At 45.6% G+C, this 548,246-nt stretch overlaps 6 protein-coding genes, 1 long non-coding RNA gene and 1 pseudogene across 13 annotated transcripts; 2 read left to right on the top strand and 6 right to left on the bottom strand.

The window, feature by feature from the left end:
* Positions 1 to 43,909: 43,909 nt before the first annotated feature.
* Positions 43,910 to 69,888, bottom strand: LOC115467822 (folate receptor alpha-like). 2 transcript variants are annotated; one of them, XM_030199311.1, is made up of 5 exons: positions 69,661 to 69,888; positions 57,410 to 57,540; positions 48,683 to 48,871; positions 46,700 to 46,835; positions 43,910 to 44,374 (listed from the first exon to the last, which is right to left on the bottom strand). In XM_030199311.1, exons 2-5 carry the CDS (start codon positions 57,533 to 57,535, stop codon positions 44,094 to 44,096), a joined length of 732 nt encoding a protein of 243 aa, XP_030055171.1. In that variant the 5' UTR covers positions 57,536 to 57,540; positions 69,661 to 69,888; the 3' UTR covers positions 43,910 to 44,093. The 2 variants fall into 2 exon arrangements, with proteins under 2 accessions (XP_030055171.1, XP_030055172.1); XM_030199312.1 differs by lacking the exon at positions 69,661 to 69,888 and adding an exon at positions 69,257 to 69,344.
* Positions 69,889 to 99,881: 29,993 nt separating this feature from the next.
* LOC115469026 lies at positions 99,882 to 100,211 on the bottom strand. The gene is made up of 2 exons (XR_003941948.1): positions 100,175 to 100,211; positions 99,882 to 99,986 (listed from the first exon to the last, which is right to left on the bottom strand). It is a non-coding gene; the product is annotated as an uncharacterized LOC115469026 (long non-coding RNA).
* Positions 100,212 to 100,985: 774 nt separating this feature from the next.
* LOC115467821 (transmembrane O-methyltransferase homolog) lies at positions 100,986 to 110,392 on the bottom strand. Its single transcript, XM_030199310.1, has 3 exons — positions 110,131 to 110,392; positions 105,101 to 105,297; positions 100,986 to 101,306 (listed from the first exon to the last, which is right to left on the bottom strand). The coding sequence occupies exons 1-3, from the start codon at positions 110,390 to 110,392 to the stop codon at positions 100,986 to 100,988; spliced, it is 780 nt and encodes a 259-aa protein (XP_030055170.1).
* A 32,727-nt stretch (positions 110,393 to 143,119) lies between these two features.
* LOC115468213 lies at positions 143,120 to 155,672 on the bottom strand (annotated as a pseudogene).
* A 20,003-nt stretch (positions 155,673 to 175,675) lies between these two features.
* On the top strand, positions 175,676 to 211,018 carry LAMTOR1 (late endosomal/lysosomal adaptor, MAPK and MTOR activator 1). The gene is made up of 5 exons (XM_030199977.1): positions 175,676 to 175,849; positions 198,788 to 198,936; positions 199,913 to 199,990; positions 204,443 to 204,569; positions 209,915 to 211,018. The coding sequence occupies exons 1-5, from the start codon at positions 175,808 to 175,810 to the stop codon at positions 210,005 to 210,007; spliced, it is 489 nt and encodes a 162-aa protein (XP_030055837.1). The 5' UTR covers positions 175,676 to 175,807; the 3' UTR covers positions 210,008 to 211,018.
* Positions 211,019 to 234,430: 23,412 nt separating this feature from the next.
* On the bottom strand, positions 234,431 to 300,297 carry LOC115467820 (leucine-rich repeat-containing protein 51-like). Of its 3 annotated transcripts, none has more exons than XM_030199307.1 (8): positions 300,095 to 300,297; positions 292,381 to 292,478; positions 258,655 to 258,860; positions 247,389 to 247,537; positions 244,718 to 244,844; positions 239,945 to 240,049; positions 235,182 to 235,249; positions 234,431 to 234,728 (listed from the first exon to the last, which is right to left on the bottom strand). In XM_030199307.1, the coding sequence occupies exons 2-7, from the start codon at positions 292,457 to 292,459 to the stop codon at positions 235,226 to 235,228; spliced, it is 690 nt and encodes a 229-aa protein (XP_030055167.1). In that variant the 5' UTR covers positions 292,460 to 292,478; positions 300,095 to 300,297; the 3' UTR covers positions 234,431 to 234,728; positions 235,182 to 235,225. The 3 variants fall into 3 exon arrangements, with proteins under 3 accessions (XP_030055167.1, XP_030055169.1, XP_030055168.1); XM_030199309.1 differs by having other exon boundaries at positions 244,730 to 244,844; positions 300,095 to 300,296; XM_030199308.1 differs by lacking the exon at positions 300,095 to 300,297 and adding an exon at positions 293,792 to 293,848.
* A 216-nt stretch (positions 300,298 to 300,513) lies between these two features.
* NUMA1 (nuclear mitotic apparatus protein 1) lies at positions 300,514 to 514,207 on the top strand. 3 transcript variants are annotated; one of them, XM_030199976.1, is made up of 27 exons: positions 326,489 to 326,656; positions 350,817 to 350,872; positions 369,574 to 369,659; positions 386,744 to 386,826; positions 396,596 to 396,684; positions 402,626 to 402,706; positions 406,761 to 406,848; positions 407,803 to 407,929; positions 412,519 to 412,676; positions 420,653 to 420,767; positions 431,901 to 432,018; positions 437,180 to 437,320; positions 440,621 to 440,743; positions 444,061 to 447,786; positions 463,076 to 463,117; positions 470,554 to 470,622; positions 475,008 to 475,118; positions 476,218 to 476,448; positions 479,809 to 479,981; positions 481,963 to 482,194; positions 482,619 to 482,910; positions 488,319 to 488,455; positions 496,900 to 497,142; positions 502,327 to 502,431; positions 503,825 to 504,022; positions 507,362 to 507,419; positions 511,025 to 514,207. In XM_030199976.1, exons 2-26 carry the CDS (start codon positions 350,831 to 350,833, stop codon positions 507,377 to 507,379), a joined length of 6,828 nt encoding a protein of 2,275 aa, XP_030055836.1. In that variant the 5' UTR covers positions 326,489 to 326,656; positions 350,817 to 350,830; the 3' UTR covers positions 507,380 to 507,419; positions 511,025 to 514,207. The 3 variants fall into 3 exon arrangements, with proteins under 3 accessions (XP_030055835.1, XP_030055836.1, XP_030055834.1); XM_030199975.1 differs by lacking the exons at positions 326,489 to 326,656; positions 507,362 to 507,419 and adding an exon at positions 300,514 to 300,698; XM_030199974.1 differs by lacking the exon at positions 507,362 to 507,419.
* A 4,406-nt stretch (positions 514,208 to 518,613) lies between these two features.
* On the bottom strand, positions 518,614 to 547,896 carry LOC115467819 (interleukin-1 receptor type 2-like). 2 transcript variants are annotated; one of them, XR_003941761.1, is made up of 7 exons: positions 547,816 to 547,896; positions 542,823 to 542,888; positions 539,728 to 539,793; positions 537,556 to 537,697; positions 533,595 to 533,764; positions 530,987 to 531,182; positions 518,614 to 518,627 (listed from the first exon to the last, which is right to left on the bottom strand). XR_003941761.1 is itself a non-coding variant. In XM_030199306.1 (6 exons), exons 1-6 carry the CDS (start codon positions 547,847 to 547,849, stop codon positions 531,139 to 531,141), a joined length of 522 nt encoding a protein of 173 aa, XP_030055166.1. In that variant the 5' UTR covers positions 547,850 to 547,896; the 3' UTR covers positions 530,837 to 531,138. The 2 variants fall into 2 exon arrangements, 1 of the variants encoding a protein (XP_030055166.1); XM_030199306.1 differs by lacking the exon at positions 518,614 to 518,627 and having other exon boundaries at positions 530,837 to 531,182.
* Positions 547,897 to 548,246: the final 350 nt, after the last annotated feature.

Here is a 548,246-nt window from a genome sequence, read left to right as displayed (position 1 = left end):
GAGCGATACAACGGCATTATAACATCCTCACACCTGTTTTCCATACCTTTCCTAATAATACCCAACATTCTATTCGCTTTCCGAGCCGCAGCAGCACACTGAGCAGAAGGTTTCAGTGTATTATCGACGACGACACCCAGATCCCTTTATTCGTCCGTAACTCCTAACTATGTCTCAAAAAAACCCCAAAAACTATACAACATTGTGACACCAGCAAAAGAAGCTATAGCTGAGTGCTGGTTTCCTATCACATTCTAAACCATAACATTATACTGCGTTGTCATTTTCTGATCACCCATCCATCTCTCCTTGTTTCTGAAAAGCTCCCGCACCCTACATTTGCACCCCCTTCGCAAGAGACCTAACAGACATCACAACCACAATCCGGAATAGTCTAAATGGACCTCAACATTCAAATTAAAACTGAATAAACAAAAGATTACCTTCTGTCTTATAACCTGCAGCCACATCACAATCGGCCAAACCAGGTTCTCCCTAGAATGAAACCTCAAAGTATTAGGCGCGACACTCGGCCAAAACCTAACATTTGATGAGCGAATCACAGCAGTCACAAAAGGCTTTTAGGTCGCTCTGGAAACGAAGAAGAATCAGGAACTTCATCCCAATATCAACATCCCAGCTTCTGGTCCAAACTCTAAAACTATCCCAACTAGATTACTGTAACAGGTTATACGCGGGTTGCAAGGACCTGAGTCTAAAAAAAACTACAAACCATACAAAACACAGCGGTGCGTCTGATTTTCAGGTCCCCATATTACCATAGGACCTCTCCCTTGTTACAAGCACTCCACTGGCTTCCCATAAAAGCCAGAATAAGAACATAAGAGTAGCTATACTGGATCAGATCAATGGTCCATCTAGCTCGGTATCCTCCAAGGTGGACCCTAGCATCAGGTATCTATAATTCAGATTATTCTTTTCAACGTGCATCAGCTTGCACTTGTGACCTGGCTTGGCCACTGTTTGGAAAACAGGGTACTGGGCTAGATGGACCACTGGTCTTACCCAGTATGGCTATTCTTATGTAAACAGTGACCAATCCAGGTCATAAGTACCTGGCAGAAACCCAAATCGTGGCAACATTCCATGCTACAAATCCTAGGGCAAGTAGTGGCTTCCCCAGTGGCGTAGGAAGGGAGGGTGGGAGGGGCGGTCCGCCCCGGGTGCACGCGCTCGGGGGGTGCCGGCCCCGCTGGTTCCCTGCTCTCTCTGCCCCGGAACAGGTTACTTCCTGTTCCGGGGCAGAGAGAGCAGAGAACCAGCGGGGCCGACGCACCTCCGAGTGACGTGCATTCGGGGCGGATCGGCCCTCCCGCAGGTAAGAATGTGCTCCGGGGGGTGTGCCGCAGAGGGGGGGTTGCGTCGTGCTGCACCCGGGAGGGTGCGCAGCGGCGACCCGCCCCGGGTGCCATTAGCCCTCGCTATGGCACTGGGCTTCCCCATACCTGTCTCAATAGCAGACTATGGACTTTTCCTCCAGGAACTTGTCCAAACCTTTTTTAAACCCAGATACGCCATCCGTTATTACCACATCCTCCAGCAAAGAGTTCCAGAGCTTAACTATTCGTTGAGTGAAAAAATATTTCCTCCTATTTGTTTTAAAAGTATTTCCATGTAACTTCCTTGAGTGCCCCCTAGTCTTTGTCCTACCCGTTCTACACTACTCATGATTTTATAGACCTCAGTCATATCTCCCCTCATCTTTCTCTTTTCCAAGCTGAAGAGCCCTAACCTCTTCAGCCTTTCCTCATACAAAAGGAGTTCCATCCCCTTTATCATTTTGGTCACTCTTCTTTGAACCTTTCCTAATTCTGCTATATCTTTTTTGAGATACGGCGGCCAGAACTGAGTGCAATACTCAAGGTGCGGTTGCACCATAGAGCGATAAAGAGGCATTATAGCAGTTTCGGTCTTATTCACCATCTCTTTCCAAATAATTCCTAGCATCCTGTTTGCTTGTTTTGGATTCCGCCGCACACTGAGAAGAATATTTCAGTGTTTTATCTACAATGACACCCAAAGTCCACCTTGAGTACTGACCTCCAAGGTGGACCCTAGCATCAGCTATCTATAATTCAGATTATTCTTTCCAAAGTAGAGAGTTGCACGGGGACAGAAATCTTACCCATCCCCGTCCGTCCCTGCTGGAATCTTACCCGTCCCCACCCATCCCCACTGGAATCTTACCCATCCCCACCCATCCCCACAAAAATTTATACCATCCCAACCCGTCCCCACCCGTCCCCGCAAGAATTTAATCCATTCCCACCCATCCCCATAAGAATTTAACCCATCCCCACCCATCCCCGTAAGAATTTAATAGTACATAAAAGAAAGTTCCAGTCAGCTCCCTCAGTCTCTTTCTGGATATGAGCCACAGCACTGTAGGAAAGGAAGGAACGGAAGTTGGAACTTGGAACACTCTGGTGCGCACATGTAAGATTTGTCTCTGATTCACTGGCAGTGTGTGCTAAGAGGCCGCCACATGCACGCACCAGTAGATCAGGTGACATCTGATTCTCATGCCTGTGTCAGAGCTGAGGTCTGTGCACCAGCCTGGGAGCAAAGAGGATTAATAGTAACATAGTAAGTGACAGCAAATAGACCTGAACGGTCCATCCACTCTGCCCAATAGTCACACTCATGATCAATTCATCATTAAATCGAGTGTGATATTATATACTTGATTATGGTCTTTCTTTCGTGTTTCTGGAACAAAGACCACAGAAGTCTATCTGGCCCCATCCTTATGTTCCATCTGCTGGAGTTGCCATCGAAGCCCACTCCAGCCTATTCATGTTCTCATTTGTGGGACACAGACCGTAAAAGTCTGTCCAGCACTGTCCTTATGTTCCAGCCACTGAAGTTGCTGTCTAAGCCCTTTCCAGCCCATCCTACACCAGATTGCCATGTATGAGACACAGACCATACAAGTCTGCCAGGTATCAGCTCTAGTTCATCACAGCCAGAGTCGCCATCTAAGTGTCACTTGACATATCCACACACATGCAGCCATTTAAGGTTAGCTTTTATATAACTTCCATTTTCTAATTAGAGATCCTCTGTGTTCATCCCACGCCTTTTTGAATTCCGTCATCATTTGTGACTCTACCACCTCCTTAATGGAAGACTTTCCACATTTATGCTGTTAAAGCAAGGAAGAAGAGGAGGAGGAGACAGCACTCAAATAAATTGGTATTCGGTAGATGAGAGGCTGGTGCAGGTGCAGCTTACACTTCCACGGGAAGCCCACAGAACTGGTTCCATCCCCGCGGGAACCCCACAGGAACTGCCTCCATCCCCGCGGGAACCCCGCAGGAACTGCCTCCGTCCCCGCGGGAACCCCGCAGAACTGCTTCCATCCCCGCGGGAACCCCGCAGGAACTGCCTCCGTCCCCGCGGGAATCCCACGGGTTCCGCGGGATTCCCGCGGGGACGGAAACCGTGCAGCTCTCTATTCCAAAGTGCATCACCTTGCATTTGTCCACATTAAATTTCATCTGCCATTTGGATGCCCAGTCTTCCAATTTCCTGAGGTCTTACTGCAATATTTCACAGTCCGCACGTGTTTTAACAACCTTGAATAGTTTTGTCTCATCTGCAAATTTTAATCAGCTCACTTGTTCCAATTTCCATATCATTTATAAATATGTTAAATAGCACCAGTCCCAGTACTGATCCCTGCGGCACTCCACTGTTCACCCTCCTCCATTGAGAGAAATAACCATTTAACCCTACCCTCCAATAACCAATTCCTAATCTACACCAGAACCTTGCCTCCTATCCCATGACTCTCTTTAATTTTCTCAGGAGTCTCTCATGAGGAACTTTATAAAAAGCTTTCTGAAAGTCTAGATACCCTACATCAACTGGCTCACCTTTATCTACATGTTTAGTCATGCCTTCAAAGAAATGAAGCAAATTGATGAGGCAAGACTTCCCTCGGCTGAACTCATGCTGACTCTGTCACATTAAACCGTGTTTGCCTATGTGTTCTGTAACTTTATTCTTTATAATAATTTCCACTATTTTGCCTTGCACTGATGTCAGGCTTACCAGTCTGTAATTTCCTGAATCACCTCTGGAACCCTTTTTAAAAATCAGTGTCACATTGGCCACCCTCCAAACTTCAGGTACTATGGACAATTTTAACGAAAGGTTACATATTACTAACTGCAGATCAGCATTTTCATGCTTGAGTTCTTTGAGTACCCTTGGATGTATGCCATCCGGCCCAAGTGATTTACTACTCTAATTTGTCAATTTGGCTCAGTACATCTTCCAGATTGACTTTCTTTCACTTCCTCATCACCCTTAAAAACTATTTCCAGTACAGGCAGATCTCTTACATCTTCTTCCGTAAATACCGAAGCAAAGAAGTCATTCAGTTTCTCCGCTATGTCCCTGTCCTCCCTGAATGCCCCTTTTGCTCCTTCATGATCTAACAGTCCCACGGATTTCCTTCTCAGGCTTTCTGCTTCTGATGTACCTGAAAAAGTTGTTACTTTGAGTTTTAGCCTTTACGGCAAGTTTCTCTTCATATTCTCTTTTAGCCTTCTTTATTACTGCTTTATATATGACTTGCCAATGCTTATGTTGCTTCTTATTTTCTTCATTTGGGTCCCTTTTCCATTCTTTAAAGGGCAACCATCGCTGTAATAGCCTCTTTTACTTCACCTTTTAATCATGCTGACTGTCATTTTCTCTCCTTTCCACCTTTGCACATACGTGGAATGCATCTGGTCTGGGCTTCCAAGATGGTATTTGTGAATAACGTCCAAGCCTAACTTAGTGTCCTAACCTTAGCAGCTGATTCTATTAGCTTCTTTTTAACCATTCATTTTATTATAGTCATCCTTTCAAAAATTAAATGCAGCTACAGTAGATTTCCTTTGCGGGTTCATCCCAGATTGTAGCTCAAACTTTATCATATTACTAGTAAGGAAGGCCCGTTTCAAATCGCAATGAAACGGGCGCTAGCAAGGCTCCCCTCCGTCCCTTTGTGTCTCCGTGTGTCGCCGGCCCCCCTGCAGCCTCCGTGCGAATGTGTGACCCTGGCCCTTTTGGCACGTCCCCCCGTGTGCTCCGCCCTCGACGTCATCGCGTTTTGACGCGAGGGTGGAGCAGAGGTACAGTGCAGTACAACGTTGGAGCTGAGAATGTGCTCCGCCCTCAACGTCATAACGTTTGACGCGAGGGCGGGGCCCACAGACTGTGATTTTCTGTGGCTTCAGTGCTTCGAACTTACGAACCTGGCTTCAGTGGCGTCAGCGCAAATAGAACGTTGAGGGTGAGTTTTATATATATAGATGATTACTGTTTCCCAGGGGACCCAACGCCGCCACCTCTCGCACTATGCTCTGCACGCCACCAAGGACCAAATCCAAAATGTCTCCCCCTCGTGTCAGTTCCTGGACCAGTTGCTCCAAGAAGCAGTCGTTTGTTACATGTAGAAATTTTATCCCTGGCACTCCCTGATGTATTATTTATCCAGTCAATATTGGGGTAATTGAAATCAGAACTTATACCAATAATTCTACTATTATAATTCAAGTATTCAAAGGTGAGTGCAGCACGTTTCAATTAAAATTGTGGAGAGAAAAAAAGACCTCAGTACACCAGGAGACACCTCAATTCAAAGGACGCACCTTATTAGACAAAGAGGGCTCCTCATTAATCATTAGTCTTTCAAAAAAAAACCTCCACTTTTATATTCATGAAACAGATGCCCAACTGCCTTTTCACCAGCCACCCAGCTTTCTACAGGCCTAATAATCGAATCACCAACTACAACAGCTGTCCTAACCCTTCTCACCTGGGCAGATGTTCTTGGGGATATATCCTCGGTGTGAAAGGATCATGCATCCCTTGGTGGGCAGGTCCTGGCTACAGGAGTACTTACCACTTCACCAGGGTGGTGCTGTCCTTCTAGGAGACCTCCCTCCTCCAAGGCAGCACAGGGGCTGCCAGACTGGAGGTAAGACTTCTCTACAATGTCCATGTAGAGGAAAGGGGAAGGGAAATGGGACTTGATATACTGCCTTTCTGAGGTTTTTGCAACTAGATTCAAAGCGGTTTACATATATACAGGTGCTTATTTGTACCTGGGGCAATAGAGGGTTAAGTAACTTGCCCAGAACCACAAGGAGCTGCAGTGGTAATCAAGGTCTCCTCTATGTACCTCTCCATCTCTCTCAGCTCCTCCAAGTCTGCAACTCTAGCCTCAAGAGAACGGACCTGTTCTCTGAGAGCTAGGAGCTCTTTGCATCGAGCACACATATATAACCGCTCACCAACTGTGAGATAATCATACATGTGACACTCAATGCAAAAGACTAGAGAGCACCCCTCTCGCTGCTGGACTGCTGTCTCCATCTTAGTATTATTGAGTTTTTCAATAATTTCAACTTGCTAAGGTATTAAGGATATCAGTCTATTATTAAAAAAAAGTCTTTAGCTTATATGGTATATTGTGTGATTTATTTTGTTTTTTCTTCTTAGAAAGTAATGAAATGTAATTCAAACTCTGTAAGAGCACTCCTCCCTTGTTATCCTAATTAGAATAACTGACTATAAATGAAGAGTTGTGCTCGGGGTGGGCGGAAGTTGGAGAGGGTAGATGGGATTGAAGACTAAACTAGGTCCTTCTAGAGGTTATCTGTGTCAGACGTGAGTTCTTGTACCAAGTAGAGGGCTCCTGAGCCCGGTACTTGGACCAGGTTCTGCTTGGCGGCTGGACAACCCTGGGTTTCACCTGCGCTGACCGCCGTTCCCCAGATGTTGATCCCCTAGGTGCGAGCGGCCTGCAGGACTTATGGGACGGAGCTGGAAGCGGGGTGATGAATGTATCGGCCAGGCAGGCAGCAGGTCAAGAGAGTAATCCAGATGCAGGCGAAAGTCAGTAGGCAGGCAAGAGAGTAATCCAGATGTACGCAAAAGTCAGTAGGCAGGCAAGAGAGTAATCCAGATGGAGGTGAAAGTCAGTAGGCAGGCAAGAGAGTAACCCAGGTACAGGCAAGTCAGTAGGCAGGCGGCAGGCAAGAGAGTAATCCAGGCACAGGCAAAGTCAGCAACGAGGGACCAGTAGATAAGAAGCAGACTAAAGAGTTAGAAACACCTACCAAAGTAGAAGCCGAAGCATGGAGTCCAGGGAGAGCTCAGCTGATAAAGTGCTGGCATCTGACATCAGCAGGGAGAAGGGGCACAGCCATAAGACAAGAGCAGAGGAAGAAGGAACCGGAAGACCGATAGGAGAGAAGCAAGGGAAGCCAGGCAGAGGAAGAGCAGACCCAGGGGTGGAAGCAAAGCAATCAAGGAGCCTGGAAGCCAGGCAGAGAGAGAGGGAGGGCAGAAACAGGTGCATGGAAGCAAGCAATTAAGGAGCCTGCAACCACCGCTTTCTGAACAAACCCAGAGAGGACTACACACACATGGCTCAGGCAGTGCCAGTCAAGTATGTGTGTCGACGGGCCCCCGCGCAGCCCAAGGATGCTGCTTGTGTTGAGGTAGGGGACATGACATCTGTTAATGTTGTAGGCTGTGACTGAAAGTTCCTCTCACCTTAATTACTACCTAATTCAGGTCAGTAGCAGTGCTACCTCTCCAGCAGCCAAAGAACAGACAATAACTGTCTTTTAGAACAAAATTTGAGCCTTGCTACTATACTTTTTAATGTTCTTTGGCTGTTAAGTTTCTAGCTCTAGAAAAAGTTTCAGTTTAAAACTATGGGAAAAGGGTTGCACACAATGGGAACTAGTTAATAATGCTTGCTTCTCTTTTCCCTAAGACTCCTCCCTGCTGTGCCTGCTAGAGTTATTGCTGTGGTACAAAGTTCAAGTTTTAAAACTAGGGGGAAAAGGGTATGGAGACTAGTTGATAAAGTTGCCTTTTTTTTTATTTAAAACCCTATCTTTAAGTTCTCAAAGCACAAAGCAAAATAATGTTCACTTACCAGAGAAATGTCCTCTTCTCTTAGAACTTCTTAGAAAGAAATAATTATCTTCAAGATTACAACACTTGTCTTCACAATTCTTCACGGCATGGGTCACCTTAAGAACAGTCCCTCCGATAGCCTGGGCTTCCTTAAGAGCATTGGTCCTGCCCTGGGAGGAAGTGAACTGGGAGGGGCAGAGCACATGCCCGGGAGTAATAAAAGACAGGGCCAGGCTAAGGTTAAGGAGGCCCAAGGAGAGAAGATTGGAATCCCCAGCATATGACACGGAAGCTACTGTTCCATAACCACGACCTGACTGAGATAAGCCATTTGATTTGCCAGATTTAATATTATAGGTTTTGCTTTGAGGTCTGGACCTGACCCTTGGCAAAGAACCGAGAACTTATTGGCTATGGTTGGGGTGTGGCAACCCTGAGAGCCGCAGATTGTGTTTGGCCTACCCCAAGAGGCCTGCTAAGACTAAATGTACTGAACTGCAGAAGTTTTCCTACCCTGTATCTCAAGCCCTGTGAAAGGAACAGGCCCGAGGTTTCCTTTGAATAAATACTTATTTTGGTTTAACCCCTTTATCCGGTTGTGTTATTTTACTGGCCCAGTCCCCAACCCTCGCTCAGGGTCTCACAGTCCTGTATATTTAATGAAGCATACTTCTTTATCATATTATATAAGTACATAAGTAATGTCACACTGGGAAAAGACCAAGGGTCCATCGAGCCCAGCATCCTGTCCACGACAGCAGCCAATCCAGGCCAAGGGCACCTGGCAAGCTTCCCAAACGTACAAACATTCTATACATGTTATTCCTGGAATTGTGGATTTTTCCCAAGTCCACTTAGTAGTGGTTTATGGACTTGTCCTTTAGGAAACCGTCTAACCCCTTTTTAAACTCTGCCAAACTAACCGCCTTCACCACGTTCTCCGGCAACGAATTCCAGAGTTTAATTACGCATTGGGTGAAGAAATATTTTCTCCAATTTGTTTTAAATTTACTACACTGTAGTTTCATCACATGCCCCCTAGTCCTAGTATTTTTGGAAAGCGTGAACAGACGCTTCACATCCACCTGTTCCACTCCACTCATTATTTTATATACCTCTATCATGTCTCCCCTCAGCCGTCTCTTCTCCAAGCTGAATAGCCCTAGCCTCCTTAATCTTTCTTCGTAGGGAAGTCGTCCCATCCCTGCTATCATTTTAGTCGCCCTTCGACTCACCTTTTCCAATTCCACTATATCTTTCTTGAGATGCAGCGACCAGAATTGAACACAATACTCGAGGTGCGGTCGCACCATGGAGCGAAACAACGGCATTTGCATTTATTGACCAAATGGATTAATATTCAATTTCAGGAGGGTATTTTCGCTTCCAACAAAGTAGTGATTGTTCTTACCCCCATTCCTAAGAACCCAAATGGAAACTTTTAATGAGGCTAGTAATTGTAGACCTACAACCACTATTCCACTTGTAACAAAGTTAATGGAGGGTATTGCTAACCAACAACTTCAGAATTATGATTTGATATTTTACAGGATTTCCAACTAGGATTTCGAAGGCTTTATAGTACAGAAACTGTGATGGGTTGGATAATTGCTCTGGGTAAAATGTTACTGAGACAGGGTAAATGTGCTATCTTGGTTCAGTTCGACCTTTCTTGTAGTTTCAGTCTGGTCAACCATGAGATCTTGAGTAACTTCGGAATTTCAGGATCAGTGTTAAGGCGGTTTAATGGTTTTCTCACTAGCAGGTCTCATTCTGTAAAGTGGAATGAGGAAATGTCAGATTGTTGGAGGATTACCTGGATTATCAAAGGGCTCCCCCCTCTCACCCACCTTGTTTAGTAGTCCTGTTTGGCAAATGAAAGAACAGACTGGAAGGAGGTCAGCAAGAATTTGAAATGTACGAAGTCAGCATGGGCACGGGATTTCAGCAGTGCCGTAGCGAGGGTGCCTGACACCCGGGGCGGGTCGCCGCTGTGCACCCCCCCCCCCCGGCTGCAGGGCACAGTGCCCCCCCTCCGGAGCGCTCTCCCCCCCCCCCCCCGAAACGCACCCTACCTTTCAGCGGGGGCCAGGCGGGAGGGCCGATCTGCCCCCAGTGCACGTCACTGGGAGCTGCGTCGGCTCTGCTGCTTCCCTGCTTTCTCTGCCCCGGAACAGGAAGTAACCTGTTCCGGGGCAGAAAGAGCAGGGAACCAGCAAGCCGATACCCCCCCCCCCCCCCCCAGCGCGTGCACCCGGGGCGGACCGCCCCACTGCTCCCCCTTCCTACGCCACTGGATTTCAGCCAAAGGCATTCAGCAGATCGGGCACAGAAACGTAGGTAGCGGATTCTAGAGGTCAGCCAAGGCATGGAGTTTGGTACCACTTCCTCCGGCAATGAGTTCCAGAGCTTAAACATTCATTGAGTGAAAAAATATTTTCTCCTGTTTTAAAAGTCGGTAACGTATAACTTCATGGAGTGTGTTGTACTTTTGAAAGAGTAAACAGTCTATTCACATCCACCCATTCTGCTCCCCTCAGGACTTTGTAGACCTCTGTCATATCCCCCCCCCCCCCCCAGCCGTCTCTTCTCCAAGCTGAAGAGTCCTGAGAGGAGGTCCAGCCCCTTCTGTTTCAACTGTTTTATTGAGGATTCAACATAATAGACAGCCCACATTCTCATTTCTACCCCCCCCCCCCCCCAAATCCAAATCCAACCTCATCCCCTCCCTCCACAGACTATATAATCAACAATTTGAGTACTGGGAAGCCTGAGATATTGTAACAACTAAATATTAAAAAAAAGTTACCTTTGTACAGTTTCCCAGCCAACCTTTTCCATTATGACACCTCCCAAACTGCCTTCCCCCCACCCGTAGCAAAATCTATCCAGACACAATACTGCATCCCAAATTCCCCCTCCCCCCCAAAAAAGAAGACCAAGCCTAATATACCCCCCCCCCCCCCAATATCTCTCCCCTTCCCTACTGATCACTCTCTTACTAGACTGGAAAAATCCAGCCCCATATACTAACATGAACATACACCCCCCTACCCCAAACGTAAGCTGAGTATATTATATTATAATTATAAGCAGGAGCGGAGTTGGCAAAAGAGATCTAGAAGTTGTTAACAATGAGGCTATGGCCCCGGGGGGGCTCAATACGTTTAGATACAGGTCCCATATTAGTAAAATGGAGTGGAGGAGTGGCTTAGTGGTTAGGGTGGTGGACTTTGGTCCTGAGGAACTGAGTTCAATTCCCACTTCAGGCACAGGCAGCTCCTTGTGACTCTGGGCAAATCACTTAACCCTCCATTGCCCCATGTAAGCCGCATTGAGCCATGAGTGGGAAAGCGCGGGATACAAATGTAACAAAAATAAAATAGATACTATTGGAGATTCTACATGGAATGTTGCTACTATTTGAGGTTCTGTTGCTACTATTGGAGATTCTACATGGAATGTTGCTATTCCACTAGCAACATTCCATGTAGAAGGCTGCGCAGGCTTCTGTTTCTGTGAGTCTGACAGGACGTCAGACTCACAGAAGCAGAAGCCTGCGCGGCCACATTGGTGATCTGCAAGGGTCGACTTCTACATGGAATGTTGCTAGTGGAATAGCAACATTCCATGTAGAATCTCAAATAGTAGCAACAATGGAGGAGTGGCCTAGTGGTTAGGGTGGTGGACTTTGGTCCTGGGGAACTGAGGAACTGAGTTCAATTCCCACTTCAGGCACAGGCAGCTCCTTGTGACTCTGAGCAAGTCACTTAACCCTCCATTGCCTGCCGCATTGAGCCTGCCATGAGTGGGAAAGCGCGGGGTACAAATGTAACAAAATTTCTTCCTCCAAGTGCACCACCTGTTCCTCGGATCCCATTCCCACCAATCTGCTTACCAACATCTCTCCTACAGTTATCCCCTCAATCTGTCACATGCTCAACCTCTCTCTCTCCACTGCTACTGTCCCTGACACCTTCAAGCACGCAGTAGTCACACCACTTCTCAAAAAACCATCACTTGACCCCACCTGTCCCTCCAACTACCGCCCCATTTCTCTTCTACCCTTCCTCTCCAAATTACTTGAGCGTGCTGTCCACAGCCGTTGCTTTGACTTCCTCTCCTCTCAGGCTGTCCTCGACCCGCTTCAATCTGGCTTTCGCCCACTACACTCGACAGAAACAGCACTCTCTAAAGTCTGCAATGACCTGTTCCTCGCCAAATCCAAAGGCCATTACTCCATCCTCATCCTCCTCGACCTATCCGCCGCCTTTGACACCGTCAATCATAATTTACTTCTTGACACACTGTCCTCATTTGGGTTCCAGGGCTCCGTCCTCTCCTGGTTCTCCTCGTATCTTTCCCAACGCACCTTCAGAGTATCTTCTAATGGCTCCTCTTCCACCCCCATCCCGCTCTCTGTTGGGGTTCCCCAAGGATCTGTCCTTGGACCGCTTCTCTTCTCGATATACACCTCTTCCCTTGGCTCGTTGATCTCATGTCATGGTTTCCAGTACCATCTCTATGCCGATGACACCCAGCTTTACCTCTCCACTCCCGACATCACAGTTGAAACCCAGGCCAAAGTTTCAGCCTGCCTTTCCGACATCGCTGCCTGGATGTCCAACCGGCATCTGAAACTGAACATGGCAAAGACTGAGCTCCTTATCTTTCCACCCAAACCCTCTTCTCCTCTTCCCCCACTTTCCGTCTCTGTTGACAACACCCTCATCCTCCCCGTCTCTTCAGCACGCAATCTCGGAGTCATCTTCGATTCCTCCCTCACCTTCTCTGCCCATATCCAACAGACAGCTAAGACCTGTCGCTTCTTCCTCTATAATATTAGCAAAATTCGCCCCTTCCTCTCTGAACAGACCACCCGCACCCTCGTCCACTCACTCGTTACCTCTCGTCTTGACTATTGCAACCTTCTCCTCGCTGGCCTCCCGCTTAGCCACCTATCCCCCCTTCAATCTGTCCAAAATTCCGCCGCACGTCTTATCTACCGCGTGAACCGATACTCTCATATCACCCCCCTCCTTAAGTCGCTTCACTGGCTCCCAATCCACTACCGTATACAGTTCAAGCTTCTTCTATTGACCTTCAAGTGCACTCAATCTGCTGCCCCCCATTACCTCTCTACCCTCCTCTCCCCGTATGTTCCCACCCGTAACCTCCGCTCTCAGGACAAATCACTCCTATCTGTACCCTTCTCCACCACCGCTAACTCCAGACTCCGCCCCTTCTGCCTCGCAGCACCTTATGCCTGGAACAGACTTCCTGAGCCCATACGCCATGCGCCCTCCCTGCCCATCTTCAAGTCCTTACTCAAGGCCCATCTCTTCTCCCTTGCTTTTGGCACCTAACCACCTTCCCCATTCCTGTTACCTACACTGACTGCGTAGTCTATTACCGTTAGATTGTAAGCTCTCTTGAGCAGGGACTGTCCCTCCCCGTGTTTAAACTTGTACAGCGCTGCGTAACCCTGGCAGCGCTATAGAAATGCTAAGTAGTAGTAGTAGTAGTACAAATGTAACAAAAATAAATAAATAAATAAAAAAGATTTCTTACGACGGATAGTGCCCTTCGCCTCCTTAGCCTCCCACGTGGCCAAAAGGTGCATCCGATTCCTCCAATGCCAAAAAGTTGGGGGATCTGGTAGCATCCAATATTGTAAATTAGTTTTCCAAGCCACCAAACATAACTTCCTACTTAGAAGAAAGCAAGCATTTCTCGACAGAGGTCGGAATGCTGCAGGCCCATTCAACAGAAGCTGTTCTAATGAACCCCGTACATCCTGATCAAACAAAGGAGCCCCATCCCCTTAATCATTTTGGTCGCCCTTCTTTGAACCTTTTCTAATTCCATGATATCTTATTTGAGATACAGTGACCAGAGTTGTACAGAATACTCAAGGTGAAGTTGTACCATGGAGCAATGCAGAGGCATTAAAATATTCTTTGCCTTATTTTAAATCTCCTTCCTATTAATTCCTAATATTCTGTTTGCTTTTTCTTGGCTGCACACTGAGCAAAAGATTTCAATGACACCTACATTTTGCGGGTGGTGACTCCTAAAGTGGAACCTAACATCGAGTAGCTACGATTTGGATTACTCTTCCCATTGTGCATCACTTTGCCTGCACTCCTTCCTTCATTAATATAGACCTCTTGAATTTATCTGGAAGCCTTTCCTGCCAGTTCATGTATTATTGATGTAAGCATCACTTCAGAATTTATTCTGTGGGAACAGAGGTACAAAGTGCGAGCGATTATACGGCCAAGCCCTTCAAACTGCTCCAAACCGCTCAAAACACCGCAGCCAGACTGATTTTAGGAAAAGCAAAATACGAAAGCGCCAAATCTGTACTCTAGTGCATAAAATCATCTATGGTGAGACCCTGGGATACATGACAGACCTCACTGACCTTCCAGCCAGAAACACCACAAGATCAACACGCTCATACCTAAACCTACACCACCCAAGCTGCAAAAGAATTAAATACAAATCAACCTATGCATCCAGCTTCTCCTTTACATGCACGCAACTATGGAACGCACTACCATACACCTTGAAAACAACTCACGACCTATCAAACTTTCGGAAATCACTAAAAACTTACTTATTAAAAAAGGCATACCCTGATGACCCAACTTAAATGTCTCGATCCCACAACACAACAAAACTAAGACTCGAATTGATCACAACTCAACCCTTCCTCCTTATTCCCTGATGTGTTTATCTTACACGAGCGTTCTACATTGTCACTCTGTATCTGCTATACCGGAACTGGCGATCGCCATCACGGTTACTATGCAAGCCACATTGAGCCTGCAAATAGGTGGGAAAATGTGGGATACAAATGCAATAAATAAATAAAAAATCAACAGAGATGTAATAGTCATGGGCAGGAATACGAAGACAATTAATAGTGATCGTTAAATAACAATGTTGCTTCAGAAAATTTGTATTAAGATTTGCTTGTATTTTTTTTCATTATTCTTGAAATTTCATTTACAACACTCTAAACATTTTTCTTAAGGAATATTGCAGCGTACATAAAGAAATGTTAATCCAGAGATGCTTTCATCTAAAGGTAACTGGGCTATTCCCAGAGCAGTGTTTAACTCAGAACAATCAGCTCACTTGAAGCAGTGTAATCTTCTGCTGCCCTCTGCTGGATTACCACTAAACTTTTTTGTGCCTGCAAGTAGAGGAGTGTGGTAGCCGTGTTAGTCCACTCTTAAGGTTATCAATAGAAATCAAACAAAATAACACATGGAAAAGAAAATAAGATGATACCTTTTTTTATTGGACATAACTGAATACATTTCTTGATTAGCTTTCGAAGGTTGCCCTTCTTCCTCAGATCGGAAATAAGCAAATGTGCTAGCTGACAGTGTATATAAGTGAAAACATTCAAGCGTTACTATGACAGTCTGACAGGGTGGGAGGATGGGGGTGGGTCGGAGGTATGCATGGGGACATCAAAGCATATCATTGATATTCTAACAGGATGGGTGTGGATAGGTGAGGGGAGGGTGATCAACAGAGACATACAGCTTTATGGTTTATAATGGGCTAGGAACCCCAGATCCTTGTTAAGTCCTTTCTGTTGGGTGTTAAAATATTCAATCATTCTGACTTGATCACCCCACCCCTCACCTATCCACACCCATCCTGTTAGAATATCAATGATATGCTTTGATGTCCCCATGCATACCTCCGACCCACCCCCATCCTCCCACCCTGTCAGACTGTCATAGTAATGCTTGAATGTTTTCACTTATATACACTGTCAGCTAGCACATTTGCTTATTTCCGATCTGACAAAGAAGGGCAACCTTCGAAAGCTAATCAAGAAATGTATTAAGTTATGTCCAATAAAAAAGGTATCATCTTATTTTCTTTCCCATGTTTTATTTTGTTTGATTTCTATTGTGCCTGCAAGAAACCACAGACAAACTAAGGGGTCCTTTTAGTACGATGCACTGAAAACTGGCCTGCGGTAGTGTCGGCGCGTGTTTTGGCCGTGTACAGAATCATTTTTCAGCGCACCTGCAAAAAAAGCCTTTTTAAAATGTTTGAAGAAAATGGAGGGGCGTCAAAATGAAAATTGCCGTGCGTCCATTTTGGGTCTGAGACCTTACCGCCAACCATTGACCTAGCGGTGAAGTCTCACGCGGTAACTGGGTTGTAATGACCTACGCAAGTCAAATGCCACTTAGCGCGTGTCTGAAATATTATTTTTCAGCCGCGCGTATCGGACGTGCGCCAAAAATGAAATTACCACAAGAGCCACGTGGTAGCCGGGCGGTAACTCAATTTTGGCATGCATTGGGTGTGCGTAGACCCTTACGCGGCTTAGTAAAAGGGCCACAACACACTTTTAACAGTGAAAGCAAATGCAAAAATCTGTTACATGAACACTGCAACACAGGGCCGGGCCCGGGGCAAGGCTGCCGCCAGGGCCCCCCCCCCCCCCCCCCGAGGTCACCGCTGCCGCTCCCCCCTCCACCCCTGCAAGGTTGCCACCACTCCCCTCCTCCACCCTCCCCCCGAGGTCACCGCAGCCACTGCTTCCCCCTCCACCCCCCCCTGAGGTTGCCGCTGCCGTTTCCCCCTTCTGTTTGCCACTGGGCCGGGCCCCCTGCATTGAAATTGAAGTCTCACCTCTGTGAAAGCAGCGCTGCAGGCAGCAGAACGCCTCCCTTCGGCCCTCCTTCCCTCCTTGTGTCCCACCCTCGCGGAAGTTACGTCAGACGAGAGCGGGACACAGGGAGGGAAGGAGGCCCGAAGGGAGGCGTTCTGCTGCCTGCAGCGCTGCTTTCGCAGAGGTGAGACTGCAATTTCAATGCAGGGGGCAGACGGTCAATGACAGAGGGTAAGTGGGACTGCGGCGCCGGGCCCCCCTTGGGGGCCCAGGGAATTTTGTCCTCCCTGCCCCCCCTCTCGGCGGCTATGTTGCAACATGTTCAGTTGTTAGCAGTGTCTTGAAATGCAGTCCTAGGCTGGGTCAGGGTGAAGAGCCCACAGGTCCCAAGTCATCCTTCACATGTGTTTATCGGTCTGGCTCAGACAGGACAATGGGTCCCTCATATATTTGGAGGTACTGCCATATGGATGAGGTCTTCAGATGGGAAAGAGGGTTTCACCTCAGCTGAATCAAGGTCAGGGTCTTCACATTCTTCCTCTGTTGATTTGTTGGTACCAGTTACTAATGGGTCAGACTCAGGGCTAGAAGCTTCCAGTGCTCCGGAGTCTCCATCAGGCTCAGTTATAACTCATCCCAAAGCGAAACAGGTTTTTCTAGCTCTGGATTATGTGTCACTTCAAGGGAGACTTTCTCTGGAAAAGTCCAGAAAGCATTTTATTATTTTACTTTGGAAGAAGAGAAATAAAGCAGACTTCCTGAAATGTTCAAGGGTTTTGTTTTTTTTTAATTAAAGGAATATGGCAAACTGGAGGACAGGGAAATGATGCTAATTTAGAATCTGATATCAGATAGGTAAGTAGATAAAATAAAACCTCATTCTTTCTTTATTAGGATTTATTTACCACCTTTTTGAAGGAATTCACTCAAGGCAGTGCACAGTAAGCATAGATCAAACACGAGCAATAGGCAATTACTGCAGTAAAAATATTCAAGTAACAATACAAAATATGGCATAGTATATGTTAATGTATTTGCTGGAATTATCCATATACTACTTAATTTGTCAACAAAATGTGTAATAGAGCATTTTAATAGACAGTAAAGGCTATAAGTAAAGATAGATAAGAGGTTAAGAGGAGTTAGAAAATAAAGCGACTAATTTAAAGAAAGGTGCGCATGAGGTCAGAGAGATGGTTAATAATGAAATCTGGGCACCCAGAAGTCACTATAGAATTAGTTCACTGCATCTTGATGCCTCTCTGTCGGAGACCTTTATAGAGCTACCGCCTATCCCTCGGATTCTACATAGATTGTCACAGTTGGACAAGCCAATTTGGGCGCAAGATCCCAAATTCATGCGTAAACCAATTAGTTAATGAGCCATTATCCATAATTGGTGTTCATTGACAGCTGTTAAATAACAAACGCACCTAAATTTCATAGCATGCATTCAAAAGGGGGTGTGGCCGTGGGTCAGGGCATTCCCACAATTTACGTGCAGTGTTATAGTACTACTACTTATCATTTCTATAGCGCTACTAGACGTATGCAGCGCTGTACACTTGAACATGAAGAGACAGTCCCTGCTCGACAGAGCTTACAACCTAATTAGGCCAGACAAACAGGACAAATAAGAAATAAGGGAATATTAAAGTGAGGATGATAAAATAAGGGTTCTGAACAAGTGAGTAAGGGTTAGGAGTTAAAAGCAGCGTCAAAAAGGTGGGCTTTTAGCTTAGATTTGAAGACGACCAGAGATGGAGCTTGACGTACCGGCTCAGGAAGTCTATTCCAGGCATATGGTGCAGCAAGATAAAAGGAATGGAGTTAGCAGTGGAGGAGAAGGAAAGGAGGAACAGGGGTGATATGATACAGACGTTCAAATATTTGAAAGGTATTAATCCGCAAACAAATCTTTTCCGGAGATGGGAAGGCGGTAGAATGAGAGGACATGAAATGAGATTGAAGGGGGGCAGACTCAGGAAAGATGCCAGGAAGTATTTTTTCACAGAGAGGGTGGTGGATGCTTGGAATGCCCTCCCGCGGGAGGTGGTGGAGATGAAAACGGTAACGGAATTCAAACATGCGTGGGATGTGCATAAAGGAATCCTGTGCAGTAGGAATGGATCCTCAGAAGCTTAGCCAAAATTGGGTGGCGGAGCAGGTGGGGGAAGAGAGGTTGGTGGTTGGGAGGCGAGGATAGTGGAGGGCAGACTTATACGGTCTGTGCCAGAGCCGGTGATGGGAGGCGGGACTGGTGGTTGGGAGGCGGGAAATACTGCTGGGCAGACTTGTACGGTCTGTGCCCTGAAAAAGGCAGGTACAAATCAAGGTAAGGTATACACATATGAGTTTGTCTTGGGCAGACTGGATGGACCATGCAGGTCTTTTTCTGCCGTCATCTACTATGTTACTATATGTAGAAGGGTGCAGATAAGAGAGATTTACCCAGTGAATGGAGTTCCTGGGGAGGACTCTAGGGACAGTATAATTTAAGTGCCCAACTGCCGTTAGTTGTACGCCAGCATTTACACCAGCCTTGGGTTTTTGTGCTGGTTTCAGTACAGAGACAGCGTTGGCTGCCCTTCTCAGTGAATGTCACAGTAATCTGGAAAGGGGGAAAATTGCGTTACTAGTCTGCATTGATCTCTCTGCAGCTTTCGATCTGGGGGAAGGCTGGTGGTGAGAGGGTGTCAAAGTTGTTATTGGTGGTGGTGGCGGTGGGGGCGCCAGGGGGGGCTAAAATGTGCCCTCACCTCGGGCTCTAGACCCCCCTCCCACTGAAGTCTGACTACGCCCCTGCTGCATAGGTGATGCACTTGAGCCCGGGAGAGAGAGAAGATTGTTGCTGCTGTACTGCCACCTCACCCAACAATGCAGAGATGCTGAAGTGGCATCACGTTGGCTCCCTCTGCTGGTGGGGAGTAATATCTGCAGTGGGAGAATTTATGTTTAAACAATTTTATTGAATAAACTAAGAAAACAGCTCAACAAAGTAATCATAATTTTTTGTGGAAACCTTACAAACAGCAAATCCAACCCTCTCCACCCAATCCCCCCCCCCTTTTTACACTAGCCCACAGAGTTACCTGAACCAGCCACAGAGGATCTGTACTCTTATGATCGGAGGAGTAGCCTAGTGGTTAGTGCAGTGGACTTTGATCCTGGGGAACTGAGTTCAATTTCCACTGCAGCTCCTTGTGACTCTGGGCAAGTCACTTAACCCTCCATTGCCCCTGGTACAAAATAAGTACCTGAATATATGTAAACCACTTTGAATGTAGCTGCAAAAACCTCAGAAAGGCAGTATATCAAGTCCCAGTTCCCTTTCCCTCTCCTAGTGAAAATCAAAGAATAGCAATATCCCCAACCCCCCCCCCCCCCCCCCCCCGGTTATGATTCTGCCGGTTTGGCAGGGAGAGAGGGGAGACGTCTCTTCTGGTTGGCTGCCAGGGTTTGTGCTGACGTCTGTGAGTCTACTTAAGCCTGCGTGTTACTCCCTGCCTTGCTTTGGCGTTACTCACACTCTTGTGGTGACTTGAAAGCCGCAGTTCTTGGTCAGAACGTGCTTTGTGCTCTGACTTTGACCTGAGTTCCCGGTTCAAGGATTTCTTTCCTTTCCCTTTGTTTGTGTTAGCTGGGGGCAGCGTGTATGTGTGTGTTTAATTAGTTCTCTTGCCTCCAGCTGGGCTTCCCTTCTGGCTGCAGCTCTCTGTGAGAAGCCAGCTGCTTGTTCCTCAGTGGGGGCTGGGCTTTGTTCAGCTTTCGTCTCAGCTAGGCTGCTTGTCTGAGAGCGTCCTTTCTGGTTGTTTGCTTACTCTAAGGATTTCTCTTCCCAGTGTCCGCCTGCTGGCTCAGTGAGTTTAACCCTTTGTGTCCTGTGTGTTTTGTGTCCCTGCCTCTGACAGTGTGTTTGTTCTATCGGCCCTGCTTCCCCTGGGGTTCTCTCTGTTTGTTTGTTGATTTAGGGATCTCTCTCTCTCTCTGGTGTGCCTGCTGGCTCTACAAGCTTAACCCTTTGTGTTCTGGTTGCCTCTGTCTGCAGTGGGTTTGAGGCAAAGGCTTTCTGCTTTCCTTTTGTGTCTGGTTCCTCTGACTTCTGCCTGGGGCTTCCTAGCCCTTTTGGGGGTTGCTGTGTTAGTTCCCCTGCCCTGCGCTAGTCCCCTGGGTGGGCATGGCTGCTCTGGTTCTTTTGTTTCTCCCTCTGCCCTTTCGCTGGTGTTCAGCGCGTGTCTGACTTCTTGGGGTCCCGGGGGCCCTCTGGGATCTATCACTCCCCCTGTGTGTGTCTGGGTTCCTGTTCGTCTGTAAGGCCCGCACGGGTGGCTCTGTGTGCGTGGGTTCCGGTTCGGCCGCGAGGCCCGCCTGTTTGCCTATTTCCCTTTTTCCTGAGGGACTGCGGGGAGGGGTATTGTGTAGCTGGGGTGTGTGGTGGTGGGTCGGTCTCCCCTTGGCCTGGGCCGGCACCCCGCTGGCGTCGGCCAGGGCCCAAGGGCTCACGACCAACCCAACGGATTACACCCCCCTTTTATTCAGTAGAAAGCAAGACATCATGAACAGACAAAAGCTGGACAAAACGCATGGTTATAGGCTATTAATGATCAGGCCTTACTCCCCTGAGTGGAGAGTTTGCAAGTAAGGCTCCCAGATCAGCAAAAATGGCTTTTTACGCTTGGGTGAGCCCTTTGCATCTCTGGCCTCCCAGATGACCAATAAATGTAATTGGTTTCTCCAAAACTTTCAGAAGATATCCAGTATTGTAGAATGGACTTACGCACCACCAAACACATCTTATGAAATAATAAGGTGTTGTCCCTTTGCCATCCTCTGTACGCCCCAAATTTATCTAGTTGTAAACAATTTTTTTTATTGATGACAAGGTGAAATAACCAATGCAAAAATACATTACAAACTCAAAGAGTAGTAGCTGTACCAAACACGACTACGTCAACATTTATACAGTGAGGGTAATACTGTCCCGTCATCATTTCCTTACCAACAGTGAAAGAATCCCAGTCCCTATTCCTAAGCCCATCCCCCTTCCCCCAATCCACTGCGAAACCTAGAGAAAACCACACCTTTTTCCCCAAGGAAAAATACCCAGAAGACCCTGTTCCTTCTGATCTCCTGGGACCAACCCAGCTCAAATATGAATCCCCTATGTCCCCCTTACCCACCCTTACCCTCAATTTTTCTAATGAAAACTGTTGTGGTGTGGGAGAATTTAATAATCAGTGAAAAACAGGGAAAACTACTATCCATAATGCTACATTTGTATGAAAACACAAGGAGAAAGGGGAAAATACATCACATAATACATTTATATACATACAAAATATAAAAAACTAGCAAAAATTATGTTCAAAAGTGTAAAAATATATACCTCTCAGCTGGAATCAGGGCACCAATGATAAGACTAGCAGTGAAAGCACGTTATTCTACTTTTCAGCACTAGATGGCAGCAGCAATACCAATAATGTTATTTATTTCTTGTCCATGTGGAGTTTTGTTTGGCTGTTAGAGATGTGCTGAGACAGAATGTGCCCTGCAAGCAGTAAGCAGCTTCCTAGAAATGACCAGATTAGCCCATGCAGGAACTTCAGTTTGTCTGGAGGGTTGTAAATTAGGCGGCAGCAGGCTAAGGCTGCAGTTTCTCCCGCAGGCTGGTGTGCTAGGTGAAGAAGAGTGGAGGAAGATGAAAGCAGATGCAGAGAGGTTGAGTCCCAATCTATGCTCTTTACAGCAAGAAAACCTTTTACATTGTGAAGTTGCAGTCAACACCTTTTTGGTTTCAGGAACGATGTCGTAAATAGTGCACACTTTGTGGTAGTGCACATTCTTTGTGACCTGTGCACACTGTGAACAGCGCTCATTCTTTATGAGTTATGCACACTCTGAATAGTGCATGCTCTTAGAGAACAGTGCACATTCTGTAAATAGCGCGCATTCCTTGTGACTTGTGCACACTTGGTTAATAGTGCACATTCTGTAAACAGCGCACATTCCTTGTGACTTGTGTACACTCGATGAATAGTGCATGCTTTTAGAGAACAGTGCACATTCTGTAAATAGTGCGCATTCCTTGTGACTTGTGCACAGTGAATAGTGCATGCTTTTAGAGAATAGTGCACATTCTGTAAATAGTGCGCATTCCTTGTGACTTGTGCACAGTGAATAGTGCATGCTTTTAGAGAACAGTGCAAAAGAGATTGTAGTAGATCGGGTATCTTTAAATAACAATAAAAATCAGACAAAAGATTGCCAGTTAATACTGTCAAGTACTAAGCATGATGTACTTAGGAACAACAAACATAGTTTGAAATGTCTATATGCGAATGCCAGGAGCCTAAGAAATAAGATGGGGGAGTTAGAATATATTGCACTAAATGAAAAATTAGATATAATAGGCATCTCTGAGACCTGGTGGAAGGAGGATAACCAGTGGGACACTGTCATACCGGGGTACAAATTATATCGTAGTGATAGGGTGAATCGGATTGGTGGAGGGGTAGCATTGTATATTAACGAGAGCCTTGAATCAAATAGATTGAAAATTCTGCAGGAAGCAAAACACTCCTTGGAATCACTGTGGATTGAAATTCCATGTGCAAAGGGGAAAAGGATAGTGATAGGAGTGTACTACCGTCCGCCTGGCCAGGACGAACAGACGGATGCGGAAATGTTAAAGGAAATCAGGGACGCAAACAAACTGGGCAACACAATAATAATGGGGGATTTCAATTACCCGCATATAGACTGGGTTAATGTAACATCTGTACACGTAAGGGACATAAGATTTCTTGATGAAATCAAGGACAGCTTCATGGAACAGCTAGTTCAGGAGCCGACAAGAGAAGGAAAAATACTAGACTTAGTCCTTAGTGGTGCTCATGATCTAGTGCAGGGGGTAACGATACGAGGGCCGCTTGATAACAGTGATCATAATATGATCGGTTTTGATATTGGCATTGAAGGAAGTGAAACTAGGAAATCAAGTACGCTAGCGTTTAACTATAGAAAAGGTGATTACGACAAAATGAGAAAAATGGTGAAAAAAAGACTGAAAGGAGCAGCTCGCAGAGTAAAAAACTTGCATCAGGCGTGGATGCTGTTTAAAAACACCATCCTGGAGGTTCAGGACAAATATATTCCACGTATTAGAAAAAAGGGAAAAAAGACTAAACGTCAGCCGGCGTGGCTAAACAGTAAGATAAAGGAAATCATTAGAGCCAAAAAACAATCCTTCAGAAAGTGGAGAAGAGAACCAACTGAAAGTAACAGGATAGATCATAAGGAATGCCAAGCCAAATGCAAAGCGGAGATAAGGAGGGCAAAAAAGGACTTTGAGAAGAAATTAGCGTTGGAAGCAAAAATACATGGTAAAAACTTTTTTAGATACATTAAAAGCAGGAAACCGGCCAAAGAGTCAGTTGGGCCGCTGGACGAAAATGGTGTTAAAGGGGCGATCAAGGAGGACAAAGCCGTAGCGGAGAAATTAAATGAATTCTTTGCTTCGGTCTTCACCGAGGAGGATTTGGGGGGGACACCGGTGCCGGAAAGAATATTTGAAGCGGGGGAGTCGGAGAAACTAAACAAATTCTCTGTAACCTTGGAGGATGTAATGGGTCAGTTCAGCAAGCTGAAGAGTAGTAAATCACCGGGACCTGATGGTATTCATCCCAGAGTATTAATAGAACTAAAAAATGAACTTGCGGAGCTACTGTTAGAAATATGCAATCTGTCCCTAAAATCGAGTGTAATACCGGAAGACTGGAGGGTAGCCAATGTTACTCCGATTTTTAAGAAAGGTTCCAGAGGAGATCCGGGAAATTATAGACCGGTGAGTCTGACGTCGGTGCCGGGCAAGATGGTGGAGGCTATTATTAAGAATAAAATTGCAGAGCATATACAAAAACATGGACTGATGAGACAAAGTCAGCACGGATTTAGTGAAGGGAAGTCTTGCCTCACCAATCTAATGCATTTTTTTGAGGGGGTAAGCAAACATGTGGACAATGGGGAGCCGGTTGATATTGTATATCTGGATTTTCAGAAGGCGTTTGACAAAGTGCCGCACGAAAGACTCCTGAAGAAATTGCAGAGTCATGGAATCGGAGGTAGGGTATTATTATGGATTAAGAACTGGTTGAAAGATAGGAAGCAGAGAGTAGGATTGCGTGGCCAGTATTCTCAGTGGAGGAGGGTAGTTAGTGGGGTCCCGCAGGGGTCTGTGCTGGGTCCGTTGCTTTTTAATGTATTTATAAATGACCTAGAGATGGGAATAACTAGTGAGGTAATTAAATTCGCCGATGACACAAAATTATTCAGGGTCGTCAAGTCGCAGGAGGAATGTGAACGATTACAGGAGGACCTTGCGAGACTGGGAGAATGGGCGTGCAAGTGGCAGATGAAGTTCAATGTTGACAAGTGCAAAGTGATGCATGTGGGTAAGAGGAACCCGAATTATAGCTACGTCTTGCAAGGTTCCGCGTTAGGAGTTACGGATCAAGAAAGGGATCTGGGTGTCGTCGTCGATGATACGCTGAAACCTTCTGCTCAGTGTGCTGCTGCGGCTAGGAAAGCGAATAGAATGTTGGGTGTTATTAGGAAGGGTATGGAGTCCAGGTGTGCGGATGTTATAATGCCGTTGTATCGCTCCATGGTGCGACCGCACCTGGAGTATTGTGTTCAGTACTGGTCTCCGTATCTCAAAAAAGATATAGTAGAATTGGAAAAGGTACAGCGAAGGGCGACGAAAATGATAGTGGGGATGGGACGACTTTCCTATGAAGAGAGGCTGAGAAGGCTAGGGCTTTTCAGCTTGGAGAAGAGACGGCTGAGGGGAGATATGATAGAAGTGTATAAAATAATGAGTGGAATGGATCGGGTGGATGTGAAGCGACTGTTCACGCTATCCAAAAATACTAGGACTAGAGGGCATGAGTTGAAGCTACAGTGTGGTAAATTTAAAACGAATCGGAGAAAATTTTTCTTCACCCAACGTGTAATTAGACTCTGGAATTCATTGCCGGAGAACGTGGTATGGGCGGTTAGCTTGACGGAGTTTAAAAAGGGGTTAGATAGATTCCTAAAGGACAAGTCCATAGACCGCTATTAAATGGACTTGGAAAAATTCCGCATTTTTAGGTATAACTTGTCTGGAATGTTTTTACGTTTGGGGAGCGTGCCAGGTGCCCTTGACCTGGATTGGCCACTGTCGGTGACAGGATGCTGGGCTAGATGGACCTTTGGTCTTTCCCAGTATGGCACTACTTATGTACTTATGTACTTCTGCAAATAGTGCATATTCCTTGTGACTTGTGCACAGTGAATAGTGCATGCTTTTAGAGAACAGTGCACATTCTGTAAATAGTGCACATTCCTTGTGACTTGTGCACAGTGAATAGTGCATGCTCTTAGAGAACAGTGCACATTCTGTAAATAGTGCGCATTCTTTGTGACTTGTGTACACTCTGTGAATATTGCATGCTCTTAGTAAATAGTGCACCCTTTCTGGGAATAGTGCATGTTCTTAGGGAATAATGAACCCTGCCTGTGAACAGTGCACACTTTTGTAAGTAGTGTATCCTCTGTGTGAATAGTGCACACTTTTGTATATAGTTCACCCACTCTGTGAATAGTGCATTCTGTCTATGAACAGTGCATAATATCTCCAACACAGGAAAATAAATGAATTTCTGGTGTTTTCCTGCCATTTTAGCCTAACAATGGCATGAAAGAACATTGTTGATGCTTTCCCATGTTGTTTCAAACGAATGCACATCCCCAGTTATTTTGCATAACTTAAGTAACTCATAAGAGTACTGGATTTAAATTTATTATTCCCCAAGCATTTAAACTTCTCCAAATCTAATCCAGGCAGGTATTTTAATGAGGTTTACTTAATGTCCATTTCTGTGAACTAATGGATCAGTCCTCGGCTACTCCCTCTCTTATAATTGCCACTTCATTAGAAACACACACTCACACAATCCCGTGTGACTTTTAAACTACTACAAAATACACAATTTGTGCAAAATTCTGCACAGGGACCGTCAGCGGCAGGACCCCAGCTGTTCTAGCCTTCATGCAGGTAAAACCCAGATATGCTAACTGCTGTTACTAAAGAGTTTTCTCGGGGGGGGGGGGGGGGGTGGAAGAGCTCCAAACCCTGTCAATTGTGTAGATTATTGCAACTCTCTATTATGGTATGAAATTTGCTTCTTGATTTTTTACTTGTTCCAAAAGTACAAAGACTAGGGGACACTCGAGGAAGTTACATGGAAAAACAAATAGGAGGAAATATTTTTTCACACAATGAATAGTTTAGCTCTGGAACTCCTTGCCGGAGGATGCAGTAATGGTGGTTAGCGTACCTAGGTTTAAAAAAGGTTTGGACAAGTTCTTGGAGGAAAAGTCCACAGTCTGCTACTGAGACAGACATGGGGAAGCTACTGCTTGGAGCATGGGAATGTTGCTACTCTTTGGGTTTCTGCCAGATACTTGTGACCTGGACTGGCCACTGTTGGAAGCAGGATACTGGGCTCGATGGACCATTGGTTTGATCCAGTATGGCTACTCTTATGTTACGTTCTTATGAAGATTTAAAGTATAGAGCATTTCCACTCACAGTAAAAGTTAAAATTTTAAGTTTCACACTTCAAAGAAAAAAAAAAGAGAGAGCAGGGGGTAGAATGCACTGGGCATCAGTTATAACCCTAAAGACAAGGAGGGAGGGGAACCCACACAGAGGCATTGGTCCCAGCCTGGTCACCTTTCTGGGCAGAGTGGATGGACCATGCTGGTTTTTATCTGCTATCATTTACTCTGCTGTAATAAGCTGCCTAATGGAGAAGAGGAAAGAGGTCAGTAAAGTTGAGTCGTAGGGAAAGAGGCAGGAAAGCAGATTCTTTATGGGAGGGTGGAAAGGAATTCAAACATGCGTGGGATAAACATAAAGGAATTCTGCTCAGAAGGAATGGATCCTAAAGAGCTTAGACGAGATTGGGTGGCAAAGCCGGTGGCGGGAGACGGAGATGGTGCTGGGCAGACTTATACGGTCTGTGCCAGAACTGGTGGTGGGAGGCGGGACTGGTGGTATGGAGGCGGGGATAGTGCTGGGCAGACTTATACAGTCTGTGCCAGAACCGGTGGTGGGAGGCGGGGCTGCTGGTTGGGAGGCGGGGATAGTGCTGGGCACACTTATACGGTCTGTGCCAGAGCCGGTGGTGGGAGGCGGGACTGGTGGTTGGGAGGTGGGGATGGTGCTGGGCAGACTTATACGGTCTGTGCCAGAGCTGGTGGTTGGGAGGAGGGGCTGGTGGTTGGGAGGCGGGGATAGTGCTGGGCAGACTTATACGGTCTGTGCCAGAGCCGGTGGTGGGAGGCGGGACTGGTGGTTGGGAGGTGGGGATGGTGCTGGGCAGACTTATACGGTCTGTGCCAGAGCCAGTGGTTGGGAGGAGGGGCTGGTGGTTGGGAGGCGGGGATAGTGCTGGGCAGACTTATATGGTCTGTGCCCTGAAGAGCACAGGTACAAATCAAAGTAGGGTATACACAAAAAGCAGCAAATATGAGTTATCTTGTTGGGCAGACTGGATGGACCGTGCAGGTCTTTTTCTGCCGTCATCTACTATGTTACTATGTTACTTATGGAAGAGAGGGAAGGTGTCTGATGAAAAAGGGAGCGGGAAGGGAGAAAAGAGGTGCCAATGTTTATTTTTTTTTTTTGAGGGTGCGACGTCCCTGATGAAGGAGAGTTTAAACTATGTGCCTGTGGGGGCAATAACCGATCAGGATTTGGGGGGGGGGGGGGGCTGTGTGAGGAGAAGTAACAGCATGGGGGGGGGGGGAAGAGAGAAGATTGCCTGCAGAAAAACAAAGCTTGCCCAACAGTTTATTCTGTGCTGTTAAAAATTAATTTAATACAACATAAGTCACTCAGCTGTGGAAAGGGAGGAGAAAATAAAGGCGGGTGAGGCCACTGAAAAATTACAACAGAAAACATGCAAGTGTAGCGTGAAAAAATGGCTAAATTTTTTTCACACTACATTTCTGCAGCTGTTCAGGGCCTGGGTGTGAAAAGACAACTGTGCCGCATTGGGGGGGATGGGGCTGTATGAGGGGTGCATTCCTACAGGCAAATTCTTGGGATTTTTTTTTCTCACATTTAAGCACTTAAACAGATTGTAGGATTTTTATCCGACTCTGATACTTTTCCTACTCAGGCTCCTGTTGGAAACCCTTGATTTTCACTGTTAGGTCTGGGAAAGGGGCATCATTATTATCTTTCTATTCTGCAAAGTGTAGGTGGAAATGCATTTCTGCTTCTCTTTCGCAGTTGCTGTATGAAAGACGCAGTCTGGCTTCTTGCTGTTTCCAGGTCATTTTTTGCTGTCTCTCTCCGTTTCCAGTTCATGGCTACTTCTTCTGCAATTATGACACAGGGGCATAATCGAACGGGGCCCAAGCTTTACTGAGCACGTCTTCGCAGGACGTCCCCACGAAGGGGCAAGGAAACCCGTATTATTGAAACAAGATGGGCCGCCATATTTTGTTTCGCTAATACGGTTGGGGATGCCCAAATCTCAACATTTAGGTCGACCTTAGAGATGCGCGTCCCCGATTTTCAGCCATAATGGAAACCGAGGACGCCCAGCTCAGAAATGACCAAGCCATTTGGTCGTGGAAGGAGCCAGCATTCGTAGTGCACTGGTCCCCCTGACATGCCAGGACACCAACTGGGCACCCTAGGGGGCACTGCAGTGGACTTCAGAAAAAGCTCCCAGGTGCATAGCTCCCTTACCTCATGTACTCAGCCCCCCAAAACTCACTCCTCACACCTGTACACCACTATCATAGGCCTAAGGGGTGAAGGGGGGCACCTAGATGTGGGTACAGTGGGTTTGTGGTGGGTTTTGGAGGGCTCACATTTACCATCACAAATGTAACATTTAGGGGGGGGGGGGGGTTGGGCCTGGGTCAGCCTGCCTGAAGTGCACTGCACCCACTAAAACTGCTCCAGGGACCTGCATACTGCTGTCATGGAGCTGGGTATGAAATTTGAGGCTGGCATAGAGGCTGGAAAAAATATTAAAATGTTTTTTTTTAGGGTGGGAGGGGGTTAGTGACCACTGGGTGAGTAGGGGGTGGTCATCCCCAATTCCCTCCGGTGTTCATCTGGTCATTTAGGGCACATTTTTGTGGCTTGGTCATAAAAATAAAATGACCAAGTAAAGTCGGCCAAGTGTTCATCAGGGACGCCCTTCTTTTTTCCATTATCGGCCGAGGACGCGCATGTGTCAAGCACGCCCCAGTCCCGCCTTCGCTATGATTCCAACACACCCCTCTGAACTTTGGTCATCTCCGCGATGCAAAGCAGTTGAGGACGCCCCAAATCAGCTTTTGATTATGCCAAATTGGGCGGCCCTGGGAGAAGGACGCCCATCTCCTGATTTGTGTCGAAAGATGGGCGCCCTTCTCTTTCGAAAATAAGCCTGATAGTAACATAGTAAATGATGGCAGATAAAGACCTGTATGGTCCATCCAGTCTGCTCAACAAGCTAAACTCATTTTACATAGTATGATACTTTATACCCGAGTTTGATGTGTCCTTGCCTTTCTCAGGGCATAGACCGTAGAAGTCTGCCCAGCACTGTTCTTGTACTAAGTTCTGGAGCTAAAGCCCCTTAAAATTTACACTCCAGCCCATCCCTATCTATTCAGTCACAATCTACTACTACTACTTAGCATTTCTATAGCGCTGCCAGGGTTACGCAGCGCTGTACAAGTTTAAACACGGGGAGGGACAGTCCCTGCTCAAGAGACAATCCGGGCGTAGACCGTAGAAGTCTGCCCAGCTCCCATTTTGTTTCCCAATTACTGGCGTCGCCACCCAATCTCCACTAAGATTTCTTGGATCCATTCCTTCTAACAGGATTCCTTTCTGTTTATCCCACGCATATTTGAATTCTGTTACCGTTTTCCTCTCCACCACCTCCCGCGGGAGGGCATTCCAAGCATCCACCACTCTCTCCATGAAAAAATACTTCCTGACATTAGTCCTGAGTCTGCCCCCCTTCAACCTCAATTCATGTCCTCTAGTTCTACTGTCTTCCCGTCTCCGGAAAAGGTTCATTTGCGGATTAATACCTTTCAAATATTTGAACGTCTCATGTCACCCCTGTTTCTCCTTTCCTCCAAGGTATACAGGCTCAGGTCAGCATGTCTCTCCTCGTACGGTTTGCAACGCAAATCCCATACCATTTTTGTAGCTTTTCTTTGCACCGCTTCCAGTCTTTTTTACATCCTTAGCTAGATATGGCCTCCAAAACTGAACACAATACTCCAAGTGGGGCCTCACCAACGACTTGTAGAGGGGCATCAACACCTCCTTTCTTCTGCTGGTTATGCCTCTCTCTACGCAGCCTAGCATCCTTCTGGCCACAGCCGTCGCCTTGTCTCTTCACCTTTAGATCCTCAGACAACAACACCCCAAGGTCTCTCTCCTGAGTCGAGTTTACTAATCTCTCCCCTCCTATTCGATATTATGAGGATGTATTTGTGGTTTACCTGTGCCTGCGATAAGGGACTCTGCTAATTTCTAATGTCACCATATGGATCCACATCAGTCCAGCTTGTCCCACTAGGACTCCAATCTCACATATGGATAGCAGACACAGCGCAGGCCCTGCATTTCTGCTCCTACAACTCAGGATGCAGCTGCTGGTTAAGGAGGGCAGGTAGAGATGAAGGGTGAAATGAGGTGAAAGCCTGGGTTCTATTTCATATTAAAAAAATAGACATGCATATTCCATTTAACCACAGAGGTCGAGGTGGATTATAAAATGTTATATCCGGGACAAATACATTTAATCTGTATATTACTTACTGTGATACCTTGGGCGAGGGTTGTAGGGTGGCCCTGTGAGAATAACACAGCTAGACAGGTATATAAATGTGAAATAAATGGTTTTATTTAGCTGACCCCTGAGACCTGTTACTTCATAGCTCAGGAACATCAGGTGCACAAAGTCTCTCTGGCCGGCAGGTCACACAGTCTATGGCTGGTGGGGCTGCCACACCCCCAACACAGGCCATAAGTTCTCAGTTCCCGAGACCCTTAGCCAGACCTCAAAGCAGACCTGCCAAGTCTCCAGCAGGTCATCTCCCAAACTCACTGTTGGGGTGCAGCGATCTCTCCCTCAGCAGCCTCCTCCTCCATTAGCAGGAGATGGCTTAATAAAACATCATCCCTTGCTACCATTGGGACCAGTCTTGTGCTACGAGCTGCAAAATCTGGTCCCACAGCAGCAGGAGATGACGTTTTACTAAGCCATCTCCTGCTGCCTGAGAGGGAAGCTGCTTGGTGCTGCAGACTGAGGTCCATCGGGGGTGGGGGGGGGAGAAGGAACGAGGTAAAGTGGGCAGGCATTGGGGGTGTGACTGGGTGGGCGGAGCTAGGTGCATGGCTGGGAGGAGTAGGGTGGAGCTAGAATCCAATCCAGCCCCGCTCAAAGCAAGGCTTGCAAGTCTCAAATGAACAGTAAGCAGTGGCGTAGCAAGGGGGGGGCGGGAGGGGCGGTCCCTCAGAGGGGTGCTCCCTGCCAGCTCCCCCCCCTCAGCGAATCGACACCCCCCCCCCCCCGACCAGCTCCCGCACCCTACCTTTAAAAAGAATATCGGGAGGTGAGGCGCAGCGCCTCGCGCCTGCCCTGCACATAAAAGAAATGTGGACCATCGGGTCTTCCCTCGCTCTATCTGTCCCGCCCTCCGCTGACGCAACTTCCTATTTCCGCAAGGGCAGGACAGACAAAGCGAGAGAAGGCCCGACGGTCCACATTTCTTTTACGTGCAGGGCAGACGCGAGGCGCTGCGCCTCGCCTCCCGATATTCTTTTTAAAGGTAGGGTGTGGGTGCTGGTCATCGTGGGGGGGGGGGGGTGCAACTGCGAACCGCCCCGCCCTGCCCGGCAGCCCCCCCTGCCACACCACTGGCAGTAAGATTGGCTTACCTCAGCCAGCTCATAATTAGTACACAGAAACTACAGCAGAATCTGCTGGGTTTCTAGTCTTCCTTCCCTGGGCCTCTGTAACCTCAGTCAATCCCCCGTCTTATATACTTCTTGCAGCAACAGCCCAAAGCAAGATGCTGCCCACCCCCCCCCTTCCTACCTCCAGCCTATTCACAGCATTTACCTGTTTTGCAGTGGCATACAGAGGGCGGGGCGGTGGGGGTGCTCCACCCCGGGTGCACGCCGCGGGAGGGGTGCAGAAAGGAGCCACGCAGCTGTCGGCTCCGCTGGTTTCCTGTTCCAGGGCAGAGGGAGCAGGGAACCAGCAGAACCGACAGCCGCGCGGCTGCTCTCAGCAGGTAAGAATGCACCGGGGGAGGGGATGTGTTGATGAGCTGGGGGGGGGGGGGGGAGACGGAAGCCACTGCACCCAGTGGGGCAGCAGCGAGCCGCCCCAGGTGGCAGCCAAGGATCGACACTGCTGTTTTGTGACATTCCAAACCTAGCAGCGATTCCCACAAGCTGCCCTGCCGCCAGCTGTCTGAGCCTCTGACAAAACAGGAAGTTACATCAGTGAGGCAGCCGTAGTAAAGAGAGGAGGTGGGTGCTAGAGCAGCAGACAGGAAGCGCTGCTGTGTTTGGAATGTGATGAAACAGGTAAACACCCTGAACGGGGTAGAAGGGAGGGAGAGATGCCACTCCCCGAAGAGCGGCGCCTGCGGCCCCCGCCTCAGCTGGCCTAATGGTTGGGCCGCCCCGACTTCCTGGTAACAGCTCCACCCCTCCTCTCAGCTCACTTCCTCTCGGGCAGAACTAGGGCTCTTAAGTTAGCTCAGGCTGTCTAGGACCATTCTTAAGGTTTGATGGGTAGAGTCAGGGCCAGTCTTAGGGCGAGGCGACCAAGGCGGCGCATAAGGCCCCGCGCGGTGCGCCTGGGGTTGCCCCACCCGCCGCTCCCACTCCCCACCCCCTGACGATCAATTGCTGTTCTGTAAAAAATTTGAGAAGCCCCGAGTAACAGGCAGTGCCTCGCGTCTGCCCTGCTAGTAAAAATCTCCTGCACATCATCGGGCCGGCCTTCCCACATTAAGTCCCGCCCTCCTCTGAGGTAATAGGCTATTACCTCAGAGGAGGGCGGGACTTAATGCGGGAAGGCCGGCCCGACGACATGCAGGAGCGTGTTACTAGCAGGGCAGACGCGAGGCGCTGCCTGCTACTCAGCGCTTCTCAATTTTTTTTTAAAGTTAGTGGGTGCAGCAGGAGAACAGAGTTGGTAGGTGGATCGGGTCGGGGAACTCAGATGGGAGAAGGGTGTGGGATGGGGGTTCGAGAAGGGGCCATATGGGAAATGGGGGCCATGCATGGGTCAGGTGGGAGAATGGTTCTGGGGCTGAAAAGGGGGGCTCTAATACAAGGCATGTGGATGAAGGGGGCTGGAACTGGGGGCTGAAAAGGAGGGTAAGTGGGATAAGGGGGCTAGTACTGGGACTGGAGGCTGAAAAGGGGCAGGGGCTGAAACGGAGATAGGGAGAAGTGGCTGGGGCTGAAGCTTGGGACTGGTGAGAGAAAAGGGCTGGGGACTGGGGTTGAAAAGGGGACAAGGAGGAGTGGCTGGGGGCTGAAACAGGGGACTGGTGGGAGAAAAGGGCTGGGGCTGAAACAGGGGACTGGTGGGATAGTGGGGCAGATCCTGGATAGAAGGGGGAGCGAGAGGGAGGGCAGACCCGGATGGATGTGAGAGGGAGGGCAAGGTGGATTGAAGGGGCAGAGAGAAAGGGCAGACAGTGGATGGAAGGGATAGAAAGGGCAGACAGTGAATGGAAGGGGCAGAGATAGAGGGCAGATGTGCACGGAAGGGGCAGGGAGAGAGGGCAGACATTGGATGGAGGGGACAGCAGAGAGGGCAGACACTGGATGGCAGAGAGAGAATGAAGACAGATGCTGGATGGAAGGAAGACAGTGAAAAAGAAGATGAGGAAAGCAGAAACCAGAGCAGACAAACTGTAATAAAATATATATTTTATTTTTTTGCTTTAGGATATAGTATTGTAGCTGTGTTAATAAATGTTTATAATAGAACATGTAAATAAGGTAATCTTTTTATTGGACTAATTTTAATACATTTTGACTTAACTTTCAGAGAACAAAACCCCCTTCCTCAGGTCAGGATAGGATACTGTAACAGCACTATACTGTACTGACCCAAGGACGGAGGTTTTGGCCTCTGAAAGCTAAATGTATTAGTCCAATACAATGGTATTATTTTATTTTCTATATTTGTTTTATTTCTATTTGTTAATTTGTAAAGTGGTGATTGGTATTTGTTAGTTTTTTCAAATTGACATCTGCTGTCTTTATATTTTGCACAGTACTAGGGGACAGTTTCTGTTTCTGTGGTGTTGCATTGTATGCAGAGTCTGGCATTGGGGGTTCAGTTTAATTTTTGCCTAAATAGAAAGTTTATGATTACTTATTCTATAGTGGATTAGGGTGTATCTGTGTTTGTGAAAAAGACATGGTTTTCAGTTGGCACTGACTGTGCAGGATCGACAAGCCCTGGAGCTGGGGGCCTTGGAGCTCGGAGGGAGGGGTGGCCGGCTCTGGAGCTAGGGTGGGGGCAGACCTAGGGTGGAGCCCCGTCAAATTGGTCTGCATAGGGCCCCGCACTTGATAAGACCGGCCCTGGGTAGAGTTCTATAAACCCTCTCACACCTACAAAGATTTCACATCACATACAAAATATTTTTGTCATTTACACTGTGCAGAAAGTTAACAGCTGTCTTATTTCATCTATACCATATAAATCATTTCAGAAAAATCTGAATTTGTACACCCTAGAGGAAAGGAGGGACAGGGAAGCAAGATCCAGACATTTAGATACTTGAAAGGTATAATTTTACAAAGAAATCTAGCCGTTGGATTAGAGAAACTGGATTGAGATTACAGGGTGGTAGATTTAGCAGTAAGGTCAGGAAATACTTTTTCACAGAGAGGGTGGTCGTGGTGGAGATAAAAAGCGACGACATTCAAAACCATGTGGCAGAAACTCAAAGGATCCTTATGGGGAATGAAGCCAAAAAGTTAACCTTCTCACTTTAGAGGGCTGTAACCTGCCCGGAGCCAGCAGCTACACCTCTGGCCACCTCCTTGGCAAGACAGGATGGATCATACAGGTCTTTATTTGCCCTCATTTCTTTTAGTAGGTTAGATAGTTCAAAGACTTTGAACTCAAGTCACAAGACATTTTATCTTGTGTAGTTAATTGAGTCTCTATCAAACCAGACAGTTTAACCATTGGTACCTCACCTGTAACTGTCTGGCTCAGCCCTTCTTTTCATCTTTATTCCTGTCTTTTTCTCTCTCATTAGTAACCTCCACCTTCCTTCGTCTGTTTCAGCCACAGGGGTACTTTGTTTTGGGGTTTTTTTTTAATGTTTTCTCCCCATTTTGTATTCCCTGGTCCTGCTTCTTTCCTATCTCACATGCTTTCTTACATCTCTACCCCTGCGTTATCCTCCTGGATTCCTTCCAGCTCCCCCTCCAGCCCTAGTCTCTCCCCCCCCCCCCCCCCCCCAATCCTCATTTTTGGGTCTTCTCTCACCTTCCACCATCCTTTCCTCTCCCTCATCTATATCCCCATTTTTCTTTCCATTCAATTTACATAGTGCTTTACAGATGAGTCCCTGCTCTGTAGAGCTTAAAGTTTAGTCAAAGCAAACATACAGAAGATAAATATTTGATTTTTTTTTTAATTAAAAATGGCTAAACAAGGGTTTGAGCAGCCAAATTAGGGGTTAAATGTTAACCCGACTGCAACAAACAAACAAATGTATCCTTGAATGGGTGGGATTTCAGCCTGGAGGATCGAGAAAGACCCTAATTCACTAGCTCCGAGAGTCTATCCCAAGCTGCTGGTGCACTACGGTAGAAGGCAAGAGGTGGCGTTGAGAGAAGAATGAGCTCCTAGGAGAGGTGAGACACTGGGGAGCAGCAGAATGAATTCTCTTACTGGGCAGAGGAGCTTGAGCTGTCTGTTAAAAAAATGTACTTGGATTTATTTACTGCCTTTTTGAAATTCACTCAAGGCGGTGTACAGTAGGAATAAATCAAACCTAAGCAATAGAGAACTACAGCGGTAAAAATATTCAGTGAACAATACAAAGTATGGCACGGAGGGGCATTTTCGATATGACGTCCGACACTGATTTTGGACATTTTGCAAAAAGAAAAAAAAAAAAACATCCAAAATCTGAACAGGTCATTTTCAATTTTCAAAAAAAAAAAAAAAAAACCTACTTTTTTTTTTTTTCAAAAATACTGTTTTGAATATGGTTTTGTGCTTTGGTCCATTTTTGGGGAAAAAAAAAACTGAATCCGGGCAAAATGTACAGATTCATGCCATTGGAATACAGGGAGAGCCAGCATTTTTAGTAGACGGGTCCCCCCAGACATCCCAGGAGAGCAATGGGGCACTTTGTGCACTGCATGAAAATGCTCCCAGGTCCATCTCACCTTTGCTCCCGTATCTTATCCCCTGAGCTGTCCAAAATTCACTACCCCCCCCCCCCTACACTGTACACCACTACAGTAGCCCTTATAGGTTAAGGGGGCACCTAGATGTGGTTACAGTAGGCTTTTGGTGAATTTGGGGGGGGGGGGTTACAGTTTGCACCACCAGTGTGACAGGTAGACAGATATAGAGACCTGGCTCCCCCACTGTGCAATGCACTGACCACTACTCCAGAGGCTGTGGAGGTAGTGGGGGGAGGTCACCCCTGCTTCCCTCCATTGGTCCAGCTGGTCACTTAGGGGGCACCTTTTTATGTCTTATTCATTGAAGATGTCCTGGACATTTTTGTTTTGTTCCATTATGACTATAAACACCCAAGTGTTAGGCACATCCTAATCCCGCCTTTGAAATGCCCCCAACATGGCCCCTTGTGACTTGAACACACTTTTGACAGACTTAATAGAAAAACACATTTATAATACATTTTTGAGATTACCAATTTGGACATTTTTGTGAGAAAAAAACATCCGCTGCTTTACTCTGGTAAAGGCGGTTAGCTTAGCGGAATTTAAAAAAAAGGTTTGGACGGCTTCCTAAAGGAAAAGTCCATAGACTGTTATTAAAAGAACTTGGGGAAAATCCACTATTTCTGGAATAAGCAGTACAAAATGTTTTGTACATTTTTGGGATCTTGCCGGGTATTTGTGACCTGGATTGGCCACTGTTGGAAACAGGATGCTGGGCTCCATGGACCTTTGGTCTTTCCCAGTATGGCAATACTTATGTACACTACTTTTTTAGATGTTTTTCCCTTTGAAAAACGAGCCTCATAATATACTACTTACAATGTCAACACAATAAGTAAATGGATGGGAAGCCAGTGGAGTGACAAGGGGTTGAGCATGCGAAAGAGGTCACAGCTGACTTTTTGCTACATTGGAGAGGAGTGCAATAGTTCAGTGGAAGATCTGTAAGGAGCCAATAGCAGTGGTCGAAGAGGATGAAAGAGTGGAGAAAAGTTTTGGTAGAGCGTTCAGAAAAAAATAAAGGGGGATGGAGTTTAGAAATTACATTTTAGCAGTACCATGAGGCAGACATGGGCAACCGCTTCCAGCACCAAGTTCCGAGAGGGACTGGAGCACTGCCCCCACAGGCAAGGGTGAATATTTTTGTTTGCCCCATCCAAACAAGTGTATTGGGTTTCAAAACTACCATAAGTAGGGCCTCACTTGGCTTTGATAACAGAGGGAAGCAGCAGGTCAAACTCCGCTTGATGATGACGCCTACCATGTAGAGGACAGAGGTCAGGAGCTGAGAAAAGAGGCCGCTGCAGGCAGGTAGCGGCCCTGGTCTCCTCTTCCGTACCAACCACACACACTTCTCTTTCTGCCAACAGATGAGCTACAAGAGCAGGTATCAGCCTTGGAAGCCATTGAACTAGCAGAGCTGAGAGAGCCCTTCCTAAACATTTAGGGCCTAGTCTTCCTAGGCCTTAATCCTGCCCCAGCTACTGTTTCCATGCAAGGGATGGCACATCATTTCCGAGGCCCCATCCTCAACCTTCTAAAAGCGTCTAGTGAACAGGGAGCGTTGCTGAAGTCAGAAGGCTTGAAGAGGAAGGGAAGACCCAAGCCCCTACCAATGCCAATAGTACTTGTGGAGTGGAAGAGATTTCCTCCCCTGCCTAATGCCAACAGATGACCAAGTTTTTAAATGCAACTCTGAACGGATGTGGTCAGAGAGAAAGAAATGAGTTACAGGCCGAGAGGACACCAGCTTGCGTCTTCCTAAAGCCTCTTTGCCCAACTGGTGCCTGCCCTTTACCCTTCCTCCACCCTACACACTGCGGATCTTCTTCTATTCAGATTCATGCTCCCGTCTCTCTCAGCCAGAAATGCTTAACAGCAGGTCACGTTCCTATGATTCACAAGGTCAGCCTTAAGAGTTAGGGTAGGGAAAGGATTTGGTGTTAGCTCTCACCTTTGCAGCAGTAGCTCATGGAGAGGTAGTTCTCTTGTCCCTGGAGGACACAAATCTCATTTTTGTAAATGAAGCAATAGAGGATTAAGCAACTTGCCTGAGATCGCAAGGAGCAGTAGAGGGATTTGAACCCTAGATCCTCTGGCTCCGACCATTAGGCTGCTCCTCCTGTGAAGGCTTAGCTTTATTGCTACAGCGTCTTGTTATACAGCAAAGTTCCTCCTGCTAGCAACGAAGGGGCAGAGAAACGGCAAAAAAAAAAAAAGCTGGCAGAGCGATTGAAGGCTCCATGGATCTAGCCACATGATGTCAGCGCTCAAAAGCTTCCTGTGTTCTAGCGCAATGAACAGGAGGAGATTACAAAGGGCTACATGTCCGAGTTGATAGACCTACCACCCAGAAATGCTAAAAGATCATCCCGAACATACCTCAACCTCCACTTCCCTAATTGCAAGGGCGTGAAATACAAGACGCTACACGCGTCAACCTTTTCTCACATGAGCACGCAGCTGTGGAATACACTGTCGGGCAACTTAAGAACGACTTATGAACAAGCTTCCTTCCGCAAACAATTTAAGACCCATCTGTTCGAAACAATTTACGGAAAGAGCCAAAACACAGAGTCCACACTCACTGTTCATCAATGCATCATACATCCACTTCTGACCCTCATCCCCCGTAATTCCACATCACTCATACACTTACTCACAGAAATATATACACCATATGTCTTTGTGTCTTAATACTGCCCTTTAAGCTTCCCATTGTCTCCTTCCAATGTTTCTATGTTGATGTCCCATTGTTAAAATCCTAACGATACTTCGATGGTCTTGCATAACTTGTACAATGTAACCCATAACCAAGTTGTAACAAATATATTTCCATTATCCATATCTTATTGTAAGCCACACTGAGCCCGCAAGGAGGTGGGAAAATGTGGGATACAAATGCAATAAATAAATAAATAAATTCTCATCTCTAGCTTCTGAATTCTATTCTAGAGGTTCCTGCCCATTTAAAATTTTTTTTTTTAAATATATGTGCAATGTCCCCAGTTCCCAAGCACCTTGCGCAGACAGCCCTGGGTCCAGGAACAGCCCGCTAAAAGTCCTTTACACAGGGCCAGATTTAAGACTGTGGTACCTAGAGGAGGGGCTGGAACGAGGCTGGGTGAAGGAGCTGTTCCTCAGATGAAGGGGAGCTGGTCTGGGGTTGTTGCCTGGTTTAAAGCTAAGCCAGCCCTTCAGCTTCCTGGTGCCTCTATTTCGCCCCCTTCCTCAGTAAATTCCCCAAACCACTTGTGACTGAACAGGGGAGGCTGACTGGCAGCCTTTGCAAAGCTTAAAATTATGAAATCCTGCCTTCGTAGAAAGCAAACACACTACATTTAATAATTAAAGCCCTAATGCCCCACCCTGTACCGATTCAAGGTAAAAAAAAGAAAAAAAAGATTAAGATCTAAGGATTGGGACTTTTACTGATGGATGAGGGTGTTAAGGTACAATAACCAGCCTTATCTGAGCAGTGATGAGTTATCAGAGCATTCCTAGCTATAAATACCTCTGAAAGTACCTGGAAGGAAGGTAATAGCCTCTCTCTGCAAAAGGTTCACGCGTAACTTTCCAGGTACATGGGAAACGAGTTTCACAGTGTAAGAACTTTATTACACCGAACAACCCAAGCCCTCCGCTCCCATTCTGGAGTTAGTTATGGCCCTGCGTCTCTAAAAGCGGGTCAGGCCTATAAATCCAGGACTAGTCAGGGTCAAGGTATCCACTACACAGCCTACAGCGTAAGAACTGCTGGCAGGGGGCCCAGAAATAAGCTGATTCTTCAAACAGAGCATCAGAGTACACGATACACCTATGCAGAAAAGATCTCTGCAGACAGCATAGCCTGGACAGGCTGAGGCCTACACCCACTGAGATCTCAGGAATTAACACCCTAAGGCAAAATCCAGCATCATTATAAGTGTGCTGGGTGGGGTGGGGAAGGAAAAGATACTGCAGGAGTTGTGCTACTGCTGAAAGGTAGCAGCAGATTTGGAGTGGAGGAGTGGCCTAGTGGTTAGGGTGGTGGACTTTGGTCCTGGGGAGCTGATGAACTGAGTTCGATTCCCACTTCAGGCACAGGCAGCTCCTTGTGACTCCGGGCAAGTCACTTAACCCTCCATTGCCCCATGTAAGCCGCATTGAGCCTGCCATGAGTGGGAAAGCGCAGGGTACAAATGTAACAAAAATAAAATAGATACTATTGGAGATTCTACATGGAATGTTGCTACTATTGGAGATTCTACATGGAATTGCTATTCCACTAGCAACATTCCATGTAGAAGGCTGCGCAGGCTTCTGTTTCTGTGAGTCTGACGTCAGACTCACAGAAACAGAAGCCTGCGCAGCCTTCTACATGGAATGTTGCTAGTGGAATAGCAACATTCCATGTAGAATCTCAAATAGTAGCAACAGTGGAGGAGTGGCCTAGTGGTTAGGGTGGTGGACTTTGGTCCTGGGGAACTGAGGAACTGAGTTCAATTCCCGCTTCAGGCACAGGCAGTTCCTTGTAACTCTGGCAAGTCACTTAACCCTCCATTGCCCCATGTAAGCCGCATTGAGCCTGCCATGAGTAGGAAAGCGCGGGGTACAAATGTAACAAAAAAAAAAAATTAATTTCCCTCCCTAGCAACCTCAAATGAAAGGACTAGCCTCATGGGTTTGAGCAGTGGGCTGACATCCAGGGAATCTAGTTCAAATCCCACTGCTGCTCCTTGTAATCCTGGGCAAGTCACTTAACCCTTTATTGCATCAGGTACAAACTTAGATTTGAAGCCTCCATAGACAGAAAAATACCTAATGTACCTAAATATAATATCAACAAGGTGGAAGTTAAAAAGACCAGTCTTAAAAATTCTTATGAACAGGATACTTTCCTTCCCAGCATAATGAAGAGGCTCTCCAAACCCTGCCAAAAGGGAGGTAATTAAAAGATTGGTCCCTTTAGTTAAGATCTAAACCAAGTGAAAGGGGAAAGAATTTTGCATTTAGCTCATACCTTTTTGAGCTGTAATTCAAAGTTCAGTTTACAGCAAGTTATTATCCTGTCTCCAGAGCAGAAGTGTAGCTAATGGTGTTCCTGGAAGGGCTTTTCAGCTCAGGCCCATCAGCAGTGGCACTCCTAGCTGACGGAGACCCTAAAGCCTCACCCACTGCCTGCCGTAACTCCTCAGAACCTTGGCAGTCAGCAAGTAACATAGTAAATGACGGCAGATAAAGACCTGCATGGTCCATCCAGTCTGCCCAACAAGATAAACTCATTTTACATGGAATGTGATACTTTATACCCGAGTTTGATTTGCCCTTGCAATTCTCAGGGCACAGACCATAGAAGTCTACCCAGCACTGTTTTTGTACTAAAAGTCCTGAAGATTCTGGAATCCTAAAGAGTTACAAGATTCCAGAATCCCAATTAGTAGCAACATTCCATGTAGAACCCCAAAGTGTAACGTAGTAAATGACAGCAGATAAAGCCCATCCAGTCTGCCCAACAAGATAAACTCTTTTTACTTGGTATGTGATTATATATATATACACACATACACACCCGAGTTTGATTTGTCCTTGCCATTCTCAGGGCATAGAACGTACAAGTCTGCTTAGTACTGTTCTTGTACTAAGTTCTGAAGCTAACGTCGAAGCCCCTTAAAATTTACACTCCAGCCCATCCCTATCTATTGAGTCATGATCAGGGCGTAGACCGTAGAAGTCTGCCCAGCACTGTTCTTGTACTAAAAGTTCTGAAGATTATGGAATCCTAAAAAAAAAAAAAAAAAAAAGTTACATGATTCCGGAATCCCAATTAGTAGCAATATTCCATGTAGAACCCCAAAAAGTAATATAGTAAATGACAGATAAAGATCTTATGGTCCATCCAGTCTGCCCAACAAGATGGACTCATTTACGTGGTATGTGATACTATACCAGAGTTTGATTTGTCCTTGCCATTCTCAGGGCACAGAATGTACAAGTCTGCTCAGTACTGTCCTTGTACTAAAAGTTCTGAAGCTAACGTCGAAGCCCCTTAAATATACACTCCAGCCCATCCATATCTTATTCAGTTACTATCAGGGCGTAGACTGTAGAAGTCTACCCAGCACCGGTTTTGCATCCCAATTACCGGTGTTGCCACCCAATCTCCACTAAGATTCCACGGAACCATTCCTTCTAAACAGGATTCCTTTGTGTGTATCCCACGCACGTTTGAATTCCATTATCGTTTTCATCTCCACCACCTCCCGCGGGAGGACATTCCACATATCCACCACCCTCTCCGTGAAAAAACACTTCCTCCTGACATTAGTCCTGAGTCTGCCCCCCTAACCTCAATTCGTGTTCTCTAGTTCTACCGCCTTCCCCGTCTCCAGAAAAAGGTTCGTTTGCGGATTAATACCTTTCAAATATTTGAACGTCTGTAGTGCTCCTGAACCGCCGACAGAGGTCGCCAAGATTGGCTGAGGAGAGTTATGGTGGGCTGTGGATGTCATTTTTCAAAATATTTTTAAGTTGAGCTGTGGGGCAGGGACTGGAAAATGTCGGGCCCACCTGTAATACCGATAGCCCCACCCCTAAGTTTGCCATCTGGCTATGCCACTGCCTCAGACGGTTTACAGTTTAAGTTTGTATCTGAAGAAAAGGGACCACAAGGTCTGACTTATAAGCTAAGGCCAGGCCTTCCTGGTCTTTTAGCAGAGACTAAAAACTTGTACAAAAACTAGTCAAAAAGCAGGCATAGGTGATAGGGCAGCTTCAGTGCCCTTCGGTTCAGTTTTTTATTCATTCCAGACACAGTTGCAGTAGCCATATTGATCCTGGAGCAAAAGGTTACATCTTTTATAAAAGTGCAAGATTTCGTTAGTGCCAGTGATGGAGCCAAGCTCCAAGTTTAAAAACTATCAGAAGCTGAACCATGGCCCACCGTCAAGTCGCTCCTCACACCTCCCGGCTCAGCAGGACCAGCAGAAGCACCAGCAGCACCAATGTGGCAGGAGGGGAAGCCACAGCTCGGTTCCGGAGGTTGGCATAGTACTGTGTCACTTGGACATTGGGATTCTGTGCGCCTTCAATCCAGAGCTGCATGCAGCGGCCGCTGCCCCGCTTCAGGGTGGTGTACTTGTACGAGTTGCTCCAGACTTTCTCACACAGATCAGACGACCGGGGAAAGTATTCCCTGAACCTCTTGCACTTGGCACCGGATGGGCAACGGTTAGATCCTGGAGGAGGATGATAGTGAAGGGAAAAAACAGAGACAACGCACCGTCAGTTAATCAGAGCCCAAAAAGGGTAAAAAGAACAGGATCAATGCAAGACTACCCCATCTTCGTTCAGCCCAAGCCTCGGCATACCATTCACTGTTATCTACACTGCGACATCGTACACGGTCACAGTCTGTGCCAGCTTTTCGGCTCAGAGCCCTTTACAGAACGGGGAAGTACAGGGTTTCCTTCCCATCCAAGAGGGCCTTCAGTTTTGAGTCACTCATGGACATTATGCTTTGAACTAGTTGATAAAAAAGTCATTCTACCACTTCTAAACAGCTGTTTTACTGGTGGTGTGAACTGGTTGGGTTTCTTACAACATCTTTTAAAATCAACTGCAACCCAGTGGAGGACATCTGGCCCCTCTCGTTTTGTATTACGAAATTCACTATGTTCATATTTCAAATTGTGGTGCTGTAACTACTGCTATAGCAAATTGTGTGTGTGTGTGGGGGGGGGGGGGGGGGGGGGGGGTCAGTCTGTGAATTGTATTGCGTTTCCATGCAGTGTATTTCTCTTGTTTGGCCAGCAGGTGGTGTTTCGTTTTCTGTTTTAAAGCTGCTGCAGGGAAGACTGTTTTCGCCCTGTGGAAAAAAAGTCAACCTGAAGTGCTGTTGACCAGATAGTTTAAAAAGCTGGAGCTGTGATTGGCTCTGGAGTTCAAATCCAGCCAGGAGGTACTGGATTTTCCCCAGTCTCAGATAGGGATTGCAGAGGGTAAACATCTCTGCCATGAGGCCAAGAGCTGAGCAGAATTTCCCTGAAACTCCCCAGGTAGTGACAAAGTGTTTAGATAGTTTTAATGCCTTATTCAGTTACCTGTTATTGCTTGTTTTCCCACCTGTTTTATTGTCTACTCTTCTAGTTCTATGATAATAAATGAGTGCATTAGCTCTGTTGTCTTGGACCGACTAAGAATCCTGGTGGCTTGTTGTTTTGGGTCAGAGTGCTTTCTAGGAACTGTGAGACCCTCCCCCTGGGAGTGTGGCCCCAGTGTCCTACAAATCACAAGGGAATAACATGAGTGGGCAGGGCCATGCCTAGGGTCTCTGGCGCCCCTCTGCAGACTATCAGTTGGCGCCCCCCCCCCCCCCGTGAAAATGATCACGCCCCCCCCCCCCCCGCCCCGGTGAAAATGATCGCTCACCACTTGCTACACTGACAGGAATTGTCAGCAATATTCTTAGAAACATCAGCGTCAGTGAAAGCGCTGCCGACGTCTCCCTTCCCTTCGCGCTCTTGGTTCCCTCAGTGTCCGCCTTCTTCTGACGTCAGAAGAAGGCAGGACACTGAGGGAACCAATGAGTGCAAGGGAAGGGAGACGTCGGCAGCGCTTTCACTGACGCTGCTGCGACCAGGTAAAAGATTTAAAGGCCTCGGTGGCGCGGGGCGAGGGTAAGCACCGCGGTGGCGCCCTCCAGAGGTGGGCGCCCCCCTGCGGCGCTTACCCCGCTTACCGCATCGGCACGGCCCTGTGAGTGGGAGACTAGCCCAGAGGCAAGTGGGACAATGGTGCAGTGTAGAGCACGTACAAGGGTGCAGGTGGGCCTAAGCAGTGCTGGAGACCATGGTAGCCAACTTTTCAAAATTATTGGGGGTGCTCAAGCATCCACAGAGCCAGCTCCTATGCTGGGGAAAGACCTTCCAGGTGGCTTCAGGTTAACCCCAGGTGGGTGCTAGGCATTTTGCAACCCTCATCTATAGGCAAAAAATACCCCACATCCATTTCCTTAACAGGTCTGAACCTCCATCTCCTGCCTATCATTGCACCATCCTTTCTCCGATGCCTGGGGCTAAGTTCAGGGCCACCAGTGCTGCAGTACCCGGTCTCACCTGCCTGACTCCTCGGCTCCGGGCCCCCTGCATTCGAAGCGGCAGTCACAGATCGCCTCCCTTCGGGCCTTCCCTCCGGTGTCCTGCCCTCGCGGAAACCGGAAGTTACATCAGACGAGGGAAGGCCCAGAGAGGCGATCTGCGACTGCCGCTTCGAATGCAGGGGGTCCGGAGCCATGGAGGCAGGCGAGACCAGGGACTGCAGCGGCCTTGCCCCGGGCCCAGCCTAGTCTCTCGGCGGCCCTGGCTAGGCTGAAATCTAGAGCATATTAGTTGTGTTAAAAACATGAAGACACTGCTGAATCAAGCAACACACAGCCATATCACAATTTATGACTCCCAACTACCTCCGACTCAACAGCTAAGGCAGGCTGGGCTTTACCCCACCACAGGTCTCTAGGTGCTGATCCTCACGGCGAGAGAACCCCCTGCCAGTTCACTACTCACCAGAGGTCCAGTTCCAGCCCGTGTGCCAGTTGTCTTTGCAGGTCAAATCGTCTTTACAGTCTTCCCACCACTGATCACAGTCCTCCTGGCACAGTGGAACGTCCAATATTCGTTCCGACCGCCAGCTACTGCTCACCTGCAGGACATCAGTTAAGCACAACTACAGGAGCATCGGACTAGGTCAGGTCACAAGGCAAGCGATAACCTAGAGGAAGGTGCACTAAAGTCATCGGTAATTCCCGTTCCCTACCGATTCCATAGCGAATCGGTAGGGAAAGGGAATGCAAATGAGCTACTCATTGTAGCTCCGTTGCATTCACCATTACCTCGGTAGCCAGTCGGAGAATTGGGACGTCCCTTTCGGTTATGCTCCTCTTCTTGGGTCTCTTCAGCCAAAGCGCATCTAGCTTGCTGGTGTCAGCTACACGCACTCTGATTGGCTGAAGAGACCTGGAAGAGGAGCATAATGGAAAGGGACGTCCCGAACTCCGGATCGACTCGAGTCGCAGGTCCCCGATTCCCTAATCCCTTCTCCTCGCTGCTACAGAAGGTGAGCAGCGCAGGGGAGACAAAACTAAAAACAAAAACGGCGAAAAGACGTCCCTCACAAGCGCAGGCAGAGTACGTCCATAAAGGACGCCCCTCACGTGCGCTCGCTGCTTTTTCTTCTTCCTTTTTTAATTTTTGGGGGGCTCTTTTCCTTTCCGATACCCTCACAGGAGCCCTAACGAGAGGTGCAGACCTCACGTTAGGGTTTCCACAGTAAGGGAATCGGAAAAACGGTACTGCATCTCATTATAATAGCCTTTGGATAATTTGCATTCCGTTTTCATTGCCTGCTACCGTGACAGGAAAAATGCCCTTGGTGCATGCCCCGGTAAACTGCTTGCGTTTTAAACTGCCTGGAACCAGTTTAAAACGCAAGTTGTGGGCTCGTTAGGTTTTGTGCATCTGGCTGCTAGTTGGGAAGGGTCGGGCAATGCCCCAGGGCAGCAGCCGTCAAAAGCAATAAACACTTATACCTGCAGGGAGGAGGGGGCAATTTTCAGACAGACCATTTATCCATGTCAACTGGTCTTTGGACAGGCACCTCAGCTAACACCCAAACCAGGTTGTAAATTAAATCAGGGTAGGAGAGTTAACACATTTTTTAGAAGCAGGATCCCAAGGGAGAAATTCAGATCAGGTAAAGCTGGTGACTAGTATCATGCACATTCAGAGCAAAATGAGGGGCCACAAAATACCCAACCCCTCCTCCAGCAAAAATGAACAGTTCTCCCAATGACTGCAAGTTTGCAATCCATTCAGGGCTGGCATTAGATGGTGGCAACCAGGGGCGTAGCCAGACTTCGTCGGGAAGGGGGTCTAGAGCCCAAGCTGAAGGGGCACAATTTAGCCCCCCCCCCCCCCGCCGCCAACAACTTTGAGCCCCCCCCCCCCCCCCCCCCCGTGCCGACGACCCTCTCGACCCCCCACCAGCCAAAGTCTTCTTCCTTGTTTCTGAGTCTGACTTACAACGTGCAGGTCGTCAGACTCACAGAAACAGAACGAAGCCCTGCAGATCGCCAAGGCTTCGTTCTGTTTCCGCGAGTCTGACGACCTGCATGTTGTACGTGCAGGACGTCAGACTCAGAAACAAAACGAAGGAAGACGACTTCGGCTGGCGGGGGTTGGGGTCCCCCGCCAGCAAAGGTAGGCGACGGCGGGTTGGTGGCAGGAGGGGGGATTGAGAGGGTTGTCGGCAGGGGGTCCAGGGCCAAATCTACAGGGGCCCTGGCCCCCATAGTAGCTACGCCACTGGTGGCAACTGCCCTGGCCCCCAAGCCAGCCTCAAGCTGAATGAGGTAAGACCCCCCCCCCAAGAGGAACTTCGTGGCTCCTTCCCCAGTTTCTGGCCTGGGCCTCTGCACATCTACCATTGGCTCTGAATCCATCCTGCAGAAACCTCTCTACATGTGGTGGCCCATCTCCATCCCGCCTCACCTTCTGGATCCATGGCCCAAGATTTGGAGAGCATTCGTAGAAACAGGTGTCCTGAATGAAGTGCTTCCTGCACGCAGAACTCATGGTCCCGCAGTGGTTCCAGTCAAAGTTGTACAGGAAAGACGCATCTTCATGGGCCCCTATGCTGGTATTTGCTGTACAGCAGGCATTATCCTTCCAAGGGGTGCACTGCAAAGAAAGAGCAGGGCTTCAGAATGCTTTGGTGAGGGGGGGGGGGGGGGGGGGGGAAGTGGGAAGGCGAGCCATTACAGTTCGACTCCTACTGAGATGGAGTTAAATGGCTTCACTTTAAACACATGCCCCCTCCCTCAATGCAAAACCATATTAAAAAAAAAAAAAAGCACACAAACTTTGCTTTGGTTGCATTAGGAACTTCTATTTCATTTCAAATATACTGGTAATCGTAAGTTAATCCTTCATGTAGGTTTTATTTTCTAGGATTAAAAAAAAAAAGTAGCATAACAACGTAAGTGGACCTCTAGTACAGAGCTGAGGGTTGCCCCTGAGCTGGGTACATTATATCAACTATCTCATGGCACACAGACTTCAATGGGTCTCCTCCAATTGTTAGTCTGGTTGTGAGCCCTTGGGCCCTGGCCGAGGCCTAGAATAGGAGTTAGGCCGAGCAGGCACTACACACTACCCCAGCTACCAAGCCCTGTACGCAATCAGGCGGGCCTCATGGCCTATCTGGAACCGATTTACTCAGAATTCAAGCATGCGTGCCTCACGGCCTAACTGGAACCGATTTACTCAGAATTCAAGCATGCGTGCCTCACGGCCTAACTGGAACTGACTCGTACTTAGGGAGGGGAGAAAGACTGAAACGAGGGGTCCCCCATGGGGACCGGAGCACCAGCAACACCCATGGTGCTGGTAATCAAGGAGAAAGGGAAGCATACACAGAAACATGTCAAGCCGTAGCCCACCACGCAAAGAAAGTGAGGGACTGTAATACAAGATACTGTAGCCAGAGACGCTCAGCAAACAGGGAAGGGAAAAGTCCGCAAAACAGAGTACGGAGCCTAACACACACCAGCAGCACAGAAAGGGACAGTGCTCTAATACAGGAGGTAGTACAGCAAAGAAAAGGACTGAAACAGTCACAAAGGGGAAGACTGCAGTAAACAGATAACTGCCAGAAGCAGAGAAGCTCTGCAGACAAAGGGTTAAACCAAGCTTAGCACACAGACAGCAACCGGAGACAGGGAACACTGCAGACAATGGGTTAATCGGGAGCACAATGAAGAAAACAAAAACCAACCCCCACTGAGAGAAACAAAGGGCAGGATCTGCCAAGCTGGAAGAGTGGCCTAGTGGTTAGGGTGGTGGACTTTGGTCCTGAGGAACTGAGTTCAATTCCCACTTCAGGCACAGGCAGCTCCTTGTGACTCTGGGCAAGTCACTTAACCCGCCATTGCCCCATGTAAGCTGCATTGAGCGGGAAAGCGCAGGGTACAAATGTAACAAAAATAAAATAGATACTATTGGACATTCTACATGGAATGTTGCTACTAGTGGAGATTCTACATGGAATGTTGCTATTCCACTAGCAACGTTCCATGTAGAAGCCTGCGCGGTCACATTGGTGATCTGCAGGGCTGACTTCTACATGGAATGTTGCTAGTGGAATAGCAACATTCCATGTAGAATCTCAAATAGTAGCAACAGTGGAGGAGTGGCCTAGTGGTTAGGGTGGTGGACTTTGGTCCTGAGGAACTGAGTTCGATGCCCACTTCAGGCACAGGCAGCTCCTTGTGACTCTGGGCAAGTCACCTAACCTCCATTGCCCCATGTAAGCCGCATTGAGCCTGCCATGAGTGGGAAAGCGCGGGGTACAAATGTAACAAACAAACTGGGCAGGAAAGGAACACTGAAGGAAGGGAAAGAAGCAGAACAAACGAACTGGCAGCCTAGAGACAGAGCAGTAGAAAACTGCAAGCCAGGAAAAGGAGTAACAACTCCACACAAGCACAGAGCTAATATGGCTCAGACAGAGCAAAGGTAAGGCTTCAGCAGAACTGGAGAAAACGCCAAAGCAGGGGTTGACGGGAGAGGTGAGCTTAAGTATTTCAGACCGAGATCAGCTCAGCCGCTGACGGACCAAATCAGGAGCGGCTCCAAGCATTCCCCTGTCTGACTAGCAGAATTCTAACAGAATCAGAACACCAATCAGTGAGCGCTTTAGAGCACAGTAGAACGTACTCCCTTTTAGTTCAGTTACACGACCCCCGGCGTACTTATGTATTAAGATGGGGAAAATCCATTGCTTATTTCTAGGATAAGCAGCATAAAATGTATTGTACTGTTTTGGGATCTTGGTAAACAGGATGCTGGGCTTGATGGACCTTCGGTCTGTCCCAGTATGGCAATTCTTATGTTCTAGATAAAAAGTCCTTTCCATGGGCACTCAGTACATACAGTACGAGGGTAATGAAAAAGTGGAGGTAACGTGTTCCTAGCATTCAAGGAAATTGATGCAACATTGATCATACCTTAAGATCAAAGATCTCCTTGGTGTAACTTCACTCACTTCCAATTCCAACTTTCATACAGACTGCGGATTGCAAAGATAGTAAAATGCAACTCTTTGCTCCTTACAATGATGTATCAAAGTCTTCAGATGTTCTGTATTCATTTTCCTTTTAGTTGAGATGATATGGTTAGATGAATTTGAGTCTCTAGTTCTCTTAGGTGGTGGTAATAGGATTAGAGGGTTCTTATCCCAATGATGGTAATAGTTAACTCTCCTTCAGATGGGTGTCAGAAGCTTGCCTTGTGAAAAGGTCAAGCCCTGAGTGGGTGAATTATCCTCTATCAGGAAGTTGGCACTGAAAGGTTCCACCACGTTCTGCTTTCAATCCCTTCCCTGTCTGAGATTTATGATTGTCAGAATCTTCAAACTTTTATCTTGTCTGAGAAAGCTTTAAGATCCAGTCTCTATGACCATAGGAGCCAACTTTTCAAAATTATTGGGGGTGCTGAAATTTTTTTCTCTTCTTTTACAGGTGGTGCATTCCCCCCTCCCCCTCCGAGTTCCTGGCCCCCCCTTCGAGTTCCAGGGTCCCCCCTACCTCCAAAAAGTCATACTGACTTAACTAGGACTAGGGGGCATGCGATGAAACTACAGTGTAGTAAATTTAAAACAAATCGGAGAAAATGTTTCTTCACCCAACGTGTAATTAAACTCTGGAATTCGTTGCCGGAGAAAGTGGTGAAGGCGGTTAGCTTAGCAGAGTTTAAAAAGGGGTTGGACAGTTTCCTAAAGGACAAGTCCGTAAACCGCTACTAAACGCAGGGCCGTGCCAACCCGGTAAGCACCGCAGGGGGGCGCTAGCCTTCAAGGGCGCTGTGCCAGAGTCCACTTATATTTAAAAATTTAAAAAAAATAAACCTTACCACGTTGGCGCGTCGGCGCCTTTGCGCATGCGCTGCTGCCTCGCTCGTGGATGCGTAACACGTTGCAAGTCGCCCTCTCCCTCTGCAAGGTCCGTCCTCCCTCCCTCTCAGTCTGAGGACATACCGCCTTCCCGGAAACAGGAAGCTGCGTCAGAGGTGAGCGGGCCCAAGGAGGAGGTAACATCAGATTGTGCCCGGAAATCAGTAAGAGACACCCTGTGACTGGTTTCACTTTAAAAATAAAATTATTACTAAACGAACCTGCGCTGCTCCTCTGCTCTCTCATGCTTTGAACTACAGACCTCTGTACATCATTAACACTGGCAGAACAGTGTATGATTTTAGTGACTTGGTAAAATTCAGTTCCCTTACTCCCATTCAAACGAAACGAAGCGATGCAGTGAAAAGATGTTCTGAATATTTGCTTACATTCGTTTCTGTTTCAAAGAAACCAACACAGAAAAGGATCAGGTATCCCAATGGTCTTTCAGCTTGTCCCATTAAAGGTAAACGAACAGTTTTACTTGTATAAAAATGAGTGTAGAAAACTTCCAAGCGCAAAACTGAGCAAACAACAGACAAAACGTTGTGCCATGAAATATAGGAATGCAGAATAATGCATTGAAGATAACTGTTCACAACTCTGTAAATATTAACTCGCAAAGAAACAGGAGGAAAAGGAATAATCAGGGAACTGTGTCCTGACAATGCACCTCAGTCCCGTTTGCAGCATCCTGCTACAATGAACCCTGAAGGAACACTCCAAACGATTTTTCCTAGCTCCCCCGGTATACACTGACAAAGGTGTAATTGCCTTTTCTCTGCAATCAACAGAAAGAAATTGTTTCTTACTACCCCCCAAAAAAATCCACTTATTTTCTTCAATTATACATGTGGACCAGTTCTTGTAACTTTGGTTTGTGACCCATTAAAAGCATAATGTAATTAGACGTTTTACCTAGACCAACTCCAAAAGTTGCATTAATTTGTAGTTAAACAGTCTTCTGTGAGAGCATGTATAAGTTTCCAATCTAATCAAACAGCAGTCCCTTTGTTGCAGGCCAATTATATCCTCCCTTATCCTTTCCAGCATCCTATCACTGCAGAAACTGAAGGCTCTTCATGTCTGTTTGTTTTTCCTGTTCAGACAGACTTGTTTAAACAGGCTCCATAAACCTTATCTTGCCCTAAGAGGTCCAGAAACCGATTACCTCTGAAACTCTAAAAGGTGAGTGATTAAGAGGCAGATGCACTAAAGCTAAATGAGCCTTTAATGACCCTCCAACGAGGAAAATTTGATCCGTTGCATGCATCAAAGGGCTTTTACCGAGGAAGCCAGCAGCTAACGAAAACGGAATGGAGATGAGCAATTAGTGTGAAAACCCCATTGAAACGACATGCACTAACCTTTTCCGATTGCCTTTACGCAGGAAAAAGGCAGGAAATCTAACGAGAGGTCTGGACCTCTCGAGGCAGATGCACTAAAGCTAAATGAGCCTTTAATGACCCTCCAACGAGGAAAATTTGATCCGTTGCATGCATCAAAGGGCTTTTACCGAGGAAGCCAGCAGCTAACGAAAACGGAATGGAGATGAGCAATTAGTGTGAAAACCCCATTGAAACGACATGCACTAACCTTTTCCGATTGCCTTTACGCAGGAAAAAGGCAGGAAAACTAACGAGAGGCCTGGACCTCTCGAGGCAGATGCACTAAAGCTAAATGAGCCTTTAATGACCCTCCAACGAGGAAAATTTGATCCGTTGCATGCAAAGGGCTTTTACCGAGGAAGCCAGCAGCTAACGAAAACGGAATGGAGATGAGCAATTAGTGTGAAAACCCCATTGAAACGACATGCACTAACCTTTTCCGATTGCCTTTACGCAGGAAAAAGGCAGGAAAACTAACGAGAGGCCTGGACCTCTCGAGGCAGATGCACTAAAGCTAAATGAGCCTTTAATGACCCTCCAACGAGGAAAATTTGATCCGTTGCATGCATCAAAGGGCTTTTACAGAGGAAGCCAGCAGCTAACGAAAACGGAATGGAGATGAGCAATTAGTGTGAAAACCCCATTGAAACGACATGCACTAACCTTTTCCGATTGCCTTTACGTAGGAAAAAGGCAGGAAATCTAACGAGAGGTCTGGACCTCTCGTTAGGACAGCTCTGTGCCAGGAAAAATCATTAAGTGAAAAAATAAACAAACTTTGAGCCAATCCCAGCGCATTAGCAGAGCTAAAAGCGCTGTGATTGGTCCAAAGGACGTCAGAAAACACAAATAAATAAAAATAAAAAAAGGATCGGGAGGGGGCAAGGGCGCTCATCAGGAGCGTCCTGTACGGACGGCCTTGCCCCCCCCCCCCGCTGCTCCCCACTTTCCGCCGCTCCCCCCCCCCCGAAAAAGCAAAATGCTAGCTGCCCCGGTCCCCCTCCCTTCCTCACTACTCTGTCACCTCAGCTCCGCCTCCCGACATCCTACGTAGGTTACTGACGTCAGACAGGGGCGGGCGCAGCAGGAGAAAGCAGCAGGAGAAAGACGCGCCATCGAAGCTGGGCGAAGGCAGCCATCAGCTTTCTTCTTGCCCGTGCAGCGCCTTCGGACAGAGGAGAGAGGCGCTGCACGGGCCCGGTAAGAGGGAGGGGGGCCCGATGGAAGAGGGTAATGGCGGCGACGACCCCAAAAGGGGGCGGGGCACAGGACGGAGGATGTCGGGAGGCGGAGCTGAGGTGACAGAGTAGTGAGGAAGGGAGGGGGACCGGGGCAGCTAGCATTTTGCTTTTTCGGGGTGGGGGGCAAGGCCGTCCGTACAGGACGCTCCTGATGAGCGCCCTTGCCCCCTCCCGACCCTTTTTTTTTATTTTTGTTTTGATTTGGGAGCCATGTGCTTGTGATTTGACTGTGTTTTGACTGTTTGTGGCATGCGCAGAGCAGCTAACATAACGCTTGGCTGCTCTGCGCATGATTTGGGGGCCGATTAACGATGTGTATTGTGATTCTTTGATACATTGTACGTTTCAATACCGATCTCAGCATGTGTGACTTTTTTTTTTTGGTGCATTTTTCGTTATTTTAAAATCGTTAGGGACTTTAACGATTTAGATTTTTTTACGTTTGGTTGCTGCATCTGCCCCTAAGAGTCTGGGCAACTAGACTTTCAGGTCCCCTTCTATGCCGATGCAAAAATTAACTGTAACACTGGAGAATAGAACCTGCGGAAGTTTTTCCACGCTATTTTCCCACTCACCCCCAGATTCTACTTAGCATTCTATGCTGAAATCTAAGCGAATTCCATAACAATGCACGTAACTTAATTGGCTTAACAAACCAGTCAGCGTTGTTAACAGCACTTAAATAATAATGAGCACTAATTGGCAATAAATTAGAATTTACATGCATAACTCAATAAGCGTATTCCGTAATGAACTGCGCCTAAATTCTAAAGCACTTGTCATTCACCTTTTATGGTAATGGGCTGAAAAAGGGGGCAGGGTGGGAGAAGAGAGAGAAAGGAGATGCCACATGGGGGGGTGCCAACTGATAGTCTGCAGGGGGGCGCCAGAGACCCTAGGCACAGCCCTGACTAAACGGACTTGGAAAAATCCAAAATTCCAGGAATAACATGTGTAGAATATTTGTACGTTTGGGAAGCTCGCCAGGTGCCCTTGGCCTGGATTGGCCGCTGTCGTGGACAGGATGCTGGGCTCGATGGACCCTTGGTCTTTTCCCAGTATGGCACTACTTATGTACTTAACTCGTCAGGGTTACGGCGGCCGGCAGCAGTGGTAAAAAGCGTGGCTTGGCCCTTTCACTCTCAGCTCTGGTCCCGCCTTTGCGGAAACAGGAAATGAGGGCGGGACCAGAGCTGAGAGAGAGAGAGAAGGGCCGAGCTTGCACGCTTTTTACCGCTGCTGCCGGCCACCGTAACCGCGACGAGGTAAGTCGGGATGACTTAAAATTCGGAGGGACGACGACCCTGCAACTCTGAGGGAGGGAACGAACGAACTTCCGGTGGGTGAATACTGGGTGTGCTCGAGCACCCACAGCACCCACAGAGTCAGCGCCTATGTCTATGACCAGTCCTTCTGTGCCTCAAAAAGGGACAACTGTGGATCCGACTGGCTTCTCTGCAGAATTGTCAGGAGATTCATCTACTCCTTATAGCTTGGGGGAGGGGGGGGGACAGCTTATTTACAGACTGGCAGCTCCTTTACCACTATTTTTCCTTCACTTCGTGTCTTGAACAGGGAGATAAGTGGTGATCACCCAGGGTGCTCCTCTACATCCTTGTTAACCGACTCCCCCTAGGAGAAAGATATGGTTCCTCCCTTGTTCTTTAGTTCCCTCCAAAAGCTCAGTTAAATCCCATTGGATCAGACTAATATACCTGCTCCTGCTACACTGATTAACACGTATTTTCTGGAGCACAGGTGCAGAATGATCCGTCTGCGATGCGAAACATTGCATGTTGGCAGCTTTCTACACTAAACTCAAAGCCTGAGGAGCAGTATCTCTGATAGGCAGAAGGCAGATTTTTAAGATTATCATTTTTCCCACATGGCTATGTACCTTCCCAATCTAATAGTAATCTAAGTAGAATAGTCAGAAAATGGGGAACTGCTAAATAGGTTTACAGACCCTGACGCAAAGCAGGAAAGCATGAGGGAAGATACCGCATTCAGTTTAAGCTTCTCCTTCTTACCTACAAATGCACTCAGTCTGCTGCCCCTCTCTACCCTCATCTCCCCTTACGTTCCCGCCCGAAACCTCCGTTCACAGGACAAATCCCTCCTCTCATTACCCTTCTCCACCACCGCCAACTCCAGGCTCCGCTCATTCTGCCTCGCCTCACCCTATGCTTGGAACAACCTTCCCGAGTCCTTACGCCAAGCCCCCTCCCTGCCCGTCTTCAAGTCTTTGCTTAAAGCCCACCTCTTCAATGCTGTGTTCGGCACCTAACTCTTACCTTTCAGGAAATCCAGACTGCCCCAATTTGTCTGCCCCCATCGGTCTGACTGTTCACGTGTCCTTTAGATTGTAAGCTCTTTGAGCAGCGATTGTCCTATGTTAAATTGTACAGCACTGCGTAACCCTAGTAGCGCTTTAGAAATGTTAAGTAGTAGTAGTAGTAGGAAGAGGAGGGAGGTAATGCCACAATTTTAGAAGTCCTGCACAGACGTCATCCTTCTCTGAAGCGTCAGATTTCCACAAGTACCACAAACTTACCTGAATCAGTTGCAATCATGTTAACATTGGAAAATATCTTTAAAAATGTGTTTGTACCAACTGTTCGTTAAGAAGGGTGGTTACCTGGTTGTGGAGTTCATCCTCCCTCCCTGGTTCGGACTTTTGATGTTTGCCAACCATGCAGATATTCATGTAGTTCTTGGTACATTCAATGGAGGCAACCGACAAACACAGCAAAATCCACCACATCCTTTCTGCATAGGGTGAGAAGGCGATTAAAAATTATCCACGTGTCGTTAAATTTACATGTTACCCCACCGAGTTCTACAATGGACATCTCTAAGGGGACAAGTTCAAAATTTACAAGGACCCTCCAAGTCTTGGCCTGTGAAACTGCTGAATTTTTTTTTTACAATGGGCGCAAGAATAATCTTAGAAATGTTCTGGAAAACTACCAGCATCAAAATGTCTCAATCCAGTAAAGCAAAGATTTCATTATGTATGTTGGCAGCCATGCAGATCAGTGGCGTAGCTATGTGGGGCCACAGGGCCCTGGAACCCCCTGCTGACGACCCTCTCAACCACCCCTCCCGCCGCAACCCTCCCCTGTCACCTACCTTTGCTGGCGGGGGACCCCAACCCCCGCCAGCCGAGGTCCCTCTTCTTCCGGCGTAAGGCTTCGTTCTGTTTCTGCGAGTCTGACGTCCTGCACGTTCGCTGGCTGGTCTGCAAGGCTTCGTTCTGTTTCTGTGAGTCCTGACGTCAGACTCACAGAAACAGAACGAAGCCTTGCGCCGGAAGAAGAGATCCTTGGCTGGCGGGGGTTGGGGTCCACTTGGCGTGCGTCCAATACGTGTGACAGAAAATAAAAAGTTATTTTTTAGCTGTGCGTATTGGATGCGCGCCAAAAATGAAATTACCGCAAAAGCCACGCAGTAGCCGGGCTATAACGCCATTTTGCCACGCGTAGACACTTATGCGGCTTAGTAAAAGGGCCCCCCCGGTCCATTAACTCTGATGTAAACTGTTTATTGCCTGCTTGTTACATTTTTTTCACAAATACGGGTATTTTTATATAACTGTTATACATTGTTCCGATCATTTATCCAAGCAGTCTGATCTTCCTTCATCAGAGGAATTGGCAAATTTATATCACTCCAGAACCGGGATGATCACATTTTGGTCTACAGAATTTTATCAGGCCAGATTTAAGAGTTTTCCCTGTCTTGTGAAGCTTTCAACTAATACACAGTGAAAGATGACCGAAAGGGATCAGACCATATAATCCGATTCCATTCTGAATCAGAAAAAGTAATATCCTTTTCAAACTCATGGGAATGAGCCCCTAAAGCCAACCAATGGCCCTTTCATGAATATAGAGGCAATGGTCTAATCCTTCCAAGAATGCTTTCAGTTCTATTGCATTTGTATTATTCACTAACTCTAAATGTAGATTTAGACCCCCTAATATGTTATAGGTTGAATTTAACACCGCTTTGCCTATAAACCCTGCAGGGGAGCTGCACTTCCTGCCCCGCTGTACTTAAAAGGAAGGCTTTGGCGTCTCCAGTTCCAGCTTAGCCTTGCCTTGGACCCTGCCTAGCTCCTGCCAAGCTTCAGTCCTGCCTAGTCCTTGCTTCGTCTTTCGTGTCTAGTCGTAGCCTTGTCCAGTCCCCTCCGGATCCAGTTCTTTCCTTGCCCGTCTTGCCTAGTCCCGTCCGGATCCAGTTCTTGCCTTGCTTGTATGGACCCAGTTCTAGCCTGGTTCGTTGTCTTGCCTTCTGTTTCAGTTCTAGTCCTGCTGCCTCATCCTCCTTGCCCTGTCTGGCCTTGCCCTGCTCAGTCTACCCTTGTTCCTGTCTTGGTCCCCCCTTGCCTTGACTCCTGCCTTATTCCAGTCCAGGGGAGTGGCTGCATTTCTGGCTGCTGGTCCATGGGCTCACCATCACCAGCGGTGCTACTGAATGCTAAAGCCCACTCAATTCCCATGGGCTTCTTCCAGTTCAGTACATGCTAATTGGCAACACCACATTGTAAAAAGGAGCCCTTTATAATTTGGTGCCATTTTAAATTTATTCTACGTTTGATGTGCACTGCTTTCGATTATGCTTGGGAAGGTGTGCTATAATTTTTTTTTTAATTTTGTCGCAGTTTTTCCTGTACCATTTTTGCTCTTTATCCAGTTTTTGGTGAGCTATTTTGTACACCCTGTGCATGGGTGTAGTGTGGGGGGCGAGGGGGGGCAATGCCCCCTAAACAGCTTGCCACCTCCTGCATTGCCGATCACGATTCCGTCTACCCCTATCTTCCTCCCTCCCTCCCTCCGGCACTGCAGTCTTCAATCTTTCTGTGCTCCCGGCAGTGTTAGTAATGTATCCACGCTGCCTTCACACTGCCCCAGAAGCCTTTTCTCTGCAGCGTCCCTTGGTCCCACCTATGCGGGAACAGGAAGTTGAAGAGAAAGCTTCTGGGGCAGACCGAAGGCAGCATGTATACATCGCTAACGCTACTGGGAGCACAGAAAGATTGCTGCGCCAGAGTTTTTGCGCGATCCTGGACATCGCAGGTGGGCGGGGCACAACCTGGACTGGGAGAGGTGGGGCACAGCAGAGGGAGGGTTGGTGAGCAGAGTGAAGGAGCAGGAGATGGATGGGACTGGGAGGAGTGGTGAGCAGAGGGAAGGAGCAGGAGATGGATGGGACTGGGAGGAGTGGTGAGCAGAGGGAAGGAGCAGGAGATGGATGGGACTGGGGGTTGGGAGAGGGGAAGAAGCAGAGTGTGAAATGAGGGATATGAGAAAAAGGGATGATGTGGGAAAAGGTTGAGATATAATGTGAATGACCTGGAAGACTGCAGAGAGGATAAGAGATATTGAAAAGGGATTGGGGTACTGGTGAGGGGTATAGGAGAAGGGGATAAGTCTCTGAAGGGGGTTGAGTTATGGTAGAAAGGAATTAAAAAGATGGTGAAAGATAAGTTATTGGGCATGGGGTAAAAGGTAACAGGCAGAAGAGTGGCCTTGGAGGCAAGGAAGGGGGTGAAGCTGGGACTGATAGGGTGATGAGATGCAGTGGAGGGTAGATGAGGGCAAAGGGGGCGAGTACAGAGTATGGGAATGGTGGACTAATGAAGTGGGTGAAAGATGGGGGAGGTATTTAGGAGACTGGGTAAGGGAGAGACAGAGGGGGGAATGGGAATGCTGGAGAGGGAATGAGAGGGAGATGGTCAAAGCCAGTAGGTAGATGGATACTAAGGCCTAAAGAGTGAAAGAAAGTGTGTGTGGGGCGGGGGGACGTAAAATGAAAGATCAGTACCAGACAGATGCAGAGAAGAACAGGAAGACAAGAGCGAGGAAATGGAAAGTCAACCTTCAAAAGAATTTAGGAGAAGACTGATACATGGAAAGTGGAGACTGGGACCAGACCAACTAGAAAAATAGAATGCTCAGTCAACAAAAGGTAGAAAAGAAAACATTCTTTTTAATTAATGCGTTTTAAGGACTAAGATGTGCCTGCTTTATGAAATGTACAGGAGAAAATACATTTCTGTTTCTCTTTTACCAGTATTTGCACTGCTTACAGAGTCTGGCTTTCTTGAAGAGATCTATATTTCAGTTTTTGTGGTTCCCTATTTTGTACCACACGAGGGTCTTCCATGTTCTGCAAATGTGACTGACGTGACGGATCCTGCTAGCATGTCATGTTTGTGTAGGAATTTGTAACAGTCCAGCTTGCTACAGTTTTCCAGTAGCAGGTATATTGGTGCTCTAGGGTCCAGCGTAAAATTTATCACTGTCTTTTCATAGGTGGGTTAAGACTGTTGTGTGTTAAGTTTTCTGTATAGGTTTTTTGTGTTAATTCTTAAAGTGTCTGGCCCTATTGTTTTTGATTTACCGGCTTCATAGTCGGCATTTTTCGTCTGGTGCGTGTATGTTTTTAATGATTTTATTAACAGCTATAATGAATATGTATGAGATGTATATATGCAAATATGCCAAGCCACACCCTTTGCCCCCCTCCCAAATGAAAACAGTCAAACTACGCCCATGACCCTGTGAAATTAACCAAAGTGTCAACAAGCATGTTCTTTTTATTTTAAGGAGCGGACAAGTCTGTAGTCATCCTTAATTGTTAATTGCTGTGGTCTGCCTGCCACAGTGGCTCCATGAATAGGTCCCACTATAGCTAATACCTGCTCCAGCCCTGTAAGCTAAGATAGGGCAACATGCAGCCAGCAGGAAAAATTCCCCCTTCCTACCATCTATCTATTGCAGCGGTCACCTTGCGTTCCAACCATCTAAAAGTTCCCAGATCACAACAAAAGCAGAAGAAATTTTCTAAAAGTAAGTGTCACGTGGCCCCATAGCTATAAAATAGGAGTCGAAATAAAACACACTAATTCTGTTAACACACGTGCTAAACTTTAGGTCCCTATAAAAGAGAAATCAAAGAAAATATATTTCTTCATTCAATATAGTAACACAGTAGATGACGGCAGAAAAAGACCTGCACGGTCCATCCAGACGGCCCAACAAGAAAAACTCATGTGCTACTTTCTGTGTACACCCTACCTTGACCTGTACCTGTCCTCTTCAGGGCACAGACCGTATAAGTCTGCCCAGCACTATCCCCGCCTCCCACCACCGGCTCTGTAATTAAACTCTGGAATTCGTTGCCAGAGAATGTGGTAAAGGCGATTAGCTTAGCGGAGTTTAAATAAAAAGGTTTGGATGGCTTCCTAAAGAAAAAGTCCATAGACAATTATTAAATGGGGAAAATCCACTATTTCTGGGATATGCAGTATAAAATGTTTTGTCCTTTTTTGGGACCTTGCCAGGTATTTGTGACCTGGATTGGCCACTGCTGGAAACGGGATGCTGGGCCTGATGGACCTTTGGTCTTTTCCAGTATGGCAATACTTATGTACTTAAATCAAGCAGGCATTCTGCAAGAGTCGCCACATGAAGGTACTTAAGCCATGTACAGAACCTTTTTGGTCCTACCCAAAATCCACAGCAGTTTATCTCCTGCAGACCTCTCACTGATTCCCCAAATCCAAGCAACCTTCAAGAGCTGCTTCTACTATTTGCGACAGCTACGATGCTTCTCTCCTTACATCGAGAAGGTAAATCTTACCCCAGTTGTACATTTTTTTATTACATTTGTACCCCGCGCTTTCCCACTCATGGCAGGCTCAATGCGGCTTACGTGGGGCAATGGAGGGTTAAGTGACTTGCCCAGAGTCACAAGGAGCTGCCTGTGCCTGAAGCGGGGAACAGTTCCTCAGGACCAAAGTCCACCACCCTAACCACTAGGCCACTCCTCCATAACAACATCAAGACTGGATTACTGCAATGCACTATACAATGGCCTGACTACAAAGGGCCTGCAGCAGCAAGACTCAGAAGGTTGCAAGCGACGTGACCACATCACACCATATTTGCAAAAACCTTTTTTGACTACCAGTACAATACAGGGCTAAATTTAAAACTATGTCTGATCTTCAAGGCCCTGAAAGGAAATGGCCCAGAGTATCTGAAGAATAGGATGATCCTCCACACACCGCCAAGGACACTAAGGTCCTCCCAAGGACATTCACTAACTACACAATGTGATACCCACAAGCGAGCCTTCTTCGGAGTAACCCCCACACTCTGAAATGCACTGTCTGAAAGGCTCTGGTTAACACAAGACTATCTACTTCAGGAAGCAGGTGAAAGCTTGGCTCTTCAACCAGGCCTTTACTGGAAGAAGTGACTAATTCATTAGTCTCACTCGTACAAGGAGTGACTCGGGCTGCATATACTGCAGCAGGACATGTTTATCCACTCCTACCCTAGCTGAGATAACATTTAACCATTTCTCGGACCTCATGTGCAACCTTCTATAAATCAATCACCTTACTTTCTTACCCTTCGCTATCAATTATAATGTTCTATTACGTAAAGTTGACATTGTAAATAGTATACCATGCCATACTTTGTATTGTTATTTGAACATTTTTACTGCTGTAATTGTCTATTGCTCATGTTTGATCTATTCTTACTGTACACCATCTTGAGTGAATTCCTTCAAAGAGGCAGTAAATAAATCCTAATAAATCCAAGAGCAGTGCCTTGTCTGCCTGCCAGAGCAGTGTAGGTGGGTGGGTGTACAGCAAATTCTCATGAAGCTGAGCGGGAGACTCGGTGGTAGCAAGGGCACAAGCTTCGATATTTGATGTCAAGTTTCATTGATTCTATGCAAGGACCAGGGGCGTAGCCAGACAACAGATTTTGGGTGGGCCTAGGCAAGAAGTGGGTGGGCACCAAGTGTTCTCCCCTTCACCCACCACAAAAAAAATCTCAGCTGGTGGGAAAAAGCTTCTTTCCACCTTAGTAGTCTGCAGCAGGCATGCGCAGGTGCCAGTATTGTGGAGAATAGCGTTTTCATTACCATCAGGGGGAAGTCTTCAGCTGGCAGAGCTTGGAATTCCCATCAGCTACCGCTAAATGTGTGCTACTGTTGGGTGGGCCTGAGCCTTAATTTGGTGGGCCCCAGCCCACCTGTGGCTATGCCACTGGCAAGGACTCTCAAGATGACCTCAAAAGCGCACAGGTATGCTCCCTGGTAAATTCCTCTTGCCTCCATTAGGTACTAAATCATGTGTTTCTTTTTTTAAAGCTGTTGCAAGTTTTAGGTTTGACATGCATAGATATTATACAATTGAAGCTTGAGCACTGGCAAAGAAGAAAGCAACAAGGTTTGACCAATTACTTCTACTACTATTTAGCATTTCTATAGCGCTACAAGGCGTACGCAGCGCTGCACAAACATAGAAGAAAGACAGTCCCTGCTCAAAGAGCTTACAATCTAATAGACAAAAAATAAATAAAGTAAGCAAATCAAATCAATGTGAACGGGAAGGAAGAGAGGAGGGTAGGTGGAGGCGAGTGGTTACAAGTGGTTACGAGTCAAAAGCAATGTTAAAGAGGTGGGCTTTCAGTCTAGATTTAAAGGTGGCCAAGGATGGGGCAAGACGTAGGGGCTCAGGAAGTTTATTCCAGGCGTAGGGTGCAGCGAGACAGAAGGCGCGAAGTCTGGAGTTGGCAGTAGTGGAGAAGGGAACAGATAAGAAGGATTTATCCATGGAGCGGAGTGCACGGGAAGGGGTGTAGGGAAGGACGAGTGTGGAGAGATACTGGGGAGCAGCAGAGTGAATACATTTATAGGTTAGAAGAAGTTTGAACAGGATGCGAAAACGGATAGGGAGCCAGTGAAGCGACTTGAGGAGAGGGGTAGTACGAGTAAAGCGACCCTGGCGGAAGATGAGACGGGCAGCAGAGTTTTGAACCGACTGGAGAGGGGAGAGGTGACTAAGTGGGAGGCCAGCAAGAAGCAGATTGCAGTAGTCTAAATGAGAGGTGACAAGGGTGTGGATGAGGGTTTTGGTAGAGTGCTCGAAAAGAAAGGGGCGGATTTTACGGATGTTGTAAAGAAAGAAACGACAGGTCTTGGCAATCTGCTGGATATGAGCAGAGAAGGAGAGAGAAGAGTCAAAGATGACCCCAAGGGTTCGAGCTGAGGAGACAGGGAGAATGAGAGAGCCATCAACAGAAATAGAAAACGGGGGGAGCGGGGAGGTGGGTTTGGGGGGGAAAATGAGAAGCTCGGTTTTGGTCATATTTAATTTCAGGTGGCATTGAGACATCCAGACAGCAATGTCAGACAAGCACGCTGAAACTTTGGTTTGGATGCAAGGTGAGATATCAGGGGTAGAAAGGTAGATTTGGGAGTCATCAGCATAGAGATGGTAGGAAAAGCCGTGGGATGAGATTAATGAACCAAGGGAAGAAGTGTAGATAGAAAAGAGGAGGGGACCAAGAACAGAACCCTGAGGTACGCCGACAGGCAGAGGGATAGAAGTAGAAGAGGATCCACCAGAGTGAACACTAAAGGTGTGGAGGGAGAGGTAGGAAGAGAACCAGGAAAGGACAGAGCCCTGGAATCCAAGTGAGGACAGGGTATCGAGAAGTATGCTGTGATCGACAGTGTCAAAAGCAGCGGAATACAATAATCTAGTAAGACCAGTTTCGGTGTTTGCATATCTGAATTTTTTTTCCTCCTCATTTGGCATAGATGTGCGAGTTTTCACTTTTGTTTTTGGACAATTTACAATTCAAAATCAAATCAAGTTGAAGTCATTTCTCCAGGTGTATTTGCTAAGTACCAATGATGGCACAACAATCGTTCGTAATCCTTGGCTTTCGCAAGCGGGGAAAGCATGTGAAGTAAAGCTCATTGAATTTTTTCCAGCACCCCTATGTTGCCTGCAGAGTGACGAGCATTGGGGGGGGGGGGGGGGGGGTGGTGGTATATATGTTGGTGTACCTGTATCTTTGCTTGCGAGTTTGGGAATTTGGGGATGGGGGTGTAGAATAGTGGGAAGTTACAATGGGGTAGTTTGAGGGGGGGGGGGGGAAGGGGAGTTGGTTAGGAGATGGGGAACAGGAGAGGCAGATTGCATTCCCTGTATTTCACTTGAGGGCAATTTCTCCTGATGGGGTAGTTTTGTGCCTATCATGGCAGTAAAGAACCTCGCTCTTAAGCAGGGGTATAAGGAGCTTGAGTTCAGTCTTTCAAATTTACTGCTAACGCTTACTTTAGTACTTGCATTGCATCAAAGAACTTCCTTCTGGAGTTCATAGGATGTAACGTGTACAGGAAACCTATCCAGGTGCGCTTAAAAATTTAATCAAACCTGCGGCACCCAAAATAATGGGTATTTTCCTGCCAGTCTCTGACTGCATTTCTTAATACTGAGGTGTTGCATCAAGAGAAAGTTAAGTGGGAGATGTCCCCAATGCAGACGGAATGCGGCAACCCCCCCCCCCCCCCCCCCCTCAGCTTGTCTGCTGTTGGTTTTGAGGGTCTGCTGGCAGCCAGCCTGGCCACTAAAATACCAGCCAGCCAGGAGAATGAATGAAAAAAAACACACGTTTATTAAAAGGTATTAATCCGCAAACGAACCTTTTCCGGAGATGGGAAGGTGGTAGAACGAGAAGACATGAAATGAGATTGAAGGGGGGCAGACTCAAGAAAAATGTCAGGAAGCATTTTTTCACGGAGAGAGTGGTAGATACTTGGAATGCCCTCCCGCGGGAGGTGGTGGAGATGAAAACGGTAACGGAATTCAAGCATGCGTGGGATAAACATAAAGGAATCCTGTGCAGAAGGAATGGATCCTTGGGAGCTTAGCTGAGATTGGGAGGCGGGGCTGGTGTTTGGGTGGTGAGACTAGTACTGGGCAAGACTTCTACGGTCTGTGTCCTGAAAACGACAGATACACAGTGGCGTACCAAGGGGGGGGGGCGGTGGGGGCGGTCCACCCCGGGTGCAAATCAGCGGGGGGTGCTCTGCTCGTGTTGCTCCAGTCCCTCCATTTGGGCCGTCGACCCTGCCTCCCTTCTGGCTGGTTCCGCGCGGCGCACCCTTCTTCTGCTCCACCCCTGTCAAATTGCTGCCGCTATTGCCTCTCCATCTCCTCTGGCAGGATGGTCCCGCGCCTTCCTCCAGCAGCCTCTAGCCCTGTGTGTTAACACCGCCACTGCTGCTGCTTCGTTCTCACCTAGCAGCGGTAGCGTAGCGGTAGAAAAAGCAGGAAGCTTGCAGGGTTTGGGTTTAAACTAGCCGTGGCTGCCGATCCCGCCCCTTTGACGTCATTTCCAGTTCTGGAGCACAGTCGGCAGCCACGAGTAGGTAAGGCCCCGCGATCTTGGTTTATTATTTTTTTTCTAATAGTTTGAAGCGGGAGGAGCAGCATCGGGGGGGGGGGGGGGTGAATGGATCCGGTAAAAAGGATAGAGAGGGCAGACTGTGACAGTGGATTGAAGAAAGGCAGAGATAGAGAGGGCAGATGGTGGATGGAACATGGGGCAGAGAGAGGGGGAGAGAGGGAAGCGGGCAGACCCTGGATGGAAGGGAGAGAAAGGGCAGATGGTGGATGAAAGGAGCAGAGAGAGAAAGAGAGGTAGAGAGGAAAGACCCTGGATGGAATGGACAGAAAGGACAGATGGTGGATAGATGGGGGTGGGGGAGGACATATCCTGGATGTAAGGGAGAAAGAGGGAGAGCAGATCCTGGATGGATGGGAGAGAAAGGGCACATGGTAGATGGAAGGGGCAGAGAGAGAAAGGGCACATTCTGGATGGAAGGGATAGGAAGGGCAGATGGAAGGGGCAGAAACAGAGAGAGGAGGGATCCTGGATGGAAGGGAAAGGGTGGGATGGCAGACCATGGATGGATGAGAGAGAGAAAGGGCAGACCCTGGATGGAAGACAGAGAAATGGCAGAGGATAAAAGGGCAGAGACAAAGAGGGCAGATCCAGGATGGAAGCAAGAGAGAGCGCATACAATGGTTGGAAGGCGGGGAGAGAGGACAGACAGGGGTATACGGTGGATGCAATGGGCAGTGACAGAGAGAGCACACACTGGATGGAAGGGGCAGAAGGTGGATGGAAGGGAGAGAGTGAAGAGAAGATGAGGAAAGCAGAAACCAGTGACAGCAAAGGTAAATAAAAGATTTTTTTTTATTTTTTTTCTGCTTTAGGTTAAAGTACTATTGTAGCTGTGTTAATACATGTTTATAAATAGAAAATGGAAATAAAGGTAATTTTTATTGGACTAAATTTAATACATTTTGACTAACGTTCAGAGACCAAAACCCCCTTCCTCAGGTCAGGACAGGATACTGTAATAGCTGTATACTGTATTGACCTGAGGAAGGAGGTTTTGGCCTCTGAATGCTAAATGTATTAGTCCAATAAAATGGTATTGTCTTGTTTTCCTGTTTTATTTCTATTTGTTAATTTGTAAAGTGGGGATTGGTATTTGCTAGTTTTTTCAAATTTACATCTGCTATCATTATATTTTGCACAGTACTAGGGGACCTGCATCACTATCACTGTTTCTGTGGTGTTGCATTGTATGCAGACTCTGCCTTCTTGGGGTTCAGTTTAATTTTTGTCTAAATATTTATATTTTATTTAAAATTTTCTATACTGCTAATGCTCACTAGCAGGTCTTGGCGTTCACAATGATTAAAACCAGTTTGTGGTTACTTATTCTATAGTGGATTAGGGTGTATCTGTATCTGTGAAAAAGACATGGTTTTCCGTTGGCATTGACTATACAGGATCGATGATCTGTACAATTCTTGCTGGGTTAGTTTTACAATAGATGTTTGATGTTCTACTGCTCATTGCAGTGTTTAAGATGCTGCCTTTTCCTAGGTACACTCTTGCGTGACTCGTAGAAGTTACTGCTTAAGATATGGTAGAATTGCAATGTAGGTCCTGAATGACATTTGTTGTGTTTTGTATTCTCAGTATGTATAATACTGGATTTTGGAGGGGGTGTTAAAAAAATGATCGGCCCCGGGTGTCAAATACCCCAGGTACGCCACTGCAGATACAAATCAAGGTAAGGTATACACAAGCAGTAGCACATATGAGTTTATCTTGTTGGGCAGACTAGACGGACCTTGCAGGTCTTTTTCTGCCGTCATCTACTATGTTACTATGTAATGACACACATGTAACAAACTGGAAAAAACAGAGTGTGCTGTTACAGTGACAGCCTCTGATCGAGGAAGGAGACCCTGAAGCTTTTGGTGGAGGTGGCAACAGGCTATGGGGGAGGGGAGAGAGAGAACCACCTAGGGGGCAACAGGATGTGACAGAACCAGGGGGATCCCCTCCCCCACCCAGCAGCCAAGATTACCCAGAGCAAGCAAAGTCATGCAGGTGGGAGGATGAATCAGAACTGTCAGTATTCAGCTAACGTCCCAGTTTGTCTGCTAGTTTTTTCATACCTTGAGCCACATGCTGGGCCCTTCCTGCCTAACGGACCCCCCTCCCCTCCCCTCCCCCACCACACCTTTTCTTACAGGCAGTCACTGAACCCAGGGCTGAAAAAGATGAGGATTCCAAACCTTTTTACCACCAGATCACTAACGCAGAAAGCTGAACACTGAAATTAACTGGTTTTTCCAGCAGAGTTTCTCCACCGGTTTGCTGGAGGGCTCAGAGTTTCCAAAGGGAGCAGCTCTTAATCATTAAGCCTCCGTGTTAATATAAAGCTGTAACCCCCACCCTCAGTTGTTACATAGTTCCTAAAGGGAAACAGTCTGAAACCTAAAAGAGCAGCACGTAAGAGGCCTGGCCGAAGGAATGACCGGGCAAGATGGCAACATCGACTAGAACTAGGGCTAGGAGACCCTGGCAGAGGCAACCAGCCTAGTGGGCACAAAGCCCCGAACATGCGGATGGAAAGGCTGAAACGTGGTGCTGAAGAGAAAAAGACCGATTCCTGGCCAGAAACATCGGCGCAGCTTACCTGGATCGCAGATCACCCACAGGACCAGCTGCGCAATCCGGAGTCAAACCCCTTTCGCTGGGACAATCCGGAGTCGCAGCAGAGCAGCACGTGTGTGATCGCAGCGCGAAACGCTTCCCCCGCTTTAAAGGTCGGGCCGAGAGGAAGAAGAGGGGCGGGGCGTCGGCTCTTTGGTGCCACCTGGCTCGCAGCACAAACATTACAAGCCCACTGGGCTCAGAGGTGCGACTGTCATTGGGACATGGGCGTAGTTTGGGCATTTCATGGGGTGGGGAGAGTGTCGTTTGGCTTATTAGCAAATCATTTGAATACATGATACATCTCATGCATATTCATTATGGTTCCTCATCACACACACACCCCCCATACTAAAACATTGAATATGAAGCCAGTATATCAATGCAATGAAGTTTTTTTTAATTGAAATGAACCAGCACCAAGGGAGATTTCTCTAATTATGTCCCTCCCATTCACACAGATTAGCAAGGGGAGAATGCACTTGCCCTTGGCCTGACACAGCAGCACCATCTCTGTTCCCTTTCTCCAAATCCCAGCTCTTTCTCCTTCCTTATCAGTTATCAATAGAAATCAAACAAAATAAAACATGGAAAAGAAAATAAGATGATACCTTTTTTATTGGACATAACTTAATACATTTCTTGATTAGCTTTCGAAGGTTGCCCAAATGTGCTAGCTGACAGTGTATATAAGTGAAAACATTCAAGCATTACTATGACAGTCTGACAGGGTGGGAGGAGGGGGGTGGGTCTGAAGTATGCATGGGGACATCAAAGCATATCATTGATATTCTAACAGGATGGGTGTGGATAGGTGAGGGGTGGGGTGATCAACAGAGACATACAGCTTTATGGTTTATAATGGGCTAGGAACCCCAGGTCCTTGTTAAGTCCTTTCTGTTGGGTGTTAAAATATTCAATCATTCTGACTTCAAAGGTCTTACGTTCTTGTATGGTTTTAAAGTTACCTTTCAGGATTCTCACTGTGAAGTCACTGGTACAGTGTCCTGGTCCTGTAAAGTGCTGACCAACAGGGGTGGGAGCCCTACTGGCACCAGTATTGTTCATATGATGTCTGTGTAAATTGAATCTTGTCTTAAGCATCTGGCCTGTTTCTCCAATATAGCATCCTTCGTTACATTTTTTACACTGAATGATATATACTTCCTTATCAGCAACTCTCCGTCCCATTCCACATAGATAGAAAATATGCCCCACCCAACACCAATACACCTGCTACTGGGAAACTGGAACAATCTGGCCTGTTAAACATTCCTATACAGATATTTCATCTAGCAAAATCCTTCACCTAAGTTGCAGAACATGGACAGACCCTCACATGATACAAAAGAGGGGAAAGAGGGAGAGTATTGGAAGGATCTTGCACTTAATTGCCAATAAAGCCTCTTGAACAATGACCTGGCTGTTAGTGTCCTATGTTGGAAGACCCTTCTCTCTCCCTCTTTTCCCTTCTAGACTATTCATAGTGGTCATCTGTACCCCCAGCTCAGTGGTTTTTATCACTATACAAAACAGGGGAACACAGAAAAACTGAAAGAGAGATCTCCCTCAAGAAAGCCAGGTAAACACTGGTAAAAGAGAAGCTGAAATGTATTTTCTCCTGTACTCCAGTGGCGTTCCTAGGGGGGCTGACACCCGGGGCGGATCGCCGATGCGCCCCGCCCCCCCGGATGCAGCGCAACACCCCCCGCGAAAGAACCCCCCCGGGTGCACGCCACTGGGGGGGTGCCGCACGCGCCTGTCCGTTCATTCCATGCTCCCTCTGCCCCGGAACAGGAAGTAACCTGTTCCGGGGCAGAGGGAGCAAGGAACGAACCAAGGACAGGTGCACGCGGCACCCCCCCAGCGGCGTGCACCCAGGGTGGACCGCACCCATCGCCCCCCCCCCCTAGGAACGCCACTGCTGTACTCAGCAAAATACAAAAACAGAAAAGACGTACATTTCACAAAGCAGGCACATCTCAGTCCTTACAGAGTATTAAATAAAAATATTTCTTTTCTACCTTTGTTGTCCGAGCACTTTATTTTCCTAATTGGGCTGCTCCCAGTCTCGTTTCCACTTTCCACGTGTCAGTCTTCTCTAAATTCTTTTCCACGTTGGCGTTTCCATTTTTTTTCTCTCCTCTTGGCTTCTTCCTTTTCTTCTCTACATCTATCTGGCAGTGACCTTTCATTTCATGTCCTCCCCCTGCCCCTTATTTTATTACCACATTCTCTGGAATTCATTGCCAGAGAATGTGGTAAAGGCGGCTAGTTTAGCGGGGTTTAAAAAAGGTTTGGGTGGCTTCCTCAAGGAGAAGTCCATAGGTCATTATTAAAATGGGGAAAATCCACTGCTCATCTCTATGATAATCAAAACCACATATAAAAATGGCATCGCTCCACCACTATGTTTTGAATGATACACAACAACCTGCTGATGGAGCGAAAAATGCTCAATAGATTATTTGATAAGGGGACGTCTCATAAAGTCACACAGGCACTATATAACATAGTAACATAGTAAATGACGGCAGAAAAAGACCTGCATGGTCCATCCAGTCTGCCCAACAAGATAAACTCATATGTGCTACTTTTTGTGTATACCCTGCTTTGATTTGTACCTGCCTTTTTCAGGGCACAGATCGTACAAGTCTGCCCAGCAGTATTTCCCGCCTCCCAATCACCAGTCCCGCCTCCCACCACCGGCTCTGGCACAGACCGTATAAGTCTGCCCACCACTATCCTCGCCTCCCAACTACCAACCCCTCTTCCCCCCACCGGCTCCGCCACCCAATTTCGGCTAAGCTCCTGAGGATCCATTCCTTCTGCACAGGATTCCTTTATGTATATCCCACGCATGTTTGAATTCCGTTACTGTTTTCATCTCCACCACTTCCCGTGGGAGGGCATTCCAAGAATCCTCCACTCTCTCCGTGAAAAAATACTTCCTGACATCTTTCCTGCGTCTGCCCCCCTTCAATCTCATTTCATGTCCTCTCGTTCTACCGCCTTCCCCTCTCCGGAAAAGGTTCGTTTGCGGATTAATACATTTCATATATTTGAACATCTGTATCATATCACCCCTGTTTCTCCTTTCCTCCAGAGTATACATGTTCAGGTCAGCAAGTCTCTCCTCATACGTCTTGGAATGCAAATCCCATACCAATCTCGTAGCTTTTCTTTGCACCGCTTCAAGACATCTATGAAGTGCATAGTGCCTAATGCCACAGCATGACCAGATAAGATTGTGGCTTCCAGCAGTGCGAAGATAAATTAAAGGTTTCTGCACTTGATAAAGCTCAAGGAAATAACGCTGTAGTTAGATTGCAGTGGTGAATTATATATAGTACACAGAGAAAAATAGAAAAAAGCTGCACAAAGACATTTAAGATTTTTACACACTAAAAAACACGAGTGTTTAGCAAGTTTTGTGTACTATTGGAGGTTGGGGGCAGTCAATGATTATAAAATTGTCACAAAATCAGAGGCTCACCAGAAGCGTGACATATAGTGCCTGTGTGACTTTATGAGACGTCCCCTTATCAAGTAATCTATTGAGCATTTTTCGCTCCATCAGCAGGTTGTTGTATCTCTATGATAAGCAGCATAAAATGTATTTTACTGTTTTGGGACCTTGCCAGGTACTTATGACCTGGATTGGCCACTGTTGGAAACAGGATGCTGGGCTTGATGGACCTTTGGTCTGTCCCAGTATGGCAATACTTATTTACTTGGGATTCTGAATGGAATCTTGCTGCTCTTTGGGGTTCTACATGGAATGTTGCTACACTTTGAAATTCTGCATGGAATCTTGGTATTTTTTAGAATTCTAGAATCTTGCTACTCTTTGGGGTTCTACATGGAATGTTGCTACTATTGGGTACTTGTGACCTGGATTGGCCACTGTTGGAAACAGGATGCTGGGCTTGATGGACCTTTGGTCTGTCCCAGTATGGCAATACTTATTTACTTGGGATTCTGAATGGAATCTTGCTGCTCTTTGGGGTTCTACATGGAATGTTGCTACACTTTGAAATTCTGCATGGAATCTTGGTATTTTTTAGAATTCTAGAATCTTGCTACTCTTTGGGGTTCTACATGGAATGTTGCTACTATTGGGTACTTGTGACCTGGATTGGCCACTGTTGGAAACAGGATGCTGGGCTTGATGGACCTTTGGTCTTTCCCAGTATGGCAATACTTATTTACTTGGGATTCTGAATGGAATCTTGCTGCTCTTTGGGGTTCTACATGGAATGTTGCTACACTTTGAAATTCTGCATGGAATCTTGTTATTCTTTAGAATTCTAGAATCTTGCTACTCTTTGGGGTTCTACATGGAATGTTGCTATTCTGTTTTTTTCTGCCAGGTACTTGTGACCTGGATTGGCCACTGTTGGAAACAGGATCCTGGGCTTGATGGATCTTCGGTCTGTCCCAGAATGGCAACGCTTATGTTCTTAACTCCTAACCAAAGCCGAAGGGCACTGGTCCCTGCAGTACACCAAACTGCTCAATGGAATGCAAATTAAGACCAAGAATATTATAATGCCTCTGTATCGCTCATGGTGCAACCTCACCTTGAGTATTGTGTATTCTGGTTGTTGTATCTCAAAAAAGATATAGTGGCATTCGAAAAGGTTCAAAGAAGGATGGCCAAAATGCGGCTGAGGGGGGATATGATTGAGGTCTGCAAACTTCTGAGTGGTGTGGAGCAGGTGGAGGTGAATCAAGTTTTCACTCATTCAAAAAGTACAAAGACCAGGGGACACTCAATAAAATTGCATGAAAATACTTTTAAAACAAATAGGAGGAAATATTTTTTCACTCAAAGAATAGTTAAGCTCTGGAATTCGCAGCGGTTAGGTTATCTGGAGTTTAAAAAAAGGTTTGGACAAGTTCCTGGAGGAAAAGTCCATGGTCTGTTTTTGAGATGGACATGGGGGAAGCCACTGCTTGCCCTGGAATTGGTAGCTTAGAATGTTGCTACTAATTGGGTTTCTTCCAGATATTTGTCAGTGTTGGAAGCAGGATACTGGGCTAGATGGACCACTGGTCTGACCCAGTATGGCTATTCTTATGTTAACTAGTACTAAGCTGAAAAATGCTTAACTATCACAGTCTTTATTCAAGTGCGATACCCAGACAATTGCACCTCGTAAACTTATTGAAAGTGGAGAGAACAACCTCAGTAATCAAAGCATGGCAACCATATAATGTTTATATTTAATGCCAGCAATCACTTGATTCCGTTCTTATCATTGGTCGGTAAGCTCCACTTGCATGCAGGTAAAAGGCTCTAAATGGGACTTATATATACCCCATTGAGAACAACTTAGGCAACTGTTTGAATAATAGTGTTACTTAGCTTTACCCAACGGGGCTCACCGTTTCACTATTGCAATTAGCTTCCTCAGGGGGCCAAGTAACTATCAGCAAGTCTTACTGCCTTCAACAATGGCGTCCGTGATCTCCAAGATACCGTATCTTGGAGATCACGGATGCCATTGTTGAAGGCAGTAAGACTTGCTGATAGTTACTGCATGAACTAGCACTTCTGTCTCTCTCTCTCTCCTTTCCCCATGTCCAGCTTCCCTCCCTCTCTCTCTCTCTCTCTCTCTCTCTCTCTATATATATATATTTATACCAGTAAAAAAGGCCCGTTTCTGAAAGAATTGAAACGGGCGCTAGCAAGGTTGTCCTCGAAGTGCCTATGTTTGAGAGAGTGTGTGTGAGAGTGACTGTGAGAGAGCGAGAGAGTGAATGTGCGAGTGTGTGTGTGTGTGACAGAGCGAGAGTGAGACTGGGTGCGAGTGTGTCTGTGAGAGAGAGAGAGTGTGTGTGAGATTGAGAGTGTGTGCCACCCCCCTCCCTCCCTCCCTCCCTTCGAGTTCCAGGGTTGTCCCCTCCCTCCCTTCGAGTTCCAGGGTTGTCCCCTCCCTCCGAGTTCCAGGGTCGTACCCTCCCTCCCAGTTCCAGGGTCCCCCTCCCTCCCAGTTCCAGGGTCATTGTCCCTCCCTTCCTCCCTCCCTCTCTCCCTTCCAGTTCCAGGACCCCTCCTTACGAAGTTTGAAAATCATCTTGACTTACCTCATTGGGGTTACAGCGGCCGCCAGCATCACTAAAAGGTGTGCAGGCTTGGCCCTTTTCTCTCTCTCAGCTGTAGTCCCACCCTCATTTCCTGTTTCCGCAAGGGTGGGACCACAGCTGAGAGAGAGAAAAGGGCCTAGGCTGCACGCCTTTTACTGCTGCTGGCGGCCGCTGTAACCCTGACTTGGTAAGTGAAGATGGAACGATCGGCACCAACACCTGAGCGGGAAATGAGAGGGACGTGGGGTTGCGGAGGAGAGCGTCAGCGATGCAGAGTCCGATGACAGCGAGACAGAGGCGACCATAGTAACATCTCCTGATGTCAGGCATGCAGGCTTCTACTGTGGGAGAGTGACGTCAGGAGATGGTTACGAACGTAGGTAGCCTCATTGGAATGTTGGAGGAGCAAATTATTATATTAGATAATAATTAGTCAATCTGCCTCCCTGAATGGCTGGCTGGCTGGTTTCGTAACCGTATGCAAATGACGTATACGTAATTGGCTTGCCTCCAGCCTTCCCTTCCCTCTCACTGTCCCGCCCTCGTGAAAAGAGGAAATTACATCAGAGGAGAGCAGGACACTGAGAGAGAAGGAAAGGGAAGGCTGGAGGCAAGCCGATCCTGCCGCTTTCACTGACGCCGCTGCGACTTCAGGTAAAATGGAAGGAAAGGAGGGCTATTGTGGAAGAAAAGGGCGAGCAGGCAAGGGCTGAGGTTGAACTGTAACTCGGGTGCTTAAAAGGGGGCTGGTGGGGGTGGGGCAAGTCACTGGACAGGGAGGGGAGGGGAGAATTGCTGGATAGGGAGGGTAGGGCAGGGGAGAAACGAGAAATCGCTTAGATGAGAGCCTTCCTAGGGTCTGTTTCATTTTTGGAGAAACTGGGGTTTTTTTGCTTGTATATATATATACTAGTAAAAAAGGCCCGTTTCTGAGAGCAATGAAACGGGCGCTAGCATGGTTTTCATCGGTAGTGTGTATGTTTGAGACAGTGTGTGTGTGAGAGTGACTGTGTGAGAGAGTGTGTGTGTGTGAGAAAGAATGTGAGTGTGCGTTTGATTTAGACCGTGTGTGAGTGAGTGAGTGATTGATTGAGGGAGAGAGTGTATGTGTTTGAAAGCGTGTGTGTGTGTTTCTGTGTATGTGTGAGTGTTTTAAGCAGGTGGTGCATTCCCCTCCCCCTACCGTGCTCACTTATTTATATAGATAAATAAGATAAAGTTAACAGAAAATAAAGGGAGTAATGTGAATAAAGCTGTACATTATATTATAAAGATGTTTGAATATTATGTTAGCTTGGGTAGGAGTGAATAAACTTGTCCTGCTATTGTATCGGAGTGTCATTTCTATCTCCTCAAAGTGCATCTAATTTTGTGAAAGACACTGGTGGGATGAAGAATTCATACTTTTGATTTGTCTTCAGTATGAGTAGCAAGTACTTTTCCTTTATTTCCTCACTGTCAATATGCAGTAAACTCCTAATTCAAACTATACCCAGGCACAGACTTTGTAATAGGCAAATGTCCAGGGGCGGCCAGACTTGTACAGTCTATGACCCAAGGATCAAGTTTGGGTATTTTATATCTCTTGCCTACCATATGCCATAAGTGCAGGTGTTGTGAATCCAGTCAAACGTTGTTAGGAATATGATTAGATTATTGCTTTAATCATGCATTGATAATTATGATTGTGACTATGAAGCAGGCACAAAGCACTCTTGAGCGTTGCAGTATCGTGTTCCAAGGCTGTATCATATGTGGTTGGCAAACCTGGTGAATTGCAGCCAGCTGCCTTGTTTGTTGACATCAATGTTTACTGAGGAAGGAGCGGCTGCCGTGTTGAGCAGATCAGAGGATGGTTCATGCTGATGTTACCTGCCTTCATTTAGTACACGTTACTATATCAGTATCCTGCAAGGGGGAGCATAGTAAGTGGCAACAGCGTCTAGTCTTGCAGAGGGAGAGAGGGAGGTGCCTGGGCGGGGAGTTGACAGGTAAGAGGTGCTCGCGCGGTGGAATTTCGGGATTGCAGGGCCACACGTGCTCAAGGGGGGAAAGGGGGCTGTCCCCCTCCGGACAGCTGAGAATGCGTAAAGACAAAGCGGCACAGGGGCGGGATTGGAACCCAGGCTCCTTTTGATGGAAGATAAGAGGAACGGGGATCCTGAGGAGAAATAACGCGCGACGGTAACCGCTGCCGTTACACAATAACACCGACACCCCACTCACCAGCTCCAGCGTAACGTAGTTGATCGGCCTCTGCTCTGCTCCTCTCGTATGCAAATTAGTCTGTTGAACAACAGTCTGGCTCGTGCAGCGTCCGTCGTGATCTTCAGCATTGCTAGCCTGTGCAGGGCGGGGTTCTGTGCGTCTGACGTCCTGCACGTGCAGGACGTCAGACGCACAGAAGCCCTGCCTGCAGAGGTTAGTAATGCTGAAGATGACGCCGGAGTCAGAAGACTGGCCTTGTTTTTGCGGGGTTTCGGGTTCCCCGGCGGCAAAGCTACATGTCGGTGGGTGGGTAGTGGTTGTTGGTTCATCTGCATTTTTTAGCGGGGCTTATGTTGTTGCCTGGATTTTCGTGGGTGGCTTGGGGGTGGGGGGGTGGGTGTTGCACCTGCAGTTTGTGGAAGCGGGGCTTCTTTTTTTTTTGTGGTTGGCTTGGGGGGGGGGGCGGCGAAGGGGTTGGTTGTTGGACATCCAGGTTGAGGAGTAGGGAAACACGCTCCGCGTGTTTCCCTACTCCTCTCCCTGCTTGGTTGCGATTCGTTGTTTGACACCTTTAACGTTCTAATGATTTTGAACTCACAGCACAACGTTAAAGGTTTCTTACGTCGTCATGACGTTTGATGTGAGGGCGGGGCACAGTCATAGTGGAATGGCTTCACCACCACGAACTTATGAACCCTTTATCGTTGTGCTGTGACTTCAGACCCTTTGTCCTCAGAACGTTGAGGGTGCGTTTTATTATAGTAGATATATATATTCATTCTCCTTGTGTCCAGCATCTCCCCCACTTTCTCTCCTTCCATGTCTAACATCTACCCTCCTTCTCTTATCCTGTGTCCAACATCCGCCCTCCATCTTCCTATTGCTTCCTGTGTCCTCTGCCTCTCAAGTCCCAATTCCTGTGTCCAGCATCTGCTCTGTCTTTCAATTCCCCCAGTTCCAGCAGCTGCACTCTCTCCTTAACCCTCCCCAGTCCAGCGTATCCTGTTCATTTTCCTATGCCCCTGTGTTCATTTCCTCTCCTTGTCTCTCTGTTTCCCTCCATGTCCAACCATCTCCCCTCTATTTCCACCTAGACTGGCCACGGTTGGAAACAGGACACTGGGCTAGATGGACTTTTGATCTGACCTAGTATGACAGTTCTTACGGATTTCTTCCCATTTTCATTCTCCCTTTTTCTAATCCAGTCCTTGCAGTACAGTCCCCTGACTAAAAAGCAAAAAACTTAAAGCTCCATCAAGAATCTGACACAAGTGCAATCTGGAGTCAGCCCAGTAGGCTTCCCAGTTAAATACTCACTGCCTAGGAGTATCTCAGGTTGGGGGTGGGGGTGAGTGCTGCCTCCACAGCATAGCCCAATCGTTTCCCAAATTCAGAAGCAGAAGCCAGGTCCAGGGAATGAAACTAGAGTATCTCACAGGTCTGCTGCTGGACCATCAAACCACATTTGTCTTTCTTCAATGGATAATCAAACTGAATTTTTCCAGCCTCATTTAGAATTGCTTTGACCAGTGAACAGAAGTAACACAACTCAAAAGCCAGGATTCCTTTCATGTCAACAGTATTGAAAAATCTATATTCACAGATTCTAATAAAAGGAGGGAAAGACCTCAGTTATATCAGTCCTACGGACATATAAATCTCCAGACGTTGAGAACATCAGTGGCCGTAAAAATCTCCTTCTACTAATCAGAAGTGAAACTTCGAAAAACATTTTTTTAACCTATCCTTTACAGTCCGTTCTTGGTATTTGCGATGGTATGGTTCCCAGAAAATATTGCGAACCATGAATTTGCCAATACCGAAAAAAGTAGAGGAGTGTGGTAGCCGTGTTAGTCCACTCTTAAGGTTATCAATAGAAATCAAACAAAATAAAACATGGAAAAGAAAATAAGATGATACCTTTTTTATTGGACATAACTTAATACATTTCTTGATTAGCTTTCGAAGGTTGCCCTTCTTCCTCAGATCGGAAATAAGCAAATGTCCTTTGAAGTCAGAATGATTGAATATTTTAACACCCAACAGAAAGGACTTAACAAGGATCTGGGGTTCCTAGCCCATTATAAACCATAAAGCTGTATTTCTCTGTTGATCACCCCACCCCTCACCTATCCACACCCATCCTGTTAGAATACCAATGATATGCTTTGATGTCCCCATGCATACCTCCGACCCACCCCCATCCTCCCACCCTGTCAGAGTGTCATAGTAATGCTTGAATGTTTTCACTTATATACACTGTCAGCTAGCACATTTGCTTATTTCCGATCTGAGGAAGAAGGGCAACCTTCGAAAGCTAATCAAGAAATGTATTAAGTTATGTCCAATAAAAAAGGTATCATCTTATTTTCTTTTCCATGTTTTATTTTGTTTGATTTCTATTGATAACGAAAAAAGTGGGAAATAGGGGTCAGGTTCCAGCTGTACCAATCCTTCCTCAAAACCACAAATACATATCCCTATAGGAAATGCAGGGTTTGGTTCCTTTATGGGAAAGCACATAACAGAAACCTGAGAAAAATAGAGTGCGTTGGGAAAAAAAGGGGGGAGAGGGTCCTTTTACTAAGGTGCACTGAAAAATGGCCTGCGCTGGTATAGACGCATGCATTCGACATACGCAGGTCCATTTTTCAGTGCGCCTGCAAAAAGGGCCTTTTATTTTTTTTTGGCCAAAAATGGACGCGCGGCAAAATAAAAATTGGCGCGTGTCCATTTTGGGTCTGAGACCTTACTGCCACCCATTAACCTAGTGGTAAAGTCTCATGCATTAACCGAGCGGTAATGGTCTATGCGCATACAATGCCGATTACCGCCCGGTTAGCGCCGCACACCAGAAATTTTCCAGCGTGCTTAGTCGACGCACGTAAAAAATGAAATTACTGCCCGATAGCCAGGTGGTAGTTCAAAACTGACACAAGTAGGACACGCATACCTGCTTACGCGGCTTAATAAAAAGGCCCCGTGGAGGAGGATAATCGAATGGGGATGACCATCTCTAAGGGCGCCCATCTCTAAGGACGGCGCTGTGAAGGGGCGGGGCATCCTGTATTATCGAAACAAGATGGGCGTCCATCTTTTGTTTTGATAATATGGTCAGGGATGCCCAAATCTGAACATTTAGGTTGACCTAAGAGATGGTCGACCTAAATGGTGAGATCGTTGACCTTAGAGATGGGCAACCTCGGTTTTCGCCGATAATGGAAACCGAGGACGCCCATCTCAAAAACGACCAAGTCCAAGGCATTTGGTCATGGGAGGAGCCAGCATTCGTAGTGCACTGGTCCCCCTCACATGCCAGGACACCAATCGGGCACCCTAAGGGGCACTGCAGTGGACTTCACAAATTGCTCCCAGGTGCATAGCTCCCTTACCTTGTGTGCTGAGCCCCCAACCCCCCCCCCCAAAAAAAAAAACCCACTCCCCACAACTGTACACCACTACCATAGCCCTTAGGGATGAAGGGGGGGCACCTAGATGTGGGTACAGTGGGTTTGTGGTGGGTTTTGGAGGGCTCACATTTATCACCACAAGTGTAACAGGTAGGGGGGATGGGCCTGGGTCCACCTGCCTGAAGTGCACTGCACCCACTAAAAACTGCTCCAGGGACCTGCATACTGCTGTCAGGGAGCTGGGTATGACATTTGAGGCTGACATGGAGGCTGGAAAAAATGTTTTTTAATTATTTTTTATGGGTGGGAGAGGGTTGGTGACCACTGGGGGAGTAAGGGGAGGTCATCCCTGATTCTATCCGGTGGTCATCTGGTCAGTTCTGGCACCTTTTCGAGGCTTGGTCGTGAAAAAAAAATGGACCAAGTAAAGTCGGCCAAATGCTCATCAGGGACGCCCTTCTTTTTTCCATTATCGACCAAGGATGCCCTTCTGTTAAGCACGCCCCCATCCCACCTTCGGTACGCTGCCAACATGCCCCTGGGAACTTTGGTCGTCCCCGTGACGGAATGCAGTTGAGGGCGCCCAAAATCAGCTTTTGATTATGCCGATTTGGGCGATCCTGAGAGAAGGACGCCCATCTCCCGATTTCTGTCGAAAGATGGGTGCCCTTCTCTTTCGAAAATGCCCCTGATAGTGTTTTATTTGCTCCATGGTGCGACCGCACCTTGAGTATTGTGTTCAATTCTGGTCGCCGCATCTCAAGAAAGATATAGCAGAATTGGAAAAGGTGCAGCAAAGGGCGACTAAAATGATAGTGGGAATGGGATGACTTCCCTATGAAGAAAGACTAAGGAGGCTAGGGCTTTTCAGCTTGGAGAAGAGACAGCTGAGGGGAGACATGATAGAGGTATATAAAATAATGAGTGGAGTGGAACAGGTGGATGTGAAGCGTCTGTTCACCCTTTCCAAAAATACTAGGACTAGGGAGCATGCAATGAAACTACAGTATAGTAAATTTAAAACAAATCGGAGAAAAGTTTTCTTCACCCAATGCATAATTAAACTCTGGAACTCGTTGCCGGAGAACGTGGTGAAGGTGGTTAGCTTAACAGAGTTTAAAAAGGGGTTAGATGGTTTCCTAAAGGATACGTCCATAAACCGCTACTAAACGGATTTGGGAAAAATCCACAATTCCAGGAATAACATGTATAGAATGTTTGTACGTTTGGGAAGCTTGCCAGGTGCCCTTGGCCTGGATTGGCCACTGTCGTGGACAGGATGCTGGGCTCGATGGACCCTTGGTCTTTTCCCAGTGTGGCATTACTTATGTACTTATGATCACTTACAGTACTGTAGTAACATTCTCAGATTAAAACATTTGCATAGCACAGTGCTGGAAAATAAATACTGTACAGTATTTCACAACTGTACCATATAAAAACATTGCTTGGAAAAAAAACAGCTTTGCACAACAGTAATAAAGAGCTGTACTGTATACCATACTGGTTTTGTAAACATTAACCCACCAAATTATACAGTGGTGGAAATAAGTATTTGATCCCTTGCTGATTTTGTAAGTTTGCCCACTGACAAAGACATGAGCAGCCCATAATTGAAGGGTAGGTTATTGGTAACAGTGAGAGATAGCACATCACAAATTAAATCCGGAAAATCACATTGTGGAAAGTATATGAATTTATTTGCATTCTGCAGAGGGAAATAAGTATTTGATCCCCCACCAACCAGTAAGAGATCTGGCCCCTACAGACCAGGTAGATGCTCCAAATCAACTCGTTACCTGCATGACAGACAGCTGTCGGCAATGGTCACCTGTATGAAAGACACCTGTCCACAGACTCAGTGAATCAGTCAGACTCTAACCTCTACAAAATGGCCAAGAGCAAGGAGCTGTCTAAGGATGTCAGGGACAAGATCATACACCTGCACAAGGCTGGAATGGGCTACAAAACCATCAGTAAGACGCTGGGCGAGAAGGAGACAACTGTTGGTGCCATAGTAAGAAAATGGAAGAAGTACAAAATGACTGTCAATCGACAAAGATCTGGGGCTCCACGCAAAATCTCACCTCGTGGGGTATCCTTGATCATGAGGAAGGTTAGAAATCAGCCTACAACTACAAGGGGGGAACTTGTCAATGATCTCAAGGCAGCTGGGACCACTGTCACCACGAAAACCATTGGTAACACATTACGACATAACGGATTGCAATCCTGCAGTGCCCGCAAGGTCCCCCTGCTCCGGAAGGCACATGTGACGGCCCGTCTGAAGTTTGCCAGTGAACACCTGGATGATGCCAAGAGTGATTGGGAGAAGGTGCTGTGGTCAGATGAGACAAAAATTGAGCTCTTTGGCATGAACTCAACTCGCCGTGTTTGGAGGAAGAGAAATGCTGCCTGTGACCCAAAGAACACCGTCCCCACTGTCAAGCATGGAGGTGGAAATGTTATGTTTTGGGGGTGTTTCTCTGCTAAGGGCACAGGACTACTTCACCGCATCAATGGGAGAATGGATGGGGCCATGTACCGTACAATTCTGAGTGACAACCTCCTTCCCTCCGCCAGGGCCTTAAAAATGGGTCGTGGCTGGGTCTTCCAGCACGACAATGACCCAAAACATACAGCCAAGGCAACAAAGGAGTGGCTCAGGAAGAAGCACATTAGGGTCATGGAGTGGCCTAGCCAGTCACCAGACCTTAATCCCATTGAAAACTTATGGAGGGAGCTGAAGCTGCGAGTTGCCAAGCGACAGCCCAGAACTCTTAATGATTTAGAGATGATCTGCAAAGAGGAGTGGACCAAAATTCCTCCTGACATGTATGCAAACCTCATCATCAACTACAGAAGACGTCTGACCGCTGTGCTTGCCAACAAGGGTTTTGCCACCAAGTATTAGGTCTTGTTTGCCAGAGGGATTAAATACTTATTTCCCTCTGCAGAATGCAAATAAATTCATATACTTTCCACAATGTGATTTTCCGGATTTAATTTGTGATGTGCTATCTCTCACTGTTACCAATAACCTACCCTTCAATTATGGGCTGCTCATGTCTTTGTCAGTGGGCAAACTTACAAAATCAGCAAGGGATCAAATACTTATTTCCACCACTGTATAAACAGTGTTTGAAAAGCACAGCAGCATAATCAGAAGACAGAGAGATTTGCTCCTCCTGCACAGATGGAGACGGTGAGGGTGTCTAATCGAGCAGGTCGACCTCTGAGGAGTGACAGCCTTGTAGAATGTTAGTAGACAGTGACCTTGGGCAAAGGAGCCAACTTTTCAAAATTATTGGGGGTGCTAAGCCCAATGGAAATAACCCCTCAATGGACACATACAAGGAATTTTCTCAGTATTGGAGTGGAGGAGTAGCCTAGTGGTTAGTGCAGTGGACTTTGATCCTGGGGAACTAAATTCAATTCCCAGCTCCTTGTGACTCTGGGCAAGTCACTTAACCCTCCATTGCCCCTGGTACAAAATAAGTACCTGAATATATGTAAACTGCTTTGAATGTAGTTGCAAAAACCTCAGAAAGGCGGTATATCAAGTCCCATTTTCCTTTCCCCCTTTCCCTTATGACATCACAATATCAGAAGTGAGCCAAGTATGGGGCAATCAAGCCATTGTGACATCACTGATGAGGTTGGCTCTTATTGGTGGAATGAGTGGAGGAGGAGCCTAGTGGTTAGTGCAGTGAACTTTGATCCTGGGGAACTGAGTTCGATTCCCACTGCAGCTCCTTGTGACTCTGAGCAAGTCACTTAACCCTCCATTGCCCCTGGTACAAAATAAGTACCTGAATATATGTAAACCGCTTTGAATGTAGGTGCAAAAACCTCAGAAAGGCAGTATATCAAGTCCCATTTCCCTTTCCCCCTTTCCCTTATGACATCACAATATCAGAAGTGAGCCAAGTATGGGGCAATCAAGCCATTGTGACATCACTGATGAGGTTGGCTCTTATTGGTGGAATGAGTGGAGGAGGAGCCTAGTGGTTAGTGCAGTGAACTTTGATCCTGGGGAACTGAGTTCGATTCCCACTGCAGCTCCTTGTGACTCTGAGCAAGTCACTTAACCCTCCATTGCCCCTGGTACAAAATAAGTACCTGAATATATGTAAACCGCTTTGAATGTAGGTGCAAAAACCTCAGAAAGGCAGTATATCAAGTCCCAGTCCCATTTTCCCCTTTCCCTTATGACATCACAATATCAGAAGTGAGCCAAGTATCGGGCAATCAAGCCATTGTGACATCACTGATGAGGTTGGTTCAGGCATTGGTGGAATGAGGCATTATGACATCACAGTATCAGCTCCAGTGGAGGAGTAGCCTAGTGGTTAGTGCAGTGGACTTTGATCCTAGGGAACTGAGTTGGATTTCCACTGCAGCTCCTTGTGACTCTGGGCAAGTCACTTAACTCTCCATTGCCCCTGGTACAAAATAAGTACCTGAATATATGTAAACCGCTTTGAATGTAGTTGCAAAAACCTCAGAAAGGTGGTATATCAAGTCCCATTTTCCTTCCCTTCCCCTCAAGCACCCACAAAGTCGACTCCTATGACCTTGGGGGGGGGGGGGTCGACTTCTGCCTGATTTACCTCAGGTGACTGGGTTTTGCAAAAGTGAAAACAAAGAGAAGGCTGTTTTGAAATGCTCATGTCCGCAAATACGCAAACATAGTACCGAGAATGGCGAATTGCGTTTTCTATTTCCTTCTCCGCGGATAAGCAAAATAGCAAATGTTGAACGTGCGAATAACGAGAACCCCATCGCTCTCTTGCTATTATTCAATCACCGTAGTAATTCCCCAACGTCATATCCTTTAGTTTCTACGCCCCAAAGGTGATTGATCTGACTCTGTCTTCCTTAACTATTCACAATGTAACCCATAATCATAATGTAACAAACTGTATTTCCATCATTTACAATGTATTGTAAGCCACACTGAGCCCGCAAATAGGTGGGAAAATGTGGGATACAAATGCAATTAAATAAAAATAAAAATAAATATTGTGCAAAACAAAATCTTCTTGTGTTTCCAGGAAGTTCTCTGCACGTTTGCTACTGGTAAAGCCAAAGCTGACAACGGCCATTGTTTTGCCTCTGTGGCTTCCTCAGGGCATTAAACCAATGTCCCGTTTCTTCTACCTTCACTTCGCTATTAAGAGAATTAGATACATGGGAATAAATATTCAAAGCAATTTCAGCGACGAGGAGAAACTTCCAGCAGTGACGATCCTAGGTCGGCTGCCACCCAGGGCGGATCACTGATGCGCAGCCCCCCCCCCCCAGTGCAATGACACCCCCCGTGGCGCATCAACTCCCCCGGGTGCATTTTTAGCTGCTGGGAGCAGCCACGCGGCTCTCGGCTTCGCTGGCTCCCTGCTCCCTCTGCCCCGGAACAGGAAGTAACATGTTCCGGGGCAGAGGGAGCAGGAGCGGAGCCGACAGACGCGCGGCTGCTCTCTGCACCCCTCCAGCAGCGTGTACCTGGAGCGGACCGCCCCACCCTTGGTACACCTCTGACTTCCGGTCAGTTAAATCACACTTACAGGTCCTTTTACTAAGGTGCGTTGAAAAATGGCCTGCGCTGGTGTAGATGCGCATATTAGGCGCGCGCAGGTCCATTTTTCAGTGCACCTGCCAAAAAGGCCTTCTTTTTTTGGCTGAAAATAGATGTGCGGCAAAATGAAAATTGGCGCACGTCCATTTTGGGCCTGAGACCTTATCTCCACTCATTGACTTAGCGGTAAGGTCTCACGCATTAACCGGGCAGCAATCATCAGCGCGCATACAATGCCGATTACCGCCTGGTTAGCGCCATGTGCTGGAAATTTTTCTGGCACGCATAAAAAATGAAATTACTACCCGGTCCACGCGGTAGCCGGGCAGTAGTTCAAAACTGATGTACGTAGGATGCGCATATGCGCCTTAGTAAGAGGGTCCCTTAATCGGTTAATGCGGCAGATTATCACCGCAAACTGAAAACTGGCTACTTTGGGGGCGGGTCTGGGGGCGGAGTCGGCACTTATATGGTTAAGCGCCAACTTATCGGTCTAAGTTAAGTGGCTATATCGGACAGCGTAAAACTCAACCCTATCTTTATGTGGTTTCGCTTAGTCGGTTTAATGGTAAATGTCGCACTGAACTGGATAAGAGGCAGCCGGACGCATAAATCAGGATATTTATGTTTCAACAGTTTTTATTGATGATTCAGCAGGTTAAACGTAGACATAAGATTCAATATATGATCATTTAAATAACATAACATATGAATAAATCATTAACTTCTATTATCAAGGTTTTTCAATGTTCTCCCAACCTCCCCTCAAACCTTTGTTACTGTAAACAAAATGTTTGTAGTTTTAATTTTAAACTAGTAAAAAAGGCCCGTTTCTGACACAAATGAAACGGGCGCTAGCAAGGTTTTCCTCGGCTCCCCTGCAGCCACCCATGTCCAGCGAACCTCCTCTCTCCCCTGCCCCCCTCCTGCCACCCATGTCCAGCGACCCTCCTCTCTCCCCTACCCCCCTCCAGCCACCCATGTCCAGCAACCTCCTGCCCCTCCCTGCAGCCACCCATGTCCAGTGACCCTCCTCTCTCCCCTGCCCCCCCTCCAGCCACCCATGTCCAGAGACCCTCCTCTCTCCCCTGCCCCCTCCAGCCACCCATGTCCAGAGACCTCCTGCCCCCCCCCCCCCCGCAGCCACCCATGTCCAGCGACCCTCCTCTCCCCCTGCACCCACTGTAGCCACCCATGTCCAGTGAACCTCCTCTCTCCCCTGCCCCCCTCCTGCCACCCATGTCCAGCGACCCTCCTATCTTCCCTGCCCCCCCCTCCAGCCACCATGTCCAGCGACCCCCTGCCCCCCCTGCAGCCACCCATGTCCAGTGACCCTCCTTTCTCCCCTGCTCCCCCTCCAGCCACCCATGTCCAGTGACCCTCCTCTCTCCACTGCCCCCTCCAGCCACCCATGTCCAGCGACCCCCTGCCCCCCCTGCAGCCACCCATGTCCAGTGACCCTCCTCTCTCCCCTGCCCCCCCCCTGCAGCCACCCATGTCCAGCGACCCTCCTCTCTCCCCTGCCCCCTCCAGCCACCCATGTCCAGCGACCCCCTGCCCCCCCTGCAGCCACCCATGTCCAGTGACCCTCCTCTCTCCCCTGCCCCCCCTGAAGCTACCCATGTCCAGCGACCCTCCTCTCTCCCCTGCCCCCTCTAGCCACCCATGTCCAGCAACCTCCTGCCCCTCCCTGCAGCCACCCATGTCCAGCGACCCTCCTCTCTCCCCTGCCCCCCCTCCAGCCACCCATGTCCAGAGACCCTCCTCTCTCCCCTGCCCCCTCCAGCCACCCATGTCCAGCGACCTCCTGCCCCCCCCCTGCAGCCACCCATGTCCAGCGACCCTCCTCTCCCCCTGCACCCCCTCCAGCCACCCATGTCCAGCGACCCTCCTCTCTCCCCTGCCCCCTCTAGCCACCCATGTCCAGCAACCTCCTGCCCCTCCCTGCAGCCACCCATGTCCAGCGACCCTCCTCTCTCCCCTGCCCCCCCTCCAGCCACCCATGTCCAGAGACCCTCCTCTCTCCCCTGCCCCCTCCAGCCACCCATGTCCAGCGACCTCCTGCCCCCCCCTGCAGCCACCCATGTCCAGCGACCCTCCTCTCCCCCTGCACCCACTGCAGCCACCCATGTCCAGTGAACCTCCTCTCTCCCCTGCCCCCCTCCTGCCACCCATGTCCAGCGACCCTCCTATCTCCCCTGCCCCCCCTCCAGCCACCCATGTCCAGCGACCCCCTGCCCCCCCGCAGCCACCCATGTCCAGTGACCCTCCTCTCTCCCCTGCCCCCTCCAGCCACCCATGTCCAGTGACCCCCTGCCCCCCCTGCAGCCACCCATGTCCAGTGACCCTCCTCTCTCCCCTGCCCCCCCTCCAGCCACCCATGTCCAGCGACCCTCCTCTCCCCCTGCTCCCCCTGTAGCCACCCATGTCCAGTGACCCTCCTCTCTCCCCTGCCCCCCCTGCAGCCACCCATGTCCAGCAACCCTCCTCACCCCCTGCAGTCACCCATGTCCAGCGACCCTCCTCTCCCCCTGCGCCCACTGCAGCCACCCATGTCCAGTGAACCTCCTCTCTCCCCTGCCCCTCCTGCCACCCATGTCCAGCAACCCCCTGCCCCCCCTGCAGCCACCCATGTCCAGCGACCCTCCTCTCTCCCCTGCCCCCTCCAGCCACCCATGTCCAGCGACCCCCCCTGTCCCCCTGCAGCCACCCATGTCCAACGACCCTCCTGTCTCCCCTGCCCCCTCCAGCCACCCATGTCCAGCAACCCTCCTCTCCCCCTGCACCCACTGCAGCCACCCATGTCCAGTGAACCTCCTCTCTCCCCTGCCCCCCTCCTGCCACCCATGTGCAGCGACCCTCCTCTCTCCCCTGCCCCCCTCCAGCCACCCATGTCCAGCGACCCCCCTGCCTCCCCTGCAGCCACCCATGTCCAGTGACCCTCCTCTCTCCCCTGCCCCCCCTCCAGCCACCCATGTCCAGCGACCCTCCTCTAGACATGGATCAACTGTGAGGCATGGTTTTTTTTGCCCCTGGGTTCTGAAGTTGACATCATAATGGCTACGGTGATGTCAGCCTGATCTACAGAGCCTAGCAGACCAACTCGGAATGAGCCACGGTCCCAGGCAAGTCAGAACGTTGGAGGTGAGAATTATTATATAGGATGAACAGCAAAATAAAGTATTGAATTCAAATAGTAACTCATATTGTGCATTGTTTAATATTGCCCTATCTCAATCTACTTCCCTCCCCCCTCCCTCCCTATACATAAAGAGCTCATCTCCATACTTCATGGTATCTACCTTCCCTTAATCCCTCTCCAATCACCTTTCCTGTCTTTAACTGTAGAATATTCCATAGCTGACCTATTATCTGGTTATAAATCAGGATATTTAATGCCAGTGCTTGGACATGGACCAGCACTGAACATGTTATGTTATGTTATGTTACAGAAGACTTATCACCTGCCATCTCCCTCAATTTGAGATTCAAGGCAAGGTACAATAAAGAAAACCGGGATAATGCCACTGTCAGATGAATATCAACCCCACAGTGTTTATGTAAAGTCTTGTTTCTTCCATTTACCGAGGGACGACAGATAAGACAGGAAGAAGGAGAGGAGTCTCTTGTCTGTCCCCTTCTCCTCTACTGCTAATTCCAGACTCCATTCCTTTTATCTCGCTGCACCTCACGCCTGGAATAGACTTCCCGAGCCTGTACGTCTAGCCCCGACTTTGGCTGTTTTCAAATCCAGGCTAAAAGCCCACCTCTTTAACGCTGCTTTTGACTCCTAACCACTACTTACTTGCCCTGTACCCCACCTCTTTAATTCCCTTACCTCTTAGTTGTTCTGTCTGTTTGCCTGTCCTATTTAGATTGTAAGCTCTTTGAGCAGGGACTGTCTTTTCATGTATGGTGTACAGCGCTGCGTATGCCTTGTAGCACTATAGAAGTGATAAGTAGTAGTAGTAGTAATGTAGAAGCCTGCCCTTGCAGATCAGCAACGCGGCCGCGCAGGCTTCTGTTTCTGTGAGTCTGACGTCCTGCACGTATGTGCAGGACGTCAGACTCACAGAAACAGAAGCCTGCACGGCTGCGTTGCTGATCTGCAAGGGCAGGTTTCTAGATGGAATGTTGCTAGTGGAGGAGTAGCCTAGTGGTTAGTGCAGTGGAACATGGAATGTTGTTACTATTTGAGATTCTGGAATGTTGCTATTATTTGAGATTCTACATGGGATGTTGCTACTATTGGAGATTCTGTTGCTACTATTTGAGATTCTACATGGAATGTTGCTACTATTGGAGATTCTGTTGCTACTATTTGAGATTCTACATGGAATGTTGCTATTCCACTAGCAACATTCCATATTTAGATTGTGAGCTCTTTCAGCAGGGACTGTCTTTTCATGTATGGTGTACAGCGCTGCGTATGCCTTGTAGCGCTATAGAAGTGATAAGTAGTAGTAGTAGGAGTGGATGGATTGATGGATCAAATGGGGACTGTGGTGTTCCAGTAGGAAGAAAAATGGATATTAGTCTGCTATCATGTTTTTATTTATTTATTGGGATTTATTAACCGTCTCTATGATAACATTCACCCAAGACAGTGTACAGCAGGTATATACATAAAGGGGCATTTTCGTTTTGCTAAAATGTCCAAAATTCAAGTGGGGAATATAGCCATTTTCAAAACAGAAAAATGTCTATCTTTTTTTTTTTTTTTTTCAAAAATGGCTATTTGATAGATGTTTTTATGCTCTGCATGTTTATCTTTTTGGTCCATTTTTGAAAAAAAAAAAAAAGTCCATGTGAAAAACAGAGAAAATCAAGCCATTGGGATGTAGGAGGAGCCAGCATTTTTAGTAATCTGGTCACACAGACATCCCAGGAGATAAATGGGGCACCCTAGGGGGCACTGCAGTGGACTTCAAAAAATGGTCTCAGGTACACATGTCACCATTGCTCCCTTGTCTGCTGAGCCCCTCAAAACCCATCCAAAACCCACTACGCCCAACTGTACACCACTACAATAACCCTTATGGGTGAAGGGGGCACCTATATGTGGGTACAGTAGAGTTTGGGTGAGTTTTGAATCCACCAGAAGTGTAATAGGTAGGGGGAGGTATGGGCCTGGGTCCACCTGTCGGCAGCGCACTGCATCCACCACTAGACTACTCCAGAGACCTGCATGCTGTTCTGATGGACCTGAGTATAACATCTGAGGCTGTTAAATAATGTTTTTAATCACATTTTTTGGGGGGGGGGTGGGAGGGGGTCAATGACCACTTGGGAAGTAAGGGGAGGTTATCCCCGATTCCTTCCAGTGGTCATCTGATTATTTAAGGCACCTTTTTGTACCTTATTCGTTATAAAAAAAAAACAGGTCTAGCTCAAAACATCTTAGTTTTTAGTCCTGGACAGTTTTGCTTTGTTCCATTATGGCTGAAAAACATCCCAGTGTTAGGAATGCTCAGATCCCGCTCTTAACACACCCCTGACACGCCCGCTTGTGATTTGAACACACTTCTGACGGACTTCATAGAAAAACATCTAGAAATTGGCTTTGAAAATACCAATGTGGATGTTTTGGGGAAAACAAAATGTCCAAATGCAGATTTATGCCACGTTTTTCTCTTTTGAAAATGAGCCCCATGAGTAACATAGTAGATGATGGTTCATCCATCTGTCCAACAAGATAAATTCACAGCATGTAGTAAGACGTGATATTGGATATGCGTACTTGATCTTGATCTGTCTTTGCTATTTTCAGGACACAACTGTAGAAGTCTTACTAAAGTACCTCGCCAACCCAACCCAACCCAACCAGTTAAGAAAGTCTACCTCTATACTTAACCACCTAACTCCCTTCTTTTTTCTCTGACTTAATCTCTGTACTTCACTAATTGTATCTGCTATCCTGGAATGACAATGTCATAACAGGACTCTGTAAGCCACATTGAGCCTGCAAATAAGTGGGAAAATGTGGGATACAAATACAATAAATAAAAATAAATAAATAAGTGTGCCCAGCATTGGCTTTAATACCCAATTAATGGAGTTGTTATCGAAGCACTGTTGAGTCTATCCCACGTACTTTTGAATTCCGTTACTGTTTCCGTCTCCACCACCACCCTCGGGAGGACATTCCAGATATCTACCACCCTCTCTGTGAAAAAGTACTTTCTGATGATATTCCTGAGACAGCCCCCCCTGCAATCTAAATTCATGTCCCCTAAGTCTACCATATCACCCCTGTCTCTCCTTTCCTCCAGGTTATATATGTAAAGTGATGCACATGGGGTGTACAAACCCAAAAGGAAGAGAAAGGGAATTGTGGTTTTTGCAACTACATTCAAAGTGGTTTACAATTGTATATACAGTGATACCTCGGTTTTCATCGATAATCCGTCCGAAAACAATCGGCGAAATTTGAAAACGACGAAAACCGAGGCAATTATTTCCGTATGAATCAATGAGCAGGAGGACACGTGGGTCACCCTTTGTTTTCGCAAAGTTAGCAGCAATGTCATGTGGGCACACCGACGAAATCCAAGGCAACCGATGAAATCCGAGACAAATTTTTCGTGGAAAAAATCGACACTAACCGAAGTCAACGAAAACCGAGGTTTTACTGTACTGGTACTTATTTTGTACCTGGGGCAATGGAGGGTTAAGTGACTTGCCCAGAGTCACAAGGAGCTGCAGTGGGAATTAAATCCGGTTCCCCAGGATCAAAGTCCGCTGCACTAACCCCAAGGCTACTCCTCCACTAGCAATGTTCCATCTAGAATCTCAAAAAGGGAAATGGGAGTTGATATACCGCCTTTCTGTGGTTTTTCTTTTTTGTAACTACATTCAAAATGGTTTATGTAGTATATATAGGTACTTATTTTGTACCAGGGGCAATGGAGGGTTAAGTGACTTGCCCAGAGTCACAAGGAGCTGCAGTGGGAATTAAACCCAGGTCACCAGGATCAAAGTCCACTGCACTAACCACTAGGCTACTCCTCCACTGGAGCTGATACTGTGATGTCATAATGCCTCATTCCACCAATGCCTGAGCCAACCTCATCAGTGATGTCACAATGGCTTGATTGCCCAATACTTGGCTCACTTCTGATATTGTGATGTCATAAGAGGGAAAGGGAAATGGGAGTTGATATACCGCCTTTCTGTGGTTTTTCTTTTTTGTAACTACATTCAAAATGGTTTATGTAGTATATATAGGTACTTATTTTGTACCAGGGGCAATGGAGGGTTAAGTGACTTGCCCAGAGTCACAAGGAGCTGCAGTAGGAATTGAACCCAGTTCCCCAGGATCAAAGTCCACTGCACTAACCACTAGGCTACTCCTCCACTAGCAACATTCCATGTAGAATCTCAAATAGGGAAAGGGGAGTTGATATATGGCCTTTCTGTGGTTTTTCTTTTTTGTAACTACATTCAAAATGGTTTATGTAGTATATGGCTTCCAATCAGATACCGCATACAGTTCAAGCTTCTCCTTACCTACAAATGCACTCAGTCTGCATCCCCTCATTACCTCTCTACCCTCATTTCCCCTTACGTTCCCGCCCGTAACCTCCGCTCACAGGACAAATCCCTCCTCTCAGTACCCTTCTCCACCGCCGCCAACTCCAGGCTCCGCTCATTCTGCCTCGCCTCACCCTATGCTTGGAATAAACTTCCTGAGCCCTTACGCCAAGCCCCCTCCCTACCCATCTTCAAATCCTTGCTCAAAGCCCACCTCTTCAATGTTGCTTTCGGCACCTAACCTTTATACCTTTCAGGAAATCTAGACTGCCCCTATTTGACTGACTGTACATTTGTCCTTTAGATTGTAAGCTCCTTTGAGCAGGGACTGTCCTTCTATGTTAAATTGTACAGTGCTGTGTAACCCTAGTAGCGCTTTAGAAATGTCAAGTAGTAGTAGTAGTAATATATAGGTACTTATTTTGTACGAGGAGCAATGGAGGGTTAAGTGACTTGCCCAGAGTCACAAGGAGCTGCAGTGGGAATTGAACTCAGTTCCCCAGGATCAAAGTCTAGAGGAGGAGTAGCCTAGTGGTTAGAGCAACAGACCCTGATCCTGGCAACCTGGGTTCAACTGCCACCTTCACCTAATCCTCCATTACCCCAGGTACAAAAAACTTAGATTGTGAGTCCCGAGGGACAGAGAAAGTATCTGCACACATCTAGTTGTGCTATAGAAATGATTAGTAGTAGCTGTATTGGCTAGGGGGTGAGAGGGACCTTGGGGTGATAATCTTGGAGGATCTTAAGGCAGCAAAACAATGTGACAAGGAGGTAGCTGTAGTCAGAAGGATGCCAGACTGAAGAAAGAGAGACATATCCAGTAAAAAAGGAGGCGTCGATGCCTATGTACAAGTCATTGGTGAAGCTCCACATTGAATATTATGTTCAATTTTTGAGGCTGTATCTCTCTAAGGACATCAAAAAACTCGAGGTGGTTCAGAGGAGGGTGACAAAAATGATAAGGGACCTGTGGCAAAAGACATATGAGAAGAAACTTGAAAACTTCAATATATATACTCTAGAGGAAAGGAGGGGTAGGGGGTCATGATACAGATGTTATACTTAAAAGTATTAATATGCAAACGAATCTTTTTCAGAGATGGGGAAGCTGTAGAGCTGAGGTTGCAAGGGTGGGAGATTTAGGAGCAATGTCAGGAAATGTTTTTTTCAAAGAAAGGGAAGTGGATGCCTGGAAGCCCTCCTGCGGGAGGATGTGAAGACAAAAACCGATGGAATTCAAGAATGCATGGGATAAACACAGAGGGACACTATATAGAAAAGAGATGGAATCTAATTAAAGCGAAACTTAAATTACTTGATAACTGAAGTGAGCTTTGACGGCAGCTTTGGAAGTTGGGACGTAGGACCCCTGGTGTAGAGTGCCTTGTTAGGTAGACTGTGCAGGTACTAGTATGTTACAGTATGTAGTGATAGCAAAAACGTGATACAGTATCAGAAATATACACATTAAAACAGCACAGTAGAACATTTATTTTGTGGTCAATATCCATGCTTGTAAAATAATTTGTGACATGTTTGCTAAAGTATCTGCTCCACCAATGGTGTGAAAAATTACACAAGAGCAGCTAGAATATCAAAATATAGGAATCGTAGAGCAGTGGCGTTCCTAGCCTCGACGGCACCCGGGGCGGATCGCCGATGCGTCCCCCCCCCCCGCAAAATGACACCCCCCCCCGCGTGCACGCTGCTGGGGGGGGGTGCCGCAGCACGCGCCTGTCTGCTCCCAGTTTGCTACGCTCGCTAAATTCTCTCGTTCGCCTCAGCTCCCACCCTCTGCCCCGGAACAGGAAGTAACCTGTTCCGGGGCAGAAGGAGGGAGCTGCTGCAGCGAACGAGAGAATTTAGCGAGGGTAGCAAACTGGGAGCAGACAGGCGTGCGCTGCGGTACCCCCCCCAGTGGCGTGCACCTGAGGCGGACCGCCCCCCCCTTGGTGTGCCACTGTCGTAGAGCACGGTGATTGTTACAGTTGTCCAGGTCTTGCTGCATCTGAAAAAGTAGAACCGACATTTCAGCCGTGATGCCGTGTTATGAGGTCTGTATTTATATATATATATAGGGGTTCTCAAACATGATTAGCTGGGGTTTGAGGTGGGTACAGGGGCACCGCAAACCTCAGCCAATCAGGTTTGAGAGCCCACTATATATAAAGACAAACTGCAGACCTCACAGCAAACCCTGAAGAAAGCCACAGCATGACGGCTGAAACGTTGGTTCTACTTATTCAAATGCAGCAAGACCCGGGCAACTGCAGCAATCGTGATACTAGCTGCGGAAGCCTAAGTGAACGTAGAGTAGAATATTACAGTTTCCATTAAACAACCTTGAAAGGGAAATGGGACTTGATATACCGCCTTTCTGTGGTATTTTGCAACTACATTCAAAGCGGTTTACATATATACAGGTACTTATTTTGTACCTGGGACAACGGAGGGTTAAGTGACTTGCCCACAGTCAAAAGGAGCTGCAGTGGGAATCGAACCCAGTTCCCCAGGATTAAAGTCTGCTGCACTAACCACTAGGCTACTGAAAGACACTTGGATACACATCTGAGGTATGTGAAAATCAGAGCCCAAACAAACCAAGAAACACTGATCACACTTTTGGAGATGCAGATCAAATGGGGATAGTAAACCTCTCGAACCACCAATTATCACAGCATGAAGTCTCTGTACTCTCCAAAGGACTTTCATTTTGCCCATCCAATATTTTGACACCCACCAGACAGGACTTAGATCAGCTCATTATAAACCATAAAGTTGTACTGCTCTGTTTGTCACTCTCCTGTCTCCATGCATATCTCACCTATCCACCCCCATCCTGTTAGACTGTCACTGAAATGCTTTGATGTTTCACTTATATATACTGTCATCTACCAACATTTGCTTATTTCCGATCTGACGAAAGCTAATCAAGAAATGTATTATGTCCAATAAAAAAGGTATCATCTTATTTTCTTTTCCATGTTTTATTTTGTTTTATTTCTACTGATAATCATAATCCAGAAATTTCTTTACAGTATCAATTATTTCACACAGACATACAACAAACATTTGTACAGAATTTGTTCACTCTCTGCCTGGTGTTTTACCTGGGCTCCCAGAAAGTGAGATGGAAGCTGGTTTTTAAATATGTCAACATAAAAGCAGGCCTGTAATATATAAAGCGGCCACTAGATAGTGCTGTTGCTCCACATATGGCAGAACTAAATTGAAAGTTGTGATTGGATGTGCTGTAACTCTAAGCCTCTGTGCTCCTGCAGATGTTAAGATTTTATCACTCATCTTTCCAAATCTTCAAGCTACAATAGGAATTTACCTACCCAAGAAGTAATGGAGGGTTCATAACTTGCATAAGATGTATAGAAATATCAGTATGAAAAGCAGGCACCACCTCAGTTAAATACTACTACTCATTTTTGTAGCGCTACTAGATGTACACAGCACTGTACACATTATATACAGGTATTTTCTCTGTCCCTAGAGGGCTCACAATCTCTGTTTTTTTGTACCTGGGGCAATGGAGGGTTAAGTGACTTGCCCAAGGTCACAAGGAGCTGCAGTGGGAATTGAAAACACAGGTTGCCAGGATCAAAGCGCACTGCACTAACCACTAGACTACTCCTAAAAGGTAAGTAACATTAATACTTGGTGGTTTTTCCCCAGAATGAAAGCGCCATACTCAGGGTCATCCTTGGGGAGTGCAACTTCCCAGTTCTCCACAGCAGCCTCATCTATAACCCAATATACTACTATTCTAATTCCCATACCTCTCCCCACCAGCAGGAGGCAAAAGAGAGAAGCACTTTTAATTGTTGGTGATTCCTCTGCCACCTTTGTGATATTGGAAAAGCAGCAAGAAAGGAGCGAGATTGGAAGAGAATGAAAAAGACATTACTGGCTTTATGGCAGTTAAAAAAAAGCTATTTATAAGAGTTGGAAAAAAATCAGGAAAACAAAGCAGTATGGTTAAAAAACATGTAGCATAATGTATAGTACATTCTTCGGTACAAAAGTCACCTGCCCAACGCAGCAAAGTTTCGGCTTGTGCTTGGTTCAGGGGTGCAGAAAAAGAGCAAGTGCAAAGTGATGCATGTGGGAAAGAGGAACCTGAATTATAGCTACGTCATGCAAGGTTCCACGTTAGGAGTCACAGACCAAGAAAGGGATCTAGGTGTCGTCGTTGATGGTACTTTGAAACCTTCTGCTCAGTGTGCTGCTGCAGCTAAGAAAGCAAATAGAATGTTAGGTATTATTAGGAATGGAATGGAAAACAAAAATGAGGATGTTATAATGCCTTTGTATCGCTCCATGGTGCGACCGCACCTCGAATATTGTGTTCAATTCTGGTCGCCACGTCTCAAAAAAGATATAGTGAAATTAGAAAAGGTGCAGAGAAGGGTGACGAAAATGATAAAGGGGATGGGACGACTTCCCTATGAGAAAAGGCTAAAGCGGCTAGGGCTCTTCAGCTTGGAGAAAAGGCGGCTGAGGGGAGATAGGATAGAGGTCTATAAAATAATGAGTGGAGTTGAACGGGTAGATGTGAATCACTTGTTTACTCTTTTTGCAATAATACTAGGACTAGGGGGCCCTCAATGAAGCTACAAAGTAGTAAATTTTAAACGAATCGGAGAAAATATTTCTTCACTCAACATGTAATTAAACTCTGGAATTCGTTGTCAGAGAATAAGGTAAAGGCGGTTAGCTTAGCGGAGTTTAAAAAAGGTTTGGACGGCTTCCTAAAGAAAAAGTCCATAGACCATTATTAAATGGACTTGGAGAGAATCCATTATTTCTGGGATTATCAGTATAGAAAGTTTTGTATTTTGAGGGGATCTTGCCAGGTATTTGTGACCTGGATTGGCCACTGTTGGAAACAGGATGCTGGGCTTGATGATGGACCTTTGGTCTTTCCCAGTATGGCAACACTTATGTACTTATGGGTATATGATGTTACCTTAATAGGGAATCTCAAAGAATCTTCAGAAACGGAGTTGAAATTCTTTTGACCCTTATGCAGCTTGGTGAAACGCTGGCCACCATTTATATAAAAATCTTTTGAGATAAGTTTGCTTTAGTTATTTTGTTGCTGTTAAGGAGGGGTTTTTTTTTTGCCGATGATGAAGAAATCCTGCTGTTGCAGCTTTAGGCCGGGAGCTTCTGGAGGAATTATAAACTAAGGAAAGGATCGATATCTCAAAGGTAACATCAAGACCGGCTGTCAATTCTGTTGTTTTTCTGCCTCTCTCTAGCATTTTGGTCCCTCGTGAGCAGAGCTGCCAAGTTGCCCATTCCAGGAGGGAGATTTTTGGGCCAGGCCTGGTTTTAAGCTTACATCCCACCGAAGTGTAGTATCTCCTCTCAGCGCATGCTCGGTTTCAAAACCGAGCATGTGTGGTCTGAGAGGAAAAGCAGCCGCTTGGCAAGCAACGGGCAGAGTGAAGAACAGTGCTGAAGGAAGACCTCTTCTGCTAGCAGGACCTCAAGATCCCCGCCAGCCAAGGTATATGAATTGCAGTTGTGGCAGCAATCAGGGGGGGGGGCAGCAACGGTGTCGACAATCATGGTTGGGGGGGGTGGCAGCGGCAATGATCAGGGGGTGGGAGTGGCGGTGGCCCTACCCAGGGCCTGGCTCAGTCTCTCAGGAAGACCTGCAGTGTCTGCTCCTCCGGGTCCTCCCCTGCCTCCAAGGGGGGCTTGATGCTGGAGTTTTCTCTCTCCTGCTCCTATCGGGATGCCATCACCTGGCTTCCGTCAGGAGCAGGAGAGAGAGAGACCCCGGCGCCGGGCCCCCCTTGGAGGCCCGGGCTCAGGGAATTTTGCCTTCCCCTCCGACATAAGTACATAAGTATTGCCATACTGGGAAAGACCAAAGGTCCATCAAGCCCAGCATCCTGTTTCCAACAGTGGCCAATCCAGGTCACAAATACCTGGCAAGATCCCAAAAAAGTACAAAACATTTTATACTGCTTAACCCATAAATAGTGGATTTTCTCCAAGTCCATTCAATAATGGTCTATGGACTTGTCCTTTAGGAAACCATCTAACCCCTTTTTAAACTCTGCCAAGCTAACCGCCTTCACCACATTCTCCGGCAACGAATTCCAGAGTTTAATTACTCATTGAGTGAAGAAAAATTTTCTCTGATCCATTTAAAATTTACTACATTGTAGCTTCATCGCATGCCCCCTAGTCCTAGTATTTTTGGAAAGCGTAAACAGACGCTTCACATCTACCCGTTCAACTCCACTCATTATTTTATAGACCTCTATCATATCTCCCCTCAGCCGCCTTTTCTCCAAGCTGAAGAGCCCTAACCCTAGCCCTCCCTCTCGGCAGCCCTGAGCCCTGAATTACAGATTTGCCTACAATTCCATGTGGGGGTAAGACCAGGACTCCCTGACCCAAGGAGTACAATCACTATTTATGGACTTCCTGTATGCCAGTGTGGCTCAAACCCTGTCACTGCAACTTGGTGTAGCAGAGCTCAGCCATCCCGTCGCGGATAGCTCGGAAGTACTCCAGGCTGGTGCGATGCACCTTGTACCGATAATGGCCGCAAGACTTGATGTACTGCAGGAAGTGGGGAGCCCCGGGGAACAGGACGTTGTCAGCCAAGATTTTGGTCCCTTCCTGTAGCAGGTCTTCCTCCTCCAGCAGCTGAAGGTCCCGCAGGTAGAAACGCTTCCAGTGGTCCATGAAGACAAAGTCCAGTTTCTGCAGCCCATGCTTGTCCTTCAGGTGGGGGATTATGTCATCTGAGGGGCCCATGATGAGCTCCACCTGCACAGCGTAGGGAGGTGGAAGAAGGAAGCGAGAAGAGAGGAATCCACTTTAGAATTACAGCCAAGACTTCCACAAGCTGCACAGAATCCTAACTCTGATCTATTTTTCCTAAAGATTGTTCATGCATGATACTAAAAACTGTTTTAAGAATGAGTGATGTCAGCATACTGGGGAACCAAAGCAGAAAGCTCCTGTGAGCATAATTACATAGTTATTGTGGGTTCTACTCCCATGTTACCTTCCAAGCAATGCAGAGAGGAGTTGAGCGCAGGTGGGTTAACTCATGTGGAAAACAAGGCCAACCACGCCACAAGAACTCCGCTGCAATGCACGAAAGGTAACAGTAAGGTTTGATTTATTTATTTATTTATTGCATTTGTATCCCACATTTTCCCACCTATTTGCAGGCTCAATGTGGCTTACAATATATTGTTACTAGCCGTTAAGCCCGTAACAACGGGCTAGTTTTTTGTTTTCCTATAGCCTCCCCCCATCCACCAACCCTGCCCTCCCCCCAGCGTCTGTTTCCCTCAGTTCCGCCCACTCCTTCCCTCCCTGCTCTCTCCTCCTCCGATTTCCACGCCCATGTCCAAGCCCTCCTCCCTATTGGGCTGTACTGCTGGTGGAGGCGGGGCTTGGACTTCTACACTCTCAGCGTTCCGACTCTACTGCACATTTGCAGGTGAGTCGGTCACTTGCCGTTTATATGTTTGACTGGTGGATAAAGATTGGAAGATGACAGTTAATATTGCGTACAGGCCGTGAATAATATAATCAAGAATATTAACAAGCATTTATACTAAAGGAGACATTACTGATATAGGTTTGGTGTGAATAGCATAGTAAAGAATATAAAAAATGAGCTTTTATAATAAAGACGACATTTCTAGTATAAGTAAGGTGGCGATGTGTTACTTTTACAACTTCTGATCTTCATGGTATGCCTTGTTGACGAGGTGGACAACGCAGGACAGTTTCTGTGAGGTCCGGGGCAGCAGAGAAGGGTTGTTGAGGGGGCCTAGCAGCGCCCCCCTCTCTCGTCCCAACCTGACCTGCCTGCCTTCGGTAGCTTTCTGCATGGTTCCTGGTGTCTAGCTGCCCCTCCCCTCCCTCATTCCAGGGGCGTAGCCAGACAACAGATTTTAGGTGGGCCTAGGTAAGAAGTGGGTGGGCACCAAGTGTTCTCCCCCCCCCCCCCATCCCATCACCACCACCACCAAAAAATATCTCAGCTGGCGGGAAAATGCTTCTTTCCACCTTGGCAGTCTGCAGCAGGCAGGCGCTGAAAACTGAGCAGGTGTCGGTATCGTGGAGAGTAGCGTTTTTGTTACCATCAGAGGGAAGTCTGCAGCTGGCAGACTGGGTTGTGGCCGTCAAGGACTGTGGTTTCCCACCCCTGTTAAAATGTATTGAGACATGTTAAAAAAAAAACCAAGAACAGGACTAATCTAATGGCGCTCTCTGGCAGCCCTGACAGTAATCCCAGGAAATGTATTTATTTATTGGAATTTATTAACCACCTTTGGTAGACAGCAGTAGGGTTATCAGAGGGTTCCAGGTCATGGGGAATATGCTGAACAACTCCGGGTTTTATGCAGGGTCAGCATTAGGAGCAGGGCTGGTGTTAGGGGGTGGAGGAGTGGCCTAGTGGTTAGGGTGGTGGACTTTGGTCCTGGGGAACTGAGGAACTGAGTTCGATTCCCACTTCAGGCACAGGCAGCTCTTTGTGACTCTGGGCAAGTCACTTAACCCTCCATTGCCCCATGTAAGCCGCATTGAGCCTGCCATGAGTGGGAAAGCGCAGGGTACAAATGTAACAAAAATAAAATAGATACTATTGGAGATTCTACATGGAATGCTGCTATTCCACTAGCAACATTCCATGTAGAAGGCTGTGCAGGCTTCTGTTTCTGTGAGTCTGACGCAGGACGTCAGACTCACAGAAGCAGAAGCCTGCGCAGCCACATTGGTGATCTGCAAGGGCCGACTTCTACATGGAATGTTGCTACACATTCCATGTAGAATCTCAAATAGTAGCAACAGTGGAGGAGTGGCCTAGTGGTTAGGGTGGTGGACTTTGGTCCTGGGGAACTGAGTTCAATTCCCACTTCTGGGCAAGTCACTTAACCCTCCATTGCCCCATGTAAGCTGCATTGAGCCTGCCATGAGTGGGAAAGCACGGGGTACAAATGTAACAAAAATAAATAAATAATTACCCTGTGCCACAGGGTGCCCCATTACCACCTCAAACTGAAGGAGACGAAATAACTTGCAAGCAAGCTCTGGAGCCCCGTCTCCAGTTTCTGCCCCGAATAACACCAGCCTGGGTTTGACAGGTAGCATCTTTCTTAGAAAAAACTGAAACCACCCTACAAAAAAAGTGCAAACTTTTACTAAAAAAAACAACCTGTTCAAAAAGGCATACCCCCACTGACCCAACTTAAATACTTGAACAGCCGCAACACAACGAAACCAAAGCTGGTACCGGACACTAATTAACTCTTCCCCTCTACGATTCCCTAATTGTGTCTGCCACACATGAACTTTATTCTACCACTACATCACTTTGTATTTGTTCATACCGGAACTGGCGATCGCCTTTATGATACAATCCGCCTTATTTTCGAAAGCGATGGACGCCCAGATTTCGACCCAAATCGGGAGATGGGCGCCCAAATCGATATCGCAAGCCGATTTTGGACGTCTTCAACTGCAATCTGTCGCGGAAACGGGGCGTGTCAGATGCGTGGTGAAGGCGGGACTGAGGCGTGGTTATTGGCCGAGGAAAGATGGGCGCCCTCGGCCGATAATCGAAAAAAGAAAGGCGTTTTTACCGCAAATTTGGGTCATTTTTTGGACCCTTTTTTTTCACGAACAAGTACCCTAAATGACCACATGACCACCGGAGTGAATTGGGGATGATCACCCCTGACTCCCCCAGTGGTCACTAACCCCCTCCCACCATAAAATAACAAACTTTAAGAACTTTTTTCCCAGCCTGTATGCCAGCCTCAAATGCCATACCCAGCTCCATCACAGCAATATGCAGGTTCCTGGAGCAGTTGTTACTGGGTGCAGTGCACTTCAGGCAGGTGGACCCAGGCCCATCCCCCCCCACCTGTTACACTTGTGCTGGTAAATGGGAGCCCTCCAAACTGACCCCAAAACCCACTGTACCCACATGTAGGTGCCCCCCTTCAGCCATAAGGGCTATGGTAATGGTGTAGAGTTGTGGGCAGTGGGTTTTGGGGGGGATTTGAGGGGCTCAGCACCCAAGGGGTGGGAGCTATGGACTTGGGAGGTATTTAAATTTTTTTTTTACTTTTTACAAGTGCCCCCTAGGGTGCCCGGTTGGTGTCCTGGCATGAGAGGGGGACCAGTGCACTACGAATCCTGGTCCCTCCCACGACCTAATGCCTTGGATTTGTTCGTTTTTGAGCTGGGCGCCTTCGGTTTCCATTATCACTGGAAAACGAAACCACCCAGCTCAAATCCACACAAATCCGATGCATTTGCCAGGCACAAACCGTATTATCGAAAAAAAAGATGGATGCCCATTTTTTTTTCGAAAATACGGTCTGTCCCGCCCCTTCACGTACCCGTTCTCGGACATATACGCCCATGGAGATGGGCATTCGCGTTCGATTAGGCCCCTCCACGTAAGCCACATTGAGCCTGCAATTAGGTGGGAAAATGTGGGATACAAATGTAACAAATAAAATAAAAAACAATTACCCTACTGGTGGTAGGTGGTAACCTTACTAGTGGTCCTGTTCAATAGATCCACTCACCGTGTCTTCATCAAAGCCAGCAAGTCGGATGACTTTCTCTGCTATGGCTGCATTTCTTGGATCCATCTCCACTGTATAGAGTCTGGCCCCCACAGGCAAAGCCTGAGCCATGAGGATGGTGGCATAACCACAGTATGTGCCCAGCTCCAGCACATTCAGCGGGGCAGTTTCACAGATCAGCCGCTCCAGGATTTTCCCTGCAAGGCAAGGTAGACACACAGCTCACAAAAATGGACAACGCAGGGGAACACTACAAATTCCACACGATCATACCTAAACCTCCACTACCCAAGCAGCAAGGGACTCAAGTACAAATCCACCTATGCATCCAGCTTTTCCTACTTAAGCGCACAAATATGGAACGCATTGCCAAAAGAAGTAAAAACTACGTTCGACCATCTAAACTTCCGGAAAGCACTAAAGACGGAGCTGTTCGGAAGAGCATACCCCACCAACCCAACATAAAAAACCTGGACAATTGCGACACAATGTAACCAAAGACCGCAATGAACACTACTTGTACCTCATTCCACCACATTATCACTTTGTATTCATTCATACCATGTGTTTGTTCAGACCGGAATCGGCTAACTACTACTACTACTACTTACCATTTCTATAGCGCTACTAGAAGTACGCAGCGCTGTACACTTGAACATGAAGAGACAGTCCCTGCTCCACAGAGCTTACAATCTAATTAGGACAGACAAGCAGGACAAATAAGGGATAAGGACAAAGAGTAGCAACATTCCGGAATCCCAAAGAATAGAAAGATTCTGTGTAGAATCCTTAAGAGTAGCAACATTCCGGAATCCCAAAGACTACTACTTATCATTTCTATAGCGCTACTAGACATACGCAGCGCTGTACACTTGAACATGAAGAGACAGTCCCTGCTCGACAGAGTTTACAATCTAATTAGGACAGACAAACTAACACCACTAACGGCAATATGTAAGCCACATTGAGCCTGCAAATGGGTGGGAAAATGTGGTATAGATAGATAGATAGATAGATAGATAGATAGATAGATAGATAGATAGATAGATAGATAGATAGATAGATAAAAAAATAAAAACATAGAGCAGTTGGGCAGTCCTGGTTTTGAACCACTGTGTTGTGGTGTCGGAGGTCCTGCTTCTTCCTTTTAAGATCATTTGTGTCATTAGCTATAATGAATGAGGAGGGGCAGGAGGTCTGATGACTTCAGAATTTTAAGAGGATATTTTTAAACAATACAGGAACTTAAGATCTTTGAAGTTAAAAATGATGGAATATTTTCACCCCAGCAAAAGAGGGGGTAGCAGAGATCTGGGTTATAAACCATAAAATGTTATTGCTTTGTTATTCTCTGATCACCCATCCGTCTCTCCCTGTTTCACACGTAAGAACATAGGAGTAGCCACACTGAGTCAGACCAATGGTCCATCTAGTCTAGTATCCTGTTTTCCAAACAGTGGCCAAGCCAGGTCACAAGTACCTGGCAGAAACCCAAATCGTGGCAACATTCCATGTAGAACCCCAAAGAACAGCAAGATTCTGGAATCCTAAAGAGCGACAAGATTCCATGAAGAATCTCAAAGAGTAGCAACATTCCACGTAGAACCCCAAAGAACGGCAAGATTCTGGAATCCTAAAGAGTGACAAGTTGCTTCCCATGTCTGTCTCAATAGCAGACTATGGACTTTTCCTCCAGGAATTTGGCCAAACCTTTTTTAAAACCAGATACACACCCCAACCCTCAGCTTTTCCCTCGACACTGTCATTGTAAGGATATAATATTTCACTTATATATTCTGATATTGTCATATTTTGCTCATTTCTGACCTGAAGAAGGCATTGCTTTAAAATTTAGTCAAAACAAATGTATTGATAGTAAATAAAAGTCATCATCTTTTTCTGTTTTGTTGTATTTCTGTTTATTAACTATTGCACTGCCTTGTGGTTGGTTGGTGTCTTGATACTCCCTGAGCTCGCTGGGCTGAAGAGACTGAAGAGCAAGGGCAGACTGATCATTCAGGCAACCGAGCAGCGCTTGAGGGCTCAGGGCAGTGGGAGACCTAGTGCTACCCTCCTACCTGCCCGACATCCCTCTCTCCCCTCCATGCTCAGGTCTGAGATGTTTTATTCTCCAAATACCGGCGCAGCCACCCAATGTCAGCTAAGATTCCATAGATCCGTTACTTCTAAATTGTCCATATTAATTCCACCCAATGTCCGCTAAGTTTTACCCATTACCTTTGTATTTCTTATTATGAAAATGAACTTCTTACTTGAATACTTAACCCACTCTGTCTCCTTCACCTTAACTATGGATTTCTGTTTTCCGAAATTGGTGATCACCATTACGAAACAATTGAGCATGTAAATAGGTGGGAAAATGTGGGATACAGGTGCTACAAATAAATAAATAACTCTCTCATCTCCGAACCCCCACCCCACCCCTTAGGTACCAGCTCGAAGCATCCTTTTCTCTGTGCAGGGGCACCAGCAAAATTGGCTGTCTGCTGTTGCCGCTGGAACATCCCTCTGCCACGGCCCAACCCCTTCTGATGTATTTCCTGTATATTTCAGTGATGGGTTTTTTTTCTGATCAATGATGGTGTGATTGGTGCTCTGTTTTCAATGTTTGGAGCTCGAAAATAAATCTGAGATCTTTTTTCTCCACTGATTGGAACTGGTTTAGTGTAATATATTATTGTTATTGAATGTCTTGCATACCTCATACAAACATTTTTTTAAAATGTTCGATAGATGTAGCACCACATGGTTCCCTTCATATCCTATATAATAATTTGCACCTCCAATGTTCTACGTCTGGATGCCTGGGTTCGTAACATCCATAACCACTCATTGCCCCGCCCTCGCGTCAAAACGTAATGACGTCAGAGGGCGGAACAGTGAGAGGGAAGGGAAGCCAGCGCCAGCCAGTCAGAGAACGTTCAGGTACAATCAAGGGGAGGAGAGAATCACGAGAGAATTGCCCCCTCCCCCCCCCCAAGTTCCAGGCCCCCCTCCCTCCCTCCCTCCCTCCCTCTCCTCCGATTGCTAGCCTGACCTGCGCTGACTGCCCTCTTTTCCCAGTCCTTTGCCTGCTCTTCTCCTTCCTGCTCACTGCCCAGAATGTAAAAGTTCTTACCTCGGGGTCCAGCAGCAGCAGTGAAAGGCGAGCAGGCATGGTGCTTCAGCCTGCCTTCCCTTCTCTCTCAGCTCTGCCTCTGGTCCCGCCCTCACTTCCTGTTTCTGCAAGGGCAGGACCAGAGGCAGAGCTGAGAGAGAAGGAAAGGCAGGCTGAAGTGCTGAACCTGCTCGCCTTTCACTGCTGCCACCAGACCCCGAGATAAGAACTTTAAAATTCTGGGCGGCACGCAGGAAGGAGAGGAGCAGGCAAAGGACTGAGAAAAGAGGGCGGGCAATGCAGATCAGGCTGCCACTTGGAGGAGAGGGGGAGAGAGAGAGGGAGGGAGGCGGGGGGCCTGGAACTCGGAGGAGAGGGGGCCTGGAATTCGGAGGGAAGGAGATGAAGGGGGGCATGGAACTCAGAGCCCGTACGCCGTACACGTTAATGAGCACAGTGTCAAACTCAGAATGGCCACGAGGCAGGAACTCACGCCAGCTCCATCGTAACCAGCAGGGTGGCGGGAAGCGGGCGAGTGCAGAATTCGCACCACAACTCGCCTCCTAACGGTTCCCTTAAAAACATAATCGCCATTACATGATAGCCTTGCTAGCGCCCGTTTCATTTGTGTGAGAAACGGGCCTTTTTTACTAGTCCTCCTATATAATAATACTCACCTCCAACGTTCTAACCTGCCTGGGACCGTGGATCCCTCAGAGGTGGTCTGCTAGGCAGCTTAGAACACACTGACGTCAGTAACGTCACTGACAGCTGATTCCAAGGCAAGGGGAGAGCGTGCTTCCCTACTCCTCCCCCTGCCTGGGAATCAGCTGTCAGTGCGCCGCTCCCTGCCACTTCTGAGCAAGTGACAGGGAGCGGGGCAACACAGACCCCCCCCCTCGGTGCATCACCAAAGCACCCCCCCACACCCGAAGAACATCAACAGCCCCACCCCCCCACACACACACGTCACTCCCTCCCTCCCATCCCGTTCAAGGCCCCCTCACGCCCCTCCCACCGAGTTCAAGACTCCCCCCCTCCGATTTCAACACCCCCCCCTCCGTGTAACTGACCCCTGGACCCCCCTGCCGCGACCCTCTCGACCCCCCCCCTTTCCGCCGAAAACCCTCCCCCGCCGCTGTCGCTGCATTCCTGTGCTGACGACAACCAAACTTCTTTTCTCGACTGCGCCGGGGCGTTGCTTGATGAATGATCATCTGTTCAAGTTTCTGTGCGTGCGTCTGACATCAGATCTTATGTTTTCCTCCATCTCAAGACATTCCAGCCTAGGTTTTAACTCTCATCTCCAGGCAATCTCAGTCTCGGCAGATTTTAGGACACTTCTGGTGGTTTGACACATCCCCACCTGTTGCATTTTAGTACCTACAAGCAGGGGCGTAGCCAGACCTCGTGGTGGGAGGGGGCCAGAGTCCGAGGTGGGAGGACACATTTTGGTCTGCCGCCCTGCCGCTGCCCCCCCCCACCTCGCTGCTTCCTCCCCCCCCCCCCCCCCCCGCCACCCTGCCACTCCCCACCCACTGCTGCAGCAAATACCTTATCTGGCAGGGGTCCCAAACCCCCGCCAGCTGAAGCCTTGTCCGGCGCTGATTTCCAGCACTGCCGTGTTGCCTGCCCTGCTTTCTCTTTCCCCTCACGTTTTGCATGCTCCTTTAAGTGAAACTGAATTTCACTAAAAGGAGCGTGCAGGGACAGGGCTTCAGCTGGCGGGGGAAAACCAGGGGACCGGAGGTAATTTGGGGGCGGGCCCAGGCCCCCATGGCCCCACTTAGCTATGCCACTGCCTAGCAGAAACTACAAATTTCATAATGCACTGGGCTAGAAGTTTATAAAAAACCTGAACTGGCCTACATTCTCCTGCTGTTGCTAGCTCTTTATATAGGTAAATACTGACCCTTCTGGGGTCCCACGTTGCTGAGGTATTCACAGTGGTAGCACCACTGATCAAAGGTGTTGAGGATGCTCTGGGGATCCCCGGGGATGGCGTGAGTGATCACATACTGGAAGGCGCGCTCCTCCCGTGGCATTCCTGTCAGGTAGTCCTGGATGATGCGCACCACGACAGCCCGGTAGAAGAGCAGGAAGTAGTGGCGATAGCGGATGAGCAGGGTGAGGAGGAAGGGAATGAACGCTAGTGCGATCGCTGGAGACACCATCCTACCACAGGAAGCGACAAGCCTGAGGGAGCCAATGAGAAAAGGTTGTCATTTCACCACCGTGCATGCAGTAATTAGCTCACATGTTTCATGCCAAAAGATCTTAGACCCCAGGCTGACCACAGTGCTCTAGGTGACCAGTGGACAATGTCATTGGTTTTCTAGTTCATGCTAAAGGCAGTTGAACAACACCAGAGACAATAGAACATTTTTGACCTCTATTCTCATGTTCCTGTGGGCTGAGATTCATACCCTGAACCTTCATTCATTCATAACCAACTGTGGATTCCATCCCCCCCCCCCCCCCAAGACAATCTTCTGCCTGAGGCAAGAAATGAGCTGCCGCCCCCGCCATTCCCTCCCCAACCCCCTTCCCCGAAATGACCTTTTCTATTCTGTTCTAGTCTGCCTCCAGTCCCGGCTCCTTCTCTCTACTGCAGGCGACCCGCCTCTCTGACCTAATTTCCTGTTCCCTCGGAGGCTGGCCGCCCGCAGTAGAGAGAAAGGGCCTGGACCGGCGGCAGGGCAGCCTATGGGAATAGCTGCCGCTGCCTTCTTTTGAAAAACCGGGACAGAAAAGAAAAAGGTAATTTTGGGGAAGGGGATTGGGGAGGGAAGGGTGGGGGGCAATGCTGTCTGACAAGAGTGCCGTCTCAGGTGTCCTAATGGTAGGGCCGTCACTGGTCTCTGCTAACTTACATATAACATAGTAAATGACAGCAGAAAAAGACTTTACAGTCCATCCAGTTTGCCCAACAAGATAAGCTCATTTTACATGGTATGTGATACTTTATACCTGAGTTTGACTTGTCCTTGCCTTTCTCAGGGCACAGACCGTAGAAGTCTGCCCAGCACTGTTCTTGCACTAAAAGTTCTGAAGATTCTGGAATCCTAAAGAGTTACAAGATTCCGGAATCCCAATTAGTAGCAACATTCCATGTAGAACCCCAAAGAGTAACATAGTAAATGACAGCAGATAAAGACCTGTACGGTCCATCCAGTCTGCCTGACAAGATAAACTCATTTTACATGGTATGTGATACTTTATACCTGAGTTTGACTTGTCCTTGCCTTTCTCAGGGCACAGACCGTAGAAGTCTGCCCAGCACTGTTCTTGCACTAAAAGTTCTGAAGATTCTGGAATCCTAAAGAGTTACAAGATTCTGGAATCCCAATTAGTAGCAACATTCCATGTAGAACCCCAAAGAGTAACATAGTAAATGACAGCAGATAAAGACCTGTACGGTCCATCCAGTCTGCCCGACAAGATAAACTCATTTTACATGGTATGTGATACTTTATACCTGAGTTTGACTTGTCCTTGCCTTTCTCAGGGCACAGACCGTAGAAGTCTGCCCAGCACTGTTCTTGCACTAAAAGTTCTGAAGATTCTGGAATCCTAAAGAGTTACAAGATTCCGGAATCCCAATTAGTAGCAACATTCCATGTAGAACCCCAAAGAGTAACATAGTAAATGACAGCAGATAAAGACCTGTACGGTCCATCCAGTCTGCCCAACAAGATAAACTCATTTTACATGGTATGTGATACTTTATACCTGAGTTTGACTTGTCCTTGCCTTTCTCAGGGCACAGACCGTAGAAGTCTGCCCAGCACTGTTCTTGCACTAAAATTTCTGAAGATTCTGGAATCCTAAAGAGTTACAAGATTCCGGAATCCCAATTAGTAGCAACATTCCATGTAGAATCCCAAAGAGTAACATAGTAACATATTAAGTGATAGCAGATAAAGACATGTACGGTCCATCCAGTCTGCCCAACAAGATACTTTATATATTGTTCACTGTTTCAGTAGCTTTCAGTCTTGCAGGTGCTATATGACACGAACATATCTAAATCTACACTACCCAAGCTGTAAAGGACTTAAATAGAAACCTACCTATGCATCCAGCTTTTCCTACATAAGCACACAACTGTGGAACGCGCTACCAAAAGCCTTGAAAACGACGTATGACCACCTAAACCTCCGGAAAATACTAAAAAAAACACCCTGTTTTAAAAGGCATACCCTCCCGATCCAACTTAAATGGAACAAGAAAACTAAACCACGTAATGAACATAACTCTACTCCGCCGCGCTACGATTCTTATTGTGGCTCTGCCGTATAAACTTCATCTTACCACAACATCACATTGTATTTGTTCACACCGGAATCTGTAAATGCCTTTCCGGTACCATGGAAGCCACATTGAGCCTACAAATAGGTGGGAAAATGTGGGATTCAAATGTAACAAATAAATCCTATATAATAATTCTCACCTCCAACAGGAAGTGCTTGGGACCGTGCCTGCCGGAAGTGGTCTGCTAGGCAGGCACGCACTGACCTCAGTGACATCAGTGACAGACAATTTGGCAAAGCAAAACAATCTGAGTGCTGGCCATTAGGACACAGGGTAGATAGGAGAGTTTTAAAAGACTGAAGGAACCAAAAGTGTTAAATGGGGGGAGGGGGGGAGTTCTGAAGGACTGAAAACCATGAACATTTGGGAAAGGAAAACAATCTGAATGCTGGCCATTAGGACACAGGGTTGATAGGAGAGTTTTAAAAGACTGAAGGAACCGAAAGTGTTCAATGGGGGAGGGAGGAGTTCTGAACGACTGAAAGACATGCAAATTTGGGACAGGAAAACAATCTCAATGCTGGCCATTAGCACACAGGGTACATAGGACAGTTTTAAAAGACTGAAGGAACCTTTAGATTGTAAGCTCTTCTGAGCAGGGACTGTCCTTATTTGTTAATTTGTACAGCGCTGCGTAACCCTAGTAGCGCTCTAGAAATGTTAAGTAGTAGTAGTAGTAGTAAGGAACCAAAAGTGTTCAGGGGGGGGGGGGGGGGGGGCAAGTTCTGAATGAATGAAAGAAATGAAAATTTACGAGAGGAACACAATCTGAATGCCGGGCATTTGTACACAGGGTAGATAGGACACTTTTTTTTTTTTTAAATGAAGGACGTGAAAGTATTACATCTTGGGGGAGGGGTGAGAGGGAAAGCGGTGGGGTATCCGGATACTGGGCGTTAGGGCCACGGGGGTACATAGACTTTTGAAAGCCTTAAGGAACCCAAAGTGTGGGAAGAAGGAGGAAAAGGAGGGGAGGGAACGGGGTGAGGGGCATTAGGAACAGGGGAGGGGGCCTTGTCACACACTCTCATTCTCACACACACACTGTCACACAGACAGTCTCACTGTGTCACACACCCGCACATTCACTCTGGCTCTCTCTCTCAAACATACACACTCCCAGGAAAACCTTGCTAGCGCCCGTTTCATTCGTTCCAGAAACGGGCCTTTTTTACTAGTAAATAAATAAATATATAAGAAATTAAATAAATAAGTAAATAAATAAATCTAGTCTGGTCATTGCAGTGATGGTCCTCAGCTGGGGTCATACACCATGGCTCTTTCTGATCTCTCCAATCATGAGCCCTGAATTCAGCCACTAGGTGTCCCTCTTATGCAATGACCATGACCCCCCCCCCCCCCCCCTTGATTTTCGCAGCTCTACATGACTCAGGGATCCACTTCACAATGCTACCTAATCATCTGAACCAGACACGGACCTGTTTCTCATTCTTTCTTCTAATCTCATTGCATTTTGATAGGACTTGAATACAGTAAGATGAGCTGAGAACTGACCCTGCCACCCTGCACTTACCAATCAGGTTATCAGCAATGCTCTGCAGAGTTTAACTATTTCACCTGCTTTCAGAAGGTTTTACTAAGCTTCTATACACCAGATACAGCACAGACAATCAGTTTGAGGTAACTCCCTGAGGAAGTGCTTAGCTCTAATAACAGCCTGAGGCTGACTCATGCCTCAAAGGCCAGTAAATGACTCTTCCCTGGACAGGGTGACTTCATTGACAGTGCTAATAATTTCTCCTCCATTCCTGTATGTGAATTCTAGTTCCCTCTTTTATATATATATACTAGCCTTTGAGCCCGTAAAAACGGGCTATTATAGGAAAGGGGGGTTGAAAGGCCCACCCCCGCCGCCGAGTTCGCCGCTGCTCCCCCCCCCGAGCCGTCACCACCCACCTTCCACCCGGCCGGGCCCTCGCTCCGCTATTGAAACAGCGAGGGTCCGGGAACGCAGCACTGAGCTCTGCTGAGCTGCCGATGTCGGCCTTCCTTCTTCTTCTCTGCCTGTCCCGCCCTCGTGTGACGTAACGTCGTCGAGGGCGGGACAGAGGCAGAGAAGAAGAAGGAAGGGCGATGTCGGCAGCTCAGCAGAGCTCAGTGCTGCGTTCCCGGACCCTCGCTGTTTCAATAGTGGAGCGAGGGCCCGACCGGGTAGAAGGTGGGTGGCGGCGGCGACTCGGGTGGGAGGAGCGTTAGACGGCGGTGTCCCTCCCTCAGAAATGCGCAGTACAGACCCTCTCTGTTCCGCCTCCCGTCATCACGTATTGACGTGGGGGCGGGGCAGAGGTCTCTACTGCGCATTTGCGAGTGAGTACGACACTCGCCTTTTATATATATTGATATGATATATATATATATATTTCTATTGATTTATATATCTCTATAAGGCAGTCTATCAAATGAATATAAAACTATAAAACAGATTCAGTCTATCACTGCATAAGGCTGTCACCTCTGTGGCCAGAGATGTGCATCTGTCCCTAAAGTTTCAGACAAAACAGAAATTGCCCTGAAGCTATTCTACCCTTTTGGTTTTATTGAACTGTGAAGGGCAGATATCAGATATTTTAAACAATAAACCGCAAGCCATGATTCTTAGTAGTGTTTTGCCCTACCTGTTGCCAGTCGGAGCGTCAGTCGCCTGAGCCTGGGAAGATTTGTCTTTCTGATATGCCAGTGACAGGTGAAGTCCACCTGGCTCCAGTGACTCTGAGAATAGCAATCAATTATTGAACATAGTGTCCTGCTGTTACCTGACACCAGCGTGGTCAGGTTACTGCCTCTGTGTATAGGGTGAGGCAAAAAAAAAAAAGTAACCCCCTAGAGTGTTTTGCTGTTTTCTCAGCAACCTCTTGGAATTTCATTCATGTGCTGAGTGGAATGAGATTATCTTTAAATACAGCAAAGTTACAGACTTTTTAGCGTGACCACCCAGCGATTTTCACGCATTCAAAAATGTTTCCACTGTACATAAGTACATAAGTGTTGCCATACTGGGAAAGACCAAAGGTCCATCGAGCCCAGCATCCTGTTTCCAACAGCAGCCAATCCAGGTCACAAATACCTGGCAAGATCCCAAAAATGTACAAAACATTTTATACTGCTTATCCCAGAAATAGAGGCTTTCCCCCAAGTCCATTTAATAACGGTCTATGGACTTTTCCTTTAGGAAGCCATCCAAACCTTTTTTAAACTCCGCTAAGCTAACTGCCTTTACCTCATTCTCTGGCAATGAATTTCAGAGTTTAATTACACGTTGAGTGAAGAAACATTTTCTCCGATTCATTTTAAATTTACTACATTGTAGCTTCATTGCATGCCCCCTAGTCCTAGTATTTATGGAAAGAGTAAACAGACACTTCACATCTACCCGTTCCGTTCCACTCATTATTTTATAGACCTCTCTCATATCTCCCCTCAGCCGCCTTTTCTCCAAGCTGAAGAGCCCTAGCCGCTTTAGCCTTTCCTCAAAGGGAAGTCGTCCCATCCCCTTTATCATTTTCGTCGCCCTTCTCTGCACCTTTTCTAATTCCACTATATCTTTTTTGAGATGCGGCAACCAGAGTTGAACACAATATCCGAGATGCGGTTGCACCATGGAACGATGCAAAGGCATTATAATGTCCTAATTTTTGTTTTCCGTTCCTTTCCTAATGATACCCAACATTCTATTTGCTTTCTTAGCCGCAGCAGCACACTGAGCAGAAGGTTTCAACGTATCATCAACGACGACACCTAGATCCCTTTCTTGGTCCGTGACTCCTAACATGGAACCTTGCATGACGTAGCTATAATTCGGGTTCCTCTTTCCCACATGCATCACTTTGCACTTGCTCACATTATACGTCATCTGCCATTTATTATTTATTATTATTATTTATTGCATTTGTACCCCACATTTTCCCACCTATTTGCAGGCTCAATGTGGGTTACAGAGTGTTGTTATGACAAAGTCATGACAGGATATTGGATACAATGAAAAGTAAGCAGAAGATGGATGAGGAATTAGAGAAGATGATGTCAGATAGGATAGTTTAGGAGGTGATTTGTGTCTTTAAGGGTTCTTTTTGTTGGCTCTATTGAAGAGATGTGTCTTCAGAGATTTGCGAAAGTTGCTTAGATTGTCCATAGTTTTTAGGGCTAGGGGTAACCCATTCCATATCTGTGTACTTCTGTAGCAGAAGGTAGTGGCGTATGCCTGCTTATATTTAAGTCCTTTACAACTGGGGAAGTTCAGATCGAGGAATTTGCGGGCTGATCTCTCTGCATTTCTGGGCGGTAGGTCCACAAGATTAAACATGTACAGTGGGGCATCTGCGTGAATGATCTTGTATACGATCGTGCAGATCTTGAATTCGATACGTTCCTTGAGTGGAAGCCAGTGAAGTTTCTCTCTTAAGGGTTTCGCACTTTCGTATTTGGTCTTTCCATTTAGACGCCCAGTCTTGTAAGGTCCGCTTGTAATTGTTCACAATCCTCCCGCGATTTAACGACTTTGAATAACTTTGTGTCATCAGCAAATTTAATTACCTCACTAGTTACTCCCATCTCTAGGTCATTTATAAATATGGGGAAAAAATGGGGCACCAGCTTCCTGTTAATGATGTCACAGTGACGTAGACTTTTGTCTGGAGAGCAGTGCTGGAGTCCAATCACAAGCTCCACCCAAAGCCGCAAACAATCGCCAAACTCAAGGAAGTGCGGCAGATGATCTGGGACAACCTGCCACATGGACCGATCAAGACAAGGCTGTGAAGAACTTCCCCAATCAACTGAAGGCCTGTGTTAAAGCTGGGGGAAGGACACTTTGAGATTTCAGTGACTGTGAAATTCTGACACATTGTTAATTGTATCATTTGAACGACTTTATTCTACTGTGTTTTAGCTCAAACATTTTTAACATGCAAATATCGCTAGGCAGTAATGCTTAAATGTCGGTAACATCATCATAGCTTAAGATAATTAAGGTTCCCTTTTACAAAGTGATGGTAAGCCCAATGCCGGATCACTGCTCGTTAAAAAGGAAGCATTGCTGGGCTACTGCTATCCATCATACCCAGCGCTATCAAAATATATTTAAAATATATATTGATTATTGTAACCTACTTTTCGCCGGCCTCCCTCTTAGCCATCTCTCTCCTCTTCAATCAATCCAAAACTCTGCTGCGCGACTCATTTTCCGCCAAAGTCGCTATGCCCACATTAGCCCTCTCCTTAAGTCACTTCACTGGCTCCCTATCCATTTCTGTATTCTATTCAAACTTCTCCTATTGACCTATAAGTGCATTCACTCTGCCACTCCCCAGTACCTCTCCATTCTTGTCTCTCCCTACGTCCTCCCTCGGGTACTCCGCTCTGTAGATAAATCTCTCTTATCTGTCCCCTTCTCCTCTACTGCTAATTCAAGACTCCATTCCTTTTATCTCGCTGCACCTCACGCCTGGAATAGACTTCCCGAGTCTGTACGTCTAGCCCTGTCTTTAGCCATTGTCAAGTCCAAACTCAAAACCCACCTCTTTACCACTGCATTTGACTCCTAACTCACTTACCCTGTCCTTTATCCTCACCTCTTTATTCCCTCACCCTTAATTGTTCTGTCTGTCTGTCTGCCTGTCTTATCTAGATTGTAAGCTCTTTGAGCCGGGATTGTCTTTTCATGTATGGTGTACAGCACTGCATATGCCTTGTAGCGCTATAGAAATGATTAGTAGTAATGTAGAAGCCTGCCCTTGTAGATCAGCAACGCGGCCGCGCAGGCTTCTGTTTCTGTGAGTCTGACGTCCTGCAAGGGCAGGCTTCTACATGGAATGTTGCTATTGGAGGAGTAGCCTAGTGGTTAGTGCAGTGGAACATGGGATGTTGTTACTATTTGAGATTCTGGAATGTTGCTATTACTTGAGATTCTACATGGAATGTTGCTACTATTGGAGATTCTGTTGCTACTATTTGAGATTCTACATGGAATGTTGCTATTCCACTAGCAACATTCCATATTTAGATTGTAAGCTCTTTGAGCAGGGACTGTCTTTTTTGTCTGCCCAGCACTATCCCTGTCTCCTGCCACCGGCTCTGCCACCCAATCTCATCTAAGCTCCTTAGGATCCATTCCTTCTGAACAGGATTCCTTTATGTTTATCCCACGCATGTTTGAATTCCGTTACCATTTTCATCTCCACCACCTCCCGCGGGAGGGCATTCCAAGCATCCACCACCCTCTCCGTGAAAAAATACTTCCTGACATCTTTTTTGAGTCTGCCCCCCTTCAATCTCATTTCATGTCCTCTCGTTCTACCGCCTTCCCATCTCCGGAAAAGATTTGTTTGCGGATTAATACCTTTCAAATATTTGAACGTCTGTATCATATCACCCCTGCTCCTCCTTTCCTCCAGGGTATACATGTTCAGGTCAGCAAGTCTCTCCTCATACGTCTTGGAACGCAAATCCCGTACCATTCTCGTAGCTTTTCTTTGCACCGCTTCCATTTTTTTTAACATCCTTTGCAAGATACGGCCTCCAAAACTGAACACAATACTCCAGGTGGGGCCTCACCAATGACTTATACAGGGGCATCAACACTTCCTTTCTTCTGCTGGTCACACCTCTCTCTATACAGCCTAGCAACCTTCTCGCTACAGCCACCGCCTTGTCACACTGTTTCGTCGCCTTCAGATCCTCAGATACTATCACCCCAAGATCCCTCTCCTCCTCAGTACCTATCAGACTCTCCCCGCCTAACACATAAGTCTCTCTTGGGTTTCTACTCCCTAAGTGCATCACTTTGCATTTCTTCGCATTGAATTTTAATTGCCAAACCTTAGACCATTCTGACCATTCCGTGCAGGACGTCAGACTCACAGAAACAGAACGAAGCCTTGCAGATCAGCCAGCAATGCGGCTGCGCCAGAGAAAAGGACTTCAGCTGGTGGGGGTTGGGGTCCCCCGCCAGCAAAGGTACCCGACGGTGACGGAGGCAGAGGGTTGGTGGCGACGGGAAGGGGGGGTCGAAAGGGTTGGCACCGGGGGGGGGGGGTCAAAGTTGTTGTTGATGTTGGTGGTGGTGGTGGCGGCAGGGGGTCAAAAATGGTGGAGGGGGTCGGCGGCGCCAGAGGGGGCTAAAATCTGCCCCCTCACCTCGGGATCTGAACCCCCCTCCTGCCAAAGTCTGGCCACTCCCCTGCTGTTGGGGTGCCGCTGGCACCGGCCTCTTCGCTCTACTGCATCCTGCCGCAGTAGGGAGAAGAGGCCTCTGGGAATCGCTGCCGCTCCTGCTGCCACTGCCACCTTTTGGAAAAGAAAAAAAATAAGGTAAGTGCGGGGAAAGGGAGAGTGCCGCTTCCTGGAGAGTGTTGCCCGAGGCCCCCTCCTCAGGTGGCCTAATGGTAGGGCCATCACTGGTCTCCCCCCTTCCACTTTTTTCTTCCTCCCATGCTCCTTTTTCTCCTACTCTTTAAAATATTTGGCGTTCTTGTCTTTTTGTTGTAATTTTAATTAAACCTTGTACATCGCTTTGTTATCTCTTTGCGGAAAGGTGATTGATCAAGTTCTAATAAATCAAATCAAATCATGCACCTTCCTCTGTGAATGCTGCCCTTGTGTTTACAGGCTAAGCGAGTGGGGAACTGAAGTTGTAGAATACCACTAAGCTAAGCACCCAACTAGAATTCACGCTCGTAACTGTAACAATCACACACACATATGTGCTGTCTGGAAAATACGAGACCCCCCCATTTCCCTATTTGTAGGGATGTAATCTATAAGACAATTTACAATGCCAGTTTGTCATATCGAGGTACTAAAATTTGGAATTCTCTACGAAAAACAATTACATGCACAGAAACCTACTGAAAACTCATTTTTTCAATTTAGTCATTCAGAAAACAAAAGAATCCTGTTTGAACGTTATCCATTCATACAATTAATTTCACTTCTTCTTTCCTCCCAATTCCTATCTAGCCCTAATTGAACTCATATTTATTCATCTACATTTCTTTGTTTACAAATTTAATTATGAATTAATCTTCTTCTCTATCCATCTACCCTTAACAACAGTTGCATCCAGGTTAATTCACGGCAAGGACAAATCAAACTCGGGTATATATATAAAGTATCGCATACCATGTAAATGAGTTTATCTTGTTGGGCAGACTATATATTATATTTGTTTTACAAAGCCAATGTTATAGCATTATTTATTGTATTTTATGATCTGTAATTTTTAATATGTATTATTCATTGAATTGTTTGTAATGGAAGCCACATTGAACCTGAGTCACTCTTGGTCTAATGTAAGGAAAAATGTCATAAATAAAATAAAATAATTAAATAAATAAACATTTTTCCAAATAACCCCAAAACAAATGTACTATTATTTAAAAAATTATTACCATCTGTTATGATTGGGGTCTGAACCCCTCTCAAACTTACCTCTTTCCTGGGGGTCAGCTTCTTAGCTGGCTTCTGTTTCTTTTCTCTGTCCTTTCTGAGCTGGCTCTGTCTCTCTGTGCTGGCAGCTTCCAGCAGCATGGGGTTAATTGTTTTACTTTACTACTGCACCTGTGTGTGTGTTGCCTGAGTTGCTCTAACTCTCTTTGGGTGTACTGGCTTCAAGTGTTTCACGGTTTTGCATTGGTGTGGGTTGGGCCTCTCTGGGTCAGTGTGCTTTTGCCTAGGTCTAGGGAGTGTGACATCATCAGGGAGGGCCTTGATAAGGAAGTGGGTTCTTTCCTTCAGTGCCTTTTGCAACGGTGGTGTTTGCTTTAGGTAGGGTGGTGCAGTGTGCACTTCTGACTTTGTGTCTAGTTTCCCTGCTTGCTTTTGCTAAGGTCCAGGTTAGTGTTAGTGCAGTGTGCACTGGTGACTGTGTGTTTAGCTTTCTTGCTTTTCCCTTATGGTGCCCCTGCTTTTCCCTCTTGGTTTTGGAAGCATTGCTGTGTGTAGGGCTTTGGAAGCTCTGTTGTTGATAGAAGTACTTCAGGGTTTGGTGTTGTTAGGAACACTGCAGAGTTTGCTGTTAGAAGTACTTCTGGGATTGTGCTATTGGGAGCATTGCAGTCTTTGCTGTTGGTGTTTGGTGATTTAGAATCACTTTTGGCTTATGTGTTAGTGTTGCAAAATAACTCTCCTCTCGTGTGTCTGGGCAAAAAACTCTTTATTTGGGAGTCAATCCCCTTCTTATATACTCTATGAATATTCATGGATATTACATGTATTATCATTACTATTGGTTACATTTTGCTTACACAACCATGATCATGCATTGCTTACAAGAACAACTCTACATGAACAGCTCGTGAACCTGCTCAGGAATGTACAAACATCACCTGCTATTCTGCTACTTTCTCAGGAAAGAACAAAAACATCACATGCTAGATTCTCAGGAATATACAAAACATCATCTGCTGCCTGTATCCAAATACATTCTATCTATATCTCCACCTTTTTTTTTTTTTTTTTTTTTTTTTTTTTTTTTTAATGAAATCTCCGTGGTGTGCCAGCTGGAGATGGAGGTGGAGATGTTTGTAATAGCTTATAAACATATTGAGCAGAGTGACGTGTTGGAGCGAATGGACGAGGAAAACATAAAGAAAAAAGGTTAGGAATGCATTGTATACAACAGCAAAAAATAGTGAAAACAAAAATACCAATGACTAAATACTGGATAATAGGGCGGAGCCAGGTCCAAGGGATCCATTGCCACAATTGATCCCATACATCAGAGAGTAGGTTATTATGAATAGTAATATGAGTAGTTAAATTCCGTAGGAAAGCTAATTGTTTGTCAATGGCCTTTGAATTGTCAGATAAATTAAAACAGCACATGTCCTGAAACTCTTCGCAACCATGATGGTTAAGTAATAAAAGATAATCAATGGCTGCTCGATTTTGTAAAACTCCATGACGTAATTGCTGTTGCTCAGCATTAAGTAAACTAATAGCAGTGGAGGTTGCATTGATTGATTTAATTGCCCAACAGGCTAATTCACGAATATTTTTTGCATTTGCCGCTGCCAATGCAGGGACACCTATTAATGAAAATGCAAGTGCCAGATATTCAGTTTGACTCAGAAATTTAACATTATCATTGCAATTGGCAGCAAGGGTCATACGCTTGGATCGCATATGTGAGGAGTTAGAAAATAAAATATGTTTACTGGGAAGTACCATAGTGAGTCGACTTAGACAGCATGTAGTACCATCAGATATATTAGCTGGAATATAATTAAAGGTATACATTCCACATGACCAAAACCAGCCAGGGGGTAAATGAGTAAATTTATAAATATATGAAACATTTTCGTAGGAGCTACAATTTAACAAAGTTGGTCCAAAATTAACACAATTTGATCGGGTACAATTAACCATACGAGCACATGTCATATTGATACTAGCTATTTGATTGGTTCTCACATGCATTGCCAAAGTAGGCGGCAACAGGGTTTGTGTTCCCCAATTATGGTATTCATAAGAAGCATTTCGATAGGATGAATTAACAGGAAGCTGTGAATAAAACCAAGTATCATTTTGCATATCTTTAGGATCATGACATACTGGAATCAGGCAAGTTGCCAAAACTTCTCCAACTGCCTTTTGATGAGAAAGACAGAAATCAGTTTGGTTCAGTGAAATTGCAAACGCTTCCCAAATATTTTTTGTGGGAAGTAATTGTGACTGTCCACAAGGTATGTACAAACAACAACACAGTAGAAGCAATGTAATGGAATTAGCATTAAGCGCTGCAATAATAGCCACTACGAAGTTATCATCAGTCTTTTCAATATGAGCTTTTTCTAAAGTCTCTGTAGCTTGTTGACTCAAGGCTTTAATTTGTCCCCAAGTAACAGGAGCATTAGGTTGACGAGTCACTGACCGTTTTGCGTGTTTGCATCTGCGGTCCTTGAAGGGTGAGTGTGAAATTGGGAATTGGGTTGTGAAGACCTTGATGCCACGACATGAGGTTTCACCCACTTTGCTGGAATCCACACCGGGCCAGAATCTGTTTGAACAGCAGCGTAACCACGACCCCAGGTAAGGAGAGGCACAGGGGAACTCCACTGATCAGAAGGTAGTTGTCGGTATATGACCAAAGGACGAGATAAAGGTGGGGCAGGAGTACGAAAATGTTGTTCAAATCTGGAAGAAAAAGTTTTTGTAGCAGGATTATTGATGAGATTGAGATGATTCAGTGTGTAAAGGATTTGTGCTAAGCATTCATCAATGCTTACTCTATGACGGAGAATACCGTCTTTTTTTGTAGTCAGATTACTTAAAGCAGTTTTCAGTGTGCGATTAGCACGTTCAACAATAGCTTGACCAGTGGAGTTATAGGGGATACCAAAAAGGTGCTCAATATGCCAGAGGGTCAGGAACTCCTGTAAGGAGGTGGAAGTATAAGCAGGGGCATTGTCTGTCTTGAGAGTTTTAGGAACACCCATGACCGCAAAAGCTTGGAGAAGATGAGAGCGGACATGAGATGTAGTTTCCCCTTTTTGTGCAGTGACCCACAAAAATCCAGAATGAGTATCAACAACCACATGAAGCTTAGACCATTGACCAAAAGGGGGAAAGTGAGTAACGTCCATTTGCCAGAGGCTATTAACTTCCAGACCACGAGGATTAACTCCAGGAAAAAAGGTAGTAGGAGCTGAAAAGGAACATTGTGGACAATTTTTGATAATAGCTCTAGCTTCTTCTAAAGAAATTTGAAACTGGCGAGCTAGGCTAGGTGCATTTTGATGATGAAGTTCATGACTGCAGTGTGCTGTGGAGAAAAAATGAAGATGGCGATCCGCTCGAGCATTCCCTTCAGACAGACCACCAGGAAAAGGTTGATGACTGCGGATATGACCTATAAAGAGAGAAGAAAGGCGATTCTCCAAGTAACCTTGGAGGGTTAACAGTAAAGCATAAAAAGAGGCATCCATTTTGAATGATACATAACTGTCGGGCATGCGACGGACAAGATTAGCACAATATTGACTGTCAACAATAAGATTCAGTGGTTGATCTGAAAATAAAGAAAGAGCCAGGATGATGGCAGCAAGCTCTGAACGTTGAGCAGAGGTTTGTGGAGAGGTAAATTTGACGTGCCATTTGTTCAGATTGTACCAAGTAACCACCCCACGAGTGGGACTACCATCTGTAAAGACGGTGAGAGCAGTAGGGAGTGGACGTAAAGAAATGGGATCATGAAGAGTGATTGGCAAAATGGATGTGCCCTGTATGCGAGGGTCTTTAGGATAGTGGCAATCTATAATACCAACATAAGTGGCTAAAATAAATTGCAAGTCGTCGGAGAACTGAATCATTTTTTCCCACTGCCACAAAGAATGAGGAATGATGAGTTTAAGAATGTCGAAACCAGTCATGAATGTTGCTCGCTCTCGAGCTTTAGTAATCAGCAAGGCTAGTTGCTGGGGCCATTGTGTAATAGTAGAATGGAGAGTATTCTGTAAATAGACCCATTCTATCAATTTCGGAGGAGTTGTATCTTGATATAAGACACCAAACGGTTGTCGGTGGGTGGGGTCTTTGAGAACGCAAAAACAAAAAAGGGCAAATGCATCTCGTCTATCTGTCCATTTTGTTTGTAAGATTTGATCCAATTGTGACAGAATTGTTTGTTGCGATGCAGTGAGTGTAATTAATTCAGCAGGTGTTTTATGACCTTTTAATGCGAGAAACAGGGGTTGTAAAAATTCTGTAGGAAGTTTCAAGTAGGGACGTAACCAATTGAGATTTCCTAAAATCTCTTGTAATTGATGTAATGTCGTGGGAGACTGTAAATTGAGATGAGGAGCGACAGGTTGGGCTGCAGCTTTAGTCATACGGAAACCTAGATATAAATAGGGTTCCTTTTCTTGAACCTTCTCTGAGGCAATTGTTAATCCTGAGGAGGCCAAGATAGAAATTAAAGTAGATTTCCAAGAAGGGGGAAGAGTTATCCCTGCAATTAGTATATCATCCATATAATGATATACCAAAAGTTGAGGGAAATAGGCACGAAATGGTTGCAAGGCTTGATGAACATAGTATTGACAAATAGTGGGTGAATTTAACATTCCCTGGGGCAAAACTTTCCAACAATACCTAGTAGTAGGGTGTGCATTATTGTAAACAGGTACAGTAAAAGCAAAGTATTTATAATCTTTTTCCTGGAGAGGAATTGAAAAAAAACAATCCTTCAGATCTATAATAGCTAATTGATAATCATAAGGAATCAAATTAGGATTTGGAATACCACATTGTAACGGGCCCATTGGTTCTAAAATCGCATTAATAGCTCGTAGGTCATGTAAAAATCTCCATTTTCCGGATTTTTTCTTGATCACAAATACCGGAGTATTATATGGAGAATTGGTAGGCTCAATGTGATTTAATTGTAATTGTTCTTCCACCAATTGATGTAAAATCAACAGTTTTTCTCTGGTAATCGGCCACTGCTCTACCCAAACAGGTTTGTCAGTTTTCCATTCCAAAGGAAGAGAAAAAGACATATTTATGAACTGTTAATCAGGTAGGATCAATGATGCATCTAATTGTTCCAAAAGGTCACGACCCCATAAATTAAAGGGTACTTGTAAAATACAGGGCTTAATATGTCCTAGAACCTTGGTATCGTTAGGATATGTAATAGATAACCATTGAGAACTTTGGGAGGCTGACTGAGTTCCCCCTATTCCTGTCACATGTGAAGTATCTTCAATGGGCCATTCCACAGGCCATTGTTTATAAGCTATGACAGAAACATCCGCCCCGGTATCTAATATACCAACAAAGGGCTTTTGTTGCAATAAAAATTGAGCAGTGGGTCGTGCATTAGAAACCGGTTTTAAAACTGCACTTACCTGTCGCGTAGATCCAAAGCCCCCTGTACGAGAGACAGTAGAAGGAATAGGTGCTGTAAAATATGGTAAATAATTAATTGTGCCCACGAGTCCCCGGGAGAAATTGTTAAAGGTGATGAGGACCATACTTGAATTTTAACAATGCCTGTGTAATCAGCATCAATAACTCCAGGGATAACATGAATACCTGCCTTCGATGCAGAGGAGCGAGGTAATACTAAACCTACAGTAGCCGCTGGAATGGGTCCTTTAAAGGTAGTATTATATACCAAAACTTCATGAGGTAAGATGGCAGTTTTACATTCCGCTGCAATAAGGTCAATTCCTGCACTACCTTGTGTAGCAGTAGTACTATGAGCAAAAGACCCTTGCACTCCCTTTGGACCGAGGTTAGGAGTTAACCCGGAGCAAAGTTTTTTGGGGGTGGCGGTGTGGAATTAATTGGATTAGAGCGACATTGATTGGCCCAATGATATCCTTTTGACATCGAGGACATTTTCGAGAAGGTCGAGAAGGTCCTTTTGCAAAGTTGGCACCCCCTCCTGGGGCTCTACACTGAGCTCGAAAATGTCCTGGTTTCTTACAATTAAAACACGTCCCCTGTGGCTTATTACCTTTTTGTATAGCTCCTGCTAACAAATTCATAGAATAACCATGAGTCCCCACATCTGCACATGCGCTCAATAAATCTGCTAAAGTAATTCCTGGGCGATGAGCTACAGTCTGCAATGCCTTTTTGCAATCTGAATTTGCATTTTCTTGGGCTAATTTAATCAATAACTCTGTTTGCGCATCAAGATTATCAATTTGCCTAGTTACAGCTTCCTGCAATCGATTAACAAATTGAAGGTAAGATTCGGTTGCACCCTGTTTAATTGATGCAAAAGATTTTGTTGGTTTATTCCCTTCTGGTGTTCTTTTAAATGCTCGCAAGATACAAGTGCCTATGGCTTGAAAACAGGTATCGTTTTGTTGAATTTGCATATCAAGGGTTGAAAATGGTCCCGATCCATAAATTTGATCAGGCACCAAATTAGTCCCAGTGATAAGTTGTGCTGCTTGCTTATATTCATTATCCCACACTACATATTGCGCAGGAGTTAACAGCATACGGAAAAGGTCTTTCCAATCTTTTGGAGTCATTAAGTAACCGTTACTAATCCCTTCTATCATGCCTTGAACAAATGAACTTTTTAAACCTGATTCTACGATAGCTCTACGTAATTCTCTCAAAACTTGATAAGGTAGAGCAGTCCATTCTGCATGATGTGTTTCGTTCCCTGCCTCTATTGTTGTAGTTCTAGTAACTGGGTATAAATTAGGATTAGGTTCCGAATTATCCCATAGATCATCGTTCCAAATGAATTCACCATTTTTTCGTGCTTGCTGTATACCTAATTGAATTAAACTAGGTCGTTCTACGCTCTTTGGTGTTTTGGTAATAATAACGCTATCATTAGCGTTGTTGTTTTGGATATTTTCAATTGGTTTATTAGGGGTAGTAGTAGTAAAGTCAGGAGTTTTGTTTTGCTCTTCCCTTCCCATATCGGTGGCCAGCCGACAAGAAGGAGGAGAAGGTGTAGGTCCAAGAGTCGCGGGAGGTAAAAGAGACCAGGTCTTGCCTGGCAATTTGTTGGATATATTTTCGTTAGTAATGCCTGTCAATCCAGAAGAGAGAATTACTATAGTAGAATATATCTCTCTCCAAGTCAATAATATAGGAGTCGAAACTCTAGGCTCTAAACGAAACTGCTGCCCTATCTTTTCCCATGTTTGAGGATCGAATGATCCCTTCTCTGGATACCAGGGACATTGACAAACTATTTCCTCAATTAAACGCTCTATATCTTTAAGAGTTATTGGATTTCGGGAGGAACCATATCTTTGCGTTATAGTATATAGCTCCTGTGCATGTTGTTTATGTGATGATGTTAAATTTCCCCCCATACTTACAGTGTTCCGTAGAAGGAATGGCGCGCTGACTGTTCCAGTCGTAGTAAGTACGTCACGTTTTCACCGATCACGTCGGGGATCACCAGATGTTGCAAAATAACTCTCCTCTCGTGTGTCTGGGCAAAAAACTCTTTATTTGGGAGTCAATCCCCTTCTTATATACTCTATGAATATTCATGGATATTACATGTATTATCATTACTATTGGTTACATTTTGCTTACACAACCATGATCATGCATTGCTTACAAGAACAACTCTACATGAACAGCTCGTGAACCTGCTCAGGAATGTACAAACATCACCTGCTATTCTGCTACTTTCTCAGGAAAGAACAAAAACATCACATGCTAGATTCTCAGGAATATACAAAACATCATCTGCTGCCTGTATCCAAATACATTCTATCTACATGTTAGCTTCCCTTCTTTTTCCTTGTGGCTCCCCTGTCTTCCCTTTTAGTGCTAGGAGCTCTTCTGGTTGCTTGCCAGAGTAGTGCTTGGGAAGCACCTTGTTAGTTGTATCTAGCTTGCTAGAGCAGTGCTTAGGTAGCTGGTTAGTTCTGTGTTCAGCTTATTAGTGTAAAGCTCTGCTTGTAGCTTGGTGCTTAGGAGCACCTGTGTTAGCTTTGTGTTTAGTTCCCTGCTCTGTTAGTTTAGGGCTTAGGAAGTCCCTTTCTTGAGCAGGGCTTAGGAGCTCCTGTTTAGTATAGGGCTTAGGAAGTCCTTTTGTCAGTTTCTGTTAGGAACACTCCTGCTGGTTTAGGGCTTGGGAGCACGTAGATCAGTTTAGGTTTAGGTGCACTTCTGTTTCCAGTCCTGGTCCCTATGTCATCCGGTCGTCCAGTAAGTCCTGTTGGCTACTCGAACCCAGGAGCTCAACTCTTGGGGGGCTTAGTAGCTAAGTGCAGGTGAAGCTGTGTGGACCAGTCCAGTGTGCTCCAGTCCCGTGTTCCAGTCCTGTGTCCTCCAGTCCGGGGGACCAGTCCAGTGTTCCAGTTCTGTGTCCTCCAGTCCGGGGGATTCCAGTCCATGTGTTCCGGCTCGCTGGGCGGTGCCTGCAGTCCCTGCCGGTGCCGGTGTGCTTGCCCAGCGTTGGTTGGTGGGTTTTGCCTGCTGCTGTCGCTCCTCGTCAGCAGCCCAAGGGCTCACGTTTGCTCCAGAGCCCGGCCCCGCGGTCTCTGAACCTGAGAACCTGACACCATCATTGAGAGCAGTTACTGCAGGATGCTGTAAAAACTGGATGATGCCTGTTTTCAAAATGAAGTCATTCAGGAAGTGACCTTTAAGATCTATTTGAGTGGCATCGAAGACATTGCGAATGTGTCAAGGTTTGAAGGAGGACCCTTTGAACACAAATCACGAATTAACCAAGAATAAAAACCATTATACTAATGTAATTTCAAAGGTCATGTTTCAAGAATTGCCAAATATTTTGAAACTATGTTGAGGTCCTGTTTTTTTCCGGACATTGTGTATGATACGCGCTCTCATATTCTTATAATTTCAGCCTGCAAATGGCACTTACAGTTATAGAATGAAGGGGACGATTAAACAAGCCCCGTATTCTGCTTTCTCCAGGGTTTGGTTTGCTTCTTTGAATTAGTCCTCTTCTGTTTTGAGGGGGAAGAGGCTTCTTCAACAGCTTCAGGCTAACATACATCCAGCACCACCCCTGAAATCTTCCACACAGGTTTTAGAAGGTTTGGATGTGTTTCCAGAGCACAGATCTAGTCCTGCAGATGTGGGAATTGCCTTCTCTTACTTCTGGGCCTGAGGAACAAAAACATTTGGAGTGGAATAGTTTACTAGTTAGAGCAACAGGCTGGGAACCAGAGAAGCCAGGGATCAAATCCCGCCTACTCACCTTCAGGCTCATTTTCGAAAGAGAAGGACTCCCATCTTTCAACACAAATCAGAAGATGGGCGTCCTTCTCACAGGGTTGCCCAAATCGGTATAATCGAAAGCCGATTTTGGGCGTCCCCAACTGCTTTCCATTGCAGGGACGACCAAAGTTCACGGGGGCGTGTCAGAGGCGTAGCAAAGGCGGGACTTGGACGTGCCTAAAACATGGATGTCCTCGACCCATAATGGAAACAAAAGGGTGTCCCTGACGAGCACTCGGATGACTTTACCTGGTCCTGTTTTTTTTACGACCAAGGCACAAAAAGGTGCCCGAACTGACCAGATGACCACCGGAGAGAATGGGGGATGACCTTCCCTTACTCCCCCAGTTGCCACTAACCCCCTCCCATCACTCAAAAATAAATCTTTAATAAGATTTTTTGCCAGCCTCTATGCCAGCCTCAAATGTCATACTCCGCTCCATGACAGCAGTATGCAGGTCCCTGGAGCATTTTTAGTGGGTGCAGTGCACTCCAGGCAGATGGACCCAGGCCCATCCCCCCTACCTGTTACACTTGTGGTGGTAAATGTGAGCCCTCCAAAACCCACCAGAAACCCACTGTACCCACATCTAGGTGCCCCCCTTCAACCATAAGGGCTATGGTAGTGGTGTACAGTTGTGGGTAGTGGGTTTCGGGGGGGATTTGGGGGGCTCAGCACCCCAAAGGGAGCTATGCAGCTGGGAGCAATTTGTGAAGTCCACTGCAGTGCCCCCCTAGGGGGCTCGGTTGGTGTCCTGGCATGTCAGGAGGACCAGTGCACTACGAATGCTGGCTCCTCCCATGACCAAATGGCTTGCATTTGGTCATTTCTGAGATGGACGCCCTTGGTTTCCATTATCGCTGAAAATCAGAAATGACCAAGTCTAGGGACGACCATCTCTAAGGACGACCTAAATTTCAGGATTTGGGCATCCCCGACTGTATTATTGAAATGAAAGATGGACGTCCATCTTGTTTCGATAATACGGGTTTCCCCGCCCCTCCGGGACGTTTTGCAAGGACGTCCTCAGCAAAACTTGGGCGTCCCTTTCGATTATGCCCCTCCTTGTGACCTAGGGTGGGTCACCTCAGCATCTGTTGGATGTTAAATATAATGAACCACAAAGCAGCTCATTATCATGCAAAACGATTAACACAACTTGCTGCATTATTCATTCAAAGTTCATAACAGGGCTAGAAGTGCTGCTGTCCAAGGTGCTTACCAGCTTTAAATAATTACGCCCATCCCAATTCCTTAGAAAAAGAGGGTCTAGTATTAAATCTCCTGGAGCTGCCCAACCACCGATACTCAGCAGCACTTAACTGGGCAGTGCTGAATATTACATAGTAACATAGTAGATGATGGCAGAAAAAGACCTGCATGGTCCATCCAGTCCGCCCAACAAGGTAAACTCATATGTGCTACTTTTTGTATATACCTTACCTTGATTTGTACCTGTCCTTTTCAGGGCACAGACCGTGTAAGTCTGCCCAGCACTATCTCCGCCTCCCAACCACCAGCCCCGCCTCCCACCACCAGCTCTGGCACAGACCGTGTAAGTCTGCCCAGTGGCGTTCCTAGGGGGGCTGACAACCGGGGTGGATCGCCGATGCGCCCCACCCCCTGGGTGCAGCACGACCCTCCCCCCCGGCGAAGGAACCCCCCCCCCCCCCCCCCCGGGTGCACACCGCTTCGTTCATTTCCATGCTCCCTCTGCCCCGGAACAGGAAGTAACCTGTTCCAGAGCAGAGGGAGCACAGAACGAACGTAGCGGACAGGCGCGCGGCACCCCCCCAGCGGCGTGCACCCAGGGCGGACCACACCCACTGCCCCCCCTAGGAACGCCACTGAGTCTGCCCAGCACTATCCCCGCCTCCCAACTACCAGCCCCGCTTCCCACCACCGGTTCTGGCACAGACCGTATAAGTCTGCCCAGCACTATCCCCGCCTCCCGCCACTGGCTCTGCCACCCAATCTCGGCTAAGCTCCTTAAGATCCATTCCTTCTGAACAGGATTTCTTTATGTTTATCCCACACGTGCTTGGCTCTTACTACCCACTAAAAAAAATGGGCAGGTCAGGGCCGGTACAGGGAGCAGCGTTGGGTAGGAGCTGACAGTTATGTGGGTGCCAGCAATATTCAGCGTCAGCACCCGCACAGCTAAGCGGGTGAATTTAGGACAGCTCAAGAGCCTAATTCAGCCCGCTTAGCTAAGCAGGTGTTGGCGCTCAATATTGTTGGCACCTGCATAATGTTATTTTTTTTCGCTGCTCGCAGTCCCCCCTCCCAGCCCCTGAAAATTCCCCTCCTTTCCTCCCCCTCCCCCCAGGGAGACCCATCCCTTCCTCTCATATCCCCATCCACATCAGCCCAGCTCTACCCCTGTCTCTCCTTCCTTTTCTTGCCTCCAGACCATTCTTCTATACCCCATATCCTATTGTCTCTCTTTCACCATCTTTTAATCCTATCCCCACCCTCACTCAATTGCTTGGGAGACCGTCTCATGAAGAAGAGCCCAACTCCCACCCCCTCGGAGTCTCACCCCACACTTCCAAACCCTCTGTGGTCTAGGTAGACTTTCCCCCTGGGCATACCTTTGTTACCTGGTGGTCTAATAGGGCATTGGGGCCAGGAGTGAAGACCCCTCTCTCCTGCTCCTTGTGGCTGGCTCAGCAAACTGGCTGCTGACACCACTTGGAGCAGCCTCACGGTACTTCACAAGTACCCCCTGACCCCCTCCCCACTACTTAAAGTGTCCCCTACAGGACCAGCTCAAGGGATAGGGGTGCCCTAAGCCTACTTGCTTTGGCGGTATCCCCCATCGCATTGCTTCCAGAACCCCCTCCCTCTCCCCACAAATTTCAGCATCTCTCCCTCCCTTAGACTGTCATTTCACCCCCTCCCACAGTCCAGTTTCTCTCTGTCCCCCTGCCTGCGGGTCCGGCACGGCTCTGTTACCTGGGTCTTCCCTCTGCCGCATCCTGCTTACAGGAAATTACATCAGAGGAAGTAGGATGTGGCAGAAGGAAGAACCAGGGACTGACCTATGGCAGCCAATCATACTGCTGCTGCTGCTGGTGACTGGCACAAACTTTACAGGACCGCGGGAGAGTGAATAAGGTGAGGGAGAAGTGCCAGACCCACATGGAGGGGGAAGTGAGAATGAAAGAGTCGGGACTATGTATGTGTGGAAGAAAAGACTTAACCTGTAGACCAGGTGAGGTCAGAAGCTGGGTATCTTTGCGCCCTTAATTGCTGGCGCCTTGGGCCAATGGTTAAGCCAGCCCTGGCCCACTAATCTTTGTACTTTTTGAGAGAGTAAACAATCGATTCACATTGCCTCAGCCATCTCTTCTCCAAGCTGAAGATCCCTAACCTATTCAGCCTTTCCTCATATGAGAGTCCTTCCATCCCCTAAATCATTTTGGTTGCCCTTCTCTGTACCTTTTCTAATTCTCCCTTCAAAACCAACACTGGTGCATGTCCAAAACATTTGGTAGAAATTTTCTACCACTTGGCGCGTTCCCGGTGGTAATCGGCAGTGTACGCACACTGACAATTACCTCCTGGTTAATGCGTCAGACCTTATCACTAAGTCAATGGTTGGCGGTAAGGTCTCATGCTGAAAATGGACATGTGCTTTTTGCCGCACGTCCATTTTCGGCTACAGTAAAAAGGCCTTTTTTGCAGGCACGATGAAAAATGGACCCGTGCGTGTCCAAAACACGGGCCTACAGCAGTACAGGCCTTAGTAAAAGGGCCCCTAAATGCCTAGCTGCTCTTAAAGAGTGAAAGACGCTCGGAAGGATCAGCTGTAGGCAAGGGTCGGCCTGATTCTATTCCCTTTCTAATTTTTCTGTTAGTCAACGACCTGTTGAAATTGGAACTACATGTGTTCAGTACTGCTAGCACACGGATGAGGAAGCACCAGCCCACTCGACAGCAAGAGGCTGCCTTCACCTCCATTCCACTTCCAAGGCCGTCCCGTGCTTTCACTACCTTGTGCAGGGCCTTCCAGCAGAGCAAGACAGAACAGGAGCCCAAGCTGCACAAGCGGCATTTGCAGGGAAGCTTCTGGCCTGAGCCCAGCAACTCCTCTGACTGCGTCCTGCAGCCTGCACACATATGGGTTTGCAATCATGTCCCCACTCACGGAAAGCTTGCACACTCCTGCTCAATGAGAAGGGGGAGAATGGGAGCGGTGGCCAGGGTCCCAAATAAGTCATTTCTGCATGTTTCAAAGTGTTTGAGCATTTCAATTTCAAAGGCCTTGGGGTAGTTATGATAATCTCTTTTATGGAATACACAATGAGGGGCATAATCGAACGGGGCGCCCAAGTTTTCATGAGGGCGTCCTCGCAGGACGGCCCCCGTGAATGGGGCGGGGAAACCCATATTATCGAAACAAGATGGGCAGCCATCTTTCGTTTCGATAGTACGGTCGGGGACGCCCAAATCTCAACATTTAGGTCAACCTTAAAGATGGTCGACCTAAATGTTGAGATGGTCGTCCCCGGTTTTCGGTCATAATGGAAACCGGGAACGACCATCTCAAAAACAACCAAATCCAAGCCCTTTGGTCATGGAAGGAGCCAGCAGTCGTAGTGCACTGGTCCCCCTGACATGCCAAGACACCAACTGGCCAGCCTAGTGGGCACTACAGTGAACTTCACAAATTGCTCCCAGGTACATAGCTCCGTTACCTTGGGTGCTGAGCCCCCCAAAACCCACTCCCCACAACTGTACACCACTACCATAGCCCTAAGGGGTGAAGGGGGGCACCTACATGTGGGTACAGTGGGTTTCTGGGTGGGTTTTGGAGGGCTCACATTTACCACCACAAGTGTAACAGGTGGGGAGGGGCCTGGGTCCGCCTGCCTGAAGTGCACTGTACCCACTAAAACTGCTCCAGGGACCTGCATACTGCTGTGATGGAGCTGGGTATGACATTTGAGGCTGGCATAGAGGCTGGCAAAAAATATTTTTAAAGTTTTTTTTTAGGGTGGGAGGGGGTTAGTGACCACTGGAGGAGTAAGGGGAGGTCATCCCCGATTCCCTCTAGTGGTCACCTGATCATTTAGGGCACCTTTTTGAGGCTTGGTTGTCAAAAAAATGGACCAAGTAAAGTCGGCCAAATGTTCTTCAGGGACGCCCTTCTTTTTTCCATTATCGGCCGAGGATGCCCATGTGTTAGGCACGCCCCAGTCCCGCCTTCGCTATGCTTCCGACAACCCCCCGGGAACTTTGGTCGTCCCCGCGATGGAAAGCAGTTGAGGACGCCCAAAATTGGCTTTCGATTATGCCGATTTGGGCGATCCTAAGAGGAGGATTCCCATCTCCCGATTTGTGTCAAAAGATGGGCGCCCTTCTCTTTCGAAAATAAGCCTGACTGTAATCCTAAGTATTTCCAGTGATTGAAGCATTTTCCCAGGCTTTTAAGCCATCACTTTTGTACGTGATTCAATGGCAGAAATATGCAAATGGGGCAACAGGAAATACCGAGGGGTCCTTTTACTATGGCGCATAGGCGCCTACGTGTGTACAACACGTGCCAAATTGGAGCTATCGCCTGGCTACTGCGTGCCCTGGGCGGTAATTGATGCATGTCCAAAACATTTGGTAGAAATTTTCTACCACCTGGCGCGTTCCCGGTGGTAATCGGCAGTGTACGCACACTGACAATTACCTCCTGGTAAATGCGTCAGACCTTACCACTAAGTCAATGGTTGGCGGTAAGGTCTCATGCTGAAAATGGACATGTGCTTTTTGCCGCACGTCCATTTTTGGCTACAGTAAAAAGGCCTTTTTTGCAGGCGCGATGAAAAATGGACCTGCGCGTGTCCAAAACACGGGCCTACAGCAGTACAGGCCTTAGTAAAAGGGCCCCTAAATGCCTAGCTGCTCTTAAAGAGTGAAAGACGCTCGGAAGGATCAGCTGTAGGCAAGGGTCGGCCTGATTCTATTCCCTTTCTAATTTTTCTGTTAGTCTGGAATAGTCTTGCTGCAGCATACGCCTGGAATAGACTTCCTGAACCTGTACGTCAAGCTCCATCTCTGGCCGTCTTCAAATCTAGGCTAAAAGTCCACCTTTTTGATGCTGCTTTTAACTCCTAACCCTTACTCACTTGTTCAGTACCCATGTTTTATCATTCCCACCTTAGTAATTCCCTTATCCCTTATTTGTCTGGCCTAATTAGATTGTAAGCTCTGTGGAGCAGGGACTGTCTCTTCATGTTCAAGTGTACAGCGCTGCGTACATCTAGTAGTGCTATAGAAATGATAAGTAGTAGTAGTAGTCTTTGGGATTCCAGAATCTTGCTATTATTTGGGTTCCAGAATCTTGCTACTCTTTGTCCTTATCCCTTATTTGTCCTGTTTGTCTGGCCTAATTAGATTGTAAGCTCTGTGGAGCAGGGACTGTCTCTTCATGTCTAGTATACAGCACTGTGTAGATCTAGTAGTGCTATAGAAATGATAAGTAGTAGTATTGTACATGATGTCCATCTGGTTCTCAGTCCCAAGACTGACCCTGCTCCTAGCGACCCCCTGGGGCTGCACACCTGGCTGCTCTGGGATAAGAGGGAAGGGAATTATTACAGCAGGTTGTAAATTACAGGGGTGTTGGGAATCTGGATGGCTTGTAAGATGCCCTGCCTCGGTGACAGCTTAATAGCCTGTTTTATTCCCCTTCCTGGAGGGCGATTCTCCCAGTAAGTGCCATAAAGACAATGAGGTCCCAAGAACCCCTGACCCCAGCACCTGCTCAGTCAGGGAAGAATTTTTCTGTAGGTCTGTTTAGAAGTATCACCACTGCTTTTAATGAAATGATAAGCATTCATCAGAAGTTGGCCCAGTCTTTGGCCGTTTTCAAGTCCAAACTTAAAGCTCACCTCTTTACCACTGCTTTTGACTCCTAACCACTACTCACTTGCCCTGTCCTTTACCTCGCCTATTTATTCCCCTACCCTTAATTGTTCTGTCTGTTACCTGTCTTATCTAGATTGTAAGCTCTTTGAGCAGGGACTGTCTTTCTGTGTACGGTGTACAGCGCTGCGTATGCCTTGTAGTGCTATAGAAGTGATAAGTAGTAGTAGTAGTAGTAATGTAGAAGCCTGCCCTTGCAGATCAGCAACGCGACCGCGCAGACTTCTGTTTCTGTGAGTCTGACGTCCTGCATGGAATGTTGCTAGTGGTTAGAGCAGTGGAACATGGGGTGTTGTTACTATTTGAGATTCTGGAATGTTGCTATTACTTGAGATTCTACATGGAATGTAGCTACTATTTGAGATTCTACATGGAATGTTGCTATTCCACTAGCAACATTCCATTTTTAGATTGTGAGCTCTTTGAGCAGGGACTGTCTTTTCATGTATGGTGTACAGCACTGCGTATGCCTTGTAGCGCTATAGAAATGATAAGTAGTAGAAGTTTCTCAGTCCCAGTTGCCCAACTACTAGGGCTGTTCAGAGTTTGATGTATTTATTTACTTTCTTTGATGTCACTAGGCAGAAACTTTGTTTCATTTCATTTTTCCTGCCACCATTTTGGAGTTTAATCAAACTAAAATAAAGACCCTTGGGCTTGACCAGCATCCCCTAGGCCCTTCTCTGAACCTCTTTTCTCCATATCTTACCCCATTCACAGGTCCAAAGGTAACAAAAATGATCCCCAGTTGCTCCAGTCCTGCCAGTTCTGCAGGGGCGTAGCTAGGTGGGGCTACGGGGGCATGGGCCCCTTCAGATTTAGCCCTGACCCCCCTGCTTTCACCCCCCTACTGACCACCCTCCCCCGCCACCGCCGTCAGGTACCTTTGCTGGCGGGGACCCCAGCCCCGGCCAGTCGAAGTCCTCTTCAGCGCCGGTCTCTGGCACGTTGCTGATCTGGATTCTGTTTCTGTGAGTCTCGACATCCTGCATGTAGGACGTCCAGGACGTCAGGACTCACAGAAACAGAATCCAGATCAGCGAATGCGCTGGACTTAGAGACCGGCACTGAAGGGGACTGGCTGGCGGGGGTTGGGGACTCCTGCCAGCAAAGGTACCTGGCGGTGGCGGGGAAGGACTAGAGATGGCAGGAGGGGGGGGGGGGGTCGAAAGGGATGGGGGAGGGGTGGCTGCGCCGGGGGGGTCAAAAGTGGCGGGGGGTCGGCAACGCTGGGGGGGGGGGCTAAAATATGCCCCTCACCTCGGTATCTGGACCCCCCCTCCTGGCGAAGTCTGGCTACGCCCCCACAGTGCCATATTTCAAAATGGCACTGGCTGACCCAGTGTCGACATCATTTTGAAGCAGGAAACCAGCAGGGCAAAAATGACTCAGGATCACTCCTGCCCCCTTTGGATTCATAATATAATGGTGGAGTGGGGTGTTAGTCCCCGAGCAGATGAGAGCAGAGGTGATGAGGCTATGACAAGGCATAAGGTTGGCTGGCAGGTAGTGAAGGGAGACAGATGTTGCAGTACATCAGGGGAATTTGACAGCTTGGGCTGGAACACATGGAAGATCCTGGATTGGGCCTGGCTGGAGAGAGTTTGGAGGAGAACTGGGGACATGAGAAGCAGGAATAAGAACATAGAGGAGGGAAAAATAGAGAGACATAGGGGAGATGCTGGAGATGGAGAGAAATGCTGGACACGGGATAGAGAGATGGGGGAGATGCTGGACACAGGGGGGGCAGGAAGGTGGGAAAGATGGAGGACATGGGGAAGCTTATGGAAGATGTTGGATTCAGGGGGGATGGGGAGATGCTAGACATGGGGGAAAGATAGGAACATGGGGAAGATGCTAGACATAAAGGGAGATTGGGGACATACTGTACATGGAGAGAGCAGGGATATGGGGGAGATGCTGACATAAAGGGTAGAATAGGAAGATGGGAGATATGCTGGATGAGGTGGGATGAATAGGGAGATGGAGAAGATGATGGACATGAGGAGAGAATAGGGAGATGTTGAACATGAGGGGAAAATAGGAAGATGATTGAAGTATTGGACACAGAAAGATAGGGAAACAATGGAGATGCTGGACGTGGCAGTGGAATATGGAGAAAATGTGATGCTGGCCATCAGGGAAATAAGTTGGACATGAGAAGACAAGGAAACAGAGAGGGGATGCTGGACATAGAAGAGGGAACAGGGAGATAGAAAAGGGATGCTGGACATAGAGGTATTTAGGGGAAAAGAAGGGAGAAGTAGGATAGGGAGTGGGGAAAGAATGAAAGACTGGGAAATAAGGCAGAGGAAGGAGACAGAGAATGGAAGGGATGAAGAAACGATGGAAAGCTGCAGGGAGGTGCAGTAAAAAAAAAAAAGAGGGAAAGGAGTGAAATCTGGATAGAAGCAGAAAAAGAAAAGGAAGAAAGCTGTAAAGAAGGAGATCTGTGTTAGAAATGGATGTAGGACAGGAAGTGAAGGCAGAATGAGGGAGGAGAAATGGCAAATGGACAGGACAAGAGACCCTGGAAACAGTTAAGAACCAATGGACAGAGGAGAGCCAAAACCTGGGCCTGGGGCCAAAACAGCCTGAAAAATAAAATGACAAGACAAAGGTTTAAAAAAATGAATTTTATTTGCATTTTTTAAAAATTGGAATGTCAGTTTTTGCAATATTTATTTATTTGGATTTGCTCACAACTTTCTCAGTAGCAGCTCAAGGTACACTAGGTAGTTCTGTGTCCCAGGAGGGATCACAATCTGAAGGCCCTGTTTACTAAGGTGTGCTAATGTTCTTTACACACGCTAATGTTAAAGACATCCAGATATTCCTATGGGTAGGGTTACCATATGTCCGGATTTACCCGGACATGTCCTCTTTTTGAGGGCAAGTCCGGGCAACCAGGTGGGTTTTGCCAGCCTGCCCGTTTGTCCAGAAATCCGGACAAACGAGCAGATTGCTGGCCTCCCCTCCCCTTACTTACTACTACCCTGGTGGTCTAGTGACCTCTTCCGCCTTCGGGGCAGGAAAGAGCCCCCTCTTTCCTGCCCGGAGCGCTGCCCTGCATGCATCCTTCATGTTCGTGATCTCGGTGCCAATTCAAAATGGCCGCCGAGAGTTGAAGTGACCTCGCAAGATTTCAACTCTCGGCGGCCATTTTGAATCGGCACCGAGGATCAGCAACAGGAAGGATGCGTGAAGGGCAGCGCTCCGGGCAGGAAAGAGGGGGCTCTTTCCTGCCCCGAAGAGGTCACTAGACCACCAGGGCAGTAGTAAGGTAAGGGGAGGGGGTTGACGGGGAGAGAGGGCAATGGGGTATGTGACAGGGGGGAGGGGAAAATGTGACAGGGGGCGAAGCGAGGGTGTAAAAGGGGGCGGGCGGGTGTGTGGTGGGGGTGGGGGCATGTGTCCTCCTTTTTGGGGGACAAAATATGGTAACCCTACCTATGGGTGTCTCTAGCGCAGGGGCGGCCTGATCATTTGGGCAACCCGGGCAGTGCCTGAGGGCCCAGAGGCACTGCCCGGATTCCCCACTGCTGCCACTGCACATTACAGACCTCCCCATTCCTACCTTGAAAGATGCACCACTGGTGATCCAGTGGCCTCTGCAAGGGGGGGAACAGGTTCTTTCCTGCCCACTGTGCTGCCGTTATTCCCCCTGCCTGGCAGCGCTGTATTGTAAAAATGGCAGACGAGACTCCCTGAAGAAGTCTCATGAGTCTCGGCCGCTATTCTGAAAACACGGCGGTGTCCCAGCAGGTGGGGGAATAGCGGCGACACAGCGGGTAGGAAAGAACATGCTCCCCCCGCAGAGGCCACTAGACCACCAGGGTCCTTCGGGCAGGACCAGGACGGCGGGGCGGCAAGCGGTGGCGGTAGGGGGGACATCAGGCAGTGTGGGGGGCCCAGACCATTCTCAGTCCGCCCCTGCTCTAGCGTTAGCGTATGCGAATTTTTAGCGTGCCTTAGTAAACAGGGCACGAAGTTTGTACCTGAGGCAATGGAGGGTTACGTGATCTGCCCAGGGTCACAAGGAGCTGCAGTGGAAATCCATCAAACCTAGTTCCCCAGGTCCGCAACCCACTGCACTAACCATTAGGCCACTCCTCACCACCATTACAGTTGTTATTGAGATGACCCTTGAATGGGACATTCTTTTGTATGGCAAGATTTAGGGGGAAATGTCCTACCTCTGCTTTACACCCGTTATAGGGAGAGAGGACGGAAGCTATGTGGTTGTATTATATGTTTGGATTTAATATCGTATGGAAGAGCATCTATGTATTGGGGACTGAGGAGGAGACTGTGGCTCACTGAGGGCTCAAGGTGCAATCTCTTGTACTCGCCATCTTTCATGTGGCCTACAAGGGCTAAAGCCTGCACCTATATGGCTGTACGCACTACCGTTAATTGTTGGAAGCGGGGCAGGGGCATGGGCTGAGAAGGGGTAGATAGGGCAGAGCAAGGGCAGTGGCAAAATGGCTAGCTCTAATTCAAGGCTCCCCAGTGGCGTAGCCAGACAACAGATTTTGAGTGGGCCTAGGCAAGAATTGGGTGGGCACCAAGTGTTCTCTCCCCTCCCCCCCCCCCAAAAAATTATCTCAGCTGGTGGGAAAACGCTTCTTTCCACCATGCACTGAAAACTGAGCATGCCCAGGTGTCGTGGAGAGTAGCATTTTCGTTACCATCAGGGGAAAATCTTCAGCTGGCGGAGCTTGGGGTTCCTACCAGTTACCACTAAACATGCGCTACTGTTGGGTGGGCCTGAGCCATAAATGGGTGGGCCCTGGCCCACCCAAGCCCACCTGTGGCTACGCCACTGCCAAACACATCATGATGGTGAACTCCAAGCCAGTAGGGGCTTCAGTGTATCCATAGTGAATATATAAGAGATATATTTGCATATGCAGATTTTTCCAATGCAAATTCATTGTGAATAATCTGAAAACCTGACTGGCTGAGTGGTCCCCAGCACTGGGTCATTTTTATCCTATATTCTCCATAATGCAGGGGGACCCAGGAAAGAAGGAGAACCCAACAGCCCAGCATCCACTGTCCTGGAAATTACAGCTGATCAGAGCAAATGGTATCAATATCATGAAAAATCCGCATGAGCCCTGCCAATGACCTTACCGCCAGCCATCTACAGATCACCAGGGGCTGGGGCTGAAAATATGCACCACTACTGGATTTGGGACTAGAACCAGCCATGTGACATTTGGCCTGGACAAGAGATAAATTAGGGGGCGAGTAGGATGCAGGAATGTGCCATGGGAAGGAAGGTACCAGTGGGCCAGTTCCTAGGTCACAGAAAGTGAGTGAGGGAAGGTCATGGGCAGAAGGGATCAGGAGAGGCCTGGGAATAGGGCACATGGTAGTGTAGGGGTGACGGAACCAGGAAACGGGCCATTAGGGCAGGAAACAGGTCAGAGGTGGAAACTGGCCATGGGACGAGGGTGGGAGGGTGAGGAAGAGGACTGAACCATGATAGGAGGAGGGGGGAGATGAGAGCCCAGGAACGGGTCACAGCAGATAAAAGGAGAGAAGGTAAGGGCCCTCCATGCCAACTCAACAGAGGGCACCTCCCTCCTGTTCCCCAATCAAGGAAGGTGACCCTTCTCCTCTGCTATGAGGGTGCGCTGAAAAATGTTTGAGGGCACATAATTTGAATTTATACTATAGGCCTATATGACAGATTTGGGAAGTCCCGTTCTAATGTACAGAAATGACAAAGCTCATTTCCTTCAGGTTTAACATCAAAGGGCTGCTCAAATATTCTGAACTTAATGATGTAGTTGTGATCAAGAAAGAAACCGACACATTCCTACATTAACTAATAACATGAAATGGGTCACTGCTCTGGTGCTGACAGAACGAAAAGTCCACTTTTCAACAGAAGGCGAGATTTGGGCCCTATCACCCCAGTATCCGCACTCCTTCCTCCATTCCCTCCCTAGCACTGCACCTTCCGCACAAGCCTGCTGAATTTTCTCAGCTCCTTCTCGCCTCGTTGCCACTTCCTCAGCCACGAGATGACCAGCTTGCCGGCCACCTGGTGGCCCAGTACCAGGAAGGTGGCTCCTTGGTCTTTGAGCTCCTCGCAGGTGCAGGAGTCGCCATCCGTCAGCCAGAGAATGGTCTTCCCCAGCTCCTCCTCGACCAGCCTTCGTACTTGTACAGAGTCCTGCTCTTCATCTCTGGCGTCACCTTTAAGTGTCCTCCTCACTGGACGTGGAGCGAATGCTCATTTTCAGGGCCTGCAGAAGACAGAAAACCCCAACAGCAAATCAGGTCGCATTTTGCCTTCTGGCGATAGCAGTCTTTGCTAGGGTATATACACTTCCCTTGACACTTGGCACACTTAAATGTACCGAATTCAGAAGTGGCAGCTCAAGTATCTTAAGTGTTATTCTCCCATATATGCAAGGGGAGCGTTTAAGTTTCAACATTTTATTGACGACAATCCAAAGTAAACACTTATACAAAGATGAAGATTATTGAAGAATATCATTTGTCATCAAACTTTTAACCATTTATCCTCCCACCCCTAATTGATTAGTATATAACAAGTTCCTGAAGGGTAAGATATTAACATAGTGAATGACGGTAGATAAAGACCTGTATGGTCCATCCAGTCTGCCTGACAAGATAAACTCATTCTACATGGTATACCGTAGAAGTCTGCCCAGCACTGTTCTTGCACTAAAAGTTCTGAAGATTCTATAATCCTAAGAGTTACAAGATTCTGGAATCCCAGTTAGTAACAAATTCCATGTAGAACCTCAAAAAGTAACATAGTAACATAGAGGTAACACACTAAATGACAGCAGATAAAGACCTCACGGTCCATCCAGTCTGCCAACAAGATAAACTATTTTACATGGTATGTGATACTTTATATGTATACCCGAGTTTGATTTATCCTTGCCATTCTCAGGGCACAGACCGTAGAAGTCTGCCCAGCACTGTTCTTGCACCTAAAAGTTCTGAAGATTCTGGAATCCTAAGAGTTACAAGATTCTGGAATCCCAGTTAGTAACAACATTCCATGTAGAACCTCAAAAAGTAACATAGTAACATAGAGTAACACACTAAATGACAAGCAGATAAAGACCTCACGGTCCATCCAGTCTGCCTGACAAGATAAACTCATTTTACATGGTATGTGATACTTTATATGTATACCCGAGTTTGATTTATCCTTGCCATTCTCAGGGCACAGACCGTAGTAGTCTGCCCAGCACTGTTCTTGCACTAAAAGTTCTGAAGATTCTGGAATCCTAAGAGTTACAAGATTCTGGAATCCCAGTTAGTAACAACATTCCATGTAGAACCCCAAAAAGTAACATAGTAACATAGAGTAACACACTAAATGACAGCAGATAAAGACCTCACGGTCCATCCAGTCTGCCCAACAAGATAAACTCATTTTACATGGTATGTGATACTTTATACCCGAGTTTGATTTGTCCCTGCCTTTCTCAGGGCACAGACCGTAGAAGTCTACCCAGCACTGTTCCTATACTGAAAGTTCTGAAGATTCTGGAATCCTAAAGAGTTACAAGATTCCGGAATCCCAATGAGTAGCAACATAATAACATAGTAAATGATGGCAGATAAAGACCTTATGGTCCATCCAGTCTGCCCAACAGATTAAACTCAGTTTACATGGTTTGTGATACTTTATACCCGAGTTTGATTTGTCCTTGCCATTCTCAGGCCACAGACCGTAGAAGTCTGCTCAGCACTGTTCTTGTACTAAGTTCTGAAGCTAACGTCAAAGCCCCTTAAAATTTACACTCCAGCCCATCCTATATTTATTTATTTATTTAGATTTTGCTCACACCTTTTTCAGTAGTAGCTCAAGGTGAGTTACATTCAAGTACACTGGATATTTCTCTGTCCCAGGAGGGCTCAAAATCTAAGTTTGTATCTGAGGCAATGGAGTGCATAAGCCAGTAAACCCAAACCTGGTCCTGGAGGCCCCCCCCCAGCACGTCAGGTTTTCAGGGTATCCACAGTTAATATTCACGAGAGAGATTTGCATATACTCCCCCACTGCATACAAATCTCAATCATGCATATTCATTATGGATATCCTGAAAACCTGACTGGTTGGGGGGCCTCCGGCAGTGGCGTACCAAGGGGGGGGCGGTCCGCCCCGGGTGCACGCCGCTGGGGGGGGGTGCCGCGCGCCTGTCGGCTCTTCATTTTCATGCTCCCTCTGCCCTGGAACAGGTTACTTCTTGTTCGGGGGCAGAGGGAGCATGAAAACAAAGAGCCGGCAGGCGCGCGGCACCCCCCCCCCCAGCGGCATGCACCCGGGGGGGGGTTCTTTCGCCAGGGGATCAGGGTTTCTTTCACCGGGGGGGGGGGGGGCGTCGCGCTGTTCCGGGGGGGGGGGGGGTGCTGCACCCAGGGGGCGGGGCACATCGACAATCCGCCCCGGGTGTCAGGCCCCCTAGGAACGCCACTGGCCTCCAGGACCAGGTTTGGATGGCTTCCTAAAGGAAAAGTCCATAGACCTTTATTAAAATGGACTTGGGGATAATCCACTGCTTATTTCTAGGATAAGCAACATAAAATGTATTGTACTGTTTTGGGACCTTGCCAGGTACTTGTAACCTGGATTGGCCACTGTTGGAAACAGGATGCGGGGCTTGATGGACCTTCAGTCTGTCACAGTACGGCAATACTTATGTACTTATGTGTTGGAAGCCTCATTGTTTATCAGCTCACTAGCGGTGAGTGAGTGGATTATCTCATTTTTCTGCTGAACTGTCCAGTGGGATGAGGAGATGTGTGTACTAGATTTCTACATTGCAATCTTGTAGACCTGGAAACTGTGGAAGACATCCCTGAGCAGTTCTGGAATGCACTTCCAGGGTCTGGGTTTCAACGGATGGAGATTGCCTGCAAAATGCTGCCTCTTTAAAGAGGTTGTTCACTTCACTTTGAGGCCCTTTCACCAGGGCCGCCAAGAGACTGGGCTGGGCCTGGGGTAGGGCCTGGGGTAAGGCCTGGGGTAAGGCCGCCCCCGGGGCCCCGCCACCATCACCGCCACCCCCCCTGAGGTTGTTGTCGTTGCCGCCCCCCCTCCGTCCACCCCCTCCGTCCACCACTGGGCCGGGCCCCCCTGAATTCAAATCATAGCGCCTCACCTCGATCTCGCTCCGTGTGAAAGAAGCGCAGGAGCGGCAGTCTGCAGATCGCCTCCCTTCGGGCCTTCCCTCCTTGTGTCCCGCTCTCACGCAAGTTACAGCAGACGAGGGCGGGACACAAGGAGGGAAGGCCTGAAGGGAGGCGATCTGCAGACTGCCGCTGCTGCACTTCTTTCACAAGGAGCGAGGTCGAGGTGTGGCGCTATGATTTGAATTCAGGGGGGTCCGGCCTGGTGGTGGATGGAGGGAGGTGGGGGGAGGGGACTGCGGCACCGGGCCCCCCTGAATTTTGTCCCCCCTCTTTTTGAGGACATGTCCGGGCAACCGGGCGGGTTTTGCCAATCTGCCCATTTGTCCGGATTTCTGGACAAATGGGCAGGCTGGTGGGCGGCCTGTCCTATAGGATGGCCCGCCAGCCTGCCGGTTTTCCAGAAATCCGGACAAACGGGCAGATTTCTAGCCTCCCCTTCCTTACTACTGCCCTGGTGGTCTAGACCTCTTCCGCCTTCGGGGCAGGAAAGAGCCCCCTCTTTCCTGCCCGGAGCGCTGCCCTGCATACATCCTTCCTGTCTGTGATCATAGCGCCGATTCAAAATGGCTGCCGAGAGTTGAAGTGACCTTGCGAGACTTCAACTCTCGGTGGCCATTTTGAATCGGCGCCGAGATCACTAACAGGAAGTATGCATGCAGGGCAGCAGCACTCTGGGCAGGAAAGAGAGGGCTCTTTCCTGCCCTGAAGAGGTCACTAGACCACTAGGGCAGTAGTAAGGTAAGGGGAGGGGGTGACGGGGAGGGGGAGTGACGGGGTGTGTGACAGGGGGGAAGGGAAAATGTGATGGGGCGGAGCAAGAGCGTGAAAGAGGGTGGGGCATGAAAGGGGCGGGTGAGCGTGAAAGGGGGCGGGGCATTGTCCTCCTTTTTGGGGAACAAAATATGGTAACCCTAGATCTACCGCCAGGCTCCTGCAGTAGCCTGGTGGTACTTCCAGATTGGCGAGCAGGAATCCCGAGGTGGGCTTACTGCTGCTTAGTAACTGTAAAAGGGCCCCTTAGCATCAGCTGCAGACCACAGATAGGATTTTGAACCCTATCACCAGCAACTGGTTTCTTGGGTGGGGGGGGGGGGGGGGAGATGAAAGCTTCCTTTCTTATAAGCAAGATTGAGGTATAGTCCAATGAAATAATGTTATTTTATTCAAGGGAATGTACAGGTCCTTTTCACTTCATATGCAGAATTTTTTTTAATATAAGGAAGAATTTACCAAAGTCCTTGTTGCAAATGTTTTCTAGGAAATCCTTCTCGCTGTCCTCTTGGCCCTGGCAGGCGGCACATGGAGCTTCTGGCAAAGAATGAAAGAACAGCATTAGGAAGAGGGTTGGCACCAGAGGCTAAGGAACAGCTCAGAGCCTCAGACAAGGCCGCCGTGTCATGTGAGATGTTGGTTTTACCTGAATCATACACTCTCAGCCTCTGACATTAAAACCCACATGTTTTACCTCACTCATGCAGACTCACAGCTTAAAAATAAGGTCTGTGCATAGAGCCTCATCTTTACATTCTTGGTTCTAGAGAGAGTGGAGGAGTGGCCTAGTGGTTAGAGTGGTGGACTCTGGTCCTGAGGAGCTGAGTTCAATTCCCACTTCAGGCACAGGCAGCTCCTTGTGACTCTGGGCAAGTCACTTAACCCTCCATTGCCCCATGTAAGCCACATTGAACCTGCCATGAGTGGGAAAGGGCGGGGTACAAATGCAACAAAAATAAAATAGATACTATTGGAGATTCTACTTGGAATGTTGCTGCCGTCATCTACTATGTATGTTACTATTGGAGATTCTACATGGAATGTTGCTATTCCACTAGCAACATTCCATGTAGAAGGCTGTGCAGGCTTCTGTTTCTGTGAGTCTGATGTCCTGCACCAGCCTCACAGAAGCAGAAGCCTGCGTGGCCACATTGGTGATCTGCAAGGGCCGACTTCTACATAGAATGTTGCTAGTGGAATAGCAACATTCCATGTAGAATCTCCAATAGTAGCAACAGTGGAGGAGTGGCCTAGTGGTTAGAGTGGTGCACTCTGATCCTGAGGAACTGAGTTCAATTCCCACTTCAGGCACAGGCAGCTCCTTGTGACTCTGGGCAAGTCACTTAACTCTCCATTGCCCCATGTAAGCCGCATTGAGCCTGCCATGAGTGGGAAAGCACGGGGTACAAATGTAACTAAAATGATGATCCAGATTTTACTTTGATTGAAGGTTTCACTCCCTGAGAATGGATGTCATTAAATTTCCTCCTGTTCACAGGCTCCTTTGGAGGGTGCTGTGGGTCAGAACCAGGGATTTTTTTTGAGGGGGTACTGAGTACCGGCACCTTTTCCATTGTCTGCTAAGATTGAGCCATGGACCCCCAAGTTTTAATGAAAGAGCTCAGGCTCTACACACCAAATCTGCCTTGTCTTAGGTTCTGTGACTGGTTGCAGGGGGCCTGGCTATTGTGGGGTGGGTCCCTCAGTGATCACCCCACCCCTGAAGGGTGGCCTAGCACTTGAGTACCGGCACCTTTTTTGCTATGAAAAAACGCACTGGTCAGGACTGAGGTGAAGACATTGCTTTAGAGTCTAGTACTGAGAATGGGGTGAGGAAGAGGAGCTGAGGTCGGGATATGTGGGCTCCCAGGTCTGCTTTAAGGGTGTAGGACACAAGCAGAGCTGTGGCCAGTTTCAGCAGAGGCCACACAGAAGCAGGTTAGGGACAAGGTTTCTACTGGATATATTCAGAACAATTTAATTCAGTGTAACAAGACTAAGTTGTACACGGAAGGAAAATAGAGAAATACAATTTATTATTAACTGGTGCCAAGGATGCTTTTGTAATAAGAGAGTTGCTGGCTTGGGAAGGGGTTTGCTAACCTTCTGTCTATAGCCCCCATCCCCCGCCACTACACCTACCAAAATCTTACTGCTCCTCATGCTCTGCTTCCCTCCTAACCTTCCCACGGAGCAGCTGCCACAGCATGGGTTTGGCAGGATGAGCTCCGCCAGCCACCATAGCACAGGCCAAGTGAGGAGCAGCCTCCTCCTTCAGTCACGGACAGGTCAATACCCCCCCCCCCCCTGCCACCCCAGCCCTGCACCACTGGTATTTTTTTAAACTCGAAGGAAGAGTCAGACCACAAGCTTGGAAAATGCTCCTGGTGTCTCAAATAGGTGGCTTTTGAAATGTGGCAAATTCATGAAAGTGAATTTGCTTTGGTTCAGAAAAGTTCTGGCCCAGCAGATTTCTTTCTTTCTTTATTGCACTTGTAGCCCACATTTTCCCACCTATTTGCAGGCTCAATGTGGCTTCGCCATTCCAGGGTACAAGATACAATTGGTGTTACAAAGAGATCAAGGATGACAAAGAAGAACTAAGCAAACAATTATGAAAAGAAGACATTCAGAATAAGGGTGGAGGGGTGAAGTGTTATAAAGCCTGACACACACATAGTAACATAGTACCATAGTAGATGACGGCAGAAAAAGACCTGCACGGTCCATCCAGTCTGCCCAACAAGATAACTCATATTTGCTACTTTTTGTGTATACCCTACTTTGATTTGTACCTGTGCTCTTAAGTCTGCTCAGCACTATCCTCGCCTCCAAACCACCAGTCCTGCCTCCCAACCACCAGCTCTGGCACAGACCCTATAAGTCTGCCCAGCACTATCCCCGCCTCCCAACTACCAGTCCCGCCTCCTACCACCAGCTCTGGCACAGACCGTATAAGTCTGCCCAGCACTATCCCTGCCTCCCACCACCGGCTCTGGCACAGACCGTATAAGTCTGCCCAGCACTAGTCCCGCCTCCCAACCACCAGCCCCAGCACAGACCGTATAAGTCTGCCCAGCACCATCCCCACCTCCCGCCACCGGCTCTGCCACCCAATCTCGTCTAAGCTCCTTAGGATCCATTCCTTCTGAACAGGATTCCTTTATGTTTATCCCACGCGTGTTTGAATTCCGTTACCGTTTTCATCTCCACCACCTCCTGCGGGAGGGCATTCCAAGCATCCACCACTCTCTCCATGAAAAAATACTTCCTGACATTTTTCTTGAGTCTACCCCCTTCAATCTCATTTCATGTCCTCTCGTTCTACCGCCTTTGCATCTCCGGAAAAGTTTTGTTTGCAGATTAATACCTTTCAAATATTTGAACGTCTGTATCATATCACCCCTGTTTCTCCTTTCCTCCAGAGTATACGTGTTCAGGTCCGCAAGTCTCTCCTCATACGTCTTGTAACGCAAATCCCATACCATTCTCGTAGCTTTTCTTTGCACACCTACCTCATCAGACCACAATATAACCTTGTACCTGTTATCAACTGACTTGGCAAAGGCCATTACGCTACTATGTAAGCCACATTGAGCCTGCAAATAGGTGGGAAAATGTGGGATACAAATGCAACAAATAAATAAATTTCTGATCACCCCCATCCTGGTGCATTATGAGACTGGCAACACTGATCAACTTTCGGAAATCACTAAAGACTTTCCTTTTTAATAGGACTTACCACACTAATCAATAATAGGTAATCTAGCATTTCAATACTTACTTGAAAATCTGTTTGTTTTCTGATTTATTGAATTGATTATATCCATTATATTATATCTGTTCTTTTGTCACTAATTGTTAATTCCACTCTTGAAAGATGCTTGTAATGATAACTATTGTAAGCCACATTGAGTCTGGAAATAGGTGGAAAAATGTGGGATACAAATGAAATTAAAAAAAAAAAATGTAAATGGGCAGGATCAGGCACTACACATCCCAGACTGCTTTGGGATATAAGTTCAAAACCAGGAGTGGACCGAAATCTACAGCCTGGACCTGGGTAACTTGGCATCTCTGGATTTTGATGAAGGCTCAAATAGACACAGTATTTGGGGGGGGGGGGAGGGGGCTCTGGCTTTGCATGCTGAAACAGGACAAGATCCTCCTTTTCAATATAAAGTCTGAATTTTTGGCTGAGCTCTAATAAAACAGTGGTGGAACCAGGGGCGTAGCCAGACAGCCAATTTTGGGTGGGCCTGAGTCCAAGGTGGGTGGGCATGGAATTCATGGCCTCCCCCCCTGTCCCTAGGCCCCTTCTGCTCTGCTCTTCATCCCTCCCTCCACCTGCAAGCCCACAATATTAAATACCTGAGCAGGAGGGGATCTACAAACTCCGCCAGATAAAGATTTCCTCCTGCGCAGTCAGCACTCTTCCAAACAAGCCAGCAGCACTTTCCTTGAGCTGATGCCACGGCCAGCAGGATGTGCATGCATGAAAACTAAGCATGTGAAGAGGGGCTGGTGTTGGTTTCAGCTCCAGGCAAGTGATGCCAGCTGCCGTTTGCAAGAGCACTGGCTGCCTGAGAAGGAGGAAATCTTCAGCTGACGGGGTTTCAGGACCTCTGCAAGCCATAGCAAGAGCGCACAGTTTTGGGTGGGCCAGAGTCCAAATAGGGTGGGCCCTGGCCCACCCGGGCCCACCCATGGCTATGCCACTGCGTGGAATGTCTGTGACAGAATCCATCATAATCGGTTTCTGCATTTATTGAATCCGTCCATCTAGGGGTGCAATGGCTTTCCTCACAGTGGGTTGATCAGAATGAGGACCAACCACAGACGTGAGATTTACACTCTAAACAGTCTCAGGTTGTTCTATTGGCTAAAGTAAAAAAGGTCTAGACAGTATGAGGCAGGGCTTGTCCAGTTCCTTGCCTGCTTTGATGTGGGGGAAGTGGGGTAAACTGGATATCTCTTACCCAGGGGCGTAGCCAGACCTCGGCGGGAGGGGGGTCCACAGCCCGAGGTGGGGGGAGCACATTTTAGCCCGCTTCCCCCAGCCGCCGATCCTCCTCCGCCACTTTCGACCCCTCACCGCCAACCTTCCTCCGCCGCAAGGTACCTTTGCTGGCGGGGATCCCCAACCCCAGCCAGCTGAAGTCTTCTTGAGCGCCGGTCTCCGGCGTGTTCGCTGATCTGTTTCTGTCAGTCCTGACTCCTGATGTCCTGCATGCACGTCCTGTATGTAGCCCCATGCAGGACGTCAGGAGTCAGGACTCACACAAACAAATCAGTGAACGTGTCGGAGACCAGTGCTGTAGAAGACTTCTGCTGGCGGGAGTTAGGGACCCCCGCCAGCAAAGGTACATGGCAGTGGCAGGGGAGGGTCGGCGGCAGCGGCAGGAGGGGGGGGGGGGTCGAAAGTAGAGGGGGCCAGGGCTAAATCTGTGGGGGCCCATGCCCCCGTGGCCCCACCTAGCTACGCCCCTGCTCTTACCTATCAATGTAGTAAGGCTGACCCCGAGAGAGGGAGAGGGAGGGGAGAGAGAGGGAGGGAGAGGGGAGAGAGAGGGAGGGGGAGATCGAGTCCCCTAACTGCCAGTAGGCAGAGTTGAATTTCACAACAGGCAGACTAGTCAACTGCATAGAGCAGCTGAGGTGGCTACCCTCCCTCCTCCCCCCCCCCCCCTTCACCTCCAGAAGTCTTCCCTGTCATGGAAGTGCTGATCCCGCATGGCAAAATGCTGGTTTTAGGCTAGACACCTGATGCAACATTGAGGGGGGCTCCTCTGGTCTAACTTGTGAGTTTGAAAGGGGGGCCAGCCCCCCCTGTTGCACGGAGGCAGGTAACTGTCTCAACGCCTAGAGGTGGTTATAGGGTTATATCCTCTACTGTTTAAGAAAAATTTACCTGCAGAGTCTTGTGTCTCCTTTTTCCAAATAAAACAATGCAGTGCAGTGATGTCATTTTTCTGCCAAACTAAGCCACTCTGGCAATTCCTCTGCCACAAAGTGGAATAACACGCCCTACAGGATGGGCAGTAAAACTGCCCTTCTCCTTTTAGATTGCAATATGGGACTGCATTTACAGGGTTCTCTGCTCACAGTGTCTTTTTTGTCTAACTGAGACACCCTAAACACTGCCTGGACTTCAGTCTCCACATGTAACTGATAAGATCGGTCATATGTTCCCCGGTCTCAAATTTCCTTCCAGCTTTTTATTGGCTTCTCAGCAGCAGTGTCAGCCCTAGATAAGGCTTTTGCATAGGAGCTGGCTTTGTGGGTGAATGAGCACCCCCGATATTGAGAAAATTCCTTGTATGTGTCCAGGCAAAGGTTATATCCATTCCCCAATCATTTTGAAAAGTTGGCTCCCCTGTTTGTAGTCATCCATTTAGACTCACCCAAAGACTTTTCAAGGCTCTGCCCCCCCCCCCCCCCTGTTATATCTAACACTAAAGTAGTGAGTTACAGTGCCAGCCGTGTGCAGGGTGCAGTAAAATAAAACATACAGAGGGAAAATGAATTTGGCGAGGGTACCTGAGAGTTGAGGAAGCCTAGACGCTGAATCACATGGGTTTTAAAGAGCCAAAAGGGAGAAGGCACAAGGCAGCTAGCCGAGGTCTGTCAAGCTTCCAAGAGAAGGTCAACTAACATGACCCTGCCACAAGGCTCTGACATAATTCTTAGCCAGTGATTGTGGTGCTGCTGCTGGTGATGGGGTCCTGCTGTGTTACTATGCTAAAAGTTATAATGAGATGTACAAAACAAACGCTATGCCACTATCCCTGGACTGACAGGGATAGTGGAGGAGGAGTGGAGGAGTGGCCTAGTGGTTAGGGTGGTGGACTTTGGTCCTGAGGAACTGAGTTGGATTCCCACTTCAGGCACAGGCAGCTCCTTGTGACTCTGGGCAAGTCACTTAACCCTCCATTGCCCCATGTAAGCCGCATTGAGCCTGCCATGAGTGGGAAAGCGCAGGGTACAAATGTAACAAAAATAAAATAGATACTATTGGAGATTCTACATGGAATGTTACTACTATTTGAGATTCTACATGGAATTGCTATTCCACTAGCAACATTCCATGTAGAAGGCTGTGCAGGCTTCTGTTTCTGTGAGTCTGACGTCAGACTCACAGAAGCAGAAGCCTGCGCGGCCACATTGGTGATCTGCAAGGGCCGACTTCTACATGGAATGTTGCTAGTGGAATAGCCACATTCCATGTAGAATCTCAAATAGTAGTAACAGTGGAGGAGTGGCCTAGTGGTTAGGGTGGTGGACTTTGGTCCTGAGGAACTGAGTTGGATTCCCACTTCAGGCACAGGCAGCTCCTTGTGACTCTGGGCAAGTCACTTAACCCTCCATTGCCCCATGTAAGCCGCATTGAGCCTGCCATGAGTGGGAAAGCGCAGGGTACAAATGTAACAAAAATAAAATAGATACTATTGGAGATTCTACATGGAATGTTACTACTATTTGAGATTCTACATGGAATTGCTATTCCACTAGCAACATTCCATGTAGAAGGCTGTGCAGGCTTCTGTTTCTGTGAGTCTGACGTCAGACTCACAGAAGCAGAAGCCTGCGCGGCCACATTGGTGATCTGCAAGGGCCGACTTCTACATGGAATGTTGCTAGTGGAATAGCCACATTCCATGTAGAATCTCAAATAGTAGTAACAGTGGAGGAGTGGCCTAGTGGTTAGGGTGGTGGATTTTGGTCCTGAGGAACTGAGTTTGATTCCCACTTCAGGCACAGGCAGATCCTTGTGACTCTGGGCAAGTCACTTAACCCTCCATTGCCCCAGGTACAAATAAGTACTTGTATACAATATGTAAGCCGCATTGAGCCTGCCATGAGTGGGAAAGCGCGGGGTACAAATGTAACAAAAAAAACCCCAAAAACAGGAGGACCGAACTCAAGTAACCACAAAAAATTGATTTGACCATCTGTTTTCATCAATAGCTAGCCCTTTTGGCTAGCAAAGTTTCAGAAGGCTCTCTGTAACCCAAGAGCTTCCTTTTCTCCGACTGCACCATTCACTCACCTTCTACCACGGCCTGAAGTTTATTCCCAGCAGCCACAGGAGGGACGCAGAGCTCATTCTCCAAGGGAAACTGGGTGCAGTTAAACATCGCTGGCCACGGGAAGCCAAAGGCTGCCATGACGGGGGTGCAGCCATCCCTCACCTCCTGGCAGAGGGACCTGCAGGGATACACAGCTTCTTCCAGCTCCAGAAGGCACACCGGAGCAAAGAGGGAACAGAGGAACTTCTTGGTCTCCTGGTGGCATTGCTTGGTGAGTAGGGGCATCCAGGAGCCAGCTTGCTGCAGTACCTCCTTCATAGTCTCATGCCCCAAGAGGTTGGGCAGCCTCATGTTACTGTAGCCCACCCCGTGGCAGAGGATCATACTGCTGGGGATAGCTTTGCAGCTGCTCTTCCTGGTGCTGAGATGGGTCAGGATGAAGGGAGAAATGGCCGCCTGGGAGAGGAGGCTCCCCAGCAGTAGCCAGCCAAAGGAGCTCAATGTAAACCCCATCTTTTGCAGGAAGAGGGGAAGGGTACAACAGTCAGATTATATGAAGGCCCTTTGAGGTCACTGGTAATATCAAGGAGACTTGAAGAGACAAGCTCCTTACACTAGGTGACCAGTTCATTCAATCCTTGCCCTTCTACTCTGGGATCAGAGGTCAAAATTTGCAGATCCAGCAGTGCAGGTCCTTGAGTCACCTGCTGAGCCTGTCGAATGATGCTGGATTCTTGAATTCCTTATGGAAATGGTCCTGTAGAGACTCCCTGTGCAGTGATGGTAAAGGACCTCTTTAGTATCTCTCTGTGCAGTGAAGTTGATCTCTGTCCTCCATCAGATATCTTGATTTTGGAGGCAGCTGGTTGCCAGAGCTGCAGTTTATGTTAACAAGCTGTTGATGATCTGTGGGCAGAAAATATCCACTTTTTGATCTCTTACTGAAGATGATGACGAGACTGGTCCTTGACTGTCTTTAGGTCCCTTACTGAAGATGATAGAGACTGGTCCTTAATTGTCTTTAGGTCTCTTGTGTGCTTGAAAAGTAACAGAAGACAGGTGCTTTGTCAGCTGTTGAGAGGACTGTGGGGAGGGTGGGGGGGTCATATACTGAAATAATCCTTATAGTTCTCCTGCCCTCTTGCACTGCCCAGCCACAGAGGTACGGTATGTTGTGGGAGACTGCAGGAGCCCGAGCTTAAGAAGCAGGTCCATCAAGTTGTTCCACAGGTGTCCCCTCCTCCTCCTCCTCTCTCCAGGGACATTGTGTGCACAGGACTCTGCCTTTCAGTAATAAATTTCACCTGTGCCACAATAGTCCTACCCAGGAACAGCTCTGCCTCAGCCTTGGACCCCTGAAAATTAAACTTGGGCTGCAGGGTTCAGATCCCAAGAATGCCTGTTTCAAAGGAAAAGTTTTAACAGCAGGAAACACCGGAGCTTGTGAAGGGTGCAATAAATTGTTCCTTCTAATTAATGCCTATCTCAACCCCCAGGGATTCTGCTTCTGTCCAAGGCTGATAAGTGCCATAAAGATTAACAACCCTTCAGCCTGGGAAAGGGACAAAGCCTGAATGACCCAACCCTGTCAACAGGTTAAGTCCAGTAGAAATTTTGCAGCACTGAATCTGTATTGCAAGGCATCACCTTCTGTGCAGGTTAATGATACTAGAGACCAAGGTAAGAATAATCCAAAGATGACCACAAAAGCCTTTAAGACCAGTTTTGGATTCTATGAGGCATGAAATATCTTGGGCCTTCCTTCCAGAATGTGAATTACCATGACGATCCAACTTATTTTTATTTATTTATTTTATTACATTTGTATCCCACATTTTCCCACCTATTTGCGGGCGCAGTGTGGCTTACAATACATTACAATTACAATTCGGTTATGGATTACATTGTGATAAGTTATGCTAAGACAAAGTCAAAATATCATTAAGGGAACAGAACAATGGAAAAGAGCAATGGAACATTGGAAAGAAACAACGGGAAACTGATAGAGCAACAAGACAATAACAAGAGAACATTCGGTTTAACGTTTTCTGTGAGTAAAGGTGTGAATGTGGTGACATTACGGGGGATGAGAATTCAGAAGAGAGTGTATTGATGCATTGCTGAACAGTGAGTGTGGACTTCATGTGTTTTGATCCTTAAACACCTGAACCCTGCAACACAACGAAACCTATACCAGAACTGGACAAAACTTAACTCTTCCTCCTTGTTTTCCTAATTTACTCGGTCACTCATGAACTCCAATGCAATACCACTCTGTATTTGTCATACCAGAATTGGCGATCGCAATCATGGTACTATGTAAGTCACATTGAGCCTGCAAATAGGTGGGAAAATGTGGAATACAAATGCAACAAATAAATTCTGCCTGGAATCTTGTCACTCTTTAGGATTCTAGAATCTTGCTATTCTTTGGGGTTCTACATGGAATGTTGCTACTCTTTGAGATTCTTAAACACCTGAACCCTGCAACACAACGAAACCTATACCAGAACTGGACAAAACTTAACTCTTCCTCCTTGTTTTCCTAATTTACTCGGTCATTCATGAACTCTAACGCAATACCACTCTGTATTTCTCATACCGGAATTGGCGATCGCCATCAAGGTACTATGGAAGCCACATTGAGCCTGCAAATAGGTGGGGAAAATGTGGGATACAAATGCAACAAAGAAATACAAATGCAACAAATAAATAAATAAATAAAATTACAAAAAAATGTAGCTCATTTGGTTCTTCTGTTTCTATTTCAGATATGTGAACTTTGGCTTTCTCTTCTTGGTTTGCTAAATTTTCCGTACTACTAATAATAAAGAGCCTTGAAGACCAGGCAGGGCTCCTTTTTCAAACATCAGTAGAGAAGTGTCAAGCTAAGTCATGTTTAAAGAGGCATCAGACACCACTGGAAGCACAACGGAGGGATTTCTCTCCCAACCTGGGAACAGAGACCACAAAGCTGGGAGATTGTAACTCAGAAAATACACATGAGGGCCAGGGGGGAGGGGGCATTTTTGATATGACGTTCAAATGGCGGAAAAAAAAAACCCATTTACCAGAAAACGTTAAAAAATGCAAGTCCATAATGGAAGGAATAAATATGTACCGATATTTGAAAACACACAAAAAATATGTTTAAAAAGAGGATGCACTGCAAGCATCATAGAAGTTTTGAGATAAATGTCTCCACCAATTGGAAATAAACTATACAAAATGTGCAACAGCAGTACTGGTCCTCATAAGTGGCAGCGCATTCTCTCATGCATATATACCTTCTGCACACGGAGGAAGGTCCCATGGAGGCATATTCTCAAAGCACTTTGGGAGGCTAAGTTCCATTCGTTTCTATGGAACTTTGGGAGTCTAAGTGCTTTGAAAATGAGCCTCTTAGTGTGACAAGCTATGTCTCTTCAGAGGGAGCCTATTTTTATTGTGCCAGAGACAGAGCTCCTGGTCCTCCTATGCAGTGTGTTTTTTCTAGTGAAAAAGGTGCCGGTACTCAAATGACAGGCCCTGAGGGATCCACCCCACAATAGCCAGGCCCCCTGCAACCAGTCACAGAATCTATGACAAGGCAGAATTGGTGTGTACAGCCTGAGCTCTTTCATTAAAACTTGGGGTCCATGGGTCAATTTTAGCAGACAATGGAGAAGGTGCCGGTACTCAGTTCCCCCAAGTATCCCCTCAAAAAAGCCCTGCTCCTATGCCTGAGAGAAATCCAGGCTCCACCACACCTACTTCCCCATTAGAGGCAGCCTGGAAAGCTCGGTGTGAAGCAGTGCCCCCCCCCCCCCCACCCAGGATCACAGCCCCACTCATGTGCAAACACCACACAGCAGGGTCACATACAGTGAGGTCTCTTTGTTGTTGCAATACGTGTTTATTGACATTTTCATAAGAATGAATAAAAAACATAGGTGACATCAGAATGTCCAGAATATCTACTACTACTACTACTACTATTTAACATATCTAGAGTGCTACTAGGGTTACGCAGCACTGTACAGATTAACAAAAAGGACAGTCCCTGCTCCAAGGAGCTTACAATCTAATGGGCGAAATGTCAAGTAGGGGCAGTCCAGATTTCTTGAATAGAGGTATGATGGTTAGGTGCCGAAGGCGACATTGAAGAGGTGGGCTTTGAGCAAGGCTTTGAAGATGGGCAGGGACATCAGAATGTCCAGAATATCCAATGACAAGTAATTATGGGGCCCCTCCACTAACCCTTCAATGCAGAAATGAGGTTCTGCACATATCTTCCGTTCCTCCCCCCCCCCCCCCCCCCAGTGCCAGCATGCTGTCCCATGCCTACATACTGACGGAAATGTTGGCTGCAGCTCACTAAAGTACATTGAACCACTTGGGGGGGGGGGGGGGTGTCAAACTCAGGTGGCCAGGTCCCTTTCTCTACTCCTCCTGTGGTCTCCCTGCAGGGCTCTGCACTGCTGTGCATTGGGGAAAGTACATTGTGTCTTTATGCTTGGGCAGACTAGATGGACCATTCAGGTCTTTATCTGCCGTCACTTACTATGTTACTATGTGTGCTACCTGCTGCCGGTTTCCCTCCACCCCTGCCCTCCCATGATGTAACTTCCTGTTTTCTGGTGGGCAGAGGCGGAGGGAAACTGGCAGCGGGTGGCACACATAGAGCTATGATGACGTCCACGTGCGGCTTCATTTTGTTCTCAGCCAAGACGCCGGGCAGGCAGCAGGGCGAACCAGTGAGTGAGGGACATGGTAGGGACGGGAAGCTAAGTCTGTAGTTCCTTGAGGGGCTGCATTTGTTTTTAAAAATCTGTTTGGGGGAGTGACTGCTTCTCCTGCACTCCCCCCCCCCCCCCCCAGCTACACCGCTGGCTCATGACTGTACAGCTTCGGTGAGTGGGGCCTTTGCTGAGACAAGTGTAACCCTGGTCTCACCACAAAGTTCCAGGCACCAGCTAGCTCTTCGGGTCAGTAGTACCAAATCCACGGCCGTAAACAAAAAATGTATTTCACTGAGCTGGGCGCAGGCTGGGGCTGGGCTTGATCCTGGTAGGACATAGGGTTTTAAGCCACACTTTTAATTTGCTTCCAGGCTGATTAATAAATTAACTTCACTCTAGTTTTATAACAAAATGCATAACTCAACTTTACTGGAACGCTCATACTACTACTACTACTTATCATTCTATAGCACTACAAGATGTACACAGCCCTGTATACTTGAACATGAAGAGACAGTCCCTACTTGACAGAGCTTACAATCTAATTAGGACAGACAAACAGGACAAATAAGAGATAAGGACAAAGGGTAGCAAGATTCCATGCAGAATCCCAAAGAGTAGCAAGATTCCATGCAGAATCCCAAAGTGTAGCAAGATTCTGGAATCTCAAAGACTACTACTACTAGTTATCATTTCTATAGCACTACAAGACTTACGCAGTGCTGTACACTGGACATGAAGAGACAGTCCCTGCTCGACAGAGCTTACAATCTAATTAGGACAGACAAACATGACAAATAAGGGATAAGGACAAAGAGTAGCAAGATTCCAGAATCCCAAAGAGTAGCAAGATTCCATGCAGAATCCCAGAGAGTAGCAAGATTCCACAATCCCAAACACTACTACTTATCATTTTTATAGCGCTACTAGACATACGCAGCACTATACACTGGACATGAAGAGACAGGCCATGCTCCACAGAGCTTACAATCTAAATAGGACAGACAAACAGGACAAATAAGGGATAAGGACAAAGAGTAGCAAGATTCCGGAATCCAAAGAGTAGCAAGATTCTGTGCAGAATCCCAGAGAGTAGCAAGATTCCACAATCCCAAACACTACTACTTATTATTTCTATAGCGCTACTAGACATACGCAGCACTATACATTGGACATGAAGAGACAGTCCCTGCTAAACAGAGCTTACAATCTAATTAGGACAGACAAACAGGACAAATAAGAGATAAGGGAATTACTAAGGTGGGAATGATAAAACAAGGGTACTGAACAAGTAAGTAAGGGTTAGGAGTTAAAAGCAGCATCAAAAGGTGGACTTTTAGCCTAGATTTGAAGACAGCCAGAGATGGAACTTGACATACCAGCTCAGGAAGTCTATTCCAGGCAGTGGCGATCCTAGGTCGGCTCCCGCCCAGGTCGGATCGCTGCTGCGCATCCCCAGGGTGCAGCATGACACCTCCCCCCGGCGCAATGGCACCCCCCTCCCCAGTGCATTCTTGGCTGCTGGAGGGTGCAGAGAGCAGCCGTGCGCCTGTCAGCTCCACTGGCTCCCTGCTCCCTCTGCCCCGGAACAGGAAGTAACCTGCTTAGCACCCAGAACCCCCTCCCCCAAACTTGAAGGTCTGGCTATGCCACTACCTCCGCTGGTGCAAATGTACCTATGCACAGGCTAAGTGAAGGGATGTTTTCAGTCCAGAGAATTTTCTCAGCTAACTATCAAGTTACCTGAAAATTGTCCTAATACTGCCTCCATTCCGTCTTTACCCTTTCAGAAGCACCAAAGAAAGCTACATCTTTTCCTTCTGCCTTTTTTTTTCACTCATAAAAGTTTGTACATTTATACCTCAGACCCATCATCCATAAATCTCAATCTTTGTGGCAGTTCACTTTTGCCATCTCTGGTTTATACCAAAGGCAATGGAGGGTGAGTGTGACTTGCCAAAATTCTCTGGTTCTTACTTCGTTCACTTCTCTGAGACTGCCAAGTTACCTGGTTCCAAAAAACTTACATCCTAATTCAGCGTGTTCCTTAGTACCTGAGTCCACCCATTTAACTCAGTACTGCAGGACCCACAGTGCACCAGGCTAGGGTTGTCAGAAATCCAGGACTGGTCTAAAAATCTCCTTTCTGGAACTGGGTAACTTGGAAGCTCTCACAGATACCCAGTTCCAGGCTGGTGATTTTGGAACAGTCCTGGATTTCTGACCACCCCCATCCTATTGCATTATGGGACTTGCAGCACTGATTTCAATGGACAGGATCAGGGACTACAAATCCCACAATTCTTTGGGCTGTAACTTTAAAACCAGGACTGTCCCAAAATCTCCAGCCTAGAACTGGGTAACTTGACATCTCTGAGCTCTCCAGCTCTAACCCTCGAGCCGCTCCTTTCGAAGCATATGTTTGTCCAGTCCCCAGACTCGCTTGCAACTATTACAGAGCTGCCAAGTTACCCATTCCAAGAGGGAGACTTTTTGGCTGGTCCTGGTTTTAAACTTACACCCCAAAGCAGTGTAGTATTTGTAGTCCATGATTGTATTCATTGAAATCAGTGCTGCAGGTCCCATAATGCACCAGGATGAGGTTGGCAGAAATCCAGGACCGGCCAAACAGTCTCCCTCCTGGAATGGATAACTTGGCAGCTCTGCTATTATTGCCACTACACCCCCAGAAAGGAGGTCAATCAAATCCCATCCCCTTTCCTCTTTCCCACTTTTTCTCTCTGGAGAGGTGAAATGTGGAGAGAAAGCAATGAAGGAAGGCTGGGGGGAGGGGAAAGCAGCGTGTATGTGACTTGGGGGAGGGATGAGCAATGAATGAAGACTGGGGGGAGGGGAAAGGGACTTGATATACCGCCTTTCTGAGGTTTTTGCAACTACATTCAAAGCGGTTTACATATATTCAGGTACTTATTTTATACCTGGGGCAATGGAGGGTTAAGTGACTTGCCCAGAGTCACAAGGAGCTGCAGTGGGAAGTGAACCCAGTTCCCCAGGATCAAAGTCCACTGCACTAACCACTAGGCTACTCCTCCACTCATTCCTCCAATAAGAGCCAACCTCATCAGTGATGTCACAATGGCTTGATTGCCCGATGCTTGGCTCACTTCTGATATTGTGATGTCATAAGGGAAAGGGGGAAAGGGAAATGGGACTTGATATACCGCCTTTCTGAGGTTTTTGCAACTACATTCAAAGAGGTTTACATATATTCAGGTACTTATTTTGTACCAGGGGCAATGGAGGGTTAAGTGACTTGCTCAAGGTCACAAGGAGCTGCAGTGGGAATCGAACTCAGTTCCCCAGGATCAAAGTCCACTGCACTAACCACTAGGCTACTCCTAGTGACTTGGGGGTGACTTGGGGGTGGGGTGATGGTGGACCTTCTCTTTACCATGGACCCACGCTTACTTCTTTTAAGCGTGGGTCCATGGTAAAGAGAAGGTCCACCACAAATGTATGTTTGCCTAGAACCCAAAGTAGTGTTAATCCAGCCCTGGGGGGAGGAGACAGCAGTTAAAACTTTCCATGGGCTCCTGACTGCAGAGAGCAGTCAAAAATACACCCATGGAATATTCTGGCTTGAAGACTTAACGGTAAATTTTGTCCTTGAAAAACCCTCAAGAGAACTGGGACATGTGACCTACTGGTAGTTTCCTGCTGTGGTTTGTCTCTGCTGTGATAGTGGCAAAAGGACTTCCTCATTGAGGTCAGATATATAAAATGCAGGAACTGAAGCTCTTTTGCTTGAACACTGAGAATGAGAAGTTTGCAATCTATAATCGGATTTAGAGTCGTTATAGGCAGCATCATGACAGAGGTCCCTCAGGCTCAGAACTAATTCTTTAAGATCGGAAAACTTTACTGCAACATCTACACAGCTCAGCAGAACATCAGTATAAACTTGTATACAGTGTCACATTACTTACGCTGGGGTTTCCTAAACTGCTAGTGCGGCTGGCTGTGCACAAGTGCAGAAAAAGTCTGTTCACTTTGAAAGGACTGTGTCGGCAATGCTCCACAGTTTAATAAATAGACCCCTTAATATACACAAAGGGGAGATTTTGTGGTAGATGATATGCTTCCACTTTTAGAAACAGAGAAAAATGTGAACAAAGACCAAACGGGCCTATCCTGTCTGCCCAACCTCAGTAACCACTAACTCTTCCTTTCCTAAGGGATCCTACATGCCTGCCCCCATGCCTTCTTAAATTCTGGACGCTAGGCTGCATAGAGAGGGATTTAACCAGTAGAAACAAGAGAAGAACAATCCTGCTGTGGGTATGTCCGATAACAGACCTGGGGGGGGGGGGGGGGGGGACCTACTGTAGCTGGACGGATTTAAACTGCCTACTGCAGGAATTGAAGAGTGCTGGAGGGGGTAAAGCAAACAGAAAAACAAAAACAAAAATAAAAAAACACATGCTAGCGCCCATGTCATTTGTTTCGGAAACGGGCCTTTTTTACTAGTTTCTATATAAAAACAATAGCAAACGCTTATAACTGCCAATGTTTGTTTTTTTACAGCTTTTTAACATTTATTTGAAAGCTTCCCGTACATCTGTAATAATATTTAAAATCACTAACCCTCCTGTTTACTAAGCCAAGCTAGTGATTGTCCATGCGGTAATGCCGAATGGGCTGTGTCGTCATCACCGCACGGCTTAGTAAACAGGGGGTAAAACAGCATTAAAAAATTATTGTCGGCATTTCAGCTATAAAACCAGTGGCATAGCCACAGGTGGGCCTGGGTGGGCCAGGGCCGACCCACCTTGGACTCAGGCCCACCCAAAATTGTGACACTCTTGCTGTGAGTGGTGGGGATCTCCAAATCTTGCCAGCTGAAGATTTTCTGTCCTTGGGCAGCTAGCACTCTTCCAAATGTCAGCCAGCAGCACTTGCCTTGGCTGACCCAAGGCCCTTCTGCACATGCTCAGTTTTCACACATGCAAAAGCACTGAGCATGCATGGCCTGCCTGCAGCAGCATCAGTTTGAGGCAAGTGCTGCCGGCTGCTCGAGGAGGAGGAAGAAATCTTCAGCTGACAGGGTTTGGGGATCCCCAGCAGCTCAAACATTTAATATTTGGGGTTTGTGGGCAGGGAGGGGTAGAGAGAGGAGCAAACCAGAGGAGGGCCAAATTCCATGCCCACCCACCTTGGGCTCAGGCCCACCCATAATTAACCATCTAGCTACGCCCCTGTTAATAAAACAAGCACTCCTGCTAATAATCAATTTTGGAGCTATAGGCAGTCAAATCAATCAACAATCACATAATTATAGACTCCTACATGAAAATAAGTAGCGTCAAATATAAATTTAATTTATAGGGGAAAAGCCTCAATCCCGGCGTACGCTCCTTGTGTTGTGAAACAACGTAAGGGAGCGCCGCCCGATCATCACTGGCTGAAAACCCCCTATTAAAGTAACCCACTTTTATTATCCAATTTTAAAGAAATCTCAAATTAATGGTTACTTAGCTCACTGCTGAAACATTTCTGAGCAGTTAACCGGAACACAGTCGTCTGAACCCAGTCCACGGCCCTCCTCAGGGTCCGCGGATCAATCAAACAGCCGATTGAAATACAGTTGATTGATCCGCGGACCCTGAGGAGGGCCGTGGACTGGGTTCAGACGACTGTGTTCCGGTTAACTGCTCAGAATTTTTTCAGCAGTGAGCTAAGTAACCATTAATTTGAGATTTCTTTAAAATTGGATAATAAAAGTGGGTTACTTTAATAGGGGTTTTTCAGCCAGTGATGATCGGGCGGCGCTCCCTTACGTTGTTTCACAACACAAGGAGCGTACGCCGGGATTGAGGCTTTTCCCCTATAAATTAAATTTATATTTGACGCTACTTATTTTCATGTAGGAGTCTATAATTATAATAAAACAAGTACCCCAGAGAGATGAGCTTCAGATCAAATAAGGTGTCATGCACCGAACTGGAGGGGAGAAGAAGCGGGTAGGAACGTGCTTAGGTGGCAATAAATGAAGGCAGAGTCTCGTCGAAGTTAAAGATGTTTTCTCTTTTTTTTATACATATTCTTCATGTTTGTGGAGTCAGGTTTTTGGATTTTTCTTCTCGGTAATTGTTAGCTGATAGTTTGCTTAAAGGACACCGATATGGCGACAGGCCGGGGGAGACCAAGGAGATTTAATAGACGGAGACGAAGTGACATCAACACGTTGAAACCAATTATGTTAATCTCTGTTTCCACTCCCCCACACAGCCATCATCTAGTACACTCAAAAGAAAACGAAGGAAACCTGTGAGCTGTTGCATCCATGTTGTCATTCTTTATTCTTGGTGGCATTTTATTTAATCTCAGTTATATTTTCAAACATGCCGGCTTGTGCAGCATACAGATGTACACAGAGGAAGTATAATAACGGAATAACATTTCATAGGTAGAGTAGTAATTTGTTATAAATTGTAATCCGTGTGCCATTTGGAGAGCCAGGTTATAGGGGACACCCTGTGTTCGTGAAGAGATTTTTTTTTCTCCTGGTAAAGGGCCACTAAAACAAAGATCATGTTATGAGAATCAGGTGCTCCACATTCAGAGTTTCTATCTATTTACTTACTTACGTATGACATTTATATCCCATATTTAACATGAATTAAGTTGAAACCTGGGAGCATTTAAAATCTTTTCTTTTTCCTGAGCCTAGATCAAAAGAGAAAGATGGTTTGTGGGAACTTGCTCCTTTTGTTTTGTGAAATGCAGTGGTATATTATGTTTCAATCATTTTTATTAAGTGAACATAATCAGCTGTAACATTTCACATTACATAAGCAAGTTCCATAACAGCAATTGGCATATCTTCACATTTTGTATTTTTATTGATATTAGTATTTCCCCCCCCCCTAAACTACTCCCCCTCCCCTCCCCTACCTGTTCCCTACCCCCCTTCCCTCCCCAAAGCCTCCCCCCCTTTTTCCCTTATATATCCAATAACAAGCAGAGGTTACAGGAGCAGCAGCAACGGGGATTATAGGTTCAATATCTGGCTCCGGACCATTGGGGTCAAGGTTTCCCAAAAGGGTGCCCATCTGCATTCAAATTGTTGTCTTCTTATCCGTGGCTGGTTCTGCATTGCCAGATGTTCTGTATGTAAAAGTATAAGCATTTGAGTTCGCCAATATTGGTTTGTTCCCCAGCCACTCCTGCAGGATTGCTTTTTTCGCTACTACTGTAGCTCTTTTTACAAAGTCTGTGAATCCCTTCGGCGTTGGCTTGCTTAGCCTTGGGTGTCCAAAAACCAACTTTGGATCATATGTCCATCTTCGGGACCAGAGTTCTGTCACTTGTTGTAGTATACTTTTCCAAAACCAAACCACTCTTGGGCATGTCCAAAACATGTGAGCCAATGTAGCCCCTTCTTGATGGCATTTCCCACATGCTCCATCCGGCAGTGGTATATTATAAAAATGCACGTAATATTGTTTATTACTATTACTAGCCGTTGAGCCCGTAAAAACGGGCTAGTATAGGAAAGGGAGGGGGTTGAAAGCCCCTTCCCATCGCCGCTGCAAGGCCCCCCCGCCGCCGAGCTCGCCCCCCCCCCCCCCGAGTTGCCGCCACCCCTCCATCAGGCCCGGGCCTTCACTCTGCTATTGAAACAGCGAGGACACGCAGCACACAGCTCTGCTGAGCTGCCGTCGGCCTTCCTTCTTCTTCTCTGCCTGTGTCCCGCCCTCGTGTGATGTAACGTCGTCGAGGGCGGGACACAGGCAGAGAAGAAGAAGGAAGGACGGCAGCTCAGCAGAGCTGTGTGCTGCGTTCCCTCGCTGTTTCAATAGCGGAGTGAGGGCCCGGCCGGGTGGAGGGTGGGGGGAGCGTTAGCGATGGCGGTTTAATCCCTCGCAAATGCGCAGTACAGACCCTCTCTGTTCCGCTCCCATCATCACGTATTGACGCGGGGCGGGGCAGAGAGGGTCTCTACTGCGCATTTGCGAGTGAGTACGACACTCGCCATTTATATGTTTGAATTCACTACAGGTTGATATACAGCAGAAGTTAACCACGTCAACGTCATGATTTTTATATATAATTTTTATTTTAATATCTTTTATTGGATTTTATCATAATACAATACAAGCAAGAGCGCACCACAGTTCAACAAACAACAGTTACAAACATGGCAAAACTGGAGCTCGCATTCAAAAAAACAACTATCCACAACTAGAAACACATTAAGAAAAGGGGGGAAGAAAGAGGAGGTGGAGAAGTAAAAAAAACAAAAAAAGGGGAGGGGTGTTGGAGGATACAAATCCAGACATGGAGCATGCATAGGCCACAAAATACATCAACCTCAGTGTTTATCTCTGTACCGAAGCAAAATAGGACACCAGTGGCAGCCATTTTTCCCTATAGGAAGCGAAGCGAGAAGATTTCTTCGCCAGATGTAATTCGAATTTGTACATTTGGAGCAATGAGTTCCACCATTCCTGATAAGTGGCCTGATGTAAGGACTTCCAGTGAGAGAAGATCACCTTCAATGCCAAAGAGACCATGGCACCAACAAGAGCCCCCTCACTAGGAGTTAACTGACCCCCAAAGAACTGCTCCCGAAGAATCACAAATGGATAAGAAATGGAGCCAGGGAGGGGAAAAATGGCTACCAGCTGTGACCAGACTTTTGGCCAGAACTTGCGAAGGCACACACAATCAAATCTAAGATGCCTGAGAGTACCCGTTTGGGAGTGGCAAGACCAACAGACATCTGGACTAGAGCGATTGATAACATGCAACTTATACGGCGTCCAAAGGGATCTATGCAGAAAGAAATACAGTGGGGGAAATAAGTATTTGATCCCTTGCTGATTTTGTAAGTTTGCCCACTGACAAAGACATGAGCAGCACATAATTGAAGGGTAGGTTATTGGTAACAGTGAGAGATAGCACATCACAAATTAAATCCGGAAAATCACATTGTGGAAAGTATATGAATTTATTTGCATTCTGCAGAGGGAAATAAGTATTTAATCCCTCTGGCAAACAAGACCTAATACTTGGTGGCAAAACCCTTGTTGGCAAGCACAGCGGTCAGACATCTTCTGTAGTTGATGATGAGGTTTGCACACATGTCAGGAGGAATTTTGGTCCACTCCTCTTTGCAGATCATCTCTAAATCATTAAGAGTTCTGGGCTGTCGCTTGGCAACTCACAGCTTCAGCTCCCTCCATAAGTTTTCAATGGGATTAAGGTCTGGTGACTGGCTAGGCCACTCCATGACCCTAATGTGCTTCTTCCTGAGCCACTCCTTTGTTGCCTTGGCTGTATGTTTTGGGTCATTGTCGTGCTGGAAGACCCAGCCACGACCCATTTTTAAGGCCCTGGCGGAGGGAAGGAGGTTGTCACTCAGAATTGTACGGTACATGGCCCCATCCATTCTCCCATTGATGCGGTGAAGTAGTCCTGTGCCCTTAGCAGAGAAACACCCCCAAAACATAACATTTCCACCTCCATGCTTGACAGTGGGGACGGTGTTCTTTGGGTCATAGGCAGCATTTCTCTTCCTCCAAACACGGCGAGTTGAGTTCATGCCAAAGAGCTCAATTTTTGTCTCATCTGACCACAGCACCTTCTCCCAATCACTCTCGGCATCATCCAGGTGTTCACTGGCAAACTTCAGACGGGCCGTCACATGTGCCTTCCGGAGCAGGGGGACCTTGCGGGCACTGCAGGATTGCAATCCGTTATGTCGTAATGTGTTACCAATGGTTTTCGTGGTGACAGTGGTCCCAGCTGCCTTGAGATCATTGACAAGTTCCCCCCTTGTAGTTGTAGGCTGATTTCTAACCTTCCTCATGATCAAGGATACCCCACGAGGTGAGATTTTGCATGGAGCCCCAGATCTTTGTCGATTGACAGTCATTTTGTACTTCTTCCATTTTCTTACTATGGCACCAACAGTTGTCTCCTTCTCGCCCAGCGTCTTACTGATGGTTTTGTAGCCCATTCCAGCCTTGTGCAGGTGTATGATCTTGTCCCTGACATCCTTAGACAGCTCCTTGCTCTTGGCCATTTTGTAGAGGTTAGAGTCTGACTGATTCACTGAGTCTGTGGACAGGTGTCTTTCATACAGGTGACCATTGCCGACAGCTGTCTGTCATGCAGGTAACGAGTTGATTTGGAGCATCTACCTGGTCTGTAGGGGCCAGATCTCTTACTGGTTGGTGGGGGATCAAATACTTATTTCCCTCTGCAGAATGCAAATAAATTCATATACTTTCCACAATGTGATTTTCCGGATTTAATTTGTGATGTGCTATCTCTCACTGTTACCAATAACCTACCCTTCAATTATGGGCTGCTCATGTCTTTGTCAGTGGGCAAACTTACAAAATCAGCAAGGGATCAAATACTTATTTCCCCCACTGTACATAGACTGCGTGGTGGTAGGAGAGTTAGAGCACCCGAAAAGGGACTTCCAAAGCAATTCCCACAGCTTGCCAGAAATAGGTCGCTGCAAGTCTTCCTCCCAGCACCTTCGCAAACCAGTACATTTAGTGCTGGATTTACAAAGAAGATATTTGTAAATGTGGGAAGCCACATGACCAGTGCGCTGAAGCTTCAGACCAAAATCCAGAAGCCCTGGGGTTTGGGAGAGGAACTGGGCTTGAAATCCACCCTTGTACTGCTTTTTTACCATGGAGCCAAGCTGAAGCCACTGGTAAAATTGGGTGTCAGAAAGGCCAAAGTCCAGTTTCATTTCAGCAAAGGTTTTCCAAGACTGCCTAGTTGCATGTATCAAATCCTCTAAAGTCCAAATATCAATACGTTGCCACTGAGACCATGAAACCTGCTTATTGCCAATTTTAAAGTTGGGGTTATTCCAAATAGGGGTGAGAGGTGTAGCAGAACAAGGGATATCCATTAATTTATCAAGGGACACCAGTAATTTAAAGGTTGCATGGATGAGTGGATTAGACACGAGGCCCCTGGGAAGACGCATACCCAGGAGATAGTATTTTCTCAGTTATTACCCAAATACAAATAAAATTATAATGTTAATTATAAAACCGTGTCTGCCTCTGATGGTAGTTAGGATAACCCAGTGGTTCTGGTCCTGGAGTTACCCGAGGCAGTCAGGTTTGTCAGGAGATTGAAAATGAATATTCATGAGAGAGAGATTTGTATACAGTGGAGGCAGTGCATGCAAATATCTCTCATGTAAATTCATTGTAGGTATCCTGAATACCCGACTGCCTGGGGTGCCTCCAGGACCAGGTTTGGGAACCATTGGGCTTAACACATTCATACAATAGTCGCCACCGTCCATAATTTGGTAACTGTCACATATTCTTTGCTTAGATTTCCTTTACAGCCCTTTCTTCGACAGCGTTCGATTTCTGCTGTTCGATGTAAAGATTTTGTCCCTTCACAATACTGCAGTTTTGTGCTCAAACCACTTCAGGGAAGAGGCCTTTGATAGAACTACTACTACTACTATTTATCATTTCTATAGCGCTACAAGGCATACGCAGCGCTGTACACCATACACAAAAAGACAGTCCCTGCTCAAAGAGCTCACAATCTAAAAATGGAATGTTGCTAGTGGAATAGCAACATTCCATGTAGAATCTCAAATAATAGCAACAGAATCTCCCATAGTAGCAACATTCCATGTAGAATCTCAAATAGTAGCAACATTCCATGTAGAATCTCAAACAGTAGCAACAGAATCTCCCATAGTAGCAACATTCCATGTAGAATCTCAAGTAATAGCAACATTCCAGAATCTCAAATAGTAACAACATCCTATGTTCCACTGCACTAACCACTAGGCTCCTCCTCCACTAGCAACATTCCATGTAGAAGCCTGCCCTTGCAGATCAGCAACGAAATACACTTGCCACTTCCTGAACTTGCCATTTCAGAGACAGTTCTGTTAAATAATCCAGATACATACTGATCATCTTATGCACCACCCATACCGAATCCTGATAATAATTTGGTATAAACTGTGTTGGTTATGACTACTTATTTTGAAATGTTTTGGGTCCTACTGATCTGTACAACTGTTGTGTTATTTTAGCAGGTAGAAATAGTCAGGTGGGCTTATACCCTAACGATTCAACTAACTAGAGCATGCCCACATGATCCTTACCAACGATTATTATATACTGACCTTGTTTCCCGTTATCATTAGTGCTATCCCTAATCTTTTCCTCTCCATCTTCCTACGCTCACCTCATAACGCCCATTTCCTTCTACATCTAATCCCTCCTTTGTTCAATTTACATATCCGTTAACCCCATTAAAATTACGTTTACTACAAATTGTATATTCTTCTTAAGACTTGTAATTCTTCTTATTGTTACTACGTAAGCCGCATTGAGCCTGCCATGTGTGGGAAAGCGCGGGGTACAAATGTAATAAATAAATTATAGGGAGGGAGGGGAGTACAAGAGGGGAAAGGTTCTTGGGGTATGCTCTCTGTAAAAGTTTTTATTGTGCCATGGTGGATAGTTTGCTGTTTCTTTTCTTGTTCTGTATGAAGCTTATCAACCATGTTGTGCTTTTAATAAAGATGATTAAAACATAAAAAATAAGTTTTGGATGTTAATGAATTCTGTTATTCTGCCTCACTGTACTAGTTTTGGCACAGTGTAAGTCATCTCAAGAACAAAATAAAAGAAAACCAATGGACTGCATTAGGGACATAAAGCCAATTTTGTTATGTTTAAACAAAAAAAGATCTGTATGAAACAAAATATTAATTTTGAATTATAAAACCACTTGCTCCTGAAACGTGTTCAAAACAGAATAGTCCATTTGTGTATCTAAAAGGTCAACTTCTACAAAGCAGATGAAGATGTGATTCCATGTGCCCCAGAGAAAGGAGAGTTTAATTGTACTTCCACTTAATTTTAGTCTATTCCATCTTTATAACACTGAGCTTCCCCAGGCAGGTTACAACAAAGGTTAAGATGAACCCATCAGGAAACAGGACATCCTTTCCTCACTGAGATTTGGCCATCTGTATTGTATAGAAGCACAGGGAAGAAAAATGAGCAGAAACTAAAGACTTTATAATTGCTGTTCCACCAGTTACAATAAATTTTGAAGCTTTTTAGTGAGTTTTGATTTCATGATATTTATATCAACACATGGGAGCTTTCAAATAAATTAAAAAGCTGTCCAATAAGTAAAAAAACATCAACTTTTGTCCGCCACCTACTACTACTACATTTCTAGAGCGCTACTAGGGTTACGCAGCGCTGTACAAATTAACTAATAAGGACGGTCCCTGCTCAGAAGAGCTTACAATCTAAAGGACTTTTACAATCTAAAGTGCCTTTTAAGGCACTGCCAATCCAACTGGAACAGCTTTAGACTTGCTACAGATGGACCATGTATAGGAAGTCCGTTATTCCTATAATAAACTAAGACAGCAGCAAGCTCCGCCTACTGGCTTCAGCTCTACAGTGGCTCACTTCGTCTCCTGTCTATTAAATCGAATTTGGATACGCCTCCTTGGGGGAGATGGCTTCAGCTTTTTGACGTCATGCCGCCTCCTGTCATTAAACCTTGATCCTGCCACCTCGGGCACTTGATATGGCTGTTTTCTTTCACACTGGTCACGTGACGCAGCTGCCTCTTTCCAGACAGAATTATAGCCCATTATAAACCATAAAGCTGTATGTCTCTTGATCACCCCACCCCTCACCTATCCTGTTAGAATATCAATGATATGCTTTGATGTCCCCATGCATACCTCCGACCCACCCCCCTCCTCCCACCCTGTCAGACTGTCATAGTAATGCTTGAATGTTTTCACTTATATACACTGTCAGCTAGCACATTTGCTTATTTCTGATCTGAGGAAGAAGGGCAACCTTTGAAAGCTAATCAAGAAATGTATTAAGTTATGTCCAATAAAAAAGGTATCATCTTATTTTCTTTTCCATGTTTTATTTTGTTTGATTTGTATTGATAACCTTTAAGAGTGGACTAACACGGCTACCACACCTCTCTACATGTAGAACCCCAAAGAATATCAAGATTCTGGAACCCTAAAGAGTAACAAGATTCCAGGCAGAATCTCAAAGAGTAGCAACGTTCCACGCAGAACCCCAAAGAACAGCAAGATTCCGGAATGCTAAAGAGTGACAAGATTCCACGCAGAATCTGAAAGAGTAGCAACATTCCATGTAGAACCCGATCTGGAAGAAGGGCAACCTTCGAAAGCTAATCCAGAAATGTATTAAGTTATGTCCGATAAAAAAGGTATCATCTTATTTTCTTTTCCATGTTTTATTTTGTTTGATTTCTATTGATAACCTTAAGAGTGGACTAACACGGCTACCACACCTCTCTACATGTAGAACCCCAAAGAATAGCAAGATTCTGGAACCCTAAAGAGTAACAAGATTCCAGGCAGAATCTCAAAGAGTAGCAACGTTCCACGCAGAACCCCAAAGAACAGCAAGATTCTGGAATGCTAAAGAGTGACAAGATTCCACGCAGAATCTGAAAGAGTAGCAACATTCCATGTAGAACCCGATCTGAGGAAGAAGGGCAACCTTCGAAAGCTAATCAAGAAATGTATTAAGTTATGTCCAATAAAAAAGGTATCATCTTATTTTCTTTTCCATGTTTTATTTTGTTTGATTTCTATTGATAACCTTAAGAGTGGACTAACACGGCTACCACACCTCTCTACATGTAGAACCTCAAAGAATAGCAAGATTCTGGAACCCTAAAGAGTAACAAGATTCCAGGCAGAATCTCAAAGAGTAGCAACGTTCCACGCAGAACCCCAAAGAACAGCAAGATTCCGGAATGCTAAAGAGTGACAAGATTCCACGCAGAATCTGAAAGAGTAGCAACATTCCATGTAGAACCCGATCTGGAAGAAGGGCAACCTTCGAAAGCTAATCAAGAAATGTATTAAGTTATGTCCAATAAAAAAGGTATCATCTTATTTTCTTTTCCATGTTTTATTTTGTTTGATTTCTATTGATAACCTTAAGAGTGGACTAACACGGCTACCACACCTCTCTACATGTAGAACCCCAAAGAATATCAAGATTCTGGAACCCTAAAGAGTAACAAGATTCCAGGCAGAATCTCAGAGTAGCAACGTTCCACGCAGAACCCCAAAGAACAGCAAGATTCCGGAATGCTAAAGAGTGACAAGAGATTCCACGCAGAATCTGAAAGAGTAGCAACATTCCATGTAGAACCCGATCTGGAAGAAGGGCGACCTTCGAAAGCTAATCCAGAAATGTATTAAGTTATGTCCAATAAAAAAGGTATCATCTTATTTTCTTTTCCATGTTTTATTTTGTTTGATTTCTATTGATAACCTTTAAGAGTGGACTAACACGGCTACCACACCTCTCTACTCCAGACAGAATGATATCAAAGAGCAGAAGCGACCCCTTCCTTCAGTGCAGCCTCCATATCGGCCAGAACAAAACAATTGCTGTCGCCACTGAACACGATGACAAACGTGTGAGGTTTTATTAAACCTCCTAGTTTTTGCATTCCCTTTTGTTAGGAGGGGGAGGGGTTTGAGGGTTATATTAGCGTTGCAAATACAAAGCAAGCTCTGGAGCCCCGACAGATATATTTTGAACGTACCCCTCCCCTCCCCCTCCTAACAGAGGGAATGCAAAACCTACGAGGCACAATAAGACCTCAGTTGGTTTGTTCTGACCAAGATGGCGCCAAGCTCCGCCCACCGCCTTCAGCCCAGATAGGCTCACGCCGTCTCCTCTCTTCCTTTTCCTGTTCTGGGATTCCTCCGGAAGCGGAAGCGCTTCCTCTTGTTGTTGTTCCTGTTAGCTCGGCTCAGGTGACTGGGGCTGCGGCCGCTGCGTGTGGTGGGAGAGGCAGGAGCTGAGAGCGGATTCCGGGCCGCAGCCGGGAGAGGGACCGAAAGGAGCCGCCATGGGCTGCTGTTACAGCGGCGAGAGCGAGAGCTGCGAACAGGTGAGAGAGAGGGAGGAGCTGTGGGGCCCCGGAATTGAGGTTTAGGAGTGTCCAGCTCCCCCCAAACCCCCCTCCTGCGCTGTGAAATGCTTTGTTCGGCTGAGAGTTAGTCGTGCGGGGGGGGGGGGGGGGGGGGTTCTTATTCGGTGGATATCGCATTCAGTTCAAGCTTCTCCTCCTTACCTACAAATGCACTCAGTCTGTTATTCTGTCTCACTGTACTAGTTTTGGCATAGTGTAAGTCACCCTATAGATTTGGGACCCTTATAGATTGTTGTAACTTCTGGCTTATATTTAAAGTTTATGACTTGATGCAATTGAATTGATACGTTTGTATCATGTTATATTATAATATACATATCCCCCCTTCAATCCGTTCAGAACGCTGCTGCATGTCTTATATTCCGCCAAAACCGATATACTCATATCACCCCTCTCCTTAAATCACTTCATTGGCTTCCGATCAGATATCGCATACAATTCAAGCTCCTCCTCCTTACCTACAAATGCACCCGGTCTGCGGCTCCTCACTACCCTCATCTCCCCCTATGTTCCCGCCCGTAACCTCCGCTCACAGGACAAAGCCCTTCTCTCAGTACCCTTCTCCACCACTGCCAACTCCAGGCTCCGCTCATTCTGCCTTGCCTCACCCTATGCCTGGAACAATCTTCCTTTACCCATACGCCAAACCCCCTCCCTACCCATCTTCAAATCTCTGCTTAAAACTCACCTCTTCAATGCTGCCTTCGGCACCTAACCGCTCGAGAAATATAGAATGCCCCAATCTATCCACCCTATCAGATTAACTGTTCACTCGTCCTCTAGATTGTTCACTTGTCTTTAGATTGTTCTCTTGTCTTTTAGATTGTAAGCTCTTTGAGCAGGGACTGTCCTTCTATGTTTGAATTGTACAGCGCTGCGTAACCCTAGTAGCGCTTTAGAAATGCTAGTTAGTAGTAGTAGGTTTATTTGTTTTCGTTTCCCAGGAGCTGCTGTTGAAAAAGTGCTTACATTGGCGTTAGAGCCCATTGCAAGCGTCAGCATGCTAATATAGCGTAGACAGATAAAGTGAACTCAGGAAAAAAGATATAAAAACAATAATAATAAGGGTCCAAATAGACTCATATATGGAAAAACTAAATATGAAAGTGCAAAACCCTTAAGAGAGAAACTTCACTGGCTCCCACTCAAGGAACGCATTGCATTCAGGATCTGCACGATTGTACACAAAATCATTCACGCAGACGCCCCAACCTACATGGACCTACCTCCCAGAAACGCCACAAGATCATCTGGCAAATTTCTCAACCTACACTTCCCCAGCTGTAAAGGACTAAAATACAAGCTGATGCAGGCCACCACCTTCTCTTACATGAGCACGCAGTTATGGAATGCGTTATCAGCAGAATTGAAAACAATCGACGAAACAACTACCGTTCGCAAATCTGTGAACACATATTTCTTCAACAAGGCTTACAGTGAAAACCTACAGCCCCACTAATCCACTTCACCAACCCATTCACTTATGAAAGCCCCTCCCTTCTTCTTTCTTCCCTTGATTTAGCTCTACACAATACTAACCATATTTGACAAACTGGAATAACTATGTTAAACAACACTATGTAAGCCACTTTGAGCCTGCAAATAGGTGGGATAAGGTGGGATACAAATGCAATAAATAAATAAGTACTGACTGCAGGAGATGATCTTAATGAAGTTTATTGAGTCTTTGCAATTTTATGAATGTTGTTAATTGAAAACGGTGCAAAATGCAAGATTTTTAATAAAAAAAAATATGGGGTAGGATATTCTTTGGAATCTGGCTAGTATTGCTGTATTACCATCCCTGAGATCCACCTCCTGCCAAAACAAACAAACAAAAAAATCTTGTTGACACAGGAGGGACAGGATAGACCTGGAGATGATATCGGGTAATTTTAATATTTATTTATAGAATATCAAACATCATTCAGATGGAATTCCTCTCTTGTGAGGAAAAGCTAAAGAGGGTGCTTCAGCTTGCAGCAGAGATGGCTGAGGGGAGATATGATTGAGGTCTACAAAATCCTGAGTGGTGTGAAACAAGTAGAAGTGAATTGGTTGTTCGGAAAGTACAAAGACTAGGGGACGCTCAATGAAGTTACATGGAAACGCTTTTAAAACAAATAGGAGGGAATATTTTTTCATTCAATGAATAGATAAGCTCTGGAAAAAGCAGTTGCTTACCTGTAATGATGGTTCTCCATGGACAGAAGGTCTTTCAGCCACATGTGCGAAGTGACGCCACAGCTATGTCACTGACCAGGCCATTCAAAGCTAATAAAGCTCAAATTGAATTTTCTGCGTGTGTGTGCTCCCCAATTCCCACCACTGTACTTACTATATACATACTGTAACAGCTGTGAGCACTCAGTTCATCAACAAATGAGAAACAACTTTGGGAGGGTGGGTGAGTTTGGGGCTGAAAGATCTTCTGTCCATAGAGAATCATTGTTATAGGTAAGCAACTGCTTTTTCTCCATGAACAGAAGAGTCTTTCAGCCACATACGTGAAGAGTCCCAAGCTATGCATAAAACTAAGGTAGCAGTCTTGATTAACAGAGATGCTAATAACAATATAGTATATAGTGAAAGAAAGACTTGTACCTGGTCCTGGAGGTGGAGGAAAAGTTGTCACTCAAAATGCAGCAGATAGAATGGTATAGCCAAAAGAAGCATCCTTCAGGGAAGCATCATCTAGACAATAGTTCCTAGTGAAGGTATGCAAAGATGACCAAGTTGCTGCACAACAAATGTCTAACTGCGAAAAGTGACGGAGGCGAGCTTGAGTAGATGCCATGGCACATAGTTTATGAGCAGTGACATGAGGAATACAAGTTAGTCCATATGACTCTGCCTGAATATAACAAAAATGAATGCATGCCATAATCCAAGTTGATAATGTCCTTTTAGAAACAGGTACATGATGATGAAGGTTAGGAATAGTTGAGAATGTCTTTTCGCAGATGATATTCGTTGGAGAAAATTTGTAAGAGCATGTTTACAATCTAAGGTGTGGAGACGTTGATGCTTTGCCGAAGTATGAGAGGGAGTGGGCAAAACAATGGTAATGTAATTGTTTGCTTAAGGTGAGAAATGAAAACGGTAACAGAATTCAAACACGCGTGGGATAAACATAAAGGAATCCTGTTCAGAAGGAATTGATCCTAAGGAGCTTAGCCGAGATTGGGTGGCAGAGCCAGCCGGTGGTGGGAGGCGAGGATGGTGCTGGGCAGACTTATACGGTCTGTGCCAGAGCCAGTGGTGGGAGGCGGGGCTGGTGGTTGGGAGGTGGGGATAGTGCTGGGAAGACTTATACGGTCTGTGCTCTGAAGAGGACAGGTACAAATCAAAGTAGGGTATACACAAAAAGTAGCACATATGAGTTTGTCTTGTTGGGCAGACTGGATGGACCATGCAGGTCTTTTTCTGCCATCATTTTACTATGGTAGTAGACTAATGTTTGGATTTCTCCAACTGTTTCTGAAGTTAAAGGTGCTAGAAAAAGTGTTTTCCAAGTTATGAATTTTATGGTTTAATCTTTTTTTATTAAAACAGTGTCAAAATATTGCCAGAAACAAATTCAACCCATTTTAAAAGATCCAACAATTCACCCACCCCCCAATCTTTCCACCCCCATCTCCAATCAGTTTGCGCATACAGTATTTTGCAAGAAAAGTCTTGTAACCCATCCTAGGTTTAATAATAAGGTCTGGGATTATATGTTCAAGAGTCTGCTCCTGGCTTTGTGTAGTAAGGTAAGCTAGAATGGTTCCCAAGTAGCCTGGAATGTCCGTCCTTTGGTGTAATTAAAATCTTTAATGGAGAGCCTCTCTAATCGTAATTGTACAATGAGTTAACTGTGCCATCTCTGATAAGAAGGCAGAGTGGGCTGTATCCAATAGAATTGGTTTTTTACCAAAAAGCAAGGCAGTTGTGAGAAATCAGCAAAGGCTGGGTGACTCAGGACCATTCACTGTATATTTATCAAATAGCACTGCTTTCAGAGGCACTTTACAGTTCCACCATAACTATATGGAATCCAACAGTGACTTCGAAAAGCCTTGGGATCCAGGGCATGTCCAAAACATATGTCCCAAGGATGCCGATTGAAACTTGCATTTAGGGCATTGATCCCCTGAGATCTTTCAGATAGCAAAAGCTATACGTGGAGAAATATGTAAGCACAAAGCAAACTGTTATAACATTTCTTGATGTATCAAACTGGTATCTCGCTTGCGCAGTCCCACTATGTATGATTGTATAAGATTGGCATCAATGTCACATAAGTCAACATGGCCCTCAGCCTGCGATGAGACTCCACAACTTCAGCAACTTAAGGGACCTGGTGGTGGTTCCACCTTACCCTAAATTTAATCGCAATAGAGTAGTTATCCACATGCACCCCCAACCCAGTCAAAGATTTCCACAGTGAATATGCATGAGATTGATTTGCATATACTATGATAATGTGGTATATCAAATAATAATAATTTGACTTGCAGATCAGTGTGGTTTACAAACTCAGTTTAAAAATAGGTAAGGAAAAGAACGCCAACTGAATAAAAGGAGAGGTTAGTCATTCATACTAACTGATAGCTACGTCATGTGAGTAACATGCAAAGGAGAGTGGTTAACCAGGAGAGCAACAAAAGAGCAGGAACTCATTAGAGCATATGTCTAAAATTGACTTCAAAGTAAAATCTATATATATAAAAGGCACCACTGAAGCCTCCAGCCGGAAGTGTGAAGCGCCAGAGATATCCGGTTTCCCCATGAGTGAAGGAAAACACAGAGGGGGAGGGGAGAGAGATGCCCTCACTCTCTCTGTAACAAAAACACAGAACAGCAGGAAACAACACTGAAGGACTGGACTCAGAGGGGGGAGGGAGAGAGAGAGAGGGCAGGGACACACACACTCCCACATGCACACTCTGAAGAAAACCTTGCTAGCCCCCGTTTCATTTGCATCAGAAACGGGGTTTTTTTTACTAGTGTTTTCAATAAAACTTTAAATTTGGAGTGGGATTGTTCAGCACATAAAGGCAGTGGAAGTTCATTCAACAGTCGTGATGTAAGAAAAAAGAATGCAGAATGTCTGGTGGACTTGAGATGGAGGGCAGTGCCATGAGGTGGGCGTCCACAGAGCGTAGTGCGTGTTTGGGAGTATAGTGAGAAGATAAGTAGGAAGGGATTCCTTGGTAATAGGCCTTATGGGCAAAGCCAGAGGACTTTGAATTTTACCCTAGCATGGACCGGCAACCAGTGAAACAAAGCAGTAATGGAGAAGCATGGTCAGATTATCAAGCACCGCACAGAAAATGAGCTGTGAAGTTCTGTAATGTCTGTAGACCCTTAAGTTGATATTTAGCTAGATCAGCAAAAGCAAAGTTACAATAATCGATGTGAGACATTAGGAGGACATGAAGTAATGTATGGAGTGCGAAGAAGTCCAACATATTGCTGAGTGAACAAATTCGGCGAAGAGCCTAAAAACCAGCCTGCATAATGTTGAATATCTACTTACGAAAAGTAAGTCCAAAGTCGATGATGACACTCAGTGTAGCAAAATTAATCTGCGGGAGGGATGAAGGTGTTAAGAGTTAGAGGGACTGCTGTGGTTGTGGAAGGTTTCCTGTAACCCAGTATGCTGTGGTTTTTATCAGCATTGAGCATGAACTTGTGGTTTGAGAGCTAAATTGCTACAGAGCGAAGGCAAGTTTGTAAGGATCCTAAGTCAGGTTGTGTAGGGGGGAGGTAGGGTAGAAGATAAAGCATTTATTTACGCTGATGACATTCTTAATTCCTGCTTCCTGAATTCATGTGGCTTAAGAAACTATTAAAAAGTAATGGGGACAGAGGATGAAATGTGTATTCTGATGAAGAATATCAAAAACTCACATGTTCTGTATTACAGGAACAATGTACATTTCTACCGATCAAGTCTGATTAGCTCAGATAGTAGATCACACAGCGTGTCCTAAATGCCAAGTCTGTCTGGCATCCTTAATGCACATGTTTACATAGTAACATAGTAGATGATGGCAGAAAAGGACCTGCACGGTCCATCCAGTCTGCCCAACAAGATAAACTCATATGTGTATACCTTACCTTGATTTGTACCTGCCTTATTCAGGGCACAGACCGTACAAGTCTGCGCAGCAGTACTTTGCGCCTCCCAACCACCAGTCCCGGCTCTGGCACAGACCGTATAAGTCTGCCCTCCACTATCCTCGCCTCCCAACCATCAACCCCTCTTCCCCCCATCTGCTCCGCCACCCAATTTCGGCTAAGCTTCTGAGGATCCATTAATGCACATGTTTTGGGCCTGTGATCGGATTCAGCTCTTCTGGAAGAGGATACAGAACTATTTTTGTGTACTCTTGGACAAGAGAATGCCTTTCCGTGGAAATATGTAGTTGTTCAGTTTTGTGACATTAGGATTGAGAAAAGGAACAAATTATTTATTGCAGAAAGCTTTCCTCCTTGCTAGGAAATGTATTCTGCAGTGCTGGAGAAAACTAAATGCCCCCTCAGTGACTGTATAGAGATGAACTGAATCATATGATGAAACTGGAACAGTTAGATGCAAAAAAAAAAAAGAAAGAAGGGGGTTCTCCGAGAGCTTAGAGGCAGTTTCAACAAACTTGATTGCCTATATGGAACAGACTTTTACATAGGGCCCAAAGTTATCTATTAAACTTATGAAATGGAGCACATGAGGTGGAGGGGATGGGTTGTTGGACTGTAATTTTTTATTTTGGTGGCAAGATTGGGATCACTATGAAGGAATTTTGTTATCCAGACCTCATGCTACTGTAGTCATGAGAGGTTTTTTTTTTTTTTGGTTTGGGGATTTGGTAGCTTGGGGGAACTAAACCACTATACAGTGGATATAGAAATGGAGTTTACAGCCTATTGTTCCCTTTGGTCTGGCAATGGCTCCAAGAACCTTTTCCAAGATAATGGTAATGGTGGCGGCCTATCTGCGTCGACAGGGTGTCTGAGTGTACCCATAACGCGACTGGGTGTCTTCCTTTTGCGGAAACTGTGACGGCGGAGGTAGACCATGTTCTTCAGTCATTGGACTGCATAATACATTTTGAGAAAAGCAGTCTTGCTCCTTCTCAGTTGTTGGAGTATTTGGGGGACCATTTCAACACAAGAATGGCATGCAACTCCTTCCACAGTGGAGACAGTTGAAGTTGATACAGCAGATCCATCTTCTGTTGCATAGGAGTCATCCCCGAGCTTGGAACTATACTCAAGTGCTGGGTTTGATGACAGCGTCGACAGAGGTGATTCCCTGTGTTTGGTAATAAATTTAATATTGGGGGTAAGAAAAAGTTATGTATTGATGATAATGATTTTTCTATTGGAATTGTCTCTTAAAATTTTGTGAGTAATTTTTGATAAATATCTTTTATTTGAAGAGCAAGTGGAAGCTGTAGCCTATAAGGTGTTTAAAGTATTGTCATATAAGATATGACCTGAGGTCATACGTGTTCAGATCAATTCGCGCAAGCAGTGGTGGTGTCGCATATTGACTGTTGTAACATTATTTATGTAGGTTGTAAAGATATGGTGATAAACTTTGCTAAACACAACTGCATGGTTAATATTTAGGGTATCTAAATTCGACAGAGCTTCTCCATTGCTGGTAGAGCTGCACTGGTTACCATTACAAGAACATGTTATTTTGAAGCTCTGCTGCCTTTTCTTTTTAAATGTGCATGGTGAAGCACCCATGTATATGCTCATTTTAATACGATTATCTCATAGTAATACTGCTCCTGGATCTAGGTGTTGTTTGGTTTTACAGTTTCCAGATCCAAAACACGTGCTGTATAAAAAGGCTTTTGTTGATACACTTGCACATTCAGCAAGTAGCCACTGGAATGTAGTTGATCTTAGAATGCAGTCTAATTATTTGGCTTTCCAGAAATTATTGAAAACGTTTTATGTTTTTTTTTATTTAGAAACATTTTAAATGTGAAATAGGTGAGTTTTAATTGTAGTCAGTTGACTATTGGTATGTAATATTCCTGGAGTTGGTCCAGTTTATCCTTTTGTGAGCCACACTGAATTGTGATGGTAAGTATGGGATATAAGTATCATGTATTATTATTATTATTTTTATGTGAGACCATTACAGCAGTTGCTGCTCAGTCATTGGTCTCTGGCTTCCCAGAACTACAATGTTCATGTGCCATAGACTTGAGAAGCCAGACTCAGCATGTGATGGTGTTTGTTAGTGAAGAATGTGAGCAAAGGGGTTCCCTTGCCTATAACACATTGAGAAGTGGTGACAATGGATTCCAACCTATCTGACTGGGGGGGGGGGGGGGGGGGGCACATTATCAGTCACACCCGGCACAAGAGACCTTCAGGCATATTTTCAAAGCACTTAGCCTTCCAAAGTTCTATAGAAACCTATGGAACTTTGGAAGGCTAAGTGCTTTGAAAATATGCCTCCTTGTCTCAGCCAGAAGCTAAGTGGTCCATCAACCGTTTGGAATTGAGGGCAATCCACTTTGCATTGAAGGTGTTTGCACCACTTCTGAGAGCGGCTCTGGTACGGGTATTCTCCAACAATGCCATGGCTGTCTCATATGTCAACAAGTGTGGGACTCGCAGCAGCACTCTGGCAGCAGAGGCTGCCTTGCTCATGAATTGGGTGGAGAGGCTTCTCCTGTGTTGGTGGCTCACGTTGCAGACTCCCTGAATGTGCAGGTGATTTTCTTAGCAGGAATTCCTTAGACCAAGGAGAGTGAGAGCTATGAGACAGGCGTTTTAGGCAATAGTGTGGCAGTGGGGACTGCCTCTTGTGGACTTGATGGCTACCAGCAAGAATGCCAAATTTTCCAGATTCTTCAGCCATCGCAAGGACCAAAGCCCTCAAGGCCTTGACGCTCTCCTTCAAGAGTGGTTGAAGTTCGAGCTATATGTTTTTCCACTGTGGCCCTGTGATGAACAAGGTGCTCAGATGGATAGCCCTACACCAGGGGCAGGTCATTCTAGTGGCTACAGGTTGGCCAAAGAGGCCATAGTTCATAGATTTGGTTCATCTTCTGGATGTCCAACCATTTCTTCTGCTTTCTCAGGGCCAATTCTTACTGCAACAAGAGCCAGTGCTGATGGAGGATCCGTCCAACTTTTGGCCTTATGGTTCAGCCATTGAGTGGGCACACAAGATGCAAGGGTTATTCTGATTTGGTCATTGCAGGCTAGGAAGCGTTCTACTTCTGTGGAGAATATTTGAAAACTGGTGTGCAGAGGCAGGCATTTCTCCTTTTTGTGGCTTCGATGGCACACATGTTGACCTTTCTCAAATGTAGCCTGGATAAGGGTTTAGTGCTTGGGACACTGAAGGTTCAGGTTGCAGAGCTGGCATGCTTCAGAGGCCGTTTGCAGCACTCATCTCTGGTCTCACACCCAGGTGTGGTCTACAGCAACCCGTTTGTACTATCTGTCCGGAGCGGGGTCTCAACTTGGTGTTCCATGCACTCCAAAGAGCACTATTTGAAGTCCGCCTTCCTGAAAGACCCTACCTTGAAATAAAACAAAAGAAAGGGCAGTAAGTTGATACCTTTTCTATTGGATTAAGTTTAATAATTTTTTTAAACAAGTTTTTTTTTTTTTTTCAGCTTTATTTTTATTTAGTCATTTTTCATTGCCATACAGAGTCAATACCATCAAACAAATGTCATCAACAGGTACTTGTAACTGAATAACTCTTCTGAAAGCTTAACTGCTATAATTATTAACAATAAGTATTAACCATGTCCCAGGTCCCCTGACTCTCCCACCCTCCCCTCCCCCTTCCCCTCTTGAGCTAAGTATTATGTGTCTTTATTGGCTTGCGTTAGCAGATGACCAGGTATTATATAAGTCCCATATTCTCTGATGTTGTATTATGTGTCCATTGCGTAGTGCAGTGAGCTTCGACATCAGTTGGATGTGTTTCAGTTTTTCCAACACGGCCGGGAATTCTGGTAGCCGAGGTCGCTTCCATGATGCCGCCAGCACCAGCTTGCCAGCGACAAACACCTGCGTAGCAAATTGGTGGATATGTTTTTTGGCCTCTGGCGGGCGAAAATGTAGGAGACAATAGTCTATTTTCAGCTGGTATTTTGTAGCAGTTACCAAATGCACAAAGTCCACAATTTTTTCCCAGTATCGGCGGGCATGTACGCAAGACCACCATATGTGCTGCATATCCCCTACCTCACCACAGTCCCGCCAACAAAGAGCTGATCCCGAGTGGTATATCTTGAACAAGCGGCTGGGCGTATAATACCAACTATATAATATCTTGTGTCCGTTTTCTACCATTGCACTGGATATTGACACTCTAAGCAGGGACCTAAACGCTCTAACCCATTGTAGTGGCTCATATGTGTTCTCCATTGCTCGCTCCCATCTTTGTGTGTAGAATTCTACCGGGTGGGTGCGGGCCAACAACGCTTTGTATATTCTGGAAATACCCCCCCTTCCTCCACCACCCATCAATCCCTTCTCCAGTTGTGTTTCTGTTAGATTAAGCTCCTCCAAGGCTCTGCGACGTATAAAGTCTCGTGCCTGGTAATACTGAAAAGCTTGCAGAGGGGAAAGCTCATGCTCCTGACATAGGTCTTGGAAAGAAGGAACCTGACCTTCCTCACACATCTGCCCCAATTCGCAAAGACCCATGTCCTCCCAGTCTCTATAAGCCAAATCCACTACTCCTGGTCCAAACTGGGGGGCAAATCTAAGAAATGAGTGTTTAAAGTATTTCCGCTCTGGGAAAAATTGCTCCCGTATCTTACACCAAGTTTGTAATGGCCACTGGAGAATTGGGGGACTCCTTTTGGTAAGCTCTCTGAGTGTGTGCTTTGGCAACCATGGTACTGCTCTGAGCGGATAGGGTTCCAGCCAGCTCTGTTCTATACATGTCCAAATTTTTCCTGCATCCCTCAGCCAGATAGCCAAAATTCGCAGGTGTGCAGCTATATAGTATGTATAGAAGGAAGGAACCCCCATCCCTCCTCTGTCTCTAAATTGGTACATCACCTCTCGTCTAACCCGTGGTGGCCTCCTCCTCCAGATAAACGAGAACACTCTACCCTGTAAACCCCTGAAAAAGGTATGTGGTATGGCAATAGGTAGGGCCATAAACAAGTATAACAGCTTTGGGAGAACTATCATCTTAATGGCATTAACCCTGCCCGCCCATGACAGGGTCAAGCCCTCCCACCTCTCCAGTTCCTGAAAGATCTCTCGCATTTTATGAGGAAAATTGGTGTCAAAAATATCTTCTAATTGACGAGGTATATTAACCCCTAGGTATCTAATGTATTTACGAGCCCATTTATATGGGAACTGTGCCTTCAGCAACTCTAACTGCGCACTGGGTAAATGTATATCGAGTGCCTCTGATTTATTGAAGTTAATTTTAAATCCTGATACTGCCCCATAGGCTAAGATTTCTTCCCCAATAATTGGAAAAGCTGTCAGGGGATCCTTAAGGATTAATAGGATGTCATCTGCAAACAGGAGTATTTTGGTTTCAATCCCCCCTCCCTTTAGGCCCTGTATGTTCAAGTTTGCTCTAATCCTGGCTGCCAGCGGCTCCATCACCAGAGCAAACAGCAAGGGGGATAGCGCGCATCCTTGTCTAGTACCTCTATAAAGGGAAAAGGGGCGAGTTAAAGTCCCGTTTATCCGTACCGCTGCTGTTGGGGTCTTATATATTATTTGCAGCCACTCTGCAAATCGCCCTCCTATACCAGCCTTCTCCAGAATCGCAAAGAGAAATGGCCAGCTGACCCGATCGAAAGCTTTTTCTGCGTCTAGGGATAATATACATAGCGGGGTTTTAGTTATTTGTGCCCCTTGTAACACTTGCAAAGTACGCCTTATATTATCAAAGGTCTGGCGATTTTGCACAAACCCTGCCTGGTCTTCATGTATGAGCAGTGGGAGATATTTCTGCAGTCTAGTGGCCATAATTTTTGAAAATATCTTATAGTCTACTCCTAATAGTGAAATAGGCCTGTATGAGCTGCATAGCTGAGGATCCTTGCCCGGTTTAGGCAGGACCGTGATCGTCGCCAAATTCCATGTCGGTGGCAGACCCGTAGTCTCATCTATCGAATTGAAAACCTTGACTAAAAGGGGGGCTATTAATTTCCCAAACATTTTATAGAATTTGTTCGTATATCCGTCAGGACCCGGGGCCTTATTAGGGGATAAACCTTTAATCGTCTGCTCCACCTCTTCTAACATAATAGGGGCCCCTAGGGTGTTGTCTAGGACCTCAGGGAGCCTAGGTAGCTCAATGCCTGCCAGAAAATTTGTAACCTCTTCCATCCCACCTTCAGATTCTGATCTATATAGCTCCATGTAATATTCCCTGAACGCCACTTCAAGAAATTCAGGGTCAGAATGCACAGTTCCCCCCGCGTCTCGTATACCCCCTATCAGATTCCTGCTAACCTGTTGTTTTAGTTTGTGGGCCAAGAGCCTGCTAGGCTTATTGCCAAATTCAAAGTGCGATTGGCGCGCTCTTAGTAGTTTTTCTGCCACATCTGCTAATTCTAATTCGTGCAATTGGTTGCGGAGGTCTGTCACCCGCAGCCTAATGCTCGAGGGGTTCTGAACAGTCTCCTGTTGCATAAGCGTCTCCGTCTGTACTAACTGTTGGCGTAGCTCGGTCTCCTTGGCACAGCGTGTCTTCCATGCCTGAGACCGCAGGGCTATCAGGTGACCTCGCACCACTGCTTTAAAACCTTCCCAGACAGTAGTGGGGGACACCTCCCCGTTGTCGTTGAAAAAAATATAATCTTTAATGTGTTGCTCCAATTGGTTAACAATATTGGGGTCAGTCAGCAAGGCGTCATCTAAGCGCCAATTATGTTGCCGTCTGACATGTCCCTGTCCCTTAAGCTGTAAAAGCACTGTGGAATGATCCGACCAAGTGCATGGATAAATAAGATGGTCCCCCACTATATTCAACATTGAGGTATCACCTAGCCACATATCAATTCTGGAGGAGGAGTGGTGTACTGCAGAAAAGTGAGTGTAAACACGCTGTGTAGGGTTCTCGCGTCTCCAGTAGTCTATTAATTGCCAGCGTGTTATAAAGTCATAGAATTTCCGCCTATCTTGTCTGGCATAGTTTGTGTCAGTAGAGGTATTGTCTAATGTTGGATTGAGGGTAAGATTAAAATCCCCTCCTATCAGTAGGGACCCTTCGATATTTCTCGTGAGTACCTTATCTAGCTCTGCAAAGAAATCTCCTTGGTTTGTGTTGGGACCATATACATTTATCAAAGTATATACTCTGCCTGCCAGTGCAAAAACAATTAACAAATACCTCCCCCCTTTATCCTTAACCACCTTCTTGACCTCCCAGGGTTTAGACCCGTGGAATGCTATCAGCACTCCTTTACTTTTCGTGTTGTCAATACTAGAAGCAAAGAATATAGAAGGATATTGCTTATGTTTGCACAGATATTCATATCGGGCTTTAAGATGAGTCTCCTGTACCAGACCTATATCTATTTTGAGCCTCTGCATCTCTCTAAACAGCAATTGCCGCTTCCTAGGCACATTTAGCCCTCGTACATTGAGTAGCATACACTTAATGTCTCCCATTAGTACTTAATATTTTAGGTGCCATTTTAAGCCCCTGCCTACACACTGGACATCATCCCTCTGCTTATGGTCATCTTGCTTCATACCAATTCCCTTCCCTCCCATCCCCTTCTCCCACATATACACCCCTCCCCCCTCCCACATCAACCCCAATTTCTTACAGAACACCCCTGAATATACCAGTAAGTGTTTAAGTGTGAGGAAGGAACCGCGTTTCTGCTTCCCACGTATCCCTTAAGTAACACATATCTCAAACTACCTTGCGTCCAAGGCTGGAGAGTTGCTTAACATGTGCAGTATCTGAAACCAACATTAACACTATTTGTGATAAAAGTAACAGTCTCACCACCTGTATTTTAGTTAGTTCATGTAATCTGTGTAGTAGATCGTTGACGTTGTAGCCTTTTATGGCCTTTTCCTACTCTCTGCCATTTTGGTGGGAGAGAGCGTTGGTTGATCTTTCTGTTCGGGTCTGCCTCTGTCCGGGCTTCTGGCTCCACAGCCTCTGGGCAAATCACTCGGGCCTCAGAAATTGATCTTATTTGGTGTTGTTTCCCATCTTTGTAAAAGACTAGTGCAAACGGATGTTTCCATCTGTATTGTATTTTAAGGTCTCTCAGGTGTCTGGTGAAGGGCTTTAGTTCTCCTCTGCGTCTGAGAGTAGCTGCTGCCAAGTCTTGATATATTTCAACGGCATATGAGTCCCACTTAAATTCCTGAGTCTGGCGCGCCGTATTCAACACCTTTTCCTTTAACTTGTAGTTGGAAAAACAAGCAATAATGTCCTTAGGTGTATTATTGCGCCCAGTACCTAGCGCCCTGTGCACTCGGTCTAAATGCACCGATTCCGGTTCCATAACTTCTCCGCTTGCCAATAACAATTCACAAACTACTTTTTGGATTACTTGTTCACAATTTTGATAAGTAGGAGTTTCCGGGATACCGCGAAATCTCAGATTGCTGCGGCGGCCCCTATTTTCTAAGTCCTCAAGTTTGTCCAGTAGTTGTTGTTGCTCACCCTGCATCTCCGAAATCTGGTGATCCAGTGCTCCCAGCGTTTCGCTATGGACTTCTACCTGGGACTCTGTATCCTCAAGACGCGAGCCCAACTCCCGTATCTCTCCTCGTAAGTCAGTTCCCAGCGTCGCCACTTCGGCCCGTAGGGCTTTCAGGTCCGCGCTAATATCTTGCAGCCAGGTTTGTATATTTGGAGACTCTCCCTCATCAGATATCTTATCTTTCGGCTGTTCCACCGGTTGCTCTGAAAGTTTGGATTTTTCTCCATTTACCGAGTCTCTCGGTTTCCGAACCTCCGCCATTTTGTTTTTAGCCGCTACCGCACCACCGGACAAAGCAAATCGCGAGAGGTCCGCCGATTTTCGAGCTGCGCTCATATGGTGCTATTGCTCTGCTTTTTGGGTACTCCCCTAGCTGTTTTTTGACTTTCCAGCCCCTGTGGACTCCGGTTTATCGCTCGTTTTCTCCGTGGGATCGCGGGAGCTTCACTCTCAAGCGTCCATGCGGTCTGATGACGTCACTTCCTCCCCCTTTAAACAAGTTTTTGATGGCACAAAGTCCACTGCACTAACCACTAGGCACTACACTGCAGCTCCTTGTGACTCTGGGCAAGTCACTTAACCCTCCATTGCCCCTGGTACAAAATAAGTACCTGAATATATGTAAACCGCTTTGAATGTAGTTGCAAAAACCTCCGAAAGGCGGTATATCAAGTCCCAGTTCCCTTTCCTTTCCCTTTTTCAGGTCTGTTATGAGCAAAAGATGACAACTTCAAACTACATACAAACTGGGAACAGAACAAACTTGTTACTTTGCACATTGTGGGTTACTGGGTAATTCTGGCACTTGGATGTGACTGTGCATGGGAAGCCTTGGTAAGTGTTGCCTCTTACCCACCGCCCAGCATTGTAATCTGGTGCTTGACATGCAGGAGTTTGGTATGTAGCACTTTGGCTTTGCAGACCACTAGATAAAAGAAGACATCCAGGGCTAGCTAAATTGTAAAAGAGCTGTATAAGCTAGTGATGGAGGCCATGTGATTCCTGCTGCTTATCAGCTGATAAGCTGATACTTGTGATTGTGGGGAGGCTCAGGGAGTGTTAGCTCGGGTCACTTAACCCAGAAGACAGCACATTTGGAGATCAGGTGACCCTCAGGGGGAGGAATGCTGGCTTCGGCCTAACCCCTGGTAAGCCTTTCCTCAGCTGAGAGGTGCCCACCTCTACCACCGGCTGCCTTTCAGGTGCTGTGGAGGACTTGCAGCTCATCTGCATATCCTTACAGCCTTCTCCGGGGTGACACCCAGGTCCACCCCGATCCACTCAGGGCCTCCGCTCCGTTTTCTATTTCTGTTGATGGCTCTCTCATTCTCCCTGTCTCCTCAGCTCGAAACCTTGGGGTCATCTTTGACTCTTCTCTCTCCTTCTCTGCTCATATCCAGCAGATCGCCAAGACCTGTCGTTTCTTTCTTTACAACATCCATAAAATCCGCCCCTTTCTTTCCGAGCACTCTACCAAAACCCTCATCCACACCCTTGTCACCTCTCGTTTACACTACTGCAATCTGCTTCTTGCTGGCCTCCCACTTAGTCACCTCTCCCCTCTCCAATCGGTTCAAAACTCTGCTGCCCGTCTCGTCTTCCGCCAGGGTCGCTTTACTCATAGTATCCCTTTCCTCAAGACCCTTCACTGGCTCCCTATCCGTTTTCGCATCCTGTTCAAACTTCTTCTACTAACCTATAAATGTACTCACTCTGCTGCTCCCCAGTATCTCTCCACACTCGTCCTTCCCTACACCCCTTCCCGTGCACTCCGCTCCATGGATAAATCCTTCTTATCTGTTCCCTTCTCCACTACTGCCAACTCCAGACTTCGCTCCTTCTGTCTCGCTGCACCCTACGCCTGGAATAAACTTCCTGAGCCCCTACGTCTTGCCCCATCCTTGGCCACCTTTAAATCTAGACTGAAAGCCCACCTCTTTAACATTGCTTTTGACTCGTAACCACTTGTAACCACTCGCCTCCACCTACCCTCCTCTCTTCCTTCCCGTTCACATTAATTGATTTGATTTGCTTACTTTAGTTATTTTTTGTCTATTAGATTGTAAGCTCTTTGAGCAGGGACTGTCTTTCTTCTATGTTTGTGCAGCGCTGCATACGCCTTGTAGCGCTATAGAAATGCTAAATAGTAGTAGTAGTAGTCTCTTGTAATCAGAGGTGATATTGTGATGTCATAATGCCTCAGGCCACCAATAAGAGCCAACCTCATCAGTGATGTCACAATGGCTTGATTGTCCTATACTTGGCTCACTTTTATTACATAGCTCTTTGAGCAGGGACTGTCTTTCTTCTATGTTTGTGCAGCGCTGCGTACGCCTTGTAGCGCTATAGAAATGCTAAATAGTAGTAGTAGATTTCAAGTGCTGTTTGTTCCACTGCTGCATTCTGTCTGTGCAGCCCTCCCCCAGTATATTTTGTACTTGACGGCACCCCCCTCTCCCGCATCTGTGTCCTGTCTCTCTGTCTGCTATATGACTTGCATATCTCTATAGGAAATGACCATTTTTAAGGAGAAGCTGTGAGAAGGTTTCCTGCTATGGAATGCCAACCATGTCAGGTCACAGTCTTAGCTCTCTTACTGGTAGTTGTAGTCTCTGATCAGGTTATGCCATACAATACTGTGGTACTGCCCCCTCTGGCCACAGAGAACATAGGCTAGTGGTCAGATTTCTCTTGTATGAATCAAGGGTTGTGTCTGCAGGAGACATTGGCTGGGGAGAGGAAGTCCTCTGAACCCTTGCCCTGCAGTAGAACCTAGCAGCTATTATCTGCTGCATGAATTGTTAGGCATGTTTACAGGGTACATGGGATGGACTAGACCCTGGCCTGCTCCTGTGCTGGGACTCAGGGCAGACCTTACCACCTAGCAAATTAGGCAAGTGCCTAGGGTGGCAACATTTTAGGTGACCCAATCACTGTGCTTGCCTTTGTTGTGGGCCCACTCCTCAATGCCCCACCATCTCACTGTAAAAGCAGTGCATCCTGCAGACCTTGTGCCCATTAGTATTTAAAGTGGTCATGATAAATACAAGCTACATATTTAACAGGTGACAGGTCGGGAGCAAATGGACTGATTCCTGCTGCTTGCTCTGCTACCTAGTTAGTGCGAAAGAAACTGGGACAGAGGAATGGATGGGAAGAGTTAGAGGCAGACACTGTTTCCCTGTTATCTAGTGGCAACCTGACCCCTTTCCTTGCCTACCCCAGACCCCTGGACAGCAATGCCCACTCGCTTCTGCCTCCAGGCCATCATTTCCAGGCAGGGGCCAGTCTGCTATATTTTGGAAATGATGTTCCAGAGATAGACGCGAGTATGCATTGCTCCTGTGCTCAAGATCTGGAGGTCCGGAGAGGGCTTGGTAAAGGGAGTTGGGGGTGGGTGCCACTAGACTCCAGGGACTTAAAAGAAAAATTAAAATTCGGGGTTTTTTGTTTGGGGGGAGGGGGGCTGCTAGACCCCAGGCAGTAGTTTTGTTGGGAGGGGGTGGGATGGTGGCTACCCAATTCCATCCGGGGCTGGGAGGATCACTAGACACCAAAGAAATTTTGTTAATATTGGGGTGGATTGCCTTTTTCCTTTTTTTTTTTTTTTTTGATTGATGTAATGACTCCTTTACTTTGGGCAGTTCGGAGCTTCCGAAGCTCTGTGCTCTCTGTGTCTGCACTGCAGACACTCAAACATCTGTATGTCTCTGTAACGCCAGCTCTGCAAACTCGGTGTTCACATCCAGAGTCTCTCTTGCTCACTCTCAGCTTACTTCAGACTCGTCTCAACTCCCAGGTTTGTCCTTCGATCATACAGTCAAAGATGTTGAGGGATCGATCCTTCGAGACTTAATTTGTTTGTCTCGTTGGCACCAGTGCCCTAGGGCTGAATTTCTGTCTGGGCACAAACAGCTCAAGGCAAACTACTGCGCACAGATTGTGACCAAGCCTCATGTCCTTGCCCCAAGCCCTTTCCGCAAACAAAAGGTCAGTTCAGTATCTTCTGTTCACACCCAGGGCACAGCTTAAAGCTGCTCATCTGCTTCTCTGACATGGTGAGAAACGCTGATGCGGCAAAATTAGAGCGAAAACAAAATAAAGAGCTGTGGGGGGGGGGGGGGGGGGGGGGGAAGGTCTGAAATGGGAGGTTAAGTGCTTGCAAGAAAAAAGGCATACTACTACTTAACATTTCTAAAGCGCTACTAGGGTTACGCAGCGCTGTACAATTTAACATAGAGGGACAGTCCCTGCTCAAAGAGCTTACAATCTAAAGGACACGTGAACAGTCAGACCGATAGGGGCAGTCAAATTGGGGCAGTCTGGATTTCCTGAAAGGTAAGAGTTAGGTGCCGAACGCAGCATTGAAGAGGTGGGCTTTAAGCAAAGACTTGAAGATGGGCAGGGAGGGGGCTTGGCTTAAGGGCTCGGGAAGGTTGTTCCAAGCATAGGGTGAGACGAGGCAGAATGAGCGGAGCCTGGAGTTGGAGGGATTTATCCTGTGAACGGAGGTTACGGGCGGGAACGTAAGGGGAGATGAGGGTAGAAAGGTAGTGAGGGGCAGCAGACTGAGTGCATTTGTAGGTAAGAAGGAGAAGCTTGAATTGAATGCGGTATCTGATCGGAAGCCAGTGAAGTGACCTGAGGAGAGGGGTGATATGAGTATATCGGTTCTGGCGGAATATGAGACGTGCAGCAGAGTTCTGAACAGATTGAAGGGAGGTTAGGTGGCTAAGTGGGAGGCATGCCAGTTAACGAGATGATGAAAAAGTAACAAAGCTGAAATAACTGGCCAGAACCTGCCAAAGATGCCAGGGATTTTTTTTCTTAGAGGAATGAAGAAACAAAGATGAGGCTGTTGAAGCTGTACTATCTCATGTCTGGCAGAAATGAACTTGCATTTGGACTACATTACAAATATTCTAGTTTTCCACAAACACCTTGTAAGTTCTATGCGGATTACATGTTAAAAGCGACCAGATCAGTATAAACAACCAACTGGCACCTCTCTACAAGGCACATTACTACTACTTATTTCTATAGCGCTACAAGGCATACGCAGCGCTGTACACCATACACAAAGCAAATAGTCTTTCAATAATTTCCTGAAAATTCAATCTTAAGTAGAGGAGTGTGGTAGCCGTGTTAGTCCACTCTTAAGGTTATCAATAGAAATCAAACAAAATAAAACATGGAAAAGAAAATAAGATGATACCTTTTTTATTGGACATAACTTAATACATTTCTTGATTAGCCAAGATTCAATTTACATAGACATCATATGAACAATACTGGTGCCAGCAGGGTTTCCACGCCTGTTGGTCAACATTTTACAGGACCAAGACACTGTACCAGTGACTTCACAGTGAGAATCCTGAAAGGTAACTTTAAAACCATACAAGAACGTAAGACCTTTGAAGTCAGAATGATTGAATATTTTAACACCCAACAGAAAGGACTTAACAAGGATCTGGGGTTCCTAACCCATTATAAACCATAAAGCTGTATGTCTCTGTTGATCACCCTCCCCTCACCTATCCACACCCATCCTGTTAGAATATCAATGATATGCTTTGATGTCCCCATGCATACCTCCGACCCACCCCCATCCTCCCACCCTGTCAGACTGTCATAGTAATGCTTGAATGTTTTCACTTATATACACTGTCAGCTAGCACATTTGGGCAACCTTCGAAAGCTAATCAAGAAATGTATTAAGTTATGTCCAATAAAAAAGGTATCATCTTATTTTCTTTTCCATGTTTTATTTTGTTTGATTTCTATTGATAACCTGAAAATTCAATAATTCCATACCTTTCTAATTTGTCTAGGAATAGAATTTCAAGTAGGCGCTTGAAACCAAAAACTAGAGTTAAAGAAGGATTTATATTTGCCGCTTTTTGGCAAGGCAAATGCAGTGTCATAGTATCACGTAATTTTCAGTTCTCAGAAGGCAACTCTACTTATTCAGACAGGCACATTGGAGCTCAGCCATAAAATATTTCCAAAAATGAATGTGCACACCTAAATACGTGCATCGATCGGCAGCCACTGCAGATCGATCAAGAGGGGAGTAATTCTGTCCTATGTACGAGCCTGATACATTAAACGTACAGGCCATATTCTGGACTATTTGTACTTCCTTAATTAGTCTGAGAGGAGCAACAGGGTTGCAGAAACACAAGAGCTCCTGCCGATGTGCATTAAAAGCCTTTCACGGTTCCTAAACACTGTGGAATAGGTCTCAGTTCAGCACCAAGCCACAGTGAGAGGCTGGTTTTCAGAGAAACTGTACCAGGAACCAAAGATTCTCTTACCAAATCATTACATTTTACCTACAGTATGTCCCATCCAGAGAGATCACAATTCCAGGGTCATCCCTCCCAAGAGAAAGGTGCTTAATGGGTCCTGTATCCGTGGTAAAGGGTTCCAGTAGCATGCTTGTTCTGTTTTTTTTTTTTCCTTTGGAAGGTGTACGGGTGGAATTGGGCCCAGTCTAATTTTTGCAGTGCTCTTTTGGATATTGCTTACGTCATACCTAGGTGCTGAATGTTTTTTGCAGGGCTTTTAATAATTATTTTGGTCGTTGCTGCAGCAGCGCATGTCAGTATAATATACAGATCGCAATAAGATTTTCCCTCAACGGACTGCTTTTTCAATTTCTGTGAATGTGGCATTTTTTTTAATATTCAGGGGTCCTTTTACAAAGGCATGGTAACATTTTTAATGCGCACTAATGATTAACTCGTTCTAAATGCTAGAGATGCCCATAGGAATATATGATCAGAGTATTCACTAGGCATATGTAACTGTTTGATGGTGAAGGGAGTGCTTAAATAATCTATCTCATTATACTTGGCTTCAACTTCACATAAAATACATCCTTATTCAAAACGTCATGGTCTAGTTAAGCAAAGATACTTTAATAGGATCGTCAGACCAGCGTGTCTGCCTCTGTAATGGCTAAAATGAGCCAAGCATGTTTCAAGGGCAGTACCGCAATCCTCACTGAACCTTAATTTTTGGTTTTTTTAGCTTTTTTCTTTTTATATTATTCACTTATAATAATATAATATTCAATTATGAATAATATAAAAATAAAAAAGCCAAAAATTAGGATCAGTGAGGATTGCGGTACTGCCCTTGAAACATGCTTGGCTCATTTTAGCCATTACAGAGGCAGACACGCTGGTCTGACGATCCTATTAAAGTATCTTTGCTTAACTAGACCATGACGTTTTGAATAAGGATGTATTTTATGTGAAGTTGAAGCTGAGTATAATGACATAGGAATATATGGGCATCTATAGGGTTTAGTGTATGCTTATTTTTAGCGTGTGCTAAAAACACTTGCATGCCTTTGTAAAAGCACCCCTCCGTTATTCTTTTGCACATAAAATAAATCAGTGTTCTGTATATATATTCATGCAAATGCCTAATATTAGTGTGCATATGTTGGTACGTATTTCACTGGGTTGTGAACCAAGGGTGTCTGATCTCCTGCCTGAGCTCTGATGGGGCTTGGCATGAATCGGGAGGCATATCTGGTTGTTCAGTTTGAGGATCTCCTTTAACTGGGTGCGTGTAGCAGGAAACAGTTGTCCCAGCCTCTTATATCAAGAGTAGTGCATGATTGCCAGTGGTTCCTCATCACTTGAGAAAGATTTAAGGACACATTGGGCTACATCCAGTGAATGGTGCTGAAAAAACGGCGCTCGATGCTATTCTGTAACAGGCACTCAAAGATGAGCCCTTCTCCCCCCGTCATAGAACAGCACTGAGTGCCAGGACTTACGCCTGCTGAGGACTTGGGCACACATCCTCGGTATTCTGTAATACTATGTACAACTTTTAGGAACACCCCTGAGCGACCCATGCACTTCCCATGGCCACGCCCCTTTTGGGTTGTGTGCAATGGCATTTAGGCACACATTGAGGCATATTTTCAAAGCACTTAGCCTTTCAAAGTTCCATAGGTTTCTGCAAGATATTCGCATAAATTCAGATTCGTGCCAGTTGACAGTTATTGGCACTAATTGGCTCAGCCAATTTAGCTGGGCCACATCTTGGATCGATGTCCAGTTTACAGTTCTCTCTTTCTCTGTGTATGTGTATATATAGATAGCATGTATGTATGTCTGTCTGTCTGGGAAATTTACATGTCCTACTCAGACTGCTATAACTGTGCATTTTTCTCTCTCAGGACCGGGAAGAGCGGAAGCTACTGCTGGATCCTGGCACAAACCCCTCAAATAAAGTGACAAATGGAGCTGAACCAAATTACCCCAACCTTTCCTCTACTCGGACAGATGAGCAGGCCATGCTGTCATCCATCCTGGCCAAGACAGCACTGTGAGTACCACGAGGGAGCTCCAGGGCTTTTTCTCAGGGCTGACATTGGACCTATTCTTTAGATTGTCTAGCAGAAGAGACAGAAGACTTTCAGTAACACCAGTAGCCTCCCGCCTCTCTCTATAGTACCACTAGCTACCCCCAATCTATGGCACCAGTACCCTCCTACCCTTTATGTCAAATGTTACCTGTCTGAATTCCATCAGCTGCTGAAGCAACTCCTTGTTCACAGACCTCAACAACCCAGCTTTAACTGGTTTCAACAATGCTATTTATTATTATCCTCGTCTCTTGAGTGTCTTTGCAAGATCATTTTGCAGTTCAAATGCCAAACTGTGTTGCTGGGTTACCCCTCACACTAAAAGTGACTTCATCTGAAGTAATAACATTAGAAATCACATTACATAGAAACAGAGAAAAATGTAGGCAGATAAAGACCATATGGCCTATCCAGTCTCTTGAATTCAGATGCTGTTTTCATCTCCATCAGCATCACATGGAGGCTGTTCCACAAATTCACCACACTTTTCCGTGAAGTATTTCCTCGGGTTACTTCTTAGTCTGTCCCCTTTCACCTTCATCGCATGCCCCCTTGTTCCAGAGCTTCCTTTCAATTGGAAGAGACTCGCCTTGTAGATATTCAAATGTCTCGTATCGTCTCTCCCCTCTCCTGCCTTTCTTCCAAAGTATATATACTGAGATCTTTAAGTCTGTCCCCGTACGCTTTGACAGACCACTGACCATTTTAGAAATACATTTTCTTTGCTCCTCCTCGCTTTAACCCTGGGGTGAATTGGTGTACGTCAGTGAAAGATTTCAGAGTCAATTAGAAGATCTATCCTGTTGTGATAAAATCGTAGAAAGTGCATTGAATGTAGGTGTACTGTGTGTCTAAAGTGTTGTGATGTACTGTATCTGAGAGGTGTTTCCTGTGGAGTGGGAGAATCACTAACAACTCTCTCTCCGTCCTTCACAGGAATATCATTGATGTTTCCGCTGCAGATTCACAGGGAATGGAACAGCATGAGTACATGGACAGGGCGAGACAGTACAGGTAAGGTAGGATCTCTGCTATCACCCCCAATACAGAGAGGCAGAGAAGAGTGTGCAAGTTGTAGGACAAATCGGAAGGCCACAGGTCAGCCCAAAATCCAGAGCTCTGAAGCGCTGCAGAGGGGCCGTATTACTTTGAGATGCTCCGTCCTAAGGCATCTCGGAGCTGTGAAACATTTGGCTAAAATCTGTTGGAACCTTCTCCATATGATGATAGTGAATGCATTGGCCTTGCCGATGCGCTGTTATTTTTCATTGTTAATGTTTCTGTCCATTGATATCAATGTGTATCTGGCAAACGCTGTAAAACCTTGGGCTGGAGATTTGTGTAGTTGTTATGTACAGAAGAAGGGACAACAGTCGTTCAGGGAGAAGCCAGATGTCGTCTTCATTATTGAGATGAGCATTCAGCAGACCTGTCATGTTTTCCTGGAGCAGTAGAGGCGAGATCTGCAAAAGTGATGTAGTGATTTTCACATTTCCCTGCAGTTTGAAAGTCTTCATAAGAAGATTACGTACAGGCAGAGCTGCTTTTGGTGCAGTAAACGATTGTATTTGTAGCGGCACGCAGAAGTAAACGCTAGATTTAGTTGGTAACTGTTGTGGATTAAATGAATACTTTGGTGACTAAGTTTTGCATGTTTGTCAGGTGTTTCCCTTGGAGTTTGTCATGCAAATTCTGATGAAGTAGTGCTTAAGGCCGTGTTCACAATGTTTCTGACGCTTCCAGGATTAAGATTCTCCAATTGATTCTGATCCAACCTTGTCTTTCACCTTCTGATGTTCTCTAATTGGACAGGAGTGGAGAAATATTTTGGAAAACTTGAACGTTGGCCCTAACGTTTTTGGATGCGTGTGTGTTTGTTAGACTCTTAATTTTGTTTCAGTGCCCCAGGATGCGATGGCAGTGTCTTCTCTCTGTACAGCAGATATTCTTTCCTTTGTCCTGGGCTATTGACAGGGGCAGACAGTACTCTCTAGGTTGCCTGGGGTTTTTCTGCCCCAGATTTGTGGAGTCTTATTTTGTGTTGTTTTATATATTATTTTGGGGATATTTTGTTCCTCCTAAATGATCTCATTCTTCTTGGATTATACTTTGCATCTCGTAGTAGTAGTATGTTGGCAGAGTATGCAAAGAGTTTTGCGGGGTGGATTACAATCTGTTTTGTCTAAAGTTGTGAATTGGTTTAATGAAATTATTGAGGGTATGGAGGAGGGGGTTGGAAGAGACTTCCTCAGGTGCCCTTCATAAAGTTCATTTGTTTTCATGTATGCTGGAGTTGTGAGAGGTGCAGGATAAGTTGGGGAGGAGAGACGGTTTGTAAGAAACACTTCAGATCTTTCATGTGTGTGTGTTTTAGGGTCTCTGTCTGTTCACTCTTTATATTCTTGGGTAACCTTACCTCTTAGGATCCTTACTGTACAGACATTGATGGATTGGTCAGGCCTGACAAGATATCCCTTTGTGATTCTCTGTGGTGTATCCTTTTCTTTCTTGGAGGTATATTGTAAAGTGTAGTTTCTGGGCGATCTCATCAGTATAAGAGTTTTCTTCACATCCCTTGCAGAGCATGATGTAGTCTACGTTCACAGAGAAGAACAAATATGACTTATTTATACTGATTGTCTCGCCTCTGTGAAAGGCATACCACCTTATTCCCTATGTGCATAGTAGGTGTCAAGTTCTTGGATATTTGCAGGCTCTGTGTTTGTTAATTTCTTGATATGCTGCCTACAGAGTAGCGACACAAGGCGGTTTACAAAGCTATAATTGAGGCAGAAAGGAACTGTAATGCAATTAACAGGACAGGATAGTAGAAACTGCAAGGGGAGGAGAGAGAGAAGGAAAAGGGAGGGGAAGGGGGAGACCCAGCCCTCTTAGTGGGCAGCCAGCCCTGCCAGTTGGCCATACGCTTGTTAAAACAAGTAGGTCTTTAGAGCGGCCCTAAACTATAGCGACGAAGGTTCTGAGTGTAGTGGTCTAGGGAGGGCATTCAGAGTGCTGGTGCTGTACAAAAGAAAGCTGATTGGCGGGTGGAGACCAAGTGTGAACGATATTCATAGAATTGAGAGACGGGACTCATAGGTTGAACATGAGGCATGCGGGAATGTATCAGAAGTGGGGTGACGTGATCAAGTCTCTTGGCACGGGAGAGAATACAAACAACTGTATTTTGCACAGTTTGAAGTTTCTTAATGAAATAGTGTTAATGCCAACATAGATATTAGAATAGTCAAACGCCGAAGGACTAAAGCGTGTAGTAAGATAAAGCCAGGAGAGGGATCTAGAAATGGGTGAACAGCATGGAATGGTCAAAGCTGCGTTTTTATACTCAAAGCTACCTGTCGGTCAAACCTAAGCTGTTGGTAGACAATGAGATATTTAAAGGATGTTACGAGAGGAATTCTGATACTTTTAACTGGGCAACCAGTAAGCCAGGAGCCAGTAGATTTTACTGGATTGAGGACCAAGCAATTTATCCTGGAGCCATCCAATGACTAAGTTGAGGCATTATTGGATCTGAATAAAGTCTAAACAGGGTCATGAAGAGAGAGAAGCAAAATGTTGTCTTTTATAGTTAAAGATGGTAATATTTAAGTCTTTAATAAGAATAAAGATAGAGTTCAAGAAAATATTAAAAAGAAGAGGGGCCAAACTGACCCCTGCAGAAGGAGGTGACCAAAAACACATTTTTCAGTGCGTTTAGAAAAAAACTGTAAGGTTTGAGATGGGCCTAGAACTGGAATATATATATAATGTATTTTTATTCAGATTGGAGGTAATACAGAAAAACTGAGGAGTGAGAAGGAGATATGTGTAGAGGATGACCAGGAAAAGGTCAGATATTTGGGAAGGATTAGAAAAGGACCACTGTTAGCTGGGTTGGATTTGAGTTTTGATTGCTCACCTTTCTAGATCTGAACTTGAACCAAGTTACATTCCCTGCTTAAGAGCAAACAGTCTAATTCTGTACCTGAGGCAGTAGCAACATACCCCAAATCACAAGGATTTGTACCAGGCACCCCTGGTATTTAGCCCACTATTCTAACTATTGAGCTTTTCCTCCAAGGTACTCGTGCAAGTGATTTGTGTTTTTATAAACGCTGGCTGTGGCATATATCACAGCTGGTATACTTATAGCCAAGCTGTTTAATTTAGAAACAGAGAAAAACTAAAGCAGATAGAAGACCTTTTGACCAAGTGGCGTACCAAAGTGGGGGCGGTCCGTCCCGGGTGCACGCTGCTGGGGGGTGCCGCGGCGCGCGCCTGTCAGCTGAGTTCGCTAACTTCGCTGCAGCTTCCTCTGCCCTGGAACAGGTTACTTCCTGTTCTGGCCAGGGCAGAGGGAGCTGCAGCGAAGTTAGCGAACTCAGCTGACAGGCACATGCCGCGGCACCCCCCCCCCCCCCCCAGCGGCGTGCACTGGGGGGGGGGGGGGGGCGCATCGGTGATCCGCCCCGGGTGTCATGCAGGCTAGGATCGCCACTACTTTTCACCTATCCAGTCTTGCCTGTCCACGCCATCTACTATCCTTTCCTCTCCCTTAGAGATCCTATGGACCTGTCCCGAGATTTCTTGAATTCAGATACAGTTTTCATCTTTACCACCTCCACTGGGAGGCTGTTCGATGCATCCACCTCCCTTTCCATGAAGAAGTATTTTCTCCCCTCTCACCTTCATCCTACCCCGTCATTCCAGAGCTTCCTTTCAGTTTAAAGAGACTCACCTCCTGTGGGAAGTGGTCCAGTGCGAGCTGTGGGCAAGAACTAGGGAACATTGGGTTCCATTTCTGCTGCTGACTCTCTGTAACCTTGGGTGAGTCAATTTATCCCCCTTTGCCTCAGGTACCAATTTAGACTGTAAGCTTTTTGGGGAAGGGACATACTGTACAGCTTCCCAGTGACAAGCAAAATGAAGAATAAAGATCAGCTGAGTGGAGGAGTAGCCTAATGGTTAGTGCAGCGGGTTTTGAACTGGTGACCTGGGTTCAATTCCCACTGCAGCTCCTTGGGCAAGTCACTTAACCCTCCATTTTCCCCAGGTACAAATAAGTACCTGTATATTCTATGTAAACCGTTTTGAATGTAGTTGCAAAAACCACAGAGAGGCAGTATATCGAGTCCCATTTCCCTTTCCCTATTTGAGATTCTACATGGAATGTTGCTACTGGAGGAGTATCCTAGTGGTTAGTGCAGTGGACTTTGATCCTGGTGACCTGGGTTCAATTCCCACTGCAGCTCCCTGTGACTCTGTGCAAGTCACTTAACCCTCATTGCCCCAGGTACAAAAAGTTTGATTATGAGCCTTCTAGGGACAAGAGAGTAACTGCATATCATGTGTCTAGTAGTGCTATAGAAATGATTAGTAGTAGCAGCTGAGGAAAGACTTAGGGCAGGCTAGGCCTGAGCCACTGTCATATTCCATGTCTCTTCTTTCTCTCTCTTTCCGCAGCACACGGCTGGTAGTGCTCAGTAACAGTCTGTCCCATTGGAAGAAGCTGCCGCCGCTGCCTTCCCTCACCAGCCAGCCACACCAGGTGCTCGCCAGTGAGCCTGTGTCCTTCACAGACATTCAACAGGTTCGTGTGACGCACTGAGGCTCGAACCTGAGCTCTTCAGCAACATGTCAGGCAGAACTTTCATTTCATCCCCCTTTGAGGGGGAAGAAATTCAGTCGGTGTTTTGTGGTATATGTGTACATGTATTCTTTTGGGGTTTTTTTATTTTTAATTTCTTGGGAATTTGTGTTGGTTACAAACTGATCAAACTTCGCAGAAAATCAGTGGAAAATGTATCAGTTTATTTTGGTTTGACAGGAGGATAAAAAATATTTATTAAAACAGTTGGGCAGAAGAGAAGTAAGGTCCAGTGGAGGGTGGGGGAGCAAGAGTTCCCAAACTTGTCATTGGCAAGGCAAGATGAAAATGGTAACGATCTTTTCTCCCCTTCCTTTCACCTCAGTATATTTCCTTATTCTTTGCCACTTTCTTCTTCCAATCTTTTCTCTCCATTTTTCTCATCCCACTCCTGTCTTGTGTCCCCGAGGAGGTCGCTGGTCTGATCTTGCTACACCATTTCTCATCAAACTACACTGGCTACCCATTAAAGCAAGAATAGAATTCAAGCTATCTGTATGGCCTCACATCATCCTACATTCAGCACCTCGTCCAACTACATCGACCCAAAAGAACCCTAAGATCCTTAAAGGAAATCAAACTGGTTATACCAACTTCACAAGAATGCCGAAAAAAGAAAACTCACAACGTGACAATTACAGGCAAAGGAGACATAAGATTAATAACAGACTATCTGCATTTCAGACACTCAGTTAAAACGTGGTTATTCCAGAAACGCTTTGGCTCAACCTCAGGAAAACTTAGCCCCCACATCTGTACAAAACACGGAAGACGAAACACAAAACCACCTGCCAAACCTAGCAGAATACTCACACAGAACCTAAACTTGTCCCGATAAAAATGGTGGAGGGTCTACATTATAGACTATGAGTTCATAGTAACATAGTAAATGACGGCAGATAAAGACCTGAATGGCCCATCCAGTCTGCCCAACAGTCACATTCATTATCAATTCAAGATTAAATCAACAATGAACGTGAGATTATATACTTGATTACTGTCTTTTTCGAAAGACTAAAGTTTCTTATTAAATATGATCATACACAAACAATTATGCTCAACCATGTCTAGCTAGTTAATAAGATGTAATGTAATATTGATCGTGACTGAATAGATATGGATGTGCTGGAGTGTAAATTTTAGTACAAGAAGAGTGCTGGGCAGACTTTTACACTCTATGCACTGAGAAAGGCAGGGACAAATCAAACTCGAGAATATATATAAAGTATCACATACCGTGTAAATGAGTTTATCTTGTTGGGCAGACTGGATGGACCCTAAGGTCTTTATCTGCCGTCATTTACTATGTTTACTGTATACTGAACAGTTCCGCTGTAAGTTATTATTAATTTTAGCTAATCTTTTGATAACATACAACATGTTAAATGTAAACCGCTTAGAGCTTGTCAGTAAAGCGGGTTATAAATGCCAAATTAAATTAAATCCCGGGGTCTCGTTTTTTCTTTTTCCATTTCCTCGGCATTTTCTATTTTCTTCCCTTTCCTGGCTCAGTATGTTTCTGTTTCAAAATAATCTTTTCCATTACATTCTTTCCCACTATTCCAGGACAAGTGGGTAGTTATATCCAACGACCAGCAGGTGGAGATAGGAAATCCAGAACTGAGCCCCACTACTTAGCCACGTGCTAGCCACCCAGTTCCTCAGTATCTTCTATCTCCAGCAGGTGGATGGACATACTTCGTTTGTCTCTGAGAGGCAGTTGGGGTCTCCTGGTCCGGTTGGTGATTGGTTCCCAGTGGAGTCTTCCCTGAAGAAAATGTAGACATACCTTGTGGTGTTGGGTCCCTGTCTTCCTCCCACCTGGGGCTATTTTCCCTCCCTAGTCTCTTTTCTACACTGCCTGTACAGCAACCAAAAAAAAAAGAGGCACTTTAGTTCTCTTGTGCAGAGTGGCCCTGAACCGGCGGTGTCGGTTGGGGCAGGAGAGGAGAGGAGGTGAGTGTGTCCTCCGTATTGCAGTGTCCAGGCGATGAGTGGAGCGTTGTCGGTGGCAGTCGGGCTCGCCCTTTCCCTTGTCGCGCCTTTTCTGTGCGGCGCTAGCGCTGACAAAATTTTTAAAAATAAAGAACAAGAGAAAAGGAATGGCGTAGAGGGGAAGCGGACCTTGGTTAGCGCGCCGGGGTGAGTTGGACCGACAGCGGGTGGTTGATTACCGGCACCATGTCACTCTGCGGAGAGCGTGAAGTGCTGCTTGTCCTGTGGGGGTCAACGCTCCTCTTCGGACCTCTGCACAGCGTGCAGGCCGGTGTCTCTGAGCAGAGGAGGGGAGTCGGGTGGAGCTTCCCGGGGAAGTCAGACTTTGAGTGTCAGCCCAATTCCCCTGGAAGAGCTGTTGGCGGTTCCCCCTTGGTGGAGGCGGGAACATCGGCCATTTTATTCCCTTCCCTGCCTGTAGCAGAAAGTGCGGCTGTCGCTGTAGGAGTCTTGCCTGCTCAGGGGGTTCCCTTTTCTCCTGAGTTCATCTTTTTGCTCCATCAGGCTTTCTTATTGAAGCGGGGGGGGGGGGGGAATCGGTTTTAGCCCCCCCCCCCCCCTTCCACCCAAGAGGATTCAGCCAGGTGTGCTGGATGACCCCTTGGAATGCGTTTCCCCGGGATCACCAGGGTCGGATGTAGAGTCCACGTCCTCAGCGGGCCCTTCGGTCCTGGAGCGTTTGGAGGAGGGAGAACTCCCCTCGGGAGACGGGGATGACCTCGGCTGCTCCGGCTTTTCCAAAAGGACGAGTTGAGAGTATTGATTTTGGAGTCCTTGGCGCTTCTTGCAATTTCGGAACCGGTGTGGGGGGGGGGTCCTTCTGATTCACAGCTGTCGGGGCCCACAAAAGTGCTGAGTGGGCCCTCTAAGGCCTTCCCAATGCATCCGGATATTCAAGAATTGATATCCACGGAATACTCCGGTAAGACCTAATTTCTCCTTTCTAAATATTACCTGGTGCTATTTATAATGCTTGGCAAGGATGTCCTAAGGAGTTGGCCAGTATTGGTAGTGACAAGGTTGCTAGAAGGGCAGTAGAAAGAATTGCCATTTGGAGCAGTAGTATGTTGAGCCACTGCAGAGGTATGAGTGATATCTGTGAGTGAATCGAGCTGCTAAGGAGGCTGGTGCAGTGGCGAAGTGTGCAGGTGAACCAGGGTGAACGATGTGGATCCTTAAAATGCTGTATTGATGGCAGTGGAGGGCAGCCCGCTCCAACTTCAGAAGGTGGCAGCAGATGCTCAGATGGTGCAAGGAAGCCCGATCACATGACTGTGGGGATGTTGAGCAGTGGCAGATGAAGGTGGAGGCATCCATGAAAAGCAGGTCATGGTACAGTGTGTTTAAAATCGTACACGGTAGAGTCGCAAATCACTAGGATGAAGGAAACTGGAAGTACTTATGCTTTGTTTGAAATGTGACAGTTTTTTTAACCCTGCAATGAGGCATTTCTTTAATCGCCGGGTCTGTATATTCATTGTCATCATCCAGATAGGCAGTGTAGAAAGTGCTGACGGTGATACATACACATAAGCTGGTTAATGTAGGCCAACCTTTTGTGGGTAGGAACGGGAGAATGCTGTTCTTTGGGGTTCTACATGGAATGTTGCTACTAATTGGGTTTCTGCCAGGTACTTGTGACCTGGATTGGCTACTGTTGGAAGCAGAGTACTCGGCTAGATGGACTATTGGCTACTCTTATGTTCTTATGAGAGCCACGGGCTTGTGTCTTCTTCTGTAGCTTGGCACATGTGTAATCTTGGGTTACCCAAGTGGGTGGTAGTGATATCTGGTTGCAGTCACTACAGGTGCACTATCCCCAACTACTGCTGGCTTCATGAACATGAACCACAGCTGGGAATAGAACCCAGATATTTCTCTTCCCGCTGCCGGGCTTGTAAGTTGGCCTTATGGATTTATTTTTTTTGATGCACATTATAAAGAAAATAATTGAAGTGGACCTTTGTTTTCTGCGTCTTAATCTTATGTATGTCTGCTTTCTCTGTGCCTGACCCTTTCCTCTCGCTTCCCCTTTGTTTATGATACTGATCTTTTCTCACTCTGTGATCCACTTCTCTTTTTTCCTTGCTGCCTCTGGGCTTTGCTGTTTTTCACTCAGCTCTTTTGCTGCACAGAATGAATCCCCAGCTGTAGCAGTGCCCAGACTTAACACATTTTGTTCAGAAAGTTTGAGCAGAACTTAAGTGCGTATGATCAGCAGAGAGGAGAGATGACTGTAAATTCAGAAAAGCAATTCTTTATGTATGTTCCACGTCTGTTGCTGCTTCTTGCTTATCCTTTTTCATTTTTCTCTGTCTCTGTTTTTCAGATTTAACAATTTTGGCATTTATTTGCCAGATACATTGAGTGGTAAAAGGAAAGAGAATTAAAGAAGGTTCTCAAGTTTTGCTTCTGGTCTGTTAAATTTTTGGCCTGGTAGAAGGATCCAGTCTATTTTGTTGCCAGAGCCCTGGTTTCTTTCATTTCTCCTGAGATGGTGCAGAATTTTTTCCTGCATGTTCTTTTGTGGGAAGAATTTGGTTTTCAGTGCTATTGCGCTGCATTTCTGTTCTTATTTTTCTGGGTTTCCACTTCAGTTTTTACCTGCATGTTTGTATTTCTAGTTCTGCACTTACATTGTATTGGGTGAAGGTTTGTATACTTGTGAGCCAGATTCTGGGAAGGGATCTGAAGTAGCCTGATGGTCTGTTTCTGTAATCTGAGATGCACTAGTTCTGTAGAGCAATATCCTGGAGGCTACCTAGCCAGTCTGCTTTTCCGGATAACCAATGAATATGCATGGGAGACTGCTTGCAGTGAAACCCAGACTGGCTAAATGCCTCCATTGATGTAGATCCTGGTACATAAGTACATAAGTAATTCCAAACTGGGAAAAGACCAAGGGTCCATCGAGCCCAGCATCCTGTCCACGACAGCGGCCAATCCAGGCCAAGGGCACCTGGCGAGCTTCCCAAACGTACAAACATTCTATACATGTTATTCCTGGAATTGTGGATTTTTCCCAAGTCCATTTAGTAGCGGTTTATGGATTTGTCCTTTAGGAAACCGTCTAACCCCTTTTTAAACTCTGCCAAGCTAACCGCCTTCACCACGTTCTCCGGCAACGAATTGCAGAGTTTAATTATGCGTTGGGTGAAGAAACATTTTCTCCGATTTGTTTTAAATTTACTAGACTGTAGTTTCATCGCATGCCCCCTAGTCCTAGTCCTGGTAACATTTCACTCGCTCACTTATCTAATAACTTTTTCTTTTTTTTTTTCTCATCCTTTCAGGTTTCAAAGATAGCTGCTTATGCCTTCAGTGCACTTTCTCAGATCCGAGTGGATGCAAAAGAAGATTTGGTTGTACAGTTCGGTATCCCGTGATTCCACCCCACCTTTCCTCTTCCCCTCCCCCTCCCCACTTTCCTTCTCTCATTCCTTTTCTTTCAATGTGGCATCTGGCCATTTGGAAACTTGTACAGATACCACAGTTTGTCACTAATCTCAAACATGACAACTAGCTCCGTGACTAAAACCTGCTGCTGCTGTTTTGTAACCCGGACCTGTTCCAAGGACTTCCCTCTCCTCTTGCAGTCGGCGGTGATAAATTGAGGAGCGCGAAGACACCCGACGGCAGCGAGGAGGACTTCGTGTGCAGCCTCTTCAGCAGCAGGTGTTACAGTCAGAGGACAGAATGGATGTTTGCCTCTTCTCTGATCAGGCACATGCAGTATTTTAATCTAGGACTGGCTAAAACAGACTTCGGTTTACGCTCCTGTAGGAAACAATCCACCATCTCTGGAGGCAGATCAGAACCTAGCTCTTTATTTCTGAGGGAGTCAGTTTTTTTTTTTTTTTTCATTTTAAACAGAGAATCTAGCTGGTTTCGTACAGCCATCATATAACAGGGTAGTACAGCATAATTTTCTGCATTCATTTTTATTTGTTCAAACGAGCATGATACCCTGTAGCACTTCAAGGCGTGTTCTGTTCAAACATTTTAAATGTAAAACACAGTTTTGCATGAGGTTTGAACAAGGGGAGCTGGGAAGGAAGCGGCAGCGACCTGCAAGCCTGAATCACTTTAGCCCATCCCTAACTCTAAGCGATGTGTAAGAATTTGTCCTATCAAGTGGAAATCATCGTGACCCAAAAGCACTAATTAGTAAATCACAGAGGTTGTTTATCATTGGGACACTTGGAGCTGATCGCTTGCTAACATGAAATTTTAAGTTTTTGACCTGCTTTGGAAGCACTGTTGGTCTGTGAATGTGAGATATTAAACAGTTACCAGTTTGTACTTTCTAAGAACCTGCAATTTTACATGTTCAAAGGGTTGGCTTTTTTTTTTTTTTTTTCCTGGCACGGTATATAAATATATTCATCAATATTTTATTTTAGTGTGTGCTTTTTATGGAGTCTATTTAGATCTTTAGCAAATTTAGCCTCCTTGTTCTACATGTAAGAAAACTCATACTTGGTGCAGTTAAAAAAAAAAAAAAAAAGATTAAATGCGTTGAACACCAAAGGGGCAACAATGTTAAGTTTTAAATTTTAAAATCTAGTGCTGCTCGTACTCACGGCACACAGAAAGTATTTTATGTAAACATTTTATTGCCCCCACGGTCCTACATCCTAGGTGAGTAACAAACATATAAACGGCGAGTGACCATACTCACTTGCAAATGCGCAGTAGAGACTTCCCTCTCTGTCCCGCCCCCGCGTCAATACGTGATGACGGGGGGCGGGACAGAGAGGGAAACTGCGCGAAGGGGAGGGAACCGCTGAGGTCGCCACCGCTCCCCCCCCCCCCCGAGGTTGCCGCTACTGGTGCCCTCCCCCCCCCCGGAGTCGCCGCTGCCGCCACCCCTCCATCCGGCCCGTCTCTTCGCTATTCAACTTACATCTCCGTAGCAGGCAGATCAGCTGAGCTGCCGTTGGCCTTCCTTCCCTGCCTGTGTCCCGCCCTTGCCGACGTTACGTCACACGAGGGCGGGACACAGGCAGAGAAGGAAGGCCGACGGGAGCTCAGCTGATCTGCCAGCTGCGGAGATGTAAGTTGAATAGCGAAGAGACGGGCCGGGTGGAGGGGTGGCGACAGCGACTCGGGGGGGGGGGGGGAGGGGTACTGGCGGAGGGGGAGGCAGTGGCGACCCACTAGCCCGTTTTAACAGGCTCAACGACTAGTACTTCAATATACCACATGGACTGAAAAAAAAATTAAGTAGTAAACTTTCTGAAATTAATCACAAAGAGAGAGAAATGCTCTGTATTAGTAAGATACAGTACTTGAGTTCCCTGTCTTCTTCCTACATCTGTGTTCTGCAGAATGACAGATGTTGAAATCACAAAGTGAGAAGCTTTCTGCAGTGTTGCTTCTCCGCCACTCCTGATCTTATTGCGGTATTCAGTTATTCTCATTTTCACTTGATGCTGGATATTACTGTGAAGTCCTCAAAGCGGGTTGTCCTAAGAACTATGTTAGCATGAGTACCAATCGGGAGTGGAGTAAGGATATGTTTGGGTAAGGGCTGTTCCTACTTGTTGTTTCTATAGTGCTACTAACCATGTGCAGCACTGCACAAATAAACATGGACCTTACAACGTAATCAAGCACACAGACAAAACGGATACGTTTCAGGAAATGTATTTATTACAGTGAACGTAGTTAAGATCAACAAAGCTGGAATCAAGGGATTGAGCTGAGATTGAAGATTTTAAAAGCAATTTTGTCAGGTTGTTCATTCAGATGGGATGTCGGGGGGGGGGGGGGAGGTAAGGAAACAAATGGGGTTCACACTCTCCACAGGAACGGAAACCAAACAGTAAAGGGGTGGAAAGGACCCAAAATCAAATGGTCAACCACACAAGGGTAAGATGCTCCGAAAGAACCCTTTATTCAGACCCAACACGGTGTTCAGTAATATATTGACTGATTGAGCACTTTATATCGGCAGCATGTTATATAAAAAGCTCGCCAAGATATCTAAATGCTCAATCAGTCAATATATTACTGAACACCGTGTTGGGTCTGAATAAAGGGTTCTTTCGGAGCATCTTACCCTTGTGTGGTTGACCATTTGATTTTGGGTCCTTTCCACCCCTTTACTGTTTGGGGGGGGGGGGGGGGTAACCATGTTCCTGTATATGAGCACCTGATTGGTACATTTACCTACATGTGACCTGGATTGGCCACTGTTGGAACAGGATACTGGGCTTGATGGACCTTTGGTCTGGCCCTCCTTCCTTTTGCCGATTATGCCTTTCTCTGTGCAGCCTGTATCTTTCTAATTTTGGTTACTTGTCACATTGTTTCACCATCTTGAGAGCTTTGCACAGTATCACCCCAAGGTCTCTTTCCTGGTCTGTGCACCTCAACCTCTCTCATACAGTTCCTTTAGATTTCCACACCCAAAATGCATCAGTCTGCATTTCTTCACATTAAAGCTTAACTGCCAAGCATTAGCCCTGCTTCTAACTTTCATAGATCATTTCACAGGTTGTTCACTCTCCCTCTGCTAGGTCTACTAATCTTTACATTATCTATAAAAAGGCAAACTTCTAACCCTTCAGCAATTACACTCAAATGATATTTGGGAACTGATCCCAGAGACACTTGTTACTTAGTGGAGACTGGGAATCTCAGCAAAGATTGGGTGGCAACACCAGTAATTGGGAAGCAAGCAAAACCAGTGCTGGGCAGACTTCTACAGTCTAGTGCCCTGATTGTGACTGAATAGATATAGATGGGCTGGAGTGTAAACTTTTAAGGGGCTTTGTTAACTTCAGAAATTTTAGTCCAAGAACAGCGCTGGGCAGACTTCTACGGTCTGTGCCCTGAAATGGCAAGGACAAATTAAACTTGGGTATACGTATTGCATATCACTTAAAATTAGTTAATCTTGTTGGGCAGACTGGATGGACCGTACGGACCGTACAGGTCTTTAACTGCAGTCATATACTATGTTACTATGTTATCTTACTTGCCTTTCAAATAAATTCCATTTACTACCACCCTCTCTCTTCTGTCTGTCTACCAATTTCTAATCTAGTTCACCACCTTGGAACCTAGCCCCAGGCTTCTCTGATTATTCATAAGCCTCTTATAAGGTACAGTATCAAAGGCTTTGCTAAAAATCTAAATAGGCCATAGCTAGCACATGCCCTAATCTATTCTGGACACCCAGTTGAAGAAATCAATCCATTTCATTTGGTGTGATTTTCAGCAGAGTGCTGTTCAGTGCTTCTACCCACAATTCAGCTATTGTAAGTTGGTGAACTGAGCCTTCTGGGAAATATTACAACACTGAGCTCTGATCTCACCTTGAAGGTGATGTCAGGCTAGAGCTTCCTTTCCATTTAAAACAGTTTGGTTCCTGTGCACTATTAATACCTCTCAATCGGGTGTAGCCATGGGTGGACCTGGACCCACCCACTTTTCTCTCATCCCCAGCTAGCAGCCTGTAGGCAAGATAGAGGTACATTTCATACCTGTCTACCAGCTTCAAGTCTTAAATGCCCTTCCTGATATGCTGGGTCCAGTGTCAGCAGTATTACTCCAGATTTATCAATTCTGTCCCAAACCATCCAAAAACAACTGTTTAGAATTGTGTCCTAGCATCTACTGCAGCACCTTCCATCTCAGATATGTGCCTATCTGCTTCCACTTTTGTCAGTTTCGTCCCTTAAGGGTTAGCTTCCCTCTTCTCACCCTCATCAGCCCGTTCAGCTTACTGGTACCAGTTCCATCTCTGCCTCATGGTTCCCCCTCCTCCCTTTTTTTACTTTTTCCACTCGTTTGTCAAAATTCAATTTTCCGTCACTCAGTTCCTTTTTTAAACTTGTGCAAGTCACTAAACCAATTACTTGCCCTTCGGATCCCATTTGTTCCTCTTGTCCTCATTTATTCTTCCCGCTCTGTCTTGATGACTACAGTCTTACCTCTGGATTGGTACTGTCTTCATGGAAGATTGCTACTATTCACATAAGTATATAAGTGTTGCCATACTGGGAAAGACCAAAGGTCTATCGAGCCCAGCATCCTGTTTCCAACAGTGGCCAATCCAGGTCACAAATACCTGGCAAGATCCCCAACCCTAAAATGTACAAACATTTTATACTGCTTATCCCAGAAATAGTGGATTTCCCCCAAGTTCATTTAATAACGGTCTATGGGCTTTTCCTTTAGGAAGCCGGCCAGACCTTTTTTTAAACTCCGCTAAGCTAACCGCCTTTACCACTTTCGGCAACGAATTCCAGAGTTTAATTACACGTCGAGTGAAGAAAAACTTTCTCTGATTCGTCTTAAATTTACTACATTGTAGCTTCATCGCATGCCCCCTAGTCTTAGTATTTTTGGAAAGCGTGAACAGACGCTTCACATCTACCCGTTCAACTCCACTCATTATTTTATAGACCTCTATCATATCTCCCCTCAGCCGCCTTTTCTCCCAATACAAAAGAAGCCCATCTGTGCCTGTTAATTACCATCCTATCTTCAATCTCCTTTTTGTTTCCAAATTAACTGAGAAGGTAATTTATTCAGTTCACCAATGTTCTTCACCTGTGTTAATCTGGCTTTTGGCAAGGACATAGTTCAGAGACAATCCCTGCCTCATTGTTAAATGAATTTTACTCTGCTGTTGATAAGGGCAGTTCTGTTCTTGTTGTTGTACTTTATCTTAGTGCTGCATTTCACCTTGTTGATCATTCACTTCTCTTTTCCAGACTTCCTGAAATTGGCATTATTGGCACAGCATTGACCGAGCAGTTGCTGATATGGCTTCCTTAGGGCTATGTCCTGTCCCTCCTCTTTAATATATTTCTTAGCCACCATAATTCAAGATTGTGCAATCTTCTATATTTATACAGATGATATCCCCTGGCTATCGGTGCAAGATCCCTACAACCCTCATCTAACCGGTCTTCAAGGGTTCTGTTTATTTGATAACCGTTTAAGGTTTTTAATCTTGCCTTAATGCTGTGGACAAGTGGTTTGACTATTCCTCAATCCAGCCAAAACTGGTGTCTTGGATCACTGGCAGACCACTACATACTTCTCACCAGGACTGAGGGGGTGGTGCCTTTACAGTTCATGGAGGGTGTTATCTGGATACCAAATTAACCTTAATCCCACACATATTTTCAGTTGTTTGTGCTAGTTTCTCAGCACCCTGTCCAGTTGGATCAATCTATGCTTACTTTGATCAAGCTGCCTGTAAGACTTTTCCTTATTTGTATCACGATGCTTAGACTTTATGTCAGTTATGCAGGACTGCTAGCCTTCTTTCTAAAGAGGCTTTCAAGCAGTACAAAACACCTCCATTTGTCTCCTCACTCAGGCCAAATGCTCTGGCCACTTTACACCCACTTTTGATCCAACATCACTGCTTTCCTATTGCCTCTAGAATACGACATACGATTTTAACATTGTCACACAAAGTCCTAAATCCCGGCGCTCTGCTTTACCTTGCTTCTCTGGTTACACCTTATTGTCCCATTGGATCACTCTGTTCAATGACCACCTGTCAGCTGACCTTCCCATCCATCTCCGGTGCACATCTTGAATTGACCCATTGGTCAGCCTTTTCTGTATTGTGCTCTTTGGAATGCTTTGCTTGCCCCACTTCATAGGGAGCCTTCTTACGTGAAAAATCTTTAATTTTAAAGTTTTATAAAGTGTTTTGGCTTGCTTTAACAAACTCAGTATATCAAATGTCAAAAATAAATATAAACACAACTTGGCATGTCAAAGTTAAGCAACTTAAAACAATATAATCAGCAGTAACTGATTATATATAATAAAATCGATAAGGCATATGATTGTAAAATACATGAGTACATAGGCACAACCAATGTTACTTAATGTAAACAGACAAAAAGAAACCTAAGGTAAAATTTGAGGAGTAGTCTGGTGGTTAAAGCAGCAGGCTGTGAACTAGAGAGACCAGGGTTTGAATTCCATTGTGACTCCTTGTGGCCTTGGGCAAGTTTAACTCTTCATTGCTTCAAGTACAAACTTAGGGATACCTTTACTAAAGCTTAGCCTGTGCTGCTAACCCATAGATACAAAATGAGCTTCCTGACATTTAAGGCACACTAAGCCATAGTAAAAGGGCACCTTAGATTGTAAGTCTTCTGGGAACAAGGAAATATTAGAGGATGGAATGCCTCTCAGACGAAGAAAGGCTTAAGTGGTCAGGACTCTTCAGCTTGGAGAAGAGGCAGCTGAAGGGGGGGGGTATGATAGAGGTCTGCAAAATCCTGAGTAGAACAGGTAAATGTGAATCAATTGTTTACTTGGTCAAACGGGGGGGGGGGGGGGAGATACTCTATGAAGTTACATGATAATACTTATTAAATGAATAGGAAACAGGTTGAGGCTCACTTTTAAAGCACATAGACTTACAAAGTTACTGTGCGCTTTGAAAATGAGCACCATTTTTTCACTCGGTGAATAGTTAGCTCTGAAACTCATTGCTGGTTATCAGCAGTTAGTATATCTGGGTGTAAAAAAAAAAAAAAAAGGTTTTGAACAAGTTGGTGGAGGAAATGTCCATAGACTGCTCTTAAGCAGTAGCTTTCCTCATGCCTATCTCTGGCATTGGTAGCATGGAATCTTGCTAATCTTTGAGATTCTGCCAGGCAATTGTGATCTGGATTGGCCACTGTTGGAAACAGGATACTAGGCTAGATGGACTATTGGTCTGAGCCGGTAGGACAGTTATTCTCAGAGCATTATTATTTATTAGCATAATTATAAGGCATGTTGTCGTGTGACCAGTCACTTAATTATGTGGACATTGGTGTAAGTACATGAGGATAAGAAGAATCCTGTAGTTCTGAAGCACTGTATTGTTTATTATGGGCTGTGTCAGGGGTAAAAACTGGGTATATAAACATAAAAATGAAAATTCATACAAAATACATTACATATAAAAACAATGCAAACAAATATGAATAAAATCAAGCAATAATAAAACACCAATAGTGAGGTCTAGCATACGGATATATACATTATTAGCCAAAAATCTGAACAAAAGTCATAAGAATAGCCATAGTGGGTCAGAACACTGGTCCATCTAGCCTAGTATCCTGCTTCCAGCAGTGGCCAATTCAGATCACAAGTACCTGGCAGAAACCCAATTAGTAGCACCATTCCATGCTACCAATCCCAGGGCAAGCAGTGGCTTCCCCATATCTATCTCAATAGCAGACGATAGACTTTTCCTCCAGGACCTTGTCCAAACCTTTTTTAAACCCAAATGCATTAACTGTTGTTACCACATCCCCCAGCAGTGAATTCCAGAGCTTAACTATTCTTTGAGTGAAAAAAAATATCTCTATTTGTTTTAAAAGTATCCCCATGTAATTTCATTGAATGTCTCCTGGTCTTTGTACTTTTTGAATGACTGAAAAAGTAATTCACTGCCACCTGCTCCACACCACTCAGAATTTTGTAGACCTCAATCATACCCCCCCCCCCCCCCCCCCCCAGCAGTCTCTTTTCCAAACTGAAGCACCGTAACCTCTGTAGCATTTCCTCATATGAAAGCAGTTCAATATCTCCTCTGTCATATTGGTCACTCCTGAACCTTTTCTATTTCCGCTATATCTTTTTTGAGATACGGCGACCAGAATTGAATACAATACTCAAGGTGAGGTTGCACCATTGAGTGATACAGAGGCATAATATTATTTTTGGTTGTATTTTTCATCCCTCTCCTAATAATTCCTGGCATCCTGTTTGCCTTTTTGGCCACCGCTGCCACATACGGGACAGAATTTCAGCATATTGTCTACAATGACACCTGGATCTTTTTCTTGAGCGCTGACTCTTAAAGTCATGGTGTGTATAAATTTACCTTATCTGTCACCTGCATTGTTAAATGACAAGATCAACTGAGTTTCAAATCAAATAATTTTTTTTTTATAAGTACCAAATAATGTGTTAGCATTTGCAAAGCAGCTTTCCATATGCAAAATTACAGAAAGGAGTGGACAGAAAATGATTACTTAAACAAAATGTTGTTTTAGTGTTCACAAACAAACATCAGGTATTTATTATTGTTAGCATTTGTATAGCGCTACCAGATGCACGCAGCGCTGAACACCTGATACAAAGAGACAGTCCCTGCTCAATAGAGCATACTTGAAAACCAAAAGGGAAACATACCTATTGGGGACTCAAACAAAACCTTCACCACATAATTAGATGCAATCCAAACAGCCTGAAAAAAAAGTACAAAAAGGAGAACTCTTCTTATACAATAACTAATCAAATAAACAAAATGAACTAACTCTTAAGTTACTTGTTAGTAAAACATTAAGGGGTCCTTTTCCCAAGGCACTATAGCATTTTTAGAAAGTGCTAGAGAGGTATGGTAGCCATGTTAGTCCACTTTTAAAGGTAATCAATAGAAATCAAACAAAACATGGAAAAGAAAATAAGATGATACCTTTTTTTATTGGACATAACTTAATACATTTCTTGATTAGCTTTCGAAGGTTGCCCTTCTTCGTCAGATCGGAAATAAGCAAATGTGGTAGATGACAGTATATATAAGTAAAACATCCAAGCATTTCATTGACAGTCTAACAGGGTGGGGATAAGTAGGTGAGAGGAGGGTGACAAGCAGAGCAATACAACTTTATGGTTTACAATAGGCGAGAAAACCCAGATCCTTGTTAAGTCCAGTCTGTTGGGTGTCAAAATATTCAATCATTCTGACTTCGAAGGTCTTACGTTCCTGTATTGTTTTAAAGTTACCTTTCAGGATTCTTACAATGAAGTCACTGGTACAGTGATCTGGTTTTGTAAAGTGCTGCCCTACAGCGCTAAAGATAAGCATGTGCTAAATATTAGAAACACTCATATAGTCTTACAGGCATCTCTAGTGTTTAACATGCGCTAATCATTAGCGCGCCTTTGTAAAAGACCCCCCCCCCCCCCCCCCCCCCCCCCCCCCCCCACTAAATCTGCCATCTTGTTACATCTACTAGCTTTATATGCTCCTTCAAGGTCAGGGCTCATACTACACATACATTCTTAAAAAGCCAAATCCTGTTGAAAAACAAAAAAGATTTCTTCATACTAGGGTAAAATAGCTCAAAAATACTTATAAATAATTTAAAATTCTCATTGCTTCTTAAAAACACCCAAAAAAGGTTAAAAAAGCGATCATCTAAAAATACATAAATTAAAAAAAAAAAGGGTAGGATTCAACAGAGCTATATTATGCCCACCTGGAATCACTAATTTTCATGAAAAAATACTGCATAAATTGTTTACAAAATGTGATTTAAGCCACAACATTAATGCATTCTGGTGGCCATCTTGTTTTTGCATTGCAGTGATGCAAACATCTTAAAGACTGGGCAGGGCTGAAAATGACTATGCATGGCTTTAAAAAACCCGTGAAATATGCTTAAAAACTTACAAAAACAAAATAAAAACCATGTGACATGAATAACCATTTCAAACTTGTTTTAGTTTGAAAGATTATCAAGTTTCTTATTAAATATGATCATACATAATCAGTTAATAAGATATTGATCATGACTGAATAGATATGGATGTGCTGGAGTGTAAATTTTAAGGAGTTTTGACGTTAGCTTCAAAACTTAGTACAAGAACAGTGCTGGGCAGACTTTTATGGTCTGTGCCCTGAGAATGGCAAGGACAAATCTTGAAAACAGTAAAACAAAGTCATATTCAAATTTGAGAAAGAAGGGTGGGAATTTATAAAGCTAGTTGTGTTTACATAGACAAGCTAATTTTTAACAACAAACATTACATAAATCGATGGGGAAAAAAAAACACAAAATCAAAAAAGTAATGCATTCTGGTGGCCCATCATAGTATAAATGACCAGAAAGTGCTGAAATTGAATGCGTATGGCTCAAAAATATAAAAAGTTTCAAAACATGCTGAAAAATCATGTGACTTAAAAAGGAAGATCAAACGTATTATGAAAGAACATTAAATAGGATGCATCTCAAAAATCAAGAAATAAGAACATCAAAAATAATAAATAAGCTAAAATTGCATGTGGTGAACAATAAAAAATATATAATTGACAAAATAATTAAAAATTTTATACTAAAACAAACATTTAGAAATGGGACAATAATAAATACAAAAAGTGTCTAATATGGCATAATTGTAAATCATGTGCTCATCCCATTAAAAAAGTGTCCCTTTTGGTAATAACAGAAATACTGATAAATCAGACTCCTGATTTAATCCACTTGGTGTTACTGTTTTGCATATAAAAATGAATCTCTGTTCTTGCTGCAGAATTCTCTCTCTATCTTCACCTGCAGTGTGGAATCACTTTGCACAAAACTGTGAATCTCAAATTTATGTCCTTTCTCACACGTGTAATTAGACTCTGGAATTCGTTGCCGGAGAACGTGGTACGGGCGGTTAGCTTGACGGAGTTTAAAAAGGGGTTAGATAGATTCCTAAAGGACAAGTCCATAGACCGCTATTAAATGGACTTGGAAAAATTCCGCATTTTTAGGTATAACTTGTCTGGAATGTTTTTACGTTTGGGGAGCGTGCCAGGTGCCCTTGACCTGGATTGGCCACTGTCGGTGACAGGATGCTGGGCTAGATGGACCTTTGGTCTTTCCCAGTATGGCACTACTTATGTACTTATGTACTAACTAAAGGTTTTTCTAATGCATGTCCATTTATGGCACTCCGATACTCAATAATGTGCTTCTTCAGCATGCACTTGGTTTTTCCAATGTATATTATGCACATGCAACTACATAAATGATATGAGTGGGTTTGAAATTTGAATACTGGCGTAACCCAAAGATGTCTTCTTAGTTTAGAATTCACATGACAGAACGGGGGTAATGACTTCATACAATGTCTATTGACTGGAAGGTGCCAGTTTGCCTTTAAGATTGATTTCTTTTGAAGGCAACCATTATTTCTTTGTTCTCAAAACCAGGAATACACTGTAAATTTGCCCAATATTTCTTAAGTGTGTTAATGATATCAGTGGACAGATGGTCATAAAAAAAGTGTAATATAGTAACATAGTAAATGATGGCAGATAAAGACCTGAACGGTCCATCCAGTCTGCCCAACAAGGTAAACTCATTTGGCTTCAGCTGTCCTAGATTGTTCGCTGGGATAGCCTCTATTATGAAAGCTGGATGCCATACTTTTAGCTTGACTTATCATATGTTGCTGACCTGAGCAAATGCTTTTGATCCTGAAAAGCTGACTATACTATAGTGAATGAAGCAGTTTATTGGTAACTGTTGGCTTATGGGAGTTGTAGTAACAAAACTTCCACCCTCATACAAAATCCTAACATTTGAAAAAAAGAGATCTCTCTTCTGTCGTAATTTAACTGAAGTTTCAAATTCCTGTCCCTGGAATTCAACCAGGAATGGAATTCCAAGAGGTTATTCTCATTTCCTTTATAGATCATCAGTACATCGTCTATGTACCTACACCACAATAATCAGGGTGGACAAGATTTAGTTGCAATAAAATGATGAAACTTTATAATCATTAATGGGATGTGTGGACATTTTGATGCAGCACCTATCACAAAATAAATGTTTGTAAGTCTCCTGGCCATGGGTAAGAGCTGTGGGGTTACTTAAAGAAGTAAGCAAACAACTACATTCAAACACCAGAAATTCCTCTTTGTACTAAAATTACACTCATATTTGTTCATGTCATGCCTAATACCTTATCAGATAACCAAAAAAAACCCACAAGAATATAAGCTAGAAACAGAATACATACTGAAATTGAACATTATCAAGCAGGGGCGTAGCCAGACTTCCGTGGGAGGGGGGTCCAGAGCTCGAGGGGAGGGGGCACATTTAGCAGGACGTCAGCATGCAACTGTTGGAGGAAGAAGACTTTTCTGAGTCTGACTGCAGCAGAACGGTCGGAGAGGACGTCGGCTGGCGGGGATTGGGGTCCCCCGCCAGCAAAACCGAAGGTAGGCGGTGGCGGGTTCGCCGGGAGGGGGGTCCCGACTGAAATCTACGGGGGCTCAGGCCCCACGTAGCTACGCCACTGTTATCAAGTGCAATAACAGCAAATCTACAGTAGTTCACTAGTTTGTGTAACCTCAAAATTCCAGGTCACAGACAGGAAAACAAAAAGGAACCCTTTGAAAAACATAGGAATTAATATAATTGTTCTCTGCGATGTCATTTGTACAGCTCAGTTATCAGTGCTGTGATGAATACATGATCAACAGGAATGGCATCACGAAAAAGACATGTTGATATCACTGATATCAAGGATTATTTAGACAAGTAAGGATACATGGTACTAAAAGTGAAATAATTTTCTTATCAATTCATAGCTCGTACACCTAATTTTAAAGTGGTGTCTGGACACAGCATTAAAAGAAACAGCCTAATTTAAAACAAAAAACAAGCAAAGCAATCCAGAGGGAAAACAGTAGCGCACATTCTCCGAGGACAAGCAGGCTGCTTGTTCTCACAATTGGGTCGTCGTCCATGGCGGCCCAGGAACCAGAAATTTTGCTAGCAAAAATAAAGACTTTCGGGAAAGTTCTGTTGCGCGAGCAGCACGGATTGTGCATGCATGAACGACTTCCCGCCCACCGCACAAGCGTAGTTTTCTCCGTGGTTAGGTTCGGCAGTGTTTTTTTCGCTCCACTCTGTCAGGCTCAGGAAGATGACTTCTTTCATGATTCTTGTTCGCTTTCTTTTTCCTTTATTTTTATCCTGTTAAAAAAAAAACAACTAGTTTCCCGTAGTTTTTTTTTTTTTTTGTCCATTTAAAGTTTCCTTTTCTTTTCGATGCGGCTGGCCTTTGGGCCGCGCGGTCGGGTTCTTCCCTTTTCATGCCCTTTCCTTTTTGGCACAATCGCGTCGTTTGATTTCACCGAGGCCGTGTTTTCTTCCATGTCATCGAAGACACCCAGCGGCTTCAAAAGTTGTACTTGGTGCAACCGGACAATCTCAGGTACCGATACCCATGCTTGGTGTATTCAGTGCCTTGGGCCCTACCGTGGACCAGCCGCTTGTAGTCTGTGTCTTCGTATGAAGAAACGGACCCAAGCATCTCGAGAAGCCCAATAGGAAAAGCTTTTTGGGGCTCAGTCCGGACCGTCAATGTCGACATCAGTACCGAGGTCGGCGGCATCGACAGGAGCATCAACGTCAAGGAGCAAGGTAATGGCTGTTGAGAGACCAACTCGCGCTGGGAGCAGTGGGGCGTCGAGTGGGTCTCCACCTGTCTCGAGGCTTTCTGCTATGCAGGACCCCCGGGACTGACCTTTGTCAGACCCAGCCCCGAGGAGATGTGAGGATTCCACGTCTCCCTCTTCGGTACCAAGGAGTCTCGATGATGGGCGTCGAGCGAAGGCTAAGAAGCATTGTCATCGTTCTTCTTCGACGCACGGTACCGGGAGCACCGGGGCGTCGAGAGATTCAGCACCCATGAAGCGTCAGCGCCGAAAGGATCGGTCCCCCTCAATACAGGCGGTGCCGATGAGTTGCTCCCAAACTTCCACAGATTCTAACACCGCCTGTTCCACCGACCCTACAGCCTTCTCCGATGGCAGCTTTCAACGAGCACATCAGGGCCTTGTTTCCAGAACTCCTGGAAGGCTTACTGCACCAATCAGCTTTGATGTCGGGGGTGCTTGCGCCCTCGGTGCCATCTGCTGTAGCGGTGCCTGGGCCTTCACCTGTGGTGAGGTCTCTGACTGCGGTGCCGCCTGCGGCATCTGCATCGGCTGCCAGGTCAACTCCCCTTCGACGTCGGTGGAGGGAGCTTCGCAGTAGTCGGATCGGGCCTCGACCTCTCGACATCGCCACAGAGGACATCGTTCTTGTCTATGGCCATCAAGTCTTGCTACAGATTTTCTATTGGATTCAGGCCTGGGCTTTGATTGGACCACTCATGGACATTGATTTTCTTCTTGCTGGGACACTATTGCAGGGATGCCAAGGGTTGCTCATCCCAAAAAGTTAGGTTTATCACCACATGAGTGAGATTGAATGAGTGAGGTATTGCTCATGGGCCTCAGCCTTGTCTAACACAAGCTCTGGTAGATGTACATTCCAAACACTGACATAGTCTAATTGATAAATCCTTATTTTCAACTTTTGGTGACTGGTAATTTTAGTTTTCTTTATCATGTTGATCCCAGTTTCTGCTTTCCTCTGTCTTCTCTTAATTGTCTTTCCAGGGTCCATTTGGCATTTCTTTTTTGTTCATGTTCACCGTCCATCTTCCCTCTGCATCACGATATGTCCTGTCCAGCATCTCTCCTTGTTGAGCATCTACCCTCTTGTAGCCCTATTCAGCATCTCCTCTGTGTTCATATCTTTCCCACTTGTGTCCAATATCACCCCTCTGTATTCCTATCCTCCCCCATGTGTCCAGCACCACCTTTCTGTGTCCCTTTCCTTCCTTCTGGACCATAGCACCGCCCAAGGCCAGCATCTATCCATTTCTCCTACCTGCCTTCCTAGGGGTCCAGGAAGCGCCCCCCCCCCCAAATCCTGCATCTCTCCCTCCCTCTTCCTTTCTCACAGGTCCTGACATCTCTCCCTCTTTCACTCCCCTCCCCATCAGTGGGTCCAACATCTCTCTTTTTCTCTTTCCACTGGGGTGCTGTGTACTTTCTGTGGCTACACGAATGGGGTTGCAGTCACAGAAAGATTGATAAGCACTGATGTAGAGACAAGGGTACCGTTCTGGAGAAAGGTAACACGGCTGAAGCTTTAGATCAAACAGGTAGAAAGTTTGAATGAGCCCCTCTCACAGGTGGAAGTTTTTGCAACAGTACAGGGGCTCAAATTGGGAATGGTACTAGGGTTAAGATGGCTTTTGAGTGGCAAGGCTATTGAGGGACATGTATTACAATCCTGTGACTAAAGGCTGGTGCTCCTTGAGGATTGCAAACAGGCTATATTTTCATAATATTCTTAATGAATATGCAAGAGAAAAAAATTGCATTCATTACATATCCTGAAGAATTGTCCTGTTTGCAGCCTTTGAGAACTGAACTTGGACAAATCTGTTGGAAGGCATTTTCACAGCCATGCCTCTGCATGCTTTCTCTACTTATTTTTTTTTTTGACAGTTGCCTGAAAGAGACATACAAACAGAATAAACCAGGCAGTTTGACTCCAGTAGGAGCCTGCTTGTAGAGTGCACGTGGACATGTCTCATAACCTCTGCTATGAATGTTTACCGTTAAAGCCAGCAGCAGATTTATTAGAAAAATGTAGGCTACTTGTGGTTTTATCTGCAATTTTTGCTAACATTTCCTGTTGAACTGTCAGTTAGAGCTGGTTCCTTTTTTGTGTGGCCTTCCACAAATAAAGGACCTTAAAGTTTTGGCTATAACTACTAATAACAAGAACTGTCAACAAACGGGAAAGATGTGAACGGGTAAAGGTATGATTTAGTAACAAGACCATGCGCTGCCCTGGGTGAATCTCTTCATAAAAGCAGATAATTTATCTAAACAAATTAAGTAGTGAACATAATAGTTAAGGACTAGTCAGTCCATCCAGTCTGCCACATTATTCAGATCCACCTCAATAAGGTTACAGCTGCCAGCCATAGCACCTGACTGCTTGCAGATACCACTCCCTATTCGAGTCCGTGTTTTGTTCTCTATTAATAATTTCTATCGTGCTACTAGACGTACACAGGGAGCACAATACACAAACACTTGAGAGTTCCTGATGAACAAAGTTTATAATCTATTCAAGACAAACAGGACCAATGAGGGATTAGAGAATTTCATTTATTATAGGAATGATTAAAACAAATGTAGGTATTGAACAGGTGAATAGGGAAGAGGTAAAATCAGCCTCAAAAGGCTGGGCTTTTAGCCTGAATTTGAATAGAACCAGAGGTAAAGCATGACATATAGATGTAGGCAGTCTATTTCAGGAGTATGGCATAGCAAGATGGGAGGAAAAGTCTGGATTGAGCAGTGGAGAAGGGCATAGATAAGAGTGACTTGTCTGATGAACGGAGATCCCAGGGAAGTAGTGTAGGGAGAGATAAGAGGAGAGATATAAGCAGGGCTGTTTTTGAGGGGGCACCTTTTATTTACTAGGAAAAAATGCCCGTTTCTGAGCGCAATGAAACAGGCGCTAGCAAGGGGCCCCCTCCCTCCAAGCTACTTGCCTTGTTCGCTGTGGAGTTTCCGTTTCGGCCCTCGTCGAGTGTCATAGCTCCGCCCTCGACGTCATGACGTTTTGACGCGAGGGCGGTGCAGACACTCCAGTGCACACCGGATATCTCGGGCGCCTCAACTTCCGTGGAGGCTTCAGAACGTTGGGGTTGCCTTTTATATAGAGAGATTATCTCATTTATACCCCACATTTTCCCAAATGTATCAGGCTCAATGTGGCTTACATCGCACCGCAGAGGCGAACGCCAATGCAGTAAATTAATCTAATACAATAATAAATCTACAATTGAAATAATAGGGAGAAGGGGGGAGGGATGGTATGTACAAAGTTGTTAGTAGATTGAAGTGTATCAGGAAAGTCCATCTGCCGGTTTGTGCTGTTTTTCTGTTTAAAAAATGAGCCCCATAGGCTCCTAAATTTGACTGAAAATAGAGGGCAAATTTAGGAACTAAGTCAGGACATTATTTTCTAAGTTGCAGTAAAATAGCAGGTTGCTATTTTAACCCAAGAAAATGATAGCGGGGATGGGACGACTTCCCTATGAAGAAAGATTAAGGAGGCTAGGGCTATTCAGCTTGGAGAAGAGACGGCTGAGGGGAGACATGATAGAGGGATATAAAATAATGAGTGGAGTGGAACAGGTGGATGTGAAGCGTCTGTTCACGCTTTCCAAAAATACTAGGACTAGGGGGCATGCGATGAAACTACAGTGTAGTAAATTTAAAACAAATCGGAGAAAAGTTTTCTTCACCCAACGTATAATTAAACTCTGGAATTCATTGCCGGAGAAAGTGGTGAAGGCGGTTAGCTTAGCAGAGTTTAAAAAGGGGTTGGACGGTTTCCTAAAGGACAAGTCCATAAACCGCTACTAAATGGACTTGGGAAAAATCCACAATTCCAGGAATAACATGTATAGAATGTTTGTACATTTGGGAAGCCCTTGGCCTGGATTGGCCGCTGTCGTGGACAGGATGCTGGGCTCGATGGACCCTTGGTCTTTTCCCAGTATGGCATTACTTATGTACTTATGTACCTGCAATCTTTCAGTAGCATAGGCTAGTGAATCCCATGGTAAATCTACTTTTGTGTTGCTGCAGTTGGGAACATTGTTGAAGAGGTGAGCTGAAGACCCACCTCTTCAACAAGACATACTACAAAGATCAGCCAACGCAAATGTAACACATCTCCACTTATAATCAGAACAGTTTTTCTCTTATACCTAACTAATTGTTATCTTCCAAGCTATTATCTAACAATAGCGATACATTGTAAGCCACATTGAGCCTGCAAATGGGTGGGAAAATGTGGAATACAAATGCAATCAAACCTATAAATGGCAAGTGACCGACTCACCTGCAAATGCGCAGTAGAGACTTCCCTCTCTGTCCCGCCCCCGTGTCAAGACGTGATGACGGGGGAAGGGGGGCGGGACAGAGAGGGAAACTGTGCTGAAGGGGAGGGAGGGAACCGCTGACGTCGCTACCGCTCCCCCCCCCCCCAAGGTAGCCGCTACCGCCGCCCCACCCCCGGAGTCGCCACCACCCCCCCTTCACCCGGCCCGGGCCCTCTCTTCGTTATTGAACTTACAGCAGCGCCGAAACAGCAGCAAGCAGCTCAGCTTCAGCTCCCGTCGGCCTTCCTTCCCTGCCTGTGCCCCGCCCTCGCCGACGTGACGTCACACGAGGGCGAGGCACAGGCAGTGAAGGAAGGCCAACGGGAGCTACTGCTTGCTGCTGTTTCGGCGCTGCTGTAAGTTGAATAACGAAGAGAGGGCCCGGGCCAGGTGAAGGGGGGGGGGGGGTGGTGGCGACTCCGGCGTGGGGGGGGGGGCGGTAGCGGCTACCTTGGGGGGGGGAGGGGACATGGGACGTCTCAGAAGGAGGGGGGCCTTGGAGCTGGGAGGGAGGGAGGGAAGGAAGGGGGCCTGGGGAGCTGGGGGGGCCTGGGGCCTTGGAACTGGGAGGGAGGGAGGGAAGGGGGCCTTGGGGGCTGGGGGGGCCTTGGGAGCTGGGGGGGCCTGGGGCCTTGGAACTGGGTGGGAGGGAGGGCGGGGGGACTTGCAGCTGGGAAGGGGGGAGGACTGGAGCCTTGGAGCTGGGAGGGAGGGCAGGGGGGCCCTTACAGTTGTGAGGGAGAGCAGGGGGCCTTGGAACTGGGAGGGAGGGAGCTGGGGGGGCCTTGGGAGCTGGGGGGGCCTGGGGCCTTGGAACTGGGAGGGAGGGCGGGGGGCCTTGCAGCTGGGAAGGGGGGAGGACTGGAGCCTTGGAGCTGGAGGGCAGGGGGGCTGTTACAGTTGTGAGGGAGAGCAGGGGGCCTTGGAACTGGGAGGGCGGGAGGGAAGGGGGCCTTGGGAGCTGGGGGGGAGGGCCTGGGGCCTTGGAACTGGGAGGGAGGGAGGGCAGGGGGCCTTGGGAGCTGGGGGGAGGGCCTGGGGCCTTGGAACTGGGAGGGAGGGAGGGAGGGCGGGCAGGCAGGGGGCCTTGCAGCTGGGAAGGGGGGAGGACTGGAGCCTTGGAGCTGGGAGGGAGGGCAGGGGGGCCCTTACAGTTGTGAGGGAATGGGGCCCCTTACAGTTGTGAGGGAGAGCAGGGGGCCTTGGAACTGGGAGGGAGGGAAGGGGGCCTTGGGAGCTGGGGGGGAGGGCCTTGGAACTGGGAGGGAGGGAGGGCAGGGGGCCTTGCAGCTGGGAAGGGGGGAGGACTGGAGCCTTGGAGCTGGGAGGGAGGGACAGAGGGGGCCTTGGAGCTGGCAGGGAAGGAGGATGGCAGGGGCTTTGCAGCTGCAACGGGAGGGGGGCCTTGGGGAAAAAAACATTCCAATACCCGCCCGTTTTTACGGGCTTAACGGCTAGTAAATAAATAAACAAACAAAACAAACATACATCACACATTCCTGCTATTATGAAAAGGGCCAGGAAAGTGCTTATAAAAGGACACCTCCTACTCCCTAAATCACCTTTCAAAGCACCCAGCAAATACTAGGGATCTTCAGATGCTCTAGCCCTGGCAACTCCCTTTCCCAAGATGGTAGCCTCAGCCTTACCATTAGGGAGCCAGGCTGCCAAATACAGGAGTGCTAGAAGTCTCCAGCTCTGGCTGAGGAACACCACCAACCAGACTTGTGAAGACCCTGTCTCACTCATGAAGAGTATTCTGTCGACAGGCTTACTGAAAATCTTAGATAGGTACAGCCCAATATTCAAAAGGACTTTCAACGTTTTGTGGCAGCCATGAATTTTCAGTGATACTATATGAATAGGCACAAAATGTGCTGTAACAAATGCTGGAAAATAAGACCACCAAAAATTCACTCTAAAACGCACAATCAAAATAGGAGAACATATTTTATTCTCCTTGGCACAAACTCTCTCTATATTTATATATAATTTATTTATTGATTTTAAATTACAAGTACATTAACTTGCACAAGAAAAACAGAAAGCAACAATCTCATGTAACATTATATTGCATATATCTACCCAAAATGATAGAAATACATTCTTCCTTAGACCTCTAATGGTGAGAGACGTTAAGAAACATGAGGAGACATTAAATCAAAAAGAAAAATTTGTATAATTCGGCTTGCCTTTAAACCCACATATACTTTTAGTTGATAAATGATGTTATTACAAAACAGGTGCCTGGATTTTTTTCATTTCTAGGAAAGATCGTAGCTGTAAAGGATCGGAGAAAACATATTTATTCCCCTGAAAGTTAATCCTACACTTACAGGGGTAAGCTAGCAAAAACGATGCACCCAAAGCTCTAATATCATTTCTTAAATCCAAAAATTGTTTCCTTCTATCCTGAGTTGCCTTCGCAACATCTGGGTAGATCCATATTTTCTGTCCATAAAACATTTTAGTGGAATTTTTGAAATATAATTTAAAGACATGGTTTAAGTCTTGCTCAAACACAAATTGAACCAATAATGTTCCTCTATCAGTTATATCCATATTAGAATCTTCCAGAAATGCAGTCAGATCATGTGGTTCCTGGGGTTCTCCTTGTAAATTCTTTGCAGGACCTGTATTCAAACCTTTTTTCAGTGGTAAATAATAAATCTTATTATATGGGGGTAAATTTGAAGCTGGTAACTGCAGAATTTCCTTCAAATACATTTTAAATAACTCATCTGCTTTTATCAATGAAGAAATAGGAAAATTCAAAAGTCTCAAGTTCAAACGTCTATTATTATTCTCCATTAATTCAATTTTCCGATGGATTATTTGTTTATCCTTAATTAAAGCTTCTACTGAAGATTTTAACCCATTAATTTCAATTTGTGTCTGTTGAGTTTGGGTGTTAGTATCGTTTTTTATTTTTTCCAATGAAGCATTGAATTTTTCTAGTTTACTCACGATTGTAGCAAATTCATTAGTGGATTTAGTCACTGCTACCGTCAAAGCTTGAACTGCTTTCCAGACTTCCGTTAGTGTAACCTCTCCTGGAGTTTCCTGGGACTTTAAGTCCTCCCCTTCAAAACTCCGAGATAGTTTGCCGAACGAAGTCCCCCTAGCAGCGCCTTCCGCATCCAGCGGGGCTTCCCCATCTCGGGTCGAAGCAGGGCAGGGAGGCGGAATCAACTCCGGCGGCGTGAGAGAAACCTCATAGCCCAGAAGCGCCGACGCTCCTCCGTCGGGGCTTAACATCGGGCTCGCCAAGCCGGTCTCAGGTGGGATATTCTGCAAGAAGTGATCGAGAGTTTGCTGAGTTGGGGTCGAAGTTATTGCCTTCGGCAATAGGTTTTTCGTCGCACCCTTCCTTTTGGTATGTGGCATATTTCAGAGAGGTAAAGATTTTCAGCGTTCTCAGTCAACCTCGCGCAGCATTCAGGCGGCCATCTTGTAACGCCTCCTCTCTATATTTATTTAGGTTTTGCTATATAGTAACAATATTCACCTTTGTGAGGACTCCAAAGGGGCATATATCTTGCCCATATAAATACCAAAGAAAGCATTTACGCCCCCATGTGTTACATCGTTTGCATTAGCATCGGGAGCTGGGGGGGTCACAATCGAGGATGACGACTGGAACTCTTAGAGAGTGCTTTATTGAAGGTGTCTACATCTGTTCCCTTTAAAGAAAATGCCGTTACACAGATGGTACCTTACCCGTTCTTCTTCATCACTCATTCCCAATTGCTTCTCCTTTGTGCTGGCGGGGGTGTGGACAGAGGGGTACCATGGGCCGTATCTGGTGGACCTGTGTTGAGCTTATTGGGAGGCTATCCAACATAGGCCTCAGTGGTGGTTAGCGAGGCCTATTAAGTGGACCCCGGAGTTCTTTTTATTCCCTAAGAAACCTCCGGGTCTCACTAAATCTCAGGCTCTGTTGGTGAGACATGCTATGTTAGCTGCTAGGGTGACTTTGGCCACCCGATGAAAATCTCCAACAGTTCCTTCTCTTGTCCGCAGGCTGAATAAACTGTGGTATATTTGTGAAATAGAGAAGCTTTGGGCCACACGTTGTCATACACTCGCTAAAGTGGGAAGCCATTTGGGAACCTTTCTTGAGCAACTGATCTTGTTAAAAAGCTGTGGGGGGGGGGGGGGGGGGGGATTATCTAGGAGAACTTTGCACTGGGTTAGGTTGGGTTGGGTTTGTTAATTGGGTGTGTTTTGAGATTTGAAAGGGGAAGTGGAGAAATGAGGTGGAGGTTAAACAGATATAAATCTTTCTTTAAAAAAGTTGGAAGTGTTTGTCTTTGGTGGCAAAAAACTCATATTGAGATCATTTTTTAAAGTTCTAATAAGATTCTTGTACTCTGGGGTTTCTCTTGTTATTTGTATCCTGATATGCAATCCATGGACTGTATGCTGTTTACTTGTTGTATTTCTCAATACTCAATAAAGACGCCTAAAAATTAAAAATTAAATAAATAAATAAAAGATCTATACTCTTCCAAATGAACATGCCGAAATGATGGAACTTCAAACAGTTAATAAATAATGTAGTAACACATTCATATACAATTGGATTGCTGACACTTTGTGCCCACCCACTTCTTGCCTAGGCCCACCCAAAATCTGTTGTCTGGCTACGCCCCTGCCCTATCATATCTCCTCTCTCCCTCCTCTCTTTCAGTATATAGAAGTGATTTATAGTAGTAGTAGTAGTAGTATATACATGTTGAGGTTCATAAACTGTCCCTATGTGTTTTATGACTAAGACTGCTTACCAATTTTGCTGCCAACCTCTAGACCGACTCCATCCTGTTTAAATCGTTCTGTAGGTGCAGTCTCCAGAATTGCACACAGTTTTCGAAATGGGGCCTCACCAGAGACTTAAATAAGGGAACTATCACCTCATTGTTCCTGCTGGTCATCCCTCTCCTTATGCATCCAAGAATCCTTCTGGCTATGACTGTCGCTTTTTCTACCTGTTTGGAAACTTTAAGGTCATCAGACACAATCACCCCCAAGTCCCGCTCTTCCTTTGTACACAAAAGCACTTCATCCACTATACTGTACCGCTCCCTCGGATTCTTGTGACCCAAGTACATAACATAGGAGCCAACTCTGTGGGTACATGTGCACCCCCAATACTGAACAGATTCCTTTACTGTATCCAGGGAGGGATAATTGCATGTTTTCCCATTTTACCTGATTGTTCATTACATCATCCATCTTTCTATATATATTACCAATTGAATCTATATTCTGAAATGGCATAAGTCATGACGAAAAATAAGCCACATTGAGCCTGCAAATAGGTGGGAAAATGTGGGATACAAATGCAACAAATAAATAAATATTTTCCATTTTGTTTAGCACCCCCAATGATTTGGACTTCATAAAATGCTCTCAGGTACATAGCTCCCTTACCTTGTGTGCTGAGCCCCCAAAATCCCCTAAACCCCACTACCCACAACTGTACACCACTACCATAGCCCTTACGGGTGAAAGGGGGCACACCTAGATGTGGGTACAGTGGGTTTTGGAGGGCTTGCTGTTTCCTCCACAAACATAACAGGTAGGGAGGAATGGGCCTGGGTCCGCCTGTCTGAAGTGTACTATACCCACTAAAACTGCTCCAGGGACCTGCATACTGCTGTCACGGACCTGAGTATGACATCTGAGGCTGGCAAAAAATATTCTGAAAGATATTTTTTGAGGGTGGGAGGGGGTTAGTGACCACTGGGGGAGTAAGGGGAGGTCATCTCCGATTCTCTCCGGTGGTCATCTGGTCATTTCGGGCACCTTTTTGTGCCTTGGTCTTAATAACAAGACGACCAAGTGCTCATCAGAGACGCCCTTTTTTTCCATTATGGGTCGACGTCCATGTGTTAGGCACGCTCAAGTCCCACCTTCGCTATGCCTCCGATATGCCCCCTTGAACTTTGGCCGTCCCTGCGATGGAAAGCAGTTGAGGACGTCCAAAATCGGCTTTCGATTATACCAATTTGGATGACCCTGTGAGGACGCCCATCTTCCGATTTGTGTCGAAAGATGGGCGTCCCTTCTCTTTCGAAAATGAGCCCAATTATCTCATGTTTATCACACAAAAAATATTAATAATAAAGGAAGAGAGACAGAGATCCCAACACTAAACAAGTTCCTCAGAAAATGAAAAAGACGTAAATGAAGTACTTAAAGACAATGAAGAGGCCTTGGCAGCAGCTAAATCATCTTCATTTATTGCTATTCCAAAAAGTATCCGTGTCATTGCATTTTCAAAAGTACAAATTATTCAGATTCATCTAGGAGAAGTTGATGGTAGTTTAAAAATGCACAGCAATCCAATTTTGTTACTAGTCAAAGACAGGAAAAGGGGCATATGCAGAAATGCAGAAATGGATTCATTATTTGTAGATTTTTCCAGAGAGACTCTTGTAATGTGAGATGGCATAACCAGAGAAGCTTTTTTGAAGACACAATTACCTAGACTTAATCAGGAACAGCTGTAGAAGCTGAACTAACCTTCTGGAAAAGAAATAAAATGTGTTAATCAGAAACTTAAGTTTAACTACAACAACAACAACAAAAAAAAAGACACAGGGTCCTGATGGCTTTGACCCTGAGTTTTACATGAACAGAAGACCTTCCTTCTACAGGATGTGATTTATAGGTTTGTTTGTTGTTTTGCAACAGAAATGTTTCTTGTCCATTCTTCCAATAATGCTCAATGTCATTTACAGCGTTACTAGCATTCAGGTTGGAGATGTCCCTGCTCTGAGAGCTTACAGTCTATGCTGGTACCTGACATCAGGAGGTAAACTGAAGAGTAGCAGCAGCCTAGTGGTGGAATGAAGGAGTAGCCTTGTGGTTAGAGCACTGGGCTTCCAGGAGAACTTGGTTCAAATCCTGATGCTCCTCCTCCTTATGATCTTGAGCTACCACTGAAAAAGGTGTGAGCTAAATCCAAATAAAACTGACCTGATAAAGGACACAAGGCATTAGTGGGATTTGAACCCAGGTTCTCAGCTCATTGCTCTCAGCTGCTCCTGCAAAAAACAAAGACCCATAACTGCCAGTCATATGGCCCATTTCCTTAATCAAGCCAAGATATACAAAGTTTAGCATCTATATCATCATAAATGACCCCCTTAAGAGCCTATGTATTAAATATTTTCCCATAGACACACAAAACAGGAGAAGTACATTATTCCATCAGGTCCTTAGGATCATGTGTGTTTCAATGTCATGAACATATGAAAATGAATCTCTCATCTTGTATCTACTTATTGCCCTGCTGTTGAGTCTGGATGCAGAAAAAGCTTTCAACAAGGATGGCAATGTGTTTTGTACTGGGCAAGCAGGGCACATGAATGGATCAGTTTATATTATGCGCAACAGGCAAGAGAATTAATGGTCAGTAATGGTGACATCATCTTATGGAAGGGACGCAAGAGTATGGCTGCAACCAAAAGAAGCTAATAGAATGTTCAGAATTAAGAAAGGAAATATCATGCCACCGTGGTGCAACCGCATCTTGACTACTGTGCACCATTCTAATCACCACATCTCAAACAGTATAGGAAAATTAGGAAAAGGTACAAGAGAAGGGTGACCAAAATGATAAAAGGGATGAAATGACTTCACTTTGAAGAAAGGAGGTTAGATCTCTTCAGTTTGGCGAAGAGACAGCACCGACCTTGAATTTGAGATGGCCGACATAACTTTCCATTATCGCTGAAAAACAAACCCGGCCATCTCAAACCCGGCGAACTCCAAGGCATTTGGCCGGGCTAAACCGTATTATCGAAAAAAAAAGATGGCCGGCCATCTTTTTCGATAATACGGTTCCAGCCACCTGTAGCGCCGCAGCCAACATAGATCGCCTGCGACGTTTGATTATGCCCCTCCACGTGATATAAGGTTCCACATTAGGAGTCACCGCCCAAGAAAAAGATCTAGGTGTCATTATTGATGATATGTTGAAACCCTCTGCTCAGTGTGCAGCGGTGGCTAAGAAAGCAAATAGAATGTTAGGAATTATTAAGAAAGGAATGAAAAATAAAAATGAGAATGTTATAATGTCTTTGTATCGCTCAATGGTGAAACCACAGCTCGAATACTGTGTGAAATTCTGGTCACCGAGTCTTAAATATATAGTGGAATTGGAAAAGGTACAGAGAAGGGCAATGAAAATGATAAAGGGAATGGGGCGACTTCTCTATAAGGAAAGGCTAAAGCAGCTAGGGCTCTTCAGCTTGGAGAAGAGATGGCTGAGGGGAGATTTAAAGACTTCTATCATATCTATCACTATTGACCAAACAAGCTTACCGTTAGAAAGCAACCTCAAAGTCCTGGGAGTCACCCTTGACCAACACTCGACGTCCACACAACCTTGGCTGGAAAGAAAGCCTTTAGAATGCTTTGGAAGTTCAGATGAATTAGAAACCTCTTCCATATTACTACTACTATTTAGCATTTCTATAGCGCTATAAAGCGTACGCAGTGCTGCACAAACATAGAAGAAAGACAGTCCCTGCTCAAAGAGCTTACAATCTAGTAGACAAAAAATAAAGCAAACAAATCAATTAATGTGTAGAGGAAAGAGGAGAGGAGGGTAGGTGGAGGCGAGTGGATACAAGTAGTTACTAGTCAAAAGCAATGTTAAAGAGGTGAGCTTTCAATCTAAATATGGTCAAGGATGGGCAAGATGTAGGGGCTCAGGAAGTCTATTCCAGGCATATCACAATCTTCCGCCTCCTAGTCCAAACCTTAATACTATCCCAGCTAGACAATTGCAAAGGCTTATACATAGGTTGCAAAGAACTGAATCTGAAAACTACAAACCGTCCAAAACACGGCCGCCCGCCTGATCTTCAGATCCCCCCCCCACCCACTATGAGAGAACCTCTCCCCTACTACAATCTCTTCACTGGTTGCCCATAAAAGCCAGAATAAGTTTCAAGATCCTTACGTTCGTCTTCACTTTTCTTCAAGGTCTATCCCCCACCTACATGACCACACTAATCGACCTCCCACTTAAAAATGCACTGATGACCACCTCAAACTACTTCTTAATCCACTTCTCAAACTGCAAAGGCATAATATACAAACCTCTCCACTGCACAAGGTTCTCTTACCTTGCAACCCAATCCTGGAACTCCCTACCCTCATACATCAAGAAAATAACTGACTACCTCAAATTCTGTAAAATACTAAAATCATACCCTTTTTATGCAATTTTTACCGACACAGGTCACAGGACAAACCCCTGAAGTCCTAGCGCATAATCCGGCAATGCCCCTCACTCTCTCTTCAAATAGACCAACAACGTACCCCATTTGTCAGACTAAAAAGGCCACGCTGCCACACAGTACTCAATTCCATTTCCCACACAGCAGACGACCAGTAGCAACTACCCTAATCTCTGCTGATCACCTTATGACTGCTGTCCTTCTACTACACAGTAATTGCTACTAATTTGACCCACCACCTATGAGTGGAGGAGTAGCCTAGTGGTTAGTGCAGTGGACTTTGATCCTAGGGAACTGAGTTCGATTCCCACTGCAGCTCCTTGTGACTCTGGGCCAGTCACTTAACCCTCCATTGCCCCTGGTACAAAATAAGTACCTGAATATATGTAAACCGCTTTGAATGTAGGTGCAAAAACCTCAGAAAGGCAGTATATCAAGTCCCAGTCCCATTTTCCCCTTTCCCTTATGACATCACAATATCAGAAGTGAGCCAAGTATGGGGCAATCAAGCCATTGTGACATCACTGATGAGGTTGGCTCTTATTGGTGGAATGAGTGGAGGAGGAGCCTAGTGGTTAGTGCAGTGAACTTTGATCCTGGGGAACTGAGTTCGATTCCCACTGCAGCTCCTTGTGACTCTGAGCAAGTCACTTAACCCTCCATTGCCCCTGGTACAAAATAAGTACTTGAATATATGTAAACCGCTTTGAATGTAGGTGCAAAAACCTCAGAAAGGCAGTATATCAAGTCCCATTTTCCCCTTTCCCTTATGACATCACAATATCAGAAGTGAGCCAAGTATGGGGCAATCAAGCCATTGTGACATCACTGATGAGGTTGGCTCTTATTGGTGGAATGAGTGGAGGAGGAGCCTAGTGGTTAGTGCAGTGAACTTTGATCCTGGGGAACTGAGTTCGATTCCCACTGCAGCTCCTTGTGACTCTGAGCAAGTCACTTAACCCTCCATTGCCCCTGGTACAAAATAAGTACCTGAATATATGTAAACCGCTTTGAATGTAGGTGCAAAAACCTCAGAAAGGCAGTATATCAAGTCCCAGTCCCATTTTCCCCTTTCCCTTATGACATCACAATATCAGAAGTGAGCCAAGTATCGGGCAATCAAGCCATTGTGACATCACTGATGAGGTTGGTTCAGGCATTGGTGGAATGAGGCATTATGACATCACAGTATCAGCTCCAGTGGAGGAGTAGCCTAGTGGTTAGTGCAGTGGACTTTGATCCTGGGGAACTGGGCTCAATTCCTACTGCAGCTCCTTGTGACTCTGGGCAAGTCACTTAACCCTCCATTGCCCCTGGTACAAAATAAGTACCTGAATATATGTAAACCACTTTGAATGTAGTTGCAAAAACCTCAGAAAGGCGGTATATCAAGTCCCATTTCCCTTTCCCTACATAAACTTGATGACCATAGCCCTCTACTTGTTTTGTTATCACTGTTAATAGTAGTTCTTTAGACACACGTTCGTTAGAGTTCGTAAATAAAATGTAAACCGCATTAACTAAACCTGGAACAATGTAAGTCACATAGAACCAAACCTGTTGAGGATTATGTGGGATACAAGTCTAAATAAATGGAAAACGGAAATTGTGAAAAATTTGTAAGAGGACCTTACGAGATGGGCATCCAAATGGCAGATTCTGTTTAATGTGAGCAAGTGCAAAGTGATGCATGTGGGACAGAGGAACCCGAACTGTAGCTATGTGATGCAAGGTTCCACGTTAGGAGTCACCAACCAGGAAAGAGATCTAGGCATCATCACTGATGATATGTTGAAACCCTCTGCAATGTGATGGGGCAGCAAAGAAAACAAATAGAATGTTAGGAATTATTAGGAAAGGAATGGAAAATAAAAATGAGGATAATAATACTTTTGTATCGCTCCATGGTACAACTGCTGTGTGCCATTCTGGTCGCCGCATCTCAAAAAAGATATAGTGGAATTAGAAAAGGTACAGAGAAGGGCGACAAAAATTATAAAGGGGATGGGACAACTTCCCTATTAGGAAAGGCTGAAACAGCTTGGGCTCTTCAGTTTGGAAAAAAGACGGCTCAGGGGAGATAAGATAGAGGTATATAAAATACTGAGTAGAGTGGAACAGGTAGACGTGAATCACTTGTTTACTCTTTCCGAAAATACTACAAAGTAGTAAATTTAAAACGAATTGGAGAAAATATTTCTTCACTCAATGTGGCCAGCTTCCTAAAAGAACAGTCCATAAGCCATTATTAAAATGAACTTGGGAAAATCCACTGCTTATTTCTAGGATAAGCAGCATAAAATGTACTGTTCTGTTTTGGGATCTTGCCAGGTATTGTGTTCAAAACAGGTTACTGGGCTTGATGGACCTTTGGTCTGTCCCAGTATGCCAACACTTATGTTCTTATCTCTTGCAAAGTAAGAAAAGTTCATGGCTACTACAATGTTTGGTGAGAACCCCAATAACAACACCACATATCACAAGTTTTACCTGCTCTTGCCTCTCTTCCTCAGAGTCTGAGGACAGGGTGGAATCAGAGTCTGAGCACTGCAATTGCATATCTGACTGAACCTCATCTAAATGATGTAGAGCGTCCTGTGGGGAAGGAGAAAGGAAGTGACTGCACTTCTTATAAAACAGTAGCTCTCAAAGGGCTTGGAGATTGTCAGCATATCTGAAACAGTGCATGTAGCTTTTTCCTTCAGTGGGGAGATAACAATAAGCAACACTCAAAGAACCTTGTATAACACATACACACACCCACCCCTCTAAGCAAGCTTTCCACAAGACGATTTAGTCCCAAGCAGTTCTTGCTTGATTATGCCTCTGTCTGACTGGCCTTTGCTGCAGACCCCACAATAGCTGCCTAATGAGTTAAGACAGAGGACAAAGAATCTGTGCATATCTGCCTCTTGCATTCATACTGAACTGGTCACAGAAGGATACAGCTTGTGGGTGTTGGCTGGGCATCAACTGGGATAAGCTTTTACTTTGCCACTTTACAGGACAGGGTCCTTACCAGAAGGTTGAACTCACAGCAGGAAGGGATGCTTCTTGTGCTTAGATCTGAAGCCATGAAGAGGTTTATGGACTCATTTTCAAAGAAAGCAATTCCATGGCTCAGCCTTAAGTCTCTCTGATGTTTTCCACTTCTAATTTCTTTCTAACTGCTCTGGAAACCTTAGCTCCTCTCCCCCAATTCAACAGTCTTATAGGACTCCTTATCTGCTTAGGAGTTGATCTACTTGCAGAGAACTCCGTGCGCCGTGTGCCTGCAGCCGAGAGACTCTCTCCGTCTCTCCGGCGAACATTTAAACGGCGCACGGAGCCCGCCTTTCGAGGATCCGCCCACTTCCGGTCCCCCCGCCAATGACGCTGCAGATCTTCTTACAGCATCGCCCATGAGAGCGGGGAACCCGGAAGCGGGCAAGACTCGGTCCGGGAGCTAACACGAGGCAGCCGCCATGTTAGGTTCGGCTGCTCCGTAATTACCTCGCCGGCCTCCTTATCTACTTGCAAACAGCTAATGAACCAGACAAAACCAAAATGTTTCCTGCCAAAATGAGCCTGCTTGTTGGCTGCAACAGGAACTCCTAACACTGGAGAGGGGGGGAGGGGGGGGCTGTGGGACTGACTGGAAATACTTAAAAACTTCCAGCAATGGCATTTTTGGACTACTACAAAGGAACAAGTTGATACCAGTGCCAGGGGCGTAACCAAATAGCCAATTTTGGGTGGACCTGAGCCCAAGGGTGGGTGGGCATGAAATCCCCCCCCGTACTCCTCCAGTTTGCTCTTCTCTCCACCCCTCCCTGCCCACAAACCCCAAATATTAAATACTTGAGCTGGTGGGATCCCTAAACTCTGCCAGCTGAAGATTTCCTACTACTACTCGAGCAGCCAGCACTCTTCCAAATGGCAGCCGGCAGCACTTGCCTCAAACTGCATGCTCAGTGCTTTTGCATGTGTGAAAACTGAGCATGTGCAGAAGGGCCGGTCTTAGCGTCAACTCAAGGCAAGTGCTACTGGCTGACATTTGGAAGAGCGCTAGCTGGCAAGGTTTGGGAATACCCACCAGCCATAGCAAGAGTGTCACAATTTTGGGTGGGCCTGAGTCCAAAGTGGGTGGGCCCTGGCCCACCCAGGTCCACCTGTGGCTACGCCGTCCACTGCAGAGCTGTTAATTAGGATGGGGGGAGGAGGTTGAACACCAACCAAATAATAACTTAGGGGCCCCGATGCTCAATGGATGCTAATGAGGTCAGTATCCATTCCTTCCTAATTGCTCAGATGGTAGCACTGCAAATGATGGGTCTATAACACTGAAAGCTTATTGCCAGCTCAGGGGCAGCCTTGAGGGGTTTGGGAAGAGGATTTCTTCTCAGTTTCAGTTTTGTCTTCTTTTGGAAGTGGAAGTAGTCCATGCGGCTTCTATGCACTAATAGTGCGAAACAAACATGTGAGTCTAAGCAAAAATTGGCACCTGTATTTTTCTGTGCTTAAACAGACAAAAAGCAACACTGGGCCTTCAAGACTGAGACAACAGGAGTATTTTATTAGTGAATGACCCGACACGGGCCGTGAAACAACGCCTGCCTCAGGGGTCAGGGTATAGGCCAGGGGCGTAGCTACTGGTGGGCCTGGGTGGGCCCAGGCCCACCCAATTTCAGCCCAGGCCCGCCCAGCGCCAGCCCCAGCACCCATTGCCGGCCACTGCTGCTTTTCCTGTTGAGCAGCAGGGCCGGCGCTACAAAAAGAAGAAGCGCTAACGGCGCTAAGGACGAGAAATGTTAAAAAAAAAAAGAAAGCGTGGCACCGGCAGGCACTGTCTCGGCAGCCTTGAGGCATTGGCTGCTGAGGCATTGGCTGCTGGCCATAAGTAGATGAAGGAAATTAAAGAATGGATAGTAAGAATGAATTAAATCAGGACAGAAAGAGAGAGGCAGAAAAATATTGAAGAAAGCAAAGAAAAAGGAGAGAAAAATGAGAAATGGCCAGGAAACCCTGGCAGAAGAGTTAAGCGAAAACGAAGGAAAGCAGAATCTAGAGACTGGGAGCGACACAATGAGAAAAAGTAAATGGCCATACAACAAAGGTAAAGAAAATAAATTTATTTTAAATTTAGGATAAAGTAATATGGTACCTGTGTTAATGAAGTTTCAGAGACCAATACTTCCTTCCTTAGGTCAGGCGAGGATACCGTAACAGCATTATACTGACCTGAGGCAGGAGGTTTTGGCCTCTGAAAGCTCATTGAAAAGGGTGTTAGGCTGTTAAATAAATTTTCTGAAATCTGATGCACTGAAAAGCAGCACTTTACCCTGTGTGACAAATGCATCTGATTAGCGTGACTAAATTTTGCTGGGGGAGGGGGGTAGAGAGAAAATTTTGTGCCCACCCACTTTGGGTTCAGGCCCATCCAAAATTGGCAGTCTGGCTACGCCACTGGTTTAGGCATAAATTGTGTATAGGTATCCAAATCCTCCAAGATTAAACGGAGAGAAACTTTGGAGCCAAGAAAGCCTGTCACACCGGACAGTAGCGATTCAAAAGAAACCACCTTTTAGTCTCCTGTTTTTGTCGGGTCATTCACTAATAAAATGCTCCTGTTGTCTCAGTGTTGCTTTTTTTCCGTTTGTGTACTTTTTATGTATACTGGTTACCCTCTCCGTTTGGCTTTTTGTGTGCTTAAACATGAACCTTTCAAAAATGTAAAGTGCAAACAATTTTTGAAAAGCTCATATTTAAAGATGCAGAAGAACAGAGCCGATGTGTGCTCACACTTCCGGTTTTGTCTGGATCTGCGCACAAGAGCCTTGCTTGTTTTGTGCGTATGTGCCAGGCAAGTACTTCCCCCTGCTTTCGATTTAACAGCGCATACAATCTGAACGTCATTTGCTTTGAATGCAGATTAGCTGTTTTTCTGTACTATTGTTGCGCTGTGGGGTTTGCGTTCTAGGCTTCATCGCCCGGGCTTTGAGCATCGGCCTCTTAGCGAGGGAGGAAGCAGACTTTAGAGAACAGACCTCCAGGACTGGTCTCATGTCTCAGACTGGAGAGGGGAAGGACAGGAGTATTAGTGACCACACACTGAGGAAAGTTGTGAATCTCTTGAGATCTGTGATCACCACGATGTTGGTCTTAAGTCCTGATGCGAGGACAATACTCAAGTCCATCCCTTTTTTTTTCTTTGAGGAATTCCATTTTCATGTGTTTTAGGTTATTGTTTAGATGAAAAAGTACTATAATATATATCCAAAATTAATTGTTCTATTGTTATGACGGCTTCTCTTTATATTCAGCTTCTTTTTCCATGGACACTGACCTCTTCACATGTGCACATGACCTCATCTGAAGCTTCCACATGTCAATCTGGTGGAAGCTGGAAGTCAAGGAAACATGGCATATTCAGGAATTCTAAGTCTTGATGGAAGGATAAAGCCTGCTGGGGCCCCATCTGCTCGTTGCCCTTTTTTCTTTACAACTACATCAGTAGTGGTACTTGGGCAAGAGAAAGATGGACAACTTAAAACTGTTATTTCCTAACACTGGTAACAGGAAACAGATTTTGCACTGTAAAGTTTTTCACTTTAACGAAAGATGTAAAATGGGTCTGTCCTAAGGAGCTTTGCAAATTAGTCTGCAATGCAGTGCTAGACTGGAATGCTATCTTTAGAGGTAACTTGCTTCCTTTATTGCTACCACGCCACCATGGATGCTGTACTCCTGGCTACTTTGAGGACAGCCCAGCCAGGATCTCTTCTGAGCAGTCGCTTTTGGGTTGGAAAGTCTTGCTGTTCCACTTGGAGAGATGCAGGCTCTGAGTCAAGGGCAGACACCATGAGACAGTCATGGGTATGAAAATGGAGGACAAAAACCGCTTCATTGAAGATACATAGACACTTCTCCTATTAACACTTCTGAAAGAAGTCTTGTATGCAAAGGATGATAACCAGTTTTAGAAGACAAGGATTCAAATGAAAAAGATGAAACACATGAGGCTAGTGAGAGGCTGCAGAAAGGAGGCAACTTTGGCTACAGTTTCCATTACTTATTCTGTACTTGATGGGTTCTTTTAATTGCTTTTTCCCCCTCTCTACTTGATGAGATTATCTGTTTATTCCTAAACTATCACACGTCATGATCACCTAAAGAGCCACAGAGCAATAAGCACATTAATGAGATCAGGCTTCCATCATTTTCTGTTCTCTCTGAACTTGCCTCCCAGACTCCCCCCGAGAAGGGAGTATCTTAGTTATGGACCTTTTTTCTCACCCGCTTGGGTTTCACAAACATCCTTCTCCACACCTCAGCAGTGACGCGATCTTGCTTGGTAACACCGCTAAAGTCAAACGATTTCAGATTTGGTAGCAGAGACAACACATAGCTCCTGAAAAGAAGGATAAGATCAACTCAGAGCTCTGTCAGCTCAATAAGATTTAGAACTTTAACATTAACACAGCTATGTTTCATACTTTTGAACGTGTCACAAACTAAAAGTTACAACTGGCTACCAATGGCGTAGCCACAGGTAGGCCTGGATGGGCCAGGGCCCACCCACTTAGGGTTCAGGCCCACCCAACAGTAGCACACGTTTAGTGGTAGCTGGTGGGGATCCCCAGCTCCACCAGCTGAAGACCTCCCCCTGATGGTAATGAAAACGCTACTCTCCTTGATACTGGCACCTGCGCATGCTCAGTCTTCAGCGCATGCCTGCTGCAGACTGTCAAGGTGGAAAGAAGCGTTTTCTCACCAGCTGAGATTTTTTTTTTTGGTGGTGGTGCGGGGAGGGGGGGGGGGGGGGGAGAACACTTGGTGCCCATCCACTTCTTGCCTAGGCCCACCCAAAATCTGTTGTCTGGCTACGCCCCTGCTGGCTACTACATTTCTCCCAAAGTGCTTTTGCAGCTTGGTAATCACATGGCCAGTACTGCTAAAACTGTTTGCCAAAACAGTCTAAGGGGCTCATTCTCGAAAGAGAATGATTAAATAAATAAAAATAACACTGCATACCACAGTCTCAGGTGTTATAGCCAGTCCTATTAGTCTCTGGAGTTGCCTAGTGGTCAGTACAGTGCACTGTGGAGAAGGGGACCCAGGCCCATATTCCACTCTAACTACTGTGGTAGAAAGTGCGAGCCCCCTCCCAAACCCACCAAAAACCTACTGTACCCACATACAGGTGACACCTGCAGCCGTAAAGGCTATTGTCAAGGTGTAAGTTGGGTACAGTAGTTTTTTGGAGGGCTGACGGAGGAGCAACGGTGATATATGTACCTGGGAGCTGTTACTTGAAGTCCACTGCATTGCCCCCTAGGGTGCCCCACCGTTCTGCTGGGATGTTTGTGTGGTCAGTCTACTAAGAATACAGGCTCCTCCTACATCCCAATGGCTTGATTTTGTGCATTTTTCAGTTGGTCGTTTTTTTTTTCTCCCTCAGAAAATGGACCAAAAAGATAAACGCACAGAGCACAAAAACATCTAGCAAGTGGCCATTTAAAAAAAAATAAATAAAAAAAGCGTTTTGCTGTTTCGAAAATGGCTATATTTGCAATTCGCATTCTGAACTTTTTGAGCAAAATGTCCAAAGTCGAACTAAGACATCAAAAATGCCCCTCCACGTGTCACTAGATTTCTGTCACACTGACTACAACAGCTTATATGTAGAGTGGGGTGAGACTGTGAACACGCCATTTTTAAAGTTTAATTTTCATCTGTGTGCATAAACACTGCTAGCACCGCCATTAAAATACTGTTTAAAACAGTCACTACGTCTACTGCCATATACTGTGTTTTCAGAGAAGACCATTGGGAGATGGACGTTTATCTCACAAAAACGAATAACGCGGTATAATCGAAAGCCGAACTTGGACGTTTTCAACTGCACTTCATCGCGGAAGCGTACAAAGTTGATGGGGGTGTGTCGGAGGCGTGGTGAAGGCGGGACTGGGGTGTGGTTATCACCCGAACAGAGATGGGCGCCTTTCACCGATAATGGGAAAAAAGTATGCGTTTGTAACTAGAATTTAGGGCACTTTTCCTGGACCCTGTTTTTTCACGAATAAGGCCCCAAAAAGTGCCCTAAATGACCAAATTACCCCCAGAGGGAATTGGGGATGACCTCCCCTGACTCCCCCAGTGGTCACTAACCCCCTCCCACCACAAAAAATGATGTTTCACAACTTTTTATTTTCACCCTCAAATGTCATACCCACCTCCCTGGCAGCAGTATGCAGGTCCCTGGAGAAATTGTTAGGGGGTGCAGTGGACTTCAGGCAGGTGGACCCAGGCCCATCCCCCCCCACCTGTTACAATTGTGCTGCTTAATGCTTAGTCGTCCAACCCCCCCAAACCCACATGTAGGTGCCCCCCTTCACCCCTTAGGGCTATAGTAATGGTGTAGACTTGTGGGCAGTGGGTTTTGAGGGGGATTTGGGGGGCTCAACACACGAGGGAAGGGTGCTATGCACCTGGGAGCTCTTTTACCTTTTTGTTTGGTTTTGTAAAAGTGCCCCCTAGGGTGCCCGGTTGGTGTCCTGGCATGTGAGGGGGACCAGTGCACTACGAATCCTGGCCCCTCCCACGAACAAATGCCTTGGATTTATTCGTTTTTGAGCTGGGCGCTTTCATTTTCCATTATCGCTGAAAAACAAAAACGCCCAGCTCACAAATTGTCGAATAAAACACGGACGTCTATTTTTTGCGAAAATACAGTTCAGACCCGCCCCTTCACGGACCCGTTCTCGGAGATAAACGCCTATGGAGATAAGATGTTTTCGTTCGATTATGCTCCTCCACGTGTTCAGTTCCCATCTTCTGCCAGCACCCACTGGCATTCAGACGTCCTCCTTCCCTGTGCTCCTCAGCGCTGGCATGCAGTTTCTCAGCTTAGGATTCTGAAACGTCAGGGTGAGCCCATTGACCTTCGTCTCACCTGTATCCTTTCTCTGACTCAATGGGGTTGCCGTGGAGTGTAAGACTCTTCAAAGTGTGAACGTCTGCCAGTTTATCGACTTCGGAGAGACGATTTATGCTGTTTCCATGGAGATTTAGAACGGACAAATTTGGGAACACAGTCAGGACCTGAACAACAAAAAAACCCAAATAATTGTGGTAAAGTAGAAAAGCACAAGAACAGTACTACTAAGAGTCAGAGAAGATCCTCAAGTACCAACCAGTGGCGTAACAAGGGCGGGGCGGTGGGGGCGGTCCGCCCCAGGTGTCAACGGGTGGGGGGGGGTGCATCCGTCCACCCCCCCACCCCCGGCGCAGCGCCTCCCCCCCGAACACGGTCCCCACCTGTCTACGAGCTCCATCCATCTGCAGCGCTGCTGTAAAAATCGCTTCGTCGGCCCTTCCCTCACTCACTGTGTCCCGCCCTTGAGGAAATAGGAAGTTACGTCAGAGGGCGGGACACAGTGAGTGAGGGAAGGGCTGACGAAGAGATTTTTACAGCAGCGCTGTAGATGAATGGAGCTCGTAGACAGGTGGGGACCATGTCGGGGTGGCGCTATGCCGGTGGGGGGGGGGGGGGGTCTACGCCGGTGGGGGGTGTCATGTTGCGATCCGCCCCGGGTGGCAGCCGCCCCCGCTACGCCACTGGTACCAACACATGCAATCAGAAAACAAGGAAGTGTGGCAGAAAGACGAAGACATTATCCCAATTGTATTGGGTGCCGCCATCTTGATTAAAATAATCTTTAAGTACACCTTGATCCCCTCTGAAAGGACACCACCTTGTAGGGGTGGAGGGGCTTGTGTGTTTCAATGACTTAGAGGGCTATGCTGAAGGGTTACCCATATCAGACAGGCCTCTGAGGAGAAACCAGACAAAGAGTGTCCCAAACTGGGAGAGTGGTAAGATGGTGACCTGAAAGACTGAGATCATCAGTAGCATACCCTTGCACAGGGAGGTTCATTCTTGCCATGGTATATATAGAATTATGTAACACACAAAGAGGCGTCTTTTCAAAGCACTTAGACTTACAAAGTTACATAGTAACCGATACAACTCTGCAAGTCTAAGTGCTTTGAAAATGAACCCCAGAGTTAAATTTATCAAAAACAATACAAAAAATCTAATATATATACAAAACAAATATGTGATATGCTCAGAATCAAAACGTGACATAAATCTGGAGGGGGGGGGGAGGGAAATCACATTAGCCGGTCACTGTCATCTATCATTGCAAATCTTGATGTGTTTGAGGGCGAACCAGTGTTTTTCCCCTGAAGAAGCCATCATTTGGTGATGACATTTGCATGTGAGTTGGGATTAAGTGCAGTTATTTGGATTTATGTGCAGTGCTACACCTATCATTGTGGAGTTATTCCTGTTCCAGCATGAAGTTTGTGCAACATCTGATTGAAAGATAAGTCCTTTATTTTTTATTTTATTTACATTTGTACCCCGTGCTTTCCCACTCATGGCAGGCTCAATGCGGCTTACATGGGGCAATGGAGGGTTAAGTGACTTGCCCAGAGTCACAAGGAGCTGCCTGTGCCTGAAGTGGGAATCGAACTAGGCCACTCCTCCACTGTTGCTACTATTTGAGATTCTACATGGAATGTTGCTATTCCACTAGCAACATTCCATGTAGAAGTTGGCCCTTGCAGATCACCAATGTGGCCGCGCAGGCTTCTGCTTCTGTGAGTCTGACGTCCTGCACATACGTGCAGGACGTCAGACTCACAGAAACAGAAGCCTGCGCAGCCTTCTACATGGAATGTTGCTAGTGGAATAGTAACATTCCATGTAGAATCTCCAATAGTATCTATTTTATTTTTGTTACATTTGTACCCCGCGCTTTCCCACTCATGGCAGGCTCAATGCGGCTTACATGGGGCAATGGAGGGTTAAGTGACTTGCCCAGAGTTACAAGGAGCTGCCTGTGCCTGAAGTGGGAATCAAACTCAGTTCCTCAGGACCAGAGTCCACCACCCTAACCACTAGACCACTCCTCCACTCCACTTTATGCTAACCATCTCTCTGACCTCATGTGCAACTTTCTTTAAATTAGTTACCTAACTTCTGAGGACAAATTAGACTCTTGGATGAGCCTCCCGTTGTCATTAATGAGGCGGGTACACCTAATACAGATGGTGTTGTTTCCTCGCTGGTTGTATGTTCTGCAGACCTTGCCTATCCGCCTGTTGCGGAACGATTTGAAACGGGTGACGCGACTTTTTAGTCGGTTTTGTTGGGCAGGGAAGAAGCCAAAATTCAGTCAGGACATGTTAGTTGGGAGCTGGAAGCAAGGAGGTATAGGCTTTCCGGACGTGTTCCTATATAATCAGGCATGCTTGTTACGCCATTTGGGAGACGTGTTCAATGCCACGCAATATTACACACCTATAACCCTTGAGCAACTCTTTTTTGCTCCTTATGTACTAGCACTTTTCCATTTGCCTCGTAGCCTGCTCCCTTCTAAATTTAAAAAAAGCATTATACTTCAGCCTCTTCATGAGGCGTGGCAATGGTGGATGAGGCAGATGGGGGGGGGGGGGGGTCACCCGCACGTTACGGATCAAATACCGATTGTAGGCAACCCAGTATTTGAGGTGGGACTGGACAACCCGACCTTTGGTAGATGGCAAGGGCTGGGCATCACGAGATTGGAACATTTGCTATCGGAAAATGGGGAAGTGATGACATTTGATGCTCTTCAGGATAAGGCGGGGGCCGCCTGGGATAATAGGTTTGCTTATGCACAGGTTCACCATTATATGAAATCTTTGAACCAGGTAACCCTGAAGGGGCGGATGGGGGAAACAATTCAAGGCTTTTTTGAGGAGTTGCTGACAGAGAGACATTCGGTCTCTGATCTGTACGGGGCCCTGGTTCAGCGTCGGCCCAAGAGACAACATGACGGCCTCAAATACAAATGGGAGTAGGATCTCGGGTCCTCGCTAGCATCTTGGGATGTGACAGCTACACTGAAGGGCATCCGTGCACTAGTAACGGATGAAAGGCTGAGAGAATGCGGATATAGAGTGGTCCTTCGGGGCTACATGTCTATAGCACAACTGGCTCATGTGTTGGGGTCGGACAGTTCTGACTGCTCTAAATGCGGAGGGGGTCCCGGCTCATTATATCATGCACTACGGCAATGCCCCAAGGTGCGCACATTTTGGCAGCGGATAACAGGGTTTCTGATTCGATTGGGGAATAAAATTCAAGGAATGGAGAGGCAGTTTCTGCTAGACCAACCAAGGGCGTTTGCCCCGCTGCGTGCCCCCGCTATAACACTATGTAGGAAGCTGAGTTTGGTAGCTCGGAAGTGCATTATGCAATATTGGACCTCTCCGGAGGAGGCGGCCTACTGGCACTGGCGCAATCAGGTGCACCTTTTGGCCTCCTGGGAGGCTAGAGACTCAAAACAATCGCCCAAACGTAGAGCACAATTTCTCCAGACTTGGATGCCGTACCTGCAAATTCTTAGCCCTAGGGGACGCAGTCTGCTTATCAATGCCTGATGTGAAGGGAAATGGTGGGGGAGTGAAGGCTGCCTGGAGTTGGAGATTGAGACTGGAGCCACATACTGCTTGCTGGGGGGGGTGGGGGGTAGCTTGGGGAGGTGGTTGGAGGGAGTGGGGGTTAGCGTGTTATGGTGGAGAAAAGGATTTTGTATAAAGTCACTGTTGCAGGGAACCTTGGACATGTTCTGGTACCCCTAGCTCAATGGGACGCTCTTTTCGTCAGAGACTGGATGCCGTGTAGAAGGGTGGTTTTCCAGATACATGGAGAGAAGAGATTAGACTCATGTCTCCGCCCATCCCGAGAACAATCAACATGCTCCCGCAACTGTGAAGAAGAATGGGGGGGGGGGGGGGGGGGGAAATAAACAATAAAAGTTTGGCACTGCTTCAATGTTCTGAGGTCCAAGCACTGTACGATTTATGCGTTCCGTAATAATGCAATTATTGTGATGTAACATAGATTGAGGTGTCAATAAAACAGTTGAAACATAAATTAGTCACCTAACTTTCTAACTCCTCTTACTCTCTTACCTATCTGTATGTTCCATCTTTGCTTATACCATACACTGTCAATTAAAATGTTCTATTATGCATTGTGTTGACATTGAAAATGCCATACGTTGTATTGTTATTTGATTATTTTTACTGTTGTAATTGTCTATTGCTCATGTTTGATTTATTCTTTCTGTACACCGCCTTGAGTGAATGCCTTCAAAAAGGCGGTAAATAAATCCTAATAAATAAATAAATAAATAAATAAATAAATAAAATAAAGAGTGGAAGAAATAAGCAAAAGGCTGAAAGAGTTTGGAACTAGAAGAAGAGAAATACTGTGTATAAAGAAGATTGGTTTCAAAAGGATTTCTCAATCAGAGTACAAGAGCCACAGATGCAAAGAAAAAAATTAGACCTTTCCTGCTAATTTGCTTTCCTTTAGTCCAAGCATTACAGGTTGGATGTGCAGGGCCGTCAAGATAAGATATTCGGGAAGCAGGTTCTCACAGCGGGGTTGCTGGGGTCCCACCCATGACTTCACTGCTCTGTTACTTCCCATCACTCGTTGGGCCAGTCCAGAGACGTTAAGGAAGGAGAAATTAGACCGTACCTGCTAATTTGCTTTCCTTTAGTCCCTCTGGACCAGCCCAGATCCCTCCCGTACAGGGAAGTATATATTTTTCGCGGCACGTGTTTTTTGTTTTTCAAAGAGCGCGGCTGTGTCTTTTCTTTTGAGGAGAGTCGTCTTGTTGGTTATGGTTCTTTTTGGAAAATTAAAAACAAAACACAAAAAAAGAACACAATTTTCTCAGGCTTTATACTGTTTTCATGCTATATTCTAGTGCTGCAGTGGGGCACAGCTTCGTAAGCATGTCACACAGACTTGTTGTGTCTTTGGCTGCTTAGGTTCCCAGGTGCACAGATTATATCTTTCTTTGTTTCTGCTTTGTTAATGTATACTGGAATCTTCTCAACTTAGCAAGGGCTCTTAGTGGCTCTCTCAGATGAGTCAGAATTCTCAGTCTCCACCTGCTGGAAGGCGTGCACAACCCATCAGTCACTCGCTGGGCCGGTTCGGAGGGATGCTAAGGAAGTTTTATTAGTGCTTTAGCACTCTAAAGCATAGAATATCAGTCATTTGGCTATTGAAAAATCCTTACTTCTATAACAAGATTGCCCTGCAAGATGACTAAGCCCATTACAAAGTTGTAATGACAGCCCAGAAGAGAGAAGAAATATCTTTTCTTCTAAATTTAGTTGATACTGCTAGAGCGTCTTTGGTAAAAGTCATTATGGAGTGTGACTCGCCCTCCAAAGAGCTCTGTGAAAGCCTGATACAAGCTCTGGACCGGGCAAGGCGGACCACGTTACCCACATGTGAGAATATATAACCTGCTGTCCTCGGAAAATACCTGCTATATGTAAGTGTAAGTATGTTCACTTTATGGTGAAAATGTTATGGGATTGAGCATTTTCCAGAGTTTTCTTGCAATTGTGGGATGCCTACATCTTATGCCTGCTGTGAGTACACTTGTACATTCCTAGTTTTAATGCTGAAATGGTATTGAGTTTTGTTTTCCACATCTTTTCTTGTCTGTTGGTCACATTGAAAAGAGAGATAACTTCCTGGAGGCGGGGCTGGTAGCTGGGAGGCGGGGATAGTGCTGGGCAGACTTATACGATCTGTGCCCTGAAAAAAGACAGGTACAAATCAAGGTAAGGTATACACAAAAAGTGGCACATATGAGTTTATCTTGTTGGGCAGACTGGATGGACCGTGCAGGTCTTTTTCTGCCGTCATCTACTATGTTACTATTAAACTGAACTAACAACTCGCACAGGAGTGGAAGAGTCCATATTAAGGTGAACTGAGGAAAATCAACTGCTTATTCCTGGAATAAGCAGCATGAAACCTACTCTCCTCGTTGGACTCTCCAATACTTATCACCTGAATTGTTCACTGCTAGAAGAGGATACTGAACTATCTGAACTATTCCAGTACAGTGATATTTATACATTCATGTTTAAAAGATTACATGATTCTTCCAGCTGAGGATGTGGCTTTGGTGGAATGGGAATATACAATAGTTTCTTCTGTATGAGATAAAGCACAGTTTATTTTGCTAATGCTTTTCTTTTTGTTTTCTTTATTCTTGTTGATTCACTGCTTTGACTTTGCAATGTATACAAACCCCAGATCTCACTATCAACATCTATCTACCTTCCAGAGATGAAATTATGGGGGGGGGGGGGAGGGGGGGAAGAGAGGGGTTAAATTGTTAAGTTTGTTAAAAGTTAGTTGTCTATTTGTACTGTTTTCTTCCTCTTCAATACGTTTTGGTGTCGGAGTCTTTGTACAATTATCTTGTTGGATTTGCCCATTTTGACTTATCAATAAAAACTGTTGAAACATAAAAGATTACATCATTATCTTATGGCTTTATATACCACTTAATCCAAACAAATGGCCTTAGGAAGTTTACAAAGTAATATCAAAAAGTTACAACAGTTCAACTTTTACCATAAAACAGCTACAACATAATAAAAGAATATAAAATTCTGACAAAGCTTAAAGCTAACAATTCAACAACTCACAATAAAAAGAATTACACAGCTCAAAAAAACACGTCTCTCAATAAAACTGATAACAAGATAAAAAAAACTCTATGAAGTTTAAATTTCTCAAAAATATCTTCAAGTTTTTCCTGAAGAAATAGTATGAACTATCCAACCCGAGTTCTAAAGGCAAGTCACTCCAAGCAGAAACAGAACCGATGGAAAAAGACGATTTCCAATGGTTAGAATATTTCAGCCCACTAAAGGAAGGAAAAAACAACACGAACTGGTCTCTACAGCGACATACATTCTCAATAGACGATGATGAGTAATTCAATTGCTAAAGATTAAGGAATAAATCTTTAGCATATGGGGATATTCTTGAGCACTCCTAGACCTGCTTAGTTGGTGCAAAACACTGTGGTCAGTATATCCATTGCGGCAAAGAAAGTAATCAAGGCACTGGAATGCGTAAGAATTTCAACCTGGTGGTCATGCTGTTTCCTGAAGAACATCTCAATAGTTGGATAAATTATCAGTGCATCATCAACACTCTTGATCTTACCTTCCTCAAAACCATGCTTGTTTTAATTGCCCCAATTACTGGACCTCCAGCTATCCACTATACAGAGACTTCACTGTGAAACCGACCGACTCCAAAGAAGGAAGAGAGCCGAGAAGATATAATGATCTTCAGGACAGTGAGAAACTGGTTGCTTGATGGTTCAGTATTAAGTGAAGTGGGGCAGTCTCTGGAGAACCACAATCCAGAATAGCTATAAAAGGTGTGAATTACTATATTATTCATTTTAAAGCTGCTGCTAGGCTGAAAAAAAGCAGTATGACAACAGAATAAACCAACTTCAATTAGCATTATTACGCTAGTACACAATAGCACAGATGCGAAGATTTAACTTTTTAAACTAATTATTCTCCACCAGAGCTCTACTGTACAAAGAACTGGTCCCATGTTCTATGCAGAAAATACTTCACTTTGGGAAAAGGGGTGAAAACAAGAACTCAATTATAATGCCAGAAGCTGAAAACAGCTTGAAATAGCATAACTTTAGAGCAAAATATCTAGACCCATGCTTGTTGAGCTGCTTTTTTTTTTTTTTAAAAAGAGAAACCAGTCAAACTTAGAGGCATATTTTCAAAGCACTTAGACTTGCAAAGTTGTTACATAGTAACCTATGGAACTTTGTACGTCTAAGTGCTTTGAAAATGAGCCCCTTAATGTCATAATGCACCTCATTAGCCAGCAAGGATACCTGCGGAGTTGTGAAATTGCCAGGGCCTCTCTACAGCAGTGTTTCCCCAAGTCCGGTCCTGGAGTACCCCTTGCCAGTCAGGTTTTCAGGATATTCACAATGAATATGCATGAAAGACATTTGCATATAATGGAGGCAGCGTATGAAAATCAAGTTCATGCATAGTCATTGTAGATATCCTGAAAACCTCACTGGCAAGGGGTACTCCAGGACTGGACTTGGGAAACACTGCTGTACAGAGTATGCCTCAGCATTAATTCAGGAGCACAGTCCATACCATTCCAGCCACTCGATGCTTGGTCCAAATGCTTAGTGAAGCAGTGCAGTGAGCCAGAATGACCCCTAGTTTGGATGCCAAGCTTGTTCAGAACCAGCCAAATAAAAGACCTGCTTCCTACCCTTGCAGTGTGGATGCCTTCATACACCAGAATGCTGAACATTGTAGGCCTCTAGGAGACTCTGCCAGAGTCTGACAGCTGATCACAACCTTACTGCAAGTTCTTAGTAGTACACCCCATTATTGCCTTTCCAGAGATGCAGCTGGGGGAAATGGTGGTGTGATGGAAAATATTAAGGACTGCTTTTCAGTCTTGCTTTGACCGATAATATATTTTTTAAATCTTCTGTCTTTGACCAAAAGTGACTTTCCTTGTATATCTCAAAGAACAAGTTGGAATGTAAAGCACATCTCAAGAACAATGTATGAGATAAGGCACATCTCAAGAACAATGTATGTGTCACGTCTGTGGTCGTGACCCCTCTCAGGCGTACCTTATTTCTGGCGGTCAGCTTCTAGGCTGGCTTCTGTCTGTTCTTTCTGAGTTAGCTTTGTCTCTGTCTCTGTGTGCTGGCTGCTTCCAGCATGGCTCTGATTGCTCCTCTGTGCTGCACCTGTGTATGTTGAGCTTCTCTATGCTTCAGTATGCTTTCTGCCTGCTTCTTGGTTTGTGCTCCTCTCGCCCTCTGGTGGCCAGAACCGGTGGCTGCCATAGACTGTCTTGCTGTCCCTACCCATTCCAGGCTTCAGTTTAGTCCGGTTTTTTGACAAAGTAAAATGGAATTTCCTATATGCTGTTCTTCAGAAATATGGATTCACGGATAGATTTTTATCAGGGATCAAAGCATTGTATGCAAAGCCAAAGGCCAGAATATCGGTCAATGGGATCGTAACAAAAGGTTTTGAAATAAGCCGGGGAACCCGCCAAGGTTGTCCTCTGTTGCCTTTATTATTTGTGCTGACATTGGATCCCTTGTTGAGAGATATTGAGGAACAGAAGGAGGTAGCGGGGATAGCGATAGGGAAAGAGGTCTTTAAAGTGGCGGCATTTGCCGATGATATTTTGGTCCACTTGACAGACCCATAGGAGTCCTTGGAAGCTTTATTGGAGATCTTCTCCGAACATGGAGACTACGCGGGCCTTAGTTTGAATTTAGAGGCCTTGGCCTCTTCGGAGGAAGTTTGGAGACAGTGGAGAGGCGAGTTTCCCCTGCGGAAAGCACAAACCTCTTTCAAATATCTAGGAATCTTGATGCCTATGAATTCTTCACGGCTGTATGACCTTAATATTACCTGGTTGCTAGAGGAGACCCAGAAGGTGTTACAAGGATGGCTGGATTTGCCGTTATCAGTGCTAGGTAGAGTAAACTTGATTAAAATGGTGTTATTTCCCAAGTGGCTCTATGTGATGCAAACCATTCCGGTGTGGCTCCGACGAAAAGACTTGCAGAGTTTTTATAAACTAGCATCAAAGTTTTGCTGGAGGGGCAAGAAACCTCGGATTCGCTTCTCACGTTTAATAGGCAGCTGGAGCCGAGGAGGGGTGGGTAAGCCAGATCTAGAGCTATACAATCAAGCATGCCAATTGCGTTACCTAGGAGATTGGTGCTTGGATACACAGCGATACACCCCTATTGCGCTGGAGGCGGCACTTCGGGAACCTTATCAGTTTTTTTTCGCTTTTACACCACAAAACATGTGATTTACCGGAAGGATTAAGTAAAAGTGTGCTGTTGCGACCGCTCCGAGAGGTGTGGAGAGTGCTTATACGGCAACTAGGGGGGGACCCAGCAATAACAGATCTGTTAACAATATGTGGGAATTGTGAATTTTTACCAGGCTTGTCAAGCCAACATTTTGGTGAATGGGCAAGGCGGGGGATTTCCAGTCTGGCACACCTGGAGGGTGGAGATGGGCAGCCCCTCATAGAAGAGGAATTACTGGGAAAGGTAGGCGATTCCTGGGGTAACAGATTTGCTATAAGGCAAGTGCGACACTACATCACTTCTCTGCCGGGAGACCCTTTGAGAACTTGGTTGGGGGATAAGGTACGAGATTTCTTTCACTCTTTGGGTGAGGGTGAACTCACAATATCTTTGCTTCACAAAACAGTATCAGGATGGCGACCCCCCAGGGATTATAGACAGCTGAAGAGTGCTTGGGAAAAGGAATTGGGAGTTGGAGTAGCATCATGGGATATCACCAAATCGATAGCTCGAATACCCTTGTTAGTATCTGATGCTCGTTTGAGAGAATGTGCCTATCGCTGTATTCACAGGGGATATGTAACTACAGCTCAACTAGCACATATGGGAGCGAAACCCAGATTGTCTCAAATGTGGAAAGGACCCTGGCACAATGCTGCATATGTTTTGGTGCTGCCCAACCTTGAAAAGGTTTTGGACGCAGGTCCGAGGTTTTTGGGAGGAGCGGCTGGGGCTTCGGATCCTGGGGACAGCTGAACAATTGCTTTTAGACATCCCGGGGTCATTCAGAGGGCAGAATCGATTTGAAACAATACTGCTCCGTAAGATGAGCTTATTGACCAGGAAATGCATCTTACAGTACTGGACAGTTAAGGATCCTCCAGCATACTGGCACTGGAGAAACCAGTTGCATCAGCTGGTATCTTAGGAGGCTGGAGAATCCCGATTCTCAAAGAACAAGAGAGTCACATTTTTGGCTGTCTGGGGTCCTTATCTGCGAAGTCTAAGCCACAGAGGTCGTAGTTTACTCTTAAATGCAGGGTGAACTCCACGGGCTGTTACTGAATAGGTCTCCAGGTCTGGGAGGGGGGGTAGAGGAGGGGTATGGGGGAGGGTGGGGGAGGATAAGTACATCCTGATGGGAATAATAAAAATGCTGTAATATAAAATTCAAAAATGCTGCATGTTAGTTAGCAAATTGTTGTATAGTTAGATCGAGGTTTAATGGATGTTATAAGCAGTGCCCTGTATGACAATGCTTATGTTGCTGTAGTATCAATAAAAACTGTTTAAACATAAACCTGACCAGCCTTTCACTGTCAAAAGTGTTTCCCAATATTCCTTTCCAAATGTGGAGAAATGGAATCCATAAACCCCAGTCTAATATTATTACCCATCTGAGAACAAACAACTCACTGGTTCAATAGAAGACAAGTCATTGAAGGAGAGGTCAATCCAGGACAGGCGACTGGGCTCTTTTAACACTCTCTCCATCACCTGAGTAAAGTTGGTCAGTTCAGTCAGAGTGTTATTGTTCAGTCGGACTGATTGCGTTATCAGTTTTCCCTCCTTGGACCGGCGCAGAACTTTCACACCTGGGCGTGGCTCTTCTAACAGAACATCTGTGAAGGTAGGAAGGGATATGTCGCAAATCAAGCTATCCAACGAGAAAGTGCAACAATAAAATAAAAGAATGTAAGACAGGCAGAAAACCAAAAAAGCACATATCAGGAAAACAAAGCCTAAGAACAGAGAAAGAATAAAAGAAATAAGAACGACATGAAAAAAAAAAAAAAAAGAGCAGAAGAGCAATGAATATAAGAACAGGGAAAAAAACAGGGAAAACTTAAAAAAAAATAGTTACACTGAAAAAAAAACTAAAGTGGAAGGGGAATAGCATTTTCAATATGACATACAAAATGGCAAAAAAAAAAAACATTTATCAGAAGATGTTTAAAAACATAAGTCCATAATGGAAAAAATAAATTTGTTCCAATATTCGAAAATACACAAAAAACGTTTAGAAAGAGGACACTACATTATATTATGATCTTACAGCCCACAAAGTCCATCAAGTTCGATGCGAGTAATAATAACTAAACTGAAGCACACTTCAAAGATTACAATGCAAAAATTCTTCAGTCAGAACAATAAAAAGATATACCATATAAATCCAAACCCAGAAAATATTTTTTGTAAAGAAATGTCTTTAGTAGCCTTCTAAATTGACAATAGTCATCTGTTTGTCCAAGAAAGAGAGGAAGAGAATTCCAGAACAATGCTGCCTGATATGAAAGAGAGGCTTGAAATATTCTTGTAGCTTTAGCTTTTGGAACTGAAGGGAAACTTAACAGATATTTACTCCTAGTAGATCTAAAAATACACCCCTTTAAGAAAGAAAAGTGTATAATCAGGTAACCAGGGATTTCACCATGCATTGCCAAAAAGGTTAAAACAGCCACCTTAAATTGGAATCTTGCCTCTAAAGGTAACCAGTGTGGAGGAGTGGCCTAGTGGTTAGGGTGGTGGACTTTGGTCCTGGGGAACTGAGGAACTGAGTTCGATTCCCGGCACAGGCAGCTCCTTGTGACTCTGGGCAAGTCACTTAACCCTCCATTGCCCCATGTAAGCCGCATTGAGCCTGCCATGAGTGGGAAAGCGTGGGGTACAAATGTAACAAAAAAAATAAAGGTGATAGAAGAGGGGTAATATGTTCATGTGTATCAGCTACAAAGATTATTTTCACCGCAGCATTCTGTACTCATTGCAATTTAGTCTTCAGCATCTTAGAGCAGCCAATATATACAGAGTTGCAATAGTCTAATTGCGAGAGTACCAACCTCTGAACCAACAGCCTAAATCTTAGTTTCTTAAGTACTAGGAAAGAATTTCTTACTACTTAGTGGACCTGATCACCTAAGGACAGCTGGATGTCCACCGCAATTCCCAAGATTCTAGAGCTACTCTTTAATTTTCAAATTATTAACAAGAAATCGAATTATTGCTCAAAGCAGTGGGTGAACCCACCCACAAAAATAAACATCTAGAAAGATTAGATTCATGCTCCATATTACCTGGAGAAAAAGGTAATATCATCCACATAGATATAGGATTGTATGTTTAAATTCTCTAGACACTGTACCAATGGTTGCATCAAGATATTAAACAATGTCAGAGACACTGGGGAACCCTGCAGTACCCCATAAGCTACTCCCCAAGAATCAGCAATATCTCCATGCATCTTTACTCTCTAAGATCTACTTAAAAATCCAAGATTCCATGCAAGAACCAAGCCAGAAATACAAAAAAAAAACAAAGTCCAGAAGATGTAAAAATCTCATGGTCCACCAAATCAAAGAACTGGATAAATTGAATTAGACTATAAGGGAAGTCCAACCTTGGCTCAACAACTTCTGGCCTGAAGTAATCAAAGAAGAAATCGCAGTCCCTGTGCTGAAACCCTTGTGAAAACCTGATGGAAATCCCTGCAATATTTGAAACCTTTCCAGAATGAAACCATCACTTTAACAAGCAAAGGGATAGATGCTACTGGTCTACAGTTAAGTTAATTCTTGAATATTTCATTTTGGGTTTTTCAAAATAGGAGTAACAATGATCTCAGTTTTTGACACGGGAAAACAACCAGATTGAAGCTGCAAATTGAGCCAGTCTGTAAATAATCTCACAAAACTCAGGCTAGGTTCTGTGTAGATCCAGTGGGTAGATATATCCTATGCAGAGAAAGAGTAAATCATCAAGATTTGTTATTGTTCAACATATATGCCCCCAATCAGTATGATCGCAAGTTTTATTAACTGTGGCTAATCTCCTTTTGCAATACCAGGATACACCTAAGATTGTGGGCGAAGACTTTAATATGGTCTGGGATCTAAATATAGATAGATCTTCTCCCCAGGGCTCAATTTCAGTAGAGGGCTGCCTAATATGTGTACAATTTTGGATTTATTAGACGTGTAGAGGGTGCTGCACCCTTTGGACCGTGATTATACCCATCTGTCCAGAGCACACTCCACACAGTCCCATATAGATTATATGCTACTGTCTCGGCAGTTTTTGTTTTTTGTAGTTAAAACAAGGCCCAATATTTATTTATTTGTAACATTTGTATCCCACATTTTCCCACCCATTAGCAGGCTCAATGTGGCTTACAAAATACTGTAAAGGCGAACGCCAAGTCCGGTAGGGGTAAACAAATATAGATTGAAATAGGGGTCAGGTAAGGTTAGGGTACAAGGTACAATAAGGGTCAGTGATAATAAGGAATATATAATGTCCAATACGATCTAAGGTTATGTTGTGTTGCAGAATTAAAGCATTTAAGTAGGGTCAGTGGGATAGGCCTTCCAAACAGGTAAGTCTTTAATGATCTCCTGAAGTTATGATGGTCGTAAATCGTTTTCATCTCAGATCATGCTTGTGTCTGGATGGTGTCCCCAGACATCTGATGTGTCGAGTAGGCGTTGGATCTTCCCCTTGGAATTCTATAAAGACCCAGCCTTTCGGGCTCAATTACTACAATGTTGGAAAGATTACAAAACCCACAATATTTCTCATATGGATAATCCCATTGTTTGTTTGGAGGTTGCAAAGGTGGTGTTATGAGGAGAAATGATCAGCTATGCACGCCATACCCATCAGACTAAGGATCGGGAGATAGTGTGTTTGGGTCAACAGCTCTGTTCAGCTCGTACACAATTCATTCACACACACTTGGTGAATCAGAGACGGTGAGTTCTAGAGCTTCAGACGGCACTGAACGAGTCATTGCATCGGTGGTAAGTGAGGTCTCAGACTTATTACAAATATATGTTGAACAGACATGGCAATAAGGAAGGTTGTCTTTTGGCTTGCATGTCTTGGGGAGCGGTCCGAAACAAAAAAAAATGTAGTTATGAGCGACGGGAAGGGTGGGCAGTATACGAAAGATGAGGACATTTGAGAGCTCTTCTACATCTACTATAAGTGGCTGTACGCAGCTCCTACAGATGAGGGTTTGGAGCGCTGTTTATACCTTGATAATCTAGATCTTCCCTCCCTGACCCCACAGGACAAAAGCCTACTGAGTGCACCTATAACTACTGTTGAAGTCTTTTGGATGATACAACAAAGTCTATTATTGAAAGCCCTTGAAGAAGATGGCTGTAGGGCCAAATTTTTTAATGTTATGGGAGAGGAAGTGATAACCCCCTTGACAAATATGTTTAATTTGATTATAACCACAAAATCTTTACCATCTTCGCTCAATGTGGTGTAAATTATTAAACTCCCTAAACTGGGGTGGAATCCAGCATTCCTGGCTCTTATTGGCCTCTCTCTCTATAGAACTATGAGGTGAAGCTGTTTGCTAAGATAGTAGCAAACTGTTCCTCCCTACTTTATTACATGAATCTCAGGTAGGCTTTGTATGTGGTCAATTTGTAGCTAAAAATCTCAGGAAAATTCTGGTCTCTCTGGAAACTTGCAGTAGAGGTGATGAAGATTCACTTCTCATTAGCTTTGTTGCAGAAAAAGCCTTTAATAGGGTGCACTGGGATTTTCTATTTGCAGTTTTGACCAAATATGGGTTTCCAGAAGTTTTTATTGCAATTATAAAGACCCTATACTCGGCCCAACATATTGGTTAATGGTAAAATCTCAGAGTTTCCCATATTCTGAGGGATGAGGCAGGGTTGTCCCCTTTCTTCTTTGCACTTAGTTTTAATTCTAGACCCTTTGTTTCGAGACATTATGACCACTCCAGACATTTGAGGAGTGTCAACGGGACTCCCTTGTTTCAAGGTGGTAGCATTTGCCGATGTCTTATTGGTGCATATCACTAAGCCACATCAATCTCTGCCAGCATTGCTGGACTGATTTTGCAGGTTTTCAACTGAACCTAACTAAATCAGAGGCGCTGTCATCGTCCATTCATTTAAGAAATACTTGGGGCCCAGTTTTTCCACTGCGCTGGGCAGAGAGTTCATTTAAATATTTGGGTATCTGTCTATGAGTTAAACGTGGATAAACTTATGGCCAGTACTAAAGACTGCCTTATCAGTTGGAGAGATCTTCCGCTAACATTGATAGATCGGATTAACTTGGTGAAATTGGTACTCTTTTCTAAATCGCTGTATCTCTTACAAACTTTGCCTTTATGTCTTTTGCGAAAAGATATTATTAATTTGAATTGCTATATTTCACATTTTTGCTGGGCTCACAGGAAACCAAAGCTTTGATTCGATTTTTTACTGGGGGGTTGGACAAAAGGGGGGTTGGAGCTCCCAAATGTGAAAATCTATAATCAGGCTTGCTTACTTAGGCATCTGGGTGGCTGGTTTCGTCATATTCCCACTTACACACCACTGGGATTTGAAAGGGCATACTATGCACCACACAACTTTTATTCTTTGTTTCATTTTCAGACGAATCGGGTGCCTAGGGCATTACGGGACATTTTGCTATTGGCTCCAATGTGGGCTGTGTGGAGGACATTGGTAAAGCATTTGGGGGGAGATCCCTAGTGTCGCGTTCTCGGGGACCTTGGCATACTGTCAGGCTTCTTCCCCGGGAGCACTGGGTTCGTGAGTCCTTGGGCCACTACCGTGGAGCGGCAGTGGCAGGCAAGATCACCTTCAAGGTAGAGACGAGACAAGACTGGACCGGAACCCCGGACTGGAGTTCTACACAGCAATACCCAGGACTGGAACGCACCGGACGGGTGCGCACTGGAGTGGAGCCCACTGGACTGGAACACACCGGAGTGGACCCACTGGACTGGAACATACAGGACCGGAACCCGCTGGACAGGAACACACAGGACTTAGGCTTCACCTACGCTTAGCCACCTTTCCCCGAGGGTTGAGCCCTCAGGTTCGGGCAGCCGGCAGGGCTTACAGGAAAAACCGGAACTGGAACTTGCAAGCAGGAACAGCAGGAATCAGGATACAGAAGTGCCCCCCCGGCACCTAGGCGAAAGCAAGGCAGATAGGCAGGGAATGTCTGGGTTCCAGCAGTAGGCAGGTTCAAAGCAAGTCTCAGGGCGGGCGGCTAGCAAAGCAGAAGTCAGGGTCAAAGCAAAGTCTCTGGGCAGGCGGCTAGCAAAGCAGTAGTCAGGTTCAAAACACAGTCACTGGGCAGGCGGCTAGCAAAGCAGTAGTCAGGGTCAAAGCAAAGTCTCTGGGCAGGCGGCTAGCAAAGCAGTAGTCAGGTTCAAAGCAGAGGTCAGGACAAGGAGCAAAACTATGGCTGCAGCTCCAGTATCACAGAGTACTGGCAACAGACAGAACAAGGGCAGAAGCCCCAGAAGCAAAAGAAAACACACACGGGAAAAACCAGAAAGCTAAACACGAGAAGACTAGGAGACTGTACACAAGCTAACAGGAAAGCTATGCCCAAGCTAATTGGTCATATACTAGAAACATACACAGAGCAAACTAAGGAGAACTAATAAAGCTGTACACAGGCTAACAAGCAAAGCTGTGCCCAAGCTAACAAGTCAAACATAGAAACTCACACAGAGCAAACAATGTAGCTGTGTACAGAGCACTCTACATATCAGGGCCCTTAGACGAAATGCAAAGGCAAGGGCTGCAGGCTCTAGGTGATTAATAAAGCCTTTCAACACCAGAGGCACAGCTGCAGCAATCTTCTTGCCTCCAAACAGAGGCTTGACACACAGAGAAGTCAGCCCACAGGAAGGAACAGCGGGAGCCATCTTGGATACTGGCATAGAGGAGTCGGCAGCCATCTTGGAAGAGGCATAGCCCACACAGGTGAGGTCCAGTAAGGCAATCAGCACACAGAGCCAGAAAGAAACTAAGACAGAGACAGACACAGAGACAAGCAGAAGCCAGCACAGCCACTGACTCCCAGAAAGAGGGTAAGAATGAGGGTGGTCACGGCCACAGACGTGACACCTAGACTACAGATCAATTGTCAATTAGAAGGAATGCGTCCTTGAGCCTGGGTTGGAAAACAATATATTTGTCTTGTGGGAACTAAAAGGCATATATATGATGCAACATTTACTTCACAGGGACGGGGGGCTTGATCCCGTCTGAGGACCTCTGTAGTGGAAGTGAATTTTAAAGATTGTTTTTCAACTCTGCCTTGACCGACAAGTGGACTCAGGGTCTGTATTTTTGATTAGAAGTAATTCTGTTTAAAAAAAAAAATGATTGTTTTAACTTTGATTTTGTGAAAATAAGTTAGAATGTAGAAGATAAGACACAGCTCTAATTAATCTGGTATGTGAAGGGAGCGGTGGAGCCTGTTTCGAGCTCAGACTGGCCTCCTGGACTGAGAAACATGTGACCACATTCCCACAGTATGGCTTGTTTACCAAACCAGAGAAATTCTCAAGCATTCATTAATTTTCTTTAGCTCTGAACATGAGTTCTAAGCCTAATAAAAAAAGGGGGGGGGGGGCCTTTTACAGTGAAGCTGGAAGCTCATCTATGGGTGGACGCATTGCATAGAACCAGACTCCTGGTCAAACTCTGGCTTCGCTGAAATAGGAGCTTCTCTCAGCTGATGTAAAAAGCCTGGATGCAGAGATTAAGGTCCAGTGATGATGTATGTATAGTGTATTATTGCTTCTTTTCCTGGTCTAGAAACTCCTAGCATTGCTTGGATGTAGGGACCAGTGATGTAATGATTGTTTATACGGATTGTTTCTTTTCAGTTATAATCATTGTATATATCTTATGTTTAAATCATGTTTATTCGAACAAAATACACAATAGCAAAACTACTTTTGTTACAGAAATGGAGTTTTTACATTTCTTCCCTTCCCCACCCTTCTATCCCCCCCTACTCCACCCCCCATTCCCCCTCCCTTGTACTAATATCACATTATTTATACATTCAATAAATGACTTCGTGCTGATGGAGTTAACGTATTCCAAAGAGGTGCCCACAATTGCTGAAATTTTTCCCCTGCCTGTGATTCAAAGTCAACAATCTCCACCCTCTCTATCCGCATCATTAACAGCATTTTCAACCGCCACTGTTGGAGGGAGGGTGCTTTAGTAGCCAACCACTCCGTTAGGATAATCTGTTTGCCAGCTATCACGGTTCTGGCTACAAATGCTGTAAAGCCCCTCGCCAAGGGCTGCCGCAACTGGGGTTGGCCAAACAGTAGAGCCGGATCATAGCTCCAACGCTGGTGCCAGATTTTATTAACATAGGTTATAATGGCCTTCCAGAGTCCTTCTATGCTTCTGCATGTCCAAAACATGTGTCCCAAGTTGGCACCCTCTGTTCCACACTTCGGGCACTCCCCCCAGGACGACAGACCCATATAAAACGCTCTTCTAGGGGGAATATGCAGCCGAAAAACAAATTTGTACTGTAATTCCCAGTGTGTAGACTGGTATGTCACCCTTCTGAGTGATAATACGTGAGACCGCACCAACGCTGAAGCAACATCTGTCCCAAAGTCTGTTGTCCACTGCTGAGATAGAGCTTTATAATCCGGTTCTGATAATCATTGTATATATCTTAATCATTGTGTATTTTAGATCCTCTAATAAAAGTCTCATTTACCTAACACGAATCCAAAAGAATCCACAGTAAAGCGAATGCTACATACCTGTAGAAGGTATTCTCCGAAGACAGCAGGCTGATTGTTCTCACTGATGGGTGACGTCCACGGCAGCCCCTCCAATCGGAAACTTCACTAGCAAAGTCCTTTGCTAGCCCTCGCGCGCCCGCGCGCACCGCGCATGCGCGGCCGTCTTCCCGCCCGAAACCGGCTCAAGCCGGCCAGTCCAGTATGTAGCAAGACAATACACTTCAAGGGAAGACACAACTCCAAAGGGGAGGCGGGCGGGTTTGTGAGAACAATCAGCCTGCTGTCCTCGGAGAATACCTTCTACAGGTATGTAGCATTCGCTTTCTCCGAGGACAAGCAGGCTGCTTGTTCTCACTGATGGGGTATCCCTAGCCCCCAGGCTCACTCAAAACAACAACCATGGTCAATTGGGCCTCGCAACGGCGAGGACATAACTGAGATTGACCTAAAAATTTTTACCAACTAACTGAGAGTGCAGCCTGGAACAGAACAAACAGGGCCCTCGGGGGGTGGAGTTGGATCCTAAAGCCCAAACAGGTTCTGAAGAACTGACTGCCCGAACCGACTGTCGCGTCGGGTATCCTGCTGCAGGCAGTAATGGGATGTGAATGTGTGGACAGAAGCCCACGTCGCAGCTTTGCAAATTTCTTCAATGGAGGCTGACTTCAAGTGGGCTACCGACGCAGCCATGGCTCTAACATTATGAGCCGTGACATGACCCTCAAGAGCCAGCCCCGCCTGGGCGTAAGTGAAGGAAATGCAATCTGCTAGCCAATTGGATATGGTGCGTTTCCCTACAGCCACTCCCCTCCTATTGGGATCAAAAGAAACAAACAATTGGGCGGACTGTCTGTGGGGCTGTGTCCGCTCCAGGTAGAAGGCCAATGCTCTCTTGCAGTCCAATGTGTGCAGCTGACGTTCAGCAGGGCAGGAATGAGGACGGGGAAAGAATGTTGGCAAGACAATTGACTGGTTCAGATGGAACTCCGACACGACCTTTGGCAGGAACTTAGGGTGAGTGCGGAGGACTACTCTGTTGTGATGAAATTTAGTGTAAGGGGCCTGGGCTACCAGGGCCTGAAGCTCACTGACTCTACGAGCCGAAGTAACTGCCACCAAGAAAATGACCTTCCAGGTCAAGTACTTCGGATGGCATGAATCCAGTGGCTCAAAAGGAGGTTTCATCAGCTGGGTGAGAACGACATTGAGATCCCATGACACTGTAGGAGGCTTGACAGGGGGCTTTGACAAAAGCAAACCTCTCATAAAGCGAACCACTAAAGGCTGTCCTGAGATCGGCTTACCTTCCACTTGGTAATGGTATGCACTGATTGCACTAAGGTGAACTCTGACGGAGTTGGTCTTCAGACCAGACTCAGACAAGTGCAGAAGGTATTCAAGCAGGGTCTGTGTAGGACAAGAGCGAGGATCTAGGGCCTTGCTGTCACACCAGACGGCAAACCTCCTCCAATGAAAGAAGTAACTTCTCTTGGTGGAGTCTTTCCTGGAAGCAAGCAAGATGCGGGAGACACCCTCTGGCAGACCCAAAGAGGCAAAGTCTACGCCCTCAACATCCAGGCCGTGAGAGCCAGGGACTGGAGGTTGGGATGCAGAAGAGCCCCTTCGTCCTGCGTGATGAGGGTCGGAAAACACTCCAATCTCCACGGTTCTTCGGAGGATAACTCCAGAAGAAGGGGGAACCAGATCTGACGCGGCCAAAAAGGAGCAATCAGAATCATGGTGCCTCGGTCTTGCTTGAGTTTCAACAAAGTCTTCCCCACCAGAGGGATGGGAGGATAAGCATACAGGAGGCCCTCCCCCCAATCCAGGAGGAAGGCATCCGACGCCAGTCTGCCGTGGGCCTGAAGCCTGGAACAGAACTGAGGGACCTTGTGGTTCACTTGAGATGCGAAGAGATCCACCAGGGGGGTGCCCCACGCCTGGAAGATCTGTCGCACTACACGGGAATTGAGCGACCACTCGTGAGGTTGCATAATCCTGCTCAACCTGTCGGCCAGACTGTTGTTTACGCCTGCCAGATATGTGGCTTGGAGCACCATGCCTTGACGGCGAGCCCAGAGCCACATGCTGACGGCTTCCTGACACAGGGGGCGAGATCCGGTGCCCCCCTGCTTGTTGACATAGTACATGGCAACCTGATTGTCTGTCTGAATTTGGATAATTTGGTGGGACAGCCGATCTCTGAAAGCCTTCAGAGCGTTCCAGATCGCTCGCAACTCCAGAAGATTGATCTGTAGATCGCTTTCTTGGAGGGACCACCTTCCTTGGGTGTGAAGCCCATCGACGTGAGCTCCCCATCCCAGGAGAGACGCATCCGTGGTCAGCACTTTTTGTGGCTGAGGAATTTGGAAGGGGCGTCCCAGAGTCAAATTGGAGCAAATCGTCCACCAATACAGGGATTCGAGAAAACTCGTGGACAGGTGGATCACGTCCTCTAGACCCCCAGCGGCCTGATACCACTGGGAGGCTAGGGTCCATTGAGCAGATCTCATGTGAAGGCGGGCCATGGGAGTCACATGAACTGTGGAGGCCATGTGGCCCAGCAATCTCAACATCTGCCGAGCTGTGATCTGCTGGGACGCTCGCACCCGCGAGACGAGGGACAACAAGTTGTTGGCTCTCGCCTCTGGGAGATAGGCGCGAGCCGTCCGAGAATCCAGCAGGGCTCCGATGAATTCGAGTTTCTGCACTGGGAGAAGATGGGACTTTGGGTAATTTATCACAAACCCCAGTAGCTCCAGGAGGCGAATAGTCATCTGCATGGACTGCAGGGCTCCTGCCTCGGATGTGTTCTTCACCAGCCAATCGTCGAGATATGGGAACACGTGCACCCCCAGCCTGCGAAGCGCCGCTGCTACCACAGCTAGGCACTTTGTGAACACCCTGGGCGCAGAGGCGAGCCCAAAGGGTAGCACACAGTACTGGAAGTGACGTGTGCCCAGCTGAAATCGCAGATACTGTCTGTGAGCTGGCAGTATCGGGATGTGTGTGTAGGCATCCTTCAAGTCCAGAGAGCATAGCCAATCGTTTTGCTGAATCATGGGGAGAAGGTGGAGCCAGTCAAAAGCTCGTCCCTTGCTTTTGCTGGGGAGCCGCGGGGCCTTGCTGAGGCGCACGCTGCTGACGAGAGCGAGCGCGCTGGGGCTTAGCCTGGGCCACAGGCTGTCGGGAAGGAGGATTGTACCTACGCTTGCCAGAAGTATAGGGAACAGTCTTCCTTCCCCCGAAAAAATCGTCTACCTGTAGAGGTAGAAGCTGAAGGCTGCCGGCGGGCGAACTTGTCGAATGCGGTGTCCCGCTGGTGGAGAGACTCTACCACCTGTTCGACTTTTTCGCCAAAAATGTTGTCCGCACGGCAAGGCGAGTCCGCAATCCGCTGCTGGAGTCTATTCTCCATGTCGGCGGCACGCAGCCATGAGAGCCTGCGCATCACCACACCTTGAGCAGCGGCCCTGGACGCAACATCAAAAGTGTCATAAACTCCTCTGGCCAGGAATTTTCTGCACGCCTTCAGCTGCCTGACCACCTCCTGAAAAGGCTTGGCTTGCTCGGGGGGAAGAGCATCAACCAAGCCCGCCAACTGCCGCACATTGTTCCGCATGTGGATGCTCGTGTAGAGCTGGTAAGACTGGATCTTGGACACGAGCATAGAGGAATGGTAGGCCTTCCTCCCAAAGGAGTCTAAGGTTCTAGCGTCTTTGCCCGGGGGCGCCGAAGCATGTTCCCTAGAACTCTTAGCCTTCTTTAGGGCCAGATCCACAACTCCAGAATCATGAGGCAACTGCGTGCGCATCAGCTCTGGGTCCCCATGGATCCGGTACTGGGACTCGATCTTCTTGGGGATGTGGGGATTACTTAATGGCTTGGTCCAGTTCGCAAGCAATGTCTTTTTCAGGACATGGTGCAAGGGAACAGTGGACGCTTCCTTAGGTGGAGAAGGATAGTCCAGGAGCTCAAACATTTCAGCCCTGGGCTCGTCCTCCACAACCACCGGGAAGGGGATGGCCGTAGACATCTCCCGGACAAAGGAGGCAAAAGACAGACTCTCGGGAGGAGAAAGCTGTCTCTCAGGAGAGGGAGTGGGATCAGACGGAAGACCCTCAGACTCCTCGTCAGAGAAATATCTGGGATCTTCCTCTTCCTCCCACGAGGCCTCACCCTCGGTGTCAGACACAAGTTCACGGACCTGTGTCTGCAACCTCGCCCTGCTCGACTCTGTGGAGCCACGTCAACGATGGGGGCGTCGAGAGGTAGACTCCCTGACCCGCATCGGCGAAGCTCCCTCCGCCGACGTAGTCGGGGAGCCTTCCTGGGAGGTGGCCGCGGTCGGCACCGCACGCGGTACCGACGTCGGGGACCTCAACCTGGGCGATGGGCCAGCCGGCGCCACGCTCGACGGTACCGGAGGCGCAAGCACCGCCGGTACCGGAGGGGTAGGGCGCAACAGCTCTCCCAGAATCTCTGGGAGAACGGCCCGGAGGCTCTCGTTTAGAGTGGCTGCGGAGAAAGGCTGAGAGGTCGATGCAGGCGTCGACGTCAGAACCTGTTCCGGGCGTGGAGGCTGTTCCGGGCTGTCCAGAGCGGAGCGCATCGACACCTCCTGAACAGAGGGTGAGCGGTCCTCTCGGTGCCGATGCCTGCTGGGTGCCGAATCCCTCGGCGACCCAGAGCTCTCGGTGCCGACACGGGGAGGAGACCGGTGTCGATGCTTCTTCGATTTCTTCCGAAGCATGTCACCGGAGCTCCCCGGCACCGACGAGGAGGACGTCGAATCCATCCGTCGCTTCCTCGGGGCCGAGACTGAAGAAGGTCGATCTCGGGGGGGCTGTACCGCAGGAGCCCTCAGGGTAGGAGGAGACCCACCCGAGGGCTCACCGCCACCAGCAGGGGAATGGACAGCCCTCACCTGCACTCCACCCGATGCACCACCGTCCGACGACATCAGCAGACGAGGTCCTGGTACCACCGACGTCGATGCAGCTATCCGATGTCTCGGCGCCGATGCAGAGGCCCGATGCCTCGATGCACTCGATGCAGGGGCGGCCGAGGAAGATGGTCTGGACGCTGACGACGTCGATGCACTCGAAGATCCCGGTGCCGATGCCGACGAAGAGCCCGAGAACAACACGTTCCACTGGGCTAGTCTCGCTACCTGAGTCCGCCTTTGAAGCAGGGAACACAGACTACAGTTCTGAGGGCGGTGCTCGGCCCCCAGACACTGAAGACACGACGAGTGTCGATCAGTGAGCGAGATAACCCGGGCGCACTGGGTGCACTTCTTGAAGCCGCTGGAAGGCTTCGATGTCATGGGCGGAAAAATCACGCCGGCGAAATCAAAAGCCGAAATGGCGAAATTTGGAGCACCAAAATTTAGAGGGAGAAAAAAATCTCGACCGAGGCCGAAAGAGGCCTACCCCGACGACGAAAGAAAACTTACCGGGGCAAAAAAGCTAGAAGTACGGGGAGGATTTACACGAAACCCGGCGAGGGGTTTCCGGAGCACTTCCCGACTAGGACAAAGCTTTCCCGAAGGAAAAAAACACGTTCAAAACAAATTGGACGCGCGAGGTCGACTTTCCGGGGCTCGACACGGCGAAAACACGACCGTACCGAGTGCGGACAAAAGAAGGACTGGCCGGCTTGAGCCGGTTTCGGGCGGGAAGACGGCCGCGCATGCGCGGTGCGCGCGGGCGCGCGAGGGCTAGCAAAGGACTTTGCTAGTGAAGTTTCCGATTGGAGGGGCTGCCGTGGACGTCACCCATCAGTGAGAACAAGCAGCCTGCTTGTCCTCGGAGAATTACTGAGTAGTCTGTGTCAGTAAAGCAGGCTGTAAAACCAGGTCAGAACAACCTCCAAACTAAAATAGGGCCTACTCGGGACAACAGATTTGCTTACAGCCAGATTAAACATTAAATCACCTCTTTAGAGCGAAGGGCGTTAAATTGGATATAAGATACAGAGTTTCTTCAACACAATATCAGAAGAGGAACTCACTGTCTCAGGCCTTTATGGAGTTCTATACCAAAGGGCGCCTTTGAGGATTTGACGGTTTTGAAAAATAGTAGGGGGATGTAGGTCACACACTAAACGACTAGGATGATACATGTTTGAGGGTTATACCTAGCTAACACCCTGTGCGAGGTTGTGGGAATGTTATTTCAGAACGGTCCATTGTGCTTATTGTACACAATCCCAATTATTTCATATGGGGGGCCAGCAATCCCCTCTTTGTCTCAAATGTGGGAATGCTGTCAACTCCTTTCATAATGCATTCTGGCTCTGCCCGCTGATACATTTCTGGGGGAAAATTAGGCATTACTTCAATACATTCTAGGATTAGAGGTGGAAGGATCGGTGGACCAAATTTTATTGGACAGGATGGGAACCTTTCGCAGCAGAAATAAGGGCGGTCTCCTATTGTTTTAGAAATTATGCTTAGTGGCACATAAATGATTCATTTTGTGTGGTTTATATTTATTTTCATATTTCTATTGTATATTTATTTTTATTTGCACATTGTTTTAAATCTTATGTTTTTAGACCCCTGAAGAAGGCTTTCCGCCAAAACACGGACCGTGTAGGGTCCCAATAAACTTTGTTTGGAGCTCTTACTTCTGTGTTTGGGCTGGTCACTTGGACTTGGTTCTCTTCCACCCTGTGTTTGTTCTGATTGAGTTAAAAGACAGAGGGAAACAGAAACCAGAGAATGATTTGAAAAATCATACAACCAGACAACAAAAGGTAGAAAAAATAATTTTCTATTTTGTGATTAGGTCAGATTTGAAATGTATATCCTGCCAGAGCTGGTGTTAGACATGGCTGGGGCGCAGGACAGAAATTTGGGAGGGGACCCCAAAGCACACTACCAGGCCATGCCTTCTTCAGTTTCCAACAGGCTTAAGGCTCTCTGGCCAGGGGGCAGGTGACCTAGTTGCACTCCCTTAACACTATCCCAGGCATGTGTGATCTTTATATTTTGCACAGTATAGGAGAAAATGCATCTTTTTCTATTTCTTTGGTGTGGCTTCTTGGGATTTTGGTTTAATTTATGTTAATCATTTGTGGTCAGCTATTAAGTATTTGGCATTTATGTTCTGTGTATGACTGAGGTAGTCCGTTAGCATGAATTTTCTATGTAGCATTCTGTAGTAATTTGGCTTGTTCAGTTTTCCCTGATAGTGGAGAGGATATTGGGGGGGGGGGGGGGGGGGGGGGGGGGGGGGATGGGTTTTAAAAAAAAGTCTTTGTACTGTATTGTATGCGATATAGAAAATAAAAAACAAAAAAAACAAAAAGGCACACAACTGCTTACAAAACAGTAAATAAAAAACAACAAAGCAGTGGAATCAAATGTATTTATTGGAACAATACCCGACGTGGCCACGTTTCGCCCTCAGGCTGCGTCAGGGGTATAAACTATCAAAAGTGTATGTAAATATATCATACACACTAGTAGTTCCAAAAATCTAGTTCCATTTATCTGCTACTTCCAACTGAACTGATATGCCTGAGGGCGAAACGTGGCCACGTCGGGTATTGTTCCAATAAATACATTTGATTCCACTGCTTTGTTGTTTTTTATTTGCGATATAGAAAATGACAGTTGTACAGAATATTGTTTCTTCTTATACTAAAATGATTTAAATATAAAATCACAACTGTTTGACGCTTGTGAGGATGGGATCACACTGAGTCTGCGGGGATGGGGACTAAAAACCAATGCAGATTTTGCGCCACAGTCAGAGTGACAGCTGACATAACTCCACAGAGAGGCTAATTCCTAAACAGCTTATCCCAAATGTATAGATTTAAATTCCTACTAAATATAAAAAAACATTTATTTGGAGCACTCTATCTACCATATAAAACTATTGTGCAAGATCATAACTGCATTAGTTGCAATTGCAGTACAAAAAAAAAAAAAAAAGAAATCAAAGAGTAGCACCCCCCCCCCCCCCCCAAAGGAGCGATGCCCCAGTTGCGGCAGCCATTCTTAGAGAAGAGCCAGAATAGGCAGGAATAACTGGGGATCGCTCCTGCCCTAACAACAACCCTAGATCACTAGAAATTGTAAGAAAGGCATAGGGGAGCCTACAGGTGCGTGTGGGGGAGAGGGGGAGAGGAAAAACGTGACAAAAGGGACAATGCACAAATTCTTTAAACTTACAAATGATTTCTGCATTACAGAAAAAGAGAAATGTCTATCTCCCAATGCAATCCAGCAGGAGCAGAGCTCAGCTGAATGCAATGCTATTTCTCAGAGGAGACCATAAGCTAGGAAGGGTCTTCAAGCAGCTAGGAAGAATTCAGCCTTATACCTACAGTGATGATTACAAATAGAAGCAGAACTACAAACACTGCACTAGGATGAAAATTTTAAAAGATGGCCAAAAGTCTCCCTCTAGTGACTGTCAGGTGAGCCCTTCATTTCATTTATTACTTATAGACTGCCTATTTTCACAATCCTAAATGGTCACTGGTATTCATCCCAGAGTACTGAAAGAGTTCAAAAATGAACTTGCACAACTATTGTTAGTAATATGTAATTTATCTTTAGTAGAGAGATGTGGTAGCTGTGTTAGTCCACTTCTAAAGCCAGTCAATAGAAATAGAATAAAATAAAACATACTGAAAGAGATATTCCCATCCCCACCAGTGCTGGCCTTCTGACAGCCACCCAATTTAAAGCTAGTGAGAATTAAGAAGAGAATGGCACACATCCTTGCAATATATCCAGCTGCAAACTATGCCAAAACATTTCACAAGCCCCCACAGTCATTCACAAAGGAAAAATATTCAACACAAAGGAGTTCGTCACATGCTCATCTTCCAATGTAGTATATTTATTTATTTATTTTAGTTACATTTGTACCCCGCGCTTTCCCACTCATGGCAGGCTCAATGCGGCTTACATATTATATACAGGTACTTATTTACCTGGGGCAATGGAGGGTTATGTGACTTGCCCAGAGTCACAAGGAGCTGCCTGTGCCTGAAGTGGGAATCGAACTCAGTTCCTCAGGACCAGAGTCCACCACCCTAACCATTAGGCCACTCCTCCACTGTTGCTACTATTTGAGATTCTACATGGAATGTTGCTATTCCACTAGCAACATTCCATGTAGAAGTCGGCCCTTGCAGATCACCAATGTGGCCGCGCAGGCTTCTGCTTCTGTGAGTCTGACGTCCTGCACATAGACTCACAGAAACAGAAGCCTGCGCAGCCTTCTACATGGAATGTTGCTAGTGGAATAGCAACATTCCATGTAGAGTCTCCAATAGTAGCAACATTCCATGTAGAATCTCCAATAGTATCTATTTTATTTTTGTTACATTTGTACCCTGCGCTTTCCCACTCATGGCAGGCTCAATGCGGCTTACACGGGGTAATGGAGGGTTAAGTGACTTGCCCAGAGTCACAAGGAGCTGCCTGTGCCTGAAGTGGGAATCGAACTCAGTTCCTCAGTTCCCCAGGACCAGAGTCCACCACCCTAACCACTAGGCCACTCCTCCCTTATATGTCATCCAGTGCAAAAATATGTGACGAAGGACATATTGGAGAAACAGGCCAGATGCTAAAGACAAGATTTAATTTACCTAGACATCACATGAAGAATGCTGGTGCCAGCCTGGTTCCCACCCCTGTAGGACAGCACTTTACAAAACCAGATCACTGTACCAGTGACTTCATAGTAAGAATCCTGAAAGGGAACTTTAAAACAATACAGGAACGTAAGACCTTTGAAGTCAAAATGATTAACTATTTTGACACCCACCAGAAAGGACTTAACAAAGATCTAGGTTTTCTAGCCCATTATAAACCATGAAATTTCACTGCTTTGCCACCCTCTGATCACCATGCATATCTCCCTGTCCCCCATCCTTTCAGCCCTCTCTGTTTCTCACCTAGCCCACCCCTCCCTCATCCTTTCAGACTGTCACTGAAATACTTTGATGATTCACTTATATATGCTGTTACTTATCAAAATGTGCTTATTTCTGAACCAACGGGTGGCCAATGTAACACCGATTTTTAAAGGGTTCCAGAGCTGATCTGGGAAATGTACTTGCTAATGTACTATCATGTTCTACCATTCATGTTACCCAAAATCCTTCTGTTATATTAAATGTATACTTTCTCATGTATTCTCACTATTCATGATGTATTGTAAGCCACATTGAGCCTGCAAAAAAGATGGGATAATGTGGGATACAAATGCAACAAATAAATAAATTACAGATAGGTGAGCCTGAGGTTGGTGCTGTGCAAAATGGTAGAGACTATTATAAAGAACAAAATTACAGAGCATATTCAAAAGCATGGATTAATGAAACAAAGCCAACATAGATTTAGTGAAGGGAGATCTTGCCTCACCAATCTATTACATTTCTTTGAAGGGGAGAACGAACATGTGGATAAAGTTGAGTCAGTCAATATTATGTATCTGGATTTTCAAAAGGTGTTTGACAAAGTACCTCATGAAAGACTCCAGAGGAAATTGGAGAGTCACAGGATAGGAGGTAAAAGATAGAAAACAGAGTAGGGTTAAATGGTCAGTATTCTCAATGGAGAAGGATAGATAGTTGGGTTCCCCAGGGGTCTGTGTTGGGACCGCTGCTTTTTAATATATTTATAAATGATCTAGAGATGGGAATAATTTATAAATATGTTAAAAAGCAGCGGTCCCAGCACAGACCCCTGGGGAACCCAACTATCTATCCTTCTCCATTGAGAATACTGACCATTTAACCCTACTCTGTTTTCTATCTTTTAACCAGTTTGTTGACACAAAGTTATTCAACGTTGTTAAATCACAAGAGGATTGTGAAAAATGACAAGAGGACCTTATGAGACTGGGCATCTAAATGGCAGATAACATTTAATGTGAGCAGTGCAAAGTGATGCAGGTGGGAAAGAGGAACCTGAATTATAGTTATGTAATGCAAGGTTCCACATTAGGAGTCACCGACCAGGAAAGGGATCTAGGCGTCATCAATGATATGCTTCCATGCGCCTATCTTGAACATTCTTAAGAGCTGTGCCCCAATCCACGGGGACTGTATTTGTCTTAGTAACCGCCAAGACCACCGAGTCAACCACAGGAGGCCTAAGGAGGTTCCTCACCCAGTTCCATCAATCCGGCCTCTTCAGAGATCATACCTTCTCTCAAATAGTCTGCTCCCTCCAAAGAGGGAATTTCCTGATCATGATCAGAAAGCAGATCCTCCTCTAAGTCCCAGGCCCCCCTGGGATGCTTTGCAGGCAGTGCCTGCCTCTCCAATCCCTGCTCCAGCAGAGCTGTAAGAGGACTGGTTTTGTGCATCAGAAAGGCCCTATGCATTTATAAGACAAACTGTGGCAGGAAACCAACCCCCCCCCCCCTGAGGGCCCCGGAAAAGCTACATCTGCTTGCTCTAAAACGGAAGACTGCAGAGCAGAAGGCTGATCCGCCAGTACCGCATGAGTTAAAATGGCAGCGTTTCCTGCCATCACAAAAGCTGATGCTGAATCTGAGCTGCCCAAATCTGTAGGAACCGCGGCCGCCGGCGCAGATGATTCAGTGTGTCTTGACGGACCGGCTTCCCCTTCATTATCCGCACAGGCGACTGATAAATAAATTGAGTGTCCTCGGTATGGGACCTAGAGTAACTGATTGGGTTAAAAATTGGTTGAATGAAAGAAGACGGAGGGTAGTGGTAAATGGAGCTTGCTCTGAAGAAAAGGATGTCATCAGTGGAGTACCGCAGAATCTTTTTAACGTCTTTGTGAGTGATATTGCGGAAGTGCTGTCTGGTAAGGTTTGTCTCTTTGCGGATGATATCAAACTCTGCAACAGAGTGGATACCCTGGAGGGTGTGAATGACATGAGGAAGGACCTAGCGAAGCTAGAGGAATGGACCGATATTTGGCAACTAAGGTTTAATCCCAAAAAATGCAGGGTCATGAACTTGGGTAGCAAGAATTCTAGGGAATAGTACAGTATAGGGAGTGAAGTGCTTCAGTGTACAAAGGAAGAGCAGGACTTGGGGGTGATTGTGTCTGATGACCTTAAAACTTTCAAACAGGTAGAAAAAGCGATGGCCAGAGCCAGAAGGATGCTGGGGTGCATAAAGAGTGACATGACCATCAGGAAAAAGGAGGTGATAGTGCCATTGTACAAGTCTCTGGTGAGGCCCCATTTGGAGTAATGTGTGCAGTTCTGGAGACCGCACTTACGGAAAAATATAAACAGAATGGAGTCGGTCCAGAGGGCAGCTACAAAATTAGTAAGCGGTCTTGAACGCAAAAAATAAAGGGACAGGCTTATGAACCTCAACATGTATACACTGGGAGAGAGGAGACATGATAGAGACGTTTAAATATCTCAAGGGCATTTATGTACAGGAAGAGAGCCTTCTTCAACTGAAGGAGAGCTCTGGAATGAGGGGGATATGACGAAGTTAAGAGGGAATAGGTTTAGGAGTAATCTAAGGAAGTATCATTTCACAGAAAGGGTGGTGGAGGCATGGAATGGCCTCCCGGTGGAGGTTGTGGAGTCTTACCTACAAATGCACTCAGTCTGTTGCCCTCACTACCTCTCTACCCTCATCTCCCCTTACGTTCCCGCCCGTAACCTCCGTTCACAGGATAAATCCCTCCTCTCAGTACCCTTCTCCACCACCGCCAACTCCAGGCTCCGCTCATTCTGCCTCGCCTCACCCTATGCTTGGAACAACCTTCCTGAACCCTTACGCCAAGCCCCCTCCCTGCCCGTCTTCAAGTCTTTGCTTAAAGCCCACCTCTTCAATGCTGCGTTCGGCACCTAACCCTTACCGTTCAGTGAATCCAGAATGCCCCAATTTGACTGCCCCTATCGGACCGACCGTTCACTTGTCTATTAGATTGTAAGCTCTTTGAGCAGGGACTGTCTCTCTTTGTTAAATTGTACAGCGCTGCGTAACCCTAGTAGCGCTCTAGAAATGTTAAGTAGTAGTAGTAGTATCATTTCACAGAAAGGGTGGTGGAGGCATGGAATGGCCTCCCGGTGGAGGTTGTGGAGTCGAGGACTGTGTCAGAATTTAAAAAGGCACGGGAAAAGAATGTGGGATCGCTTAGGAAAAGGAAGAGTTAGGGGTTACAGAGGATGGGCAGATTGGATGGACCATTTGGCCTTTATCTGTCGTCATGTTTCTATCAACGGCGATGCAAAATTTGCATACCCCCATAGCCGCGAGCCCCAGCCGCAGACACATTGAACACCATCTGAGCTTCTCTGCCATGTCTGCAATTAAATGCGCTGGCATGGCTATTTCACTGTTTGTTTGTTTTTTAACTGTGTGTCGTAGAAAAATCAAAGCTAGAAAGAAGCAAACTGCCACAGACAGAGGCGAACACAGAGCTGCCCTGCTCACTCGCATACTTTTACTTATTTATTATTATTATTATGCAGCTGCTCTCCCAAAGCCATCAAACACTCTTCCCTTGAAGAGGTTGAGGCCGGCCAACAACCTGCAGGAAAGCTAATGCACAGGAGGGAGATCAAGGGAGGATGGGGGGGGGGGGGGGGAAGAGACCCAGCCACCCAAGTGTGACACCCCCTAGGCTTCAGGAGACTCCTGTGGGTCTCGGCCTCCAGAACTGCAAGAAACACTGAGGCACAGAATAAAACACCACCTCCAGGAAAACCTAAAACACACTTACTCCCCAAACAAATCCCCAGATATATCTATTTAAAAGTAAGAGCAGAGAGATAGAGAAACACTGAAAGGGCTCACTACCTTCCACCTGCTGGAGACTGATAATACTGAGTCTAGTTACAGTTAGCCAGGGCTCTTATTGGCTCTCCCTAGAGTCAGAGTTTTCAGTCTCCACATGCTTGAAGGCGTGCACAACCCATCAGTTGCATTCTGGGCCAGTCCAGAGGGACGCTAAGGAAAAATAATATTTTCTTATTTACGTGGAGATCGGACTTTGGTGTTCCACAGAGTTCACCACTGTCTCCAATCTTGTTTAATGTATTTATGAGCTCATTGGGCTCAGCTTTGGAGGCATCAAGTTATTGTGGGTTTTTTTAAATTCCAGTAACATTAGATTTTTCAAAATTACAGACATTTATGACTGTAAAGCCTTGATTCAAATTTTGAACTAGTCAGCATTTATTAAAACGTAATGCAGCTAAGACTAAATTGTTATATTTTTGCAATGATGCTACTTTGGTCCCTTGTAGTGTGACTATAACCTCAGGAGAACAGTTGCAGTTGAAAGATCCACTAGGGTTCTGGGTATTACTTTGGATACTCAATTGACAACTAGTTATTTTTAAATTATGACAATGGAGAGCAATGAGATCTCGCTCTTTTTTTAACAACATTTTCGCATGCTGGCTATTGTACAATCTCAGTTGCATTACTGTAGTGTTCTTTTTTTCAGATGTTTGATTTAAGTTTAAGATTTTAAAGTTGCAGTTATTACAAATCCGCAAACGAATCTTTTCCGGAGTTGGGAAGGCGGTAGAACGAGAGGACATGAAATGAGATTGAAGGGGGGCAGACTCAGGAAAGATGTCAGGAAGTATTTCTTCACGGAGAGGGTGGTGGACGCTTGGAATGCCCTCCCGCGGGAGGTGGTGGACATGAAAACGGTAACGGAATTCAAGCATGCGTGGGACAGGCATAAAGGAATCCTGTGCAGAAGGAATGGATCCACAGAAGCTTAGTTGAAATTGGGTGGCGGGGGGAAGAGGGGTTGGTGGTTGAGAGGCTAGGATGGGGGAGGGCAGACTTATACGGGGTCTGTGCCGGAGCCGGAGATGGGAGGCGGGACAGACTTATACGGTCTGTGCCCTGAAAAAGACAGGTACAAATCAAGGTAAGGTATACACATATGAGTTTATCGTGGGCAGACTAGATGGACCGTGCAGGTCTTTTTCTGCCGTCATCTACTATGTTACTATGTAAAGCCCGTTTCATGAAAAATTAAACGGGCCCTAGGAAGGCTCTCCTCTAAGCAATTTCTCCTCTCTCCCCTGCCCCCCCCCCCCCGTGTCCCACGATTCTGGCCTCCCCTTCATATCCAGCGATTCTCCTCTGCCCTGCCCTCCCATGTCCAGCGATCCTTCCCTCCCCTCCCATCCATGGCTAGTGACTCTGTCCTTCCTGCCACCCTGCCTTTAAGCCGTTCATCTTACAGTGGTGGAAATAAGTATTTGATCCCTTGCTGATTTTGTAAGTTTGCCCACTGACAAAGACATGAGCAGCCCATAATTGAAGGGTAGGTTATTGGTAACAGTGAGAGATAGCACATCACAAATTAAATCCGGAAAATCACATTGTGGAAAGTATATGAATTTATTTGCATTCTGCAGAGGGAAATAAGTATTTAATCCCTCTGGCAAACAAGACCTAATACTTGGTGGCAAAACCCTTGTTGGCAAGCACAGCGGTCAGACGTCTTCTGTAGTTGATGATGAGGTTTGCACACGTCAGGAGGAATTTTGGTCCACTCCTCTTTGCAGATCATCTCTAAATCATTAAGAGTTCTGGGCTGTCGCTTGGCAACTCGCAGCTTCAGCTCCCTCCATAAGTTTTCAATGGGATTAAGGTCTGGTGACTGGCTAGGCCACTCCATGACCCTAATGTGCTTCTTCCTGAGCCACTCCTTTGTTGCCTTGGCTGTATGTTTTGGGTCATTGTCGTGCTGGAAGACCCAGCCACGACCCATTTTTAAGGCCCTGGCGGAGGGAAGGAGGTTGTCACTCAGAATTGTACGGTACATGGCCCCATCCATTCTCCCATTGATGCGGTGAAGTAGTCCTGTGCCCTTAGCAGAGAAACACCCCCAAAACATAACATTTCCACCTCCATGCTTGACAGTGGGGACGGTGTTCTTTGGGTCATAGGCAGCATTTCTCTTCCTCCAAACACGGCGAGTTGAGTTCATGCCAAAGAGCTCAATTTTTGTCTCATCTGACCACAGCACCTTCTCCCAATCACTCTCGGCATCATCCAGGTGTTCACTGGCAAACTTCAGACGGGCCGTCACATGTGCCTTCCGGAGCAGGGGGACCTTGCGGGCACTGCAGGATTGCAATCCGTTATGTCGTAATGTGTTACCAATGGTTTTCGTGGTGACAGTGGTCCCAGCTGCCTTGAGATCATTGACAAGTTCCCCCCTTGTAGTTGTAGGCTGATTTCTAACCTTCCTCATGATCAAGGATACCCCACGAGGTGAGATTTTGCGTGGAGCCCCAGATCTTTGTCGATTGACAGTCATTTTGTACTTCTTCCATTTTCTTACTATGGCACCAACAGTTGTCTCCTTCTCGCCCAGCGTCTTACTGATGGTTTTGTAGCCCATTCCAGCCTTGTGCAGGTGTATGATCTTGTCCCTGACATCCTTAGACAGCTCCTTGCTCTTGGCCATTTTGTAGAGGTTAGAGTCTGACTGATTCACTGAGTCTGTGGACAGGTGTCTTTCATACAGGTGACCATTGCCGACAGCTGTCTGTCATGCAGGTAACGAGTTGATTTGGAGCATCTACCTGGTCTGTAGGGGCCAGATCTCTTACTGGTTGGTGGGGGATCAAATACTTATTTCCCTCTGCAGAATGCAAATAAATTCATATACTTTCCACAATGTGATTTTCCGGATTTAATTTGTGATGTGCTATCTCTCACTGTTACCAATAACCTACCCTTCAATTATGGGCTGCTCATGTCTTTGTCAGTGGGCAAACTTACAAAATCAGCAAGGGATCAAATACTTATTTCCACCACTGTAAATATGTTTTGAAAATAAAGGTGTTTTTAAAGACTTATGAGGACGCCTGCTCAGCTGGGAATTTGCTTTCAATTCAAGACAACCTTAAATATAAAGCAGTCGGCTGAGCTTCTGAAGTCTTTTTTCCCCCTAATTTTGAAGTTATTTAAGACATAAGAGAAATTGTAAAAAGACTTGCATTAATTGAATATCGGATTGTTTGAATAAGCAAGTCTGTAGCCTATTAAAGTTATTATTCCTGAGTTTAAATATCCTATTTTTAATGGAGTTCCTTTCTTAATACTTGTTTTTGTATATTTTTTTCAATTGTAAACCGCTGTGACCTGTAGAAGCTAAGCATTATAAACATATAAACCTTTAGATTGTAAGCTTTTCTGAGCAGGGACCGTCCTTAGTTATTAATTTGTACAGCGCTGCGTAACTCTAGTAGCGCTCTAGAAATGTTAAGTAGTAGTAGAATATGTATAAACTTCAATCAAAAATGCTGAAGAGCCCTTGATATGTAAGACTGTAACTTTTGTCTATCATAGGTAAAAAAAAACAACAACTCCCCAATAATACATTTATAATTTCAAAATAAGCCCCATAATCTTCAAAAGCATACTTGTTAAAGTTCAAAAGAATTCTCTTCAACACAAAATCAAAGCGATGGCTAGAGGGTCATATAGCCTAAAGGGGAATAACCACAGTCTGTAATTCACCAAAATAATAAATCCACAGTGTCACAGAAAGTTTGAAAATGACCCAATCTTCCTGCGGTGAAAGTACTCACTGATAGTTCTATGAGTTTTATGGCTGTCGGAACATATTGTTTTGCTTTGACTGCAGCTGCTTTTCTCCCCCCCCCCCCCCCCCCCCCCCAGAAGTAGGCCAGCTTTGGTGCCAAGAAGGGTCATTCTGGCTGCCACTTCCTCAAGGGATTGTTATGACAGCTGTGTCCAACTAAATACCAAGGATGGGCAGGTGCTGAACCCTTGAAAGAGGAAGCAGGGCATCAGAAGGGCATCTATTTACTACTACTACTTATCATTTCTATAGCGCCACCAGACGTACGCAGCGCTTCACAATTGAACATGAAGAGACAGTCCCTGCTCAAGAGAGCTTACAATCTAATTTGGACAGACAGGACAAATAAGGGATAAGGGTCAGGACAGACAGACAGGACACATTGAAGTGAGGAAGATAAGATAAGGGTTACCAGCAAGTGAAAAAGTTAGGAGTTAAAAGCAGCATTAAACAGGTGGGCTTTTAGCCCGGATTTGAAGGCGGCCAGAGATGGAGCTTGACGTAGCGGCTCAGGAAGTGTATTCCAGGCATATGGTGCGGCAAGATAAAAGGAACAGAGTCTGGAGTTAGCAGTGGAGGAGAAGGGTGCAGATAAGAGAGATTTACCCAGTGAACAGAGTTTCTGGGCAGGAGAGTAGGGAGAGATGAGAGGTACTGAGGAGCTGCAGAGTGAATGCACTTATAGGTCAATAAGAGGAGTTTGAACTGTATTCAGAAATGGGTAGGGAGCCAATGAAGCGACTTCAGGAGAGGGCTGATATGAGCATAGCGACTTTGGCGGAATATTAGTCTATTTATCATATATCCAGGTGTTACAGGTCAGGAAAATTAATTAAATGGTCACATTTTCTTATTTTCCAACATCTCCATTTTGGGATTGCCAGGCACAAAGGTCACCTTTTACCACCGTGGGTAAAAGGTCATTTTCTTTATAGGCTCAGTAAATGGCCATGTGCTAACGAAACACATTGGCGTGTGGCCATTTGCTGGGGGAGCCCTGGGAGGTGGTGATTACCACCGGGCACGTCCCTGGTGCTAGAAAAGTTTTAAAAATTCCTAGTGCCAGGAACAGCACACGCAGGAAGCCAGAACTACCACCAGGCTCCTGATCAAGCCCGGTAGTAGGGCCGATTTCCTGCACACAAACCCAGTGGCAAGCCCTACCCCTGGGTAGTAAAAGAGTTCCTTTATTTGAAAGGCTGAGGTTACCTTTCACCAACAGAGGATGTCAGGATTTTAGGCAGACACTTAGCTCTCACCCCCCTGGATATAAACCTCTGGTTGCACCCTCAGTCACCAACTTATATATGTCTTGATTTAAAACAGAATGGATTGAGAATTCTCTATTTCTCAGCAGGATTCACAGATGGCGAAGATGGACTGGAGGTGACAGTCAACTTCAACAATTTTCTACTTGCCTCAGTTCCTGTTCCTCTTGCATTCAATTTACTTATCAATACTCCAGAGATAGAATTCAATTTTTGTAGTGGAGATTACCCAGATGGATAATCATTTTGACACCAAAGTTTTTGCAAAACCAACTGACCGTGATGCTCTTCTTCAGTTGCCATCCAGTTAGATTAGAAAACAGTTTACCGTATTCCCAAATGTTGCATTACAGAAGACTATGTTCACAAGAGCCTGTATTTAAAACATGAGCAAAACAACCGGTTTGTAAACCAGAGGTCTGAAAATGTGAGGATATTCTGACAAAGTCTTAACTGAGCTAAATACAGTCACCTTGAATTTTTGGTACAACCTAGACGTAAAGACCACGATGAAGCTCTGCAAGCTTGTGTCCTAAGATTCTCTGAGGGCAGCTTCTTTGTTACGAATGTGATCAAGAAAAGATGGGAAATCATAAAATCACATGGGGTTTTTTTAAGGCCCTGACTCACTAAATTACGGATAGCTTTCTTCCAGAAATAAGAATTTGAAGGAGATCTAGAGCCCAGCTTTACCATCAACATGTCAGTGTAAGAATATTCGAACTTTGAGACGTTACAAATGTGGTAGTTGCCAAATCACTCTGCAACAGAAGGAATTTGTTAACCCAAATGATAATACGATTTGCTATCTTAGATGGTTTGAAAACTGTAAGTCGGAGTTTGTTATATATATTGTAGAAAGTTATATGTGGGTCAGACAAGCAGACAAGTTCCAGTCTGAAGAGAAACAAAATGGAGGAACCCTTAAGTAGTGCACTGCATTGAGAGAACAAATGTGTTCAATGACCTGCAAGTTTGGTCATTGACCATGAGCCCCCCCCACCCCCCCAATAGAGGAAGAGGAGATTGTGTCCAACAATTAAGACAGCACGATCAACGTTGGATATATCGGTTAGTTTAAACGATCATGTAGAATGCAATGCTTTCTTTTAATCTGGGTGACTTCTTTTTTTTCTCAAGATATTGGCTCATTTTGGTAAGACGTCATGGCTATAGCAGCCAGTGACTGGGCGTCTTATCTAAATACAGATGCCATTTTGATCTTTAGCAAGTGATTGAACCAAAGGCAGCCATGTGGAATAGTAAGTTGTTAATTAACATTTTTTGTGTTTTCCCACATTAATGGCGACATTTTAGTATTTATGTATTTCATTCACAGAAATACCCACGGTGCTACTGAAAAATGTAATATGCTGTTCCATTAATGATGGCATAGTATTAAATTTCGGTGGAGAAAGTGAGGTAAAAAGTCAAATGAAGACAATCCAATAGTGTAAACAATGGTCTTTAATAAATAGATGCTGTGTGGTAGCCGTGTTAGTCCACTCTTAAGGGCAACCTTCGAAAGCTAATCAAGAAATGTATTAAGTTATGTCCAATAAAAAAGGTATCATCTTATTTTCTTTACCATGTTTTATTTTGTTTGATTTCTATTGATAATAAATAGATGCTAAAATCATCAACCAAGGTCAGTGGTACAATCATAAAAAGGGACTCGACAAGTCTGTGTTTCAGCAACACTTGCCCACGTCAGGAGACAGAATGATCTCTAGAACATACAACCTTGTAAATGTAATTGAATCAATATAATCGCTCACAACTGCTAAATGTAAGCCATATTGAACCAAGACTCATTTTTGGATAATTGTGGGGTGCAAGTATGATTAAATAAAATAAATAAATAAAACATGTGTCAGTGACGGATAGTGTTAATGAACAAATTAGAGCAACTTGGAGAAGAGATGGCTGAGGGGAGACATGATAGAGGTATATAAAATAATGAGTGGAGTGGAACAGGTGGATGTAAAGCGTCTGTTCACGCTTTCCAAAAATACTAGGACTAGGGGGCATGCGATGAAACTACAGTGTAGTAAATTTAAAACAAATCGGAGAAATGTTTTCTTCACCCAACATATAATTAAACTCTGGAATTCGTTGCCGGAGAACGTGGTGAAGGCGGTTAGCTTGGCAGAGTTTAAAAGGGGGTTAGACGGTTTCCTAAAGGACAAGTCCATAAACCACTACTAAATGGACTTGGGAAAAATCCACAATTCCAGGAATAACATGTATAGAATGTTTGTACGTTTGGGAAGCTTGCCAGGTGCCCTTGGCCTGGATTGGCCGCTGTCGTGGACAAGATGCTGGGCTCGATGGACCCTTGGTCTTTTCCCAGAATGGCATTACTTATGTACTTCTGTCCTCTACTTGGCTCACTTTTATTACATAGAGCAGTGATTTAACCTATTGTGATGTCATAGTGGCTCATTCCACCAATAAGAGCCAACCTCATTAGTGATGTCACAATGGCTTGATTGTATAGAATGTTTGTACGTTTGGAAAGCTTGCCAGGTGCCCTTGGCCTGGATTGGCCGCTGTCGTGGACAGGATGCTGGGCTCGATGGACCCTTGGTCTTTTCCCAGTGTGGCATTACTTATGTACTTAGCCAAACTTGACCCTACTGCACAAAATGTAAAACACTCGTTCCTGGCATTGTCCTTTCAATTATGTTATTTATTTTTGCTTGCATCGTTATGTTTATTTAAAATCCACATGAACCACTTTCTCAATACCAAAACCCTATCTATAGCAGTGTACAAAATGTAAATATTACAATCCTCTTCAAACAGCAACCTGAATGAACAACACACAATTAAAAAAATAAGCCTTGGATAATAAAAATAGCAGAGCATGGGAAAATGATCACCGTCTCTGCAGACTTTCCCACCATCCTTCAGACATCTTATAGTCCTGCCCTGGAAAGTGGCCAGGGCTGTACATGCAGCTCTGTGCAGTTTATTTCTAAAAGTACCGCCTTTCCGTTCCCATTGACCAATCAAAGAAGTGTACAATAAAACAGAACTCTAAAAAAATGTATTCAGTGGGGGTGGGGGGAGGTAACAGAATGGAACAGGAGTTACTAGGCAAATTGAATGTGTCATTTATCTGTTATCACCTACTGTGTTACTATGAGGGGCATTTTCGATATGACGTCTAAGTTCAACTTTGGATGTTTTGCTCAAAATGTCCAAAATTCAAGTGGGGAACAAGCCAGAAATCCACGGGATACGTATGTGTTAGGCGGGGAGAGTCTGATAGGTACAGGCGGAGAGAGGGATCTTGGGGTGATAGTATCTGAGGATCTGAAAGCGACGAAACAGTGTGACAAGGCGGTGGCCATAGCTAGAAGGTTGTTAGGCTGTACAGAGAGAGGTGTGACCAGCAGAAGAAAGGGGGTGTTGATGCCCCTGTATAAGTCGTTGGTGAGGCCCCACCTGGAGTATTGTGTTCAGTTTTGAAGGCCGTACCTTGCGAAGGATGTAAAAAGAATTGAAGCGGTGCAAAGAAAAGCTACGCGAATGGTAAGGGATTTGCATTACAAGACGTATGAGGAGAGACTTGATGACCTGAACATGTATACTCTGGAAGAAAGGAGAAGCAGGGGTGATATGATACAGACGTTCAAATATTTGAAAGGTATTAATCCGCAAACGAACCTTTTCCGGAGATGGGAAGGTGGTAGAACGAGAGGACATGAAATGAGATTGAAGGGGGGCAGACTCAAGAAAAATGTTAGGAAGTATTTTTTCACGAAGAGAGTAGTGGATGCTTGGAATGCTCTCCCGCGGGAGGTGGTGGAAATGAAAATGGTAACGGAATTCAAACATGCGTGGGATAAGCATAAAGGAATCCTGTGCAGAAGGAATAGATCCTCAGGAGCTTAGTCAAGGTTTAGGAGTAATCTAAGGAAGTATCATTTCACAGAAAGGGTGGTGGAGGCATGGAATGGCCTCCCGGTGGAGGTTGTGGAGTCGAGGACTGTGTCAGAATTTAAAAAGGCATGGGATAAGCATGTGGGATCGCTTACGAAAAGGAAGAGTTAGGGGTTACAGAGGATGGGCAGATTGGATGGACCATTTGGCCTTTATCTGCCGTCATGTTTCTATGTTTCTGTCAACGGCGGTGCACAGAGGATGGGCAGACTGGATGGACCATTTGGCCTTTATCTGTCGTCATGTTTCTATCAACGGCGATGCAAAATTTGCATACCCCCATAGCCGCGAGCCCCAGCCGCAGACACATTGAACACCATCTGAGCTTCTCTGCCATGTCTGCAATTAAATGCGCTGGCATGGCTATTTCACTGTTTGTTTGTTTTTTAACTGTGTGTCGTAGAAAAATCAAAGCTAGAAAGAAGCAAACTGCCACAGACAGAGGCGAACACAGAGCTGCCCTGCTCACTCGCATACTTTTACTTATTTATTATTATTATTATGCAGCTGCTCTCCCAAAGCCATCAAACACTCTTCCCTTGAAGAGGTTGAGGCCGGCCAACAACCTGCAGGAAAGCTAATGCACAGGAGGGAGATCAAGGGAGGATGGGGGGGGGGGGGGGGGGGGAAGAGACCCAGCCACCCAAGTGTGACACCCCCTAGGCTTCAGGAGACTCCTGTGGGTCTCGGCCTCCAGAACTGCAAGAAACACTGAGGCACAGAATAAAACACCACCTCCAGGAAACCTAAAACACACTTACTCCCCAAACAAATCCCCAGATATATCTATTTAAAAGTAAGAGCAGAGAGATAGAGAAACACTGAAAGGGCTCACTACCTTCCACCTGCTGGAGACTGATAATACTGAGTCTAGTTACAGTTAGCCAGGGCTCTTATTGGCTCTCCCTAGAGTCAGAGTTTTCAGTCTCCACATGCTTGAAGGCGTGCACAACCCATCAGTTGCATTCTGGGCCAGTCCAGAGGGACGCTAAGGAAAAATAATATTTTCTTATTTACGTGGAGATCGGACTTTGGTGTTCCACAGAGTTCACCACTGTCTCCAATCTTGTTTAATGTATTTATGAGCTCATTGGGCTCAGCTTTGGAGGCATCAAGTTATTGAGGTTTTTTTAAAATTCCAGTAACATTAGATTTTTCAAAATTACAGACATTTATGACTGTAAAGCCTTGATTCCAATTTTGAACTAGTCAGCATTTATTAAAACGTAATGCAGCTAAGACTAAATTGTTATATTTTTGCAATGATGCTACTTTGGTCCCTTGTAGTGTGACTATAACCTCAGGAGAACAGTTGCAGTTGAAAGATCCACTAGGGTTCTGGGTATTATTTTGGATACTCAATTGACAATGGATCCACAGATAAATTATTTGAGCAACTAGTTATTTTTAAATTATGACAATGGAGAGCAATGAGATCTCTCTCTTTTTGTAACAACATTTTCGCATGCTGGCTATTGTACAATCTCAATTGCATTACTGTAGTGTTCTTTTTTTCAGATGTTTGATTTAAGTTTAAGATTTTAAAGTTGCAGTTATTACAAAACAAGCAACAAAGCCCGTTTCATGAAAAATTAAACGGGCCCTAGGAAGGCTCTCCTCTAAGCGATTTCTCCTTTCTCCCCTGCCCCCCCCCCCCCTCCGTGTCCCGCGATTCTGGCCTCCCCTTCATATCCAGCGATTCTCCTCTGCCCTGCCCTCCCATGTCCAGCGATCCTCCCCTCCCCTCCCATCCATGGCTAGTGACTCTGTCCTTCCTGCCACCCTGCCTTTAAGCTGTTCATCTTACCTCAGGTCGCAGCGGCGGCAGGCTCGGCTCGTGTCACCTCCAGTCTTCCCTTGCCTACCCCTCTCAGTGTCCCGCCCTCCTCTGATGTCATTTTGTCTTTCCGCAAGGGCGGGACACTGAGAGGGAAGGGAACGCTGGAGGTGAGCTGACGTCAGCATGCTGTTATGAACCCAGCCATCCAGAGAAGCAGAGTTACCAATAGATACTGCAGCCAAACTGACCTACGGCTGTTCTCCCTATGATTGTGACACTATTGCTTAGAATTCTACACCGATTACCAGTCCCTGCACTGATAGTTTTGAAGACTGCTTGTATCGTATTTAGCATACTACAGGGGACTGTTCCTCCCTTCTTCCACAGTTGATAACTTATCCAACTCTTCAGATTCCTGTTTTCATTTTACTTTATTGTCGGGAATTCCAACCGTCAAAAAAGTTCGCTATAAGAGGTTTCACGATGGTTCTTTTATTTTTCAAGCTAGTAAATTGTGGAATTCCATGCCTGCACAAATTTGGGTGATTTTTGGCTATGTACAATTCCGAAAAGGATTGAAGAACTATTTTTTTAATAAGTATTTGAATAACTTTGTAGGGTCTTCTTGATTTTAATCGCGTGTTTCTGAACTTATGTAACATCCTTAGACTATGCATTGATATTAGCGGGATATAAATACCGTCAATAGAATAAGAAAAGTATATTAAAAAACAAAAAGAAAAACAAAACACCGAGGAATTGGGCTAGCTGACAGAGGATATATGGCACAGCTCAGTTGTGTTCTCCCATCTCCACCTGCTGGTTGATGGACATAATTATTCCCACAAGCCCTGGAAGATACGCAATGGAAAATGCAGTTGTAGAGATTGGAAATGGCCCTGTATTACATCCTTAGAATTTCATGTTTGATTCTTATAATTCCCCATGTGCTCAGTCACTCTGCTCCTCACTCCACAAAGTGTAAAAGAATAGGCCACTCTACCTTGGATATTGTTGATACATTTGAAGGAAAAATCAGCTGGAGGTCTGGGTTCATTGAGCAGGACAATTTTTTTGCTCATCTTTAAACTTTTAGAAATCCTAAAAAAAAAAAAAAAAAAAAAAGAGAAATAATTTGAAACTTTAGCTTCCTATTACGTGCTGATATCTCTATATATAAAAGGCACCTCCAACGTTCTAAATTTGTAGTTGCAAGATCGCATGAGTGTCTGCCCCACCCCCGCATCACAACGTGATGATGTTGAGGGCGGAGCAATGACACAACAAATCGGATTGTCATTGGGTAATCTCTGTTTCCACTCCCCAATGCAGCCGTCATTCCCATACACTCAAAACCAACCAAAATCGGCGCTGGACCCCGTCCCCCCGCCCACAGTCCCCCTCACCCACCCTCCCGCCGCTGCTCGTTCACCGTTCCACCGCCCAGTTACGAAAGGTCACCTTCTATACTTACCCGCCTAACACTCTCCTTTTTCTCTTCCCATACTTAATCTCTGTGCATTACTAATTGTATCTGATATCTTGGAATGACAATGTCATAACAAAACTCTGTATGCCACATTCAGCCTGCAAATAGGTGGGAAAATGTGGGATACAAATGCAATAAATAAATAAACTGGCCAAAAAGTCTCACTTCTGGAGCTGAGAAATAGCAGCTCTGCTGCCATACAGACCGTGCACCACATTCCAGTCTAAGCGCGGCTCTTAACAGGTTTGTCTGTCTGTTTTTTTTTGCTAGTGGATTGGCTCCTCTAGCTTTTGATGTAAGAAAAAATACCACTTACTCCCCGAGTCCCGCAAACTGTTGCAAGAGCAGAGCTGGATCATGTGTAGCTGCACTAAAGATTGTCTGTGTCTCTTTCTCCTTATGTATAAACTTACAAAATATGATCATACTAAGAGAGATCTGGTTAGAAAAGGCTTGTTAGATAGCTTCTAGACATCAGAACCTAATCGAGAAAATCCTGTTTTGTCCCACACAAAATGTGAAATTCAGAAACGCAGGGAATAGAGATTATGCCTGCACCGGCTCAATTTTCTCCCCGAGAATGGAAAAAAAAGCAAAGTCCTACCACACTCACAGATTCTTTCGTACAGTCCCACACCTCCAAGCCAAAACCCTAGGACAGGGGTAGGCAACTCCAGTCCTCGAGAGCCGCAGGCAGGTCAGGTTTTCAGGATATCCACAATGAATATGCAGGAGATAGATTTGCAAGCACTGCCTCCATGGTATGCAAATCTATCTCCTGCATATTCATTGTGGATATCCTGAAAACCTGACTTGCCTGCGGCTCTCGAGGACCGGAGTTGCCTACCCCTGCCCTAGGATAATGTTCTACCAGTGCGTGTGACGTTTTTCTTCACCTACAAAATTGGGGGAAAAAAACATATACCTGTTGCAAGAGCAGAGATGGATCAGTGTCTCTTTCTCCTTGGGTATAAACAAACTTACAAAAGCAGCAGCCTAATGGTTAGTGCAACAGGGTTTGATCCTGGTAACCTGGGTTCAATTCCCACTGCAGCTCCTGGGTACAAAAAAAAACTTAGATAGTGATCCCCCTGTGGACAGCAAAAGTACCTGTATATAATGTGTACCGCACTGCCTATGTCTAGTAGCGCTACATAGTAACATAGTAGATGACGGCAGAAAAAAGACCTGCACGGTCCATCCAGTCTGCCCAACAAGACAACTCATGTGTGCTACTTTTTGTGTATACCCTACTTTGATTTGTACCTGTGCTCTTCAGGGCACAGACCGTATAAGTCTGCCCAGCACTATCCCTGCCTCCCAACCTCCAGTCCCGCCTCCCACCACCGGCTCTGGCACAGACTGTAAAAGTCTGCCCAGCACTATCCCCGCCTCCCAACCTCCAGCCCCGCCTCCCACTACCAGCTCTGCTATCCAATCTCGGTTAAGCTCCTGAGGATCCTTTCCTTCTGAACAGGATTCCTTTATGTTTATCCCACGCATGTTTGAATTCCGTTACCGTTTTCATCTCCACCACCTCCCAAGGGAGGGCATTCCAAGCATCCACCACTCTCTCCGTGAAGACATACTTCCTGACATTTTTCTTGAGTCTGCCCCCCTTCAATCTCATTTCATGTCCTCTCGTTCTACCGCCTTCGTATCTCCGGAAAAGGTTTGTTTGCGGATTAATACCTTTCAAATATTTGAACGTCTGTATCATATCACCCCTGTTTCTCCTTTCCTCCAGGGTATACATGTTCAGGTCAGCAAGTCTCTCCTCATACGTCTTGTAACGCAAATCCCATACCATTCTTGTAGCTTTTCTTTATACCGCTTCGATTCTTTTTACATCCTTAGCAAGATACGGCCTCCAAAACTGAACACAATACTCCAGATGGGGCCTCACCAACGACTTATACAGGGGCATCAACACTCCCTTTCTTCTGCTGGTCACACCTCTCTCTATACAGCCCAACAACCTTCTAGATACAGCCACCGCCTTGTCACACTGTTTCGTCACCTTCAAATCCTCAGATACTATCACCCCAAGATCCCTCTCCCCGTCCGTACCTATCAGACTCTCGCCGCCTAACACATACGTCTCCCGTGGATTTCTATTCCCTAAGTGCATCACTTTGCATTTCTTGTCATTGAATTAGTACTGGAGTCTTTTTGAAATAGATTGAATTTTAATTACCAAACCTTAGACCATTCTTCTAGCTTCTTCAGATCCTTTTTCATGTTTTTCACTCCCTCCGGGGTGTCCACTCTGTTACAGATCTTAGTATCATCCGCAAATAGGCAAACTTTACCTTCTAACCCTTCGGCAAGGTCACTCACAAATATATTGAACAGAATCGGCCCCAGCACCGATCCTTGAGGCATTCCACTACTCACCTTTCCCTCCTCCGAGCTAACTCCATTCACCACCACCCTCTGGCGTCTGTCCGTCAACCAGTTCCTAATCCAGTTCACCACTTTGGGTCCTATCTTCAGTCCATCCAGTTTATTTAAAAGCCTTCTGTGAGGAAATGTGTCAAAAGCTTTGCTGAAATCTAAGTAGATTACGTCCATAGCTCGTCCCTGATTCAATTCTCCTGTCACTCAATCAAAGAACTCAATGAGATTCGTTTGGCACAATTTCCCTTTGGTAAAACCATGTTGTCTGGGATCTTGCAACTGATTGGCTTCCAGGAAATTCACTATCCTTTCCTTCAGCATCGCTTCCATTACTTTTCCAATAACCGAAGTGAGGCTTACCGGCCTGTAGTTTCCAGCTACTTCCCTATCACCACTTTTGTGAAGAGGGACCACCTCCGCTGTTCTCCAATCCCTCGGAACCTCTCCTGTCTCCAAGGATTTATTAAACAAATCTTTAAGAGGACCCGCCAGAACCTCTCTGAGCTCCCTTAATATCCTGGGATGGATCCCGTCCAGTCCCATGGCTTTGTCCACCTTTAGCTTTACAAGTTGTTCATACACACTTTCTTCTGTAAATGATGCTGTATCCGCTCCATTTTCATTTGTACTTTTTCCAGTCCATCGCGGTCCTGCTTTTTCTTCATCACTATCTACATAGCGGTTCGCAGTATCTTTTAGTCTCACAATTCCCTTTTTAGTCATTCTCCTTTCACTAATATACCTGAAGAAATTTTTGTCACCTCTCCTTACATTTCTAGCCATTTGTTCTTCCGCTTTCGCCAGTCGTATCTCTCTCTTGGCTTCTTTCAGTTTCCCCCGGTATTCCTTCCCGTGTTCCTGTTCTTGAGTTTTTGTGTATTTCTGGAACGCCAACTCTTTAGCCTTTATTTTCTCAGCCACTTGTATGGAGAACCATATCGGTTTCCTTTTTCTCTTGCTTTTATTTACTTTCCTTACATAAAGGTTTGTGGCCCTATTTATAGCTTCTTTCAGCTACAGAAATGATTAGTAACATAATAGATGATGGTAGAAAAAGACCTGCACGGTCCATCCAGTCTGCCCAACAAGATAAACTCACATGTGCTACTTCTTGTGTATACCTTACCTTGATTTGTACCTGTCCTTTTCAGGGCACAGACCGTATAAGTCTGCCCAGCACTATCCCCGCCTCCCAACCACCAGCCCCGCCTTCCACCACCGGTTCTGGCACAGACCGTATAAGTCTGCCCAGCACCATCCCCACCTCCCACCACTGGCTCTGCCCAGCACCATCCCCGCCCCCTTCAATCTCATTTCATGTCCTCTCGTTCTACCGCCTTTGCATCTCCGGAAAAGGTTCATTTGCAGATTAATACCTTTCAAATATTTGAACGTCTGTATCATATCACCCCTGTTTCTCCTTTCCTCCAGAGTATACATGCTCAGGTCCGCAAGTCTCTCCTCATACGTCTTGTAACGCAAATCCCATACCATTCTTGTAGCTTTTCTTTGCACCGCGTCAATTGTTTTTGATTAGTAGTAGGGGCCTTCTGCTTATTCCTTCTCCCAGAGAGTCTGTATATCAAAGACTCTCCCTGTCAGCACTCTCTGGACTTTTTAACTCTCTTCTGTGCATTGTGGAGCCACATCCTCCTGGTCCAGGCAGCCTACCCTTCTCAAATGATTAGTAGTAGTAGTACTACTACGAGAGATCTGGTTAGACAAGGCTTGTAGCTTCTAAACTTAAATGACTCAACCCTGCAACACTTCACTATTAATGATCGTATTGGACATTAATGAACTCTTTTACCTCAACCCAACTCGATTGAATCTTATCTTCCCTATCCCAATACAACATTTTATACCTATCCTGTACCGGATTTGGCAAATGCCTTCACGGTATTATGTAAGCCACATTGAGCCTGCAAATATGTGGGAAAATGTGGGATACAAATGTAACAAATAAACATCAGAACATGGAAAAGAAAATAAGTACATAAGTACATAAGTAGTGCCATACTGGGAAAGACCAAAGGTCCATCTAGCCCAGCATCCTGTCACCGACAGTGGCCAATCCAGGTCAAGGGCACCTGGCACGCTCCCCAAACGTAAAAACATTCCAGACAAGTTATACCTAAAAATGCGGAATTTTTCCAAGTCCATTTAATAGCGGTCTATGGACTTGTCCTTTAGGAATCTATCTAACCCCTTTTTAAACTCCGTCAAGCTAACCGCCCGTACCACGTTCTCCGGCAATGAATTCCAGAGTCTAATTACACGTTGGGTGAAGAAAATTTTCTCCGATTCGTTTTAAATTTACCACACTGTAGCTTCAACTCATGCCCTCTAGTCCTAGTATTTTTGGATAGCGTGAACAGTCGCTTCACATCCACCCGATCCATTCCACTCATTATTTTATACACTTCTATCATATCTCCCCTCAGCCGTCTCTTCTCCAAGCTGAAAAGCCCTAGCCTTCTCAGCCTCTCTTCATAGGAAAGTCGTCCCATCCCCACTATCATTTTCGTCGCCCTTCGCTGTACCTTTTCCAATTCTACTATATCTTTTTTGAGATACGGAGACCAGTACTGAACACAATACTCCAGGTGCGGTCGCACCATGGAGCGATACAACGGCATTATAACATCCGCACACCTGGACTCCATACCCTTCCTAATAACACCCAACATTCTATTTGCTTTCCTAGCCGCAGCAGCACACTGAGCAGAAGGTTTCAGCGTATCATCGACGACGACATAATGCATGTCTTGATTAGCTTTCGAAGGTTGACCTTCTTTGTCAGATCGGAAATAAGCCAATGTGGTAGGTGACAGTATATACAAGTAAAACATCTAAGCATTTGATTGAGAGTCTAATGGGGATGGGTAGACTGTCAATGAAATGCTTGGATGTTTCACTTATATATACTGTCACCTACCAACATTTGCTTATTTTCGATCTGACGAAGAAGGGCAACCTTTGAAAGCTAATCAAGAAATGTATTAAATTATCTCTCTATATAAAACGCACCTCCAACGTTCTAATGAAGCCTCTCTTAGCAAAGTGAAGGGGGTGAGATCGCATTGTGTCTGCCCCGCCCACGCGTCAAACGTGATGACGTCGAGGGCGGAGCAATGACACTCAACCAATCGCATCGCTCGGCAGCGAAGCGTCAGGGAAGGAGGTGGCGCTCCCGACGTCTAGCCTTCCCTTCCATGTGTTCCGCCTTCTTCTGACGTCAAGGATGACGTCAAAAGAAGGCGGAACACAGCGAAGGGAAACCTACACGTCGGGAGCACCGCCTCCTTCCCTGACGCTTCGCTGCCGGAAAAAACAAAAACACGCATGTTGGGGGGAGAGAAGAGGGTGGCCAGTAAAGTACAACAATGGGAGCGGGAGGGCAGGGGAGAAACAACAGCATGGATGCGAAGGGGGGGGGGGGGAAGCAGAGAGCGGGCCAGGCTGGCACATGGGAGAGAGAGGAGCATGGATGCGAGGGGGGGTCATGGAAGGGAGAGAGGAGACTTGCTGGAAAAGGATGAATGGAGGCGGCAGGGGACAGAGGAGCATGGATGGGCATGGATTGGGAGGGCAGGGCTCAGGGAGAGAGGGCAATTGCTGGAAAGGGATGAATGGAGGGGGCAGGGGACAGAGGACCATGGATGGGCATGGATTGGGAGGGCAGGACTTAGGAATTGCTGGATAGGGATGAATGGAGGGGACAGATGGGCATGGATGGATATGGATTGCAGAGCATGCCTCAGGGAGAGAGGGGTATTGCTGGATAGGGATGAATGGAGGGGCCAGGTGACAAAGGAGCATGGATGGGCATGGATTGGAAGGGCAGGACTCAGGGAGAGGGGAATTGCTGGATAGGGATGAATGGAGGGGACAGATGGCCATGGATGCATATGGATTGCAGGGCAGGCCTCAGGGAGAGAGCGGAATTGCTGGATAGGGATGAATGGAGGGGACAGATGGGCATGGATGGATATGGATTGCAGGGCATGCCTCAGGGAGAGAGGGGTATTGCTGGATAGGGATGAATGGAGGGGCCAGGTGACAAAGGAGCATGGATGGGCATGGATTGGAAGGGAGAGGGGAATTGCTGGATAGGGATGAATGGAGGGGCCAGGTGACAAAGGAGCATGGATGGGCATGGATTGGAAGGGCAGGACTCAGGGAGAGGGGAATTGCTGGATAGGGATGAATGGAGGGGACAGATGGCCATGGATGCATATGGATTGCAGGGCAGGCCTCAGGGAGAGAGCGGAATTGCTGGATAGGGATGAATGGAGGGGCCAGGTGACAGAGGAGCATGGATTGGACTCACACTTTCACTCTGACTCTCAAACAGTCACTCTCACATACACTCTCCCAAAGATACACACTCCGAGGAAAACCTTGCTAGCGCCCGTTTCATTTGTGTCAGAAACGGGCCTTTTTTACTAGTGTCCAATAAAAAAGGTATCATCCTATTTTCTTTTCCATGTTTTATTTTGTTTGATTTTGTAAACATATGGGACAGTTTCCCCCCAATGAAATTCAATTTCTATTGATCACCTTTAAAAGTGGACTAACACGGCTACCCCACCTCTCTACTCAAAACATCAGAACCAAACCGAGAAAGTCCTGCTTTGTCCCATAGAAAACGTGAAATCACAGGGAACAGAGATTCAGCCTGCACCGGCTCAAATTTCTCCCCCCCAGAATGGGAAAAAGTCCTACCGCACTCACGGATTCTTTCTTACAGTCTCCCCCCCCCCCCTTGCCAAAACCCCAAGATAATAATTCTCCAGCAGCGCGTGTGACACTTTTCTTCACCTACCGAACTGGAAAAAAAAATCATACACCGGGATTCCCTTTAGCACAGCTTCTCAAGCTTTTTTTTTGGTTAACCCTGACCCGTTTCCGCTATGATCATCATACTCTCTGCCCTCCGTCCTCTCTGCCCGCGCCCAGAGGCACGCGCATCTAGTTCCCAAGGCAACCAAATCCCGTAGCACACATGCGCACAATAAAGTGGAGATGTGGGGGGGGGGAGGTCCTTTACGTCACTACGGAGGAACAAACTCGGGAGGAGAGAGAGAGAGAAAAAAAAGGAAGGTAAAACGTCAGCGCGCGAGGGCTGCCGGGAAACGCAGCTTTTTTCAGCTCAAAGGAGGAGGTTACGTTCCGTTGGTAGCCCCTCCTCCTCCTCCACTCGTCATCAACCCTCCCAGTCTACTAGAACTTTCCAGCACGGCCCGTCTTCTCGCCGAGACACCAGGCGATCGGCGCTCGTTCCCGCTCCCAGGTCACGTGACGCGGCCCCGCGCTGCAGCCAATAAGAATCTGCGGGGCAAGGTCGGCGCTGGAGGTTGTTGTTTTTTTTATTTTTTTTAAAGTCTTTGGGAGCGCGCATTGAAGGAGGAGCCGTGGAGCGGCTCGGGGTGAGTCAGTCGCGGGGTGGCCTTCGTGGATCCCCTCCCCCAGCCTCAGAAGTGGAAGGAAGGCAGGCAGCGAAGCAGCAGAGCAGGCCTGGGCCCACCTAATGCTTGCTATTGTAGGGACTGGTAGCGCTGTAGTTCGGGCTGTAGATGTTAACTATAATAAGCAATTGAGGCCTGTAAGGACATTTGTTAAAATAGAGGTGTTGTAGGCAGTAAGAAAAAACGCAGGCCTGCCCCTCTCGCACACTAAATTCTTCTTTCTCAGTTACAAACTTAGCCTAAAATTAAGTGGTACCAGTGAAAAGGGGAATCTAGACAGGCCTTCTTGAAGGCGATTATTAATAAAACTAGTAAAACAGGCCCATTTCTGACACAAACGAAACGGGCGCTAGTAAGGTTTTCCTCGGAGTGTGTGGGAGAGTGACTGTGTGTGAGAGAGAGACTGAATGTGCGAGTGTGTGAGAGTGAGACTGGTGGGTGCGAGTTTGTCTCCTCTGTCCCCCTTCCAGCCACCCAGCGATTCTACTTTTTCCCTTGCCCCCCTCCAGCCACCCACCGATGCTCTTCTCTCCCCTGCCTCCCCTCTAGCCACCCAGCAAGTCTCCTTTGTTCCCAGCCCCCCTCCAGCCACCCAGCGATTTTCCTTTTTCCCTTGCCCCCCCCTCCAGCCACCCAGCAAATTTCCTCTCTCCCCTTCCTCCCCTCCAGCCACCCAGCGATTCTCCCCTGCTCCCCCCTCCAGCCAGCCAGCGATTGTCCTATCTCCCCTTCCCCCCCTCCAGCCACCCAGCGATTCTACTTTTTCCCTTGCCCCCCCTCTAGTCACCCACCGATGCTCTTCTCTCCCCTGCCTCCCCTCTAGCCACCCAGCAAGTCTCTCTCCCCTCCCCCCTCCAGCCAGCCAGCAATTGTCCCATCTCCCCTGCTCCCCCTCCAGCCACCCAGCGATTCTACTTTTCCCTTGCCCCCCCTCTAGCCACCCACCGATGCTCTTCTCTCCCCTGCCTCCCCCTCTAGCCACCCAGCAAGTCTTCTTTGTTCCCAGCCCCCCTCCAGCCACCCAGCGATTTTCCTTTTTCCCTTGCTCCCCCTCCAGCCACCCAGCAAATCTCCTCTCTCCCCTTCCCCCCTCCAGCCACCCAGCGATTCTCCCCTACTCCCCCTCCAGCCAGCCAATTGTCCTATCTCCCCTGCCCCCCCTCCATCCACTCCTCCACTTCCTATCCTATATCATTAAACGCGCCTCCAACATTCTGAAGCCGAGAAAGTGAAGCCTTGAAGCATTCGTGCACTCCGACCTGGGGGGGGGGGCGTGGTGGGGAGGGCGGCAAGCCGAGAAAGTGAAGCCTTGAAGCATTCATGTGCTCTGACCTGGGGGGCATGGCGTTGCAGGAAAGGCGGCAAGCCAAGAAATTGAAGCATTGAAGCATTCATGCGCTCTAACCTGGGGGAGTGCGGCAGGGGCGGGACCTCGTCCTGCTGTTGTGCGGTTGGTCAGTGCTGCGAGTGACGTACCCGGAACTACGTGTCGTCAGTTCAGGAGATGGAGCCTTACAGAGCGCAAGGCTTCACTTTCTCAGCTTCAGAACGTTGGAGGTGTGTTTTATTATATAGGATAAATGAGGTTTTTAGTTAAGAATGTTGGATTAAGTGAAAGATTACTTGTCAGTAGATATGGAAATGGTACTCCACATCTTAGTGGGGTCTGGGAGGAAAACCCAGGTTTTTTAAAAATGTTTTCATTGATTTATAAGTCTACAAAAAATAATATCACAACTACATATCAATAGTGCAGAATGATAATGCACATGTTGCCTGGTTCCACAAGCCCATTTTCTTCTTTACACTGTGTCCCAGGGGGCCACACACACACACCACTCATAGTTCCAATTTGCCTGCAGTCAAACTGGGGAGTGGGTTGATGGGCCAGAATAGAGATCTAGGATAGTGGGAGTTTAAAGATCATGGTGTGTCATTTCACTCAGTCCCTGAACACTACTACTACTAACTAATATTTCTAAAGCGCTACTAGGGTTACGCAGCGCTGTACAATTTAAACATAGGACAGTCCCTGCTCAACGAGCTTAATAATCACACTTCACTTCCAGAGTTTGATGGAATGAAATATAACTTTACTTTAACCACTGTAACTGGCAATCATATTGAACTTCTCTCATATATTCAGTTCCAATCAAGATCATTAGTAATGCTCTCAGCTCTTCTTCCGCTCACAAGAGATAGAGGTTTCAGCTGTACATATTTACACTACCACCTGTGCTTTTACTCATCCTGTTGTGCCAGCAATAAATGTGAAGCTGCTTTCACTCCTGACTCCAATCCACTACTTTCAGTCACAGACCCTTCAGGCTGTCCTTTCAACAGCATTGTACCTCGCAGTGTTATACTTCGGCCTGGGGCAGGCTCTCCTGGTCCCGCTTCCAGGGTTGGCTCCCCTTGTCCACCTGAAGCTCTCAGTTGCCTTGCCACTTCTAGGCGCAGCAACTGCTCCTTTAACCAGCTTGTATTCTTTCATTCCAGGATCCCCCCAAGGGTCTTGGCAGGGGTACAGGCAACCAAGGACCTCTTGTACTCAGATGAATGGATGTGTGTGCTGGGGGGGACAAGAGAGATTTCAGAAAGAGTTGGGGAGTATGTACTGGGGGGAGGTGTGAGAGAGAGCTGTGGGTATATATGGGGAGGAGCTGGAGGGTGGTGTGAGAGAGAGAGCTATTTGAATGTGTTCGCCTGGGGGAGGGGTTTGGGATAGGGGGAGGGTATCTTGCTGATCAGGTAGAGAGCAAAAGTTCTGAAGAGGGGGCTTGAACCTGCTCTTTGTGTTGGTGATGAGAGTAATAATCCAGGAGCTACAGGAAGTGTAGTGCGACTGGTACTGACCAGCTGGGTGGAAGTCCTGAAGATCAGTGAAGCAGTTTTGTTGGGTCAGTGACCCTAAAGAAAAGTAAATGGCTATAGGGGTTTATTCCAGTAGTAAATGCTGGTGCTTTGCCCACATGAGTTCTCAGTAAACCTATTTTTTGTTTTAATGTGCCTCTGATTGGGTTTCTCTTTGGTGGTTCTGGTGTAGGAGGAGGCATAAGGGTACGAGGACAGCTTCTGCTGTTATGAGAGATGTTTGGCTGTAGGCTCTGCCATAGTGAGTCAGGCTCTGGGTCCCACTGGAAAGCTCTGTAGACCTGGAGGATGTAATGGGGCAGTTCTACAAACTGAAGAGTACCAAATCTCCTGGACTGGATGGTATTCATCCTAGAGCACTGATAGAACTGAAAAATTAGCTTGCGGAGCTATTGTTAGAAATATGTAGTTTATCCTTAAAATCGAGCGTGGTACAAGAAGATTGGAGGGTGGCTAGTGTAACACCGATTTTTAAAAACGGTTCCAGAGGAGATCCGGGAAATTATAGACCGGTGAGTCTGATGTCAGTGCTGGGCAAAATGGTAGAGACTATTATTAAGAACAAAATTACAGCATATTCAAAAGCATGGATTAATGAGACAAAGTCAACATGGATTTAGAGAAGGGAAATCTTGCCTCACCAATCTACTACATTTCTTTGAAGGGGTGAACAAACATGTGGATAAAGGGGAGCCTGTTGATATTGGGTATCTGGATTTTCAGAAGGCATTTGACAAAGTACCTCGTGATCCTTTTGCTATACTAAATGTATTTTTTCAGACAGATTTCCACAACTCATGATGTATTGTAAGCCACATTGAGCCTGCAAAAAGGTGGGAAAATGTGGGATACAAATGCATTAAATAAAGAAATAAAGACTCCAGAGGAAATTGGAAAGTCATGGGATAGGAGGTAGTGTTCTTTTGTGGATTAAAAACTGGTTAAAAGAAAACAGAGTAGGGTTAAATGGTCAGTATTCTCAATGGAGAAGGGTAGTTAGTGGGGTTCCCCAGGGCTCTATGCTGGGACCGCTGCTTTTTAACATATTTATAAATGACCTAGAGATGGGAGTAACTAGTGAGGTAATTAAATTTGCTGATGACACAAAGTTATTCAAAGTCGTTAAATCGCGGGAGGATTATGAAAAATTACAAGCGGACCTTACGAGACTAAATGGCAGATGACGTTTAATGTGAGCAAGTGCAAAGTGATGGACTTGGGAAAGAGGAACCCAAATTATAGCTATGTCATGCAAGGTTCTACGTTAGGAGTCACAGACCAAGAAAGGGATCTAGGTATCGTCGTTGAAACGTTGAAACCTGCTCAGTGTGCTGCTGCGGCTAAGAAAGCAAATAGAATGTTAGGTATTATTAGGAAAGGAATAGAAAACAAAAATGAGGATGTTATAATGCCTTTTTCCTTGTCATCAAGCAGATGAAGCCATTACGTATGGGTTATGTCCATCAACCAGCAGGGGAGATAGAGAGCACTCAAACTTTCACAGTGCCCTCTTGGCCAGCTAGCTCCACTGCCTCTTCAGTATTCTCTATCTCCCTTAGCAGGGTGGCTGCAGCTTGTTCGAGCTCCAGAAAAATCTGCCGGGAGGTGGTTCCTGGCTTGCCAGTTGTTAACCGGGGTGTTGGAGGCTATAGCAGCTTCACTTTAAAGGCACATAGGTTAGCCCTTTCCCTGCCTTACCCATACCTCTGTGGATGTGGACATATTGCCTTGCTTTCCCTGTCCTTACCCACCAACAGTGGATGCAGGCATATAGGTTCGCCCTTTCCCTGCCTTTCCCACTCATCTGAGCCTCCGGAGTCTTCAATACCTCTGCTTTCCTCACAGCTTAAAAAAAAAAAAAAAGTCGCGTTGCGTTTTTAAACGCAGAGACGCTGGAACAGAGGTTTTTGACCTGATTTTCAGCAGGATCGTAGTTGTACACTAGATCCTTTGAGGTAAGAGTGTTTTCCAACTCCTCCGGGGTGGGCCCGCGTTCGGGGCGATTTTGGCGCGAACCGCCATTTTGGATTTTACCGCCGTTTTTCGGCGATGGCTGCGGACAATGTAAAGCGCTGTTTCACTTGTGGCAAGCGCAAATCAGCAGCAGGGCTCTGTAAATCGTGCTGTATTGGCGTAGGAGCCGGCCCGAGCATGGCGAGCGATGTTTCTTCCCGCTCTGAGCTGGCAGCGGGCGCCATTTTGCTTACACCGCATGGCGCGGCCTCCGTGGACACGGAGAGACCTGAGCCGGGTGGGGCACCTCGAGATAAGGTTATTTCAGGAGTGGCTAGCACCGGACAGGATTTGGGTGCCCAGGGTGAGATTTTCTCCCCGGATTTGGTGCTTTTGCTGCATAAAGCATACATGATGAAAAGAGCCCTTCCTCAAGGGTCGCCTGAGGCTCCTCTGATTGCCCCCCTGATGGATTCTGGCCTGGGACTGCCCAGTGAGGCTTTTTTCCCGGATGCTTGGCCTAAAGATAAGCGCAGAAGGGTTAATTCCCCTTCAGATTGTGGTGCACCTTTTTCCCCCCCCCCGTGGTCGGGGTGTGAGGATTCCGAGAACTCTGACTGACGTTCTTGGTCTGAGGAATCAGAGTCAGGTGCGGATTCTCCACAGGATCTGGATGATCCCTCCGCGGTGAGGATTTTCCACCGTGATGAGCTGCCAGCGCTTATTTCAGATACCCTGCAGGCCCTCTCGATTGAAGATCCTGACAGTGGCATGGCCTCCTCGGGTAATCCCAGGATGGCTAGTACCAAGAAAGCTGCTCGGGCCTTCCCTTTGCATGACTCCATCCTAGAGCTTGTTTCGGCTCAGTGGGCTGACCCCGAGGGACCTTTGAGAGTTTCCAGGGCTATGGGGCAGGTATACCCTCTGTGTGAGGGACATATGGCTCGTTTTCAAATGCCTACAGTGGATGCCCTAGTCACTGCGGTGACAAAGAGAACTACCCTCCCTGTTGAAGGAGGTGTTGCCCTGAAGGACGTTCAAGACCGTAGGCTGGAAACAGCGTTGAAACGGTCCTTTGAAATTGCAGGTCTCACTGTTCGGGCGTCTGCATGGAGCTGTTATGCTGTGAGAGCCTGCCTAGCTTGGCTGCAACAGGCAGTGGCTCAGCCCGGAGATGGAGCGGAGCCCTTCTTGGATGTGGCTCCGCGGATGGAGGTGGCCTTGTCCTTTCTGGCTGATGCCCTTTATGACCTTGTCAGAGCTTCTGCTAAACAAATGGCAGTAGCAGTGGCGGCTCGCCGTCGTCTGTGGCTACGACACTGGGCAGCGGACATGGCCTCTAAGCAAAGGTTGGTGAAGTTGCCTTTTCAAGGACTTCTCCTATTTGGTGAGGAGTTAGAGAAAATTGTGAAAGGCCTGGGTGATCCAAAACCCCAGCGCTTGCCCGAAGATAGGCAGAGGCCTTCCTCTAAGGGCCAGGCGGTCCACTCCTCGTACAGACCTCGCTTCCGTGAAGCTAGAAGGTACCGCCCGGGGCGTTCAGCTGTGTTCACTTCACGTGCCCGTGGTCAGCAGAGGAACTCCTTTCGCTCGGACAAGCGTTCCGCAGCCGGTGGCTCAAGACCAGGAGTTCAGGGGCGACCCTCTCAATGATGGTGCGCCGGCCCTCTCCTCGATGCCTGTCATCGGAGGACGGCTTTCCCTCTTTGTCAAGGAGTGGGCCAAGATTTCCTCAGATCAGTGGGTTCTGGACCTGATCAGAGATGGATACAGAATAGAATTCAACGCCCCAGTAAGAGACGTGTTTGTGGAGTCCTGATGCGGTTCTTGCGTCAAACGGGCGGCGGTGGAGGAGACTTTACAAGGTCGGATTCAGTTAGGGGCAGTGACCCCGGTGCCTCCCGCCGAGCAAGGCTGCGGTCGATACTCCATCTACTTTGTGGTGCCGCGAAAAGGTGGGCCCTTTCGCCCTATTCTGGACTTAAAAGAAGTGAACAGGTCCCTGAGAGTACGGTATTTCCACATGGAATCCCTGCGCTCCGTCATTGCGGCGGTTCAGCCAGGAGAGTTTCTCACGTCTCTAGACATGAAAGAAGCTTACTTGCACATACCGTTTTGGCCCCCGCACCAGAAGTTTCTGAGGTTTGCGGTGTTGGGAAAACATTTCCAGTTCAGGGCCTTGCCTTTTGGCCTCGCCACAGCTCCCCGAACCTTTTCGAAGGTAATGGTGGTAGTAGCTGCTTTTCTCAGGCGATAAGGTATCAGGGTTCACCCGTACCTAGACGACTGGCTCATCAGAGCAGACTGCAACAGAGAGCTTACAAGCTACAGCCAGAGTGGTCTCAGTACTGCAATCTCTAGGCTGGGTCGTCAATATGGCCAAAAGTCACCTGTCCCCTTCACAATCTGTAGAGTTTTTGGGGGCCAGGTTCGACACAGTCTCGGGCTATGTGTTCCTACCCGAGCTAAGGCGGTGCAAGCTTCAGAATCAGGTCCGTCTGCTCCTAAGGATGCCCATCCCGCGAGCTTGGGACATTGTCCAGCTGCTGGGATCGATGACAGCCACGATGGAAGTGGTACCCTGGGCGAGAGCGCACCTGAGACCTCTACAGTATTCCCTACTCCGGAGATGGTCTCCCATTTCTCAGGATTACCAATGCAGACTTACTTGGCTCCCTGCGGCCCGTCTCAGCATGGAGTGGTGGCTCTCGGACAGCATGCTGCGGCGAGGAATGCTGCTGACGCTCCCCGTTTGGTGCTTAGTGGTAACAGATGCCAGCCTGAAGGGCTGAGGCGCACACTGCAAGGGGAAGCATGCCCAGGGTCTATGGACACACGAGGACTCGGAGTGGTCCATCAACCGCCTAGAGTTGAAAGCGGTGTTTCAGGCGCTTCTGGCCTTTCAGGTGACCCTGGAAGGATTGGCTGTCAGAGTGATGTCGGACAACACGACAACGGTGGCCTATATAAATCGACAAGGCGGAACAAGGTGCAGAGCACTAGCCGCGCAGGCCGAACTGATTTGCCACTGGGCCGAGCTGCATCTTCAGTGTCTGTCGGCAGCTCATATTGCAGGTCAGAGAAATGTGCAGGCCGATTATCTGAGCAGGCATCAGATCGATCCAGCAGAATGGAATCTGGCAGACGAGCTATTCCTGCAGATCTGTGCCAAATGGGGCAAGCCCGTGATGGATCTAATGGCGACAAGTGCCAATACCAAAGTCCCGTGCTTCTTCAGCAGACGGAGAGATCCTCGCTCGACGGGGTTGGATGCCTTGGCTCAACCCTGGCCTCCGGGTCTACTTTATGTGTTTCCCCCATGGCCCTTGATAGGGCGCCTGCTGTTGCGGATTCGGCTGCGCCCAGGAGAAGTGGTCCTCATCGCCCCGGATTGGCCAAGGAGACCTTGGTATGCAGACCTCCGACAGATGCTCCTGGAGGCTCCTCTGCTGTTACCTCTGGTACCGAACCTGTTGACTCGGGGACCAGTAGCCATGGAGGACGCCGGCCGCTTTGGTCTTACGGCATGGCTATTGAGAGGGCGCAATTGAGGGATAAAGGTTATTCCAATAAAGTTATTTCCACTCTCCTGCAAGCCCGCAAGCGGTCCACTTCCGTGGCTTATGCCAGGATTTGGTGCCTGTTTGAGTCTTGGTGTGCTTCCAGAGCCATTGTTCCAATGCGGGCTCCTGTCTCGCCGATTCTGGACTTTTTGCAGGAAGGTGTACAAAAAGGCTTGGCCTATATAATTCCCTGCGGGTGCAGGTGGCAGCGTTGGCCTCCCTTCGTGGTAAGGTGGAAGGCGTGTCTTTGGCTGCTCACCCAGATGTGGCACGGTTTCTTAGAGGGGTGCTTCGACTCCGACCTCCAGTGCGAGCACCCTGTCCAGCTTGGAACCTGGGGCTAGTTTTGAAAACCCTGCAGGCATCTCCTTTTGAGCCGCTTCGGCGAGCATCGGAGAAAGACTTGACACTGAAGGCCGTTTTTCTGGTGGCCATTACCTCGGCGAGACGGGTGTCAGAGCCCCAGGCGCTGTCCTGTAGAGACCCATTTCTGCAATTTTCAGAGTCCGGAGTCACGGTTCGGACCGTGCCTTCCTTTATGCCTAAGGTGGTTTCAGCCTTTCACTTAAACCAGCCTATTTTCTTGTCCTCTTTTTTCAGAGGAAGAGTTTCCAGAATCTTTTGGGCAGCTGCACCTTTTGGATGTGCGCAGGACTCTGCTGCAGTATCTGCGAGTTACTAACTCTTTCAGGACTTCTGATCATCTGTTTGTTTTGCTATCCGGTTCTCGCAGAGGGTCTCCAGCGTCTAAAGCCACTATTGCCCGCTGGCTCAAAGAAACTATCTTTTCAGCTTATCTGCTGGCCGGCAGGGTTCCGCCTGTAGCCTTTAAGGCACATTCTACTAGAGCGATTTCTTCCTCTTGGGCTGAAACTGGAGCACTCTCTCTTCAAGAGATATGCAGTGCAGCAACATGGGCTTCTAAGCTCTCCTTTGCCCGACATACAGGCTGGATGTGGCTGCCAGGAGGGATGCGCGTTTTGGTGCACAAGTGCTAGCGCGTGGTGTGGCTTGTTCCCACCCTATCTAGGGATTGCTTTGTTACATCCCATACGTAATGGCTTCATCTGCTTGATGACAAGGAAGGGAAAATTAGGTTCTTACCTTGGTAATTTTCTTTCCTTTAGTCATAGCAGATGAAGCCATGAGCCCTCCCTGTATGATTGTATGCTGTGAATCTGTTTTTTCAGGTTCTGTTCTAATTTCCTGAAGTTCCTTCCTTGGGAGAAAGTTGGAAAACAATCTTCAGGATTCAAGTTCAGTTTAAATTTAGGAGGATGTGTTCATTCCCTCCAGCATGTTTTTTTTGGAGGATGTGTTGATTCTCTCCAGGAGGCGCGTGTGTTCCCCTCCAGTTCTATGAATAGGAGGATGAGTTCATTCCCTCCGGTGTGTTGGGAGGATGTGTGATTCCCTCCAGGAGGCGCATGTGTTCCCCTCCACTTATACAATAAGGAGGATGAGTTTATTCCCTCCAGGAGGATGTGCATTCCCTCCTTTATGAGTTCATGCCCTTGTGATGGGCCATCGTTCGCTGTGATTCCCATTGCGGTTTGCCATACTGCTTTGGAAGCTTCAAATACTGAAGAGGCAGTGGAGCTAGCTGGCCAAGAGGGCACTGTGAAAGTTTGAGTGCTCTCTATCTCCCCTGCTGGTTGATGGACATAACCCATACGTAATGGCTTCATCTGCTATGACTAAAGGAAAGAAAATTACCAAGGTAAGAACCTAATTTTCCCGTATCGCACCATGGTGCGATCGCACCTCGAATATTGTGTTCAATTCTGGTTGCCGCATCTCAAAAAAGATATAGTGGAATTAGAAAAGGTGCAGAGAAGGGTGACGAAAATGATAAAGGGGATGGGACGACTGCCCTATGAGGAAAGGCTAAAGCGGCTAGGGCTCTTCAGCTTGGAGAAAAGGTGGCTGAGGGGAGATATGATAGAGGTCTATAAAATAATGAGTGGAATTGAACGGGTAGATGTGAAGCGTCTGTTCATGCTTTCCAAAAATACTAGGACTAGGGGGCATGCGATGAAGCTGCAATGTAGTCAATTTTAATACGAATCGGAGAAAAATTTTCTTCAGTCAACGTGTAATTAAACTCTGGAATTCGTTGCCAGAGAATGTGGTAAAGGCGGTTAGCTTAGCTGAGTTTAAAAAAGGTTTGGACGGCTTCCTAAAGGAAAAGTCCATAGACCATTATTAAATGGATTTGGGGAAAATCCACTTTCTAGGATAAGCAGTACATTTTTGGGATCTTGCCGGGTATTTGTGATTGGCCACTGTTGGATACAGGATGCTGGGCTCAATGGACCTTTGGTCTTTCCCAATATGGCAATACTTATGTTGTACTTATGGTGCTACCTGGTGTTATAAATAGCCCCCAGATAATCTGAGAACCTATACAAAAATAGGACTCATAAAATCAGATTGATGAACCAAAGCTTAATTAATTTATTTGTTACATTTGTATCCCACATTTTCCCACCTATTTGCAGCTTGTATTTTAGTCCTTTACAGCTGGGGAAGTGCAGATTGAGAAATTTGCGGGATGTTCCTAAGGCGTTCCTGGGAGGCAAGTCCACGAGGTTTAGCATGTAGATTGGGGCGTCTGTGTGAATGATTTTGTGTACAACCGTGCAGATCTTAAACGCAATGCGTTCCTTGAGTGGGAGCCAGTGAAGTTTCTCTCTTGGGGGTTTTGCACTTTCATATTTAGTTTTTCCAAATATGAGTCTGGTGGCGGTATTCTGGGCTGTTTGTAGTTTTTTTATAGTCTGTTCTTTGCAGCCAGCATGCAGTGTGTTGCAGTAGTCCAAATGACTTATTACCATTGACTGTACTAGGGTACAGAAGATGTATCTCGGGAAGACAGGTTTTACTCTTTTGAGTTTCCACATGGAGTGGAACATCTTTTTCGTTATGTTCTTCACGTGAGCATCGAGTGTGAGGTTTCTGTCAATGGTAACTCCAAGAATTTTCAGATTTTGCGCAACGGGGAGAGAGCAGTGTGGTGTGGTTATGGTGGAGTAGTTGTTTTTGTTGTGTTGTGAGGTGAGTACAAGACGTTTTAGCTGGAATGCATCCACCCAGGAGTGCATGATTTGGAGGCTTTGGTTGATCTCGTTGGTGATTTCATTTAGATCGTGTTTGAACGGGATGTAAATCATGACATCGTCTGCGTATATGTAGGGATTAAGGTTTTGATTGGTTAGAAGTTTAGGTAAAGGTATCATCATTAGGTTAGAGGGTTGGTGAGAGGGGAGTTAAAAGCTCTGTCTTGCAGGGACCCCTTCTTGCCCTTTTTGGTAGATGTTATTTTTATCCAGACTGTACCATCATTCTTGCCAAAAATGGTCTGTCACTTTTCATGTGAATCAGATGGTTTATCTCTTGGCATTTTTTAGATCAGGGGAACTTGGAGTCTTTGCCATCAGTTAGGTGTATGCAGGATTCTGTTGTATTATCTCCTTTATCTTTCAGATGTTGGATCTGTGGTGGAACAGGGGGCTCCCATGCTTTGTGATTTGTACTGCTGCTGTATGACACGTTATCCCTTCAAGGTATTTCCCTTGGTTGGTTAGCAGGTGGTGTTTAGCCTCTGCATTATAGCTGTAACAGAGGTCTGTGTTCTTTTTAGCTGTATTGCATGCTCCAAAAGAGAAAAGTAACCTTCAGTGTCATTAGTCAAACATCCTTAGTGCTCATGCTCTGTGCCCTGATTGGCCCTGAAGCCAAAGACCTAGCCCAGAAAATTCTAGAACTCCTCAGGTCAGGAGTAGCCTAGTGGTTAGTGCAGTGGACTTTGATCCTGGGGAACTGAGTTCGATTCCCACTGCCGCTCCTTGTGACTCTGGGCAAGTCACTTAATCCTCCATTGCCCCTGGTACAAAATAAGTACCTGAATATATGTAAACCGCTTTGAATGTAGTTGCAAAAACCACAGAAAGGCGGTATATCAAGTCCCATTTCCCTTTCCCCTCAGTCCCAGTGTGGAAAGTGGAGGGATAAATCTCTGCGCTGAGGCCGTGTTCAATTCCTGTGAGCAGTTTTTTCTCCTGACCTCCTCAGGTACTACTTAGGTAGTAAAAAATGTTCAGTTAGATTTAACACCAAATCCTTGTTATTTTACCTGTTCCTGTTTGCTGTTTACCGTTCACTGTTCTACCTTTATTTTTAAATAATAGACCTATGTTAGCTCTGTTCTGGACTGACTAAGAATCCTGGCAGTTTGTGTTCTCAGTCTGTGGGTGTTTTCTATGAACTGTGGGACCCCTAGGATTGCGGCCCCAGTGCCCCTAAAATCCACCAATGAAATAACTTGCGGGTGGAGGGTATGCCAGTATAGGGGCATGTACACAGGTTCAGGTGGGCCTTGGCAGTGCTTGGCCAGACCCTCCAAGTGGCCACAGGGTTAACCCTAGGTGGGTGCTATGGGTAACGCTAAGGCATTATGTGACAGGACCAGCTTTTGTGTCATTTTAGGGACCACTCAAGGGACAGGCATCCTCAAAATCCTCTATAGCACGGTGGATTTTTATTTATTTATTTATTTGTTTGTTACATTTGTACCCCACATTTTCCCACCTATTTGCAGGCTCAATGTGGCTTACATAGTACCGTAAAGGCATACGCCAGTCGGTTTATAACAAATACAGGTTATATTGTGGTCGAAATGAGGTAGGTGTGTATCAGGCACCATGAAGATGGAAGGGATGAAGATTGTATATTGTCCAGTACGATCATTGGTTATGTTGTGTTGCTGGGTTTGGGGATTCACGTTGGATTGGTGGGGTAAGCCTTTTGAAGAGGGTGGTTTTTATTTATTTCCTGAAGTTTAGATGGTCATGGATTATTTTCACTGCTTTTGGGAGTCCGTTCCATAGTTGTGCGCTTCAGTAGGAGAAGCTGGATGCATAAGTTGTTTTGTATTTGTCCTTTGCAATTTGGGTAATGTAGGTTTAGGTATGATTGTGATGATCCGATTCTGTTTCTGGTTGGTAGATCTATGAGGTCTGTCATGTATCCTGGGACTACGCCGTAGATAATTTTGTGGACCAAGGTGCAGATTTTGAAGATGATCCGTTCTTTGATTTATTTTATTTATTTATTTTGCTGCATTTATATCCCACATTTTCCCACCCATTTGCAGGCCCAATTTTAAATGTGGCTTATAATATAATACAACTACAATCACATTGATTATTATTATTTGTAGCATTTGTATCCCACATTTTCCCACCAATTTGCAGGATCAATGTGGCTTACATTTGCCGTCATGGCGGTTGCCATTTCCGGGTAACAGAATTACAAGTGGTATTGCGTTAAGGTGCATACATACATGGTAACATACATGGAACATAATATATAAGGAACAGATCATGGTATGTATATATATCATGTGCATACATACATGGTAAAGAGGAATATATTATGGTATTGCATGAAGGTTCCTGAGTAATAAATTGGGTAGTAACATACATTAGGTCATCGACTTTAGAGGGACCCTATTCAATATAAGTTTTAATTGGTAGTGCTTGATCATTAATAACAAAGAGGTTAAGCAGTCGTGCGATAAAAGTTTGGTTTTGTATAGATCGTGTATAGAGTTATTATTTGGTATTTAGGATGAATGTTTCTGGTATGCCTTCTTGAACAGATCTGTTTTCAGTAGCCTTCGGAAAATGGTTAGGTCTTGCATTGTTTTTGTGGCCTTTGGTAGTGCGTTCCATAGCTGCATGCAGATGTATGAGAAATTGGTCGCGTATGTGGGTTTATAATCAGAGTATATATAACAGATAAGGTGCATAGGAATATTATGGCAATCATATTAACGGAGAAGAATTTCAGAATTATTGCAATTGAAGCAGCTTAACCCATTTCGTTGGAAAAATGTACCAGATTGTCTGCGGGCACATTTCCACTAGGGCTTGGGTGACTTCTTGGGCAGAAGCCCAGTTGGTCACTCCACAAGTTATTGGCAGAGTGGCGTTTATTTTCTTTCCTCTTTGGCCCCCTCATCTGCAGTTTATCTGTTTGGCCGTTCTGAGCCCTCATGTTCTGTTCCAGGCTTTGCCTGTTCGCATGGCTATGGCTCCATTCACCTTTTCCTAGGTTTGGGAGTTTTGTGGCATTCTCCGCAAGGACAGCATTAGCGTGCACCTTGCTCTAGACGAGGTCTGAGAGTTTATCTTTCCGGATCTTCTCGGAATCCTTGAGCTGGGTCAAATGAGCCACCTCATCCCATTCCAGACAGCTCTGGTATGATTTTTTTTTCTTGACCGAGGACTGGAGGATCTAGGTTCAGACTTGGGTGCGCAGTCTGCTCAGGGAGCTGAGTCCTCGGGCCTAGCTATGCATTCATATTTTGGGCTCTGTAACGGACACTTTGGAGGTAGTGCTGTGGGCGGTGCTTATAGATGACATCTACAGCTCTTGCTTCTCAACGGGTGGTCTCCTTTTTTTTCCAGGAGTGTCAGCTGTTCTTGGTACGCCTGCGCATGAATTGGTGGCTTCGCAATGCCTCCCTGTGGAAGAGATGTCTTGGCGCCTCCGCAGTGGATGGTGGTGGTCACGGGTGCAAGTTTCTCAGACTGGAGCACCCTTTGCCTCTTCCTTCTGTCTTTTTCTGGCCATTCCTCTTTATGCCACTTACCCTAGAAATAAGCAGTGGATTTTCCCCAAGTCCATCTTAATAATGGCTTTGGACTTTTTTTAAGGAAGTTATCTGAACCTTTTTTAAAACTTGGCTAAGCTAACTGCTTTTACCACATTCTCTGACAATGAATTCCAGAGTTTACACGCTTAAGCCTCTGTCTAGACAGGTCTGTCCTGAATGGAACCTTAATCTCGTTCTTAACGCCTGTCAAAAAGCCCCTTTTTGAACCCCTAAGGAAATCTACTTTTAAGAATCTTACTTTGAAAACAGTTTTCTTAGTAACTATGTCTTCAGCCAGAAAGATCTCAGAGTTTCAAGCCTTATCTTGTAGACCCCTTTTGCATTTTACTGAAGCTGGGCATACATAAGGTGATTTCTTCTTTTTATGCCAATCATCCTGAAGAGGATTCTGGATCAGAATTTTCCTCCCTTCATCTCCTTGATGTTAACAGTTACTTTGTGCTTTTTAGAGGTCACTAATGATTCTAGACGCTCGTATTATCTATTCATTCTTCTCTTGGGATCCAAAAAGGGTTTGTGCACTTCTAAAGCTTGTTGGTTAAAGGACAATATCTCTTCAGCCATTTGTTAGCAGGGAAAAGAACTCCTTGCATCTTTAAAGCTCACTCTGCAAGGGCGCAATCTATTTTCTTTTCAGAAGCCCATAGTGTTTCTGTAGTTGTAATTTGTAGAGCTGCTACGTGATTTTCTAAGCATTATCGTATTGATGTGGTAGTTAGGGCAAAAGCTTCCTTTGAAACTTCTGTTATTGTGGAAGGGTTATCTAGTTGTCTCCCAACGAGGACTGCTTTTATACATCTTGCAAGTATAGATTAATCCTTTGGAAATGCAAAGGAAGGAAAAATTTAGTATTCCCCCCACCCCTGAATGTATTAGTGGTAATATTTCAGCTTTGGGAAGTGTGTATCTCTGATATGTTGCATTTCAGTTTCTATTTCTTTTATTTATCAGCATTTACTGGTCTGTTTGTGGGGTTTGTTTACTGGAGCTGTGAAGGGATTCCTCCTTCCCTTCCCCTCCTCACCTTGGGAGAGATGGCGGTTATAGTAACATAGTAAAATTGGGGGCCTATTTAGTCCTAGCTGTGCTTCTGGGCAGTGCATGAGCCATTCATTGTGTTCCCAGTGCTCTGTTGACTTTGGCCTGTGAGCCTCACTGTGCTGTCACTTGCTAATTGAGGGCTGGCGGGAGATGGCAAAAAAACGTACTCGTATGTAGAGTCCATAGTCCATTATTGGTCAGCACCTGGCATACTTGCCAAGTACAATGACAGCACAGAGGTTCAACAGCTTCAAGAATGAAAACCTGAGCTTCTAAAACTTGCACTTTTTGTTTACACTATTTTTCAAAACCCTACTTTGAAATTCTTGTTCTTGCTGCGGTATGTAATACTCACGTAGTACTAGTCCTTGTTTGAGGATTACAGCGCAGTCAATCAGCCAAGATTCCATGTGTTGGGGTAGGTGCTCAGAATAAGTAGTTAAGATCGTGACTGGCACTACTGTGCTTCATTGTGTTAGTTTTAATTTGTTTCATAAAATGTTGATAGCATCACAAACTCTTTATTACCCTGTAGACCGAAGATAATAACAAAATATGGTTAAATATCTCTCAGATCACAGTGTGAGAGTTCTATGGGGATTGTAGTGTAATTAATATTTTCATTGTTCTTATCAAACCAATAGGGTGCTTGGGAGGTGTTTAGATCAAAGCCAGAAACAAACATGCAGATAGGGTTGTAAAGAATTTAATGAGCCATGCTTTGGCTAGGTGAGAAACGGAGAGCTGGGTGGATGAGAGGGGGGGAGGTGGATGGTAGATAAGAGGGTGACAAAGCAGTAGAGTTTTATGGTTTATAATGGGCTAAGAAACCCATTATCACCCCTCTCCTCAAGTCACTTCACTGGCTTCCAATCAGTTACCGCATACAATTTAAGCTTCTCCTCCTTACCTACAAATGCACCCGGTCTGCGGCTCCTCACTACCCTCATCTCCCCCTATGTTCCCACCTGTAACCTCCGCTCACAGGACAAATCCCTCCTTTCTGTACCCTTCTCCACCACGGCCAACTCCAGGCTTCGCTCATTCTGCCTTGCCTCACCCTATGCCTGGAACAATCTTCCTTAACCCCTACGCCAAGCCCCCTCCCTACCCATCTTCAAATCTCTGCTTAAAAATCACCTCTTCAATGCTGCTTTCGGCACCTAACCTTTCGAGAAATATAGTATGCCCTATCAGTTCGACTGTACACTTGTCTTTTAGATTGTACACTTGTCTCTAGATTTACACCTATCTTTTAGATTGTAAGCTCCTTGAGCAGGAACTGTCCTTCCATGTGAAATTGTACAGCGCTGCGTAACCCTAGTAGCGCTTTAGAAATGTTAAGTTGTAGTATGTTTGTCCAGTCCTGTCTGGTGGGTGTCAAAATATTTCATCATTTTGACTTCAAAGGTCTTAACGGTCCTGGATTGTATTAACATTTTCTTTTAGTATTCTTACCATAAGGTAACTGATGCATTGTTCTGGTTTTGTGAAGTGATGTCCCACAGAGGTGGCATCTTGGTTGGCATTGGAGTATTTAATATTGTGTCTGTGTAAATTCAGCCTCATCTTCAGCACCTGGCTTGTTTCTCCAATATAGCACTCTTCACACTTTTTGCATTGAATGATATATACCATATTTGAGGATGAGCATGTAAATGACCCCTTTATACTGAATGTTTTTCCATGTGAGTGTGGGATCCTGTGAGATGTGTTGGCACAGTTTTCCGTTAGACACATTGCAGGGATGTGTGCCATTCTCTTCTTTTTCTGCTTGTATTAGGAGTTTGCTTTTCACTAATTTTCTGTTTTCAAATTAGGTGGCTGTCCAAAGGCCAGAACTGGTGGGGCTGGAAATATCTATTCCTTGTCATCAAGCAGATGAAGCCATTACGTATGGGTTATGTCCATCAACCAGCAGGGGAGATAGAGAGCACTCAAACTTTCACAGTGCCCTCTTGGCCAGCTAGCTCCACTGCCTCTTCAGTATTCTCTATCTCCCTTAGCAGGGTGGCTGCAGCTTGTTCGAGCTCCAGAAAAATCTGCCGGGAGGTGGTTCCTGGCTTGCCAGTTGTTAACCAGGGTGTTGGAGGCTATAGCAGCTTCACTTTAAAGGCACATAGGTTAGCCCTTTCCCTGCCTTACCCATACCTCTGTGGATGTGGACATATTGCCTTGCTTTCCCTGGCCTTACCCACCAACAGTGGATGCAGGCATATAGGTTCGCCCTTTCCCTGCCTTTCCCACTCATCTGAGCCTCCGGAGTCTTCAATACCTCTGCTTTCCTCACAGCTTAAAAAAAAAAAAAAGTTGCGTCGCGTTTTTAAACACAGAGACGCTGGAACAGAGGTTTTTGACCTGATTTTCAGCAGGATCGTAGTTGTACACTAGATCCTTTGAGGTAAGAGTGTTTTCCAACTCCTCCGGGGTGGGCCCGCGTTCGGGGCGATTTTGGCGCGAAACCGCCATTTTGGATTTTACCGCCGTTTTTCGGTGATGGCTGCGGACAATGTAAAGCGCTGTTCCACTTGTGGCAAGCGTAAATCAGCAGCAGGGCTCTGTAAATCGTGCTGTATTGGCATAGGAGCCGGCCCGAGCATGGCGAGCGATGTTTCTTCCCGCTCTGAGCTGGCAGCGGGCGCCATTTTGCTTACACCGCATGGCTTGGCCTCCGTGGACACGGAGAGACCTGAGCCGGGTGGGGCACCTCGAGATGAGGTTATTTCAGGAGTGGCTAGCACCGGACAGGATTTGGGTGCCCAGGGTGAGATTTTCTCCCCAGATTTTGTGCTTTTGCTGCATAAAGCATACATGATGAAAAGAGCCCTTCCTCAAGGGTTGCCTGAGGCTCCTCTGATTGCCCCCCTGATGGATTCTGGCCTGGGACTGCCCAGTGAGGCTTTTTTTTCCCGGATGCTTGGCCTAAAGATAAGCGCAGAAGGGTTAATTCCCCTTCAGATTGTGGTGCACCTTTTCCCCCCCCCGTGGTCGGTGTGTGAGGATTTGGAGAACTCTGACAGACGTTCTTGGTCTGAGGAACCAGAGTCAGGTGCAGATTTACCACAGGATCTGGATGATCCCTCCGCGGTGAGGATTTTCCACCGTGATGAGCTGCCAGCGCTTATTTCAGATACCCTGCAGGCCCTCTCGATTGAAGATCCTGACAGTGGCATGGCCTCCTCGGGTAATCCCAGGATGGCTAGTACCAAGAAAGCTGCTCGGGCCTTCCCTTTGCATGACTCCATCCTAGAGCTTGTTTCGGCTCAGTGGGCTGACCCCAAGGGACCTTTGAGAGTTTCCAGGGCTATGGGGCAGTTATACCCTCTGCGTGAGGGACATATGGCTCATTTTCAAATGGCTACAGTGGATGCCCTAGTCACTGCGGTGACAAAGAGAACTACCCTCCCTGTTGAAGGAGGTGTTGCCCTGAAGGATGTTCAAGACCGTAGGTGAAATTGCAGGTCTCACTGTTCGGGCGTCTGCATGCAGCTGTTATGCTGTGAGAGCCTGCCTAGCTTGGCTGCAACAGGCAGTGGCTCAGCCCGGAGATGGAGCGGAGCCCTTCTTGGATGTGGCTCCGCGGATGGAGGTGGCCTTGTCTTTTCTGGCTGATGCCCTTTATGACCTTGTCAGAGCTTCGGCTAAACAAATGGCAGTAGCAGTGGCGGCTCGCCGTCGTCTGTGGCTACGACACTGGGCAGCGGACATGGCCTCTAAGCAAAGGTTGGTGAAGTTGCCTTTTCAAGGACTTCTCCTATTTGGTGAAGAGTTAGAGAAAATTGTGAAAGGCCTGGGTGATCCAAAACCCCAGCGCTTGCCCGAAGATAGGCAGAGGCCTTCCTCTAAGGGCCAGGCGGTCCACTCCTCGTACAGACCTCGCTTCCGTGAAGCTAGAAGGTACCGCCCTGGGCGTTCTGCTGGGTTCACTTCTCGTGCCCGTGGTCAGCAGAGGAACTCCTTTCGCTCGGACAAGCGTTCCGCAGCCGGTGGCTCAAGACCAGGAGTTCAGGGGCGACCCTCTCAATGATGGTGCACCGGCCCTCTCCTCGATGCCTGTCATCGGAGGACGGCTTTCCCTCTTTGTCGAGGAGTGGGCCAAGATTTCCTCAGATCAGTGGGTTCTGGACCTGATCAGAGATGGATACAGAATAGAATTCAACGCCCCAGTAAGAGACGTGTTTGTGGAGTCCCGATGCGGTTCTGCTGTCAAACGGGCGGCGGTGGAGGAGACTTTACAAGGTCGGATTCAGTTAGGGGCAGTGACCCCGGTGCCTCCCGCCGAGCAAGGCTGCGGTCGATACTCCATCTACTTTGTGGTGCCGCGAAAAGGTGGGTCCTTTCGCCCTATTCTGGACTTAAAAGAAGTGAACAAGTCCTTGAGAGTGCGGCATTTCCACATGGAATCCCTGCGCTCCGTCATTGCGGCGGTTCAGCCAGGAGAGTTTCTCACGTCTCTAGACCTGAAAGAAGCTTACTTGCACATTCCGATTTGGCCCCCGCACTAGAAGTTTCTGAGGTTTGCGGTGTTGGGAAAACATTTCCAGTTCAGGGCCTTGCCTTTTGGCCTCGCCACAGCTCCCCGAACCTTTTCGAAGGTAATGGTGGTAGTAGCTGCTTTTCTCAGGCAAGAAGGTATCAGGGTTCACCTGTACCTAGACGACTGGCTCATCAGAGCAGACTCTGCAACAGAGAGCTTACAAGCTACAGCCAGAGTGGTCTCAGTACTGCAATCTCTAGGCTGGGTCGTCAATATAGCCAAAAGTCACCTGTCCCCTTCACAATCTCTAGAGTTTTGGGGGGCCAGGTTCGACACAGTCTCGGGCTATGTGTTCCTACCCGAGCTAAGGCGGTGCAAGCTTCAGAATCAGGTCCGTCTGCTCCTGAGGATGCCCCGCCCGCGAGCTTGGGACATTGTTCAACTGCTGGGATCGATGACAGCGGTACCCTGGGCGAGAGCGCACCTGGGGCCTCTACAGTATTCCCTACTCCGGAGATGGTCTCCTATTTCTCAGGATTACCAATGCAGACTTGGCTCCCTGCGGCCCGTCTCAGCATGGAGTGGTGGCTCTCGGACAGCATGCTGCGGCGAGGAATGCCGCTGACGCTCCCCGTTTGGTGCCTAGTGGTAACAGATGCCAGCCTGAAGGGCTGGGGCGCACACTGCAAGGGGAAGCATGCCCAGGGTCTATGGACACCCGAGGAGTCGGAGTGGTCCATCAACCGCCTAGAGTTGAAAGCGGTGTTTCAGGCGCTTCTGGCCTTTCAAGTGACCCTGGAAGGATTGGCTGTCAGAGTGATGTCGGACAACACGACAACGGTGGCCTATATAAATCGACAAGGCGGAACAAGGTGCAGAGCACTAGCCATGCAGGCTGAACTGATTTGCCACTGGGCCGAGCTGCATCTTCAGTGTCTGTCGGCAGCTCATATTGCAGGTCAGAGCAATGTGCAGGCCGATTATCTGAGCAGGCATCAGATCGATCCAGCAGAATGGAATCTGGCAGACGAAGTATTCCTGCAGATCTGTGCCAAATGGGGCAAGCCCGTGATGGATCTAATGGCGACAAGTAATACCAAAGTCCCGTGCTTCTTCAGCAGACGGAGAGATCCTCGCTCGGCGGGGTTGGATGCCTAGGCTCAACCCTGGCCTCCGGGTCTACTTTGTGTTTTCCCCTTGGCCCTTGATAGGGTGCCTGCTCTTGCGGATTCGGCTGCACCCAGGAGAAGTGGTCCTCATCGCCCCGGATTGGCCAAGGAGACCTTGGTATGCAGACCTCCAACAGAGGCTCCTGGAGGCTCCTCTGCCGTTACCTCTGGTACCGAACCTGTTGACTCAGGGACCGGTAGCCATGGAGGACGCCGGCCGCTTTGGTCTTATGGCATGGCTATTGAGAGGGCGCAGTTGAGGGATAAAGGTTATTCCAATAAAGTTATTTCCACTCTCCTGCAAGCCCGCAAGCGGTCCACTTCCGTGGCTTATGCCAGGATTTGGTGCCTGTTTGAGTCTTGGTGTACTTCCAGAGCCATTGTTCCAATGCGGGCTCCTGTCTCGCCGATTCTGGACTTTTTGAAGGAAGGTGTACAAAAAGGCTTGGCCTATAATTCCCTGCGGGTGCAGGTGGCAGCGTTGGCCTCCCTTCATGGTAAGGTGGAAGGCGTGTCTTTGGCTGCTCACCCAGATGTGGCACGGTTTCTTAGAGGGGTGCTTCGGCTCCAACCTCCAGTGCGAGCACCCTGTCCAGCTTGGAACCTGGGGCTAGTTTTGAAAACCCTGCAGGCATCTCTTGAGCCGCTTCGGCGAGCATCGGAGAAAGACTTGACACTGAAGGCCGTTTTTCTGGTGGCCATTACCTCGGCGAGACGGGTGTCAGAGCTCCAGGCGCTGTCCTGTAGAGACCCATTTCTGCAATTTTCAGAGTCCGGAGTCACGGTTCGGACCGTGCCTTCCTTTATGCCTAAGGTGGTTTCAGCCTTTCACTTAAACCAGCCTATTTTCTTGCCCTCTTTTTCAGAGGAAGAGTTTCCAGAATCTTTTGGGCAGCTGCACCTTTTGGATGTGCGCAGGACTCTGCTGCAGTATCTGCGAGTTACTAACTCTTTCAGGACTTCTGATCATCTGTTTGTTTTGCTATCCGGTTCTCGCAGAGGGTCTCCAGCGTCTAAAGCCACTATTGCCCGCTGGCTCAAAGAAACTATCTTTTCAGCTTATCTGCTGGCCGGCAGGGTTCCGCCTGTAGCCTTTAAGGCACATTCTACTAGAGCGATTTCTTCCTCTTGGGCTGAAACTGGAGCACTCTCTCTTCAAGAGATATGCAGTGCAGCAACATGGGCTTCTAAGCTCTCCTTTGCCCGACATTACAAGCTGGATGTGGCTGCCAGGAGGGATGCGCGTTTTGGTGCACAAGTGCTAGCGCGTGGTGTGGCTTGTTCCCACCCTATCTAGGGATTGCTTTGTTACATCCCATACGTAATGGCTTCATCTGCTTGATGACAAGGAAGGGAAAATTAGGTTCTTACCTTGGTAATTTAATTTCCTTTAGTCATAGCAGATGAAGCCATGAGCCCTCCCTGTATGATTGTCTGTATGCTGTGAATTTGTTTTTCAGGTTCTGTTCTAATTTCCTGAAGTTCCTTCCTTGGGAGAAAGTTGGAAAACAATCTTCAGGATTCATGTTCAGTTTAAATTTAGGAGGATGTGTTCGTTCCCTCCAGCATGTTTTTTTTGGAGAATGTGTTGATTCTCTCCAGGAGGCGCGTGTGTTCCCCTCCAGTTCTATAAATAGGAGGATGAGTTCATTCCCTCCAGTGTGTTGGGAGGATGTGTGATTCCCTCCAGGAGGCGCGTGTGTTCCCCTCCACTTATACAATAAGGAGGATGAGTTTATTCCCTCCAGGAGGATGTGCATTCCCTCCTCTATGAGTTCATGCCCTTGTGATGGGCCATCGTTCGCTGTGATTCCCATTGCGGTTTGCCATACTGCTTTGGAAGCTTCAAATACTGAAGAGGCAGTGGAGCTAGCTGGCCAAGAGGGCACTGTGAAAGTTTGAGTGCTCTCTATCTCCCCTGCTGGTTGATGGACATAACCCATACGTAATGGCTTCATCTGCTATGACTAAAGGAAAGAAAATTACCAAGGTAAGAACCTAATTTTCCCTTTTAGTACTTCATCCTCCTGGCGTACTGGCTGTAGATCTTTTATGGTTCTCCTCAAGTTTTCTAGCTCTGGATTGTATGTCGCTACAAGAGGGATTCTCTCTGTGGCTCTCTTTGTACTACAGTAGGCTTTCTCTAGTTATTTTAATGGAAGAAGCAATATTCTTGGAGATTATTTTGGGGTTGTAGCCTTTTTGTTTGAACGAATCAGTCGGAATATTGAGGTGTTTGTCTGTTGGGTCAGTGCAGATACCGTGACATCATGTGGCTTGGCTGTGTATAATGGATTTTTTTTGTATGTGAAGGGTGGAAGCTGGAGTTGTGGACATAACTGCATCTGTCTATAGGTTTCCTGTATATCAATGTTCGTATATAGCCATTGCTGATGGAAACTGTGGTGTCTAGAAAAAGTTGACTTCTTCTGGGGAGTAGTCTTTCAATTTGATTGTAGGATGGTGTGTAGGTATTTTATTTATTTATTGCATTTGTATCCCACATTTTCCCACCTCTTTGCAGGCTCAATGTGGCTTACAATACACCTTGAATAGTGGAAATATAACAGTCTCTTCTCCCTCAGTTCAAGTCATGAAAATGTCATCAATATACTGTTAATATTTTAAGGGTTTAGTTTATGTATTCAAAAATGACACTTATAGCCTAGTGGTTAGTGCAGTGGACTTTGATCCTGGGGAACTGGGTTCGATTCCCACTGCAGCTCCTTGTGACTCTGGGCAAGTCACTTACCCTCCATTGCCTCAGGTACAATTAAGTAAACCACTTTGAATGTAGTTGTAAAAACCACAGAAAGGCAGTTTATCAATCCCATTTCCCCTCTTCCAGTTCTGCCAGGAAGAGGTTAGCATATTGGGGTGCCATTTTGGTGCTCATGATTTGCAGATAGATATCATTGTTAAAATGGAAATAGTTGTTTGTTAGAATGAATTTGATTAATTTTGTAATGGTTTCCGGTGGGTATTGGTTTTCTAGGGTGGATGTTTTTAGGCATGGATCACATGCAAGTATGCCATCTGCATGGGGAACGTTGCTGTAGAGTGCTTCTACATTCATTGTGATCAGAAGAGTATTTGGTGGTGGTAGCTGCTTGATCTTTACGTTTTGTTCAGAAACTCTCACATGCTTTGTCACATCCACCATCCATTTCTCTCTGACTCTCCTGTGAGAAAGTCATTGGAATGCTTTTGTGCCTTTGCTCACTTATATATTCTGATATTTGTCAACATTTGCTTATTTCCAATCGGAAGAAGGGTTGCCTTTGAAAGCTAATAAAAAAAATGTATTGTTAGTCCAATAAAAAAAGGTATCATCTTACTTTTCTCAGTTTTGATTTATTTCTATTGCTTAGCTTTAAAAGTGGACTAACCCAGCTACCACACCTGCTTGTTTAAAAATCTTGTAGTCTTTTTGAATCCTACCATTGTGAATGTTTGTCAATTGTGGTGCTGCTGTGGGTGTCGTAATTGCAGGCACGTATTGGATAGATACGGGCAAACAGAGGTATGGATGCCAAAGGAAATGTTTAAAAAGGGGGGTGTGGTCACAGCAAAAAGGATTACACTTTAAAACGCGTACAGTACGGAGACAAGAGGAAGGGCTAATTAGGAACAGAAGTAGACGAGAAGATTGCATGAAAAAGGCTGCAAAATTGATCGTGTTGGTGCTTTAGCAGGGCTGTTTAGTGTATTAGATGATCGCTTTGAAGAAGTGTCTGACCGTGCATTTATTTAAAAGGCACAAAAAAAAAAAAATCCCTCGACCCACCAGCTTGTTCCAAGCGCTTTTAATACTAATTCTGATGCAAGGTTGAGCTCTCGGCCGCAGCACCATCGCACGCACGTCTGCAGCCGCCTAAAGCAAAAAGCGACTGCGTTGCGTTCCACCACCACCACCACCACCACCACCTCGCAGCAGAGCCCCGCGGCATTCTGGGTACTGGCATGCAAATGAGCAGCAGCAGCAGCGCTCGCGCCGCGTCGCGTGCGGGAAAACAAGGCATGTAGCAAGAGAGCGGGGCTTGGCGAAGTCGTCCCGAGCGAGTCCTAATCCCGGCCTCGAGGCAGGAAGGAAGGAGCAGTTGCGGCGCCTTGGCTGTCCGGAGAAGAGCCGCTTTGCCGAAAGTTTGCGAGCTCCGCCGGTGAGCGAAGGGAGGCGCAAAAGTTTCCACTGTGTGTTTTGCACGCAAGTTGTTTGCAGGCTCTTGCGCAGTGCTTGGAATCTGGCCTCCTCTTTCCCCCCTTGCTTTGGGAAAACGTGGAAACACATTGCGAGTTGGCGATTGTGCGCTCTGGGGAAGGAGGCTGCTGCATGCTCGCAACTCCTGGTTCCCGGCCAGCTCTAGCTAAGGCTGCTTAAATTCATAAACAGGGGAAGGCCCTGGAATCGTAGCTAACCATGCATTAACCTTTTAACTTCAACTGACAGGACGAGGGAGGGAAAGGGAAACAAACCTAGAATCTTGGCTTCCTGGTTTTGTAAATGGGAGTTTGACTTTGATCCTGCTTCGTGTTGAGAACTTATTAACTCGAGAAGGGGTTTTTTTTTAAACCGCCTAGGCAGAAGTTGCTGTTCTGTCTTGATGAATTGTATACGACTTGCTGACTAGTGTGACAGAGGCTTTAATTTAGAGGCAGCATTACAACCGAGTGGCTCTCAAGGTTAAGGCCCAGTGGTACTTGGCCTGGGCTACCTCTGCAGCTGGCATTGAGGAATGTTGTAGCAATGTACTATGTACTGCAGAAGGCTTTAGAATCGTTTATTTTGATGGCAGATAATTCTTCTGTCAAGCAAATGGACCTAAAACTGAGTCAGTGGGGTTGAAATGTTTCTTGTGGATGTGCAGTATAGTGTGTTTAAAACGATTAATGATTAGAAAGATTAATTTTTCAGTAATTTGAAAGCTGAAAGCTACTTCTAGACCCAGTTGCATGGCTTAGATGTGGCTAAGACTCGAGCAGTATTTGATAAGCATAGAATGGGGTTACCTACATGTAGCGTAAACTCTGAGGGGCCTGTAACCCAAACAAGTACCACTGTATTCATCATATGCCCTACCACATTTCAGAAGTGGCCTGGCTTGCAGTGACATGTACTTATGCAGATTAAACAATGTTTGTTAGTTGCTTTTCAAATTCATTATACTGCTTTTGTGTATTTTTTTAAAGCTGTTGGAAGAAATCCTGTTTGGATGAGTTACGTTGCACATGCATTGATCTTTATAGCTTCTTGTCCCAGATAACTATGTAACCAAATTTGGTAGCAGGCTAGATGGTTTTCTGGGATTTGGTGATGGCTTTGAAACGCTGAATTTCAAGAGAGTATCTTAAAAGGTTACTGAAGATGTTTTTCTTTAGCGCAGCTTCAAATAGTCATCTTTAAGCTAAAATGTATAGTGTAATTGTATATAGCTAAATTATAAAAGGAATAAAGAGTTAATGTGGATCCATAGGTAAATGAAATGAGTACAGACAGTCTGTATATGAAAGTGTGTCTGAACATAAACAAGGTGATGGGGCCATGTGGAATACTCTCTAAAACGATGCTTTTCATTTTGTTTTTATTTTTGTAGCTGTGATCCTATGATTGCAGCCAAATACAATTGTGTGACCCCCCTGAAGATAAAGAATGATGATACACCTATGGAGAGCCCACCTCGGTTGTGACCCTGTTTCGGGTCCCGATCCACAGTCTGCGGAGCTGTGCCCTAAGATATCAATAGTTGAACACTTCAGTTATTTGCAAGACTGGGGATTGGAAACACAGGTTTAGTCTCTTCTTGGCAAAGTGGAAGCCTGGATGAGTCTGGTAGCTTAGGTCACTTAGAGGCCCTTTTACTAAAGCTTAGCACTCACTAAATGCTAAGAAGCCCGTTTTATACCTATGAGCTTCTCAACATTTAGCTCTTGCTAAGCTTTAGTAGAAAGTCCCTTAGTCAGATCTCCATGGTGGGCAAGAAAATGAACTTTCTACTAAAGAATGGATTGTAGAGTGTTCTGAATCTAGCAAATTACAGTATTTGAGGTAGTATGGATTCAGTAGAGGCATTGTGAAACAAATCTGTTCATTTTCTTTAAATGGGTGAGCAAGAAAACAGAATAGGGAGTGCTGGATTTGGTGAATTATTTCAGTAAGGCCTTTGCTGTCGCGCACACACACAAGAGGCTCAAACCTGCAAGGAAGCTTGCGATACAAACCTAAAGGCTCCGCCCTTTCTGACTCGCCTCACCCCATGCTTGGAATAAACTCCCTGAGCCCATACGCCAGGCCCCCTCCCTGCCCATCTTCAAATCCTTACTCAAAGCCCACCTCTTCAATGTCGCCTTCGGCACCTAACCACTATACCTCTATTCAGGAAATCTAGACTGCCCCAACTTGACATTTCTTTCTTTAGATTCTAAGCTCCTTTGAGCAGGGACTGTCCTTCTTTGTTAAACTGTACAGCACTGCGTAACCCTAGTAGCGCTCTAGAAATGTTAAGTAGTAGTAGTAGTGATGATAGGTGTGGTCAGGTGAGGAAGGAGATAAGAAGGTGATATTGCAGGGATCAGCCCTGGAGCCAGTTGTATCCCATGTGTTTTTTAGTGTGATGATGTAGAAAGGGTAGAATGGAATGTATGTATCTTGCAGATGGTTTAGGGTGGATACTCCAGTGAGGAGTGTAAAAGGAGAGGGTATATATAGGGTATCTTGCGAAGAAAGTGAAATAAAAGGCATGATGATTGAAGTTGAGTGCAAAATTATATAGAAAATATAGGGGAAAATAAAATCTCTTATTAAAAAAAAAAAAAAAGTCAACATACAAGTAAATTCAAAGAACAGATTTTGATATGAATTGGAAGTAATCAACAAAAACTGAAGATGTTAACCTGTCCTTCCTTGGTCTTACCAGATTTCAATGAGCTGTAACTCTTTAGAAAGCCCCAGAACTATAGCTGTGCAATATGAACATTTGAAAAATGATTTTATTTTTGTGATGTTTATGCATTTATGCTGGCAGAGAAAGGAATGTGATTAGACATGTCACTTACCTGATACAAACTGCAGAATTGATAAAAGCACCAGATGTGACTTTGCCACTTAAGTAGTCATGCCAACAGTAACAAAAGTGTTCCAGTGAGATCTTAAATGAAATAATAGTAAAGGGTGATGTTGATCCATGGTAGGATGATCACCTGCTGATGGATTTGAAAGACTTTTTGCCTCTTTTCTTCTGCCAGTGGCAGAGAACCCAGAGCGGGATTTCTGTGACAGGCCTCTGCTTTCCTGTGCTGGCCATGGGTTTTGTCATTCGACGTTCACACTGCCCACAGGCTGGATTCGGAGCTCACCATTCCATGTGTCCCAGGGAGCCAGACTACATGGCCCACAGCCATGGACCGTTGCAGCACAATGCTGGGCTAAAACAAGTGGGGGAAGATGTAAAGTACTGGCAGACATTTTTGGTAGTTTACTGTTGGGGGAATTCTGTGCAGCACAGAATTTGTTCTGCCCAGGCACTGACATCTGCAGCTCTCCTCAAGCCTACTACTACTATTTAGCATTTCTATAGCGCTACAAGGCGTACGCAGCGCTTCAAAAACATAGAAGAAAGACAGTCCCTGCTCAAAGAGCTATGTAATAAAAGTGAGCCAAGTATAGGACAATCAAGCCATTGTGACATCACTGATGAGGTTGGCTCTTATTGGTGGCCTGAGGCATTATGACATCACAATATTAGCTCTGGTTACAAGAGACTACTACTACTACTATTTAGCATTTCTATAGCGCTACAAGGCGTACGCAGCGCTTCAAAAACATAGAAGAAAGACAGTCCCTGCTCAAAGAGCTTACAATCTAGTAGACAAAAAAAAAAGTAAATAAAAATAAAGTAAGCAAATCAATTAATGTGTACAGGAAGACTCTCCTCAAGCCCTGTCCTTTCCCCTTACAAAGGTAGCGCAGCAAAAACATTGCTCCTTTCAAACTGCTGCTCTCATATCGTCTCCTACCCCTAGTCACAAGCACACAAAGCCAGAACACATACATACAAAGGAATTAAAGTTTATTCTGTGAGACATGCTTTGCTTTTTAACCAGGAACCCCTTCTGCCGCCACAGTCCCTATCACTGCTGAACTAGCTCTTATTCAGAAGTGTATTACATTTTCCACTGCGAATGGCTTTTCAGCCAAACTGGCAGTATATACATTGTTGTGTTTTGTTTTTTTCTTAAGTGAAATTTTCTTTGTAAGTTTTACTGTGAAACCTAGAGGTTCTTTTACCAAACCGCGCTAAAAACTGGCTGTTGCTGGTTGTCGGTGTGTGGGTGTTTTCATGCGCTATGGCCACTTTTAGCATGGCAGTAAAATGGTTACCGTGCTATATTTTATTGTAATGTCCATGCACTAATTTCCCCATTAGTGTGTGGCCATTACTGCAGGAGCCCTTACCTCCACCTCTTTAGGTTGAAATTTTAGAAAGTGGGCTCTCATATGTATGTGCCTGTTCTGTTCATAAATGCCTACAACACTAGCACCTGTATAAGTGTACGCTTACCCGCAAAAGTACCAGCAGGATACGTCAGCATTATTTTGTGAAGGCACTCCTAGCTTATACTGTATATAAATTCAAGGGAGTGTATACATAGGCAGGGCTCCCAGAGTACTGTAAGCTATACACATCCCTATTGCATTTACTGGTTTAACTGCAGCAGCGTAAATGTTAAGTTTGCTATTACAGGGTTACACTAGTATTCTATAATGCAAACTGGGCACCCAAGTGCTATCTTGGAGCACCTAAATGGGGTATCTGGTTGTAGAATTGTCCCCATAATTGTTTAGACATATTATACTTGGTTTAATTTTATTATCTGCTCCAAACCAAAGGAATATTTGTGGTCTACTCCTTTTCAACTGTCTTTCTTTTTCAAGTCAGATATGTACAGAGGATATACATGCATGCACACAAACTTTGGCAAATGTTTGATTTGAGATGCCTCTCATGCTTTCCACACCCATTTGGCAGTTGTACCATGCTGGCTGAAAATTTAAGTTTTTCCTTTATCGAAAGGGTTAGGACATCTGTTGTAGTTGGTGATTCGATCATTACGCATGTAGATAGCTGGTGGACGTGAGGGTCGCCCGGCCAATTGCCTGCTTGGTGCAATGTTGGCGGACCTTGCGTGTCAACTAGATAGGATCTTAGTGCTGGGGAGGAGCTGGCTGTCTTGGTACATGTGGGTACCAGTGACATAAGAAAATGTGGGAGGGTGGTTCTGGAAGCTAAATTTAGGTTCTTAAGCAGAAAGCTGAAGTCCAGATCCTCCAGGGTTGCATTTTCAGAAATGCATCCCTTTCTATGTGCAGGACCCAAGAGGCAGGCAGTGCTCTGAAGTCTCAATGTCTGCTTGAGAGATTTAGATTTGTTAGGAACTGGGCAATATTCTTGGAAAGGGGGAGTTCCGAAAGGATGGATTCCACCTTAACTGGATGAAACCAGGCTGCTGGCGCTAACTTTTAAGAAGGAGAGAGAGCAGTTTTTTAAACTAACTAGAATGGGGGGGGGGGGGGGGAGAAGCTGACAGTCGCCCAGGAGCACATGGTTTGGTATGGAGTATCGTTGAAGGATACCATTGAAACGGGACATTAAGGGAATCCCAGAAGAGAGGTTTCAACAGTGCTGAAAGAAAACCAGGTGTGTTTAAGGAGAGAGCAGAATAAAGGGTGCACATTATCTCCGTCAACGTCTAAGATGCAAGGGAAAAACACAATTAAAGTGCCTGTATACAAATGCTAGAAGCCTAAAAAATAAGATGGGAGAGTTAAGAGTATATAGCACCAAATGATGATTTAAATATAATAGGCATCTCAGAGACTTGGTGGATAGAGGACAATCAGTGGGACACTGTGTTAACTGGGTACAAATTGTATTGTGATGATAGGATCAGATTGGAGGGGGGTTGCACTATATGTTAGAGGGAATTGAATCAAATAAACATTCCACATGAAACAGATAGTAGTGTGGTATCATTATGGCTAGAAATTCCACATGTGAAGGGAAGAAGTATTCATGTAGGGCTCCTGACAGATGTTTAAAAGCTGGCAAACTGGGTGACAGTATAATGGGTGATTTCAATTACCCCAACCTTGACTGGATAAATGTTACATCAGGGAGTGCCAGGGAGATAACATTTTTAGATGTGCTAAACCACTGCTTCTTGGAGCAAATGGTCCAGGAACTAACGAGGGGGTGCCGTTTTAGATGTAGTCCTTGGTGGCATACAGGACATAGTACTAGAGGTAACGGTGCTGGGTTCCTTGGTAAACAGTGGTCATAACATGATTAAGTTTGAACTATCTGGAATGAAGCCACAAAGAAAATCTACTGTTGCTGCATTTAATTTTCGAAAGGGCGACTGTAATAAAATGAGAAAAATGGTTTAAAACAAGGTTAAAAGGATCGGCTGCAAAGGGTGGGACACTAAATCAGGCACGGACATTGTTCAAAAATAATATTTTGGACGCGCAGACCAGATCCATTTCACATATTTACAAAGGTGGAAAGAAGAGGAAATGACAGCTAGCATGGTTAAAAGGAATTGAAAGAGGCTGTTTCAGCCAAAAGAGAGTCTTTCAAAGAATGGAAAAAGGACCCAAGTGAAGAAAATAAGAAGCAACATAAGCACTGGCAAGTTAGATGCAAAGCATTGATAAAGAAGGCTAAAAGAGAATATGAAAAGGAATTTGCCGCGGAGGGTGAAACTCAGTTACAACTTTTTCAGGTGCATGAGAAGCAGAAAGCCTGTGAGTGAATCCATGGGACTGTTAAAACACGGAGCAAAAGGGGCACTCAGGGAGGAGGAAGTGACGTCACGGTACTTGATGGTTGCCTAAATTGATAGCTGTTACGCTTCCCTACCTTCAGTAACTGAATCCGTCACCATCTGAATTGCAACCGGCTCTTCTTTTGTCAGTGCAGCCTGGAAGTTCGGGCGCCATGAGTCAGTCTTCATCATCACTTCGCAGGGAGGGAGAGCGGCACTCTGCCCGGCAGTCTGGTAAGGGCCTCCATCACCACGTGTCGCCGGCTCCCATTCGCTCCCTCCGACTTTGACTCTTCACCATCCCAGGCAGAAGCGCATGCTGTGCCTCCCCAGCGGGGAATCTCACAAGATCAAGCTAAATGCCTGAAAGGCATTCGGGCTGATATCAAGACATCTAAGGAGGAAATTCTCAAGTGCATGGACGCCATTAGCACTGATCTCTGAGAATTGGGTGGACATGTGCAACTCGAGGAGCACTCAACAGATTGTTAATACAGGCTCCTGTCTCAGGCACGTTACTACCCAATATGAAGAGCTGCAATATAAGGTTGATGACTTAGAGAACCGGGAGCGCTGCAACAACCTCCGGTTTTGCGGTGTTACCGAACCTGGGGGCAGTGAAGATGTACCTACAGTGGTGAAGGTGATATGTGTAAAACTGTTAGAAGCAGGCACTGAAGTAAGTGACATCGTGATTGAAAGAGCTTACAGGGCTCTGGGGAAACTGGTGGATCATCGACCCCGTGATATTACTACTACTAATTGACATTTCTAAAGCTCTACTATTGTAGTGTGGTTTGCATCCTACGCCTTTAAAAGAACGTTTGTTGCAACGTGCTCGCCAGGTGTCTTCGGTGGAATATAATGAAGCTAAGGTTTTGGTCTACCAGGACCTATCTTAATTTACATTGTCTCAGCGATGTGCTTTGAAGCCCGTTTTGGAAATCCTGATTAAAGAAAAGGTTGCTTATCGTTGGACATTTCCTTTTGCTCTTTTACTATTAATGGGAAACAGCATCAAGTACGTCAACTAGCTGAAGCGTGGAAGATTCTCCAGGACGCTGGACTCTCAGCTACAGTGGCTCCTTCGACAAAAGCAAAACTTCAGAACTGGAAGAGAGTTTCTTACAAGGATAAGAAAAATTCTGTACCTGCTTGAATCTGTGTGCATTGCTTTTAGACAGGATATGTGCGTATAGGCTTTTCTGTTTGCTACTCTGCTATTAGTTTATAGTATGTTAAATGAGGAGAAATGGTGACGAGTTGGACGACGGACTATATGTGGCTGGATGTTGAGGGGTTTTCTGCGATTTATAAGGGTGGGTGGGTTAAGAGTGCAGGGAGGGGATTTGGGTGGTGTGTCTGGTGCTGTGGTTTACCTTTCTTCAGTCTCACACTCAGAGGTCTATGTGGACATCTGATTGGTGTTCTATAGGGTGTGAGATTGGGGGAGGGGTTCAGGGTTTGGGGTCTCTAGGCGGAGTGATTTTAATAATTGGTATATAACTTTGGAGGTTTCTAATATCTTTGCTGTTTGCTACCTCTTCTTTACTTTATTTGTCAAATGTGTGCTGATTTGAAGATTCTGACATCATTAAGGGTTTAAACTCTCCTCAGAAGCGTCAAAAGCTATTTAAGGAACTTTTGCATTACAAACTTTGGGTGGTTTTCTTACAGGATGGAACTCCTCTTGTATGAGGAAATGCTGAAAAGGTTAGGGCTCTTCAGCTTGGAAAACAGATGGATGAGGGGAGATACAATGAGGTCTACTAAATCCTGAGTGGTGTAGCATGAGTAGAAGTAAATTCGATTTTGTACTCATTCCAAAATAACAAAGACTAGGGGACACTCGAGGAAGTTACATGGAAATACTTACAAACAAATAGGAGGAAATTTTTTTTTTTTTTTTTTTGCACTCAACAAACAGTTAAGCTCTGGAGCTCTTGGCCGGAGGATGTAGTGACAGTGGTTAGTGTATCTGGATTTAAGAAAGGTTCCTGGAGGAAAAGCCATAGTCTTCTGTTGAGACACACACATAGGGAAGCCACTGCTTGTCCTGGGATTGGTAACGTGAAATGTTGCCGCTATTTGGGTTTCTGCGAGGTACTTGTGACCTGGGTTGGAAACAGGATACTGGGCTAGATGGACCATTGGTTTTACGCAGTATGGCTATTCTTATGTTCTTATGTCCAGGCTGTATCATTCTGTCTGAGAGGTGTAAATTCCTTCCTGCCAGCAGAGAGAAATAGAGAAACTGTTCTTTCCCAGTGACATCACCTGCTGGTACTGGTAGGAAAGTGTCTGTATTTCTCTATCTTCACCAGAGGGTGGATTGTTCAGGCTGGTGCTCCTGGTCCCTGGTCTAGCTCCCAGCAGTGCAGGCTTGTTGTCTCTCAGTTTGATCAAGTCTAATAGCTGGCTCCCAGGTTTCCAGATAGACATACCACACCTAGTTGTGCGCTGAGGTTGTCTCCACTGTCCTCAGTCATCCCTTGTGGATGACAACTGTGTGAAGCTTATGGCTGCACCCCATGGGGCCCTTCCATAGGTAGTGAGGGTCCCTCATCTCCCCTTCTATCCTCTCCCATCTGCTGCTTTTGCACTTTTTTGGGTGCTCCCTGGTCTAGCTTTTTCTTTGCATAGAGAGTTAAGCTGTGTTTAAAAAACAAAACAAAACAGAAGCTTCTTTCACAACCTTAGAGAGGGAGCGCACAGCCAGAGGGAAGGTAGCAGGGGGACAGCAGGAATGCTGGAATCCCAGGCTACAGTGGACCATGGGAGCCAAACAATGCTGGGGAGACCCACAAAAGTTTTGGTGGGGGTGGACTCAACATTTTGGAGATGCAGAGGAACTGCTCTTGGACCTTGCTTCACCCCATCCCTCTCCTTGTAAACCATCTAGGTACTCTACTCATAGTGATGGGCAGTCTATCAAATGAGAAGTAAAGCTGGAAACTTGGAGGAGGTGCATTCGTCCATCATTTGCCTTTTTTTGGCGGGAAGAGCTTTTCCACCTGATTGATTCAGTGTCAGAGGCTCTTGGTCTCTCCAAAGCCCAGTCAGCTATCTTGTCTGAGGATGACCCCATTTTGGAAAGTCTGTTGGGGCCCCTGAAACGTTTTCTGTTTCATGAAGCCCTTTTCCATATAATTGTGGTGGAGTGGGTGCCCCTGGGGGGGGGGTCCAAGATTCTGAACTCATTGTAACCTTTTTCCCTTGAGGAGGTGGACAGGTTTTGGAGTTACTCCAAAGTGGATGCCCTGGCCCTGGGCATGGCAATGATGATAAATACTGTTCTTATGCAGAGTAGCTCAGCTGTCAAGTATCTTCACAAAAGGAAGGTGGAGCAACAGTTTCAGCTCTGCATTTCCACCAGTGTTGCTAGTGTGCAGGTTGTTATTTGTGAGGCAAGGGCTATATTGTGTGTATTGCAGGAGTTGCCTGAAACCCCTGAAGTCTCTCATCTGGAGTCAGAGGCTGACATCCTGTATGATGTGGTGCTTCCGCTCACCGTGTGGTGGGCCATAGGTTGCTTTGGCTCCTCAGTCAGCTGCCCTTTCAGGGATAATTGCTTTTTTTGGGAGGATTTGGAGAAGTTATGGATGTGGGAAAGGTGTGACCTTTCTAGCTGTTTGAATTGCACCAGAAGAATTCTCTGCAGGCCCCAGTGGCTAAGAGCACCTCATGGGGCGGGGTCATTTTCAGTTGGGCGGCTTTGGGTTCCTTTTGGAGGCTCAAGAAAGACAGGGGACTCGGCCTCTGGTGCAGCTTGCGGTCCCAGATCTGCCCAGTGAGGGTGTGCCGGTTCCCTTCCCTTGATGGCTCACTTAGGTGGCAGATCGTTTCTTTTCTGTCACAAGTAGGCTTACATCACCTCTGATCAGAGGGTTCTTGAAGTGATCGAGCTTGGCTAGAACTGTCCTGTCCAGTGCCCGACGACATCTTCATGGTATCTCCCTGTGGCTCGGTGGTAAAGGCGACTAATGGTCAAGTTTATGTTGCAGCAGCACCTGGAGCTGAGAATGGTGGAGCCCGTTCCGCTTGCAGAGCAGATGTGGGGGTTGGCACTGAACATTAAAGGTTCAGCTGGTGTCTCTTTCCTGTTTTCATGACAAGATTTTGAGTCTCTCCTTTGCCACTCATGGAGGGATATTTCTCAATTTTTGAAAGAGGTCTCTTTTATGTGCAACCCCCTGTTGACTTCTCATCCATCCTGGGATTTGAATTTGGTGCTGAATGTTCTTCCTAGTACTCCTGTTTAGCCCCTCAAGTTGGCCTTAACCTTACTATGAAAACAGTTTTCCTGGTGAGAATTTTGTCAGTCAGGAGGGTTTTGGAGCTTCAGGCCCTGTTGTGTTGGGACCCCTATATATCTTTCTCAGAGGATTCTTTGTCCACCCACACTGTTCCGTCTTTTCTTCCTAAGGTGATCTCCCCTTTCCATTTAAAACAAGAGGTCTGTCTGCCCTCCTTTGTTGATGGAGGAGGTCTGTCTGCCCTCCTTTGATGGTGGTTTGGATTCCACCTCCAGGAGGCTTCACAAATTGGACATAACACAGGTTCTGCTATGATACGTCAGATAATCTTTTTGCCCTGTTCCATTGCCCCAGGCTTCCATTGCATGATGGATCAAAGTGGCCATTGAGGCTACTTAAATTTGCAAGAACAAGAGTGCCCTGCTGCGTTAAGGGCTTGCTTAACTCGGGCACAAATAACCACCTGGATGACATCTAAGTGGTATATAATACTGAAATGAATGAATGAATTGCTTTGTGTAATATTGCAGACTGTATGTGCTAGTCAGAGCCTGTTTGTACTGGAAGGATGTCAGGGGGTCTTGTTTTCCTCTGCCCAGTGAGCTTTGCTTGGGTACATTCCGTTAGGATAATGCCCGTCAGGATAGTGCAGCCAGGACAGATAAGGAAGATGAAATTTTAGTCATGTGTTAATTTCCTTTCCTTTAGTCAGTCTGCATCATCTTGAGAACCTTCCATGAAAGAGTGTGGCTAATGGTACTCATTGGGTTCTCCTGTCTTTCTTTCCAGTGTTTCAAAGAACCAAAAAAAAAAGAATAAAATAAAAGTATGATTTCTTAAAGCTACAGCACTTACGGAAACAATACTTAATGGAAAAATAGGTCAACTGATAGCAGAACACAGGTTTTGTAAATAGCATATTATAACCTGATTATATAGCATTGGGAGATGTTGTTACAGGGATAGTCTGATAATTTATCCATCACAAACCAACTTAACCGTATTAAACATATTTGACATTTTGTAGTTCAAATTTTCTTTATAAATGTAGATTAATCAAATTGGGGCCCTTGACTGAAAAGCAGCTGGTCTTAAAAAATTCCTAGAACGTTATGGAAGAATTTTTTTGACTTGGTGGGCAAAACAGGTCCTGTGACCCATCTGTGGCTTTTTTTCTTCTGCTGTAAGCTAGCTTTTTTTTTTTCCCCTTTAGCAACATTAATATAAAAATTGCTAATCTAAACGACCTCTGGTTCTAGTCACATATTCTGTTTTTAAATCTTGTCTGCCTTGCCTGCTGTAATTGTTTACGTTTACTCAATATCACTTCTCTCTATTCCAGTGGTTGTCAATCAGTGTGTCTGGACACGGTGTCACGCAGAGCTAGGCGGTGCATCATTAATAAAAATTTGGCAGCATGCTTGTGCTTTTCTTAACAGCTATGTCTGTAGCAGCAGGTAATCAGGTTTTTGGCATTTCCATAACTGGTCTTTAGTTCTGCCACCAGCTCCAACTGGAAATCTTGCAGATGGTCACACTTATGTTGCAGCACCTCCTGGAGCTGAGAACGGTGTAGCCCAGGGGTAGGCAACTCCGGTCCTCAAGAGCCGCAGCCAGGTCAGGTTTTCAGGATATCCACAATGAATATGCAGAAGATAGATTTGCATACCATGGAGGCAGTGCTTGCAAATCTATTTCCTGCATATTCATTGTGGATATCCTGAAAACCTGACCTGGCTGCGCCTCTCGAGGACTGGAATTGCCTACCTCTGGTGTAGCCTGTTCATCATGCAGAGCAGAGGTGGGGGCAGTATTCCATTTATTTTGTGGTCCCAAAGAAAGGCCTCCGCACCACCTGTGCAGCCACCACCACCACCATTGTGTCTGTATTTTCCTTGCATCAGTGTCAGCAGCAATGAAATGATATATAGGTTTTTAAATTTTGTTCAGCTGCAAATTGTACTGTTAAGTATGTCAAAACAGAAGGAAGGTTGAGAACCACTGCTCTGTGCTTACTGGTCTCTCTTGACTGCACAAAATTCCTAGTGGAATGAAATTAGTTACTGTGGATACTGTTAGCAGCTAAGGTTTGCTGGTTTGTGCAGCTAGACGCTGCAGTTTTTTTTTTTCTTTCTTTTAGAAAAGTTGTTGCAGCATTTGAGTAACTTATCAGTCACAGTAATAGGCTTTGGACTCCAACAACCTTTTGTTTCTGCTTTATGCTGGCCTTAGAGCAGTTGGGACATGCAGTCAGGGCACAAGGCAGGGCTGAGTCTGCAATTGTGGTAAACTGTGCTAGTGCATAAATTTGGCAGCACCTATGGGGAGCTCGATACAAGTCCAGTACGATAAGGAACAGAGTAAAGAAACCATGATTACTTGAACACTTTATGGTAGTGTATGTAATTGGTTAGTTCTGCATCCCCAGCCTTTTCTTTTGATTTAGACACTGCCCAAAAGGCAAATATTGGAATTTTTATATTAGTCAAATTGAGAGTAAAAGCATTAGATGTAGAAAAATCTCTGGATAAGTTGAGTACTAGCCCAGATGTTTTAAAATAAAAAAAGCCACATACCAAAGAGGTTTAAATTTTTTTTTTCTTTAACTTGCTCTACTCTTGGCCTGTCTACTTGCTTCCTTTGTTTCTCCTCCAGCTTCTCCTAGTTGGTGGTGCAGCAGCTGATCCCCCACACCACAAGGCTTTTAAAAATTTGACATCAAATATCCTTCTTAGGGATGAAAAAAATTTAGCAGCTGGGAGAGATGCTACTGGCTGTGAGAGGGACAGGACCAAAGAAGCTTCTGTCAGGAGCTTAAGCCCAGGTTAGGGAGTAGCTACTAATGGTGATGAGAGCCCCTATCAGCAGTTCTTAGTGTCCAGCTGCAGCAGTCTGCTCAAATGGTTTGTAGTCACTTCCTACCAGCAGATGGCGGTAGTGAAATTGATTTCTTCTTGTAACTTCACCAGTATAAGGGCTCGTGGCCTCTGGGAAAACTCCATTTCCTCTACCTGCAGTAGATGGTAGGTTTCAAGTTTCCTTATTTGATATCCCGCTTAAGGGGAGATCAAAATAGATATAGTATAGAGAGAAAATAGAAAAGTTGACAATCGTATTAGAGAAAAAAAATTAGACTTTTGTCTTGCTCTGAACCTTGTGCACTGCTTAGACTATCTTAAAAACTGTAAAATCTCTTATTGGTATTTGATTGTTTACTACTGGTCTTGGTAGAAATTAGATATTTACTAGTAGCACTTCTGCTTTTTTTGGTATTTTGTATTATCTCTTCTGCCCCTTCCCTCACCTTTTTTTCTACCCATGGGTGCAGCAGTTACCTCGTCTGGTAGGCAGGGTCTGTTTCAAAGCAGAGTTGTAGTAAGGTGTTTTAATAAAATCAGCATTGGAGACTGGTTTCTCAACTAACACATTTTACAGATTTTGGCTTCTTTAGGGCCTACCCACCCCGAGGGAGACACTTCCTATATAGTCTGCCTAATCCACTACCTGTCTCTTTCAGTTCTATCTAAATTGCAGCCAGACTTGAGAGAAAACCTTTGCTGATTGAGGTTAATTTTGAGCTATCTGCCTTTTTTTTTTAATCAGGTGCTCTTCCTGATTTATATATACAGGGTTTTCCTTTCTTTAATATATACATATGCAAAGCAAGGTTTACTGTTTAGTTTACATACCACTCAAAATTGTTAGCAGCGTTAGTATTGTTTGGAAAGATAATGAAAAGTCACTAAGTTTTTAATATTTACCTATTAATAGAGACCAGTTTTATTTCTGGACCTATAATTAGTAAGTTTAATCCCTTGAATTAAGCTTACAAAGCAAACACACTACACATTAGATATATCAAACACATTTCTAAAGCCTGAAAGGATAAGAAAGTACATAGAACTACACCCATAGAGGGAATCTGAACAGTTCTTATATCTCACATTAAAATAACTATCTGCTTCTTGTAACTTACAGACTCTGGGTGAAGGTAAAAATAGGGTTGGGACTTGGTGGGGCTTTTTCTATCCATAGATACACAAAGTTCCTACAGTTAAAGTATGGTTAAGAAACATTGTGCTCCCAAAGCTTCCTCTTCCATTACAGATTCTGCCTCTGTCCAGACGGAATACTTGATTCAAGGTGAGGGACTGGGTTCATGTGCAAGATGTATGCACGTTGAATCCCTCATGAAAGAAGTACATGAACTATGAGAGGAAGTGGGAAGACTAAGAAGTACCTGAGAACCAGAAATCCACCTTGAGGCATCAAGGATCTCCAGGAAAAGGGAAGAAGGTGTGTTGAAAGAGGACAGCTAGACACAAATCATCAGGTCCTGCAAAATCATCTCCCCCAACTCCCATCTGTTGAACTGAAGAACTAGTTTGTAGCCCTGGAGGTAGGAGAGCTGAAAATATCTCACAAACAGGAGGAAATAAAGCAAAAAAAAAAAAAAAAAAATTTTTACAAAACTGCTGGATCAGTGGTCATGAAGAAAAAAAGGTAGTGGTGATTTTCTTGTGACTGGTACAGAGGCGCCCATCTGCCAACCAGACCTGAAGTCCAGGGAGGCATGCTGTCTGCTTGGTGCCAAGATTCGAGATGTAGCAGAAAGTTTGTAGTCCACTCAGGATGTTGAGGTCCACATCAATCTCGAGCTGCTGGCCATTTGGAACACTCAAAAGGCTTTCGGAAATTGACTCCAGAACCAGATTGTTCTCATTCAGACAGACAGCCAGATTCCAATGTTTTATATCAACAAGCGGGGGGGGGGGGGGGGGGGGGGGGGGGGGGGGGGGGGGGGTTGGGTTATGGTATCCTACCCTTTGTGTCAGGAAGAGGTGGGCATGTGTCAATAGGGTTGTACATCACGGTATGGACATCCAAGCAACTTACCTGCCTGGCAACAACTGCCTGGTGGACACATTAAATAGGATATTGCAACCACACTACTACTACTACTTAGCATTTCTATAGCGCTGCCAGGGTTACGCAGCGCTGTACAAGTTTAAACATGGGGAAGGACAGTCCCTGCTCAAGAGAGCTTACAATCTAAAGGTCTAGTGGTCTCTCAACATGGGCATAGCCCAGAACATCTTCCAAGAGTAGAGCACATCTCAACAACAAAGTCCCTCAGTTTTGCTCCATGCTCTGGTCACACCACAGACTAGTGTCAGATGCCTTTTTCCTGCATTGGGGACAAGGACTACTGTATGCATATCCTCTCATACCTCTTATATAGAAGACTTTTGCTGAAACTCAGGCAAGACCAGGGCACCATGATTCTGATCGCTGTTTACTGGTCGTGGGCAATCTGGTTTCTCCTTTTGGAGTTGTCTTCTGAAGATCTATGGAGATTGGCCTGTTTTCTGACCCTCAAAACATAGAGCGAGTTTCCTTTCTGCCTCCCAGCCTCCAATCTCTGACCCTCAGATTGCCTGAGGGTGTCTCCCCTATCTTGCTGGCTTCCAGGAAAGATTCCACTAAGAGATGTTACTCTTTTTTAATTGGAGAAGAAGGTTTGCCGTCTGATGTGAGGGCAAGGCCTTCACAAAAACTACTTGACTATCTCTTGCGCCTTTCTGAGTTTAAAAACCAACTCTGTAAGGGTTCATCTCAGTGCAGTTGGTGCATATCACCTTGTGGGAGGCGAGTCCATCTCTGTATAGCCTTTAGTTGTTTGCTTAATGAGAGGTTTGTTAGTGAAGCCCCCTATCAAATGTAGTCCATGCCCAGCTGATGAAAGCTCCTTTTGAGCCTCTGGATTCCGGTCATTTGAAGTTTTTGACCTGGAAAGTTGTGTTTCTTGTGTCAGTCACTTCAGCTCGCAGAGTTGGTGAGCTACAGGCCCTGGTATCTCATCCACTATATATTAAATTTCATTACATAGTAACATAGTAGATGACGGCAGAAAAAGACCTGCACGGTCCATCCAGTCTGCCCAAGAAATGTGCCACTTTTTTGTGTATACCTTACCTTGATTTGTACTTGTCTTTTTCAGGGCACAGACCGTACAAGTCTGCCCAGCACTATCCCCGCCTCCCAACCACCAGCTCCGCGGCTCTGTTATCCAATCTCGGCTAAGCTCCTGAGGATCCATTTCTTCTGAACAGGATTCCTTTATGTTTATCCCACACATATTTGAATTCCGTTACCGTTTTCATCTCCACCACCTCCCGCGGGAGGGCATTCCAAGCATCCACCACTCTCTCCGTGAAAAAATACTTCCTGACATTTTTCTTGTCTGCCCCCCTTTGAATCTCATTTCATGTCCTCATCGTTCCACCGCCTTCGTATCTCCGGAAAAGGTTCGTTTGCGGATTAATACCTTTCAAATATTTGAATGTCTGTATCATATCACCCCTGTTTCTCCTTTCCTCCAGGGTATACATGTTCAGGTCAGCAAGTCTTTCCTCATATGTATTTTAACGCAAATCCCATACCATTCTCGTAGCTTTTCTTTGCACCGCTTCAATTCTTCTTACATCCTTAGCAAGATAAGGCCTCCAAAACTGAACACAATACTCCAGATGGGGCCTCACCAACGACTTATACAGGGGCATCAACACTTCCTTTCTTCTGCTGGTCACACCTCTTTCTATACAGCCTAGCAATCTTCTAGCTATGGCCACTGCCTTGTCACACTGTTTCATTGCCTTCAAATTCTCAGATACTATCACCCCAAGATCCCTCTCCCCGTCCGTACCTATCAGACTCTCGCCGCCTAACACATACGTCTCCCGTGGATTTCTGAAAAAAACTTTTCATGTTCAATCTTGGAGGCAGGTTAGGGACACAGAGCAGTGATGTTTGAGTGATTAACGTATTAAACTCAATTATGCGGAGTGATGGTTAATACGCACAACTGAGCACTGTACTATTCATCAGTATATTGATTATGTATGTGAGTTAGAAGTACTTGAAGAGCATGTGAAAAAAAATCTAAAAAATTAAACAAGGGTTTCTATTTTGAAAGCAAATTGATTGATTCATGAAACCAGGACAGAATTAGTTACCCCAGATATTTTGTATTGATTGAATTTTAATTGCCAAACCTTAGACCATTCTTCTAGCGTCTTCAGATCCTTTTTCATGTTTTCTACTCCCTCCTGGGTGTCCACTGTGTTACAGATCTTAGTATCATCCGCAAATAGGCAAACTTTACCTTCTAACCCTTCGGCAAGGTCACTCACAAATATATTGAACAGAATCGGCCCCAGCACTGATCCTTGAGGCACTCCACTACTCACCTTTCCCTCCTCCGAGCGAACTCCATTCACCACCACCCTCTGTCCGTCAATCAGTTCCTAATCCAGTTCACCACTTCGGGTCCTATCTGCAGCCCATCCAGTTTATTTAAAAGCCTTCTGTGGGGAACCGTGTCAAAAGCTTTGCTGAAATCTAAGTAGATTACGTCCATTGCTCGTCCCTGATTCAGTTCTCCTGTCACCCAATCAAAGAACTCAATAAGATTCGTTTGGCACGATTTCCCTTTGGTAAAACCATGTTGTCTCGGATCTTGCAACTTATTGGCTTCCAGGAAATTCACTTTCCTTTCCTTCAGCATTGCTTCCATTACTTTTCCAATAACCGAAGTGAGGCTTACCGGCCTGTAGTTTCCAGCTTCTTCCCTATCACCACTTTTGTGAAGAGGGACCACCTCCGCCGTTCTCCAATCCCTCGGAACCTCTCCCGTCTCTAAGGATTTATTAAACAAATCTTTAAGAGGACCCGCCAGAACCTCTCTGAGCTCCCTCAACATCCTGGAGTGGATCCCGTCCGGTCCCATGACTTTGTCCACCTTTAGCTTTACAAGTTGTTCATACACACTCTCTTTTGTAAATGATGCCGTATCTGCTCCATTTTCATTTGTACTTTTTCCAGTCCATCGTGGTCCTGCTCCAGGATTTTCTTCTGTGAAAACAGAACAGAAGTATCTATTTAGCAAATTTGTTTTATCTTCATCACTATCTACATAGCGGTTCTCAGTAACTTTTAGTCTCACAATTCCCTTTTTAGTCATTCTCCTTTCACTAATATACCTGAAGAAATGTTTGTCACCCCTCTTTACATTTCTAGCCATTTGTTCTTCCGCTTGCACTTTCGCCAGACGTATCTCTCTCTTGGCTTCTTTCAGTTTCATCCGGTATTCCTCCCCGTGTTCCTGTTCTTGAGTTTTTGTGTATTTCTGGAATGGCAACTCTTTAGCCTTTATTTTCTCAGCCACTTGTTTAGAGAACCATATCGGTTTCCTTTTCTCTTGCTTTTATTTGCTTTCTTACATAAAGGTTCGTGGCCTTATTTATAGCTTCTTTCAGCCTTGACCACTGTCCTTCCACTTCCTGTACTTCCTCCCAGCCCATCTCCTTCCTCAGGTATTCCCCCATTTTAGTAAAGTCAGCACGCTTGAAATCCAGGACTTTGAGTTTTGAGTGGCCGCCCTCCACTCCACAACAAAGTAGTCCTCCACACTCACCTTAAGTTCCTTCTTAAGGTAGTGTCTGAGTTCCATCTTAACCAATCAGTTGTTCTGCCAACATTTTGGTCACAAAATCTCATGCCCATCCTGACGAAAGTGTACTGCATTCTTTAGACTGCAAGCAAGCCTAGCCTTCTATGTGGAGCAGACTTAAGCCCATAGACAGTCCACCCAGCCTTTGTTTCTTTGACCCCAACAGATTAGGGGTGGCCATTGGCAAACATACAGTTTCAGATTGTATAGTGGATAGCTTCTCCTTTGCTTATGCCCAGGCTGGGCTGACTCTTGAGGGCCATGTCACGGCTCACAATGTCAGAGCCATGGCTGCGTTGGTATTCCACTTGAGATTAGCCTCCATAGAGGAGATTTGCAAGGCTGCGACGTAGTCTTCAGTCCACACATTCATACCTCGCTACTGTCTGGATCAGGATAGCCAGTGCGACAGTCAGTTTGGACAGGCATTTCTGCAGAATCTGTTCAGTGTCTAGAATCCAGCTCCTTCCTCCTAGGCCCCACTTTTTTATTTTCTGTTGTTCTGTTCAGGCTGCACTTACAGAGCTAGTATATCTATAGTTTTAGGTTGATTGTCGTTTTAGTTTCAAAGTTTTGAGACCCAGTAATCCTGGCTTTCTTGTTTTCAGTGAGCCTGGTAGAGCTAGGTATTCTTCCATGTGAGAATAAGAAAGCCTGCTTGTCCTCGGAGAAAGCAAAACTACTTACCTGAAGCTGCTGTTCCATGAGGTCAGCAGGCTGATCATTCTCACATACCCTCCCACCTTCCTAGGAGTTGAATTTAGTTATAGGCATTTTGCTTTTTCACCCAACTGGAGGACCTGCACGTGTATGTAGGGTGGGATGCTGCTAGAACTTTCTTCTTCTTTACTCGCTAGTCAGCATCTGCACTAGACTCCGTCAGATGAGATCACCCACATCTGAGAATAATAGGCCTGCTGTCCTCGGAGAGCACAAGCTACAGATAAGTTTCTTTGCTTTATCTGAGTTTTAGGAAAAACTTAAAAGCTTTTGTTTTTTCACAAATTTGGCCATTCAAGTTAATTACTAATTATTATATATTCTTTTTTTTTTTTTTTTAGTGTACCAAATTACAGTTTTATTGTTTTGTGATGTAATTCCTGAATGTAGTGGTTTGGTTTCTTGTTGATGTAAACCGCCCAGAGCTGTTCAGGTAGAGGCAGAATAAGAAGACATGATATAACTAGGGCTGCACGTTAAATTGCGATTAATGCCGCAACCAACGCATTAGTTACGTGCAATTTAAAAACTTAATCGTGATTGGCTGCCCTTCCTGCATGCATGCACACCAAGTTGGCACATCCATTTTATTTTTAAGAGTCATTATTGTGATTTCATCTTTGCTTATGACGTAAAATGTTGAATAAGGATATTTAGCCTCACCCAGTGGCTGCTGTGTTAGCCACCTGAGTGTCGCTTTAAGCTGTTTGGAAAGAATGTGTAAAAGTGAAACAAAATTTTTATAAGGTAAGGCCTTGCTAAAATGTGACTTACGTCCCTTCCCTTGCAGCATTCTCCCCAAAAGTTTTTGTCGGCTGGGTGGCACGAAGGAATAGTCGAGTGAGGGAGAGGGAGTACTGTGTGATATTATAATATTTTCTGTTAAGATAGCCAGGTGGTATGCCCTTCAAAAGGTCCTGGAAAGAACACTGGCTTAATTAGATGCTGCATGATTGTATTTCAAAAGATGTCCCTGCTTGGTAAAGAAGGATTTTATTATGTTAGAGAACCGGCATAAGTGTTAGTTGTTACTGTTAACAAATGTGAAAGGCTGCAATTTACATTTTAACCAGAGTGCTTCTGTAGCAAGGCAGTAGATGGGTGCAATGCCTCGGTGTGCTTTCACTAAGGTGCACAAACAAATTAGTGTACGTTAAGTGCCGTGCAGCCCATAGGTATACAGTGAGCTGTATGGCCTCCTAGTAATCAGTTCATTCACTGCCTAGATGCTGTATAGTCCCATCCCTTTCCCCTGGGGATGGGAAAACTCTTCAGTTCTAGAGGCTGGAATAAGAGAGACAATCAGACTTAGGTGTGAGCGCAACCAGTAAAAATCTTTATTGGTATTTCACTAAGCCAATACAAAATAATTGTTCTCTCTGGAGCAGGTTGTCACCCAGTAGCCAGACGCACAGACTGAATAACAAAATTTGCTGAGCAAAACTTTATCAGTTTTTTCATTTATATACTGTTATAAGTTTCATTTCTCCTAAATCATGTGATTTCTCCTAGTCTAACTTCTTAGTCCCTATAAGGAATTTCCTGTTTTCTTCCATTACACATATATGGTAATATTCCGTTATTTTGTACATGTATACAAAAATGGCAATTTCCTCTATTCTATCATCTTCTCCTGCTTGTGTTCACATGCACACGTGGAGGGGCATTTTCGAAAGGGACGTCCAAGATTTGATTTGGACATCCTCGCAAAACGGCCTGATCCAGGGGCGGGGAAACCCGTATTTTCGAAACAAGATGGACGTCCATCTTTCGTTTCAATAATATGGTCAGGGATGTCCAAATCCTGAAATTTGGTCGTCCCTAGATTTGGACGTCCCTAGACATGGACGTTTCTGATTTTCGGCGATTTTCGAAAACAAGGACGTCCATCTCAGAAACGACTAAATGCAAGCCATTTGGTCGTGGGAGGAGCCAACATTTCTAGTGCACTGGTCCCCTGACATGCAAGGACACCAACCGGGCACCCTAGGGGACACTGCACTAGACTTCATAAATTGCTCCCAGGTACATAACTCCCCTTACCTTGTGCTGAGCCCCCCTAAAACCCACTACCCCCAACTGTACAACACTACAATATCCCTTATGGGTGAAGGGGGACACCTAGATTTGGGGACAGTGGGTTTTGGAGGGCTGGCTGTTTCCTCCACAAACGTAACAGGTAGGGGGGAATGGGCCTGGGTCCGCCTGTCTGAAGTGCACTGCACCCACTAAAACTGTTCCAGGAACCTGCATACTGCCGTGATGGACCTGAGTATGACATCTGAGGCTGGCAATCAATATTTTGAAAGATATTTTTTGAGGGTGGGAGGGGGTTAGTGACCACTGGGGGAGTAGGTCATCCCCGATTCCCTCCAGTGGTCATCTGGTCATTTCGGGCACCTTTTTGTTGGTCATAATAAAAAAAAAACGTGACCAGGTGAAAACGTCCAAGTGTTCGTCAGGGACGTCCCAACCAAAACTGCGCTTACTAAAGTCTCCAGTGACCTATTACTGGCTAAATCCAGAGGTCTCTATTCCATCCTTATTCTTCTTGATCTTTCCGCTGCTTTTGACACTGTTGATCACAGCATACTTCTCGATACCCTGTCCTCACTTGGATTCCAGGGCTCCGTCCTTTCCTGGTTCTCTTCCTACCTCTCCCTCCGCACCTTTAGTGTTCACTCTGGTGGATCCTCTTCTACTTCTATCCCTCTGCTTGTCGGCATACCTCAGGGTTCTGTTCTTGGTCCCCTCCTCTTTCTATCTACACTTCTTCCCTTGGTTCATTAATCTCATCCCATGGCTTTTCCTACCATCTCTATGCTGATGACTCCCAAATCTACCTTTCTACCCCTGATATCTCACCTTGCATCCAAACCAAAGTTTCAGCGTGCTTGTCTGACATTGCTGATGTCTCAACGCCACCTGAAATTAAACATGACCAAATCCGAGCTTCTCATTTTCCCCCCCAAACCCACCTCCCCACTCCCCCCGTTTTCTATTTCTGTTGATGGCTCTCTCTTTCTCCCTGTCTCCTCAGTTCGAAACCTTGGGGTCATCTTTGACTCTTCTCTCTCCTTCTCTGCTCATATCCAGCAGATCGCCAAGACCTGTCGTTTCTTTCTTTACAACATCCGTAAAATCCGCCCCTTTCTTTCCGAGCACTCTACCAAAACCCTCATCCACACCCTTGTCACCTCTCGTTTAGACTACTGCAATCTGCTTCTTGCTGGCCTCCCACTTAGTCACCTCTCCCCTCTCCAGTCAGTTCATAACTCTGCTGCCTGTCTCGTCTTCCGCCAGGGTCGCTTTACTCATACTATCCCTCTCCTCAAGTCGCTTCCCTGGCTCCCTATCCGTTTTCGCATCCTGTTCAAACTTCTTCTACTAACCTATAAATGTACTCACTCTGCTGCTCCCCAGTATCTCTCCACACTCGTCCTTCCCTACACCCCTTCCCGTGCACTCCGCTCCATGGATAAATCCTTCTTATCTGTTCCCTTCTCCACTACTGCCAACTCCAGACTTCGCGCCTTCTGTCTCGCTGCACCCTATGCCTGGAATAAACTTTCTGAGCCCCTACGTCTTGCCCCATCCTTGGCCACCTTTAAATCTAGACTGAAAGCCCACCTCTTTAACATTGCTTTTGACTCGTAACCACTCGCCTCCACCTACCCTCCTCTCTTCCTTCCCGTTCACATTAATTGATTTGATTTGCTTTATTTATTTATTTATTTTTTTGTCTATTAGATTGTAAGCTGTTTGAGCAGGGACTGTCTTTCTTCTATGTTTGTGTAGCGCTGCGTACGCCTTGTAGTGCTATAGAAATGCTAAATAGTAGTAGTAAATATTAAAAAATAAACATAAAGTGATCTATGTATATATATTGCTATAGTGTACAGCGCTGCGTACGTCTAGTAGCGCTATAGAAATGATTAGTAGTAGTATTAAACCAATTTTTGTTTCATATAATTGCAATTAATTTTGTAATTCATTTTTTGTTCATTGCAGGAATCCTATAGAAGATGGCAGATCATAGCCCCAAAATAGATGCTCTCATCTCATGGGTAAGATACCATCCTGTTAACCCTGTACAGAAGATTGATTGATTGTTAATTAGCTGCAGTTGCACAGAATTTCTTGTTGGCCATACAGACCTTTGAGTATAGGGCTACTTAGCTTTATGCATTTAACTCAGTAACAAAAGCTGTTAAAAACTATATGTGTGACTTTTACAAGCTTTTGGGGATATTTTGACTTAATTTTATGACTGCTTCTTTGTACTTCTCAGTTGGAACTGGTTTCTGCTAGGCTGTAATGCCATGAGCTGTGTGTTTGCATCTACCAGAGGCTTTCCCCAGTTTTATAATCCCCACCATCTGCAGTCTATCAGAGTCATTGCAGTGATGGTCCCTGGCTAGGGGCCACAAATCACGATTTCCTCTGGAACATGGTGTGCTTGTAACTTAGCTGTTAGCATTTTGCAAAGGCTGGGACTCCTTGCTGAGAGAGATCATGAACCTCTTCTTTTGCACATTCCTGTCTGATAGATTTGATTTTTAGAGCTTGACTTCTATCTAAGACTCCCATATAGTAATGCATAGCACTTCTGCTGAGCTTGTCCATACCTTTTAATGTTTTGCAGATAGTGTTTCAGTCTTTCTCTCTTTATATACATTTCCCCAAAGTAAAATGGAAAAGACAGATAATTTCAAAGAGAAATAATCAAATTACAAATTCAGAAGCAAACGAGCCTAAAAAAAAAAGCCACCCTCATGGGAGAAGTAGAGAATATTTAGGTACATGATTGTTCTTCAACCTTACAGCTGTAAACACTTGTGTGTGACTTGACAAGCGTCTTCTTGACTACATGTGTTTGAAACACTAGGCTAACTGCGTTTACCATTAATAATATTCTCTCTCAGTTATGAATTGAAGAAATTAATGTGCAGTCCATAAATAGTCTATTTTTGATCCAGCAGTTTACTCCTGTTTTCTTTGAACTTCCAGCTTAATTGGAATCGGGGCTTAGAACCGGTTCCATGAGCTTTAATTCATAACTGCCCAGGGATTTTTGCCTTGTTTTTATATCCTTCCAGCTTATTTTAGTTGCTGCAGTCTTGCCGTAATGGGCCCTAAATCTGATCTTCTCAACCTGCTTTTCCTTGCTTCTTCATTGGGATTCAAACTAGCAACCTTGCATTCTAGAGGCGAAGAATGCACTTCTAAAGGAGAAGCTCATGCAACTCAAGGGAGAACTGTATGGAGACTTAAGCAAGGAGAGGCTAGTGGAATGCTCCATTATCTCCAACTGGGAGATGTGATGGGGTCCCATACAAGCATATAAACAGTTCCACCCTAGGTGCACATAAGCCTCAGTATTCCCAATGCTGACTACTAAATATAATGTTTGACTTGCAGGTGTATTATTATTATTTGTAACATTTGTATCCCACATTTTCCCACCATCTTGCAGATGTATCTGCAAGAGCCATAAATGCTGTTGTAAATGAAGGGATACAGATACAGGAGATAAGGTGGTGAGAGGACTTATGTATTTGGAAAGAAAATGTAAGGCTTATACTACGGAGGTTAAAGAGGTGAATCTATATGACGTAGACTTCCAATCATCCTGTTAGTGGTCCACAGAGACAGCGAGAGATGGCAGACCGTCAACCCCCAATGCAGAGGGTTTATAAATACCATGCACAACAGATACCGAGGACCAGAAGTCAGTGTGGACTGAAAAATGGGAAAGGGGAGAGTGTTCCGAAAGGATGGGCTCCACCTTAACTGGGATGGAACCAAGCTGCTGGCGCTAACTTTTAAAAAGGAGATAGAGCAGCTTTTAAGCTAGAATGGGAGGGGGGGGGGGGGGGGGGGGGGGGGGGGGTGGAACCTACAGTCGCTCAGGAGCATATGAAAGGATACTATTGAAACAACATTATGGGAATTCCAGGAGACAGAGTCGATCAATGCTGAAAGTAAGCCTGCTGTGCTTAACCCATTAGTGCCCAATGTTCCCGTAATAAGCTATATGGAAACAAATTGATTTGTTCCCATATGGGAACATCGGGCACTAATGGGTTAATGAGAGAGCAGGATGAAGGATGCTCGTAACTTCTAAGCAGCTTGTAGATCCAAGGAAAAAACACAGTTTAAATTGCCCATAGACTTCTACAGTCTACACCCTGATCGTGACTGAATAGATTAGCTTCAGACCTTAGTACAAGAACAGTACTGAGCAGACTTCTGCGGTCTGTGACCTGAGAAAGGCAAGGACAAATCAAACCCGGGTATGCATATAAAGTATCACATACCATGTAAAATGAGTTTATCCTGTTAGGCAGACTAGATGGACCGTACAGGTCTTTATCTGCTGTCATTTACTATGTTACTATGTATACGAATGCTAGAAGCCTAAAAAATAATTGGAGAGTTAGAGTGTGTAGCACTCAATGATGAGGTCAGCAGTCGTTGTCTAGGTTTGGTCCCGGGTCCAGTTCACAGAGGCAGTGGGTTCTCAAAGAATGCACAATCCACACGGGTTTGGATATATAGTAACATAGTAAATGACGGCAGAAAAAGACCTGCATGGTCCATCCAGTCTGCCCAACAAGACAAACTCATATGTGCTACTTTTTGTGTATACCCTACTTTGATTTGTACCTGTCCTCTTCAGGGCACAGACCGTATAAGTCTGTCCAGCACTATCCCCGCCTCCCACCACTGGCTCTGGCACAGACCATATAAGTCTGCCCAGCACTATCCTCGCCTCCCACCACCGGCTGGCTCTGCCACCCAATCTCGGCTAAGCTCCTTAGGATCCATTCCTTCTGAATTACAGCATTGAGCCTGCCGTGAGTGGGAAAGCGCGGGGTACAAATGAAACAAAAATAAAATAGGATTCCTTTATGTTTATCCCACGCGTGTTTGAATTCTGTTACCGTTTTCATTTTCACCACCTCCCGCGGGAGGACATTCCAAGCATCCACTACTCTCTCCGTGAAAAAATACTTCCTGACATTTTTCTTGAGTCTGCCCCCCCTTCAATCTCATTTCATGTCCTCTCATTCTACTGCCTTCGCACCTCCGGAAAAGGTTCGTTTGTGGATTAATAATTTTCAAATATTTGAACGTCTGTATCATATCACCCCTGTTTCTCCTTTCTTCCAGGGTATACATGTTCAGGTCATCAAGTCTCGCCTCATACGTCTTGTAACGCAAATCCCTTACCATTCTCGTAGCTTTTCTTTGCACTGCTTCAATTCTTTTTACTTCCTTCGCAAGGTACGGCCTCCAAAACTGAACACAATACTCTAGGTGGGGCCTCACCAACGACTTATACAGGGGCATCAACGCCTCCTTTCTTCTGCTGGTCACACCTCTCTCTATACAGCCTAACAACCTTCTAGCTACGGCCACCGCCTTGTCACACTGTTTTGTCACCTTCAGATCCTCAGATACTATCACCCCAAGATCCTTCTCCCCGTCTGTACCTATCAGATTCTCCCCGCCTAACACATACATCTCCCGAGGGTTTCTATTCCCTAAGTGCATCACTTTGCATTTCTTCGCATTGAATTTTAATTGCCAAACCTTAGACCATTCTTCTAGCTTCCTCAGATCCTTTTTCATGTTTTCCACTCCCTCCCGGGTGTCCACTCTGTTGGAGATCTTAGTATCATCCGCAAATAGGCAAAACTTTACCTTCTAACCCTTTGGCAATGTCACTTACAAATATATTGAACAGAATCGGTCCCAGCACCGATCCCTGAGGCACACCACTACTCACCTTTCCCTCCTCCGAGCGAATTCCATTCACCACCAAGCTCTGGCTTCTGTCCGTCAACCAGTTCCTAATCCAGTTCACCACCGGGTCCTATCTTCAGCCCTTCCAGCAGGGCCGTGCCTAGGGTCTCTGGCGCCCCCCTGCAGACTATCAGTTGGCGCCCTCCCCTGCAGACTATCAGTTGGCGGCGGCGGCGCCCCCCCCCCCCCCCCCCCCCCCCCCCCCCCCGTGAAATTGATCGCTCACCACTTGCCACACTGACAGGAATTGTCAGCAATATTCTTAGAAACAAATTGCTATACATTGCAAAATAAGATAGCAGATGTAAATTCTCAAAGTGGACTATATTCCAAACACTAAAATGAAAATAAAATGATTTTTTTCTACCTTTGTTGTCTGGTGACTTTCTTTTTCTGAACAAAAAAAAAAAACCAAACAAAAAAAACAGTACCACGGGCCTTTAAAAATGGAACACAGTTCTTTAATGAATGAGCTCATTCATTAAAGAACTGTGTTCTATTTTTAAAGGCCCGTGGTGCTGTTTTTTTTGTTTGGACTTTAGTTTGTACTTCGTTCCCTCTCTTTTGTTATATCCGACTTTCTTTTTCTGATCATGCTGGCCCAGTATCTGATTCTGCTGCTATCTGTCCTCTTAACTCCGTTTCCAGGGCTTCCTTTCCATTTATTTCTTTCCTTTCCTCCTTTCTTCTTCATTTCTGGTCCTCAGCTTCTGCCTATTTTCTTCATCCATGTGCAGTTTTTCTCCTCTCTTCCTTTTCCCTCATTTCATCTCCTTCATCTTTCTTCCCTCCCCTCTATGTCCAGCAATTTCTCCTCTCTCCCTGAGCCCTGCCCTCCCAATCCATGCCCATCCATGCTCCTCTGTCCCCTGCCCCCTCCATTCATCCCTTTCCAGCAATTCCCCTCTCTCCCTGAGCCCTGCCCTCCCAATCCATGTCCATCCATGCTCCTCTGTCCCCTGCCCCCTCCATTCATCCTTTTCCAGCAATTCCCCTCTCTCCCTGCGCCCTGCCCCTCCCATCCATGCTCCTCTGTCACCCTCCATTAATCCCTATCCAGCAATTCCCCTCTCTCCCTTCCATGACCCCCCCCCCTCGCATCCATGCTCCTCTCTCTCCTCTCGCTCCCATGTCCCATCATGTCCCTCCCTGTTGGCCTGGCCTGGCCCGCCCTCTTCTCCCCTCCCCCTTCGCATCCATGTTCTCATCTCTCCCCTGCCCTCCCGCTCCCATTGTTTAACTGTCCGCCCTCTTCTCTCCCCCCGACATCCCTTTTTTTTTTCTTTTTAAATTTACCTCCGTGGGGGTTCTGGCAGCGCAGCGTCAGTGAACGAAGCGGCGCTCCCACGTCTCTAGCCTTCCCTTCGCTGTGTTCCGCCTTCTTCTGATGTCAAGGAAATGACGTCAGAAGAAGGCGGAACACAGCGAAGGGAAGGCTAGAGATGTCGGGAGCGCCACCTCCTTCACTGACGCTGTGCTGCCGGAACCGCCACGGAGGTAAATTTAAAAAGGAAAAAAAAAAAGAAAAGGGATGTTGGGGGGGGGGGGGGGGGGGGGGGAGAAGAGGGTGGGAAGTTGAACAATGGGAGCGGGAGGGCGAGCGAGATGAGCATGGTGCGGCGGCGCCCCCCAGAGGGAAGCGCCCCCCTGCCATGCTTACCTCGCTTACCGTGTTGGCACGGTCCTGCCTTCCAGTTTATTTAAGAGCCTCCTGTGGGGAACCGTGTCAAAAGCTTTGCTGAAATCTAAGTAGATTACGTCCATAGCTCGTCCTTGATTCAGTTCTCCTGTCACCCAATCAAAGAACTCAGAGATTCGTTTGGCACGATTTCCCTTTGGTAAAACCATGTTGTCTCGGATCTTGCAACTTATTGGCTTCCAGGAAATTCACTATCCTTTCCTTCAGCATCGCTTCCATTATTTTTCCAATAATCGAAGTGAGGCTTACCGGCCTGTAGTTTCCAGCTTCTTCCCTATCACCACTCTTGTGAAGAGGGACCACCTCCGCCGTTCTCCAATACTTCGGAACCTCTCCCGTCTGCAAGGATATGTTAAACAAATCTTTAAGAGGACCCGCCAGAACCTCTCTGAGCTCCCTCAATATCCTGGGGTGGATCCCATCTGGTCCCATGGCTTTATCCACCTTTAGCTTTTCAAGCTGTTCATACACACTCTCTTATATATACACACTCTTTTATATATATAAAGAAAGTATATTGTATGTTTGCATATATGTATAGGCTCACAAAGGGTGCAAGACTGTCTCTCTGTGTGTGTTTAGAGAAAGAGAAAGAACAGTTAAGCCAGCAGAGCCATGTGCTGTGGTGGCTAAAGATGGAGGTGTGCAGAGAAAGAAAAAGAAGAAACAAAGGCAGCCCAGCAGAGTCCTGTGCACTCTGCTGCAGGGAGAAAGAGAGAAGTGCCCTGGACAGAGAGAAGTGCCCCGAGCACCATGTGCTGTCCTTTATACCTCCAGAACAGAAAGAGATCAAAAATATCTTCCTTCCCAGCCAAACTCCAGTTTACTTTCTGAAGTCAGGAAAGGTGAGCATTTTCACAGATTCTCCTGTTTGAAGTCCCTAGTGATGGAGCCTCTATGTCTGGCCTCTTTTGTTCTCAAAGAGAGAGCTCTGCTCCCAGATGGAACAAAAGGTATGTTAATCAGGAGTAATTAAACACAGGGCTAGCAGGCAGCTCAACACCATTTGGTCCATTTTGCCATCCTCTGATTCCTGAGGGAGGGGTGAGTTCTCAGAGGTCAGAAGCTGGTTTAATATTATGCCATATTAATATAAGTATGTCAGAGTATGTCCAGGAATCCTGACATTAGGCATCTCAGAGACTTGGTGGAAAGAAGACAATCAATGGGACACTTAACTGGGTATAAATTGTATCGCAATGATAGGATCAAATTAGACGAGGGGTTGCGCTATATGTTAGAGGGGATTGAGTCAAATAAAATAAACTTTCCACATGAAACGGATAGCAGTGTGGAATCATGGATAGAAATTCTATGTGTGAAGGGAAGGAGTATTCTTATAGGGCTGTATTACCGTCTGCTGGGACAGAATGAACAGACAGATAAAAAAATGTTTACAGAAATTAGGAAAGCCGGCAAATTGGGCAACACTATAATAATGGGTGATTTCCCCAATATTAACTGGGTAAATGTTATATCAGGAAGTGCCAGAGAGATAAAACCTTTAGATGTGATAACTCCTTTTTGAAACAAGCAGTCCAGGAACTTACAAGAGGGGGAGCCATTTTGAATGTGGTCTTTGTGGCATGCAGAGCATAGTGCGAGAGGTGGCAGTGTTGTGTTCCCTGGGAAACAGTGATCATAAGATGATAGGTTTGAGCTACTATCCAGAATAAACCCGCAAAGGAAATCTGCATTTCCATATCATCAAGCTGATCAATCCATAGACTGGTGGGTTGTGTCCATCTACCAGCAGGTGGAGATAGAGAGCAAACTTTTGCCTCCCTATATGTGGTCATGTGCTGCCGGAAACTCCTCAGTATGTTCTCTATCTCAGCAGGTGGTGGTCACACACAGCAGCAGCTCTGGCTAGGCCTCCAAGCCTAATCCTTAGGTTTTGTTGAGGCCTGGGGTTGAGGGCTCTTTTGAGCAAGTGCAAACCTGGTGGTGCCAGGTCCCTCCTTTTCTCCCCCCTCCCGCTGGCTCCGTTAAAAAAAAAAAAAAAAATTTTAAACGTCTTTAAAGGCGTTTATTTCGACGTTTCTTTAAACGTTCATTGCAGCTACTCACTGGGACACCAGTTCGTTACAGCTCGGAGCGGCAAGCAGGTAATTTTACCTTTTTATAGCGGGCAGGGGGTTCCCCGATTCTTCTCCTCGTGGCATATGGCGTCGGAGGGCGAGGGCGCAAAGGGTCACTCCCCGGATCGCTGGAAGCGCTTCTAGAGGGGATGCGGGGGTTTTACAACCTGATTCGCCCTTGATGGGTGACAGTTTAGTGACCGATGAATGTCCCGGTCGTTCCTCCGGCATGGCGGTTTTTTCCCGCCATAAACGCCCATCCCCCGCTCCTCGCCTCCGCCATCTTGGCCGGCCACGCGGCTCGGACGGCTTCTTCGTGGGCCGCCCTTGAGGTTGGAGACATTAATGCCATGAACGCCCTTAATTTGGGCGACGGCACAAAAGCGGCTAAAGTTAAGCGCCGTTCTTCCCGCGCGGCTCCTTCGCGGAGTTTCGCGCCGGACGCCATTTTGGATGCGCAGCATGTCTCTCCCCCGCTATTGCGAGCGCCGGTTGAGAGTGCGTCTAGGGCTGTTGCCCAGGCTGCGGAAGTGCACAGTCTGGGGGGTTTCTCCCCCGAGTTTGTTTTGCTGCTGCATCAGGCTTTCCTCATACAAAACGCTGCCCCTGCTCCCTCTTCTGATAAAGAGGTTGAGGTTCCCAGAGGTAAACGCCCTCGGGTTGATTTCCAGGCCTTGGAGGACTTTGTCTCCTCCGATGTAGATGAGGGCAGCGTGTCTGAGGTCTCCCAACGGTCCTTTGCGGATTCCTTGGAGGAGATAGATCCCCGCTCGGATGGAGTGGATGACCCCTCTGCAGCGCGGCTTTTTAGCCCAGAGGATTTGCCCAACCTGTTGTTACAGGCCATGGACACTTTGAAGATTTCCTCTCCGGAGGACGTCTCTCCCTCAGCCCCTGTTGGCTCTGCCATTATGCTGGGGACGAAGCGCCCGCCTAGAACCTTCCACGTGCATGATGCCATGCACACCTTAATTGCGGCTCAATAGGATGTCCCGGAAACGAGCCTTAAAGTGGCTAGGGCTATGTCCCGCCTCTATCCTTTGGCTGTGAGTGAACGTGAGGCCTATCTGTGGCCTACCGTGGATTCTTTAATCACTGCGGTGACTAAGAAAACGGCGTTGCCGGTGGAAGGTGGCACGGCCCTAAAGGACGCCCAAGACAGAAGATTGGAGGCGGCCTTAAGGTCGTCCTTTGAGGCAGCTGCTTTAAGTTTGCAGGCCTCAGTTTGCGGCTCCTATGTGGCCAGGGCGTGCCTGACTATGGTGCAGCGGGCTTCCCCCTCGGATCATTCCTTGAGGGCTGATTGGCCGGCCCTGGAATCGGGCTTAGCCTATTTGGCAGACTTGCTGTATGATGTCTTGAGAGCCTCAGCTAAAGGCATGGCTCAGACAGTCTCTGCGCGGCGGTGGCTTTGGCTGAAACATTGGTCTGCTGACCACGCCTCTAAATCCCGCCTGGCTAGATTGCCTTTTAAAGGCAAGCTGCTCTTTGGGGTCGAGCTGGACAAAATCGTGACCGATCTCGGCACGTCTAAGGGCAAGAAATTACCAGAGGTCAGGGCTCGGGCTAGTACTCGTCCCGGTACCTCCAGAGGACGGTTGCAGGAAGCCCGTCGGTACCGCCCGGGCAAGTCGGGTTCCTCTGCCCCCTCTTCCTTCAAGAGGAATTTCTCCCCCAAGCAGCATTCCTTTCGCAGAGACCGCCGTCCCGGAGGTGCTCCCTCCGGTCCTCCCCCAGGGTCTCGTACCCAATGACGGGGCCTTGGTCCACGCCCCAGTGCAGATTGGAGGACGGCTGTCCTCGTTTCTGGGCGAGTGGACCACAATAACTTCAGACGCGTGGGTGCTGGAAGTCATCAGAGACGGCTACAAGCTAGAGTTCTGCCGACCCTTAAGAGACGGGTTTGTACTCTCTCCCTGCAAGTCTCCGGTCAAAGCTGTGGCAGTGCAGCAGACCTTGGACAACCTGATCCGCCTGGGTGCGGTCGTTCCGGTGCCAAAAAATCAGATTGGCAAGGGACGTTACTCCATTTACTTTGTGGTTCCAAAGAAAGGAGGTTCTGTCCGGCCTATCCTCGACCTCAAAGGGGTCAATCGGGCCTTGAAAGTGCGGCACTTTCGCATGGAGACTCTCCGCTCTGTTATAGCGGCAGTGAAGGCAGGAGAGTTCTTGGCTTCCTTGGACATCAAGGAAGCGTACCTGCATATTCCCATCTGGCCTCCTCTCCAACGCTTTCTGCGTTTTACAGTCCTGAGACGACACTTCCAGTTCAGAGCCCTCCCTTTCGGGTTGGCTACTGCTCCGCGGACCCTTTCCAAAGTAATGGGGGTCATAGCGGCCTTCCTGCTAAAGGAAGGAGTACAAGTCCATCCTTATCTGGACGACTGGTTGATCCGAGCCCCCTCTTATGCAGAGTGCGGCTAAGCTATGGACCGGGTAGTTGCTCTTTTGAGCTCCCTGGGATGGATCATCAACTGGAAGAAGAGCCAGCTGCGCCCGACTCAGTCCCTGGAGTTTCTGGGAGTTCGTTTCGACACCCATGTGGGCAGAGTGTTCCTGCCGGACAATCGGATTGTCAAGCTTCAGGCTCAGGTGGACTAGTTCCTAGTAGCCTCCTATTCGGGCTTGGGACTACGTGCAGCTGTTGGGCTCTATGACGGCCACGATGGAAGTAGTGCCCTGGGCCAGGGCTCATATGAGACCACTACAGCTCTCTCTGCTGCTGCGCTGGACTCCGATGTCGGAGGATTATGCTGTGCGCCTTCCTGTGGACCCAGCAGTGCGCAAGGCGCTGAGCTGGTGGACGCAGACAGACAAGGTGTCTGCAGGATTGCCTCTGGTGACCCCGGAGTGGATTGTCGTCACGACAGACGCCTCTTTGTTGGGCTGGGGAGCCCACTGCTTGGGAAGGACAGCGCAGGGGCTCTAGTCTCCTGCAGAGGCAAGTGGTCTATCAACCTCCTGGAACTCAGAGCCATTCGGTTGGTGTTATTGGAGTTCATCCCGGTACTGGTGTTGAAGCCTGTACGGGTCCTGTCGGACAATGCCACGGCTGTGGCCTATATCAACCGCCAGGGAGGTACCAAGAGCGCCCCTCTAGCCAAGGAGGCTATGAGTCTTTGCCAGTGGGCGGAAGCGAACCTGGAGCAGCTTTCAGTGGCCCACATTGCCGGAGTCATGAATGTCAAGGCGGACTTTCTCAGTCGCCATACCTTGGAGCCCGGAGAGTGGCAACTATCTGCTCAGGCGTTCTTGGACATCACGATGCGCTGGGGCCAGCCGAGCCTAGATCTGATGGCGTCATCGGCCAATTGCCAAGTGCCGCGCTTTTTCAGCAGAGGACGGGACCCTCGATCCCTGGGAGTAGATGCTCTTCTCCAACAGTGGCCGACACAAGAGCTCCTCTATGTGTTCCCGCCCTGGCCCATGTTGGGCAGGGTGCTAGACCGGGTGGCAAAGCATCCCGGCAGGGTAATCCTGGTGGGTCCGGATTGGCCCAGACGTCCCTGGTATGCGGACTTGATCAGGCTCTCAGTCGACGATCCTCTGCGGCTGCCTGTGGAGCAGGGCCTGTTACATCAAGGTCCCGTGGTGATGGAGGATCCCTCCCCCTTTGGTCTTACGGCCTGGCTATTGAGCGGCAGCGTCTGAGAAAGAAGGGCTTCTCAGACAAGGTTATCGCCACTATGTTGAGAGCGAGGAAGCGCTCTACTTCTACTGCTTACGCCAGGGTTTGGCGTATCTTTGCAGCGTGGTGTGAAGCAGGCTCACTTTCTCCCTTCACTGCTCCAATTTCTTCAGTGTTGGCGTTCCTGCAAGAAGGTCTGGAGAAAGGCCTGTCGCTCAGTTCCCTTAAAGTCCAGGTAGCGGCTCTGGCTTGCTTCAGGGGCCGCCTGAAGGGTGCTTCCCTGGCTTCGCAGCCAGATGTGGTGCGCTTTCTCAAGGGAGTTAATCACCTGCGCCCTCCTCTGCACTCAGTGGTGCCTGCGTGGAATCTCAACCTGGTGCTAAGAGCATTGCAGAAGCCGCCTTTTGAACCCTTGTCGAGGGCATCTCTGAAAGACCTGACGTTGAAAGCAGTCTTTTTGGTGGCTATCACTTCAGCCAGAAGAGTTTCCGAGCTCCAGGCGCTCTCATGTCAAGAGCCTTTTCTGCAGTTCACTGAGGCAGGAGTGACTATTCGCACAGTGCCTTCCTTCCTGCCCAAGATTGTTTCTCGCTTCCATGTGAATCAGCAGCTCTGTCTCCCTTCCTTTCGTAGGGAGGACTACCCAGAGGAGTACTCCGCTCTTAAATATCTGGATGTGAGACGAGTCATCATCAGATACTTGGAAGTGACCAATGATTTCCGGAAATCAGATCATCTGTTTGTCCTGTTTGCAGGTCCTCGTAAGGGTCTGCAGGCTGCTAAGCCTACAGTGGCAAAATGGGTCAAGGAAGCCATTGCAGCGGCTTATGTGGCCGCGGGGAAGGTGCCGCCTATCCAGCTGAAGGCTCACTCCATGAGAGCTCAGGCGGCCTCGATGGCAGAGGCCAGTTCCGTCTCCTTGGAAGGGATATGCAAGGCGGCAACGTGGGCTTCGGCTCGTACATTCTCCAAGCATTACCGTTTGACTGTGGCTGCACGGGCGGAGGCCCGGTTTGGAGCTTCAGTGTTGAGGTCAGGGATTTCTATGTCCCGCCCTGGGTGAGTACTGCTTCGGTACATCCCACCAGTCTATGGATTGATCAGCTTGATGATATGGAAGGTAAAATTATGTATAATCATACCTGATAATTTTCTTTCCATTAATCATAGCTGATCAATCCATAGCCCCTCCCAGATATCTGTACTGTTTATATTCTGGTTGAATTTTAGGTTCAAGTTTAGCCTTCAGTTACTTCAGGAGGACTTCGTGTTCAAGTTCTTCTTTCACTTGGATTCTTCAAGAGTTGAGACGAGTTTGTGTTACAGTGAGCTGCTGCATTCCTCTCCCCTCCGTTTTACGGGGCTGGATTGAGATTTAAATTCTGCCGGCACTCCCTCCCGCTTCGTGCGGCTGTAGGGCAGCTTTGTACCCCTCCCGCTTCGGCGGTGTTAGGGTCAGTCAGCTCCTCCCGCGGTTGCGGTTGCAGGATAAGCCAGATCCCCCCGCATCGGCGGGGGTGGTGTCCCTCCCCCGCTCCGCGGGGATGAGCTGGACGGATTCCCCTCCCCCACTTGTGTGGGGATGAGCTGGGTTAATTCCCCTCCCCCGTTTCGGCGGTGGTGAGCTGGGCAGAGTGTCCCTTCGTGGGTGTAATTCTCTAAGTGCTGAGTCCTGCGGATGGAGCTTTGATATCGACATACTGAGGAGTTTCCGGCAGCACATGACCACATATAGGGAGGCAAAAGTTTGCTCTCTATCTCCACCTGCTGGTAGATGGACACAACCCACCAGTCTATGGATTGATCAGCTATGATTAATGGAAAGAAAATTATCAGGTATGATTATACATAATTTTACCTTAATTTTTGAAGGTGACTATAATAAAATGAGGAAAATGGTTAAAAACAAGCTAAAAGATTTGCCTGCAAAGGTTAGGACACTAATCAGGCATGGACGTTGTTCAAAAATACCATCTTGGAAGCCCAAACCAGATGAATTCCATGTATTTGCAAAGGTGGAAAGAAGAGAAAACGACAGCCAGCATGGTTCAAAGGTGAAGTGAATGAGGCTATTACAGTCAAAAGAATGCCCTTCAAATGGAAAAAGGACCCAAATGAAAAAAAATAAGAAACAACATAAGCAAGGGCAAGTCAGATACCAAGCATTAATAAAGAAGGCTAGAAGAGAATATGAAGAGAAACTTACTGCACAGGCAAAACTCAGTAACAACTTTTTCTGTGGCGGAAGCTGCCTCTGCGAGCCCAGGAACGTGGGAGTCTGTGCTGGTGGCTCCGGTTGAGCAATCTGACCAAGGGAGGCCCCCCAGTCGATCGTGGTGATGACAAACACCTGTCTTCGGGGCTGGGGAGCCCACTATAGTCACTTTGTTCAGGGTCTGTGGTTGTCAAGAGGCCTCTCTGTCGATCAACCTGTTGGACACCAGGGTGATCTGGCTGGCTCTGGGGGCCTTTGTGTTTGAGTAGAGCGGCGGTACGGATTATTTCGGACAACGCAACTACAGTGGCTCATGTCAGTTGTCAGGGTGGAACAAGATGTTGCCTATTATAGCAAGAAACGGCGAAGATTATGGCCTGGGCGGAATGTCACTTGTCAGATCTATCAGCCTCGCATGTAGTAGGGGTGGAGAATGTCGAGGCAGATTTCCTCACACTCTCAATCCGGGGGAGTGGTCTCTCAGCCAGCAGGCTTTTCGCTTGATAACGGATCACTGGGGGATTCCACTCCTGGACCTCTTCGTTACAGGTCTCAATGCTAAAGTGCCTCGCTTCTTCAGTCACAGAAAGGACATCAAAACAGAGGGCATAGATGCACTTCAGCACTGGCGTCAGGGTCTTCTCTATCCATTTCCCCAGTGGCCTTTACTGGGGCGCCTCATTCAAAGGATCAAAGTACACGGCGGTCCGGTAATTTTGGTGACTCCGGACTGACCTCACAGACCATGGTACACAGATCTAAGGTGCCTTCAGTCGGCTCCTCCGCTCTGGCACCCGGATCAAGTCAACCTTCTGTTCCAGGGTCCGATCTATCATCCAGATCCGGCTCGATTTTTGTCTTACGGCCTGGCTCTTGAACGAGCGCGCTTGTTGAAGAAGGGTTACTCTCCTCTGGTCATCTCCACCATGCTGTGCTTGCATTGCCAGTTGACGTCCCTGAGCTATATCAGGACATGGCGCATTTTTGAGTCCTGGTGTTCTGAACGGGACGTTCCCTCCTCTTCGTGCTTCCGTGGCGGAGATGCTAGATTTTTTTTGCAGCAGAGATTTGATAAAGGTTTAGCTTTAGCTTCCCTTAAGGTGCAGGTGGCAGCCTTGTCCTGTTTTTGGGGAAAGGTACAAGTTTTTAAGTCCTTAGCTTGTCATCTGGACGTGTCCCGTTTCCTCAGAGGGGTGGGTCTCATTCGCCTTCCAGTTAGGGATGTTTTTCTGGCTTTGGACCTGAATTTAATTCTTTCCGCCCTCTCTAACTCTCCCTTCAAACCTTTGTTGTCTTGCTCCATTAAGGACTTAACCCTCAAAACTGTTTTTCTGGTAGCCATTGCGTCGGCTAGGCGAGTGTCTGAGTTGCAGGCCTTTTTCTGTTGGTCTCCTTTCTTGGAGTTTTCGAAAGAGAGAGTGGTCTTTTGTCCTGTGCTTTCTTTTAATCCTAAAGTAGTCTCACGTTTTCATCTCTCTCAATCGGTGGTACTGCTGGTTTTGGACTCTTCCACTGGGTCGGAGGAACAGCGCAAGTTGCGAACCCTGGATGTCAGGAGGGTTCTCAAACATTATCTGAAGACCACCAACGACTTCAGACGTTTGGACCACCTGTTTCTGCTTTTTGGAGGTTTCACAAGGGGTTGGCGGCTTCCAAGCCCACTATTTCGAGGTGGCTTAAGGAGATGATCTGCTTACCTCTTGGCGGGGAAGCAAGTCCTGGAGAGGCTTAGGGCCTATTCTGCGAGGGATCAGGCAGCTTCCTGGGCGGAGCGTTTTCTCGTACCGTCCGTGGATATTTGTAAAGCTGCGACTTGGGCTTCCTTATATTCCTTTTCGAAGCACTACAGGCTAGATGTGCAGTGTTGTCAGGAAGCGGGTTTTGGGGCTAGGGTCCTCATGGCAGGGATGCTGGGGTCCCTCTCTTAAGGTACTGCTTTGTTACTTCCCATCAGTCCAATCCTGGGCCGGTCTGGAGGGACACTAAGGAAGGAGAAATTAGACCTTACCTGCTAATTTGCTTTCCTTTAGTCCCTCTGGACCGGCTCAGGTCCCTCCTGTACTCTCGGCTTTGGTTTTTTTTTCTTGTTTCTGAAGTGTTCTGTGCTTGGTGGTGTTTGTTCTTTTTGTTCAGGGGGTTCAAGGGTGGAGCTGCTCTGTGCGTTTCTATTGGGTCTTTAAAAAAAAAAATTGAATAATTCATTAAACGAACCCCTGCAAGGGTCCTGAGTTTCTAACTTCTCCCCTGCGTGGAGGGGGGGGGGGGGGTGATGTTTGCTGTTACAGACGCAGTGCTTCACATCAGCTTCAAGCACGGTAATTTGGTGCTTGAGTGGCTGCTCAGATTCTCGGTGCAACAGAAGATAGGCCTTTTTCTTTCTCTCCTGCTTTGTTAGACATGTACTGTGTCTAGGGTCACATGGCCAGGGCTCTTATTAGTTCCTAGAACTTCCAGTCTCCACCTGCTGGAAGGAGTGCACAATCCTTCAGTCCAATCCTGGGCCGGAGGGACTAAAGGAAAGCAATTTAGCAGGTAAGGTCTAATTTCTCCTTACTCCTTTGCAAAGACATTTCAAGATTCGATAATGTCTATGCTATTTACTTTGTACTCTGAGCTGCAAGGGTTCCATTTCTTCCCACTCTTCACTCTGCTTGGAGCTCTCGCAAAGTAATTTAGGGCAGTGATCTAGAGGAATGCCCAGTCCCCAACTTACTTCTCCAGAATCCTCCTTAGAAGAGAGTTGTACAGGGCTTCCCTCCAATCCTTCTCCAATCCAGTCCCCTTTTGTGAAAAGTGTTTTAAGCCTGTAAAAAATGTATTGGATATTTTCTTGTTTTAAATATGTCTGAAGTGTATTACTCCTGTTTAGTCAGCAGATGGTGTATGTTTATGTATAAAGCTGTTGCAGATGGCTGATTTCTCTTTCTTTCCTTGGCGCACAGATAATAGGAAGTGCATGTAGTAGTGTAACCAGTTGTTTGAAATCTTGTTGATTGGGCTCTGGCCCAGAAGCTCATCTCATTTGGACTTTACTGGTTTTGGGTTCAGTTTCAGCTTGGTAGAAGAGAGAGAGAGAGAGGTCTTTGCTGAAGCCCTGTAAAAGACAGTTATATTTAATAACTGGTAAACAGCTATATATGTCTTGATCTCCCCAGGTACTTTGTAGGAAGTATGCAAATGTTTAGTTAGTGTCATAATTGATCCATATTTCGGTTACTGTTATTGTTTGCCAACTGCACTATTTTGTTCCAGTGCTCAATGTTGTAAGAGAATAAACATAATTGTTTGCCCTGTTTGTCTGGACTGATAAAGAATCCTGGTAGTTTGTGTGTTGGGTCTGTGGGTGCTTTCTGGGAACTATGGGACCACTGGAAGTGTGTCTCCAGTAACCTAGAAATCACTGGGTATAATTGGAGAGCGGGAGACGTGCCCCACAGTGGTTGTGACCCAGTCAGTGAGAGGAAGGTGCTAATGTAGAGCACGAGCGGCAGGTGGACCTGAGCTGTGCTGGTGATGAACCCTTTAAGTGGCCGCGGGGTAACCCCAAGTGGGTGGCTAGAAGTTTCTTGATACCTTTATAAGGGTTGCTCCTGGACAGTGGATAAATTATAAACGGAGCTGTCCTAAGCTTGGAATCACCCATTTCGATGCCTACTTCAAACCTGCCTGTTGACAGAAAAATCATAGTTTTCATAACCTATAATGGATGTTTGTGTTGATGCTTGTTTCAGAACAGAAGCCATTGAGCATCTTGAAAAAAGTAACCCCCCCCCCCCTCCCCAGGTGTGCCCAAGGCCTGTTAAGTTAAATTTATGAAGATCTTATGATGAGACTTGTCATTTAGACATACTGAGGACCTGTGTGATCTTACTGGCTAGAGCTGACCTGTTAAATTTTCTTTATCAATCCAGAGTAGACTTAGTTGTAAGCAAATAAAGAAATGCATAAGTACATAAGTACATAAGTAGTGCCATACTGGGAAAGACCAAAGGTCCATCTAGCCCAGCATCCTGTCACCGACAGTGGCCAATCCAGGTCAAGGGCACCTGGCACGCTCCCCAAACGTAAAAACATTCCAGACAAGTTATACCTAAAAATGCGGAATTTTTCCAAGTCCATTTAATAGCGGTCTATGGACTTGTCCCTCAGGAATCTATCCAACCCCTTTTTAAACTCCGTCAAGCTAACCGCCCGTACCACGTTCTCCGGCAACGAATTCCAGAGTCTAACTACACGTTGGGTGAAGAAAAGTTTTCTCCGATTCGTTTTAAATTTACCACACTGTAGCTTCAACTCATGCCCTCTAGTCCTAGTATTTTTGGATAGCGTGAACAGTCGCTTCACATCCACCCGATCCATTCCACTCATTATTTTATACACTTCTATCATATCTCCCCTCAGCCGTCTCTTCTCCAAGCTGAAAAGCCCTAGCCTTCTCAGCCTCTCTTCATAGGAAAGTCGTCCCATCCCCACTATCATTTTCGTCGCCCTTCGCTGTACCTTTTCCAATTCTACTATATCTTTTTTGAGATACGGAGACCAGTACTGAACACAATACTCCAGGTGCGGTCGCACCATGGAGCGATACAACGGCATTATAACATCCGCACACCTGGACTCCATACCCTTCCTAATAACACCCAACATTCTATTCGCTTTCCTAGCCGCAGCAGCACACTGAGCAGAAGGTTTCAGCGTATCATCGACGACGACACCCAGATCCCTTTCTTGATCCGTAACTCCTAACGCGGAACCTTGCAAGACGTAGCTATAATTCGGGTTCCTTTTACCCACATGCATCACTTTGCACTTGTCAACATTGAACTTCATCTGCCACTTGCACGCCCATTCTCCCAGTCTCGCAAGGTCCTCCTGTAATCGTTCACATTCCTCCTGCGACTTGACGACCCTGAATAATTTTGTGTCATCGGCGAATTTAATTACCTCACTAGTTATTCCCATCTCTAGGTCATTTATAAATACATTAAAAAGCAACGGACCCAGCACAGACCCCTGCGGGACCCCACTAACTACCCTCCTCCACTGAGAATGCATGTATTGCACATTGAAAACATATCTAGTATTTGCTTAAATAGTGTATTTATGTAACCTCTACTCAGCCCACATATTCATGTTGTAAATAATAAGGATTCAGGATATTTTGGCAGTGGTAACCATGCTCCTGTAATTCGGCCTTTAATGCAGTGCATCTGAATGGGTTGATAGAGGCTAGCGATAGTGAATCTGGCTGTATCTTTATTCAGCTTGTAGTTGAGTGAGTTCGTAGAATGCATTTTTAGCCCTTCTGCTGACTTCCTTCCGTCTTTTCACAGGTGAACCGCCTTAAGGTGGATGAGCCGATTGATAGTATGTTACAGCTGAAAGATTGCAACATTTTTGTCAAAATTATCAGCAAAATGTGAGTATCCAAGCTGGCACAATTGTTTTGCTATGAAGAATTCTGATTTGGGAGAAAAGGTTTTAAGTCTTCAGTCCTCTGGTTCTCAGCAAAATATGTTTAGTAACCTACTCTTCAGTAACTGTGCACACAGCACCTGGTCTAGGGTGAATTGGAAAGCAGCAGGATCAGTATCAATTCGCATTTTGTCAGTTGCATCAGTTTTATCTGGACTGTCTGGATACATTTTGATTAGTTTTTGAGAGCTCTGCTTCCTTAATTGGATCAATGGCAAATAACTAAGAAGAGTATTGGTTTAACATTAATTGCAGATTGGAATTATGACATCTGCATTTTCTATTAAAACAGTGTGATATTCTGATATTTGTCAACATTTGTGCATTTCTGAAGAAGGGTTACCTTTGAAATCTAATGAAAAATGTTTTGTTAGTCCATTAAAAAAGATATTTTCTTTTCTCTGTTTCATTTTATTTCTATTTATTATCTATTTAAAGCTGTAGAGAGCTGTAAAATAGATTGAGGGGACAGCCATGCATTTAGCCAGGGGGTAAGAAAATTTAGGGAAACAAACCGATAAAGAACATAATTTACAGCTGTAAGAACAGTGGTATTGAGTCGGAAAACAGTTCCCTTTGCTGGATGATCACTTTCTTTTCAAATATCATTAGGTTCTGACTAGTCTCCACATTACCGTTCTGTATTAGGCATTCATGTGGCTATACCAGATGTTGTAAACTGCTTCAAGTTTTAAACATTAATATGTAATGTTTCTTTCAATGTCGTGGTAGTGACACCCTGATCATAAAGTTGATAATGCGGTCATTTGGTCTGAATAATTGTCTTTTACAGGAGTGTCGCCTTCATCCTGTGTCTGTGGAGGTTGGTTCTAGTGTTAACTTCCAATTCTTTGAGGACAAGCAGGCCAGTTTGTTCCTGCACATGGGTGACTTCATTCACGGCGCCTGGTGCAGAACACTATTCCACTCCCACAGGGCCATGGAATTCTAATGCAGGGCCCAGTCAGTTATGACATGGGTCCCTTCTGGCTTACAGCCTGGCTTGAGAGGTGTCGCTTAGGAACAAGGGTTATTAGGCTTCAAGTTATTTAAACTCTGCTCAGGGTCTGAAGACAGTTTACATCCTTGGTAATGGTAAAACTGGACTTGTATCTCGCAGTTCAGAGCAAAATCGTAAGAAACCAGAGACAACCCTCTGGGAATAACTAGAAAAAGAACTTAAAGCAGTTAGGTATTAGAAACCAAAACATACTTTTGAAATAGGGTTTTAACTTTTTTTTCCTAAAATCGAAATAAGATGAAGCAGAGTTAAGCAAACCCTTAAACACCTTCCAAATCTTTGCTGTCCTGAAGGACAGTTCTAATAAATGCAGTCTTCTTTTTCCATATCGTCCCACAGATCAATCCAGAGACGAGTGGGTTATGTCCCCCTACCAGCAGGTGGAGATAGAGAAAACTTCAGAATCTTACTATATGTAGACATGTGCAGCCACTCCAGCCCAAACTCAGTATTCTCTCTATCTTAGCAGGTGGATGGACATATCCTGTGCAGTTTGTCTGGATTGGGATTTGCTCCTAGCCTGTTCCCTCAGGATTAGTTCAGCTAGGGGTTTCGAGGCTATGTTGAGCCAGTACGGAGTACACCTGGTGGTGCCAAGTCCCTCCTCTACCCCTTCCCTGTCGCCAGGCTTGGTGACACTACGCTCCTGATTCTCCCTGTAACTCCTGCCTCTTAAAAAAAAAAAAAATCAGAAAATAAAGAGGATTAAGCAGAGCCGAAGTACTTATGGCTTTTCAGCGCCTTGTGAGGCACATCATCGGTTGGTATTTCCTTCCTTTGGGCTTTGTTTTCTACTTACTATCGGGTGCGTGCCTTTTTCTTCTTTAATGTTGGGAACTTTTGGTTTCGACGTGGCTCTCGGCAATAATGTGTTTTATTTGTTTGGCACTGGCAGGGGAGCGTTATTTAGACTCTGTTGATATTGCCAGATAGCGCTGTAGTTTTCGCGGGCTTCTCGCTGTCACGGTCGCCATTTTGTGCTGGGACTTACGGTTTAGAGCAGCGCATTCAGGCACCTTTCAGTTTCGCGGTTCCTATACTAGGAAATGCTATTAGAGTGGTATTGGAGGTACTCCGGGTGGTAGAACTTTTTGCCGACCCAACTTCTCGTCAGCTGTTCCCGGTTCGGGAGGAGAGGAACTTTGTTGTATGCGGTGAGAGATTTTCGGGGGCTGATCCTCTGGGACGGTTTTGGTCTCTAGTATCGTACCTGGTGCCTTTTTGGGTTCCTGATTTAAGGGCAGCTTTGTTGCAACAAGAGAACGGTATTGGTAGTTCTTCTCTTCCTCAATAGTTTTGCCTGCACTAGACTCTTTGGTATCGGGCAGGTTTCTTGGCCCTTCTGTCAGTGTGTAGGACACATTTTCCACCTTTTTTACTGCTGGGTTGGCTCAGGAATCCTCTCCTATGGGCTATGGTAGAGTTGGGTTAGTAGCATGTTTAGGGGATGAGGTCTTATTTTCCCTCAGTTCCCTCTTTGGCTGGTTTGCTAACGCAGCTAGCATGATTAGCTGCTAAATGCTTAGTTAGTACCATTCTGGGTCAGCACATGGTCCTGCTAATTCAGGCTACTGTTTTCAGCAGTCCAGGTGGACATTCCAGGTCTGATCACAGAGTATTGGAAGTCTGTGGTTTTGGTGGCAGCTAGGCTCTCCTCTCAGAGTTCTGATTGCCATGGTATTCATGTCGCCTGTCTTGTGCACAGGTGTTTATTTTTCTTGGATGATGTTAGCCTCTAGGAATGGAGGCCAGCCTTAGACACCTAGGCCTGATAGCTCTCTTGGGTGTTCAGGGTGTTTTCGTGTTTTTTCTTCAGGCTTCTGGCTTTCTCCTTTTACGGATTTTTCCGCAGGCTGCATGCTAGTGTTTCTGTGTCTGCAGTAGGCGGCTTTTTGGGGCCTGAGTGTTTGCAGCCCTGGCTTAGTGAGGACCTGATGGGCAGGCTTTGGGCTGGTGCTACATGTTCTTGGCTGGGGCTGGATCCTTGAAGCTGCCGTTTGCTAGCTTTTTGGTAGGCTGCTGCTTGCAGTTTTCTTCTGTGCAGCAGCCGGGTTCGGCTTCATGGCGGTTCTGGTTTCCTCCGTTTCCACCTTTTAGGGTGGTCTGGGAGGTGGCACAGGGGAGCTTGGAGTCTATGGCATGGTAGCTTTGGTGTTTTTCTCCTCTCTGTGCTCCATATTGCTGGATATAGTCGGGCTTGGGACAGCAGGCTTGGGCCATGTTGGGGACATTGTCCATGTGTAGTCTTTGACTTTCGCTCCTTGCTCCTTTTGGGAGTTTTTGGCCCTGGCTCCTTCTTGGGCAGCCGGACTCTTCTCCTGTCTGCCACCGTCGGCTCAGTTTTATTTGAACTGAGGGACTGGTGGTGTTCGCTCTCTGGTCTTTGTAGTCTGCTCCATATGGGAATTACACTTCTGTCTCTGCATGTCGGGCCTGCTTGTGGTTCGGGGTCTTGGCTCAGGGCATTTCTCATGCCGGAGTCATGGACGTTATTCCGTCATATGTGAGAGACGTCGAGGCTGGCTCCGGCTGAGGCCATTGAGCCTTGCTCTGACGCAGGCCATCGGGTCTTGCTCCGGCTGTCGAGCCTGGCTCCGATTCAGGCCGTCGAGCCGGGCTCAGGCTGTCGAGCCTTGCTTCGTTGTTCCGGCTCAGGCCGTCGAGCCTTGCTTCGTTGCTCCGGCTCAGGCCGTCAGGCCGGGCTTTGTTGCTCCGGCTCAGGCCGTCAGGCCGGGCTTTGTTGCTCCGGCTCAGGCCGTCGGGCCGGGCTTTGTTGTTCCGGCTCAGGCCGTCGAGCCTTGCTCAGGCCGTCGGGACGGGCTTTGTTGTTCCAGCTCAGGCCATCGAGCCTAGCTCCGGTTCAGGATGTCGAGCCTAGCTCCGGTTCAGGATGTCGAGCCTTGCTTCGTTGTTCTGGCTAAATTTAAAACAAATTGGCAAAAATATTTATTCACTCTTCGTGTAATTAAACTCTAGAGTTTGTTACCAAAGAATGTGGTAAAAGCAGTTAGCTTAGTGGGGTTTAAAAAAGGTTTGGCTAGCTTCCTAAAAGAAAAGTCCATAAGCCATTATTACAATGGACTTGGGAAAAATCCACTGCTTATTTCTAGGATAAGCATCATAAAATGTATTATATTTCTGACAGAACAGTGTGTTTTATGCTTCTAAAATTGGCTTTATTAATAGTTTCGCCAGCAGGTGGTGCATGTTTATGCTTAAAGCTGTTATAGAAAAGTAAATGTTCTCTTTTAGTTTTACTCAGTGAAGAAGTGAATCTATATTACTGTGAGCAGTATACTTTTAAAACTTGTTGGCTGGGCTCTGATTGGTCTGAATTTTAGAAAGTACCCATCAGTTGCAGGCTTTTGCTCCAGCTTCAGCCCTGGAGAAAGAGAGATCTCTTTGCTGAAGCTCTGTGAACAGCTGTATGCCATGATCTCCTCAGATACTTTCTAGGAAGTAAGCAAATGTTTAGTTACTGTTGTAATTGATCCATATTTCAGTTACCTGTTGTTGTTTGCTGATTGCACTACCATAAACAATTTAGTTTGTGACCCGGATTGGCCACTATTTGAAACAGGATACTGGGCTTGATGAACCTTTAATCTGTTCCAGTATGGCAATGCTTATTTTCTTATGTTCTAAACCAGTCAGTCGTTCTTCCAACATTCTTTCCCAAACCTCATGCCCATCCTGACGAACTGCACATGTGGACTGCAAACGAGCATTGGCCTTTTACTTTGAGCAGACCAGGCCCTACACACAGTCCACCCAGCTTTTGATTCCAACAGGATGAGGAGGTTGTCAATGAGAAGTACACAATCCACAATTGGCTGGATTGCATTCCTTTCACTGATGACAAGGCTTGGGCTGACTCTTGTTATGTCAAGGTTCATAATGTCAGACCCATGGTGTTGTCGGTAGCCCGCTTGCGGTCCGCCTCTTTTGAATAAATTTGCAAGGTTGCAACTTGATCTTCGGTCCACGCATTCACATCTCACTACTGCCTTGAGCAAGATACATGTTGCGATAGTCAGTTTGGAGGGACTGTTCTGCAGAATTTCTTTGGGGTTTAGAATCCAACTCCACCCCTTAGGCCCATTTTGTTGTTTAGGCTTCAGTCCCACATAGTATGTATATAGTTTCAGGTTAATTTGTATTTTGACCTCGCTGTTGTGATGTCCTGTTGTCCTGCTGTTTGTTTTCGGTAAGCCTGGTAGCTAGGGAGTCCCACACGTGAGAAGGATATGGCCGCTAGTTCTCGGAGAAAGCAAGGATTTATGTATTTTTTTATTTATTTATTGCATTTGTATCCCACATTTTCCCACCTATTTGCAGGCTCAATGTGGCTTACATAGTACCGTAACGGCGTTCGCCAATTCCGGTATAAACAGTTACACAGTTATGTTGTGGTAGAATAAGGTTCATGTGGGACAAACATATTAGGGAATCATATACAGGAAGAGTTTCGTTATGTCCATTACGTGCTTTGGTTTCGTAGTGTTGCAGGGTTCAGGTGTTTATGTAGGCTCAGTAGGGTATGGCTTTTTGAACAGGTAAGTTTTTAGTGATTTCCGGAAGTTTAGGTGATTATATACGTTGTTTTCACGGCTTTAGGTAGTGCGTTCCATAGCTGTGTGCTTATGTAGGAAAAGCTGGATGCATAAGTTGACTTGTATTTGAGTCCTTTGCAGCTTGGGTAGTGGAGGTTTAGATATGTTCCTGATGATCCGCTTGTATTTCTGATTGGTACGTCGATGAGGTATTTACCTATAGGAGGTATTCTCTGAGGACAGCAGGCCATTCATTCTCACATACCCTCCCACCTCTCCTTGGAGTTGTTTAAAGCTGTGTTACGCTTTTAAGCATTCCATGCCAGGTGGCATGGATGTCATCACCCCCACATGTAAAAATAAATGGCCTGCTGTCTTCAGAGAATACCTGCCACAGATAAGTATCTTTGCTATACCAGAGCTTACCCAACTGTGGGTTGCGATACCAAATGGTGTCCTCTGCATTTGGGATCAGAACTTTGGTGTGCACTCCATAAGACATTATTGTTCTGCACTACCCATGGGGATCGTGGACCTTCTGCATCAGCACTAATTGTGGTCACGGCTGTAGAAAGATTGTTGAGTGCTGTTCTATATTGTATTTGGTCACTTGCCTGGTCAGTCAAATTGAGGCTGAGGTTGTAAGAGTCCAGTGAAGCCAGGCTCAGAGTATCATCCCCTCAGTGTGTTGTCTGCTGAGTTTGTACAGCTCAACCCCATTATAACACAGTGCTTGAGGTCCAAGGAATCACTTCACAATATAAGCGGATCATGTTAGAAATTTCAACCCATTTTTCTGCGTTCAACTTACACAGTACCTACTATGTCTTTCACATGCACGTGATAATTGAAGTACAAAAGAATAGCAGTATTGTATATTAATCATGTTTCAGTCTTTTATTGAAAAGGGAAAACATAATGCTCTCTGTATTTATTCAAACAAATGATCTGTCTCATCTAAGCATACATAAACAAACAAATCTTAGAGTCTACTTCATTTCATGTTTAAAAAAAATATTGGTTTGACTGTTTTGTTGCATCTCTTTGCTTCTTTTTAATGATTTCAATCAAGTGTTTTAATTGTAAAACTGAAAGACAATCTACCTTTTCTGATGCAAGAAATTGCAGCCCTGTTTGCAAACCTGTAAGTCCTTGCCTCTGTGGTCTTTGGTGGTGGCTCAGGTTCCTCATCCTTGTCTTCGGTTGCATCCAAATCATGATTTTCGCCAGTAGCATTGATTATTTAGTGATGTGCTCGTATATAGGACAGCTGTTATCTCTATCTATCCAAGATTCAATAATGGCCCCACCAGTGCAATTTTTCTAGCAAAAAAGGTGCCGGTACTCAAATGCCAGGCCACCCTTCAGGGGTGGGGTGATAACTTAGGGACTCACTCCACAATAGCCAGGCCCCCTGCAACCAGTCACAGAACCTATGACAAGGCAGAATTGGTGTCTTGAGCCTGAGCTCTTTCATTAAAACTTGTGGTCCGTGGGTCAATTTTAGCAGACACTGGAAAAGGTGCCGGTACGCAGTACCCCCAGTGCCCCCTCAAAGAAAGCCCTGGGCCCCACTCTCCCTATCAATGAATGCTTCCATTGGTCCATTGCATTGGTCATGTCATTTCCCATAAGATCCTTAGAAGTGTATCTTTCCAAGATCTGTTCGGTGGCATCTTCCTCTGTAAAGCCTTCAAAGTCATTCTTTTCAGCGCTGTCACTGGCTACTTGCAAGTAATCATGGACTATACCTACACCAGTTAGGTTTCTCCAACATTTGGAAATGCACATTTTTGTGATCGCATCCCAGGCTTCACCACCAATATTAAAAAAACGTTTTGGATTTAGCTTCTTTAAAAAATGCAGTGGCTGAATTTATTTATTTATTGCATTTGTATCCCACATTATCCAACCTTTTTGCAGGCTCAATGTGGCTTACAATACATCATGGGTACTGGAAATAGAAGTGAATATACATTAGGTTTACAGAGGGTTTGTGTTACATGGTGGTGAATTACATGATGGTGTTAAAGCAAAAGACATTATAAGACAGTACTAAAAGTTCAAAAGATTATACAATTACGCATGTTGATCTTTGTGATATATTTCGTCGAAGAGATAGGTTTTTAATAATTTGCGGAAATTGGTCAGTTCATAGACCGTTTTCAAGTTACGTGGCAACGCATTCCAGAGCTGCGTGCTCGTATAGGAAAAGGTAGATGCATGCATTGATTTGTATTTCAAACCCTTACACTTGGGAGGATGAAGAATGAGGGGTGTGCGAGAAGATTTTTTTTGCGTTCCTGGGTGGTAGTTCTATTAGATCTGACATGTAGGCTGGGGCATTACCATGGATGATTTTATGGACTAAAGTGCAAAGTTTGAATGTGATGCGTTCTTTTAGTGGGAGCCAGTGTAGTTTTTCTCGTAGGGGTTTCGCGCTTTCATATTTCGGTGTGCCCGAATATTAGTCTGGCTGCCGTATTCTGAGCTGTCTGGAGTTTTTTTGAGTATTTGCTCTTTACAGCCAGCGTAGAGTGAATTACAATAGTCCAGATGACTGAATACCAGTGATTGTACCAGATTGCGGAAGACAATCCTTGGAAAAAATGGTCTAAGTCTTTTTAGTTTCCACATTGAATGAAACATCTTTTTGGTTATGTTATTTGCATGGTTCTCAAGTGTAAGATGTCGATCAATGGTGACTCCGAGGATTTTCAGGGTGTCCGAAACTGGTAGATTTAGTTTAGGTGTGTTGATGGTGGTAAATTTATTCTTATTGTATTGCGAGGTGAGTACCAGGCACTGGGTTTTCTCCGAGGACAAGCAGGCTGCTTGTTCTCACGACTGGGTGACGTCCGCGGCAGCCCCCACCAACCGGAAATAAGCTTCGCGGGACGGTCGACACGCAGGGCACGCCCACCGCGCATGCGCGGCCGTCTTCCCGCCCGTGCGCGACCGCTCCCGCCAGTTACTTTTTTTCCGCGACTGAGAGAGTTGTGTTTTCCCCTCTCTCTCGTTTCAGCCGCCGGATTTTTTCGACCGCGTTTACGCGGATCGTCGCTTTTGGCCTGTTCGGCCTCTTCTTCTTCTTCTTTCTCTTTTATTAAAAAAAAAAAAAAAAAAAAAAAAAAAGAATTTTGCGCGTGTGGAGCACGCGCTCCTTCTTTTCCCTCGCTTTCTAGCGGGGACGCCTCGTTGCGGCCTAGTGGCCGCTCGGTCGGTTTCAGTTTTCGTGGTGTGATTTTAGCCACCATTGCCGACTTTGACTTCGCCGACGCGATTTTTCCGTCGATGTCCTCGAAGGTCCCGAGTGGATTTAAAAAGTGTGGTCGCTGCGGCCGGCCGATCTCGCAGACCGACACCCACGCTTGGTGCCTCCAGTGCCTCGGGCCGGAGCACAATCTCAAGTCGTGCGTTTTGTGTCTCGGTCTCCGGAAACGGACTCAGGTTGCGAGGCAAGTTCTGCGGGACCGTCTTTTTGGAACTTGCGCCGGCCCCTCGACGTCGACCTCGACGGCATCGGTATCGAAGACCGGTTCTTCGGTACCGGTATCGATGCCCGAGACATCGGCACCGATGGCAGCGACCCCAGGAGAACAGGTCCCGTCGGCCCGCCGGTCCGCCGGCGAGAGTGGGGTAGAGAGACCGCGTGGGCAGTCGGCCCCGGTCACTCCCTCAACTCGTGAGCCACGGGACCGAACCCTGTCGGACCCGGTACCCCGAGACCGAGGGGGATCGACCTCCTCCTCCTCCATGCCCTCCGGCACCGGTGACGTGCACCGGAAAAAAGACAAGAAGCGCCGTCACCGGGAGCCCTCGGTGCACCCTGAAGAGGAGTCGACGCCGAAGCGTCATCGCAGAGAGGAGAGATCTCCGTCGGTGGTGGAGGTACCGACGCGTCGGGGTTCCGGCACCTCGGTGCCGTCTCCTGGCCCCCAGCAGCTTCCGGCACCGACACCCTTACCGGCCCCACCGCCTTTCCCGGCAGCGGGCCTGGACGAGTGCCTCAGAGCCATCCTTCCGGGGATCCTGGAAGGGCTGATGCGCCAGGCTGTGCCGGCGCCGGGGGTGCTTGCGCCCTTGGCGCCGATGACTGTGGCGCCGGCGAGCTCTAGCCCGGCGCCGGGGCAGTCGACACCGCCGCCGCTTGCGGTGCCGGTCTCGACAGCCACGCAGGTGGAGTCCCCGTCGACGTCGATGGAGGGAGCTCCGTCCCCGCCGGCGCGGGAGTCCACCGCTCGACGACACCGAGACCTCGGTGCCTCGACGTCGAGCCGGGCCCGGTACCGGACGCAGCTACATGAGCTAATGTCCGATACCGAGGATGAGGACTCGTGGGGGGAAGAGGAGGACCCGAGATATTTCTCCTCAGAGGAGTCTACGGGCCTTCCCTCGGACCCCACGCCGTCACCGGAGAGGAAGCTCTCACCTCCTGAGAGTCTCTCCTTTGCCTCCTTTGTGCGGGATATGTCTATAAGCATTCCCTTTCCCGTGGTCTCTGTGGAAGAGCCGAGGGCCGAGATGCTCGAGGTCCTCGACTATCCATCACCACCTAGAGAGTCCTCCACGGTACCGCTGCACAATGTCCTGAAGGAGACGCTGCTCCGGAACTGGGTGCGACCACTAACTAATCCCACCATTCCCAAGAAAGCAGAGTCCCAGTACAGGATCCACTCTGACCCAGAGCTAATGCGGCCCCAGTTGCCCCATGACTCAGCGGTCGTGGATTCTGCTCTCAAGAGGGCACGGAGTTCGAGGGATACCGCCTCGGCGCCCCCGGGGCGGGAGTCTCGCACTCTGGACTCATTTGGGAGGAAGGCCTACCAATCCTCCATGCTCGTGACCCGCATCCAATCTTACCTGCTCTATATGAGCATCCACATGCGGACCAATGTGCAACAGCTGGCGGACCTGGTCGATAAGCTCCCGCCGGAGCAGTCCAGGCCTTATCAGGAGGTGGTCAGGCAGCTGAAGGCGTGCAGAAAGTTCCTGTCCAGGGGGATTTTTGACACCTGTGACGTGGCATCTCGTGCTGCGGCCCAAGGTATAGTGATGCGCAGGCTCTCATGGCTGCGTGCCTCTGACCTGGACAACCGCACCCAGCAGAGACTGGCTGACGTCCCTTGCCGGGGGGATAACATTTTCGGTGAGAAGGTCGAGCAGATGGTGGACCAACTGCATCAGCGGGAAACCGCTCTCGACAAGCTCTCCCACCGGGCGCCTTCAGCACCCGCCCCCACGGGTGGGCGTTTTTCCCGGGCACGGCAGGCTGCACCCTATTCTTTTGCAAAGCGTAGGTACAACCAGCCGGCCCGAAGGCCTCGCCAGGCACAGGGACAGCCCCAGCGCGCTCGTTCTCGTCAACAGCGTGCGCCTAAGCAGCCCCCTGCGCCTCCACAGCAAAAGCCGGGGACGGGCTTTTGACTGGATCCACGGGAACATAGCCGCCCTACAAGTGTCCGTACCGGACGATCTGCCGGTCGGAGGGAGGTTAAAATTTTTTCACCAAAGGTGGCCTCTCATAACCTCCGACCAGTGGGTTCTCCAAATAGTGCGGTGCGGATACGCCCTGCATTTGGCCTCCCTGCCTCCAAATTGTCCTTCGGGAGCTCAGTCTTTCAGCTCCCTTCACAAGCAGGTACTTGCAGAGGAACTCTCCGCCCTTCTCAGCGCCAATGCGGTCGAGCCCGTACCACCCGGGCAGGAAGGGCAGGGATTCTATTCCAGGTACTTCCTTGTGGAAAAGAAAACAGGGGGGATGCGTCCCATCCTAGACCTGAGAGGCCTGAACAAATTCCTGGTCAAAGAAAAGTTCAGGATGCTTTCCTTGGGCACCCTTCTGCCAATGATTCAGAAAAACGATTGGCTATGTTCCCTGGATTTAAAGGACGCATACACTCACATCCCAATACTGCCAGCTCACAGACAGTATCTCAGATTCCGCCTGGGCGCACGGCACTTTCAGTATTGTGTGCTGCCCTTTGGGCTCGCCTCTGCCCCACGAGTGTTTACAAAGTGCCTCGTGGTGGTGGCGGCGTATCTACGCAAGCTGGGAGTGCACGTGTTCCCATATCTCGACGATTGGCTGGTCAAGAGCACCTCGGAGGCAGGAGCCCTCCGGTCCATGCAGTGCACTATTCAACTTCTGGAGCTGCTGGGGTTTGTGATAAATTACCCAAAGTCCCATCTCCAGCCTACTCAGTCTCTGGAATTCATAGGAGCGCTGCTGAATACCCAGACGGCTCAGGCCTACCTTCCCGAAGCGAGGGCTACCAATCTCTTGGCCCTGGCTTCGCAGACCAGAGCGTCTCAGCAGGTCACAGCTCGGCAGATGTTGAGACTTCTGGGTCATATGGCCTCCACAGTTCATGTGACTCCCATGGCTCGTCTTCACATGAGATCTGCTCAATGGACCCTAGCTTCCCAGTGGTTTCAAGCCACCGGGAATCTAGAAGATGTCATCCGCCTCTCCACCAGTTGCCGCACTTCACTGCTCTGGTGGACCATCCGGACCAATTTGACCCTGGGACGTCCATTCCAAATTCCGCAGCCCACGAAAGTGCTGACGACGGATGCATCTCGCCTGGGGTGGGGAGCCCATGTCGATGGGCTCCACACTCAGGGTCTGTGGTCCCTCCAGGAAAAGGATCTGCAGATCAACCTCCTGGAGCTCCGAGCGATCTGGAACGCACTGAAGGCTTTCAGAGATCGGCTGTCCTGTCAAATTATCCAAATTCGGACAGACAATCAGGTTGCAATGTATTACGTCAACAAGCAGGGGGGCACCGGATCTCGCCCCCTGTGCCAGGAGGCCGTCGGGATGTGGCGTTGGGCGTGTCGGTTCGGCATGCTCCTCCAAGCCACGTACCTGGCAGGCGTAAACAACAGTCTGGCCGACAGACTGAGCAGAGTCATGCAACCGCACGAGTGGTCGCTCCATGCCAGAGTGGTACGCAAGATCTTCCGAGCGTGGGGCACCCCCTCGGTGGACCTTTTCGCCTCTCAGACCAACCACAAGCTGCCTCTGTTCTGTTCCAGACTTCAGGCACACGGCAGGCTAGCGTCGGATGCCTTTCTCCTCCATTGGGGGACCGGCCTCCTGTATGCTTATCCTCCCATACCTTTGGTGGGGAAGACCTTACTGAAGCTCAAGCAAGACCGCGGCACCATGATTCTGATCGCGCCCTTTTGGCCCCGCCAGATCTGGTTCCCTCTTCTTCTGGAGCTGTCCTCCGAAGAACCGTGGAGATTGGAGTGTTTTCCGACTCTCATTTCGCAGAACGACGGAGCGTTGCTGCACCCCAACCTCCAGTCTCTGGCTCTCACGGCCTGGATGTTGAGGGCGTAGACTTCACTGCGTTGGGTCTGTCTGAGGGTGTCTCCCGGGTCTTGCTTGCCTCTAGGAAGGATTCCACTAAAAAGAGTTACTTTTTCAAGTGGAGGAGGTTTGTCGTGTGGTGTGAGAGCATGGCCCTAGAACCTCGTTCTTGCCCTGCACAGAACCTGCTTGAATACCTTCTGCACTTATCAGAGTCTGGCCTCAAGACCAACTCAGTAAGGAATCACCTTAGTGCGATTAGTGCTTACCATTATCGTGTGGAAGGAAAAGCCATCTCTGGAGAGCCTTTAGTCGTTCGATTCATGAGAGGCTTGCTTTTGTCAAAGCCCCCTATCAAGCCTCCTGTTGTGTCATGGGATCTCAACGTCGTCCTCACCCAGCTGATGAAACCTCCTTTTGAGCCACTGAATACCTGCCATCTGAAGTACTTGACCTGGAAGGTCATTTTCTTGGTGGCAGTTACTTCAGCTCGTAGGGTCAGTGAGCTTCAAGCCCTAGTAGCTCATGCTCCATATACCAAATTTCATCACAACAGAGTAGTGCTCCGCACCCACCCAAAGTTCCTGCCGAAGGTGGTGTCGGAGTTCCATCTTAACCAGTCAATTGTCTTGCCAACATTCTTCCCCAGGCCGCATACCCGCCCTGCTGAACGTCAGTTGCACACATTGGACTGCAAGAGAGCATTGGCCTTCTACTTGGAGCGGACACAGCCCCACAGACAGTCCGCCCAATTGTTTGTTTCTTTCGACCCTAACAGGCTAGGGGTCGCTGTCGGGAAACGCACCATCTCCAATTGGCTAGCAGATTGCATTTCCTTCACTTACGCCCAGGCTGGGCTGACTCTTGAGGGTCATGTCACGGCTCATAGTGTTAGAGCCATGGCAGCGTCAGTGGCCCACTTGAAGTCAGCCACTATTGAAGAGATTTGCAAGGCTGCGACGTGGTCATCTGTCCACACATTCACATCACATTACTGCCTCCAGCAGGATACCCGACGCGACAGTCGGTTCGGGCAGTCGGTGCTGCAGAATCTGTTTGGGGTGTAAATCCAACTCCACCCTCCAGGACCCGAATTTATTCTGGTCAGGCTGCACTCTCAGTTAGTTGTTCTTCGTAGGTCAATTTCTGTTGTTTCCTCGCCGTTGCGAGGTTCCATTGACCTGGGTTCTTGTTTTGAGTGAGCCTGAGAGCTAGGGATACCCCAGTCGTGAGAACAAGCAGCCTGCTTGTCCTCGGAGAAAGGGTATGATACATACCTGTAGCAGTTGTTCTCCGAGGACAGCAGGCTGATTGTTCTCACCTTCCCTCCCTCCTCCCCTTTGGAGTTGTGTATTTCATATTTTTTGCTAGTCATTCAACTGGCGGGAGCGGTCGCGCACGGGCGGGAAGACGGCCGCGCATGCGCGGTGGGCGTGCCCTGCGTGTCGACCGTCCCGCGAAGCTTATTTCCGGTTGGTGGGGGCTGCCGCGGACGTCACCCAGTCGTGAGAACAATCAGCCTGCTGTCCTCGGAGAACAACTGCTACAGGTATGTATCATACCCTTTCTCAGCATTGAGTTTCAGCTGAAATGCATCTGCCCAGGAATTCATAATTTGTAGGCTTTGCTTGATTTCGTTGGAAATTTCCCTTAAATCTTGATGGAATGGGATGAAGATCATTGCATCGTCAGTGTATATATATGGGTTTAGGTTCTGATTCGATAGTAATTTGGCCAAGGGTGTCATCATTAGGTTGAATATGGTCGGTGAGAGTGGGGGGGATCCCTGTGGAACTCCGTATTCAGGTTTCCATGTCGCTGATGTAATCGAATTTGAAGTCACTTGATATGATCGTGTAGGGAGGAACCCTTTCAACCAATTGAGAACGTTGCCTCCAATTCCGAAGTATTCAAGGATGTGTAATAAAATTCTATGGTCAACCATGTCGAATGCACTTGACATGTCGAATTGTAGCAGTAGAATGTTGTTGCCGTTTGCTATCAATTGTTTGAATTTGTTCATGAGCGTGACTAGTACGGTTTCAGTACTGTGGTTAGAGCGAAATCCTGATTGAGAATCGTGTAATATCGAGAACTTGTTTAGATAGTCTGTGAGTTGTTTGGTCACTATGCCTTCTGTTATGTTGGTAATTAAGGGGATGGATGCTACAGGTCTATAGTTAGTTCATTTGCATTTTTCTTTGCATCCTTGGGTATAGGGGTGAGTAAAATGTTATTTTTTTCCATTGGGAAAAGTCCATTTTGTAGCATATAGTTTATGTGGTTTGTTAGGTCTTTTATAAATTGTTGAGGGGCCGATTTCATGAGGTTGTTTGGGCATATATCTAGTTTGCAGTGAGATTTGGCGAATCTTTTAAGCGTTTGTGAGATAAGATCTTCCGGTATTATTGTGAATTCCGTCCAGATTCTGTCTGCTGGATATATTCCAGGATCTGGGTCTAGGCAGTCCAGGAGTGTGCTGTATTTAGTGTGGCTGACAGGTATTTTAAGTCGCATTTGTATGATTTTCTCCTTGAAGTACTTCGCCAAGTCGTCAGTTCCCGGTATGTCTTTGCTGTTGTTGGTGACTGGAGTGGTGTCTAATAATTTATTTACAAGTTGGAAGAGTTTGTGTGTGTCTTTGTAGTTTGGTCCAATTTCAGTTTTGTAGTATTGTCTTTTGGTTTGTCTTATGGTATATTTGTATTTCCTTCGGAGCTGCTTCCAGTCGTTAAGTGTGGGATCGTCTTTTTTTGTTCCAAGCTCGTTCTAGTTTCCTAACTTGTGTTTTGAGTTTTTTCAGTTCTTCGTTGAACCATGGTATTGAATTCTTTCTGTGCGATGTTCTGGTTTGGATTGGGGCAATGATGTCTAGTGTTAGTTTACATCTGTTGTCCCAATTTGAGAGGAATTGAGTTGTCTGTTTTTGTTGTCCAACCGTCGTTGTAGATCTGTTGCCAGAATTTAATCGGATCTATTTTTCCTCTTGTGGTGTAGGTTTTTTTGTATTTGTTTGTTAGGTAAGTCTTTCGTTCTCCATTGGAGGGTTATATGTGCTTTGTAATGGTCTGTCCACAGTGTAGGTGACCATTTTCTGTGTGTTAGTATAACATTTGCGGCGTGGTCAAATTTGTATGTTATGAGGTCTAATGTGTGTCCTTTTTCATGTGTTGGTTGCGTATTTTGTCCTTGTAGATCCCATAGTTGTAGGAACTCTTACAGTCTTGGGTATTTGTTGTGGTGAGATCTTCCAGGTGTAGGTTAGTATCTCCTATTATGATGAGGTTGGAGGAAGAGATGCAGGAGTTCGAGATAAAGTCCATGAAGTGCGTTTGGCAGTCTCGCCAGTTGCCTGGTGGTCTAAAATATAACTGCGTTAAGGTGTTCCTGCAGTTTTGGGTGATTGATTCTTATGGAAGCAATTTCAAGTTGTGGCATTATAGATTCAGCTATGTTTGTGATATTGAACTCAGATCTGTATATTATGGCTATTCCTCCTCCCCTTTTTCCTTACTCATGATTATTCGCTGTATTAGCATCTTTCAGTTCATCTTAAACGTTAATATAATACCTTGGATTTGGCAGGGCAACAACGGAAGTTTGGCATTGGACCCTTGTTTCCTGTTAAATCTGGAGCCACGTGTGCATCGCATTATTAACGGAGTTGAGTTGTATTGCTATTAACTGCTCATGATTACATAATGCTAATGTTGATTTTTAAGATCTTGATTGACACTGTTCCTGGATATTTCAAGCGAGTTGTACAGTGTTATGAGTCAGATCATTGTGACTCAATAATTTATTCAGCACTATGTGGAGACAGCTGAGAAAAACTTCTCAAAAACTGATTCATACTTATGGAACAACTATCAGGACTGATTCGTTTTATCATCCATACCTGGGTTTCGGAAAAAGTTGTAGACTCAAGTGTTTGTACAAGCCTACATATGATATGATGAGGAAATGACAGGACAGGAAGGATGTTAGTGGACGTTATGTAATTTTGATTTTGGTATGTTTGTACCCTTCCTAAGTGATAGGGTAGGTATAAATATAGTAACTAAATAAATATGATTTCTAATTGAGCATTGGATTGCATTGTCTAGGCATTTATTAGTTTTTCTCTTTTTCAGGACTGGGAATAAAGAGGAGGAAGAACAGATTCTCCAGCAGCCCGAGCCAGACAGGTTTCATTTTGTCTGCAACTTCCTACAAAGTAAGACGTGCTTAAGACACAGGGACTGGGTGGGGTATAAAGTTGAGTTTTATAGGTGATTTTCATTTCTTGAACACGTGAGATTCACCGAGACTAGGTACATTTCAGTTCTCACTCCCAAAGTTATTTCTTTTTTTACAATTTCAAAGACGTGAATTAGCGAGAAATAAAGATTAGCTTAATAATCTGCCTGATGGTCGCAAACCCTGATTCAGTCTTTGCTCTGGCAGGGGATGGGCGCTTGGACTGTGGTGTCATTTGGAACAGCTTGCTGTCTGAAAGGCTTATGCAAGTGTATTGGAGCTAGGAGACCAGGCTTGGTGGAGCTGGCTGCAGTTTTGTTTTTGTTTTATTTTTAACTAGTAAAAAAGGCCCGTTTCTGACACAAATGAAACGGGCGCTAGCAAGGTTTTCCTCGGAGTGTGTGTGTTTGGGAGAGTGTATGTGAGAGTGAGTGTTTGAGAGTCAGAGTGAAAGTGTGAGTCCAATCCATGCTCCTCTGTCACCTGGCCCCTCCATTCATCCCTATCCAGCAATTCCGCTGTCTCCCTGAGGCCTGCCCTGCAATCCATATGCATCCATGGCCATCTGTCCCTTCCATTCATCCGTATCCAGCAATTCCCCTCTCCATGAGTCCTGCCCTTCCAATCCATGCTCCTTTGTCACCTGGCCCCTCCATTTTTCCCTATCCAGCATTTCCCCTCTCTGCCTGAGGCCTGCCCTGCAATCCATATCCATCCATGGCCATCTGTCCCCTCCATTCATCCCTATCCAGCAATTCCCCTCTCCCTGAGTCCTGCCCTTCCAATCCATGCTCCTCTTTCACCTGGCCCCTCCATTCATCCCTATCCAGCAATTCCCCTCTCTGCCTGAGGCCTGCCCTGCAATCCATATGCATCCATGCCCATCTGTGCCCTCCATTCATCCCTATCCAGCAATTCCCCTCTCCCTGAGTCCTGCCCTTCCAATCCATGCCCATCCATGCTCGTCTGTCACCTGGCCCCTCCATTTTTCCCTATCCAGCATTTCCCCTCTCTGCCTGAGGCCTGCCCTGCAATCCATATCCATCCATGGCCATCTGTCCCCTCCATTCATCCCTATTCAGCAATTCCCGTCTCCCTGAGTCCTGCCCTTCCAATCCATGCCCATCCATGCTCATCTGTCACCTGGCCCCTCCATTTTTCCCTATCCAGCAATTGCCCTGTCTCCCTGAGGCCTGCCCTGCAATCCATATCCATCCATGCCCATCTGTCCCCTCTATTCATCCCTATCCAGCAATTTCCCTCTCTCCCTGAGTCCTGCCCTCCCAATCCATGCCCATCCATGCTCCTCTGTCCCCTGCCCCCTCCATTCATCCCTTTCCAGCAATTGCCCTCTCTCCCTGAGCCCTGCCCTCCCAATCCATGCCCATCCATGCTCCTCTGTCCCCTGCCGCCTCCATTCATCCTTTTCCAGCAAGTCCCCTGTCTCCCTTCCATGACCCCCCCTTGCATCCATGCTCCTCTCTCTCCCATGTGCCAGCCTGGGCCGCCCTCTTCTCCCCCCCCCCCCCCTTCGCATCCATGGTGTCGTTTCTCCCCTGCCCTCCCGCTCCCATTGTTTTTCTTTTGTGGCCACCCTCTTCGCTCCCCCCAACATGGTTTTTATTTTTTTTTCTTGTTTTTAAATGTACCTCCGTGGTTCCGGCAGCGAAGCGTCCGGGAAGGAGGCGGTGCTCCCGAAGTCTAGGTTTCCCTTCGCTCGCTGTGTTCCGCCTTCTTTTGACGTCATCCTTGACGTCAGAAGAAGGCGGAACACAGCGAAGGGAAGGCTAGACGTTGAGAGCGCCGCCTCCTTCCCTGACGCTTCGCTGCCGAGCGTTGCGATTGGATGAGTGTCATTGCTCCGCCCTCGACGTCATCACGTTTGACGCGTGGGCGGGGCAGACACAATGCGATCTCACCCCCTTCACTTTTGGCTAACAGAGGCTTCATTCGAACGTTGGAGGTGCGTTTTATATAGAGAGATATGCTTCTGCTTGCTTCCTAGATTTCAGGATATCCCTAATGAATATGCACAAGAAAGATTTGCATGCCCACTGCATTCGTTGTAGGCAGATTTTTCTCATGTAGATTCATTTGGATACCCTGAAAGCCTGCTGTGCTTGCAGCCCTTGAGAACTGGACTTGGACAAGCCTTCTCTAGTGTATTGTTTACAAGAAAAAAGAGGAAAAGATACTGCAGTGAAACAGAGAAATAAAATGGAGCTGAAAGCAAGCAAAAGTTCTCTTCAATTATCTTTAAAAATAATTTGATCATATTTGGTAGAATGGTAGAAAAACATATATACAAAAATTAAATAAAACCCATGGCCATGTCTTGACAGAAAAGCCTACCTTGGTTGGAAAAGTGCACATTAAAACTCCAAGGGGGAGTAGCTGCTAAGGTGTGATAAGAGGCAAATGTGCGTTACTGACAATACATAAACTGTTTTGATTCTAATCACAGAAAAGTAGTACAGTGCACTCCATTTAAGAGCACGTCGGATAAGCGCATGTTCTGTTTAACTGCATGCCGTATTTCGGTCCCGTTTTTGGCGCCATCAATTTCTATGGGGACAAACTTTGGTTTAGCACACCACTGATATGTGCAAGATTCGCTTTTATGCATGGTTTAAGACCGCTGCTCTGCAGGAAAGACTCCACATAAGCGCACGCACGGAATATGGAAGCTGATTGGCACGTGACAAAGGGGTGGTAAATTTGAAATCTTGTTGGTTAACTGCCACAGGCAGAATAAGCAAAAGAATGTTGTTAGAGTGTACACTGGAGTCGTCGTCGCACAACTGTAAGACTTTAACACTGTCTGAACGAATAGAAGTTCTTAAAAAAATTAGAAAACAGTCAAGCATCTGTTGCTAAAGAATATGGTGTCAATCCCAGTCAAATTTCACGTGTCTTGAAGCAGAAAGATCAGCTTCTGGAAGAATGGCAAAACAGTACAAATCCCCACAGGAAGCAAAAACGAGTGGGAAAAGCTGAGGATGTAGAAGATGCTCTTTGGTGGTTTTCTCAAGTCAGGAGCAGACAGTTTCCTGTCAGTGGTCCACTGCTTATGGAGAAAGCTAATCAGCTAGCTGAAAGTCTTGGACTAACTGAATTCAAAGTCATTGTTGGATGGTTGGAAAGATGGAAGGAGAGGAGCAACATAAAATTCAAGAAACAGCATGGTGAAAAACAAGACGCTGATGACTTTGGTACTGAAAATTGGGTTGTTTAAGTTCTTTCTATCATCTTGAACGAGTTTGCACCTCGTGACATTTTCAATGCTGACAAAAACGGTCTGTACTGGTGAGCGATTCCTGATGGAACACTTGCATTCAAACAAGCCGAAACTACAGGAAGTAAAACATCGAAGGACCGACTGACGATCCTCCTTTGCTGCAATATGGATGGGAGTGAGAAGTTGGAACCAGCCTATGGATCAGGGCATAATAGCCAATTTCAAACATTATTATCGGGCTCTTGTATTACGTTGTCTGATGAGCGTTATGGATGACCAGACTGGCAAGGATAAACGTTCTGTTGAACTGGCTCGTAATCTATCACTGTTGGATTCCCTACGTATGCAGAAAGAAGCCCGGAATCATGCTACACAGGCAACCATTGTGAACTGCTACAAGCGGCCAAGCTTTGTTAAGGATGTGGAGAGGGACGAAACAGATGCAGCTGTTGCAAACGCGTCAGATGAACAGGCTATTGACATCCCAGCTGGTGTTACTGAAGAGGAGTTTCATCACTACGTAGCTGTTGATTATGATCTACAAACAGCTGATGACAGCACTGATGTCGATATGCGCCTACACGCAGGCAACGGCTGATGATGAAACAGATGATGAAATGAGCAGCGAGGCGCACATGCTGACGAAATTCAACAACCTCCTGTCACTTTTGCAAGAGTGCTGGAGAGTCTCAACACCGTGTGGGCCTATCTGGAGGCCACTGGATGTCAGTGCTATGACAGTTTTTACCGTCTGGCAGACATAGTGTATGGAATTCACAGACACAAGAGTGTACAGAGGACTATGACTGATTACTTCAAGTAAGCCTAACGCCAGTTAATGGAGACTGTATGACGTCAGTTAACGGAGACTGTATACTGTACATATAATCAGTACTGTACATATGTTTATCAGATGTCAAGCTTCTTTTGGTCACAACGGTTAAGTGTACTCTCCGGTTAACTGCATATATTTCTTTGGTCCCAGACCCTTGCATTTAAGCGGATTGCACTGTATATGAAATCCCATGCCCTTTCTCTTTAAATGGCAGTATTGTGTTACATTATCATAATGCATGTTAGTCACCATGGGAAATGCATGCAAAACAGCTCATTATTATGTAAATTGAACAATGCAACTTTACCTTATATGGTAGCATGAACCTTGTGCCAATTTGAACCTAGTGTCAGTGGGGCAGCAGTCACTGGGCATCGCTCTTGCCCTGGACCTTTTAAGCCATCAGTGATTCGAAGAGGTGGCTCCATCGGGCCTACTTGGAGGGTGAGAGCCTTTAGTTGGAATAAGAGAGGAAAGCATGCGTTAGCTCTGGTCCGTTTAAGAAGGTTCCCAGAGAGGATGATTAATGTAATTTGCAAGATGAATCATGTGCTACAGAAATCGCTAACTTGCAGTACTGAGATACGGTTACTGACTCCTACAGTTAAACACCAACTTTTACTGCATCTTAGTAATTACCTTCCTTAATATAAAGATTACATTAAATATCAGATGATTGCATACAATTATTAAATATAAAAATAAAATGCAAATGATTAGTATAACAAATGTCAAAAAATTACTGTTAACTATTAAAATGCCTTGCAACACTTTGTACAATACAAATAAAATGTCTCTAAATTGCTGTTTGTTGACAAAAAATAAGATAAATAGCTAAACTTTAGTGCAATGTAAACATTGCATATCCTAGGAATTGTTCAAGTGACTCTGATTTCATCTAACATACCAGTTTCAGGTTACTGTTTTAGACAAGTGTCTTTGTAATCAATGGAGTGGAAAAAATCCTTAGTTTTGGCTAGGATTTTGAAAAGTGAAGTTTGTGTGTGTTTTTTCCAAACTTAACCCTTTGATTGAAAAACTTTCCTTAAAATGTAAACAAAGCTGCCTTTAGAGGCTCAGCTCTATAATTGGTTGCTTTTCTACATGGAATTTTGTAAAATATGGTACTTGTGTAAGAACAGCCAATAACATAAATGTAGGTATGAGAAATTGCCTCTTGCATACATAAGGCACAAAGGGGCCCTTTTGACTAAAGCTTAGCGTGTGCTAAGTTCCATGTAGCCCACCTTATAAAATGAGACAAGCAGCATTAAGCACATTCTAAACTTTAGTAAAAGGGCACTAACTGATGGTGCTCTTTGTATAAGTTCCACCCCCCCCCCCCCCCCTCAATATGCATGCTTCTGTTTCAAATTTAGAAAAGTTGTACATGCGTTTCCCTGCTTATTTATATGTATTTTTTAAAAGGCTCAGTTAAGTAACCTGGTAATTGGTAGCATCCTGACTTGGGTATTCTGTTTCTGACCTAGGTATTCTGCAACAACCTGATCTTCAGTGAGGGCAGCTGGGTATTGTCAGAGCTTACTCTGCATAACTCTGCTAAACCCACAGTATTAAAGCCAAAATATAATTTAAATAATGAAAACTGTATTTTACCTCCAAACAAAATAGCCTCTTCATACGTGGATCACATCTAATGAAAACTGAAACTACAGAGGTTGACGTTTTTTTTGCCACACTTGGGAGTGACAACTGATATCATAACTCCTGAGAGTGTCTGATTCCTAAAGAGTTTATTGTTGCAGATTTACAGATTTAAATTTCTGCTAAACTTTTGTATCAAAAGCATCTATTTGGAGTACTTCATCTACTGTGTAAACTATTGTGCAAGATCATAATGCATTACTTGGAATCACAATACAAAAAAAAAAAAAAGAGTACCCTAGCCTCCCCCCCCCCCCCCCCCCCCCCCACAGACTACAATAAATAAGCAAGCATTGCAAGCAAATTCAAGTCTTCTATTTTGACAAAGTACCTCATGAGAGACTCCTGAAAAAAATTAAGGAGCTATGGGATAGGAGACAATGTCCTATGAATTAAGAATTGGTTATTGGACAGAAAACAGAAGGTACAGTTAAATGGCTATTTTTCTCAATGGAGGAGGGTGAATAGTGGAGTGCCGCAGGGATCTGTACTGGGACTGGTCCTATTTAACATATTTATCAATGTTCTGGAAATCGGAACGAGTGAGGTGATATAAATTTGCAGATAACACTAAACTATTGAAAGTTGTCAAAATGCATGCGGATTGTAAAAAAAATTGCAGGAAGACCGTAGGAAATTGGAAGACCAGGCATTCAAATGGTAGATTTAATTTAATGTGGACAAATGCAAAGTGATGCACATTGGGAAGAATAATCCAAATCATAGTGCTAGGGCCTCTGTAACGCTCCATGGTGCCACCTCACCTTGAGTATTGCGTTCAGTTCTGGTCGCCGTATCTCAAAAAAGATATAGTGGAATTAGAAAAGGTTCAAAGAAGAGCGACAAAAATGATGAGATAGAACTCCTCCCATATGAGGAAAGGCTAAAGTGGTTAGGGCTCTTCAGCTTGGAAAAGAGACCGGGGGGAGGGGGGGATATGATTGAGGTCTACAAAATCCTGAGTGGTGTGGAGCTAGTGGAGGTGAATCTATTTTTTTTTTTTTTTTTTTTAATAGTGAGTTACTATAAAATTGCTATAGTGAAAAAAAATTATATATATATATATACACACACACAAACACACACGTGCCTTATTAGTAAATTAGTAAAAAAAAGGCCCGTTTCTGACACACATGAAATGGGCGGAGTGTGTATGTTTGAGAGGGTGTGTGTGTGAGAGAGAGAGAGTGAATGTGCGAGTGTGTGTGTGTGTGTGACAGAGAGTGAGACTGGGTGTGAGTGTGTCTGTGAGAGAAATAGTGTGTGTGATTCTCCTCTCTCCCCTGCCAGCCACCCAGTGATTCTCCTCTCTCCCCTGCCCCTCCCCCCCAGCCACCCAGCAATTCTCGGTCCCCTGATTACCTCCGTCGAAGTGGCCGCGTTATTGAAAGCCCTGCCCATCTGTAGACTTCCTTTCCAGTTCGTTCTCTGAGTCCTGCCCTTGCGGAAAGAGGAAATTATGTCAGAAGGCGGGACTCTGAGGGAATGAACTCGAAGGGAAGGCTGGAGACGAGCAGGGCTTTCAATGACGAGGCCGCTTCGACGGAGGTAATCAAGAGAGCGAGATGAATCGCTGGGTGGCTGGAGGAGGGAGTAGGGGAGCGTGGAGAATCGCTGGGTGGCTGGGGGGGGGGGGGGGGTCAGGGGATCAGAGCTGTTCGGGACGGAGTAACATTTGTTTGCGGGTTGCTATGTAGCCTTCCCTACCCTCCGAGGGCGGGGCAGTGAGAGCGAGTGCGATTGCCTGCGGTTGGTCCCTTCTCCTTCTGATGTCATGAGGACAGGGCGATTACGAACCCCAGGAACACTACACAGCTTCACTGCCATGCTGCCACGGAGTCAGCTTCAGAACGTTGGAGGTGCAAATTATTATATTAGATAACCAATGCAAATTAAAATATAAAACAATCATTCCACTGATCATGCACTGGAAAACAAAGAGCATTTAAATACACCCCCAATCTCATTAGCATAATAAATAAAATGGCAAATGAATAATTTGCAAAAATGTATTATACTACAATGACTGGAAAACTTAAAAGTAATAGGCTGAAAAAAAAGCCTCCTATTGTAGTTTATTAAAATTGAAATAAAAAAGAAAGATTGATAAAGGAAGGGTATTAGGGTATGGGTAATGCATTTGGTGTCCGAAAGCAACAAAAAGAGTCCAATTCTCCCGTAAAAAACAACAGAAAAAACAAAAGAACGGAAGATATCAAAAAGACCAGACTCAAAGATATGAAAAGCCAAATTTATTGCACAAGACCCTACACGGTCCGTGTTTCGGCCAAAGAGGCCTTCCTCAGGGGTCTATGAATTGACTTATACAAATGTTCATATATTCATCCATAGTAGCCCCGAAGTTCCAGAGTTACTCAGGACTGTTTCCAGCAATTTTTTTTAAATCCAAGCTGTCGAAACCTTTCCTACACCACAGGCTGCTGACGTCTGGGGCGTTGCCCAGGCTGGATTTCCCATGACGATCTAAAGCTGTAACGGCCAGGGACTCTTTTCTTAGGGGCTCCTGTTTCCCCAAGTCTGGGGATACAATTTTTTATTTGTCAGTTTTTCTTTTAACGAAGGAACGAGGTGGTGGAAACTAGATAACCTGTATTCTAACTTCAAAGTTTAATTCTTATAAAATATGGATTCCAACGAAATTAGAACCAAGAGATGGCAGACAAAATAAGTTTTGTCCGAATTTGAATGAACCTTTGGATGAATATATGAACATTTGTATAAGTCAATTCATAGACCCCTGAGGAAGGCCTCTTTGGCCGAAACACGGACCGTGTAGGGTCTTGTGCAATAAATTTGGCTTTTCATATCTTTGAGTCTGGTCTTTTTGATATCTTCCGTTCTTTTGTTTTTTCTAATGCATTTGGTGTACCACCTTTTTATGGTAGAGCCAAAGCAGCTTACATACTATATACAGGTAATTTCCGTATCACTAGAAGACTCACAGTGTAACGACCCCTGTTAAGTTGCGCTAGCAGCTGAAGTGCGCTAATGCCGACACAGCCCATTCACTTTCAATGGGCTGTGTCTGCATTGCCGTGCAGCTTAGTAAACAAAGGGATACGTTTTCTGCACGTGGAGGGATGGAGGGTTGAGTGACTTGCCCAGGGATACAAGGAGTTGCTATTATCTTATATATAATAGCATCTTGCAGCTTGATAGATTGCCAGACTGTGTGTACACAATAACCATAAAACTTATAGAACAAGAGGAAAACTTACATGTTAGACAAAGGTGAAAAAATGGTGAATGCTGCATATCCAAGTCAGTTTGGTTTTCTTCTATTTTTTCCTTCTACCATTTTAGGTAGGTAAGCATAGTTTTCTTTCTTAAACCAACACCCAATCACCTTGTTCCTATTTCTTTTACCAGACGTCTCTGTGCTGTTTTTTTTTTTTTTTTTTTTACATTTGTACCCCGCGCTTTCCCACTCATGGCCTGTGCCTAAAGTGGGAATCGAACTCAGTTCCCCAGGCCCAAAGTCCACCACCCTACCCACTAGGCCACTCCTCCACTGTTGCTACTATTTGAGATTCTACATGGAATGTTGCTATTCCACTAGCAACATTCCATGTAGAAGTCGGCCCTTGCAGATCACCAATGTGGCCGCGCAGGCTTCTACATGGAATGTTGCTAGTGGAATAGCAACATTCCATGTAGAATCTCCAATAGTAACAACATTCCATGTAGAATCTCCAATAGTATCTATTTTATTTTTGTTACATTTGTACCCTGCGCTTTCCCACTCATGGCAGGCTCAATGCGGCTTACATGGGGCAATGGAGGGTTAAGTGACTTGCCCAGAGTCACAAGGAGCTGCCTGTGCCTGAAGTGTGAATCAGATTCAGTTCCCCAGTTTACCACTGACCTTTGTTTTCTTCCAAAGTATGCCTAAATTCTTTCAAATAATAGTTGCTACAGTCTTTGGAGGCAGTTTTTGTTTAGCATCTTTTTTTCATGTAAACTTTTCATCCTTCCCCAATATTACAGAACATTGCAAATATGTGTCTGCTTCAGAAGATCTGGTGCAGTGGCAGAAGACTTTACAGGAGGATCCCTCTGAGATGGAGCTCTCAAAGGTAAGAATTTAGCACACTGTTACACTGTCATAAAGCTGACTATATAGTAGTCAAAGTATGTAGGGGTACAAAAAGTCATGAATGGAGTACGAATTCAGTGCTTCCTGGATCAGACCAGACAAATGGGTTCTGACCATCTTCCCAGCAGCTGGAGATAGAGAAATCTGAGTTATGCCTCATAAGCTCCTGTCTCCTGTGCTTAGCAACCAAGCCAGTATTCTTTTATCTCCAGTAGGTGGGATAGCAGCTCCTGTGTGCTGTGGTGACTTTTGTGTGGCCGCCTGTCCTGCTTGCAGGTTCAATTTTGGGGGTTAATACCAAGTCTAGATCCCTCCCTGCTCCCCCTTGGTCTCTTTCTATCTCATTATGTCAGTCCTATTCTACAGTGTGGAGAACATTAGAGAGCTGGGCTGCACAGAATGGTGTTTCTCCATTTCATACTTCCTTGTCTCATATTTTCTCCGAGGACAAGCATGCTGCTGCTTCTCACATGTGGGTCGACATCGGCCCAGGAAACGGAGCAAATTTTTGAAACAAAAATAAAAAGTTTTTCCTTAAGGCTTTCAGAGATCGGCTGTCCAACCGAGTAAGCTTAATGCAGACAGACAATCATGTTGCCATGTTTTACACCAACAAGCAGGGGGGCACCGGATCTCACCCACTTTGTCAGGAAGCCATCCAGATGTGGCTTTCGGCTCGCTGTCACTGCATGTTTCTCCAAGCCACTTACCTGGCAGGCGTAAACAACAGTCTGGCTGACAGGTTGAACAAGATAATGCAACCTCACGAGTGGTCAGTGAACATGGGCGTAGTCCACAAGATCTTCTGAGCATGGGGCACCCCCCTCAGTGGATCTTTTTGCCACTCAGATCAAATCACAAGGTCCCTCAGTTCTGTTGCAGGCTTCAGGCCCACAACAGACTAGTGTCAGATGCCTCCCTCCTACATTGAGGGACAGGCCTTCTGTATGTGTATCGTCCCATACCTCTAGTAGGGAAGACTTTGCTGAAACTCAAGCAAGACTGCGGAACCATGATCCTGATTGCACCCTTCTGGCCGCATCAGATTTGGTTCCCTCTTCTTCTGGACTTATCCTCCGAAGAACCGTGGAGATTGGAGTGTTTTCAAACCCTCATCACTCAGAACAAGAGGGGTCACTTCTACATCCCAACCTCCAGTCTCTGGCTCTCACGGAATGGATGTTGAGAGCTTAGAATTTGCCTCCTTGGGTCTTTCAGAGGGTGTCTCCCGAGTCCTCCTTGCTTCCAGAAGAGATTCCACGAAGAGGTGTTACTCTTTCAAATGGAGGTGGTTTGACTTCTGGTGTGACAGCAAGGCCCTAGATCCTCTTTCTTGTCTTACACATACCCTGCTTGAATACCTTCTACACTTGTCAGAGTCTGGTCTCAAGACCAACTCCATAAGAGTTCACCTTAGTGCGATTAGTTCTTTTCATTGCCATGTATAGGGTAAGCCTATCTCTGGACAGCCTTTAGTTGTTCGCTTCATGAGAGGTTTGCTTTTGTCAAAGCCCCCAGTCAAACCTCCACCAGTGTCATGGGATCTCAACGTCGTTCTCACTCAGCTGATGAAAGCTCCTTTTGAGCCACTGAATTCCTGCCATCTGAAGTACTTGACCTGGAAGGTCATTTCGTTGGTGGCTGTTATTTCAGCTCGTAGAGTCGGTGAGCTTCAGGCCTTGGTAGTACATTACTACTACTATTTACTATTTAACATTTCTAAAGCGCTACTAGGGTTACGCAGCGCTGTACAATTTAACATAGAAGGACAGTCCCTGCTCAGAGAGCTTACAATCTAAAGGACAAATGTACAGTCAGTCGAGTAGGGGTCGTCAAAATGAGGCAGTCTAGATTTCCTGAAAGGTATAAAGGTTAGGTGCCGAAAGCAACATTGAAGAGGTGGGCTTTGAGTAAGGATTTGAAGATGGGTAGGGAGGAGGCTTGGCGTAAGGGCTGAGGAAGTTTATTCCAAGCATAGGGTGAGGCGAGGCAGAATGGGCGGAGCCTGGAGTTGGCGGTGGTGGAGAAGGGTACTGAGAGGAGGGATTTGTCCTGTGAGCGGAGGTTTTGGGCGGGAACGTAAGGGGAGATGACTGAGGGTAGAGAGGTAGTGAGGGGCTGCAGACTGAGTGCATTTGTAGGTAAGAAGGAGAAGCTTGAACTGTATGCGGAATCTGATCGGAAGCCAGTGAAGTGACCTGAGGAGAGGGGTGATATGATTATATCGGTTCAGGCGGAATATAAGACGTGCAGCAGAGTTCTGAACGGATTGAAGGGGGGATAGATGGTTAAGTGGGAGACCAGTGAGGAGTAGGTTGCAGTAGTCAAGTTCCATCACAACAGAGTAGTCCTCCGCACGCACCCAAAGGTCCTGCCAAAGGTGGTGTTGGAGTTCCATCTGAACCAGTCAATTGTCTTGCCAACATTTTTCCCCGTCCTCATACCTGCCCTGGCGAAAGCAGTTTGCATACCTTGGCCTGCAAGAGAGCATTGGCCTTACATGGAGCAGACGAAGCCCTTTAGACAGTCCGCCCACTTGTTTGTTTCTTTCGACCCCAACAGAAGGGGAGTTGCCATCAGAAAACGCACAATCTCCAGTTGGCTAGCAGATCGCATTTCATTCACTTATGCCCAAGCTGGGCCGACTCTGGTGGGTCATGTCACGGCTCATAATGTTAGAGCCATGGCTGCATCAGTAGCTCACTTAAAGTCAGCCTCCATTGAAGAGATTTGCAAGGCTGCAATGTGGTTCAGTCCACACATTCACATTTCACTACTGCCTTCAGCAGGATACCCGACGCGACAGTCGGTTTGGTCAGTCAGTGCTGCGGAATCTGTTTGGGTTTTAGAATCCAACTCCACCCACCTAGACCTATTTTTGTTCTGTTCCAGGCTGCACTCCCAGTTAGTTGTTTATGGTTTCAGGGTCAATCTATGTTATGTCCTCGCCGTTACGAGGCCCAACCAATGTTCATTGTTTTGAGTGAGCCCAGGTGCTAGGGATACCCCACATGTGAGAACAAGCAGCCTGCTTGTCCTCGGAGAAAACAAAGATACTTACCTGTAGCGGGTATTCTCCGAGGACAGCAGGCTAATTGTTCTCACAAACCCTCCCTCCTCCCCATTGGAGTTGTTACTAGTTTGTTGTATGCTTTTTGATTTTAACTAAGGGGCACGCTCACGTGACAGGCGGGAAGTTGTCCACGCATGTGCGGTGCAGGTGATTCATGCGCCAGAAGACTCTGGACAAAACTTAGTATTTTTGCTTCAAAATTTTGGCTCCGTTTCCTGGGCCGACACGGATGTCGACCCACATGTGAGAACAATTAGCCTGCTGTCCTCGGAGAATACCTGCTACAGGTAAGTATCTTCGCTTTATCCTTCCTTCAGGAGGGATTCAAAAAAAATACTTGTCTGTCATTTCGCTCAAGGTTCAGGTGGCAGCGTTCGCATGTCATAGTGGCAAGATACAGCATGCCTCATTGGCTCCAATAAGCCTAAGAAATAAGATGGGAGAGTTAGAATATATTGCACTAAATGAAAAATTAGATATAATACGCATCTCTGAGACCTGGTGGAAGGAGGATGACCAGTGGAACACTGTCATACCGGGGTACAAATTATATCGTAGTGATAGGATGGATCGAATTGGTGGAGGGGGTAGCATTGTACGGTAAGGAGAGTCTTGAATAAAATCGATTGAAAATTCTGCAGGAAACAAACACATCTTGGAATCACTATGGATTGAAATTCTATGTGTAAAGGGGAAAAGGATAGTGATAGGAGTGTACTACCGTCCACCTGGCCAGGATGAACAGATGGATGTAAAAATGTTAAAGGAAATTAGGGACGCAAACAAACTGGGCAACACAATAATAATGGGTGATTTCAATTACCCCGATATTGACTGGGTAAATGTAACATCAGGGCATGCTAGGGGGGTGAACTTCCTTGACAAAATCAAAGACTGCTTTATGGAGCAGCTGATAGCTGATGAGAGAAGGAAAAATTCTAGACTTAGTCCTTAGTGAAGCACATGAACTGGTGCGGGAGGTAATGGTGCTGGGGCTGCTTGATAACAGTGATTATAATATGATCAGATTTGATATTAGCTTTGAAGTAAATATGCGCAGGAAATCCAATACGTTAATATTTAACTTTAAAAAAGGAGACTTTGATAAAATGAGAACGGTGAAAAAAAAAACTTAGAGGAGCTGCTGCAAGGGTCAAAAATTTACATCAGGTGTGGATGATGTTCAAAAACATCATCCTGGAAGCCCAGGCCAAATATATTCCATGTAATAAAAAAGGAAGGAGGAAGACCAAATGCCAACCGGCATGGTTAAAAAGTGAGGTGAAGGAAGCTATTAGAGCTAAAAGAAAATCCTTCAGAAAATGGAAGAAGGAACCGACTGAAAATAATAAAAAGGTCAAATACAAAGCACTGATAAGGAAGGCTAAGAGGGGCTTTGAAAAAAAGATTGCGTTGGAGGCAAAAACACATAGTAAAACTTTTTTTAGGTATATTAAGCTGGTAAAAGAATCGGTTGGACCGCTAGATGACCGAGGGGTAAAAGGGACGATCAGGGAAGACAAAGCCATAACGAAGAGATTAAATGAATTCTTTGCTTTGGTCTTCATCGAGGAAGATTTGGGAGAGAGACTGGTGTCAGAAATGGTATTCAAAGCTGTCAGTCGGAGAAAATGAATGAAATCTCTATAAACCTGGAGGATGTAACGAGGCAGTTCTACAAATTGAAGAGTAACAAATCTCCTGGACCAGATGGTATTCATCCCAGAGTACCGATAGAACTGAAAAACGAACTTGCGGAACTATTGTTAGTAGTATGTAATTTATCCTTAAAATCGAGCATGGTACCGGAAGATTAGAGGGTGGCCAATGTAACGATGATTCTTAAAAAGGGTTCCATAGGAGATCCGGGAAATTATAGACTGGTGAGTCTGACATTGGTACCGGGCAAAATGGTAGAGACTGTTGTAAAGAACAAAATTACATGAAGTAATGCCACACTGGGAAAAGACCAAGGGTCCATCGAGCCCAGCATCCTGTCCATGACAGCGGCCAATCCAGGCCAAGGGCACCTGGCAAGCTTCCCAAACGTACAAACATTCTATACATGTTATTCCTGGAATTGTGGATTTTTCCTAAGTCCATTTAGTAGTGGTTTATGGACTTGTCCTTTAGGAAACCGTCTAGCCCCTTTTTAAACTCTGCCAAGCTAACCACCTTCACCATGTTCTCCTGCAACGAATTCGAGTTTAATTTTGCGTTGGGTGAAGAAACATTTCTCCGATTTGTTTTAAATTTCCTACACTGTAGTTTCATCGCATGCCCCCTAGTCCTAGTATTTTTGGAAAGCGTGAACAGAAGATTCACTTCCACCTGTTCCACTCCACTCATTATTTTATATACCTCTATCATGTCTCCCCCCCCCCCCCCCCCCCCCAATCACTGTGAAAATAGAAGTGGTAAGAGAGAGAACCCCATTCCTCTTTTGGCTATGGTGGCAGTGGAAAGAGGAAGTACCTTTGTCACAGTTGGTGTTACATTTGTGTTTGCAAGTAAAGCCTACAGTGGTTACTTTTGATGCAGTTTGGGAATCTATTGCTGTACCAGTCTTCCCAGGTGCATGGATGATTGCAAGATACAAAAATGCCCTGGAAATGAGCACTTTTTCAAGATTGCCTCATTAAAGTTTCATGCTTGCAATAAATCTGTGTGGCAACAATAAGTTTCCTGAACAAAAAAAGGTAACACAGAGTGCTAGGATGGTCCCAAACATTGTAACTAAAACCAGCAAAGCAGCTTTATGGAGACAATCCATTATACTGTGCAGGGAAGCCTCTCTCCTCTTTATTTTCTTGGCTGTAAATAATACAGATTCTCTGTTCACTTACAGGTGGTTGTGCTTCTCCTGTATTTTTCCACCATGAGCCTGAAAAACCAGAAAGAGTCTGAGGAACTTGACTACAAAACTCAGGCAAGTAAGGAAACAGCAAAGTCAGGTTTTGTTGGCAGCCAAGTTTCCTGGCAGTTTAGGGACTTGTTTTCAGCCATCAGTTTTTGTAATTACCACAGAATTCTTTGTCATACAGGTACAGTAGTCATTCTAAGGTAGCCATTGGACTGTTGAAGTGATGCATGTGCAAATAACCCTAAATCTACCATAACCAACTACCTCTGAATTTTCGTGACTTAAGTAATCTGTAATTTTGTAGTCCTGCAGCTTGCATTGAAGCTTAGAGAGGAGATTTTTCTCTCAAACAGTGGTTCTCAGTCTTTTTTTTTTTTCTATCTGGATACACCGGCCAGATGATGATGATTTGCATTTGTAACGCATTTATTTATATGACCTTTACATACTTTTGGCCTGACATTCTAAAACAGTTCTTATGAGTTAATGTAAACATACTCTGAGTCCACAAAAATCCCCCCTCCTGCCAACAACAGATGCAGAAGTAAAACATTTTCCATGAAAGTCACCATAGAAAAAAATATTCGGAATCTTATGCCATCTGAGTAACAGCAGTATAAATGTATCCACTACTAGGCAAGTTGTGAAATACAGAAACCTGAAAAGTCCCCACTTAACACAAGTGCTATTATGAATGGGCATCACTGTATCATAGAGGATGGACGAAACTGAACCAGCAACTGAAATTTGAATTTTGGTTTAAAACCCCTCCTCCTCCTGCGATCACTCTCATTACTACTACTACTACTACTATTTAGCATTTCTATAGCGCTACAAGGCGTACGCAGCGCTGCACAAACATAGAAGAAAGACAGTCCCTGCTCAAACAGCTTACAATCTAATAGACAAAAAAAAAAAAAAAATAAAGTAATCAAATCAATTAATGTGAACGGGAAGGAAGAGAGGAGGGTAGGTGGAGGCGAGTGGTTACGAGTCAAAAGCAATGTTAAAGAGGTGGGCTTTCAGTCTAGATTTAAAGGTGGCCAAGGATGGGGCAAGACGTAGGGGCTCAGGAAGTTTATTCCAGGCGTAGGGTGCAGCGAGACAGAAGGCGCGAAGTCTGGAGTTGGCAGTAGTGGAGAAGGGAACAGATAAGAAGGATTTATCCATGGGAAGGGGTGTAGGGAAGGACGAGTGTGGAGAGATACTGGGCAGCAGCAGAGTGAGTACATTTATAGGTTAGTAGAAGAAGTTTGAACAGGATGCGAAAACGGATAGGGAGCCAGTGAAGGGTCTTGAGGAGAGGGGTAGTATGAGTAAAGCGACCCTGGCGGAAGACGAGACGGGCAGCAGAGTTTTGAACCGACTGGAGAGGGGAGAGGTGACTAAGTGGGAGGCCAGCAAGAAGCAGATTGCAGTAGTCTAAACCAGAGGTGACAAGGGTGTGGATGAGGGTTTTGGTAGAGTGACCCTCTTCCTGCCCCCCCTCCACAATCACTCTTGGTGCCCCCTTCCCACCCACCTACCTTTTTAAACTTCCTGGTGGTCTCCAGGGCAACAGCGACCTCCAGTTGCTCTTGCTCCCACAGGTTCCAAAGCCCAAGATGGCTGCCAGGAAGTCCTGCAGCAGCCTCGTGAGAGTGCTGCAGGAGGTCTTGGCATCCCTCTTGGGATTGGAAGCAGGAGAATAGTTGCTCATGCATATGCTGCTTCCAAACCTAAAGATGGCCGCTGGGACCTCCCATGGCAGTCTTTTTGAGGCCGCTGCGGGATGTCCTATCAGCCATTTTGGCTACAGAACCCACAGGAGCAAGAGGCCTGAAGACCCACTAGATCACCAGGAGGTTTAAAGGTAGCCCCAGGAAAGGGGGGGGGGGCATGGGCGGAGAGTATTTGCAGAGAGGCTGTGGCGAGAGGGGTTTGGTTTTAGCCAAAAATATGTTTTGGTGCCAAAACTGAAATTCGGTCGGTCTCTACTGTATCATAACATATAATCTATACATATCCCTACTCTAGTTAAGTACCTCACATCAGTCACACAGAGAAACAAACAAACCTTCAAATACAGACTTAGATGATCACAGACAAATATGGAAACACATGAAATAGAAACACTATTAATCCACTCTGCATACAGTGCAAAACTGGAGAATTAGAAACAGAAATCACTTCTCTTCCTCTCTTTTGTTTCCCTCTGCTCTTCTCTGACAGTAGCCCTATGCAAGCTATTAAATGTGACTGATATTCCTGATGATGTTGCCGGTTTAAAAAAAAATGGTTTGAAAGGGATGTTATATACAGACCATTAAAGACAATGATGGAAGCTATGCCTTGGCTTATTCTTGGAGAACACATTTTTATGCTTCCTCATACTGGCATTATTGGCAGCCTCTGGCATAAAGCTTCTGCTGCCCCTTTATCCCTTATCTGACATCCAATGGTTCTTTCTGACATTGCTTATACTTGTGAACTGGGGTCGATTCCCGCTGCAGCTCCTTGTGACCTTGGGCAAGTCACTTAACCCTCCTGTGAAGAAACGGTGTGTTTTAAACCTGTAAAATGTATTGGATATTTTCCTGCGTTAATTATGTCTTGGTGTTTTGTGAGTCTACTAAACCAAAAAACTGAGTGGATGTGAGCTCTATCTGAGCAATACTCATTCAAAGCTGACGAGTCGGAGAAACTGAATGAAATCTCTATAAACCCAGAGGATGTATTGGGGCAGTTCTACAAATTGAAGAGTAGCAAATCTCCTGGATCGGATGGTATTCATCCCAGAGTACTGATAGAACTGAAAAATGAACTTGCGGAACTATTGTTTGTAATATGTAATTTATCCTTAAAATCAAGCGTGGTACCGGAAGATGGGAGGGTGGGCAATGTAAAGCTGATTTTTAAAAAACGTTCCAGAGGAGATTCGGGAAATTAGACCATTGAGTTTGATGTCGGTGACGGGCAAAATGATAGAGACTATTATAAAGAACAAAATTACAGAGCATATTGAAAAGCATGGATTAATGAGACAAAGCCAACATGGATTTAGTGAAGGGAAATCTTACCTCACTAATCTATTCCTGAGCTTGGTGCTGCCTGCGGCTCTGGTTTCGGCTGCCACCCAGATCAGCTCCTCATCGACGTCGATGGAGGAAGCTTCACAGCAGTCCATGCGGGCATCAGCCTCTCGACATTGCCATCGAGGCCGTATGTCTTTGGTATCGAGGCAGGTTCAGTCTCGGAGGTCCCTGAGGGAGTTTCTGTCCGACACTGAGGAGCAGCGCTCATGGGAGTCAGAGGAAGATCCCAGGTACTTTTCCTCAGATGAGTCCTTTGGGATTCTCTCTGAACCTTCCCTTCCACCTGAAAGGAAACTGTCTCCTCCTGAGAGCCTCTCCTTTTCATTGTTTGTGCGGGAAATGGCTGGAGCCATTCCATCCCCCGTAAATGTGGAGTATGAGCCCAGGGCTGAGCCCAGGGCTGAGATGCTCGAAGTCCTGGAATACACCTCTCCACCTAAGGAGGCAGTAACGGCTCCTTTGCATAAAGTACTCCGGGAAGTCCTTGTTCTAAACTGGTCGTTCCCTCTATCTGACCCTGTGATCCCCAAGAAGACTGATTCCTAATGTTGAATCCATGGTGAACCTTGGTTAATGAGGTCTGTTCTCTAGAACTCAGTGATACAACAGTGCTTCACCTGTGAATCTTTTACCAAGGGGCGTAGCCAGTATGGGGCGACGGGGGCCTGGGCCCCTGTAGATTTGCCCCTGGACCCCGCTGCCGACGACCTGATGACCCCCCCCCCCCCCCGACGACGCCTACCTTTGCTGGCGAGGGACCCCAACCCCCGCCTGCCGAGCCCGTCGGCGGGGGGGGGGGGAGCTAAAATGTGCCCCCTCACCTCAGGCTCTGGACCCCCCCCTCCCGCCAAACTCTGACTACGCCCCTATTTTAATGCTAAAAGAAAACTATTAGAATGTCTCTCAGATCCATATAGTGGGAGTTGTATATTGTGAAACCATGGCTTGGTTTCTCTGGCTAGGATTTCAGAGGGTGACCTCTGATCTGCTTTGCAATTCTAGGCTAATGACCTATTTAAATGCCTCCTGGTTTGTATTTACTTTAGACCGAGCTGGCCTCCATCCTGCAGTTTGTTCTGGATAATGAAGAGCTCTGTTTGAGTGACAGCCTAGCAGACTTTCTGCAGAAGAAACGTAAGTGTTGCTAAGACTATCCCCAGCTGCCACTGATGGATATGAACTGTGTGCAAGTGTAAATTGTTGTGGTGATCTCGGTTTGCTTTTATATTGCAGCATGGGTTTGCCAAAAGAACACACACACTCTTGTAGCCGCAGGGTAGTACAGTTTACATTTTGGTAATTTTTTGGGCTCCTGGGGTTACTGCTGGTGGCAGTTTATATTATACTGGAAGGAGCTGACACCTGGAGCAACTCTGTTGACCAACTGTTGTATTGATACAACTGTTTTCTACTACTAATAGCATTTATATAGCGCTACCAGACGCAAGCAGCGCTGATCACTTGACATAGAGAGACAGTCCCTGCCCAAAGACCTTACAATCTAGGTAAAACGGACAAGGGAAATTACAGGGTAAAGAGGAACAGGGAGGAGGAGGGCAAATGAGTAGGGGCTAGGAGCCAAAGGCAATAGTGAAAAGGTGAGCTTTCAGCATAGATTTAAAAACAGGTAGAGATGGCGCTAGACGTATGGGTTCGGGCAGACTGTTTCAGGCGTAAGGTGCCGCAAGACAAAAGGAACGAAGTCTGGAGTTAGCGGTGGAGGAGAAGGGGGGACTACGAGAGATTTGTTCAGAGAGCGGAGTTCACGGGGAGGAATGTAGGCAGCGATGAGAGAGGAGAGGTAGTGAGGGGTCATAGAGTGGATGCATTTAAAGGTCAGCAAGTTTGAAGTACAGACTATAAATAATATACAAAATGGCCTTTATTGGCCCTCCTGTAGCTCAGCTGTAGAACTTTGGGCAGGAGGCTCTGTCAGTCAGTGTTTGGATGTGTCAGAACTGACCCACAGGAAGGTGATTTCTTCTACTTGTGCTTCCTTTGCCGCTAGATGAAGTGGCACCTAATGGAAGACACACAGAGGGGGAGAAAAAAGGTATGTGTTAATTTTTATTTTAATTCTTTTTGCAGCTTTGTTTCCTTCCAGCAGTGACAGTGGCTCCAGTGCGGACGAGTTTTCTCCGTTCCTTCAAAGGCGGAAGAGAGAAGTGCGCTTCTTGGATCTACACAGGATTGCTTCCTCTTCCAGTATGAATAAGTATGTTCACACCTAGCACTTTGGGTTTTATTGTTGGGGGGGGCGGGGGAGGTAGAGAGGGAAGAAGTGAATATTTTGTTGGTGTGTTGCTTTTTTGTATTTTAACCTTTCTAGTTCATTCAGAACCAGCCTTTATTGAATGATGACACTGGAACTACCAAAGGATATTTGTTGCACATCTTCACACCTTTTGGTTCAGCTGTGGAGCATGAGGACATTGGGGATATTTATTTATTTCTGCATTTATATCTCACATTTTCAATTTACATTGTTTCAGTGTGGTTTACAGGCGGAAAGAATTGTTACATTTGATGAAATTGTCTTACTGGTATCCACAGTGCTTTGGGCTGTTCATGCTTTTGAAAGGAAAGGAGAAACTCTTATGTTAAGTGCTCCTGCTGGATGTCTTACCAACCCAAAATATATTCTACTTTAAAAGTGTTACAGTATCTGTTCTAGAAGGACAGTTTTAAACTTGCTAATAAGCATCTGGATTTCTCGCTCCTTTACAGGAGGCATGTGTCAAATGACAGGGACTAGTATTATTTTCTCTCAGATCCCCGGTAGCAGAGTCTGGCTCTTCTTCAGAATCTCTCTACTGCTCTCCAGCTCCTTAGCTGCAAATTGAGTTCCTTTGCCTTCTCCCTTTGAGGAATGACTTTTCTTTTTCCTAAGGTCCTCCTCAAACCTAGATGAAATTTCCAGGAAACCCCTATTCTCTTCACCTCCAGTGGGGTGTATAGGACCATCATTTTCTCTTTTCGTGGGGGGGGGGATGGGGGTTCTTTTGATTCCTGCAGTCATGGGCTCAAATCGAGCCACTAACGTCCGCTATTGTGTGGTGACTGGGACCCCCTGTCAAAGAGACAGTGAATGCTGCCTCTGCAGAAGCCACAGCCAGCTCGAGAGCAGAATCTTGGTTCAGTAATCAGACGGAGATTTTGCATGACAAGGTGCCCCAGACGCTGCCCAAAGTGCAACATTGCTAGCTAGCTCTACACAAGTATTTTTGAATGTAAGCTAAACCTCTCAGTCAGGACAGGGAACATTTGGGTTTCTTGGGTTGTGTCAAGCAAGCTACAGGAGGTGATGCCTTCTGGCCTAGGGTGGAGGGGGATCACAAATAGTTTGAGTGGGGTTAAAGGGATTTCATTCCAAAAGATAAAGAAAAGAAAATGGGCATAAAACAAGCAGCACCAGTCAGTCGTTTGGTAGAAATTTTATAAAAGGCCAGCTAGAATACGTGCTTCTTCAACAAGCAACCAACTAAATGCTGGAACTAGAGTGTCATTGGTAGGTCTAACCCATCAGAAAAATTCTTTTATACATAGATGCTTTCATCACCTTTCTGTGGTGGTTCATTCATGCTTATTTAAATGAGCTGTGTCATGCTGTGTGAGCTGGTCACCCTTCCAGGCCCTGGCCAGGGCTGACCCTGCTTAGCTTCCTTCACACACAGTCACGGTTGGGCTCTACACTTCTCTGTAATTCACCAGGACTCTGCCTCAAACACAGGGGAGTTCTCTGCCTCCTCTTCACCTTTCACAAATGTTCACCAACACCAGACTTCTCATAACTAAAGGTTTTATTAGTTGCCATTTAACATAATCTTCATGGCTTATTCCTTCTTTAACTTAAACATTTCTTCTTCAATTCAAACATTTAAAGCAGTTCCTCAAACTTTCACAGTTCAAACAGCCAAACAAAAGCATTTACTTTGCTTTCTCAGAGGGTAGTGCAGCTGTCCCCTTTTCAGCAAAGAGCTTCAAAAGTCCACAGAGTTCAGCCAGTACCTTCAAGGGGATCTTCTTCCTCCAGCTGCCAGGTCTCCAGCTCCTCTCCTCTTTTTTGCCACTCAGGCAGGAGTAAGGTGGTTAATTAGCTCCTCCACCCCTTTAGGCTCTTCCCCCTAATTCCAGGCAGGACCCAGCCCATAACCACCTACACCTGTTTCCAGCCCAGGACTCTCCTTAGTCCTAGCAACCTCCACCTGGACATTCCCCTACTGGCTCCCTCTAGTGGCTCATCCTGGGCATTTTCCCCCATTTCTATGGGAACAGCACCACCTAGTGGCCTACCCAGGATAGGACAGCCCCTTATTCTTCACAGCTGTTTAAGCAGTTCTCAGAGGACAAGCAGGCCATATAATTCTCACATGTGGGTGACGTCATCCATGGAACCTGGTGCAGAAACTCTTCCCAGCGTACTATTTCTGGAAGGTCTTGTTTTTGGTGGTAGTTGCTTTGGCTCACAGGGTCAGTGAGCTTCAGGCCCTAGTAGTATATCCGCCTTACTCAAAATTTCATCATAGGGTGACTGCATAGAAGTTCTCCGTTAAGTTCCTTCCTAAGGTGGTGTCGGAGTTCCATCTGAACCAGTCAATTGACCTGCCAGCATTCTTTCCCAAGCTTCGTGCACACCTTGGACTGCAAGCAAGCATTGGCTTTTTACCTGGAGCGGGCTAGGCCCTATAGACAGTCCACTCAACTTTTTCTTTCTTTTGATCCCATCAGGAAGGGGGGTTGCTATTGGTAGACATACTTTTTCCAATTGGCTGGCAGACTGTGTTTCTTTTACCTATGCCCAAGTTGGGCTGACACTAAAGGGTCATGTTGAGGCTCAGTCAGAACTATGGCTGCATCAGTAGCCCAGTTGAGGTCAGCCTCCGTTGAGATTTTACAAAGCTGCAACGTGGTCTCTCCCACACATTCAACATCCCACTACTGCCTTGAGCAGAATACCCAACACCGTTTGGTCCTACAGAATTTGTTTGGGGTGTAGAATCCAATTTCACTCTCCTAGATCCATTTTATTTTGTTCCAGGCTTCACCTTCACAACAGTGTATAAATGTTCTCAGGTTAATTGATCTTCTTGGATTTGCTGTTGTGAGTCTCTATTGTCCTAATGTTTTCGGTGATTCTGGTAGCTATGGATTCTCAGCTGTGAGAACACAACTGGCCTGTTTGTCATCAGAGAAAATGAGGTTACTTCTAGCAGGTATTCTCAGAGGACAGCAGGCCAGTTATTCTTACATACCTTCCCACTTCCCCTTGGAGTTGTATTTAGTTGTTAGCTGTATTGTACTGCTGGTCCCACGTTCGCAAGTCAAGTGGGAAGGCATCCGAGCATTGCCTCAAGCTCTTAGAGAAATAGTACACTGGGCAGCATTTGTGCGCCGGGTTCCATGGATGACGTCGCCCTTATGTGAGAATAATTGGCCTGCTGTCCTCAGAGAATACCTGCGTATAGGTAAGTAACTTCGCTTTACTTGAACTGTCCAGCAAGATTGCCCATTTGGAAGCAGCTTTGAACACTGCAGTATTTCTTTCATTCTTGCAGATTTAGACATCTCACATAACTGTATCCTAAGTGTGAGAGAGATGTTTGAAACACAGTAGAGCTCCTTGCAAATAGTCTTTGTTACATAGTAGTAGATTATCATGCTTATCATATTTTGTCTCTAGATTCAAAACTGCAATTAAAATTTAAGTGAATAAAGTTAGAAGCCAGGTTTTGAATGAGTTGGGATGAATGGAGGGGAAGGGGGGGGGAAGGTAGTACTCAAGGGGTTTGGGGGGAGGGAGGGGGGAGGGGGGAGGGGGGAGAGATTGTGTCGGGCTGCCGGAAGGAGTACTACAAGGAGAATATAGATACGGATTAACATGAACCCTTTATTGGTCTTAAAACGAAACATTGGTCTAATGCAAATGTATATGATATATTCATTCCCCCCCAATCTTTACATATGGAAACAAGGAACACAAAACGGGGGTAGGCTACCCTAATCGGAGCACGGTTACCATTACACTTGAAATAAGACAGTACATGTTGGAAAGATGTACTAAAAGGCTCCAAAAGTATGTGACTGGAACTAACAACGCAATGTGGTTGGCATCCGTTTGATCCTTACAGATTCCCGAACCTAGAATTTAGCGTTTGTATTGTAACTATTGAACCATCTAAGAGTTATTGCTGAAATCAGATACAAAGCATAGTGGGATAGAGAGGGGGGAAGGTACATAATGTTAAAAGACTGATGATTGTAAATAAGAGTGTTTATTTGTTGTTTCACCATTGTGACTGTAACATTATTGCATATACATCCTTATGCTAAGGTGGAAAGTACTTCTTGCTTTGTCATCAATAAAAACCGTTGAAACATAAAATTTAAGTGAATAATCTTAAGAGTATACTTTAGGTTACGACAACTGCATTCTGTCAGGTCCGCTTTTACTTCACAGCATTTCAGGATTTTAGCTCAAGGCATAATATTTCCCATTTGATTACTGTAGTTCTTTATACAGCTTCAGCTCTTATGAAATACTGTGGCCAAATTAAATTTTGTTTTTTATAAATTCGATAGGACAGCCTATTTGCTGGTTCAGTTATACCGGTTGCAACATTAAGGCCCGCGTTTAGTTTAAAATTGCAGGTTTTTTTTTTTCAGGATATTGAGTGGTATATGGGTTTTGCACTTCTTACCTAGATCATATGCCAAACTGTGTGTATGAATACATTTTTTTATTATCTTCATAGTGTTTTAAGCATGCAGCTGGCTAAACCTGGGTCATGTTTTGTCATTCTGCAGTTACCTCACAGATTCCCCCTCCTCACCAATTAGTGATGTCCTGCAGACTCCACAGTTTCAGTTGCGCCGGCTGAAGAAACAGCTATTGGAGGAGAGATCTTTGCGGGATGAACTGGAACTCGAATTGGCTGAGAATAGGAAGCACGTGGCAGAAAAGGGTAGGATGGAGCTTATCAGCCCCTTCAATAGTTGAGGTTGACCATTTCCTTTTAATAATGATGTGGTGAACTTGCATGGTGCTTTTCTTGTTACTATATAGTGTTTCCTGCACACTGGGTGGAAGCAGGTATGGTCCAGTCCCTAGCCAGTGGACTGATCAGCATAGCTGAGTTGGTCCAGTAAAACATATCCTTGTCATGACTGATTTATGTATCTGTGTACCAGCCTGATGTGTAAAGAAGTGTGCCTCTGAGTGCCTGTGATAAGCATTAAAAAAAACATTTCTCCGAGTACAAGCAGGCTTATTAATTCTCACAAGTGGGGTGACACTGACCTGCATTGCCTGGTCCGGGATTTACAGAAGTATAAACAGAGCATTGTGCAGCACGAGGCATCACCTCGCATGCGTGAGTGCCTTCCCGCCTACCACGGTGAGGAGAGGGGGTGTTTTTTTGCTGTCTCCTCACATCGTTTGGTCCTAAAGAGCTTTTTTTGGTGCCTTTCGGCTATTTTTCGTATAGTTTTCTCTCCTTTTATTGTGTTCCTGTTATGGAACTTTCTTTCTTTGCTTTCCCTTAAATTTTTCTTTTTTCCTGGGTTTGTTTCCTTTATTTTTCATTGTCATCAGGCTGCTTTTAGGCCTTGACTTCAACCAGGAACCCTTTCCCATTCTTTTTTGTCGTGCCTTACCCCTTTTTCAGGCACTATCAATTCATTTGATTTAGCTGATGGTTTTTCCTTCCACGTCCAAGAAAGTTCCCAGTGGCTTTAAGCGCTGTACACAGTGCAATCGGACAGTCTCTGGGAAAGATACCCATTCTTGGTGTCTACAGTGTCTTGGGCCCAATCATAGCCCCACTAATTGTGTTCTCTGTTTTCGCATGATGATGAGGACCCAGATTTCCAGAGAGGCTCAATGTGAGAAGATATTTGGAGCCAAGTCCGGTTTCTCGGCATCGATGTCGAGCGTCACATCGGTAAGCATGGCTGCTGCTAGACCCTTAGAAAAATGGGAGCAGTGAAGCATCGAATGGGTCTCCCAACTGCTTCGAGGCCTCCTGCTGTGCAGGGCCCCTGGGACCGTCCATCGTCGGACCCAACCCTGAGGCGACGTGTGGTTATGACGTCGTCCTCTTTGGCACAGAGGAGCCTCGGTGATGTGCTTCAGGCAAAGGCCAAGAAGTATAGTCATCGTTCGCCCTTGAATGGGTGGCAGAGATGGTTGGGAGGCGGGGCTAGTGCTGGGCAGACTTATACGGTCTGTGCCATGGCTGGTGGTTGGGAGGCGGGGATAGTGCTGGATAGACTTATACGGTCTGTGCCAGAGCCAGTGGTGGGAGGCGGGGCTGGTGGTTGGGAGGCGGGGATAGTACTGGGCGGACTTATACGGTCTGTGCCCTGAAAAAGACAGGTACAAATCAAGGTAAGGTATACACAAAAAACTAGCACATATGAGTTTATCTTGTTGGGCAGACTGGATGGATCGTGCAGGTCTTTTTCTGCCGTCATCTACTATGTTACTATGATGCGTGGTGCTGGGAGTTCCGAGGTGTCAAAGGATTCGGCACCTGAGAAGCTTCAGCGCTGGGAGGACAGCTCCCCCTCCTTACAGGAGGTGCCAATGTGCCGGTCTCCCAGCAGCCAAAACCCAACTCCCACATTGACACAGCAGTTCTGCAACATGTGCCTGATCTGGCATCCCAGCTTTTCCTGGTGTCGGCCCTTGATAAGCGCATCTGAGCCTTGCTCCCTGAACTGCTGGATGGCCCCGTGCAACATGTTGCATCGGTATCGGGGGTTGTTTGCGCCTACCTTGCCTATGGTTACTCAGATAAACACATAAAGTAGCACATATGAGTTTATCTTGTTGGGCAGACTAGATGGACCGTGCAAGTCTTTTTCTGCCGTCATCTACTATGTTACTATGTATGTTACTATGTTACGACCCCACTTAGCCTCGGCCTACGCTGCAGCCTCCGACACCAATGCCACATGTGGCTCTGGTGTTGACTGCCACCCAAGCTGGCACTCCCTCGACGTCGGTGGAGAAAGCTTCGAGTCGAGGTGGGAAACTGACTTGCTCAACACCGTTCTCGAGGGCATGTTTCTTCCACGTAGAGGCAGGTTTGGTCTCGACACTCCCATTAGGAGATACAGTCTGACACCGAACAGGAGTGCTCCTGGGATTAAGAGGAGGATCCAAGGTACTTTTCCTCTGAGTCCTATGGAATTCTGTCTGAACCCTCCACTCCACCTTAAAGGAGAGAGTCTCCTCTGGAGAGTCTTTCGTTCCCTTCTTTTGTTAAGGAAATGACTGATGCTATTCCCTTTCCTTTGAAAGTGGAGGATGAGCCCAGGGCCAAGATGCACTCCACGAGGTACTTCAGGAAGTCCTTGTTAGGAACTGGGAGTCCCCTCTGTTGGTCCCAGTCATGCCTAAGAATATCAACACCCAGTTTCGGATCCACAGCGCACCTGGTTTTGATTTTGGTTTGGATTCTTTTGGGAGGAAGATGTACCAGGCTTCAATGCTCATTTCCCGAATACAATCCTACCAGCTATTCATGAGCATCCACTTGCGAAACTCGGTGCACAAATTGTTGGACCTGGCTGAGATACTCTCTCCAGAGAAGGCAAAGTCACTTTGCCAGTTGGTCAAGCAGCAAAAGGCGTGTTGAAACGTCTTGGCCAGGGGCACTTAAGACATTTTTTTGATATGGCATCCAGGATCTCTGCTCAAAGTATAGTAATGCGCAGACTCTCATGGCTGCATGTTTCTGACTTGGAACATTCTGTTCAGTAGAGGTTGTCAGTTCCCCATGCTGGGGGCATAACCTTTGTGCAGAAAAGGTTGAGGTGGTTTCTGACAAAATCAAAAAACATACTGGTACCATCTCTTCTCTCTTCCACCAGGCGCCTTCTGCATCTGCTGCCTCAGCTAGGAGGACTTTTGGCAAACCAAGGAGGAGTACCTATTACTATAAGAGGTGTAGGTACAACCCCTCGCCTCGCCAGCCTGTTCAGGCTCAGCCCCAGCATGCGCCTAAGGCCCCTGCTGCTCCCTAGTCAAAGCAAAGGACAAGCTTTTTGACTGGCTTCCAACACAGCATAGCCACAGTAAAAGTGTCTGTCCAGGGCAACTTGCCGGTCAGAGGGAGGCTGAAGCTTTTCCACAAAAGATGGCCCCCTTATAACCTCCAACTGGTGGGTTCTTCCAATATTCCGTCTCGGATATGCACTCAATTGGTATCTAAGACCTCCAAATTGTCCACCAAGAGCTTATTCATTCAGCTCTCAGCACAGGCAGGTACTTGCAGAAGAACTCTCCGCCCTTCTGAAGGCCCATGCAGTCGAACCCTTTCCACCAGGAGAAGAAGGGTAGGGGTTCTATTCCAGTACTTCCTTGTGCAGAAGAAAACAGGGGGGGTGCATCCCATCCTAGACCTAATGGCCTTGAACAAATTCCTAGTCTGAGAAAAGTTCAGGATGGTTTCCCTAGGTACCCTTCTCCCAATAATTCAGAAAGACGATTGGCTATTCTCTCTGGACTTAAAGGATGCATATGCTCACATCTGAATACTTCCAGCCCATCGGAAGTATCTTTGATTTCGGCTGGGAACACATCACTGGGCAGACTAGATGGACCGTGCAGGTCTTTTTCTGCCGTCATCTACTATGTTACTATGTACTGCGTGTTGCCTTTCGACCTCACGTCAGCTCCCAGGGTCTTCACCAAATGTCTAGCAGTAGTTGTAGCATCGCTATGTAGAGTGTGGGAGTATGTGTGTTCCCATATCTTGGCTAGTGAAGAACACCTCTCCGGACAGAGCTCAGGAATCCATGTGAATGACTGGGTGCTCGAGCTACTAGGGTTTGTTTTAAAGTACCTGTCCAGCAATTGGAATTCATAGGAACCCTGCTCTATACACAGAAGGTTTGAGCTTACCTTTCGGAGATGAGCCAAAAGATTGTCCTTCAAAGAATGGAAAAAGGACCCAAATGAAGAAAATAAGAAGCAACATAAGCACTGGCAAGTCGTATGCAAAGCATTAATAAAGAAGGCTAAAAGAGAATATGAAGAGAAACTTGCCACAGAGGCTAAAACTCACAATAACAACTTTTTCAGGTACATCAGAAACAGAAAGCCTGCGAGGGAATCTGTGGGACCGTTACATCACAAAGGAGCAAAAAGGGTGCTCGGGGAGAACAAGGCCATAGAGGAGAAACTGAATTAATTCTTTGCTTCTGTTTTTACGGAAGATGTAAGAGATCTGCCTGTACCGGAAATAGTATTCAAGGGTGGTGATGTGGAGGAACTGAATGAAATCTCGGTGAACCTGGAAGATGTACTGAGCCAAACTGACAGAGTAGTAAATCACCTGGACCGGATGGCATACATCCAAGGGTACTCAAAGAATTCAAGCATGAAATTGCTTAATCTTCAGATCAATGTCCTGGAGCTACGGGTGATCTGGAATGCTCTAAAAGCTTTCATAGATCGGCTGTCTTATCAAATTGTACTCATCCAAACAGGCAATCAGGTTGCAATGTATTACATCAACAAGCAGGGGGGCACTGGATCACACCCTCTGTGTCAGGAGGCCATCCAGATTTGGCATTGGGCTCACCAGGCAAGCAAGTACCCACCAAAAGGTGGAGGTGTACTGAACCCCTATGTAAATCAAACAGGCAAAAAAGAGGAGTAGGGTGAGCTGACTCTTTCCAAAAAACGAGGGACATGTATACACAGTTACAGATCTTTATTGAGAAAATCAGATGACACAGCTGCTGTGTTTTGGCGGCAGAGCGCCTTCTACAGGAGTCTTGCAATATAGCAGGTTGATGCTTGCTTATACAAGATTGTAGATACAAGAAACAAATATAATGTTGAAAATCCAAACATTTCTATAAACTTCGAGCTACTTATCTGGAAGGCAAAAACAATACCCAGGCTGACAGATTAAGCAGGATAATGCAACCAGACGAGTGGTCTCTCAATTTGGGCATAGCCCGCAAGATCTTCCGAGTGTGGGACACCCACTCAGTGGATATTTTTGCCACTCAGATCAACCACAAGGTCCCTCAGTTCTGTTCCAGAGTTCAGGCCTACAACAGACTAGTGTTGGATACCTTCTTCCTACAATTGGGGACAGGTCACGTATCCTGCCATACCTCTAGTGGGGAAAACTTTGTTGAAACTCTGATCGTGCCACGCTGTCCATGGCAGATATGGTTTCTTCTGTTTCTGGAGTTATCCTCCGAAGAACCATGGAGATTGGAGTGCTTTCTGACCCTCATCAAGCAGAACAAGGGGTCACTTCTACATCCCAACCTCTGGCCTCTGTCTCTCACAGCCTAGAATTCGCTTCCTTGGATCTGTTTGGAGGGTGTTGGTGGGAAGGCACTCCTGCATGCGCGGTGGAGCGTGCCTCAAGCTCCACAAAGCTCCATTGATGCTTTTGTAAATCTTGGACTGGGCGATGCAGGTCGGTGTCACCCCCAATTGTGAGAATATATGGTTGAACTTTTTTATTGATGACCAATTACAGGAAATACATTTAATAGGCTTGGTATACAAAGTGTCAGACATCAAACCGAATACAGCAAAGACATGAGAATTTTTAAAACACTTACTCCCTCTCCCAACTCCTCCAACCTATTTTTGTCAAATCTTATAATTAGTATTAAGAAATCAATAAACAAACTAGCAGACATACATTGTTCAATAAATTGGTTATACACTTTATTTCACCTATTATCCCCCCCCCCCCCAACTCCCCCCCCCTCCCCCCCCCCCCCCCTCTGAACAAGAATCCATTTCTCCTAAGGTACTGTAAAGTGTTTAGAATAAAATGACATGCTCTCGGGGCAAGGGAAAAAATATACAGTTCCCAAACTTCCAAGAAAGCCCTTTATGTCTCATAGATGTTCCTAACCCTATTAGCTCTAAAGACAAAAACTGATGTAACATGCACCGCCATGCCCGAAAAGAAGGTGTGTCAGAGGAAGTCCACACCTTGAGAATTGACTTCTTGCCCAATAAAGCTGCATTACGAAAAAAAAAAAAACTTCGGCTTCCTCTCCTCTGAAAGAGAAATGCTTCATACTTGTCTAGTAAACAAAACCCCATTGCCGAGAGTGGAATAGCAGATTTCAGCACCCTCTTCAGATATTGAGCCAATCTGGACCAGAAATTGTGCATCACTGGACAATCCCACAACACGTAGAAATATGAATTGTACTGGGATGAGCACTTCAGACACATGGGAGTATCAGTGCCGCCCATAAGAAACAAGCTTGATATAATATGTTAAACTGGCATTCCCTTAGATCTGCTGTTTTGGTTAAATGGCGAACACAAGCTACCAGATTTACAGAGTCTGGTGGCCTTAGCAAATCAGCCACTCAATGAGCCTGGGCCTTTGCAAGATTCTTGACAGAAATGTTTAATAAAACCTTGTGAAGCAAAGAAATTGAGAGGCAGTCTCATTGATCCAAGGTGAATAAATCCCACCTTGCACCTGTGATAGCTGCCAACGCTGCTCTATCTAAAGTGTGAACATAATGACACAATTGGTAGTATGTGAAACTATCTGCCACATGAGTGGGCAGTCCTTTCCCCCAACTCCTCCAGAAACATCAGTGATCCATCTGGGTTGAGTACATGTTCCAACTGTGAAATACCCAAGGACTCCCATCTCAAAAATGTGCGATTGTCAGAACCTGGGCATAACTGGGCATTGCCTTGTATAGAGTAAGAAGGTAGAGATGTGTGGAGAAATATCCCACAATTTTGAAAGGGCCTTCCATGAATCTCATAGTGGGTGTAACATAATACTGTCTTTCAGTTCAGAGGGAAGCTCCCTTTGAGGGACCTGTAGTAGAAAGTTAAAATGCCAGGGCTGAAAAAAAATTCTCTTTCCAACCGAAGAGGAATATAATCCTGATTTAAAAGCCAGTCCCCCAAATGATGAGCCAGACAAGCATACCTCCCCCTTTCCACGCTCTTATTAAATAAGACAAGGACAGCTGAGGCTTCCGTCCACCCCAGCAAAAACGAGATAAGCATCTATTAAGAATGGAAACATCCTTCTGATGTAACTTAAGAGGAGGCATCTGTAGCATATAGAACCATTTGGGAAATTCAATCATTTTAAACAAATGAATTCTTCCATTTAGTCCTAGAGGTAAAGCCTGCCAACTAGTCAGTAATGTCGGCGTAGATTCTATTAAACGGGACACGTTAAGGTTATATAGGTCAGATGTACACATAGACAAATCCCGAGGTAACGAAACGAATGAGTCACCCACTGTAATGGAAATACTCCCTCCCATTCCCTTCCACTTGTGAGAATATAAAGCCTGCTGTCCTCGGAGAACATCTTTTACAAGTAAGTACCTTAGCTTTTTTAATGCATGATAAAATTACCATGACTTGTTTTTCTCTTATAGAGGCTAAAGACTTGCTATAAATGTGAAATGTAATGTGGATAGATAGAGGTTGTTTGCTCTTTAGTGTTTTATTTCCAGATATACTCACCTTTCCATATAGCATTTAAAGTATGGCTTGGAGGATACAGTGTCTGGAGCACGTGTCCATCATGCAGGATTAAAATATATTTGTCACAACACAGATAATCTTGCCCTAATAAAGATCTTCCAAAAATGTTGGTTTGTCTTTATCTGATGAGTGACGATTCACACATTTATAGTAAAATTGGATCTCTGTCTGTGATTAAAAGTAGAACCAAATGAATGTGGAACTACCATTCTCCTACCTCAATTCTCAGTATGTTTTCTAGCCCCAGCCACTGCTGTGTCGTCTTGTGTCCCCTTATCTTCTCCATTTCAGCTAGTATTGCATCATCCCTTTTTCTTTTGCCGTTCTACTTGCTGCTTTTGATAGTCTGCCTGTCTTCCCCCCCCACCCCCTTCCCCGGTTTTGTTTTTGTTGTTTTTTTTTTTTTTGTCCTAGAGGCACAAATCTTCCTGATGCAGCAACGGATAGAACGCCTGGTAATCCTCAGTGAGAAACAGGCTAGCCAGCAAGAACCAAAAGAGCTGGAGGAACTCAGAAATAAAAATGAGAGGTAATACTTTGCAAAATTAATAAAATGGAGTGAGAACCTTTCATCTTATACATCAGTCAAGCTTTAGAATGGGGGTGGGCAACCTGTGGCTCGCTTTTAAATTTTATACAGCCTGGTTTTACCATGGGAATTATATACAGAAAACTGCCCACAAGAACGTCATTTAACCAGAGTTTCTTTCTCAGCGGAGCTGTTGAAAGATATATCAATGAGACAAGACTTGTTTGACAATGTTAGCAACTGTTTGGAAAGAGGGAAGTATATTCTAGTAATAATTTTATGTTCATTCAATGATCACATTTGAGTTTTTTTTGGCATTGAGTTAATGTGGCGCATTTGTTAATTTTCTGTGTGCATCCTGCTAGGAATAGTACTGATATTCATGCGGCCCTGTGTGTAAACATTTTTCACCCCTGATTTAGAGGGATGCAACTTTGTTCCCTTCCAAGGTAATTGATGATTTAGAATTACAGGAAAACATAAACCGTGAAGGGTCTTTGGAGGAGCAGTTTTCAGATTGTCCACAGAGCTCTAGCTTTTAATGGAAAATTACAAGGAAGTCATTGAAAATGCAGTGTCCATCCATGTTTTGTTTCCAAACCCATGAAAAACATTCCCCAGGAACGCTTTATCTGAATGAACATCCTTAATTCCACTAAAAATAGGCATGCTTCATTTAAAGAATCAGTTTAGGTACATGACGACTCTGAAAATTGTCCTTCAAAAGTAATTAAACTGACCATTTACAAAGAAATACTTTTGTTCACTGACATTGCCTCTTGGTGCATGGACAGATTTTTATTTTTTCCCCTAGATTCTGTGCCCGCAGGAGAAACCACAAAATCAAATTTTGTTCAAACAGAATCCACCTGAAGAGTAGCTCTATAACATTGTGTTGCAATCTGTTCTTGTATTCCTCTAATACTCAATGAGTTCAAAGCGAATCGCAAACAAAAAAAAAACCTAAACTCCTAGGACCATACAAAAAAAACAAAAAAAACTTCAGCAAATAAAATCTAGATTATATCAGTTTAGAAGTGACATATTCAGAAAAAAAGAGTAGCTTTTAATATTTTTCCTAAATAGTATAAAACACTGTTCCTTTGTGTCCAGACCAATGGGTTATGTATGTCCACCAGTGGAAGGAGACAGAGAACAAAGTAGTTCCAGTAATTGGCTCCTTAAGGGTATTGTGGAATACTTGGTACTTTTTCTGTCTACTAGCGGATGGTGCAGCTCCTTCCTGTTGTTTCCTGACCTGGTTCTGCTAGGTGGCAGTTGAGCAGGGAGTTTAGGTTGGGTGAATTGGCTCATTTTCTGGTCTGGAGTTATACCATGCGTTGCTCTTAGTCTGCAAATACCTGAGCAGCTCAGTGCAGATTGCAAAAGAAGAAAACTGGACAAACGCAATCCAGGAATTACATATCGTACCTTAACAAAGATCAGTCAATTAGCTGGAAAGTACTTCTCAAATAACCAGGTTTTACAACATGCTAAATAATTGGGATTGATACAAGTTTCCAAAGGTAAAGAATTCCATAGTACCGCAGATTGGTAGTGAAGAGAAGATGTCTAACACATGGAAAATGTAATATCATCGTGTGATGAAACAGCAGGTTTCTGAGCCTATGTACTGTATTGTTTTGCTGATATGTGTGCCTCCTGGTTGGCCAGGAGATGGCTATTTTTTTTTTTTTTTAAGCTGTACCAAAAGTGGCAGGTTTTTTTCTTTTACCCGCCAAATTGTGAGGTGGGTTGTCAGACTCAGCTAGGAAGCACATCTGTGACCTAAGGCCCTGTTCAGACCTGTGAACAGTTAAATTTCCTGAAGCTTTAGAGGCACTTTTCAGGTAGTGAACAAGTGTTAGTTTTATGTTTAAATCTTTTTATTATTATCAATCGATGCTCTCAAACAAGATACATTCATGTACTGTAACCATAGCACATCACAATGTAATACAACATGTTAACTTCTGGTAACTATTACTTTCAACTCGATGTCTGGGTATTTCTTTTAACAACCTATTCTACCCCTCAGTCCCTCCCTCCCCCCCTCCCCATCCCTTCCCTCTTATCCCCCCTCCCTTCCTCCCTCCTCTATTCCTCAGTTTAGTGACTTCACAACATAGCAGGGTCTCCCAAGGTCACACATGTTTATCAATTAAGTAGTCTGCTCCTGGCTGCTGGTTGAAGAGTGTCCCAAAAATTGCTCCAGATGCTTGTCAGGTGTTTACCCGCAACAGATTCAAAGTCTTGTACTCCACGTCTTTCTAATTTCAGCATTTCTATCATTTGTACCCTCCATTGGGCCAAAGTTGGGCTTGCACCCTCTCTCCAGCTTGTCAATATTACTCTTTTCCCCTGCAGCAGCGCTCTTTGCAAAAACCCCTTCAGGCCCGGTACTCGGAGACCTACATTTTTAAAGTCTTCAAATAAAAGCAAGGGTTGTAATGGCACTGTACAGTTCCAATACTTCTCAATGGCTCCTACCACCGCTCTCCAGAAGCTCTGCACCTGCGGACATAGCCAAAACATATGGCTTAAAGTAGCTGGATCTTGTCCACATTTCAGGCATGCCCCAGAGGCTCCGAACCCTGCCTTAAATGCTCGATTAGGCGCCACATAAAGTCTCAGTGCAAACCTGTACTGCAGCTCCCAGTCACGAGGGAACGTGGCGCTTTTCCGTATGCTAATCAGAAATCCTGTGAACAGCGTCTCCGGCACTTCCTCTCTAAGATCTGACGTCCACTTTTGCGCATAGCCTTTGTAATTAATATCCTCCGTCGAGTCTAGGAGGTTTCTGTGAAAGAATCTCAGCGGCACCACATTCTGTGCCCCCAATGTCAGCGCCGAGCTTATAACCTCCTGCACATCTTCGCATAAATTCATCCAGCCCAATGAGTGTATATAATGTCTCACTTGATAATATGCAAGGGAGTCTGCCCTCTGTAGCCCAAACTCTCGCTGCAGCTCAGGCAGTGCCTTAAGTTGTCCTTCCTCATCCAGTATCTGATATAGATATTGAATCCCTCGCGAGTGCCAATCCGCAAATGTTCTAGAAGAGGTTCCCACCGGAAAGTCCGGGTTGTGTTTAAGTGGCAGAAAGGGGGTCGCCGCTGGTGAGAATCCGTGCCGCCGACACAGCCATCTCCATGCTTCCCGTGCTGAGTTGACAAATGGGTTTTTCCTGATTTCCAGCCGCGGCCTCCTCCCCGTGGTGTGCAGCAGCCATCCCAGGTGCTCCCTGGGAGACAGCAAGGTCTCTATATCAGTTGGCGTGAAGTTCTGTGTACCAGCCAGCCAGTCTCTAATGTGCCTTAATATGCAGGACACCCCCAAATACCTTACATTCAGCAGCCCCATTCCCCCATGGGCCCTAGGCTTCTGCAGCACCGATATTGGTAGTCTGGGGCGCCGGCCTTTCCACAGGAATTCCTGAATCAGTTGAGACAACCTCCTCTCCTCCCTCCTCCGCATAAATAGTGGCAACATTTGAAATAGATAAAGCCACTTAGGCGCTATCAACATATTAAACAGCGCTATACGGCCCATTAACGAAATGGGGTAGGCGCCCCAGAGTTGCAGAAGCCTACGAGTCTCCATCAGCAGTGGCAATACATTGAGTTTGTACAATGTTGACAAGTCCCCTGACACCCGGACTCCTAAGTATTTAATATTACCTTCTGCCCACCCCAGTGGGAATTCCCCGTTCCAACTATCCCTCGTTCTCTCTCCCAATGGCAACTCCTGTGATTTGGTGAGGTTAAGTTTAAAGCCTGAAAGGTTCCCGTATGTTTGCAGCACCTCTAGTAAACAGTACAAGGATGAGTGGCCCTCATCTAGGAGCAATAGTAAATCGTCTGCGTATGCAAGAATTTTTGTTGCTACCCCTTGGATTCTTATTCCCTTTATTCCCTCATCTGCCCGCACCTTGCACAGCAACGGTTCCAATGAGAGCACAAATAGCAGAGGGGACAAGGGGCAACCCTGCCTCGTCCCACACTCTATATCTAATTCCCGGGTTCTAACCCCATTTATTATAAGCATTGCCTTTGGTGATGAATATAGTGTTCGTATGGCCTGTAGAACCCAGCCCGTTATTCCTACCCACTGCAACGTTTCGAACATGAAGGGCCAGAGCACCCTGTCAAAGGCGCGCTCTGCGTCTAAACTAGCTACAAGACCACCCTTCCCTTCCACCGCTGCATAGATCATAGTTGCTAACAATTTACGCACATTAAGCACTGACTGCCGCCCTCTAACAAATCCCACCTGGCTATCATGTACCAGCTGGGGCAGCAAGGGAGCCAATCTATCTGCTAGTATGCGGGACAAAATTTTAAGGTCTACGTTGATCAATGATATCGGCCTATACGATCCAGGGCTCAACAGATCTCTCCCTCCCTTTGGTATTAGGCTGATTAATGCTGTGTTCGCCTGTGGGGGTAAAGTCTCGTGTTCTATCACTTCCATATAATATTCCCACAGCGGCCCTACCAACTGGTTCCCCAATAGTTTATAAAATTCGCCCGAATAGCCATCTGGTCCGGGTGCCGAGAATAGTTTCAATGCCTTAATAGCTCTCTGGATTTCTTTAGCTGTTATCGGCTCGTTTAGCCCTGCTGCCTCCTCCGCAGTGAGTTGTGGTATCTCCGAATTTCTCAGATAGGTTCTTATTGCCTCTAAGTTCCCTTCCCCCCCTTGATATAGTGCTGCAAAATGACCCCAGAGTGTCTCAGCTATGTCTTCGGCTCTTGTCTTCACCTGCCCCGCACTGTCTTTAATGGCTACAATGAAGTGAGACCCACGGGCTCCCTTCACCATCCTTGCTAAGCGCCCCCCTGCTATATCTCCATATTTGTACATCTTGTATTTCCTATATATTAGGGAACGGGTCATTCGCTCATGTAGCAACTCATTCAAGGCTGCTCGTGCCTCCATCAGCGCTTCATAATTCCCTGTGGTGGGCGACTTTATATGCCGCCGCTTTGCCTCTCTGAACTGGTGCTCTCTGTCTATAATACCTTTTGCAATGCGGCGATTACGCTGACTGACATATGCAATTATGTGTCCCCTTATGACTGCCTTTCCAGCTGCCCAGAAGAGCACTGGGTCATCTGTGTGCTGCGCATTAAATGTGCAGTAGTCCTCCCACTTTGCAAGCAAGTACTTCTTAAAGTCTGCCGAGTGGTAAAGGTAAGCTGGGAACCTCCAGTTCCCCTGCGCTCTGTAGTATGCCTGCGCTTCAAAATCCACCCATATCATTGCGTGATCTGAGAGACCCTCCGGCCCTATTTTAGCCCCTTGTACTTGGCTGAAAAGTTCCTGCGAGAGAAGGATATAATCTAATCTAGAGTGGGTTCTATGGGCCCTAGAGATATGTGTGTAGTCCTTCTCTTCCAGATTTAGCAGCCGCCACGCATCTACCAATCCCGCTAGCCTGCAGAAGGACTCCAGCAATGAGGGGCCAGATGGAGTCCCTTTATGTCTAGGCCCTGAACGGTCCATTTCCCAGTCATAAACCTGGTTCATGTCCCCTGCCACTATTATAGGCAATTCTGGATACTGTTGACACTTAGCCAACAGCTGAGAATAAAAAGCCTTATTGGTTCCCGTAGGTGCATAAACTGCTATCAGGAGCCGATCCCTACCTTGTAGCTTGAGTTTGACCCCCACATATTTCCCTTCTGTGTCTGTGAACAGCGGTGTAACTTGGCAAGCTAGGGCCTTGTGAATTAGAATAGCCACCCCTCCCTTTCTTCCCTTTGCTGGTGAGCAGTGTACTTCTCCCACCCATTGCCTTTTCAATTTTTCACTTTCTTCTTGTGAGAGTCTGGTCTCCTGAATACAAGCTACCTGAGCCCCATGGCGTTTCAGCGCATCTAGAATCTTAGTTCTCTTTACTGGGGACGTGATCCCGCAGACATTCCAGGAGACCACCCTTACCTCTCCTCTCTGCTTCTTAGTCAGGAGCAATACTTTGTTTCTCTGTCTGTTTTCTCATTACGTTGCTCCAGGGGCGCCCAGCCTCCCCCCCAGAGCTTTGCTGTTCCCAGCTATCCAGCTCTCTTAATTTATTTTCTACATATTGACCCTGATTTTCCTGCCTCGAGTTCCCTGCATGTGAAGTGCCACGTGGTTCCAAAATTCTACCCCCTCCTCCCTCCCATCCATCCCCCCCTTCCCCTCCTCCCTCCTCCCCTCCTTCCCCGTGCAACTGTAGTTCTGGGTCCATATTTCTACAGACCTAGAGTCACTTCAATGCTAGTGGCCCCCCCACCTCTGTAGCTTTTCCAAAGTACCCAGGTTTCCACCCCTTACTTTATGGAATGTTTCCAACCATTATTACACTGAAAAATAACAATTTCACAGGTTCTTTGTCATACCTAAACACAGGAACTTCACTTAACGTTGTTACTGTCATGGATATTGTTCACATTATTCTCTATCTCATTTATGAACGCTAAGGCCCCTGCCACTTCTTCGAAAGACCTCCATCGTCCCTCGTGCTTGATCTTGAGAATGGCTGGGTAAATCAGCATGAATTGAATGGGTGCCTCATGCAGTCTCTTGCACAGCGGGGTAAAGTTTCTCCTCCTTCCCTGCAACTGTGCCGAGTAATCCTGGAATATTCGAACTGTGTGTCCGTCGTATTGAGTAGAGTCTCTCTTCATCCGGTATCCCTGCAAGATTTCCACCTTGTGTAAATAATTGTGTACTTTCAGTATAATTGCTCTCGGAGCCTGTCTCCCTTCTTGTTTTCTGCCCACGCGATGGATCCGCTCCAGGCATAGCGGTCCCGCATGGTCCGAGAGCGCGAACTCTTCTTTTACCCATTTTTCTATTGTGGTACACAATACGCCATCCCCCACTGATTCAGGGACGCCAATGATCCTAAGGTTTGCTCTCCTTGACCTATTTTCTAGGTCGTCTAGAGCCGACGCCATATTTTCGATCTTTCCTAATGCTCGCTCCAGCTTTTGAGCTGCCGGTGTCTCTGCGTCCTCCAGCGCTGAGACCCTTCGTTCCAGCTCCGTTGCTCTTTGCGCTGTTTCGCCTAGCAGCGTTTCCATATTTGCTAGCCGCCCTTCCAGCCGCTCCCATCTCGGCTCCATTGCCTTCTCCACCGCCGCGGTGAGTTGCGATAGCTGTTCCAGGGAGAACACGGGGGTTTCCGGCGTTTGTTTTGCTTCTGCCGCGCTTTCCGCGCTTTGGGCCTTCTCCTTTTCCTTTTCTTTTTTCTGCCCTCTACTCGCCATTGCTTTCCCCGATGTTTCTATAAATTTGTCCATCTGCTATGCGCTACTTTCGTTTAGTGCTCCGTTGGTTCCCGTCCTGTATTTAATTAGTTTAAGGTTTCCACAGTGAATTAAGAGGTGTTGGGGCCTAAGAGAGCCTGAGAACACGTCTCACTCCCTCTACAGCATCAGTGTTAATATTAATTCCTGTTTGTTTTGCCTGTTAATTTTCCATCTGTTTTGTACAGTTCACTGTTCAAATCTTGTGACAATAAACCTATTAGTTATTGGCTCTGATGTCCTGGTGATTTGTGTGTTGGGTCTGTGAGTGCTTTCTGGGAACTGTGGGACCCCTGGGAGTGTGGCCACAGTGTCCTAGAAATCACTGTGGAATAATTTGAGAGCGGGAGAATCGCCCGGGGTGGTTGGGACCCAGTCGGTGGGAGGAGGGTGCTACTAGAGAGCACAAGCGACAGGTGGACCTGAGCTGTGCTGGGGACAGACCTTCCAGGTGACTGTAGAGTTAACACAGACAGAGAGGGTAATACAGTATACAATCAGAGAAACCAAAAGAAAAAAGCAACACTGGGCCTTCAAGAATGAGACAACAGGAGTACTTTATTAGCCAAAGACCCGACACGGGCCGTGTTTCGGCGCCAAAAAGGCACCTGCCTCAGGGGTCAAATTGTAGATATAGCTAGCAGCGGAAGAAGAGGAGTGGTAGCTGAAGCAGGAGGTCCCCATGTGAAGTACTGGCTGAGCCCTTTGGACTGGTGGTGAACTGTGTGCAAAACAAGGAAGCTGGCTGGGGTAAGAAGGCCCTAGAGTGCCAGGCACTTACAACTTGAACTCTGTACGATCGCTATATCTACAATTTGACCCCTGAGGCAGGCGCCTTTTTGGCGCCGAAACACGGCCCGTGTCGGGTCTTTGGCTAATAAAGTACTCCTGTTGTCTCATTCTTGAAGGCCCAGTGTTGCTTTTTTCTTTTGGTGACTGTAGAGTTAGCCCCAGGTAGGTGACTAAGCGTTTTTGTGACAGCATCAAATTACGAATACTGTATGAGCTTTGATGACTCAATGGTGCCAGTTCCTTCATCTTCCATCCAGGGTGACACCCAATGCGGCTGGGTCCATTTCCCTGCCCCCCCCCCCCCCCCCAAAAAAATCTGCAGTTCCACTTTTCTATGAAACAAATGGAGGGAGTGAAATGGTGCTCATGATAAAGCCTTTCATCTTATTCGACCCTATAGGGGTGGCTTACTGTGGTCTGGCTTGTTTTCACTTTATTAGTCACTGTGGTAACTGAGTCTTTATTTTCCTTTATTTCCATTTTGTGTTGAAAGCTAAAGTGGCCATTGTATTTCAAAGTGTCTTTTGTGACCGGCTTCAGTGTTTATTTTTTTTGTTTTTTTTAATGGTAGGTATTCTCCTCACATACAGCCCCATCACCAGCTCTGGTGGAGCTAGTTCATGCGTTCGTTGCAGCTTAAAACAAAACAAAAAAAACCATTAATTACATAGCATTGCTGACAGGTGATTTCTTTCCTCCTACTGGTTGTTTTTCAACGCGGATGCTAGATATTTCCACCGGTGTGGTTTTCAGGCACGGCAGCCACCCTCCTGCCTTCCAAGTTTTACTTTCCAGCAAGTGGCTTCACTCTTCATGAGTGGTGGTGGCAATAAGGTGGTGATTTCTGCAAGATTGTTCAGAATTTCAGTCTCTGCTGCATTTTGTGTGTGGGACTTTGTTCCGGATTTCTGTGCTTGCTGGAGCTGAGAAATGGACTTCCGTTAAGCTTCGGCATTGATCCCTTTCTTAAGCAGGTTTTCTTGCTGCAGTGTTTGGGCATGTTGCGCTAAGGAAGGGTTTTCTTGGCTTAAGCTATGCCTTCAGAGTTTGCACTGCTGGCAGTCCTGAGGTTCCCCTTAATTGCGCTATGCCTATGGTGGACCCCCTGAGGTTTTTGCAAGTTCTAGCCTAGTGGCTATGTGTATTTCCCAATTGGTTCGCTAGGCTTCAGATACTAGGATGCGGGACTTGTTTCCTTCATGGAATTCTCATTTGTTAGCTTACTGATCTATATCCATGATGGTTGTTCTTTTGCAACCCCTTCCTAATTCTTACTTAACTTTGCAATTTATTTTGGATGCAAATGCTAAGGGCCTTGGGATTGCTCGTATGCGTTTAGTTGCAAAGTTGAGGCCTATGCTTGTGGTGTATGACTTCAGGATTCTTGTATAGAGTTTAGTGTTGTCTAGACTCGATTTTTGCAACAGTCTCTATTTGGGTATTTCACAGAATAAATTTGATGCATTACAAATGATACAGAATGCAGCCACCTGTATGATTGGGCATTTGGGGAAATTTGATCATATGTCACTAATGCTACAAGCATTACTGCATTGGTTACTTGTAAGATATCAAGTACAATTCAAAGTGTTGGTTTTCATATTTCAGAGCTACATGGCGTCTTTCTTTTCTGATGTAATACAATTTCAGACGTCAGCCAGTACATTGAGATCATGTATTTATTTATTATTTTTTATTTTATTGCATTTGTATCCCACATTTTCCCACCTATTTGCGGGCTCAGTGTGGCTTACAATACATTGTAAATAATGGAAATACGATTTGTTACAAATCAGTTATGGATTACATTGTGAGAAGTTAAGCGAAGACGAAGTCAAAGTATTGTTAGAGAATAGGACAAGGAAAAGAACAGTGATAAGAAAGCAAAAATACACGATTTGAGACATACTCATTATGCAGAAACAACAAAATGTGCATTTTCTGTGGCAGGTCCATTATTAGGGAATTCCCTTCCAGGTCTGTTGAGATACTGAACTTCTTTGAAGCAGTTTAAGAAAGATCTAAAGACATATTTTTTTCTGTAGTCTTTTAGTGTTCAACAGTTTTTTATTGATGACATTGCAAAACAAAATCCACATTCTAAACGTTACCAACACAGTCCTATATAAATACATAGGTAAAACAGTTTACTACTTATAGTCATCAAGCTTTTATCATGTTATTTCCCCCCTCCCACCCCTCTCTCTGCTATATATCCACCTGTTAACATTTTATATTTAAATCTATTATCAACAATCCAGATATACATCAAGAACCAGCAGCAAAACAAATGAAATCAGGAATACATGAGGCAACATACACACCTGCAATATGAACCTACAAAGGGGACCTTGTTTCTGATAATCCCACACTAAAAAACTTATTCCCTCTACCGTGAGCTACTTTTCTTCAACTGGGCAAAATAATATATCTTTTGTATTGACCCCCTTAATGCTCCATTCCAGCAGTTTTATGATAGACACATCAGTGCCCATACTTTGCAAACTAAGATAACTCCCTCAAATTTACCCAGTCGACTAAAAGGAGATGTTAGCACCTGACGAACAGCAAAACAATTGTCTTATCATCTAAAGTTGTTACAAATTTTTATAAAGCTTCTCTTCCCCTCCCACCCCCCAACCCAAAAACTCCACAATTACAAGCAACCATGCTGGTTCCCAAAACCACTACTAATATGACAAAAATCTCCCCCCTCTCCTTCCTCCAGTCTTTTAATGTATGTGGTTTAAATAGTGCAGGTACAGTTGTCAGGATATGTTTGTTTTGTACTATGTTTTTTTTTTTCTTTTTATTATGAGTGCTTTGCTGTAAACTGCCTAGATTTTAGGCAGGGTATATACATTTTATAAATAATAAATAACTGGTCACCAACTCAAACTAACTGATGCTACTCAAGGTGGACCAATTTAGTTACGGGGAGGACAGATCAAATGGATTAGGCAACCATTTCCTCTGTGAGAATTTGTGCTTTTCTTAACATGTTTTTTTTTTTTCACTACCCAGTTTGTTTTATTCTTTGCAGTGTGATGATTCGACTACGAGATGCACTGAAGCAGTGTCAAGACCTGAAGATAGACAAAAGTCAGATGGAGAAGAAAATTGATCAGCTGTCCGAGGAGAATGGAGATATTTCTTTCAAGGTAAAGATACCTGTGCTTTGGGTTTCCAATTTATTCTAAGTACATCATAAATGAGTAATGAGTCAAAAATGTTGCCATGAAGAGGTTTCCCTAGGGATCCACAGATCATGCCCTTGGTTTGAATAGCCACAAAAAAGGCCAGTGGTATCTGAACCTTGGACTGGTATTCTTAAATGCCAGTGGGATGGGTTGGGCAGGTTTGGAAATTCATGGAGTAGGAGGAGGCTGCCTGGTCAACAGTTGCCAGGGTTTGATATCTTCTGTTGCTGATCATATCTGTGAGCAGTGTCTTAGGTGTCAGATTTGCAGGATTCTTCTTCTGGATACAGCACTGATGCAGAAGTAGATTTGCCAGTCCCTCAGGAATGGGATGGAATCTCTGCCATTCTCAAACAGTGCTCTTGAACCTGGCATTGCAGATTGTAGCCCTTTACTGAGGATGACGGTTGTGATGGCTGTTGGAGAGGAAGTGAGCTAGGGAAATGCTAAAGGAACCCTGCCTTTCTGAAGAGGGAATTTTCTTTGGAGATCAGCAGGGGAGATGCAGGCACACTTCATGGCAATGTCTCCTGATAGATCTTGTGTGCCGGTGTCCTCCTCTAGCTTTGTCAGCTTTTGGCTTACTGGGCATATGGGCATGTGTGACAAAACAGTGAGTTTTAAGCCTGTAAACTGTATTTCTTGACGTGTATTTCTCTAGTTTGGCCAGCAGGTGGTGCATGTTTGTTTAAAGCGGTTACAGAGAAAAGGCTGTTCCTTCTTTAATTAGCACACAGAAGAGAAGTTAACCTGCAGTGATGTGGCCAACTACTTTTAAAACTTGCTGTTCTGAGCTCTGCTTGGTCCGGGATCTCAATTCACCTAAAATGTACTGGCTTCTTTTCTCCAGTCTTAGCCACGGAGAAAAGAGAGAAAGATCTCTTTGTTGAGGCCCTGTGAACAGTTATATTTGATAGCCTGTGAGCAGCTATATGTCCTGACCTCCCCAGGTACTATTTATGCATTCAAGTGGTTCAAAGTAAACAAATACTTAATTAGTTTTATAATTGATCCATATTTAGTTACTTGTTACTGTTTGCACCTTTTCTGTTCACTGTTCTAATTTTTTATGACAATGCCTCTGCTTGTCTTTACTGACGAAGAATCCTGGTGGTTTTTGTGTTGTGTCTGCGAGTGCTTTCTAGGAACTGTGGGACCACTGGGAGTGTGTCCCCAGTAACCTAGAAATCACTGGGGAACACCTTTAGAGCGGGAGACTCGCCCAGTGGCGGTTGGGACCCAGTCGGTGGGAGGAGGGTGCTAGGTGCAGGCGGACCTGAGTTGTACTGGGGATAGACCCTCTAATTAGCTGTGTGGTAACCCTAGGCTAGTTGCTTTGTGACAGCATGCTTGGTGCAGCTTCTACTAGCTCCCTCCGTTTTCCCTTTTGCTGCTTCAGTACTGTTAACTCTCTTCCCTGTATACCATACACAGAAGGCTTCAATCTACTCAGGCTCAAACATCCTTCACAATTTTTTAGCTGGCCATAAAAAACAAAGAAAGACATGTTGAGACCATTGTTTCATTGCCCTTACCCTGTTCTGTGCTTAGCTGCTTTGGCCACATAGCATCCAACACTACCTGAACTGCTGCTGTGCATCTTCTCCCTGCCCGCCCCCCCCCCCCCCCCCCCCCCCCCGGGTGGCCCTAGAAGTGAGTTTAAACACAGTTTGCCTGATGCTGCTGCCCTCATAGTAACATAGTAGATCAGTCTGCCCAACCAGATAAACTCATAGTATATAAGGTATGAGGTATGATGTGATACTACATATGTATTCTTGATCTTGATTTCTCCTTGCCATTTTTGGTGCACATACCATGGAAGTCTGCCCAGCATTGGCCTTGTTTCTCCAGTTACTGAGGCTGAATCTGTCCAGTCACGATCAGGGCACAGACCGTAGAAGTCTGCCTATCACTGGCTTCACTTATCACTGCTTAAGCTAGTTTGGTTCCACGCCTTCTATACAGGATTCCTTTGTGTTTATCCCATGCATTTTTGAATTTTGTCACTTTCATCTCCACCCTTTCCCGAGGGAGGACATTCTAGGTATCCACCACCCGCTGCATGAAAAATACTACCTGATATTATTCCTGAGTAACCCCCTCAACCTCAATTCATGTCCTCTAGTTCTACCACCTTCCCGTCTCAGGAAAAAGGTTTGTTTGTAAATTAACACCTTTCAAATATTTGAATGTGTGTATCATATCATCCCTGTCTCTCCTTTCCTCCCACGTGTTCAGGTCCTTGGGTCTCTCCTCATAGTCTTGCGATGCAAACCCCATACCATATTGATCGCTTGAACAGCGGATCTCACGTGTCACCTAAATAGGATTTTAGATAGTGCTCGGGAGGAGCTGGCTATCTTGGTACATGTGGGAACCAGTAACATAAGAAAAAGTGGGAATGAAGTTCTGGAAACCGAATTTAGGTTGAAAACTGTAAGTCCAGATCCTCCAGGGTAGCATTTTCTGAACTGCTCCCCGTTCCATGTGCAGGACCCCAAGAGGCAGACAGAACTCCAAAATATCAGTGCAGGGATGAGGGATTTAGATTTGTTAGGAACTGGGCAGCATTTGGGTAAGTGTGATCCTGTTCTGAAAGGATGGACTACACCTTAACTGGGATGAGTCCAGGCTGCTGGCGCTAACATTTAAAAAGGAGAGAGCAGATTTTAAACTAAAATTGAAAAGGGTGATAGCTGACAGTCACCCAGGAGCACTTGGTTCGGTGTGGAGTAACTTGAAGGATGCTATTGAAACAGAATATTCAAGGAATCCCAATAAAGAGGCTTCAATAATGGTGAAAGAACACCAGGAGTGTTGAAGAGAGGGAAGGGGAATTGGGACTTGATATACCACCTTTCTGTGGTTTTTGCAACTACATTCAAAGCGGTTTACATATATTCAGGTACTTATTTTGTACCAGGGGCAATGGAGGGTTAAGTGACTTGCCCAGAGTCACAAGGAGCTGCAGTGGGAATCAAAGTCCACTGCACTAACCACTAGGCTACTCCTCCACGCAGGATAAAGGGATTCACATTATGCCCATCAACTTCTAAGCAGCTTGTAGATGCAAGGAAAGAACACAATTTGAAGTGCCTATCATTTTCAGAAGGTGTTTGACATAGTACCTCATGAAAGACTCCAGAGGAAATTGGAGAGTCATGGGATAGGATGTAGTGTTGTATTGTGGATTAAAAACTGGTTAAAAGAAAACATAGATTAGGGTTAAATGGTCAGTATTCTCAGTGGAGAAGGGTAGTTAGTGGGGTTCCCCAGGGGTCTGTGCTTGGACCGCTGGTTTTTAACATATTTATAAATGATCTAGAGATGGGAGTAACTAGTGAGGTAATTAAATTTGCTGATGACTCAAAGTTATTCAAAGTTGCTAAATCGCGGGAGGATTGTGAAAAATTACAAGAGGACCTTACGAGACTGGGAGACTGGGCGTCTAAACGGCAGATGACGTTTAAATATTTTAAATTTAAATGCTTTACTTTTTGTCTATTAGATTGTAAGCTCTTTGAGCAGGGACTGTCTTCTGTGTTTGTACAGCGCTGCGTACACTTTGTAGCGCTCTAGAAATGTTAAATAGTAGTAGTAGTAGTAGTAATGTGAGCAAGTGCAAAGTGATGCATGTGGGAAAGAGGAACTCATGGTTTCTGCTTCCTTCAGGGTATCCACTATTGGCTGTCTTGTGTCATCCACCAAAAGGCAAATTTGTCCTTATAACCCTTCAGCAATGTCTCTCAGAAAAAACAGAATCGGCCCCAGAACCGACCACTTAGTCATTCCACTCCACACCTTCCTTTTCTGTGAGCCGATTCCATTTACCACCACCTTCTGCTGCCTGTTGGTCAACCAGTTTCCAATCTAGTTACCACTTCTAGTCCTAAGTTCAGCCTCTCACCTTATTCAGGAGGGGGCACTCATTCTGGTGGTGGGCATATCACAGGGAGTGGGTAGCTGCTAGTTCGCTGACCAGTGCTCCTCACCCGCTCCATCCTCACTCTTCCCTCGTCGTCACAGGGCTGATGAAACTGAAAGACTTGCAGTATTGCACTTCCCTCAAGGCAGACAACTCAGCTGTGCAAACACTGTGAAAAGCTCTCCACCAGTGCTTTCCCCTCCTCAAGACCCGTGGGCAGCTGTATAAAGTAACAAAACCCAGCACAGGGTAGCAAAATATATCAGGCATGCTGAGCACACAATTATAATTAGAACGTAAGTGGCTTAAGTTATTTTTTTTAATTGAAATTTATAGCATATCACAAAAAGGTACATGACAGAAAATGACAAACACTGAAGAAGAAAAAAACAAAGAAAACATAAACTGTCGTCATCCACATCATGGAGAGTCATTTAGAAAAGACCTAAATACCTTATTGCGAGTTGAAATCTTAAATACGAAATAGAACCCATTTACAATCTACAGTACAACCCACATTCATATCAAGTAGATGAGGAAACAGATTTGCCTAAAAGAAAATATTCTAATTAGAAAGGATCCCAAAAAAACATATGAATCGGACCCATAAGCAATCAAGCATTTGCAAGGAAATTTGAGAAAGGAAAGTGCACCTGCATCCAAAGCCTTAGTTTTCAGCTGCATTCAATATTAGAAATGGATATGTGGAAATCTGAGCGTAGTGTCAACCAGAACATTTGAGTAGCTTGAACTCAGAATTGTGTAATTTAGTGTTTCCCAAGTCGGTTCTGGAGTACCTTGTTGCCAGTCAGGTTTTCAGTATATCTACAATAAATATGCATGGAAGATTTGCATACAATGGACACAGTCTATGCAAATCAATCTCATGCATATCCTTTGTGGTTATCTTGAAAACCTGACTGGCAAGGGTGGGGGACCAACTTGGAAAACACTGGTATAATTGACTATTTGGATTAACGAATCAGGATTCCTGAAGAAAATTAGGTTCAGCTCCAATGCTGTGTTTCTGCTGCTAATTATTTTAGGACTAGGAAAGAGGGAAGATGCACAGTTTTTGACTTTGGCTCTATTGTTTACATGCAGTGGGGATCCTGTTTGAATTATGAACAATTGCATATTTTCTATTATAACTAATCGCTACATTTTGGTGTCTCACATGCTTCATTGAATCAGATGCGAGATTTTTACACTCGTTTGATGGAGTCCCAGAAGGCTCTGGATGAGGTTTCTAATGATCAAGAAAATACATTGAAAGAGTGGCAAGAAAAGGAAACACAGTTGGAGAGGGACCTCCTTGCTACACAGGATGAAAAGGTAAAGTTATGCCTACCATATATTTCTGGAGCGGCCAAGTCAGCTGGGGGAGCACGTCAAATAAGATGTCAGGTCAGGAATATGTTGAACATATTCCCAAGTACAGTAACCCACAGAGTGTCAAACAAGTCTATTAATTGAAGTCTTGGCCCATATTCATTGATGCTTTCAAAGGAATCTGTGCACAACTTGGATATTAACTGCCATCGATTCTGAGGAATTCTTAATAGGAGTATTTTGAAGATAAATAAGTAACATAGTAAATGATGGCAGATAAAGTCTTGCACAGTCTGCCCATCAAGGCAGAATAAATGTGCATAGTTAATCCTGATCTGACTTTTTACCATTTTTGGGACCCAAACTGTAGAAGTCTGTCCAACACTGGTGGTCTCAACTACTAGAGTTTCCTTTGAAGCCCAGTTTAGCCCATCCTGATCTGTCTTTGTCAGTTCCTTTGCCATTTTTGGGACAGACCGTTGAAGACTGCCCAACACTAGGCTTACTTCCCCATTACTGGAAATGCCTTCTGAGCACCACTCCTGTTGCTGTGATTTTAAGTTTTGTTTTGACTCCATTTGCTTTCTATAAAGGGATCTTCTGTGTTTATCCCATACATTTTTTTTAATTCTGTCACTGTTTTTGTCTCCTCCACTAGGAGGGTATTCCATATATCCACCATCCTCTGTGTGGAAAAAAAAACCCCAACTAATATACATGCCTATATGGAAAGAGAATGGAATCAAAACAAACAGTGGTGCTTAGATGGCAAATCTAGTAACTTGGAAATAAGGCCAGAGCTGGGTGGACTGTTTAGCCATAATCAGGGCACAGATCGTAGATCTGGAAGGGCTGATGTGGGATTTCGACTGCACTCTACTAGTTGGGAAATAAGGCATGGATGGATCAAGATCAGGTATGCATATGTTATATTGCATCATACCATATGCGTGACGGCTGAGGGGAGATATGGAGATATGATAGAGGTCTATAAAATAATGAATGGAGTGGAACAGGTAGTTGTGACTCGCTTGTTTACTCTTTCCAAAAATACTAGGACAAGGGAGCATGCAATGGAGCTACAAAGTAGTAAATTTAAAATGAATCTGAGAAAATGTTTCTTCACTCAACGTGTAATTAAACTCTGGAATTCATTGCCAGAGAATGTAGTAAAAGCAGTTAGCTTAGCGGGGTTTAAAAAAGGTTTGGCTAGCTTCCTAAAAGAAAAGTCCATAAACCATTATTAAAATGGACTTGGGGAAAATCCACTGCTTGTTTCTAGGATAAGCAGCATAAAATGTATTGTACTGTTTTGTGATCTTTGCCAGGTATTTGTGACCTGGATTGGCCACTGTTGGAAACAGGATATTGGGCTTGATGGACCTTCGGTCTGTCCCAGTATGGCAATATGTATGTACTTAAGATCTGGAACTATTTGCCGGAGGATGTGGTAACAGTGGTTAGCATATCTGTTTTTTTAAACAGTTTGGACAAATTCCTGGAGGAAAAGTCCATAGTCTACTATTGAGACTAGCAAGTAGTATTGAGTTCCAATGGCCTGAGCTACAAAATAAGCAGCAGAGTGTCTAGTACCTGTAAAACTGTAAACTGCTTAGGTCTAGGCGGTATATAAATGCTTTTAGAAATAGTGATTTTTTTATTTTTAACAGCACTTAACGAGGTCCCGGGAGGACCATGCTATAGTCATTTAAGGATTATAAGAGTCGTGTAGTTGTGTAGGGAATAGTAAGAGAGGTCAAGTGTAGAGTGAGTAGAAGTGAACCGATTTTTTACTGTTTCAAAAAGTACAGAGACTAGAGTACACTCAATGAAGTTACATGGAAATACTTTTAAAACAAATAGGAGGAAATAGTTTTTCACTGAACAAATAGTTAAGCTCTGGAACTCGTTGCCAGAGAATGTGGTAACAGCAGTTAGCGTATCTGGGTTTAAAAAAGGTTTGGACAAATTCCTGGAGGAAATGTCCATTGTCTGCCATTGAGATAGACATGGGGAAGCCACAGCTTGCCCTGGGATTGGTAGCATGGAATGTTGCCATGATCTGGGTTTCTGCCAGGTACTTGTGATCTGGATTGGCCACTGATGGAAACAGGATACTGGGCTAGATGGACCATTGTCTGACCCAGTATGGCTATTCTTATGTTCTTAAGCAGATGCATATGGACAGACTGACTGACCCTCGACAGTAGTTGTATTTTGTTGTTGAGCAATATCAAGGTGATAGCTTAGATTATCTTGTATTCTTTGTTTTTACTGAGCAGCCTCTTTTCTGTATATTCAGTTGGACTGTTTTTAAGCCTGTAAAATTGCCTTTATTATTTCTTGATGAAGTGTATTTCTCTAGTTTGACCAGCAGGTGGTGCATGTTTGTTTAAAGCTGTTAGAGAACCGACTATTCTTTCTTTAGTTAACACAAATAAGAGGTAACCTTCAGTGATGTGACCAGCTATTTTTAAAACTTGTTCTGGGCTCTGATTTCCAAAGAGCTCAAAATTCAGCTAGGATATACTGGATTTTTCTCCAGCCTTAGCTAGAGAGAAAATGATTTCTTTTTGAAGGCCTGAGAACAATTATATTTGATAACCTGTAAGCAACTATATGTCTTGTCCTCCCCAGGTACTATTTAGATAGGATTACTTATAAAATTATCTAAATATTTACTATTTCAGTTACCTGTTATTTGTTTGCTGATTGCACCTTTTCTGTTCATTGTTCTAATTTTTCATGACAATAAACATTTTCAGTTTATTGCCTCTGCTTGTCTGGACTGACTAAGAATCCTGGTGGCTTGTGTGTTGGTTGTGTGAGTGCTTTCTAGGAACTGTGGGACCACTAGGAGTGTGGCCCCAGTGACCTGGAAATCACTGGTGATAACTTGAGAGAGGTGGTTGTGACCCAGTCGTTGGGAGGAGGGTTCTAGTGTAGAGCACAAGCGGCAGTTGCTGTTGGACCTGAGCTGTGCTGGGGATAGACCCTCTAAATGGCTGTGGGATAACCCCAGATGAGTGGCTAGGAATTTTGTGGTATGGACAATCGGGGAAACCACTATGGAAGATATAAAGGGGAATTAAGTGTGTAGACTTCAGCAATCTGTGATGCAAGTTTGTGATGGATTTCCCTCCTACCATGGCCTAGCTGAACCCTGCTTTGGGAGGAATAGTCACAGAATTCAAAACCTTATAGACCCTATTAAGAATGCCTAGAAGTTACATTGTATATTTAAACGACAAGATTAGCATGTGACGGAGGACTTTTTTTTTCACTTGTATCCTGTTTCCTCAGAAATGTTTGGAAGAGAAAATCCAGATACTTGAAGGGAAAATCTCACTGCTGGAGGAACAGCTAAAAGCAGTAACAGAGAGCTTAACACAGGAAAAGGGTGAAGTGATGGGAGACATCCTTCAGGTACTGTCACACAAGCCATACTAAATGTGTTCTTTTTCAATATGTGTAAGTTTTGCAAGACAGGAAGGAAAGATAAATCTGTATGGTTGTTGTCATATATGGTCCCACTGAATAATTCAAGAATCCAGTGCTGGAGCTTAGATAAGAATGGGTATAACTCCTGCAAAATGATTTTTAGGCCGATTTCCAAGCATGATACTTTTTCCCAGGAAAAATGCTGAAGCCTGCTTTTTTTTATTATGGTTATTATTAGTATTATCTTATAGAAGGGCTAATTTCCATATTACATATTTTATAATGGTGGTATTGTACTTAAAATTAAATCAGATGACATCATGGGAAAGAGGATGCTGCTTTTCTGAACACAGTTGAGTGAAATATGAGAAAGTCATCCTTATCTTTATCTGTACTGGAGAATAGCCATAAAACAAATCGGTGCTACTTGAGCTAACACAAACTATGCCAAAATGTATTCCCATTTGAATGTCAGAAAATTTAAGGTGTGGAAGAGACTCTTTCATAGCTAGTGCTCTCTTTTGAGATCACGTAAAGCAAACCACTAAGTGAATAACCAATACACATTCTGGTTCCCTACGTTTTCACTTGGTCTACCATTTTAACAATGAATACAGTAAGTTATCTGACTGTCAACCTGTTGTATTCTTGTGACCTTTTGGGGCAAAGGTGAACTTCACTTCTCTAACTGACATGAGAGTTTGGGTTAAATAGTAGTATATTAATCGTGCTTTCAAAAAAAAAAAAAAAAAAAAGCCTCGCTGTCATGAAAGGAAGAAGAAAATTAACTTGCTCTTTGGTCTTTTTTTTTAAGTCTAGGATCCATTTCTGAAATGCACAGATTGTGTTACATTATAGTTAACCTTGTTTGTATGCAAACATTGACAACACTATTTCATTTAGACTTATAAAGTGAGGAATATAAAATTATGCAGGGGTAAGTGCCTAGGTTGCAGTTTGTATCCAGCCTGTTGACTTGCTGACAGGCTGGAGGCAGAAGGACCAAGGTTTCATTCCCAGCTCAGATCTTCTGTTTCACAGTTTGGTTAAGACTGCAGATCCTATAGAGGCAACACTCGCAGGCCTTGGGAGGTAGCTCCAGCCATGCATATTGGTGACAGACAGTTGCCAGATCTAAGTTTTATGATTACAGGGCTCTAGAATAAGTTCTGTTGTATGGCCTCTGTCTGAGGACTGTCACTGTAATGACCAGACACCAGTGAGTTGAATGGAGATGCCAAATAAAGGGGAGAAATATCCATTTAGCTGCCAAAGATCCCAGCACCAGATCCTAGCCCTAGGACTGTCGGAGTTGGAAACTGAAGGATCGGGAGTAAACTGTTTTGCCCCTCCTCCTCCCAAGTATCTTTTTATTTTTTAAGTAGTTAGAATTGCCTTAAAATACCTTGATGGTCTGGTCTACTCTAAACCATTTGATTAAATTTAGTGCCATAAACAGGTTCTGTGTGAACAGTCTTGCAACCTGGTCACTTCCTCAAAAGATAATTTGAATAACAAAACCCCAAAAGATGACACTCAAGTTGCTGTTCAGTAATCATCACACAGACATTTTAGTTGTACATCTCCATTTTAATTTCAAACCAGTAGGTGCCATAGTTGCCCATCACCTACCCTGGCACTCACGTTTCATTTGTATCTTTTGAGGGAGAATATTTCTAGTTTTGTTTGCTTTGACAAAATTATTTTATATTTTCTCTGACTGCTTTGTTCCAGTTCTTTAGGCATCCAGCTCCATTGGTACCTGGCTTTACTTTGGCCACAAACCTATATTTTAATAAATTTATATTCTGCATTTTCCTAACTGAATAAAAACTAATTTCAGTCAGTAAATATATATTACATAAGCATTCTATATAATACAATACTTTCCTAACGTTTATTATACTCAATATTTTTTTCCATTTCATCCTTCTTTCCCCAATCTGGACCTGCCATCTCAACCACGGTTTTCTGGCTGACAGACATGGAGCATGATTGCTTACAGAAACTGGCACAATTTTATTTTTTTTAAATTTTTATTACATTTTACCCCGCGCTGTCCCGCTCAATGCGGCGGGCAATGGAGGGTTAAGTGACTTTCCCAGAGTCACAAGGAGCTGCCTGTGCCGGGAATTGAACTCAGTTCCTCAGTTCCCCAGGACCAAAGTCCAACACCCCAACCACTAGGCCACTCCTCCACTGTTGCTACTATTTGAGATTCCACTAGCAACATTCCATGTAGAAGTCGACCCTTGCAGATCACCAATGTGGCCGCGCAGGCTTCTGCTTCTGTGAGTGCAGGACGTCAGACTCACAGAAACAGAAGCCTGCGCAGCCTTCTAGATGGAATGTTGCTAGTGGAATAGCAATATTCCATGTAGAATCTCCAATAGTAGCAACATTCCATGTAGAATCTCCAACAGTAGCAACATTCCATGTAGAATCTCCAATAGTATCTATTTTATTTTTGTTACATTTGTACCCCGCGCTTTCCCACTCATGGCAGGCTCAATGCGGCTTACATGGGGCAATGGAGGGTTAAGTGACTTGCCCAGAGTCACAAGGAGCTGCCTGTGCCTGAAGTGGGAATCGAACTCAGTTCCTCAGGACCAAAGTCCACCACCCTAACCACTGGGCCACTCCTCCACTCCAGTTCAGTTTTGAACTAGAATATTGTGCTGCTCTTATGTGAAAGGCAGTATATAAAATGCTCATAGAAGGGGCTTCTTCAGTTCTAGAGGCTCTGAATGCCAGCTCTGCATCCTCCCCAATGCTGGACAGCCCAAGCAATATAAATTCAATTTGAAGCCAAACCTGGGTCTTCACGTAGTTCTAGACAGTGCTGTTGCTGGGTCCGCAGGCTGTTCCCATTTTTTGACTTACTAAAACAAAAAAATACTACAGTACAGTCTTGATTATCTGACCTTCAGTAATCCAACCGTCAAACATATTGACAGACCCTCCAGCGATGTCATCACATTTATTCTATTAAAAATCTTTGTTCTAGATCAATTTTTGAAAATCATGAACTCTATGCCTTTGTTTATGCAGTGTTTTCCGTATTATCTGACTTTTCAGTTATCTGAAAATAGGTTGGATAATCGAGACTGTACTGTAATTCCAAATTTAAGTGCATGAATAAACATGTTTAGCTAAATTCCTGATGCTAATTCTTTTCTGTCATGATATAAGAGGACCAGTCCATACTGCATTTAATAGGCTAATTTGCTTTTATTTCTAAACTATAAAATTTTGAAATATTCCAAAGATCTTAATAAACTCGTGATTTCTTTCCTGCTCAGCTTGAATCTTTAAAACAAGAAGTGGCTGAACTCACTGCAAAAGTAGCAGAACTGCAAGTGAGGATTTCTCAGCTGGAAAGAGAGAAACACCTCATCCAGGAAGAGTACAGCTCTGAAAAGAGCAAATTTGAAAGGGAAAAATGCCAACTTACAGATCTTATCACAGATCTGCAGACTTCACTTTCAGAGATAACCATCCAGAAAGAAAAGCTACAGCAAGATTCTCAAGTACAGGAAGAACATCTGACTGCCCAGATAAACACCTTGAACCTTGAGATATCTAAGCTGAATGACTTCCTTGTACAAAAGAATAAGGAGCTGGAGAATCTGCATTGCCAGGTAGAAGAGGAAAGAACCCAGAAGGGGCAGTTGCTAGAAGACCTTAAAAAGCAAGAAGAGTCTTCCAGGGAAACCATCCAGAGTCTCAACTTTCAATTGAGCAATCTTGCTAGTGCATTAAAGCAGAAGGATGAACATCAAGGGGAGCTCATACAACAGATGGAAAGCGAGATTCAGCAGATAGCAGTACTGACAGAACAACACAAAAAGGCTGCCAATGAACGAGACTCTGCTTTGACGCTATATGAAGAATATAAGAAAGGAAAAGAAACAGAAATGAGTTCATTGACCCAGCAGGTCTTAAATTTGGAGAAAGTCCGAGAAACCTTACAAGTGGCTATAAAAGATTTAAAGAGAGAAAAGGCAGAATTAACCCAGAAGGTCCAAGAGCTGGATGCTACAATTCTTGACCTAATTGCAAAATGTCAGAACCTAGAGTCTGAAAATGATACACAAACTAAATGTCATTCAAAAACAGTTGATTCACTAAATGTGCAACTCCAGGAGTTAAAGCTGCATTTGAAAGAACATCAGCAAAAACTGGCTGACAAAGAGATACTGACTGAAGAAAATGCCCGGCTTAAAGATCAGCTCTTATCATTGGAAGAAACCCTCAAACACCTTCAAGAGCTCTTGGAGAATGAGAAGAAGAGGTATTCCAAAACTCTTGAAGGTGGCGGTAAGAAGGTGTTGGAACTGGAGCAAGAACTGCAGAATTTAACCAAACATAGAGATCAAGCTTTGCAAGAGCTCACTAAAGAAAAAGCAAATACTGAAAAGATTGAAGCTCTGAAGAAGCAGCTTGAGGAAGGACACCAAGTTAAACTAGAAAAGCTGCACCATGAGTTGTCTCAGCTGTCTGCTGTGATCAGACAAAAAGAAGACGAGCAAGAGAAACTGACCAGTGAAGTAGATTCTTGGCGCAAACAGTGTGAAGATGCTCAGCATGGGAAGGCTCAAGGTTGCTCACAGTTGGAAGAAACCATCAGGACACTGAAAGAAGCCCACAGCCAAGTGTTGCAGCAACTGCAGGCAGAACAAGCCAAGGTGGCAGAACTTGATGTGCATACAAAAGAGACTGCTTCTGAACAACAGGAAAAACTGTCGCTTCTGGAAGCTGATCTTTCCAATGCACTTGCTCTAGTTAAGGAGAAAGAGTCTGAAGAGAAAAAGCTCCTGGATCTTGTTGAATCTTTGCAGAAGAAACTTGAATTAGCTCACCAAGGAGATTCTAAGCATATTTCTCAGTTAGAGATGGAGCTGAGTAAGGTGACAGAGAATCTTAATTTAATCACAAAAGAGCTTGCTGAAGAAAAAGTCAAGAAAACAGAGCTTGAAGCCACTGTGAAGAATTTTGGAGAAAATAAATCTGAAATAATGACTAACTTAGAGTGCAGCCTGTCAAACACAATGTCGTCACTTAAAGAAAAAGAGCGGGAGGCAGAAAAACTGAGCGGTGAGCTTCAGGAGTTACAGAAGAGATTAAAAGAGAGACAGCACAATTATAATCAAGAGCTGGCCCTCAAAAATGATGAGCTCCAGCAACTGATGGCAGAAAAGGAACAAACAAAGGCAGATCTTAAAGCAGAGAAACTAACCAAGGCAGAAGTGCAGAAGTCGATGAATGACCATAAAGAAAATCTCCATGCCCTGCAGAAAAAGTTGTCCCAGTCTCTTGAACTGTTAAAACAGAAGGAAGAGGAAATAAATAGGTTGCTTAGAGAAGGAGCTTCAAAACAAGAAGAAATAACAGTTCAGCAGCAGACTATTGGTCAACTGCAAGAAAACATGGCAACCATAGAAGGGCTTAAGGAACAAATAGCTAAACAGAATAATGAAATACAATGTTATACTGAAACAGTAACTGTAGGAAAAACCAAGATAAGTGAGTTGAAGTCTGTGCTGCAGGTCAAGGAGAAAGAAATTAAGCATCTGGAGCAGAAGATTCAACTTGGAGGACAGGAGACAGTATCTATGCGAGACCGCCATCAGGAAAAAATCCAAGAAATCAACACTCTTCGTTCCAAAATGGAAGAATTGCAGCAGAAGTGCAAAGAGCAGCACAAGGCTATTACTAGTTTGCAAAAGGAAGCAGAAGCAGCTAAACTGGTTGCCTCAGAGAAGACCTTGGCTTCAGATCACCTCCAAGAGAGTCTTCACACTCTTGAAACAGAAGTCCTTCAGCACAAGGAGAAGACCTCAGAATTACAAAAGATACTTGAGAGTTCCAGGTTAACCCATTCTGAGCAAAAGAGTACCATAGAGACTCTGAGGAGAGAGCTGATGGAGAAAGGGAAAGAATTAGAGTTCAGTAAAAGGACTGTTGCTACTGTAGGGGAAGAGTTGTCTTCCATGCGAGCTCAGGCTTTGGAGAAGGATAAATCATCAGGTAGCTGGAAAGAACAACTAAATATTTACCGGCAAGAAATAGAAAAAAAGAACCGGCTGATTAGTAACTTTGAGCAAGAAATGTCCAACTTACATGTGAAGATTGCAGAGAGAGACAGAGAGCGTGCGGACCTTAAGCTTTTTGTTACTAGAGAATCTGAAAAAAACAAAGTACTGGAAGAAAAGATGAAAATGTTTCAGGCAGAAGTGGCCAGCTCTGCTTCACAAGCAATGGAGAAAAGTTGGGCAACAGAGATGCTAAAAACTGAAGTGCAAAATTTCCAAGAAGAAACTGCAAAACAGAGGATAACTATTGAAGAACTGAAAAAAGAACTCAACACCCAAAAGGAGCTGAAAATAAATTTTCATCAAGAAATCAAGACTTGGCAAGAGAAATGCGCCAAGAAAGAAGAACTTTCATCATCTGTTCAACGAGAGCTTGCAAATGCCCAGGCTTTAATTAGGGAGCTAATGGTGGTGAAAAGCCTTCACCAGGAACAACAGGCATCCCGATCCTTAATAGAAAGCAAGCACCAAAAGGAACTAGAGCAATGTCAGAAAATAGAAGATACATTAAAAAGTGAGCTTGAGAGAGCCAAGTTAGAGCTGAGTGAACTCCATTCTTTAAAAGAGAGATGCTCCCAGCAGGAGGACTTGGTGAAGAGTCTGCAGACTACCAATGCTAACTATGACTTGCAATTGTCAGAACTCAAAGAAGCCAACATCCGACTTGTAGACGAGAACCAGAACCTATGTGAGCAGTCTAACCAAGGTTCAAAGAAGTTTGAAGGTGAACTGACCAAGTGCAAGGAAATGCATGCCCAGGAACTAGAAGCGCTCAAGTTGGAACAAGAGAAGCTGATTTCTGACCGAAAGGGGGAGGTGGAGGATATAACTAAGAAACTAGAAGTGGTAACTAATAAATATGAGAATGCCAAAGTAAAAGTTCTTGAAGAAAGGCAGAAGTTCCATGAAGAAAGGCACAAACTTGTTTCTCAGGTATGTTTCTTTTATCTTGCCTACTTTTTATTTCTGTTTTCATGGAACCTGAAAGAGAGAGAGGAGAAATAGCTAGAGAGCCCCAAGTCGCTAGAATATTTAGTTATAATTTCCATGCAAAACATTATTTTTAGTCTTGTTTGTATCATTACACGGCTATAAAAAAATTTTTTAAAGCACTTTGTACATGATAAAATCCTGAGAGGTGCGAGTATTTCACTGTTTTCATGGTGCCCTTCCTGGAGCACCTTATAGGACAGGTGATTGCTGTTAGCAACCAGAGGGACTCTGTGATTGTGCTGCTGCTATTTGTGTGGTACTGAGCATTATCACTGCTTCTTGGGGGCATATGTACCATTTGTGGTATTTTTTTGTTGTCCTTGGATATTTTGTTTGGGATCTGCTTTCTTCTGTATCAGTTTGGTCCAGATCTTAACAGCACCTTATAAGAACTAGCAAAGTGACGCAGAACTAAAGACAGGTTAGATACAGTGGATAAAAGAAACTGGGACATGGCATAGGAAAATAAAATAGGAACATGACATTAGTTTTAAACCAACCATTTTTGCTGTTTAGCTTTAACTGTAATGAATACTTTGATAGAGCAGGTTAATTCTTTTGAGGCCAGACTGCAGGTGTCTGTTTGTGTAGAATGGTGAGGGAAGAAGATGGATGTGATGCTTGTGCTTTGTATTCCTTAAATTATGTGTACTGTATATCCTTGAATATAAGCCTATGTGAGTATAAGCTGAGTTAAGTTTTCTCCTGAAAAAGGGGGGAACCAGTATAAGCTGGGGGAGGAGGGTATAGTGTAAGGGAACACTTTTGTGAGGACAACATTGTCCCCCTCCCCAGCCTTCACCCATATTCTCTCCCCTTCCCTCCTTGTTTACCTCTACAGCAGTTTCTGGATATTTTTTTCTCCTTCCTCAGTGCAACATCAGTCCTTGTCTTCCTCTGCATAGCCGAGCTCTGCAGATACTTGAGCCACGTTGTGCAGGACGTTGGGGAAATCTTGCTCTGCAGAGCCTGGCTATGCAGGGGAAGACAAGGACTTTGATGCTGCACCGAGGAAGGAGAAAACAGTTCTGGAGCCCAAGTCCTGCTGTAGAGGTAAACACGGGGGGGGGGGGGGGGGGGGGGGGTCTGAGTTTAAAAAAAAAAAAAAAAAAAGATCAGGTGGTGTTACCATGCTGATTTGACTATAAGCCAAGACCCCAATTTTTTTTTTTTTTTTGGGGGGGGGGGGGGGGGGGGCAAAAGTCTTGGCTTATAATCAAGTATATACTGTAATTTTAATTTGGAAAATGTTTTTTTAAAATAACAAGAATTGCAAAAAATAAGAGTGAAAACATTTTGCATATCCATCTTTACTCCTACCATTTGGCCTTTTCTGTAAAGGTCACTATTCTATAATTGTTTTGTGTGTATAAAAATGGGAGAATTATCAGAAAAACTTGCATTATGTATTAGAGCTGTTCACCCTTAGGACATTAGTTTTCAAATCATATGTGCAGCCTAAAAGCATCATTCATAAGAAGGGTGTCCATCTTGCAGCTTTACTCGTATGCATATTATAACATTTTATAAACATCTCACAACTTCTCAATTTCTTAACAATTTATCAAACATAAAACACAACTGTGTTGAATGGTGCAATTTATTTTTTTCAGATGGCACCACAGAATTGTATTTATGTTCAAACATTGACTCTGTGCTGAGCGTTTTGAAAGTCTTGCATCAGGGTCCCAAGGAAATAACTCCGTGTCCTAAATGTAAAGCATTGTATTGCGCAATATCTGTCAAAAAATGCACTATATTGTCACAGTGCGTCCATTGGCATCTTTATTTCCTCCCTCTATGACAAGAGAAAACTGGGGAAAAAATTAATAAAACGAGCACAAAACTCATGTCATGGTTAATAAACCCATAATAGAATCATTCTGATCTTATAACAAAGTAATCTCATGGCAACAATTCACTGTTAAAATGTTCTACTTTGTTATGAATTGCTGCCATGAGATAATTTTGTGGAAGATCAGAATGATTCTATTTGCTTTTTACACTGTGGAATAAGTTTAGTGCTTGTTTTCATAATGATGTTTTTTTTCAATTTTCTGATGCCATTATAATGGAAGGAAAGAAATAGCAGTGGAAGCTTTGTGGAGTTTTAACCCATTTATGTGAAGAATTCATTGGAGAGTGATGCTTTTATCTTTGAACATGGAGAGTTATTTCCCCAGATCCCTGACACAGGAACTTCATGTAACTTGGCACTGAGTCAGCTTTTGAAGTACAAATTTGTGTTTCCATTATAGTTTTTTTTTTTTTTTTAAGCTTTCATTGCAGCTGTGTTTTAAGTTTAAAGAATTGTTAAGATAATGTGAGGCAAGTTGTGAGATGCACATACAATTTATATATGCACATGAGTAAAGATGCACTACTTTCTTCTGGATGTTTCTACGATTTGTGACAACTACGCAGCCTCTCCCTTATATTAAGAAGGCAAATCTTGTCTTAGTTGTGCGTGACTGGATCACTGTAATGTACTCTGCAATGGTCTGGCTACAAAGGGTTTGCATCATCTCCAATTGATTCAGGATGCTGGAGCAAGACTTATGGATGATTGTAAACAACGTGACCACATCACACCATTTTTGCAAGAACTTCATTGGGTACCAGTACAATATGGGGCTATATTTAAAACTCTGATCTTCGAGGCCCTTAAAGGAAATGGCCTCTAGTACTTGAATAAGATCTCTCTACACGCACTAAAGTCCTCCCAAGCAGTATCCGTAACCACACACTCTTTGAATATTACACAACATGATACCTGCAAGTGAGCATTTTCTCTCTCTGGTATTCCTTAGCGTCCCTCTGGACCCCAATAAGAGCCCCTTCTAAGTATTCTCAGTCTCCAGCAGGTGGAAGGTGGCGAGCCCTTCAGTCTCGTTATTTTAGGCTTTCTTTTTCTCTTATTCTATGGTTAAATAGCTGATGTTTCTTTAAAAAGCAAAGTTTCCCGGTGTAGTTCCTTGTTAAGTGGATTTTCTGTGCCTCCGGGGTCTTTACCTGACTGTGGAGGCTGAGGCTTGTGGGGGTCTCTGTCAGCCTTGGGAGTGTCAAACTCAGGTGGCTGGGTCCCTCCCCCCCAAGCCCTCCTTATTGCAGCAAGCTGAGCTGCTTAGTATTATTTCTAATGCCTCAGTCTCTTCAGGGGATGGGCCGTAAAGGCAGGTAGAGGCAGCCGCTTTAAAAAAATAAATAAAACACCTCAACAGCTGATTGTTACAAGGACTTTGGCTACGAGGTTAGTCAGCGGATGCGGCGTCTAAGTCTACGCTTAGTAGAGTTCCCTTTCGGGGTTCTCTGGTGAAGAGTTGGACAAGTCAGTCCTCAGTCTGGGAGATACTAAGGTTCCGTACTACTGGAGGACCGTCCTCAGGTTTCTTGGCGCTGTATATTTTTGAGTCATGGTTGGGGACATGACTTTCGTCGTTTTATACCAGGTAGAGCAGCTTCAGTACAGCGGTCCCGGTTCTTTCAGAGGAATTGGTGCTTTCTAGGAGCTCGCAGATGGGGCAGAGACACAGCAGCCTATTTCCAGTCTGCCACTTGTCATGCACAATGAAGGTTTCCAGGCCCAACCTCCGATCAGTGGGTACTAGAGGTTATTTGAGAAGAGTAAGCCTTAGAATTTGGCCATCATCTTCTGGATGCTTTCCTAGAGCCTCCCTGCCGATCTCGTCTCAAGGTGGGCGTGGTCAGGATACTCTGAAAAGGATTCTCGACGTTCAGGCTTTTTGTCCAGTTCCCTCTTCAGAGCTCAGGCATTTCATTTACTTTGTCATTCCAAAGAAAGAGGGATCTTTCAGACCGATTCTGGACCTCAGAGCGGTCAATCGGGCTCTTTGAATATCCACTTTTCGTATGGATACTCTTCCCTTGGTCATAGTACCGGTTCGGGCTGGAGAGTTTTTGACTGCACTAGATGATACAAAGGCCTATCTGCACATTTCAATTCGGCCCATGCATCAACATTTTCTGCGCTTTGCAGTGTAGGGCAAACATCAGTTTTGGTTGTTACCCTTCAGCCTCGCAACAGCCCCTCACATGTTTACAAAGGTTATGGTGGGTTACCCATTCACTGGGTAAATCTCTCTTATCTGCATCCTTCTCCTCCACCGCTAACTCTAGACTCGTTCCTTTTATCTTGCTGCACCATATGCCTGGAATAGACTTCCTGAGCCGGTACGTCAAGCTCCATCTCTGTCTTCAAATCTAAGCTAAAAGCCCACCTTTTTGATGCTGCTTTTAACTCCTAGCCCTTATTCACTTGTTCAGAACCCTTATTTTATCATCCTCACTTTAATATTCCCTTATCTCTTGTTTGTCCTGTTTGTCTTAATTAGATTGTAAGCTCTGTCGAGCAGGGACTGTCTCTTCATGTTCAAGTGTACAGCGCTGCATACATCTAGTAGCACTTTAGAAATAAGTAATAGTAGTAGAGGCAGCGGCTCTTAGGAAGGAGAGGGAATCCTAGTTCATCCTTACCTGGACGATTGGCTGATCAGAGCAAAGTCGTACCAAGAGAGTGTGCAAGTTTTGGATTTGTATGGTTCATTGCTGCAATCACATGGTTGGGTGGTCAACTCGCAGAAGAGTCATTTGCAGCCATCTCAGTTGCTGGATTATCTGGGAGTGTGCTTCGACACTCTGTGGGGTTGAGTATTTCTTATACAGACCGGAATGCTCAAGTTACAAGTGCTGATTCAACAGTTTCTGCAGAGATTGGTGCCTTGTGCAAGGGACTGTATTCAAGTGTTAGGCTCAATGGTGGCGATGATAGTGGTGGTGCTGGGGGCCAGATCACACATGAGATCTCTGCAGAAGTCCCTGCTTTCCAGGTGGTCACCGCAGAGGGATTTCCCTACAGAGAAAATGCCACTGCCAGCGAAGGAGCGTTGCAGTCTCCGCTGGTTGCTGTGGACGTCCAGCCTCTCCAAGTGGATGCCTGTGAATCTGCTGCGATGGATAGTAGTCACGACAGATGCCAGCTTAAAGGGCTGGGGAGTGCATTGTCAGGGACAATATGCACAGGGTCTTTGGTCTCAGGGGGAGACCTCCTGTTAGATCAGTCTCTTGGAAATCAGAGTGATTTGGCTGGCGCAACAAGCGTTTTGTCCTCTGCTGAACGGTGAATCAGTTCGCATCATGTTGGAATTGAAGCGGTGCAAAGGAAAGCTACGAGAATGGTATGGGATTTGTGTCACAAGACGTATGAGGAGAGACTTGCGGACCTGAACATGTATACTCTGGAGGAAAGGAGAAACAGAGGTGATATGATACAGACGTTCAAATATTTGAAAGGGATTAATCCGCAAACGAATCTTTTCCGGAGATGCAAGGCGGTAGAACGAGAGGACATGAAATGAGATTGAAGGGGGGCAGACTCAGGAAAAATGTCAGGAAGTACTTTTTCACGGAGAGAGTGGTGGATACTTGGAATGCCCTCCCGCGGGAGGTGGTGGAGATGAAAACGGTAACGGAATTCAAACATGCGTGGGATAAACATAAAGGAATCCTGTTCAGAAGGAATGTATCCTTGGGAGCTTAGCCACATAAAAGGTGGCAGAGTCAGTGGTGGGAGGCGGGGATAGTGCTGGGCAGACTTATACAGTCTGTGCCAGAGCTGGTGGTGGGAGGAGGGACTGGTAGTTGGGAGGCGGGGATAGTGCTGGGCAGACTTATATGGTCTATGCCAGAGCTGGTGGTAGGAGACGGGGCTGGTGGTTGGGAGGCGGGGATAGTGCTGGCCAGACTTATACGGTCTGTGCCCTGAAGAGGACAGGTACAAATAAAAAGTAGCACATATGAATTTATCTTGTTGGGCAGACTGGATGGGACCGTGCAGGTCTTTTTCTGCCGTCATCTACTATGTTACTATGTAACGCCACGGCAGTGGCCTATGTCAATCAGCAAGGAAGGACAGAGAGTCACCAGTTAGAGCAGGAAACAGCTCAGCACATGAGTTGGGCGGAATTGCATCTGGTTGCTCTTTCAGCGGCCCATGTAGTGGTGGCAGAGAATGTTTAGGTAGACTTCTTCAGTCGCAACACTCTGGATCCCGCGGGCTCTCAGCGATGTAGCATTTCAGCAGTTGTAGAGTGCTGTGGTCTTCCGGTCATGGATTTCTTCGCCTCTGCATTGAGTGCGAAGGTGCCGCTATACTTCAGTCACCTAAAGGATCTGAAGGCGCAGGGGTAGATGCTTTTCTTCAGCCTTGGCTGGCAGGTCTTCTGTATGCATTTCCCCTGTGGCCTCTAATAGGCCATCTAGTTCAGAAGATAGAGACACACAGAGGTCGTGTGATCTTAATGACGCCAGATTGGCCTCACAGGCCTTGGTATGCCATATTATTGTATCCTTCTTCTTGATGGCTCTCCTCTCAAGTTTCCAGAGGCTCTTGGTCCAGGGCCTGGTGGCTCATCCAGACCCCAGTCGATTTTGTCTCAATGCTTGGCTGTTGAGCGTGCTTGGTTGACAAAGAGAGGTTACTAGGCAAGCGTGGTGGCCACGATTCTTCTGTCTCAGCGTAGACCTACTTCTCTTAATTATATCAGGACTTGGAGAGTGTTTGAGGTGTGGTGTGATGATTTGAACATCTCTTCCTTTTCAACTTCGGTGGCACAGGTCCTGGAGTTTTTACAATGAGGTTTTGACAAAGGCTTTGCATTGGCTTTGCTTAAGTAACAAATTGCGGGCTTGTCCTGTTTTCAGGGATGCGTTCAGGGGAAGGCCCTAGCTTCCCATCTGGATATTGCTTGGGTTTGACATTATTATTATTATTTTTTAATTATTATTACATTTGTACCCCGCGCTTTCCCACATAATGCAGGCTCAATGTGGCTTACATAGTAATTTGAAATACAAAGTTAATAGAATTTTAATAAAACAGTAGTAGAACAATATAAAGTTGGGCTTAGTAGTGTATGATAAGTTGAGCTAGATAATATATGACTAGGATAAAAGAGGGTAGACAGGATAGGATAGTGTAATTTGGGAGAAAGGGTAAGGAGGGATAAAATTAAGGAGTTGGAAAGAGAAGGACATGGGGTGGAACTCGTACATCCTCCCGGACAATTTTTCCGTTGTAGGACTTAATTTGGTTCTCTCGAAGTCACCCTTTGAGCCTTTGGTGTGTTGTACTTTGAAGGATTTGACACTCAAGGTGGTATTTTTTGTGGCTATTGCCTCGGCTAGGAGGGTGTCAGAGTTGCAGACTTTTTTTTTTTTGTTACATTTGTACCCCGCGCTTTTCCACTCATGGCAGGCTCAATGCGGCTTACATGGGGCAATGGAGGGTTATTTGACTTGCCCAGAGTCACAAGGAGCTGCCTGTGCCTGAAGCGGGAATCAAACTTAGTTCCTCAGTTCCCCAGGACCAAAGTCCACCACCCAAACCACTAGGCCACTCCTCCACTTGTCAGTCTTCGTTTTTAGAATTTGCCAAAGACTGAGTAGTGTTGCGTCCCGTTCCTTGTTTTTCTCACTAAGGTTTTATCACTGTTTCATTTGTCTCAATTGGTAGTTTTGCCTGTGCTCCGTTTTTCCTCCGGTTCGGAGGATCAGCATCACTTGAAGTGTCTTGACGTCAGGAGAGTCCTGAAGCACTATTTGAAGTCTATGGAGGAATTTCAGCAGAATCCTTCTGGCTTTGACTGTCGCTTTTTCTACCTTACTACCTTAAGATCATCAGACACTATCACCCCCAAGTTCCATTCTTTCATTCACAGAAGCACTTCATCCCTGTATTGTACTGTTCCCTTGGATTTTTGTAACCCAAGTGCATGATCCTGCATTTCTTAGCATTAAATTAATTTTAGTTGCCGCGCTAGATTCTTCCTCATGCTATCTACACCCTCCGGGGTGTCTATCCTATTACAGAGTTTAGTATCATCCGCAAAGAGACAAACCTTACTAGATGGTCCTTCTGCAATATCACTCACAAAGATATTAAAGAGAGCCGGCCCAAGGACTGATCCCTCTGGCATACCGCTGATAACCTCTCTTTCCTCGGAGCAAGCTCCATTTACACTACCCTCTTGTTTCCTTCCATTCAACCAGTTTTTATCCCAGGTAGTCACTTTAAGTCCCATACTGAGGACACTCAGTTTATTTATCAGTTGCCTGTGCTGAACAGTTTCAAAGGCTTTGCTAAAATCCAAGTATGCCACATCCAGCACCCCTCCTATGTCCAACTGTTTGGTCATCCAGTCAAAGAAATCAATCAGATTTGTCTGACATGATCTGTCTCTAGTGAAACCATGCTGCCTTTGGTCCTGCAGTCCATTTGATTTGAGAAACCTGATAATCCTCCACTTTAGAAGCTTTTCCATTAGTTTACTCACCACTGAGGTCAGACTGACAGGTCTGTAATGCCCAACCTCCTTACTTCCACTCTTGTGTAGAGGGACCACATCCCCTCTTCTCCAGTCCTCCAGGACCACTCCAAACTCTAAGGAAGCACTGAAGAGCTCAGTGGAGCCGCTAGAACTTCTCAGAGTTCCTTGAGTACCCTTGGATGTATCCCATCAGGCCCCATCACTTTGTCTACTTTTAGTTTAGCTAGCTCCTCACGAACACAGTCTTCTGAAAATCAGACCTGGTCTACCATACATCCATCCCCGTTAGCATTTGTTTTGTGCGGTCCTACACCCTTTCATCCGTGAACACAAAAATTTTGTTAAGCAGTTCAGCTTTATCCTTACCCAGCTTCAACATATTCCTCCCCCTCAGCTTTGAGCCTCACAGTGCTATTTTGTCACTTCCTCCTGTCATTTATATATCTGAAAAATGTCTTGTCCTACTGTGTGTTTTTTTCCATTTGGCTCTTCACTTTCCTAACAGCTTTCCCAGCTTCTCTTAGCATTTCCAGGTATTTTAGCCTGCCTTCCTCTTTCTGAGTTGTCTTGTAACATCTGAAGGCTAACCTTCTTTCCCTTACCTTTTCAGCTACTACATTTGAGAACCAGAGCGGCCTTCTCTTCCTCTTACTTTTATGCAGTTTTTTTTACATAAAGGTTTGCAGTCTTTAAAATAGATCCTTTCGGTGGTTTTGTTCTACTTTTATTACGTACTAGCCGTTGAGCCCGTATAAACGGGCTAGTTTTGGAATGGGGGGGGGGGGGTTCCGAGGCCCCCCCCCCCCCCCCCGAGGTCGCCGCTGCTCCGCCCCCCCCCCCCCCCCCCGGCCCGAGCACTGTCTGTTATTGAACTTACATCGCACCATGCAGACGCAGCAGGCACATCAGCAAAGCTGCCATCGGGACGGGCTTCCTTCTCTGCCTGTGTCCCGTCCTCGTGTGACGTAACGCGGCGAGGGCGGGACACAGGCAGAGAAGGAAGCCCGTCCCGATGTCAGCTTTGCTGATGTGCCTGCTGTGTCTGCGTGGTGCGATGTAAGTTCAATAAGAAAGACAGTGCTCGGGCCGGGTGGAGGGGCGGCAGTGGTGGCGACTCCGGGTGGGGGGAGCGGTAGCAGTGACCTCGGGGGGGGGGGGGGAGGGGGGGGGCGGAGCGGTTGCGAGTACGTCTGCGGCATGTGCAGTAGAGACTTCCCGCTCTGTCCCGCCCCCCTCATCACGTGTTGATGCAGGGGCGGGGCAGAGAGGGAAGTCTCTACTGCGCATTTGCGAGTGAGTACGACACTCGCCTTTTATATGTTTGATTGTGTTGACATTTACATAGTAACATAGTAGATGATTGCAGAAAAGGACCTGCATGGTCCATCTAATCTGCCCAACAAGATACTCATATGTGCTACTTCTTGTGTATACCTTACCTTGATTTGTATCTGCCATTTTCAGGGCACAGACCGTTGAAGTCTTGCCCAGCACTAGCCCCGCCTCCCAAACACCAGCCCCGCCTCCCAATCTCGGCCAAGCTTCTGAGGATCCATTCCTTCTGAACAGGATTCCTTTATGTTTATCCCACGCATGCTTGAATTCCGCTACCATTTTCATCCTCACCACCTCCCACGGGAGGGCATTCCAAGCATCTACCACTCTCTCCGTGAAAAAATACTTCCTGACATTTTTCTTGAGTCTGTCCCCCTTCAATCTCATATTTCCTCTCGTTCTGCCACCTTCCCATCTCCGGAAAAGGTTCGTTTGCGGATTAATACCTTTCAAATATTTGAACATCTGTATCATATCACCCCTGTTTCTCTTTTCCTCCAAGGGTATACATATTCAGGTCAGCAAGTCTCTCCTCATACTATGCCATACTTGTTTGAATATTTTTACTGTTGTAATTGTCTGTTGCTTATGTTAGACTTATTCTTGATGTACACCACCTTGAGTGAATTCCTTCAAAAAGGTGGTAATTAAAATTTTAATCATAATATAGTGCTTTTGAGTTGGACCTATGATTGAAAACTAATGGCCCAAAGGAGAGCAACATGTAATATATAGGCCAAGTAAGTTTTTCTGATGGTCGTCCCATTTTTTTATGCATACAAAAAATTTCTAGACTAGTGTCTTTTGCACAGAGGGTTTATAATTTTGATAGTTTTATGATCTGGGGAATTCAGGGAATATTTTATTTTGATTTCTCTAAATGTGAATAGCAGGCTCATTTTCGAAAGAGAAGGACGCCCATCTTTCGACACAAATCGGAAGATGGGCGTCCTTCTCCCAGGGTCGTCCAAATCGGTATAATCGAAAGCCAATTTTGGACGTCCCCAACTGCTTTCCGTCGCAGGGATGGCCAAAGTTCAAGGGGGCGTAGCGAAGGCGGGACTAACACATGGACGTCCTCGACCCATAATGGGAAAAAAAGGGCGTCCCTGATGAGCACTTGGACGACTTTACCTGGTCGTGTTTTTCTTACAACCAAGGCACAAAAAGGTGGCCCAGATGACCACCGGAGAGAATCGGGGTTGACCTCCTCTTGCTCCCGCCAGTGGTCACTAACCCCCTCCCACCCTCAAAAAGCATCTTTAAAAAAAATGTTGTGCCAGCCTCCGATGTCGTGCTCAGCTCCATCACAGCAGTATGCAGGTACCTGGAGCAGTTTTAGTGGGTGCAGTGCACTTCAGGCAGGCGGACCCAGGCCCATCCCCCTCCCTTACGTTTGTGGAGGAAACAGCGAGCCCTCCAAAACCCACCAGAAACCCACTGTACCCACATCTAGGTGCCCTCTTCGCCCATAAGGGCTATGGTAGTGGTGTACAGTTGTGGGTAGTGGGTTTTAGGGGGAGTTTGGGGGGTTCAGCACACAAGGTAAGGGAGCTATGTTCCTGGGAGCATTTTATGAAGTCCATTGCCCCCTAGGGTGCCCGGTTGGTGTCCTGGCATGTTAGGGGGACCAGTGCACTACAAATGCTGACTCCTCCCACGACCAAAGGGCTTGCATTTGGTTGTTTCCGAGATGGTTGTCTTTGGTTTCCATTATCACCGAAAATCAGAAACGACCAAGTCTAGGGACGACCAAAATTTGGGTGTCCCCGACCGTATTATCGAAACGAAAGATGGACGCCCATCCTGTTTCGTTAATAGGGGTTTCCCCACCCCTCCATGGGGACGTTTTGTGAGGACGTCCTCAACAAAACTTGGGCGTCCCTTTTGATTATGCTCTTCCACGTGAGTTAAGAGCAGGACAAAGTTGGAAATGAGAGAGTTCCAACTGTACAACTAATTCTGCTCGTACCATATGAAGCGAAGAGTAGCAAGGGTCCATTTCACAGTTCAGTTCTTAAGTATATCTGAAGTATTCGCTTACAGCCTAGAGTGTACAGTCTCTGCTGATGGAGATCCATATGTGATGGTGGAAAGAACACTGGTGTTACAAATTGCTCATTGATATGGAATTCGGGTACTACCTTGGGAAGAAATTTTAGGGTGTGTTCTTAGAACAACATGATCATTGTAGAACTGAGTATAAGGTTGATAGTGAATCGGTGTTTGTAATTTCTCTAATTCTACATGCTGATATAACAAGCAGAAATAAAACTTTCCAAGAGAAATTTCAGTTTTTCTCAGTAGGGGTTCAAATGGCAGGCCCATGAGCTGTGAAAGGATGAACCTGCCATTTGAACCCCTAGAGTCAGAAAAATTGAATGTCATTCATGAAACCTTTCATAAATGTAGCCATCAGAGGATGCTTAGAAATGGGCTGTTTATTTGTGTAATCGTGGTCTGGCTGTGAGGTGCACTCACCGAATTGGTACAGAGACTATAGTCCAACAAGGTTAGGAGGTATTGAAGGAGACTGGATATTGAACAGTTGAAGTGAATCCTCTGTCCATGAGAATGCACAAAGTTTGTGAATATTTTCCGCTTGTAAAAGTAAGATTTTGTAGTAGTCTTTCTTTCCAGACCCTTAGGAAAATGTCATTTCATTCGACATAACAAGGTCTACTAATGTCCCCCTTTCAGCATCCATGGCAGTAAGCTAGGGATTGGAGGTTAGGATGGATGAATGTGCTGTTTGAGAGATTAGATGCAGATAGGTTGGCAGAATTAGAGAAGGATCCTGACTTTGATGTAGAAGGTGAGAAAACCAAATTTGTCTTCACTAATGTGGCACAATAAAAATTATACATGCTTAGTCTCTGTGTGCTTTCTGAAGCATCTTCTGTTAAGTGATTGTTGCTGGGACAGTGAGAACCAGAAGGCTGAACATTTTCTGTTCTCTTCAATTGTAAAGAGGTTTACCTGAGGTTGACACCAACATCAAAGCAAATGTTGGATTATCCTAATGTCCTAAGACGTTTATGACTGTCCCATTGACAACATGTTTTCAGCCAGACTGTGTTCTGTGTTGTTCTCCTAGTAAGTGTGAGGCAAGTAGAAAAATGTACAGTTCTTCTGCCGAATTCCAAATTCTCACAGGTCCATGAGCTATTCTGTCCTTTTTTGTTGATATAGAACATGGCTATGTGAAAATGAACCAAAGGCACTATTTGGACTGTTGCTGCAGGGTGACGAAGTAATTCTAGTACGTGTGCATGAGTGTTGCCGTAGTCGCCAGATTGAATATGACTTTTGCTCTGTTGGACAGTAAGAAAGGTTGTGGCTCACAGTGTCAGTCTTGTCTGCTATAAATTCCAAGGTTTGAGTAGGAGACTGTTGATTTTTCTTTATTGACAGTGAACTCTAGGGCCTCTGGCAAAGAGTTCCTGAGCTTAACTCTTTGCCAGAGGATGTGGTAACAGCGGTTAGCGTATCTGGATTTAAAAAAGGGTTGGACAAGTTCCTGTAGGAAAAGTCCATAGTCTGCTATTGAGACAGACATGGGGAAAGGAACTGCTAGCCCTAGGATTTATAGGAAGGTACTCAAATTTGCTTCTTGTTACCTTAAAAAGAGGACATGTTCCGTCCAATTCTGTACCCTGGACCTAAGGCATATGAACAGAACGCTAAAGGTCTCCAGCTTTCGAATGGAGAAGTTACAGTCAGGGAGAGTTTCTCACTTCTCTAGATTTCACAGAAGCCTATATGCATATTCTGATTCAGACAATGCATCAGAGGATTGTCCTGGTTTGTGGTTCTGGGACAACATTATCAGTGTTGAACACTCCTGTTCAGGTTAGCCATGGCACTGAAGATGTTTTCCAAGGTAATTGTGGTAGCTGCAACCACTTGAAAGAAGTCAGGAATGTTGGTGCATCCTTATTTGTACTATTGGTTGATTCAAGCAAGGTCATAAGAGGAGAGGGAGGAGACCATGAGTTGAGTAGTCCAGTTTTTCCAGAAGCAAGCTTCGTCCAGACTGTAAAGTATCTGGGGGTGCATTTTGACATCTGCTTAGCAAAGTGTTTCTCTCCAAGGAGATGAGAAAGAATCTACAGGCACGACAGGAACTTGTTCAGGAGAGACAGGGGGCCCTGGAATCATCTTCAGGTGTTGAGATTCATGACAGCAACACTAAAAGTTGGTTCCGTGGGTAAGGGATCACATGAAACCTTTGCAAAGGTCTCTGCTGAGCCCTGGGCACCACCGAAATAGGATCTAAAAGTTTCCTTGCCTCTTTTAGAGGAAGCAGCTCACGGTGCAATGTCGAGTCCATCTGTGCTCAATAGCATTCTTTGGGTCAAACTGTTCTCACATTACGTCTGTTGGTGAATATTTTATCCATCGGTTTTTTTTGAGCCACTTTGGCATGGACTCTTGTTGTTATTGGCCAGGTTGGCCGCCTTTTTATGTACCAGTAAATCTGTGTCCTCTATTTTCGATTGTGGCTCCAGACCGTTGATTCACCCCTACTCTTTGTTCAAGTGCTGCCATAAACCATAATTGCCCAACTTATGGTGTGAAGGCATCTATAGACCTCCAACAGCAGTTGGCTTTCACGATTAGTCTAACTGTGGGAGCTGACAGTTCTTGTCTTCTGAAGCAATATTTTAAAGTAATAAACCAGTTAAAATTCAAGAGAGAGCACTTCACCAAAGAACATGACACCCCCCCGTCCTCAAGGGCAGCAAACTCAGCTGGTTTTCAGGTTATCAAGACAAATTTTTAGTGTGTTATACTTGCATAGTTGTGATTAGTGGAGCAGGCTGAGTTGCATATTTTGACTGCCATGCCCTTGAATAATAGAATGGGGAGAGAAAACCATCTTCCACAGTTGTTTTTTCGGGAGGGGGGGGCGGGGATTAACTTTCTTTGTGCCCTATGTTGAGCAGTCAGTAGTAATACAGTAGTGAGCCTGACAATAATTTGTAATTAATCACCCAGATAAAGATGGAAATTGCGAGGACAATCAAACTTTGATAGGGAGGGGGGAGGGAGGGGGGTGGTAGGGAAGGGAGGAACAGAAGAGGAGGGCTAGAGGGGGAAGTGAGGCGATTATATGCTTGAACAAATTTAAGGGGGTAGGACAGAGCTGAGGGTGTAGACCCTTGTTTATAGTGATTGGGAGTTGATAGTTCAATTTTCACCATAAGGGTGACTTGGGTTGTTGTTTTGTTCTTTTCTGTTATGTTATATGGATGTCCAATATTTTAGGACAACTTGGCATTATCTGTACTGTCTTGAATGTTGTAAGTTGCTTCATTAATAAAAATATTTAAAGTGAAAAAAAAAAAAGATGGCAATTGCATCTCAAAGCATTCTGCTAATTCCAGTCCTCTACACCACCAATTCCTCAGTATTTATTTAAGATGAGCAGTAATAAATAGTGTATCTTGGGATTAGTTGCAAATAAGAATGATAATCTTATTCATCTTATTTCTCATGTGCTCATTGTTCTGTTTTATTTTGTTTGCTACCATTCTGTCACACAGGTTGAAAAGCTAGAGTTACAACAGAATGAGCAGACTAAACAGGTAACGTGGAACCCGTTACTTAAGCGGTGACATTGCATGCAGCTAACCTGGCCACATAACTGCACCAGTGTGTGTTACAGCCAGCTGCCATTTTTCCTGTGAACTGTTTGCCATTGGAACTGCATTTATCAAGAGAACTGGTTTTAACGCTGTCTTGACTCGGATAACCCAGTGCATAATTCATCAAGAGTGTACACACATAGGACTGGGCCTTCAATCCTATCCACTGCATCGTATTCCAAACAAAATGTACGTTTTTCTCCTAAATTCACAAGAAGCTGGCTCATCTTCCTTTTGCCTTTCCCACCTTACCCTTAACTGCCCTCCACCCCCAAACCACTGAAGTCTACCACTCCTGTTCCCAGTTCTGTCTAGAAAGCATTCTTGTTGATACTAATTATCTGTACAAAATACTTTTCTTTATCTCTAATGACAGGGGTCCAAAGCTTTCACTCTTTTGTGCCAATATGATGTACCATGACAAGGGGCTTTTATAAGCCCACTTGTATCCAGTAAAAAGTGTGCGGTTGTTCCCTTTTTGATTGGAAATGCTAGTTACCATTTCCTTTCATGTTCTGAAAACACCGTTAACTTGTTCCCCTAATGAGTTAGTCTGATGTTGACTATAGACTGCACTCCACTGTATATAGTGCTGGCTTTTATTTAAATTAGACCCCCATCATGGGAAGGACATCCCATTGCAGTGCTAAGTCACTTGCAAATAAAAACTCTAAATGTGGTGCTGAACCCTAAGCCAAAGAACTAAAACCCAAAATAGGGGCTGTAACACTGATTATTAAAAATGTATTCCCTGACTCACTTGCATACCTCGTTGTCAAAAACAGAATGCAGCTACCTCAGGATTGTTTAGTACCATTGTTTGTTTATCCAGCTGTTAAAGGTAACGCTATTTGAGAAGTACTTGATTCTTCCCAACTGTGCGGTACATCTTTGAGTCTGAGGGGCTCCTGCCCTATATTGTGTTCTCTTGCTCAGCAGTATGCCAGCCTTACTGGTCCATAAATTTGAAATCCTAGACCATAGTTGTGGCCCCACTCCAGCTTCATTCTTGTTATAACAAAACCAAACAGTTCTTTCCCAAGAATTTACAAGAATGACTTTCCTATGTTGGGCATAACTTTTCTTGCTTTTGAAGGTATGCCTTTAAAGTACTGGGCAAACAGTTTGCAATGAAGACAACAGCTTGAGCTTGGGGAGACCATTCAATATGGGTGATGTGGTGGAGGAAGCCCTTCCATTAGACTAGACTGATTTTTCAAGGTGCATGTTCGTTTGCTTCAGTTCTAAACACTAATCACCTTGGTGCGCTGCTTCTCTTCCCCCCCCCCCCCCCCCCCCCTTTACTTCGTGTTCTATAGCTTGCTGTCTGTAGAGAATTTGAGGCAGGGGCGTATCTGCGTGGGGCCACAGGGGCCTGGGCCCCCACAGATTTCGCCCTGGACCCCCCTACCACAGACCCTCTCCACCTCCCCCTCCCTCCCGCCCGCCACCAACCCGTCGCCGATCTTTGCTGGCGGGGGACCCCAAGCCCCCGCTAGCCGAAGTCCTTTCTTCCGTGCAGGATGCAAGTTGCAACGCTTCCTGTTCTTCTGAGTCTGACGTCCTGCACGTACAACGTGCAGAACGTCAGACTCAGAATTTGGAATTCAGTGACGTCCTGCGCGTTGTACGTGCAGGACGTCAGACTCAGAAGAACAGGAAGCGTTGCAACTTGCAGCGGCGCAGCCTGCATGGAAGAGAGGACCTCGGCTGGCAGGGGGTTGGGGTCCCCCGCCAGCAAAGGTAAGTGACAGCAGCGGGGGAGGATGTCATTGGTGGCGAGGGGGGGGGGGATCGGTGGCGCCGTGGGGGGGGGGGGCTAAAATGTGCCCCCTCCCTCTGGCTCTGGCCCCCCTACCGCCCGAGTCCAGATACGCCCCTGATTTGAGGATTGGTTTTTTTTTCTCCTGCTTGTTGAAATCAATCTAACTGCTAAGGTGCACAGCAACCAGGCAAAATAATGCAAAGCTATGTGTACTTATTAGAAGCATTATTCAGAAGGAACCTCTGTAGCCACCACTCGCTTTTCACATTGCCTTCATTTCTTCTTGCATGTCCTCTTGGCTGCATAGAACAAAGCATGCAGTAGTTTGAGAACAGAGGTATATTAAGTGCTTCAAGATCACAGTCACAAGGCGCAAGTGCATCTTATTTTGAGATTTGAAAATTCCTCTTCCCCACTTCCCCATCCAAAAGTATTTGGTTTTATAGGTAAGGAATATTTTTTTTACTATACTGGAGTGGGGGGGGGGGGGGTCACGTCTTTCTGTTGGAAGCTATTTTATATACAGCAGATTAGAAACCATACTTTAGGAGGTTGTATGCATTTCTGGAATATTCATATAAAGAGCGCTGCCTAAATCTAAAATATCTGAGTATGTTTTAAAACACATTTACCCCGTGCCTACAGGTCTGCCTGCTCTCAGGCTAGGCTAAATGCACCAGCTGACACACTAAATTGTCATGACTTTACTGCAATGTGTTTTCCCCAGGAATACTGAAAATAAGGAGAGAGAGGGGGGGGGGGGGGGGGAGTGTGATCACTTCAGAGTCCAGAATCAACACAGCACCATAGAAGAAAGGGGAAGGTGCTGTACTGAAAGCCTTTAAAAAAAAAAAAGAAATTGTAACCTGTACTACCTTTCTCTTGCTTTCCAAAGAGAGAGGGGGAGAGTGCTGTGAGTAGCTCCTGCCATCAGACCCATGGCACCAAGTTACTGGGCACAACCTAGAATTGGTGTGGAAATTCCAGCCCCAAGTTGATCTCAAAGCACCACCGCCTGCAGCTTCTCCCCGACTTTGTTTATGCTTCACCGACAATCTGGGCCTACAACCTTTTCTAGAATGGTCTACTCCTTGTTGCACCAGGCCACGTCACCACACCATCTATCAGAACTAGAGAAATACCGATACAGGTTTTTGTTTTGTTTTTCTCTTTGCCGCTATCTACAACTAACTTGATTGGACTGTTCTGGAATGAACGATAAGGCAAGGTCTTGTTGTGACTTGTGAATTTCAGACTCTAGCCTTGGTCTTAGGATAAGAGAGTGTGGTGGTTTTTGTCTAATGTTGTAAGCAGGTAGGAAAAAGTTTGAGCTGAACAGTCCACTTTCATCAAGCAGTAAAAGTGAACAGAGATCCTTCCCCCAACAGATAAGAAGTATTGCCATGCTGGGGCAGACAAAGGTCCATCAAACCCAGCATCCTGTTTCCAACAGTGGCCAATCCAGGTCACAAGTACCTGGCAAGATCCCAAAACAGTACAATACATTGTATGCTGCTTATCCTAAAAATATAACAAAATGTTTAAACACACATGAATACAAGTGTATTGCTTCTTCAGCTTATTGAGAGTGGAGTAGTCTCATATGTAACACACGATAAAGATTATTTGATTTTTCACCCAATGACTGGGTGTATTATCTGTGTGTATTGTCTAATCATTGACTGAACCTCCACCACCCTTTGCTAATCTTATATATAAAGATATATTTCTGTTTGTCAATATGCTAACATCTAATTTTATGTAGCACTTAGCTTGAACAAGTTGGTGCTCTTAAAACCCCGACAGGTCCCCGTTTCGTGGTTACTTTCTCAAGGGGGAGTCACCAGTTCTAAAACCAAAAACAAGATGCAGCACAAAGTTACTTACAAAATAGTTCTAAAGGCATATTAGTTGTATAATTACTTGTATTCTAAATAAAATTGCTGTTAGCAGTGGATTTTCCCCAAGTCCATTTTAATAATGGTCTATGGACTTTTCCTTTAGGAAGCCATCCAAACCTTTTTTTTAAACCCTGCTAAGCTAACTTCTGTTACTACATTCTCTGGCAACAGATTCCAGAGCTTAATTACACATTGAGTGGAAAAAAAGATTTTTCTCCGATTCGTTTTAAATTTACTGCTTTGTAGCTTCATTTCGTGCCCGAAGTAAACAAGTGATTCACGTCTACCCATTCCATTCCACTCATTATTTTTTTTTTTGTTTCAACATTTTTTATTGATGATTGCACATTGTAACATGGTCTTTTGATTGAGTACATGACAGGTTTTAAATTTGTCGGTCTTATGTACAATAGTGCAAAGTCGCTATCATCAATTTTTGTTGTTACAGTTTCCTCCCCTATCCCCCCTTTTCCCCCTTATATTCCATGTACAAATAAAAAAGAAAAAAAACTATACAGCAATGAACTTTATACTCAAACTGTAATTTCCAATAATAATAGCTTGTGTTTGTTCCATGATTGAACCCCTTGTTTAATCCCCCCCCCCCCCCTCCCACTCGTCCCCTCCCCCCTTTATTAAATATTCTGCGCTTGCTTCATGGTCCATTCATACATATCCTCTTCACATTCTTATTTTCTACTGTGTTGGTTAAGGTACACTACCTTATTTGTTGCTACTTAAAACTCTGCCATTTTCCTTGCTGTCTTATGTTCCCCTTCCAGTCGCCTCCAACTAAGATGCACTGGGACTCCCCCTCCCTCCTTCCTTCTTTTCTTATGTGGAAAATTTATGTAACACTGCACTTCTCGCTTTATGGGAAATACTTTGCAAGTACTTGGTCCATATGGAATCAAACCTCTTTCTTTTCTTGGAAGTGTCCTGAGCTTCCCTTGCCTCCCAGAGCATCAACTCATGAAATCTATTCCTCCAATACCAGAAGGAGGGCAGTTCCTCCTACATCCAGTGTCTAAGTATACATTTTTTTCCCCACGACAAATGCCTTGCATAATAATAGTTCCAAATTCTTATCTGAAATCCCGTAGGCTGTCCTGATTAAAAGTACTCCTCTCCAGGATGGGATTATTCTTTGATCAATGGTATTCTCAAGGTATTTGTGCACCATCTTCCAAAATGTTTTTACTCTATCACAACTCCAAAATGCATCCAAAAACGTATTTCTTCCTCTTTTGCACTTAGAACATTGACCATCGGGTGTCCACCCTGCTCTTGCTGCTTGTGTTTGTGTTATATATCCCCTGTGTATTATCCTATATTGACTCTCCTGCAGCTCTGCCCCTCCCCACCTGCTTTGGTGGGGGGAGGGGATATCTGTTATCAATTTTGCAAAGTTTACTCCCTCCATATCCTAATTCTTTACTCCATGCCTCTTTGAGCGCTTCATAATTGGCGGGGGGAGGGGGGGCTCAGCGACAGCAGCGCTTTATGCAAACTAGATATCGAAACCTGATCATGTGCACCCCCCTTTAAGAATTTCTCGAAGTTTTTGACCCAGTTTTGTACCCAGAGCCTCTTGATCTAGACTAAACCAGTAGTGGTGTAATTGTCTACAAGTGTAATAGTCTTTGTTGGTAAGGGATAGCCTCTGCTGCAGATCTTGAAATGTGTACAACCTTCCCTCCTCATTGACTAAATGTTCCACTGAAGTGATTCCCATTTCTGACCAGTTTTTAATGATCCCTGCTTCCATTCCAGGTTGGAAGTCCCCATTCCCTTGAAGTGGCAGCTGATCACTGACACTTGGATTATGATTCCAGGCTCCACTCATTATTTAATAGACCTCCGTCTGCTTTTACTACATTCTCTGGCAACAAATTAATTACATAGATTGGTGAGGCAAGATTTCCCTTCACTAAATCCATGTTGGCTTTGTCTCATTAATACATGCTTTTGAATATGCTCTGTAATTTTTGTTCTTTATATTAGTCTCTACCATTTTGACCAGCACCAACGTCAGACTTAGTGGTCTATAATTTCCCAGATCACACCTGGAACCTTTTTTAAAAATCTGCATATTACTAACAATAGTTCTGCAAGTTCATTTTTCAATTCTGTCAGTACTCTGGGATGAATACCATCCGGTCCATGCAATTTGCTGCTCTTCAATTTGTCAAACTACGCCATTACATCTTCCAGGTTTATAGAGATTTCATTCAGTTTATCTATCTTGTCAGATTTGAATACTGTTTCTGGCACCGATATCTCTCCCAAATCTTCCTTGGTGAAGACGAAGCAAAGAATTTAATCTTTCCGCTTGTCTTCCCAGAGTGCCCCTTTTTCTAGGGTTACCCTATGGCTCCAGAAAAAGGGCACATTGATCCAGTCCGGGTTTTGCTTCCAATGAAAGCAATGGAAGTAAAACCCAGACTGGCTCAGTCTGTCCTTTTTCTGGAGTCATATGGTAACCCTACCTTTTACCCCTCGGTCATCTAGCAGTCCAATTGATTCCTTTGCTGTCTTGCTTTTAATATACCTAAAATAATTTTTACTATGCGTTTTTACCTCCAACACATTCTTCCTTTTTTTTTTTTTTCAAAGTCCCTCTTTGCCTTTATCGGTGCTTTGCATTTAACTTGCCATTCCTTATGCTGTTTCTTATTATTTTCAATCTGATCCTTCTTCCATTTTCTGAAGGATTTTTTTTTATAGCTCAAATAGCTTCCTTCACCTCAATTTTTAACTATGCTGGCTGTCGTTTGGTCTTCCTCCTTTTTTAATACATGAAATATATTTGGCCTGGGCTTCCAGGATGGTATTTGTGAACAGCAGCAAGTTTTGGGTTCCCCCCCCCCCCCCCCCCCCCCCCAACCATTCTTCTCATTTTATCATAGTCTCAAAGTGAAATGCTAACGTATTGGATTTCCTGTATGTACTTACTCCAAAGCCAGCATCAAATTTGATCATATGACCACTGTTATCAAGTGGCCCCAGTACCATTACCTCCTGCACAGATCATGCACTCCACCAAGGACTAGGTCTAGAGTTTTTCCTCCTCTTATTGGCTCCTGTGCCTGCTGCTCCATAAAGCAGTCCTTGATTTTTGTCAAGGAATTTTACCTCCCTAGCATGCTGTGATGTTATATTTACCCAGTCAATATCGGAGTAATTGAAATCACCCTTTATTATTATGTTCCCAGTTTGTTAGCCTCCCTAATTTCTGATAACATTTCTACATCTGTCCATCCTGGCCTGGTGTACGATAGTACACTCCTATCAGTATACTATCCCCCTTTACATATGGAATTGAAATCCATAGGGATTCCAAGATGTGTTGTTTCTTGCTTCCTTAACATACAAAGCTACCCCTCCACCAATTTGATCCACCTTATCATTACGATCTGACAAGTTGGCATCCTGAGCATGTGTTTTCTAGTGTAGAGGCTGTTGTTCAAATATTGAGCCTTAACACCAGCCTCTCCTGTAGTTTGTGCCAGTTGTGAGCTAGAGAGAGGGAGACTCAAAATAAATCTGAGAAAACCAAAGATAAAAAGAGCAGCCTGTATTAGAGGCTAAAGAGTGCAAAGGGTGAAGACACCTGTAGGTCAAATGTGTCAAGTTCATTCACTTAAAACATTGAACCTGTTAGGGAGAAACCCTACTGCTATAACCATATGTGTTTTTTTCCCTTCTAGATCGTAGAGTTAAATAATAATCTTAGCCAGCAGGAAAAGACAACCAAGTCCAATCAGCAGAAGCAGAAGGTGAGCGGGAGGTGGGAAAGATGGTAAAGAGCATTATTTTAGTACACCTATTGTGCTATGTGCAATTTCCTAGCAGGTAACAGTATTCACCTCCCACAAAACAAACCCCCCTGAGATTCAAAGCAATTTAAGCAAGCAGGAGAGGCTCCTACCTGCTTTAAATCCCCTGGGGACACCTAACCCCTGATATTCAGTGGTACTAATGTGGGCAGTGCTGCTCAATATCACCTCTGACCGCTCACAGAAAAAGTAGGCAGGTCAGAGGTGGTTCTGGGGGTGGCATTAGGGAGAAGCGTGAGGTTATGTGGGTGCTGGCACACACGTAGCTAGCTAAGTAGCCTAATTTATGAAAGCTCAAAAGCTGTGATAAACTAGGCTGCTTAGCATGCAGGTGCCGGCACAAGCCCATGGCCAGAAAGCAGTCCTCCTCCCTCCCCCCTCCCCCCTAGGCCTACCTCTATCCGTGGGGGTCTTTGAGGGCAGGAGTTCAGCCCTCTCTCCCCTACCCCTTGCATCTGCCTGGCAAAATTACTGGTGGGGTGAGGGGGGGACTGTTTTCTGGCCACGGAAAGGAGAGGGCTTGGGACGCTCAAATTTGTTTAAAAACGTTTATGTGCATGCCAGCCTGATAGATAGTTAGGTGGGCCCTGGCTGAATATTGACCGGGCCCACATATGCTCCGGCAGCCTGCCTGCCCACATTTAGCCTCCAATATTCAGTGCCATTGCCTGGAAATGGCCTGGGACTGAGTATTGGTAGCTAATTCTGCCAGTGACGGTAAGCCAGGGTTGCCATATAGTTATGTCCTTGATGTTTTTAAATGTTTAGATAAATATCCTCTTTTATGTGCCTATGACCAACACACCTACCCACATAATGAGAGAAATTATCTCTGGCCTCTAAGTCATTCTGGACACAGGGTGCTAAAGAGAATGAAAGACATAGCTGATTTCTTTGTTTCCTTACTGGTTGAATCTGTCAAAGGAATTTTGTTTGTGCCGCACAACTTTAAGCATATGTCATGCAAAGACTTTCACACATATCTCAGAAGCCAGCTAAAGTTGTTGAGGGATATCCGCTCTTCTGTAACTACACTTGGGCTCACACTCAGTCAAACTTAAATCTAGAAGTTTTTGAAAAATTGGTTGTCTACTTCTATATTGTAAGTCAGGCACTGTTTGATGTATGTTCGTTAACTAAAAGCCATTTACACATTTGCTGTGATTAAATATTTTTTTAGCAAGGGTAGCAGCCATTTTAATTTTGTCTCCGCAAATATGGCAACCCTACAATAAGCATTTGAAAAAAAACCCACTGCCGTCTGAATATTGGCCAGAAAGTCATTTCAGTTTTTGCTTAGAATCTTTTTAAGCAGCTCTCTGCTAATTTCTTACATCTAGAGCAGGGGTGCCCATTGGGTTTTCGGGATCTCAGTGATGAATATTCACGAATCCATTTGCATAAAATGGAGGCAGTGCACTCAGATCTAATGCATATTTTTTATAGAAATCCTGAAAACCCAAAGAGTTTGGGCACCCCTGCACTAAAACACAAACTTTGGCGGGAGCATCAGATTACTATATGTACACAGTTTTATTTCTATGCTAGCATATCATGTATTTTCACACCTGGTCACAAGTACCTGTCAAGATCCCAAAACAGTACAATATTTTTTATGCAGTTTATCCTAGAAATTAGTGGATTTTCCCCAAGTCCATTAGGAAGTCATCCAAACCTTTTTTAAACCCTGCTAAGCTAACTACTGTTGCTACATTCTCTGACAATGAATTCCAGAGCTTAATTACACGTTGAGTGAAAAAAAATTATCCAATTCATTTTAAATTTACTGCTTTGTACTTTTCATTTTGTGCCCAGAGTAAACAAGCGATTCACGTCTACCCATTCCACTCCACTCATTATTTTATAGACCTTTATCATATCTCCCCTCAGCCATCATTTCTCCCAGCTGAAGGGCCCTTTCTGCTTTAGCCTTTCCTCATAGGGAAGTCGTGCCGTCTCCTTTATCATTTTTGTTGCCGTTCTCTATACCTTTTGTGATTCCATTATATCTTTGAGATGCGGTGACCAGAATTGAACACTATTTGAGGTGCAGTCGCACCATGGAGTGATACAAATTCCTAATGATAGTGTTGTTCTGATACGTCGCTAGAGACTAAAATAACAAACTTTGATGAATAGTTTGCCCTTTATTATTAAAATAAAAAGCTAGCTGGAAAATTCGAGCATGTGTTCTATAAGAGCTCAGATGGATCCTTCAAGAAATTTACCAACTTAAAAAGTTTTCTACTGTCAATTCCACCTTCTATCTGTTTAGAATCATACTCCTTTACCTTTAATACATTTTTATAATGTTTTATAACTTCCCGCCAAACCTTTTTTTTTTCTCAGCTAAGCTAACTTTCCTCCACTTCCTTTTCATCTGTCTGCAAACCTGTTCCTGAGGCAAGAGTTCGTCAAACCATGGCTTCAATTTTCTTTTATCCTTGGCCTCCAATATCATAGGAGCTATGTTATCTAAAATGGAGACATTGACTGAATTCCAATCTTCTATTAATGTAGCAAGGATTTTATCATCTAATTATTCTGCTTGTCTCCAAAATTTCTCCAAAGTTTATTTTCCTCTTGTGTATTAGGAATCTAGGTGATTACTTTAAACGTTTCTCTGTCCATCTAATTGTAAAAATTAAAGCAAAATGGTCAGACTACACAATAGGTTGCCAAGCAACATTATCAAATATAATGTATGAAAGTTTACATGATTGGAGTGAGCTTTTAAATCAAGATGATAACCACCTTCATGAGTCCTAGAAAAAGGAGGCCAAACCAGCTCGGATTCCAAAATTTCAAAAAGCTTTTAGTCTTATGAACAGATAAACCTTCAATATGTACATTAACATCACCTATTAAACAGATTATGGCTATCAACCACCTGCCTAGTTAGAAAAATCATAAAATTCATACCTAGCCTCACTTCATTTACCTGGTGGGCAATAAAACAACAAAATTTATCTTCAAAGGAACTGTCAAACTCAGAAGAAAAAAATTTCCAGCACTGAGTTAGAGAATCCTTTAACCTAATATGAAAAAACTCTTTATAAATTAATGCTGTGCCCCCTCCCTTTTTGGCAAGTGCAATAACTTACACCCTTCAGGGCATAAATTTCTAATCACGGGATCATCCAGTACTGATAACTATGTTGCCATGACCAGAAGCAGCCCTAATTGATCCTGTTCAATCCAGTCTCATAATTTCAGTCTTACTTACAACTGACCTTGCGTTAAACATAAGCACAGTGAACTGGGGTGTCAAGATACAGGAGACAAATTTGCTCACTTGATGGTAATCAAGTTTCTGAACTTAACTACATAAAAAAAATAATTCCTGTTCCTACCTAAGACCACTGGAATAACATTAGGAACTAACTGAATAAATGACCTTGATGGATTAGGAAAATTTTGAGAGAGAAACTGATAAGGTCAATGACTATTAAAATTAAATTGAGTAGAAAATAGGCCAACCAATACAACTGCAGCCCAAATTCTCCCAACCACAGCTTTTAAACAAAGATATCAATAAGACAAGAAAACTCAACCAGTACGTGATGATGATAAGATAAATCACGTACCTAAACAAACAACTTTTTGCCTATTCTCATACACTAACTCTTTAGGCCCTTCGTCACTCCTAAAGTCGCTCATGAAGGGGCGTGCAAAGGGGCAGTTCTCTTGTTTTGCACTCTTATCTGTTCGGTCGTTGAGTGGCTTTGGCATTAGTATACTGGAAGTTTCCTTCTGCACCCACATTATATCAATGATGTCTTTGCCTCCATCTACTGGTAAAGGGGACTTAACCCAGATTTCGGGTCTGGTCTAGCAGGATTCAAGGAAAAGAAATCAACAGGTAAACAATTTAGCCATCGAGTCTATCTCTAGGATGCTTGGTTTTCTCTGCTGGCCTTGTGTTTGGATTTAGGGTGATGAAGTTGAACTCTAATACATAAGTTACTAAAATATTTTGTTGGTTATCAGGGTTATTGAGAGGACTACAAATACATAAAAACCTTTTATGTGCCATGTAGGTCCTTGGTCTTCACTCTTAGTCCTCGATGGTTACCAGTGGGCCAGGTTTTCAGGCTATCCTTTAATGAATATGCATGAGAGATATTTGCATGCCTACTATTACCATTGTATTCAGATATCTTATACATGTTTACCAGGGATGGCCTGAAAACCTGACATGTTGGGAAGCTCTTGAGAACTGTTATTGAAGACCTAGGCTGTAGGCAGTCACTCTTTCTATGCTAAAAAAAAAAGCATTCTAGAGAGTAACTTATAAAGTCTCTGTTTCAATTTTGATCCTGCAGTTGCGTGAGAGTGGATTCCAGGAAGAGCTGCAGCAGAGTAAGAAGCACGTGGAGGAACTCCAGGCTCAGATAGAGCAGATGGAGCAGAAAGCAGAGCATTACAAGACACAGGTAATCTCTCCATATTAGAGAATGACACGGGGATAAAATTTGTCCCTGTCCCTGTGGGTTCTGTCTCCATCCCACCCTGTCCCTGTCCCCATCCTCATCCTTGTGGGCTCTGTTCTCATCTGCAGAAGCCTCGAACACTTATGATTTTATTTTTAAATCTTTTTATTAAAGTATAAAAAGGAACAGTATGCTGTATAAATTACAAATAGAAAGCAATAATAACGAGCAGCTATAATAAACCCTCCCACCACCACCACCCTCTTCTACTGCCTCAAGGAATCCTAATCCACCCTGTTAAAATATCCAGGGGTACAAAATACAACCTGTTCTGTGTGCCCTAGAGGGGAGAAATGTGCCCTATGAAGCACTGTTATGATTTTTTAAATCTGTGGATGAATAAGAAGTCACCAACAATCTCAGGATTTAGTTTAACTGTCCTGTCTTCCACAGTTCCTCCTGCAATAGAAGATGTTCTGGTAACAGGATGTACAAGATCCCCGATGCAAATTTTGCTAGCTGTGGCCAGCATGTTTACTTGTTTTTTCCAAAAAGTAAAAATATTTGTCTGCATCACACATAAATAACAGTCCAGTTGATAAACAGGCTTCAAAGTAGAAAGTGACACAGGGACAAAGTTTGTCCCCCTCATCAAGGGCTGTGTCCCCATCCCCGCGGGTCCCCGTCCCCATGTCATTCTCTACTCCATATCCACAGCATTCCATCTACCCACCACCAACTTTTCCTTTTCTAAAAATCATCTCACCTCAGATGACATGTCTAGACAAGATACTGGATCCCATGCCAACTGACTTCTCCATTGGTAGGCATTGTGGCAGAAGCAGCACTTCCTGGAATCAAATGTGCCCGACTGTTGCAGTCCCCAGTGGACAAGAGACATGCATAAGTTTCATGCATCACAATGCACAGAAGTCAAGTTTCAAATTCAGTGAATTTGATATACTGCCTAATACAAAACCTAAGTGGTTTATAGTAATAAATTATCAGCAATCACAAGTCTGGCATGCTTCAAAAGTTTTCCATTTGTATTGTGATTTGATTTTCTCTCGCCTTCCTCACCTTGAATCCTTTTCCTGTATAGATGGAGAAGGCAAAGACTCATTATGATGCAAAGAAGCAGCAGACCCAGGAATTGAATGAGGAGTTGCAAACCAAGGAGAAGGACCAAGAGCTGCTGAAGAAGGAGAACGCAGAACTCAAGCTGGAGACGGAGCGCCTCAACAAAGATGTACAACACTACCTACTAGAAGTAAAGGAGGCAGACATCAATTGCAAGAACATGTCTGCCCAGGTGCGCACCCTGGAAGCACAGGTACGCAATCCAAGCTTCTGCTTTTTCTCTTAAGGAACCTCAGATAACCCAATAACTATAGAATAGGTAAAAATTTCTATAACCCAATAAAAATACCGATCTATAGAATACAGGTAATCAATAACCCCAAGTATGATAAAAATATATATTGTGAAATGTAAGGAGGGCACTTTGAACAACCTGCTAAATCGGATCCAATTTCAGATGAGTGGCTCTCGGACTCAAGTGAGTCCTTCTGAAGTCCTTCCTACATTTCACAATATATTTGTATTTATCATACTTGCGGTTAGTGATTACCTATATTCTCTTCTATAGATTATAGGGCAGGGGTTTACTGGGTTATAGCTTTTTCTGTTTGTGGGGAAATGGGGTTTTCTAACCTGTGAGTTGTATTAAATGTTTCTATGTAGTGTATTTCTCTTGTTTGGCCAGCAGGTGCTGTGTGTTCTCTGTTTTTAAAGCTGTTGCAGAGAAATCAGTTTTCTTCCTTAGCATCCCTCCGGACCGGCCCAGGATTGGACTGATGGGTTGTGCTCGCCTTCCAGCAGGTTGGAGACTGAGAAAAAAACTCTGACTCTAGCGAGCCAATAGGAGCCCTGGTCACGTGACCCTAGCCTCAGTATTTTCTCAGTCTTCCAGCAGGTAGGAAGTGAGCCCACTAGTCTCCCTTGGTTGCTTTTTAGCCTTTTCTCTTCTATTTTGGCTTTTGTCTGCTTTTTCTCTGTGCACAAGTTCAGAGATTTTTCAGTCGCTGGAGAGACCCTCGAGCGGAGGGAATCGACGCTCTTCTGTTGCCTTGGCCTCGGGAGTGGCTGTATGTGTTTCCTCCGTGGCCGTTAGTCGGTCGAGTAATACAGCGCATCGAAGATCACTCCGGTCGGGTGATTCTGGTGGCTCCGGATTGGCAGCGTCGACCGTGGTACGGAGACCTGGTGCGGTTGGCAGTGGCGGCGTCCCTGCCCTTGTGGGGATCAGTTCTGTGTCAAGGCCCGATAATCATGCCGGATCCGGCTCGGTTTTCGCTTACGGCTTGGCTCTTGAGCGGCACAAGTTGAAGAAGGGGCTTTCGTCCAGTGGCTTTGCTACGATGTTGAGTTCCCGTGGACGATCCACTTCCTTGGCGTATGTCCGGGTTTGGAGAATCTTTGAGCACTGGTGTGAAGACCATCGAGTTCGGCCGTTTCGCTCTTCGGTGGCGAAAGTTTTGGAATTTTTGCACGATGGTGTTGATAGGGGTCTGGCCTTGTCTACACTGAAGGTTCAGGTGGCAGCTTTGTCATGTTTTCGTGGGAAGCTTCAGTTAAAGTCCTTCGCTTCTGTGCCTGCGGTAGTGCGTTTTTTGAAGGGTGTTAAGTTGCAGCGTCCGCCTCAGTGACGTGCCTCCGTGGGATTTGAAGCTAGTTTTGGATGCTTTGATCAGGCCTCCGTTTGGGCCTCTGGTATCGGCATCTTGTGTTCTTCAGCTATTCCTCTATAGATTTCAAGATCTTCCTGTCTGCAAAATTGCCCAAATGGGGGGAATTTACGCTGAAGTTAAATCAGGCTATGCAGAGCTAAAAGCTGAACTAGCCATCTTGGTCCATGACATCACTTCCTCCCCAGATCTCATTACTGCCTTGAGCAGAAATGGCAGGCAGTCCTGAAGAATTTGTTCGGTGTTCTCATTGATTCCAGGCTGCACTTCATAACTAGTATGTATTTTATTTTTTTTACATTTGTATCCTGCACTTTCCCACTCATGGCAGGCTCAATGCGGCTTACATGGGGCAATGGAGGGTTAAGTGACTTGCCCAGAGTCACAAGGAGCTGCCTGTGCCTGAAGTGGGAATCGAACTCAGTTCCCCAGGACCAAAGTCCACCACTCTAACCACTAGGCCACTCCTCCACTGTTGCTACTATTTGAGATTCTACATGGAATGTTGCTATTCCACTAGCAACATTCCATGTAGAAGTCGGCCCTTGCAGATCACCAATGTGGCCGCGCAGGCTTCTACATGGAATGTTGCTAGTGGAATAGCAACATTCCATGTAGAATCGCCAATAGTATCTATTTTATTTTTGTTACATTTGTACCCTGCGCTTTCCCACTCATGGCAGGCTCAATGCAGCTTACGTGGGGCAATGGAGGGTTAAGTGACTTGCCCAGAGTCACAAGGAGCTGCCTGTGCCTGCAGTGGGAATCGAACTCAGTTCCCCAGGACCAGAGTCCACCACCCTAACCACTAGGCCATTCCTCCACTCCATGTGTAAATATTTTCAGGATAATTAACTTTCAGGCCTTGATTTTTTTCGAGTCCCTGTTGTCCTAGCATTGTTGTTTTCGGTGAGCCTGGTAGCTAGGGATTACCAGCTGTGAGAATACAACTGTCCTGCTTGTCCTCAGAGAAGGCAAATTTACTCACCTGTAGCAAATGTTCTCCGTGGAGACAGGCCAAGTATTCTCACAAACCCTCCCACCTCCACTTGAAGTTATATTCTTTAGCTATCTTTTATGACTGAGGGATCCACGCTTGCATGTCGGGTGGGAAGGCATCAGCACATGTGTGATGGGGCGCTGCTAGAAAGTTCTATAATAATCTCGCTAGTCAGCATCTGCACTGGGCTCCGTATGATGACCAGCTATGAGAATACTTGGCCTGCTGTCCTTGGAGAATACCTGCTACAAGTGAGTAACTTTGCTATATAAAATGTAATCCTTAAGGGCTTGTAGTAGCCAATGAATAAAGACGACTTTGACCTTGCCTAGTATTCTTGAATGAATAAAAGAAGAGGAGCTTAGCCGAGATTGGGTGGCAGAGCCGGTGGCGAAAGGCGGGGATGGTGCTGGGCAGACTTATACGGTCTGTGCCAGAGCCGGTGGTTGGGAGGCGGGGTTGGTGGTTGGGAGGCGGGGATAGAGCTGGGCAGACTTATACGGTCTGTGCCAGAGCCGGTGGTTGGGAGGCGGGGTTGGTGGTTGGGAGGCGGGGATAGTGCTGGGCAGACTTATACGGTCTGTGCCCTTAAAAGGACAGGTACAAATCAAGATAAGGTATACACAAAAAGTAGCACATATGAGTTTATCTTGTTGGGCAGACTGGATGGACCGTGCAGGTCTTTTTCTGCCGTCATCTACTATATTACTATGACTTTTGAAAGAGAGAATAGTTTTCCTTATTTTGTAGTGCAGAGTTCTGTTACTAATACTGGCCTTGGAGAAAACTGAATTGTTTGCAGGTTGTGATCTCGTTTATTGCATCGGTGTAAGAATATCTAAAGCTTTAGAGGTCCATTTCCTTCAAAGAAAACATCTTTTATGGGAGTAACTCAAAGGCATTTGTTTTGTTAATTTTTTTGTCATGCTCCCTTACTTTTGAATAGTTGGAGTTTGCTAATCGACAGCTGCGGGAGTTGAGCAAGTCACAGTTGGCTACCGATACACTGAAGAGCCGAGATACCCTGTCCGTACCCCAGGCTTCCCAGATCCTAGCTGATGTCAGCACAGACAGCCTGAACATGAGTGAAGATGAAGAGCCTCCACTCATTTCAACCAGGTACCGAGGTGTTGTCACAAGTGGCATCATTAGTTAAAAAAAAAAAAAGTAGCACTCAGTTAACCTGGAACAAGCTGAAAGAGGACATCTTGAAATGAGGTCCTCTAACCCCACTGGATATACAGTCTAAATCAGAGGGAAAGAATTTTTTTAGAAGGCCATATTAATAGCTGTTGTCTGCATGAGAGGGTATGAGGGTTGCAAGGGGTAATAAGCTCTGAAGTTTACTCCCTGACCTCTGATGCGTATTAGAGCCACCCTTGCAGTTGCTTACTCTTCCCAGTGTTTCTGGCATTGCCCTGTTCTTAACAATCTCTACTGCCTCTCAAGTGGCTAGCCATGCACCTCGCACATGCACTTCACCCAACATTTCTGCTATTGTGTGCTTGCAGGACTTTAGTAAAACCTGGAAGTAGAATATGCAGCAATTAGAAACAGAAAAGCAAACATCTGAATAGAGGGTTAGCAGGAAGGAAATGCTGAGAGATAGGAGGGAAAGGATGGCAGTGCCCCCAGCCACTTTGAAAAAAGACTGTTTTGAGACCAGGAAATGTGTTGGGACACTTGGACCAGTTGACACTGCAGGTCCAAGACACATGGAGCCACCATGGGTCATATGCCCCATAGGCTGTGACTGGCAATGTTTCTTGACTGAAGATATCAGAATTTATTAGTCATTGGCTGCCTACCCTGTCCAACTCCTGTTAGATTTGTGTGGAATTGGAGAAAGTTGCTGTTGTACTCGCAGCTTCAGGAGAGAGAGAGAGAGAGATAGAGTACTTGACATCACTTCGCTCCTACCACCAGATTACCAAATGAAGTTAGCTATTCTTATCAGGAATACACCAGGAGATGGTGTGCGTGTGTGTGTGTGTATATGTATGTATATATACATAATACAGCCAAAATATATATATATGTATTTTTTTTGTTTTAGTTGTACCCCACACTTTCCCACTCATGGCAGGCTCAATGTGGCTTACATGGGGCAATGGAGGGTTAAGTGACTTGCCCAGAGTCACAAGAAGCTGCCTGTGCCTGAAGTGGGAATCAAACTCAGTTCCTCAGTTCCCTAGGACCAAAGTCCACCACCCTAACCACTAGGCCTCTCCTCCTCTGCCTTTGCTACTATTTCATGGAATGTTGCTACTATTGGAGATTCTGTTGCTACTATTTGAGATTCTGCAGGGAATGTTGCTATTCCACTAGCAACATTCCATGTAGAAGTTGGCCCTTGCAGATCACCAATGTGGCTGTGCAGGCTTCTACATGGAATGTGGAATAGCAACATTTCATGTAGAATCTCCAATAGTATCTATTTTATTTTTGTTACATTTGTACCCTGCGCTTTCCCACTCATGGCAGGCTTACATGGGGCAATGGAGGGTTACGTGACTTGCCCAGAGTCACAAGGAGCTGCCTGTGCCTGAAGTGGGAATCGAACTCAATTCCCCAAGACCAAAGTCCACCACCCTAACCACTAGGCCACTCCTCCACTGTTGCTACTATTTGAGATTCTACATGGAATGTTGCTATTCCATGTAGAAGTCGGCCCTTACAGATCACCAATGTGGCTGCGCAGGCTTCTGCTTCTGTGAGTCTGACGTCCTGCACTTAAGAAAAAAACAAAAACAAGATGGAGAAGACTAGAGAAAGTGACATGACTGTTGTGCTTGAAGGTTTGGACTCCCGTATCCCACGATTGATGATTAAAGTAAAGTTGCAGTACTTTCTGGCTGAGTTAGGAGCCAAGGTACCATTGGAGATTTGCCAACCAAATACAGAGATAAATAGAAATGGGAATAAATTTGGTGAGCTGTCACCCCTCGTTAAAGGTGACCTTTAATGGGGCAGTGGCATGGGTAGCTTTGAAATCATCAGAACTCCAAACATCACAAAACGGTTGTAGGATGTGAAAAAGAGTAAAAAAAAATCATTACTTCCATCTTGAGGTAAATTGTTGCTACTTACACCATTGTAGGAGGAAGGGTCGGTCCAACCAGGATATGGATGCTTCAGCCACTGGTACCGGGACTTTGCGCCAGAAAGAGGAATCTCTGGAGAGCCTCTACTTCACACCTATTTCCAACCGTGTGCAATCTAAGCTGGAAAGCAGCATCAGTTCCCTAGGAGATTTGTCCCTAGACTCGGAGAAAAAATCTCGCACAACTCGACGCCGTACCACGCAAATAATTAACATCACCATGGCAAAGGTAAATAGATAAGATATCTGAACATTATCTTACGTGTGAGCTGCATAGTTAAATCAGGTAATCTGACCTCTGAGGTATGTACAAAATGTGCTCTGACTGACTAAAAGAACAAATAACTTACTTCAGGATATACGTGACACTACACAAGTTGCACTGCTCCTATCACCCTTAGGTAGATGCACAAGTTTCTGTAGAGCAGTTCTTAAACCAGTTCTCAAGATTCATCCTACCGGTCGGGTTTGGTTTACAGGACATCCACATTGAGTGTGCATCCTAAAATCTGACTGGCTAGTTGTGTCCTGAGGACTCAGTTGAGAACCACTGCCGTAGAGTGATGACCAGTAAATACACATGAATACTGTGTCATTGTAAATTATGTACATGTGCAGATCTTATGTTCATTAACTTTTTATTTGTCTTCTAGAAAGTCACAGAGGAAGATTCAGACAGTGGTAATACAAGTGGAAACACTTCTTTCTACAGCCTACGGTCCGCACCATCCAGTCAGAGTCTCCATCAGCCAAATCTCAGGAAGGGATCACGTCCACAAGCTGCTTCCTCCTTACCTTCACTCGCCACATGCACCTCTCAGGAATCATTGACCAAGATGCAGGGTGCCTCTTCTGAGGAGAATCTAAGCCAGTCCGTGCTGCTGAGCTTGCCTGGCTACCGGCTTCCTGCCCGTAGATCTTCCCGGCTCTCTCAGGCATCCAACAGTGAGGATTTATTTTGTTTGATAAAATTTTTTGTCTTGTCGTCCAGTTCATCAATCAGTCCAAAACCAATGGGTTATGTCCATCAACCAGCAGATGGAGATGGAACCAATCACTTGCAATCTCTGTCCTAAAAAGGACACTGCAGCCACTGCTCAACAATATTTCTTTGTCTCCAGCAGATGGTGATGAACATACCGTGCATTGTGGTTCTGGACTGGTGTGGTGTTGCTCCTGGTCAATTAGAAAACTGGCTTCCCAGTGGCGCTTCCTTGGGCAAGGGAAGAATCCAGGGTTCAGCAGAGGATGGCCATAAATGTGGGGATAGCCAGAGGAGTTTGGGTCTCTCCGTTCCCCATTTACCCTATGATATCATGTTTTTTAGCCTCTCTTCCTGCCCCCTTCCATACCACAGCTGCCTTAAAACATTAATAAAAAAAAAAAAATTGAGGGAGGGAGAGAACTACTACTACTACTATTTAGCATTTCTATAGCGCTACAAGGCATACGCAGCGCTGCACAAACATAGAAGAAAGACAGTCCCTGCTCAAAGAGCTTACAATCTAATAGACAAAAAATAAATAAAGTAAGCAAATCAAATCAATTAATGTGAACGGGAAGGAAGAAAGGAGGGTAGGTGGAGGCGAGTGGTTACAAGTGGTTACGAGTCAAAAGCAATGTTAAAGAGGTGAGCTTTCAGTCTAGATTTAAAGGTGGCCAAGGATGGGGCAAGACGTAGGGGCTCAGGAAGTTTATTCCAGGCGTAGGGTGCAGCGAGACAGAAGGCGCGAAGTCTGGAGTTGGCAGTAGTGGAGAAGGGAACAGATAAGAAGGATTTATCCATGGAGCGGAGTGCACGGGAAGGGGTGTAGGGAAGGACGAGTGTGGAGAGATACTGGGGAGCAGCAGAGTGAATACATTTATAGATTAGTAGAAGAAGTTTGAACAGGATGCGAAAACGGATAGGGAGCCAGTGAAGGGTCTTGAGAGGGGTAGTATGAGTAAAGCGACCCTGGCGGAAGATGAGACGGGCAGCAGAGTTTTGAACCGACGGGAGAGAAGACTAAGTGCAGGTGTTCTGGTAAGCATTAGACTGTTCCAGGTTGGGGGATTTCAGCTGGCAGTGGGCCTAGTACATCTCAGGGGAGCTTCAGCAAACAGTCCAGTCTTGCAGCCTTTTTGTGCCAGCAGTGAGGTTCACGGTGGCGAATGGATGCACTACAGCCATGAGTTCTCAAATGCAAGGAGTTATACAGAGTGCACCAAGTACTACTGCTACTGCAGCCACCAGGGTGGTTTGGATCAGTATAGCTCTTGCTATGGCAGGATAGAGGGTGTTTCAACCATGGGGAGAGCCCTGCAAAAGTGTGTCCCAATGAAGGGGAGAGAGCTGCATTACTGGAGGGATCAGCTGCAGGAGTTTCCTCATAGTTCTGCATGTCATCCGCTGAAAGTGCAGTAACAGCGGTCATTTGGTCGTCATCTCCAGGCTTTCAACAAGACATCTGCATAACAGTGCTGGAGAGTGGTTTGCAGGAAAAGCTGTTGCTCCTGGGGGATTCCTCGCAGGAGCCATGAAGAGCTTTGGGTCCCTGGGGTCAGGGGACCTCTCTTCAGAGTTTATATTCCTTCATTGAGCCTACCTATCAAGGAAAGCTGAAGATGTTCTGCAAGGGAAGGAGTTGTATCTAGGTTCAGAGGAGTTCAGATAGACCAAGAGAACATGGTTGGAGGTGCAAGAAGATTGAGATGCTCAGACAGAGTTCTCTGCTGCAGATTCTGTGTGTGACAGTTCCTCCAGTAGAGTGAACAGGAGGACTTCAGTGCTGGATCCTATGGAGGAAGGAGATCTCTCTGAGGAATGGTGATAATCTCACAGTAGTTCAGCTGTTCTGTAGAGAATAGTTGTCAGCTATTACTGTGCAGTTCTTAGAGCCATTGAACATTTCTGAACCCCAGGAGCAAGACACAACTTATGTAGGTGGATCCTGACCTGGAAGGTATCTGTGGAGTGGGATGCTAAGGGTGGGCAGAGCCATGAGTAAGAAGCTATATCTGCTGGTTCCAGATGAGAAGGAGAAGCTTAAAGCAGCTCAAGATGGAAGCAGTTGTAATGGTTATTACAAAGGAGACCACTATCTTGATGGAAGGCGGCATAGCGTTGAAGGTTTTTCAGGCCTGAAAGCTAGAAACCTTGTTAAAACATGCATGTGCGTTAGAAACAGAGAAACATAATGGCAGATAAGTGCCAAATGGCCGGCCCATCCTCAGTAACCACAAACTCTGCTGTGACTTTAAAGGAAAGAAAATTATCAGATAAGACATCCATTTTTCCATAACACAGTTTTGTGCCCTACGTACACTGTGGCGAAAACAAATCTACCATTGGGATCACAGACACTGTGATGAATTACCATATCCAATCCCCTACGAAACACCACCACTGTAGGTGTTCTAAAATCATTCCTACCCACTATTTGTTTAGCATGTTCTGAGGACAGATGAGTTTCTTGCAAATAATCTGTGTCAATTTTTGATGGATAAGAGCTTGGACAATATTTTGTTTTGTCCTTTTTTAGGGGAGGAAATACTATCCCACATGCCAAGAAACCAATTTGGTGGCAACCCTAACGGAGAAAGAGATAAAGATAGCAAAAATAAGATCCATTATTGGTTGGAGTAGGGCTGTCCTAATCTGTAGCCCCTACAGATTTTTATTTTAATCTTTGTTTGGCCTGGTGATTCAAGATGGCTGCTTAGAGCGAATGTGTAGAAGCAGAGCTCCCGGCAAGTTAATCCTAGCTTTCGCTATGCCTAAGCGAAGGGGCAAATCGGCCAGCGCTGTGTCTTCTGGCCGACAAGCAGTCCCAGTGACCGGACCTATGGACTCATTCGTCCAGAATGTGCAAGGAATAGGATCTGTGAGCGGCACGCTGACGCCGGCTGGAGCAGTTGGAGGCCTGGATCCGACGCTTGTGCTTGAAACAACATTGAGCCCAGATCAGAGGACCCCGCAACCGCAGCGTGTGAGCACCCCTAGGACGGCGTCTATCATGGAAGATCCTGATAGACCTGAGACGCGGGAACAACTCGGGGTTGACTCGGAGAGCCCCGCAACTGTGGAGGCTGGAACCGCTGCGAGACAAACAACTTTATTAGCAGGGGAATCCTTGGCTGCGAGAACTGAGATAAGTACTTCCTTGAACATTAATCTACCTATGCAAATGTTTGCTTCGTTAGAAAAACCATCTGAAGTAACTCTCGATTCATTGTGGGCCTTGATTGCCTCATTTGGTAAGGCGTTACGTCCTCAAATTAATCAGCTAGAATTGAAAACTCAAACTTTAACGGAAGATATGAGTAAAATAAAAACTGAAGTTAAATTATTGGATGAGAAAATAAAGAATATCGACCAAAGGGGGAAAAAAAACCTCAAGATATTCAAGCGATGACGGTTAAAAGATTTGACGAACTTACGTAGGAAAATTGAAGTAATAGAAAATAATCAAAGAAGTAAAAACCTTAGGTTTACTAATTTTCCAAGAATAAAAACAATGTCACCAGAAGAAATGTTATTAAAATATATTAAAGATATACTTCAAATTCCAGCAGAAGCAATACCACCTTTCTTACAAACATATTATTTGCCGGGGAAAATACCAGAAGATCAGATCTCAGAATCACCTTTGGATGTGTCAGCATTGTTAGAGTCTTCGGACTCCGAAAAAGTTATTTCCTCTACTTTAATTGCCACGGTGGGTGATGAGACTTTTCTTTAAAAATAGAAATAAAGACTTTTATGGACTAAAAGTAAGAATATTCCCAGATGTGACAAGAGAGACCCAAAAAAGAAGGCGTCAATTTCTTCTAAGCAGACCTGGAGTACAGCAGATGGGTGCATCCTTTTTTTTGCATTACCCATGCAAATGCATAGTTAGATATCAATCTATTAAATATGTTTTCTTCGAACCTAAACATCTCACTGAATTCTTAGCAACCAAGAGAATTGAAAGAGAGACTCAAGTGAGAGAGAAACACTCCTTGCAGCTCTACATGTTTGCTCTTTTTTTTCTTTGTTAATATCATTATTTGGACTATTCCTCTAAGTCATAAATCTTGAATCGTATTTGTGGACTTTAGTGGTTTAAATATAAATTGAGGGAAGGATTATGGTCCACGCCCTCTTTTTTTTTTTTTCTTTCTGTTCTTTGTTAATTGTTTTCTTATTTAACCACTTTGTGGACAAGCGTGTATTGCTTGGTATGTAATTATTAAAAACTATCAAACATATAAACGGCGAGTGACCGTACTCACCGCAAATGTGCAGTAGAGACCTTCTCTGCCCCGCCCCCACGTCAATACGTGATGACGGGGGGAGGGGGGCGGGACAGAGAGGGAAACTGCGAGGGAGGGAGGGAACCGCTGACGTCGCTACCGCTCCCCCCCCCCTCCTAAGGTAGCCGCTACCGCCCCCCCACCCCCGGAGTCGCCACCACCCCCCCTTCACCCGGCCCGGGCCCTCTCTTCGTTATTCAACTTACAGCAGCGCCGAAACAGCAGCAAGCAGCTCAGCTTCAGCTCCCGTCGGCCTTCCTTCCCTGCCTGTGCCCCGCCCTCGCCGACGTGACGTCACACGAGGGCGAGGCACAGGCAGTGAAGGAAGGCCAACGGGAGCTGCTGCTTGCTGCTGTTTTGGCGCTGCTGTAAGTTGAATAACGAAGAGAGGGCCCGGGCCGGGTGAAGGGGGGGGAGGGAGGGGGAAGGAAAACCCCAATACCAGCCCGTTTTTACGGGCTCAACTGCTAGTAAATAAATAAAAAATCTTTGTTTTGCCCTAAAGAGCTGGTTTGATTTGCAGTGACGTAGCTACAGGTGGGCTTGGGTAAGCACAGGCCCACCCATTCTTGACTCAGGCCCACCAAAAAATTTCAGTGGCAGCCACCTTGCGCTCTTCTGCCCCCAAATCTGGCATTCCACTCAACTCCTGGCAGCTCCCCCCCCCCTCCTTCTGTAATCTACCTCAGCATCTTCACCGGCACAACAGCGTTGCACCTTTGCTGCCAGCATCAGCCCTGCAGGCTTTCCTCTGCCGCATCCTTCCGTCATCAACATCACTTCTGTTTCCTAGACATGCCAGGGCAGACAATGAAGGTACATCACTGCTGCACTGGCGAAAATGCTGAGGTAGACCGGGGCATCTGCCAGGCCACAGGCAGGGGGCTAATGCTGGATCTGGGTTTGGAGGGAGAGAGATGCAGGACAAAGGGGGGGGGGGGGTGTTTGGTGGGCCCATCCATTCTAACTGTGGGCCCACCCAAAATGAATGATAAATCTGGGAATGCCACTTTGTTAGACCTGAATTTGGGCGATAAGAGTGCCTAAGTCTTGGTCCCCCTCTTTATTCATTGCAGGTAGGAACAGTTTTTATTTGGGCACATGTCAGGATGAGCCAGATCCATTGGAGGACTGGAATCGAATTGCAGAGCTGCAACAGCGGAACAAAATCTGCCCTCCTCACCTGAAGACTTCTTATCCACTAGAATCCCAGGTAAGAACCATATCAATATGGAATTTTTTTTTTTTTTTTTTAAAGATTTGGCCATCTCCATAGGTAAGAGATTATTGTCAAAATCCTACTAAGGCTAAGTGTCTCCACCAGCTACTCCTGAATCTTAGGACATCTCCTTCCATACTGGGCACTTTGTCTCCCCATTGATATAGGTTTTATCCTTCTTCCACTTACTCCTCTTTGCCCTTTTCTGACCCCTGCCCTGCCAGTCTTGAGGTCCTGTTTTTTTCGTACACACCTCCCCACTTGATTCAGGAGAAACGTCCAGACCCAGGTTATGATATTTGCGTTTCGTTCACTTTGTTCCCTTCCCTTGATCCATCATTATTTTTTCAGCCACATTTTCCTGTGTCGCCCAATAACACTTCTAACCAGCCTCCTATTTTTCTCTTCCCTTCCTCCTTCCCTCCCTCTCTCTCTCTCTTCCATTCCATTGAATCTGGAGGATCCTGGTTTGATTCCCAGACCTAGTTGTGTCTCTCTGCCACCATATAAATTCTGGGAAGTGGTGATACTTAACTGGAATTAGGGTGCACACGTACTGCGTTCTGGTCAGAGGTGCAATCTGGGGTCCAAGGTTAAGTGCTATCTGCAGTGTCAAGTCTAGAGAAGGTTATAAAAATTTGAAAAATATCTCCAGTAGTTACATAAGTATTGCCATACTGGGACAGACCAAAGGTCTATCAAGCCCAGCATCCTGTTTCCAACAGTGGCCGATCCAGGTTACAAGTACCTGGCAAGATCCCAGAACAGTACATTTTATGCTGCAATCCTAGAAATAAGCAGTGGATTTTCCCCAAGTGCATTTTAATAATGGTCTATGGACTTTTCCTTTAGGAAGCAATCCAAACATTTTTTTAAACCCCGCTAAGCTAACTGCTTTTACTACATTCTCTGGCAATGAATTCCAGAGTTTAATTACACATTGAGTGAAGAAAATCTTTCTCGGAATTGTTTTAAATTTACTACTTTGTAGCTTCATTGCTTGCCCCCTAGTCCTAGTATTTTTGGAAAGTGTAAACAATTCACGTCCATCCGTTCCACTCCATTATTTTATAGAACTCTATCTTCCTCAGCGACCCTCCAGACCGGTCAAGACGCGTGGGTTATGTCCTCCTACCAGCAGAGGGAGACTGAGAAAACACTAAGCTTTTGAAGCCTGTATATATAACCTGTGCAGAACCTCCACTAGCCAGTATTTTCTCAGTCTCAGCAGAGGTAGCAGTTGACAGCCTGTGCAGTCTCCAATAATCTGGTGAGGTAGTTTGTCATTGGGTCGTAGGATTTTTTCCTTCCAAACTTTATTCTGTTGCAGTACCCTGTACGTGTGTGTAAAAAAAAAAAAAAGTGCTTTGGGGCCCTGGGTTTGGTGGGGCCCAGTTTTTCCCCCTGGGGTGTTACACTATGTTTGGGTCCCTTGTGCTGCTCTCTATTTCTGTTTGCTTGGCAGCTTTGTGCCTCGGCTGCTTTCTCAGTATTGTAGCCTTGAGTGCCTTACAATTTCCAGATGCCAGAGTTAGAGTACTGTGCCTTTAAGGTCAGTTATTCTATTTCATTTTGCTTGCCAGCTTTGTGCCTCGGCTGCTTTCTCAGTATTGTAGCCTTGAGTGCCTTACAATTTCCAGATGCCAGAATTAGAGTACTGTGCCTTTAAGGTCAGTTATTCTATTTCGTTTTGCTTGGCAGCTTTGTGCCTCGGCTGCTTTCTCAGTATTGTAGCCTTGAGTGCCTTACAATTTCCAGCTGCCAGAGTTGGAGTACTGTGCCTTTAGGGGCATTTATTTCTTTATTTTCAGCGGACCGAACGGGGGTTTCGATTCCTTGCTGGAACGAGAGAGCAGCGCTTTCTTCAGTGCTTTTGCAGTGTGAGTGAGTTTTTGGTTTGGCGCGTTTGCGGAACAGCTTTTCCCTTCCCTCGTGGTTTATGGCGGCCCAGCTCCTCCGATGTCGCTCGTGGCGAGGGGTAGAGGCGCCGGGCGCTCAGTGTAGCTTTGCGGTGCACCTATAAAGGTGGCTGCGGCACCCCCCCCCCCCCAACTTGACCGCGGAGGGATCGATGGTGTCGGGGGTCATCGGGAGCGTAGGCAGGGCCGCTGTCAGCGGGAACAGTTTCGGCGGGAACAACCGCCATCTTGAGTCTGACGCGGCCTGTGGAGCCAGCTGTTTTTGGGCCTGCGGCCTCCGTTTTTGGCACAAAAGGGCCTAATGACGGTCCAGGAATGGTGGGCTTTCCTCCAGATTTTGTCTGGACGCGGTATCAGACCTGGAGATCGGGCCCCCACCCCCCCCCCCCCCCCCCAATTGGAAGAGGGGGCTATTTCTGTCTTGGCTGAGAGACCACGGTTAGAGTGGTCAGAGGACAGGCAATGTTTTTCTCCTGTAGCTGCAGAAGCTGTGCTTAGTGATCTGGGGGAGTCAGATGGAATTGACGGCTCTCAGGAGCAGGATTGTTGGATTCCTGGAGAGGATCCTTCAGTAGTGCGGATTTTCCATAGAGATGAGCTGTCAGAACTCATAGATCAGGTGTCGTCCACCCTTCAGTTTGGTCCTGAGGTGGCTTTGGGGGAAACTGTCCAGGATCCGTTGGTGAAGGGCATTCAGCGTCAGGCGTGATCCTTCCCTATGAACAAGGATCTCCGGGAGATGATTTGTCAGGAATGGGATTTGCCGTGTAAGGTGGCAAAGGCAATGGCGAGGCTTTATCCCCTCCCTCAGGACGATAGGGATTCCTTTAAGGCTCCCACGGTAGATGCAGTAGTGACGGCAGTAATTATAGCTACGGCTATCCCGGTTGATGGAGGAACGGCCCTCCGTGATCCTCAGGATAGGAAGTTGGGATCTTTTCTCAAGCGTTGTTTTGTTTTGTCGGCTCTAGCCCTGCAGGCCTCGGTTTGTGGGGGTCTGGTAGCTCGGGCATGTTTTCGTTGGGCCGAGAAGCTCCTGGATGATTCGGTAGATGTTGGTTCTTCTGGGGGTCAGGAGTTAGCCGACTTGGACATGGGTTCATCCTTTTTGTCTGAGGCTTTTATGATTTGTTGCCTACTTCAGACAAAAAATATGGCAATGGTTGTGGGTCTCTGCCACTTAAGGGAGCTATGCTCTTTGGAGAAGATTTGGACAAGTTAATGTGAGGTCTTAGTGATACCAAGGTTCTATGGCTTCCAGATTTTCGGTTCAAGGCAGGGGCCAGAACTAGTTCCTCTCGGGGACGGTTTAGGGAGGCTCAGCGGTATAGGCCGGGCAGATCGAGTGGGACCTACCCCTAGCTGTCTGTTTGTCTGTCCAATTTAGATTGTAAGCTCTGTTGAGCAGGGACTGTCTTTTCATGTTAATTTGTACAGCGCTGCATAAGTCTAGTAGTGCTATAGAAATGTTTAATAGTAGTAGGACCTCTAGGGGTCGGTTTTTCCAGCGCACACAGTTCTTTCGTGAGAGTCGTCGCGGAGGGCGTGGCTTTTCCGCGGGAGGTTAGTATTCAGGCCGCAATTCCCAATGAAGGTGTGCGGGCTCAGGCTCTGGTGCATGTTGGGGCTCGGCTGAGTCTGTTTTACCAGAGCTGGGCCCAAATCAGGTCAGATCAGTGGGTTCTCAAGGTGTTTCGAGGCGGATATACGCTGGAATTCGAAAGCTGTTCTCCCGAAGTGTTTCTGGAATCCCTCTGTCGGTCTTGGAGCAAGAGGGCAGCAGTGAGGGACACTCTGCGGTGGCTGCTCGCGTTGGGAGCCATGGTTCCTGTTCCTTCAGATCAGCAACGCTCAGGGTGCTATTTGATCTATTTTGTGGTCCACAAGAAAGAGGACACTTTTCGTCCCATTTTAGATCTCAAAAGGGTCAATGCGGCACTCAAGGTGCCCTCTTTCCGGATGGAGACGTTGCGGTCGGTCACTGGTGCGGTCCGGAAAGGAGAGTTTCTCACTTCCCTGGATTTGACGGAAGCTTATCTTCACTTTCCTTCGTGCAGCCTTTTGGTTCCAAGTTACAGGGTCCGATTCGTCGGTTCCTTGCAGAGAAGGCACCGACGGCCCGTACTTATCGTCAGGTCCTGGGCCTGATGGCGGCGACCATAGAGGTAGTTCCGTGGGCCAGGGCGCACATGCGTCAGGTACAGTCAGCTCTGCTCAGTCGTTGGTCCCCTCTGTCGCAGGACTTGGAAATGTGTTGTCCGCTGTCGGTGGCCCCTCGTCTCAGTCTCCGCTGGTGGCTCAACCCGCGCAATTTGGGAAAAGGAATGCCGTTGGAGTCCCCACAGGGGCTGGTAATGGTCACGGATGCCAGTCTGCAAGGTTAGGGGGCACATTGTCTCGGTCAGGTAGCTCAAGGCCGGTGGTCTCGGGCAGAAGCAGAGTGGTCCATCAACCGGCTGGAAACTCGGGCCATTCGGGTGGCGCTCCAGGCCTTGACGTCAGTGGTTCGCCACAAGGCAGTCCGAGTGCTCTGTGACAATGCCATGGCAGTAGCATATGTCAACCGTCAAGGGGGGACGAAGAGCCTTGGCGGCGCAGTTGAACTCATCTTCAGGCTCTCTTGGCAGCGCATGTGGCCGGGGTAGGTCACATAGATGCAGATTATTTCAGCAGGCACACTCTAGATCCCAGAGAGTGGTCTTTTCTTCGGTCAGTGTTCCAGTGAGTTGTGTCGGTCTGGGGACTTTCGGTGATCTTAGGGCAACGGCTCGCTATGCGCAAGTTCAGAGATTTTTTTCAGTCGCTGAAGAGACCCTTGAGCGGAGGGAATCGACGCTCTTCTGTTGCCTTGGCCTCGGGAGTGACTGTATGTGTTTCCTCCGTGGCTGTTAGTCGGTCGAGTAATATAGCACATCGAACATCACTCCGGTCAGGTGATTCTGGTAGCTCCGGATTGGCAGCGTCGACCATGGTACGGAGACCTGGTACGGTTGGCAGGGGCGGCGGCCCTGCCTTTGTTGGGATCAGTTCTGTGTCAAGGCCCGATAATCATGCCGGATCCGGCTCGGTTTTCGCTTATGGCTTGGCTCTTGAGCGGCACAAGTTGAAGAAGGGGCTTTCGTCCAGTGGCTTTGCTACGATGTTGAGTTGCCGTAGACGATCCACTTCCTTGGCGTATGTCCGGGTTTGGAGAATCTTTGAGCACTGGTGTGAAGACCATCGAGTTCGGCCGTTTCACTCTTCGGTGGCGGAAGTTTTGGAATTTTTGCACGATGGTGTTGATAGGGGTCTGGCCTTGTCTACACTGAAGGTTCAGGTGGCAGCTTTGTCATGTTTTCGTGGGAAGCTTCAGTGAAAGTCCTTCGCGTCTGTGCCTGAGGTAGTGCGTTTTTTGAAGGGTGTTAAGTTGCTGCGTCCGCCTCAGTGACGGATGGTGCCTCCATGGGATTTGAAGCTAGTTTTGGATGCTTCGATCAGGCCTCCGTTTGTGCCTCTGGTATCGGCATCTTGTAAGGATTTATCTTTAAAGACGGTCTTGTTGGTGGCGATTACTTCAGCACGGAGTGTTTCAGAGCTTCAGGCTTTGTCTTGTAGGGAACCATTTTTGTCCTTTCTGAGGGAAAGGTTTCGTTGCGGACGGTGCTTTCCTTTTTTGCCCAAGGTGGTTTCCGAGTTCCATGTTAATCAGGTCATCTCTCTGCCAGTGTTGGGTGATATGGCTGGAGATTCGGAGCAGCGTGGTATTGCCAAGCTGGATGTCAGGAGAGTTTTGAGTTGTTATCTCTCTGGAACTCAGGACTTCAGAGCCTCTGACCGTTTGTTCGTTCTTCATGGTGGCCCAAAGAAGGGTGCAGCGGCTCCTAAGGTGACCATAGTACGGTGGTTGAAGGAGGCGGTTGCATCTGCTTACTTGGTGAAGGGTCCTGTGGTGCCTAGGGGCTGGTCTGCTCATTCCACTAGGGGAATGGCAGCCTCGTGGGCGGAGAATAGTATGATTTCTCTGTTAGATATTTGTCGGGCTGCGGTTTGGTTTTCGTTGCATTCCTTTGTGAAGCATTATAGGATTCCTGTGCATGCAAAGGACGAGGTGCGCTTTGGGGCAGCAGTTTTGACCTCTGGCCTTAGTAGGTCCCTCCCGTAAGTTAGTTACTGCTCTGGTACGTCCCACGCGTCTTGACCGGTCTGGAGGGTCGCTGAGGAAGGTGAAATTAGATCTTACCTGCTAAATTTCTTTCCTCTAGACCCTCCAGACCGGTCAAGAGCCCGCCCTGTCTGTATTGGAGGCCAGGAGGTGTGTTTGTTGGATAATTCTTGGCTGCTGTAGATTGTTGTTTCTCTAATTGCAGACTGTTTATTTCTGTTTTGTGATAGGAGTCCGGGACAGGTGGGGCTCTTCTTTGATAGTCCACCTGTAGAAGCCCAACTGTTTTATCAAAGGCAAAGGAACATGTTTCCGTAAGAGCAAGCGGAAGATGTTTCTTGTTTTTGCAGTTTAATGTGACCACGTACAGGGTTGCTAGTTGTTGTTAGTGTTTTTTGTTTCTCTGCTTTGTCAGGGTTATACTGGCTAGTGGAGGTTCTGCACAGGTTATATATACAGGCTTCAAAAGCTTAGTGTTTTCTCAGTCTCCCTCTGCTGGTAGGAGGACATAACCCACGCGTCTTGACCGGTCTGGAGGGTCTAGAGGAAAGAAATTTAGCAGGTAAAATCTAATTTCACCTTATCTCCCCTCAGCCGTCTTTCCTGCAAGCTGAAGAGCCCTAGCATTTTCAGCCTTTCTTCATAGGGAAGTCGTCCCACCCCCTTTATCATTTTTGTCACCCTTCACTGTACCTTTTCTAATTCCAGTATATCTTTTTTGAGATGTGGTGGCCAGAATTGAACACAATATTTGAGGTGCAGTCGCACCATGGAACGATACCAAGGCATTTATAATGTCCTCATTTTTGTTTTGCATTCCTTTCTTAATAATACCTAACATTCTATTTGCTTTCTTAGCCACCACCAAATACTGAGCAGAGGGTTTCAACGTATCATCAACCATGACGCCTAGATCCCTTTCCTGGTCGGTGACTCCTAACGTGGAACCTTGCATTACGTAGCTATAATTTGGGTTCCTCTTTCCCACATGCATCACTTTGCACTTGCTCACATTAAATGCCATCTGCCATTTAGACGCCCAGTCTCCCAATCTCATAAGGTCCTCTTGTAAATTTTCACAATCCTCTTGCGATTTAACCACTTTGAATAACTTTGTGTTGTTAGCAAATTTAATTACCTCACTAGTTACTCCCATCTCTAGATCACGTATAAATATGTTAAAAACCAGCGGTCCCAGCACAGACCCCGGGGGAACCCCACTATCCTTCTCCATTGAGAATACTGACCATTTAACCACTTTTTAATCCACAATAGGATACTACCCCCTGTCCTGTGGCTCTCTAATTTCCTCTGGAGTTCTTCATGAGCTATTTTGTCAAACGCTTTTTGAAAATCCAAGTACACAATATCGACCAGATCACCTTTATCTACATTGTTGTTCTCCTCTTCAAAGAAATGTAATAATGCAAGATTTCCTTTCACTAAATCCATGTTGGCTTTGTCTCATTAATACATGCTTCTGAATATGCTCTGTAATTCTGTTCTTTAGTCTCTCCATTTTGCCCTGCACCAACGTCAGGCTCACCAGTGTATAATTTCCCGGATCTCCTCTGGACCCTTTTTAAAAATTGGCATTACAATGACCACCCTCCAATCTTCTGGTAACATGTTTGATTTTAAAGGTAAATTACAAATTACTAACAATAGTTCCGCAAGTTCATTTTTCAATTCTATCAGTACTCTGGGATGAATACCATCCGATCCAGTCGATTTGCTACTATTTAGTTTGCCAAATTGTGCCATTACATTTTCCAGGTTTATAGAGATTTCATTCAGTTTCTGTGTCTCGTTAGTTCTGAATACCATTTCTGGCACCGATATCTCTCCCACATCTTCCTCGATGAAGACTGAAGCAAAGAATTCATTTAATCTCTCTGTTATGGCTTTGTCTTCCTTGATAACCCCTTTTATCCCTCGGTCATCTAGCGGTCCAACCAATTCTTTTGCCGGCTTCTCACTTTTAATATACCTAAAAAAATTTTTTACTATGTGTTATTGCCTCCCAACGTAATCTTTTTTGCAATTGAAAACTCATTTCTGCATCCTACTGGAAGCCAGCTTCTGTTGAGCTAGAAACCCAAAGTAGAAGAAACCACTAAGCCAGAAATACAATAAAACACACAAGTTGTGAGTTTTTGTGTGTCAAATTGAGTAAGTCTAAAAGGTGGAGATCTGGGGGAGGGTGGGGGTTAATTTGTATTTGTCAAGGTGCCTCTCTTAGTTACTATATTACTCAACTCTAGTTTCAAATCTCACATCACTGTAAAGATGATGCTATGGATGTTATCACTATAATCAGTCTCCCTCCTTTTCTTCTTTTTTTTCTTCTCATACAATATGCCTCTTTGTTCTACCAGTCTTCCCGCTGCACATCCAAAATCACAGACGAGGAAGTGAAGACAGGCGACCCAAAGGAAACGCTGCGCCGCGCCAGCATGCTGCCATCACAGATCCATGATTCCACCACTGCTGCCTCCCGCCGTTCGACAACTGTGGCACCATCCACGTTTGAGCAGAGCTGGGGCACTGGCAGTGTCACCACCCGGCAGCAAATGAAGCGAGTGTCTGAGGAGTCTCATCATGGCCCTGAAACACCAGAGGTATGCACTTCAAAAAGCCAGCTGTAGTCGGTCCTTGTAGTAAAAAACGCAGTCTTTTTATTAGTAGATTAAAAGCTCCAAGATACTTAACGTAGAATGCCTGACATGACCGTGTTTCGCCATTATAAAAATAGCTGCATCAGGGGCAGTGGGTCACTGTAAATGAAAATAAAATCATTCAGTATCTAAAAAAAAAAACATTTTAAAAGCATAGTAATAAACTATAAAAACTCGGAACATTCAGAGGAACTGGTGTTTTTATAGCTTATTTATCTATTTAAATTCTTTTAAAGGATGTGTTTCATGTGTATTGGCACATTGCTTTTGCACCTAGACATTTGGTTTGTTTAGCAAGGTGCTGTTAAGAGTTCCTCTGAATGCAGATTCGGTTTCTGCCAAACCCGAGCAGCCAATTTCAGCGGCCTTCATCTCTGCCCACAGCTGCTGCTTTCCACGTCCACTTATCTTTCCTTGCCTCGTGTCCCCGTGGCTAGACATGCACTACCCGAGAATCCATTCTGCCGTTTCCACAGTTCCTCTTGTTTCTAATGCTGCTGTAAACTGATCTCTTAAGTGAGACCCAGAAGTTTGCAGCATTAGCAGAAACGAGAGGAACTGTTGGGACAGCAGTGCAGACTTGTCTCCAGTTCTTCCTCTCTTTGGGTCAGGTTTGTGCTGCCAAAGGTACACACGTTGGCAGCCTGTATTGGGAGCGTATGCACCTGTGAGGGAACAGACCTGTGGTGCCTGAGGAGACAGACATGCAGAGGATACTTGGGTTTCAAAGGGTTGAAAGAAGACTGTTTTTGCACATGATCGCATTGAGCAGGGGTTGGGTTATATTTTTATTTTTTCCATTTATAGCCCTCTTATTAATTAAGCAGGTAACAACAAAAAAATTCACAATAAAATTAAATAAGCAAATATACAAAGACTGATTGTTACATTTGTACCCCGCTTTTTCCCGCTCATGGCAGGCTCAATGCGGCTTACATGGGGCAATGGAGGGTTAAGTGACTTGCCCAGAGTCACAAGGAGCTGCCTGTGCCTGGCCCTTACAGATCATCAATGTGGCCGCGCAGGCTTCTGCTTCTGTGAATCTGACGTCCTGCACGTACGTGCAGGACGTCAGACTCACAGAAACAGAAGCCTGCGCAGCCTTCTACATGGAATGTTGCTAGTGGAATAGCAACATTCCATGTGGAATCTCCAATAGTAGCAACATTCCATGTAGAATCTCCAGTAGTATCTATTTTATTTTTGTTAAATTTGTACCCTGCACTTTTCCACTCATGACAGGCTCAATGCGGCTTACATGGGGCAATGGAGGGTTAAGTGACTTGCCCAGAGTCACAAGGAGCTGCCTGTGCCTGAAGTGGGAATCAAACTCCCAGTTCCTCAGGACCAAAGTCCACCACCCTAACCACTAGGCCACTCCTCCACATTCAACATTCAATACTGGCTCTTTTCCCCTTAGTCTGTTTACTTATATGACACAGGCTTGCATAAATAAGTGTGTTTTATAACCTCTTAAATTACATAGAAAAATGGAAAAATGTAGTCAGATAAAAAGACCTTATGGCCTATCCAGTCTGCCCATCCATGTCATCTACTCTAAGAAACATAAGCATTGCCATACTGGGACAGACCGAAGGTCTTTCCAGCCCAGTATCCTTTTTCCAGCAGTGGCCAATCCAGGTCACGAGTACCTATCAAGATCCCAGGACAGTAAAACATATTTTATGCTCCTTATCCTAGAAATAAGCCGTTGATTTTCCCTAGTCCCATCTTAATAATGTCTTGCTGACTTTTCTTTCAGGAAATTATCCAAACCTTTTTTAAACCCTGCTGAGTTAACTGTTTTTACCACTGTCCCTTTCTTGTACTTGTCCCAAGCTTTCTTCAGATATAGTTTTTATTTCTATTACCTCCACTGGAAGACCATTCCACGAATTCACCACCCTTTTCATGAAGAAGTATTTCCCCAGGCTACTGTTGAGTCTTCCATTTCATCTTCATCCTATGCCCCCTCATTCCAGAGCTTTCTTTCAATTGAAAGAGACTTGCCTCTTGTGCATATATACAACATAGTTATTTAAATGTCTCTTTCATATCTTCCCTCTCTTGCCTTTATTCCAGACTCAACATGTTGACGTCTTTAAGTCTGTCTCCATATATATTGATAATCTAGAGCCCATTGCAATATTTTCAGTGCTGCCTTTTTCTGAGAGTTCTGGTCCTGAGTGACTTTAGGATTTTGGATTACTATAAAATATGCCTGGTACTGGAGAAGTGTTCAGCGCTGCGTGCATCTGGTAGCGCTATACAAATAATAATAATAATGTTGAAACCAGAATCAGGCTTTCTTAATTTTTTGTGTGTGGGGGGGGGGTTATGTTGAGTTCTGTGGAGAAATGTCATTTTCTGCATACAGTTTTCAGGTGAGGGGGGGGCTTATATACAAGCAGAATATATGGCTGGTCCAGTGTACAGGATCTGGGGTCATTATTTTTTATATTAGGGTCTTAGGCTATATAGCTTAACTGCTACAATTTTTGCTAAGTGCAGCTTGTGATTGCAAACTTTTCATTGCATTTTTTTTCCTGTGTCAGCCACCTGGCAAAGTATCCTTAGTGAGAGGGCTCTCCTTCTCCAGTCTTCATTTGAGTGCTAAAACCAAAAATGTCATTTTCTCTGATATTATTTTGAATTATGGTATATCAAATTCTGATATTAAATAATAACCAGACCTCTGAGGTGGCCTCCATTTTTGTACGTCATGGGGAGGAGGGACTATCTCATCTCTTGCCTCAGGCAGCAGATTGCCTTGAGATACCCGATGGGGTGGGGGTGGGGCTGGGGGCACAGCTAAGGTTCACCTAGAGCATCTGATAACCTTTGGCTGGTCCTGCCAGCTAGTCGGCACGTCTTACGAGGGGAGTGTAAAAGTCTCTATAGTACTGTTCAGTGCCATTTAAAATCTGCTCCTAGATGTTTGGAGGGCAACCATTTTGCAGCTTTTAAGCAGTACAAAAAATTACTGGTGTACTGCGTAAATGGGTTTGCTGATCATTGAGGAGGGAGAAAAGATGGTTACCACTAACAGCAGTGGCAACTAATTTGTGGGGTTGAGGAAGAATTTTGAAGAAGGTGTCTCTCCAGCTAGGGCTTGCGATTAATCGTATAGTTAAAGGTATGTTGTTGATTGATTTTCACCCCCCTCCCTCCCCCCGCAGTGCAGCTCCTTGTGACTCTGGGCAAGTCACTTAAGCCTTTATTACCCAGAGTTGCAAGGAGCTGCAGTTGGGGGGGAGGGGGGGACACAACCTTTAATTGTGTGATTTAATGGCGATTAATTTGTCAAAATGCAGCCTTAATAAACTTAAAATATAAAAAGTAATGATAACAAATACAAATATAAAGATTGTAAAACAGAATGCTGAATAGGCTTAAACAGCCTTTCAGTTTTCACAGCCTACTTCAGAAGAGCAAGCCTAACTCCAACCCTTGGGCCAGGAATGTCATCTGGGTGGCGGAGGGGTGGGCAGAGAGACTTCCAGATGAAAAAATGGAGAAACACAACAGAAAGGCAAGCTCTTTACTAGGCAGTGGGTTAACCTAGTGATTCCCAAATCTGGTCCTGGAGGCACCCCAGCCAGTCAAGTTTTCAGGATACCCACAATGAATATTCATGAGAGCAGTTTGCATGCACTGCCTCCACTGCATGCAGATCTATCTTATGAATATTCATTGTGGATATACTGAAAACCTGACTGGCTGGGGTGTCTCCGGGACCAGGTTTGGGAACCACTGGGTTTAACCCGTGGAGCAGCAGTTAAAAGCCTAACCATCTTATTGTGCAGACTAGGAAGTCCATATCAGTCTTCATGTGCTGTCATCTACAATGCTACTTTATCATGCAGATTGCTTTAAATTTTATCCAGAATGACTGAATTATGAATTGTGGGATGTATTTAACTGCCTTGAGCCCACTTTGCAAGTAATAGAGCTGTGTGAGTACTGCAGCAGCACTGCCATTGTGCTGGCTCCTGAGACAGGCTGAACTGCTGTAGCACAATCCATGCTCTTGTCAGTGGTTCCCAGACCTGATCCTGGAGGCATCCCAGCCAGTCAGGTTTTCAGGATATTCACAATCAATATTCATGAGAGAGATTTGAATGCACTGCTGCCACTGCATACACATTTCTTTCATGAATATTCATTGTGGATATCTTGAAAACCTGACTGACTGGGGTGCCTCCAGGACCAGGTTTGGCAACCACTGCTCTATGGGACACATGATCAAAAGCAAACGCGGGTGCTGGAGGCCAGTAGTGCCATACTAATGCCCGTCTTTGCTCCCACCCAATGATCAGAGCTAGTGAGCGCGTGTAACAATGCACTCCCAGATCTGAACACAATGAGCATGCAAATTAATTTGTTATGTAAGCCGCATTGAACCTGAGCTTTCTTGGGAAAATGCAGGGTAGAAATGTCATAATAAATTACCTATTCCTCCCCAGTGCTAGCAGGCAGCATGTCAAACAAGGGTGCTGCTCCAGTGCAAACCCTGTGCCAGCTCAGAGCTGTCGTTAAGGTTTGCAGAGCATTAGGGAGAAATAGCCCTTTCCAGCATGCATCTGCACGCTAGCAGGCCTCCCCATTCCACCCCGGACAGAGGACCCTACTCCTCCCCCCCCCCCCCCCCCCCCCCCCCCCAGTGGTCACACAGTGGACCTCCGGCCCTCAAGCCCTCTCTATCCGGGGGGAGGGGAGGGGTTGGTTGGTTGGGCTGGAGGTCTCTCATGTCCAGGGGGGGATGGGGTTCTCCAGCCCTGTTTGACAGGTCTGGGCTTTTTTTTTTTTTTTAACTTTTTAAACGTCCTGGACCTGTCAAACAACTCCTGTGGGGGATTGTGTCTTGGGCGCTTGCCTAGGTACAATCCTCCCGTAGGATGATCAGAACTAATAGCGTGCATAAATTTGCATGCAATTAGTTTTTTTTTTGATCATGAGAGCTTTAATTCCCCACGCTAATTTTTCAGAGCTGTTCGGAATAGCATGGGGAATTTGATCATCAGGCCTCTGTGCTTCAAGATAGGAGGAGTTGGGGTGGGTGTACAGCCACTGTGGAGGGCACCAAACTGGGACTAGTTCTTAAAAGCATCTTATTCTTTTCTCTAGTCTAAGAGGTCAACGAGTTGTTTCTCTCGACCTATGACACCAAAAGACCGACATGATGGAAAAAAGTCTAGCACTTTGGATAATAAGAAGAGAGAAAGCCAGCAGGTAAGCAGAGCACGGCCTATCTCTGCAAGGAACGCAGCATTTTTCTTTTTGTGGAGGTTAACTACTACTTTGGGGTGATATAATCTCTCTATATAAAACGCACCTCCAACATTCTGAAGCCTCCACAAGTCCCCAACGTTCTAAATGCATGGTGGTGAAACCAGGAATTCGCCCATGAGTGTTGGCCCCGCCCCCCACGTAAAACGTCATGACGTCGAGGGCGGACCAATGACAACCAATCGCATCGCAAACCCGTTACTAAGCGACGGAACGTGACATAAGACACATTGCGGAACAATGAAAACCAGCAGCACACAGTTGCTACACGATGTCAACAGCAACGCTAAAAGGACCATATAGATCTCTGCTCTCCACACAAACAACGGACACGGAGGGCATATGAGGGAAGGAAAAAACCAGCACATACACACCCACTCTCACTCTTAACTGGCTATAATGAGCAACTGACCTGCCACTATCACAGGGACTGCTAGCACCTCTCTCTCTCACACACACACACATACACACGGGCACAGAGGGGGTGGAAGACAAGGAACGAATCGTTGGGTATGGAGGGGGCGACAGGGGAGATAAGGCAAGAACTGCCTCAAATGTTTGTGCTGTGCTATGAACAATTATAATGCTGTCTTCATTTTGACCCTACCCTTTCACACACTCTTTCACACAGACGCACACACACACTTACACTGTATCTCACACACACACACTTACACTGTATCTCACCCACACACGCACCCACACACATATACACACACTCTCACACAGACACACAAACACGCCTCAAATGGTTCAGCTGTCCTATGTAAAATTTCACTGCTGTCTCTTCATTTTCACCCTACCCTTGCACACTCACTCTCACACAGAGAAACACACACACACACACACATACATATACACACTCTCACTCTCCCTGTAGCCTTGCTAGCGCCCGTTTCATTTGTTTACGAAATGGGCCTTTTTTTTACTAGTTTAGTTATATTTACTAGGCTGGTACATCAAATTGGTTTCATCCAGAAAAGATCCCAGCGTTCTGTACAAACTTCATATATATATAACTGCCTTTGAGAAGTTATGTAATTTCATACAGGTACTCTGAGGCACCGGGAGGTAAAGTGGTTTGCCTAGAGTCCCACCTGGGAATTCTCCTACTTAATGGTGTGCTGCTTCCAACTACATGGTCTCATCGCTTCTCTTGTGGAGGTCCTAGAATGGAACCAGGCCTCAGCTTTTTAACGTACACCAATAGCGTTATTTTGTCCCTTACTTTTTGTTTGCTTACATGTAATGGTCTTTTTTGTTTTTGCTTTCTTTCTTTGACACTGTAGAAATTGAAATGTGTTACGATCTCCTGTTTTTCCTTTTCCTTTGATAGCAAGTTAGCCGGCGTCAGTCTATGACTTTCAGCATCCTGAACACACCGAAGAAGCTGGGAAACACCCTTCTGCGCAGAGGCATCAACAAGAAGACCACAACACCCAAGCCTTCCCCAAAGGGAGGCATCAGCAAAAAGTCACCCAGCAGGAAATCTCCCAGGACAGCAACTTCACAGTCACCTAGGGGGCAAAGCAAGGTCAGGAAGTGACCCTTCAGTTTTTATTAGGACTAACCATTTTCCCATATGGACAAAAATCCTTCTTTATATGTGGGCTCAGAGGAAGAGGGGCGGTGGAAAGGAAGAAAGAGAGAAGTGTTGGATGTAGGGGGAAAGAGAAGAGAGAGAAAGAGAGGGCGGGAAGGGACAGAGAGAGATAATGGGATCTAGGATGGGGTTGCTGAAGCCCTGCCAGCTGAAGAAATCCACTGCCTGAGTCACCCCCCTCCTCCTCGTAATGCTTCAGGAACGAGGAAATGGCATACTTCCAGCCACCGACACTTGCACTCCCTAAATTTGCGCATGAACTGAGCATTCTCTGGGAGTGGTGGCTGGAGGCACCTCGCTGACTTTCTCGCTCCGGAGGCAGTACAAGGAGGAACGGAGTCACTTTGGCTGTGGATTTCTTCATCTGGTGGGGCTTCAGCATCCCCACCAGGAAAGGTATGATCCCAGGGGAGGGTGGGGGAATGGACTACTGGCTATGTCCCACCTCTGATCGCACAATTTAAAACTTTAATCAAACTGCATCCCTAGTTATCTTGTAAGCACAACATGTGCTAATGAGCTTAAGCATTTTAAATCCAGGTTAGGGAGCCTGCAGCTAAAATATATTGCAATATCCTCTTCTCTCTCTCTCTACTGCAATTTATTTGATATAATTCCAATCTAATAAAAATCTAAGCAGTTTACAAATTCAATGAAAACAATAACATAGTAAATGACGGCAGAAAAAGACCTGCACGGTCCATCCAGTCTGCCCAACAAGATAAACTCATATGTGCTACTTTTTGTGTATACCTTACCTTGATTTGTACCTGTCCTTTTCAGGGCACAGACCGTGTAAGTCTGCCCAGCACTATCCCCGCCTCCGAACCACCAGTCCCGCCTCCCACCACCGGCTCTGGCACAGACCGTATAAGTCTGCCCAGCACTATCCCCGCCTCCCACCAACGGCTCTGGCATAGACTGTATTAGTCTGGCCAGCTCTATCCCCGCCTGCCAACCACCAGCCCCGCCTCCCACCACCGGCTCTGGCATAGACTGTATTAGTCTGCCCAGCACTATCCCCGCCTCCTACCACCGGCTCTGGCACAGACCGTATAAGTGTGCCCAGCACCATCCCAGCCTCCCGCCACCGGCTCTGCCACCCAATCTCAGCTAAGCTCCTTAGGATCCATTCCTTCTGAACAGGGGAGGGGGTAGTAAAATTGAGTAGATAAAAACCAGAACTACTTTCAGTGTTTATCTAAGCCAAAAGTACTCTGGTTGAGTCATTCTGATGAATCTATCCTGGAGAGAAATTAATATTACTAGATGGTTTATCCTTTAAAGTGGAGTACACTTCTAAAGTGCTGAAGATTTTCTTGGATACAACATTATCATTTGAACCACATTAATCAAATTGTTCACTGTGTTCATAAAAGTATATCAACTCTGCACTATTCATGCTATTTTTTTAAAGACCACGTTTCCCTGTTGGTTAGAGCATCTATCCTATCCCAATGAGTTGATTGTAATAGGCTGTAAATACAACGAAACTATGTGTTAAACTTCAGCTGGAGCCAAATTGATTTTTCTGTCTGAAGATATTTGACAGAGCGACTCCTGCTTTAATTTGCCTTCACTGGCTGCCTGTATAGACCATCATTGACTTCAAGCTGGCTTCTTTGATCTGCTCTTTGAAGGCACCAGCTCTGATTATCTAATAGTTTTGTTCTCATTTCTAAACAATTTTGAGGTCAGCTAGAGCAAATGACTCGGTTGATCTATTTTCATTTGCTATTGGAGGTCATTATAAGAAAATCATTAAAAATTCAGTCTTATACAGATCTATCCAAGCCTGATGCTCCTTACCTAAGAAATTCAAACCTTTATTGTTCCTTTTGGAAATCTTTAAAGACATTTTTTGTTTAAAAAGTATGCAATATAACCATTTTCTCTGGGGTTTTTTTTTTTTTTAAATACTTAAGTGTAATCTGCTTTGATCCATTTTGGGAATTAGCGGAATATAAATGATATATTACATTACGCTTCAAGTTGCAGCTGACCCCTGGCCTTCATGTTATATTTGAGTTTATAGCATATTCCCTTCCTCTCTCTGTTCCTTCTACCCTTCCATTTCTCATTGTCTTTGATTTAATTTTATTTTATTGGTTCATTGTAAGCCGCTTTGGGGCTGCAACACTGTGGCAAAAGGCGGGGTATAAATGACCTAAAATTAAATAAATAAATAAATTCTTTCCCTGACAAGTAAACTTCCTGGAGATTTTGATTTTTAAACTGGTGCCAGGATCTGAGACTTGTCTGATAACTGTCAGCCCTGGTCTCTGATGCTGGGAAGATATCGGTCTAATCTACCTTTTCTTCTGGACAAACAGCAAAGTTCCACTCAGGGAGAGCACGACCTGCATCTGGAGATAGGCTCTTGAAAGGTGCTTCTTCTTAGCAGACACTTCTGTTTAATTTGCTTGTTTGTGGGAGCCCAGCTCTTTCCCTTAGTCAGAACTTTTAGTAGGTCTCTTTGACTGTGATTCCTGCCTTTCCATTGATTTTAGTGTTTTGTTTTTCTTTGGGGGGGGGGGGGGAAGCCTCTCTCCAAGGAGACCCCTTCAAAGGCTTTCTCCAGTCACATGTTTGGCCTTTCTTAACTTTCCATTGACTTTAGTGTTTTTATTGAGGGGGGGAGCCTCTCTCCAAGGAGACCCCCTCGAAGGCTTTCTCCAGTCATTTATTTATTTATTGCATTTGTATCCCACATTTTCCCACCTTTTTGCAGGCTCAATGTGGCTTACAATACATCGTGAATGTTGAAGATATCTTAGAAAATAGACATTTAGTGTTACAGAAGAATAATGGGTAACATGATGATAATATAAGAAGCAGATATTATAAGACAGTTCTGAATATTTGTGGAGGAGAGGTCATACATTTGGCCTTTCTTAACGTTCCATTGACTTTAGTGTTTTGTTTTTCTTGGGGGGGGGGCCTCTCTCCAAGGAGACCCCCTCCTCGAAGGCTTTCTCCAGTCATACGTTTGGTTTTCTTAAGGGTCTCTGGAATTCTGGATGGACAAACAGGAAGAAAGTCCAGTAGAAAGTGTGGTGGTGGGCTATAACACGTGAATTCTGTCACATCCGATGCTGAGTGTTCCCATTTCCTCTCTGTATTGTTCACGTGCACTAGTAAGTCTCCACACAGGCAGGTAGATGTTTTAACATTGTTTTGGTTAAGGAACATTTGAACTTGGAGAGGTGTCTGCATGTAATTGGGTTTTAGTTTTTTTTTTTTTTTTTACATTCGCTGTTTGCTCTTCAGATGTCCAACATTGACTGAATGCTGCTGGGAGCCCGGAGGATCAGGAAGAGGTTTACAGGTCTATAGTATAATTTTCCAAGGTGGAGGCACTTTATGGTGGTAGAGCCTATGTAGTCAAAGGATTTCTTTTTTTTTTTTTTTTAATGAGATGCTACAGAAATGAAGGTTAACAAAATAAAAAATAATGTGATAAATTTTTATTGGACTAAGAATGCAATTCTTGACTAGGTTTTGATTACTAACACTGCCTTCAGGTTAGAACAGAATCTCCAGGTTTACAGGCAGTATATGATAGGCAAGCAAGCAAGCAAATTTTACCAGAAAATATAAGCAAATCATAAAAAGCCTTCCAGTTATGAACTGAAGGTGAAAAGTGGGGAGTGTGTGAAGGCTGAGTAATCAGAATTTCACAGGTAGTATAATTTTATGGCTTATGGGTTTAAAAGTCCAGGTCTTCACTCGTTCCTTTCTTATTGGTTCCCAAGTGTATGAACATTTTAACACGAGGTTTTCTATATAATTGGCAATACAAAAAGAAAAGAAAATGGTTGCTGGAAAAGCAAGTTACAATTATAACTGACCTTGTACAGAAGGTACAGGGCATGCAGAATGAACGTGTGAGCATGACTCATAAGAAAAAGATTTACAGAGAACAAAGATTGGCTAGAGAACTAAACTTGTGGTTGTAACTAACAGATAAGGGAATTACATTCTACTTTTTAGATTTGTATGTGTGAGCAGTAGAGTACATTAGTGCAAACGTGTTTCAGTACTCCTTGTACGTTTTAGCCTTTTACTATTTATTAGGATTTATTTACCGCCTTTTGAAGGAATTCACTCAAGGCGGTGTACAGTAGTAATACCAATATTTGTTCAAATATAAAGATCTGGACATCAGTGGCGTACCAAGGTGGGGGTGGTCCGCCCCGGGTGCACGCCGCTGGGGTGTGCCGCGGCGCGCGCCTGTTGCCCTGTTTCAGTCCGATTTCACAATTCGCATATGTTCACTGCTCCCTCTGAGTCTGCCCCGGAACAGGTTGCTTCCTGTTCCGGGGCAGACTCAGAGGGAGCAGTGAACACATGCGAATTGCGAAATCGGACTGAAACAGGGCAACAGGCGCGCGCAATGGCACCCCCCCCCCCCCCCAGCGGCGTGCACCCGGGGGGGGGGGGAGAGGTATTTCACCGGGGGGGGGGGGGGGGGCGAATCGGCGATCCGCCCCGAGTGTCAGCTAGGGTCAGAACGCCACTGCTGGACATACACTCACACCCACAAAGCACAAATGTAAGGATCAGGGCCTATCTAAGGTCACAAAAAAATGGGGAACATGTCTTTAATTTTGTTTGAGCAAGTGTGTTAAAATTTACCTCATAAAACTGCTAGTCTTCTCTAAGGAAGATGTTTCCCCAAAGTTGTGGTTCACCATCAGGAGTTTCCATGGTTTAATTCACAGGCATCAAGTTTTTGTCAACAGTGGCTCACATCATCAGAGATCCACGTGTGCTGGCTGCATGAATTTAAAGTTAAGGGGTTGTTTTTACTGAACAGCATGATCCATATTCATCGAAATCTGTGAATCTCGTCTTAAACTGTGACTTCATTTCCACAAAACAGCTGGTGCAGTTCTTCAAACAAGCAATAGAAATATTTTTCTCCATATAAGTGAAATCAAATAGCATCCCTACCTCCTAAAAATATATCAGGAGGACTAGTTTACCAAATATAAATGAATTATATTTAACACTTCATGCCAGAAGCAATGTAAAATGTGCCAGTCTTGGTTCTAGGTCAGTTCCCATTTGGACAATTCCCACCGAACCAGTTCCCACCACACTAGGGAGGACAATTCCTACCCATAACCCAAAAAATGCAAAACACACTAGGACAATTAATGCCCATTCCAGATCATTTGGGGGAGGCAGTGCTCCCCCCCCCCCCCATCCCCACCAAAGTACACCCATTCAAAAAGAAAAAACTTTACTCGCCTGCCTGCCACAACATGGAAAATGTCACCTAAGTCCCCTTGGCACAGGGAAAAAAAGATGTTAAATGCTGGCTTCAAAGTAATTCATAACTAACTAAATAGAATTCAGTAAAGAAACCTCAGATATGCTTAGCAGTGCAAGAGCTGTAACACTGTCGCTGTTTGCATCAGTGATTCAGTCCAAGGTTTACATAAGTATCTAGATAAGTTACTACCTGAGACTTGAATGTTTACCCCCACCTAGTATGGTTCTGTGTTTCGTCGTCATCTGCTTCAGGGACCAGGGAGTTCGACATTATTCTCCAGTTCCTGCAGCACACCCTTTTTCTCAAGAGTGACACAACAAGTTCAGGGCAGGATCCTGTGGTACCATTTTAGCTTTATCTTCCATTGCCTTTGTTTGGATTTGAAATAATCTGAAGAACCTCATGTAATATTTCCAAGTTTATTTAAAATTGTATATTCTGCTCAATCAGAATCTAGCCGGTTTACAATATTAAAATCACGTCAGATAGAAAAGAAGGCCATTAAAAATGGGGAAAACAAAAAAGGAAAGGCTTCAATTCAAAATATGTCTAAGAAAGGTTAGTATTAAGGGGTTAAAAGGAGGTATGAATTGTAAAACTATAGAACAAGCATGTAGGCTTACTTGCTGCTCATCGTGTGACCACTACCAGGATTGTTTTAAGTTGAAACAATAAGTCACTTTGGAACTGACAAGGAAGGATTGAACCAAGATAAAATTCTATTGCCCACCCCCATCTTTTGCACTTAATACCATCATTGGGATGCTTTTATGATGCAGCTTTTGCTCTTTGTGTACTGACCTGAGAAAATGGAGCGTTTAGCTCCTGAAAGCTTTAAAAAAAAAAAAATGTTTTGTTAACCTTTGTTTTGTGCATTCAGGTGGACTAACACAGCAGTCACAGTACTTGATTTGATGATGGTGGAGACACATGCACGCAGCCTCAGGAGACGGGTGCCGCACACGACCATAAGTGTGCAGCAGCACCAGAACGAGAGAGCATAGAAGCAAGATGTAGAGTCTGGTTCCATCACACCAGGAACCTAGTGTAGCCTGCAGGCAACCCTGTCTTAACTGGGAAAAATTATTCAGTAACTGCACAGATGCATATTACAGAATCGCTATTTCAGTAAACAAAAAACAGGTGCTGCATAGTAAGAGCCATAAAGGAGATGTATTCTTCTGTTTCTCACTGCATGCAGCAGCTTTCTGAGACGTGCTGTATCTCTACCAAGGCTAGGTTATTCCAGAGAGGGAAGAGAGATTTAAACACGAGATTTGTTCCCCTGTTAACGTTTTTCCTGTTGTTAAAGCTATCCATGAGTTAATCAGGTCAGCATCTGAAAACAGTAAGAGCTGTGAGACTATGAAAGTAATAGCAGAGAGCTGTCTTTTGCAGTCGCTAATGGGAGGGGGAGGATTCTCCAAAGTATTTGTATGTTCTAGGACTCAATATCTGTGTCTTTCATGACTCGCCATAGCATTTGGGAGTGCTTTGCAAACCTAGTGTCAGTGTGGTCACTGGGTTCATGGCACAGAAGGTGGTGAAGGTTGGGAAGAGATTTTCTGTAGCAGAAAAGTCCGCGTTTTAATTCCCTGTCCACTGAACCACAAATGCAATGGAACTGATCGTTTTGTTTATCTGTTTTGTAGGTTGTTGATCGCAAGCAGTTGAAGAAAGTGAAATTTTAGACACCTCCCTCTTATTTCCTGGACAACCTTCACTCTCCTTTGCTTGTGTGTGCATCTGTATCTGCAGAGGAAAGAAAACGTTTTGCCATGTTCTGTTCAGTAGAAAAAAGGACCTCCATTTCCACTCTGTGCACTGAGCCATGGTACACCCTTCACTGAGCTCCCCCACCCACCCACCCAATCCAACGCACAGAACCATGTCACTCCCCAGCCAGAAAACATTGTGCTCTTTCAAGAACATCTGCATGTCCACAGAGACGGACTTCCTGCTGCTAGTTCTGCAGCCCCAGAACGTTATAGCTGGACAGATGTTTCATTGTGCCTTAGTGTGATGGGTGACAGCCTCAGAGACACTGATGCAAGGCCCTTCCTTGAAAACAGCTATTCCAGTGAGGACCACGTGTGACAGAAATAAACTGTAAAGCAAGTCTGAGAACTTTGGATGGCTTTTGCTATGACTGGTAACTGATGAAGACTCAACCCTTGTACAGGGGAACTGGATTACCATGAGATGTTTTGTGAGAAAACTGTGGTGGATTTGCTGGATTTTGATCCATGCAGGTTCTCAGCTTAAGGCAGGCTGAGAAAGGAGAACGTTTTGAGTTTGTGGGAGGATTTTTATTGGTTATAACCTTATCATAGATTTTTGCTTTGCTTATTTTTTTTTAAGTCATTTGACTGTCTTGACAGTAGCAGGTCTCAGTTTTACTTCTTTTTGCTTTCTATATAGGTCTCCAGGCAGACAAGGCATCCCCTTGGAGCAGTGCAAAGTTTCCTCCCAAATGTACTGTTTTCTGGAAGTCTAGGAAGGGCTACAAGTTGATGCTCTTTTTGTTGGTATTTAACTGTTAGAGGTTTGCAATACAAAGCAGCAGTGGTCCAGATCTCCAGTGCCTGTCAAGTTGTAGTGTCCAGCAGACTATGGTTCTTAGGTGCATTAATATGTCTAAAATATGCATAGTTTGTATATTAGTTGATTTGCATGTCTGGAGTTAATATCTGGAAATGATCCCCGTGACCTTGAATTCTGCTGTGATAGAAACTGTTAAGTGAAGCATCCAAGGCTGTGCTATCTGATGCATCTCTGGAACAGGCAGCGCCTGGGGGGAGGGGGTAGGCCGCTCAAGTCTGGTCCTGTTTTTTAGGCTCTCGCAATGAATATGCATATAAGATATAATGGAGGCGGTGCATGCAAATATATCTTTATATTTGTTGTGGAAATTCTAAAAACCAGAGCTGTTTGCAGCTCTCAAGGACTACAGTTGCCTGTCCTTGCTCTATACATTACAAATTTTGATAAAAGGGATGTTAGGGGGACTTTATAACAAAAGCTTGGCAGGTTTGAGGAAAACGTTGTGCCTGAGAAGTGGTGCTGGTTGCATTGCTGACTCATCTCTCTATTTAGTGTTTAATTGCAGAAGGCAATAGAATTCTAGTTTGTGGGTTTTTTTTTTAACTCATTAACACCCAGAGTAAGAAAGCAGGGGGCCATGTTGGATTTGTTTCATCTGCTTCTGATCTCCCTCCCCCCCCCCCCCCCCACACCTCCTAGTACTGTGTAGGAAGTTGAGTCTAATTCAGTAGTTTTCTCCTCCTCCTTTGTAGCTCATCTTGGTGAAAGCCAGAACTGAGATGTGGGACAAAGAGCCACCTCTTCATTCTACCAAAGGATTTCACCCTAGATATTCCTCTCTCCGCTCCCTTCCTAAATGCTTGGTCTGGTCATGGCAGCGACATTTCCTGGGCTGGGTCACTAGGGTCTCTTCTAGAATTCTGCAGTTTTGGGCCCTGAGTCCAACTACTCTCTCTCTCTTAAGCAACGACTTGACTCCTTGCTCCCTGGGATCTGGGAACACGTCCTTCTCATACCCAGCTGACATGATCTGGGGTTTAAGCAGAGTCCTGCCACATGCCGCTGTACTAATTTTGCTACTGGGCTGGTCCTAGGACACAATTTTTCAAACATTTTGATGCAGGTTGAATGTATTTTTTTTTTCCAGCCCATCCTACGTGTTGCTTCAAATGTATTGAAACATTATACACGGCACTGTACTAAGCTGAAATGATTCAAGCTGGGCTTTGAAAACCGACGGTTGCAGGGTGAATTGGGCTGTAAGTGTGATCTATGTGTTAGGGTATGGTTTAAAAAAACAGTAATTTTCAGCCTCCTTGCAGTTTGTGAAACCAGGTCTTTAGACTGAGCTCAGTCTAACTTTTAAGTCAGGTTAGAGCTTGATCATACACTTTCTTTTCACTTATTTTAGTATTGGCTTCTACCATCAACCCCAATCTCCCCCCCTCCCCCCCCCCCCCAAAAAAAAAAAAAACTGACTAGAATAAGACTCCTGCTTCACTCTACCACCTGATGACCATTACACAAAACAAATTTCTCATCTGTCAAGAAATGAACGCAACCCACACACACAGGGGCGAATGTAGGATTTTAAGGCAAGTTTCTTTTACTGCACACAAGACTGTTTTCATTCCAACCATGCGCACTTGTTGTAGATATTAAGTAAGAGCTCTGCCTACAGTCTAACTCTGCCCTAAATTTCAGCTACTGTCTTGGCTATTTTGCAGAGCTGGGGTTGTCTGAAGAAGTGGCACTGTTTATCCCAATCCTATGCTTTTTTTTTTTTTTGCGTCCTGGAAGAAATTGTCATGTCTTTTTTAAAAATTCAGATTAAAGCGGTACTGGAAGTCATCCGCATGCTTGGTGAGTGGCAGCTCAGAACAAAAGCAAAATTGGAAGTGTGTGCTGATTAAAATGCCAAGCAGATATTGTTCTATAAAGGCTCTCTGGTGGATTGCTCTGTTTAAAAAAATTAAAAAGCAAGGTATTTTTTTAGCTTTTGTGTGTACAGCTGCTTTACTTTGTCTTCCCTCCTTGAAACTATAAGATATATACACATATATAATATATATATTATATATATAAAAAGGTGATTCACTTGTAACTGCAATTTGTGAAGAGACTTTACATCTCAACATGTGCTTCCCTGTGCTTAGGGTGGTCATGTTGAGGTTTGACAGTGACCCTTTACCAGCCTTTCCCTGTTTAAAGGATGGTGACTGCTTTGGGACCTTCTGTATAGCTATGCTGCATTTTAATGTTACATAATAAAGATACGAGACTTTTTATCATGATTTTTTAAGTGACTTTTTCAGGGCTAGCTTGTCAGATCTAGGAATATTTTGGTACAGGAAAAAAAATCAAATTGTGTTTTATTTTATTCATGCTGCTCCCCCAAGCAGACAGTTTGCTTTCAGGGCTTCTGTTCTGGAACCTTACAATGACTACGCATGACACAAATTTCCATGCACGCTGTTGGGTGCGTGTTTCTGAGCATGTTCAGGAATTCCTCAGTCATTTTGTCTGGGTTACAGCTTGAAGGTGATTCTTCTTTCAAAGCATTTTTTAACAAAATTTGCCACAGAGAGAAAGCTTGTTTCTTATTTTGCCTTTCCCTGCCAATGAATTCCCTCAGTACTCCTAATGTATATTTTTTCCTCCTCTTTCATTTTCTTTCAAAGATTCCATCTTAAGTAGAGGAGTGTGGTAGCCGTGTTAGTCCACTCTTAAGGTTATCAATAGAAATCAAACAAAATAAAACATGGAAAAGAAAATAAGATGATACCTTTTTTATTGGACATAACTTAATACATTTCTTGATTAGCTTTCGAAGGTTGCCCTTCTTCGTCAGATCGTTAATCATAATTATTTCCGATCTGACGAAGAAGGGCAACCTTCGAAAGCTAATCAAGAAATGTATTAAGTTATGTCCAATAAAAAAGGTATCATCTTATTTTCTTTTCCATGTTTTATTTTGTTTGATTTCTATTGATAACCTTTCAAAGATTGAATTCATCTTGGCTGAGAAATCTGATTGCAGTGGCAGACAGTCAGTGGCTTCAGTAGATGCACATGTACAGTGAAACCTCGGTTTTCGTCAATAATTCGTCCAAAAATTATTGACGAAAACCGAGGCAACAAGCAATTTTTCTTCTAAATTCTTTTAAATGAATAAAAAAGACTTAATGTGTAGAATAGATGAATATTTAACATGGCATTTACCTTTCTGAAGACTCTTCTTGATGTATGGAAGATGGAGAAAGAGGAGCAGATACTGTATTATTGTTTGAAAGGGAATTTTTTCATCAAACAGCAGGCAATTTGAGGCAGTAGTGTGATCCCACAACCAGTGTTGGCAAAACGACGCCCTAGAAGAACGACACGTGAGAACGCAAAATTAGCAGCATCGGCACGCCGACGAATTCCGAGGTGACCAACGAAAACCGAGACAAAATGTTTGCCAAAAAAATCGACAAAAAACGAAACTGACGAAATCCGAAGTCAATGAAAACCGAGGTTTCACTGTAGTTGAAATTTGTCACATGCCTTGGACCAGACTGTGATGATAGAAATTGTCCTTATTGTGTTCAGATGTCGGGGGTGGGGGTCATTTCTTTGACAAGGAATCTACAATAAGAGGGTAAGCGGGTGCTTATTTAGAGCCTATTCTATAAAGAACGGTAGATAAGCCAGAATTTATGTAAATTATAGAATTCTATCATTTACTGGTGTATTTGCATGTTTTACCCACTGGCAAAGTATGTGCTATCAAAACACACTATGTACTTTTTTTGCCAGCTGGTATTGTATAAGAGGTCATTTATGCATGTAAGTGGCTAGAATAACTATCATTTATGCACCTTCATGCCACCTAAAACCAGGGAGCTTCTTACAGAATTACGGCTTTAGAGCTTGGTGCTTCAAGACCTACAAGACAGTGTAAATTAGAGATGAGAGGGGGGCTGTTCAGTGGACAGAAGGCCTGGAGCCTTTCAACTGTTGAGAAGGGCGGAGGCCACCCTATGCCAAGGAGTGAATCCTCAGAGGAGGAGTTGAAAGCATCTTCTGTTATTATTTCCTATGGTTCCTCAAGAAAAGGAGATAATCCTACCGTGCGGAAGCCTTTGTACAGGGATTCTCACTGAAAAGTTGGAGCAAACTCTTCATTTCACACTGTGGCTTGGTGCTGACACCAGATATTAATATAGAGAAGTTCTGGCATTTCATCAAGAATTTGATTTAATGTTGTAATCTGCTTTGCACAGCCAGTGAGGCTCTAAATGTGGAATATACCTTTTTTTAATTAAATTACTTTTGTGATATGCTGATCCTAACATAGATTAAAGAGCCAGTGAGCCTCTCATTTCTAATTCTCTTCTCCCAATTTTTCTTTTCTTGAAATTCCTTTAAGTTGAGATGATTGTAATTTTGTTGTATAACGTAATTCCTAATTTTTCCTGGCTTATTTTATTTTTATTGGGTATTCTGTTTTGAAAAATAAATTAATAAAAAAAACAGTGAGCCTAGCACTGGAGCTTCTCTAGGGCCAGGCCCACTGCTTCAAGCAGAGTTTTCAAATCGGAGATCCCTACACAGCTTATTTTTATTTATTTTATTTATTTTTGTTACATTTTGTACCCCGCGCTTTCCCACTCATGGCAGGCTCAATGCGGCTTACATGGGGCAATGGGTTAAGTGATTTGCCCAGAGTCACAAGGAGCTGCCTGTGCCTGAAGTGGGAATCGAACTCAGTTCCCAAGGACCAAAGTCCACCACCCTAACCACTAGGCCACTCCTCCACTGTTGCTATTATTTGAGATTCTACATGGAATGTTGCTATTCCACTAGCAACATTCCATGTAGAAGTTGGCCCTTGCAAATCACCAATGTGGCCGCGCAGGCTTCTGCTTCTGTGAGTCTGACGTCCTGCACGTACGTGCAGGATGTCAGACTCACAGAAACAGAAGCCTGCGCAGCCTTCATGGAATGTTGCTAGTGGAATAGCACACTGAGCCCGCAAATAGGTGGGAAAAATGTGGGATACAAATGCAAATAAATAAACATTCCATGTAGAATCTCCAATAGTATCTATTTTATTTTTGTTACATTTGTACCCTGCGCTTTCCCACTCATGGCAGGCTCAATGCGGCTTACATGGGACAATGGAGGGTTAAATGACTTGCCCAAAGTCACAAGGAGCTGCCTTGTGCCTGAAGTGGGAATCGAACTCAGTTCCCCAGGACCAAAGTCCACCACCCTAACCACTAGGCCACTCCTCCATACCTTGACTCCTTCAGTGGTGTAAATATGGTTTCCTTTTATCAATTATCAAGATATGAGTGGAGGAGTGGCCTAGTGGTTAAGGTGGTGGACTTTGGTCCTGGGGAACTGGGGAACTGAGGAACTGAGTTCGATTCCCACTTCAGGCACAGGCAGCTCCTTGTGACTTTGGGCAAGTCACTTAACCCTCCATTGCCCCATGTAAGCCGCATTGAGCCTGCCATGAGTGGGAAAGCGCGAGGAAGTGAGTTTGATTCCCGGCACAGGCAGCTCCTTGTGACTCTGGGCAAGTCACTTAACCCTCCATTGCCCGCCGCATTGAGCCTGCCATGAGTGGAAAAGCGTGGGGTACAAATGTAACAAAAAAAAAAAAATCTAGGAGACTCCTTAACTCAGCTCAAGATCAAGGAAAGATCCTCCACCCATATATTGATTCCCTAACTTAAACAGTATGAATGTTGAGTATGCATTAATGGCATCTCTTGAACTCTATTGACGATATCCTAATAGCTTCTAGAAAGCAAACCACAAGCAAGTCTTAGCACTTTGAATGGAAAATGTTCTACATGTGGTGCGTTCAGGGAAATGTTTATCCTCTTACCTGTTCACTGAATCACCTTCTTGCTTCCACTTCTCATTGTCTGGTCTAAGTTCTTCCTTAGAAATAGTTCATATTAATACAATAATAGAAAGCATACTTTATACTTTATAATATTTAATCTTTATATTATTTTTTCCTTTAGTGTCCAGTTCATGAAAAGGTTATGGCATAAAGAATCCCCAGTCCATTAAAAACCATATGATATATGATCTAAAATACTAATTTATACCAATGTCCTGATGGAATTAATTGAATTTGAGTATTATAAAGCTATTTTTATTCTCTGTATATCTGGTATCTTTACAGTTATGTTGACTCCTAATCCAGATTTTCATTGAAACATGGCCATGTCTGATTGTTCTTTTGGTTTTTAATGGACTTTTGCTTTAAATAAAGTTTTTAATCAAGAACTTTTTATCTGGTGCTATTCAACCCCCCCTTCACCCATAGATAATCGCCAGTTAAAAAGCCATTAGTTTAATGGGATTGTAGTATAGTTCTAAATTAACTCATGAACCTTTTGAACCCACGGAATCAGCAGAGCTGAAATAACTTAGAAGGTTCTTTTCATAGTGGCCATAACCTGAGCTTGAAAAGTGAGATAACATGCACTCAATTCATATTTGCCACATCTGCAATTCTTTTACAATATTCTTTTATTCTCATGGCCTCATGACACAAGGGTTGAATAAGTCGTACATTCACTGGAGTAGGGTGTAGCTGTATCCGGGGTCCACATAACTTCCATGTTCTTTGATTCTAACAGGTTGGGGTTAACTGGTGGTGGTTTGTTTTTTAGTGGGTGGGTTAATGAATTGCATACTGCAAAACTATACTGTAGCAAGATTTCAAATAATCTGGTGAACACGTATCATGTAAGTTCTGTGGCAAAATCTTTTGCCCTTATGTAGAGCTGTAGCACAATCATCCATTCATCCTTCACAACACATTATTATCTAGACTACAATGCCTTGCAAAAATCTTTGCAACCTTGTATATTTTAAATATTTTGCTGTCATCCATTATCCTTTCCTTAATGTTTTTAGTCTCATGCATTAATCCAATGGTCTCTGTTTCTCAAACCTTAGACAAACACTATTTGCTTTTGTCTCACCTAGAATGTAAACTGCACTGAACCCTGGAAAGGGATAGCGGTATACAAGAATTGAATTTGGGTTTGCTATGATAAAGGTTGTACAGATATATGCAATTACTTTTCATAAGTACATAAGTACATAAGTAGTGCCATACTGGGAAAGACCAAAGGTCCATCTAGCCCAGCATCCTGTCACCGACAGTGGCCAATCCAGGTCAAGGGCACCTGGCACGCTCCCTAAACGTAAAAACATTCCAGACAAGTTATACCTAAAAATGCGGAATTTTTCCAAGTCCATTTAATAGCGGTCTATGGACTTGTCCTTTAGGAATCTATCTAACCCCTTTTTAAACTCCGTCAAGCTAACCGCCCGTACCACGTTCTCCGGCAACGAATTCCAGAGTCTAATTACACGTTGGGTGAAGAAACATTTTCTCCGATTCGTTTTAAATTTACCACACTGTAGCTTCAACTCATGCCCTCTAGTCCTAGTATTTTTGGATAGCGTGAACAGTCGCTTCACATCCACCCGATCCATTCCACTCATTATTTTATACACTTCTATCATATCTCCCCTCAGCCGTCTCTTCTCCAAGCTGAAAAGCCCTAGCCTTCTCAGCCTCTCTTCATAGGAAAGTCGTCCCATCCCCACTATCATTTTCGTCGCCCTTCGCTGTACCTTTTCCAATTCTACTATATCTTTTTTGAGATACGGAGACCAGTACTGAACACAATACTCCAGGTGCGGTCGCACCATGGAGCGATACAACGGCATTATAACAGCCGCACACCTGGACTCCATACCCTTCCTAATAACACCCAACATTCTATTCGCTTTCCTAGCCGCAGCAGCACACTGAGCAGAAGGTTTCAGCGTATCATCGACGACGACACCCAGATCCCTTTCTTGATCCGTAACTCCTAACGTGGAACCTTGCAAGACGTAGCTATAATTCGGGTTCCTCTTACCCACATGCATCACTTTGCACTTGTCAACACTGAACTTCATCTGCCACTTGCACGCCCATTCTCCCAGTCTCGCATGGTCCTCCTGTAATCGTTCACATTCCTCCTGCGACTTGACGACCCTGAATAATTTTGTGTCATCGGCGAATTTAATTACCTCACTAGTTATTCCCATCTCTAGGTCATTTATAAATACATTAAAAAGCAACGGACCCAGCACAGACCCCTGCGGGACCCCACTAACTACCCTCCTCCACTGAGAATACTGGCCACGCAATCCTACTCTCTGCTTCCTATCTTTCAACCAGTTCTTAATCCATAATAGTACCCTACCTCCGATTCCATGACTCTGCAATTTCTTCAGGAGTCTTTCGTGCGGCACTTTGTCAAACGCCTTCTGAAAATCCAGATATACAATATCAACCGGCTCCCCATTGTCCACATGTTTGCTTACCCCCTCAAAAAAATGCATTAGATTGGTGAGGCAAGACTTCCCTTCACTAAATCCGTGCTGACTTTGTCTCATCAGTCCATGTTTTTGTATATGCTCTGCAATTTTATTCTTAATAATAGCCTCCACCATCTTGCCCGGCACCGACGTCAGACTCACCGGTTTATAATTTCCCGGATCTCCTCTGGAACCCTTCTTAAAAATCGGAGTAACATTGGCTACCCTCCAGTCTTCCGGTATTACACTCGATTTTAGGGACAGATTGCATATTTCTAACAGTAGCTCCGCAAGTTCATTTTTTAGTTCTATTAATACTCTGGGATGAATACCATCAGGTCCCGGTGATTTACTACTCTTCAGCTTGCTGAACTGACCCATTACATCCTCCAAGGTTACAGAGAATTTGTTTAGTTTCTCCGACTCCCCCGCTTCAAATATTCTTTCCGGCACCGGTGTCCCCCCAAATCCTCCTCGGTGAAGACCGAAGCAAAGAATTCATTTAATTTCTTGTTATTAATGTTTGAAAGTGTACAGCCCTACTTAGCTGACTCACTGGCAGGAAGTCACTGCACAGCAGGAGGTGGGTTGGGCTCTGGATAGAGGGGCAGAGACCACTTGCTTGTACATTCCATGTGCTGCTGGACCTGAACCAAGTTACTGCTAAGTCAATTCAGATGATTTTATGCTAACTTCTCAACTTTTTGCCTAGAGGTTTAGATACCAGATATTTTCTTTAATTTAAGGCTTATTTAATTTATTGCTTATTGCTTAATTAATTTGTCCTGTGAACCCTCTTTCCTTTCCTGCCTAGCTCTGATAGAGGATAGGCTTGTAAAACTGCACTGTGGTATAAAGGTGCATTTTACATTGTTGAAACTTATGGGGAATATTTAGATCTAGTTACAAAAGGAAAGTTATATTCCAGGGGAATTTGAAAGTTTAATCTCTGATACTGCACTTAGCTGACTCACTGGATCACCTTAAAAAGAGATAATAGAACCTCTGTCCATTTGGGTGTTGTCTACAGACCTCCGACACAATTGGAAGAATTAGATAAAGACCTGATCGCAGATATTCAAAAGTTGGGAATGAAGAGAGAGGTGCTGTTGCTGGGAGATTTCAATCTGCCAGATGTAGATTGGAAGGTTCCATCTGCAGAATCAGAAAGAAGTAGAGAGATCGTGGATACTTTTCAAAGTGCTCTGCTCAGACAAATGGTGACGGAACCCACGCGGGAGGGAGCGATGCTGGATCTGGTGCTCACAAATGGGGATAGCGTGTCAAATGTCCGAGTGGGCTCCCACCTCGGCAGCAGTGACCATCAAATGGTTTGGTTTGATATGACGGCTGAAGTGGAGGGTGGCCACTCAAAACTCAAAGTCCTGGACTTCAAGTGTGCTGACTTTAGTAAAATGGGGGAATACCTAAGGAAGGTGCTGATGGGCTGGGAGGACATACGAGAAGTGGAAGGACAGTGGTCCAGGCTGAAAGAAGCTATAAATAAGGCCACAAACCTTTATGTAAGGAAAGTAAATAAAAGCAAGAGAAAAAGGAAACTGATATGGTTCTCCAAGCAAGTGGCTGAGAAAATAAAGGCTAAAGAGTTGGCGTTCCAGATATACAGAAAAACTCAAGAAGAGGAACACGGGGATGAATACCAGATGAAACTGAAAGAAGTCGAGAGAGATATGTCTGGCGAAAGTGCAAGCGGAAGAACAAATGGCTAGAAATGTAAGGGGGGGGGGGGGGGGACAAAAATTTCTTCAGGTATATTAGTGAAAGGAGAATGACTAAAAAGGGAATTATGAGACTAAAAGATACTGCGAACCGCTATGTGGATAATGATGAAGAAAAAGCAAATTTGCTAAATAGATACTTTTGTTCTGTTTTCACAGAAGAAAATCCTGGAGAAGGACCGCAATTGGCAAAAGTACAAATGAGAATGGAGTGGATATAGCACCGTTCACGGAAGAGAGTGTGTATGAACAATTTCAGAATCTAAAGGTGGACAAAGCCATGGGACCAGACGGGATCCACCCCAGGATATTGAGGGAGCTCAGAGAGAGGTTCTGGCAGGTCCTCTTAAAGATTTGTTTAATAAATCCTTGCAGACGGGAGAGGTTCTGAGGGATTGGAGAACGGCGGATGTGGTCCCTCTTCATAAAAGTGGCGATAGGGAAGAAGCTGGAAACTACAGGCCGGTAAGCCTCACCTCGGTTATTGGAAAAGTAATGGAAGTGATGCTGAAGGAAAGGATAGTGAATTTCCTGGAAACCAATAAATTGCAAGATCCGAGACAACATGGTTTTACCAAAGGGAAATTGTGCCAAACGAATCTCATTGAGTTCTTTGATTGGGTGACCGGAGAACTGAATCAGGGACGAGCTATAGACGTAATCTACTTAGATTTCAGCAAAGCTTTTGACACGGTTCCCCACAGGAGGCTCTTAAATAAACTGGATGGGCTGAAGATAGGACCCGAAGTGGTGAACTGGATTAGGAACTGGTTGACGGACAGATGCCAGAGGGTGGTGGTTAATGGAATTCGCTCGGAGGAGGGAAAGGTGAGTAGTGGAGTGCCTCAGGGATCGGTGCTGGGCCCGATTCTGTTCAATATATTTGTGAGTGACATTGCCGAAGGGTTAGAAGGTAAAGTTTGCCTATTTGCAGATGATACAAAGATCTGTAACAGAGTGGACACCCGGGAGGGAGTGGAAAACATGAAAAAGGATCTGAGGAAGCTAGAAGAATGGTCTAAGATTTGGCAATTAAAATTCAATGCGACGAAATGCAAAGTGATGCATTTAGGGAGTAGAAATCCACGGGAGACGTATGTGTTAGGCGGTGAGAGTCTGAGAGGTACCAACGGGGAGAGGGATCTTGGGGTGATAGTATCTGAGGATCTGAAGACGACGAAACAGTGTGACAAGGCGGTGGCCATAACTAGAAGGTTGTTAGGCTGTATAGAGAGAGGTGTGACCAGCAGAAGAAGAGAGGTTTTAATGCCCCTGTATAAGTCGTTGGTGAGGCCCCACCTGGAGTATTATGTCCAGTTTTGGAGGCCGTATCTTGCTAAGGATGTAAAAAGTGTGTTGTTACTACAGTGGATTGTTGATCTGTTATTCATCACAGATTATTCCTTGGGGTGACAGTCTACAGGATAGATGAGATGACGATGTATAGATGATCAATGGCTTTGGCATGTCATCACCTCAAAGGATCTTATACAAAAAATTGATGGGCAAAAACAAACATCAATGGAAATCGCAACTTAGAAATCATTAGATTTCCCAATAATGGGAGAAAAGCCCTGTGCTGGCCACATGCGATCTTTTCTCCTATGATTATTGGGTTCTAATAATTTCTAAACTGTGATTTTCACTTTTGTTTTTGCTTATTGCCTCAAAGGATCCCACACCTGTGAAGATATCACAGCTATGTTATAATCAATCCATTCTTAATTCCACCCCCAGGATAAAATCACAAAAAAAAACTACTGACAATGGCTCCAATTTCTGCAACTCTTTTCAACAATTTTTCAAATCACTACAATGTGCTGATCAAATTACATCAAATGATAGTGAATCAGTGGAACACGATGTCACAAAACACCTAGCCACCCACGTGGCGTACCCTGCAGCCACATAGGGTCTATCCCCAGCACAGCTCAGGTCTGCCTGCTCTTGCCACTTGTGCTCTACACTAGCACCCTTCTCCCACTGACTGGGTCACAACTGCCTTTGGGCTAGTCTCCCACTCTCAAATTATCCCCAGTGATTTCTAGGTTACTGGGGCCACACTCCCAGTGGTCCCACAGTTCCCAGAAAGCACTCACAGATCCAACACACAAATCACCAAAATTCTTTTATCAGTCCAGATAGCAGTCAACAAACTAAACACGTTTATTGTCACTGGAACAATGAACAAAAAATGTGCAGTCAGCAAGCAAAAACAGATAACTGAAATATGGATCAATTATAATACCAACTAAACATCTATATACTCTCTAAACAGTACCTGGGAAGGTCAGGACATATATAATTCACCAAGCCTCAGCCAGCATCTGCTGGGTAATTTCAGTCAGAGCCCAGAACAGTCAAGTTAACTGTCTAATTGCAGAACAAGGCATCAACATCACGAATTCAGTCTGCAAACAGATGTTGCTGAGTTTCATCATTCAGAAATCTTGTTTATCGAAGAATCAATGTTGCTCAGTCATCTAGATTACTGCAACACACTCTACGCTGGCTGTAAAGAGCAAATAAGAAACTACAGACAGCCCAGAACACTGCAGCTAGACTCATATTCGGCAAAACAAAATATGAAAATGCTAAGCCCCTATGAGAAAAACTACGCTGGCTCCCACTTAAAGAACGCATCACGTTCAAAATTTGCTCCCTAGTTCACAAAATCATTCATGGAGATGCACCAGCCTACATGTCAGACCTGATAGACTTACCACCCAGGAATGCCAAAAGATCATCCTGAACATTCCTTGATCTACACTTCCTCAACCGCAAAGGTCTAAAATACAAATTAATGCACGCGTCCAACTTTACCTACTTAAGCACACAGCTTTGGAACGCAGTGCCGAGCAACTTAAAAATGATGTACGAACTAATGAACTTCCGCAAACAACTGAAGACCCATCTCTTTAACAAGGCTTACCATAAAGATTAACCAATGTGAATACACATAACTCCACATATAGTAAGAACTGTCTAATATCTGCTTGCTATACTACTATCATGTTGCCAAAGATTTTCTGTAACACTAAGAGGCATATTTTCAAAGCACTTAGCCTCCCAAAGTTCCATAGAAACCTATGGAACTTAGCCTCCCAAAGTGCTTTGAAAATATGCCTCTAAGTGTCTATTTTCTATTATATTTCCACTATTCATGATATATTGTAAGCCACATAGAGCCTGCAAGGAGGTGGGGAAAATGTGGGATACAAATGCAATAAATAAATAAATATGTCTCTGTAATGAAACCCTTGATGCAAGCTTTGGACATTCTTCAATGTGAAACTAAAGCATTCATGACCTATCTTATGACCACTCTAATTTTATTGACTGAGAAACTACAAGCATTTGAGAAAAACACACTTCAGACTTGTCAGCCTTAGTAAGAGGATTATTAAGTGGTATACAGAAGTGTTTTGAAGAGCAGTTCATGGATGAGGAACTTAAAGCAGTATGTAATTAAACTCTGGAATTTGTTGCCAGAGAAAGGCGATTAGCTTAGCAGGGTTTAAAAAAAGGTTTGGTTGGCTGAACTTGGGGAAAATCCACGGCTTATTTCTGGGATAAGCAGCATAAAATGTTTTGTACTTTTTTAGGATCGTGCCAGGTATTTGTGACCTAGATTGGCCACTGTTGGAAACAGGATGCTGGGCTTGATGGACCTTTGGTCATTCCCAGTTTGGCAATACTTATGTACTTATATACTTATTATATCCAAAGTTCAAGATTGCATGGATCAAGGACCTTAGACAGAAATTGCTAGGAATGGATTTGCTGTTGGAAAAACCCCAAGCCAAGAATGCCATCATAGTTGCCACACCTGCTTAGACTGGGTTGGACATGGATGATGATTTCTTCACTTTCAACACTGCATACACCAACACCACAAGTGGCAAAACTATTTTGTCTGCCTACATGAACAGTGTGTAAAGCCCTTGGCCTGAGCGCTCATGGATTTGGGGCCTGACCCAGTTGGAGCCTCTCGAGGGCAGTCTCCATCGGTCCCTTATTGGCTTGGTGGAAAGAAGCGTTTGTGGGTTGGATTACTCTCTTCTCACAGGAAACCCAAAATCAAGTCCGAAGCATATTGTGGAAAACATGGTGGGTAGCCACTTATATTCTTTGTGGTCCAATAAACACACTGGCGTTGGCAGTTTATAAAAACTTAAACTGTTTATTCTTCAACTCTACAAAAGCAGGAACATCAAAGTGTATCAACTGTCCAACATTTAAGGCAAGTCTTTTAAATCTACAATCCTTCTGGTATTCCTTAGAGGAAATCCTTTATTCTCCTCCCTTGAATTTATGTACAGGTGTTTTCTACCAGGGTAATGTATACTTTACAGATTCCTGACCATGCCTATCCAAAAGGTTATGCTCCTCTCAGTTTCATAGGTCCAGAGCCTCTGTGGCCTGACCTCCCTCCATGGTGACTTGCACATTGGTCCCACCCTGGTCATGGAATGGGCACTCCCTAGCTCTGAACCCCCACTCCTGGGCTAGGTCTATACCCACCTGTAGCTCTCCTACTCCACAGTTGCTGCTTTGCTGAGTCTTGACTCCTCTTTACAACCAGTGGTCACTTTCTCCTATTCCCCTCTACTCCTCCAGGTCAGTGGCAGGGGACCATCAGGCAACTAAAGACCCCCCCCCCCCCCCAAGAGGCCAAACACTTCTCTTTATCTCCTTCCAATCTCCTCCACCATCACACTCTTCAGTCTCAGGGCACTAGTTCTCTGTATTTTATTTCAAATTACTCCCTTTGGGTTGGGCTACCTCCCACCCAGGGACCTCCCAGTCATTCTCCTCAGTGACTGTCTGTAGGGACTTACTCTCCTAGTAATCCCCAACCTACCAGGAGGTAACAAGTGTAAATTCTGTGGCAGACCTTGTTGGATATCCTGCTTTCAAAGCAGGGGTGCAGCCAGACACCCAATTTTGTGTGGGCCTGGGCCCAAGATGGGTGGGCAGAAGAACCCCACCCAGTCCTACAGGTGATTTGGTGTCTCCTCTCGCCTGCATGCCATATGGTCTCAAACATCCCCCCTCTCCCACATACCTTTTAAATAGCAGATTTTCACTGGCAGTGAGAAGCAACTAATACACACTGGTCATGTTGGTCCTGCAGCCTTCCCACTGCTGCAACTTCCTGTTTCCGCATAGGCGGGAATATGTCAGAGGGAAGGCTATGGGGCCGATGTGAGCAGTATGTATCAGTCGCTGCTTGCTGCAGGTGAAGATCTGCTATTTACAAGGTATGCAGGAGGGACAGTTGTTGGGAGTTTTCAGCTAGTGGGGCTTCGGAATCCCTGCCAACCACATCATAGATGTGCTGCTACTGGGTAGGCCTGAACCCAAAGTGGGTGGCACCCTTGGCTATGCCACTGTTTCAAAGACATCTTTTATGAACTAAACACTACGTTTACCAGCCAGTGCGGCATGTTTAGTGTTGTTGGACAGTTTAGTCCAAACTGAGATAAAATGATTACTGTTGGGCATTAACTCAGCATTTGATTAAATTCAAATAAGGAGGACTAAAATAATTACGGCGAGAGTCTGATAGGTACGGACGGGGAGAGAGATCTTGGGGTGATAGTATCTGAGGATTTGAAGGCGACGAAACAGTGTGACAAGGCGGTGGCTGTATCTAGAAGGTTGTTGGGCTGTATAGAGAGAGGTGTGACTAGCAGAAGAAAGGCAGTGTTGATGCCCCTGTATAAGTTGTTGGTGAGGCCCCATCTGGAGTATTGTGTTCAGTTTTGGAGGCCGTATCTTGCTAAGGATGTAAAAAGAATTGAAGCGGTGCAAAGAAAAGCTACGAGAATGGTATGGGATTTGCGTTACAAGACGTACGAAGAGAGATTTGGTGACCTGAACATGTATACCCTGGAGGAAAGGAGAAACAGGGTGATATGATACAGACGTTCAAATATTTGAAAGGTATTCATCCACAAATGAACCTTTTCCGGAGATACGAAGGCGGTAGAACGAGAGGACATGAAATGAGATTGAAGGGGGGCAGACTCAAGAAAAATGTCAGGAAGTACTTTTTCATGGAGAGAGTGGTGGATGCTTGTAATGCCCTCCCGCGGGAGGTGGTGGAGATGAAAACGGTAACGGAATTCAAACATGCATGGGATAAACATAAAGGAATCCTGTTCAGAAGAAATGGATCCTCAGGAGCTTAGCCGAGATTGGATAACAGAGCCGGTAGTGGGAGGCGGGGCTGGTGGTTGGAAAGTGAGGATAGTGCTGGGCAGACTTATATGGTCTGTGCCAGAGCCGATGGTGGGAGGTGGGGATACTGCTGGGCAGACTTGTACGGTCTGTGCCCTGAAAAAGACAGGTACAAATCAAGGTAAGGTATACACAAAAAGTGGCACATTTCTTGGGCAGACTGGATGGACCGTGCAGGTCTTTTTCAGCCGTCATATGTGTCCAACTTGTTGAGAATACTTTTTAATTTGTAATAAAAAAAAGTAGTTTTAAGAGGCTGTACTTTATTACTTTTACGTGAGTACTTTTACTTTTTACTTAAGTACTTTAAAAAAAAGTAATGACCCCCATCCCTGCATATTATTTATTTTTGTTGTTGTACCCCGCACTTTCCCATTCATGGCAGGCTCAATGCGGCTTACATGGGGCAATGGAGGGTTAAGTGACTTGCCCAGAGTCACAAGGAGCTGCCTGTGCCTGAAGTGGGAATCAGACTCAGTTCCTCAGGACCAAAGTCCACCACCCTAACCACTAGGCCACTCCTCCACTGTTGCTACTATTTGAGATTCTACATGGAATGTTGCTATTCCACTAGCAACAATCCATGTAGAAGTCGGCCCTTGCAGATCACCAATGTGGCCATGCAGGCTTCTGCTTCTGTGAGTCTGACGTCAGACTCACAGAAACAGAAGCCTGCGCAGCCTTCTACATGGAACATTGCTAGTGGAATAGCAACATTCCATGTAGAATCTCCAATAGTATCTATTTTATTTTTGTTACATTTGTACCCTACGCTTTCCCACTCATGGCAGGCTCAATGCGGCTTACATGGGGCAATGGAGGGTTAAGTGACTTGCCCAGAGTCACAAAGAGCTGCCTCTGCCTGAAGTGGGAATCAAACTCAGATTCCCAGGACCAAAGTCCACCACCCTAACCACTAGGCCACTCCTCGTCCCCATACACTTTATGACAAACCCACTGACCATTTTAGTAGCCGCCCTCTGGACTGATTCTATCCTGTTTATGTAAAATGTTACATTTTGATCCTGCTTTTGGGGACAGTGATCAGATGGACTGGCCAGCTTCTATTCTCACTTCCTTCACTTTTGCCCTACTCCTCTTTGTATATCTCCTATCTTTTTTGTTATTCGATTGCAAAATCACTTTGCTGGTATATCAAGACTGGAACTAAACATAACTGTTTCCCTTTCCTGCCCTCCCCAGGTGCTCAGCAGCTCCCCAACCCTGCCCCACCTCTTCCTGGAGCAGGACTAAAGTTGCAATTAGACACAGCAGTCTCTTTAACACAGCCCCATGCTCAAGTGCTGTAATGTTACCCTTCTCTTCACAATGGACTGTGGGGGGAGAGGGGGAGTGGGTTTGTGTTCAATGATCTGGCACAAAATCTGATTGCAGCTAGTTTGGGTCTGGAAAGGGCAGGGCAGAACCAGACCACTGCTTGCCACCCCACCCCCTCCCCACTTGTGCCGCCGCTCCTGCCCGCTTGCACCTTTAACTTTTTGTCTTTGCCTTCAAGGAGGGGGGGGGGGGGCACACCTGGTGCCTGGAAGCCGCTTCCTGCATGCCTGCTCTCATGGTCTGTCCTCTCCTCTCCATGTCGGGAGTCAGGATCCGGATGATTGCATTCATGCAATATCATGTTAATGCATTTTTTTGTTACATTTGTACCTCGCGCTTTCCCACTCATAGCGGGTTCAACGCGGCTTACATATTATATACAGGTACTTATTTGTACTTGGGGCAATGGAGGGTTAAGTGACTTACCCAGAGTCACAAGGAGCTGCCCGTGCCTGCAGTGGGAATCGAACCCAGTTTCCCCCAGGACCAAAGTCCACTACACTAAACACTAGGCCACTCCTCCACTCCATCTGGGCCCTGGGTAGCATGCAGGAGCAGGGGAGGACAGAGCTGGAAGTAGGCAGTAAGAAGCAGCTGGCTGGGCCTGGGCAATTTTGCCCCCTCCCCCTGTACCCATCTCTCGAGGGCCCTGGTCGAGGGAAGAGGAGAAGAGATGCTGTGCTGCTACCTGGGGGGTGATGCCTAGTCTACCTACCTGCAGGGCTTGTCTTGTGGAGCTGATAGCTAAGTGCTCTCAGCTATCATCTAAGCAACACAATCCTTCACTCTGCAACCTATGCTGTGTTCTTGTACAAGAAAGTACCTCCCTTGGTTTTGAATTAAAATAAATGAATAGCACAGTGTGTTTTTCTGCTGTTTAATCATTTAAACTTGGTGCTGAGTAACTGTTGTGTCTAGAGTAGGTTATGATACCATTCTGGGAGAATACTGCCTCATCTTCTGTTATGGCCGAGCCCACTGTTTTGTACTTTGGGGGGGGGGGGGGGGAAGGGAGATGGTTAGTGAGTACACTTAGCGGAGGCTAACATAATTCAAAATCATGTCTCCATGTTACTTGCCGAGCTTTATTGGTAATTTTTATTTGCATTGGATTCTCTCACATTCTTTAGGTTTCCACCATGTTCTTGCTCTAGGGCTGTTGCCACTTCTCCTCCCCCCCCCCCCCCCCCCCCCACGTCACCAGCAGCAATACTGTGACACCTACACAGGACCTCCTATCTGCCATCACGTGGCCAGTAAGGCAAAGACGGCAGCAGCAGCTCCTGTTTGTGCCCAGTTCATTACTTTATTTTCTCTTGTTAAATATAAAAGTGAAATACTCTTAAAACCAACAACAAAAAAAATACACCCACCCACATCATGTACAAAAGTAGGCCATTTCTGAGCTATAATGATGAAAATCAGGCCGTTGCTGTTGCTTGAAGCTGTGCCTGGAGTGTGTCCAGCTGTTGGAGACCTGGAAGCCAAGAGCCTGGGTTGGAGGTTGTTCACGGTGTGGGGTGTTTCTCAGCTGTGTCAGGTGCCACTTTACCTGCAGGCCACAAGTACATCTTTTAGTGCCTAACTCCTTTGCTGCTATGGTTAAACCTCCCCCCCCCCCCCCTCCTGTGTATTTTATCATAAGAATGGGGTGGGGGAAGGTTTTACTATCGTTACTGCTTGGAAGGATGGGTCATGATAGCAGGACCCCAAGAGCAAAGTCAGGAATTATTTATTTTTTGGTCACAGAAAGAGTGAAGAACCACCTTCCTGGAGCTAGAAACTGAAACTGTACAGAATTTAAGAGGGCACAGACAGAAGAGACCAGGTCCCAAGTACCTGACAGAATCCCAAAGAGTAGTAAGATTCCATGCAACCACTCCCAGAGCAAGCGGTGGCTTCCCCCATGTCTTATCTCAATAGCAGACTATGGACTTTTCCTCCAAGAACTTATCCAAACCTTTTAAAACCCAGATACACTAATCACTGTTACTATATCCTCCAGCAAAGAGTTCCAGAGCTTAACTCTTTGTTGAGCGAAAAATATTTCCTCCTATTTGTTTTAAAAGTGGTTTACAATTGTATAAAATTATAAAACATAGAGAAGATAAAGAACTACAATTAAACAGGAAAGACCTATAAAATCATTCCAAGATCCAAACAAAAACAAAGGGTAAACATAATTAGACCTAAAACAAACAGACATACCATACCAGTGCATCTAAACTCCCACCCCCCCCCCCCCCAAAAAAAAAAAAAAATCCTGGAGGGGCCACAAGCCAGATGGTTTTCAGAATCTCCCTAATCAGTGGCGTTCCTAGGGGCGCTGACACCCGGGGCGGTCGCCAATGCGCCACGCCCCCTGGGTGCAGCGCCCTCCCCCCCGGTGCAGCGCGAACCCCCTCGTCACCCCCCACCCCAGCGAAAGAACCCCCCCCGGGTGCACGCCGCTGGGGGGGGGGGTGCAACGCGCCGGTCAGCTTCGTTGTTTCCATGCTCCCTCTGCCCCAGAACAGGAAGTAACCTGTTCCGGGGCAGAGGGAGCATGGAAACAACAAAGCTGACCGGCGCACGGCACCCCCCCCAGCGGCGTGCACCCAGGGCGGGCCGCACCCACCGCCCCCCCCCCCCTTAGTACGCCACTGTCCCTAATCACTAGGCATGATGTATATGTGCAAACAATGGATGCAGTGAATATAAATATTCAGTAGAGATATCCTGAGAACTGGACTGGTTTGCTGCCTCCAGGACTGCAGTTTGGCAGCTGCTGAGAGATCAGCCAGGTAGGTGCTGCAGATCAATAGTGAAAGGTTATCATTTGGAAAGGCTATAGAGATCCAGGAGGCCAGATATTCAGGCAATGGCCATGCTAATATTAGCAGGTAATATTAGTGCTTTGTAATTAGACATGGAGTCTTCCAAAATTACATAGTAACCTATGGAACTTTGTAAATCTAAGTGATTGGGGATGAGCTAAAAAGGGGGATCTTACAAGCTCATCTACCCTGGAGATTACAGAGGAGGAGGATTGTTACATGCTAAAGAGGTCATGGAGCATGGACAGGATGACTCAAACAGACTGGATGAGTGACTTCTCTATTTGCATCTCCCAGATAGCGACTCATTGATATAGGCGTATTCACTGGTGTGCTGGAGCAGGCTCTCACAGGCTCGCAAGAGCCGGTTGTTAAGTTTTTAGGAGCCGGTTGTTAAAGTAGGGTCCTCCATGGCTACTTTAACAACTGGCTTCCAAAATGTGGGCTTGGGTCCCCTGCTGAATTATCTTTTACTTTGCTGGTGGGGATGCTGAGCCCTGCCAGCCAAGTAAATAGACTACTGCTGCTCCCCGCTCTTTGTTTCCAGCTCTGAGCAGCAGGTTGGGACTTCTCGAGCATGTGAGAGAAGTTCCAGCATGCTGCTCAGAGCAAGACGTTGGGAGTAGTGGCAGTCCATTTATTGGCTGCCAGCAAAGGTATGCCTAGCGTGCCCGCACGAAGTGAGGGAGGGGAGAGAGGCAAATGTTGCTCCCCAACCCCACCCCCGGCCACCCCTGGCCCTTCCAACTGCAGAGTTGGCTACGTCCGGAGAAAGAGCCTGTTGTTAAAAATTTACCAGCACACCCCTGGGCGTATTTCTCCCAGACAGGCATGTTCGAGTAAACTTCCCTGCTCAGCTTTGTTGTTAGGTTCCTGTGATCACTATTGTTTCTACACCTCATCTGCCATCCCCATTTCCAAATATTCTTTCTCCCACCACCACAGTTCTCCTTCTACCTTTGTCCTTTTGCACTGCTTCCCCAGTTCTCTCCTCATTTCCTCTTCATCCTGCTTCTTTGTTTCTCCCTCTTCCTTCTTCAACCCCCTCATCAAAAGTAGACTCTCTTTCCTCCACATTCTCTTCCCCCCCCCCCACCCCAAACCCACCACCCCCACCACACCACACACTGATTTGTTACTGAACTAACTTTTATCATCTTTGGTGCTTGGAGGTATTTTTCTGAGTCTGATTTCCTTCTTGTCAAAGCCAGATGGATCCTGGACCACACAGATAAAGGTGAGATCATAGTCTGTCTCTTTAACGCTTTTGAAATGCAGAGCTCTTTGGAGAATAATAATCTTGTCTGACTTAGGTTTTCTGAGGAGAGGAAAAAAAAGAGAAAATCAAATGTAAGTCTATTTGCTGGTGACTGTAGCTGCATAAATTTTCCATTCTCTAATCTGATTTCTCCAGTCAGTTTGTTCTGTCTCTGCTAATATGGCTATTGGTGTACTATAGATATTCCTCATACCCTAGGTTGACTGAAACCTACCTGTAATTGCACAGACAAGCCACCAGGTGGTGGCAGCTCCTCATGTACTAACTAGCTTATTGCCTTGATGTTACTACATCCTTGGACTTAAGCTACTGCAAAAGGAACTACTGGGTTCTGCATTTGTCCCTTTCATCTGGCTTTGAAACAGAGGTTCTCAACCCCAAAATACTAGGACTAGGGGGCATGCAATGAAGCTACAATGTAGTAAATTTAAAACGAATTGGAGAAAATTTATCTTCACTCAACGTGTAATTAAACTCTGGAATTCGTTGCCAGAGAATGTGTAAAGGCGGTTAGCTTAGCGGAGTTTTAAAAAGGTTTGGACAGCTTCCTAAAGGAAAAGTCCATAGACCGTTATTAAATGGACTTGGGGAAAATCCACTATTTCTGGACTAAGCAGTATAATATGTTTTGTACATATTTGGGATCTTTCAGGGTATTTGTGACCTGGATTTGCCACTGTTGGAAACAGGATGCTGGGCTCGATGGACCTTTGGTCTTTCCCAGTATGGCAATACTTATGTATATGTGCTTATGTATGTATATGCCTTGTCATACATTCTGTGACTGGTTGCAGGGGGCCTGGCTGTTGTGGGGTGGGTCCCTCAGTGATTCCCCCACCCCTGAAGGGTGGCCTAGCATTTGAGTACCGGCACCTTTTTCACTAGAAAAAAACGCACTGGTATTATCTATCTCAAATCATCCGGCACTTGATGTCATAGGACTGGAGCAGTGATGAAGATACTCTTCGACATGTCAAAGTGAGTTTTTACAGATTTATATTTCAACGGTTTTTTATTGATGATGTACCACGTCAATCGAAACCAATAAAGTCAAACATTTTGTAAACATTTAGTCATGTCATAATTGTACATGTGCATCTAGTCTAACATCATCATCATTATTTTACATCCTTTCCTCCCCCTTCCCCCCCCCCAACCTCCCCTTTATTTTACTCCTTTACCTTTATCTACTTACTAGTAAAAAAGCCCCGTTTCTGATGCAAATGAAACGGGGGCTAGCAATGTTTTCTTCTGTGTGCATGTGGGAGTGTGTGTGTCCCTGCCCTCTGGCCTCTCTCCCCTCCCCCCTCTGAGTCCTTCACTGTTACAGAGCCAGCGATTTGATTTCGTGCTCTGCTGTTTTCCTTCACTGACTGTCTTACAGAGAGGGCGGGGCAGACACTCATAGGGAAACCGGATATCTCACGATTCTCACCCCCTTCACACTTCCGGCTGGAGGCTTCATAGAACGTTGGTGTTGCCTTTTATATAGAGAGATTTCATGGTAATTATACTAGCAATATCTATTACAGGTCTTAACCGGTCCAAAATCCGGAGCAAATATCTGCTGGATGTCTCACTATCTAGGACGTATCCAATTTGTTAAGCACTGCACTTCTAGCCTTGTGGGAGATATTTTGTAAATATTTAGACCATATATTAACAAAGACCTTTCTTTTCTTTGGGTTACCGTAAGCCTCCCTGGCCTCCCAGAGCATTAGCTCATGGAACCTATTTCTCCAGTACCAAAAGGAGGGTGGCTCAGCCTGCGGCCAATGTCTGAGTAGACATTTTTTTTCCCTTACACAAGAATAACTCCTGATTTTTGTCTGAGATCCCATAAGCATTGTTTTTTACAGATTTAAACAAAAAAAAAAAAACTTTATTAAATTTGAGGACAGCCTTCTCCGTGGGCTGTGAAGCAGTTTACAGCAAGATGAAACTACTACTACTAGTCTGTGTAAATCCATAAAACATATTATGGGATAACCTTTGAAAAAATAATCTGATGCTGGATAATGTACGCTGCCTTGCCCTCTGCTCCTGTGCCAAAGGGGTATTTAACCCCTCCAGTCGGTTCAAAACTCTGCTGCCCGTCTCGTCTTCCGCCAGGGTCGCTTTACTCTTACTACCCCTCTCCTCAAGACCCTTCACTGGCTCCCTATCCGTTTTCGCATCCTGTTCAAACTTCTTCTACTAACCTATAAATGTACTCACTCTGCTGCTCCCCAGTATATCTCCACACTCGTCCTTCCCTACACCCCTTCCCGTGCACTCCGCTCCATGGATAAATCCTTCTTATCTGTTCCCTTCTCCACTACTGCCAACTCCAGACTTCACACCTTCTGTCTCGCTGCACCCTACGCCTGGAATAAACTTCCTGAGCCCCTACGTCTTGCCCCATCCTTGGCCACCTTTAAATCTAGACTGAAAGCCCAGCTCTTTAACATTGCTTTTGACTCGTAACCACTTGAAACCACTCGCCTCCACCTACCCTCCTCTCCTCCTTCCTGTACACATTAATTGATTTGATTTGCTTACTTTATTTTTTGTCTATTAGATTGTAAGCTCTTTGAGCAGGGACTGTCTTTCTTCTATGTTTGTACAGCGCTGCGTATGACTTGTAGCGCTATAGAAATGCTAAATAGTAGTAGTAATCTGTTCCCTTCTCCACTACTGCCAACTCCAGACTTCGCGCCTTTTGTCTCGCTGCACCCTACCCCTGGAATAAACTTCCTGAGCCCCTACGTCTTGCCCCATCCTTGGCCACCTTTAAATCTAGACTGAAAGCCCACCTCTCGTAACCACTCGCCTCCACCTACCCTCCTCTCCTCCTTCCTGTACACATTAATTGATTTGATTTGCTTACTTTATTTATTTTTTGTCTATTAGATTGTAAGCTCTTTGAGCAGGGACTGTCTTTCTTCTATGTTTGTGCAGCGCTGCGTACGCCTTGTAGCGCTATAGAAATGCTAAATAGTAGTAGTAAATCTGCCTAGATGTTTCTTTTGTAGATTTGTGGTGTGTTGAATAATAAATTTGAACGTGAACTTAAACATCCAACTCCCAATACTTAAATTTGGGTTTTACAAAATGTGACCTTCTGCTAGTGTCTGGTTTGGGCACAAGTAGGGACTGGACGAATGTCTCCCAATAGCATTCAAAGGATGCATTTGAGAGTGATTGGGAAATACTTTTATTGGTGATATCAACCGTATCAGGATTCTGCCTCCTGATACAGTTGATATCACTAATAAAGCTGTTTTGCTCTCACTCTGAAGTGTGTCCTCTGAATTCTATCAGAAGACGATTCACCCATCCCTACCTCTGTCTACTTGCATCATATCCGCAGGGCCGCTTTGACCTTTCTTGTTTTGCGCTGTTTAGTTTAGAGTATCTAATGATGAATTGATTAACAAATGTTTAAAATTTAAAAAAAAAAAAAAATTAGAACTGCTTTCCATCTTACACCCTGGGGGGAGGGGGGGTGGTCTCGTGGCTCATGTAATGACACAAGGACCAGATTGGAGGAAGGATTATTTAAGGAAAATAAACCAGCAATGCTGACGGGGTGATTCTGCATTTCAGGGTTGGGAATAGTGATCAGGGTCATCGATAAACATGTAACTCAACCAGCTTTTTCCAAATCCTTTTCCAAAGATTTTCAGGCTGAGAAAAAGGAAGTAAAAAAAAAAACCAAGGACGGGCCAAACCTTACACTTGTTTTCCTCCAATAAATTGGGATTCTTGTTCATCCCAGGGTGCCTCTGACCATCTCGTAGAGCAGAAATGTAGGCGGGGAGGATTGGTTAAGACAATGTCTTTCTTACCTCTCCTGTACCTTGCCCTCTGTCACTCGCCCGTCCGGGTACTGGTTCTCCACAAAGGTGCCATTAGCCAGCCAGTAGATGAGCTGAAAGGGCAATTTCCGCTTCCGGAACTGTGCTGTGCAGTTGATTGTCAGGGCTTTATCTGGGGAAGGATTGGAAAGTGGCAATTAGGCATTAGCATCTGTTTGCGAGTCCTGCATAAACCCCCCAGCTCTTTCATAAGTACATAAGTACTGCCATACCGCCCATCAAGCCCAGCATCCTGTCTCCGACAGAGCCAATCCAGGCTTCAAGAACCCAGCAACCCCCCCCCCCCCCCAAAAAAAAACCAAAACTTAATTCTTAATAATGTTCAATGGTCTTTTCCCTCAGGAATCTGTCCAAACTCCCTTTAAATTCCGTAAGGCCAGTTGCTGTCACTACATTCTCTGGAAACGAGTTCCAGAGTCTGACTACACGCTGAGTAAAGAAAAACTTTCTCCTATTTGTTTTAAATCTACCATATTCTAGCTTCATCTTGTGTCCCCTGGTTCTATTGCTGTTTGAAAGTGTAAACAAATGCTTCACATCTGTCTGCTCTACTCCACTCATTATCTTGTAGACTTCTATCATATCACCCCTCAGCCGCCTTTTCTCCAAGCTGAAGAGCCCTAACCTTCTCAGCCTTTCCTCAAAGGGAAGTCGTTCCATTCCCTTTATCATTTTCGTCGCCCTTCTCTGCACCTTCTCTAATTCCTTTATATCTTTTTTGAGATGTGGCGACCAGAATTGTACTGTATATGTCTGGTAGTGCTATAGAAATGTTTAGCAGTAAACTTCCCGTGTGCAAAATCTACATCCCTCTGTTGTCACAAACTCCACCCTAACCCGTAACAGTTTGGTGCTGTAGGTGCAAAGGACAGCCATTCCCAACCCAGTCCTCGGAGCACTCCTAGTCCTGTCGGATTTTCAGGGTGCCTCAACTACATGCAAATCTCACTTATGAATATTCATTGTGGATATCCTGAAAACCCGATGGGACTAGGTGTGCCCCAAAGCCTGGGTTGGGAACGGCTGGCATAGGAGCTCAATCGCAGTAGAACACAATAAGTACATAAGTAATGCCACACTGGGAAAGACCAAGGATCCATTGAGCCCAGCATCCTGTCCACGACAGCGGCCAATCCAGGCCAAGGGCACCTGGCGAGCTTCCCAAACATACAAACATTCTATACAAGTTATTCCTCGAATTGTGGATTTTTCCCAAGTCCACTTAGTAGCGGTTTATGGACTTGTCCTTTAGGAAACCGTCTAACCCCTTTTTAAACTCTGCTAAGCTAACCGCCTTCACCACGTTCTCCGGCATAATGCACTAGATTAAAAATGTGAAAAAAACAGTCAATCTTACAATACAAGTGCAGCATCACAGCAGATGGTCAGAGCACCCATGTTTGAAAACTGACTGACAACGTTGACACCTCTTGTGTTCTGAGGCATGAAACTGTGTTGCATTGCAAAGCACAGTAGTTGCACTTTTGAGTAACAAACCACAAAAAAGGCGGAAGATAAACCAAAACAGACCAGAAAAACCACAGGGAGTAAGAGCACCAGAAAAGTTTAATAGGACCCTACACGGTCCGTGTCTCGGCCAACAGGCCTTCCTCAGGGGTCCTGAATCTGACATTTACAGGTGCACCTCCGAGATACTCATAAAACAAAAAGCTAAATGTCCAATGAAACTTGAGACCGTCACAAAAATGCTAGGGCTCAAAATGATCAGCACCCACCCGCTAGTCCTGCCTAATAGTGGACAAAAGCGCGTATGCTAGAGAAAAAAGCGCTTCTGTCATTTAGCTTTTTGTTTTATGAGTATCTCGGAGGTGCACCTGTAAATGTCAGATTCAGGACCCCTGAGGAAGGCCTGTTGGCTGAAACACGGACCGTGTAGGGTCCTATTAAACTTTTCTGGTGCTCTTACTCCCTGTGGTTTTTCTGGTCTGTTTTGGTTTATCTTCCGCCTTTTTTTGTGGTTTGTGTCTCATTTTACGGGAGATTTGGACCTTCCTTTGGTTTGTTTGGCACTTTTGAGTAACACATTTACAAAAGCCCACAGTCTCAGGATGTTCAGTTTCCTTGTTACCATGCAGTAGTGGAGTGTGCGGGGGGGGGGGGGGGGGGGGGGAGATCAGTTACCTAGTTCTGCATCAGCGGTTTTATTTGTTTCGATGATCTTTGGTTCTCGTTTACTGGCACCACCCTCTGTAATTGGAAGAAAGATGTTTAAATAAGGATGCACATGGTATTACTTATATCCGCTCACTCCACCCCATCACCAGCAAGAGGAGAACTTACAGCACCCATCCTTGGTTTTCGGTGCAGAGACCCATAGTGGAAGCAGAGCTGGTGCAGGGGTAGTGGACGCCCTAGTCTGCAGCCCCTGGCCTCCGCCCCCATAATATACCTTTTCATAATTAAATAATCATGATAAATGACAAAAACTGCCTATCAAAATGCAGGTTAAAGCAGGTGGTGATTGTTTGAGGTTGTTTGGCTTTTGGACCTATTGTTTTGCTCTTTTGACTGCAACTGTTCTTTGCTGTCTCTAAAAAAACTTCCAGTCTAGATGACTACCTAGTCTTGCCTAACGGCTGGGCTCTGGAAAAAGGATTGTATCAGAGCAACGCACTCAGATTTCCAGTTTCATTAAATTATTGGCATGACAATTAGAAAATAATCCATAAGGGGGGAAAGGGAAATGGGACTTGATATACCGCCTTTCTGAGGTTTTTGCAACTACATTCAAAGCGGTTGACATATATTCAGGTACTTATTTTGTACCAGGGGCAATGGAGGGTTAAGTGGCTTGGCCAGAGTCACAAGGAGCTGCAGTGGGAATTGAACTCAGTTCCCTAGGATCAAAGTCCACTGCGCTAACCACTAGGCTACTCCTCCACTAGCAACATTCCATGTAGAAGACAGCCCTTGCAGATCAGCAGTGCAGCCGCACATGCTTCTGTTTCTGTGAGTCTGACGTCCTGCACGTGCACGACCGCATTGCTGATCTGCAAGGGCAGGCTTCTACATGGAATGTTGCTAGTGGAATAGCAACATTAACATTCCATGTAGAATCTCAAATAGCAGCAACAGAACCTCAATAATTGCAACATTCCATCTAGCATCTCCAATAGTAGCAACATTCCATGTAGAATCTCAAATAGTAGCAACAGAATCTCTAATAGTAGCAACATTCCATGTAGAATCTCAAATAGGGAAAGGGAAATGGGGCTTGATATACCACCTTTCTGAGGTTTTTGCAACTACATTCAAAGTGGTTTACATATATTCAGGTACTTATTTTGTACCTGGGGCAATGGAGGGTTAAGTGACTTGCCCAGAGTCACAAGGAGCTGCAGTGGGAATTGAACCCAGTTCCCCAGGATCAAAGTCTGCTGCACTAACCACTAGGCTGCTAAAGAGGTTAATAAGAGGAAAAGTATTTAAAAAAGTAAGGACAGTAACAATTGTATAGCATACAGAAAGGGAAAATGCCAGATTTGAGTACTGAGGTCGTGCTCCTTCCTTGAACTTAAAGTGCAGGATCCCTTCCCCCTTGTTAAATCAGAGATAAAAGGGGGTTAGAACTGACACTAAATGACCACCTATTTCCAGTGGCATAGCTATGGTTAGGCCTGGGTGGGCTGGGGTCCACCCAGAATTGTGGCACTCTTGCTCTGACTGCTTGGGATCCCTAAACCCTGCCAGCTGAAGACTTCCTCCTCGGGCAGCCAGCACTCTTCCAAATGGCTGATGCTGACACCGGCCCTTCTGCTCATGCTCAATTTTCATGCATGAGCAAGCCCTGAACAGTCATGGCCTGCCGGGGGTGGCGTCACCTCAAGGCCTTTGTATTATGTCTTTTTTGTTTTGCTGCATTAGCATGCGGCCACTGAAAAAAAATCACCCTAGGAAAACATACCGCTTTCTATTATGGATATGCAGCCACCGCTGCCCCTCCAACTCAGGATGCAGCCACTGTTCTCCTCTTGGGACACATGTAGCTGTCGCCCCTCGCTCACTCAGGCTGCCACCGTTCCCTGACCCCTACTTTCCTGTGTCTGCGTCTGCTCCTCCCCAGCCTCCTAGGGGTCCCGGTGCTGGGGTCTGTCTCTCTCCTGCTCCTGTGTGCCGGGAGCAGGAGAGAGACAGACCCTGGCGCCGGACCCCCCTTGGAGGCTGGGTCTGAGAAATGTTGCCTCCCCCTGCTCCCCCTCCTTTTGGCGGCTCTGGATACGCTAACTAATGTCAATGCATTAGCTGATTGGTGCATCCTTATCCATTCTCCATGCCTGACATGCCAAAAAAAAAAGGAATATAAAAAAATAATATCATATGCTTAGCACATGCAGGTGGCAAAACTAATGCAAAATGCTTGAGTGGAATGGATCCTCAGGAGCTTAGCCGAGATTGGGTGGCAGAGCTGGTAGTGGGAGGCAGGGATAGTGCTGGGCAGACTTATACGGTCTGTGCCAGAGCCGGTGGGTGGGAGGCGGGGCTGGTGGTTGGGAGGTGGGGCTAGTGCTGGACAGACTTATATATTCTGTGCCCTGAAAAAGACCGGTACAAATCAAGGTAAGGTATACACATGAGTTTATCTTGTTGGGCAGACTGGATGAACCGTGCAGGTCTTTTTCTGCTATGTTACTATGAGTGGGTCCTGCTTGAGGTCATTTTTGCTGCATTAGGCATGTTAGCAGCTTAGTAAAAACACCCCTGTTTGTTGCAAACATATTTCCTTTTCTTTAAAGAAAATGGAAAAATCAGAGGAAACAAACCATTAACACAAAGAGCAGCATCTGCAGAATTATTCATCTTCAAATACATGTTTAATTCTGTCCCACTGTTCTGACAGTAAGTAAACTGGGCCACTGCTGCTCTGGCCCTTCTGAATGCAGCAGGGACATTTGGAAAGGGGACACCCCCCCCCTCCACCCCCCTCCAAATAGCAAACAGAGTGAAATCTATTCTAGATCAGGCAGGTTCCTATTTTGCAGAAATCTAGGTCATACCGCTGCCACCGCGCTGAATCCACATTCCCTTTCTCACACACAGACTCTATGCTTTCACTTTGGGGCAGACTTATACGGTCTGTGCCCTGAAGAGCACAGGTACAAATCAAAGTAGGGTATACACAAAAAGCAGCAAATATGAGTTATCTTGTTGGGCAGACTGGATGGACCGTGCAGGTCTTTTTCTGCCGTCATCTACTATGTTACTATGTTATACTTTACCTGGATTTGATGCACACAGAGCAGAAACACAGAGCAGCAAAAGGGACAGGAAATGAAACCTGGAGCCTGAAACCAGAAGGAGATAACACTGTAACTAACATCTCCAGCAGTAAAGCCAACAGCCTAGAAAAGTAGCAAAGGAAATGCTATGCAAATGATATGCGCCCTGTTAAAGTGACAGCAAGGCGGATGTGCTTAGCGCAGAAGCGTTTCACGGTAAGCCCAGCTCCTGTGCGCATGCGCCAGGCAAACCCAAACGTGAAGCAAATATTGGTGTCTGTTTTTTGCACCTTTAAATATAAGCTTTTCAATTTGTTTTTTGTTTTTTTTAACTTGGAAGGACTTATATTTAAACCCAGGAAACAGGCACCAATGTGTGCTTTCACCTGCTTTGCTCGGACTGATGCACATTTGTTTTTTTTCAATTCTGCTGCTTAGGGACTTGCTTGGGCTTCCTTCTGCTTTGAAATTGAAGACAAAATGGCAGATTTTGAAGAAAGAATCATGAGAAATCCTCTCTTCAAACCCCCTAAGGCCTGCTCCGAGCTGGCTTTGCTTTGTGTGCTCTTCTCTGAGCATTGGGAGGGAAGAGGAAATGAGCTCATTAACATGCATTTGATTGCTTTGGCCTGCTATTTAAACTCATTTTTTGTGCACTCGTGTCCCATGCTACTACTACTACTTAACATTTCTAGAGCGCTACTAGGGTTACGCAACGCTGTACAAATTAACGAATAAGGACGGTCCCTGCTCAGAAGAGATTACAATCTAAAGGACGAAATGTCAAGTTGGGGTAGATGAGATTTCCTGAGAAGAGATGTAGTGATTAGGTGCTGAAGGTGACATTGAAAAGGTGGGCTTTGAGCAATGATTTGAAGATGGGTAGGGAGGGGGCCCGGCGTATGGGCTCAGGGAGTTTGTTCCAAGCATGGGGTGAGGCGAGGTCAAAAGGGCGAAGCCTAGAGTTGGCGGTGGTAGAGAAGGGTACTGAAAGGAGGGATTTGTCTTGAGAGCGGAGGTTACGGGTAGGGACGTAAGGGGAGATGAGGGTAGAGAGGTAAGGAGGGGCTGCAGATCGAGTGCATTTGTAGGTGAGTAGGAGAAGCTTGAACTGTATTCGGTATCTGATCGGAAGCCAGTGAAGTGACTTGAGGAGAGGGGTGATATGAGTATATCGGTCAAGGCGGAAGATAAGACGTGCGGCAGAGCATTCTGCACTCACTAATGTTGGCGCTAGTCCATTGGGAAATGGCCTCTAGTGCCTGCGTTTGCTTCTGAGCATCAGGACCTACATGTCTACCTGATCAACCCCTACCCCTCCCGTCTCTACCCCACCTCTTTCACAGGAGTGGTGCTGCAAACGCAGAGAAAGGTGAGGGAAGACAGGCATCCACCCCTCCCGGGATGCAGAAATCTGTTCATTTGGAGGAACCACATCGACCAGATTGTCAGACCATTTTCCTTTCTTGGATGCAGATTCTGCACTTCCGTCGCATTAACAACAGACTTGAAAGCAATCAACGAAACAACTATCTTTTGAAAATCTCTGAAAACATTCTTCTTCAACAAGGCCTACAATTGAGAACCTATCGCCTCACTAAGTCACCTCACCAACCCACTCAATTATGAATGCCCAACTCTATAACTACCCTAATCACTCTTTTCCTTCTTTTCTCTTCCCTTCCTTGATCGCTACACATTACTAACTGTATCTGATATTCTGAAATGACAATGTTAACAAATCTGTGTAAGCCACATTGAGCCTGCAAATAGGTGGGGGAATGTGGGATACAAATGCAATAAATAATAATAATTAATAATAATAATAACTGGTATCTGCATACAGAAAATGCAAATACTTTGCTTTCCCCTGACCTTGACTTTGCGTTACAGCAAATATTTCCATGACATCTTTCCAGCGCTTTGAAAAATTTTGATTAAGTACCTTAGTTTCTCGCCTCTCTTTCTATGAGTCTGTTTTCATCCAGACCTTCCTCCCATCGCCCCCTCTCCCCCAAATCAGAGGAATTCCCTGTTTTTGTTTTTTAAAATCTGCGTGATGCTTGCAACAACAGCAGGAGCAAAGGAGTGAGCTCCTGCTGCTGGGTCAAGGATGAATTCTTGGGGAGGGGGGTTCTGGTATTCAGGGAGCAATAGCTGGGAATGGAAGGGGCTGATGCTGGGGGGAGGGTGGGAGAAAGGGATAGGTATCAGGGCCGGTCCTAGGGTCTCTGGCGCCCCCTGCAGACTATGAGTTGGCGCCCCCCCCCCCACATCTCCTTTCTCTCTTCTCCCACCCTGCCCCTGTCCAGCGATTCTCCTTCTCCCTCATCCCCCTCCCATTTATGGCCACCTGCCTGCCCTCTTCTCCCCCCAACATCACCCTTTTTCTTCTTGACACCCTGCGTGGTTTGTCTTTTTTTAATTTACCTCTGTCCCAGCGGCCGCATCATTTCAAAGCCCTGCCTGTCTCTAGCCTTCCCTCCCTTCGTGAGTTCGTTCCCTCAGAGTCCCGCCCTCAAGGAAATAACGTCAGAAGGCGGGACTCTGTGGAATGAACTCATGAAGGGAGGGAAGGCTAGAGACGGGCAGGGATTTCATATGACGCGGCCACTGGGACGGAGGTAAATTAGATTTAAACCCCCAAGGGTGGCACAGTATGGTGGCACAGCGCCGCAGCAGCACCCTTGAAGGCAGGCGTCCCCCTGTGGTGCTTACCCCGCTTACCGGGTTTGACTGGCCCTGACAGGTATGAGGGGGAGAGGAAGAAGCAAGAACTTATGCAGTGCAAGGTGAAGGGGAGGGAGTGAAGGGACTGATGCTAAGAAGGAGAGAATGCAGGGCCAGTTGATGAATATTAGAGAAATAGATGGGGATACTGGGAAAGGGGTGAAGGAGGCAGGATAGCAGATACTGGGGACATGGCTCCTGCCCTTGCCACAACCTCCAGCCGCAGTCTCACAAGACTGCAGTTAGAGATCGTGGCGACCATTTTGGCAGTTGAGAGAACGCAGCCAGGAGCAACTGGGCATTGCTTTTGCTCCAGCCACCCACTAAGACCACCAGGGATGGACACTAGTCCCAGGTAAAGTGAGGGGGGGTCTCGCATATGAGAGAGGGCAGGAGGGGGGAGGCTTGTTCTCTGCGTGAGAAGGGAAGGAGAGGGGGGTGGGAAAGCAAGGGCAACCACCATAAAGTTTCGGTTCCAGCTGAAAAATGCACTGGCATTTTCAGCTGGAACTGAAACAAGGCTGAAGTTGAAAGCCAAATTCCTTCGTCCTCTAACCTTAAGTCCAAAAAGTGGGTTAGCTATATGGCACTTAAGCTACACAACCAGCTTCCTTCTGGTCAGAGGCCATTCTCACAGTATGAGTCTTTTTGTACTACAACCTATGGAAATGCCCTGATCAGACCTCTGAAAAGATGAGAGAAACAAAGGAAGCCATTCTTCAGTTCCCCAGAGCCTGGGTGTTCTAGGCTGTGATGGAGATGGACTGCTCAGTTGAAAAATGAGGTGGTTCTGTTCCAGCCTACAAACACCCCTCCTGACTTTGGACAATCCAGTCCCGGATTCACTGGAGCCTCAATTGTCCCCCTTCTCCCCGCTTAAGTGTGGATATTAATGACAATTCAGTTGCAATTTCTTCAGATAAACGCGCAGGCTTAATTAAGTGTTTAATAAAAACATAATTGAAAGAGTCACTCTGGGATTTGACTTTTACTATGCCGTCTTCTGTACAATCGTTGATATTTAAAAATACAAATGTAATTAAAACTCTTTCTGAGGCTGCTCTTACTCAAACACAGGCAATTACTACTACTTAACATTTCTAAAGCGCTACTAGGGTTACGCAGCGCTGTACAATTTAACATAGAGGGACGGTCCCTGCTCAAAGAGCTTACAATCTAAGAGACAAGTGAACGTAGAACGTTAATGTTAAATGTTAAGTAGTAGTAGTAATTACTAAACAAGCCTTGGAAGTGAAATCACTAACTGAAAGAACTCAGAAAATGGAACTTGTGGGTCAAACCCCGATGAGAGAGAAGAATTTCACTTCCAGACGCTTAGAATATTTGGAGAACCAATCCAGGAGACTTCATTTGAGGCAAACTAATTTTCCTAAATCACCTTTAATTACACCTATACAAATGGTTACAAAATATTCGATGGAGATTTTAGGTATGTCAGAAGATTCATTGCCACCCATAACTCGGGCGTATTATCTACAAAGTAATATTAACAAATTTACCAGGAAAGACTCATCCCCAAGGAGGAGAAGCAATGAATGTTACATCTTTTTTTGGAATCCTCGTTAGAGGTTATAACTCAAAGGACAACTATGTTGGACCTCTTTTGTCCTGGAAATGGATAGAGATGCAGATTTGAAACTTTCTTTTCGTCATTTAGATTCTATTTTGGGGGGAGGGGTCTAAAGTAAGAATTTATCCTGATATGTCTAGGGAAACACAGAAAGGCGAAAGGCTTTTTTAGCCTTACGTGCGAGGACTCTGGCGGTAGGTGGAAATTTTGTACTAAAATTTCCTTGTGTATGTCGTATGCTTTTTCAAACTAAACAATTTCAGGTTTTTTGACCCTAAACAATTAGAAGAATTTTTATTAAGTAAAGACGAGGTTTAATGTGACTGTTTAATTCCAGATGATGCACTGAAAGATAGCTTAGGATAAGCAACCTGGATGAACTGCTGTATTATTGTAAGGTTATTTCCAGAAAACTATTTATACCTTCTTGGATCAAATTTCCTAAATATTGTGGTCGTTAAGATTTATTTTCTAGTTAATATATTTTATATAAAGTTCAGGAATGTATTTTCCAATTTCCTATATTGTCACTTATATAGGTGTATAATAAGATTGTATAAAAGCTATAAATAAAATAATTTAAAAAAAAAAACATAATTGAAAAGGAGTAGGGTGGACTCAGTCTCTGCTTTGACTGTGCAGTTAGTAGTAAGTTGCAAAGTGCTGACTTACCTAAGGCCATCTGGCTGAGGTCTGTGCTTGGCATCCTCTGACTTTCTGCAGCTCTGCAGTGTGATGCTGTGAAGGGCAGGCTGAGGAGGACTCGGGCTCTCTCTCTATTTATGTGGTTTTAAGATTCCCCCATGATGAGTCAGCTCTTGCACGCTAAGTCATTTCAATCTAATTTAGTTTTTTGTATTTAAAATGATATCCTACTGTTATGCAATCAGTTACTAGATAGCAAGTGCCGTTGACCTTTAAAGTAGCCGAATATCTGGGAATTTTAGGAATTTGAAACTGAAAGTTGCTGGAAGCTGGACCAGGGGGCTGGATTTGGCCATTCGTATACAACTCTCCCCTCAAGGAAGTCTGGAGAAAGCAGATTTAGGATAAGATACCCGAAAAGGGAATTTCCTCAGTCCCCAGGCAGGAGGGCTCCCTGC

This window comes from Microcaecilia unicolor, chromosome 4 (genome assembly GCF_901765095.1).
Source record: "Microcaecilia unicolor chromosome 4, aMicUni1.1, whole genome shotgun sequence".
Taxonomy (NCBI): Eukaryota; Metazoa; Chordata; class Amphibia; order Gymnophiona; family Siphonopidae; genus Microcaecilia; species Microcaecilia unicolor.
This window is presented reverse-complemented; position numbering and strand designations above follow the sequence as displayed.

Bases quoted from the DNA above. Each gene is read 5' to 3' on its own strand.
- LOC115467822 (XM_030199311.1), bottom strand. From the start codon at position 57,535: ATGTGGTGGATTTTGCTGTGTTTGTCGGTTGCCTCCATTGAATGTACC. The intron at 48,872-57,409 runs GTAACCACCCTT...CTTTCTTTGCAG, and splicing joins AGGATGAACTCCACAACCAG to TGCACCCCTTGGAAGGATAA. The intron at 44,375-46,699 runs GTGAGTAGTGAA...ATCCTCCTCCAG, and splicing joins GGGCTGGAACTGGACCTCTG to GATCTAACCGTTGCCCATCC.
- LOC115467821 (XM_030199310.1), bottom strand. From the start codon at position 110,392: ATGGTGTCTCCAGCGATCGCACTAGCGTTCATTCCCTTCCTCCTCACC. The intron at 105,298-110,130 runs GTCAGTATTTAC...CTTGCCTTGCAG, and splicing joins CAACGTGGGACCCCAGAAGG to GGAAAATCCTGGAGCGGCTG. The intron at 101,307-105,100 runs GTGAGTGGATCT...TACGCTGTGCAG, and splicing joins CTGGCTTTGATGAAGACACG to GTGGAGCTCATCATGGGCCC.
- LAMTOR1 (XM_030199977.1), top strand. From the start codon at position 175,808: ATGGGCTGCTGTTACAGCGGCGAGAGCGAGAGCTGCGAACAG. The intron at 175,850-198,787 runs GTGAGAGAGAGG...TTTCTCTCTCAG, and splicing joins AGAGCGAGAGCTGCGAACAG to GACCGGGAAGAGCGGAAGCT. The intron at 204,570-209,914 runs GTTCGTGTGACG...TCATCCTTTCAG, and splicing joins CCTTCACAGACATTCAACAG to GTTTCAAAGATAGCTGCTTA.
- LOC115467820 (XM_030199307.1), bottom strand. From the start codon at position 292,459: ATGAGCAAAAAAATTGTCCTGCTCAATGAACCCAGACCTCCAGCTGAT. The intron at 258,861-292,380 runs GTAGAGTGGCCT...CTACCTTCACAG, and splicing joins ATGTATCAACAATATCCAAG to ATGTTCTGTTAGAAGAGCCA. The intron at 240,050-244,717 runs GTCCATAACTAA...CCTTCCCCACAG, and splicing joins CCAAGCGGGTGAGAAAAAAG to GACGCTCTACATCATTTAGA.
- NUMA1 (XM_030199975.1), top strand. From the start codon at position 350,831: ATGGCAGATCATAGCCCCAAAATAGATGCTCTCATCTCATGG. The intron at 396,685-402,625 runs GTAAGAATTTAG...GTTCACTTACAG, and splicing joins CTGAGATGGAGCTCTCAAAG to GTGGTTGTGCTTCTCCTGTA. The intron at 488,456-496,899 runs GTAAGAACCATA...TTGTTCTACCAG, and splicing joins CTTATCCACTAGAATCCCAG to TCTTCCCGCTGCACATCCAA.
- LOC115467819 (XM_030199306.1), bottom strand. From the start codon at position 547,849: ATGCCAAGCACAGACCTCAGCCAGATGGCCTTAG. The intron at 539,794-542,822 runs GTAAAGTATAAC...TTCCAATTACAG, and splicing joins TCTGTGTGCATCAAATCCAG to AGGGTGGTGCCAGTAAACGA. The intron at 537,698-539,727 runs GTAACTGATCTC...ATCCTTCCCCAG, and splicing joins AACCGCTGATGCAGAACTAG to ATAAAGCCCTGACAATCAAC.